This window comes from Homo sapiens, chromosome 19 (genome assembly GCF_000001405.40).
Source record: "Homo sapiens chromosome 19, GRCh38.p14 Primary Assembly".
Classification (NCBI taxonomy): domain Eukaryota; kingdom Metazoa; phylum Chordata; class Mammalia; order Primates; family Hominidae; genus Homo; species Homo sapiens.
The window spans coordinates 41037608-41534896 of NC_000019.10; the positions used below are offsets into that span (position 1 = coordinate 41037608).

Genomic DNA, 497289 nt, shown 5'->3' on the forward strand with positions numbered 1-497289 from the left:
CCAAAAAAAGTCCAGGACCAGATGGATTCACAGCCGAATTCTACCAGAGGTATGAAAAGGAGCTAGTATCATTTCTTCTGAAATTATTCCAATCAATAAAAAAAGAAAGAATCCTCCCCAACTCATTTTATGAGGCCAGCATCATCCTGATACCTAAGCCTGGCAGAGACACACACAAAAAGAAAATTTTAGATCAATATCCCTCATGAACATCGATGCAAAAATCCTCAATAAAATACTGGCAAACTGAATGCGGCAGCACATCAAAAAGCTTACCCACCAAGATCAATTTGGCTTCATCCCTGGGATGCAAGGCTGGTTCAACATAGGCAAATCAATAAACGTAATCCATCACATAAACAGAACCAAAGACAAAAACCACATGATTATCTCAATAGATGCAGAAAAGGCCTTTGACAAAATTCAACAGCCCTTCATGCTAAAAACTCTCAATAAATTAGGTATTGATGGAACGTATCTCAAAATAATAACAGCTATTTATGACAAACCCACAGCCAATATCATACTGAATGGGCAAAAACTGGAAGCATTCCCTTTGAAAACTGGCACAAGACAAGGATTCCCTCTCTCACCACTCCTATTCAACATAGTGTTGGAAGTTCTGGCCAGGGCAATCAGGCAAGAGAAAGAAATAAAGTGTATTCAATTAGGAAAAGATGAAATCAAATTGTCCCTCTTTGCAGATGATATGATTGCATATTTAGAAAACCCCAACATCTCAGCCCAAAATCTCCTTAAGCTGATAAGCAACTTCAGCAAAGTTTCAGCATACAAAATCAATGTGCAAAAATCACAAGCATTCCTGTACACCAATAACAGACAAACAGGGAGCCAAATCATGAGTGAGCTCCCATTCATAATTGCTACAAAGAGAATAAAATACCTAAGAAGGAGAAATAAGAACACTTTTAAACTGTTGGTGGGAGTGTAAACTAGTTCAACCATTGTGGAAGACAGTGTGGCAATTCCTCAAGGATCTAGAGCTAGAAATACCACTTGACTCAGCAATCCCATTACTGGGTATATACCCAAAGGATTATATATCATGCTACTATAAAGACACAAGCACACTTATGTTTATTGCAGCACTATTGACAATAGCAAAGACTTAGAACCAACCCAAATGTCCATCAATGATAGACTAGATTAAGAAAATGTGGCATGTATACACCATGGAATACTATGCAGCCATAATAAAAAAGGATGAGTTCCTGTTCTTTGCAGGGACACAGATAAAGCCAGAAACCATCATTCTCAGCAAACTATCCCAAAGACAGAAAACCAAACACCTCATATTCTCCCTCATAGGTGGGAATTGAACAATGAGAACACTTGGACACAGGGCAGGGAACATCACACACCAGGGCCTGTCAGGGGATGGGGGCCTAGGGGAGGGATAGCGTCAGGAGAAATACCTTATGTAAAGGATGAGTCGATGGGTGCAGCAAACCAACATGGCACATGTATACATATGTAACAAACCTGCACATTGTGCACATGTACCCTAGAACTTAAAGTATAATTTAAAAAAAATTAGCCAGGCATGGTGGCTCATGCCTGTAGTCCCAGCTACTTGGGAGGCTGAGGCAGGGGAAATCACTCGGACCTGGGAGGAGGAGGAGGAGGTTGTAGTGAGCTGAGATCATGCCACCGCACTCCAGCCTGGGTGACAGAGTGAGACTCTGTCTCAAAAAAAAAAAAAAAAAAAAAAAAAAAAAAAAAAAAAAAAAAGAAAGAAAGAAAGAAAGAAAGAAAGAAAAGAAAAGAAAATATTTAAGATGGCAAATTTCATGGTATGTGTTTGTTACCACAATCAAAGAAAAGGTTAAAAAGAAGTAAAGGAATAAAAGGAATGATGGCAATATTATAGCAAATAGGGAATATATTTAAAAAGATAGAAATAATTAAAAACAACTAAATGGGAATGTGGAGTTGAAAAGTACAGCTGAAATGAGAAATTTTCCAGAGGGAATTTATCTAGAGAGAATTCTCAATAGTAGGTTTAAACTGGCAAAAGAAAGAATCTGTGAACTTGAAAATAGATTAAGATTATGCAACTTGAAGCATAGAGAAAAATTAAGAATGAAGAAAAATATACAGGGCCTCAGAGAAATGTGGGACACTGTTAAGTGCACCAATCTACACATAATGGGCATACCAGAAGAAGAGAGAGAAAAAGGGGCCAGAAAAAATATTCAGAGAAATAATGGCAATAGCCTACACATTCATTAAGCACAATAATTCCAAGTGGGATAAATGCAGACATCCACAAATGGACACCTCATAATAAAAAATATTGGAATTCAAAAAGAAGCAGGAGATCTTGAAAGCAGAAAAGAAATATGACTCATCAGTTTCAAGTGGACCCCATTAATATAACAGCCTATTTCTCAGCAGAAACAATGGAAGCCAGAAGGCAGTGGGATGACATATTCAAGGTACTCAAAGAAAAAAAAGTGTTAACCAAGAATTTTTAACCAGAAAAGCTATCTTTCCAATAAGAAGATGAAATACTTTCCAAGATAAAAAGTGAGAGAATTCATTGCTAACAGACCCGCCTTACTAGAAAAACTAAAGGAAATTCCTCAGGCTGAAAGCAAGTGACTCCAGATTGTAATTTGAATCCATGTGAAAAAACAAACAGCACCAGAAAGGCAATTATGTAACGGTAGAAGACACTATAAATGTATATTTATTTTGCTTCCAACTGATTTTAAAACAACTGTATAAAATATGTGTATCTAATACATTGTTGGGCCTATAACATACGACAAAACATGACACAGACAGTCCTCAACTTACAATTGTTCGACTTACAATTTTTCAACTTTATGTTGGTGTGAAAGTGATATATACTCAGTGGAAATTATACACTGAATTTTAAATTTTGATATTTTTGTGTGCTAGCAATGTATGCTATGATACTCTCTTGTGATGCTGGGAGGTGGCAATGAGCGGCTCCCACTTAGTCATGCAATCACAAAGGTGAACAATTGATACTATATAATATACTATATTTAATACATTACTTGAGCTATTCAACACCTTATTGTAAAATAGGCTTTGTGTTAGATGATTTTGCCCAACTGTAGGCTAATGTAAGTGTTCTGAGCATGGCTAAGGTAGGCTAGACTAAACTATGATGTTTGGTAGGTTAGGCATATTAAATGCATTTTTCACTTGATATTTTTAAATTACAGTGGGTTTATCAGGATGTAACTCCATCATAAGTCAAGGAACATCTGTATATGTGTAATATATTTGCCAATAGCCACACAAAGGAGGTAGGTGACAGCAAAGCTGTATTAAGCTAAGGAAATGACTACAGATAATGAGCTAATAACTATAGCAATATATTGTTCTGTTTGTGATATTAATAGTTGTAATATGTATACAATAATGCTACTAAAGGGGGGAAAATAAATAGAGCTGTGTAGCAGTAATATTTTTCTATATCATTGGAGTTGAGCTAGTATAAATCTGGATCTGATTCTGATAAGTTAAGATGATCTAGGTAAAACCTAGATCAAACATACTTTATATTATGTTCAGAAGAAACTCAAAATATAGTACAAGAATCATTTAAAAAATTAAAACTCTACACTAGGAAATATTCATTTAATTCAAAAGAAAGCAGTAAAGGAGGACTAGAGGAAGAAAAAAAGACAAGGCACATATAGAAAGCAAAAGTAAAGTGGCAGATGTAAATGTAACCATAGAAATAACGTTAACTATGAATGAATTCAACAATCAAATCTAACGGCACAGTTTTTCTGACTAGGTTTGAAAAATGTGATTCAGCTATATGCTGTCCACCATAAACATACTTTAGATTCAAGGGTACAAATAGAATAAAAGTTTAAAAATGGAAAAGATATATATAGTGCAAATAGTAACCACAAGAGAGCTGGAATACCTATACTCATACCAAACAAAATAGAAATTAAAACAAAAATATCAATAGAGAAAAAAGACATTTTATTATGATAAAAGGGTCAATGTTTAAAAAAATTGAACAAACTAGGAATAGAAGAGTATTTCCTCAACCTGATAAAGGTCTTCTTTGAAAAACCCATAGATGAAACCCATAGGTGAAAGGGCCAATTCTTCCCCACTAAGATCAGGAACAAGACAAGAATGTCCACTCTCATTACTTCTACTTAACATTTGTACTGGTGGTTCTAGCCAGGACAATAAGACAAGAAACAGGAATTAAAATCATGCAGATTGGGAAGGAAAAAGTAAAACTCTCTCTAGTCAAAGATGACATGATTTTGAATATAGAAAATTCTAAGGAACCCACAAAAAACCTGTCATAACTAATAAAAACAAGTTCAGCAAGGTTGCAAGATATGAGATCAATATACAAAATCAATGGAATCTTTTACACTGAAAAATGAAATTAAGAAAGCATCCATTCATAATCACATGATAAAGGAATAAATTTAACTAAAGGAAGTACAAAAACAATCAGGAAAGAAACAGGAGTAGCAAGAAACAGCTATAGATTGCATGGTTCTTTCCTGACAAAATCAGTATGTTGAAATCCAGTCCCCAGTGTGATAGTATTTGGAAGTGGAGCATTTGGGAGATGATTAGGTGACAAGTACAGAGCCCTCATGAATGGGATTCGTGTCCTTACAAAGAAGCCCCAGAGAGCTCCCTTGTTCATTTTACCATGTGAGGACACAGCACAAAGATTATGAACCAGGAAACAGGCCCTCACCAGACACAAAGCATGCCAGTGACTTGATCTTGTTTGTTTGTTTGTTTGTTTGTTTGTTTTTTGAGATGGAGTCTTACTCCATTGCCCAGGCTGGAGTGTAGTGGCATGATCCTGGCTCACTGCAACCTCCACCTCCCAGGTTCAAGCGATTCTCTTGCCTCAGCCTCCTGAGTAGCTGGGACTACAGGCACCTACCACTACGCCTGGCTAATTTTTGTATTTTAGTAGAGATGGGGTTTCACCATGTTGGCCAGGCTGGTCTCAAACACCTGACCTCAAGCCATCCACCCACCTTGGCCTCCCAAAGTGTTGGGATTACAGGCGTGAGCTATTGTGCCTGGACTATGACTTGATCTTGGACTTCCCAGCCTCTAGAACTGTAAGAAATAAACTTCTTTTCTTTATTAAAAAAAAAAAAGGACAAAAAAAAGTTTAAAAAATGGGGCTTGTCTCCAAGTGAAATAAATAAATGGCCAGTGAGCACATGAAAAATCCTAGACATTATTAGCCATGAGGGAAGATGCAAATCAAAACCACAGTGAGGTACCCCTTCAAATATATGAGGGTCACTGGAATAAAAAAGTAGTAAAACAATAATACCAAGTGTTGACAAGGATAGCAAGAGAATGGTGCCCTCATAAACTGCTGATGGGCATGCAACTGTTGCAGCTGCTGTGGAAAACAGTCTGGCAGTCCCTGGAATGGTTAAACGAAGAGCAGATGACACCGCAGTTCCATTCCTAGATATGAAGCTAAGTGAAATGAAAATATATGTTCACAAATGAGAACACATGGACACAGGGAGGGGAACATCACACACCGGGGCCTGTCGGGGGGGTGGGAGGCAAGGAGAGGGAGAGCATTAGGACAAATACCTAATGCATGCGGGGCTTAAAACCTAAATAACGGGTTGATAGTTGCAGCAAACCACCATGACACATGTATACCTATGTAACACATCTGCACATTCTGCACATGTATCCCAGAACTTAAAGTAAAATAAAATAAAACAAGAAAATATATGTTCACAAAAATTTCTACATGAGTGTTTATAGCTGCATTATTCACAATGGTCAAAAGGTGGAAAGAACACAATTGCCTATTGTCATCGGTGGAATTGTGTCCCCTAAAAATACATGTTGATGTACTAACCTCCAGTTTCTCAGAATGTGACCTTATTTGTAAATAGGGCCATCACATATAATCAGGTTAACATGAGGTCATTGGGGTGGGTCTTATTCCAGTCTGGCTGGTGTCCTTATTGACACCAGAGGGAACGAGGGAGACACACAGGGAGAAGAAGGCCATATGTTGACTGTGGCAGGGACTGGAGCAATGCATCCAAAACCAAGAAATCCAAACCAAGAAATTCTAAGAATTATCAGCAAATACTAAAACTGGAAGAGTCAAGGAAGATTGATCTCCTACAGGTTTCAGAAAGAGCATGGCTCTGCTAACACCTTGATTTTGAACTTCTAGCCTCCAGAACTATGAGACAATATATTTCTGTTGTTTTTGCTTTTGTTTTATGGGTTTTTCTTTTTGTTTTTGAGACAGAGTCTCACTCTGTCACCCAGGCTGGAGTGCATTGGCACAATCTCAGCTCACTGCAACCTCCACCTCTTGGGTTCAAGTGATTCTCCTGCCTCAGCCTCCTGAGTAGCTGGGATTACAGGCACGCACCACCATGCCGGGCTAATTTTTGTATTTCTTTAGCAGATACGGGGTTTCACTATGTTGGCCAAGCTGGTCTCAAACTCCTAAACTCAAAAGACCCACCCACCTCTGCCTCCCAAAGTGCTGGGATTACAGGCGTGAGCCATCGTGCCCAGCCCATTTCTGTTTTTTAAGCCACTAAGTTTGTGGTACTTTGTTATATGTACCTAGGTTCCCAGGCAGCCCTAGGAAGCTAATAAACTCATCCCTGGATAAACTGATAAATATCCATACAACGCAATTTCGTTCAGCCACAAAGGGGAATGAAGTAGAACTTCATGCTATGACTAGCATGAACCCTTACAAAAGTGTTAGTGAAAGAAGCCAATCAGAAAAGATCATATAATATATGACTCAATTTACATACAAGTCAAGAATAGAGAATCTAGGCCAGGCACAGTGGCTCACGCCTGTAATCTCAGCACTTTGAGAGGCCGAGGCGGGAGGATCATTTGAGGTCAGGAGTTCAAAACCTGCCTGGCCAACATGGCAAAATCCTATCTCTACTAAAAATACAAGAATTAGCCAGGCACGGTGGTGAGTGCCTGTAATCCCAGCTACTCAGGAGGCTGAGGCAGGAGAATCTCTTGAACCCAGGAGGCGGAGGTTGCAGTGAACAGAGATCATGCCATTGTACTCCAGCCTGGGCAACAGAGCAAGGCTCCATCTAAAAAAAAAAAAGAGAGAGAAAGAAAAGAAAAGAAAAAAAGAATAGAGGATCTATAAAGAAAAGTAGATTCGTGGTTACTCAGGGCGGGGAATTGAGTGTGGGGGGAAAGCAGTAAGACAAAGGTATGAGGTTTCTTTTTGAGGTGATGAAAATGTTCTAAAATTGACCATGGTGGTGGTTGCAGTATTGATTAATACACCCAAACCCATTTAATTGTACACTTTATGATCTGTAAGTTATATCAATAAAGGCGTTTTTAACAAGAAAAGAAACAGATAAAAAGAAAAAAAGCTCACAGTAAAGAAAATGTCCTCTCTGACTTATAGGTCTTGATTAGTTCTAGGAAGAAAATTGATTCACCTAGTTTCTGAGAAATGTTTACTCTAATTAAATGAATTACTTCCAGGGAATAGCAGGAGTACCGATTCTCTCTAACCTGCCTCATACTTCCTGGTGTTACCTAATCCACCTGGGCTTCCTCCATCACAGTCCTCCACATTCTACTCTGTGCTCCCTTCATCAGAGCTATGCTGGGCTATGCTGGGCTGTCACTGTGAGAGATGGAGCACTCTTCCCTGCTGGGCTGTGAGCCCTATGTGGTGAGTCACTGAGCTTTTCCTGGTCACCATTATGTCATTAGGTCCTTCTGTGGGCCCCTTGAAAGAACCTGATGTGTGTTGAATAATTACAATGTAATGTCTTATCTTATATCCTCAGAATTTCTAGGAACTTTTTTTTTTTTTGAGATAGAATCTCACTCTGTAGCCAGGCTGGAGTGCAATGGCTCAGTCTCGGCTCACTGCCACCTCCGCCTCCTGGGTTCAAGTGATTCTCCTGCCTCAGCTTCCCAAGTAGCTGGGACTACAGGCACGTGCCACCACACCTAGTGAATTTTAGTATTTTTAGAAGAGACAGGCTATCACCATGTAGGCCAGGATGGTCTCAATCTCTTGACCTCACGATCCGCCCTCCTTAGCCTCCCAGAGTGCTGGGAATACAGGCGTGAGCCACCGCACCAGCCTCTAGGAACTTTCTAATAGGCTCGCGTCATAAATAGAAATGAAGGCTATTTTGAGGACCTATAGCTCTTCTGTGCTTTACCTAAAGAGAGATCAACAATTCTCTCTCCTGCTTAATGTATTCTTTTTTTTTTCCCTTGAGACACAATCTTGCTCTGTCACCAGACTGGAGCGCAGTGGCGTGATCTCAGCTCACTGCAGCCTCTGCCTCACGGGTTCAAGCGATTCTGCTGCCTCAGCCTCCCGAGTAGCTGGGACTACAGGCACATGCCACCATGCCCGGCTAATTTTTTTTTTTTTTTGGTAGAGATGGAGTTTCATCATGTTAGCCAGGCTGGTCATGAACTCCTGACCACAGGTGATCCACGCGCCTTGCCCTCCCAAAGCCCTGGGATTACAGGCGTGAGCCACCGTGCCCAGCCTGCTTTATGTATTCTATTTGCACGTAAGATCATTTGAAAAAAGGTTTTCACAGCTAAAAATGTTTGATGCCCATTGTACTGTGTACTTGTGAGGTGTGTTTGTAGCTCTGAGATGCTGTATTTATAGAAGGGGTGCCAAGGCTTTAATGATGTGGGTTTGTATGTTGGTGTCTGTGGTGGGCATAGGAATGTGCTACTTGAATCTTCATTCATGGAGAACTTTCCAATCAGCTTCAATAAGGGCAGTGAGCTGAGAGTCTCCAGTTGCAGCACCATTAGGACCCACCTCAGCATGGAGCGGAACCCATGCTTTTCCAAGGAAGCCCCAGATAGTAATTAAGGACTCTTGGATCCAGGGCATAACCCTATCTGCCCAACATAAGCCATCCCCAACAGCATTTTTCTGTGGATTATGGGTCTGTTATCTCTGCCTGGTGGTCTTGGCCTGTCCCTGTCCAATCCTCCTTCCTTCCTTTCTTTCACAAGTATTGGATCTGCATCCTGGTCTGAAGACTTTTTCTGCTACTAGTGTCATCTGCTTCCTTTTTTGTCTTTCACATGCATTACCCTCCTCCCTCCAATAAAATGATGAACCCCTAACTCCATCTAAGTCTTAGCTTCCCAGAAGATGTAATTCCCAAAATGTACATAATGGTGCTTATTGTTTGTTTGTTTTGAGACAGAGTCTCCCACTGTTGCCCAGGCTGGAGTGCAGTGGCACTATCTCGGCTCACTGCAACCTCCCCCTCCCGAGTTCAAGTGATTCTCATGCCTCAGCCTCCTGAGTAGCTGGGATTACGGGGATGCACCATCACGCCTGGCTAATTTCTATTTTTAGTAGAGATGGGGTTTCACTGTGTTGGCCAGGCTGGTCTTGAACTCCTGGCCTCAAGTGATCTGCCCACCTTGGCCTCCCAAAGTCCTGGGATTACAGGTGTGAGCCACCATGTCTGGCCGCATTTATTGTTTATTATATACACAGTCTCAAAACTCTTTTCTGATTTTCTAAGTACCTCCTATTGTGTGGCTCTTGATCAGGGACAAGGCTTTGCCTCCCACTACAACAGCTGAAGGAGGTATTCATTCTTCCTCACCTCACCTTGAACCCTAAGGTTTTAACATGTGGCTAGATATCTGGAACTCTTAATCATGAGGATGTGAGACAAAAACACAGACACAATCAGGAAATCATCTATAGTGGCATCAATGGGTCTAGAGTCCCATGGCAGTACCCAGGGGGTGGGTCAGGTGTTCAGTACCCAGGAGATGGGTGGTGTGGCAGCAGGTCCTACCGAATAGCTTTGAACATTACCTTGGCTGGTGGTCCCCTACCACAGCCTCTTTTTTCTACTCATATTCTTACGCTGTTTTTCCAGAATTGCTGTTAATTTTGTGAGCTAAACAATCACCTTCCAGTAGCTAACAGCCTTTCTATTTAAAATAACCAAAGTCACTTTATATTGCTTAAAAATAGGAACCCTGGCTGGGCGCAGTGGCTCACGCCTGTAATCCCAGCACTTTGGGAGGCCGAGGCAAGTGGACCACCTGAGGTCAGGAGTTCGAGACCAGCCTGGCCAACATGGTGAAATCTCATTTCTACTGAAAATGCAAAAATTAGCTAGGCGTGGTTGTGCACGCCTGTACCCCAGCTACTTCAGGGGGCTGAAGCAGGAGAATCGCTTGAACCTGGGAGGCAGAGGTTGCAGTGAGCTGACTGTTATGGGTCCCGAGGTTCCCTGGAGGTGACAGGTTGAAGAAGTGATCAAAGATGAGGTGTGCACTCCTGCCTGAACTCCCACTTTCTCTCACACCCTATATACAATACCGTAGCAAACCCCACCATCTCAGGCAGTGAAATAGTTTTCAAATCTACCACCTCCTCCCCAGCTTCACTGCTGCTGCTGGGTCTGAGTCAACATCACCAGTTGTAGTAGCCTGCTAATAGGTCTTTGCTTTCATATCCATCATATGATAGCTAGTGTGAGCCCATTAAAATATGTCAGTACATATCACCCTCTGCTCACCATCCCTCCAAAGACCTTGATCACTCTCAGGGTAAAAGCCAAAACCTCACCTTGGCCCACAAGACCCCACACAGTCTGGCCCCCATCGCCTCCCTGGCCTCGTTTCCTTCACTCCTACTCTGCCTCCCTCCTCCATGCCAGCTACACCTGCTCCCTGTGGATTCCTGGATGCACACAGCCTCCTGCCTTAGGACTCTGCTGGTTTGTTTGTTTGTTTGTTTGCTTGCTTGCTTGTTTGTTTGTTTGTGACAGAGTCTCGCACTGTTGCCTGGGCTGGAGTGCAATGGCGTGATCACAGCTCACTGAAACCTCTGCCTCCCAAGTTCAAGTGATTCTCCTGCCTCAGCCTCCCCAGTAGCTGGGATTACAGGCACCTGCCACCAGTCCCGGCTAACTTTTGTATTTTTCTTAGAGACAGGGGTTTCACCATGTTGGCCAGGCTGGTCTCAAACTCCTGACCTCAGGTGATCCGCCAGCCTTGGCCTCCCAAAGTGTGAGGATTACAGGTGTAAGCCACCATGCTCAGTCGCTGCTGGTTTTTTGTTGTTGTTGTTGTTGTTTGTTTTTTGTGTTTTTGTTTTTTTGTTTTGAGACAGCATCTCACTCTGTTGCCCAGGATGGAGTGCAGTGGCAGGATCTCGGCTCACTGAAAGCTCTGCCTCCCTAGTTCACACCGTTCTCCTGCCTCAGCCTCCCAAGTAGTTGGGACTACAGCCGCCTGCCACCACAGCCAGCTAATTTTTTGTATTTTTAGTAGAGACGAGGTTTCACTGTGTTAGCCAGGATGGTCTTGATCTCCTGACCTCGTGATCCGCCCACCTCCCAAAGTGCTGGGATTACAGGCGTGAACCACCGCACCGCGCCTGGCCACTGCTGTTGGTTAATCATTCTGTCAGGAACACTCCCTTCCCAGATATCTTCATAGCTTGCTGCTCCACCACCTTGTGAAAACACCCCTAACCATCCATTTAAATTCCAATCACAGAATGCATATCCCACTTACCAGCCTTGCTTTTCTAATGCAGTATGTCATTTGCATATTTGTTTCATGTATGCTTTATTGTCCACCTTCCTTACTAGAATGTTAGCTCCCTGATGGCGGAGTTTTTGTCTGTTTTGCTTACTGATGGATCCCAAGTCCCTGAAGACTACGCTGGCACTTGTTGGGTATTCAGTAAATATTGCCTGAATAAATGAAAAAGAGGGAACGTTTCTGTCAGTTAATGGAGTTTGGAAACGGAATGATAGAAGGTGGGAACAACTGAGCTATCCTCAAAAATGGAGTGGAGAGAGCAAGCATGGTGGCTCACACCTGTAATCCCAGCACTTTGGGAGGCTAAGGTGGGCAGATCGCTTGAGGCCAGGATTTCGAGACCAGCCTGGGCAAATGGTGAAAACCCATCTCTACTAAAATTACAAAAATTAGCCAGGTGCAGTGGCACGTGCCTGTAATCTCAGCTACTCGGGAGGCCGAGGCACAAAAATCACTTGAACCCGGGAGGTGGAGGTTGCAGTGAGCCTAGATGGTGCCACTGCACTCCAGCCTGGGCCACAGAGTGAGACTCCATCTCCAAACAAACAAACGGACTGGGGAGTATTTGGAATTGGGAGTTGTGCTGAGAGCAACTGGAAAGGAAGATTAGAAGAAGAGATGATGGCGGAGAAAGGTAAGGAGCAAGATGGGTGAGGATGGGGCATTTTACCCAGGGGAAGTCACTGGAGAGCAGCTGGCAGAAACTATAACTAATAACAAGTCAAGAAAGACATTTCAAACTGTTGGCTGTGCCCTACATCGCTGTCACACACAATACACAATAAACTTGCTATGCTCAACAGACTTGAGGTCTTTGTTCACTTTTCGGGGGCTGGTGGAAATGAGAACCAAAGAGAAAGGATTTTAGACTACATTTTGGTCAAAATCAGAGCACACACAAAAAGGGACAATATGAAGACACAGGGACTGCAGTAATAATTTGATGCAGCCAGAAACCTAAGCAACGGTGACCATGTGACCATGAAACCTGCAGGCAGAGGTGCAAATCTTGCACAGGGCGTTGCTCTTCTACGGCAGGGGAAGACACGCAGCTGTACCTTCTCAGGTGACCCTGGCTGACTCTGTAATCATAGTGCCTCCTCTTAGGGATGCTTGAGGATTAGTAAGATGAGGAAGAGGGGGTGCTCCTGAACACGAGAGGAGAGCTGCGTTCTTCACCGCTTCCTCCTTGCCCCGCAGGAGGTGTAGCTCAGCGGGCCACAAGACAGAGCTCGTAGGTCGGGGGGATGTTGCCAAAGCCTGAGAGCTTGGGGGTGATATCGATGTCCACAGGCGGCACCAGCGAGTGTAGAGAGAAGTTCTGAAGGGTGGAGGTGAAGTAGAGAAAGAGTTCCATGCGGTCCATGGCCTCGCCCAGGCAGATGCGCTTTCCTGGAGGCACAGGGGAGGGCAGAAGGAAGGGTCGCACCTGCACAGGTCATGGGGATGTCGGGGTGTCTGGACTGACCACCCCACTGAGCCTCAGCTGCCTCATCGGCACCTCAGGGCTCATGACTGTGACTGCTTTATAAAGGGGTGTTACACAGGCTTAGTGGGTACCTATAGTTAGTGCTCAGCTAGGACCTGCTACTTCTCTGATGGCTGGGATTCCATCTCGTTCCAAGAGGGAATGGTTCTATAGGATCCATGAGTTTCAAGGTTGTGTTCATTTCAGTTCCTCAAGGGTTTGTCAAATGCCTATTAGGTGCCAGACACTGGTGACAAAAAAAGTGAAAACTCACCCTTAATAACACTTACTGTTTGTAAGCCACTCTTCCAATTGTTTGGAGGCATTAATCCCTGTTTCACAGATGGGAGCTGAAGTGACTCACCCAAGGCTCCACCATTTCTAAATGGTGGAGTGGAGTCCAGATTCCCAACCACTGTCCTGACTCCAGGTTCCAAATGACATACACTTTTTGTTGTTGTTGTTTTTTGTTTGTTTGAGACAGGATCTTACTCTGTCGCCCAGGCTGGAGTGCAGTGGCATGATCTCGGCTCACTGCAACCTCCGCCTCCCGGGTTCAAGTGATTTTTGTGCCTCAGCCTCCCGAGTAGCTGGGATTACAGGCACCCGCCACCACGCCTGGCTAATTTTTGAATTTTAGTAGAGACAGGGTTTCACCATGTTGGCCAGGCTGGTCTCGAACTCCTGGCCTCAAGTGATCCGCCTGCCTCGGCTTCCCAAAGTGCTGGGATTACAGGCATGAGCCACTGTGCCATGCCAACATACACTTAAAATGTTGCTGCATAAAGATTTTATGACATGAGTAGGCAAATGACTGTCTGTTGGGCAAATTTGCCCTGCTGCTTGTGTTCATACAGCCTGCAAACTATGAATGCTTTTGGCATTTTAAAATGGTTGGGGAAAAAAGACTCTTTTGTGTTATATGAAGATAAAACAAAATTCAAATTTCAGTGTCCGTAAACAGTTTTTCAGGCTCACATGCACACTCATTCATTTATATATTGTCTATGGCTGCTTTCATAGATCAATGGCAAAGGTTCAGAGACTATCTGGCTGGAAAAATAGAAAATATGTCTTATTTTGTTCTTAACAGCCAGTTGGTTTATGCCCTGTTTAGTGCTATTACTGAGCCAACTTTTTTTTCTAATTATCAGAGTCAATCGTTCTAATATTTACTAATTCTGGGATTCTAAAATGTTGTGTGGTTCTATGATATAACCTTCAAATTCACATTGTGACTTGAACTTCAAATACAGACCAGTGGCTGGGGGGTGGATTTAGCACATGCCTGGAGGAAGTCAGACCAGAGAAACCTACCAGAGGAAAAAGGCACAAAGGCTTCATTCTTCTTGAAGCGGCCCTGCTCATCCAGAAAGTGCTGGGGATAGAAGGCATCTGGGTAGCGGAAGTATTTGGGGTCTTTGAGGACAGAGCCAAGCAGGGGAAATACATCTGTGCCCTGGGGTGAAAATGGGGGCAGTTAGGAGAAATCAGTGTTGGGCTACAGAGGTAGGGAACCAGGGAGAGAGAGGAGTGCAGTGGAAGGGAGGCAATGAGGGTGCAACCCCACCTTGGGCAGAAGGTAGCCTCGAAACTGAGTGTCCCGGATGAGGTTGTGGGGGACACCCATGGGCACGATGTCTACCAGTCTCTGTATTTCGTGGATGACGGCATCTGTGTAGGGCATCTTGACCCGGTCATCCACCCTTGGGAGCCGGTGTGGTCCAATCACTTGGTTAATCTCTTCATGGATCTTAGCTGGAAGGGGCCAGAAAATATAGCTGAGAACAGAGAAAAAATAAACAAAAGCAGGAGGTGTTTTTGCTAGGGAAGCCAGGACAAATCCTGCATTCCTAGCTCCAGCAGAAAGAGATCTCAAGTGAAAGCCATGCATGTTTGCTCCCTTCTTTTTTTTTTTTTTTTAAACAGCCTGTCACCCAGGCTGGAGTGCAATGGCATGATCTCGGCTCACTGCAACCTCCACCTCCCGGGTTCAAGTGATTTTTCTGCCTCAGCCTCCAGAGCAACTGGGATTACAGGCACCTGCCACCCACCTGGTTAATTTTTGTACTTTTAATAGAGATGGGGTTTCACCATGCTGGTCAAGCTGATCTCGAACTCCTGACCTCGTGATCCACCCACCTTGGCCTCCCAAAGTGCTGAGATTATAGGTGTGAGCCACCGCACCTGGCCTGTTTGGTCGCTTCTTTAACTTAACAACTGACACACTGGTGATGCTCAATTACTCATCAGACATCGGGAGACAGGCAGCTTGGAGTCTTGAACGCTGCCAGGACATTTGGTCTTTACTTAAAAGCACCAAAAAGCCATGGTCCCAGCTTGGCTCTCATACATGGGTTTTTTACAAAATGGGAAAGAGGCATGCTAGGTGACTAGGACAGGGTTGACACAAATGACAAGCGGTTATGTGACTGATTAAGATCACCACTGGTAGAGTTACTCCTCTTCGCATTTTAGGGTTTAGGGATGAGTGACTTCACCTTCTATTTTCTTTTGGAGATGGAGTCTTCTCACTCTGTTGTCCAGGCTAGAGTGCAGTGGCAGGATCTCAGCTCACTGCAAGCTCCACCTCCCGGGTTCACACCATTCTCCTGCCTCAGCCTCCCGAGTAGCTGGGACTACAGGTGCCTGCCACTGCGCCCAGCTAATTTTTAAAATATTTTTAATAGAGACAGGGTTTCACCGTGTTAGCCAGGACGGTCTTGATCTCCTGACCTCGTGATCCGCCTGCCTCGGCCTCCTAAAGTGCTGGAATTACAGGCGTGAGCCACCGCACCTGGCCTGTGTGACTTCACCTCTGAACTTGTGTTTCATCATCTTCAAAATGAGTGTGATAGTTGGACAAGGTCATAGAGTTGTAAACATTACATAAAGTCTGGTGTACAAGGAACTAGGACAGTGCTTGGCACACAGAAGCATCCAATAAATATTGATTTGATATTTTTTCTTTCTTTTTTTTTTTTTTTAGACGGAGTCTTGCTCTGTCCCCAGGCTGGAGTGCAGTGGTGCAATCTTGGCTCACTGCAACTTCTGCCTCCTGGGATCAAATGATTCTCATGCCTCAGCCCCCCAGGTAGCTGGGATTACAGGTGTGCACTACCACACCTGGCTACTTTTTGCATTTTTAATAGAGAAAAGGTTTCACCATGTTGGCCAGGCTGGTCTTGAAGTCCTGGCCTCAGCAATTTGCCCATCTCTGCCTCCCAAAGTGCTGGGATTACAGGCGTGAGCCACCGCACCCAGCCTGATTATTTAGACCAGTGAAAGACAACTCAGACAATGGAGGTGACACTAGAAACATTTGAGTGGATGTGTGTTAGCATCTCTCATCTGCACCAGGAGAAATTCTTTGGCTTGTTTTGAATTGCATTATTAAGGAGAGGGGCCAAAATTGGGAATTTTCCTTAAGCAAGTAGTGAGTTCCTCATTACTGAAGTTACCCAAATGGACCAGATCATAATTTATTGGAGACAGATTCTATTTAACTTTGGCAGGGCGGTTGGCTCAATAATGGCCATCAAAGATAACCACCTCCAAGTCTCTAAAACCTAATGCCTGGAAGGCTATATATATAAGGGTAACAAAAACACAAGAGAGACTTTGAAAATGCCAGTAAATTAAGAATCTTGAGATGAAAAGATTAGCCTGGGTTGTTGAGATTCGCCCTCAATATAATATCGTGTGTCTGTATAAGAGAGAAGTGGGAGAATCAGAGTTAGAAAAAAAAATGTGAGGCTGGGCACAGCGGCTCACACCTGTAATCCCAGCATTTTGGAGGCCAAGGCAGGTGAGTTACCTGAGGTCAGGAGTTTGAGACCAGCCTGGCCAAGATGGTGAAACCCTGTCTCTACTAAAACTACAAAATTAGTTGGGCATGGGGTGGCACACACCTGTAATCCCAGCTATTTGGGAGGCTAAGGCAGGAGAATCGCTTGAACCCAGGAGGCAGAGGTTGCATGAGCTGAGATCACGCCACTGCACCGCAGCCTGGGCAACAGAGGAAGACTCTGTCTCCAAAAACAAAGAAAAAGAATAAAAGATGTGATGGATGCCAGAAGTAAACAGAGGTTTGAAGCAGCTATGCTGCTGGCTTTGAAGATGGAGGACAGAGTCGTGAACCCAGGATTACAAGGAGTACAGCTTTAACACCCGGAAAAGGCAGAGAATCAGATAGTCCGTTGGTGTCAGCTAGTGAAAGCCTATTTGAACTTCTGAAATTCAGAACAGAAGGATAATACATTTGTGTTGTTTTAGACGACTAAGTTCCTGGTAATTTGTTACAGCAGCCACAGGCCGCAGACACCAAGTAGAAGATTAAGTTAAATCACCCCGCAAAGTTGGGGATTTCATGTTTCAAGTCCTGAAGTTCTAAAGGGTGAAGAGCCTGAGGCCGTGGGATTCTAAATTTTCAAGATGATGTCTTCTTTATGTTGGGAGGGGGAGGTACCAGATAGGCAGCTCAGGGTGGACTCACCTTCCACTTCAGGATGCTTCATTAACAGCAAGAATCCATAGCGCAGTGTAGAGCTCACCGTCTCCGTGCCAGCAAAGAAGAGGTTCAGAGTGGTGAGGACCAAGTTCTTGAGGTTGAATTCTGTACGAGGATTATTTTTATCCTGAAAGTGAGGGGATTGTGAATGGAATCACTCTCTTCTGTCTTTATTGTCTTTTTTTTTTTTTTTGACAGAGTCTCGCTCTGTTGCCCAGACTGAAGTGCAGTGGCATGATCCCATCTCACTGCAACCTCCACCTCCTGGGTTCAAGTGATTCTCCTGCCTCAGCCTCCCGAGTAGCTGGAGTTACAGGCACCCGCCACCATGCCCAGCTAATTTTGTGTGTGTGTGTGTGTACTTTTAGTAGAGATGGGGTTTCACCATGCTGGCCAGGCTGGTCTCAAACTTCTGATCTCAGTTGATAGGCCCACCTTGGCCTCCCAAAGTGCTGGGATTACAGGCGTGAGCCACTGCGCCTGGCCTATTGTGTTATTTTCTCATTGGCTTTATTGTCTATTGTATAGGGAGACAACAGGTGGGTAAACCAAGCGTGTCTGGGAGAGGACACAGTCAGAACAAAGGTCCTGCGGCAGGAACGTGCCTGATGTGTTAGAGGAACAGCAAGGCAGAAGCTGGGATGAATGAGATGAAGTGAACAATAGGGAGGATGGGAGGAGAAGAATGTAGGATGCCTTGTAATATTTGAACATGTAGGGATAGTAGTGTATAGAATTTAAATTTCCAAAGGCAAAGATTCAATACTATAAAAATATAAATTTACAAATGTATAAAACTCTAAGAAATGATGATACAGAAGTATTAACCTTCTAAATTTCTATAGAAATGTAGAAATAGATATATATATATCTATAGAGATATAGAAATAGAGATATATCTCTATACAGACATAGAATTAGAGATATATCTCTATACAGATATAGAATTAGAGATATATCTGTATACAAATTCAGAAGATTAATACTTCTGTATCATCATTTCTTAGAGTTTTATACATTTGTAAATTTATATTTTTATGTTATTGAACCTTTAATTTAAATTTAAACTCTATGCCCTACTGTCCCTACACGTTCACATCTTTTAACTTTAACTTAAATGTTTAACTTAAATGTTAACTTAAATTTTAAACTTCAGAAAAGTTCTACATTTCTGAAATTCTAAGACTCAAAACTACAGTTGTAACTCTCTGGAATGTATAAGCTGTAAGATTTTAAGTTTCCAAGTTCCTAAATTTTCCAAATTCCTAAAATTTCTAGATTCAAAATCTGTTTTAAAGCTGTAACAGTTTATACTTTTACAGTTTCTATATTCATCTATAGATAAAAGTAAATGCTGTGAAATAATGCTTGTTTTGTTTTGTTTTGTCCTCAATGCTTGCAGATTGGTTGAAAGTTGCAGCGACTAGAGGTTGAGAAGTGAGAGGGAAGGACCAGGGGAAGAAGAGGAGGTACCTGGTGCATCTTGATGAGAAAGCAGTCAATGAAGTCCCGAGGGTTTTGGGGGTCAAAGGATGCTTCGTTGATCTTGACCCTGGAGGCAATGAAGTCCTTGAGCTCTTCTACCAAGTAGTAGATGAGATTGTGTCTTCCTGGCAAATACTGCATGATTCCAGAGTACATGTCATATAGCTGTGGGAATAGGCAAGGGGTCTTTGTCAGTGATGGGCTCCAGGGGCCAGCATGGGCTGAGTCTGGAGTTGGACAGCTGGACTCAAAGTGCAGTGCTGGGTCTAAGAATCAGGTGAGGCCCTTTTGCTTCCCAGAAGTTGGGTCCTATTGAGACAGTAGTTCCCCCTTAACCCTGGTTTACCTTCCACCATTTCAGTTACGTGCAGTCAACTGCAGTCTAAAAATATCACATATAATAAGATATTTCGAGAGAGAAAGAGTACATTCACACAACTGTTGTTAGAATATATTGTTATAATTGTTCTATTTTATTACTTATGAATGCCAGTCTCTTACTGCACTCAATTTATAAATTGAATTTTGTCATGATACGTATATATGAGAAAAACTTAGTATCTACAGAATTGGGTACTATCCATGGTTTGAGGCATCCACCGGGGGTCTTGAACATATCCTCCAGCCATGAGGGGGAACTACTGTACTCACCTCCCAGGGGTGTGGGGAGGATCAAGTGGGGTATAGGAAGGTGCTTAGTTAACTGGGGTTGGTGCATGGACAGAGAGGTGGTGGGGTGGGCACCTGTGCCCAGGGAGTGCTCATCTCAATGAAACTCTCATTGATCAACCGCAGCAGATTCAGGAACTGCTTGTCCTCATAGTCGAAGCGACTTCTGAAGACAACGGAACTGATGACGTTGGAAACGGTGCGGCTCAGCAAGAAGATGGGGTCGATGGGGGCACCTGGGCAGTAGAAATTGTTTATGTTGGAGGCAATGATCATGAATATGGGGTGTGGAGTCACAGTGATGCATCTGAGTCCCAGCTCTACTACTTAATTGCATGTGTGAGCCACTTTATTTTTGTGTTTTGAGTCTAGATTGACCAATCTGCAAATTGGTTTGGGAACCGTTTCATTCACTCATGAGGATTCATTATCATTATCCATATAAAATAATTAGCACAATGCCTGGCATACAGTAAGCACTCAAGAAAAGCTAGTTGAGCTTAATCATTATTTTTTATTATTATTACTTAAATGTGTTGTTGTTAGAGACTCACATATTTGGGGAAAAGTGGGATAAGGGACACATTATAAAAGTTCCTGAATTCTGTCTAGCTCTACTGATGATTCCATTTGGGCAATTAGAAAAATCCTTCCCAGCCAGGTGCAGTGGCTCATGCCTGTAATCCCAGCACTTTGGGAGACCGAGGCAGGCAGATCACAAGATCAGGAGTTGGAGACCAGCCTGACCAACAGGGCGAAACCCTGTCTCTACTAAAAATACAAAAATTAGCCAGGTGTGGTGGCAGGCGCCTGTAATCCCAGCTACACAGGAAGCTGAGGCAGGAGAATTGCTTGAACCTGGGAGGTGGAGGTTGCAGTGAGCCGAGATCGTGCCATTGCACTCCAGCCTGGGTGACAAGAGCAAGACTCTGTCTCAAAACAAAACAAAACAAAACAAAACAAAATCCTTCCCTTGCCCTCACCTACACCTTCTGTAAAACAAGATCAGTAGATCTGGGAAGAATTTCTCTAGAATAATGCACATATTCATAAATACACAATTTTATGAAAATTTCTGGGGTACATGGGCATTTGAAGCTTTTATGTAGACCTGTTAATCACCCATGTAGACCAGGCAAGGCGCCTTGGATGTAGAGGAAATGTGTCTCTATTTCTACCTCTTATCTATTTTTCTGGTTTTTTTTCAGCCTCTCTGTCTTTTCTCTATAGACCCCAGTGTTTCTAGACCTTATTTTTTGGTGGGACTGAACTCCTTTTAAAACATAATAAAATGAGTATAGGGTTTCAGATTTGCAAGATAAAAATGTTCAAAAGATTTTTTTCACAACATGAATATACTTAACACTACTGAACTGGACACTTAAAATGATGAATATGGTAACTTTTATATTATGTATTTTTTACCATAATACGGATATACAAATGTAATGAAATTTGAGCCTGTCTTCAAGAAAAATCACAAAGTCACATGTCACCAAAATCTGCATAGGATATCAAGAGCTCACAGACAGCCTGAGATCCACTGATTAAAGTTTCTAGTAAGTGGTCTCTGAGGGTCTTCCATGTTAACTGGTTTTTTTTATTTTTGAGACAGTCTCACTGTGTCTTTCATACTGAAGTGCAGTGGCATGATCATAGCTCACTGCAGCCTTGAACTCCTGGGCTCAAGCAACCTCCAGCCTCAGCCCCACAGGTGGCTGACACTACAGGCATGTGCCACCATGCCCAGCTCATGTAAACTCTTAATATGGAAGCTGCCAGAAATCTTAGTGGATTCTTAATATTTTCCCTCTTCTTCCTTTCCAGACCTTTCTCCCACCAAAGCTCATCCTCTCATGACTGAGAGCTCCATAACCACCCAGTCACCCAGTGGTCCTCCCCCTTGTGGCCCCCATACCCTTGGTCTTCCGGAACTCCTCCAGTAGGTAGCTGGCCTCCTCCTGAATTCGCTCCTCAATGCTCCGCTTTCCCATCCCGAAGTCCCGAAGGATGGTCAGGGGGAAGCGTCAGAGAATCCTCCATCGTTCTCCATTGGCCAGAGCTACACCTGCCAAGATCTCAGTCTCAGGCTTCTGCCTCCCTCCCCTTGCTGTGTTCAACTCTGTACTAGACAGTGATGGGGACAGATTATGAAAGCTCTAGACTCTGCTGTCAAGGAAGCCATTCTCAACCTTCAAGGCTCAATCAAGAGAGTAAGGTTCTCTCTCTGCAGGATCCTCAAAAAAAAAAAAAAAAAAAAAAGTCCAGACTGAGGTGGAGGAAAAGGGAATCAGTGTAGGAATGATAGGAGGAGATCAAAGAGTGTTTCTTACAGGAAGGAGAGGTGGAACTGGAAAAATAAATAAATAACTGAGTGAATGCATAGGAAGGTGGAAGGTGGAGGGATGTATGGACAGAGTGCCATATAGAGTGCCCTGGAATGGGGATATTAATTCTATTTTCTATGTAATACTTGGATTCTCTGAACGTACACATATGTGTACACAGAAGCTCACACTTGTACATCGATATACCTACAGAAAAGGAGTTATCATGTAGTAAGACACATTTAGAAATTACTAAATGTGTGGACTGATGAGAGTCTTAAACCAATTCACTAGATCTAATGAAATTATTTTGCTTTATTGATGAATGGAAGGAAGAGTTTATGACTGGAATGACGGATGGATGGATGGACAGACGGACGGACAGATGGATGGATGGATGGATGGATGGATGGATGGATGGATGGAAGACTTAATAGATGGGTGGATGGTTAATGGATGGATGGTTTGAGATAGATGGATAACAGTTGGAGAGTGGATAGATTGATAGATGTATGAATGATGAAAGCATTGATGAATGGATGGAATGATGGATAGATGAATACATAGAAAGTTAATTGACAGATGTATAGATAATAGAGTGAAAGATGTTTTTATAGAAAGAATAATGAGTGGATTTTCTGATGAATATGGATCAGTGGACAAAAGGAAGAAAAGGTAATAGAAAGATAGATAGATAGATAGATAGATAGATAGACAGACAGTATGTGGTGAGTCTGCTTGGAATTGAAGGATGTGGGCAGTTAGAGATGGATTCTTGGGAGAAAAAGATCTACCTAAGTGAAGAAGGCAGAGACCTATGGGTTAGGTATGTGTATGAGTATATGAAGATGAGAAATAAGGTTGGCTATGAGAGCTTTAGTGGGTGCATAAAGAATATCACTAATCCGCCAGGCTTGGTAGCTCATGCCTGTAGTCCCAGCACTTTGGGAGGCTGAGACGGGTGGATCACCAGAGATTGGGAGTTGGAGACCAGCCTTTCCAACATGGAGAAACCCCGTCTCTACTAAAAATACAAAATTAGCCCTGCGTGGTGGCGCATGCCTGTCATCCCAGCTACTCGGGAGGCTGAGGCAGGAAAATTGCTTGAACCTGGGAGGCAGAGATTACAGTGAGCCAAGATCGTGCCGTTACGCTCCAGCCTGGGTAACAAGAGTGAAAGTCCATCTCAAAAAAAAAAAAAAAAAAAAAAGAGAATATCACTAATCCATTAAAATAAGAGCAGAAATAACACAGAAGACACAGAAGACAGTTTAGAGTCGGATGGCATAGGTTCATAATAAAGTGATCCTACCACTTACTGTGTGACATTATCTAACCTTTAGCTTAGCTTTTTTTTTTTTTTGAGACAGAGTTTCACTCTTGTTGCCCAAGTTGGGGTACAATGGTGTGATCTCAGCTCACTATAACATCTGCCTCCCAGGTTCAAGCGATTCTCCTGCCTCAGCCTCCCGAGTAGCTGGGATTAGAGGCATGTGCCACCACACCCAGCTAATTTTTATTTTTAGTTTTTAGTAGAAATGAGGTTTCACCATGTTAGCCAGGCTGGTCTCGAACTCCTGACCTCAGGTGATCCACCCCACTCAGCCTCCCAAAGTGCTGGGATTACAGGCATAAGCCACCACACCCGGCCTATCTTAGCTTTTTCATTGACAACATTAGTATAATGTTAACAGCTCTCCTAAGGGAGTCAATACAGTAAGTCATGTGGACTACTTACCAAAGAACCTGGCATATAGGGAGTGCATTGCAGTCATTTCCGGTTTTATTGTTTTTGTTGTTGTTGCTACCTACCATGACCTTGGAAGTTTTGCTTTATTGAAGCCAGTTCTCCACGGCCACTGAACTCATCCGCTTGGTCTACCAAGGCTTCCTTCACTGCTTCATGTCCACATAAAACCACCACTGGCCGGGGACCCATGTACACAGTGAACACAGGGCTGTATTTCTCCCTGAGCTTGGAGTGAAGGAAAACACAGTAGGAGGGGCTGATTGGAGTACCAAGCATAGGCCAATTGAGGATTTTAGAGGATGGCGATTTCAGAGGGATATAAACATGGTACTAAGGAACCAAGGTAAATCTGGGCTTGGAAGGAATACTGGGAAAGAGGCATGGAAGTCTTGGCTCCTGTCACCCTTGGCAAAAGCTCATCCCTCCCCGCAAGACTTACTGTCTGCATCTCTAAAATAATGGACCTGGATTTGATGAATTCTAGGATTCATACTTCTCTCTCTGAAATGTTAAATTTCTAGACTCTTAAGACTTCATGATACCAACTCTCAAAGTGCTAAGACAACCTGAGTCAAAGAGTCCTTGTGTTTAAAAATATAATGTACTGTGATTCCAAAGTCCTCAGATCATGAAAATCTTATCTCAATGTACTGAGAATGTGTGTTTCCAATATTTTAGGATTCTGAAATTTCAGAATTCTAAGATTTGCAAAGTCTGTGTTTCTGAGAGTCTGTCTTTAGAAGTCATAAGGTTCTATGTGAATCTGGCAATAGGATTAGTTGCTTTTAGCCCTATTAGAGGAGACAGACAGACTCACCTTCATGAAAGACTGAAACGTAGCGTCAGTTCGAACTTGCAGCAGGTTCCCCAGGAAAGGAATTGGTGTAGGACCTGGGGGCAGCTTTCCTGCCTTATTCATTCATTTCCAGGCAATGAGGATGAGCAGGCAAGACAAGCAGAGTGCCAGAAAGATGGTGACAGCCCCTCCCATCTCCATGGTGCCAGGTCAACAGGTTCTGTCCTGGGCACCAGATCCTGCCTAAATAGGTCCTGGGAGATCAGCTTATACCGAAATCTGAACACCCTGGGATTCAAGTTTTCCGGGTCTGAATGTCATTGGAGAAGAGATTGCTTTATATGGGAGGTGGTTATATAACCTATAATCTCCCACCTGAGTAAGGGTAGATTGAATTCACAAAGGGAAATCCTCTGGGGCCATTCCCCTTTCTTCAAATTTCCAGTCTCTCTGTTCTTCTCTCTCAGCTCAACAGAATTGAACAGAATTTTTTGGTGGGGTGTAAGAGGCAGATTATTACCTTTTTAGGCTATTGATTTTAGGATCCAGACAATCTGAGTACAAGCGGCAGCTCTGTCTTTTCTTCACTGGGCAAGTCACTTAACCTCTGGGACTTGTTTCTCCATCTATCAAATAGGGAAACCATGTTGTTTTATTTTATTTTATTTTATTTTACTTTTTTGAGACAGATTATCACTCTGTCACCCAGGCTGGAGCATAGTGGCGTGATCTCATTTCACTACAACTTCTGCCTCCCGGGTTCAAGCAATTCTCATGCCTCAGCCTCCCAAGTAGCTAGGACTACAGGTGCACACCACTATGCCCAGCTAATTTTTGTATTTTTCTAGAGATGCGGTTTCACCATGTTGGCCAGGCTAGTCTCGAACTCCTGGCCTCAAGTGATCCACCCCAATCAGCCTCCCAAAGTGCTGGAATTACAGGCGTGAGCCACCGCAGCTGGCAGACCATGTTGTTTTAGAAAGTCTTGATAGACAACAAGGAAAACTCTTTGTTCATTATTTAATTAAGGATAACCTTAATTAATCAGTTATTAGATTTTTTAAATTGACACATAATAATTGTACATATTTGTGGTATATATATGTACATAATAATTGTACATATGTGTGATGTTTTGATACATGTATGCAATGTATAACAATCAAATTCGGGTAATTATTATATCCATTACTGAGACATTGTCATTTCTTTGTGGTAAGAACATTCAAAATCCTCTCTTCTAACTATTTTGAAATATGCAATGTATTATTGTTAACTACAGCCAGCCACCCTACTGTATAATGGAACACTAGAATGTTAATAAGGAAAGTAAGCTGAAGATTTAGAAAACAAGAGAAATAAATCAATTGAAAGGGTTTTGTTCAAAGAGTTCTTGTTTTCTACTCAAGTTAATGTTAAATAACAATAATCAAAGATTACCCATGTTGGTGTATCAGAAATTTGCTGTATCAAATTTAAAAAAAGAAAAAAAAGAACTTTGCTGTAGTGTGTGTCAGTGTGTGTGTGTGTGTGTGTGTGTGTGTGTGTTTTGAAAGTCTAAGGTGTAGAGATCACCTCTGAACCCCAGTCTCTGGAGGGGAATGTCTTAATAATCTAAAAAGTGATTAACTACCTTTTCTGCACCAAATATTTTCAAAGCCTTATTGTCCTGAAATGAACTTCCTGGATATTATATCCTACCCTCATGTACTATTTAACAAAATTCAATGTCCTTTTCATGCGACTGTATTCTCAGACTTGGAAACCGAATCCCTCAAGGTATCTGTAGGTTTGGGGAATGGGGTTTGGCTGGCTGAGCTGAGGCATCCTGTGTCCAGAAGTGGTGGAAATTCTGGGAAAGCTGAGTGACTCACACACAGTGCCACCTTTTGTCTCTTGGATCTGCTGCTAGAATGTCTTTCTTGGAGTAGAGACTCAGCTCAGCCCATCTCCTTTGACTCCCTTAGCTTTCACCTTCCCATCCCATTCTGATCCTCACCCCCCAGCACTTAACACCCATTCAGGACTAACCTCTTAACCATCTTGTGGTGGTGGCATGTGTGTGGTGATGGTGGTTGGTTGTGAGTCTGGTTTTCCTATTCAGACAGGAAGGGAGAGAGCAAGTACTCTTAGAACAGCTCCCTTCACCATCCCACCTCCAGACAGGAAGCCAGGAATGGAGGAACTTGAACTAAAGTTCAGCTGGAGTTCAGTGGTGTGATCTTGGCTCACTGCAACCTCCGCCTTCCAGGTGCAAGCGATTCTCCTGCCTTAGCCTCCCAAGTAGCTGGGATTACAGGCACCCACCACCACGCCTGGCTAATTTTTGTATTTTTAGTAGAGATGGGGTTTTGCCAGGTAGGCCAGGCTGGTCTTGAACTCCTGACCTCAAGTGATCCACCTGCCTGGCCTCCCCAAGTGCTGGGATTACAGGCATGAGCCACTGCGCCCAACCAAATTTTTTTAATTTGTCACTTTGTGCCAGGCATGGATGGAGCTGTGTGCTTGACAAGCAGGGTATCCTCTAATCCAAACAACCAGCTTGCAAGGAAGGGCATGTTAAATAGTCAGAGATTATTCAGGTCACCCTAAAACAAATATTCTTATAACCTGAAGCTGCTGGATAAACTTTTTTTTTTAAACTCTGTGTAATACCTTTCATACAGAGGGGAAAGGCATTCAGATGTTTCAGGTGCTTGGAGGTATAGCTCTCATTGTCATCTGGTTTGATATATTAAATTCATATATGACTGTATTTGAGAAAAGGTTCATATTTCAGAGGCACCTAGATGTCTCCCAATATTTGTTTTCCCTGTCTTCCGTAGTAATAGAATTCTATCCAGCTACATGATTATCTAGAGTTAAAAACTACATTTCCCAAGCTCCCTTGCAGCTGCGTATGGCCGTGTAGCCAAGTTCTGACCAATGAGAAGTGAGTGAAAGTGATGCCTGCAACTTTCAGTTTATGCTTTTAGAGGGAGGGGCAAGGTTTCCTTCCAGAATATTTCCTCTTTCTGGCTAACTGGGATAGCAAGAGCAACAACTTAGGAAGGAGCAGCAGCAACATGGAAGGAGCCTGGGTCTTTGATATCAGTGAACTGCCTGATGAGCTCAGGGTTGCTTATGCAGAGCCATTAAGTGTAAGAAAATTAAATTTCCACAGGGCGCGGTGGCTCATACCTGTAATCCCAGCACTTTGGGAGGCCAAGGCAGGTGGATCACTGGAGGTCAGGAGTTCAAGACCAGGCTGGCCAACATGGTGAAACCCCATCTCTACTAAAAATGCAAAAATTAGCCGGGCGTGGTGGCACACACCTGTAATCCCAACTACTCGGGAAGCTGAGGCAGGGGAATCGCATGAACCCGGGAGGCCGAGGTTGCAGTGAGCCCAGAAGGTGCCACTGCATTCCAGCCTGGGTGACAGAACGAGACTCCATCTTCAAAAAATAAAGAAAGAAAGAAAATTAAATTTCCATCTTATGTAAGCCCCTTTAAACCACTGTTTTGGGTCTTTGTTATAGCAGTTAACCTATATCTTAGGAAATTTGGCTTCTGTGAAAAATGCTTGAAAAATCATTGAACCAAGATAAGTGCTTGTTGCCTTCTTTTTTATTGTTGTGTCTGAGTACCACCCATATATGAATTTAATGTTTCTTTAATTGACTCTCCTTTTTAAGAACTTAAATTCATTAAGATGGAACTTGGTATTTCTCCCTTTAATGGAAAATTAGCTATTTTCTATCATAACTAGAAAATACCTGTGTATTAGTTATCTAATACTACATAACAAAACAGCTCAACACTTAGAGGCTTAAGACAACAACGATTTGTTATTTCCCACAGTTTCTGTGTGTCAATGTAATTTAATGCCATACTCTCCCACATCCATGGGGAAGTCTTCCTGGTACTCATACCTGCCCCCAACTTCTTTTCTGCATCTCCTTTCACTCTTAAACTCAAGCTTAGGGTTCAAGTCTAAACACAGCATGTCAGAGCTTGAAGAGGTCTCAGAAATATTATTAGTTCAGTGTTTCTCAAAAGGTATAAAATGCATAATTTGACCCAATGTATACCCATGGAGTATAAATCATCAGTTGTGAGATACTGCAAGATTCCTTGTAAGGAGGATGTATGTATGGATTTGAGTATTACAGATGATGATAATAAACATATTTAACAACCAGGGCAGCACAAACATTGTCTGAAGATGGAGTAGGGTCCTAGAGGCCTCTGTAGTTGCTGAATTATGGGACTATTGGTAAGAGTGGTCCTGGAGAAGTGGTTGAATTTCCCATTTACCAACTGCTCTCGTTTGGATGTTTGTCCCTGCAAACCTCACATTGAAATTTGATCCCCAATGTTGGAGGTGGAAATTAATGGGAAGTGTTTGGTTCATGATCCAGGAGTTACCTGATGTCCTCCTCATGGTAATGAATGGGTTCTTGCTCTATTAGTTACCATGAGAGCTGGTTGTTTAAAAGAATTTGGCCATACCCTCTGTCTCTTGCTTCTTCTCTCACTATGTGATCCCTGCACATGCTGGCTCTACTTTGCCTTCTGCTATGAGTAGAAGCAGCCTGAAGCCCTCACCAGAAGCAGATGCTGGTGCCATGCTTCTTGTACAGCAGGCAGGACTGTGAGCCAAATAAATCTCTTTTTATTATAAATTACTCAGCCACAGATATTTGGTAATAACAACACTAAACAAACTAAAATACCAACCTCTATCAAAAGATGCTCTAATAGTCCAGGTGTGTTGGCTCACACCTGTAATCCCAGCACTTTGGGAGGCTGAGATGAGTGGATTGCTTGAGGTCAGGAGTTTGAGACCATCCTGGCCAACATGATGACATCCCATCTCTACTAAAAATAAAGAATTAAAAAAAAAAACTAGCTTGGCATGGTGGTGGGCGCCTGTAATCCCAGCTACTCAGGAGGCTGAGGCAGGAGAATCACTTGAATCTAGGAGACAGAAGTTGCAGTGAGCCAAGATTGCGCCACTGCACTTCAGCCTGGGCAACAGAGCCAGACCCTGTCTCAAAAAAAAAAAAAGGCTGTAATAACTCGTAGGACCACACCTGTGTACGTGTGCTGAATTTTGTCCTTAGGCATTGTCCTTAAGAAGTTTCCTTCTTCCCAGGACAGGGGCTTCATCAGGGCTCGACGCAGAACATGCAGGTGAGGGGCAGGGCACTGTGAACCTGGCAGAAGAGCTGATTATTAAATGTTCGGTAATGATGTGAGCTTATTATGAAATAGTCATTATTAATTAAATTACGCAAACAAAAACGGAATATATTATACTTTTAAAAGAAGGTAATAAGTACTCAAGGCTGATCACATCCTAATTATTTTACTAGAGTTTACCGTTATCTGTGCTATTGAGATCGTTTATGTCTATTTGTGTCTGTATAGTGAAAATACTATATGATGGCATGGTTTTGCACATCTCTTCCCAACTCCATGTTCAGTGACACCACCTTGGCCAGTTGTTTGAAATTGGCCATAGTGAATGCATGCACAGCACAGCAATCAGAAAACTCTACAAATGAGGTCTTTTTTTCCTAAGAGCCAGCTGATAAACATTTACCAGCACAACCCTGTGGGTGCTTTTCCAAAGCTGAAGATCTGGGCTTGGGATGATGTCAGCAGGTGCCCAAGGGAGAGTGGGGGAAGTTTTTCAGGAACTCACTGATATCAAGAGGAATTCTATGTGGGTTGGGATCCCTGTGGAAGTCTCCACCTCCCTTTGAGCAAAGGAGATGGAAGAGAAAGCTAGGTTGGAGTTCAGCTGGCTGTAGTGTTCATGTCTTGGATAATGGCATGCGGGGAGCACCCTATGACTTTGGAGACTGACAGACATGAAGACCATAGAAAAAGTAAGCCTCCCTCTGTGAGCCTTTTTTCAATCTGTGTTTGGGGGATGATAACAATAGTACCTTCTGTGTAGCGTTGTTCGGGGTTGGTGATAACGTGCATCGAAGGCCCTTAGCACAGACTTTGCTTGGCACATGCTCAACCAGTGGAAGGCTTTTAGCATGATTAAATGGTTGTAAAATGGAATGATCCTAAGAGTCCCTGAAAATGAGGCCTTGGACACTATCTGTGTCTCAGTTTCCCCATCTGGAAAATGGGACAAATGGTTGTATTGATCTTCTGAGGTATTTGGGACAATTCAATGAGTTGTGACACAGAGCAAGCATTTAATAAGTGTTTGCTAATATGAAAATTAGAGTTCTGCTGCGACAGTGGAGCTGGGACCAGGAAAAGCTGAGTGGAGAAAGGATATTCATCCCCTTCACCATCAAAACCTGGGCAAATCTGTTGGTTTCCTCTTGGCTGCAGTAGAAGGGAGGGTAGCTAGAATTGGACATTTTCTTCTAAGGAGGCAAAATAAGTGTGTCCAGGAGATCTTCATGGGTAGTCTAAGAAGACCCATTATGGGCAGTGTTTTATGGGATGGTTCCAGGACTGAGCTAAACAGCCTCCCCAAGCTGGCATTTTCCTAAGATTATGCTATTCTCAGAATCTATTGTTCTAATGTTTGGGGATTCCAGAATTCTGTGATTTTTAAGTTTTCAATACTATGTGGATTCTTCCAGTTGGGAGTGGGGTGCAGCTTTAGGAAAGTAAGGAGCTGAGGAGGGAGAGGCAGTCTCACCAACATCCACCTCCTCCTGGATGTTTTTATCAGAAGCAAAAAGGTAAAGTCAGTGCACAGTTTTGGTTGCTGTAGGTCCCAACGCAAAACAAATGTGTGGAGTCCTAGGAACCAAATTTTAGGGGTCTGAAGGTGGTACCTGGATCATTCTTCTCTTGGGGAGTGCCATCATTTCCAAGAGGCTGAAGAAGAGATTTGGAGCCAACAAACAAGACATAGAATTTATTGAAGACTTACATATACGGTGGTCCCAGAGCGGCCACCTGGACAGGAAAACCACTAACGTGTGTAAAAAGCATATGGTTTATACAGGATTGTCACTTAGCAAGCTCCACCTAGCAACCTCCATTTAACCCAAAACAAAGAGCCTTGATCCCTTGTATGGCCTGCATTACAACAAATGGGCCAGGGGTTCAGATGTCCTTCCCAGATATGGAGTGAATCTCTGGGTTGGCCACTCCCTTATTTCTTAGCTCAGAAATCCCAACTTACATTCTTCCTAGACCATTCTCAGGGTATGCTTGAGATATTGCTGTCAAGTATGTCTTCCATACATAGGGCTGAGAAAAATTATTCAAAACACGGCAATAAGGTAAAACTGATTATGGGATGTTTTAAAGTCAAGTTAAGCATATTTTCTAACAAGCCCACTTAAAGGTAATTTCATTCCAAAATGGAATGTCTCTTTGTTTGCACAATTAATTAGTGTCTAAGCTTTTTTAACTTTTATTTTAGCTTCAGGGGTACATGTACAGGATTTATTGTATAGGTAAGTTGCATGTCATGGGGTTTGGTGCACAGATTATTTCGTCACCCAGGTAATAAGCACAGTACCCAATAGGTAGTTTTTTGATCCTCACCGTCCTACCACCTTTAAACCTCAAATAGGTCCCAGTGTTCTATTGTTCCCATCTTTGTGTCCGTACGTTCTCAATGCTTAGCTCCCACTTACAAGTGAAGACAAGAAGTATTTGGAGTTTTGTTCCTGTGTTACTTTGCTTGGGATAAAGGCCTCTAGTTTCAGCCATGTTGCTGCAAAGGACATGATCTCATTCTTTTTATGGCAGTGTAGTGCTCCACAGTGCATATGTGCCACATTTTATTTATCCAGTCTACCACTGATAAGCATTTAGGTTGATTCCATGTGTTTGCTATTGTGAATAGTGCTGCAATGAACATACAGCACTATTTATCTATTTTTATGGTAGAATGATTTATATTCCTATGAGTAGAGACCCAATAATGGTATTGCTGGGTCAAATGGTAATTCTGTTTTAGATTCTTTGAGAAACTGCCAAACTACTTTCCACAATGGCTAAATTAATTTCCATTTCCACCAGCAGGTATAGGCGTTCCCTTTTCTCTACAACCTTGCCAGCATCTGTTATTTTTTGACATTTTAATAATAGCCATTCTGGCTGGGCACGGTGGCTCATGCCTGTAATCCCAGCACTTTGGGAGGCCAAGGTGGGTGGATCATTTGAGGTCAGGAGCTTGAAACCAGCCTGGCCAACATGGTGAAACCCCTCCTCTACTAAAAGTACAAAAATTAGCTGGGCGTGGTGGCGGGTGCCTGTCATCCCAGCTACTCGGGTGGCTGACGCAGGAGAATTGCTTGAATCCGGGAGGCAGAGGTTGCAGTGAGCCAGCCAAGATTGTGCCACTGCACTCCAGCCTAGGTGCCAGAGCAAGATTCTGTCTCAAATAATAATAATAATAGCCATTCTGACTAGTGTGAGATGGTATCTCATTGTGATTTTCGTTTGCATTTCTCTAATGACTAGTGGTGTTAATCATTTTCATATGCTTATTGGCCACATGTATGTCTTCTTTCGAAAAATATTCATGTCCTTTTCCCACTTTTTAATGGGGTTGTTTCTTTTCATGTAAATTTGTTTAAGTTTCTTATAGATTCCAGATATTAGATCTTTCTCAGATTCATAATTTGCAAATATTTTCTCCCATTCTGTAGGTTGTCTGTTTACTCTGCTGATAGTTTCTTTTGCAGTGCAGAATCTCATTAGTTTAATTAGGTCCCACTTGTTAATTTTTGCTTTGTTGCAATTGCTTTTGGCAGCTTCATCATGAAATCTTTGCCAGGTCCTATGTTCAGAATGCTATTTATTCCCTAGGTTATCTTCCAGAATTTTTATGATTTTAGATTTTACATTTAAGCCTTTGATCCCTCTTGAGCTGATTTTTGTATATGGTGTGAGGAAGGAGTCCAATTTCAATCTTCTGCATTTGGATAGCCGGTTATCTCAGCACCATTTGTTGAATAGGGAGTCATTTCCCCATTGCTCATTTTGTTGTCTTTGTCAAAGGTCAGATGGCTGTAGGCATGTGGCATTATTTCTTGGCTCTATTCTGTTCCATTTATCAATGTGTGTGTTTTTGTACCAGTACCATGCTGTTTTGGTAACTGTAGCCTTGTTGTACAGTTTGAAGTTGGGTAATGTGATGCCTCCATCTTTGTTCTTTTTGCTTAGGATTGTCTTGGCTATTCAGGCTCTTTGTTGGTTTCACATGAATTTTTAAATATTTTTTTCTAATTCTGTGAAGAATGTCATTGGTAGTTTGATACAAATAGCATTGAATCTGTAAATTACTTTGGGCAGTGTGGTGGTTTTAACAATACTGATTCTTCCTATCCATGAACATGGAATGTTTCTCCATTGGTGTCATCTCTGATTTCTTTCAGCAGTATTTCATAATTTTCATTGTAGAGCTCTTTCACCTCTTTGATTAACTATATTCCTGGATATTTTATTCTTTTGTGGCTATTGTGAATGGTATTGCAGTCTTGATTTGGCTATCAGGTTGGATGTTGTTGGTGTATGGAAATGTTACTTGTTTTTATACATTAATTTTGTATCCTGAAACTTTGCTGAAGTTGTTTATAAGATCAAGGAGATTTTGAGCAGAGACTAGGGGGTTTTATACTTATAGAATCATATCTGCAAACAGGGATAATTTGACTTCCTCTTTTCCTGTGTGTATCCCCCTTTTTTTTTTTCCTTCTGCATGATTGATTTGGCTAGGACTTCCCGTACTATGTCAAATAGGAGTGGTGAGACAGAATCCTTGTCTTGTTCTGGCTCTCAAAGAGAATACTTCCAGCTTTTGCCTGTTCAGAATGATGTTGACTATGGGTTTGTCATAAATGGCTCTTATGATTTTGATGTATGTTCCTTCAATGCCTAGTTTGTTGAGGATTTTTAATATGAAGGGATGTTGAATTTTATGAAAAGGCTTTTCTGCAACTATTGACAAGATCATATGGTTTTTGTTTTTAGTTCTGTTTATATGATGAATCACATTTACTGATTTGCATATGTTGAACCAACTTTGTATCACAGAGATAAAGCCTATTTAATTGTGATGGACTAGCTTTTTAATATGCTGCTGGATTCAGTTTGCTAGTATTTTGTTGAGGATTTTGGCATCTATGTTCAGCAAGGATATTGGCCTGGAGTTTTCTTTTTTTGGTTGTGTCTCTGCCAGGTTTGGGTATCAGAATGGTGCTGGCTTCATAGAATGAGCTGGGGATGAGTCCTTCCTGCTCATTTTTTTTGGAATAGTTTCCGTAGAGATGGTACTACCTCTTTCTTATACATCTGGTCGAATTCAGCTGTGAATCCATCTGGTCCTGGGCTTTTTCTGGTTGGTAGGATTTTATTACTGATTCCATTTCAGAACTTGTTATTGGTCTGGTCAGGGATTTAATTTCTTCCTGGTTCAATCTTGGGAGGTTGTATGTTTTCAGGAATTCATTCATTTCTTCTAGGTTTTCTAGATTGTGTGCATAGAGAGGTTCACAGTAGTCTCTGTGAATTTTTTTTTTGTATTTCAGCGTGTCCCATGGTAAAATTCCCTTTGTCATTATGGTTGTGTTTATTTGGGGATCTTCTCTCTTTTTTTCTTTATTATTCTTGCTAGCAGTCTATCTATCTTATTTATTCTTTCAAATAACCAATTGCTGGACTCGTTGATCTTTTGTTCATATATTGTGAAAAGTAGTGTGATGATTCCTGAAAGAACTAAAACAAGAACTACCATTCAACCCAGCAATTCCACTACTAGGTATATACTGAAAGGAATATAAATAATTCTACCATAAAGACACATGCACATGTATGTTCACTGCAGCACTATTCACAATAGCAAATACATGGAATCAACCTAAATGCCCAAAATGGTAGACTGGATAAAGAAAATGTGGTACATATACACCATGGAATACTGTGCAGCCATAAAAAAAAGAACAAGATCATGCCCTTTGCAGAACATGGATGAAGCTGGAGGCCATTATCTTTAGCAAACTAATGCAGGAACAGAAAACTAAATACTGCATGTTCCCACTTAGAAGTGGTAGCTGAATGATGAGAACACATGAACACACAGAGGGGAACAGCAGACACTGGGGCCTCCCTGAGGGTGGAGGGTGAGAGGAGGAAGAAGATCAGGAAAAATAACTGGTGGGTACTAGGCTTAATACTTTGGTGATGAAATGATCTGCACAACAAACCCCCATGACATGAGTTTACCTGTATAACAAACCTGCACATGTACCCCTGAACTTAAAATTAAAATAAATAAAATAAAATAACATTTCATAAAATTTTTTAAAACAGAAAACATGTTCATTCCCTGGCAACTCCACCAAAAAAAAAAAAAAAAAGGAAAGAAAACATGGTTATATATACAATGGAATATTATTCAGCCATAAAAAAAAGAATGAAATCCTATCATCTGCAGGAACATGGGTGGACCTGGAGGACATTATATTAAGTAAAATAAGCCAGGCACAGAAAGACAAATATCACACATTCTCACTCATAATGGGAGTTAAAAAACTGATCTCATGAAAGTGGAAAGTAGAATGTTGGTTAGTAGAAGCTGTAATCCCTAGCAAGCTTCAACAGGGGAGCCAATGCTTTCAGTCAGGGGGTGGCACCACGTGTCTTCAAGATGAAATGCCTCTTGGGGACAAACATGCTACTTTCACCAAGTACATAAGCTTTCTGCTTGTCATACTTAGGATTGAACATTGTACATCCTTCAGAAGTACATCCTACTCAGATCTTGGGACAGTATGATCCCCCCATTTTGGGCATTTCCCTCATTTTTGGTTTGCATTGGGTTGCTGCTGGGAGAACCAAATGTCTGGCAGCTTCTTGGTCCCTTAAAAAAAAAAAATGTGCAGCTTCAGCCAGGCACAGTGGCTCATGCCTGTAATCCCATCACTTTGGGAGACCAAGGTGGGCAGATCACCTGAGGTCAGGAGTTTGCCACCAGCCTAGTCAACATGGCAAAATTCCGTCTCTACAAAAATAAAAAAATTAGCCAGGCGTTGTGGCTTGTGCCTTGAGATACAGTGCAGTCTCTTGTCATCCACTGCTTCCTTATTAGAGAGGGTAGAACCAACACTAGCTAACATCACGGGCCATACAGGTTAAGCCCATCTTAACAATTTTTTTTCTTTTTTTTGAGATGGAGTTTTGCTCTTGTTGCCCCAGGCTGGAGTGCAGTGGCCCAATCTCAGCTCACTGCAACCTCCGTGCCCACCCACCATCCCCCCTCCCGCCCCTGAGTTCAAGCGATTCTCCTGCCTCAGCCTTCCTAGTAGCTGGGACTACAATTGTGTGCCACCACACCCGGCTAATTTTTGTATTTTTAGTAGAGATGGGGTTTCACTATATTGGCCAGGCTGGTCTTGAACTCCTGACCTCAAGTGATCTGTAAGCCTCAGCCTCCCAAAGTGCTGGGCGTACAGGTGTGAGCCACTGCACCCAGTCACAGATGCAGATTTCTTACATGCATGTATTGCATCATGGCGAAGTCTAGGCTATTAGCGTCCCCAGCACCCAAATAGTAAACACTGTACCTAATAGGTAACTTTTCAAGCCTCACCCCCTCCTGCCCACCCACCTTTCGAAGTCTACAATGTCTCTTGTTCCACTCTGTATGTCCAAGGGTATCCATTGTTTAGCTTCCATTTATAATTGAGAACATGTGTTATTTGACTTTCTGGTTTGACCTCTTTCACTTAGGGTAATGGTCTCCAGTTCCATCCATGTTGCTACAAAAGACATGATTTCATTCTTTTTTATGGCTGAGTAGTATTCTATGTTATACATATGCCACATTTTCTTTATCCAAACCTCCGTTGATGGGCTTAGACTGATTCCATAGCTTTGCTATTATGAATACTGCTACAATAAACATACAAGTGTAGGTGTCCTTTTTATAAAATGATTTCTTTCTTTTTTTTTTTTCTTTTTTTGAGGTGCAGTCTCACTCTGTCGCCCAAGCTGGAGTGTGCAGTGGCACGATCTCGGCTCACTGCAACCTCTGCCTCCCTGGTTCAAGCGATTCTCCTGCCTCAGCCTCCCGAGTAGCTGGGACTACAGGCGTGTGCCACCATGCCAGGCTAATTTTTTGTATTTTTAGTAGAGACAGGGTTTCACCATGTTGGCCAGGCTGTTCTCGAACTCCTGACCTCAGGCGATCTTCACTTCTCGACATCCCAAAGTGCTGGGATTACAAGGCATTAGCCATCACCTTGTAATCCTTGCCTAAAATGATTTCTTTCTTTTGCTGTGAAGAAACTCTTTTAGTTTAAGTCCCATTTGTCTATTTTTTGTTTTATTGCATTTGTTTTTGAGGACTTCATCATAAATTCTTTGCCTAGGCCTGTGTCCAAAAGAATTTTTCCTAGGTTTTCTTCTAAAATTTTTATAGTTTCAGGTCTTAGATTTAGGTCTTTAATCCATCTTGAGTTCATCTTTGTATATGGTGAGAAATACCAGTCCAGTTTCATTCTTCAGCAAATGATTATCCAATCTTCCCAGAAATATTTATTGAATAGGATGTCCTTTCCCCAGTGTATATTTTTGCTGACTTTGTCAAAGATTAGTTGGTTGTAGGTAGGTGGCTTTATTTTGGGTTTTCTATTCTGTTCCATTGATATATGTGTCTATTTTTATACCAGTACAATGCTGTTTTGGTTACTATAGGCTTGAAGTATAATTTGAAGTCAGGTAATGTAATGCCTCCAGCTTTGTTCTTTTTGCTTGGAATTGCTTAAACTATTTGGGCTCTTTTCTGATTCTATATGAATTTTAGGATTGTTTTTTCTAATTCTGTGAAAAACGACGGTGTTTTGATAGAGATTGCATTCAATCTATAGATTGCTTTGGACTGTATGTTCATGTTAATGATGCTGATTCCTCAAATCCATGAGCATGGGATATTTTTCCATTTGTTTATGTCATCTACAATTTCTTTCATTGGTGTTTTGTAGGTCTTCTTATAGAGATCTTTCACCTCCCTGGTTAAATATATTCTTATGTATTTTATTTTCTTTGTAGCTATTGCAAATGTATTGCCTCCTTGATTTGGTCCTTGGCTAGATCGTTACCGGTATGTGGAAATGCAACTGATTTTTGTACATTAATTTTGTATCCTAAAACTTTACTGAATTCATTTCTCAAATCTAAGAGTTGTTTTTAGAGTCCTTAGGGTTTTCTAGGCATAAGATCATATCATCAGCAAACAGGGATAATTTGACTTCCTCTTTTCTAATTTGGATGCCCTCCATTTGTGTCTCTTGCCTGACTGCTCTGGCTAGGACTTCCAGTACTCTGTTGAATAAGAGTGGTGAAAGTGGCATTCTTGTCTTCTTCTAGTTCTTAAAGAGAATGCTTTCATCTTTTCACCGTTAAATGTTATGTTTGCTGTGGGCTTGTCATATGTAGCCTTTATTATGTTGAGGTATGTTGCTTCTAGGCCTGGTTTGTTGAGGATTTTTATCATGAAGAAATGCTGATTTTTATTGAATACTTTTTCTGCACCTATTGAGATAATCATATGGCTTTTGTCCTTCATTTTGTTGATGGAATGTATCACGTTATGGATTTGCATATGTTGAACCATTCTTGGATCCCCAGGTTAAATCCGACCCAATCATGGTGTATGATCTTTTTGATGTGCTGTTGGATTTGATTTGCTAGTATTTTGCTGAGGCTTTTTGTATCTATGTGATTCAGGGATATTGATCTGTAGTTTTCTTTTTTGTTGTGTTCTTGTCTGATTTTGTTATCAGGATGATACTGGCCTCGTAGAATCAGTTAGGGAGAATTCCCTCCTCCTCAATTTTTTGGAATAGTTTTACAAGGATTGGTATTAGTTCTTCTTTGTATACTTGGTAGGATTCATCTGTGAATCTATCTGGTCCTGGAATTTATTTTCTTGAAAGACTTTTTTTTGAGACGGAGTTTCACTCTGTCACCCAGGCTGGAGTGCAGTGGCATGATCTCGATTCACTGCAACCTCTACCTCCTGGGTTCAAGCGATTCTGCTGCCTCAGCCTCCCAAGTAGCTGGGATTACAGGCGTGCACCACCACGCCCAGCTAATTTTTGTATTTTTAGTACAGATGGGGTTTCACTGTGTTGACCAGGCAGGTCTTGAACTCCTGACCTCAAGTGATCCGCACACCTCAGCTTCCCAAAGTGCTGCGATTACAGGCATGAGCCACCACACCCTGCCTTCTTGGGAGACTTTTAATTACTGATTCAATCTTGCTATTCATTATTGATCTGTTCAAGAGTTCTACTTCCTGGTTCAATCTTGATAGACTGTAACTGTCCAGAAATTTATTCATTTCCTCTAGGTTTTCTAGTTTGTGAGGCTATAGCTGTTCATAATAGTCTCTCATGATGTTTTGTGCTTCTATCCTATCAGTTGTAATGTCCCATTCTTCATTTCTGATTGTTTTTATTTTTATTTTCTCTTCTTTCCTGGGTTAGTCTAGCTAGTGGTTCATTAATTTTAACTTTTTGAAGATCCAACTTTTGTTTTGTTGATCTTTTTTATTGTTTTCGTGGTTTCTATTTCATTTAGTTCTGCTCTGATCTTTGTTATTTCTTTGGCTAACTTTGGGTTTGATTTGTTCTTTTTCCAGTTCCTTGAGGTGTGACATTGGTCGATAATTTGTGATCTTTCTACTGTTTTTTGAGATGGAGTCTCACTCTGTCACCCAGGCAGGAGTGCAGTGGCGCAAACTCGGCTCACTGCAACCTCTGCCTCCCAGGTTCAAGTCATTCTCCCACCTCAGCCTCCCGAGTAGCTGAGATTACAGGCATGCACCAACATGCCTTGTTAATTTTTGTATTTTTTAGTAGAGACAGGGTTTCTTCATACTGGCCAGACTGGTCTCGAACTCCCGACCTCAAGTGATCCACCGCCTCAAGTGCTGGGATTACAGCTGTGAGCCACCATGCCTGGCCCTTTCTACTTTTTTGATGTAGGCATTCAGTGCTATAAACTTCCCTATTAGTACTGCTTTTGCTGTATCCCACAGACTTTTGTGTTGTGTTTTCATTTTTATTCATTTCAAACTTTTTTTAAATTTCCAGCTTAATTTCTTTGCTGACCTGGTGATCTTTCAAGAGCATGCTGTTTAATGCCCATGTATTTATACCATTTCCAAAGTTCCTCCTAGTATTGATGGAATGGAATCCTTTTCTAGCTTTATCCACTGTGGTCTGAGATGATACTTGATATAATTTTGATTTTTAGAAAATTTGTTAAGGTATGTTTCATGGCTTAATATATGGTCTATCTTGGAGAATATATCATGTGCTGATGAAAAGAGTGTATATTCTGTAGTTGTTGGGTAAAATGTTTTATAAGTGTCTGTTGAGTCCATTGGGTTAAAGTCCAATTTAAGTCTGTATTTGTCCATTTTTGCATCACTATAAAGGAACACCCAAGCCTCGGTAATTTATAAAGAAAAGTGGTTTAATCAGCTCACAGTTCTGCAGGCAGAACATGAAGCATGGCACTGGCATCTGCTACTGATAAGGGTCTCAGGAAGCTTACAATCATGGTGGAAGGCAATGGAGGAGCCAGTGTATCACACTGGCAAGAGATGGAAGGGGGTGGTCCCAGGCTCTTTTAAACAACCAGATCTCATTTAAACTGAGTGAGAACCCACTCATCACCAAGGGGATGGCACTAAGCCATTCATGAGGGATCTGCCCCTATGATCTGATACCTCCCTCTAGGCCCTACCTCCAACATAGGGGATCACATGTCCACATAAGATATGGAGGGGACACACATCCAAAGCATATGAAAGGCTAATGTTTCTTTGCTAATTTTGTCTCTCAATGATCTGTTTAGTGTATGAGTGGGATATTGAAGCTCCCCACTGTTATTGTATTCTGTATATCTCATTCTTTAGGTCTAGTTGTATTTGTTTGTAAATTTAGGGGTTGTGATGTTCGGTGCGTATATATTCAGCACTGTTATATTCTCTTGCTAAATTGATCCCTTTATCATTATATAATGACCTTCTTTGTTTTGTTTTTATTTTTAATGTTTTTTATTTAAAATCTGTTTTAACTGGTATAAGATATAGCTATTCCTGCTTGTTTGGTTTTTGTTTGCATGGAATAGCTTTTTCCATCTATGTACTTTCAGTCTATATGTGTCTTTACAGGTAAAGTGAGTTTCTTATAGGCAGCATATAGTTGCATCATGGTTTGTGTGTGTGTGTGTGTTTGTTTGTTTGTTTTGAGATGAGTTTTGCTCTTGTTGCCCAGGCTGGAGTAGTGCAATGGCATGATCTCGACTCACTGCAACCTCTGCCTCCTGGGTTCAAGCAATTCTCCTGCCTCAGCCTCCCAGGTAGCTGGGATTACAGGCATATGCCATCACACCCAGCTAATTTTTGTATTTTTAGTAGAGACAGGGTTTCTCCATGTTGGTCAGGCTGGTCTCAAGCTCCCAACCTCAGGTGATCCACTCACCTTGGCCTCCCAAAGTGCTGGGCATCATGTTGTTTAAAGTATTCCGCCAATACATATCTTGTAAGTGAAGCATTTAATCCATTTATTCAAGGTTAATATTGATATGCAAGGCTTTATTCTTGTCATATTGTTAATTGTTTTTAAGTTGTTTTATGTGATAAATTATTTGTTTCTTTCTTTTTCTCTTTTTGTCATTGTGGTTTGATGAGATTCTCCCATGTTGCCATTTGATTCTTTTCTCTTCCTCATGTATGAGGTTGTTTTTATAAGAAATGTGAGTTTTATTTTTCTGTGTGTTTTCATGACGCTGAGTGTTGACCTTTCATTTCCATATTTAAGACCCATTTGAGCATCTCCCATAGGAACAGGCTAGTGTTGACAAGTTTACTCACCATTTGCTTCTCTAGAAAAGATTTTATTTCTCCTTCATTTATGAAGCTTATTCTGCCAGAACATAAAATTTTTGGCTGACAGTACTTTTCTTTCAGCAGTTGGAAATGCCATTCTCTTCTTTTCTAGCCTGTAAGGTTTCCACTGAAAAGTCTGCTGTTAGTCTGATGAGTTTTCTTAATAGGTAACTAGATGCTTTTCTCTTGCTAATTTTAAAATTCTTTCTTTCTTCTTGACTTTAGACTTTCTAAATGTACTATTATGTGAAGTTCTTTTTGCAATGTATTTGCTGGGGCTCTGTAGCTGGATGTCTAACTCTCTTGCTAGATGTGGAAGTTTTCATCAATTACTTCCTAAAAATAGGTGTTCTAATTTTTTAAAATCTCTCTTCCCCCTTGGAAATACCAAAAATGCATAAGTTTGGTCACACTATGTAGTCCCAGATATCTCAAAGTCTTTGATGATTCTTTTTTATTTATTTTTCTTTATTTTGTCAGACAGGACATTTCAAAAGACCTGTCTTCAAGTTCTTAGATTCTTTTTTTTTCTTCTAATTTTAGAGATAGGGTTTCACTATGTTGCCCAAACTGGCCTTGAACTCTGACCTCAAGGAATCCACCTACCTTGGTCTTCCAAAGTGCTGGGATTACAGGCATGAGCCACTGCACCCAGCCATGTTCTGAGGTTCTTTCTTCTGCTTGGTCCAGTCTACTATTGAAGCTTTTGAATATATTCTGTATTCCCTTCATTGAATTTTTTTAGTTCAAGAGTTTCTGCTTGTTTTTTTTTTTAAGTTATTTATCTAGGTAAATTTCTCATTCATTTCCTGGACTGATTTTCTAATTCTTTGTATTGATTTTCAAATTTCTCTTGCATCTTGTAGGGCTTTATAAAATCAGTATTTTGAATTCTTTATCTGGCATATTGAGGGATTCTTTTTGATTGGGATCTGTTGCTGGACAATTGTGGTCCTTTGATGATGTCACATTTTTCTCCTTTTTCATGTTTCCTGTGTCCTTTCATTGATATCTGCAAATCTTGTGTAGCAGTAGCTTGTTCAAGTTTTTTTAATTGCCCTGTAGGAGAAAATTTTTTTCCTGAAAAATGTATGCATGTTGTTAGTTGAGTAGGATACTTTGGCTTTGATTCTGGGTGCCTATGGTAGTGTGATCTTAGTATGACTTCATAGGCAGTACCCAGGGTCACTGGTATCTTTGATTTCCTTGGTAGCTTAGAGTACAGTTATTACTTGAGATCGAGGAGAAATTTAGCTGGGTGGTGGATGCCAACTGAGCCCATCTTTGGGCCCTGGTGGTGGCAGCAGCTTGGAGAGTATGGCTGAGCCCCAGAGCAGTCTACTGGCTTTGGTATTAGTGAGTCCTGGGAGGCTGATTCTTGAGCTTCCTAGTGGCTTGCTTAGAGGAGTCATGGGAGTTGGGGGACAGGGATGTGGGCAAGTTCTCAGGCCCCTGGGAAGCACAACCTGGTGTGATATGGGTGATGGCAGTAGTGGTGGTGGAGCAATCCACTAGGACCCAGGCAGTCCATGTTGGTGTTGCTGGTAGATGCAATGGGTTGGGTGGGCTACTCCCCAGTCCCACAGCATCCTGTAGCAGGGTAGTGGTATTGACCTAAGTGTGCTTAGGAGAGCTTGTTCTCCCCTGTGCCTCCCCCATCTGGGTGGCGGCTACAGTGGCATCACCTCAGACTTGGCAAAAAGGGGGACAGAGCCCAACATTAAACTCTTATGATTGTGCCAGCTGTGGGCTTGTGACCAAAGAGGACAGGCCCCTCTCTGGTAAGCAGTATGGACAAGAAGTTGTGGGGAGTGGGGTCTGCTCAAGTCTCCCTGTCACAGCAGCCCATAGCAGGGTCGGGGAAATTGTCCCAGGTATATGTAAAGGAGCTTTGTTTCCCTGTCCCTCCTTGGCCAGGTGGTGGCTGCAGCCAGGTCAACTCAAACTGGGCCTGAGGGCAGGGCATGGCACAGTATTAAACTCTCAAAATGGTTCCTTGGGCCTGCAACCAGGGTAAGAAGCTGTGGGGAATGTGGTTCACTCACATCTCAGTCTCAACAGCAGCCCGCAGCAAGGCAGAAAGGACCCTCCCATGGGTGCCTGGGAGTGCTGGGTCTCCTCTATACTTACTTGAAGCAGCACAGCAGCAGCAACCATTTCTATAGATCTCCAGTATCCAGGTTCTCAAAACAGCACTCAGCTGAGGCTGCTCTAGGCTCAAATGGGATTCCATGTGGGTTCCATTTTCCAGGGCAATGTCTCTGCACAATCTTTAGGGAGCTCCGTATGTCAGGCCCAAGACCCAAGTGGGTTGAGGGTTTCTACCATAGCCAAGATCATAAAAGCCCATTTCAAAGTGTGGAGCCCTGGGAGTTTCTCTCTTATAATTTCCCCTCATCCAGGAGCCACTCTCAGCTTTCAGTCAATCCCCTCTCCTTACTCACTTCCTGTGCTTCCCTTCTTTTCTCTGTTGAATCCCTTCTCTTCTCTGATGAATTCCAGCATTCTCTCCTAGATAATCTGTTTAAAATGGAGTTCCTCTCCACGAAGAAGGCCATGCTACCTGCATCTGGTCAGCCATCTTGATCACCTTTCTACATTTAAAGAGACACAGCATGTTAAAAAAAAAAAAAAAATTAGTTCCCTTACGAATTGTTGTTTACCTAGCCCTCCCTGTCAAGAAGTGGTCTGCATTTTAAAGGATTTTAATAAGATGAAAAATATTCTAGAATAAATTTGCAGTGACCCCATCTCCCATTCTTCCTGTGGTAAGGAAGACCAAAAGCTATTTTTTTTCTTTTTTCTTTTCTTTTCTTTTTTTTTTTCTAAAGGAAACCCCTTTCTCCTAACTCCCTTCAGAATCTGCTGCTTTTTTTCACCCCCCAGTGATTTCAGGGAATTGGGTTGTTAAAAATGTTTTCTTCAGAGTTAATAGTTTTTATTCACGGGATGCTTGCTCCAAAAGAAGCTACTCAACCATTACCAGAAGAAACTCTTCATCAGTGCACTTGGCAGCTGACATCTTCGTCCTCTTAAAAAATAAAAATAAAAATAAAAATTTTTTAAAGTTGTTCAGAAATGGTGGCTCAAACCTGTAATCCCAACACTTTGGGTGGCTGAGGCGGGCAGATCACCTGATGTCAGGAGTTCAAGAGCAGCCTGGCCAACATGGTGAAACACCGTCTCTTCAAAAGTACAAAAATTAGTCGGGCATGATGGTGGATGCCTGTAATCCCAGCTGCTCAGGAGGCTGAGGCAGGAGAATTGCTTGAAGCCAGGAAGCAGAGGTTGCAGTGGACCGAGATCGCGCCATTGCACTCCAGCCTGGGCGACAGAGCAAGACTCCGTCTCAAACAAAAAAAGCTGTTCATCCCTGTCATCTATCCAACTTCTTTCCCATCTCTGGGCTCTAAGTCTTGCCATTTTCCTGGTAGGCAGGAACTTCATGGCCATGGATGTGAGCTGTCCAAACACTCAGAAAAAAAGAATCTTGACTTTCTTCTCTTCTTTGACCTCCTTTACTCTATTTCAGCCAACATTCCCATAGCCCCACCCTAATCCTTGTCATCACTCTGAAATGTGAAACACAGACATTTCACTCTCTGACCACAACCACTAATACCCCAACTCCCCCACTGCTTCATTGACAATGGCCTGAGGGGTATACTGGCCAACTAGGTCGTTGGTTAAGGTTCCGAAGAGTGCAAACACTATAGAAGGTCAAGTCTCCCTCCTATTAAAAGACTTTTTTTCTAACATTTTGAAAACTTTTGTTACATGTTTACAAGGAAGTATTTGAAGAAGAGATTACAGGCAGTTTTTCTAATATTTCATAAAGAAAAACAGGTGGGGCCTGGCAGTCCAAAGTGGTGATTAACAGCATGAAATTTACTTTCACAGCCAGGCATGGTAGCTCACACCTGTAATCCCAGCACTTTGGGAGGCCGAAGTGGGTGGATCACCTGAGGTCAGGAGTTTGAGACCAGCCTGACAAACATGGTGAAACCCCATCTCTACTAAAAATACAAAAATTAGCTGGGCGTGGTGGCTGGAATCCCAGCTACTTGGGAGGCTGAGGCTGGAGAATCACTTGAACCCAGGACACAGAGATTGCAGTGAGCCGAGACCGCACCATTGCACTCCAGCCTGGGCAACGAGAGCGAAAGAGCAAAGCTCCATCTCAAAAAGAAAAGAAAGAAAGAAAAGAAAGAAAGAAAGAAAGAAAGAAAGAAAGAAAGAAAGAAAGAAAGAAAGAAATTTACAGTCACACAAGACCATACTAAGACTCTACCCTCATTAGCTGTGGAATGCGGAAGCAAGTCACTTACAACCAACTTTGGGGGCCTTACCTAACTCATTTGCAAAATGGAGATGATAAAGCCAACCTCACAGTCTTGCAATGAGGAGTTTAACTAAGATTATGCTCATAAAAAGCTTCCCACAGTTCTGGGGTTTTCTTCAAGCGGATAAATGGAGCTGGGCTAGGACTGTTTTAATCCAAACACAGATGAGCACAGGAAAATATCAGATGTTGACATGTATGCAACATGGCCCACAAGCCTGCATACAGACACCAGAATGCACACATGAGAACATCCACATACTTATATGTAGTCACCCAATTGTGAATGCATACATACAAACATGAATATGCGGCATTCATCTTGTTTTACACAGAAATGCACATCATAGACACCCCTAAATCATGTGTGCACACATGCTGTATGCAGAGACAGACACATAGATTGGCAAGCATTGAGAAACAGTGGCACACCCTGTCAGGCACACACACACATGTGCATGTGCAGACATAAGTTGGAATGGATACCCATTATCAAGCACAAACATACACCCCACAAAGCCTGGTGCACACATAAATTCATGTATCAACATGGACATACAGAAACATACATGCACATAGACACTACCAGAATGACACACAGACAGTTGAATAAATGAGGATAAACATGGCAGAGGCATCCAGGAGAACTCACTGGACAAAATGGCACAAAATACAAAGATGCAGGAGCACACAGGGTGATTGAGGGAAACATTGACTTGCAGGGAAGGAGAAAGAGAAGATAGAAAGACAGGATCCAAGACAACGGTAGACAGACAGGTGGGCAAAGTCCTGTGCAGGGCTCCAGGGCCAACCAGAATAACCTGAGAGTCTAATGCTGGCCTGTCCTTCCACAGATACTGCCTAACTCAGCACCACACTCCAGGAGGCCATGAAGGATTAATTTCCTATTCACAGCTCCATGGAGTAAAGCTTGGCTGTGCTGAGGAAGGGGTGGGGAAAGAGGTTCCCAAAGACTCTGTCCTTTTCCTCCTTCCCAAAGGAAAAGATCTGTGAGCTTTAGACTAGAGAATGTAAAAGCAAGGAATGTGTTTAGGGAACATCTTATCCATCCGCTTCATCGTACAGAGGAAAGAGAACAACTGCTATTCATTGAGCACTTACTGCCATGTACCTCACCTGCATTAACACATATACTTCTCCCCTAAATAGCTGAAGAGGTAAGAGCTGTTCTTGGCTCCATAAGGCTCAGAGATAAAGTCAGCTATTCAAGGCCACACAACAAAGAAGGGATAAGGTTAGGATTCCAATCCAGGCCTTAATCATTGCACCATCCATCCAGAAAAGGAAACTGAGGCCAAGCAAAGGAAAGGGATCTTCCTGGGTTTTCCACTAACTCACTCTGAAAGGCTGTACCCAAGACACTGCCCACTGGGACAAGTCCCTCCCACATGATTTCAGACACCATTCTCTCACTCCATGCTCCAGGGTAATCAACAAGTCCAAAATTGATTGACCTCTATGTCCACAAACACTAGAGTTCTCCAAACCTGTCTCTCCCCACCCCCTCCCTGGCCAGATCATGGCAACCTGCTGATCACTCAGTGCACTTCCTAGTGCCAACCTCACTGAGAAACAAAGTTCCCGAATTTCTATCTCCCACCTTTTTAAGGAACTAGAAGGAAAAGGAGGAGCCCAGGCTTAGGGCCAGCCCAGGTGCAGGCTGGTGACCAGGATTAGAGGGATTGATATCTGCCAAGCTGGTGCTAATCCTCCTTCCCACCTCTTCCCCTCCAAAATCAACAAACAACTTTCCTCTGTCCCCTTTGTTCTCTGATCTTTGTTCCCTCCACACAGGTCTCAGAGCTCAGCATCCTAGAACACTTTGAGCAAGATGTCAGTCCTGGGGGGGCCAACCTCACCCACCTCCACTTGTCCACAGTTGGTGACCCAGAGGAGAGGTGCAACAGTGGAAGGTCCAAACATCAGAGCCTGTCCTGTGCCCATCTGGAGCCCCTCTCAGGGTCTGGCTGAGGCTCATCTCAGACCCACATAGGACCAATATCAACACCTGCCTCATGCTCATGTCAGAGCCCACTGGGACCAACCTCAGACCCTATATGGTGCCACTCTTATGCCCTCCTGAAGCAGGACTCTCTTATGCCCTCAATGACACCTGAGACAACACACAGAGCCCTCTTGGCACCAAACATGACTTCAATATTCTCCTGGTGTCAAGTTCAGTGCCAACTTGTTTCCCATCCTCGCATACACCTGGGGGCAGTCCCAAAGCCAACACGATGCCTTTCCCTCCCTGGACACACCTGATGCTGATATCAGAACCCGCCAATGTCATCAGTGTGTCCACTGCTGATGCCAGTCCCAGCACTCACCTCCTGCTAAGCCTGGCCTGCACTTGACTCCCAGGGTGATCTAGGCCAGTCAATGAAGGGGGGCGAGGAGAAAGTTCACATCCCAGCTCCCTCACTTACTCCCTGTGTGACCTCACTCAAGAGGATTTATGGAGTCTAGATCTGCTCATCTTCAAAATGAGGATGATCATGATGAACCAACCTCACTGTTACAAAGATTCAACCAGATCATACACACCTAGACTTAATCTTCCCATATATGACCATGCTCACCAAAGGGTAACTGTCCTGTTTACTAAGGAAGAATTTCCTTGAGGGAAGGACAGGAGGGCTACTCATCCCTTCTCCACTCACACCCACCCCAGGATCTGCCTCTGTGCCTAATACTGGAGTTTACCCCAATCTCTTCTGCGATTGTTCCCTCTGCCTACTAATAGTAGTAGCCCCTGACAAAGCAGGAATCGCCCTTAAAGGAGACTTAACTCACCCTCAAACGTGGTCTTCTCTTCCCAAACACTCCCTTTCCACTGGCAGGAAAACCAAATCCAGAAAGTGGAACTAAAGACGCAGAGCAAGAGAGATGGGAGTTCAGGGCCACTCACACATGTCCCCTGCCCACTGTCTGTTTTCTGTCCTCTGTAGATCTTTATATAAAATGAGAAACATAAATAACAATCATAGTATTAATAGGGATGATACAATCAATCTAGTGGGTTTCCCTAAGAATCTGGGTTGGAAACCAGTGGAGTTCTTCGTAAATTACAACCCTTGGGACACTTGAGATTTTTCCAGCATTTGAGGGTTGTTATTACTATTTCTCCAGACCTAGCCAATCCCCTCTGCCAACTGGTAACATGAGGTACTCTTCTCCACGTGTGGGGAAAGTTCCTCTGAAATATGGCTCTCGTCTTCTGCCCCTTTCCCAGCCAGAGATGGGCAGCGGAGGTTCTATGGCACCCATCCTGGCCTCACTCTGAGGTTCCAATGAGGATTCTGGGCATCAAGAGACAGCTCTGGGTCAAAGCAAAATCAAGTCAGTCCCTGGGCCCAGTGCTGGGCTGCTGGGCTTTCTGGGAGCACCTGCTGGGCTTGCTACACACTCCACCTCCCAGAAACTCCACACCCACAGCCCTGGGTCTTCCTAGCCCCAAGACTTTCAAGTCCATATGCCTGGAATCCCCCGTCCTGAGACCCTTAACCCTGCATCCTCCACAACAGAAGACCCCCAGATGCACAGCCACACTTCCATCTCACCCTAGTAAAACCCAGACCTTTGGATTCCTCTCCCGTGGAATGCCCAAATCCACAACTTTGGGGTGCATTCTCACTCCCAGATCCCAAATCCAAAGTCCAGGTGCTCCCCTGTGCAAATATTCCAAACTCCTCAGTTCCACAGTTTATCTGTTGCCCGCTCCTAAATCCACAGCCCTGCAGCAACCCTCCTGAAGTACCAGATTTAGTCTGGAGTTCCCCTCCCTGTTCAGCTTCCCTGGGGTCCCTCTCCTCCTCCCTTGCTGGCTGTGTCCTAAGCTGTGTGGGATTCAGGGTTGGGGTGTAGTTGGGAGGTGAAATGAGGTGATTATATAATCAACCAAAGTCCATCCCTCTTTTTCAGGCAGTATAAAGGCAAACCACCCCAGCCATCACCATCTATCATCCCACTGCCACCATGCTGGCCTCAGGGCTGCTTCTGGTGACCTTGCTGGCCTGCCTGACTGTGATGGTCTTGATGTCAGTCTGGCGGCAGAGGAAGAGCAGGGGGAAGCTGCCTCCGGGACCCACCCCATTGCCCTTCATTGGAAACTACCTGCAGCTGAACACAGAGCAGATGTACAACTCCCTCATGAAGGTGTCCTAAGGCAGGGAGATGGGTGGCACGGGGTGGGGGCTGCCCAGTTGGCTGGGGCTTTGTGGCAGGGGATTGACCAGTGTGGACCAGAGTCTTAGGAAAGGGAGTCTTGGAGTTTCAGCATCAGGGTCCTAGCAGGAAAGACAGGATCTTGGGATGTCCAGCTCCCTGACTGTGAGAACCTGGGGGCGAAGCATCCCAGTACATGATATCTCAGTGCTGGGCCCATTCAGAGTGGGGGCTGCTCCCTCTAACCACTCCCACCTGCCTCCAACAGATCAGTGAGCGCTATGGCCCTGTGTTCACCATTCACTTGGGGCCCCGGCGGGTCGTGGTGCTGTGCGGACATGATGCCGTCAAGGAGGCTCTGGTGGACCAGGCTGAGGAGTTCAGCGGGCGAGGCGAGCAGGCCACCTTCGACTGGCTCTTCAAAGGCTATGGTGAGGGGGTGCCCAAGAGGGGGAAGGTGGCCAGGTGGATGCAATGGTCTCCGTGTCCCCAGCCTTCTCCCTGACTCTCCTGCCCACTGGAGGCTATGGCAGAGCCCCCTGTCTGGTCTTCTCTCCCCATCTCCCTTCATCGTGGCCTCTCCCTGTGCGTCCCTCACCTGTCTCCAGCGTCCCTGTCGTGATTCCTCCCTGCCTCTCTCTGCCCCGTCTCCTCCTTCTCTCTCACTGGAGTCTCCTCTTTCCCCTCTCTCTCCATCTCTGAGGACATCCTGGGTTTCTGTTTTCCAGCCCTGGTCCTCTGTCTTCATTTGTCTTTTTGTCGCTCTCGGCTTCTGTGCTTCTCCGTGTTTCTCCTCTCTCTGCTTCCCTCTCCCACTTCTTCCTCTGTCTTAGGATTTCAGGGTATTCCTACTTCCACATCTCCAGCCTCCAACTCCTGGTAATTGTCTGTCCTCCTTCCCGATCCTCTCTGTTTCTGTCTCCATATTTTTCTCTCTTCTCCAGTTCAGCTTAAGAATCTTTCACCATTTTTATTTCCTCCTCCCAGATCTCCCCATATCTCACTTCCCCTCCCTCCATCTCTCTCTTTCTCTCCCCACTTCCTTCCCTTCCTCCATGGAGTATCCCCGTATCCCTCTGTTTCTCTGCATCTGTCTGTCTGGCCTTTCTGCTTCTCTTCTGATTCTCTTATTCTTTCTACCCGGTCTCTCTCTCTCTCTCTCTCTCTCTCTCTCTCTCTCTCTCTCTCTCTCTCTCTCTCTCTCTCTCTCTCGTGCTCTCGTGTTTCTCTGACTGAGTTTGCAGCTCTCCTGGGCACTCGCGCTGAATCCATCTCTCTCCCACCCCACTCCCTCTCTGCTCCACCCTTGGGGAGCCCCTTGGAGCTGGTCCGCTCCTGCTCCCGCCGCCCCCTGACCTCTCTCCACCCCCGCGTTCACCTCCCCAGGCGTGGCGTTCAGCAACGGGGAGCGCGCCAAGCAGCTCCGGCGCTTCTCCATCGCCACCCTAAGGGGTTTTGGCGTGGGCAAGCGCGGCATCGAGGAACGCATCCAGGAGGAGGCGGGCTTCCTCATCGACGCCCTCCGGGGCACGCACGGTGAGTAGGGGACCCCGAGTGCGAGGGCGGGAACCCGCGCTTTCTGCCTGGGGATGGGGACTAGGTGGGGAAAGGGGCCCGCACTTCCAGCCCTGGAGTCTGGCGCTGGGATTCGGCTCAACAGGGCCCTGCCTCCTGGAATTCTGACTCTCCTCAGACCTCTGAGTTGACTCTCTCCCCAACCCCCTTCTCCCGCCACACCTGCAGGCGCCAATATCGATCCCACCTTCTTCCTGAGCCGCACAGTCTCCAATGTCATCAGCTCCATTGTCTTTGGGGACCGCTTTGACTATGAGGACAAAGAGTTCCTGTCACTGTTGCGCATGATGCTGGGAAGCTTCCAGTTCACGGCAACCTCCACGGGGCAGGTAACTGGCTGCAGCCCGCCAGTGACGCCCCTACCACAACCTGCCAACTGCTCCCCTACCTGGAGACAGGTGCCCCAAACTCCCACCCCCCTCCAGACAGTGTCCCCTCAAAATCAGTCCCCGATATTGGACAACTGGACGGTTGCACCAGAACCCAGGAGGGATGCCCAATACCCAGTCTCCAAGGACACCTGGATAGCTCAACAGATGATCCCCAAAACAGAGCCTGCTGGCAGGATGCATACCCTCAGCTCAGCTCTCTCACCTGGGCACATGTTCCCATCCCCAACTTACCGTAATTTGTAACAGGTGCTCCCTACCCAGTTCTTCTGAATATTTTAACACCTGGACAAGTGACTGCGTCAACCCGCCTCCTGCATACCTGAACACCTGGTGCTGCAAAATCCAGCCCATCATAATCATTTCACATCTACACAAATGTCACAGATTAGCCCACTGGAATATCTGGCCAAGGGCCCTCTACTTCACCCACTTAAATGCCTGAAAACATGGACAGGTGCCCTAACCAATACCCTAAACACATAAATATCTAGATAGATTATTCCCTGACACCCAAATAAGTGTTCCCCAACCCTTTCCAATCACACACCTTACAGAGGTGCTCCCAGTGCATCCCACTTGGATAGGTAAACACCTCAACAGGTATCCCCTCCACTTCAACATCTTCACCAGCCCCACTTTAATACCTGAACACCTGAACAAAAGCCCCCAATCCAGACCCAGTAAGTATCTGGACAGCTGTCTCCAACCAAGTCCACTTGAATGCCTAAATACCTAGACAGGTGCCACTCACCTCATACCAGCCCCACCTGAAGAGCTAAACACCTGGACAGGTGTCTTCCAACTCAACTTCACTTGAATATCTGAACACCTAGATGTGTGCTCCAATCCAGCCTCATTTGCATACCTGAAACCTGGATATATGCCTCAGTTCTTCTCACCTAAATTACTAGACCGTGGCCCTGGCACCTAATCCACGTGAAAACTTAGATATAAGTTTCCATCCAACCCCACTGAAATACCTAAACACCTGGACAGATGCCTTTAACTCCGTTCCTTCCTTGCTATGAAACAAATCCCCATTCCCATCAGCTCCTGCCCCGTGACAGCTGTCCTTCCCTTCCCATCCTCTCTCTGCAACCCCAGCTCTATGAGATGTTCTCTTCGGTGATGAAACACCTGCCAGGACCACAGCAACAGGCCTTTAAGGAGCTGCAAGGGCTGGAGGACTTCATCGCCAAGAAGGTGGAGCACAACCAGCGCACGCTGGATCCCAATTCCCCACGGGACTTCATCGACTCCTTTCTCATCCGCATGCAGGAGGTACATCCCAGCAGCCAGTGCAGGCAGGTGCAAAGCCAGGGAGAGGGAAATCAGGATGGGAGTGGGGTGGGCAGACGACACAGGCCCATTCAAATTAGCCCTCGTCATAATAATCCTTACAATTGGCCAGGCGCGGTGGCTCATGACCTGTAATCCCAGCACTTTGGGAGGCCGAGGCAGGTGGATCACCTGAGGTCAGGAGTTCGAGACCAGCCTGGCCAACATGGTGAAACCCCGTCTCTACTAAAAATACAAAAATGAGCTAGGTATGGTGGCATGCGCCTGTAATCCCAGCTACTCAGGAGGCTGAGACAGAAGAATTGTTTGAATCCGGGAGGCAGAGGTTGCAGTGAGCCGGGATCATGCCACTGCACTCCGGCCTGAGTGACAGAGCAAGACCCTGTAAAAAAAAAAAAAAAAAAAAAAAAAAAAAAATCCTGACAATCCCAACTACATCAACCACTGCTGTTCCATCTACTGAGCCCTCACCCACAAGCACGACTTATGCACGTGCATTAGAATAGCAAGCACTTCTACAGCACTACCGTGTGCCAGGCACTGCGTTAAGTGCTTTAAGATAGTCCGCCATGGAACACTTATAACAGCTCTTGAAGGAGGTTCAATCATGGCCCCAATTGTACAAATGAGGAAACTGAGGCCCAGAGAGTTTAAGTGTCTTAACTGAGGTCACACAGTGAGGAAGCCATGGTCCCCCAAGCTCAAACCCTGGTCTCTCTGAGCCTAAAGCTGGTGCTTTTAGCCACCATGCTCTCTAACCGTTCATGTCCTGGTTAGCAGACACACCTCTGTGGACAGGTGACCTGGCTTTACATTGCAGGGTCCCCGCCTACCTCTGGATGTCAGCCTCCCATGTGGGAAGGCTTTAGGGAATCCAAAGCTCAGGGAGAAAGGATCAAGGGAGGGATTCCTCCACAGTAAGTTTCAAGATTTTTAGGGAAGAAATAGGATGCTGTTGCTTAAAATTCTGTGCTTGTATCTCAGAAAAACTCTTTTTTTCTGACTCTTCATCTTGCCATCTCTGTACTACTTTCTCTTCGTCTCCCCTCATCCTTCTCTTTCCAAATATTCCTATCATTAAAAAAGTAACAGACTGGGAAACATGGCAAAACCCCGTCTGTACAAAAAAATGGCTAGGCATGGTGGTGCATGCCTGCGGTCCCAGCTACTAAGGAGGTTGAGGTGGGAGGATAGCTTGAGCCCAGGGTGGGCAGAGGTTGCAATGAGCCGATATCACAGCACTGCCCTCCAGCCTGGGTGACAGAATAAGACCGTGTCTCAAAAAAAAAAAAAGAATTAATTTTTTAACAGTTAACAAGTGAGCCTGCATAGTCATGTGCATGTGCAGTTCCAGCTACTCAGGAGGCTGAGGCCGGAGGATTCCTTGAACCCAGGAGTTGGAGTCCAGCCTGTGCAACTTAGCAAGACCAAGTCTGTATAAGAAAAAAAAAAAACCAACTGACAGCTAAGTTGACAATTAAAGGATAGATGATCAGTGAGGTAAAGAAGGTGAGAAGGAAGAGCATTTTGGGCAAAGCCAGCAGCCAGGGCAAGGGCTGGAACCTGGAGCGAGTTTGGCAAATCTAGGGTCCCTCTTTCCACCTTTGGTCTGGACCAAAGAGAGGTAGCTCCAAAGGAAAAGCCCTAGAAGGGCCCCAAGAGCATGGAGAGTGAGCTTGGTCTAAACCGCCCTCTCCCTGCAGGAGGAGAAGAACCCCAACACAGAGTTCTACTTGAAGAACCTGGTGATGACCACCCTGAACCTCTTCTTTGCGGGCACTGAGACCGTGAGCACCACCCTGCGCTACGGTTTCCTGCTGCTCATGAAGCACCCAGAGGTGGAGGGTAAGACTGGAAAGGGAGGAAAGTGAAGGGCCCCAGACCCTCAAAACTCCCCTGAGCCTGGTGCAGTGTACCCACCTATCCCAGATCCCAGGACCCTGAGACGTGCCTTGCTGTCCAGAGACAGGACAATATTCAGCTGATAGGCATCAGCTGAGTCTCATTAGCTATTAAAATATTGAAAATGTCTGCACTGATTGGTCAGTCACTCCTGTCCCAAGCCCACTGAGTGTCCGCTGCCTGCTCCTCTGGATCATCCCCTAAGTTCCTCCCTGTGCCTACCCTGTGATTCTGACACAACCTGGTTTAACAGGATCCTGCTGCAACAATGCGAATGGCTGATGTCTGTTCTGTTATGAATGGTCTACCTCCGTGTCATAGGTGGAGCTATGTCAACCACCGTGTTTTACCTATTCGGACTATCATCCCTGCTCTAAGACCCCTAGACACCTAAACACATTCCCCTCCTCCCCCAGCCAAGGTCCATGAGGAGATTGACAGAGTGATCGGCAAGAACCGGCAGCCCAAGTTTGAGGACCGGGCCAAGATGCCCTACACAGAGGCAGTGATCCACGAGATCCAAAGATTTGGAGACATGCTCCCCATGGGTTTGGCCCACAGGGTCAACAAGGACACCAAGTTTCGGGATTTCTTCCTCCCTAAGGTGCTGTCTCCCCTCCACCACCACCACTCAGACTACGGGGACTTCCAGCCTCTCTCTGTGTCCCCAGAATCCTGCCCCCATTAGTGTTCTAGACTCTGTCCCACTCCCTCAATCAGTCAAAAAAGACTTCCCCAACCACCACATCTGTTCCACCTTTCCACTTAGACAGTCCTGAGTCCTGCATCTCGCCAGACTCTTTGTGTCAGGAGAATACACCCCATGTTCCCAAACTTCCTGTCTTAAGAAACAGAAGCCCCCTTTCCATTAGGCCTTTTGCCTTAGGGACACAAATCTCAGGTCCCTCAAACACCCTGCCTAGTGGAACATGGACCCCATGTCTCCCAAACTTCCTGTTTCAGAGACATGAAACTTCTATCCCCCAAAGCTCCTCCCTCAGAGGTCCCCAACTCCTCCATGCCTGCCACTCCCCTCACCTGGGGCACCCTAGTTCCCCCTGCAGCCCCTGTGTACTTTCACCAATCCCCCCAACCTGCCTCATTACACACACCTTCCTCCTCCCTCCCAGGGCACTGAAGTGTTCCCTATGCTGGGCTCCGTGCTGAGAGACCCCAGGTTCTTCTCCAACCCCCGGGACTTCAATCCCCAGCACTTCCTGGATAAGAAGGGGCAGTTTAAGAAGAGTGATGCTTTTGTGCCCTTTTCCATCGGTAAGAGACCACTGTTTGCTGCCAGGCCACGGCTCACACCAGCAGGGGCCTCTCTCACCCACCTCCCCTCTCTGCGGTGTAGCCTGGTATTTCTCCAGCTTGGAAGTTCCTGTTAGAATCTACCATTGAGCCGCCACCAGCTGATACTCCCTTAACTGCCAAGCACCCAATACCTGCGCCCAGGTAAAAGGGAAGGAAACATCTTCCCCCATAGATTTATTTGTCTAGGGTCACACAGCAGATTCTTCAGCTCCCTGAAAAGGAGATAATGGCACAGCACAGCAGTCATATTTGCAAGTGTATCTGGGGGGTAGGGGCATCTAAACCTCCCATTGCTACACCTGGCATGGATCACCCCATCTATGATGGAGGCATGACATTATGCCTTTTTCAAAACCCATAGAACTGTATAACACAGAGTAAACCCTAATGTAAACTATGGACTTTGGTTAGTAATAATATATCAATATTGGTTCACCATTGTTATATCTCTTATAGAAGGAAACTGAAGCTCAGGGAGGATCGGAGTCTCCTCTGAAAGTCTCTCAGGCCATAATATTCCACCCCTCCTCCCTAGAGAGTGCAGCCGGGGGTCAGTAGGGGTTGAGGCTGCACTGAGAGTGGGCTTCACCTTCACCCCTCCTGCCTCTCCTCCTCAGGAAAGCGGTACTGTTTTGGAGAAGGCCTGGCCAGAATGGAGCTCTTTCTCTTCTTCACCACCATCATGCAGAACTTTCGCTTCAAGTCCCCTCAGTCGCCTAAGGATATCGACGTGTCCCCCAAACACGTGGGCTTTGCCACGATCCCACGAAACTACACCATGAGCTTCCTGCCCCGCTGAGCGAGGGCTGTGCTGGTGCAGGGCTGGTGGGCGGGGCCAGGGAAACGGCCGGGGCAGGGGCGGGGCTTGTGGGAGGGGCGGGGCTAAGAATGGGGGCAGTGGGGGAAGGAAGGGGAGAGGTGGTTAGAGGGAACAGAAGAAACAGAAGGGGCTCAGTTCACCTTGATGATGTCCTTCAGAGCTGTGATGAGAGGAAGGGAAACCTTACAGTATGCTACAAAGAGTAGTAATAATAGCAGCTCTTATTTCCTGAACAAGTACCTCCGTGTCAGCTTTGTTCAAAAAGCGTTGCACGCTCACCTCACTTAATTGCCACAAACCTCTACGAAGGGGAAAAGCGTTCATGCCCATTTTACACGTGACAAAGCTGCGGCTCAGAAAGTTGTCTCTATCTGATTTCTCACAAAACGTAAGTGCCCAGAAAATCTTTGAACACAGATCTGTGCCCATAGCCCTCTAGATAGATTCTTAAAAAGCACCCCTTCCTCACGTAAAATAGCTTAGTATAGCATCACATGGCCTGAACATCCCTGTCCTGGGGGGTTTTCCAGAGACCTGGCGGGCGGCTGTCCTGCCTTCTCTGCACACTTTCCTACTCGGCACGCTTTGAACACCAGGGTGTAATCTGAGCTCGCTACCAGGTAAGGCCACTGTGGCCCAATCAGAGTCAGTCTAGGACACAACGAGACATGAATGGACATACAGAGTCAGTCCATTGACAATTCCTTTGCAGAGCAGAAGTTTTTAATTTTAATGACATTCTGTCATTGTATCTCTTAATGAAGAAGTTGAAGGAGAGAACCACTTTAATGCCGGGAGAACTCTGGATCAGGACATACCATACGCATGTTTGTGATCATGTGCAGGCATGCATGTGAGCATATGACTGCATATTCTCCTCCGTGTATGCATGAAACACATTCCACTATGGGTTTCTGAAGGTGGGGCTCTCCTGATGGATCTGGGGTCTGTTGTAAGACCCAGCTAAGAGTTTCACAATCACCTGCCCACTCTCAAAGACGTTAGTGTGTGTCCCCCTTAGAAGCTCCCTTACAGCATTCACGAAAATTAACTCCAAGTTTATTGTAGACCTAAATGAAAAGTGAGTATAAACTTCTAGAAGATAACGTAGGAGAAAATCTAGATGACCTTAAGTTTGGTGATGGCTTATTAGATACAACACCAAAAGCACAATCCTTGAAAGAAGCAATTGATAAGTTCTGAGTCATTAAAATAAAAAATTTCTGCTCTGCAAGATAATTGTCAAGAGAATGACAATACAAGCTACAGACTGGGAGAACATATTTGCAGGGAACATACCTGATAAAGGACTTACATTCAAAATACACAAAGAACTGTTAAAACTCAACAATAGAAAACAACCCAATTAAAGAATGGGCAAAAATCTGAGCAGACACCTCACCAAATAAAATATACACACAGCAAATAAGCATAAGGAAAGATGCTCCACATCATGTCAGTAGCAATTTCAAATTTAAAAAATAATGATATACCGTTACCTACCTATTAGAATGGCTAAAATCCGAAACTGACAACACCAAATGCTGACAAGGAGGTGGCTCAACAGGAACTGTCATTCACTGATGGTGGGAATGCAAAATGGCACAGCTACTTTGGAAGACAGATTGGTGGTTTCTTGCAAAGCTAAACATATTTTCACTATGTGATACAGCAATCATGCTCTTCTGTATTAACCCAAATGAATTGAAAATGTATAGCCACACAAAAATTTCTGCACAGATATTTATAGCAGCTTTATTCATAGTTGCCAAATCTTCTAAGCAACCAAGATGTTCTTCAATAAGTGAATGGATAAATGAACTGTGGTATGTTCATACAATGAAATATGGCTGGGCGTGATGGCTCATGACTGTAATTACAGCACTATGGGAGACCAAGGTGGGCAGATCGTTTGAGGTCAGGAATTCGAGACCAGCCTGGCCAACATGGTGAAACCCCATCTCTACTAAAAATACAAAAACTAGCCGGGCATGGTGGCATGCACCTGCAGTTCCAGCTACTTGGGAGGCTGAGGTGGGAGAATTGCTTGAACCCATGAGGCAGAGGTTGCAGTGAACTGTGATGGAGCCTCTGCACTCCAGCCTAGGTGACACAGTGAGACTTTGTCTCAAAAAACAAGCAAAAAAAAAAAATTATTTGGCAATACAAAGAAATCAGGCCTCAGAAAGACATGGAAGATCTGAAATGTATGTAGCTAAGTGAAAAAAGCCAGTCTGAAAAGGCCACATCCTATATAATTCCAACTATATGACATTCTGGAAAAATGAAACTATGAAGACAGTACAAAGATAGTAGTTGCCAGGAGTTTAGGGAGGAGGAAGTATGAATAGGTGCAGCACATGTGGTTTTTAGGGCAGATAAACTATTCTGTATGATACTGAAATGCTACATGACATTATGCCTTATTCAAAACCCATAGAACTGTACAACAGAAAAAATAAACCCTAATGTAAACTACAGACTTTGGTTCATAATAATATATCAGTATTGATTAATCATTGTAACAAAGGTATCATACTTACACAAGATGTAAGGTATATAGGAACTTTCTTCCATTCCAAGATGGATGAATAGAAGCAACTCCAGTCTGCAGCTCCTAGCATGATCAACACAAAAGATGAGTGATTTCTGCAATTCCAACTGAGGTACCTAGTTCATCTCACTGGGACTGGTTGGACAGTGGGTGCAGCCCATGGAGGGTGAGCCAAAACAGGGTGGGGTATTGCCTCACCCGGGAAGTGCAAGGGGTTGGGAGATTTCCCTTTCCTAGCCAAGGGAAGCCGTGACAGAGTGTACCTGGAAAACTGGAACACTCCTGCCCAAATACTGCGCTTTTCCAATGGTCTTAGCAAATGGCATGCCAGGAGATTATATCCCATGCCTGGCTCGGCAGGTCCCATGCCCACAGAGCCATGCTCACTGCTAGTGCAGCAGTCTGAGATCAAACTGTGAGGCAGCAGCCTGGATGGGGGAGGGGTATCCACCATTGCTAAGGTGTGAGGAGGTAAACAAAGCATACAGGGAAGCTCGAACTGGGTGGAGCCCACCGGAGCTCAGCAAGGCCTGTTGCCTCTGTACATTCCACCTCTGGGGGCAGGGCATAACTAAACAAAAGGCAGCAGAAACTTCTACAAACTTAAACATCCTTGTCTGACAGCTCTGAAGAGAGCAGTGGTTCTTCCAGCATGGTGTTTAAGCTCTGAGAATGGACAGACTGCCTCCTCAAGTGGGTCCCTGACCCCCATGTAACCTAACTGGGAGACACCTCCCAGGAGGGGCTGACTGACATCTCATACACACAGGTGGGTGCCCCTCTGGGATGAAGCTTCCACAGGAAGGATCAGGTGCCAATATCTGCTGTTCTGCAGCCTCCACTGGTGATACGCAGGAAAACAGGGTCTGGAGTGGACCTCCAGCAAACTCCAACAGACCTGAAGCTGAGGGAACTGACTGTTAGAAAGAAAACTAACAAACAGAAAGGAATAGCATCAACATCAACAAAAAGGACATCCCCACCAAAACCCCATCTGTAGGCCACCAACATCCAAGACCAAAGGTGGAAAAACCAGAGCAGAAAACCTGAAAATTCTAAAAACCAGAGCACCTCTTCTCCTCCAAAGGATTGCAGCTCCTCACCAGCAATGGAGCAAAGCTGGACAGAGAATGACTTTGATGAGCTGACAGAAGTAGGCTTCAGAAAGTCAGTAATAACAAACTTCTTTGAGCTAAAGGAGCATGTTCTAACCCATTACAAGGAAGCTAAACATCTTGAAAAAAGACTAGATGAATGGCTAACGAGAATAAACAGTGTAGATAAGAACTTAAATGACCTGAAGGAGCTGAAAACTATGGCACAAGAACTACATGACACATGCACAAGCTTCAATAGCCAATTCAATCAAGTGGAAGAAAGGGTATCAGTGATTGAAGATCAAATTAATAAAATAAGGTGAGAAGACAAGATTAGAGAAAAAAGAGTAAAAAGAAATGAACAAAGCCTCCAAGAAAAATGGGACTGTGTGAAAAGACCAAATCTACGTTTGACTGATGTACCTGAAAGTGATGGGGAGAATGGAACCAAGTTGGAAAACACCCTTCAGGATATAATGCAGGTGAACTTCCCCAATCTAGCAAGGCAGGACAACATTCAAATTCAGGAAATACAGAGAACACCACAAAGATACTCCTCGAGAAGAGCAACCCCAAGACACATAATTGTCAGATTCACCAAGATGGAAATGAAAGAAAAAATGTTAAGGGCAGTGAGAGAGAAAGGTTGGGTTACCCACAAAGGGAAGCCCATCAGACTAACAGCAGAACTCTCGGCAGAAATTCTACAAGCCAGAAGAGAGTGGGGGCTAATATTCAACATTCTTAAAGCAAAGAATTTTCAACTCAGAATTTCATATCCAGCCAAACTAAGCTTCAGAAGTGAGGGAGAAATAAAATCCTTTACAGACAAGCAAATGCTGAGAGATTTTGTCACCACCAGGCCTGCTTTACAAGAGCTCCTGAAGGAACCACTAAACATGGAAAGGAACAACCGGTACCAGCCACTGCAAAAACAGGCCAAATTATAAAGACCATCAAGGCTAGGAAGAAATTGCATCAACTAACGGGCAAAATACCCAGCTAACATCATAATGACAGGATCAAATTCACACATAACAATATTATCCTTAAATGTAAATGGGCTAAATGCCTCAATTAAAAGACACAGACTGGCAAATTGGATAAAGAGTCAAGACTCATCAGTGTGCTGTATTTAAGAGATCCATCTCACGTGCAGAGACAAACATAGGCTCAAAATAAAGGGATGGAGGAAGACCTACCAAGCAAATGGAAAGCAAAAAAAAAGCAGTGGTTGCAATCCTAGTCTCTGATAAAACAGACTTTAAACCAACAAAGATGAAAAGAGACAAAGAAGGCCATTACATAATGGTAAAGGGATCAAATCAACAAAAAGAGCTAACTATCCTAAATATACATGCACCCAATACAGGTGCATATATATTTATGCACCTAGATTCATAAATATGCACTAGATTCATAAAGCAAGTCCTGAGAGACCTACAAAGAGACTTAGACTCCCACACAATAATAATGGGAGAGTTTAACACCCCACTGTCAATATTAGACAGATGATCGAGACAGAAGCTTAACAAGGATATCCAGGAATTGAACTCAGCTCTGCACCAAATGGACCTATTAGACATCTACAGAACTCTCCACCCCAAATCAACAGAATATACATTCTTCTCAGCACCACATCGCACTTATTCCAAAATTGACCACATAGCTGGAAGTGAAGCACTCCTCAGCAAATGTAAAAGAACAGAAATCACAACAAACTGTCTCTTAGACCACAGTGGAATAAAATTAGAACTCAGGATTAAGAAACTCACTCAAAACCGCACATCTACAGGGAAACTGAACAACCTGCTCCTGAATGATTACTGGGTACATAACGAAATGAAGGCAGAAATAAAGATGTTCTTTGAAATCAGTGAGAAGAAAGACACAATGTAGCAGAATCTCTGGGACACATTTAAAGCAGTGTGTAGAGGGAAATTTATAGCACTAAATGCCCACAAGAGAAAGCAGGAAAGATCTAAAATTGACACCGTAACATCACAATTAAAAGAACTAGAGAAGCAAGAACAAACACATTCAAAAGCTAGCAGAAGGCAAGAAATAACTAAGATCAGAGCAGAACTGAAGGAGATAGAGTAACAAAAAGCCCTTCAAAAAATCAATGAATCCAGGAGCTGGTTTTTTGAAAAGATCAACAAAATATATAGACCACTAGCAAGACTAATAAAGAAGAAGAGAGGGCAGAATCAAATAGATGCAATAAAAAATGATAAAGAGTATATCACAACCAATCCCACAGAAATACAAACTGCTATCAGAGAATACTATAAACACCTCTATGCAAATACGCTAGAAAATCTAGAAGAAATGGATAAATTCCTGGACACATACACCCTCCCAAGACTAAACCAGGAAGAAATTGAATCTCTGAATAGACCAATAACAGGCTCTGAAATTGAGAAAATAATTAATAGCCTACCAACCAAAAAAAGTCTAGGACCAGAGGGATTCACAGCCGAATTCTACCAGAGGTACAAAGAGGAGATGGTACCATTCCTTTTGAAACTATTCCAATCAATAGAAAAAGAGGGAATCCTCCCTAAGTCATTTTATGGGGCCAGCATCATCCTGATACCAAAGCCTGGCAGAGACACAACAAAACAAGAGAATTTTAGACCAATATCCCTCATAAACATTGATGCAAAAATCCTCAATAAAATACTGGCAAACTGAATCCAGCAGCACATCAAAAAGCTTATCCACCACAATCAAACTTCACCACAATCAAGGGTGAACCAGCCTTGGCTTCATCCCTGGAATGCAAGGCTGGTTCAACATACACAAATCAATAAATGTAATCCATCACATAAACAGAACCATCGACAAAAACCACATGATTATCTCAATAGACACAGAAAAGGCCTTCAACAAAATTCAACAGCACTTCATGCTAAAAACTCTCAATAAATTAGGTATTGAGTGAACATATCTCAAAATAATAAGAGCTATTTATGACAAACCCACAGCCAATATCATACTGAATGGGCAAAAACTGGAAGCATTCCCTTTGAAAACTGGCACAAGACAGGGATGCCGTCTCTCAACACTCCTTTTCAACATAGTTCTGGCCAGGGCAATCAGGCAAGAGAAAGAAATAAAGAGTATTCAGTTAGGAAAAGAGGAAGCCAAATTGTTCCTGTTCACAAATGGCATGACTGTATATTTAGAAAACCCCAACATCTCGGGGAGCGCCTCTGCCCCGCCGCCCCATCTGGGATGTGAGGAGCGCCTCTGCCCGGCCGAGACCCCGTCTGGGAGGTGAGGGGCGCCTCTGCCCGGCCGCCCCTACTGGGAAGTGAGGAGCCCCTCTGCCCGGCCAGCCGCCCTGTCCGGGAGGGAGCTGGGGGGGTCAGCCCTCCCCCCGGCCAGCCACCCCGTCTGGGAGGTGAGGGGCGCCTCTGCCCGGCCGCCCCTACTGGGAAGTGAGGAGCCCCTCTGCCCGGCCAGCCGCCCTGTCTGGGAGGGAGGTGGGGGGATCGGCCCCCTACCCGGCCAGCCGCCCCATCCGGGAGGGAGGTGGGGGGGTCGGCCCCCCGCCCGGCCAGCCGCCCCGTCCGGGAGGGAGGTGGGGGGGTCAGCCCCCCACCCGGCCAGCCGCCCCGTCCGGGAGGGAGGTTGGGGGGGGTCAGCCCCCCTGCCCGGCCAGCCACCCCGTCCGGGAGGTGAGGGGCGCCTCTGCCCGGCCGCCCCTACTGGGAAGTGAGGAGCCCCTCTGCCCGGCCAGCCGCCCCGTCCGGGAGGGAGGTGGGGGGGGTCAGCCCCCCGCCCAGCCAGCCGCCCCGTCCGGGAGGGAGGTGGGGGGGGTCAGCCCCCCCGCCCGGCCAGCCGCCCCGTCCGGGAGGTGAGGGGCGCCTCTGCCCGGCCGCCCCTACTGGGAAGTGAGGAGCCCCTCTGCCCAGCCAGCCGCCCCGTCCGGGAGGGAGGTGGGGGTTCAGCCCCCCGCCCGGCCAGCCGCCCCGTCCGGGAGGGAGGTGGGGGGGGGTCAGCCCCCCTGCCCGGCCAGCCGCCCCGTCCGGGAGGTGAGGGGCGCCTCTGCCCGGCCGCCCCTACTGGGAAGTGAGGAACCCCTCTGCCCGGCCACCGCCCCGTCTGGGAGGTGTGCCCAGTAGCTCATTGAGAATGGGCCAGGATGACAATGGCGGCTTTGTGGAATAGAAAGGCGGGAAAGGTGGGGAAAAGATTGAGAGATCGGATGGTTGCCGTGTCTGTGTGGAATGAAGTAGACATGGGAGACTTTTCATTTTGTTCTGCACTAAGAAAAATTCCTCTGCCTTGGGATCCTGTTGATCTGTGACCTTACCCCCAACCCTGTGCTCTCTGAAACATGTGCTGTGTCCACTCAGGGTTAAATGGATTAAGGGCGGTGCAAGATGTGCTTTGTTAAACAGATGCTTGAAGGCAGCATGCTCGTTAAGAGTCATCACCAATCCCTAATCTCAAGTAACCAGGGACACAAACACTGCGGAAGGCCGCAGGGTCCTCTGCCTAGGAAAACCAGAGACCTTTGTTCACTTGTTTATCTGCTGACCTTCCCTCCACTATTGTCCCATGACCCTGCCAAATCCCCCTCTGTGAGAAACACCCAAGAATTATCAATAAAAAAATAAATAAATAAATAAATAAATAATTAAAAAAAAAAAAAAAAAAAAGAAAACCCCAACATCTCAGCCCAAAATCTCTTTAAGCTGATAAGCAACTTCAGCAAAGTCTCAGGATGCAAAATCAATGTGCAAAAATCACAAGCATTCTTATACACCAATAACAGACAAACAGAAAGCCAAATCATGAGTGAACGCCCATTCACAACTGCTTCAAAGAGAATAAAATACCTAGAAATCCAACTTACACGGGATGTGAAGGACCTTTTCAAGGAGAACTACAAACCACTGCTCAACGAAATAAAAGAGGATACAAACAAATGGAAGAACTTTCCATGCTCATGGATAGGAAGAATCAGTATCGTGAAAATGGCCATACTGCCCAAGGTAATTTATAGATTCAGTGCCATCCCCATCAAGCTACCAATGACTTTCTTCACAGAATTGGAAAAAACTACTTTAAAGTTCATATGGAACCAAAAGAGAGCCCACATTGACAGGACAATCCTAAGCAAAAAGAACAAAGCTGGAGGCATGATGCTACCTGACTTCAAACTATACTACAAGGCTACAATAACCAAAACAGCATGGTACTGGTACCAAAACAGAGATACAGACCAATGGAACAGAACAGAGGCCTCATAAATAACACCACACATCTACAAATATCTGATCTTTGACAAACCTGACAAAAACAAGAAATGGGGAAAGGATCCCTATTTAATAAATTGTTCTGGGAAAACTGGCTAGTCATATGTAGAAAGCTGAAACTGGATCCCTTCCTGGCACCTTATACAAAAATTCACTCAAGATGGATTAAAGACTTACATGTTAGACCTAAAACCATAAAAACCCTAGAAGAAAACCTGGGCAATACCACTCAGGACATAGGCATGAGCAAGGACTTTATGACTAAAACACCAAAAGCAATGGCAACAAAAGCCAAAATAGACAAATGGGATCTAATTAAACTAAAGAGCTTCTGCACAGCAAAAGAAACTACCATCAGAGTGAACAGGCAGCCTACAGAATGGGAGAAAAGTTTTGCAATCTACCCATCTGACAAAGGGCTAATATCCAAAATCTACAAAGAACTCAAATTTATAAGAAGAAAACAAACAACCCCATCAAAAAGTGGGCAAAGGATATGAACAGACATTTCTCAAAAGAAGACATTTATGCAGCCAACAGACACATGAAAAAATGTTCATTTTCACTGATCATCAGAGAAATGCAAATCAAAACCACAATGGGATACTATCTCACACCAAAGTCAGGAAACAACAGACGCTGGAGAAGATGTGGAGAAATAGGAATGCTTTTACACTTTTGGTGGGAGTGTAAACTAGTTCAACCATTGTGGAAGAGAGTGTGGCGATTCCTCAAGGATCTAGAGCTAGAAATACCATTTGACCCAGCAATCCCATTACTGGGTATATACCCAAAGGATTATAAATCATGCTACTATAAAGACACATGCACACGTATGTTTATTGCGGCACTATTCACAATAGCAAAGACTTGGAACCAACCCAAATGTCCATCAATGATAGACTGGATTAAGAAAATGTGGCACATATACACCATGGAATACTATGCAGCCATAAAAAAGGATGATTTCATGTCCTTTGCAGGGACATGGATGAAGCTGGAAACTATCATTCTGAGCAAACTATCGCAAGGACAGAAAACCAAACACCGCATGTTCTCACTCATGGGTGGGAATTGAACAATGAGAACATTGGGTCACAGGGTGGGGAACATCACACACCAGGGCCTGTCGTGGGGTGGGGGCCTGGGGAAGGGATAGCATTGGGAGAAATTCCTAATGTATATGAGGGGTTGATGGGTGCAGCGGCCCAGCATGGCACATGTATACTTATGTAAGGAGCCTGCACGTTGTGCACATGTACCCTAGAACTTAAAGTATAATTTTTAAAAAAAGGATCGAGAATTAGAGTTACATAAGAGGAGTAAGTTCAAGAGATCTACTGTACAGCATGGTAACTATAGTTAATGATGATATATCGTATTTTTGGAAAATGCAAAGAGAGTGGACATTGAGTTCACACTACACAAATGACAATTATGTGAGATAATGCATTTGTTAATTGGATAAATTTAACTATTTCACAATACTTATACTTCAAAACATCATGTTGCACACAATACAATAAATACATTTTTTTGAGATAGGTCTTGCTCTGTTGCCCAGGCTGGAATGCAGTGCTACCATCATGGCTCACTGCAGCCTCGACCTCCCAGGCTCAAGTTATCCCCCCACTTAAACCCTCAAGTAGCTGGAACTACAGGTGTATATTCAGTTTTTTGTGCTTTTATTTATTTATTTTTGTGGGTACATAGTAGGTGTATATATTGATGGAGTGCATGAGATGTTTTGATACAGGCATGCAATGTGAAATAAGCACATCATGGAGAATGGGGTATCCATCCCCTCAAACATTTATCCTTTGAGTTGCAAACAATCCAATTACATTCTTTAAATTATTTTAAAATATACAATTAAGTTATTATTGACTACAGTCGCCCTGTGGTGCTATCAAGTAGTAGGTCTTATTCATTCTTTCTAACAATTTTTCGTACCCATTAACCATCCCCACCTTCCCCCCAGTCCTCCACTACCCTTTCCAGCCTCTGGTAACCATCTTCTACTCTGTGTCCATGAGTTCAATTGTTTTGATTTTTAGATCCCACAAATAAGTAAGACCATGCAATGTTTGTCTTTCTGTACCTGGCTTATTTCACTTGACATAATGATCTCCTAATTTCTTTTTTGAGTCCATTCAATTCTAGAACATCTCCTTATTTTTTAAACTATTTTGTAGACACAAGGTTTTGTCATGTTGCCCAGGCTGGTCTCGAACTCCTGAGCTCAAGTGATCCACCCACCTCTGCCTCCCAAAGTGCTGGGATTACAGATGTGAGCCACCGCGCCCAGCATTTTTTTTTCTTTGTTTTTGTCTTTTATCTCACCTGGGACCCATGAGATTCATTTTTAAATACTCAAGTTAAAAAGGGGAGATGGAGGTGGAAGAAGACATGAAACAAGATTGTTTGTGTGTTGAAAACCTCTGGGTGATGTGTACATGGATCCTATTTTCTCTCCTTTTTTTTTTTTTTTTTTGGACAGAGACTTCCTCTGTCATCCAGGCTGTCATGTCATCCATGGCACCTGGCCACTCTATTTTTATAGAACTTTGAAAATTGCCAGGCATGATGGCTCATGCCTGTAATCCCAGCACTTTGGGAGGCCAAGGCGGGTGGATCACCTGAAGTCGGTAGTTCAAGACCAGCCTGACCAACATGGAGAAACCCCATCTCTACTAAAAATACAAAATTAGCCAGGCGTGGTGGTGCATGCCTGTAATCCCAACTACTCAGGAGGCTAAGGCAGGAGACTCGCTTGAACCCAGGAAGCAGAGGTTGTGGTGAGCCAAGATCGTGCCATTGCACTCCAGCCTGGGCAACAAGAGCGAAACTCCATCTAAAAAAAAAAAAAAAATTTCAAAATTAGCCAGGCATGATGGTGCATGCCTGTAATCCCAGCTACTCAGGAGGCTGGGGCAGAATAATTGCTTGAACCCAGGAGGCCAAGATTGCAGTGAGCCGAGATCATACCATTGCACTCCAGCCTGGGCAACAAGAGCTAAACTCTATCTCAAAAAAAAAAAAAAAAAAACTTGGTAATAAAAAGGTTAAGAGAAATGAAGAATAAAGAGGATCAGAGAATGGAGCAGGAATTGAAGGATGACATGGGGTCAAGAGAAGGTCTGGCATTCTCATATACGTCTCAGGGAAATGTAAATTGATAAACCACTTGGAAGAGCTGTTTGGCAGTACCCACTAAGGCTAAAATATACCTTATCCTATGGCCCAACAATACCAAAAATAACTGAATGCACAGATTACAAAACGCCTTGTATGAGAATATTCAGGCCAGGCGCGATGGCTCACACCTGTAATCTAAGCACTTTGGGAGGCTGAGGCGGGCGGATCACTTGAGGTCAGGAGTTCGAGACCAGCCTGGCCAACATGGTGAAACCCTGTCTCTGCTAAAAAATACAAAAATTAGCTGGGCATGGTGGCATGAACCTGCAGTCCCAGCTACTCAGGAGGCTGAGGTGGGAGAATCACTAGAACCCAAGAGGGAGAGGCCGCAGTGAGCTGAGATCATGCCATTGCACTCCAGCCTACACGACAGAGAGAAAGCCTGTCTCAAAAAATAAAAATAAAAAAGAATGTTCAGAGCAGCTTATAGCCAAAAACTGGAAACAAATCAAATGTTCATCAACAGGTGAATGGATAAAGAAATTATGGTATATTCATACAGTGAAATACATTAGCAAGACTGGCACAGTGGCTCATGCCTATAATCCCAGCACTTTGGGAGACTGACACAGGCAAATCATTTAAGGTCAAGAGTTCAGGACCAGCCTGGGCAACATAGTGAGACTCCATCTCTAAAAAAATAAAAAACAGGCCGGGCGCAGTGGCTCACGTCTGTAATCCCAGCACTTTGGGAGGCCTAAGCGGGCAGATCACGAGGTCAGGAGATTGAGACCGTCCTGGCTAACATGGTGAAACCCCGTCTCTATTAAAAATACAAAAAATTAGCCGGGTGAGGTTGCAGGCGCCTGTATTCCCAGCTACTCGGGAGGCTGAGGCAGGAGAATGGCCTGAACCCAGGAGGCGGAGCTTGCAGTGAGCCGAGATCGTGCCACTGCACTCCAGCCTGGGCGACAGAGGGAGACTCCGTCTCAAAAATAAATAAATAAATGAATAAATAAATAAATAATAAAAATAAAAAACAAAAAAAGTAGCTGGGCATGGTGGTACAGGCTTATAGTCCCAGCTAATTGGGGTGCCAAAGCAGGAGGATCACTTGAGCTGAGGAGGTAAAAGAAAGAGGGAAGGAAGGAAGGAAGGAAGGAAGGAAGGAAGGAAGGAAGGAAGGAAGGAAGGAAGGAAGGAAGGAAGGAAGGGGCAATACCTACCATTATACCATTTCTGGTGCGTGTTTTTTAATAGCCATCCTAATGAACACGAAGTTATATCTCTTGCTTTTGATTTTTATTTCCCTAGATGGCTAGTGATTTTGAACATCTTTTCATAAAAGGGTCTTTTTAAGATGGGAGAAATACAGCTTATTGGGGTTTTTTGTTTGTTTGTTTTGTTTTGTTTTTTGAGACAGAGTCTCCCTCTGTTGCCCAGGCTGGAGTGCAGTGGTGTGATCTCGGCTCACTGCGACCTCTGCCTCCCGGGTTCAAGCAATTCTCCTGCCTCAGCCTCCTGAGTAGCTGGGACTACAGGCACACACCACCATGCCAAGCTATTTTTGTATTTTTAGTAGAGTCGGGGTTTTACCATGTTGGCCAGGCTGGTCTTGAACTCCTGATCTCTATTGATCTGCCCATCTCAGCCTCCCAAAGTGCCGAATTACAGGCATGAGCCACCATGCCCGGCCAGCTTATTGGCTCTTTATGAAAAATATTCAATAGAGAGAAGAAAACAAATCACACAGGAAATGAAAACATGACACAGCCACTTTGGAAAAGAGTTTGGAAGTTTCTTATAAATATACACTCATCATAGAACCCAGCAGTCACACTCACAGATATATCCAGATACACGAAACATAGATCCCCACAAAGACATATGCATATATGCCAAGAATAATACATATTATTCAAAATAGCCAGACCTTGGGAACAATCCACATTTCCATCAACTGGTGAAAAGCAAATTGTGGCACATCTATATGCGGTGACATGCTACTCTGCAATGAAAAGGAATGAGCTTCTGATGTATGTAACACATGGTTAACTCTCAAAAGCATTACGTATGCTTCCCAGAAGCAGGCTTGGTATATGGAAGAAATGCTGTAGATTTTCTTTTCTTTTTTTTTTTTTTGAGACGGAGTCTCGCTCTGTCGCCCAGGCTGGAGTACAGTGGCATGATCTTGGCTCACTGCCACCTCCGCCTCCCAGGTTCAAGTGATTCTCCTGCCTCAGGCTCCCGACTAGCTGGGATTACAGGCACCCTCCATCAAGTCCAGCTAATTTTTGTATTTTTCATAGAGAGAGGGGTTCACCACGTTGGCCAGGCTGGTCTCAAATTCCTGACCTCAGGTGATCCACCCGCCTCAGCCTCCCAAAAAGCTAAGATTACAGGCGTGAGCCACCATGCCCAGCCGTAGATTTTCATTTATATGAAATGTAGATCAATAGTGGGAAGAAAAAACTAGAACAGGGCTGGATGCAGTGGCTCAAGCCTGTAATCCCAGCACTCTGGGAGGCTGAGGCAGAAGGATTGCTTGAGCCCAGGAGTTCGAGATCAGCCTGGGCAACATAGGGAGACCTCTGCCTCTACAAAAAATTTTTAAATTAGCCAGTTGTGATGGCACAGGCCTCTACTTCCAGCTACTCAGGAGGCTGAGGCCGGGGGATCATTTGAGCCAGGGAGGTCAAGGTTGCAGTGAACAATGATCACACCACTGCACTCCAGCCTGGGGGACAGAGCAAGACCCTGTCTCAAAAGAAGAGAAAAAAACCTAGAACAATGGTTGCCCACAAGAGATGGAGCATGGTTGACTAGGAAGGAGTAGGAAGGAGGGTTCTCTTTTCATTATTATTATTACTTTAGAGAAGGGAGTCTCTCTTTGTCACCCAGGCTGGAGTGCAGGGGTGTGTTCATAGCTCACTGTAGCCTGGAACTCCTGGGTGCAAGTGATCTTCCACCTCAGCCCCTTGAGTAGCTGGGATTACAAGCGTGCACCACCACACTTAGCTATTGTTTTTTTCTTTTTTTTAGTAGAGACAGGGGTCTCGCAATGTTGCACAGCCTGGTCTCAAATTTCTGGCCTCTAGTGATCCTTCCACCTCAGCCTCCTATAGCTAGGATTATAGGCACAAACCACCACGCCCAGCTCCAAGAGAACTTTCTTGGATGATGAAAATATTCTGTATCTTCACAGGGATTTCGATACCTTCAAAATTCAGCAAATGTTCACTTACCATGTGTGTATTTCATCACAGGTAAATTTTACCTAAAGAAATCGTTAAGGGAAAACTCCATCTACACACCTTCACAGGAACTATGACACAGTAAATAGAATCAAGTCCTCCAGTTGGCGATGGAATGGGATCTGGCACACCAGAAGGGGGCTCACCTAAGCCTGACATGGGACACTGTGTGGTTCTAGCAGGAAGGAAGGCTGCATGTGCCGTCCAGATGCCAGTGGGCAAGAGGACAGGATGATGGAGGATGCGCCCGCTTACTGCCCATTGCTGCCATTCTCTCCGTGAGATAAGAAGCGGGTTCATCAACAAAGAGTGAGGTGACTGAAGAGGGTTTTGGAGTTTGAGGAGGCAGGAACAAAAGGATAGGAATAGGGCGGGGGGAGTTCCAAGAGAGGACAATGAGAGGCGAGGCATTTTTCCACCACGGAGTGTGTTTCAGCTTTCTGCAATACCCCAGCGGTTCTCAACTGGGTTGATTTTTTTCCTCCCAAGGGGACATTCAATAGTATCTGGAGTCATGTTTGTTTGTAACAACTGGTAGGGAATGAGTGGGTGGGTTCTGTCATCTACTGAGTAGAAACCAAGGACACTGCTAAACATCCTACCACACACAGGATGCAGCCCCCACCACCCATGAAGGCCCAAGACATCAACAGCAGTGAGTTGAGAAATTGCAATACATCCCTTCCTTGCCCCAAGTTCCCTCTGTAGCAGGAGAGCAAGTCAGAATAACAGAACTCAAAGCCTCTTAAAACCCCCCTTCTCGGCCACACATGGTGGCTCACGCCTGTAATCCCCAGAGGCCCAGGTGGGAGGATCGCTTGAGCCCAGGAGTTGGGGACCAGACTGGGTGACATAGCATGCTAGATCTCATCTCTACTAAAAATTTTAAAAATTAGCCAGGTGTGGTGATGCGTGCTTGTAGTCCCAGCTACTTGGGAAGCTGAGGCAGGAGAATCCCTTAAGCCCAGGAGATCGAGGCTGCAATGAGCTATGATCACACCACTAAACTCCAGTCTGGGTGACAGAGTGAGACCCTGTGTCAAAACAAACTAACTAACTGCCCTTCCCATAAATCCCAGTTTCCCCAATCAGGTGGTCCCATTAGGCCCATCTTTTTTTTCTTTTTTTTTCTTTTTTTTGAGTCAAAGTTTCACTCTTGTTGCCCAGGCTGGAGTGCAATGGTACAATCTCAGCTCACTGCAACCTCCACCTCCCGGGTTCAAGTGATTCTCCTGCCTCAGCCTCCTGAGTAGCTGGGATTATAGGCAAGCACCACCACGCCTGGCTAATTTTTTTTGTATTTTTAGTAGAGACAGGGTTTTGCCATGTTGGTCAGGCTGTCTCAAACTCCTGACCTCAGGTGATCCACCCACCTCGGCCTCCCAAAGTGCTGGGATTACAGGCATGAGCCACCACGCCCAGCCTCATTAGGCCCCTCTTAACCAAGTTCTAGGGTGAGGGATAAGTTGCTTACAGGGTTGGCGTGGATACAGCACTACACCCTCCCCTTAAAAGTAGGGAGTAGACGCCAAGGGAAACTAGAGCTATATAATCCCATCATCAAGCCTTCAGCCCTCTTCCAGGACCTGCCCCAACCGGCCTATCCAGGACTGAAACAACAGCATGGGCCCCACCTCCACCCCACCATATGCCTGGGACCTAGGGTGTCAAATTCCCCAGGACCTCCAAACACTTCCTCCTCTGCCCCTCTGAGAACAGCAATCCTGGTGCACACCCACGAACCTGTGGGGGTACCCACACCTCCACCTGGCCTCCCAGACCCTTGACCGCAGGGGCTCTCCACCCAGCCTAGCCCCTGGCACCAGAGCCCTGGCCCAGCTCCAGGTTTTGCATTCTGCCCTTGTGACCTGGCCAGGAGGTGGGTAACTAGGGCCAGTTTCTTCTTCTTTTTTTTTTTTTTTTTTTTTTGAGACCGAGTCTCACCCTGTTGCCCAGGCTGGAGTGCAGTGGCATGTTCTTAGCTCACTGCAACCTCCACCTCCCGGGTTCAAGCGATTCTCCTGCCCCAGCCTCCCAAGTAGCTCAGACTACAGGCGTGAGCCACCATGCCTGGCTAATTTTTGTATTATTAGTAGAGACAGGGTTTCACCATGTTGGCCAGGCTGGTCTTGAACTCCTGACCTCAGGTGATCCACCCACCTCGGCCTCCCAAAGTGCTGGGATTACAGGCGTGAGCCACTGCGCCTGGCCTACTAGGGTGAGTTTCTAAGGCAGGAGCTGAGAGTAGACATGGCTAGTAGGGTGCTCAGGAGGGCAGGAGGAGGGCTGTTTATGAGCCAGTGGTGGGAGAGAGTGTCATTCTAGTCTGAGAGGCTTTTTCCCTGTGGCTTCCAGCTCTGCCCTTTTCTTAAACACTCCTTCAGCCTCAGCTTGGCTTCAGTCCCACCAAGTGCAGTCTGACTCGTGGAGACATGAGAGATAGAGAGAGTGAGAGACCAGAGAGATCAGGAGACAGTGACTGAGAGGGACTTACAGGGAGATCAGGGAGAGAAGCAGAGAGAAGGAGAAAGCCCAGAGAGCATAAGAAATGAAGACCCAGAGACACCAAAGGAGGGAGAGACAGAGACACAGAGAGACAAAAAGATTCAGAGGCAGAGACTGTAGAGGCAGAAGCAAAGCAAGACACAGAGCATTTCAGAGACCCACGGCAAGAGACAGGGAACAGCATGGAGAACTATGAAAAAATAGGCTTCCAGAGAAAGAGAAAACTCCAGCTCTGGAGGGAAAGGGACTTAGCCAGGGCCACTCGGCCCATCAGTGGCAGAAATGGACTTGAACCCAGAGAAAAAGAAACAAGTGCCCCAAATACCAAAGGAACCCAGCCCCCATCCCTGGCCCATCATTTTGCGACAGCCCCATGACTACCCCAAAACCAGGCCCAGGCTCCAACTGGCAAAGCAAAAAAAAAAAACAAAGAAAGAAAGAAAGCTTTGCCCCATCCCAGGAGGGCCCCCAGGCGCAGCCCCCTCCCACGGCACCTTTCCAGCTGGCTGTGAGCCCTAGGGCCGCAGGAAAGGTATGGCAAGATGATGGGAGGGATTTAAAGTTCACAGCGAGAACAAGAAAAGTGGGGTTAAGGAGGAGGGTGTGGGCAGAAACAACTTAAGAACAACCTCTGCCCCACCACCCCCCAAGCACACCCAGAGCTGCAGGCTCTAGCGCATCCCAGCCAGTGTCTCCTGCAGCTCAGCAGGTAAAGGGCCCCGGTGAGGGAGGCAGAGAAGGAGGGGGTGTCTCCCAAGAGAGGGTGGGTCGCCAGCTCCAATCTCTGTCTCTGAGACTGGCTAGGAATCTTTTTTGCTGTTTCCTCTGAGAGCTCTCATGTCCCTGTTCTGAGCACTGGGATTTCTTTACTGGTGCTTCACCAAGTAGGTGGCTTCTCTCTCTGCAATGCAACCCCATGGTTGGCAACACTTGATTTTTTCCTGTCACTGTTTCTGCCTGTGCCCTTCCTCTCTGTCTCCGTCTCTTTCTCTCTCTCTCTCTCTCTTTTTTTTTTTTTTTTTTTTTTTGAGGCTGGAGTGCAGTGGTTCAATCTCAGCTCACTGCAACCTCCACCTCCTGGGTTCAAGCGATTCTCCTGCCTCAGCCTCCTGAGTAGCTGGGATTACAGGTGCCTAACACCACGCCTGACTAATTTTTGTGTTTTTAGTAGAGACAGGGTTTCACCATGTTGGCCAGGCTGGTCTCAAACTCCTGACCTCAAGTGATCCGCCTGCCTCGGCCTCCCAGAGTGCTGGGATTACAGGCGTGAGCCACCGTGCCCGGCCTCAGTCTCTCTTGGTCTGCCCTTTGCAGCCTACCCGTCTCTTTGTGTGGCTCTAATATTCCCTGCCTCTCTTATTCTCTCTCTCTCTCTCTCCATCTCTGTCTATGTGACTCTGTCTTTGTGTATCTGTTTCTGTCTGTCATTCTCGTCTCCCTCAGTCTCTGTGTCTAGCTCTGTCTCTCCCTCTCTCTGTCCCTCTTACCCTTTTTCTCTCCATCCTTCCATGTCCCTCTCTGTCTCTCAGTCAGTGTCCATCTCACTGTCTCTCCACTCAATCTCCCTTGTCTTTCTCTAGCTCTGTGTCTGTCTAGTTCTGTCTCTTTCTTTCTCTAGTCTATGTCAGCCTCTCTCTTTCTGTGATGTGCTCTCTGGCTCTCCCTATCTCTGTGTTTGTCTGTCTCTGTCCCTGTGTGTCTTGATCTCTCTTTATCACTGTCTCTGTATGACAGTCTCTTGACAGACAGGTGATGATAGATAGATAATAGACAGATGATACACAGATGATAGATTATGAAGATAGTAGATAGATGATAGATATAGATAGATAATAGATGATAGATAATAGACAGATCAATGATAGATGATAGAAGAATAGATAGATGATGGATAGACAGATGATAGATGATAGATAGATAGATAGATGATAGATAGATGTTGATAGATGTTAGATAATAGATGAGAAACAAAGAAAGAAAGAAAAAGAAAAAAGAAAGAAAGAAAAAGAAAGGAAGGAAGGAAGGAAAGAAAGAGTGATAGATGATAGATGGCTGATAGGTAGACAGACATCTGTAGATATGTAGATCGCTCACTGTTTTTCTGTCTCTCTCATTATCTTTATGCATATCTCTTGGCCTCTCTTAGTCTCTGTTCCTCTATCACTTGCCTCTCTCCATTTATGTCTCTGTGTTTCTGTCTCCTTATCTGTCTATATGTTGACTATCTCTGCCTCTTTCCTCCTTTCTCCCTCCCTTCCCCATCCCCTGGCCTCTCCCTGTCTCCTTCTCTCCATCTGCCTTCATTTCCAGGGCCTAGGGAAGGTAAGTCCCAGGGGAGATGGAAAGGAGGGATCAGCGATGTCCTCTCCCACTTTGCCCTCCACACGCCAGCAGCTGCCTTCACCATGGACAGCATAAGCACAGCCATCTTACTCCTGCTCCTGGCTCTCGTCTGTCTGCTCCTGACCCTAAGCTCAAGAGATAAGGGAAAGCTGCCTCCGGGACCCAGACCCCTCTCAATCCTGGGAAACCTGCTGCTGCTTTGCTCCCAAGACATGCTGACTTCTCTCACTAAGGTGCAAGGCCCTTAGCTTGGGTGATGGTGGAAGGATAAGGAGGAGGGGTCCCATGGCCACAGGCCCCCCTGTAACTTCTGTCTTCCTACCCTCAGCTGAGCAAGGAGTATGGCTCCATGTACACAGTGCACCTGGGACCCAGGCGGGTGGTGGTCCTCAGCGGGTACCAAGCTGTGAAGGAGGCCCTGGTGGACCAGGGAGAGGAGTTTAGTGGCCGCGGTGACTACCCTGCCTTTTTCAACTTTACCAAGGGCAATGGTAAGCCTCGTCCTTGTCTCCTCCGCTCTCGGCCTTTTCCATATTGAGGGAGGGGGTGAGGGTGAGAGACTGTTGTCTCAATCTTGTTGACACTCAGGGCTGCTGACATCACTGATGACACCAAATGCAATGCAGCGAGGCAGTGTTGGTCTATGGCAAATTCTCTCCCACCTTCCTCACCTCCAGATCCCACCACTTTCCTGAATTGTACTCTTGCACCACTCCTCATCTCCATCCAACCCCAACCCCATTGTCATCCCAATCCCTAGCTCTATCCCAACCGCATCATCAACTTTCCAACTCAGTCAAGTGGCCCCAGTTCCCACTGACCACCTCAACCCAATCCCAGTCCCCATCAACCTTTCCCCAGTGTTCACCACATCAGCCCCACCTTCATCCCTATCCACAACACTGACAGCATCTCAATCCAACCTTCATTCCCATTATGAACCCCATCCCAGTCCCCACTTTAAATTCTATTATCAACCCCATCCTAGTCCCTTTAGTCAAACTGAATTTTTTTTTTTTATCTGAGATGAGTCTTGCTCTGTCACCCAGGCCGGAGTGAAGTGGCACAATCTCGGCCCACTGCAACCTCTGCCTCCCAGGCTCATGCGATTCTCCTGCCTCAGCCTCCTGAGTAGCTGGGACTACAGGTGCACACTACCACACCTGGTTAATGTTTTGTATTTTTAGTAGAGATGGGGTTTTGCCATGTTGGTCAGGCTGGTCTCAAACTCCTAACCTCAGGTGATCCACCTACCTCGGCATCCCAACGTGCTGGGATTACAGGCAAGAGCCACTGCTCCTGGCCCAAACTGAATTCTGCTGCTACTTTCCCCCAATCCCAGCCCCATCTCCTAACCCAATTACCTATTGAAATTTCCAGTTCCCAGTTCTTGCTTTCAATCTTAAACTCACTACCATCACCAAAACAACCCCATCACATATCTACCCAACCCCAAGTTCAAGCTCAGTCCCAATCTATCAATCCTCCTCATCCTACCCAACTCCATCCACATCACCAGCTTCAAATACAATTTATCATCAATCTTATAACCCCCTTCATTCCCCATTGTCATTCCCAACCTAACCCAAACTCAACTCCATCCTCAGCCATCCAGCAATTCATATCATTCACTTAAAACCTCATCTATGTCAATATCTTGTCCCTCTAAGGCTTGGAATCACCCTAGTCCTGTGGTCTTCAAACTTTATTTATTTATTTATTTATTTATTTATTTATTTTTGAGATGGAGTCTCGTTCTGTTGCCCAGGCTGGAAAGCAATGACGCAATCTCAGCTCACTGCAATCTCCGCCTCCCAGGTTGATGCCATTCTCCTGCCTCAGCCTCCTGAGTAGCTGGGACTACAGACACCTGCCACCATGCCCAGCTAATTTTTGTATTTTTAGTAGAGACTGGGTTTCACCATGTTGGCCAGGCTGGTCTTGAATGCCTGACCTCATGATCCAGCAGCCTCAGACTCCCAAAGTGCTGGGATTACAGGTGTGAGCCACTGCACCCAGCCCCAAACTTTATTTCAAAGACAAATCTCTGTTCAAAGGAAGCTATGTGACAAGACCCAATAAATGATGGAAGGAAGGAGGGACCAACAGAAGGAAGGAGGAAGAAAGGAAAAAGGAAAGAAGGAAGGAAAGGAAGGAGGGAGGGAGGGAAAGAATGAAGGAAGGAAGGAAGGATGGAAGGAAGCCATCATGATTGGAAAGGGGATCCTGGAGACCTGCATCCTGGACTATTCTCTCCTCACCTCCAAAGAATGTCTAGGGCTCTCCCTGGCTCCTGCATTAGATGGGTCCCAGCTGCCCCAGGATTTGAAATCAGAGAGCTCTGGTACAATATTACAATATTACAATATTGTGTATTAGGTACACGTTCCATCCTTCATGCTCCCTTCCCTGGCTTGATCTGATGACCTTACCTGTCCAGGTACACCAGATGCAAAGAGGTGGAGACAGGGCACTTGAGAAAGTCACCTTGCTACTTTTGCACAGAAAACATCTGGATGGGTACATCGTTTGTTACCAAAAATAGCCACCATCTAGTTATTCAATACACAGCACAGAGGGTAACAGCAGGGTTCCACCACTCACTAGCTGTGTACCCTTGGGCCAGAGGCCTCCCTTCTCTTCCTCTTAGTTTGCTACCATGAGAAAATTATAATAGCATTAACTCCATGTTATGAGGAGTCAATGAGACAATGCATAAAAATGCAGGCAATACACTATAGTCTTTTTTCTCTTCTTCTTTAGTATCTAGTTCTCTGCTAGGTCCAGAGGAACCAGAGATAAACACATCTGAGACTTTATCCTATAGTAGGTCCCAGTCCAGTGGAAGACACAGGCATCACCAACCAGATTGTGCCATCCCAGAGTGGTCCAGGCTGGGATGGGGGAAGCCTGGGGAGCTATGGAAACCCTAGAGAAACACTTGGCCCAGCCTAGAAGGGAGGAGGAGCCAGAGAAGGCTTCCTGGAAGAGGGGACCTCTAAGCTGAAACCTAAAGAATGAAGATGAGTATTCAGGAGAAGGCAGGGGGTGAAAGTGCTCTGGGAAAGACCAGCCTGTGCAAAGATTCTGGGTCCAGGAAGAGAAGAGACGGGGTCTGTTTTGTTCCTGGATGAATTCCCAGTGTCCTGGTGCTTATTTTTCTTGCCTATCTCTCTTATTCATGCATTTAATAATCAATAAGCAGGCCAGGCACGATGGCTCACACCTGTAATCCCAGCACTTTGGGAGGCCGAGGTGAGTGGATCTCCTGAGGTCAGGAGTTTGGTACCAGCCTGGCCAACATGGTGAAACCTCATCTCTATTAAAAATACAAAAATTAGGCCAGGCGCAGTGGCTCATGCCTGTAATCCCAGCACTGTGGGAGGCCAAGACGGGTGGATCACGAGGTCAGGAGATCGAGACCATCCTTGCCATGCCTGTAATCCCAGCTACTGGGGAGGCTGAGGCAGAAGAATTGCTTGAACCCGGGAGGCGGAGGTTGCAGTAAGCTGAGATTGTGCCACTGCACTCCAGCCTGGCAACAGAGCAAGACTCCGTCTCTCTCTCTCTCTCTCTCTCTCTCTCTCTCTCTCTCTCTATATATATATATATATATATATATACACACACACACACACACACACACACACACACACACATATATATTAGGTGGGCGTGGTGGTGCACACCTGTAATCCCAGCTAGTCAGGAGGCTGAGGCAGGAGAATCACCTGAACCCGGGAGGCGGAGGGTGCAGCAAGCTGAGATGGTGTCACTGCACTCCAGCCTGGGTAACAGAGCGAGACTGTGTCGCAAAAAATAATAATCATCATCAATAAGTAATCACCAGCACCTCCTGTGTGACACCCTCTGCACTGGACAATGCTAAGGACCCAGTGGTGACCAAGACAGGCACCCACTCTGCCTTCACAGTTCTGTGAAGGAGACAGCCCCATCACCAGACAGTAACAGCCCAGAGTGATCAGGTTCTTAATGGGGAAACAGAGGCAGAGTGATAGGATGGTCGTGAGGGAAGCCCATGGTCCTATGGAAGCTTGAAGGAGACCCCTAAGCTGGAGGGTCCAGAAGGGCTTACTGGAAGGAGCCAGGGAGATTCCAAACTCTGTCTCTCTCCCAGCAAATACCATGAAAGGGGACCTGGGTGGCAGTGGCCTCAGGATGAGTTCCCGGTTAAGCTGGTCCCCTCCTCTTCTCCCCAGGCATCGCCTTCTCCAGTGGGGATCGATGGAAGGTCCTGAGACAGTTCTCTATCCAGATTCTACGGAATTTCGGGATGGGGAAGAGAAGCATTGAGGAGCGAATCCTAGAGGAGGGCAGCTTCCTGCTGGCGGAGCTGCGGAAAACTGAAGGTCAGGAATTTTTTTTAACAGGCTGGATGGCACGATCTTTTTTTTTTTTAACAGGCTGGATGGCAGCCTTGACCTCCTGGGCCCAAACCATCCTCCCACCTCAACCTCCCGAATAGCTGGTACTTCAGGTGTGCTCCACCACACCCAGCTTATTTTTAAATTTTTTGTAGAGACAGGGTCTCACTATGTTGCCCAGGCCAGTCTCAAACTCCTGTGTGCAAATGATCCTCTTGCCTCTGCCTCCCAGAGTGCTGGAACTATAGGCATACACCACCATGTCTGGCCAGGTCTTTGAATCCAGTTCATCCTTATAATTCACATCCATTCTACTTTTTTTTTTTTGAGACAGAGTCTCGCTCTGTCCCCCAGGCTGGAGTGCAATGGTGTGATCTCAGCTCATTGCAACCTCCGCCTCCTGAGTTCAAGCGATTCTGCTTGCTGACTGCTCTGTCGCCCAGGCTGGGTTGCTGTGTACTAGCGTGTGTTGTGTGGCAGGATTATGTAGCTGTATGCTGGCTTTATGTGTTGGTGTGTGGTTACCGTGTCTTGGGATGTTTCCGGGCTGGCTGTTAGGTCACTGCGTGTCGTGTGTTGGCATGTACTGTGATCGTATTTGCTGGGTGTTCTGTTGCCCTGTGTTGTTGTGTTCCGTGATGCCTGATGATTGCCTTGTGCTATGTCGCGTGCTGTGTGTTGTGTTGCCAAGAATAGCCCGTTCTGTGGTTGGGCGTTGTTGCTGTCGATGTGCTGCAGGAAGTTGTGGGTTCGGTGCCGTCTGTGGCATTGACAGATGCTTTTGGGGTGTCGTTAAGCAGCATGTTGTGACCATGTCCCCGTGTTTGCACCGTAAGACACGTTGCCATGGTTGAGTCGGATGTTGTACAAATTAATGGTGTTGCTGCATGAGGTCTGGTGTGCTGCACATCGCGTCTTCCTGATCCATTGCACTCCTTACCCTCAGGCGAGCCCTTTGACCCCACGTTTGTGCTGAGTCGCTCAGTGTCCAACATTATCTGTTCCGTGCTCTTCGGCAGCCGCTTCGACTATGATGATGAGCGTCTGCTCACCATTATCCGCCTTATCAATGACAACTTCCAAATCATGAGCAGCCCCTGGGGCGAGGTCAGCCAACTGAGTCCAGCAGGGGCAGGGTGTGGGGTCCGCAGGATCTAGGAATGGAGAGGAAACAGTGGGCGGGGAAAGGGCTGTGAATGGCCCGCCCAGGGCCCGCCCCCTCCCATCTGACCCCACCCAGAGTTACACGGCCACGCCCACTCCCCTCCACTGAGCATTTATGGCCGCCATTGCCTCCTTCCCACTCCCCCTCAGCCCCAACCCCCACCCCGGACCTGGCTGCCCTTTGAGACCCTGTCCCTGCCTACCTAATCCACACTGACCCCATTCGCCCCTGAACACCCTTTGTCCTCCTCCAAAACCCTCCTACTCTGTCTGGTCCCCAGTTGTACGACATCTTCCCGAGCCTCCTGGACTGGGTGCCTGGGCCGCACCAACGCATCTTCCAGAACTTCAAGTGCCTGAGAGACCTCATCGCCCACAGCGTCCACGACCACCAGGCCTCGCTAGACCCCAGATCTCCCCGGGACTTCATCCAGTGCTTCCTCACCAAGATGGCAGAGGTAATCCCTACCTGGAAATCCCACCTCTAGTCTGACCTGAAATTCTCCTGCTGCCCCTGCCTCAAACCCACAGGGACCCCAGATGGGGCAGGGTTGGGGGACCTTCTCCCTGGAGAAGCTGAAGCATCTGGCCCAGCTGGGCTGGAGCCAGGAGCCACTCGCAGCCACCGCCAACTTACAGCTCATTAAGAAGTCATCAAAGGAGGTGGGGCAGGGTGGAGGGGGCAGTTGCTCAGGCTTGTTATCCCAGCACTTTGGAAGGCCGAGGCAGGAGGATCGCTTGAGTCCAGGAGTTCGAGACCAGCCTGGACAATATAGTAAGACCCAGTCTCTACAACACATACGTACACACATACATACACACACACATACATACATACATACACACACACATACACACATACATACATACATCATACATACATACACACATACATACATACACACATACATACATAAAACGTATTTTTTAAAAAAACAAGAAGTCATTCAAGCTCTATCCAAGAAGTTAATTGTAGGCCCTGCAGCTGAGATTTTCCCTGCCCTGCCCTTCTCCGTTCCCCAGCTCTCCCAGGGAAAGAAAGTTAAACCCAGCTGGGACCGAATGGGCCCCCAGCAGCAGTTGTACTGGTCTAGAGTGAAGGGGCCTCCATTCCTGGCTCACATCCCCACCCCTCTACCAATGCAGGAGAAGGAGGACCCACTGAGCCACTTCCACATGGATACCCTGCTGATGACCACACATAACCTGCTCTTTGGCGGCACCAAGACGGTGAGCACCACGCTGCACCACGCCTTCCTGGCACTCATGAAGTACCCAAAAGTTCAAGGTGAGGCCCACCCACACAGCAGCGTGGAGGTGCCCATGTGTTCCAGCCTCACCCCAGAGCAGGGAGCCACGGCCCCGCCTCCCAGGTCTGATATAGCCTCCTGCTGGCACCAGGATTCCACAGCCAAACCCACAAACCCACACGGAGGCCGATCCCACCACATGGCCCATGAGGTCCATGCAGCCTGCCCGAATCCCGACCCAGATCCCACCCGCTTAATTGTTGGTTTTTTTGTCTTTGTTTTGTTTTTTGGAGACGGAGTCTGGCTCTGTCACCCAGGCTGGAGTGCAGTGGCGTGATCTCGATCCGCTCACTGCAACCTCCCCCTCCCGAGTTCAAGGGATTCTCCTGCCTCAGCCTCCCAAGTAGCTGGGATTACAGCCTCCCAAGTAGCTGGGATTACACCACCACATCCAGCTAATTTTTCTATTTTTAGTAGAGACAGGGTTTCACCAAGTTGGCCAGGCTGGTCTCAAACTCCTGGCCTCAAGTGATCCACCTGCCTCAGCCTCCCAAAGTGCTGGGATTACAGGCGTGAGCCACTACACCCAGCTCTGCTTAGTTTTTTGTTTGTTTTTGAGACAGACTCACTCTGTCGCCCAGGCTGGAGTACAGTGCCGTAATTACAGCTCACTGCAGCCCCTTGGGCTCAAGCAATCTCCCCACCTCCGCCTTATCAATAGCTGGGAGTACAGGCGTGCACCACCACACTCAATACACTCAGCTAATTTTTTATTTTTTGTAGAGACAGGGTCTCGCTGTGTTGCCCTGGCTGGTCCCCAACTCCTGGGCTCAAGCAATCCTCTCACCTTGGCCTCCCAAAGTGCTGGGGTTACAGGTGTGAGCCACCGCTCCTGCCTCCACCCGCTTAGTCTTGCTTTGTGCCGAGTGCGTCAACCACCACATGCGTCCACCTCCGGCTTCAGAGCCCTGCCCTGGAGCCCCAGCCATGTGCCTGCCAGGGAACCCTACCTCTCCCATGCAGCCTGGCCCACACACACAGCTCTGTCTGCTGCTCCACCTCCCCAAGCTCCATCTCTGGGTGTATCCCCTGCTCTGCCCCTGATCTCCAGCCCTCCCACACAGTCCACCCACTCGACCTACCGTCCAGCCAGTAGAGCCCCAAAACTGCTCCTGAAATCCCATCAGGTCCTGGATTCCAGGCCTCCCTGAAGCCCTGCCCACACAACCCAACACTCAGGCCCTTGCACAAGCCAAGCTTTCGCCCTCACTGACCCACTTCCTCCCAGACCCTGGCTAATTCTTTTTTTTTTTTCCTCTTCCCCCCCCCCTTTTTTTTTTTTTTTTTTTTTTTTTTGAGACGGAATCTTGCTCTGTCACCCAGGCTGAAGTGCAGTGGCCTGATCCCAGCTCACTGCAACCTCCTCCTCCTGGGTTCAAGTGATTCTCCTGCCTCAGCCTCCCAAGCAGCTGGGACCACAGGTGTGCGCCACCAAGCCCAGCTAATTTTTCTATTTTGTTGTGGAGATTGGGTTTCACCATGTTGCCCAGATGGTCTCAAACTCCTGGGCTCAAGCGATCCGTCCGCCTGGGCCTCCCAAGTGCTGGGATTACAGGCGTGAGCCACCGCGCCCGGCCAGCTCTAGCTAATTCTCACGTGCGCCCCAGCAGTGGCGCCCCGCGCTGGGAGACTTTGACTAGACGCCTCCCCACACACGCACACACCTCTTATCAGCCTGGTTGCCCTGTCGCGCCCGCTGATACCCTCGACCCCGCTTCCCGCTTCCTCTCCAGCCCGCGTGCAGGAGGAGATCGACCTCGTGGTGGGACGCGCGCGGCTGCCGGCGCTGAAGGACCGCGCGGCCATGCCTTACACAGACGCGGTGATCCACGAGGTGCAGCGCTTTGCAGACATCATCCCCATGAACTTGCCGCACCGCGTCACTAGGGACACGGCCTTTCGCGGCTTCCTGATACCCAAGGTGCGCTAGGCCTGGCAAACGACATCAGGCAACCTAAGAGGAGGCATCGCAGGCTCTTGCACTGGCAAGGAGTATCCCAGGCACTAGCCATGAACACCCCAGGCCTTAGCAACTGGCATCCCAAGCCCTAGCTACAGACATCTCAGACCCTTAAATCCAGAAGCTCAGGCCTTTGCCAGGACCCCATCTCATATCATAGTGGACTAGACCCCTTCACCATGACAAATCCCCTTCCTAGAACCCCTCCCTGGAAGCCCTGGGGTCTGGAACTTCATCTGGAGGATCCCCTGGGCCTAAACGCTATTCTCAGGGACCCCTCCTTTTCCCCAGAAACCCCACATCTGTTCCCACAAAGGTTGGGGGTTTCCCACATCCCTGCCAAAGTCCCCAATAATACAGCATATAGCACCCATCACTTGGAACCCTAGACACCCACACATATTTCCTTGGCCCCCGATTGAGTCCTATACCCACCTATACCCACCCCTTATCAAGTCCCCAGGACACCCAGCCCAATACAATGGAAAGGAGTTTGGGAGCCTCCCAGCCCTCCTACACTGCTAAGTCCACCTCCTCACCCACACAGGGCACCGATGTCATCACCCTCCTTAACACCGTCCACTACGACCCCAGCCAGTTCCTGACGCCCCAGGAGTTCAACCCCGAGCATTTTTTGGATGCCAATCAGTCCTTCAAGAAGAGTCCAGCCTTCATGCCCTTCTCAGCTGGTGAGGGCAGGAATCAGAGTCTTTCTGGCCCAATTTCTACCTACATTCCTCACCCTAATTCCACTTGCCAAATCCTCTCACTCCTTCCTTCCACCCATTCTCAGCTTTGGATGCACAGAGACATTCATTCCTCCTCTCAACTCTGCTCCTATAGGCAAGTAGTGACTAAAATCCTCGTGAAGCAAGGTGGGGAGGTTGATTAATAATTTAACTTGGGACTGGGCATGGTGACTCACACCTGTAATCCCAGCACTTTGGGAGGCTGAGGTGGGTGGATCGCCTGAGGTCAGGAGTTCGAGACCAGCCTGACCAATATGGTGAAACCCTGTCTCTACTTAAAATACAAAAATTAGCTGGGTGTGGTGGTGGGCGCATGTAGTCCCCGCTACTCTGGAGGCTGAGACAGGAAAATCACTTGAACCCAGGAGGCGGAGGTTGCAGTGAGCCGAGATTGCACCATTGTACAGAGAGAGACTCTGTCTCAAAAAAAATAATGATAATAATTTAACAGCCAGGGGCAGTTGCTCACACCTGTAATCCCAGCACTTTGGGAGATCTAGGCGGGCAGATTACCTGAAGTCAGGAGTTCAAGATTAGCCTGACCAACATGGTGAAACCCTGTCTCTACTAAAAATACAAAATTAGCCAGGAATGGTGGCACATGTTTGTAATCCCAGCTACTCTGGAGGCTGAGGCAGGAGAATCACTTGAACCCGGGAGGCGGAGGTTGCAGTGAGCCAAGATCATGTCATTGCACTCCAGCCTGGGCAACAAGAACAAAACTCCATCTCAAAAAATGAATAAATAATAATTATAATAATTATTATTTAACTTGGGCCAGGCACATTGGCTCACACCTGTAATCCCATCACTTTGGGAGGCTGAGGCGGGAGGATCGCTTGAGGCCAGGAGTTCAAGACCAGCCTGGACAACATGGCAAGACCCTTTCTCTACTGAAAATGTTAAAATTACCTAGATGTGGTGTGGTGTGCATCTGTGGTCCCAGCTACTTGGGAGGCTGAGGTGGGATGATCACTTGAGCTCAGGAGTTTGAGGTTACAGTGAGTATGATCATGCCACTGCACTCCAGTCTGGGCAACAGAGCGAGATCCTTTCTCTAAAATAAAAAATACTGACTAGCCAAAAATAAAAAATATATAAAAATTTTAAAAGAAAAAAAAATTGAACTTGGGAGTGGTCATTGTTTACCTCTCCACTGGGTGGCGCAGTTGAGGTGGTTCTAGGGGTTTTTGTTTTGTTTGTTTGTTTTTTGGCTTTCCTCTTTACCCTGCTGAAAAACTCCCTCTTTACTCAGTGGCAGGAAAAGAAAAAACAAAAAACTGGCATAATAATAGGTAACTTACCATATTGCCTACTGTGCGTCAAGTGCTGCCTCTACAAGAGCCCAGCTAAGAGCTTATGTTTTCCTCTGGGAATGTGTGGCCCAGATTCCAGCAGGGTTTGCATCCCATCTGTCACCCCCTAGCTGTGTTGCCTTGGGTATGTTACTCCACTTCTCTGTGCCTCAATGTCCACATCTATAAAATGGAGATAATACTAAGGCCTGCCTCTTGGAGTTGTTAGAATTAATTGCGATGTAATGCTCAGAGTAATGCATGGCCCATGGTAAGCTACTTACAGCCTCACTGCTTTCCCTGTGTTTACCATTCACAGCAGCCTCATGAGGCACTATTACTATCCCTCCTTTTATTTTTCTTTCTGAGACAGGGTCTTGCTGTCACCCAGGCTAGAGGGCAGTGGCACGATCATGGCTCACTGCAGCCTTGATCTCCTGGGCTCAAGTGATCCCCTCGCCTCAGCCTCCCAAGCAGCTGGGACTGCAGGCATGTGCCACCTTGCACATTTTTAAAATTTTTTTTGTAGAGATGGGATCTTGCTGTGTTGCCCAGGCTGCTCTCAAACTCCTGGGCTCAAGGGATCCTCTTCCCTCGGCCTCCGAAAATGCTGGGATTACAGGCCTAAGCCAGCACGCCCAGCCTTCATATCCCCATTTTAAATATCCAGAACGTGTGGTTTGTCCAGGATCACAAAACTAGTAGTGACAGGGCCAGGATTCGAACCCAAGCAGCCCAGGTCATTCCACTCCACAGTTTAAAGCATCTTTCCCAGTTCTTTACATGGGTGAATCTGTGACGTCCCCAGCTGCTGTCTTCCTTTCCTCTTATGTTTTCCTCTGGGAATGTGGGGTTGCAGCCTCTAACCTCATCTTATCTCACCGCCGCTCCCCATCCTGCCACCCCTGCAGGGCGCCGTCTGTGCCTGGGAGAGTCGCTGGCGCGCATGGAGCTCTTTCTGTACCTCACCGCCATCCTGCAGAGCTTTTCGCTGCAGCCGCTGGGTGCGCCCGAGGACATCGACCTGACCCCACTCAGCTCAGGTCTTGGCAATTTGCCGCGGCCTTTCCAGCTGTGCCTGCGCCCGCGCTAACGCCCCGGCCCTTCCAGATTCGCCTGTGAGCGATGAGGCCCGCCCATGCGGGTTGCTACGTCCCCTTCTTGGTCCACAGTCTGCCCTCATCCCTCTGGCAGTCACGCTGTCTTCCCTGCATGCTGTGCCTGCCGCGTGCCCTTCCCCCATCCCTCCAATCTGTGCCCCGTCTGCAGGGCAGAGGCAGATGTGGCATGTCTTTTTGTACCCACAGAGCTTGTTCTATGGCACGCCCTTTTCTAGGCTTTTTGTATCATTTCTTAGTACATTGTAATAGATTCAAACCAGTCTTGGCTGAATTAAAGTGAGAATGAGAGTCATTTAGGATGGGGAGAAGGGAGCTGGCTGCAGAGATGGAGACACTGGCTAGTTTTGCCCTCACCTTTAGGGTGGCTAGGGTGGGACAAATTGTATCCTGGAGACAGGCTTGAAGGTAAAGGCTGCGAGGACCTGAAGCCAGAGAGGCAGAGAAACCAAGACAGAGAAAAAGGCAGCAGGACCAGGTGAGGTGGCTCACACCTGTAATCCCAGCACTTTGGGAGGCTGAGGCGGGAGGATCGCTTGAACCCAGGAGTTTGAGACCGGCCTGGCAACAGAGTGAGGCCTGACTCTACAAAAAGTCAAAAAGTGGGGCAGGAGGATTGCTTGATCCTGGGAGGTCGAGGCTGCAATGGGGTATCATTGCGCCACTGCATTCCCGCCTGGGAGACGGGAGTGAGACCCTGTCAGAAGAAGAAAGAAAAAAGAAGAAGGAGAGGGAGAGGGAGAGGGAGGAGGGGGAGGAGGGAGAGGAGAGGAAGAAGAAGAAGAAGAGGAGGAGAAGGAAGAAGGAGACAGCAGCGAGATATCAGAGAGAATATGCAAGAGATGAAGGGCACTGCAGAGAGATGGAAGCAGGGCAAAGTGAGGCTAAGGAACAAGCACTGACACTAAATGACACTCCCTATTTGCACGCTGTTCTGAATGCCTCATTAAGTCTCCCTATGAGGCAAAGCCATGTTTTTTGCTTTGGTTTGATTTGGGAGGTTTTTTTTCTTTCTTTCTTTCTTTCTTTTTTCGAGACAGAGACTCGCTCTGTTGCCCAGGCTGGAGTGCGGTGGCGCGATCTTGGCTCACTGAAACCTCTGCCTCCCTGGTTCAAGTGATTCTCCTGCCTCAGCCTCCTGAGTAGCTGGAACTACGGGCATGTGCCACCACTCCCGATTAATTTTTTGTATTTTTAGTAGAGACAGGGTTTTACTGTGTTAGATAGGATGGTCTCAATCTCCTGACCTCGTGATCCGCCCACCTCGGCATCCCAAAGTGCTGGGATTACAGGTGTGAGCCACTGTGCCTGGCCTGTTTGTTTCTTTTATAGGCAGGGTCTCCCTCTGTTGCCTAGGCTGGAGTGCAATGGCACAATTCAAGGCTCACTGCAACCTTGAACTTCTGGGTTCAGCTGATCCTCCTGCTTCTGTTTCAGACCACCAAATAGCTGGGACTACAATCACCGTGCCTGGCTAATTTTTTTTTTTTTTTTAATCTTTAGTAGAGACAGAGTCTTGCAGTGTTGCCTAGGCTGGTCTTGAACTCCCGAACTAAGGCGATCCTCCCACCCAAAAAGCACTGGGATTACAGGCATGAGCCACCACACCTGGCCACAAAGCAGTATTATTATCATGTTTTTACAGATGAGCAAACTGAGGCTCAGAGAGGTGAAGTGAGTTGCCCAAGGTCACACAGAAACAGGCAGAGCTGGGATCTAAATTCAGACTCTGAGGCTACAGACACTGCACTTCTTTTCTTTTTTCTTCTTCTTTCTTTTTTTTTTTTTTTTTTCTTCCAAGAGAAGCTGTCACTCTGTCTCTCAGGCTGGGATGCAATGGCATAATCACAGCTCACTGCAATTTCAACCTCCCAGGCTGAAGAGATCCTTCCACTTTAGCTTTCTGAGTAGTTGGGACTACAGGCTGCACCACAACCACACCTGGTTAATTTGTTTTTATTTTTATTTTTTGAGTTATTTTTTGAGACAGAGTCTTGCTCTGTCACCCAGGCTGGAGTGCAGTGGCTCAATCTCAGCTCACTGCAACCTCCACCTCCTAGGTTCAGGCAATTTTTGTGCCTCAGCCTCCTGAGCAGCTGGGATTACAGGTGCCCGCCACCACACCCAGCTACCTTTTTTTTTTTTTTTTTTTTTTGTATTTTTAGTAGAGACAGGGTTTCACCATGTTGGCCAGGCTGGTCTCGAACTCTTGGGCTCAGGAGATCCACCCGCCTCAGCTTCCCAAAGTGCTGGGATTATGGGCGTAAGCCACTGCACCCAGCTGCTAATTTTTTTATTTTTAATTTTTGTAGAGGCAGTCTCACTATGTTGCCCAGGCTCGTCTCGAACTCCTGGCCTCAAGTGATCCTCTAGCCTCAGCCTCCCAAAGTTCTGGACAACCCGTGCACACCACCATGCCCTACTCAGACACTGCACTTCTAACTACTACCTTTTAATTCACAAGTCAGAGACCCAGAAAGAAAGAGGCAGACACCCTTAAATACAGAGAAGAGCAGAGAAACACAGACACTAAGATATGGGAGGCAGGGGGAATCGAGAGAGAGAATGGAAAGAAACAGAGAAATGACCAGAGAAAGACAGATGAGCAATGACAGTGGGAGTTCCGAGGACTGAGGCTCCCTCCCTCAATCCCCAGCCCCTCTTTTCTTTTTTTTCTTTTTTCTTTTCTTTTTTTTTTTTTTGGACAGAATCTTGCTCTGTTGCCCAGGCTGGAGTGCAGTGGCATGATCTCAGCTCACTGCAACCTCCACCTCCAGGGCTCAAGTGATTCTCATGCCTCAGCCTCTCGAGTAGCTGGGATTACAGGCACGTACCACTATGCCCAGCTAATTTTTGTATTTTTAGTAGAGATGGGGTTTCACCATGTTGGCCAGGCTCGTCTCGAACTACTGGCCTCAAGTGATCTGCCCACCTCAGCCTCCCAAAGTGCTGGGATTACAGGCATGAACCACTGCACTAGGCCCTCCCACCCTCTCACTGAAATTCTCTGAAATTCTCCCGTTTGGAGTGACGATAGCAACCCCAGGCATGTACCCTCCCAACCTGGGACCCGACCTAATACCCTAACATCCTGCTGACAGTGGCTGTTTTTGCGGGGCAGGCGTCCCAAAGCACATCAAGCCAGATTCAAGCAGAGTGGAACTGGCCCCTCAGCCATCAGTGGAGGTGGCCTGAGAGGCTCTACCCTAAACGGGGTCTCCCCAAGGCGATGCAGAAACTGGGACATGCTCTGCTGAGCATGGGGCTTACTGGAGTGAGGCTTATAGGCAGTCCCCACATGGGGATTAAGGTGTCAGCTCTTTAATCCCCTCACTGTTCCCATCACAGGCTGACCAGAGTCGGCCCCAGGGCCCAGCCAGGGACACAGAGGTTGGGGGAGAGAGGGAGACACAGAGAGACTCAGAGGTCCTGAGAAAGACAGGCAGAGAGAGATGATGCAGAAAAACACCTGGAGACACTGAAAAGAGATGGAGAGGAAAAGGAAGAGACAGATAACGCAGGGATGGCAGAGAAATCCTGGAAAACAGAGACCGGGAGGAGAAAGACAGCCACTGAGAAAAGGGAAAGACAGCGATGTCCAGAGAGAGGAAAGACAAAGATAAATAAAGAGAACAGAAATGAAGAGAGATAGAGAGACCTGAGAGAAAAAGAAAAAGGGAGGAAAAGAAAGAGAGAAACAGAGAAATCCAGTCTAATTACAAAGAGATAGAAACACCAAGGCGGGAGGATCACTTGAGCCCAGGAGTTTGAGACCAGCCTGGGCAACATAACGAGACCTGGTCTCTATAAATATTTTAAAAATTAGCTAGGCATGGTGGCACGCACCTCTAGTCCCAGCTACTTGGGAGGCTCAGGTGGGAGGATCACTTGAGCCCAGGCAGTCATGGCTGCAGTGAGCTGTGATGGTGCCACTGCACTCCAGCCTGGGCAACAGAACAAGACAGATGGAAGGGAAGGGAAGAGAAGAGAGAAGAAGAAAGGGAAAAGAGGGGAGGGGAGGGAAGAAAGAGGCTGGGCACGGTGGCTCACGACTGTGATCCTAGCACTTTAGGAGGCTGAGGCAGGAGGATTGCTTGAGACCAAGAGTTGAAGACCAACCTGGCCAACTTAACAAGACCCCATCTCTATAAAAAAACAAAGAGAGGTAGGGAGGAAGAAAAATTGGGCATTCATTCAACAAACATTTACTAAGTGCCTACTGCTGTGCTGAGCGCTATTTTAAGTGCTGGGATACAGAAGCAAACAAGACAAAATCCTTGCTCTGGAAGAGCTGACATTCCAGAGGACAGCCCACCCGAGCAAAATGGAGGAAGAGTCAGGAGCTGGGGAGAAACCAGAGGCCATAATAAAGAGGATCCATTAAAGCCTGTCACAGAGGGTGGGGTAGGGCTGGGGGAGGATGCAGCTTACTGTGCCCCACCACACTCCCGCTGTCAGTGGAGTCAGCAGCTCTGAGCAGGGGCCCTGCCAGACAACCCATGTCAGTCACCAGGTTCCAGAAAGGCTGACAGGTAGGAAGACCCAGGACAGGGCAGGACAGAATATGGAGGTACAAGGGGGTCAACATGCAGAAAGGCACCCTGAAGAAATAAGGAGAGGCACAGAAGTGCCAGGCTGAGACAAAGGGAAGCACAGACTGGGGGAGATACAGGGAGAGGAAGACACAGACATACTGAAAAGAGAGACAGAAAACAGACACAAACAGAGGCAGAGACTGAGAGAAAGGAGAGAGAGATGGGAAAAGATGGAAAGAGGAGAGAGAGAGAGATGAACACAGAAACATAGAGACTGAGCGTGAGGGAGGCTGGGCACGCTGGTTCATGCCTATACTCCCAGCACTTTGGGAGACCAAGGCAGAAAGATTGCTTGAGCCCAGGAGTTGGAGACCAGCCTGGGAAACACAGTGAGACCCTGTCTCTTCAAAAAATACAAAAATTGGCAGGATGTGGTGGTGTGTACCTGTGGTCCCAGCTACTCGGGAGGCTGAGGTGGGAGGATTGTTTGATCCCAGGTTGAGGCTGCAGTGAGCCATGATCATACCACTGCACTCCAGCCTGGGGGACAGAAGCCAGACTCTGTCTCAAAAAAAGAAAGAAAAGAAAAGAAGGAAGGAAAAGAAAGAAAAGAGAGAGAGAGCAAGTGAGACTGAGAGATGAAACAAAGAGACACAGAGAGACCCTCCCAGAGACAATGCCAGTCCTAGGCTCTGCACAGTCCCCCCCCCCCCGCCCACTGGCTCGCCAGGTCTGGGCCCTGTGCCAGGCACTTGGAGGAAGGCTGGATTTGGCCAAGCAGGGGCAGGCAGGAGGGTGGACCACATTCCTGAACAGTCTGTTCCAAATACAGCCCCAACCTCACTCACTGCTGCCACCACCGCAACCCTGGCCCATCCAGGCCTGAGTCTGCCCCCTCTAGCCCATGCCCTAGGATTGGGGGTAGTGGGGGATAGATGAGAGAATAAGGGATAAGTTTGTCTGCCATCATGGCCTGGCCTCAGACAAGGACTTGGGGGACTGGATACCAGGGGGTTCAGCAGCATGGGCACAGAACATTTGGGGGCATCTGGGAGCCAATGCCTTGGGAATAGAGATGGTAGATTCAGGGCAGGACATAATATGGAAGTACAAGGGGGTCAACATGCAGAAAGACACCCTGAAGAAATAGAGGCACAGAAGTGCCAGGCTGATGGACACCCAGAAGCCAGGGAAATTGAAGGCAGATCTGGGGAACAAGCGTAGCACACAGGGTCCCAAGAGCAATGGAAGTGACAAGGGCTCAGGTGTGAGCTCCTAGGAATCACAGGCACAGAGCACAGGAGTGCCAGGGGTGTCTTTAGAAGTGTATTTGAGCCAGGAGCAGTGGCTCACACCTGTAATCCCAGCACTTTGGGAGGCCGAGGCAGGCGGATCACCTGAAGTCATGAGTTCAAAATCTGCCTGGCCAACATGGTGAAACTCCGTCTCTACTAAAAATACAAAAATTAGCAGGGCCTGGTGGTGCACGCCTGTAATCGCAGCCACTTGGGAGGCTGAGGCAGGAGAATCTTGAACCTGGTAGGCGGAGGTTGCAGTGAGCCGAGATCGCACCACTGCACTCCAGCCTGGGCGACAAGAGCGAAACTCTGAAAAAAAAAAGAAGGAGAAGAAGGAGAAGAAGAAGGAAGAAGAAGAAGAAGAAGTGTATTTGAGAGTCGGTGTGTATTTAGGAATCAGAGGTACAGGGTACAGCGTTCAGGGGGCCCAGAGATGGCCCGGAGATTGAGGAATACACACCTACAGGCCAAATAAATTGGACTCAAAGGTGCTAGGGGCTCAGGAGGGTGCACCTGTTGGCCAGGTGTGTTGACATGAAAATGCTGGTGTACGAAAGATGTTAAGTGGGGCAGGCTGAGGCAGGCACAAAAAAAAAAGCCAGGAGGAGCCAGGGCACAGTTCCACCAGGGCTGGGGGTGGGCTGGAGACGTCGGGCTGGGGAATCCATGGAATGAGCAGCCCTGAGATGCCCACTCCTCCCACATCGGGTCTCTGCCCCTGCTCCACCCAAGACCCCTTGGAAATCAAATAGAGGTGCAGGCGTGGAGAATTGCAGGCATGATGATCGCGGGTATCGCTGCGCTGCTGTTGTGGCTTCTGGTGCTGGTGCCGGCGTGGTGGGGGTAGGGTGGGTGCCGCGCTCAGATGCGGGGGTCCCTACCTCCCCGGCCCAGGCTGCTCCCATTGCTGGGGAACTTGCAGCTGCAGTCCGGAGGCCTGGACCGCGCGCTCCATTCCCGACAGGAATGGGGGAACGGAATTCTGGATTCGTGGAGGTGGGGCTGGGGACTAGAACTCCTCCTGAACGAAGACAGCTGAGGGCTTGTACTCTATGATCTTGAGGAAGGACAGGAAGGATGAGTGCTCCGGACTGCTGAGTACTAGGAAAGGAGAATAGGGAGTGGAGAGCCTGGGGCCGGGACACTGGGTCGTAAGGAAGGAGCCCAGAGCAGGAAATCAGGTTGTGGGAAGAGGGGAGCAGGGGGTCTGTTCTCCTGGTTCAGGGTGGGGAGGTACTGAGGGCCCAGGAGACACTCTGAGGGTACAGGAGGTTGGGAATCTGGACTTCTAGGTCCCAAGGGAAGAAGGAAGTGGGGGCCTGGACTCCCGCATCTCAGGGAGGAAGGAGCTGGGGATCTGAATTCCTGGACCTGAGGAATGAGGGTCTGAGACGAGGACTCCTGGGTCTGAAGGAAGAGGGAGCTGGGGGCAATGGCTCCGATGAGGAACCCTATGGGCACCCGCTGAGCACCGGCTACCCGTAGCTCTCCGGCCGCTGGGGCCGGGTGTTCACAGTGCGGCTGGGCCCGCGCCCTGCGGTGGTGCTGTGCGGCTACGCAGCGCTGCGGGACGCGTTAGTGCTACAGGCGGATGCGGTCTCCGGCCGCGGGTCCATGGCAGTCTTCGAACGCTTCACACGCGGAAACAGTGAGGCCCCGGCGCTGGACTTGCCGGTCCGGACGCTCCAGGCTGGGCGGGTAAATGGTAGAGGCGGGCAAATGGGGGCGGGGCCTAATAGAGACTCCAGCTAATGAGGTGCAAACGGCCGAGAGAGGGCGGGGCGGCGCTAAAGCGTAAGGTTAGAATGGAGGTTCATCCTGCAGCCAACAGGAGAAAAGAGCCTAAGATTCAAAGTCCCAGAGCCAGCCTAGGTCAGGGATGGAGCCCAGCAAAGGCGGGGCCAATGTGTGGATAGGGCACTTGGAGGTCTGGTAAGGCAGCAAAACGAACGAAGCCGGCCGCAGGAGTCGGAGGCCCCGAAAGGGATGTAGCCAGTGACCCGGCGCTTCCTGGATGGGGCGTGGCCGGTTCCCGGGCCCGCCTCCTTTCCCGTCCCCACCACAGGAATCTTGTTTTCTAACCGGCCGTGCTGGTGGACACTGCGCAATTTTGCACTTGGAGCGCCGAAGAAGTTCGGGTTGGATACGCGGACCATCGAGGCGCGTGTCCTGGATGAGGCGGCTTGTCTGCTAGACGAATTTCAAGCCACCATTGCTTCGGCCTGGCCGGGAGAGCGGAAGGGCCTGGTGTGGGAGAGTCCCTTGCACTGCCAAGACGGGGCCACTGGAAGGTATTTGGGTGGAAGAAAGCCAGTAAGCCCATGGGGCTGGCTGGGGGCAGGACCACGCGTTATGACCACCGTCCTGTTCCTACCCCCAGGAGCCCCGTTTGACCCCGTGCGGCTACTGGGTAATGCTGTATCCAGTGTTACCTGTTCTTGTCTTCGGGAACCGCTATGGCTACGGGGACCCGGAGTTCCTGAGGTCCTGAACCTCCTAAGTGACAACTTCCGCATCATGAGTTCCAAATGGGGCGAGGTGAGAGGGCCGGCCACAATCTCTCCCTTGTGCGTCCAGCCTTATGCCAAATCCCGAGTACACAGACGTACCTACAATGGGACAGTTAGATTCTTGGAAGAGTTCTAGAACCTCCAATATCAAAGTCCCTGTAGGGAAACTAAGGCCTAGTGGGCATGTCCAGGGCCCTTGTTGAGACCCTGTCTCTCCAGATGTACATTTGCCTGTCTCTCATGGACTGGCTCCCGGGCCCGCACCACCAAATCTTCCAAAACTTTTCAGAGCTGCAGGTCTTCATCTCTGAGCAAATCCAACAACACTGGCACATGAGGCAGCCGGCGGAGCCCCGCGATTTCATCGATTGCTTGGCCAGATGGGTAAGGCATGGGTCCCAGCTCCCTAAACTCTATCCATGCCGCCCACCAACAGGTGCCTGGCGCGCGGCAGCCCATCTTCTCTGCCCACAGAAACAGCAAGACCCAGAGAGCCATTTCCAGGAGGAGACGTTGGTAATGACGATGCAACTTTTTTTTTTTTTTTTTTTTGGTGGCACAGAAACCACGAGCACCACCCTGTGCTCCATATGGGCTCCTCATTCTGCTTAAGTACCCAGAGGTGGCAGGTCTGCGAGCCAGAGAGACCCAGAATGGGAGGCTGCGGTTTGGAGATGGCTGGAGGGTCCCGGAAGTGCACAGCCTCCCTCTGCCCCAGCCAAGGGGCAGGAGCTGGACCCTGTGGTAGGGCAGAGGCCTGTCCCAAGCCCGGACGACCACGTGCAATGGCCCTACACCAACGCAGTGCTGCTGGAGATCCAGCGCTTCATCAGCGTGGTGCCGCGCACCCTCACCCTCGACACCCACCTGCACAGCCACTGTCTGGCCAAAGGTGCCCACTGAGTCTGGAGATCCTGTGTGGGGCCCCGATGCATGAGCGTATTCCGAGATCAGCCAGAATCGGCAGGTGTGCGCTGTGCAGACCCAAACACAATCAGTTACCCCTGGAGCAGGAAAGTAGACCTGCCTTCCCTTCAGCATTTTTTTTTTTTTTTGAGATGGCATGATCTCGGCTCACTGCAACCTCCACCTCCCCAATACAAGTAATTCTCCTGCCTCAGCCTCCCTAGTAGCTGGGATAACAGGCACCCACCACCACGCCTGTCTAATTTTTGTATTTTTAGTAGAGACGGGGTTTCACCATGTTGGCCAGGCTGGTCTCAAACTCCTGACCTCAAGTGATCCATCCTTCTCGGCCTCCCAGAGTGCTGGGATTACAGGCGTGAGCTACCCACCCAGCCTATTCCCTTGGGCTTTTAAAAAGCCATTTCGGCCAGGCTGGTCCTGAACTCCTGCCCTCATGTCGGCCAGGCTGGTCCTGATCTTCCCACCTCGGTCTCCCAAAGTGCTGGGATTACAGGTGTGAGCCACCGTCCATGGCCCATGATGTTGTTTTGAAGACTCAGTGAGGACATGTGTGTACTAGACTTGGCACACAAGAGTTGGTCAAATACATTTACTGCTCCCCACCCTTCTAATAAACCAAATGCAGCTGTGGGATAGTAGGGGGAGGCACTGGGATAGCTAAGCAGGGAGGGGATCCTGGGGCTCCAGGGATGGGCAGAGACTCAGATGCTCAGATCTGGTATGGAGCCCCATGACTGAACCCCACTGAGATTTTGGGTTCTTTAATACAACAGTGAACCTTTCAATGACCATGAAGGTGTCTCAGCCTCCTGAGTAGCTGGGATTACAGGCGCATGCCACCATGCCTAGCTAATTTTTGTATTTTTAGTAGAGACGGGGTTTCACCATGTTGGCCAGGCTGGTCTCGAACTCCTGACCTCAAGCAATCCACCCGCCTCGGCCTCCCAAAGTGCTGGGATTACAGGCATGAACCACCACACCTGGCCAAGACTCCAACTCTTAAACAAACAAAAAGACACTCATATTGGATTCAAGCCCAGCTAATGACCTCATCTTAGCTTGATCATCTGCAAAGACCCTTTCCCCAAATAATATCACATTCACAGGTCCTGGGGTTGAAGATTTCAATATCTTTTGGGAGCACAAAATTCAAAGTATAACAATGATGGAGATGTAGAGAAATGGACATGTTCCAAAGACATTTAGGAGGCAAAATCAATGACTCAGGGATGGGTTGCTTATGGCCAGTTGGGGAAAGAAATGTGTTGAGCATGAACCTGGAACAATGGAACAGATGGAAATTTTCTTAGTAGAGATGGGGTTTCACCATCTTGGCTAGGCTGGTCTCAAACTCCTGACCTCAAGTGATCAGCCTGCCTCAGCCTCCCAAAGTGCTGGGATTACAGGCATGAGCCAAACACTCCTGGCCTCAGATGGAAAATTTCCAAACACACACAGGGCTGGGGGCTGCTGTGGTCTTGCCAACTGCTCCAGGCATGCATGTTGGGGGCCACAGCATCCCTGTCCGTGGGGATGTCATCCAGAACAGTCCCTGCCCCTGGAAAGGTGGAAACTGCAAGAGGCACCCCCATTACAGACTGAATCCAGGAACCTTACAACGAATATTTGAAACTTAAAAATAGAGACTCTTAGCGCTGTGGGATCATAAACTTATAGAATAATAATGGTTAACATTTACAGAGCCCATCTAGATCTGAGCATTGCACTGTGCAATTTACATTTATGACCTTATTTAACCCTCCCATTGCCTTCCAAGTCAGAGATCCCCATTCTCTAAATAAGGAATAGCTCAGAGGGAGAATGGTCTCTGGGATCTCCAGGGTTAGAAAGTGACAGATTTGGGCCAAGCACAGTGCTCATGCCTGTAATCCCAGCACTTTGGGAAGCCGAGGCGGGCAGATCACTTGAGGCCAGGAGTTCAAGACCAGCCTGGCCAACATGGTGAAACCCCGTCTCTACTAAAAATACAAAAATTAGCCAGGCATGGTGGCGCACGCCTGTAGTCTCAGCTACTCAGGAGGCTGAGGTGGGAGAATCGCTGAAACCTGGGAGACAGAGGTGGCAGTGAGCCGAGATCATGCCACTGTACTCCAGCCTGGGTGACAGAGCAAGACTCTGTCTCAAAAAAAAAAAAAAAGTGACAGATTTGGATTCAACCCTAGGTCTGCCCATCTCCAAAACCCTTAAGCAATAGCTTTCCTTGCACTTTCAACAACAGTCACAGCAAGAATGCTCTCATTACAGGCCAGGCATGGTGGCTCACACCTGTAATCCCAGCACTTTGGGAGGCTGAGGCAGGCAGATCACTTGAGGTCAGGAGTTCGAGATCAGCCTGGCCAACATGGTAAGAACGGTCTTTACTAAAAATGCAAAAATTAGCCAGGTGTGGTGGCGTGTGCCTATAATCCCAGCTACTCGAGAAGCTAAGGGACGAGAATCACTTGAACCCAGGAGGTGGGGGTTGCAGTGAGCCGAGATTGTGCCACTGCACTCCAGCCTGGGCAACAGAGTGAGACTCCATCTCAAACAAAAAAAAAAGCTCTCATTACAGAGCCTGCTGTGAGCCGGAACTACCTAAATATTTGACAGGCATTGTACAGCTTGGCCCCCATTTCGCAGATGAAGAAACCGAGGCTCAGAGATGCTAAGCCATTTTCCCAAAGTCACCAGCAAGTAGAATGCCCAAGGTGTGGCTTGAATCCAAGACTGTTGTCTCTCTCCAAAGTCCACCTCAGAGCAGTGGAAGGGACCACCTCACCTACCCTGACACTTGAAGATGAAAGAAGTGTGGACCACAGAAGGAAAGACCTCATGCAAGATCCACAGCAAACCATGGCCAAGGGAACTGGGATGGCAATGGGGAAGAAGTAGAGCTCTTGCATCAGAGCCCTGTATCTGAGCCAAGGGTGGTGGCTCATGCCTGTAATCCCAGCACTTTGGAAGGCTGAGGCGGGCGGATCACGAGGTCAGGTATTTGAGACCAGCCTGGCCAACATGGTGAAACCCTGTCTCTACTAAAAATACAAAAATTAGCTGGGCATGATGGTGTGTGCCTGTAATCCCAGCTACTCAGGAGGCTGAGGCAGGAGAATCGCTTGAGTTTGGGAGGTGGAGGTTGCAGTGAGCCAAGATCAGGCCATCGCACTCCAGCCTGGGCAACAGAGCAAGAAAAAAAACAGCCCTGTATCTGTAGACATTTCTCTGTGTATCTCTCTCACACCCTTCTTGAGAAGGACATAAAATCTGTGGACAAAGCAGGTGTGGGCCCTTAATCTCCCAAGGAATTCTTCTGAACTTTCTTTGAGACAGAATCTCACTCTATCACCCAGGCTGGAGTGCAATGGAGCCATCTCGGCTCACTGCAACCTCCACCTTCTGGGTTCCAGTGGTTCTCCTGCCTCAGCCTCCTGAGTAGCTAGGATTACAGGCATGCGCGACACCTGGCTAATTTTTGTATTTTTAGTAGAGATGGGGTTTCGCCATGTTGGCCAGGCTGGTCTGGAACTCCTGACCTCACGTGATCTGCCTGCCTCGGCCTCCCAAAGTGCTGGGATTACAAGTGTGAGCCACCGTGCCCCACCCACAGGGTTGTTTTGAAGACTTAGTGAGGACATGTGTGTCCTAGACCTGGTACACAAGAGTTGGTCAAATACATTTACTGCTCCCCACCCTTCTAATAAACCAAATGCAGCACTGGGATGTCGGGGGGAGGCACAGGGATAGCTGAGCAAGGAGGGGATCCTGGGGCTCCAGAGGCAGGCGGGGGACTCAGATGCTCAGATCTGATATGGAGCCCCATGACTGTGAACCCCACTGAGGTTTTGGGTTCTTTAATACAATAGTTAACCCTTCCTTGACTATGACACCCAGGAGCCATCCTAGCCTAGCCCTTGGACTCCATCTGGTGCCAGAATGGCCCAGGGCTTGGATATCTCAAAATATCAGCTGACAACAGGTCAGTAAATATTCTGAGAAAATGAAAAATGGACAACCTGAACCCCAAGCCTTGCTTCCGCCTGAACGCTGACCCAGACTTCGGTCACATTCTGAGACCAGATTCCTGGTCACTCAGTGAGCACTGGACCTGGACCACCCATCCAAGCTACTGACTCCACGCTGATCCTGGCCACAGCGTGAGCCATGAAAGGCACCTCAGGGAGAAGGAACAGCAAGAGGAAAGGGCAGGAGGCTTGGAACTGTGTTGTGTTTGGCTAGAGGTAACAAGAGAAAAAGTTTAGCCCAGAGGGTCCATCGGGGAAAATTTTGGGACATGGACCATGAGAGGTCCTTTGGATTCTTAGAAATATCTCTGAATGTCCCACCAAGGAGTTTTGACTTTTTCCTAGGGCCTTTGGAACCACAGGAGATTTAAAGTAGGGGAAGTCACAATCAAATCTGTGCTGTAGAAAAATCACTCTGAAACCAGACACGGTGGCTAATGCCTGTAATCCCAGCCTGGGTGACATAGCGAGACCACGTCTCTACAAAAAATAAGAAAATTAGCTAGGGGTGGTAGCATGAGCCTGTAGCCCCGGCTACTCAGGAGACTAAGGCAGGAGGATCGCTTGAGCCCAGGAGTTCGAAGCTGTAGTGAGCTGTGATTGCACCACTGCACTCCAGCCTGATTGACAGAGCGAGACCCTGTCAAAGAAAAAAGAAAGAAAGGAAAAGGAAGGAAAGAAGGAAGGAAGGAAGGGAGGGAGGGAGGGAGGGAGGGACAGAGGGAATCTCTGGACCTTGAGGGGAATCCACAGAACTGGATCTGCTGACAGATGTTGGCTAAGTTACCAATGGCTCATGGGAACAAGGATATCTATCAGGACATCTACAGGAAAACAGCCTGAAAAATGTCCATATTAATTAAGGTAAAGACCAGGTTGTTGTAACCAACAGATCCCAAAATGCAATCATTCAAATAAAATACAAGTTTCTTTCTTTCTTTTGTGTCCCTCTTGAAGTAGACAGTTAGTCCAGCACTGCAAGGTGGTTCCCCTCCTTGTGGTCAATCATGGACCCAGATTCCTTCAAACTCGTTGCTCTGCTATAGTTCAGTGGTTCTCAAAGTGCAGCCTCCAGACCTGCAGCATCAGCATCACCTTGGAACTTTTTTTTTTTTTTTTTTTAGACAGACAGGGTCTTGCTCTGTCACCCAGGCTGGAATGCAGTTATGCGATATCAGCTCACTCCAGCCTCAACCTCCTGCACCCAAGCAATCCTACTGCCTTAGCCTCCCAAGTAGCCAGGACTATAGGCATGCACCACACACCCAGCTATCTGAAACTTGCTAAAAACTCAAATTCTTAAACCCCACCCCAGACCTACTGAATCAGAAACCCAAAACCTGTGTTTTAACAAGGCCTGCAGGCAATTCTGAGGCATGTTCTCAGCAGAGCATCACTACCCTACAGTATTATCATGATCTTCATGGTCAAAGAGCAGAAGGTTTTGTACAGCTTTTCCCCCCTTTTTTCTTTTCTTTTTTTTTTTTTTTTTTTTTTTTTTTGAGATGCAATTTCACTCTTGTTGCCCAGGCTGGAGTGCAATGGCACAATCTCAGCTCACTGCAACCTCCACCTCCCAGGTTCAAGCAATTCTCGTCTCAGCCTCCGGAGTAGCTGGGATTACAGGCATGCACCACCACACCCGGCTAGGTTGTATTTTTAGTAGAGATGGGGTTTCTCCATGTTGGTCAGGCTGGTCTCAAACTCCTGACCTCAGGTGATCCTCCTGCCTCGGCCTCCCAAATTGCTGGGATTACAGGCATGAGCCACCAAGTCTGGCCCCCTTTTTTCTTTTCTTTCCTTTTCTTTCTTTTTCTTTCTTTTTTTTTTTTTTTTGAGATGGAATCTCACTCTGTCACCCAGGCTGGAGTGCAGTGGCATGATCTCAGCTCACTGCAATGTCCACCTCCCCAATACAAGTAATTCTCCTGCCTCAGCCTCCCGAGTAGCTGGGATTACAGGTGCACACCACCACGCCCAGCTAATTTTTGCATTTTTCATAGAAATGGGGTTTCGCCATGTTGGCCAGGCTGGTCTTGAACTCCTGACCTCAGATGATCCACACACCTCGGCCTCCCAAAGTGCTGGGATTACAGGCGTGAGCCACTGCACCTGGCTGGTTTTCTACTTCTTGAGTCATCCACTCCAGTACAGAAGATGGAAGGGATGGAAGACCTCTGGCTGTTCAAAGACCTCGGACCCAGAAGAAACTTGAATTTTGGGCACACAACATGGGTTACGAGGGTGAGGGAGTCCAGTCTAGCATAATGGTGAGTAAGATGGGTCCTGGAGACAGGCTACCTTATTTTAAATCCCAAATGTGTGACTTTCCACAAGTAACATCTCCTTGAGCCTCAGTTCCCTCTTCCATAACAGGGGAATCATGACAGTATTATCTGTCTCATGGTGTTGCTATGAGAATTCATGGTGTTATGTCCCTGACACGTAACAAGCCCTCAAGTGTTAGTTTAATATTAGTCTTAACATTTTAAGGTTGATAGGAGTGTCTTTTTGTGCCAAGCCTTGCGTTAAAGGATTTTCTACAGTATCACATTGAATCCTCATGGTGTATCCATCATGATTGCTGTATGTTATACAGAGATAGGTTTTGTTAAAATACTCATTTTATAAAGGAGGAAACTGAAGGGCAGACTGGTGAAGTCATTTATATATATCAAAGGAAATATAGATTGTAGGTGCTGGAACTGGAATTCTAACTCAGGTATGATTGACGTAGCCTCAAGTCTTCATCACCTCTCAAGAAAACCAGCTTTCTCCCCGGCATGGTGGTTCACGCTTGTAATCCCAGCACTTTGGGAGGCCAAGGTAGGTGGATCACAGGTCAGGAGCTCAAGACCAGCCTGGCCGACATGGTGAAACCCCATCTCTACTAAAAATACGGGCGTGGTGGCAGGCGCCTGTAATCCCAGTTACCTGGGAGGCTGAGGCAGGAGAACTGCTTGGACCCTGGAGGCAGAGGTTGAGGTGACTCGAGATTGTGCCACTGCACTCCAGCCTGGGCAACAGAGCGAGATTCCGTCTCAAAGAAAAAAAAAGTAATGAAATGAATAAAATGAGTCCTAGAGCCAGTAAATGTCGTAAATGTCTCAGCTAGTCAGGTAGTAAAAGGTCTCAACTAGGCAGTGGCAGAGCAGGATTCAAATTCAGGGCTGTTGTGATGCCTCCGCAGACTCTGAGCGCCACCTGGTGGTAATTTGTCTGTGCCTCTTCTGACGTGGAAGAACAGCAACTAACACACTAACACGGCATTTACTATGGGCCAGCCATTGTTCTAAGTGCTTTACTTAGATTTAGCTTTTTTTTTTTTTTTTTCTTTTTTGAGATGGAGTCCCACTCTGTCTTCCAGGCTGGAGTGCAGTGGCACAATCTTGGCTCACTGCAACCTCTGCCTCCCGGGTTCAAGCGATTCTCCTGCCTCAGCCTCCCGAGTAGCTGGGATTACAGGCGCCTGCCACCACGCCAGGCTAATTTTTTGTATTTTTACAAAATACAAATTACTAATTTTTTGCATTTTCACCATGTTGGCCAGGCTGGTCTTGAACTCCTGACCCCGTGATCTACCTGCCTTGGCCTCCCAAAGTGCTGGGATTACAGGTATGAGCCACCACGCCCGGCCCATTTAATTTAAATTAATTTATTTAATCCCTCCCCTTAACAACCCGCTAAAGCAGGTAAGTTATAATCGGCACCCCTTCCACTTTTCACCCTTTTTTTCTTTTTCATTTCAATATTTTTTGGGGAAACACTTGGTTTTTGGTTACATGGATAATTTCTTTAGTGGCGATTTCTGAGATTTTGGTGCACCCGTCACCCGAGCAGTTTACACTATACCCAATGTGTAGTCTTTTATCCCTCACCCCCCTCCCACCCTTCCCCTCTGAGTCCCCGAAGTCCTCTATATCATTCTTATGCCTTTACATCCTCATAGCTTAGCTCCCACTTATAAGTGAGAACATAGGATATTTGGTTTTCCATTTCTGAGTTACTTCACTTAGCATAATGGTCTCCAACTCCATCCAGGTTGCTGCAAATGTCATTACTTTGTTCCTTTTTATGGCTGAGTAGTATTCCTTGGTGAATACCTACTACTTTTTTTTTTTTTTTAGACGGAGTCTTACTCTGTCACCAGGCTGGAGTGCAGTGGCGCCATCTCAGCTCACTGCAACCTCCACCTCCCAGGTTCAAGTGATTCTCCTCCCTCAGCCTACAGGCACGCGCCACCACACCCAGCTAATTTTTGTATTTTTAGTAGAGACAGGGTTTCACCATGTTGGCCAGGATGGTCTGGATCTCTTGACCTCATGATCCACCCACCTCAGCCTCGCTAAGTGCTGGGATTACAGGCTTGAATGAGCCACTGCGCCTGCACTACATTTTCTTTATCCACTCGAGGGTTAATGGGCATTTAGGTTTGTTCCATATTTTTGCAACTGCAAATTGTGCTGCTATAAACCTGTGCATGCAACTGTCTTTTTCATACAAAGACTTATTTTCCTTTGGGTGGATACCCAGTAGTGGGATTGCTAGATCAAATGATAGTTCTACTTTTAGTTCTTTAAGGAATCTCCACAGTGTTTTCCATAGTGATTGTACTAGTTTACATTCCCGCCAGCCGTGTAAAAGTTCCCTTTTCACCACATCCATGGCCAACATCTATATGTTTTGATTTTTTAATTATGATCATTCTTGCAGGAGTAAAGTGGTATCTCATTGTGTTTTTCATTTGCATTTCCCTGATAATTTGTGATGGTGAGCATTTTTTTCATAGGTTTGCTGGCCATTTGTATATCTTCTTTTGAGAATCGTCTATTCATGTCCTTCACTTTTTACTTTTATTTGAAAAAACTGTTTTATTTGTGGATGATATCAAACATACACAAGAGTAGATATAAGACTACATGCAGCCGGGCGCAGTGGCTCACACCTATAATCCTAGCACTTTGGGAGACCAAAGTAGGCAGATCACTTGAGGTCAGGATTTCGAGACCAGCCTGGCCAACATGATGAAACTCCGTCTCTACTAAAAATACACAAATAATTTGGGTGCAGTGGCACGTGCCTGTAATCCCAGCTACTCGAGAGGCTGAGGCATGAGAATCGCTTGACCCCGGGAGTCAGAGGTTGCAGTGAACCGAGAACGCGCCACTGCACTCCAGCCTGGGTGATACAGTGAGGCTCAGTCTCAAAACAAAACAAAGAAAAGTATATCCATCACCCAGCTTCAACAATGATCAACTCATGGCCAATCTTGTTTCATCTGTGCTCCCAACAACCTCCTTCCCCAACTCCCCAAAAATTGGGATTATTTTGAAGCAAAGCCCAGACCTCGCATAAATTCACCTATAAATGTTTTCACCACATATCTCTAAAATTATCCCATTTTACCACTGGGGAAACTGAGGCATGAAGAAATCACATAACTTAATCAAGGTCACTTTTCTGATAGGAGTTCAGAGCCAGGATCAAAGCCCAGCTCTCTGGTTCTAGAGCCCTTGCCTTTGACTGTCTTGATGCCTCTGGAATCTTAGATGAGAGTCTTTTTTTTTTTTTTTTTTTTGGAAAGACAGGGTCTCACTGTATTGCATAATCTTGGCTCACTGCAACCTCCACCTCCCAGTTTCAAGCGATTCTCCTGCCTCAGCCTCCTGAGCAGCTCAGATTACAGGCACCAGACACCACACCTGGCTAATTGTTTGTGTTTTTAGTAGAGATGGGGTTTTGCCATGCTGGCCAGGCTGGTCTCAAACTCCTGACCTCAAGTGAGCCACCCGCCTCGGCCTCCCAAAGTGCTGGGATTACAAGCATGAGCCACCATGCCTGGATGCCTATATCTATTATGGACATGTCTCAGTAAGCTGTGTGCTTAAAAGCTTTGCATTCTACTGTATGTAGGTGATACCTAAAAATGAAGGCAAAGGAGAACAGATTAAGTGTCATATATTCATAACACGAATTAGTATAAAGCAAGGAAAATGAATGAACAATATACAATAAACAGGATAAATCTAAGAAACATAATTTTGAGCAAAGGAGCCAGACGTAAAACAATACGTATTACTTGTTCCTTTTGTGCAAAGTGCCCCAAAACAGGCATTTAATTATGCATACTTAGGAAGTGAAATGCTAAACCAATCATGAAATGCTAAAATGCTATAAAAGTGTAAAAAAAATCCTTTCCATTGGAAGAAGGGAGGGGATAGTCATGGGAGAAACAGTAGCAGGCATCTGGCATGTAGGCAACATTCTGTCTCTTAACCTGGGTGTACACTTGGTATCAATTCATTGAGCTATATTCATTTGTTGTATGCCCTTTTTGTATTGACATTTAAAAATATATAATTCCCCGGCCGGGCACGGTGGCTCATGCCTGTAATCCCAGCACTTTGGGAGGCCAAGGAGGGTGAATCACGAGGTCAGGAGTTCAAGACCAGCCTAGCCAACAAGGTGAAACCCTGTCTCTACTGAAAATACAAAAATTAGCTGGGCATGATGGCTTATGCCTGTAATCCCAGCTACTCGGGAGGCTGAGGCAGGAGAATTGCTTGGACCAGGACCCGGGAGGCGGAGGTTGCAGTGAGCCAAGATCGCACCACTTTACTCTAGCCTGGGCTACAGAGTGAGACTCCATCTCAAAAAAAAAAAAAAAAAAAAAAAAAAAAAAAAAAAAAATATATATATATATATATATATATATATATATACACACACACACACACACATATATACATATGTATATATAAAATTTCCCATCACATCTGAATCATGAAATACTAAGAGATACATTTAATAAAATATGTGCAAAACCAGTACACTGAAAACCACAAAACATTAAAGAAGGAAACAGAATAAGACTTGAGTAAGGGGCGAGATCCACCATGTTCAAGAATCAGATTACTCAATATTAAGATATTAGTGCTCCAGCCCAGGCGCAGTGGCTCACACCTGTAATCCCAGCACTTTGGGAGCCCGAGGCGGGTGGATCACTTGAGGTCAGAAGTTCGAGACCAGCCTGGGCAACATGGTGAAACCGATCTCTACTAAAAATACAAAAAAATTAGCTGGGCATGGTGGCACACACCTATAATCCCTAGGGAGACTGAGGTAGGAGAACAGCTTGAACCCGGGAAATGAAGGTTGCATTGAGCAGAGATAGCGCCACTGCACTCCAGCCTGGGCAAAGAGTGAAACTCCATCTCAAAAAATAATAATAGTAATAAAAGATAATAGTGTTCATCTGTAGAGTAAATGAATCCCAGACAAAATTGAAATACCAGCAAGCTTTATTTATTTATTTATTTATTTATAGAAATTGTCAAGCTGAGGCTACAATTTATATGGCAATGTAAAGGATCAACAAGAGCCAAACATCTTGAAAAAGAAAAACCAGACTGGGCGCAGTGGTTCACACCTGTAATCCCAGCACTTTGGGAGGCTGAGGCAGGCAGATCACCTGAGGTCAGGAGTTCAAGACCAGCCTGGCCAACATGGTAAACCCCATCTCTACTACAAATACAAAAATGAGCCAAGTGTGGTGGCGCACGCCTGTAGTCCCAGCTACTCAGGAGGCTGAGGCAGGAGAATCACATGAACCCAGGAGGCAGAGGTTGCGGGGAGCCGAGATGGTACCACTGCACTCCAGCCTGGGAGACAGAGCAAGACCCTGTCTCAAAAAAAAAGAAAAAAAAAGAGAAAAACCAGGCTGGCACAGTGGCTCATGCCTATAATCCCAGCACTTTGGGAGGCCAAGGCGGGCGGATCACCTGAGGTCAGAAGTTCGAGACTAGCCTGACCAAAATGGTGAAATTCCGTCTCTACTAAAAATACAAAAAATTAGCCGAGTGTGGGGGCTTGTGCCTGTAATCCCAGCTACTTGGGAGGCTGAGACACAAGAATCACTTGAACCCGGGAAGCAGAGGTTGCAGTGAGCTGAGATTGCACCACTGCATTCCAGCCTGGGTGGCAGAGTGAGACTCCCACTCAAAAAAAAAAAAAAAAAAAAAAAAAAAAGAGGCCGGGCACAGTGGTTTATGGTTTATGCCTGTAATCCCAGCACTTTGGGAGGCCGAGGTGGGTGGATCACGAGGTCAGAAGATGGAGATCATCCTGGTTAACACAGTGAAACCCCGTCTCTACTAAAAATACAAAAAAATTAGCCAGGCGTGGTGGTGGGCGCCTGTAGTCCCAGCTACTTGGGAGGCTGAGGCTGGAGAATGGCGTGAACCCAGGAGGTGGAGCTTGCAGTGAGCCAAGATCGCGCCACTGCACTCCAGCAGCCTGGACAGAGTGAAACTTCGTCTCAAAAAAAAAAAAAAAAAGAAAAAGAAAAGCCAAATGGAAGGATTTATATTAATATCAAAATTTATAATAAAACTACAGTAATAGGCTGGGCACTGTGGCTCATGCCTGTAATCCCACCACTTTGGGAGGCCAATGCAAGAGCCCAGAAGTTCACTTGAGCTTAGAAGTTCAAGACCAGCCTGGGCAATATAGTGAGAACCCATCTCTACAAAAACTTAAAAAACTAGCCAGGCATGATGGCATGTGCCTGTGGTCCTAGCTATTCAGGAGGCTGAGGTGGGAGGACCGCTTGAGCCCAGGAGGTCTAGGCTGCAGTGAGTCATGATGGCACTGCTCCACTCCAGCCTGGGTGACAGGGCAAGACTCTGTCTCAAAAAAACAAAAAACCACACACACACACTACAGTAATAAAGGCAAGGTGTACTGGGATTCCGATAGAAAGAGATGAATGGAATAAACTAGGAAGTCCATAAATATGTGGTCAATAGAATTTTTTTTTCTTAGAGTTGGGGGTCTCACTGTGTTTAACAGGCTGGTCTCAAACTCTTGGACTCAAGCGATCCTCCTGCCTCAGCCTCCCTCACCTGCTTTCAATTGATTACTGACAAAGATGCTAAGATAATTCAGTGGAGAAAAGACAGTATTTTCTTTTTCTTTTTTTTTCTTTTTTTTTTTTTTTTTTTTTTTTGAGGAGTCTTGCTCTGTAGCCCAGGCTGGAGTGCAGTGGCTCAATCTTGGCTTACCGCAAACTCTGCCTCCCGGGTCCCAGTTCAAGCAATTCTCCTGCCTCACCCTCCCGAGTAGCTGGGACTACAGGCATGCATCACCATGCCCAGCTGATTTTTGTATGTTTAGTAGAGACGGGGTTTCGCCATGTTGGCCAGGCTGGTCTCGAACTCCTGACCTTGTGATTCACCCACCTTGGCCTCCCAAAGTGCTGGGATTACAGGTGTGAGCCACCACACCTGGCCAGTATTTTCAACAAATGGTAGAATGACTAAATAGCCTCATGGAAACAAAACGAACCCTGCCTTTTACTTCACATCATACACAAAAATTAACTTGAAATAGGTCAGAGATCTAAAAGTACAGACTAAAGCTAAAGAACTTCTAAAAACATATTTTCAAAACCTTGAAGTAGATCTTTTTTTTTTTTTAACATGGGACTCAAAAATCACTAATCATAAAGGAAAAAATTGACAAACTGGACTTAGTCAAAAATAATACTTTCAGCCAGGCACGGTGGCTCATGCCTCTAATCCCAACACTTTAGGAGGCCAAGGTGGGAGGATTGCTTGAACCCAGGAGTTCTAAACCAGCCTGGGCAACGTAGTGAGAACCAGTCTCTATATTTAAAATAAATAAATAAATAATAGTAGTACTTTTGCTCATCCAAAACCAGCATTAAGAAAATATACGGACCGGCCAGGCGTGGTGACTCACACCTGTGATTCCAGCACTTTGGGAGGCCAAGGCAGGCAGATCACCCGAGGTCAGGAGTTTGAGACCTGTCTGGCCAAACCCCATCTCTACTAAAAATATAAACATTAGCCGGGTGTGGTGGCACACGCCTGTAATCCCAGCTACTCAAGAGGCTGAGGCAGGAGAATTGTTTGAACCCAGGAGGCAGGGGTTGCAGTGAGCCAACATTGTGCCACTGCACTCCAGCATGGGCAACAGAGAGAGACTCCATCAAAAAAAAAAAAAAGGAAAGAAAGGAAAAGAAAAGAAGATATATAGACCAGGCACAGACCAGAAGAAAATATTCACAACACATATATCTCACAAAATAACCCGTGCCTGAAATATCTAAACAACTCCTATGGCTCAATAAAAAAAAAAAAAAAAAAGCCCAACCAGCCGGGCACGGTGGCTCACACCTGTAATCCCAGCACTTTGGGAGACCAAGGTGGGGTGGATCACGAGGTCAGGAGATCGAGACCATCCTGGCTAACATGGTGAAACCCTGTCTCTTCTAAAAAAATACAAAAAATTAGCCGGGCATGGTGGCACACGCCTGTAGTCCCAGCTACTCGGGAGGCTGAGGCAGGAGAATGGCGTGAACCTGGGAGGCGAAGCTTGCAGTGAGCCGAGATCGCGCCACTGCACTCCAGCCTGGGCGACAGAGTGAGACTGCGTCTCCAAAAAAAAAAAAAAAAAAAAAGCCCAACCAAAAAATGGCCAACAGGCTATAAAAAGGTGTTTAATGTCATTAGCCAACAGGAAACACAAATTAAAACCACACTGAGATACCACCACACACCCATAAGAAAGGCTAAATGGAAATATGCAAACAGCACCTAGTGCTGGCAAGGATCACCAGAACTCTCGTTCATGACTATGGGTGTATAAAACGTACAACTGCTTAGAAAAAGTTTCTGCAAATTTCTTAAAAGTTTAGCAGGCCAGGCGCAGTGGCTCGTGCCTGTAATCCCAGCACTTTGGGAGGCCGACGCGGGTGGAACACGAGGTCAGGAGTTCGAGACCAGCCTGGCCAACACAGTGAAACCCCGTCTCTACTAAAAATACAAAAATTAGCCAGCCGTGGTGGCAGGCACCTGTAATCCCAGCTACTCAGGAGGCTGAGGCGGGAGAATTGCTTGAACCCGGGAGGTGGAGGTGGCAGTGGGCTGAGACCACACCATTGCACTCCAGCCTGGGTGACAGAGTAAGACTCCATCTCAAAAAACAAACAAACAAAAAAGTTTGGCAGGCCAGAGGCGGTGGCTTACTCCTGTAATCCCAGCACTTGGAGGATCACTTGAGCCCAGGACTTCAAGACCAGCCTGGGCAACATCAGGAGACCCTGTCTCTACAAAAACATGAAAACTAGCCGGGTGAGATGGTGTGCACCTGTAACCCAGCTACTTGGGAAGCTGAGGTGGTAGGATTTCTTGAGCCCAGGAGGTCAGGGCTGCAGTGAGCCAGAGATTGCACCACTGCACTCCAGCGTGGGCAACAGAACAAGACCCTGTCTCAAAAAAAATAAAATTAGCATCACGCAACAACATAGATACATTTCAAAAACATTGTGCTGAGTAAAGCAAGTCTTGCACACAAGAGTACTTATGGTATAATTCTGGTTATTTGGGCTGCCGAGGCAGGTGGATCACCTGAGGCCAGGAGTTCCAGACCAGCCTGGCCAAAATGGTGAAACCCCATTTCTGCTAAAAATACAAAAAATTAGCTGGGCATGGTGGCACATGCCTATAATCCCAACTGCTCGGGAGGCTGAGGCAGGAGAATTACTTGAACCCAGGAGGTGGAGGTTGCAGTGAGCCGAGGTTGCACCACCGCACTCCAGCCTGCGCAACAAGAGCAAAACTCTGTCTCAAAAAAAAAGAAAAGGAAATGCTGGTTATTTAACGTTCTATAACAGACAAAACTAACTTATGTGGGGAGGTGGGACAAAAGAGTTGTTGTTTCTGAGACACTGACTGAGAAGGGACATGAGGGGACTTTTTGCGGTGATGATAGTGCTCTATCTTGATGGGTGTTTTTATTATACAGGTACATGCATTTTTCAAAGCACATCAAACCATATAGTTATGATTTATGCATTTTATTCTATGTCAATTTTACCTTGAAAACATAAAGATTCAATTTTAGGTAATGATATTGATATTCAAGTGTCTGGGGGTGAAATGTACTGGTGTCTGCCATTTCTATCAAGAAGCATCAGAAAAATAGGCGAGGTGCAGTGGCTCATGCCTGTAATCCCAACACTTTGGGAGGCCAAGGTGGGAGGATCACTTGAGGTCAGGAGTTCGAGACCAGCCTGGCCAACAAGATGAATCCCGTTTCTACCAAAAAATACAAAAATTAGCCGGGCGTGGTGGTGCATGCCTGTTGTCCCAGCTACTCGGGAGGCTGAGATGGGAGAATCGCTTGAAGAAAAAAGGCCTGGCGCGGTGGCTCACGCCTATAATCCCAGCACTTTGGGAGGCCAAGGCAGGCAGATCATCTGAGGTCGGGAGTTCGAGACCAGCTAGACCAACATGGTGAAACCCCATCTCTACTAAAAGTACAAAATTAGCCGGGCATGGTGGCACACGCCTGTAATCCCAGCTACCCGGGAGGCTGAGACAGGAGAATTGCTTGAACTAGGGAGGCGGAAGTTGCAGTGAGCTGAGATCACGTCATTGCACTCCAGCCTGGGCAACAAGAGCAAGGCACGGTGGCTCACGCCTGTAATCCCAGCACATTGGGAGGTTGAGGCGGGCGGATCACGAGGTCAGGAGATCAAGACCAACCTGGCTAACACGGTGAAACCCCATCTCTACTAAAAATACAAAAAAAAATTAGCCGGGCGTGGTGGCGGGGTCCTGTAGTCCCAGCTATTCAGGAGGCGGAGGCGGGAGAATGGCGTGAACCCAGGAGGCAGAGCCTGCAGTAAGCCAAGATCGCACCATTGCACTCCAGCCTGGGTGACAGAGCGAGATTCCATCCCAAAAAAAAAAAAAAAAAAAAAAAAAAAAGCAAGGGCGAAACTCAATCTCAAAATAAATAAATAGGTGCAGTGGCTCATGCCTGTAATCGCAGTGCTTTGGAAGGCTGAAATGAGAAGATTGCTTGAGGCCAGGAGTTTGAGGTTACAGTGAGCTGTGATCACTCCATGGCACTCCAGCCTGGGTGACAAAGCAAGAAATACAAATAAAATAAATAATAAGGTGGTTTGGTGGGAGGGTAGAAGGATAGATATGACAAAACAAACATGGGAAAATGTTCATTGTAGAATCTAAGTGATGAGTATGTGGGTGTTTATTATACAATTCTTTAAACTTTTCTTTATGTTTGAAATTTTTTCCTAATAGTGTTGGGAGAAAGTAACATCTATTCTGTGAGCCAGTTATTTCTCCCTTTGGTATTTATCCAAGAGAAATAAAAACTTATGTCTACATAAAACTTTGTAAGAGAATGTTCATCCCAGCCGGGTGCGATGGCTCACGCCTGTAATCCCAGCACTTTGAGAGGCCAAGGCAGGTGGATCACAAGGTCAGGAGATAGAGACCAACCTGGCTAACACGGTGAAACCCAATCTCTACTAAAAACACAAAAAATTAGCCCGGCGTGGTGGTGGGCGCCTGTAGTCCCAGCTACTTGGGAGGCTGAGGCAGGAAAATGACATGAACCCGGGAGGCGGAGCTTGCAATGAGCTGAAATTGCACCACTGCACTCCAGCCTCGGTGACAGAGCGAGACTCCGTCTCGAAAAAAAAAAAAGGAATGTTTATCCCAGCTCTATTATTGGCAAGAGACTGTAAACAGCTCAGATGTCCATCAACAGGAGAATGGATAAACAAACTCAAACTGTGCTTTATTTATACAATGGACTCCTACTCAACTATTGAAAAGGAATGAACTACTAATTCAAACTACTAAAAGGAATGAACTACTAACACACTAATAACGTGAGTGAATCTCAAACATTTTGCTAAGTGAGATTCAAAAAAGGGTGTATTATATAGAATTCTAGTCACAGGAAACTCTAGAAAAGGCAAAGCTAATCTGTGGTTCTAGAAATCACAACAGTGCTTGCTTTTCAAGTGCTTATGAATTGGGAAAAGGCATGATGAATGCTTCTATGGTGATGAACACGTTCTGTGTCTTGAGAGAAATTTGGGTTACATGGGTGTATGCCTTTGTCATAATTGACTGAACTGTAAACCTGTGGATTTCATGGAATGTAAATTATACCCTTTTAAGAAAGCTGATTATAAGTGGGAAAGGATTCTGCACATGCTAAACCAGATAATTTGTCACATAGTGCTTTGTAAGGCTATGTGTATCGGTATGGAAACACTAACAGAGATCCTAGATATATTGCTAGATCAACTTTCTAGAAGTTGTTCAAATTATTGGCTCTGTTGGACTAAACTAAATGAAGCTTAGTTTTGTTGATATAATATATAGTTGATATCATAGATTTGTTGATGTAATGTAGAGGAAGAAATCCAAAGACTGAGGCCAGGCATGGTGGCTTACGCCTGTGATCCCAGCACTTTGGGAGGCTGAGGTGGGTGGATCACCTGAGGTCAAGAGTTCGAGACCAGCCTGGCCAATATGGAGAAGCCCCATCTCTACTAAAAATACAAAATTAGCCAGGCATGGTGGCGCGTGCCTGTAATCCCAGCTACTCAGGAGGCTGAGGCAGGAAAATCACTTGAACCTGGGAGGTGGAGGTTGCAACGAGCTGAGATCGCACCACTGCACTCCAGCCTGGGCAACAGAGCAAGACTCCATCTCAAAACAAACAAATAAACAAAGACTGATATAATAAATGTTGGAGAGTACCTGTTAAGTTTAGAAGATCATACACACCCTAACAATATCTCCTAAGGAAACATGCCTTTCACAATGACATTGAGAAATATACTGGCATCAGAAGCACTAGCATCTTTGAAAAGCCCTGTAACGGCTGGTATAGAGGTAAAAAAATTCAGATGGCTCATTTCAGCCATTGAAATGGGTTCCCTTATTCCAACTGGAATGGCACATTCCAGGACAAAAGATAGGAAATTAAAGATTTGACAGACACCAAACAAGACACACAGATAGCAAAAAGCACATGTAAAAATGCTCAATATCACAAGTAATTAGGGAAATTCAAATTTAAGCCACAATGAGATACCACTACATAACTATCCAAACGACTGGTCATATCAAATGTTGGCCAGGAGAGGGAGGAACTGGAACTCTCATGCACTGCCGGTGGAAATGTACAATGAATGGTACAACCATTTTTGGAAAACAGTATGGCAGTTGCTCAAAAAGTTAAACATACCTTTATGATCCAGCCCCTTCCCTCCTATTTAGTCAAGAGAAATGAAAATATATGTTCATATAAAAACTTGTGGCAGGGCAAGGTGGCTCATGCCTATAACCCCAACACTTTGGGAGGATGAGGCGAGTGGATCGCTTGAGCTCAAGAGACCATCCTGGGCAACATGGCAAAGCCCTCATCTCTACAGAAAATTTAAAAATTAGCCAGGTATGGTGGCGCCCGCCTGTAGTTCCAGCTACTCAAGAAGCTGAGGTAGGAGGATCACTTGAGTCTGGGAGATCAAGGCTGCAGTGAGCTGTCATTGCACCACTGCACTCCTCCTGGGGTGACAGAGCAAGACCCTGTCTCAAACAACAACAACAACAAAAACTTGTAGTCTGGGCGCAATGGCTCACACCTGTAATCCCAGCACTTTGGGAGGCCGAGGTGGGTGGATCACGAGGTCAGGAGATCAAGACCATCCTGGCTAACATGGTGAAACCCTGTCTCTACTAAAAATACAAAAAAAAAATTAGCCAGGCGTGGTGGTGGGAGCCTGTAGTCCCAGCTACTAGGGAGGCTGAGGCAGGAGAATGGCATGAACCCGGGAGGTGGAGCTTGCAGTGAGCCAAGATCACACTACTGCACTCCAGCCTGGGCAACAGAGCGAGACTCTGTCTCAAAAATAAATATACAAAAAAAAACTTGTATACAAGTGTTCATAGAAGCTGCATTTTTAATAGCCAAAAATTGAAAACACCCCAAATGTTCATCAACAGGTAAATGGATAAACAAACTGTGGTACATCTGTACAATGGAATACTACTTGGCAATCAAAAGGAATGTACTATTGATACATACAGCAACATGAATCAATCTCAGAATAATTATGTTGGACTCCTCCCCCCAAAAAGGAACATACTATATGATTCCGTTTATATAAGACTCAAGAAAATACAAACTAATCTATAGCAATAGAGAACAAATCAGAGGTTGCTTGAAAAATAGGGATGGGAGTGTAAGTGGGTGGGAGAGATTACAAAAAAATACAAGGAAATGTTGAGATTACAGAAATGCTCATTTAAATATGAGCAGTGGAAGGGCGTGGTGGCTCACACCTGTAATCCCAGCACTTTGGGAGGCCAAGTGGGGAGGATTGCTGGAGTCCAGGAGTTTTGAGACCAGCCTGAGCAACATGGCAAAACCCTGTCTCTAAAAAAACCAAACAAACAAAAAAACTAGCGAGGCATGGTGTACATGCCTGTAGTCCCAGCTACTTGGGAGGCTGATGTGAGAGAATCAAAATAAATAAATAAATAAATATGAGCCATTTGTTTTATGTCAATTATACCTTGATAAAGTTTTTTTTAGTGACTTTGGGAATATAACAACCAAACACAGTCTCAGGGCTTTTTTGCATTCTGTTTTGAACAAAGTAACCAAAAATGACTTTTCTGAGATCATTGGAGAAGTATGAATATGGACTGAGTGTTAGATGAAATTAAAGGAATATTATTTTTGCTAGCTGGAATAATGGCATGATGGTACTGCTAAACTTTTTATCATTAAGCAATGCATACTGAGATAGTTATGGGGCAAATATCTGGGATTGTTTAAAATGCTTCGGAAAACAGGAATACATAAAATAAGCTGAGGAGAATGCTGATAATTGGTGAAACTAGGTGATAGGAGTTTATTGCATTCTTCTCCCTACTTTTGTAGATATCTGAATGTCACTTTCATAATAAAGTTAGAAACAGGCTGGGCGTGGTGGCTCACACCTCTAATCCCAGCACTTTGGGAGGCCAAGGCAGGAGGATCGCCTGAGCCCAGGAGTTCAAGACCAGCCTGGCCAACATAGCGAAACCCCATCTCTACTAAAAATACAAAAATCAGCCAGGCATGGTGGCATGTGCCTGCAGTCCCAGCTACTTGGGAGGCTGAGACACAAGAATTGCTTGAACCCAGGAAGCAGATGTTGCAGTGAGCTGAGATTGCACCACTGCACTCCAGCCTGGATGACAAAAGTGAGACTCTTGTCTCAAAAAAAAAAAAAAAAAAAAAAGACTCGAATAAAATAAAAAGAATGACTCCTAGATCTCTAATTCTAGCAATCAGGGTATGGTAATACCACTTACCAAGATGCATGGGAGATAAACAGGTTCAGAGGAAATCAAGTTCTCATTAAGGGCCACATTAAGGTTCATAAAGAACCTTTGGGCCAGGCGTGTTAGCTCATGCCTGTAATCCCAGCACTTTGGGAGGCCGAGGTGGGCAGATCGCTTGAGGCTAGGAGTTTGAGACCAACCTGACCAACATGATAAAACCCCATCTCTACTAAAAATACAAAAATTAGCCAGGCATGGTGGCAGGTGCCTGTTATCCCAGTTACTCAAGAAGCTGAGGCAGGAGGATCACTTGAACCTGGGAGGCAAAGGTTGCAGTGAGCCAAGATCATGCCACTGCACTCCAGCCTGGGCAACAGAAAAAAAAAGATCAGCAAAAAAAAAAAAAAAAAAAAAAAAAAGGCTCACAGGGCGGAGTCTGAGGGAGATCCCATGAGCTGCCACCTGTCCTCTTTCAGTGGACTTGTGTGGAGAGGGCTTTATTCCCCAGCAAGAAGCCATGACAAGCATGGAGCACTTCCAACCAGGAAAACTCACCCAAGCTCTGGTGTCCAAGGTGTTCACTGGGGGTCAGTTACATAGGCAGAGAGCACCCAAGTGACAACTCCTCAGTCTCCAGCCCACAGAGGTCAAACTAACACAGTGTTGCCCAAAGCCCCAGGTATGCAAAAACAGACACCATGAGTCATGGTGTTAGCATAAACTATCCCTCTGTCCCACCCAAGGCCCAGATGTGTACAGATACTGTTATCAGGCAGGATATTCCAAAGGCTTAGAGCTTAAGGAGTGGTCAAGGGCCAGTTTTTTTCTTTGGAATGTTCAATACTTAAGGACCCATGCCAGCAGAGTTAAGGCTTTACTGCACGTGGCCCTACTTCTGCCAATGAACTTGGAGCTTACGTAGCATCTTTTTTTTTTTTCTTTTTGAGATGGAGTTTCGCTCTTTTTGCCCAGGCTGGACTGCAATGGCACGATCTCGGCTCACCGCAACCTCCGCCTCCTGGGTTCAAGTGATTCTCCTGCCTCAGCCTCCCGAGTAACTGGGATTACAGGCATGTGCCACCATGCCTGGCTAATTTTGTATTTTTTAGTAGAGACAGGGTTTCTCCACGTTGGCCAGGCTGGTCTCGAACTCCCGACCTCAGGTGATCTGCCCGTCTTGGCCTCCCAAAGTGCTGGGATTACAGGCGTGAGCCACCGTGACTGGCCATAGCATCTTAATAAAGAACAATAAATTTGTTTGGGAGGCTGAGGCAGGAGAATCGCTTGAACCCAGGAGGCGGAGTTTACAGTGAACCAAGATCATGACACTGCACTCCAGCCTGGGTGACAGAGTTGGACTCCAGATCAACACCAACACCAACAACAACAACAAAAAAAAAAAAAAAAAAAAAAAAGAACAATAAATTTGTAGAGAATGACAAGACACAGGAAAAGAACTTTTGAGCTTCCGGGCACAGCAAATTGTGGGAAGATAAATATATTGGGCAACTAGTGGAAGATAAGGGCTGGCTCATAAGGTTTGTTATATAGATTCCCCTCCTGCCATCTGTGGGCTGATAAGAGTCTAGAGATTGTATTGGCTATTAAGAAATCATCCTGCCCTTCTTGGTAGAGAAGGGGAGGGCAGAGTTCTTTCATGTGTCTGCTTTTTCTCAACTGTCTTCAGCTCAAAATAATGCTTATGCTGGGGTGGCAAATTTGAGGTAACACACTCTCAACCCCTTCACCCATCAATCTAAGGTGACCAGGAACTAACTTGTAGTCTAACAAAGCCAGGTTCACTGACCCATTTCAATGAGGGAGAATGCACACCAGAACCATGGGGCATCTCACCAAACAAAGGAAAAGATTGGCCAAGCAAGGTGGCTCATGCTTGTAATCCCAGCACTTTGGGAGCCCAAGACAGGAGGATCACTTGAGGCCAGGAGTTCAAGACCAGCCTGGGCAACATAGTGAGAATCCCTCTCTTAAAAAAAAAAAAAAAAAAAAAGTTTTTTAATTAGCCAAGTGTGGTGGTGCACCTTAATTCCAGCTACTCAGGAGGCTAAGGCAGGAGGACTGCTTGAGCCCAGGAGTTAGAGGCTGCAGTGAGCCTGTGATTGTGGTGATGGAGTGAGACCCTGTGAAAGAGGATAAGGGGGCAGTGGGGAAGGAAAGGGCTGGGAGGGGAGGGGAGGGGAGGGGAGGAGAGGGGAGGGAGAGGAGAAAGAAAGAAAGAAAAGAAAAGAAAGGAAAGAAGGAAGGAAGGAAAGAAAGAAGGAAGGAGAGAGGAAGAAAGAAAGAAAAAGAGAAAGAAAGGAAGGAAGAAAAAGAAAGAAAGAGAAAGAAAGAAAGAAAGAAAGAAAGAGAAACAAAGAAAAGAAAAGAAAGAGAAAAGAGGGAGGAGAGGTAAGGGGAGGGGAGGAGAAGAGGTCAGTTCAAGACCAGCCTGGTCAACAAGGTGAAACCCCATCTCTACTAAAAATACAAAAATTAGCCAGCATGGTGCTGCTAATCCCAGCTACTCAGGAGGCCGAAGCAAGAGAATCACTTGAACCTAGGAGGCAGAGGTTGCAGTGAGCCGAGATCACGCCACTGCAAACCAACCTGGGTGACAGAGTCAGACTCCGTATCAAAAAAAGAAATGAAATAAATTAATTAATTAAGTGAAATGAAAATAATTTGTGGATACAAGGAAAAAATTTAAAAATTTTAGAAAAAGAAAATGTTACCTACTTCTCAGTGGTATGTGAAGATTTAGCAAGACGTGTAGGCAAAGAGCTGAACACAAGTCCTTATAGGACGCCCTTAACAAATATTAGCTATTGTTGTTATCGATATCAGCATTACTTTCACACAGATATTTTTGATCAACTGAAAGCACCACCCACCTCCACACACATTAACCCAGAGCAATGTATTGTCAGTGCTTGAGAGAAAGGGCTGACTGGGTGCGGTGGCTCACGCCTGTAATCCCAGCACTTTGGGAGGCCGAGGCAGGCAGATCACCTGAGGTCGGGAGTTCAAGACCAGCCTGACCAACATGTAAAAACCCCAACTCTACTAAAAACACAAAATTAGCCAGGTGTGGTGGCACACTACTGTAATCCCAGCTACTCGGGAAGCTGAGGCAGGAGACTCTTTGAACCCGGGAGGTGGAGGTTGCAGTGAGCTGAGATTGGGCCATTGCACTCCAGCCTGGGAAACAAAAGCAAAACTTCCTCTCAAAAAAAAAAAAGAGAGAGAGAAAGGGCTTTGTTGCCACAACATGTAAGTTCAGTCCTAGTTCATTTGCTTCCGAGCTGTGTGAACTTAAGCAATTGTGTCATTTTCCTGAGCCTCAGTTTCCTTATCTGTAAAGTGGGAATCATATTTCTCTCGGGATTTCTGAGAATTAAATAGAATCATATTATTATTCTCTCTTCCACTCAAGCCATTTCTGTCTCCCTGCTCCCGCAATTCCTAAACCTTCCCACCTCAGCTACAGCTCACAGCGCCTCCTGGAGGCCTGGAGGGTCTGATCCTTGGAGGGGGCGCAAGAATGGGAGAGTGGATAAGGGGCAGGGTGCTGGGCTGGAGAGGGCTGGAGAGCCCTGGGATGTTACCTGTTCTCACTGGAGGAGACCAAAGGCACATTTAGCCTGATGGGGGGTGAGGGGTTGCCCCTGTGCGAGTTATATCTGCATGGGTACTTCTGTGTGTGTTTGTAGGTAAAGGGCAGTTAAAAGTCTGGGATGACTGGAAATCTGGAACCTGAAGTCTTTGGAGAATGAAAAAGAGTGGTTGTGCATGAGTCCCTCAGCAGTATAACAGGGGTAGGTTATTCTGAAATATTAGATATAAATATAGAATATGAATATATTAGCATAGATGTACAGATAAATGATGTATACTTATACAATAGAAAGATGATTTAGGGCTGGGCCTGGTGGCTCACGCCTGTAATCCCAGAACTTTGAGAGGCCGAGGCAGGCAGATCACCTGAGGTCAGGAGTTTGAGACCAGCCTGGCCAACATGGAGAAACCCCGTCTCCACAAAAAATACAAAAATTATCGGCTGGGCGCAGTGGCTCACACCCGTAATCCCAGCACTTTGGGAGGCGGAGGCGGGCACATCACGAGGTCAGGAGATCCAGATCATCCTGGCTAACACAGTGAAACCCCGTCTCTACTAAAAATATTTTTAAAAAATAGCTGGGCGTGGTGGCAGGTGCCTGTAGTCCCAGCTACTCGGGAGGCTGAGGCAGGAGAATCGCTTTAACCTGGGAGGTGGAGCTTGTAGTGAGCCGAGATCGCACCACTGCACTCCAGCCTGGGTGACAGAGAGAGACTCCATCTCAAAAAAAAACAAAAAACAAAACAAAAACAAAAATTAGCCTGGTGTGGTGGCACATGCCTGTAGTCCCAGCTACTCAGGAGGCTGAGGCAGGAGAATCACTTGAACCCAGGAGGCGGAGGCTGCAGTGAGCTGAGATCAAACGACTGCATTCCACCCTGGGTGACAGAGCGAGACTCCATCTGAAAAAAAAATGATTATTTAGATAGATAATATAGATATAAAGATAAATTATATAGACATAAATGGTAAATAGATGATTCAAATATAGATGATATAAATATAGTATAGACGTGATATGAATATAGAAATGGATATAGATGATACAGACAGGAAAAAGCAGACACATAATTATGTTAATATCTTTAACTACTGGCCGGCGTGGTGGCTCACGCCTGTAATCCCAGCACTTTGGGAGGCCGAGGTGGGCGGATTATGAAGTCAGGAGATCGAAACCATCCTGGCTACCACGGTGAAACCCCATCTCTACTAAAAATACAAAAAAAATTTAGCCGGGCATGGTGGTGGACGCCTGTAGTCCCAGCTACTCAGGAGGCTGAGGCGCGAGAATGGCGTGAACCCAGGAGGCGGAGCTTGCAGTGAGCCAAGATCGCGCCACTGCACTCCAGCCTGGGCGAAAGAGCAAGACTCTGTCTCAAAAAAAAAAAAAAAAAAAAAAAAAAATTCTTTAACTACTGAGATCTTCGGCTTGGGAAAAATGGGGTCCTAATGTACAGTTTTTATAGAGAAGGCAAGAGACAACTGGGCATGGTGGCTCATGCCTGTAATCTCAGAACTTTGGGAGGCTGAGCCGGGCAGATTGCTTGGGCCCAGGAGTTCAAGACCAGCCCGACCAACATGGCAAGACTCTGTCTCTACAAAAAATATTAAAAATTAGCCAGGTATGATGGTGAGCACCTGTAGTCCCAGATACTACAGAGGCGGAGGCATGAGAATCACTTGAGCCTGGGAGGTTGAGGCTGCAGTGAGCCATGATTGCGCCACTGCACTCCAGCCTGGGTGGACAGAGTGAGACCCTGTCACAAAACGAAAAGAAAGAAAGAAAAAAAAAGCAAGAGACATGCCTGATTCTTTCCTTTACTTACTAGTTTTCACAATAATGAGTTGGTTCCTTAGTGTCCTTCAAAAGTGGCCTGTGAGGTTCGGTTCTTTTGAGTATCAAGATGTTGGCAGAGCACTGTGGCTCACACCTGTAATCCCAGCATTTTGGGAGGCCAAGACAGGTGGATCACTTGAGGTCAGGAGTTTGAGACAACCCTGGCCAACATGGTGAAACCCTGTCTCTACTAAAAATACAAAAATTAGTCAGGCATGGTGGTGGATGCCTGTAATCCCAGCTACTCAGGAGGCTGAGCCAGGGGAATCGGTTGAACCTGGGAGGTGGAGGTTGCAGTGAACCAAGATCATGCCACTGCACTCCAGCCTGGGCGACAGAGTGAGACTCCCTCTCAAAAAAAAAAAAAAAAAAAAAAGATGCTGATTCCCTGACATGTTGGATCATGGCTATGTCAGAATCTAGGGATAAAATACTAACAAGTGCTTGGAAGAGTAAGTAAATGAAAGACAAGACAGTGATTGACTTCAGGATAAACAAGCCCGTATGAGAAAGGAAATGCCATCACTGAATAGTTCACTACACGGCCTAACTGTGGACTCTTATCTATTGCAGAGTCATCGTCATGCAAGCATTCAACATTGATTTAACTAGACATAGTGATAAATGTCCAGGCGTGGTGGCTCACACCTGTAATCCCAGCACTTTGGGAGGCCGAGGTGGGTGGATCACCTGAGGTCAGGAGTTTGAGACCAGCCTAGCCAACGTGGCAAAACCCTGTCTCTACTAAAAATACAAAAATTAGCCGGGCATGGTGGCGTGTGCCTGTAATCCCAGCTACTAGGGGGGCTGAGCAGGAGGATCACTTGAACCTGGGAGGCAGAGGTTGCAGTAAGCTGAGATCACGCTACTGTACTCCAGCCTGGGCGACAGAGTGAGACTCCAAAAAAACAAAGGAAGGAAAGAAGAAAGAAAAGAGAGAGAGACAGAGAGAAAGAAAGAAAGAAAGAAAGAAAGAAAGAAAGAAAGAAAGAAAGAAAGAAAGAAAGAAAGAAAGAAAGAAAGGAGGGAGGGAGGGAGGGAGGGAGGGAGGGAGGGAAGCTAAACAGAGCAACTGTGGGAGAGGAAGAAAATGAGCACTAAAGGGAGTTCTCCCCAAAGGTTTCCCAAAGTCTGCTTCTTGGAGGAATTCTATACAAGACTGAGGTCCCTAAATCTCCTAGATCCAGGCATAGTAGGCTGAATAACGCCACCCCACCCCGCCCGAAGATGTCCACACCCTAATGCTCAGAACCTGCGAACACATTCCCCGACATGGTAAATGAGGTTTTGCGGAAGTGATTAAGGATCTTGAGATGGAAGGGTCATTCTGGATTAGCTAGTGGACCCAAGGTAATCACAAGCATCCTTCTAACAGGAGAGCAGAAAGGTCACAGTCAGGCTGGGCACGGTGACTCACGCCTGTAATCCCAGCACTTTGTAAGGCGAAGGTGGGCGGATCACCTGAGGTCAGGAGTTCGAGACCAGCCTGGCCAACATGGTAAAACCCTGTCTCTACTAAAAATACAGAAATTAGCCAGTGTGGTGGCGTGTGCCTGTAGTCCCAGCTACTCAAATGGCTGAGGCACAAGGATCACTTGAACCTGGGAGGTGGAGGCTGCAGTGAGCCAAGATTGTGCTATTGCATTCCAGCCTGGGTGACAGAGCAAGACTGCATCTCAAAAAAAAAAAAAAAGAAAGAAAGGTCAGAGTCAGAGAAGATGTGACCACTGAAGCAGAGACTGGAGTGATGCAGTCAGAAGCCACGGCATGGAGGCAGCCTCCAGAGGCTGGGAGAAAAAAGTGACAGATTCTCCACTGAAACCTCCAGAAGGATCCAGCCCTGCTGACACTTGACTTTAGCCCGTTAAGGTTAGCTTCAGACTTCTGACCTCCAGAACTGTAAGATAATAAATCTGTGTTGATTTACACCACTAAGTTTGTGGAAATTTGTTAATGGCAGCAATAGAAAAATAATAACACCATCGGCCGGGTGCAGCGGTTCACGCCTGTAATCCCACCACTTTGGGAGGCCAAGGTGGGCAGATCATTTGAAGCCACGAGTTCGAGACCAGCCTGGCCAACACGGTGAAACCCTGTCTCTACTAAAAATACAAAAATCAGCCCAGTGTGATGGTGCATGCCTGTAGTCCCGGCTACTCGGGAGGCTGAGACAAAGGATCCCCTGAACCCAGGAGGTGGAGGTTGCAGTGAGCTGATCCCAAAGTGCTGGGATTACAGGCGTGAGCCACCGCGCCCAGACCCCTGTTTTTTTTCGTTTGTTTGTTTGTTTGTTTGTTTGTTTGTTTTGAAACAGAGTCTTGCTTTTGTTGCCCAGGCTGGAGTGCAGTGGTGCAATCTCGGCTCACTACAACCTCTGCCTCCCGGGTTCAAGCGATTCTCCTGCCTTTTCATCTCGGCCTTCCAAAGCACTGTGATTACAGGCATGAGCCACTGTGCCTGGCCTATTTATTTATTTATTTATTTCTAAGATGGAGTTTCGCTCTTGTTGCCCAGGCTGGAGTGCAATGGTGCCACCTCGGCTCACTGCAACTTCCACCTCCCGGGTTCAAGCAATTCTCCTGCCTCAGCCTCCCAGTAGCTGGGATTACAGGCAGGTGCCACCACGCCAAACTAATTTTGTATTTTTAGTACAGATGGGGTTTCACCTTGTTGATTAAGCTGGTCTCAAACTCCTGGACTAAAGCGGTCCACCCACCTCAGCCTCCCCAAGTGCTGGGATTACAGGCATGAGCCACCGCTCCCGGCCCTGGAGTAGCTTTTATGTGGCAACAGGAGTTAGAAATCCTTCTGTCCTAAACAGCTCAGGCTCCCACAACATACTATATATTGTCTTTCTCTTAGTCTTTGCCCAGGCTCTCCCTGCTCCCTCTGTGGTTGCAGTTAGGGTTCATTCTTGGTCCAGGGTTAAGATTCGTTCCAAGGCCTGGAACAGCAGTCAGTCTGTACCTGTGGTCAGGACACAAACTGATAACTTTTACTTTCCTGGAATGTCTACTGATCCTGTGACATTGTCCGGCCCCTGCTCATTCAGGTGCTGGAAGAGAATGCAAACTATTGGAGCCTCTGGTTTAGGTTTCCTCAAGGTCATCTCAGCCATACCCCTGTCTCCTAGAGAAATTTCTCAAGAGATTAAGGGACTCATTCAACTTGGCACATACCTTGGTTGCCTTAGGTACTTCTTTATCTTCAAAATAAATTGTGCCAAAGTCCTAGATATCAGAATGTCAACAGGGAGAGGTTCCCACCCAGGCCTCCCGTTTCCGCTTGCACCTTGCACCTGTTGGGCAGATGACTTTGCGCGAGTCACTTCCTGACTCTGGCCCTAAAACTTCTTTTGTAAAACAAAGGGCATGGGTCAGAGGGTCTCTAATGGGGTCCCAAGATTAAAATTTCACAGTTCTGAGTGTCTAGAGTCTCCAGGCAGTGTGGTACCAGCTCTGGATTCAGAGAGACCCAGGTTTGAGCCCAAAGCCTGGGAGTTACTGACTGGCTGGCCGTGGGAAAGTGACGGAACACTCCCAAGCCTCGGTTTCCTCACGTGTAAAATGGGAATTAACTAAGGCAATGCCTCTCAAACACTTGGCACAGCCCCTGGCATGGCATACAGTCCATGCCATTGCTGTTGAGTTTGTAATGATTATATATAATTAAGTCTGTGCTGACAATACGTAGCTACGTAGGACCAAGCATCCAGCAGAACGCACAGTCCGAGACACTCTAGGTTGTGGTAGTAACTGCTGTAAAATAACTCCTTTATTATTGCACGTCAGAATAGGCAAGAGAGTGTAACACAGAAAACATCAGCTACTCTTCAGGGTGGTGACTGCTCCTTAGTCTAGGTATGTACACCTGGAAGGGTCCGTGAACATTTTCCATGGGAGAGATGGATACAGAGATAAGTTAAAGGAAATTGCCGGGCGTGGTGGCTCACATCTGTAATCCCAGCACTTTGGGAGGTCGAGGCGGGTGGATCATGAGGTCAGGAGTTCAAGACCAGCCTGACTGAATTGGTGAAACCTTGTCTCTACTAAAAAATACAAAAATTAGCTGGGCTTGATGGCGGGAGAATCATTTGAACCCAGGTGACAGAGGTTGCAGTGAGCCAAGATGGCGCCACTGCACGCCAAGCCTGGGCGACAGAGTGAGACTCCGTCTCAAAATAAATAAATAAATAAATAAATAAATAAATAAATAAATAAAGGAAATTAATGCCCAAATCCTCACCTTTCAATTGAACAGTTCCCCGAGGAGACCTGCCTGAAAATGCCCCAGTTGTATAGGAATGATTTACCCATATCCTGTTTCACTTTTCACCCATCACTCACTTTTTCTTTTTCTTTCCTTTTTCCTTTTTCTTTCCTTTCTTTTTTTTTTTTTTTTTTTTTTTTTTTGAGACAGAGTCTTGCTCTGTCGCCCAGGATGGAGCACAGTGGCCCCATCTCAGCTCACTGCAACCTCCGCCTCCCAGGTTCAAGTGATTTTCCCGCCTCAGCCTCCCAAGTAGCTGGGATTACAGGCGCACACAACCACTCCTGGCTAATATTTGTATGTTTAGTAGAGATGGGTTTTCACCATGTTGCCCAGGCTGGTCTCAAACTCCTGACCTCCAGTGATCTGCCTGCCTCAGCCTCCCAAAGTGCTGGGATTACAGGCGTGAGCCACTGTGCCCAGACTTTCTCTTTTTCTTTTTTTTTTTTTTTTTGCCAGAAAGGGTCTTGCTCTGTTGCCCAGGCTGGAATGCAGTGGCTCAATCTTGGCTCACTGAAGCCTCAACTTCCCAAGCTCAAGCAATCCTCCCACCTCAGCCTCTTGAGTAGCTGGAATCACAGGTACGTGCCACCACACCTGGCTAATTTTTTTTTTTTTTTGTAAAGACAGTGTCTCACTATGTTGCCCAGGCTGGTCTTGAACTCCTGGGCCCAAGTGATTCTCCTGCCTCAGCCTCCCAAAATGCTGGGGTTACTGGAGTGAGCCACCATGCCTGGCCCCACTTTTTACTCACTTTTTTGTTCATTTGTTTGTTCCCACTTAAAAAAAAAAATCCTACCTCTCTTCCATTTTCAGTACATGCTCTCAGTGCTGAAATCCTCTGGTGACCAAATAGAGACATCTAGAACATTAATAGTGGTGTTAGGAGGAATTCAATTGACTGGGTAATAAATCCGCCTTCAAGTCTTTGCTTTTCAATGTTTTGTTTTCAATACTTTGCAGTCAACAAAACTAGAAGAGGACCTAGAGCAATTGCCAGCTGAGGAGTCATTCAACTATATTTTGAAGATAGGTGACCATTGATTTTTGGCATATAGCTTAGAAGGAGTTAAAAGAATTAAGGGACATTGCTATACTGATATTCTTTGGATTCCCATCTATTTAATTATGTGAACACATTTTCTCCAAGCTTGCATCACCAGGGGGGTAGACAATGAAAGTTTTTCTTTTTTTCTTTTTTTTTTTTTTGAGACGGAGTCTCGCTCTGTCGCCCAGGCTGGAGTGCGGTGGCGCGATCTCGGCTCACTGCAAGCTCCACCTCTCGGGGTTCACGCCATTCTCCTGCCTCAGCCTCCCGAGTAGCTGGGACTACAGGCGCCGGCCGCCACCACGCCCGGCTAATTTTTTTTGCATTTTTAGAGACGGGTTTCACCGTGTTAGCCAGGATGGTCTCCATCCGCCCGCCTCGGCCTCCCAAGGTGCTGGGATTACAGGCATGAGCCACCGCGACCGGCCGAAAATTTTTCAATAAAAATAAACTTAAAGAATACCAGCGCTTCCGCCACGGCTGCCATTGGAGAGCAGCAGCCATGGCTCTGCGCGACCCTGTGGCCGTGGGCCCCAAGGTGACCAAGGACGTGAGCAAGCCCAGGCACAGCTGCCGCCCCGGACGTCTGACCAAACACACCAGGTTTGTGCGGGACATGATCCGGGAGGTGTGTAGCTTCGTCTCGTACAAGCGGCTCGCCATGGAGTTGCTGAAGGTCCCCAAGGACAAACGGTCCCTCAAGTTCATCAAGAAAAGGATGGGGACGCACATCCGCACCAAGAGGAAGCGGAAGGAGCTGAGCAAGGTGCTGGCCACCATGAGGAAAGCTGCTGCCTAGAAAGACTGAGCCCCCTCCCCTGCCCTCTCCCTGAAATAAAGAACAGCTTGACAGGAAGAAAAAAGAAAAAAAAACCAGCAACAATTTTATGTCAAAAGTTTGAAGATTAGTGAACACATTCCTTAGAAAAATAGGCCAGGTGCGGTGGCTCACTCCTGTAATCCCTGCACTTTGGGAGGCCGAGGTGGGCGGATCACCTAAGGTCAGGAGTTCAAGACCAACCTGGCCAACACGGCAAAACCCCATCTCTACTAAAAATACAAAAAATTAGCCGGGCGTGTTGGCAGGCGCCTGTAATCCCAGCTACTTGGAAGGCTGAGACAGGAGAATCGCTTGAACCCAGGAGGTAGACATTGCAGTGAGCCGAGATTGCACCACTGCACTCCAGCCTGGGCAACAGAGCGAGACTCCACCTCAAAAAAAAGAAAGAAAAATAAATACAACTTGCCAAAATGGACACAAGGAGAAACAATAAATATGAATAATGCTAAAATGATTAAAGAAATCAAGTCTAAAATTAAGTATCTTCCCTCCAATGTTTATGATAACCCACTAGTGAAATTTACCAAATATCTAAGGAAGAAATAATGCCAATCTCACATAAACTCTTTTATGGTATAGAAAAAGCACAGTTTTATAAGGCAGGCAGAAACTTAATTGCCAAAACCTGCCTAAGACAATATAAGAAACGAAAATTACAGGCCAGTCTCACTACCAAACTTGGATGTAAAAATCATACATAAAATAGCAGCCAGGCACAGTGGCTCATGCCTGTAATCCCAGCACTTGAGGAGGCCAAGGTGGGTGGATCACTTGGGGTCAGGAGTTCAAGACCAGCTTAGCCAACATGGTGAAACCCCATCTCTACTAAAAATACAAAAATTATCCAGGCATGCTGGCAGGTGCCTGTAATGCAAGCTACCTGGGAGGCTAGGGCATGAGAATCGCTTGAACCCAGGAAGCAGAGGTTGCACTGAGCCGAAATCACGCCACTGCACTCCAGCCTGGGTGACAGAGCAAGACTCCGAAAAAACAAAAACTAAATAAGAGGACTTACTCTACCTGATATCAAACTTACTAGGGAGCTATGGTAATTAGGACAGTGTAGAATTACCCAAACATGAACAGAGACCAATGGAAGAGATTAGTCAGCCCAAAATAAGAACCCACTTCTGGTTGATGCCAAGGATGGTATTACAGAACCATGAGGAAAGGGTGGTCTTTTCCATAATGAGACTGAGACATTGAATACCTTTACGGGGAAAAAGGAAATTCGAAACCTACCTGACATCACATCAAATATTAATTCCAGATGGATCATATATCTCAATGTGAAAAGCTAAACAATAAAAGCTTTAACAGATAATCTAGAAGGGTATCTTTATGCCCCCAAGAGAGAAAAAGTGTTCTTAAAAATGACACAAAAAAGCACAAACATTACTGAAAAGATTGATAAATTGGACTACATTCAAATGTAGTTCATCAAAGACACCAGGAAGGGCTGGGCGCAGTGGCTCACGCCTGTAATCCCAGAACTTTGAGAGGCTAAGGCGGCAGATCCCTGAGATGGGGAGTTTGGCAGATCCCTGAGATGGGGAGTTTGAGACCAGCCTGACCAACATGGAGAAACCCCATCTCTATTAAAAATACAAAATTGGCTGGGTGTGGTGTCACATGCCTGTAATCCCAGCTACTCAGAGGCTGAAGCAGGAGAATCCCTTTAACCTGGGAGCCAGAGGTTGCGGTGAGCCGAGATCGCGCCATTGCACTCCAGCCTGGGCAACAAGAGCGAAACTCCAATTCAAAAAAAAAAAAAAAGGCACCAGGAAAAGAGTAAAACAGGGCCGGGCACGGAGGCCCACGCCTTTAATCCCAGCACTTTGGGAGGCCAAGGCGGGCGGATCACTTGTGTCCAGGAGTTCCAGACCAGCCTGGTCAACATGGTGAAACCCCGTCTCTACAAAAAATACAAAAATTAGCCCAGTCTGGTGGCATGCGCCTGTAGTCCCAGCTACTTGGGAGGCTAAAGTGAGAGGATCACTGGAGCTTGGGAGGTTGAGGTTGCAGGGAGCTGAGATCGTGCCACTGCACTCCAGCCTGGGCAAGAGAGTGAGACCTTGTCTCAAAAAAAAAAAAAAAGAAAGAAAGAAAATTGTAGGTGAAGGTAGAAGTATCTCCAGTGATCTTCAAGACTGGCACAATATTCTAAAAAGATACATTTGAACATAAAAATAAATGTTAACCAGACATCGTTTTTAGAATTATACAATACAAATTCTGGTGGGGAGTTGGCTGAGAGCCCCTCCTCCAGCTTCCTGGTGGTGGCGGTGTTCCACCTCCTGGGTCCCCACCCTCAGTCTCCCTTGCTCTGCCTTCTCCCCCACCCCACCTCCACATGCTAGAAACCAGGTCCTCTTCTCACCCTCTCTCCCAGGTGAGCCTGGTCACTCACAGAGCTGCAGAATCTGCTGTCTGTCTGCCAAGGACTCCCAACTCTGTGTCCACAGCAAGGATCTGTGCTAAACCACACTGGCCTTGCTGGGCCTCCAGCGCCATACACTCCCTCTTATGGCTTGTAACAGGTGTTTCCCCACCTGGAATGTTTGCTCTCCTCTCTCCTCCAAAGTCCTGCCCCTCCCTGAGGTGAGAAATCAGTTCCCCCACCTCCCCCACAGCCCCAGCACTCTGTGCTGAAATCATCATCAAAAACCCTGGTCTCCTCCAATCCCTCCTGCTACCCTCTCAGCCACCCAACATGCTATTCCCCCTGCAGGAACACTCTTCCCCATGATCTTTCTCGAGTCATTCTTCAGATCCATGTATCCCCTCCTCCAGGAAGCCCTCCCTGATACTCACCACTCTCCGGCCAGGGCAGGCACTTACTCTGGGCTCCCACAGGCCCCCTGGCCTCCCCCATCCCAGCCCCGACCACTCTGGGCAGTCAAGGTCTGGTGACTAACCTGCCTCCTCAACTGGACTGTGGGCCCCATGGGGGTAGGGCTGTCTCTGTCTCTACTGCCTCCCCAGCATCACCCAGTCAGGCCTGGATGCAGGCCTGGCATCAACTCTGCATAAAGGAGCGGAGGTCAGGAGTTCCCTGGGGCCTCAGTGCCTGGCACTGGTGGAGGGGCTTTCTGCATGCCACACTCTGGATCTTCTCCAGCTACTCCTTATTCTGGAAGCTGCAGCATGTTGAAATAAAAACTGGAACTAAATGGAGATGGAATGGACTTCACATTTGGACACATGGGTGTGTAAAGAGGAACGTGACTTCTCCAAAGTAACGCATAGAGGCCGGGCGCAGTGGCTCACGCATGTAATCCCAGCACTTTGGGAGGCCGAGGCAGGCAGATCATTTGAGGTCAGGAGTTCGAGACCAGCCTGGCCAACATGGTGAAACGCCATCTCCACTATAAATACACAAATTAGCTGGGCATAGTGGCACATGCCTGTAATCCCAGCTACTCCGGAGGCTGAGGCTGAAGAATCACTTGAACCCAGGAAGCAGAGGTTGCATTGAACCAAAATCGCACCACTGCACTCCAACCTGGGTGACAGAGCGAGACTCCGTCTCAAAAAAAAAAAAAAAAAAAAGTAACACACTAACCTCCTGACCCACCCAGAGTGGGTCTTACCTTCTAGAAAGATAGAAAAGAATAGAACCAGGCCAGGCTGACTCTGGCAGCTTTAGAACAATAGTAATGGCAGGAGTGGCCGGCGATGGACAGCTGGGGGTGGGACTGAAATAGACAGCAGCCAGGGAATAGTGGGTTGAAGGGAGAAAGGGAGTTATTTTTCTGTAGTCTTTGAAATTTTATTTTTCTCTTTCCTTTTTTGGAGACAAGGTCCTGCTCTTTTGCCCAGGCTGGAGGGCCATGGCGCGATCATGGCTCACTGCAGCCTCGAACTTGAGCGATCCTCCCTCCTCAGCCTCCCAAGTAGGTGGAACTTCAGGCGTCTGCCACCACACCCAGCTAATTTTTAAATTTTTTAAATTTTTTCTAGAGATGGGGGCCTTGCTATGTTGCCCAGGCTGGTCTCGAACTCCTGAGCTCCAGCGATCCTCCCACCTTGGCCTCCGAAAGGCCTGAGCCACCGTACCCGGCTGAAATTTGTAATCAACCCATAATCATCTATTACTTATGTAACTGAATTCCTATGAAAAGCATAATAAAGTGGAGATCATAAAGGTGCCGACTTCGGGCTGTTGTAAGATTTCGGTGCCACACCTAGCACAGAAAAAGCATGGAGAGCAGAAGGGCAGTGAACGCCAGCTGGCACACGTTGGCTACGTGCAAGTATTCGCCTAAACGCTGCGCAGGTATTCATCATATGATCCCCATAAACCTCTGAGGGCTGCACTCACATGTCATCCCCGATCTGCTGATGAGAAGTTCAGTTATAGGCCCAAGGTCACATATCCCGAGCCAGCGTAAAAGTGGAATCCAGGGAGGAGGAGGAGGAGGAGGAGCAGGAGGAGGAGGAGGAGGAGGAGGAGGAGGAGGAGAAGAAGAAGAAGAAGAAGAAGAAGAAGAAGAAGAAGAAGAAGAGAAAGGATTACTGTCCGTCTCTCTCTGGTTCTCTGCACACCCCTCACCTCCAGGGTTTTCAGTCTGTCTCTGGACCATTCTCCTTCTCTCCCCCTGCCCCATTCTCCAAAAGCCCAATGGGGTGACTTGCAGGCTGGGGGCACCCCCTGGTGCCTGTGTGCCGAGTGCAGAAAGTCAGGGCGGTACAGGGTGGAGGCAGGTGAGAGTGTGGGGGTGGTTTGGGTCCCACCGAGATATGGAAAGGTGGGTATCAGAGTAGAGTGCACTCATTCATTTCTTCATCATCACAGCCCAGAGGGTCCACTCTGTTCTGGGAGTGTTGGGGGGTAGGAGTGGAGCAAAACAATGCCCCCAGACGAAGAGAGCAGTGGGAGAAGGAGAGAAGGAGCATCCCAGAGCCATAGACACTTAGGGGCTGTGTGACTCTGGGCAGGTGACCTAGGGTCCTTGAACCTCAGTTTCCTCATCTGAAGATGGAGATGATATGTTAGTATCTCCCTCAGAGTATTAATGGATGCTAGGTACAGTTATAAGCTTCATTTACAGATGAGGAAAACTGAGGTTGGACAACTTGGCCAGTCACATAAAAGACGCAGTGGGGTGCTCCCTCAGCACCACTCTCCGGCTAAGAATTCTGGCTGCAGAGGAGGATGGACTCCAGGAGAAAGAACAGGCCGCCATTCCCATGGTTCAGCATGGACATCGGTGGAATGCTGTTAAATTGGTCTGTTTTGAGGCCGGGAGCGGCGGCTCACGCCTGTAATCCCAGCACTTTGGGAGGCCGAGGCAAATGGATCACCTGAGGTCAGGAGTTCGAGACAAGCTTGACCAACATGACGAAACCCCGTCTCTACTAAAAATACAAAAGTTAGCTGGGTGTGGTGGTGCGCACCTGTAATCCTAGCTACTCAGGAGGCTGAAGCAGGAGAATCACTTGAACCCAGGAGGCGGAGGTTGCAGTGAGCCAAGATCGCACCATTGCACTCCAGCCTGGGCGACAGAGCAAGACTCTGTCTCAAAAAACAAAAAAGGAAGGAAAAGAAAGAGGCAGTGGTGTTAGCAGGGCAATGAGTTGAATTCCAGTAACTCCGGTTCCCCTGGGTTTCCAACCCCCAGACCTCAAGCTTGGGCCTCCACACTCCTCTCCATCCCATCCCCCAAACATGTTCCTGCTAAACTGTTAAGCTCCAGTTCCTGCCTATCCCACCACTTACCCACCACCCCTCTTCTACTCCCCCTGTCTCCACTAACCTGCCGATCCACATATTTTCAACAGCCAAGATCGCTCTCGACCTGTGAGCAGGAAGCCAGTTGTTGAGACAGGTACACTTTCATCCCGTTTAATGACTGTGTCTTCCTCATCTCATGGCAGTGTGAGGCACGGGCACACAGGCCTAGGGAAGGCAGACAAGCCCTGTCCCTGCACTCGCCCCACTTTGGGCTAGGAGAGGAAACCAGCTCAGACAAATAATCTCAGATGCCCGCTGTTTCAAGATCCTCTGGCTGCAGAGGGGAGGGTGGAGGGGAGCGGAACCTGGAGGCCTGGGGCTCTGAGAGGAGAATGGGTGGGGCCTAGATGGGAGGGGAAAGAGCCAGAATAGAATGTGTGGAGGGCAGAAGCGGGCAGATCAAAGCCAAATGCTAGAGGCAGAAGAAAACAGAACCCCATGACTCAGGCGTTTGAAATGAGGAAATTCTCAACCCAGATAGATGCAGAACTGATTCTAAGAGGAAAAGATTAGAAACAACCTAGAGATCTGATCAGATGGGAAATTAAATGGATGGAGAGGTGTGCCAAAGCCTTCTCTGAAACACCTCCCAGGCATTAAAATTAGTGATCCAGAGCCAGCTGTATGGATATGAATGAATCTTAAAAGCTGAAGGACAAAAGCCAGTTGCAGAAGAAGGGATGTGGACTGTGTGCTGTCCTGGGCATAAAGTTGTTTTTTTTTTTTTTTGAGACAGAGTCTTGCTCTCTCACCCAGGCTGAAGTGCAATGGTGCGAACTCGGCTCACTGCAACCTCCGCCTCCCAGGTTCAAGCGATTCTCTAGCCTCAGCCTCCCAAGTAGGTGGGATTACAGCCGCCTGCCACCACGCCCAGCTAATTTTTTTATTTTTAGTAGAGATGGGGTTTCACCATATTGGACAGGCTGGTCTCGAACTTCTGACCCCAAGTGATCCACCCACTTGGGCCTCCCAATGTGCTGAGATTACAGGTGTGACCCACTGCTCGCAGAGTGCATAAAGTTTTTAAGCCTGCAAAAGAATGTTTTCCCAGGCCAGGCACGGTGGCTGACACCTGTAATCCTAGCACTTTGGGAGGCCGAAGCAGGCAGATCACTTGAGGTAATAGAGTTCAAGACCAGCCTGGCCAACATGGTGAAACCCTGTCTCTACTAAAAATACAAAAATTAGCCAGGCTTGGTGGTGGGTGCCTGTAGTCCTAGCTACTCAGGAGGCTGAAGCAGGAGAATCGTTTGAACCTGGGAGGCAGAGGTTGCAGTGAGCCGAGATCTTGCCACTGCACTTCAGTCTGGACAACAGAGTGGAACTCCATCTCAAAAAAAAAAAAAAATCCACTTGTTCTCTGGGTGCAGTGGCTAATGCTTGTAATCCCAGCACTTTGGGAGGCCTAGGTGGGCAGATCACATGGCCAGGTATTCGAGACCAACCTGACCAATATGGTGAAACCCCATCTCTACTAAAAATACAAAAATTAGCCAGGCGTGGTGGGCACCTATAATCTCAGCTACTCGGGAGGCTGAGACAAGAGAATCACTTAAACCTGGGAGGCGGAGATTGCAGTGAGCCGAGATCATGCCTTTGCATTCCAGCCTGGGCAACAAAGCAAGACTCCATCTCAAAAAAATAAAAATAAAAATAAAGAACGTTTTCCCAAATAATTGTGTGTGGTTGCACAAATATGCAGGAAAACAATCAGAACGTACCTGGAAATATTAATTATAAGATAGTGCCTCCCGCTGGGCTCAGTGGCTCATGCCTGTAATCCCAGCACTTTGGGAGGCTGAGGTGGGCAGATCACAAGGTCAAGAGTTCAAGACCAGCCTGGCCAGCATAGTGAAACCCCATCTCTACTAAAAATACAAAAATTAGCCAGGCATGGCGGCATGTGCCTGTAATCCCAGCTACTCTGGAGGCTGAGGCAGGAGAATTGCTTGAACCTGGGAGGCGGAGGTTGCAATGAGCCAAGATCACGCCACTGCACTCCAGCCTGGGCGACAGAGCGAGACTCCGTCTAAAAAAAAAAAGACAGTGCTTCCCCTGTAGGAGGGAGAGAAGGATGTGACGTTTCAGAAGGGATACAGGGAACCCCAAACCCGGTCATGAGTATTTTATTTCTCTAAATAAATAATGGTAAAAATGTTAAGATATTGTAAAGATAGGTGTGTATGTATAATCGTGGTAATTCCTCTAATCCTTTCTCCATGTCTGTATTTGAAATAATTATTTTCAAGGCCAGGCGCGGTGGCCCACGCCTGTAATCCCAGCACTTTGGGAGGCTGAGGCGGGTGGATCACTTGAGGCCAGGAGTTTGAGACCAGCCTGGCCAACATGGTGAAACCCTGTCTCTACTAAAAATACAAAAATTAGCTGGGCATGGTGGTGTGTGCCTGTAGTCCCAGCTACTGGGAAGGCTGAGGCAGGAGAATCACTTGAACCCCGGAGGCAGAGGTTGCAGTGAGCTGAGATCATGCCACCGCACTCCAGCCTGGGCGACAGAACAAGACTCCATTTCAAGAAAAAGGAATAATTATTTTTGGCTGGGTGCAGTAGCTCACGCCTGTAATCCCAGCACTTTGGGAGGCCGAAGTGGGCGGAACACCTGAGGTCAGGAGTTTGAGACCAACCTGGCCAACATGGTGAAACCCTGTCCCTACTAAAAATATAAAATTGCTTGAACCTGGGAGGCAGAGGTTGCAGTGAACTGAGACCACTCCACTGCACTCCAGCCTGGGTGACAGAGCGAGACTCTGTCTCAAAAAACAGTAATTATTATTATTTTTAAAATAACATATATTTTGGAGGCTGGGCACAGTGGCTCACGCCTGTAATCCCAACATTTTGAGGGGCCAAGGAGGGAAGATGGCTTGAGCCAGAAGTTCAAGACAACCCTGGGCAATATAGTGAGACCTCATCTCTACAAAACATTTAAAAGTTGGCCAAGTATGGTGGCATGCACCCGTAGTCCCAGCTATCTACAAGGCTGAGATGGGAGGGTCACATGACCCGGGAAGGTGGAGGGTGTAATGACCCCACCAAAACACTGTACTCCAGCCTGGGCAACGGTTCGAAATCCTGTCTCAAAAACGTATACTTGGTTGAGCACGGTGGCTCACGCCTGTAATCCCAGCACTTTGGGAGGCCGAGGCGGGCGGATCACGAGGTCAGGAGATCAAGACCATCCTGGCTAACACGGTGAAACCCCGTCTCTATTAAAAATACAAAAAAATTAGCCAGGTGTGGTGGCGGGCGCCTGTAGTCCCAGCTACTCAGAAGGCTGAGGCAGGAGAATGGCGTGAACCCGGGAGGTGGAGCTTGCAGTGAGCCGAGATCGCGCCACTGCACTCCAGCCTGGGCGACAGAGCGAGACTCCGTCTCAAAAAATATATATATACTTTTGAAATACCTTTTTTTTTTTTTAATAAGGGGACTGGAGGGGGTGGAACCAGGTGATAGTTGGATACAGAGGGAGATGAAGGAAAGGAAGCAAAAGCTGTCCCCCAGGAGACCCGAAATTTTATTTTTCTCAACTTATGGTTGCCTTCCTGATATGAATTTGTAGGAGCAGTGCCTTATTTTTTTCTTCTTGCACCCTCACCCAGCTACGAAGAGTAGTACTTAGAAAAGAACTTTTAGGCCTGGTGCAGTGGCTTACGCCTGTAATCCCAGCACTTTGGGAGGCCAAGGTGGGTGGATCACTTGAGGCCAGGAGTTCGAGACTAGCCTGGCCAACATGGTGAAACCCCAATTCTATTAAGAATAAAAAAAATGGGGCCGGTCTCCAGCTCCTAACCGCGAGTGATCCGCCAGCCTTGGCCTCCCGAGGTGCCGGGATTGCAGACGGAGTCTGGTTCACTCAGCGCTCAATGGTGCCCAGGCTGGAGTGCAGTGGCGTGATCTCAGCTCGCTACAACCTCCATCTCCCAGCCGCCTGCCTTGGCCTCCCAAAGTGCCGAGATTGCAGCCTCTGCCCGGCCACCACCCCGTCTGGGAAGTGAGGAGCGTCTCTGCCTGGCCGCCCATCGTCTGGGACGTGAGGAGCCCCTCTGCCTGGCTGCCCAGTCTGGAAAGTGAGGAGCGTCTCTGACCGGCCGCCATCCCATCTAGGAAGTGAGGAGCGCCTCTTCCCGGCAGCCATCCCATCTGGGAAGTGAGGAGCGTCTCTGCCCGGCCGCCCATCGTCTGAGATGTGGGGAGCGCCTCTGCCCCGCCGCCCCGTCTGGGAGGTGAGGAGCGTCTCTGCCCGGCCGCCCCGTCTGAGAAGTGAGGAGACCCTCCGCCCAGCATCCGCCCCATCTGAGAAGTGAGGAGCCCCTCCGCCCGGCAGCCGCCCCGTCTGAGAAGTGAGGAGTCCCTCTGCCCGGCAGCCACCCAGTCTGGGAAGTGAGGAGCGTCTCCGCCCGGCAGCCGCCCCGGCCGGGAGGGAGGTGGGGGGGTCAGCCCCCCGCCCGGCCAGCCGCCCCGTCCGGGAGGGAGGTGGGGGGGTCAGCCCCCCGTCCGGGAGGGAGGTGGGGGCGGTCAGCCCCCCGCCCGGCCAGCCGCCCCATCCGGGAGGGAGGTGGGGGGGTCAGCCCCCCGCCCGGCCAGCCGCCCCGTCCGGGAGGGAGGTGGGGGGTCAGCCCCCCTCCCGGCCAGCCGCCCCGTCCGGGAGGTGAGGGGCGCCTCTGCCCAGCCGCCCCTACTGGGAAGTGAGGAGCCCCTCTGCCTGGCCAGCCACCCCGTCCAGGAGGGAGGTGGGGGAGTCAGCCCCCCACCCGGCCAGCCGCCCCGTCCGGGAGGGAGGTGGGGGGGTCAGCCCCCTGCCCGGCCAGCCGCCCTGTCCAGGAGGGAGGTGGGGGGGTCAGCCCCCCGCCCGGCCAGCCGCCCCGTCTGGGAGGGAGGTGGGGTCAGCCCCCCGCCCGGCCAGCCGCCCCGTCCGGGAGGTGAGGGGCACCTCTGCCCAGCCGCCCCTACTGGGAAGTGAGGAGCCCCTCTGCCTGGCCAGCCACCCCGTCCAGGAGGGAGGTGGGGGAGTCAGCCCCCCACCCGGCCAGCCGCCCCGTCCGGGAGGGAGGTGGGGGGCTCAGCCCCCCGCCCGGCCAGCCGACCCGTCCGGGAGGGAGGTGGGGGGATCAGCACCCCGCCCGGCCAGCCGCCCCGTCCGGGAGGGAGGTGGGGGGGACAGCCCCCGCCCGGCCAGCCAGCCCGTCCGGGAGGGAGGTGGGGGGGTCAGCCCCCCGCCCGGCCAGCCGCCCCGTCCGGGAGGGAGGTGGGGGGGTCAGCCCCCCGCCCGGCCAGACGCCCCGTCCGGGAGGTGAGGGGCGCCTCTGCCCGGCCGCCCCTACTAGGAAGTGAGGAGCCCCTCTCCCAGCCACCACCTCGTCTGGGAGGTGTACCCAACAGCTCATTGAGAACGGGCCGGGATGACAATGGCGGTTTTGTGGAATAGAAAGGGGGGAAAGGTGGGGAAAAGATTGAGAAATCGGATGGTTGCCGGGTCTGTGTAGAAAGAAGTAGACATGGGAGACTTTTCATTTTGTTCTGTACTAAGATAAATTCTTCTGCCTTGGGATCCTGTTGATCGGTGACCTTACCCCCAACCCTGTGCTCTCTGAAACATGTGCTGTGTCCACTCAGGGTTAAATGGATTAAGGGCGGTGCAAGATGTGCTTTGTTAAACAGATGCTTGAAGGCAGCATGCTCGTTAAGAGTCATCACCACTCCTTAATCTCAAGTACCCAGGGACACAAACACTGCGGAAGGCCGCAGGGTCCTCTGCCTAGGAAAACCAGAGACCTTTGTTCACTTGTTTATCTGCCAACCTTCCCTCCACTATTGTCCTATGACCCTGCCAAATCCCCCTCTGCGAGAAACACCCAAGAATGATCAATAAAAAAAAATTAAAAAAAAAAAAAAAAAAAAAAAGAATAAAAAAAATTAGTTGGGCATGGTGGCAGGCGTCTGTAATCGCAGCTACTCAGGAAGCTGAGGCAGGAGAATTGCTTGAACTTGGGAGGCAGAGGTTGCAGTGAGCTGAGATCGTGCCACTGCACTCCAGCCTGGGCAACAGAGGGAGACTCCGTTAAAAAAAAAAAAACAAAAACGAAGAAGTCAAGGCAAAAGTAGAGAGTTTATTTATTTGAGCCAAGCTTGAGGGTTGCAAATCAGAAGTATAGATTCAAATTGCCCTGAATATGCACTCTGATTTAGCAGTACTTGCAAGTTGGATTTATTTTATTTTATTTTATTTTATTTTTTGGTCTGAGACAGGGTCTCACCGTGTCACCCAGGCTGGAGGGTAGCAACAAGATCATAGCTCACCACAGTCTTGAACTCCTGGGATTAAATGATCCTCTTGCCTCAGCCTACCAGTGGATTTTTTTTCTTTTTTGAGACGGAGTCTCACTCTCTTGCCTGGGCTGGAGTGCAATGGCGCGATCTCAGCTGATGCACCTCTGCCTCCCAGTTTCAAGCAATCCTCCTGCCTCAGCCTCCCAAGTAGCTGGGATTGCAGACGTGCACCACCATCCCTGGCTAGTTTTTGAATTTTTATTTTAATCTTTTTTTTTTTTTTTAGTTTTTCTTAGTTTTTGTATTTTTAGTAGAGGCGTGGTTTCTCCATGTCTGCCAGGCTGGTCTCGAACTTCTGACCTCAGGTGATCTGCCCACCATGGCCTCCCACAGTGCTGGGATTACAGGCATGAGCCACTGTGCCCAGCGAACAAGTGGATTTTTAAAGGTAAAAAAAGGGGGACAGGGAGTGGGACTGACACAAGTGGATCGCTTGAGCCCAAGAGTTTAAGACCAGACTGGGCAACATGGCGAAACCTCATCTCTACAAAAAAAAGTACAAAAATTAGGCAGGCATGGTGGTGCATGCCTGTGATTCCACCTACTCAGGAGGCTGAGGTGGGAGAATCACCTGGGCCTGGGAGGTCGAGGCTGCAGTGAGCCATGAACCTGCCACTGCACTCCAGTCTGGGCTATGGGGTGAGACCCTGTCTCAAAAAAACTCAATAACCACCCCCGCTAAAAAAAAAAAAAAAAAAAAATGCTTGTCAGGAATTCTTATTGGTTTACAAAAATAACATAACTCTCAGGAGTTTGAGACCAGCCTGGCCAATAAGGTGCGCGCCACCACGCCCAGCTAATTTTTGTATGTTTAGTGGAGATGGGTTTTCTCCATGTTGGCCAGGCAGGTCTCAAACTCCTGACCTCAGGTGATCTGCCCGCCCCGGCCTCCCAAAGTGCTGGGATTACAGGCATGAGCCACTGCACCCACCCCTTGACTTCTTTCTTTTAGGTCCACAGTACATAGAACATGTCAGGAAAAGAAAGGATGGGGTGAGGTGATGGGGTGAGGATGTAGGATAATGGGACAGGATGAGCAGTGGGATGAGGGGATGGAATGAAGGACTGGATAAGGGATAGGTGGGGGTAAATGAGAGCATGGGGGAGGCAGTGCTCTCCTGATGGTGGGGTGCACGAGTGGATGGATGACAGGATAAATAGGGAAGGGAGGAGGGATAGGATGACGAGACGGCTGTAGAAGCCCAGAGCAGAGAACATTGCTGCTTTGGGGTCGATGATGTAATCACCTCAACTCACTGACACTATTCCCAGCCACGGATGATGCTCACAGAATCTGGGGAAGTCCAAGGCCTGGAAGCAGGACTCATCTTGGACTTCCCCTTCTATCTAGTTCCAGGTGCTGAATGAGGCACCTCTGAAGAAGAGAAAGGAGAGAGACTAAGATAAACAAGACTGAGAGGAAAAAATCAGAGTGGGCAGGCAGAGTGAGCCTGGTAAAGTGGACCACAGAGCAGACAGGCTGTGGCTTAGCCTTGGACAGCAGGTGGGGTTCCAGAGCCATATGCTTGGAGGAGCCTTAGCAAACTAAATCCCCCAGCAGTTTCTTAAACCCATCCATCACACAGCTTGCCAGAACCCTGGGGTTGGCAGCTTCCAGAATGGTTAGGAAAATCCACAGTAGTGGTCAGGCGCGGTGGCTCATGCCTGTAATCCCAGCACTTAGGGAAGCCAAGGCAGGCGGATCACTAGGTCAGGAGATCGAAACCATACTGGTTAACACGGTGAAACCCCGTCTCTACTAAAAATACAAAAAATTAGCTGGGCATGGTGGCATGCGCCTGTAATCCCAGCTACTCGGGAGGCTGGGGCAGGAGAATCACTTGAACCCGGGAGGCAGATATTGCAGTGAGCCGAGATCGCGCCATTGCACTCCACCTGGGCAACAGAGCGAGACTCCGTCTCAAAAAAAAAAAAAGAAAGAAAGAAAAAGAAAATCCACAGTAGGGGGCCAGACACAAAAATGATCACTCCAGCACTGTCCAGCCCAGATCAGAGGGTTTCTGATGGGAAGTAGCTGGGGTCAGGGCAAGGAGTGGTGGAAAAAGTCAGGCTGTTTTCAGCTGAACTATACAAATGGGCATCTCCTGGCCCAGGGTGGGGATTTGGCATTGCAGAAAGGCCAGAATCCACCTGGAATCACTCAGTTACTGTGAAATCTATCTTGGGAACCTAAGAATGTTTGCTTTCTAGACTTGAGAATTTTGGACACTTGATTGCTTTCTGGATGAATTTTAGAGATTTATAAATTGTATTGAAAGTGTTTATTCGACAAGATGTTTATTGAGCATCCACAGTGTGTTAGGCACTGGGGATACAGCAACACACAAAACAGACAGAGAATCGGCCCTTATGGAGAGACCATTTCAGTGGGAAAAGGGAGTATAAAAAAGCAAATCAAGGTCGGGAGCAGTGGCTCCCACCAGTAATCCCAGAACTTTGGGAGGCCGAGGCAGGTGGATCGCTTGAGCCCTGGGCAACATAGCTAAACCCTGTCTCTACAAAAAATTAGCCAGGCATGGAGCGCGTACCTGTAGTCCCAGCTACTCAGGAGGTCGAGGCAGGAGGATCGCTGACATCTGTGAGGCAGAGGCTTCAGTGAGCAGAGATCACACTACTGCACTCCAGCTTAGGCAACAGAGCAAAACTCTGTCTTTAAAAAAAAAAAAAAGTAGGCCGGGCAGGGCCGGGCCCAGTGGCTCATGCCTGTAATACCAGAACTTTGGGAGGCCAAGGTGGGTGGATCACTTGAGTGAGGTCAGAAGTTCAAGACCAGCCTGGCCAACATGGTGAAACCCTGTCTCTACTAAAAATACAAAAATTAGCTAGGCATGGTGTCACATGCCTGTAGTCCCAGCTACTCAGGAAGCTGAGGCAGGAGTATCACTTGAATCCAGGAGGCAGAGGTTGCAGTGAACGGAGATCACACCACTGCACTCCAGCCTGGGCAACAAGTGTGAGACTCCATCTCAAAAAAGAAAGTGAATCAATATATAAAATATAAAAAGACAAAAAATAATACACGTTGGCAATGATGTGGAGGAAAGGAAACATACCCTGTTGGTGAGAATGTAAATTAGTCCAGCCACTATGAGAAACAGTATGGAAATTTCTCAAAAAACTATCATAAGGGCTGGGTGCGGTGGCTCACGCCTGTAATCCCAGCACTTTGGGAGGCCGAGGTGGGTGGATCACAAGGTCAGGAGATCCAGACCATCCTGGCTAACACGGTGAAACCCCGTCTCTACTAAAAATACAAAAAAAAAAAAAAATTAGCTGGCCATGGCGGCGGGCACCTGTAGTCCCAGCTACTCAGAAGGCTGAGGCAGGAGAATGGCGTGAACCCAGGAGGCGAAGCTTGCAGTGAGCCGAGATGGCACCACTGCACTCCAGCATGGGCGACAGAGCAAGACTCCATCTCAAAAAACAAACAAAAAACAATCATATGATCCAGCAATCCCACTACTGGGAATTTATGGAAAGGAAAAGAAATCAGTGTATCAAAGGGATAGCTACACAGCAATGTTTATTACAGCACTATTCACAATAGCAAAGATATGGAATCAACCTAAATGTCCATCAACAGATGAATGGATAAAGAATATGTGGTACATCTACACAATGGAAAACTATTTGGCCGTTAGAAAAAGAATAAAATCCTGTCATTTGCAGCAACATGTGAAACTGTCTGTCCCTACAGGGTTGACAAGAACTGCAAGCCAGGTTCTAGATAGAAATATAATTAAGCATTGGCTGGGCACAGTGGCTCACACCTGTAATCCCAGCACTTTGCGAGGCCGAGGTGGGCAGATCACTTGAGGGCAGGTGTTCGAGACCAGCCTGGCCAACATGGTGAAACCCTGTCTCTACTAAAAATACAAAAAGTAGCTGGGTGTGATGGCAGGTGCCTGTAATCTCAGCTACTTGGGAGGCCTAGGCAGAATTGCTTGAACCCGGGAGGCAGAGGTTGCAGTGAGCCGAGATCATGCCATTGCACTCCCAGCTTGGGTGACAGAGTGAGACTCAAAAAAAAAAAAAAAAAAGAAAAAGAAAGAAAGAAAGAAAATTAAGCATTAATCATGCTGCACTTTGGTCCACTTCCTTGTTGCTGAAAGCCACATAGCTCTAGATGCTGACCATTTGTATCCCCATTGTTCTTATAGACAGCATCGCTGACCTTAGAATCATGATGTTTTTGTTAAGGATCACGTCAGATGTTTTTTGGACCCCCAATTCCAGCCACCAGTTTGAAGACCCCTACAGAGGATGGGGATTGTCAGGCCTCTGAGCCCAAGCTAAGCCATCACATCCCCTGTGACCTGCACGTATACATCTAGATGGCCTGAAGTAACTGAAGAATCACAAAAGAAGTGAAAATGGCCTGTTCCTGCCTTAACTGATGACATTACCTTGTGAAATTCCTTCTCCTGGCTCATCCTGGCTCAAAAGCTCCCCGGCTGAACACCTTGTGACCCCCACCCCTGCCAGCCAGAGAACAACCCCCTTTGACTGTAATTTTCCACTACCTACCCAAATCCTATAAAACGGCCCCACCCCTATCTCCCTTCACTGACTCTTTTTGGACTCAGCCCGCCTGCACCCAGGTGAAATAAACAGCCTTGTTGCTCACACAAAGCCTGTTTGGTGGTCTCTTCACACGGACGCGAGTGAAAGGGATCAGCATGAGACTATAACTTCTTCTTCCACCCTCTGTCCCGTGACTTCACTCTGCACTCTTCAACCAATCAACGATCTCCACCCTTCAGCCCACTCCAAAACCCTTGAACACCCTAGCCCCAAACTCTTAGGGGAGATGGATGTGAGGTTTCCCCCCATCTCCTCATTCAGTGACCCTACAATTAAACCTGCTTCTCTGCTGCAAACCAGTTATAACTGTAGTAGGCTCATTGCCCAGTGCACACAGCAAATCAACAGGAGACACTGGGTTGCAGGAGAGAAGAGGTTTCATCGTAGGGTCGCCAAAAGAGATGAGGAGTTGAAGAATGTAGGGTGAAGTCACGGGACAGGGAGATGAAGAAGCCACATTCTCATGCTGATCCCATTCCCCAGTGGGTAGCCTTCACACTGGTTGCTGGAATTCAAGGTCTGAAAAGCATCTTTTTACATTTTTGTTTATGTATTTATTATTATTATTATTATTATTATTATTATTATTATTATTATTGAGATGGAGTCTCACTCTGTCTCCCAGGTTGGAGTATAGTGGTACAATCTCGGCTCACTGCAACCTCTGCCTCCTGGGTTCAAGCAATTCTCCTGTCTCAGCCTCCTGAGTAGCTGGGATTACAGGTGTGAACCACCTCCCCCCACCACCTCCACTCCGCTAATGTCCTTTGTATTTTTAGTAGAGATAGGGTTTCACCATGTTGACTGGGTTGATCTTGAAGTCCTGACCTCAAGTGACCTACCCACCTCAGCCTCCCAAAGTGTTGGGATTATGGGTGTGAGCCACCGTGCCTGGCCCTGAAAAGCATCTTAAGTGATTCTTTCTTTAACAAAAGCCTTATGACTCTAATATCAGAGATTCTGTCTATAGGAACAATGGGGGTGCACATGGTCAGTATCTAGCTCTACCTGAGTTTTAGCAACAAGGAAATGGACCAAAGTGCAGCCCGAATAACACTTAATTATAAGTATGTTTCTGTCCAGAACCCAGCATGCAATTCTTGTCAGCCCTGTGGGAATGGTTTCACAGTGTCTCGATATACTGACTTGCTGTGTGCATTGGGCAACAAACCTATTACAATTACACATGGATGTAACTGGAGGTCATTACATTAATTGAAATAAGCCAGGCACAGAAAGATAAACAATGCATGTTCTTACTCCCAAGTGGAAGCTAAAAAAGTTGATCACATGGAGGTAGAGAATGGAATGATGGATACTAGAGACTGGGAAAGGCGTATGGGTGGGGTGGGGTGGGGAGAGAGGTTGGTTAATACACCTAGACAGAAGGAATAAGTTCCCTTTTTTTTTGAGACGGAGTCTCACTCTGTTGCCCAGGCTGGAAGGCAGTGGCACAATCTCAGCTCACTGCAACCTCTGCCTCTTGGGTTCAAGCAATCCTCCTGCCTCAGCCTCCAGAGTAGCTGCGATTACAGGCACGTGCCACCATAACCGGCTAATTTTTTTTTTTTTTTCAGACGGAGTCTCACTCTGTCACCCAGGCTGGAGTGCAGTGGCACAATCTCAGCTCACTGCAAGCTCCACCTCCCAGGTTCACGCCATTCTCCTGCCTCAGCCTGCCGAGTAGCTGGGACTATAGACGCCTGACACCACGCCCGGCTAATTTTTTGTATTTTTAGTAGAGATGGGGTTTCACCGCGTTAGCCAGGATGGTCTTGATCTCCTGACCTCGTGATCTGCCCGTCTCGGCCTCCCAAAGTGCTGGGATTACAGGCGTGAGCCACCACGCCCGGCAAGAACTTTTAAGTTTTCTTATCTATAGGATGTTGCAATCATCATCTTTAAACATTAGACATGGAATCTTTATAATAATCTTGCCATATATATATATATATATATATTTTTTTTTTTTTTTTTTTTTTTTTTTTGACACTGAGTCTCACTTTATCGCCCAGGCTGGAGTACAGTGGCACAATCTTGGCTCACTACAACCTCCACCTCCTGGGTTCAAGTGATTCTCCTGCCTCAGCCACCCCAGTGGCTGGGGACTACAGGCGTGCACCACCACATCCAGTTAATTTTTTTTTTTTTTTTGAGACGGAGTCTCGTTCTGTCGCCCAGGCTAGAGTTCAGTGGGGAGATCTCAGCTCACTGAAACCTCCGCCTTGTGGGTTCAAGCAAGCAATTCTCTGCCACAGCCTCCCGACTAGCTGGGATTAGAAGTGCCCACCACCACGTCTGGCTAATTTTTGTATTTTTAGTAGAGACGGGGTTTCATCATCTTGGCCAGACTGGTCTTGAACTCCTGACCCCGTGATCCACCCACCTCGGTCTCCCAAAGTACTGGGATTACAGGCGTGAGCCACTGCGCCTGGCCGGTTAATTTTTATATTTTCAGTAGAGACAGGATTTCACCACGCTGGCTAGGCTGGTCTCAAACTCCTGACCTCAGGTGATCCACCCGCCTTGGCCACTGTGCCTGGTCAACAGTCTTTCTATTTTTATTCTAGGCTGGAGACCTTTGTCTCAAAAACAAAACGAGAATGCTCCCTGGAGTCTGTACTGATCCCTCTTCCCTCCCACCGTAGATTAGTTTTCTCCTTGCATTTAAAAAGACCTTTCTGGCTGGCATCCAGTGAATGAATTGTGGAGGAGGGGGAGAAGGAGAGAGGAAGCAGGTAGCTCAGTGGGGAAGCTACTGCAAAATCCTGGCAAGCAATGACAGTACCTTGAATCAGGGCTGGTGTCAGTTGGATCAGGGTGGTAGGGAAAGGAGGAAATGGATAAATTTGGAATGTATTTGGAGGTAGAGCCAGCAGGATTTGCTGACAAACTGGGTTTAAAGTCAAAGAGAGAAATCAAGGTTAAACCTGACAAATAAAAACAGATGTGGTCTCAGGCGAGTAGAGACATTATGCAGAAAGACTATTGCATCAGGGGGAAAGATGGCTGTAAAAACAATGAACAAGACCAGAATCTGATAACCCAGAAGGATGTGTTGTCTAATGAAACTAATTTTTTCCCCTCCTCCTATTTTTTTTTTGAGACGGAGTTTCACTCTTGTTGCCCAAGCTGGAGTGCAATGGCGCGATCTCGGCTCACTGCAACCTCCGCCTCCCGGATTCAAGCGATTCTCCTGCCTCAGCCTCCCTGAGTAGCTGGGATTACAGGCATGCACCACCACACCTGGCTAATTTTGTATTTTTAGTAGAGACGGGGTTTCACCATGTTGGCCAGGCTGGTCTCAAACTCCTGACCTCAGGTGATCTGCCCACCTCAGCCTCCCAAAGTACTGGGATTGCAGGCATGAGACACCGCGCCCGGCCTCTCCTATATTTTGTTGTCATCAGCAAGTGAAAAGATGGTGATACCTTTTACAGAGGTAAGGAAGGAGGTGAGAGAAAGTATTCCCAGATGGGGTGGGAAGCTGGTACAGCCCACTTTGCAGGAGGTGGGGGAATCGGGAATTCTTTTATATCCATGAAGTTTGAGATGTCTGTTAGCTCTCCCAGGGGTAGAACAGAGGGAGCAGATAGGCTCAAGGTTGGATTTGGAACGTCCTAGAAACCTTCCAGAACAAGGCAAAGGAGGAACTGAGAACTGGCATTTACTTCATAGCAAGAGCGTATGAGCCTCCCCACCCCTCCTCCTTTGGCTTCAGGGCACCCCTGGAATGTTAGAGGCTAGAATCAATGCTAAAGAAGACCACAGTCAAGGATTCCCCAGACTCCAGGGAGCACTCTGGCTATGCTCTTGAGAGAAAGGGCTCTGGACTAGAATACAAATTGCAAGATTGCAGGCCGGGGGCAGTGGCTCATGCCTGTAATCCCAGCACTGTGGGAGGCCGAGGTGGGTAAATTGCCTGAGGTCAGGAGGTCGAGACCAGCCTGGCCAACATGGTGAAACCCCAACTCTACTAAAAATACAAAAGTTAGCTGGGAGTGGTGGTGGGCGCTTGTAATCCCAGCTACTCAGGAGGCTGAGGCAGGAGAATCACATGAACCCAGGAGGCAGAGATTGCAGTGAGCCAAGATCGTGCCACTGCACTCCAGCCTGGGCAACAGAGCGAGACCCTGTCTCAAAAAAAGATTGTGAAAATTCTAAGAATCTAATTTTTTTTTTTTTTTTTTTTTTTTTGAGACGGAGTCTCGCTCTGTCGCCCAGGCTGGAGTGCAGTGGCGGGATCTCGGCTCACTGCAAGCTCCGCCTCCCGGGTTCACGCCATTCTCCTGCCTCAGCCTCCCAAGTAGCTGGGACTACAGGCGCCCGCCACTACGCCCGGCTAATTTTTTGTATTTTTAGTAGAGACGGGGTTTCACCATTTTAGCCAGGATGGTCTCGATCTCCTGACCTCGTGATCCGCCCGCCTCAGCCTCCCAAAGAATCTAATATTTTAAAACTCCAGCATATGCAACTCAAAGCTCATCTAATTATACACTTAAGAGTTATGTATTTCATTGTATATAAGATACCTTGAGGAACAAAAAGTATCTGTAAACAAATACTGAGCTCTAGCTACTGATATGCATGCTGATGTATTTGGGAGTGAAGTGTACTGGTATCTGCAACTGACTTTGAAATGCTTAAAAAAAAATCAATGGATAGGCAAAATGAACAGATATGTAATGAAAAAAGGGCCAGGCACAGTGGCTCATGCCTGTAATCCCAGCACTTTGGGAGGCTGAGGTGAGAAGATCACCTGAGGTCAGGAGTTTGAGACCAGCCTGGTCAACATGGCAAAAACCCCGTCTCTACTAAAAATACAAAAAATAGCCAGGCATGGTGGTGCACGCCTGTAATCGCAGCTACTTGAGAGGCTGAAGCAGGAGAATTGCTTGAACCCGGGAGGCAGAGGTTGCAATGAGCCAAGACTGTATGCTATTGCACTCCACTCTGGGCAACAGAGTGAGACTCTATCTCAAACAAAAAAAGAATAGATAGGTAACAAAGAAAGGATAATAAAATGGTGGAATCTGATGGGTATACAGGTGTTCACTGTATGTTTGAAATTTTAATATTTTTATAATAAAATACGAAATCAAAATGCAAAGCAAACAAAGTAACTGCCCTGCTGAAAACCCCTCCAGACAGCTTCCGTTTGCAATAGAAATAAAATGCAGTCTTTTCCAAGACCTTGCAAGATGGCCCCTGCAGACTTCATGAATCTTATCTCCTACATTCAATCTTTGAAAATATAACAAATATTTATTGAGTGCCTACTGTGTGTCAGGCACTGCACTATATGTTGGGGATACAGCAGTGAACCAAACCTACAATAATTCATGCACAAATGGTTCTAACATTCTTCCTTCTCAAGAAGCCCATTCCCCTGGCAGGCCTTCTCACTTCCTGAAATTGTTTTCATCTCATCTTCATCTGCATGTGGATATGAGCTCAGGAAGGCCAGAGCCCTTCTCTCCATCGCTCATAGCTGCACCCTCGGGTCTAGAACAAGGTCTTGTTTATAGTAAGACCTCAATAACAGTTAGTTGCAGAAATATTAGCTAACATCTATTTAGTGCTTGTTACATGTGCACCTGCGTCTGCTTTAAATGGTGTGCACAGATGTACTATTTAATCCTGAAAACTAGCCCCATTTTACAAGGCTAACAGAGGCACAGAGGAATTAGGCTGTGAATTCAAGCAGTCTGGCTTCAGCCATCACGGTCCTAACCGCTCTGCAAACTGCCTCTAAACGAATGAATGAATGACTCAATCATTCTAACTGGCCCAAGTCAAAATATTAACTCTGCCACTCAGCCAAGTTGACCTGGGGCCAACCGATTTATCTCCCTGGACTTCAGATTGTTTATCCTTAAAGGTCAAGTCCTTCCTCTCAGTTCGTGAAGATGTAAGATGCTGGAGAAAATTGACTCAAAGACACCCCATACACGCACGCACACAGGAACCCACATCCGAACAATGAGCGAGGTAGGAGCTGGGGAGAGTGGCGCGGGGTCACCGCCAGATGCGGGGTGTGGCAACCTCCAGGCGGCCAAAGTCTCTGACTTCCAGGTTCTTCTGTTTGCTTACTCCCTATCCGGGGGCCCAAGGCGCTGTCTCCGCCGCCCAAGCCCCGCGTAAACCTGGGTGACCTCGGAGACATCCGTTGGAGCATGAGTTCCCGACATCAGGCGGCGGCGGTGGTCCGGGAGAAACCCGGCGGCGGGGAGATAAGCCTGCCCAGGAGGCAGGGGGCTGGGCTAGCTGCCCCGCCCCGCGCCTGACTTCGTTGGGGAGGGAGACGCCCGGCTCCCGCCCCTAACTAGCCCAGCCGCGCGGAGCGCCTGGGAGAGGAGAAGGAGCCGACCTGCCGAGATGGAGGCGACCGGCACCTGGGCGCTGCTGCTGGCGCTGGCGCTGCTCCTGCTGCTGACGCTGGCGCTGTCCGGGACCAGGGCCCGAGGCCACCTGCCCCCCGGGCCCACGCCGCTACCACTGCTGGGAAACCTCCTGCAGCTACGGCCCGGGGCGCTGTATTCAGGGCTCATGCGGGTAAGGGGCTCTGGGGACGTCCTGGCTAGGGGTGGGAGGATTCCTGGGAGAGAAACCCGAGTGCCAGGGTGAGGGGCTTTTCGGGTATCCTAGGGAGGAGGCAGGGGCAGGGGTCCCAAGGCAAAGGGGCTGCTGCTGTCCTGGGGTTGGGGGCAGGAGCAGGTTGTCCAGGGCTGAGAAGGGGAGAGGTGCCCGGGAGAGAGGATCGTGGGGTGGGGGACCAGGGCTAGGAGGGGCAGAGACCTCTGCCTACAGAATCCTGGGAAGGTGATGGGCAGGGACCGAGGCTGAAAGAGACAGGAGTCCTCCAGCCGAGGAGAAGCTGATGCAGCTGGGCTTGTCCCAGAGGGAGAGGTAGCTGGAGCCATACAGGTGGGGCATGCTGAAGAGGGCACAAAGAAGAAAAGGGGGAGGCGTCCCTGCGGGGAGTTGGAGGCAGAGAAGAGGCTGGAGGGTTGCAGGCTCAGAGAGGGGGTCCCGCTGAAGGAATCTGCCAGCAGAGAATGCAGGATGGGAGGATGGGTGGAGCTCAGTTGGGAGTTCCTGGGACTGGGGAGGAAGGAGAGCAAGAAAGAAGGCAGAGGCAGCCCCAGCCTTAGGGGATAGCAGGTGGGAGTGGGCAGAGGCCTGAAGTTTCCCATTCAAAAGGATTCTGGGTGACTTCAAGGACGTAGAAAAAAGGGTGGGGTCTTGGGGGAGAGATGGGGCGGATACTCAGCAGTGTCTGCTCCAGAATTTCAGGGTTTTGTGGTGACTGAAAGGGGTGGCTGGATATTTGGGGGGCAGGGAGGGCCCTAAGGAATTAAGGGAGACCCAAACTGCTTCTGGATTGCCCAGCGTCAGAGGTTAGGGTTCAGCAGGAAGCAAGGGAACGACAGGAAGTTGGGGGATGCCACTGAAGGATGTACTGGGGGAGGAGGCCCGGGAGCCTAGTGCAAAAAGAGAACTGAGCCTCAGCTATTTCTGCTGGGATGGGGGCAGGTTCCTGGTAGAGGGCGTAGAAGCTAGACCCGGTGGCTCCTCAAGTGACAGGGGCCATGATGGAGACACCTTGGATCGAAGAGGTCACAGCACCCTCCTCTTTCTTCCTCCCTACCCCCAGCTGAGTAAGAAGTACGGACCGGTGTTCACCATCTACCTGGGACCCTGGCGGCCTGTGGTGGTCCTGGTTGGGCAGGAGGCTGTGCGGGAGGCCCTGGGAGGTCAGGCTGAGGAGTTCAGCGGCCGGGGAACCGTAGCGATGCTGGAAGGGACTTTTGATGGCCATGGTAAGTCAAGGGCTGCTAGGCCCTCCGCTCACAGCCTGCCACCACTTACTGGTGTGTGACCTTTGCACATGGCTTAGTCCCTCTGTTGCCTCATCTGTCAAATGGAGTGATAACAGTGCCCATCAGCCGGGTGCAGTGGCTAGTGCCTGAAATCCCAACACTTTGGGAGGCGGAGGTGGGTGGATCACTTGAGGTCAGGAGTTCGAGACCAGCCTGGCCAACATGGTGAAACCCTGTCTCTACTAAAAATATAAAAATTAGCTGGGCATGGTGGTGCGTACCTGTAATCCCAGATACTTGGGAGGTTGAGGCAGGAGAATCGCTTGAACCCGGGAGGCAGATGTTGCAGTGAACCAAGACTGTGCCACTGCACTCCAGTCTGGGCAACAGAGTGAGCCTCCATCTCAAACAAACAAACAAAAAGCAGTGCCCATCATGTAGGATTGAGTGATTGAGTGAGGACTGAGCCTTGTGCAAAGTGAGCACTCACTAATCACCAGGTTGTAGTATCAGTGATAACCATCAATGATCCAGGTAAAGCCCTGAGGGTTCAGAAAGATGCCGGAGCGCTTTCAAGGTGCTGGGGATTGGTGGGCAAGCCCTCGAATAATAGAAACAGTTCTCTGTATTACAACAGAAAGCAGGAGGCCCATGCTGGGTGCTGCCAGGAACTCAGTAGTAACTAAGACAGCACCGGTGCTGCTTCCCCAGCGCACCTAGGCCAGTGGGGAAACAGACTCACCACACAGTCCCAGCCCAGAGTGGTCAGGGCCAAGATGGGGAAGCACGGGGAGAAAGGTCAGGGTGGGATGGGGAGGGGTCAGGGCAAGAGGGGTCAGGGCCAGGCTGAGGGAAGCCCTGGGACTGTAGGAATTTAGAGGAGGTACCTGACCCGGCATGTTTGGTGAGGGAGCTTCAGGAAGTCTTCCTGGAAGAGAGGCTGTCGGAGCTGAGACTCATAAGATGAGTGGGGAGGGTGTTCCAGGCAGAAAGACCAGCACCTACAAAAGCATGACTTTGAGAGAAGCATTCATCCATTCAACTGATGAATTTTCAGACTGGGCACGCTGGCTCATGCCTGTAATCCCAGCACTTTGGAAGGCTGAATGGGGAGGATGACTTGAGCCTAGGCATTTGTGACAAGCCTGGGCAACATGGTGAGACCCTGCCTCCACAAAACAAACAAACAAACAAAAAATCATTATACCTGGTACCATGGGTACCAGGTACATAGAAATGACTCAGGCAGATATGGTGTCCTCTCCTACTGTGGGAGAGGCGGGCTTATACTGCAGTAAGACAATAGAGGGAGGGAATATAATCCTAAAATGAGAGGTACAGATTTGAGAGCAAACACAGGGCACAGGCATATGTACGAGGGTAAAGAGGGAATCAGGGAAGGCTTCTCAGAGAAGGTGACATTTAAGCCGGGACATGAAGGATGAACGAGTTAGTTCACCAAGGATGGGATGGAAAGGGGTGAGAGTGATGGAGGCAGAGGGAACTGCAGGATCATAGGCCTAGACAGGGGATCCTGACGCCCTTGAGGAAGTGAGAGAAGACCAGCGCAGTCGTAGTGGGTTAAGTAACAAAGCTGAGAAGCCAGGGAAATCCCTGGTCATGCAGGGCCTGTGAGTCACGTCAGAGTGTTTGGGCTTTTGTTTTTCCTGGGAGCAGTCGATTTTAAGCAGGGAACAGCTGTATTCAGAGTTGGGAAGATCCTGTGGTTGCTGCCTGAAGGGGATGAAACTGGAGGCTAGGAGCCCAGGGTGATAGGGAGGATCCAGGGTGATGGGGAGGCTGGGAGGTCCGCGGTGATGGACCAGGGCTGGGGCCAGGGGATGGGGAGGAAGGAGTAATTGGGAGAGGCCTGGGGCTCTGGCCGAGGAATGGATGGTGGGCTGAAACAGGGAGAGGAGAGATGCTTAGGCCACTTTGGAACACAGTAGGGCAAGGACAGGAGACACCCAAGGGGAAGTGCCCAAGAGACCACGACAGGCTGGCATTGGACAGGGAAGGTCTGTCTGGAGCAGGTGTCTTGGATAAGGGAGGAAAATGGTGCAGTTCCATCCTCCTCCCTCTCTGTTCAACCTCTAAACTACATGGGGCACAGGACCCAGTGGGACTCCATAAATGATGGGATGGGTGGATGGAAGGAAGGAAGGAGGAAACAACTCTTCATTCATCCTGGTTATTTACAGAACAGGCCAGGTGCGGTGCTCACGCTTGCCATTCTAGCACTTTGGGAGGCTGAGGTGGGTGGATTACCTCAGGTCAGGAGTTCAAGACCAGCCTAGACAACGTAGAGAAACCCCATCTCTACTGAAGATATAAAATTAGCTGGGCGTAGTGGCATATGCCTGTAATCCCAGCTAGTCGGGAAGCTGAGGCAGGAGAATCGCTTGAACCCGAGAGGCAGAGGTTGCGGTGAGCTGAGATCGTGCCATTGCACTCCAGCCTGGGTGACAAAGCAAGACCTCGTCTCAATAATAATAATAATTACAAAACAGAAGGAGCCTGGGTCATCCCAGCTACCTACTTTTCAGGAGAATGTACTCCCTTACCCAAGGGCAAAGGATGGGAGAACCAGTTTGATTATGCATTTATTGAGCACCTACTGAGTCCTCATCCCTGGGCTAGGCTGGAATGGACTCAGATGGAGCCTGAAGAGTCCCCCTCAGGGAACCTCACTAGAAAGAAGGAGGAATCGGCCGGGCGCGGTGGCTCACGCCTGTAATCCCAACACTTTGGGAGGCTGAGGTGGGTGGATCACAAGGTCAGGAGATCGAGACCATCCTGGCTAACACAGTGAAACCCCATCTCTACTAAAAATACAAAAAATGAGCCAGGCATGGTGGCGGGCGCCTGTAGTCCCAGCTACTCAGGAGGCTGAGGCAGGAGAATTGCTTGAACCCGGGAGGCAGAGGTTGCAGTGAGACGAGATCACGCCACTGCACTCCAGCCTGGGCAACAGAGCGAGATTCCGTCTCAAAAAAAAAAAGAAAGAAAGGAAGAAGGGGGAATGGGGGAGAGGGGCCGGTCCCTTTTTGAGTCTAGCCTTCTGCGCAGGGGTTTTCTTCTCCAACGGGGAGCGGTGGAGGCAGCTGAGGAAGTTTACCATGCTTGCTCTGCGGGACCTGGGCATGGGGAAGCGAGAAGGCGAGGAGCTGATCCAGGCGGAGGCCCGGTGTCTGGTGGAGACATTCCAGGGGACAGAAGGTCAGCATGGCGGGGTCACCCCAGGGTCTCCAGCCGAGTGAAAGGGAAAACTCTCCTACTGTGGCTGGGGGTGGCCCCAACCCAGGTCCTGGAATGGGCAGGAGGGGAAGCCTTGAACTCTAGGGCTGGCCTGGGGGTTCTGTTCACTGCCACCTTCTGTCTCTGTCCCACTGTCTCTCCGAGGCTGTCATGACATCTCTCTGTGTGTCTCTGGTGCTATCATCCCATTCTTCCTGGGTCTCCATCTCTCTCTCTGTCTCTTTTCTTTCTCTCTCCTTTCCTCTATTTTTTGGGCCCTCAGTCTATCTCTGTTTCTGTCTCCCTGTCTGTGTGATGGTCACTCTGTTTCTTTCTCCCTGTCTGTTTCTCTGTCCCTATCTGTCTGTATCCTTCTTTGCCTGTTTAGCTCTCTCCCTGCGCTGTCCATCCATCTTTCCCTGCCTCCCTGTCTCTCTCTGGTTGGGTTCAGCTCCAACCTGCTCCCCTCTGCCTGGCTCCATCACAGCCTACCTCCCTGCCCCCATTCCCCCCAGGACGCCCATTCGATCCCTCCCTGCTGCTGGCCCAGGCCACCTCCAACGTAGTCTGCTCCCTCCTCTTTGGCCTCCGCTTCTCCTATGAGGATAAGGAGTTCCAGGCCGTGGTCCGGGCAGCTGGTGGTACCCTGCTGGGAGTCAGCTCCCAGGGGGGTCAGGTGAGTGGGTGGGACCCCTCTCCAACTACCTTCCCTGAAGGTTCCTGCCAAGGTCCCATGAGAACTAGCTGCCCTTCTCCCCACAGACCTACGAGATGTTCTCCTGGTTCCTGCGGCCCCTGCCAGGCCCCCACAAGCAGCTCCTCCACCACGTCAGCACCTTGGCTGCCTTCACAGTCCGGCAGGTGCAGCAGCACCAGGGGAACCTGGATGCTTCGGGCCCCGCACGTGACCTTGTCGATGCCTTCCTGCTGAAGATGGCACAGGTGTGGGAAGGGTGCAGGGACCCCCTCTCTGAATGGGCGTGGTGACCTGGCAGGTCCCCAGCCAGGTGTCCCTGGGGACCTCAATTGGGTTCCTCTCTCTTTCTCTCTCTGCATGTCTCTGTGAGTATGAGTGTCTCTGTGCATGTGTGTGCATCCCTTCTCTGCACATCTGTCTGTCCCTTTCAGGGCGTTGCTCTCACTGCCTCTCCCGCCCCCGACCTGGGCATTTGTGCCGGGCTGTCTGTCTCTCCAGCATCTCTCCTCTTTCTCCCTCCCACCTCGGCCCTTGTGTTCAGGCCCCATGCCCAGGGTCCTACACCAGCAATCCCCAGGATCACTTCATCCCATCCCCTGCAGCCTCCCCAGACTTTTATGTAAATTCACAATTTTATGTGAATTATGGTCATTTATTAGGAAGCCTTGCAATATCAAGTTATGTTAATAAAGTCCACTTTATTAATTATATAAGAACAATATTTCTTTTCCTTTTTTTTTTCTTTTCTTTTTAAAGAGACAGGATCTCTTTCTGTTGCCCAGGCTAGAGTACAGTTGCAAAATCATAGCTCACTGCAACCTTGAACTCCTGGGCTCAAGCAATCCTCCTGCCTCGGGCTCCTGAGTAGCTGGGACAACAGGTGTGCACCACCACACCTGGCTAAATTTTTTTTTTTTCTTTGTAGAGATAGACTCTCACTATGTTACCCAGGCTGGTCTTGAATTCCTGGGCTCATGTAATCCTCCTGCTGCCTTGAACTCCCAAAGTGCTGGGACTATAGGCATAAGACATCATGCCCGGTCGGGCACAGTGGCTCATGCCTGTAATCTCAGGACTTTGGGAGGCCGAGACGGGCGGATCACCTGAGGTCGGGAGTTCGAGACCAGCCTGACCAACATGGAGAAACCCCATCTCTACTAAAAAAAAAAATACAAAATTAGCCGGACGTGGTGGCACATGCCTGTAATCCCAGCTACTAGGGAGGCTGAGGCAGGAGAATCGCTTGAACCCGGGAGGCTTAGGTTGCGGTGAGCTGAGATTGCACCATTGCACTCCAGCCTGGGCAACAAGAGCGAAATTCCATCTCAAAAAAAAAAAAAAAGAAAAAAAGAAAAAAGACACCATGCCCTATAAGTAAACTAGAATTAAGGTGACTCCTAAGGAAATAAATAGTTTTTAACTGTACGAACTTTTGGAAGAATGGGGCCAATTCTTTAATTAAATGCAGCCTCCCTGTTTGTGGAGAAAGAAAAATTTTTCTTAACCCTATTGCCCCATTTCTTTTCTCTTTTATTGAATATTTTTTAGTTTTAACTATAGTAAAATACACATAACGTTTACCATCTTAACCATTTTTAGGTATACAGTACAGTAGTGTTCAGTACATTCATACTGTTATGCAATCAGTCTCCAGAACTCTTCATGTTGCAAAGCTGAAACTCTATACCCATTAAACAACTGCCTGTTCCTCCCTCCTCCAACCCCTGGCAATCACCTTTTTTTTTTTGAGATGAAGTCTCACTCTGTCACCCAGGCTAGAGTGCGGTGGCTCGATCTCGGCTCACTGCAAGCTCCGCCTCCCGGGTTCATGCCATTCTCCTGCCTCAGTCTCCCAAGCAGCTGGGACTACAGGTGCCCGTCACCACGCCTGGCTAATTTTTTGTATTTTTAGTAGAGATGGAGTTTCATCGTGTTAGCCAGGCTGATCTCAAACTCCTGGCCTCAAGTGATCCACCCGCCTCGGCCTCCCAAAGTGCTGGGACTACAGGCGTGAGCCACTGTGCCTGGCCAGGAAGTAGACTCTTGATATTAGTTCTCTCTGGTTGAAATGTTTTTAAAAATGAAAGAGAATGACTAATAACAAAAACACAGAAAGTTATAAGGATTGATGAAGATGTGGAGACTTTGAAACCCATGTATACCATTGGTGGGAATGTGAAACGACGCAGCCCTGTGGAAAATGGTACAGCAGTTACCTGAGGTCAGGAGTTTGAAACCAACCTGGCCAACATGCAGAAACCCCGTCTCCATTAAATGTACAAAAATTAGCCAGGCATGGTGGTGCGCACCTGTAATCCCAGCTACTCGGGAGGCTGAGGCAGGAGAATTGCTTGAACCCAGGAGGCGGAGGTTGCAGTGAGCCGAGATCGTGCCACTGCACTCAGCCTGGGCAACAAAGCAAGACTCTGTCTCAAAAAAAAAAAGTCTACTTCCCAACCTTCCCAAAAATTTATCTAAACCCCGTGACAAAACTTTAACTTGTGTTTCCGACCCCAGGCTTGGCTGTTCTGGACATTTACTTCCCAAAGGCTGTGTTCTCTCAGCCCCTCTGCCTGGTTTCTTTCAGGAGGAACAAAACCCAGGCACAGAATTCACCAACAAGAACATGCTGATGACAGTCATTTATTTGCTGTTTGCTGGGACGATGACGGTCAGCACCACGGTCGGCTATACCCTCCTGCTCCTGATGAAATACCCTCATGTCCAAAGTAAGAGCCTTTTCCACTTGCCAGGCCTTGGGAACAGAAGTCAGGGTTCTAGGCTGAGCAAGGTGGCTCACGCCTATAATCCCAGCACTTTGGGAGGCTGAGGCGGGCTGATCACTTGAGAATAGGAGTTTAAGACCAGCCTGGCCAACACAGTGAAACCCCATCTCTACTGAAAATACAAAAATTAGCGGGTGTGGTGGCATGCACTTGTAATCCCAGCACTCAGGTGGCTGAGGAGTGAGAATTGTTTGAGCCCAGGAGGTAGAAGTTGCAGTGAGCTGACATCACACCACTGCACTCCAGCCTGGGCGACAGAGCGAGACACTGTTTCAAAAAAAAAAAAGTGAGAATTCTAGAGGGAAGAGTGGGTGGGCCAAGCAGACAGGCTGAGTTAGATCTTTGAGGCATCGATGGGCATGGCGTTTGAGATGTCGAGGAGCCAGAAGAGGTTCAGGAGTTGCTGATTGCAGTATGAGGCACAGTGAAAAACAAGGCAGGTGTCTGTGGGCCTCATCGCCTTAGTGATACATTAGGTGCCTTATCCTGAGCCATGGGGAGCAATGCAATGACTTTGAGCAGGGGAGGGCAAGGTCAAATTGGTTTTTTATTTTTATTTTTTTTACTTTTTGTGGGGGATAGACTCTCACTCTGTTGCCCAGGCTGGAGTGCAGTAGTGCGATCTCGGCCCACTGCAACCTCCGGCCTCCTGGGTTCAAGCAATTCTCCTGCCTCAGCCTCCCAAGTAGCTAGGATTACAAGCATGCACCACCACGCCCAGCTAACTTTTGTATGTTTAGTAGAGACAGGGTTTCCCCATGTTGGCCAGGCTGGTCCCGAACTCCTGACCTCAAGTGATCTGCCCACCTCAGCCTTGCAAAGTGCTGGGATTACAGGCATGAGCCAAGGCACCCAGCCCAACTCTAGCATTTTCGGGTCAGGCAGCTGCTGTGGGCCATGGGGACGGGCTGACCTGGAATATGGGAGTGGAGGTCCTGGTAGTGTTGCAGGAGTGGAATTAGCTGTGACTTCCAGCAGTGACTTGGGTTCTCTGAGTCTGTTTCCTCACCTAGGAAATGGGGATGGATAACAATATGTACCTCACAAGGGTGCTATGGGAATTAAGAAAGTATGGATGAGCCAGGCATGGTGGCTTATACCTGTAATCCCAGCACTTTGGGAGGCTGAGGTGGGAGGATCACTTGAGGCTAGGAGTTCAAGATCAGCCTGGGCAGCATAATGAGGCCCTGTCTCTACCGAAAATAGAAAAATTAGCTGGGTGTGGTGGTGCGTGCCTGTGGTCATAGCTACTCAGGAGACTGAGGTGGAAGGATCACCTGAGCCCAGGAGGTGAGATGAAGGCTATTACAGTGAGCCGTCATTGTACTACTGCACCAGCCTGGGCAACAGAGTAAGACCCTGTCTCAAAAAAAAAAGAGAGAGAGAGAAGGCCAGGTACGGTGGCTCACATCTGTAATCCCAGCACTTTGGGAGGCCAAGGCAGGTGGATCACCTGAGGTCAGGAGTTCGAGACCAGCCTCGCTAACATGGTGAAACCCTGTCTCTATTGAAAATACAAAAATGAGCTGGGCATGATGGCAGGCGTCTGTAGTCCCAGCTACTCGGGAGGCTGAGGTGGGAGAATCTCCTGAACCCGGGAGGCGGAGTTGCAGCAAGCCAGGATCGCGCCACTGCACTCCAGCCTGGGTGGCAGAGCGTGTAATCCCAGCTACTCAGGAGGCTGAGGCGGGAGAATCGCTTGAATCCGGGAGGCAGAGGTTGTGGTGAGCCAAGATCGCACCATTGCACTCCAGCCTGGGCAACAAGAGCAAAACTCCGTTGCAAAAAAAAATAATAATAATAAAATGAAATAAAATAAAATAAAATAAGAGAGAGAGAAGATAGATGGAACACCCAACACACAAGATGTGTGGTCTTTGGGCTCAGTGAGGGCTGGGGGACCACTCCTCCCCACCTGTCAGCCTCACCCCAAACTACAGCTATGCAAGCAGATGGGCTTCTGAGAGGAGGATCCCTGGGCCCTACCCCCGTCTGACTCCTGCCCTCCTCTTGCTTGCAGAGTGGGTACGTGAGGAGCTGAATCGGGAGCTGGGGGCTGGCCAGGCACCAAGCCTAGGGGACCGTACCCGCCTCCCTTACACCGACGCGGTTCTGCATGAGGCGCAGCGGCTGCTGGCGCTGGTGCCCATGGGAATACCCCGCACCCTCATGCGGACCACCCGCTTCCGAGGGTACACCCTGCCCCAGGTGGGTATGCGTATGGCTGCCACCCATGGTTCTCTGCCTCGGGGCCTGAGCCCGGGTGGTTTGCTGTCAGTGTCTCCCTGACTTTTTCTTGATCTTAGTGTCTCTCTCTCTCTCTCTCTGTCTTTATCTCCCTCTCTTTCTCTGTCTCTGTCTTCCTCCTCCACTCCTACCCCCCTGCATCTTTCTTCTCCTTCTTTCTCTGACACCCCCTCCCTTTCTGCATATATTTTTTTTCTTTTTTTGAGACAGAGTCTCGCACTGTCGCCCGGGCTGGAGTGCAATGGCGTGATCTCAGCTCACTGCAACCTCCGCCTCCCAGGTTCAAGTGATTCTCCTGCCTCAGCCTCCTGAGTAGCTGGGATTACAGGTGCCCACCACCACGCCCAGCTAATTTTTTGTATTTTTAGTAGACACGGGGTTTCATTATGTTGGTCAGGCTGGTCTTGAACTCCTGACCTCGTGATCTGCCCGCTTCGGCCTCCCAAAGTGCTGGGATTACAGGCGTGAGCCACCGCACCCAGCCATGCTTTCTGCATCTTTTAACTCTTTCTGTTTCTTTTTGGTTTGTGTTTTCTTCCCCTTTGACTCTATCTCTGGGCCCCATCTGCCCCACAGATCTCCCAATTCTACCTCCTTCCAAGGTGGTTGGGACAATCGAATGAGGTAACATACAGAGAAGCAGTTTGAAAACTGAGGAGCAAGTCCAGGACTAAGGGAAGCCCTCTTGACCCTTAGCCCCTGCTGCAGACACATTCTCTCCTCTGTCTCTCTCTCTCAATCTCAGTGCCCTTCACTGGAGAGCAGCTCCGATGCAGAACCAAAAGGGGGCGATGTTTCCCCAGAAACCCCAGCAGTTTATGCAAGCAGCTCCCTCCTCCACCTTCACTGCAGAATCAAACCTATGGCAGTTAGGATCCAGTGCTGCTATGCTGCTATTTTCTTTTTCTTCTTCTTCTTTTTTTTTTTTTTTTTTTTTCCGAGATGGAGTCTCGCTCTGTTGCCCAGGCTGGAGTGCACTGGCGTGATCTCGGCTCACTGCAACCTCCGCCTCCCAGGTTCAAGCAATTCTCTTGCCTCAGCCTCCTGGGTAGCTGGGATTACAGGTGTATGCCACCACACCCGGCTAATTTTTGTCTTTTTAGTAGAGATGGGTTTTCACCATGTTGGTCAGGCTGGTCTCAAACTCCTGACCTCATGAACTGCCTGCCTCGGCCTCCTAAAGTGCTGGGATTACAGGCGTGAGCCACTGCACCTGGCCTACCCCCTCCTGTTTTGTAGATGGGGCCTTGGGCAAATCACTTCCCCCCCTGAACCTCAATATATCCCTCCTCTACATTAGAAACAATAATAGTATCAACTTGAAGCTGTAAGATAATGCTTGTAAAACAAACACCAACTCAACTCTTGGGAACCGGTCCTGTGTACCAGGCAGCAACAATTTAATGATGATAATGACAGGTATCCAGGCTTGAGGACCTGCTCTGCACCAGGGGTTATTCTGAGTGCTTTGCATATCTATTATCTCATTTAATCTTTAAAGCAACCCTATACCATTATCATGCCCATCTTACAGATAAGGAAACTGAGAGCTTGAAAAGTTTTTAGAGGATTTGCCAAGGTCCCCCAGCCTGCAAATAGTAGATTCAAGATTTGAACTCAGAGACTATGCCTTAACTACTATTCTTTGCCTTTCTTTCTTTCTTTTTTTCTTTCTTTCTTTCTTTCTTTCTTTCTTTCTTTCTTTCTCTCTCTCTCTTTCTTTCTCTCTTTCTTTCTTTCTTTCTCTCTCTCTCTCTTTCTTTCTTTTCTTTTTCTTTCTCTCTCTCTCTCTTTCTTCCTTTCTTCCTTCCTCCCTTCCTCCCTTCCTCCCTTCCTGTCTTCCTCTCTTTCTCTCTTTCTTTCTTGACAGGGTCTCTCTTTGTCTCCCAGGCTGGGGTGCAGTGGTACAAGCATAGCTCACAGCAGCCTTGAACTCCTAGGCTCAAGTGATCCTCCCACGTCAGCCTCCTGAGCAGCTGGGACAACGGGCTCATACCACCATGCCTGGCTAATTTTTTAATTTTTCCTAGAGACAAGGTCTTGTTATATTGCCCAGGCTGGTCTCAAACTCCTGGGCTCAAATGCTTCTCTCACCTCAGCCTCCCACGTGGCTGGGATTACAGGCATGAGCCACTGCACGCCACTCAACACTCCACAAATGTTGATGCCATTAGGTTTTGTGAACTAGTGTCCCTGGCACCCGAGACTTGTACTCCACACTCGAGGACCAAATGGACTGGGGTGGGAAGGGGTTTATAGTTTCATTATTATTTCCCCTCAGGGCACGGAGGTCTTCCCCCTCCTTGGCTCCATCCTGCATGACCCCAACATCTTCAAGCACCCAGAAGAGTTCAACCCAGACCGTTTCCTGGATGCAGATGGACGGTTCAGGAAGCATGAGGCGTTCCTGCCCTTCTCCTTAGGTATCTGCTGCAGCCCTGGGTATCACAAGCAGGTGCTGGCGAACTCCAGGCATCTGTGCCAGCTGGGGGCACCCTTCTGCACCCTGGGCTTACTGTTGGCTCCTCCACCTGCTGTTCCCCCCGTGGGCCTGGGTGTGAGGAATACTGACTCAGCCCTCTCTCTCTCTCTCTCCTCACCAGGGAAGCGTGTCTGCCTTGGAGAGGGCCTGGCAAAAGCGGAGCTCTTCCTCTTCTTCACCACCATCCTACAAGCCTTCTCCCTGGAGAGCCCGTGCCCGCCGGACACCCTGAGCCTCAAGCCCACCGTCAGTGGCCTTTTCAACATTCCCCCAGCCTTCCAGCTGCAAGTCCGTCCCACTGACCTTCACTCCACCACGCAGACCAGATGAAGGAAGGCAACTTGGAAGTGGTGGGTGCCCAGGACGGTGCCTCCAGCCTCAACAGTGGGCATGGACAGGGTTAATGTCTCCAGAGTGTACACTGCAGGCAGCCACATTTACACGCCTGCAGTTGTTTTCCGGAGTCTGTCCCACGGCCCACACGCTCACTTGACTCATGCTGCTAAGATGCACAACCGCACACCCATACACAACTACAAGGGCCACAAAGCAACTGCTGGGTTAGCTTTCCACAGACATAAATATAGTCCATCTGCAATCACAAGCACATAGCCAGGTAACCCACCAACTCCCCTGGATCTGCAGCCCACACGTGGGAGTCTGGCTGTCACCTTCACAAGCCACAGAAACGGCCACACATGTTCACAGCTCACACGCCCTCTCCATTCATCGAACTTCTCAGTGTCCCTGTCCCTGGTGCCTGGCACAGGGAACAGCATGCCCCCTCCGGGGTCATGCCACCCAGAGACTGTCGCTGTCTATGGCCCCAACTCATGCTCCCTCTCTTGGCTACACCACTCTCCCAGCCTGTGACCACCGATGTCCACACACCCCCAACCACTTGTCCACACAGCTACCCACGTACGACATCGTCCTGGCTCCCCAGAGTATCTTCCCACTGAGACACGCCGCCCCCACAGAGGCACAGTCCCCAGCCACCTCTGCAACTGCAGCCCTCAGTCACCCCTTTTTAAGCACCCTGATTCTACCAAATGCAAACACATCTGGGTCTGCGATTATGCACAGAGACTTTGGACATACGAGGACCCTCAGACCGGAGGAACACCTGCCCAACCCCAACACGTGCTTATGTAACCACGTGGAAAGCGGCCCCTGCTGCCCCTCCACACACACATACACACTCACTGATCTACAGCCCCTGTTCGGCGTCAGAGTCCCCACTAGACCCAGTGGAAGGGGTTAGAGACCAAGTAGGGGCCAGTTTCCAATTCACCCTGTCAGGGAGTGAGCCGGATCTGACGTTCCTTGTGACTTAAGGGTCCGGCTTGGGAATTAAAGTTTGTTTCTGGCCTTTAGCCTACTGCGTGTGTGACCCGTGTCAGTCACTGTGAGTAAGGGGTGGGGACAGGGGAGTCCACCCCTCCCCTGAGGCTGGGCGGGAGCTGAAAAACATGGCCACCGCCCACCCTGGCTGTTGACATCAGGACCAGATGTGGAGCTGGGAGGAGGGGCAGGGCTGGTGACGCCCTGGGCCTCATTTCCAAAAAGGGCCAAGGTGTCCGGCGGTGGGAAGTGGGCAAGGAGGGGGTAACCCAAGCTGGACTGTGGACCTTGGGGGCTTCCTCAGCCAGGGAGAGCCTGAAGCCAACTAGATCCAGACCCTAGAGACTCTTCAAACTTGAGTACAGGAACTAGCTTGCAACACAGACTCTAAGCCCACTCCCATTTCTTCCACCCTTTTTCTCTTGCCTCCCCTTCACAAGGAAACCAGAGGCATTTGTAAATTTCCTTTCTTTTTTTTTTTTTTTTTTTTTTTGAGACGGAGTCTCACTCTGTCACCCAGGCTGGAGTGCAGTGGTGTGATCTTGGCTCACTGCAGCCTCCGCCTCCGGGTTCAAGCCATTCTCCTGCCTCAGCCTCCCAAGTAGCTGGGATTACAGGTGTGTGCCACCACGCCCAGCTAATTTTTGTATTTTTAGTAGAGATGGGGTTTCACCATGTTGGCCAGGCTGGTCTCGAACTCCTGACCTCAGATGATCTGCCAGTCTCGGCCTCCCAAAATGCTGGGATTACAGGCGTGAGTCGCTACTAGATAAATTTCTTATCTAGCAAAGAAGTTTGCAAACATACGCAAAAGTAGAAAGATACAATGAGCCCCCAGGTGCCCATCACCCAGCCTCATTTCAATAGTCATCAACTTTCTGCAGCTTTTACTTCATCTATATCCTTTTCTGCCTCTTTTTTTTTTTTTTTATTTTGAGATAGGGTTTTGCTTTGTTGCCCAAGCTGGGGTGCAGTAGCATGATCTCATAGTTCACTGTGGCTTCAGACTCCTAGGCTCAAGTGATCCTCCCGCCTCGGCCTCCAAGCAGCTGGGACTACAGATGCGTGCCACCACACCCAGCTAAATTTCTTATTTTTATTTTCTATAGAGAAAGTCTCACTATACAGCCTGTGCTGGTCTCAAATTCCAGGCCTCAAGAGTTTCCATCCCAGCCTCCCAAAGTGCTGGGATTATAGGCGTGAGTCACTGCACCCTGCCCTGATATTTTTATTTTATCTATTGCTTTTTATTTACTTATTTATCTTTTATTTTTGAGACAGAGTCTCACTCTGTTGCCCATGCTGGAGTGCAGTGGCATCATCTCGGCTCACTGTAACCTCCGCCTCTTAGGTTCAAGCAGTTCTCCTGCCTTGACCTCCCGAGTAGCTGGAATTACAGGTGCCTGCCACCAAGCCTGGCTAATTTTTTTATTTGTAGTAGAGATGGGGTTTTGCCATGTTGACCAGGCTGGTCTCGAACTCCTGACCTCAGGTGATCTGCCCACCTTGGCCTCCCAAAGTGCTGAGATTACTGGTATGAGCCACCGTGCCTGGCCACCTATTGCTTTTTAAAGATTATTTTTTTATTATTATTATTTTTTTATTTGAGATGGAGTTTCGCTATTGTTGCCCAGGCTGGAGTGCAATGGCGTGATCTCAGCTCACCGCAACCTCCGCCTCCCAGGTTCAAGCGATTCTCCTGCCTCAGCATCCCTAGTAGCTGGGATTACAGGCATGCACCACCATGTCCAGCTAATTTTGTATTTTTAGTAGAGACGAGGTTTCTCCAGGTTGGTCAGGCTGGTCTCAAACTCCCAACCTCAGGTGATCCGCCCATCTCGGCCTCCCAAAGTGCTGGGATTACAGGTGTGAGCCACCGCGCCTGGCCTTAAAGATTATTTTAAGGCAAATTACAGAAAGCAATTTAATGCACATTTCTGAGAGTTAAAGATATTTTTGCCCTTGACATTTTATGAGGACAGTTTTCAAACATGCAGCAAAGTTGAGGGAATTGTACAAGGAACACCTTGTGCACTTCCTGGGTTCTCCCACTAGCACTTTGCTACACTGCTTTCTGACGTTTCTACACACCTGACCACCAGCTCAGGATTTATTTATTTATCTATTTATTTTGAGACAGAGTTTTGCTCTTGTTGCCCAGACTGGAGTGCAATGGTGTGATCTCGGCTCACGGCAACCTCCACCTCCTGGGTTCAAGTGATTCTTCTGCCTCAGCCTCCCAAATAGCCGGGATTACAGGCATGCGCCACCACGCGTGGCTAATTTTTGTGTTTTTAGTAGAGACGGGATTTCTCCATATTGGTCAAGCTGGCCTCAAACTCCCGACCTCATGTGATCTGCCTGCCTCTGCCTCCCAAAGTGCTGGGACTACAGGTGTGAGCCACTGCGCCTGGCCAATTTTTTTTTTTTTTAGACGAAGTCTCACTCTGTCACCCAACCTGGAGTGCAGTGGCATGATCTTGGCTCACTGCAGCCTCCACCTCCCAGGTTCAAGCGATTCTCCTGCCTCAGCCTCCTGAGTAACTGGGATTACCAGCGAGCGCCTGGTTAATTTTTGTTTTTTTAGTACAGATGGGGTTTCATCGTGTTGGCCAGGTGTGAGCCACCATGCCCAGACCAGTTCAGGACTTTTTAGGCATTTCCGAGTAAACGCACGTATCAGTTCATCAAAAAACTTAAGCAATGCATATATCATTAGCGAAAGCTTCTTTTTTAAAAAAAAAAATCCAAGATGTTAACACTTTATTGGCTTAAGTTCTATAGAGATAGCACAAAACAGAGAATAATAGAGAACTGAAAGATGAGATTGGAATCAGATCCTAACTTTGCCACCTCCTAGCTGGTCACACCTTGACTGAGGCTTTACCATCTTAAAGCCTTAATAAATTGATAAGATGTAAGAAATGTGGGCCAGGCACAGTGGCTCACACCTGTAACCCTTGTTGAGGGACCGAGGTGGGAGGATTGCTTGAGCCCAAGGGTTCAAGACCAGCCTGGCCAAAAGGGCAAGACTCTGATTCAAGGGAAAAAAAAAAAATCCAGAAAGAAATGTGAAAACTTTCAGAACTTCGTAGGAAATAAATATCTGCTAAGTTCTTCTTGGATTTAATATTATTACTATTTTTTATATGTCGGTGCACTTTGAAAAGGAATGAAGTTTAAGGTTTTCTTCTTTTAAAAGTAAGGCAATGGGGCCAGGTGCGGTGGCTCACGCCTTTAATCCCAGCACTTTGGGGAGGCTGAGGCAGGCAGATCACTTGAGGTCAGGAGTTCGAGAGCAGCCTGGACAACATGGTGAAACGCGGTCTTTACCAAAGATACAAAAACTAGCCAGGCATGATGGCAGGCACCTGTAATCCCAGCTACTCAGGAGGCTGAGACAGGAGAATTGCTTGAACCCAGCAGGCAGAGGTTGCAGTGAGCCAGGACTGTGCCACAGCACTCCAGCCTGGGTGACAGAGTAAGACTCCATCTCAAAAAAATAAAAAATTAAATTAAGGCAATGATTTGCATTCCTTTGCAGTCAAAATTCACATTCAGGGAAATCTGGAATCAGGTAGAAATACAAGCAGACCTATTTATTTAAAGAGGTGGGCTATAGCCGGGCATGGTGGCGGGCACCTGTAGTCCCAGCTACTTAGGAGGCTGAGGCAGGAGAATGGTGTGAACCCGGGAGGCAGAGCTTGCAGTGAGCCGAGATCACACCACTGCACTCCAGCCTAAGCGACAGAGTGAGACTCTGCCTCAAAAAAAAAATTTTTTTTTTTAAATAATAAAAAAAATAATAAAGAGGCGGGCTGGGCACGGTGGCTCACGCCTGTAATCCCAGCACTTTGGGAGGCTGAGGTGGGCGGATCACGAGGTCAGGAGATCGAGACCATCCTGGTTAACATGGTGAAACCCCGTCTCTACTAAAAATACAAAAAAGTAGCCAGGCGTGGTGGTGGGCGCCTGTAGTCCCAGCTACTGAGGCAGGAGAGTGGTGTGAACCCGGGAGGCAGAGCTTGCAGTGAGCTGAGATAGTGCCACTGCACTCCAGCCTGGGCGACAAGGCAAGACTCTGTCTCAAAAATAAATAAATAAATAAATACATAAATACATAAATAAATAAATAAAGAGGCATGTCGGCCTGGGCATGGTGGCTTATACCTATAATCTTAGCACTTTGGTAGGCTGAGGTAGGAGAATCGCTTGAGCCTAGGAGCTTGAGACCAGCCTGGACAATATAGTGAGACCCCATCTGTACAAAAAAGAAAACAAACAAACAAACAAAGGCACAGACTTTGCACTGTATCAATATAAAAGTTGACATCAGGATGATTTCAGTAGCAAGTAAAAAAATACAGAAACTCAAAATGGCTTAAACAATAAAGAAGAATTATTGGTCCCCAAAGTAAAAATGGAATCGGTGTGGTCTTCAAATAGTTTTCTGCGTGTGTTAAAATATACACATAATAATATTATTTTAACCATTTAGAAGTATACAATTTAGTAGCATTAAATATATTCGCAATGGGCCAGGCGTGGTGGCTCACGCCTGTAATCCCATCACTTTGGGAGGCCGAGACAGGCGGATCACCTGAGGTAGGGAGTTCGAGACCAGCCTGACCAACATAGAGAAACCCCCTCTCTACTAAAAATACAAAATTAGTCGAGCGTGGGGGTACATGCCTGTAATCCCAGCTACTCAGGAGGCTCAGGCAGGAGAATTGCTTGAACCCGGCAGGTGGAGGTTGCAGTGAGCAACCTGCACTCCAGCCTGGGCAACAAGAGTGAAACTCTGTCTCAAAAAAAAAACAAAAAAAATATTCACAATGTTGTATAACCATCACAACTATTTGTGCCCAAAATGTTTCCATTGTTTCCAACAAAAACTACCCATTAAATAATAACTCTGGCTGGGCGTGGTGGCTCACACCTGTAATCTCAGCACTTTGTGAGTCCAAGGCAGGCGGATCTCTTAAGCCCAAGAGTTCAAGACCAGCCTGGGCAACATAGGGAAACGCTATCTCTACAAAAAGTGAGACTGGTGTGGTGGTGCACACTTGTAGTCCCAGTTACTCAGGAGGCTGAGGTGGGAGGATCACCTGAGCCTGGGAGGACAAGGCTGCAGTGGGCTTTGATCACACCACTGCACCCCAGCCTGGGTGACAGAGTGAGCCCATCTCAAACAACAACAACAAAAAACACAATAACTCCCCATTAAAGTTTATTTTTTAAAAGTCAAAACTACAATACTCATTTTCACACCTATCACAACGAACAATTCTGTTATTCATTCATTGTATTCATAGTGATTCATAGTGTTCACATTTTCACATTTCTCTGATAGTCTCATAAATGTCCTTTTTTTTTTTTTTTGAGATGGAGTCTCGCTCTGTTGCCCAGGCTGGAGTGTAGTGGCATGATCTCGGCTCACTGCAACCTCCGCCTCCGGGGTTCAAGTGATTCTCCTGCCTTAGCCTCCCGAGCTCCCAAGTAGCTGAGACTACCAGTGTGCGCCACCACACCTGGCTAATTTTTGTATTTTTAGTAGAGATGGAGTTTCACCACGTTGGTCAGGCTGGCCTGGAACTCCTGATCTGCTAATTTGCCTGCCTTGGCCTCCCAACATGCTGGGATTACAGGTGTGAGCCACTGCACCTGGCCTGTCCTTTAAAAAAAAAAAAAAAAAAAGATAGGCTGGAGTGCAGTGGCACAATCTCTGCTCACTGCAACCTCTGCTTCCCAGGCTCAAGTGATCCTCTCGTCTCAGCCTCCTGAGTAGCTGCGATTATAGGCACACACCACCACACCTGGCTAATTTAAAAAAAAATTTTTTTTTTTTTGTAGAGATGGGATTTCATTATGTTTCACAGGCTGGCCTCAAACTCTTGGGCTCAAGCAATCCTCTCTCCTTGGCCTCCCAAAGTGCTGGAATATTAATGTCTTTTAAAATTGGTTTGTTCAAATCAGAATCTGAATTTTGTTTGAAATGTCTATTAAGTTTTTAAAATCTGTAACTGTTACCCATCCTTTTACATGCCATTAATTTCTTGAATCAACTGGGTCTTTGGCCCTGTGCAATTTTTCACATTCTGGATTAGGCTGGCAGCATCTTTGTGGTGCTGTTCAAGATGTCCTTCTGTTCCCAGGATCTCCTGTAAACTGGGAATTAGATCAGATTCAGGCTCATTCTGGCAAGAGATCCTCCCTGGAGGTGCTGGGCCACATCTTGTTGCATCACATTGCAAAATTGATGGTCCCATGTGTAGTGACGCTTAAAATTAACGTGTCCAGGTCCTGATCCCTCTGTTAGAAACTCTGCCAACCAGCCAGGTGCACAGTGACTCACGCCTGTAATCCCAGCACTTTGGAAGGCCGAGACGGGAGGATCTCTTGAGCCTAGGAGTGCAAAACCAGCCCAGATAACAAAGTGAGACACTGTCTCTACGAAAAACTTAAAAAATTAGCCAGTTATTGTGGCACACACCTGTGGTCCCAGCTACTTGGGAGGCTGAAGTGGGAGGATCACTTGAGCCTAGGAGGTCGAGGCTGCAGTGAGCTGTGTTCATGCCACTGCACTCCAGCCTGGGCAACAGAGGAAGAACGTATCAACCTTTCACTTGCCTTAGCAGAGGGATCCTTTAAAACTAGATCAGATGGTATCACTCCTGTTCATATCATAGTTAAAACAAAGACCAAAGTTTTTGCCAGGCCAAGGCTTGCCCTCACCCCAAGCCCACCTTCCCTCTACTCCTGCCCCCAACTGTTCCAGCCACAAACAGGCCTCCTCACAGTTCTTCACATGCCTGCCACACGCCTGCCTCTGGGCCTTTGCACTGGCTATTCCCTCCACCTGGAATGCTGTTCCCCACAGGGCTCACTTGCTAATTTACTTCAGATCTCAATCATAGCCTGAGAGAAGCCTTCCCCCATCATCCTCTCTAAAACAGCACCCACACCTCTCACTATCCCCTGCTTTCTTTTCCTTTTTCTTTTTTTGTTTTTGTTTGTTTGTTTGTTTGTTTGTTTTTTGAGATGGAGTTTTGCTCTGTCGCCCAGGTTGGAGTGCAATGAAGCGATCTTGGCTCAAAGCAACCTCCTCCATTGGGGTTCAAGTGATTCTCCTGCCTCAGCCTCCCAAGTAGCTGGGATTACAGGTGTGTACCACCACACCCAGATAATTTTGGGTTTTTAAAATTTTTTTTTTAAGACGGAATCCTGCTCTGTCACCCAGGCTGTAGTGCAGTGGCGTGATCTCGGCTCACTTCCTGCAACCTCTGCCTACTGCATTCAAGCAATTCTCCTGCCTCAGCCTCCCGAGTAGCTGGGACTACAGGTGCGCACCACCACACCAAGATAATTTTTGTATTTTTAGTAGAGACAGGGTTTCACCATGTTGGCCAGGCTGGTCTCAAACTCGTGACCTTGTGATCCGCCTGTCTCAGCCTCCCAAAGTGCTGGGATTACAGGCGTGAACCACAGTGCCTGACTAATTTTTGTATTTTTAGTAGAGATGGGTTTCACCATGTTGGCCAGGCTGGTCTCAAGCTCCTGACCTCAGGTGATCCGCCCACCTCGGCCTCCCAAAGTGCTGGGATTATAGGCATGAGCCACTGTGCCTGGCCCTTGCTTTATTTTTCTTCACTGCACATCTTGCAACATGATAAGTATTTATGTGAGTGTTATTTCTCTTCCCCTTTGAATGGAAACTCCAGTAGGATGTGGACTTGTCTTGCTCATTGTAGAAACCCCACCCCAGCACCACCTGTCCATCTTTTCTTTTCTTTTTTTTTTAGAGATAGGGTCTCACTCTGTCATCCAGACTGGAATGCATTGGCACCATCATAGCTTGTTGCAGCCTCAAACTCCTGGGCTCAAGCGATCCTCCTGCCTCAGTCTCCCCAAGTAGCCAAGACTATGTGTGCAAGAACACCTGGCTAATTAAAAAAATTTTTTGGAAGACACAGGGTCTGGCTATGTTGCCAGGCTGGTCTTAAACCCCTAGCCTCAAGCAACCCTCCAACCTGGGCCTCCTAAAGTGTGGGATTATAGGTGCGACCCACTGCACCCAGCCCCGAATCTTTTTCTCTTTTTTGGGGGGGGAGGGGGGATGGTCTCTGCTGTCACCCAGGCTGGAGTGCAGTGGCATAATCCTGGCTCACTGCAACCTCCACCTCCCAGGTTCAAGAGATTATCCTGCCTCAGCCTCCCAAGTAACTGGGACTACAGGTGCACACCACCATGCCTGGCTAATTTTTTTTGTATTTTTAGTAGAGATGGGGTTTTAAAATGTTGGCAAGGCTAGTCTCGCGCTCCTGACCTCAAATGATCCACCCACCCGGGCCTCCCAAAGTGCTGGGATTACAGATGTGAGCCACCAAGCCCGGCCCCCGTCTCATTTTTTAAAATGCATTTCAAAGTAAATTGCAGGCACATAGCAGGTGCTCAGCAAATAGTTCATATAGTTCATGAGTGAATGAATTCACAGGTTCAAGTAGGCCATCAACCAGCTGGGTCCACTGAGCCCTAGGGTGGGCAGGGGCCCCCCAACATATCTAAACAAGTGAACAGATCTTTGCACATATTTGCACCCCTCAAAAATGCCACAATAGGCCGAGCGTGGTGGCTCACACCTGTAATCCCAGAACTTTGGGAGGCCGAGGCAGGCACATCACCTGAGGTCAGGAGTTTGAGACCAGCCTGGCCAACATGGTGAAACCCCATTTCTACTATGAATACAAAAATTAGCCAGGCATTACGGTAGTTCCTGCAGTCCCAGCTACTCAGGAGGCTGAGGCAGGAGAATCTCTTGTACCTGGGAGTTGGAGTTTGCAGTGAGCCCGGATTGCGCCACTGCACTCCAGCCTGGGTGACAGCGAGAGACCATCTCCCCAACCAAAAAGAAAAAAAGAGATCGGGCTGGGTGCAGTGGATCACACAGTGGGTCACGCAGTGGGTCACGCCTATAATCCCATACTTTAGGAGGCCCAGGTGGAATGATTGGCCAGGCTTACCTCGTGATCCACTCGCCTCGGCCTCCCAAAGTGCTGGGATTACAGGCTTGAGCAGCCACGTCTGGCCCCTAAAACAGTTTTTTAAAATTAGCCAGGTGTGCTTGCACACATAGTCTTGGCTACTCGGGGAGGCTGAGGCAGGAGGGTCACATAAGCCCAGGAGTTTGAGGCTTCAGCAAGCTATGATGGCGCCACTGCATTCCAGTCTGGATGACAGAGCAAGAAGACAGAATGCTTGAACTGGGAAGTGGAGTTTGCAGTCTGCTAAGATACAGCCACCGCACTCCAGCCTGGGCGACAGAGTGAGACTCTGTCTCAAGAAAAAAAAAATGCCACAATAAGGAATTGTCCCCTTTATGGCAGGCCTTTTACAGGGCGGTGAAGATGCAGCAGTTCCCAAAATATACCCAGTCCCTTCCCCCGCAGAGCCCACAGGCCAGTGGGAGGAGACAGATGTGAGACACATAATCATGCCAATAAATATATAATGACAACCCAGGCAAAGTGTTGCCAAGGAAAGGGACAGCATGTTGGGAGTGAACAATATGAGGACCTAGATTGGGCTGGGGGGGCCAGGCAGTGATGCGATGGAGAAGGGATGATAGAGTTGGGGACAAAGTGCTGCAGGAGGTTGCTCCAAGTCCTCTGAGGGGGCTCTTTGGGTGAGAAAGCGAGAGAAGCCTGGGGAGGCGAGGGGAGGGTCACAGAAACATAAGGAGTTTAGGGTTCTGCTGAAAGGTTTGGGGCAGAGGTGGGAAAGGGTTTGGTTTGAGATTGGGAAGAAGCCTTCTGACTGTTGAGTGGGAGACAGGTTGGAAGGAGCAACAGAAGCCAGCAGCCCATGGCCGGGCACAGTGACCCACGCCTGTAATCCCAGCCCTTTGGGAGGCCGAGGCGGGCAGATCACGAGTTCAGGAGTTCCAGACCAGCCTGGCCAACATGGTGAAACCCCGTCTCTACCAAAAATACAAAAATTAACCTGGCATGGTGGTGCACACCTGTAATCCCAGCAACTCAGGAAGCTGAGGTGGGAGGATCACTTGAACCCAGGAGATGGAGGTTGCAGTGAGCCGAGATCGAGCCATTGCACTCCAGCCTGGGCAACAAAGCAAGACTGGGTCTCAAAAAAAAAAAAAAAAAAAAAGACACAGCCCAGGGAGACAACGGTGAAGGGCCCTAAGTGGCCAGTGACAAGGAGCTGGGAGCTTGCCCTGAGGGCAGCAGGAGGCCATGGGCAAGCAGAGAAGGGACAGGGTAGGATTTGACTTTCAGAAACAGTCCTCTGGTTGCTAAATGGGAGAAAGGAGTGACAGTAGAGGCAGGAGAAGGCAGGATCAGACGGGGGTGCTGGGAAGGGGCAGGTAGAAGAGACATCAGGAGGCCAAACAGATAGGACTTTATGATGCACCGTAGGTATACCAGTACCCAAACACAGGTGGCCAAGAGCAGAGGGATAGACGCCCAGCCTCCTCCTCACAGACATCCAGGCATGCAGAGCCCTCCACGTGCCAAACACACAGGGCCGAGGAATGGAAGTGCAGCAGAGCCGATACGCAGGCAGCAGATCTGCAATAACCAGGACACACAGTCCCACCAGAAGGAGAGAGCAGTGGAATGATCAGGGCTCACTGCAGCCTCGATCTCTTGGACTCAAGCGTTCCTCTCACTCCAGCCTCCCTAGTAGCTGGGACCACAGGCACACGCCATGATACCTGGTTAAGTTTTAATTTTTAAACTTCTTGTAGAGATGGGGGTCTCAGTGCATTGACCAGTCTGGTCTCGAACTCCTGGGCTCAAGCGATCCTCCCACCTTGGCCTCCCAAAGTGCTGGGATTACAGGAGTGAGTTACTGTGCCCGGCCAACAACTATTCTTATTCCCATTTTACAGATGGACAAACTGAGGCTCAGGAGGCCAGTCACTTGCCTGTAGCCCACAGTTAGTGGTAGCACTGGGATTCCAACTTGGGTCCCCTTCATGTCGCCTGTATTTGGTGTCCCATTTAGGCGTCCATGCAGGTTTTGGCGTGTCTGAAGATCTGTGTCTCCCCAAGTAAGTGTCCCCCATGGATGCCCACCCAGCCGTGTCCTCCTGTCTCTGAGGTTTCTCCAGGAATCGAGCTCCTGGCCTGGCTTGTCTGAGTGTGTCTGTGGGCCAGTAGCATGCCCCTGCCCGTCTGGGTCCCTCTGCGTGTCTCTGCTTGTCCTAGCCTGTGTGTGTCAGTGACGTCTAAGAGTGTGTGTGCGTGCGTGCGTGCGTGCGTGTGTGTGTGTGTGTGTGTGTCCTTGTCCGAGGAGCCGAGAGAGTGAGGGGGAATGAAGGGCCAAGGAGGCCTGGCTGGGGCTGGGCTGGGGGTGGAGGCGGGGAGAGGGGCGTCACGGCCTGAGCTGAGAGGGGAGTGGAGTTCTGGAGGAATGTTTACCAGACACAGAGCCCAGAGGGACAGCGCCCAGAGCCCGGATAGAGAGACACGGCCTCACTGGCTCAGGACAGGGGGCACAGCCACCAGGGTCCCCTTCCCCCTCCTCAGCTCCCTCCCTGGCCCCTTTAAGAAAGAGCTGATCCTCTCCTCTCTTGAGTTAACCCCTGATTGTCCAGGTGGCCCCTGGGCTCTGGCCCTGGTGGGCGGAGGCAAAGGGGGAGCCAGGGGCGGAGAAAGGGTTGCCCAAGTCTGGGAGTGAGGGAAGGAGGCAGGGGTGCTGAGAAGGCGGCTGCTGGGCAGAGCCGGTGGCAAGGGCCTCCCCTGCCGCTGTGCCAGGCAGGCAGTGCCAAATCCGGGGAGCCTGGAGCTGGGGGGAGGGCCGGGGACAGCCCGGCCCTGCCCCCTCCCCCGCTGGGAGCCCAACAACTTCTGAGGAAAGTTTGGCACCCATGGCGTGGCGGTGCCCCAGGATGGGCAGGGTCCCGCTGGCCTGGTGCTTGGCGCTGTGCGGCTGGGCGTGCATGGCCCCCAGGGGTGAGTGATGGGGGCTCCTTGGGGCAGGGATCCCCTCGGAGGGGCTGGGGCAGGGGTAGGAGGTGGGGGATGATGGCAGGTGTGGGGGGCCTGGGCTGGCTTAGGGAGTTTCCTTGGGACCACAGAAAAGGGACTTCAAGGGAGGGAGACACAGACTCAGAGACACCAAGTGCGGCAGAGGGAGAGAAAGACTGAGAGAGGAACTGAAGGGCAGGGGGGACAGAAGAGAGGACCCGGAGAGACAGACAGACAAGGAGAAGCTGAGGGCAGGGGTGGGGGCTGGACCTGAGAAGGGGGCCATGGGGAGAGGGGCTGAGCTGAGGGTCGCCAGGAAGGAAGAAATCTTTCCGAAGGGGCACCGAGTCAGGCAGTGGGATGAGGAGGGCTCTGGAGCCCTGGGGGAAAACGCTTCTCCCTGCCAACACCACCCCCCTGACCCGCCACTTGTCCCTACCCCACCAGTCCACTCCATCTCTGGGGAGGAGGCTCTCACTTTGTCTCTCTGTCTCTGCCTCCAGCTCTGCTATCTCTGTGGGTCTCTGTTTCTCTCTCTTTCACAGTCTCTGCCTTTATCTCTCCCTGCTCTCTGAGTCTCTCTCTCTCTTCTCAGCCTCCCTCTGTGACTGTATCCCCCCTCCGCCCCCACCTTTTCTTCTCTCTTGAGGGCTGTTTCTTCATTTTTTCTGTCTTGCCTTGTATCTGTGCTCCTCTCTGTCTCATCTCCCCTGCCTTTCTCTGGCTTCTCCCTCCGCCACCACCCTTATCTCCCCCCACCACCACCCTTATCTCTCTCCCCCAACCCCTGATTCTTCCCCTCCATCCACCAGCACCAGCGCGACCTGTTAAGTCTCTAGAGACCTAAGAGAGGACGGAGGGGGCAGGGGCTGGCCCTGCCAGGCAGTGCAGGGCGTGGGAGGCTGCCAGATCCCGAGCCTCCTTCCCGACGGGATGGACGCTAGATCCCAGTCCCTTGGGAGGGCTCCCGTCCTCCTCTCAGAGCCTCCGCCCTCCACCCCACTCTGAGGTCACTCTGCAACTATGTCGGCCTAAGGGCCTGGCGGGGTCCTGGCCGCCGGTGGGCAGGCAAGGACAGGGTGGAACTGAGGGCCGGAAGGAGCTGGGGGGTTCCTAAGCTAACTCTTCCCATCTCCCCTCCAGGCACGCAGGCTGAAGAAAGTCCCTTCGTGGGCAACCCAGGGAATATCACAGGTGCCCGGGGACTCACGGGCACCCTTCGGTGTCAGCTCCAGGTTCAGGGAGAGCCCCCCGAGGTACATTGGCTTCGGGATGGACAGATCCTGGAGCTCGCGGACAGCACCCAGACCCAGGTGCCCCTGGGTGAGGATGAACAGGATGACTGGATAGTGGTCAGCCAGCTCAGGTGTGTGGCCACATCCCCGAATCCCACTCCCACCTCCGTCACACAGAGGGCAGAAAGCCCACCTGGGTGGGAACCCCAGTTTGACCACTTGTCAGCCGTGCGGCTTTGAGCATGTGATGGAACCTCTAGGTTTCGTTTTCCTCTTCTGCAAAATGAGTTAATAATAGGACATACTTCGTGGTTGTCATGAGCTTCCAGACTGGACACCCTCTTTCCGTTCTGACAGACCCCCTCCCAGTGTCCAGCTCTGACCCTGAACCTCTCTGTCTCTCCTCTTGCCCTGTCAGAATCACCTCCCTGCAGCTTTCCGACACGGGACAGTACCAGTGTTTGGTGTTTCTGGGACATCAGACCTTCGTGTCCCAGCCTGGCTATGTTGGGCTGGAGGGTGAGCTCTGGGGTCAGGGGTCCTGAGGGGTCAGAGGACATGTGGCGCTCATAGGTTGTGGGAAGTCAGGAATCCTGAGGGGTCAAGGTCAAAGGGTGCTGGAGGATTCAGGATGAACCTAGCGTCATACAGCCTAAGAATGTCAGAGTTTTGGGTGGTCAAGAAGCTGGGAGTCCATATAAGTTATGGTGCCAAGGCTGGGGGATTATATGTTCTGGGTGAAAAGACTTCTTGGGGGTAGTTGGATGTCCTAGGCATCAGACACCATCAGGTCACAGGAGGCCATTCTGGTCTTCAGATAAGGCGTCAGAGGCACGCAACGTACCCCTGTCCCCACGACCCCAGCGGTCTCTTTTTTCTCATCCATAGAATGAGATGAGGATGAGCTGTCAGACATTCTGGAAGAGAGACATGAGGAGCTCAGCTATCGTGGGGGGTCTGACATGGGAGGAATCAGATATTGGGGTCACGTGTGTGTTGGGTATGGCTCAGGTGCCCTCGGGGATCAGATAAGGCAAGTCAATGACCCTGCAGGGTGGGTTTGCTGCCCAAAGCCTACAGCATCCTAGTGGTGAGTCAGGCATCTTGGGGCCTCAGAGGGACCCCAGCCTCTACCACTGCCCACCCCGCTAGGCTTGCCTTACTTCCTGGAGGAGCCCGAAGACAGGACTGTGGCCGCCAACACCCCCTTCAACCTGAGCTGCCAAGCTCAGGGACCCCCAGAGCCCGTGGACCTACTCTGGCTCCAGGATGCTGTCCCCCTGGCCACGGCTCCAGGTCACGGCCCCCAGCGCAGCCTGCATGTTCCAGGTGAGTCCGGGGATGTGGGTCAGCTCCGAATAGGGGGCCGGGCAGGGCTGAAGTCAGGAGCAAGGGAACATTGCTACCTCTGCGTGAGTGTCTGACTGTCCTTCTGTCCCTCACTGTCTGTCTCTCTCGTTTCTCCCTCTGAGTCTGTCTCTGCCTCTCTGTCTCTACCTATCTTATTTCTCTCCGTATGCCTTTTTCTGTCTCTTTCTGTCTCTTGGTGTGTGTGTCTTTCTGTCTCTCTTTGTATGTGTCTCTCTCTCTGTCTCTCTGCTTCTCTCTCCCTCCATTCACCCCGGCCTCTCTCTGAATAGAATTCTTTGTCCTGGGTTTCCTCTGAGCTGTTCCATGGCTCGAGTGCGTGTGGGCCTGGTGCCCCTTTGTCAGCCCTTGACCCAAGCAGGGCACCGGAATCAACCGTGCCCTCCTCTCCTCCGCCTCCCTCCACAACCGGCCCACCTCCTGCCCTAACAAGCCTGCTGGCCTCAGTCAAAGGGAGGATGTCCAGCCCGGTCCCCACTGGGGAGATGGAACCCAAAGAAGAGAGAGCAGGAAGAAAGTAGGAGACAGAGGCTGGGCGTGGTGGCTCACGCCTGTAATCCCAGCACTTTGGGAGGCTGAGGCGGGCGGATCACGAGGTCAGGAGATCAAGACCATCCTGGCTAACACGGTGAAACCCCATCTCTACTAAAAATACAAAAAATTAGCCGGGCGTGGTGGCGGGCGCCTGTAGTCCCAGCTACTCGGGAGGCTGAGGCAGGAGAATGGCAGGAACCCGAGAGGCGGAGCTTGCAGTGAGCCGAGATTGCGCCACTGCACTCCAGCCTGGGCGACAGGGCGAGACTCCATCTCAAAAGAAAAAAAAAAAAAAAGAAAGTGGGAGACAGAGAGAGATAGAATGACATACACTGGAAGGGACAGGCCACAGTGACCCAAGATGAACATAGACAGGACAGAGAGGCCGGGCATGGTGGCTCACGCCTGTAATCCCAGCACTTTGGGAGGCTGAGGCAGGTGGATCACTTGAGGCTGGGAGTTCGAGACCAGCCTGGCCAACATGACAAAACTCCATCTTTACCAAAAATACAAAAATTAGCCAGGCGTGGTGACGGGCATCTGTAGTCCCAGCTACTTGGGAGGCTGAGGCAGGAGAATCGCTTGAACCCGGGAGATGGAGGTTGCAGTGAGCCGAGATCACACCACTGCACTCCAGCCTGGGTGACAGAGCAAGACTCTGTCTCAAAACGAAAAACAAAACAAAATGAAAGACAGGACAGGGAAGTTGGAGTGACAGAAACCCTCTCCTTCTTGGGGACCATTCCCTTCTGCACCATGCAGACGAGGAAGGACCGAGCTCAGGGTTATGCAGTGGTCAGGGGCATCACTGGGGGACCCTGGATTCAGGGGGTTCTCCCTACTGAAGGAGGAAAGACAGAGGAGCAGATGGCAGAGGCTCTGTAAAGGAAGGAGGCTGCAGCCTGGAGGGCATCAGCTTCCCGCACTCCCAACCTGCTGCCTCTCTCTGCTGGAATGAGGAGGGGCCTTCTGACTGGGGGTCTCCAGGGTGGAGGGAGGAGCTCACATTCTCAGCATTCCTGGGACCCTGAGTTGCAAGGAAGACCTGGTGAGCATGCTGACCCCAGAGGAGTGACTCAGGCCCATGGCTCGAGTGGCTGAGTAGGGACCAGGGTTGGGGATCGGGCATGAGTCAGCCTGGCAGGTCCCATGAGAAGGGGAGGGGAGGGAGAGAAATGGGGGCTGCACAGGTGTGAGGATCTGTGCATGTCTGTGTGGTGGTGGTGGGGTGTCTGGATATCTGTGTGTTCTGGATCTGAGTGTTAGTGTATCCGTCAGCACAACCTCTGTGTGAGGGTGTGCCTTGGCGAGGGTGGACTTCTGTGGATGTCCCATGTGTGGTGTGTGTGTGTGTGTGTGTGACTAAATATATTTCCTTCAGCTTGGATTCTGTCCCAATATGTGTTTGGATCTTTATAGCATGTCTCTCTCTCTACGTTTCTTAGGGGTTGCCCGTGTGTGGGTGTCTGTGTGTGTGCGCATGATGGAGTGTACCAGTGTCAGCCTGTGTCTGTCCCTCTTTTTTGTGTTTGTGTGTTCACAGCTGGGACTCACTGTATGAAAGTAAAGTGTGCCTGGAGGGTAGTGGGTTTGGGGCTATGGTGCACACCTCTCTGTATGGAGGTGGTAGTGTCAGCCCACAGGTGTGCAGCTATGGGTGTGAGAGTGTCCTAGTGAGAGCTTGTGTTCCCTTGCAGAATCAGAACGTGTCCATGGATAACTTGTGTTTCTTACCACCTTTTTTCCCCCTTATTTTTTTTCAAGATAAGCTCCCGCTGTGTAACCCAGGCTGGAGTGCAGTACTGTGATCATGGCTCACTGTAGCCTCCACCTCCTGGGCTCAAGCAATCCTCCTACCTCAGCACCCTCCCACCCCTCAAGCAGCTGGGACTATAGGCATGTGCCACCATACCCAGATAGTTTTTGAATTTTTTGGTAGAGACAGAGTCTCGCCATGTTGCCCAGGCTGCTCTTGAACTCCTGGCCTCAAGTGATCCTCCCGCCTCGGCCTCCCAAAGTGTTGGGATTTACAGGCGTGAGCCACTGCTCTCAACCCTCAGCCTCTTACCAGCTTTCTGTGTGTGTCCATAGATGTCTCTGTGGCGTGTGTGTATATGTCACAGGGTAAGCATGTTGGTGTATGACTGTAGTCACAGACCTGTGTGTGTGTGTGTGTGTGTAACAGCACCCTCTGCTTCTCTCTGGTCTCCCTGTGTGTGCACTGGCCCCTGCTGCCTCTGAGTACATGACCTAAGGATGCTTACCAGTCAGCGTATAGATGTGTCTCTGTGTCAATCTATGTGTCCATGGCAGTGTCTCCATCCTTGTGTGTCTGCATCAGGCCTGCGCATCTACGAAACTGTGTTTTTTTGTTTTTTGGGGTTTTTGTTTTGAGACGGAGTCTCACTCTGTCACCCAAGCTGGAGTGCAGTGGCACGATCTTGGCTTACTGTAACTTCCGCCTCCGGGGTTCAAGGGATTCTCCTGCCTCAGCCTCCTGAGGAGCTGCGATTACAGGCACGCCTGGCTTATTTTTGTATTTTTAGTAAAGACAGGGTTTCATGACAGGTTTGTCATGTTGGCCAGGCTGGTCTCAAACTCCTGACCTCAAGTGATCCACCGGCCTCGGCCTCCCAAAGTACTGGGATTACAGGCGTGAGCCACCGCACCCAGCGCAAATGTGTTTTTGTATCAGTCTGTGTCTGGGTGAACATGAAACCTGGGCGCATCCAGCTCCATCTTATGGCGTAGATGGAGGCTTGGCTGTGAGGTGTACGCGTCGGTGTGTCTGTGTCTGAGCAGGTCAAAATGACCCTTCATTGTGTCCTGGTGTGTATCTATCTGTCCACCTCAACTCCATGTACGCTGTTACGTGGTGTGTGTCTCTGAATATACAGGGACATTTAAGTTTCTGTGTGTGTTGGCATCAGCCTAGATGTACATTGCGTCGCTAGGTGTTTGTAATCAATGTGTACATGTGTGACTGTGTGTTTATGTGTTTGTCCCACGTTGGCTTGTATGCATACATGTCTCTTTATGAATGTACATCAGTGTCAGCCCGCGTGTATATGTGTGAGTCACGGTGTTTTTGTGTCACTGTGTTTGTGACATCAGCCCTTGCATATCTGTGTGCCGTTAACTTACCAAGCGCTGCGTCTTCTGTGCTAATAACAGCCCCTGTGTGTTTAAGTGTGATTCATTGTGAGTGTGTGTGTGGGGGGGTTTGCTGTGTGAAGGAATTTCGTCCGTTTGTGTGCGTCTGTCCCTCTATCTGACTCAGGGCGTGCCCCTCCTCCTTCCATCCCTCTCATTCTCTGGAAAAGCTGGGGCGGAGAGCAGGGGTTGTGGGGGGATGGTCAGGACATCTGGAAAGCACATCTGGAATCGGCCTGCTCCTGTCGTCTTGCGGTAAAGCAAGAACCTTCTGGAGGGGAAGGGGTCCCAGTTCCTCCTGTCCCCTTCACTCAAGGTGCGGCCGTTGGGGCCTGGGAAGGGGGATCCCGGCTCTGGCTCCGCGCCCCCGAAGCCGGCCGGAAGCGCTGGGGTGGGGAGGTGCCCCCGGTGACTCACGCGGGGGCAGGAATGCTGCGGTCGGAACGGGACCCGGCTCCAGAACCCACCTCCAGCCCCAGGGCTTCTCCGGCCGGCGGCGCCAGCTCCCGCGCGCTGACCCTGGCGGGGCCCCACGTGCCAGGTGGCTGGACCCGACCCAGGCTCCCCGCCCCCACTCGGGCCGCCCGCCCGGGACTGTACTGTTTCTCCTCCGGGCGGCGCGGGGGCTGCGGGCGCGGGGCCTTCAGGGCGCGGAGGCTGCGGGAGCGGGCACCTGACCTTGTCTGGGAACGGCCACCTAGGAAGCCGCGACTGAGGAGCTCCCCTACCCTCCCCTTTCCGGCCTCTGCAGACTTTGCACCATTCCACTCCCTCCGCTGACGGAGAAAAGGAAACTTTGTGTCTGCGGATGGAGAGCCTCCCTTGCCAACGCGGTGGGAACAGAGGCGTACACGCACGGAGCAAACACGAGAGACACGTACACAGATACTCAACACATGCACGTACACACCATCCACAGATACACGCAGGGTCACAAACATACCAGCTCAGAAACACAAACACAGATGCACAAGCACACGCGTAAACAACACGCAGAACTGCAGTCGCACTTACAAGACTTGGTCCCAGGGCCGGGCACCGAGTGGCTCTGCCTGCGATCCAGCACTTTGGGAGGCCGAGGCGGGAGGATCGCTTGGGGCCAGAAGTTTGAGAGCAGCCTGGGCAACGTGGTGAGACTCTCCTCTTCTCTACAAAAAAAAATTGAAAAGTTAGCCAAGTGTGGTGGCCGCCTGTAGTCCCAGCTGCTTGGGAGGATGAGACAGGAGGATCGCTTGAGCCCTGGAGGTCAAGGCAGCAGTGAGCCGTGATTGTGCCACTGTACTGCAGCCTGGGAGATAGAGCAAGAACCTGTCTCAAAAAACAAAACGAAAAACTTGGTCCTTCTTACATCCTAGCGCAGACATTGTGTGTGTGTGCTGGGGGAGGGGGGTGTCTATGTTTCTACGTGTATCTGTGTTGGGGGATTCCCCTTATTCACCAGGATACGTTCTCTAAGAGCCCCCACAAAAGCCTGAAACAATGAATAATACTAAACCCTGTATATACTACACATAACTTTCTTTTTCCTTCACAATTTCGCAGATAGATTGTTTTCTTACTATAGATCTTAGCAACCTCAGTACATATATATATGATTATCTTTTTCTAAGTGGAGAATTTTCACCTTTTCACTTAAAAGGAAGCACTTTAAGGCTTCTCTTTGGCCTATCCGAATTGCAGCCATCACTATTTTGCACCCTGGGGCCTTTTTTTTTTTTTTTTAGACAGAGTCTCTCTCTGTCGCCCAGGCTGGAGTGCAGTGTGGCGACCTTGGCTCACTGCAACCTCCGCAGCCCGGGTTCTAGCAGTTATCGTGCCTCAGCCTCCCGAGTAGCTGGGATTACAGGCACGCGCCACCATGCCCGGCTGATTTTTTTGTATTTTTAGTAGAGACGGGGGTTTCACTGTGTTGCCCAGGCTTGTCTTAAACTCCTAATCTCAAGTGATCCACCCGCCTCGGCCTCCCAAAGTGCTGGGATTACAGATGTGAGCCATAGCACCCGGCCAGGCGATTATTTAGATAAATAAGAGTTTCTTGAACTCTGCACTTGAGCACTGCAGTACCAGGACAGTTGATCTGATAGCTAAGTGACTTACAGACAGGTATCAGATACAGCACTGAGATGCTGGACAAAGGGGGGATTCACGTTCTAGGCCAACCAGAGTGGGATGGCATGAGGTTTCATCACAGTACTCAGAACGGCATGCAATTTAAAACTTAGGAGTTATATCTGGAATTTTCCATTGAAATATTTTTAGACCAAGTGTAACTGAAACCTCAAAAAGTGAAACCTCGGATAAAGGGGGACTGATGTACGTTGTATAGCGGTTTGTGTTGGGTATCTCTGTGTGCTTGCAGGTCTGTGTCTCTCGTGTTTGTCTCTGTAATTGTACGTGCTTCTGTGTGTGCACGCTGGTCATACCAACACCAACACCACCACGTTAGGGAGGGAAGGCAATCCACCTTCACTCGAAAACAGTTACTCAAGGCCGGGCACGGTGGCTCACACCTGTGATCCCAGCACTTTGGGAGGCTGAGATGGGCAGATCACTTGAGGTCAGGAGTTCGAGACCAGCCTGGCCAACATGGTGAAACCCTATCTCTACTAAAAATTACAAAAATTAGCCGGGCATGGTGGCGCGCTCCTGTAATCCCAGCTACTCAGAAGGCTGAGGCAGGAGAATGGCTTGAACCCAGGAGGCAGAGGTTGCAGTGAGCCAAGATCATGCCACTGCACTTTAGCCTGGGCAACAGAGCAAGACTCTCAAAAAACAAAAGAAAAAAACAGTCAAGACACAATACGTGAACTCCCCTATGGAATTACACATGCTCATATTTCTACACCTATGCCCAGGAATGCTCATAAGTACATAGCTGAACACAATTTCACTCACTCATTCAACAAGCATTTATGGCACACCTATTGTGTGCCAGGCCATCCTGACACAGCAGGGGACGAAACAGACACAACCCCTGCCCTCCTAGAGCTGACATTCTAGTGGGAGAAACTGACAATGGGCAAGGTACTTGGGTAACAGGTAAAGTATGTTGGGTGATGAGAAGAACCAAAGAGGAAAAGTAAAGCGGGAAGGGGATAGATTTGGAGAGGAAGCTCCAATTAGCTCCAATTTTATTGTATTTTTTCTTTCTTTCTTTGTCTTTTCTTTTCTTTCTTTTTTTTTTGAGACAGAGTTTCACTCTTGTTGCCCAGGCTGGAGTGCAATGGCGTGATCTCAGCTCACTGCAGCCTCTGCCTCCCGGGTTCAAGCTATTCTCCTGCCTCAGCCTCCTGAGTAGCTGGGATTAAAGGGGCCTGCCACTATGCCCAGCTAATTTTTTGTATTTTTAGTAGAGACGAGGTTTCACTATGTTGGCCAGGCTGGTCTCGAACTTCGGACCTCAGGTGATCCACCCACCTCGGCCTCCTAAGGCTGGGATTACGGGCATGAACCACCGTGCCCAGCCTTTATTTTTCATTTTATTATTTTTAGTTTTTTTGAGACAGGGTCTCACTCTGTCACCCAGGTTGGAGTGCAGTGGTGTGATCACAGCTCACTGCAGCCTCCACCTCCCCGGGCACAGGTAGTCCTCCCACCTCAGCCTCCCAAGTAGCTGGGACTACAGGTGTGCACCACCACACCCAGCTAATTTTTCTCTTTTTTGTAGAGATGGGGTCTCACCACGTTGCCCAGGCTGGTCTCTAACTCCTGGCCTCAAGCGATCCTCCTGACTCAGCCTCCCAAAGTGCTGGGATTACAGTCATGAGTCACTATGCCTGGCCAAGCTCCAATATTAACAGGGTGGCCAGGCCTAGCGGACTGAGAGGTGTTGTTGAGGAACAAAAATGAAAGAAGAGGGTGCGAGTCATGTAGACATTTGTGGAAGACTGTTTTGAGCACAGGGAACAGTGCACAGTTCTTGGAGTGGAAACATGCTTCATGTATGTGTTCCAGAGACACTGGAGGCCAGTGTGGCCGGAGAAGAGCGTGTGACAGGGAGAGTGGGAGAGGGGTTGGTAGGAGGCGAGCTTAGAGATGAACAGACATGTCTCCATTGATGTACAGCCATGGGCCAGTTTCCCTAAGTGTGTCTAGCAGGTGTGTGTGCTCATACTTGTGTCCTTGTGAGTTAGTGAGGGTGCCTGTGTTTGTGCATGTGAGTGTGTGCATGTTTGTGTGTCTCCTTGTGTGTGTGTGTCTGTGTATGCTTTTGTGTGTCTATGTGTGAGTATGTATATATGTGTCTATGTCCATATATATGAGCACGTGTATTTCTGTGTGTGTCTATATATGTGTATATGAGTATGTGAGTATCTAGGTGTACGAATCTGTGTGTGTGAGACACAGTGTGTGTGTGTGGCTGTGTCTGTTTCTGTGTCTGTGTCTGTGTCTGTGTGTGAGCATATGTGTTTATATGTGTGTGTATGAGTATGTGTCTCTGGGGTGTAAGAATGTGTGTGTGTGCCTGTGTGTGACTGTGTGTGAGTCTGTGTGAGCATGTGTGTGTATGAGTATGTATCTCTCTCTGGGGTGTAAGAATGTGTGTGTGTGTGTGTATGCGCCTGTGCCTGTGTGTGTGTCTGAGCATATGTGTCTATGTGTGTGTATGAGTGTGTGTCTCTATCTGGGGTGTAAGAGTGAGTGTGCCTGTGACTGTGTGTGGTTGTGTGTCTTCATGTGTGTTTGTGTATGTGTGTTTTTGTGTGTGTATGCCTGTGCCTGTGTGTGGCTGTGTGTCTTTGTGTGTGTCTGTGTCTGTGTGTCTGTGTGTATGAGTGTGTGTGCCTGTGCCTGTGTGTGGCTGTGTGTGTCTTTGTGTGTTTCTGTGTGAGTATGTGTGTCTATGTGTGTGTATGAGTGTGTCTGTCTCTGGGGTGTAAGAATGTGTGTGTGAGACAGTGTGTGTGCCTGTGCCTGTGCCTGTGTGTGTCTGTGTGTGTCTGTACTATGTGTGTCTGTGTGGCGGGAGGTTAGGGCTGAAACCAAGCCATCCTTGTGTTTGGGGATGGAGGCTGTGTTCCTAACTCATTGCCCTCAACTCTGCTAACCCTCCCTTCAGGCAAGTGCCTGTGTGGGCTGCACTGCCCCTGGTCAGGCAGGCCATGGTAGGAGTGGCCCGGCATGGCCCCGGAGCCCTTCCTGCCCCTCTCTGATATTGGACCCTTCCCTCATATGACTCCCTAGGGCTGAACAAGACATCCTCTTTCTCCTGCGAAGCCCATAACGCCAAGGGGGTCACCACATCCCGCACAGCCACCATCACAGGTGACAGAGTTGGGAGGTGGGGAGCTGGGCGTCAGAGGGTGGGGTTTGGGTCCGGGGTCAGAGTGGGGGCAGAGAGCAGGGTAGGGAGCTTTGAGCAAAGGCTCCCCAGGGTCAATCTCTCCCGTTTGTCCACAGTGCTCCCCCAGCAGCCCCGTAACCTCCACCTGGTCTCCCGCCAACCCACGGAGCTGGAGGTGGCTTGGACTCCAGGCCTGAGCGGCATCTACCCCCTGACCCACTGCACCCTGCAGGTGAGACTCCCAAACTTGGTTCATTTCAGTCTCAGGCCTCCTTCCACCCACATCCACAACCCCCATCCTCTCCCTGGGAACCCACCACTTCTCGGCCACTGTTGAGAAGCAGTAGAGCCTGGGGGGTTAAGCCAGATGTCCTGGGTTCGAATCCTAGCTCCACCACCTTCTGGCTGTGTGACCTTGGGTAGGTGGCTTAATCTGTCCGGGGCTCAGCTCTCTTGTCTACAAAATGGACATAATGGTAGTGCCTACCTGGTATGCTTAGTGTGAAAATTCAATGAGTGAATGCAAATTACCAACTTAAAATGGTATATAGAACATAGGAAACAAATTTAACAAAATTGGCCAGGCGCGGTGGCTCACACCTGTAATCCCAGCACTTTGGGAGGCCGAGGTGGGCGGATCACTTGAGGTCAGGAGTTCGAGACCAGCCTGGCCAACATAGTGAAACCACATTTCTACTAAAAATACAAAAATTAACTGGGCCTGGTGGGACGCACTTGTAGTCCCAGCTACTGGGGAGGCTGAGGCAGGAGAATTGCTTGAACCTGGGAGGCGGAGGTTGCAGTGAGCCAAGATCGTGCCACTGCTCTCCAGCCTGGGTGACAGAGCGAGACTCTGTCTCAAAAAAAAAAAAGAAACAACAACAAAAAAAATTTAACAAAATGAAAATGATCAGCTGTTTTAATTATTTTCAGTATTAGTGATGTTAACTCTAGCCAGAGTGGGAGCCCTGAGACAGCAGAGTCTGGAGCCATTTCTGTCACCACTGGATACCCAGAACCCTCCACTTCTCCCATCCCAGCCCTGGCCACTCTGTGTGGTCACTGTCTGGGGATGGGTCTGTCCCCTACTGGAATGTGAGCTCTGACAGGGCAGGGCTGGAGCTGTCCCAGTCACCACTGGCTCCTCATTCTTGCCCAGCACAGGACCAGACATAGAGTAGGGAATATTCGCTAGAAGGATATATTACAACCCAGATGAGCTAGACCCAGCCTCTGCCCTCAAGTTGCTCCTAGAATAAGAAAACCAAAACCAGGCCAGGTGTGGTGGCTTACACCTGTAACCCCAGCACTTTGGGAGGCCAAGGCTGGTGGATCACCTGAGGTCAGGAGTTCGAGACCAGCCTGGCTAACATGGTGAAACCCCATTTCTACTAAAAATACAAAAAATTAGCCGGGTGTGGTGGCACACACCTGTAATCCCAGCTACTCAGGAGGCTGAGGCAGGAGAATCCCTTGAACCCTGGAGGCAGAGGTTGCAGTGAGCCGAGATCGTGCCATTGCACTCCAGCTTGGGTAACACGAGCGAACTTCCGTCTCAAGAAAAAAAAAAAAAGAAAGAAAGAAAGAAGAAAACCAAAACCAAAACAAAACTCACAGATCTGTAAATATAAGGCCTAATTCTGGTCTGAAGTTCTCTGAGATTAGAAAGTTGGAGATGGGGGGTGGACAGTGCCTATGATGGTAGATGACAGTAATGAAGAATGACCAATTTCTACTGAGTGTCCGCTGTGCACCGGGTCTTGCATTAACGCACACCTGCTCGTGTGTTTGTGAAGGAGGGTCTATGGATACACCCATTTTCCAGATGAAGAAACTAAGGCTCAGAGTGGTTAACCAGATTGTCCAAGGTCACATCAAACCCATGTCATGCTCCTAACCTCCTTAGAAACTGTTTTTTGTTTTTTCTTTTCTTTTTTTTTTGAGACAGAGTCTCGCTCTGTTACCCAGACTGGAGTGCTGTGGCGTGATCACGGCTTATTGCAACCTCCGCCTCCTAGGTTCAAGCAATTCTCTTGCCTCAGCCTCCTGAGTAGCTGGTATTACAGGCGCCCACCACCACGCCCAGCTAATTTTTGTATTTTTAGTAGAGACAGGGTTTCACCATGTTGGTCAGGCTGGTCTCGAACTCTTGACCTCAAGTGACCCGCCCACCTCGGCCTCCCAAAGTGCTGGGATTACAGGCGTGAGGCACCGCGCTGGGCCCTGAGAAAATGTTTAGAGTCAGTGCTTGATTAAACAGGAATTGTCTTATACTTACATGCTCTGAGCACAACCCCATCTGCTTGTCGTTTTAAACCTAGAAAATAGTGGCTATTGGCTGGGCATGATAGCTCACGCCTGTAATCCCAGCACTTCGGGGGGCTGAGGCAGGTCTGTACAAAAAATTCAAAAAAATTAGCTCAGTGTGGTGGCACACACCTGTAGTCCCAGATACTCGGGAGGCTGAAGTGGGACAATCACCTGAGCCTGGCAGTCAAGGCTACAGTGAGGCAGGATTGAACCTCTGCTCTCCAGCTTGGGTGACAGAGTAAGACTCTGTCTGAGAAAAAAAAAAACAAAAAACAGTGGCTATTAATCTTCCCGTTTTCAAGGTGAGGAACTGAGGCCCAGAGAGGGGCCCCCTCTCTGGGCCTCAGTTCCTCCCATCCTCCTCCCCTCCCCGGGGCTAGAAAGCCGAAGCTGAGATTCAATCCCAGAGGCCAGCTGGATTTGGGAGACCTCAAATGCCAGGTCAGGCATAAGTTGCACTCTACCCACATCACCAAGTGTCCCCAGGAAAGCAGAAGTGTGTCCTCTTCCCTTTCCAGGTCTCACTTCCTGCTGCACATGGGCTAGGGCTGAAGAGTTCCAGTGGGAGGGTCACAGCCGTCCCAGGGAAAAGAGAAGTGGGAGCAGGCATGGGGAGACCAACTGTCTGTACCCATCTCCTCTCTGTCCTGGTAGAGGTTCCTCTTCCTGTCTGTCACTGCAGGTCAGAGAGCAGGCATGGTGACAGCCTCACCCCCTCCTCGTACCCACCATCTGCCCCCACTCCTCCCCAGGTCTCATGGTGGTGTCATCTCCCTCCATGGGGGCTGTGTGACTTTGGGCAAGTTGCTGAACCTCTCTGGGCCTTGGCTTCCCTGTCTGTAAAATGGGGATGAGAAAAGAAATTGACCCCATAGGGTGGTAGTGCGAAGTCAATGAGTTCATCCAGTAATGTGCTTGACAGAGAGCTTGGTACATATTTGGCACTCAAGAAATATTTGCTAGGCCGGGTGCCATGGCTCACACCTGTAATACTAGACCTTTGGGAGGCCGAGGCAGGTGGATCGCTTGAGCCCAGGAGTTTGAGACCTGCCTGGCCAACATGGTGAAACGCCATCTCTCCAAATAATTAAAAAATTAGGTGGGGCTGTCATTACACCACTGCACTCCAGCTTGTGTGACAGAGTGAGACCCTGCCTAAAAAAAAGAAAAAAGAAAAAGAAAGAAAGAAAGAAAACAAACGTTAGCTGTTGATAATTATAATGTGCAAAGCAGTTTATATGCATCATGTCATTAAACCTTATACCCTGACAAGTAAGAACTGTGATGCCCATTTTCCAGAGACAGAAACTGAGACTCAGAGAAGTTAAGACACTCACTCTAGGTCACACAGCAAACAACATCCAACACAGGACTTAGATCCAAGGAATCTGGCTTTAGAGCCCACACCCTGTGGCAGTAAACTCCTTCCTGACATACTGTGTGGCTGTATGGCTGGAGTCTCCAGGGTGAAGGGGAAGCCCTTGGCTGCACCATTCCTGAGGCGTGGCTGTGAATTGTGTGGTTATGGGGGTTTTGTGGTTCCATGTGGCAGGGCTATACAGATGTGTACACCAGTGGTGGCCCCCTCCACTCTGAGTGTGCCATTCCTCGGGTGGAATAGGTATGGGAACCTGTGCCGCTATGCAGAGCTTGACACTTGTTGCCAGGAAACACACATAAAATAATAAGTGACAGGCCGGGCACGGTGGCTCGTGCCTGTGATCCCAGCACTTTGGGAGGCTGAGCGGGCAGATCACCTGAGGTAGGGAGTTTGAGACCAGCCTGACCAACATGGAGTAACCCTGTCTCTACTAAAAATACAGAATTAGCCGGGTGTGGTGGTGCATGCCTGTAATCCTAGCTACTCAGGAGGTTGAGGCAAGAGAATCACTTGAACCTGGGAGGCGGAGGTTGCAGTGAGCCGAGATCATGCCATTGTACTCCAGCCTGGGCAACAAGAGCGAAACTCCATCTCAAATAAATAAATAAATAAATAGATAGATAGATAGATAGATAGATAGATAGATAGATAGATAATAAATGACAGTATGCACAAGCAGTCTTCTAAATGCTTACATGCCCCAATTCAGTCAACCCTGTGAAGTGGGGAGCCACTGTCATCCCATTTTACAGGTGAGAAGACTGAGGCACACAGCTAGGGAATGATAGAGCCTGGATTTGAGCCCCAGATCCAGCATCCGTGCTCCTCAGCACTAGGCTAAACTGCCTCTGTGCACAGACAAGAGGTATTGTTACCATTACTGATATTCTTACCGCCAGTAGAGCAAAGACTCTGGGGACAGGATGGGGTTTAGGTCCCAGCTTCATCAGTGACAAACTGATGACCTTGAACAAGTGATTCCGTCTCTCTGGGCCTCAGTGTTGTCATCTGTACAGTGGGAATAAGCATAATGCTTACCACAGGACAACAGGATTGATGTGAGGGCCAAATGAATTCAGATTTGTCAAGGGCTAAGAAAGGCACTCAGTACATGTTGGACGTGTTTTATCTTTTTTTATTAAGATAATATATAACATAGTCAGGTGAGGTGGCTCACGCCTGTAATCCCAGCACTTTGGGAGGCCGAGGCAGGTGGATTACCTGAGGTCAGGAGTTTGAGACCAGCCTGGGCAACATGGTGAAACCCTTTCTCTACACAGAATAAAAAAAAAGCCGGGTGTGGTAGCTCACACCTGTAATCCCAGCACTTTGGGAGGCCGAGGGGGGCGGATCACTTGAGATCAGGAGTTCAAGACCAGCCTGACCAACATGATGAAACCTCGTCTCTACTAAAAATACAAAAAAGTTAGCCAGGCATGGTGGCACATGACTGTAGCCCCAGCTACTCGAGAGGCTGAAGCAGAAGAATTACTTGAGCCCAGGAGGCGGAGGTTGCAGTGAGCCGAGATTGTACCACTGCACTCCAACCTGAGTGACAGAGCAAGACTCTGTCTAAAAAAAAAAAAAAAAAAAAATTAGTCAAGCATGGTTGCTCACGCCTGTAATCCCATCTACTTGGGAGGCCGAGGCATGAGAATTGCCTGAACCTGGGAGGCGGAGATTGCAGTGAGCCGAAATCACGCCACTGCACTCCAGCTCAGGTGATGAAATGAGACTCATAGGCCGGGCACGGTGGCTCACACCTGTAATCCCAGCACTTTGAGAGGCTGAGGCGGGCGGATTGCCTGAGGTCAAGAGTTTGAGACCAGCCTGACTAACATGGTGAAACGCTGTCTCTACTGAAAATACGGCAATTAGTCGGGCGTGGTGGTACGCGTAGTCCCAGCTACTTGGGAGGCTGAGGCAGAAGAATTGCTTGAACCTAGGAGACGGAGGTTGCAGTGAGCCAAGATCTCACCACTGCACTATAGCCTGGGCGACAGAGCAAGACTCCCTCTCCAAAAAAAGGAAAAAAAAAAAAAAAGAAAAAGAAATGAGATGTATAACATGCATAATCTTCAGTGTACCTCTAGATCAAGCTCGTCTAACACATGTGGCCCAGGATGGCTTTGAATGCGGCCCAACATAAGTTCGTAAACTTTCTTAAAACATTATGAGATTTGTTTGTGATTTTTTTTTTTAACGCATCAGCTATCGTTAGTGTTAGCGTATTTTATGTGTGGCCCAAGACAATTCTTCTTCCACTGTGGTCCAAGAAAGTCAAAAGATTGGACACCTTTGAGATTGTTTAACACACATATTCACCATGTAACCACCATCCAAATCAAGACACAGACCCTTCCAGTCCCCAAGAAGTCTCCCTCAGGCCCCAGAGATGGCCACCCTTCTGCTTCTAGAACATTGCTTTTGCCTGTAGTATAATGTCATATAAATGGGGCCTCACAGTATCGTGCTATTATTATGATGATCATTACTATTATTTGAGACAGAGTCTTGCTCTGTTACCCAGGCTGGAGTGCAGTGGTGTGATCTTAGCTCACTGTAACCTCTGCCTCCCAGGTTCAAGTGGTTCTCCTATCGCAGCCTCCCGAGTAGCTGGGATTACAGGCGAGCGCCACCACATCCAGCTAATTTTTTACATTTTTGGAAGAGATGGGGTTTCACCACGTTGGCCAGGCTGGTCTTGAACTCCTAACCTCAAGTGATCGCCCACCTTGGCCTCCCAAAGTGCTGGGATTACAGGCGGGAGCCACCGTGCCCAGTCTATTTGCGTTATTATTGTCATCACACTATTATTATCGGTGCTGACCACCCGCCATGCACTGTGGCATCCTTTGGGCATAACTACACTTAATCTTTAAACAATCCTGTAAGGCACTTGATCCTCTAAGGCCCCGTGTGCCCAAGGAAAAAACTGAGGCTCAGAGAGGGAAGAGTCTTGCCAGAGGTGGCTTTTGGAAGTGGTGACAGAACCACATTGTATACAGCCAAATGATCTCCTTGCTTTGCAAATCCAGGTGCCCGTGTTATCCTAGCATGGCACTGCAACACACACGCACCCTTGAAAAGTTGTGTAGTCACACCAGACCACCACCACTGGGAGCTGTGTGACCATCTCGTGTGATTGCTTGGCTGTCCCGTCCTCACACCCTTGCCTCTCCTCAGGCTGTGCTGTCAGACGATGGGATGGGCATCCAGGCGGGAGAACCAGACCCCCCAGAGGAGCCCCTCACCTCGCAAGCATCCGTGCCCCCCCATCAGCTTCGGCTAGGCAGCCTCCATCCTCACACCCCTTATCACATCCGCGTGGCATGCACCAGCAGCCAGGGCCCCTCATCCTGGACCCACTGGCTTCCTGTGGAGACGCCGGAGGGAGGTAAGAAGGGTTGGGGAGGGACACGTCACCACTGCCCCACCGGACCTTGCTTATATCAGTGCCACCCCCATTGTCCCCTTTCACTCCTTTACCCCTCATGGCCTCAATCTCCTTCCCATCCAATCTCTGACCCCTCAGCAGCACTGCCCGCTGGCCTCTCTCCCAGCCCTTCTCTCCCCTGTGCTTCCTCTCATGGGAGGCCTGCACGAGTTGCCCACGTGTGTGCCCTTGGCACCCTGCACCCACTTCCTGGGAACAGGGGAGGGGGTCAGGAAGAGGTGGGGGTGCCAGCTTCCCCTCTTCCCTGTCCTCCAGTGCCCCTGGGCCCCCCTGAGAACATTAGTGCTACGCGGAATGGGAGCCAGGCCTTCGTGCATTGGCAAGAGCCCCGGGCGCCCCTGCAGGGTACCCTGTTAGGGTACCGGCTGGCGTATCAAGGCCAGGACACCCCAGAGGTGGGTGCTGCTGGTGGGATTGGAGTGGAGTGGCTTGGGGAGGAGGGAGGAGAACATATCAGGGCAGACATAGATGGTTGTGAAGGTTGGGTAGTACACAATTGCTCTATGCCTAGGGGGCACATTCAGGGAAGGTTCACATTCACATTCTGGGGAGAATAAGGGGGTCTAAGGGAGGGCATGGGGAATGGCTGTTTTTGAACCACTGCAAAAGCATTTCAGCAGACTCATATTTACTATATAACGATTTTACAGCAGATAGTTATATAGCACCTTGGGGAAGGGGTACCTTTTCCTGATTTTCACAAAGGCACTCCTATCAGGGCTAGCAATACCCTGACATAGGGAGGGAGGATGGAAAGGGAAGCTAGAAGGGGATGGAGGGATACAGGTTAAAGGATGAGGATGAGAGATGAAGGGGAGGACGAGGAAGGATGAGGAGTTGGAGGATGGGGAGAGCGTTTTGAGAAAGAGATGGGGCATTGAGCCCGAGAGTGAAGGCTTAACAGCTGGGGGGTAAGGTTCTACCCTGATGCCACTTCTGGACCTCCTAGGTGCTAATGGACATAGGGCTAAGGCAAGAGGTGACCCTGGAGCTGCAGGGGGACGGGTCTGTGTCCAATCTGACAGTGTGTGTGGCAGCCTACACTGCTGCTGGGGATGGACCCTGGAGCCTCCCAGTACCCCTGGAGGCCTGGCGCCCAGGTAAGTCCAAAGCCATGCCCAACCTGCTTCAACCCTGTCTCTCCCTGACAGCCCTGACTTACTCCTTGTACCTTTCAGTGTTACCGCAACTTAGGCCCTGTTCCTACCCTGAGCCTTACTGAGAGCTGCCCTCACTCCCTTACCCATGCCAACCCCTCACTCCCTTACCTGTGCCACGGCCTCACTCCTTTACCCGTGCCACACCCTCACTCCCTTACCCGTGCCACACCCTCACTCCCTTACCCGTGCCAAACCTTCACTCCCTTACTCGTGCCACACCCTCACTCCCTTACCCGTGCCACACCCTTACTCCCTTACCCGTGCCACGCCAGTCTTGTCCTCTCTGAGCACATCTCCTCTCTGTCCTTTCTTCTCACAGGGCAAGCACAGCCAGTCCACCAGCTGGGTAAGGGCTTCCACACCCCATCTCCTCCTTCCCTACCCTCAACACCTAGTGGGGGCACTGTCACCATGCATACTCATTGCACATCCCTTTCATGTTTCTCTAACTCATCACTCTAACCTACTTCTTGAGTTTGTGTGGTCCTTGATGGAGGTGCCTATAATGGCCTAGCATAGCACATTGTAGGTATTCAGGCAATGACAGATGAGTGGGTGGATGGATGAACAAATAGATGGATGGATGGATGGATAGATATATGGAGGGTGGATGGGTGGGTGGGTCAATGGATGAATAGAGGATGGATAGGCGGGTGAACAGATAAATGACTGGATGTCGAGTGGATAAATGGATGGGTAGATGGATGGGTGGATGGATGGATGGGTGGATATATGGAGAATGGATGGGTGTGTGGGCCAATGGATGAATAGAGGGTGGATAGGTGGGTGAACAGATAAATGACTGGATGGTGAGTGGATAAATGGATGGGTAGATGGATGGGTGGATGGATGGGTGGGTGGATATATGGAGGGTGGATGGATGGATGGTTGGATATATGGAGGGTGGATGGGTGGGTGGGTCAATGGATTAATAGATGGGTGGATAGGTGGATGAACAAAAGATGACTGGGTGGTGAGTGGATATATGGATGGGTAGATGGGTGGATGGATGGATGGATGGATGGATGAATGGATGGTTGGATAAATGGATGGATGGACAGATGGATGGATTTGTGAGTGGATGAATGGATGGGTAGAAAGGTGGATGGATGGATGAATGAGGTATCCTCCTCACATCCATCCCTCTCAAATATTTCTCTAACAATTCTCAAACATTCCTCCTACACCCATTGTCCCCTCTGGGCACTATTATGGTTCACTCTTGTAACTCAACCCACTAGCCTTCAATACTCCTCACATCCCTTCCTACATTTCTTCACATACGCTTTCCACGCTTATTCCACCCTCCTTTCACATATATCCCATTATAATCCGTTCCTCCCACATGACCCCAAAGGCCCATTGCACAACACACTTCTCATTCACAAACTCTGCACACCTTGTATGCACTTACCATACCTTCCACATTGCAAACACTGAAAAACATTGTCCACAACTTTCCCACACCCGATTCTCCTTGCATGCTTACTGCACACTCCATAGACATCATTCCCTCACCCTTCACTAATCCCAACCCATCTCACTCTGCACACTCACCCTGAACCCCTTGCATACTCAGCACATAATGATCTTTATTTCTTACACACTCCATTCCACCCCTGCCCTTTTTACACCCCCTTTCTGTGCACCCCATACTTCTCATCTGCCCTTCTAACATCTTTTGCATGCTCACTGCACACTTCTCTCACACTGCAATTACATCCTTAAAATTCCTTGCTCACTCCTTGTATCTAAGACTTCACGAATACTCTTCCCACTTCACACACCCCCAACTTTTCCAGCAGCCATCCAACCCTGTATATGCTTACCATGCCCCTTTGGATATTTATTTCACCCTCATTCCTGGCTTTATGGAAACCATTGTGGCCGGGTGCAATGGCTCACGCCTGTAATCCCAGTACTTTGGGAGGCCTGAGACAGGTGGATCACCTGAGGTCAGGAGTTCAAGACCAGCCTGGCCAACATTGGCGAAAACCCATCTCTACTAAAAATACAAAAATTAGCTGGGCCTGGTGGTGCGAGCCTGTAATCCCAGCTGCTCGGGAGGCTGAGGCACAAGAATTGCTTGAACCTGGGAGGCGGAGGTTACAGTGAGCCAAGATCATGCCACTATACTCCAGCCTGGGCAACACAGCAAGACTCTGTCTCAAAAAAAAAAAAAAAAGAAAGAAAGAAAGAAAAAAAGAAAGAAAAGAAAAAGAAAAGAAAAAAAAATTAGCCAGGTGGCACAGACCTGCAGTCCCAGCTACTCAGGAGACATGGTGAAACCCTGTCTCTACCAAAAAAAGAATACAAAAATTAGCTGGGCATGGTGGTGCACACCTGTAATCCCAGCTACTTAGAAGCTGAGGCAGGAGATTTGCTTGAAACTGGGAGGCAGAGGTTGCAATGAGCTGAGACCGGGCCACTGCACTCCAGCCTGGGTGAAAGAGTGAGACCCTGTCTCAAAAAACAAACAAACAAAAAAAGAGACAAAGAAAACCCTTTTGTAGTCATTGCATTCTCTTCAAAAGATGTTCCTTAGTCCGCCCTCCTTGCACACGCTTCATGCACCATCCTACACTGCAAGGATCTTCTTCCCCACTCACCTGCTTATCTACACTCTAGTCCACCCTTCTTGCACAATCATCACATTTCTCACACTAACCTATGCTGCTTGAGATTTCTCCACACCCATCTCATGTTCATCTAGCCCTCTTGGCACACTCATAACGCGTTCCACACATCTCTCCCTCCCATTCCACACTCACTGCACACTCCTCAAATATCCATTCCACTCTTCTGTTTTTTTGGATCTTGGTGGCATAATATTTGGTAGCTTAAAGTAAGGAAAACTGCAAACGCCCAAACAGAGACTTGAACCCTGAACCCTCAGGTTAAAAGTCTGATGCTCTACCACCTGAACTATCCTGGCACTCTCTTTTTTTTTTTTTTTTTTTTTTTTTTGAGATGGAGTCTTGCTCTGTCACCCAGGATGGAGTGCAGTGGCCCAGTCTCGGCTCACTGAAACCTCCACCTCCCAGGTTCAAGCAATTCTCCTGCCTCAGCTCCCGAGTAGCTGGGATTGCAGGTGTGCACCACCACCCCAGCTAATTTTTGTATATATTTTGTTTAAGTAGAGACAGGGTTTCATCATGTCGGCCGGGCTGGTCTTGAACTCCTTGCCTCAAGTAACCCACCCGCCTTGGCCTCCCAAAGTGCTGGGATAACAGGCATGAGCCACCACACCTGGCCTCCATCCCACTCTTAACTCACCCATCCTACAACTTTCACACACTTCTGCTTTAACCTGCACTTGTATCACATCCATTGCATGCCCTGTCCAGCCCAGCCCATTCAGATATGTGAATGCATCCATCACACACCTCATCAAGTATGTGCACATCTTTGCCGAGGCCTTCTGCCTCCCTCCCACATCACCCCTTTGGGTCCCAGAGAGCTGGATCCAAGGCTTCATCCATGACCTGTTCCTCATACCCCCTGATAGTGAAGGAACCTTCAACTCCTGCCTTCTCGTGGCCCTGGTGGTATGTACTGCTAGGAGCAGTCGTGGCCGCTGCCTGTGTCCTCATCTTGGCTCTCTTCCTTGTCCACCGGCGAAAGAAGGAGACCCGTTATGGGTGAGTTGGAACCACATGGGGAGGCTGTGTGGCCTGGGATGGAGAGGCTGGAGGCAGGGAGGCCAGTGAGGAGGCTGGTGCAGGAGGAGTGATGACTAAGAATCAGAATGAGGGCAAGGGAAGCCAGGCGTGGTGGCTCACGCCTGTAATCCCAGCACTTTGGGAGGCTGAAGCAGGTGGATCACTTGAGGTCAGGAGTTTGAGACCAGCCTGGCCAACATGGCGAAACCCTGTCTCTACTGAAAAATGCAAAAATTAGCGGGAAGTGTAGGCACACGCCTGTGGTCCCAGCTACTTGGGAGGCTGAGGCACGATAATCACTTGAACCCGGGAGATGGAGGCTACAGTGAGCTGAGATCGCATCACTGCACTCCAGCCTGGGTGACAGAGTGAGATCCTGTTTTCAAAAAAAAGAATGAGGGCAAGGGGGTGTGTGGAATGAATGGAAGGCAGAAGGTAGCTGCCCAAGGCATGCTCAGCAAATGTTAGCACAGAGGGCAGGCAGGGCTTGAGGCTGAGATGGTGCTTGCTCAACTGCTGGTTGAGTAGGGGGTTCCACATGGTTTTTCCCTGCCCTCACCTACTCCCCCTCCCCCCCAGAGAAGTGTTTGAACCAACAGTGGAAAGAGGTGAACTGGTAGTCAGGTACCGCGTGCGCAAGTCCTACAGTCGTCGGACCACTGAAGCTACCTGTAAGTGAACCCTATGCCCCACTGCCCTGGCCTGGATCTAAAGGCTGTAGAGAATCTGGCCTGCTGGGCTTCTGTACATGTGTGAGCCAAAAGTTTCTAAAGGCCTTGGGATACTAGAATGTCAGAACCACAGACCCTAGAAATAACAGATTTGTGGAACCACAAAGAACTTTCAAGGAATAGAATCTTAGACACAGTAAATCTTAGAAACACCAAGGCTGGGTGTGGTGGCTCATGCCTGTAATCCTAGCGCTTCGGGGGGCCGAGGTGGGAGGATCACTTGAGCCCAGGAGTTCGAGAACAGCCTGGGCAGCATGGTGAAACCCTGTCTCTACAAAAAAAAAAAATTAGCCAGGTATGGTGGTGTGCCCCTGTACTCCCTGCTACTCGGGAGGCTGAGGTAGGAGGATCACCTGAGCCCAGGGAGGTCAAGGCTGCAGTAAGCCGTGATCACACCACTGCACTCCAGCCTGGGTGACAGAGCAAGACCCTGTCTCAAAAAAGAAAAAAAAATAAAAGAAAGAAAAGAAACACCAAACCTCAGAGCCATTGGATCTTAGAAGATGTAATGATGATGATAATGATGAAGATAATGACAAGAAGAAAATGATGATGATGATGAAATAATGTTGAGATTAGATGGTGATGATGTGATAAAAATCACAGGCAACCCTAGCACTACCTATGTGGCAGGCTCTGTTCTAAGCATTCTACATGTATCTCCTCGTTTAACCCTCAGAGCAACCCAAGGACACGGGTTTCTTTTTTCTTTTTTTTTCTTTTTTTTTTTGAGACAGAGTCTCGCTCTGTTGCCCAGGCTGGAGCACAGTGGCACAATCTCAGCTCACTGCAACCTTCACCTCCCAGGTTCAAGTGATTCTTATGCCTCGGCCTCCCGAATAGCTGGGATTACAAGTGCATGGCACCACATCTGGCTAATTTTTGCATTTTTAGTAAAGATGGGGTTTTACTAACCCTGTCTTTGTTAGCCAGGCTGGTCTTGGAACTCCTGGCCTCAAGTGATCAACCTGCCTTGGCCTCCCAAAGTGCTGGGATAACAGGCGTGAGCCACCACGCCCAGCCAGAGGTGGGTTTCTTATCACCTTCACTTCACAGATGAGGAAGCTGTGGCATAGAGTGGTTAAGTCACTTGCCCAAGGCCACACAGCTTGTAAATTGGATAGCTGGGATTTGAACCCAGGTACTTTTGCTCTGAAGTCTATACTATTTTTTTTTTTTTTTTGATAGAATCTTGCTCTGTCACCCAGGATGGAGTGCAGTGGCTTGATCTTGGCTCACTGCAACCTCCGCCTCCTGGATTCAAGCGACTCTCCTGCTTCAGCCTCTCAAGTAGCTGGGACTACAGGCACATGCCACAACGCCTGGCTAATTTTTGTAGTTTTAATAGAGACAAGGTTTCACCATATTGGCCAGGCTGGTCTCGACCTCCTGAACCCGTGCCTCCCAAAGTGCTGGGATTACAGGTGTGAGCCACCACGCCTGGCCTGAAGTCTATACTCTGAACTGCCACACTCTACTACCTCTTGGAATTATAAATTGGTAGAGAGATAGAATCGATCTTGGCCTGAAAAATTATATGCATGTACTCTACACCCTTATACTTTTGAAATCATAAAATCTTAGAACTATAGACTCTCCATTAGAAGGCTGGAAAGCCATGCAAGGTCTCAGCCGAGGAGGGGATCTCAGAGGCCCAGTCAAATCTGTTCTTTCGGCTGGGTGCAGTGGCTCACGCCTGTAATCTCAACACTTTGGGAGGCCCAGGCGGGCAGACACTTGAGGTCAGGAGTTCGAGACCAGCCTGGCCAACATGGCGAGACCCTGTCTCTACTAAAAATACAAAAATTAGCCAGATGTAATCTGTAATCCCAGCTACTTGGGAGGCTGAGGCAGGAGAATCTCTTGAACCTGGGAGGCGGAGGTTGCAGTGAGCCGAGATCGTGCCACTGCACTTCAGCCTGGGTGATAGAGCAAGACACCGTCTCAAAAAAAAAAAAAAAAAAAAGGAATCTCATCTTTCCAGTTAGGGAAACTGAAATCCAGAAAGAAAATGGAAGAGCTAGGTCTCTTCCTAGCATACAGCGAGAAAGCCGCCAGGGCCCCAGGGGGATGTTTGGAAAGGGCTGGGAAAGACATTTATTTAAGAAGAGAAGGAAGAAGCAACGATGTCCCAGTGATTTAACTGAGTAACATACAGCATCCATTCTCAGGGTGTGAGCCTGGTCCCCTGTGGTCCCTGAGACCTTTGCAGGGGGCCCATAAGGTCAAATCTATTTTCATACTATTACCAAGACATTATTTGCCCTTTTGCTTTCTCATTCTCTCATTAGCATTCAGCGCAGTTTTCCAGAGGCTCCCTGACGTGGGATGATGTCATCCAACACTCTGACAGCTGATGGACCTTGTGCTTGTATATTCTTGTTTTAAAAATTTATCAGGCTGGGCATAGTGGCACATGCCTGTAATCCCACCACTTTGGGAGGCCAAGGTGGGCAAATTGCTTGAGGTCAGGAGTTTGAGACCAGCCTGACCAACATGGTGAAACCCCATTTCTACTAAAATACAAAAATTAGCTGGGTGTGGTGGTGCATGCCTGTAATCCTAGCTACTTGGGAGGCTGAGGAAAGAGAATCGCTTGAACCCGGGAGGCGGATGTTGCAGCAAGCTGAGGTTGTACCACTGGACTTCAGCCTGGGCAACAGAGTGAGACTGTCTCAAAAAAAAAAAAAATTAAATAAACCTGATAGGTTTTCTTTTGAGGCCAGGAGTTTGAAACCAGTGTGGGCAACATGGCAAAACCCCATCTCTATTTAAAAAAAAAAAAAGAAACACAAAAATTTGCCAGGTGTGGTGGTGTACACCTATAATTCCAGCTGCTCAGGAGGGTGAGGCAGGGGAATCACTTGAACCTGGGAGGCGGAAGTTGCAGTGAGCTGAGATTATGCTACTGCACTCTAGCCTAGGCAACAGAGCGAGACTCGGTTTCAAAAAAAATTTTTTTATTTTTTTAGAGATGGGGTCTGGCTATGTTGCCCAGGCTGATCTCCAACTCCAGGCCTCAACTGGTCCTCCTTCCTTGGCCTCCCAAGTTGCTGGGTGAACCACTGTGAACCACTGTGCCCAGCTAGTTTTATTTTTGAATACAGAAATATTGATATATATGTAACATAAACAAAAGCTCTTTCTAGTCCTCAATAATTCTAACAATGTAAAGGTGTCCTGATGTCAATTTGTTTGAGAATGATTATATAACAAAGAAAATGGATAAATTACAATTACACTCAACAACTAAATTAAAACTATTTCATAGACATCATGTTGAGTGAAAGAAGCCAGACACAAAAGAGAATATACTATGTGATTCCATTTTTATAATATTTCAAAACTAATCGATTGTAACAGAAATCAAGAAAGTGGCTACCCCAGGAGGGCAGGTCATGTTCTGTTCTTGGCCTGAGTGCTAGTTACACATTTGTGTTTGATTTGTGAAAATCCACTGAGTTGGCCAGGCGTGGTGGCTCACGCTTGTAATCCCAACACTTTGGGAGGCCAAGGTGGGCAGATCACCTGAGGTCGGGAGTTCCAGACCAGCCTGACCAACATGGAGAAACCCCGTCTCTACTAAAAATACAAAATTAGCTGGGCGTAGTGGCACATGCCTGTACTTGGGAGGCTGAGGCAGGAGAATCGCTTGAACCTGAGAGGCGGAGGTTGCGGTGAGCCGAGATTGCGCCATCGCACTCCAGCCTGGGCAACAGGAACGAAACTCCATCTCAAAAAAAAAAAGAAAAGAAAATCCACTGAGTTGCTTACTTATGATTTGTGCAGATTATACTTCAATAAAAAGAAATATTTTTGTGTGTGTGTTTTGTTTGAGATGGGGTCTTGCTCTGTCACCCAGGCTGGGGTGCAGTGGCATGAGCTCAGCTTACTGCAGCCTCCACCCCTGGGCTCAAGTGATCCTCCAACCTCAGCCTCCTGAGTAGCTGGGACTATAGGCGCGTACCACCACACATGGCTAGCTTTTGTATTTTTTTGTAGAGACGGGGATTCGCCATGTTGCCCAGGCTGGTTTTGAATTCCTGGACTCAAGTGATCCACCGGCCTCTGCCTCCCAAAGTGCTGCGATTACAGGCATGAGCCACTGCATCCAGCAAAAAGAAATATTTTTATTTTATTTTATTTTATTTTATTTTATTTTATTTTATTTTTGAGACGGAGTCTTGCCCTGTCACCCAGGCTGGAGTGAAGTGGTGCGATCTCAGCTCATTGCAACCTCTGTCTCTTGGGTTCAAGTGATTTTCCTGCCTCAGCCTCCCCAGTAGCTGGGACTACAGGCATGTGCCACCACACACGGCTAATTTTTGTATTTTTTTGTAGAGACAGAGATTCGCCATGTTGCCCAGGCTGGTCTTGAACTCCTGGACTCAAGTGATCCACCTGCCTCTGCCTCCCAGAGTGCTGGGATTACAGGCGTAAGCCACTGTGCCCAGCAAAAGAAATATTTTTAACAACTGGTACAGCAGGGCACTGACCCATCAGGGTGCCCACTGGAGCAAGAGCGTGGCCAGGCTTTACCCCTTGAGTTCCCTTTGAGGGAAGGTTCAGGGGGTCCAGAGGAGGAGCTGGGGTGGAAGTAGAGGGGTGCTCAGGGCAGTTGCTAATTTTAAATCAGTGCAGAAGTATGTCAGTGTTTCAACAATGGATCTATCCCTACTGGTGGGTGAATGTCACCTGAATGTCAGCCCTGCTCCATGACTCTGTCCACCCCAACCTTGCATGCAGTGAACAGCCTGGGCATCAGTGAAGAGCTGAAGGAGAAGCTGCGGGATGTGATGGTGGACCGGCACAAGGTGGCCCTGGGGAAGACTCTGGGAGAGGGTGAGTCCCCCGGCAGCATACACACATCCTTCTGAACTTCTGAGATCCTGCACTTCCACACTCCCACCCAACTATAGGAAATACAGTCCCCACGGGCCCTCTGAGGTCAGTGTCTCCCTCTGGCCCCCCACAGGAGAGTTTGGAGCTGTGATGGAAGGCCAGCTCAACCAGGACGACTCCATCCTCAAGGTGGCTGTGAAGACGATGAAGAGTGAGTTACGTGCACATGTGTAGGACCCCCAGCTCCTTCCCTATGCCCCTGAGACAGAAGAGAGCAAGCAAGTTAGCCATAGCTTAGAACTTCTGGTGTTTCCAGATAGGCAATGGAGCCCCTGCCAGGTACCTCAATAGAAGGAATTGAATATGGGGAGATTAGTACAAAGGTGGGAGACGGGTTGAAGGAACAACTGGGGGCAGGGAGGGAAACCAGAGATGAGCAGCAGCAGGAAGTCACTTCCCCCGCTAGGCCTGAAGGGTAGAGGGAGCAAGTGGTGTTACCAGAATCCACAGCTAGGGACACCAGGCAGGAGCTGGTATCACAGAGTTAGAGGCTGCTCTGTGGGAGCTAAAAACCCAGAATAGCACTTTGGGAGGCCGAGGCAGCAGATCGCTTGAGTCCAGGAGTTTGAGACCAGCCTAGGCAATATGGTGAAACCACATGTCTATGAAAAAAAAAATAATAATAGTAACAAAAAATTAGCTGGGCATGGTGGCACACGCCTGTAGTCCCAGCTACTTGGGACACTGAGGTGGGAGAATCACTTGAGTCTGTGCGGCAGAGGTTGCAGTCAGCTATGATCATGCCACTGCACTCCAATCTGGGTGACAGAGTGAGACTTTGTCTTAAAAAAATAAAACACACATGGCTGGGCGTGGTGGCTCACGTCTGTAATCCCAGCACTTTGGGAGGCCAAGGCGGGTGGATCACATGAGGTCAGGAGTTCGAGACTGGCCTGATCTGCATAGCGAAACCCCACCTCTACTAAAAATACAAAAATTAGCCAGGCGTGGTGGCAGGCACCTGTAATCCCAGCTACTCGGGAGGCTGAGGCAGGAGAATCGCTTGAACCTCACAGGCGGAGATTGCAGTGAGCCGAGATCGTGCCACTGCCCTCCAGCCTGGGCGACAGAGCAAGACTCCGTCTGAAAAAAAAAAAAAATTAAAACACACACACGCACACATGGGCGACACAACCACCACCAAGGGAATACCAGAAGCAGAGAGAGGGTGAAATACCCTGGCTTCTCCCTTTCTCCCCGCTACCTGCCAGTCTCCCATAAGGGCCTACCTCCCATTGGCAAATCCCAAGAGGAAACCACTAGGAAAGGGAGCCTGGGAAATGTAGTTTTCAGGGGCCGGCCCACTGTGATACATAGTGGAGCAGGAGAAGCTCTAGAATGAGGCATACCTGGCTGAATCATTTACCAGCTATGCGATCTCAGGCAAATGACTTTCCCTCTCTGAGCCTCCCACCTGTCATCTGGAAAAAAGGACCCTAATGTCCCCACCTTCCAAAGCTGTTTTGAGGCAAAGCACTTCATGCTGAGGGTGGCAAGTAGGACATGCTTGTTAATGTGGAGTAGGACTATATTATTTCCATTATCAGAGAGGGCAGGAGCCATTTCAGGGTTACACAGCACAGGAAGTCCAGGGCTAAGTTCTTCACACACAGGGAAGGAGAAGCATAGGGCATTCAGATTGGGGCTGGTGGTGAATAGAGAATGATCCTTTCTGAATTACAGGGCTTAAAAGCTTGGGCTATGAAGTCATTACCCACTCATTCGTTCATTATGGAGCACCTCCTGTGTACCAGGTTATTTTGTTTGTTTTGCTCTGTTTTGTTTTGTTTTGAGGAGGAGTCTCACTCTGCTGTCCAGGCTGGAGTGCAGTGGCATGACCTCAGCTAACTACTACCTCTGCCTCCCAGGTTCAAGCGATTCTTCTGCCTCAGCCTCCTGAGTAACTGGGACTACAGGTGTGCGCCACCACGCCCAGCTAATTTTTGTGTTTTTAGTAGAGACGGGGTTTCACCATGTTGGCCAGGATGGTCTCTATCTCTTGACCTCATGATCCACCTGCCTCGGCATCCCAAAGTGCTGGGATTACAGGTGTGAGCCACCACACCCAGCCTACGTTTTTTGTTTTTTGAGACAGAGTCTTGCTCGTTGCCCATGCTGGAGAGCAGTGGCAGGATCACAGCTCACTGTAGTCTCAACCTCTGAGGCTCAAGCGATCCTCCCCACTCAGCCTCCCACTGGTTATAGTCTTGGCCTGGGTCTGAATCTCAGCCGTGCAACCTTGGGCAAGTCATTTTGCCTCTGTGAGCCACAGTGTCCTGAACTGTTAAATGGGATGATACTTGTTTGGGTCCCCAGGGCAGGTAGGGAAGTGCTGGGAAGCAGCCTGGGCAGTTGTGAGCAGGTGGACCCTGGAGCCAGACTGCCCGGGTTTGAGATCTGCCTCTTCCACCTCCAAGCTGTGTGTTCCCTTAGGCAGACTCCTAACCTTTTTGTGCCTTGCTTTCTTCATCTTTAAAATAGAGATAGGCCAGGGACAGTGGCTCATGCCTGTAATCCCAGTGCTTTGGGAGGCCGAGGTGGGAGGATCACTTGAGGCTGGGAGTTTGAGACCAGCCTGGACAACATAGCAAGACTCCCTCTCAAAAAATTGGCTGGGCATGGTGGCTCACACTTGAAATCCTAGCACTTTGGGAGGCCAAGGCAGGCAGATCACTTGAGGTGGGGAGTTTGAGACCAGCCTGGCCAACATGGTGAAACCCCGTTTCTACTAAAAATACAAAAATTAGCTGGGCATGGTGGTGCATGCCTGTAATCCCAGCTACTCGGGAGGCTGAGGTACGAGAATCTCTTGAACTGGGGAGGCAGAGGTTGCAGTGAGCCAAGATTGCGCCATTGCACTCAAGCCTGGGGGACAAGGGCGAAACTCCATCTCAAAAAAAAAAAAAAAATTATCCGGGATGGTGGTGCGTGCCTGTGGTCCCAGCTACTCAGGAAGGCAAGCCTAGGAGTTCGAGCCTAACCTCCAGTGAGCTATGTTTGCTGTGATTGCATCCATCCTGGGTGACAGCGCAAGACCCTGTCTCAAAAAATAAAAATAAAAAACAAAAACAAAAACAAAACAAAACAAAACAAAAAACCAATAAAATGGGAATGATAATAGTAGCACCTGAGAAGATTAAATGAGTTAATATATATAAAGTTGGCCAAGCGCAGTGGCTGACGCCTGTAATCCTAGCACTTTGGGAGGCCGAGGCGGGCAGATCGTGAGGTCAGGAGATCGAAACCATCCTGGCTAACAAGGTGAAACCCCGTCTCTACTAAAAATACAAAAAATTAGCCGGGTGTGGTGGCACACGCCTGTAGTCCCAGCTACTCAGGAGGCTGAGGCAGGAGAATTGCTTGAACCCGAGAGGCGGAGGTTGCAGTGACCCGAGATCAAACCACTGCACTCCAGCCTGGACAACAGAGTGAGACTCCATCTAAAAAAAAAAAAAAAAAGAAAATATATATTTTATATATATATATATATTATATACACACACACAGACACACACACATACACATATCACATATAAAGTGCTGAGTATGGTGCCTGGTACTTACTAATCATGTTTGATGAAGATGAGTGATGATGATGATGATGATGATGATGGAGTGGAGGTGGAGGGAGAGTCCTCCCTCTCCTCCCCTCCTCCTCACGACCTTTCTCTCTCCCTCAAGTTGCCATCTGCACGAGGTCAGAGCTGGAGGATTTCCTGAGTGAAGCGGTCTGCATGAAGGAATTTGACCATCCCAACGTCATGAGGCTCATCGGTGAGAGAGGGGCAGATTCAAGGGGTCTACAAGCCCCATGGGGGCCATAGCAGAGGGAAGAGCCCTGCTTCTGGCCCTGGGAAGATCAAACTTCCAGGCTTCCTGCTCCCCGCTCCTTCAGGGTCAGCAGGCTTCCCCCTCCTAGTCTCCCTCAGCTTGGAATGTGACCTCTGATCATTCCCAGAAATAGCTGAGGTCCCCAGGAGGGCTCCGGAAACGTCCCTGGGAACTCTGCTGGAAACAGCTTCTCTGCAGCTTGGTCCTTGCCACTGCCACTACCCCCAAACAATATGGTGGCCAGATTGGATGGGTAGTGAGAAGGAGAGGCTGGAGGCTGGCTGGTGGGGGGCTTGGCTTCCCCTTCTGCCCAGCAGGAGTGACAGGGCTACCTGGGGGGCTCAGGTGTCTGTTTCCAGGGTTCTGAACGAGAGAGCTTCCCAGCACCTGTGGTCATCTTACCTTTCATGAAACATGGAGACCTACACAGCTTCCTCCTCTATTCCCGGCTCGGGGACCAGCCAGTGGTAAGGGGCGTTTAATCATTCAGTCTACAAATATTAACTGAGCATCTATCAGGTACCCAGTGCTGCTCAGACCCTGGGAAGACCACGGTGACCAGGAGCTTGCTCTCCTGGAGCATTTCTTCCAGCAGGGGAGGGGCGGATGATAAACAAGCTAATAAATACCTAAGCGAGATGATTTAAATGTTTAAGTGCTAGGAAGGAAATACAGTAGGATGGAAGATAAGGAGGCCAGGCAGTGAATTTGGGTGGACGTGGAAGATCTTGCCGAGGAGGTGACCGTGAAGGAGTTGGGGCTGGGGAGATGTCTGGAGATCTGGGCAGGAAGCGACCCCAACAGAGCGCACAGCATAGGCAAAGGCTCGGAGGTGGGAATGATCATCGTTTGTCTGAAGACCAGACAGGAGTCTGGTGGGAGTGTCAGTCAAGGGCAAGAACATAGGCAATCAAGTCCAAGAGGAAGGCTGGAGCAAGTTTATAGGACCTTGCAGGCCATGGAGAGGGGTTGGGTTGAATTGTCAGGGCCATGGGAAACCACTGCGGGCAGAGCTAGGCTTGCACAGAGGGATGGAGGGAGGAGGGATCGCATCAAGGACTCTGTTGACCTCTCCTCCCACCTGCCTTGGCTCCCCAGTACCTGCCCACTCAGATGCTAGTGAAGTTCATGGCAGACATCGCCAGTGGCATGGAGTATCTGAGTACCAAGAGATTCATACACCGGGACCTGGCGGCCAGGAACTGCATGTGAGTGCCTTTCAGGGACCCCCCCCCCCCAACTGCTCCTGCACTCCCTGAGGGAGTTCCCTCCCTCCTTCTTAGGATGGAAGCAGGGCTAGACACCCGCTGAGGGCAGGTCAGAACTCAGGACCAGGAAAGTCAGTAAGGGGGTCTGGGAAGGCTTCCTGGAGGAGGTGAGTCCTGAACTGAGATCTGGAAGGAGCATTTGGATGCGGAGAGGGAAGAGACCAGAAGGTGGGCTCAGTGCACAGCATGAGGTGAGCAAAGGGGCTGAGGTGACCGATGGGGGTGGGGACACGTGAGCTGCATCTCTGTCCCACTCCATGCTGGGTGTCTTGCCTGGGGCTGCCCTTTGGAAGCGGCCACACTGGATAAGAAAATCAAACTCCCCACCAATGGACAAGCAGAAAATATGCCAGATGGGGTGCAGTGGCTCACGCCTGTAATCCCAGCACTTTGGGAGTCCGAGGCGGGTGGATCACTTGAGGCCAGGAGTTCGAGACCAGCCTTGGTGAAACCCCCTGTCTACTAAAAGTACAAAATTCAGCCTGGTGCGGTGGTGTGCGCCTGTAATCCCAACACGAGAATTGCTTGAACCCAGGAGGCGGAGGTTGCAATGAGCCGAGATCGCATCACTGCACTCCAGCCTGGGCGACAGAGCAAGACTCTGTCTCAAAAAAAAAAAAAAAAAGAAAGAAAGAAAGAAAGAAAGAAAAAAGAAAATAGTAACCTGTAGTCCCAGCCATTCCCAAGGCTTAGGTGAGAGGATTGCTTGAGCCTCGAGACCAGCCTGGGTAACAACAACGAGACACCATCTCAAAAAAAAAGAAAAAAAGAAAAGAAAGAACAAAAAATCCCCCAAAAGCCAGAATAGAGGGTAAGGGGAGGGTAGAAGGTGGAGGGAATGGAACCACAGAGTTAGAATATTAGTCTTGGCCAGGCGCAGTGGCTCACATCTATAATCCCAGCCCTTTGGGAGGCTGAGGCAGGAGGATCACTTGTACCCAGGAGTTCAAGACCAGCCTGGGCAACATAGTGAATCCTGTCTTTACAAAAAATAAATTAGCTGGGCATGGTGGTGTATACCTGTGGTTCCAGCTACTTGGGAGGCTGAGGTGGAAGGATTGCTAGAGCCCAGGAGGTTGAGGCTGAAGTCAGCCATGATGGTATCACTTCACTACTGCCTGGGCAACAGGGCAAGATCCCATCTAAAAAAAAATTGATGTATATTTTACATACACTAAAATATACACATGCAGCTCAGCTCGATGAATTTTTATGGGTATAGACCCATGTAACCACTAGATGAAGGTAAAGAATATTTCTTAGCCCCAGCAGGCTCCTTCATGCCTCTTCGTCTTCCCAATCACTACCGCCAAGTGGTACCCACTATCCTGACTTCTCAGTGCTAGTTTAGCCTGTTCTGAAAAGTCATACAAATGGGATCATGCAGTTTGTACTGCTTTGTGTCTGGCTTCTATGGCTCAGCATGATGTTTTTGAGATGGATCTGTGTAGGGGTAGTTTGCTCTTTTTCTTTGCTGTGTGGTATGGTATTCCATCATATGAATGTCCTGTGGATTTTCTTTTCTTTTTTTCTCTTTCTTTCTTTTTCTTTCTTTTCTTTCTTTTTCTCTCTGTCCTTTCTTCTTTCTTTTCTTTCTCTTTCTCTCTCTTTATCTCCTTCCTTCCTTCCTTCCCTCCCTCCCTCTCTCTTTCCCTTTCTTTCCCTTTTTTTCTTTCTTTTCTTTTTTGTTTTGACAGAGTCTTACTCTGTCCTTTAGGGTGGGGTGCAGTGGCATGATCATAGCTCACTGTAGCCTCCAACTCCTGGCTCAAGCTATCCTTCTGCCTCAGCCTCCTAAGTAGCTGGAACTACAGACATGTGCCACCATGTCCAGCTAATTTTTAAATTTTTTTGTAGAGACAGGGTCTTGCTTTGTTTTCCAGGCTGGTCTTGAACTCCTAGCCTCAAGTGATCCTCCCACCTTGGCCTCCCAAGGTGCTGAAATTACAGGCTTGAGCCACTGTGCCTGTTTTTTTTTTTGTTTGTTTTTGAGACGGAGTCTCACTCACTCTGTTGCCCAGGCTGGAGTGCAGTGGCGTGATCTCAGCTCACTGCAACCTCCGCCTACTGGGTTCAACTGATTCTCTTGCTTCAGCCTCCCAGGTAGCTGGGATTTCAGATGTGCACCAACACACCTGGCTAATTTTTGTACTTTTAGTAGAGACAGAGTTTCACCACATTGGCCAGGCTGGTCTCAAACTCCTGACCTCAAGTGATCCACCTGCCTTGGCCTCCCAGAGTGCTGGGATTACAGGCGCCAGCCACCATGCCCAGCCATGTTCTGTTTCTTAATCTGGGTGCTGGTTACATGGGTGTGTGTGTGTGTGTGTGTGAAAATTCAGTGAGCTGCTTACTTATGACTTGTGCACATTTCCATATGTACAGTATACTTCAAGAAAAAAAAATTTCATCAAGGAATCAAACCCAAGGAAGGACCTTAGAATCTAGCAAAGAGCCAAAATTGGGAAGTCCTGAGGAAGCCCTTTGTCCCATCCTCACTTGACAGAGTGAACAAGAAGTAAAGCAGTTCCCTTCTGGACTGGGATGAAGGTTTAGGAGACAGATCCCCACCCGCAGCCAGGACAGTGAGGGGAGGAGGTGCAGATGTGTCTGAGAGCCAGGGCAGGCTTCCTGGTGGAGGTGACTGATGCCCTGACCCTGTTCCTTTCCCCAATCCAAACAGGCTGAATGAGAACATGTCCGTGTGTGTGGCGGACTTCGGGCTCTCCAAGAAGATCTACAATGGGGACTACTACCGCCAGGGACGTATCGCCAAGATGCCAGTCAAGTGGATTGCCATTGAGAGTCTAGCTGACCGTGTCTACACCAGCAAGAGCGATGTGGTAGGTGCACTCCCGCCAAGAGTGGGGAACCATGGGAGGGCATGGCCTGACCATCACACACTATGCCTGGGTGGCTGTGGATGCAAGGGTCACAGGGACATGTGGGCTTCCCTTTGCAGGGGCTTGTCCACATGGGCTGGGCATGTCTTGGGGTATGGTGGGCATCTCTGAATAGTGGTGTGTACATGCCCAGGATAAATACAGGCCCACGTGTGCATGGTAGCAATGTAGACAGTTTAGGTTAGAAGAAGCTGCAGTGATTATGCGTGCATGTGCGCACACTCATAGAATGTGGACAGCCAGGGTGTGCAGAGTGGCACATGAGCTCATGTGTCCATGAAGTGTGTATATGTGTGTGATGGTGAGCATGTGTATGCATCCACAAAAGTTACTTATTCATGTGTATACCCGTGTCAAGTATTTTTTATATATATATATTTTTCTTTTTTTGAGATGGAGTCTCGCACTGTCACCCAGGCTGCAGTGCAATGGCATGATCTCAGCTCACTGCAGACTCTGCCTCCCGGGTTCAAGCAATTCTCCTGCCTCAGTCTCCCGAGTAGCTGGGATTACAGGCGCCCACCACCATGCCTAGCTAATTTTTGTATTTTTAGTAGAGACGGGGTTTCACTATATTGGCCAGGCTGGTCTCAAACTCCTGACCTCAGGCAGTCCGCCCACCTCAGCCTCCCAAAGTGCTGGGATTACAGGCATCAGCCACCGCACCCGGCTAAAGTATTATGTTTCTATGAATACTTGTGATGCTCCCAGAGGATGGTTGTGAACATGTGTACATAAGTGTGGGTGTACCCATGAACCTGGGTATTGGTGCGGGTGATTCTGTGCAGGAGAGACTGTCTAATTCCCTCTGCCCCTCACAGTGGTCCTTCGGGGTGACAATGTGGGAGATTGCCACAAGAGGCCAAACCCCATATCCGGGCGTGGAGAACAGCGAGATTTATGACTATCTGCGCCAGGGAAATCGCCTGAAGCAGCCTGCGGACTGTCTGGATGGACTGTGAGGACCCTTAGGTCTCCCCCAACCCAGAATTCATTCCAAACCCCTGACTACCCCCAGATGGCCCTCACAGGTCCAGGACTCTCTATAACCCAGACAGAATCCCTGAGAATGCTGAGTGACCCACTTGCCCCTCACCAATGCTCTGAGTAGGGCCATCACTAACCAGTGGGGTGCAAATCAGCTAAAGGCACCCTTTCCTCCTTTGTCTGTGTGGGCTGAATCAGCCCCCTGGCTCCCCACCCCCAAGCCAGGTATCCTTGGGTAGTGAATAACAGCACAGTCTTACCTGGCGGCCCTGCCTTTGGGACATGCACTCCCAGAGACTTCTCATTCCAGACTCCTGAGCACACCATGCTTCCCCGACATGCTCCTCAACACCTGAGACTCTCTGCAAAACCCTTCAGTTTGTTTTATTGGCCTTCTCCAGACTCAGGTCTCCTCTGAGATATTTGCAGGATCCTTCAGGGAATGCTTACCAAACTTTGCAATATTGGAGTATGCGGAGAAGGCCGTGACATTTAGCTAGCACTTTGAGGGTAAAGAGAGGATGACTTTGGGTCAGGAGGAGACAGCCTGGGGCGTCAGACTCCTCAGTCCACCTTGGGTACTCCAAGAGCTGAGACGAGTAAAAATAACAGCTAACATTTTCATATAACTGACTAGAAGGCACTGTTTTAGGTGCCTGGCATGTGTCAAATCATTTGGTCCTTACCACAGCCATGTGATGTAGATAGGTATCATTATGATTCCCATTCTGCAGATAAGAAAACCCAGTCCTACAGGGAGGGTAATTTATTTTTATTTATTGACTTGAGTCTCGCTCTGTCGCCCAGGCTGGAGCACAATGGCTCCATCTCGGCTCACTGCAACCTCCCAGGTTCTAGCGATTCTCTTGCCTCAGCCTCCCAAGTAGCTGGGACTACAGGCGTGTGCCACCATGCCCAGCTAATTTTTTTTGTATTTTTAGTAGAGATGGGGTTTCACCACCTTAGCCAGGATGGTCTTGATATCGTGACCTCATGATCCACCCGTCCCAGCCTCCCAAAGTGCTGGGATTATAGGCATGAGCCTCCACGCCCAGTCTGGGAGGGTGATTTATTTGCCAAAGATTGCACAGCTGGTGTGTTTGTTATCTATATCCCCAAATCAAGTAGTTTAAAACAACAAACGTTTATTATCTCACACAATTTCTGAAAGTTGGATACTGGGAACAGCTTAGCAGGGTGATTTTGGTTCAGGATCTCTAATGAAGTTACAAAGATATCACTGGGGGCTGCAGTCATCTGAAGGTTGGGACTGGAGGATTGCTTTCAAGGTGGCTTACTCACATGGCTGTAGCAGGAGGCTTCAGTTCGTTGCCATGTGGACCCCTTTGTGGCACTGCTTGAGCTTACTCACAACATGGCAACCCAGGAGAAAGTGCGAGGAAGCCACATGCCTTTTATGACCTAGTCTCAGAAGTCACACACACCATCACTTCTGCCAAATCAGAAGCAAGTCACTAAGTCCTGCCCATGCTCAAGAGGAGAGGATTTATTCTCCGTCTTTTGCAGGGAGGAGGGTCAAAGAATTTATGGACCTATTTTAAACCAGCACAGCTTGTAAGTGGCATAGCCAGGCTTTGATGCAAGTCTGTTCTGGGGAGCTGGAAGGTCTGTTCTAGCAAACCCTCATCAGAATACTACTCCATATACAGACAGGTTTCCCGAGACCCTTCCCAGCTCCTGAGTCTCCCAGGACCCAACTCAGAAATTCTTGGGAATTCCCAAATCCCCATAGATGGCCTCAAACTGCTGAGGCTCCCTATAACCCTCTAAAATGCCCCCAGTCCCCTGAGTGTCCTAAAATGTCCCCAGGCTTCCAGAATGCACCCCTTCTGAGTCCCTGCTCAATCTCCCACCCCTCATTTTGCTGCCCTAGGTATGCCTTGATGTCGCGGTGCTGGGAGCTAAATCCCCAGGACCGGCCAAGTTTTACAGAGCTGCGGGAAGATTTGGAGAACACACTGAAGGCCTTGCCTCCTGCCCAGGAGCCTGACGAAATCCTCTATGTCAACATGGATGAGGGTGGAGGTTATCCTGAACCCCCTGGAGCTGCAGGAGGAGCTGACCCCCCAACCCAGCCAGACCCTAAGGATTCCTGTAGCTGCCTCACTGCGGCTGAGGTCCATCCTGCTGGACGCTATGTCCTCTGCCCTTCCACAACCCCTAGCCCCGCTCAGCCTGCTGATAGGGGCTCCCCAGCAGCCCCAGGGCAGGAGGATGGTGCCTGAGACAACCCTCCACCTGGTACTCCCTCTCAGGATCCAAGCTAAGCACTGCCACTGGGGAAAACTCCACCTTCCCACTTTCCCACCCCACGCCTTATCCCCACTTGCAGCCCTGTCTTCCTACCTATCCCACCTCCATCCCAGACAGGTCCCTCCCCTTCTCTGTGCAGTAGCATCACCTTGAAAGCAGTAGCATCACCATCTGTAAAAGGAAGGGGTTGGATTGCAATATCTGAAGCCCTCCCAGGTGTTAACATTCCAAGACTCTAGAGTCCAAGGTTTAAAGAGTCTAGATTCAAAGGTTCTAGGTTTCAAAGATGCTGTGAGTCTTTGGTTCTAAGGACCTGAAATTCCAAAGTCTCTAATTCTATTAAAGTGCTAAGGTTCTAAGGCCTACTTTTTTTTTTTTTTTTTTTTTTTTTTTTTTTGCGATAGAGTCTCACTGTGTCACCCAGGCTGGAGTGCAGTGGTGCAATCTCGCCTCACTGCAACCTTCACCTACCGAGTTCAAGTGATTTTCCTGCCTTGGCCTCCCAAGTAGCTGGGATTACAGGTGTGTGCCACCACACCCGGCTAATTTTTATATTTTTAGTAGAGACAGGGTTTCACCATGTTGGCCAGGCTGGTCTAAAACTCCTGACCTCAAGTGATCTGCCCACCTCAGCCTCCCAAAGTGCTGAGATTACAGGCATGAGCCACTGCACTCAACCTTAAGACCTACTGTTCTAAAGCTCTGACATTATGTGGTTTTAGATTTTCTGGTTCTAACATTTTTGATAAAGCCTCAAGGTTTTAGGTTCTAAAGTTCTAAGATTCTGATTTTAGGAGCTAAGGCTCTATGAGTCTAGATGTTTATTCTTCTAGAGTTCAGAGTCCTTAAAATGTAAGATTATAGATTCTAAAGATTCTATAGTTCTAGACATGGAGGTTCTAAGGCCTAGGATTCTAAAATGTGATGTTCTAAGGCTCTGAGAGTCTAGATTCTCTGGCTGTAAGGCTCTAGATCATAAGGCTTCAAAATGTTATCTTCTCAAGTTCTAAGATTCTAATGATGATCAATTATAGTTTCTGAGGCTTTATGATAATAGATTCTCTTGTATAAGATCCTAGATCCTAAGGGTCGAAAGCTCTAGAATCTGCAATTCAAAAGTTCCAAGAGTCTAAAGATGGAGTTTCTAAGGTCCGGTGTTCTAAGATGTGATATTCTAAGACTTACTCTAAGATCTTAGATTCTCTGTGTCTAAGATTCTAGATCAGATGCTCCAAGATTCTAGATGATTAAATAAGATTCTAACGGTCTGTTCTGTTTCAAGGCACTCTAGATTCCATTGGTCCAAGATTCCGGATCCTAAGCATCTAAGTTATAAGACTCTCACACTCAGTTGTGACTAACTAGACACCAAAGTTCTAATAATTTCTAATGTTGGACACCTTTAGGTTCTTTGCTGCATTCTGCCTCTCTAGGACCATGGTTAAGAGTCCAAGAATCCACATTTCTAAAATCTTATAGTTCTAGGCACTGTAGTTCTAAGACTCAAATGTTCTAAGTTTCTAAGATTCTAAAGGTCCACAGGTCTAGACTATTAGGTGCAATTTCAAGGTTCTAACCCTATACTGTAGTATTCTTTGGGGTGCCCCTCTCCTTCTTAGCTATCATTGCTTCCTCCTCCCCAACTGTGGGGGTGTGCCCCCTTCAAGCCTGTGCAATGCATTAGGGATGCCTCCTTTCCCGCAGGGGATGGACGATCTCCCACCTTTCGGGCCATGTTGCCCCCGTGAGCCAATCCCTCACCTTCTGAGTACAGAGTGTGGACTCTGGTGCCTCCAGAGGGGCTCAGGTCACATAAAACTTTGTATATCAACGAGCTTCTGTCTCCTCTTGTCTCCTTTTAGCTGTGATGTGGCCCCATTCCCTGGCAATTCAGTTCCCCCATCAGAAAAAAGAAGGGCTTGGTAGGGTCTTGGAATTCTGTCCTCACTAGAGAGGGTAGAAATGAACACACAGATAGACAAAAAGACATACAAGCAAAGAGATGCAGGTTCTCAGAAACCCCCAGTGAGGAACTGGCATACAGATCCAGGATCACAGACACACACACACACACACACACCTGTTCCGCCGCAAACTAACAGACACATGAATTAATGGACACACCCAGGAGGACCTGGTCACAAATACAGAGACTGAAACTCAGACGCATAGAGTAACACAGACACACAGAATTACACAGACACAAGCATATTTACAAACATGCTCAGGCAGATACCCGCCACGAATAGGAAGAGACACAGACCTAGAGTCAAGTGACACAAATACTCAAGAGACATGTAGAGTACAACAGGTACTCACAACCCCGAACGTTCAGACTGACATAGAAACACAGGCACAGAACACCTCCGATCATCACGGACCCACAAAGGGCCTCCAGCGAAGACCAGCCCACCGTGTCTGGCACGCACTCGCGAGCGGGCGTTCGCGGGTGTGGCCGGCAGCAAATGGAGAAACCCTTGGCAGCGCCCGGACGCCCTCCAGTGGCGGCTCCTGAGAACCGGGGACAGTTCAATCCGGGCCACAAACTTTTTTAGAACAAATCATTGTGGGAAGCTGGGAGGAGAGAGAGAGAGAGGAAGTCGGACGTGGGCGAGGGGCGGGGTGTCTGGACTGGAACCTCTGGGCCCACGTGAGTGTCTGTCCCGCTGCTGAGTGGGTGCTGTGTGTTTGGGTTGCTGTAGTGTTCGCTTGTAGTGCAACTATCCTGTGTTATCTTTATTATTCGATGCCGCCTGCCTCTGCGGACCGTAGTGGGCACATCTACACTGCAGCGGGGTGCCTTACCCAAAGCAGATCGGAATTGGGGCCGGGCGCGGTGGCTCACGCCTGTAATCCCAGCACTTTGGGAGGCCGAGGCGGGCGGATCACTTGAGGTCAGGAGTTCGAGACCAGCCTGGCCAACATGGTGAAACCCCGTCTCTACTAAAAATACAAAAATTAGTCGGGCATGGTGGCGGGGACCTGTAATCCCAGCTACTCGGAAGGCTGAGGCAGGAGAATCGCTTGAACACGGGAGGCGGAGGTTGCGGTGAGCTGAGATAGAGGCCCTGCACTCCAGCCAGGGTAACAAGAGCGAGACTCCGTCTCAAAAAAAAAAAAAAAAAAAAAAGAACAACAAAAAAAAGAACTGGATGCGTCTGATCTGACGCACGCCTGTTTGTTTACGACTGCGGGGTGTGCCTTTGTCTGAGTAGAGATAGTGTGTGGCTTTTGCGGGCTTAACGTGTGGCTCAGGAGGCAGTGGGAGTCTGCATCATGTATCCCGATTGCGTCTTACTCGAGTTTTGTTTTGAGTTAGAGGCGACAGGTGGTGCAGCGTTAGACACTGGGAAGCTCTGTGGCTTTTGTATTCCTGAGCGCGAAGGTTAATGACGGATCCGTGGGGTTGAGCTTGTCGGTACAGACGCCAGACAGCCCGATTTACGGGAACAGCCGATTAGAGGATTCGGGAGAGCGGTCGGTGAACTTCTGGATGTCTTTCGGGAGGGGAAGGCTCTATGGTCGCGTGCAGAGCGCCCGTTCCACGTCAGGTACCCGACCATAGAGCAAGGCGGCCGCGGACTACCCAAGGGAAGGGGAGGCCGTGTCCTTTACAACTTGCCTCCCGTTGTTAGTCTAGTTTCTATAGCCAAACCTTCGGGACTCTCTCAACTCAAAATTTTGCTTTTCCTAAAGGCAACTGGGTTCCTTCCAGATTACGAACTGTGTATCCACTTAATCTCTATTTCGTATACCTCCTCCTACAGCGAAATTTGTGAGGCAGTCCTCTGAAGCACGGCCAATCTGGTGAACTTTTCCTAAAATGAGCCATCGCTACCAGCTTTAGTGAGCTAAGACAATAACTGCGATTGGTGGGCAGATTGTTTTGAAACCGCCCTAACGGCAAGGGGCGGGCTCCTGGTGAATTCATCTCTTTCCGGTTTCTTAAAGGCAACAGGAAGGAGGGGTTTCTGCCGACCCTCCATTTGATTGGTTCTAGTGGTTTTACCCGCTCGGACTCCTCAAGGGGCGGGAGATGTACACCAATCGGAATGTGTGTTACAGAGACACTTAGTTTGATGAAAGGACTGCGCAGGAAAGGCCGTGGGACACTCATTCTGAGATCTTACCGTTGATTGGACCAAATTGTTACTCCCTTATTTTCATTGGACCTTACGGCAGCCGGCGCGCGAGAGTTACCCAATCAGCAAGCGCTCCGCCTCCTGCCTTTTCCCGCCCTCCGCTCCGGCCTCGGCTTCGACGTAGGCCAACGCTTCCTCCCCAGTAGCTCCTAGGCCTTCTCGTGGCCGTTGTTTTGAAAACGGCGCTCTGATTGGCTAGGTTTCCGGGCCCGCGCCCGTTGCCCCACGCACTGACCAATTGGCACTCATGTAACATCGGACGAGGCACGAGTGAGGGGGGAGGCGGTGGCGGCGGCCATTTTGAGCCGCTGCCGCCATTGGAGTGGGCCCCCCCCCTTTCCCCCTTCGCCTCCTGACAGGAAAGGTTTAAGGGGGACAGAGCCCTGGGAGGCCGGGCCGGGCTCGGGGGCCACCCCGGGGGCCCGGGCCATGGATGTGCGCCGTCTGAAGGTGAACGAACTTCGCGAGGAGCTGCAGCGCCGCGGCCTGGACACTCGAGGCCTCAAGGCCGAGCTTGCTGAGCGGCTGCAGGCGGCGTTGGAGGCCGAGGAGCCTGACGACGAGCGGGAGCTCGACGCCGACGACGAACCGGGGCGACCCGGGCACATCAACGAGGAGGTCGAGACCGAGGGGGGCTCCGAGCTGGAGGGGACCGCGCAGCCACCGCCGCCCGGGCTGCAGCCGCACGCGGAGCCCGGCGGCTACTCGGGGCCGGACGGACATTGTGAGAGTGCGCGGGGCGGGGGCCGGGGAGCCCGGAGCCTGGGCCGAGGAAAGGGCTGTGGGACGCGGGAGTCCAGCGCCTGAGGTCGGGGAGACGACCTGAGGATCGGGGGATCCCGCTACCCGCCGCCGAAAAGGATCTGGGGACCAGGGCCCCAGCACGACCGGAGGGTGGATCCTGACACTCAGTGCAGGGGGGACACTGGGGGAGGGGCCTCTGGGTTTCGGAGGTGAGGGACGGGGGTGGCGGGGAGGATTCCGTACCGTAGGGATCGGAGACCGGAAACTGCTTTCTGGAGCCGAAGAGAGTCGGAAGAACAAGAGGTTTTCCGTTTGGGTTGGGGAGGGTCTCGAAAATGGGGATCCTAGGGTACGGAGCTCCGTGGGCTTGGCGGTCGTGCTAGCCCAGCGTGTGGGCTGGGGGGTGGGGAGCCGTGTTTCCAGGGTGGGGAAGGAATGTCCAGGTGTGCGGGGCTGCGAGAGTTCTGAGGAAGGAGGATCCTGGAATATGCCGCTGGATGCGATCCTGGGCGTTCTCCTATTTGGGTACGGGGGTGGGTGGGAGAGGTGGAGGCGCTGGTGTCTGTGGCTGGGGAGGGTCCTAATGGACTCAGTGCTTTGGAGTTTGGCTAGTGAGCATTTAGGGGCTGCGGGAGATTGAACTAGGGGGCACCCCCATCTCTCTTCCGGGGCTGGAAGGCCACCCTTGAAGCAGGCACAGCCTGGACATTAGGTGCTGGGAGATCTGGGGACTTTCTGGTTGGCTTCTAGAAGAGGTATAGGGAGCCCTGGTGTCCAGAGGCTGGCGGGGGAGAGGATGCTTTCCTGGACAAAGGATCTGGGGGTCTAGAGCTAAGAAAACTGAGGGCAAATAACTCTTGAGGCTGCTGCTGACTGGTCTGGAGCTAACTGTGGGGTTTTTGGAGAACAGAGGGTAGCTGGGGGTGGGATGGGGGCAGATGAGTTGGTAACATTCCAAGTGGATGAAATATGTGGCGGGAGACAGAGGATCCTGTGTCCAGCACAGGAGTACGTATCTGGCTTAGCGAATATGGGGAGGGGGGAGGCCGTAGGGAGCAAAGAGAAAGAAACCTGTTGACTTCACTGGAGGCCTCAGAGTGGAGTGTGGGGAATGTTTCTGGACCTGAGCGTCTCCAGGAGAAATCTCGACGGTTCCCAGAAGCAGTTATTTGTGTACCCAGGGAGTGGGGGCCCTCGGGGAGCAGCACGGAACTCTTCATCAGCCAGGAGCTGTGACTCTGGGAATGGGTTCGGGTAGACCTGCGGTTGTCTGAGGAGAGGAAAACCTGATATGGGACGGCGTGAATCTTCAGTTAGAAAAAAAGCAGCTTTCGGGCCGAGTGCAGTGGCTCACGCCTGTTATTCCAGCACTTTGGGAGGCCGAGGCGGGCGGATCACGAGGTCAGGAGTTCAAGACCAGTCTGGCCAGCATAGTGAAACCCTGTCTCTACTAAAAATACAAATATTAACCGGATCTGGTGGTGTGCGCCTGTAGTCCCAGCTACTCGGGAGGCTGAGGCAGGAGAATCGCTTGAACTTGGGAGGGGGAGGTTGCAGTCAGCCGAGATTACGCCATTGCACTCCAGCCTGGGCAACAAAAGTGAAACTCCGTCTCAAAAAAGAAAAAAGCAGCTTTCTTTCTCTTTTTTTTAAATACAGATGGGGGGTCTCGCTATGTTGCCCAGGGTGGTCTTGAACTCCTGGGTTCAGGTGATCTCACCTCGGCCTCCTGAAGTGCTGGGATTACAGGCGTGAATCACTGCACCAGGCCTCAGGGCAGCTTTCTAGTAGGACTGGGAAATGGGGGGACTGGAAAGGTTAAGGAGTAAGTAGAAGGGATTCTGGCGTAAGAGTTTGTGGAGTTTTTCTGAAAAGAGGGCACCCTGGGACTTGGGGCTAAGGGGATAAGGAGAGAAATGAGGTAACAGAAGAGACAGGATTTGGGGTTGGAATTGGATACTTGTTCATAAGAGAATTTCCCGGAGGGAGGAGTGTGGATTTGGGGTAGGCAGTGGCCTAGAGATTATCGAGGACCCAGGTGCTGGAAAGAGGACTTCCCATTGCAGAGACTTGTGAAGAAAGGAGTGGGCCTGTGTGTGTGTCTAGAGCAGGAGGGATCGTGGCAGGAATGCCTAGCAAGAAAGGGTAGTGGGTTAGTAGTGACCTGGTGGTCTGGGCAGAGAGTCATCTCTGAGAGGAAAGCGAATTAGGTGCTTTGGAGCGTAGACTCTAGACTAAGACAGACTTCGTTTCAAATCTGGCTTAAAGATATTGGCAAGTCACTTCACCTCTGTGGGCCTGGTTTCCTTAATGTGTAAAATGGGGTTAATCAACAAATAGTGTGTTCACAGCCCCTCCAACCCCTGAGGGGTGTTATGAATGAGATCACATGTGAAGGGCTTATCACTGGGCCTGCCTTTTATGAGAAGAGGGATGTTTTAGAGAATGGAGAAGGACCCTAGAATTATAGCTTCTCCAGGAGGGGCTGCCTCTGTGAACACAGGAGAGAGATGCTGGGGAAAAGAGGCTTTGTGGGAAGAGGAGCATTGTGCTTGGAGCCTGGAAGCAGCAGAATAGTTTGAAAGGGCCCCATATTCCAATTAAGGAGATAATGCTATTTCTTCCTCTCTCCCTTACTTGCTACAACAAAGTCCTTTGAGCCCCCTTCATGCCTCCCTTAAGCCCTCCTTCAACCTTGGTAAACAGACCGGTAGCAAACCACATGACCTGTGACTTTCCTCCCTTTGGGCTGCACCTGGTTTGTGCCCAGATGTATTTATCCTCTGAGAAGGAATCCGATCAGTTAGCAAGTGGCAGAATAGTCTCTCCTTCCCTTTGGTTCTGGCTCACGGCTCCTGGCATAGCCACTGGTAGGGCCCTTGGGGCCCTAACTGAGAGCTAGCCCCTGGGGAGGAGAGCCTGTATGCTGCCCATCCTAGCTTTCTAAAGTTCTCTCTGGGTTTGGCTGCAAGGTTCTTGAGGGAATTTCTGGTTTTAGTTCCACCTCTGAGCTTTCACACGTGTTATCCCAACCCCAGTAACATTCTCCATTCTCATCACTGAGTCATTACCTGTGTATCCTTTGAATCAAGGCTTATCTGTTATTTTCCAGGTCCCTTTCTTCATTCCTGGTACTACTTTGTAGCCTTCAACACAATCATATTAAATTTTTGTGTGTCTTTAAGATTTGTCTGTCTCACTAAACTGAAGGCTTCAGTGGGGCAAGCTTGTCTTCAGCTGTATCCCAGGCTCTGGAGTATAGTATGCATGCCATGAATAGTTAATATTATTATTCTTACCACTCTTAGTTGAGCTCCTGGACCTGCAGATGCCTTCTGGATGCTTTGGTCCAGGGTTCTTCATGAACCGCCCCTCTAATTGGCCATTTTTAATTTTGTTTTAAGATGCCATGGACAATATTACCAGGCAGAACCAATTCTACGATACCCAAGTCATCAAACAAGAAAACGAGTCAGGCTACGAGAGGAGACCACTGGAAATGGAGCAGCAGCAGGCCTATCGTCCAGGTAGGAAAATACACATGGTTCATCTCTTTGGATGGAAACAATCTACATGGAGCCTTTACCCCCTGCTTAGAGCGGGTCTTCCCAGAGAAACTGTGCATCTTTTTTCTTGGGCAGTTCATCTAAACATTGTCACTCTGGCAAGAATTGTTTAAAGGAAAGATCTCAGTCCTATTTCCAAGTGTTGGGAGAGGGGAGGTTCCATGGTATCTGTAAAAAAGTGATGTTAGTATCAGCCGGGTGTGGTGGCTCCCTCCTGTAATCCCAGCACTTTGGGAGGCCGAGGCAGGTGGATCACCTGAGGTCTGGAGTTCGAGACCAGCCTGGCCAATATGGTGAAACCCGTCTCTACTAAAAATACAAAAATTAGCCAGGCATGGTGGCAGGCACCTGTAATCCCAGCTACTTGGGAGGCTGAGGCAGGAGAATCACTTGAACCCAGGAGGCGGAGGTTGCAGTGAGCCGAGATCGCGTCATTGCACTTCACTCAGTCTGGGCAACAAGAGTGAAACTGCATCTCAAAAAAAAAAAGATGTTAGTATAAGCACCCTGGAGAGTTGAGACCCCTAGACTAATACTTGAATCTTATTTAGAATCTTAGAATGGGGGAGCCAGAAAGAGCCTTCTAAGTCTAATCTGGTATTTCTCATGTTCTGAAGATTATTGTTTCAGGGGATATTATTAGGGGATTCTCAGAAAAGGGTTCCTTAGCCAAATGTGTCTGGAAACTGTAGCATGTGCTATATCGTCTCTTGGAAATTCACTGTGCTTGTTAGAACATTAAAGGCTCTGAGAAGTCCAGAATTTAAAAAAAAAAAAAGAAAGTGTGTGTCAGGCCTCAGGCCAGGTGCGCTGGCTCATACCTATAATTCCAACACTTTGGGAGGCCAAGGTAGTAGGATCATTTGAGACCAGGAGTTCCAGACCAGACTGGGCAACATAGTGAGACCCCTTCTCTACAAAAAATTTAAAAATTAGCCAGGCATGGCTATGACTGACTACATGCACACACCTATAGTTAAAGCTACTCAGGAGACAAAGGTAGGAGGATCACTTGAGCCCAGGAGTTTGAGGCTGCTGTGAGCTATGATTACACTACTACACTCCAGCCTGGGTGACAGTGCAAGACCCTGTCACGAAAAAAAAAAAAAAAAAAAAAAACCTAAAATTAAAAGTAGGTTAGAACACAGTGGCTCATGCTTGTAATCCTAGCGCTTTAGGAGGCCAAGTCAGGAGGATCACTTGAGCCTAGGAATCCAAGACTAGCCTGGCAACATAGTGAGACCCCTGTTGTCTTTAGAAAAAATTAAAAATTGCCTGAGCATGGTGACATGCTTGTAGTCCCAGCTACTCAGAAGACTGAGTCAGGAGGATCACTTGAGCCCAGGAGTTCAAGGCTGCAGTAAGCTATGATCGTGCACGGCACTGCAGCCTGGGCGACAGGAAGACCTTGCCTTAAAAATAAAAACAGGCCGAGTGCGATGGCTGTTACATGCCTGTAATCCCAACACTTTGGGAGGCTGAGGTGGGAGGATTGCTTGAGTCCAGGAGTTCAAGACCAGCCTGGGCAACATAACCCTGTCTCTATAAAAAATAAAAATATTACCTGAGCATGGTTGCACAATCCTATAGCCCCAGCTACTCTTTTTTTTTTTTTGAGACGAAGTCTCGCTCTTGTTCCCCAGGCTGGAGGGCGATGGCGCGATCTCAGCTCACTGCAACCTCCGCCTCTCGGGTTCAAGCGATTCTCCTGCCTCAGCCTCCCAAGTAGCTGAGATTTCAGGCGCCTGCCACCACACCTGGCTAATTTTTGTATTTTCAGTAGTGACGGGGTTTTACCATGTTGGCCAGGCTGGTCTCAAACTCTTGACCTCAGGTGATCCGCCCGCCTCAGCCTCCCAAAGTTCTGGGGTTACAGGCGTGAGCCACTGAACCCGGCCAAGTCCCACCTACTCTGGACCCTGAGGTGGGAGGATCACTTGAGCTAGGAAGTTGAGGCTCCATGAGCCATGATGGCAGCACTGCATTCCAGCCTGGGCAACAGTAAGCCTCTGTCTCCAAAAAAATTTTTTTTTTAATTAAATTTAAAAACCTTGTGTCTTCTTGGGCTGGTGTTGCTGAAAATATTTTTTTTAATAAAAAAATAGACAAAAAACCTTGTGTTGTATCGTTTAAACTTAGGATTTCCCAATCATGTTAAGTATATGTCTTTACAGAACAAAGTTCCCCATGATGCCAACTCTCCCTTCCCTTTTTTTTTTTTTTTTTTTTGAGATGGAGTCTCGCTCTGTTGCCCAGGCTGGAGTACAATGGTGTGATCTTGGCTCACTGCAACCTCTGCCTCCCAGGTTCAAGTGATTCTCCTGCCTCAGCCTCCTAAGTAGTTGGGACTACGGGCGTGCCACCACACCCAGCTAATTTTTTGTGTGTTTTTAGTAGATGTGGGGTTTCACCATGTTGGCCAGGATGGTCTCAATCTCCTGACCTCATGATCTGCCTGCCTCGGCCTCCCAGAGTGCTGGGATTACAGGTGTAAGCCACTGCGCCTGGCCTCTCCTCCCCATTTTATAGATTGAGGAGTTGGCTTGTCCGATGGCAGAGCTGGGGCTACAACCTAGCATACTTGCTCCCAGGCTAGTCCTCTTGGTTAATAAGCAGCATTCCTTATCATTTGTGCCTTACTATTTGGAAAGCAGGGTCCCACTATTGAGAACTGATGGAGCCCGGACTGACCCCCAGTTTTGTGCTGCTTTTACTGTGTTGTGGCCTCCCAGTGCCTTTTCTTAGTGTATCTGGTTGATTTTGTCTAACGCCATTCTGGTTCATCCACAAAGTTAAATCCCCAGACATTTCTTGTGGGTGGCTCAGAACTTTACTGAATGTAGGTTAAACCGCAGATTTGTGTCAGGCTCTGTGAGACTTGTAGGATCATTCAGCCACAGGAGAATATTTTCTGTGCCGTTATCCACAGACATTCATCAGGAGCCCTGTGTGAGCCCAACCTATTGCTGGGAACCAGGGAAGCTCTCTTCAGGATGGCTGAGCACCATCCCAGCCCTAGAGAACCAGGAGACTTTTCTGAGAGATGTGGTCCACATGCCGAAGCTGGGGAGTGATCCAAAATGGTCTGGGGTTGAATGCAGAAATGAGTAGATGTGAATGAGCTTCAGCATCAGGGATTAATGCTGTGGGAGAAATGAAGGTAGCCTACATCTGTGGTTTGCTCTTGGTTAGGCACTGATTCCTGGAGTCTGCCTGAGACTAGGACTTACCCGTGGTCCACAGCACGGTATCCCATCCTGACTTTCTGTTAATGGTATGACTTAAAGAGGTTATTGCACCTATGGGATGGCTTAACCGGAGTGATTCTGGCCTCTTTTGGTAGGGTAACTAAAGCCCGTAGAGTTAGCTGCAGGACCACAGTACCCTGTTGAATTCATCCTCTCCCCCTCCCTTGCCAGACTGAAGAAGCTTTGTAAGAACTAAGGCAGAGAGGTTCTTTGGGAAGAGAAATTGGAGAATTTAGGGTCATGGTATCTCAGATCCTAACCCTGTTCTCCAGTATGGCCTTCTTGGCTGGCTCAGCAGGCTTCTGTTGAACTCAGCAAGCTGCCTGTGCCCAGCCCTTCATCACTGTAGTGAGGATCCTGCTCACATCTCTCAAGGGAAAAGGGACCAGAAAAGTGATAGCTGGGGAGCTTGCGAGTGTCTTGACCATCTGAATTTGTCTTGACAATAGAAATGAAGACAGAGATGAAGCAAGGAGCACCCACCAGCTTCCTCCCGCCTGAAGCTTCTCAACTCAAGCCAGACAGGCAGCAATTCCAGAGTCGAAAGAGGCCTTATGAAGAAAACCGGGGACGGGGGTACTTTGAGCACCGAGAGGATAGGAGGTGGGTGTATGAGGCAGCAGTCACCCTTGCTCTGGTAGGTTTCTATATCCATAGCCTCGTGCTTGCTGGGGACATTTGCACTAACCTAGAGGGGCTGAGTAAAGATTCCCTCTGCTTTCACACTCTTCCTGTCCCTTCCCGTACTTGCTACCAGATTCAGCTTTCCTAAACTTTTGGTCCTTCCCCCAGTTCCTCCCTTCTTACCTGCAGGGTAACTTCTAAATATCTTAGACTTTCACGCGTGAGATGCCAGCCTGCCTGTTCTGTCCTTTGCCTTACTGCCCCTGCAGTCAGCTGCTTGATACCCGTAATGAAAGAAATATCTGTTTCCTAACACTACTCCCAAATACACATCCTCTTCCCATTCATCCACTCATTCAGTCAGTTCTCACAGTGCTGTCACGAAGTGCCCACTCTTGGGCTGGACACTAGCAACATACAGATGGACAGTGGGTTTTGCCTTCTGTTGTTCCAGTGTGGGGACTCAGACACATACACTAGTAAGCCACAACCTCTGAGGTGAGTAGTCAGGATGCAGGTGAGTTTCAGGAGTTCAGAAGAGGGAGCAGCCTCTGCTTTGGTCATTTCCCTTCCCTAACAAGCCCTTCCCTCCTTTCCCTCCAGACCAAGTCCTTCCCTTCCCTCCTTCCTTCCTTCAGTTCCTGTCTGAAGCCTTTTGCAATTATGAAAACTAGGAATGGCCACTGTACTCATCTGGACTAGTCATCTGACATTCTATTTCCTATCTGGCGGAGTCCACCTTCTAACTAGCTTGTTACTGTCTGAGACAGGGCCTGGATCTCACAGGCTATGATTTAAGTTAGGACATGGATCCCACCTCATATGGGGTTCTTCCACTGCCTCCCACAGAGCAGAAGCCTGGAAGCTACTTACTGATGGAGAGCAAAGGAAGAACACTCGCTCTGATCCTGGGCTGGCAGGGAAAGTTTCCTAGAATGGACTTAACATGTGATGAGCACAGCTCATCCATGTTAGCCCTGGCCTGGCGAGGCCAGAGGGGCCCTCCACCAGAGGGAAGCCTGCTGCTGGGAGAGTCAGCAGCCAAATGGGCATGGGCTCCCCATCTGTGCATGCAGTGCACTGCGACCACCCAGACTGTCCAGGCAGGACCCTGAGTGTTAGATTCTACCTTTCTACCCTTCTTCCTCGTTCCTGTACAGCAGAAACCAACAGTGTTAAGTCCCTTTTTTAGCGTTTTGGTAGGAAAATGAATATCGTTTATAATTTAGGACACTGAAAAAAATGGGTCATCTCAAATTCTTACAGATGTAGGATTTTAAGAAGCCTGGTACATGGATAGATAGTAATTATTGGGATTTATATAGGCTCTTGCACATTCCCCTTCCTGGCCAGCACCCTTTTGGGATACCACAGCCTCCAAACAGTAACAGAGATCAGTGTGGAAGTGGTTGTCAACATGCAGAGGGTATGGATCAGAATCTTTGGGTGTAAAAAAAGAGTGAAAAAATTCCCTAAATGATTCTGATGCCCCCCTTCAGCAGAGCATGCCTTCTTCAATCCCTGTCTCCACCGTAGGAGTTGACGGTCATTGCTCTCCTTGCAAGGATGTAGGGTTTCAGAGTTCTTTTGCCCACCTCTGTGGAAGGAAATGGAGATTCAGGAAGCAGTCTGGAGGCCACTCATAGATTACAGCAGAACATTCATTTTCTTTCCTTTGTGCTCATCCATTGTTCTTGTATGACTTAACCCCTGTTTCTAATACAGGGGCCGCTCTCCTCAGCCTCCTGCTGAAGAGGATGAAGATGACTTTGATGATACCCTTGTTGCTATTGACACCTGTAAGTCTTTGGAGTGTGCATCTAATTCTGCCTTACAGTCAGTATGGGGAAATTGTGGTCTTGACCTTCACCAGAATCCCTGCTGGGCACCGTCCAAAGACATTGTTAGTCCACATGTGAGACACGGCTTAGCTCTGGAGCAAGAGTACTGGTTTGGAGGCAAAAGACCTACTCCCAACTCTAGCAGTGGGACCCTGGGCAAGTCATTCTACTTCTCTGAGCTTCCCTTCAGGAAGGAGTAAATCTGCTGTACTAACCTCAGAGGATTTTCAGGGAGACTCCTCAGTGGATATAGGAGCAATCTGGAAAACCCTGAACCGCCCTGTACACACAGGGGTTGTCATCTAATCAGGAAGGGAATCTGAGTGCAGCTGGGGAAACTTAACTCTTTGACAACCAGTTCCCGTTTCCATCAGCTGCTCAAGTTCCTGGTGAAACCAATGCCACTGTGTCCTGTGAGGCACTAACCTGGCCCGCCCTGCTGTCTGTCCTCCAGTTCAGTTTTCTTTCCACTGGATAAGTGGCTTTCACCTTCACTGTGCATCTGAGCATTTGGAGGAATTATTATAAAGGTCCTTTCGCTCAGACCTCCTAGTCAAGAGTCTAAGTGGTCGAGCCTATGAATCTAAATTTTTACATGCACCCAGAAGCCCAATCAGGTCTGAGAACACTGCACTTCTCAACAGAGCAGAAGATAAGCAGCAATTTATTCATCTATTTCTACAGAAGCTTCTGTTTATAAAGCACTGGCTACATGCTTTAGTAAGAGATAAAAATATACACAATCTCTAATATCACAAGCTCTCGAAAACAACATCTACCCAGAGTAGAGGTAAACATTGTTTAAAAAGTGTTGGGTGGCAGTGGTTCATGAGGCAGCGTCTAGATGAAATGCAAATGTACAGATCATGACGGTCAGCCTTTAGAGAAAGGAGAGCGCCTCATGGGAGGGATGGTCAGGAAAGGCTTTCTTGGAGGCGTGACTGGCTCCTTGAATATTGAGAATATTGAGAAGGGTAAGAGCAACAGTAGGAGAGTCCTAGGCCCATGAAAGGAATTAGGAGCCTATGGGGCACCTGGGCATTGGTTCCTGGGTGGCAGGTGTGGATCAGGGTCAGATCCCTGTATAGCTATTGGAAACAGAAGTCCGGTTCCCAAATTGATAGAATTACCACAGAGGGCGGTAGGAATATATGGTGGTGGTGATTAACCTTTTTGTATTCTAAAAACTAGTTTGAGCCTGGGTAACATGGCGAAACCCTGTCTACGAAAAATATAAAAATCACCCTGGCATGGTGGCATATCCCTGTAGTCCCAGCTGTTCAGGAGGCTGCGGTGGGAGGATGGCTTAAGCGCAGGAGAACAGAAGTTGCAGTGAGCCGAGATCATGCCTCCGTACTCCAGCCTGGGTGACAAAGCGAGACCTTGTCTCAAAAAAAAAAATTAATTTGAAACTGCTGAGGATATGGACCCTATCCCTAGCAAATACACATCCCCACCAAAGACATGTGTTGACAATTTCTGAGGATACCCCTGAAGCCCCATCCTTGGATCCCACCAGATAAAGAACCCCAGTTCCTCTCTGAGGTCATACAGGCCAATTTGCAATACTGCACATCCTCCCTACTCAAAGGGAGAGAGGTTGAGGGGTGTGCTGGTTCCTTTTGAAACTGCCCCCATGATGTGTTCACTGTGTACTCCTGGTCAGCACTTGGGGAAGTTCCCTCTGCCTGCTTCTTTCTTAGGACTTCTAAAACATCAGCCAGGCCGGGCGTGGTGGCTCACGCCTGTAATCCCAGCAGTTTGGGAGGCCGAGGCAGGTGGATCACCTGAGGTCGGGAGTTCGAGACCAGCCTGGCCAACATGGAGAAACCCTATCTCTACTAAAAAATACAAAATTAGTCAGGTGTGGTGGTGCATGCCTGTAATCCCAGCTACTCAGGAAGCTGAGGCAAGAGAATCACTTGAACCCGGGAGGCGGAGGTTGCGGTGAGCCAAGATCGCACCATTGCACTCCAGCCTGGGCAAAAAGAGTGAAACTCCGTCTCAAGAAAACAAAACAAAATAAAAACATCAGCCAACTGTGGGCATTTTCCTTCACAGATAACTGCGACCTCCACTTCAAGGTGGCCCGAGATCGGAGTAGTGGCTATCCGCTCACAATTGAGGGCTTTGCATACCTGTGGTCAGGAGCCCGTGCCAGCTATGGGGTCAGAAGGGGCCGTGTATGCTTCGAGATGAAGGTGAGTAGGAGCAAGAGAAGGGGAAGGGACAGAGAAGTCCATCCATTGTAATATCCTGATACCAGCCACCTTGGTCAGAGCTGCAACTGCAAAAGAGATTGGATTGTGCAATACCATGTCCAAGCAGACAAAACTGTGATGAACTCAAGACAACTACATCATTGCTAAATATCATATCAGAAAAGCAGGCCAACCATGCATTGCTTCATCAAGCAGATATTTCCTTGGTGAGATTTGACCCAGGTATTATGTAGTCAACCAGTGTAGTGATGACATGTTTGTAGAACTGAGAAAAGAAGTTGTTTGGAAGAAAAGTGATCTAGAAAGAATAGACTCAGATGTCACTTATTAAAGGGAGGCCAGAGGGAGAACAGGGCAAAGAACTGCCAGCTTAGGCCAGCCTCTGCTGTCATCTCTCCACAGTTCCATGTCAAGTTATGTTTATGAAAATAATAGATGCTCATGTTTAACAAAAGTTCAGACAGCACAGAAAAGTACAGGATAAAACAGGTTATTCTCGCCAGGTGTGGTGGCTTTTGCCTGTAATCCCAGCACTTTTGGGAGGCCAAGGCAGGTGGATCACAAGGTCAGGAGTTCAATACCAAACTGGCCAAGATGGTGAAACCCTGTCTACTAAAAATACAAAAAAATTAGCCGGGCATGGTGGCGGGTGCCTGCAATCCTAGCTATTCAGGAGGCTGAGGCAGAGAATTGCTTGAACCCAAGAGGCAGAGGTTGCAGTGAGCCGAGATCACGCCACTGCACTCCAGCCTGGGTGACAGAGTGAGACTCTGTCTCAAAAAAAAAAAACAAAAAAACAAAAACAAAAAAAACAAAACAGGTTATTCTCATGTCCTCTCAGTTCCCATCCTACCATCCTACTCCCTGGAGGGAACTTCTGTGTTAACAATTTCTTACCTGTGGTTTGTGTATCCAAACTTACTGATGATAGCTAATAAGTATAGAGCTCTTTGCATGCACAAGATACAGCACCAAGCTCTTTACATGGATTATCTCCATTAATCCTCACAGTACCATCTGGAAACAGGTACTGTTAGCCCCAGTTTTTAGAGGTAGAAGCTGAAACACAGAGGGTTATATTTTATTGACCACGACACCATTGATGTAAGTTGTGCATTATTTTATGTACCTCTCATAGAGAAACACTGCAACAAAATAAACTACGCAGTGTTTTCTTTTTTTGTTTGTTTGTTTTTTTGTTTTTGAGATGGAGTTTCACTCTTGTTGTCCAGGCTGGAGTGCAGTGGCGCGATCTCGGCTCACTGCAACCTCTGCCTCCCGGGTTCAAGCAATTATCCTGCCTCAGCCTCCCCAGTAGCTGGGATTACAGGCATGTGCCACCCTGCCCGGCTAATTTTTGTATTTTTAGTAGAGATGGGGTTTCTCCATGTTGATCAGGCTGGGCTTGAACTCCTGAGCTCAGGTGATCTGCCTGCCTTGGCCTCCCAAAGTGCTGGGATTACAGGCGTGAGCTGCCGCACCCAGCATACGCAGTGCTTTCTCATCACATTTATTGTAAAATGGATCCTGATTTCAGAGATTTTAAAATGTGTGTCTGAAAAGCCAGTGAGGCCACAGGTAGATACGGATATTCGGCAGTCTAGTCTTTTAATACGAAATTAAGTCAGAAGGCTTTTTTTTTTTTTTTAACTTAATACTGTATCTTGGACATTTTTCCATAGCAGTACATTAGCCCAATGTACTGCTTTGCTCCTTGTTTTTTGTTTGTTTGATTGTTTGTTTTGTTTGTTTTGTTTTGTTGACGGAGTTTCACTTGTTACCCAAGCTAGAATACAGTGGCGCAATCTCTGCTTACTGCAACGTCTCCCTCCTGGGTTCAAGCGATTCTCCTGCCTCAGCCTCCCAAGTAGCTGGGATTACAGGTGCATGACGCCACGCATGCCTAATTTTTTGTATTTTTAGTAGAGACGGGGTTTCATGATGTTGGCCAGGCTGGTCTCGAACTCCTGACCTCAGGTGATCCACCCACCTTGGCCTCCCAAAGTGCTGGGATTACAGGCTTGAGCCACCGTGCCCGGCCTACTTTGCTCTTTTTAACTGTTGCATCATATTTTGTGGCATGGATATACCATAATCAGTGCTTTATTGATATTTTTTCTGATGTTAAAATATATATATATATATATATGTGCACATATATACATCCAATGCTGCACAGAATGTTGCATATACAAATACAGTCACACATACGTAGACATACTTGTCCACATATTAGTGTATCTATAGGATGCTGAGTTATAGAGCATGTGCATTTATGGGGTTTTGTTGTTTTTTTCTTTTAATGTTTTTGTAAAGATGGGGTCTTGCTATGTTGGCCAGGCTGGTTCCTAACTCCTGGCCTCAAGCCATCCTCCTGCCTTGGCCTCCCAAAGTGTTGGGATTACAGGTGTGAGTCACCATCCCCAGCCATTTACAGTTTTGATAGAGACTTCTAGATTGCCCTCTAAAGACACTGTAACAGTTTATCTTTCTACTAGATGTTACAAGAGTCTCTTAAACTAAAACATAACCGTATTTTGAAATGCCTGTCTCTGTGGCCCTGTACTCTACTGATCCCTTTGGAGGCCCTGGCTTCGATTCGGTTCAACAGGCTTTTCAGAGCTGCTTAAACGCTTCTTCTCCAGCAAGAAAAGCCATTGCTATTTTTTAATGCCTGATATGCTTCCCTCCTATATTGGCTCATAACCTACGGCCTCCAGAGAAGCAACCCTGAGCCCTTTTGTCCTCTTTCCTCAGATCAATGAGGAAATCTCCGTGAAGCACCTTCCGTCTACAGAGCCTGACCCCCACGTGGTCCGTATCGGCTGGTCCCTGGACTCCTGCAGCACCCAGCTAGGTAAGGAGGGGTCAGCTATGCAGTCCAGAGAATAGAGTGACTGTCCCTACCCTTGGATTTTCAAGGCTCCTAAGCTTCCTTTTCCAGCGTCAGACTTAGAATAGAACTAGGCTGAAGTGGAACAGGTACAAGGATTAGGTATATGCCACTGTCTCTGTCATGCTGTATTCAACTGAGAGGACTATGGTCATGAAACAACTTTTCTGTGAAGAATCAATTCTTATCCTTCATCTTTTAGGAGAGGGTCCAAAATTCTCTTTAGGAATCTATTCCCTTTCTGTAAAAAGGATCAGTGTCTCCTGCCCTTAAACCAAGCTGCTGATAAGTTCCCAAGCTCCATTAAGTTCTGTCTGTATTTTCTGTCCGGAGCCTAACCTAGAGGAAAAAGGGGAGCAGAGACCAGTGAGGCCAGGGCTAGTTGGGAGAGGGGCAGGGGCTGCCTATTGAAAGGTTTTGAATTTTGCGGGTCCCCAGGCTTCAATGACCTTCTGGTCCCAAGTGACTGATTATTCTGACCAATGCTGACACCTCCTGCCTTCCGTTTATGATCATACAAACGTTCCAATTATGAAAATAATATGTGTTGCGTATAAGAATTCAGGCCATACAGAAAGGGAAAAATGAAAATCCTTCCTAAACCTGTGAGAGAAACTAACCAATGTTAACATTCCATTTGTAGTCTTCTGGACATTTATTTTTTTGTACATCTTTAAACTGGATCACACTAGGACTACTTTGTATAGCCTTGTTTTAATGTATGATGGGCATATTTTTGTAAATAACTGCAGCTTTTTGACTACTGCATAATTTTCCATTTTATAGTTGCATTATTTAACAAGTCCCCTTCTGTAGCTCATTTAAACTTATTGCAAATTTTTGCTGTTTTAACACTTGAGCCATTATCCTGGTCCATAATTGCCTGACCACTTAAGACTAATCTTTAAAAATAGATGATATTCTCACTCACAAGTGTTTGTTTAAAAAATATGTTCACATGGACTTAGAGAGTGGAATAATAGATAATGGAGACTCAGAAGTGTTAGGGGGTAACAAGGTGGAGGAGGATGAGAAATTGGTTAATGGGTACGATGTACATTTTTTAGGTGATGAACACCCTAAAAGCTTGACCACTATGCAATCTGTGCATGTAACAGAATTGCACATGTACCCCATAAATTGGTACCTCCTCAAAAAGGTAGATATGTTAGCACCAAAAAAAAAAAGTATACAGTTTTCATTTCCATATGTGTTAGCACTTTTTATTTAAGACTCATAAGTCATCTCATCTTATCTCTGTCTCCGTTTTGAGATGTAGGTGGTGGCAGTTGATAGGGATGGGGAAACAGCCCAGGAGGTCAAGCACCATATCCAGGGTCACATAGCTGGTTTGTAGCAGAACGAGCCCTGGCATTCATGCTTGTCGGCCCCTGCTTTTCTAACAGCATACTCTTTGGGTTCTGCCCGGAATCTCTAACTCAGGTGTCAGCCAGAGCCCTTGGGATCTCTCAGTCATATCACTTCAGCACCCAGTTCTGTAGCCTGAGGAAATCTAGTACCTTTCCCAGGGGTCAGTCCTCATGGTCTCCAGGAGCAAAATCCAGCCCCTTCACTGATTTCTACCACAAGTAGACTGGACTGAATATTGGGTGTCACAAGGAAGGGTTGCATCTCAGCATACAGCCATTCTCCTCCATCCCAACTCCTGTCTTCCTTCCTCCCTTTCTTTTCAAATTCTCCCCTCTGTGCAGAGTTATTCAGTTGAGCTCCTACTCCCAGACTGGACAATGAAACCCATCAAGCCCTCCAAGTTCTACATCATTAAGGGCTTCCTTTCACCCTTCCCCACCCCTATTTTAAAAAGGCATCTGATTAATAAAACTAGTAAAGAAAATGATTTTTTTCTTCAAAAATAAAAGTATGTGGCAGCCATTGAGGCTGTTATGACCATCGCAGGTTTAACCTGCCTTTGCCTATTTCTTCCGTCAGGCGAAGAGCCTTTCTCCTATGGCTATGGAGGCACTGGGAAGAAGTCCACCAATAGCCGGTTTGAAAACTACGGAGACAAGTTTGCAGAGAACGATGTGATTGGCTGCTTTGCGGTGAGTGCTAGCAGCCTGTGGGAGTTGGCAGAACCAGATGTTGGGCTACAGACTTCTTTTTCAGGATACCTCTATCCATTGTCTGCCCCATATCCAGCCACTCTCGCCATACTTCTTTGTCTCTGCTTGACAGACTGGAATGTTTACTGTCATTTTGTGGGAAATTCTGTCATTCCATCTCCTCTGGTCTTGTGTGCAAAGTTTTCAGATGACACCCTGAAGAGGTTTGGGGACTTCAGGTGTGCATAGCCTTCCTCCGTTCCTAGGTACCAGAGTAACATTTTCTAAACAAACCTAGGAATTTCTTATCTTTCATTGCTAGGAAATAGCCTGTCTGCTCCTGAAGGCAGTGGTATTGGCTCTTGCCCCATGTTGGCATCATCTTATCCCAAAACTTCTCCCTTTCTTCATCTCACATTGGTTGAGCCAGGCTTCCTACAATGCACTGCCTTCTGGAAGAGTAGAGATGATGCAAAACAGAACAGCTGTTGCTGCCATACTTCAGTCTTTGAGAACAGTGACCAGCAGTCACCTTGCTGTGCAGTATGGCTGTCAGCTCTGGGCTGGACTCCCTGGACCCAGTTATGTTCTTCCATTCAAGCCCTGGGCAATTTACCCTTCTTGTTTTTCAGTTCCCTCTAAATGAGAATCTTTGCACCTACCTCAGAATTTTGTGTGGAGTCATTAAGTTAATCCATTAAAAGCACTTATAATAATGCCTGACACACAGTAAGTGCTCAGTAAATACCACTTAATACTGTTAACATTAGGAGTTATAAGAGATGTTTGTAAAATGTGCCGTAAGGCCCCAGAGGAAGTGACCACCTGGATGGATTCATCCTCTGAAGCTTATTCTTTTGCCTTCCTTCATATTTGTACACATGTACTCTTCCTTCTTCTTTTTTATTTATTTATTTATTTTTGAGATGAGTTTTTTGCTCTTGTTGCCCAGGCTGGAGAGCAATGGTGCGATCTCGGCTCACCACAATCTCCGCCTCCTGGGTTCAAGCGATTCTCCTGCCTCAGCCCCCTGAGTAGCTGGGATTGCAGGCATGCACCACTACACCCAACTAATTTTGTATTTTTAGTAGAGACGGGGTTTCTCCATGTTGGTCAGGCTGGTCTCGAACTCCCGACCTCAGATGATCTGCTCGCCTCGGCCTTGCAAAGTACTGGGATTACAGGTGTGAACCACCACGCCTGGCCCCTTCTTCTTTTTTTAACTTTGAGATAAATTCAAACTCGGAAAAGCTTGAGAATAAAGAATTCTCACAGGGCCTTATCCAGATTCTAACATTTGCCACATTTGCTTTACCATTTTCATGTTTATGGTGTACATACACATAGAGAGTTAACTCTTCAACAATGTGTTTGAATTGCACTGGTTCACTTATGTGCATATTTTTTTCTTTTTTTCTTTTTTTTTTTTTTTGAGACGGAGTCTCGCTCTGTCGCCCAGGCTGGAGTGCAGTGGCGGGATCTCGGCTCACTGCAAGCTCCGCCTCCCGGGTTCACGCCATTCTCCTGCCTCAGCCTCCCAAGTAGCTGGGACTACAGGCGCCCGCCACTACGCCCGGCTAATTTTTTGTATTTTTTTTTTAGTAGAGACGGGGTTTCACCGTTTTAGCCGGGATGGTCTCGATCTCCTGACCTCGTGATCCGCCCGCCTCGGCCTCCCAAAGTGCTGGGATTACAGGCGTGAGCCACCGCGCCCGGCCATTTTTTTCAATAAATATATTGGAAACTTCTTTGGAGATTTGCAACAATTTGAAACAACAGACATAGCCTAGAAATATCGGTAAGATTAAGAAAAAGTTAAGCATGTCATGAATGCATAAAATATAAGTAGGTACTAGTCTGTTTCATCATTTACTAGCATAAAATATCCACAAATCTATTACAAAAAGTTAAAACTTATCAAAACTTGTGCACACAGACTCTACATGGTACCATTCACAGTTGAGAGAAATGTAAACAAACAGTACAGTATTAAATCATAACTGTTTTTATTTTATTTTTTTGAAGACAGATTATTTTCTCTGTCACCCAGGCTGGAGTCTCGTGGCGCGATCTCAACTCACTGCAACCTCCGCCTCCGGGGTTCAAGTGATTCTTGTGCCTCAGCCACCCGAATAGCTGGGATTACAGGTGTGCACCACCACGCCTGGCTAATTATTGTTTTTTGTTTGTTTTGTTTTGAGACGGAGTCTTACTTTGTTGCCTAGGCTGGAGCACGGTGGCGCAATCTCGGCTCACTGCAACCTCCGCTTCCTGGGTTCAAGTGATTCTCCTGCCTCAGCCTCCTGAGTAGCTGGGATTACAGGTGCACGCCACCATGCCTGGCTAATTTTTGTATTTTTAGTAGAGTTGGGGTTTCGCCGTGTTGGCTAGGCTGGTCTTGAACTCCTGACCTTAGGTGATCCACCTGCCTCGGCCTCCCAAAGTGCTGGGATTACCAAGTGTGAGCCACTGCACCTGGCCTAATTTTTGTATTTTTAGTAGAGATGGGGTTTCACCGTGTTGGCCAAGCTGGTCTTGAACTCCTAACTTCAAGTGATCTGCCCACCTCGGCCTGCGAAAGTCCTGGGATTACAGGTGTGAGCCACCAAGCCCAGCCAACTGCATAAAATTAACCAGCGCATACTGTAATAATTTTGAAGCCACCTCCTATTGCTATTATGGTGAGCTCAATTGTTGCAAGTTTCTACTTAAAACACTGTGTGTCATACATCTTCACGTGAGCAGTTCTTTTCGGTAAATTGTGTATCACAGTAAAAAGTGATCTCGCAATTCTTGTGTATTTTTTAATCATGTTACTGCAATATCATAAGCCTTGAGTAGCACCATGGGATCCATACGAAGTTCCACTAGTGATGCTGGAAGTGTTGCTCAGAAGCAGAAAAAAGTTATGGTATTACAAGAAAAATTTGAATTGGTTGATATGCACTATAGATTGAGGTCTGCAGCTGTAGTTGCCTGCCATTTCAAGATTAATCCAGCATAAGGACCACTGTAAACGAAAAAAAGAAAAAATTCCCGAAGCCATCACTACTGCTGTGCTAGCAGGTGCTAAATCCCTGCACTTTTTATCATATATTGACAATGCAAGGCCGGACACTGTGACTCACACTTGTAGTCTCAGCACTTTGGGAGGCCAAGGTGGGCAGATCGCTTGAGCCCAGGAGTTCAAGACCAGCTTGGGCATCATGGTGAAAACAAACTTTTAATATTTTATAAACATAAAAATTAACTGGGTTGGTGATGCACGCCTGTAGTCCCAGATAGGAGGCTGAGGATCGCTTGAGCCCAGGAGGCTGCAGTGGGTTATGATTGGCCCACTGCACTCCAGCCTGGATGACAGAATGAGACTCTGTCTCAAAATAAATAAATAAAACTGCAGCTTTTGTGTAGGTACAGAGTTGCTATAAGAAAGGCATACCTGCCGGGCACGGTGGCTCACGCCTGTAATCCCAGCACTTTGGGCGGCCAAGGAGGGCAGATCACGAGGTCAGGAGATCAAGACCATCCTGGCTAACACAGTGAAACCCCGTCTCTACTAAAAATACAAAAATTAGCCGGGCGTGGTGGCCAGCGCCTGTAGTCCCAGCTACTCGGGAGGCTGAGGCAGGAGAATGGCGTGACCCTGGGAGGCGGAGCTTGCAGTGAGCCACGATTGCGCCACTGTACTCCCGCCTGGGTAACAGAGCAAGACTCTGTCTCAAAAAAAAAAAAAAAAAAGGGCATACCTATAGGCTATAATTCAAGAAAAAGTGAAGTCATTATATATGACAACATAAAGCAAAAGAAAGGGGAAAGATCTAAAGCTGCTGAATTTAATGCCAGCAAAGGATGGTTTAATAACTTTAGAAAGAGGTTTGGCTTAAAAATTCTTTACAGGAAAGGCAGCTTCTGCCAACGAAGAGGCAACAAACAAGTTCCCAGGCATCATTAAGGTATAATTGAAGAGAAGGGATATCTGCCTGAACAGATTTTTAATGCCAAGTGCAGTGGTATGATCTCAGCTCACTGCAGCCCCCGCCTCCCCGGTTCAAGCTATTCTACCTCAGCGACCCAAGTACCTGGGATTACATACTTGCGCCACCACACCTAGCTAATAATTTGTATTTTTTGTAGAGATGGGGTTTCGCCAAACTCCTGAGCTCAAGCAATCCGCCCTCCTTGACCTCCCAAAGTTCTGGGATTATAGGCCGGAGACACCATGCCCAGCAAATTCTGTCAGATTGATGATCAGGACTGTTACTTATAAAGCTGGTAACTCTCAAACCCTAAATCCTCAACACCAGTTGCCAGTCATTTGGTTGTACAACAAGAAGGTGTGGATGATGAAAATCCTTTTTCTAGATTGGTTCCATTGATGCTTTGTTTCTGAAGTTAGGAAATACCTTTCCAATATGTGGTTCCCTTTTAAAATTATTTTGATATTGGAGAATGCCACCAAGAACCCCATGAGTTTAGTACAGAAGGGGTCAAAGTGGTTTATTTGTCCCTAAACAATGGGCTGACCCTTGAACTTTGCAGGGATTAGGGGCACCAACCCCCATGCGGTCAAAAATCCACGTATAGTTTTTGACTCCCAAAAACTTAACTACTGGCTGAGCGCAGTGGCTCACGCCTGTAATCCCAGCACTTCGGGAGGCCAAGCTGGGTGGATCACTTGAGCCCAGAAGTTCAAGACCAGCCTGGGCAACATAAGGAAACCCTGTCTTTACCAAAAATAGAAATAAAAATTAGCTGGGCCTGGTGGCACACGCCTGTGGTCCCAGCTACTCAGGAGACTGAGGTGAGAAAAAAAAAAAATTAATAGCCTACTGATAACATAAACAGTCAATTAACACATAGGCTAGTGTCTACAATTTTTATGCACTCATATGACATACCTAACTTTTCCTTTTTTTTTTTTTCAGTATTTCTAGTCATAGGGATCTGAGAGTTTTTTCAAATTGTTGCAAGTGTCCACAAATATTTTCAGTATATTGAATGAAAAAAGTACACATGTAAGTGGACCTGCCCAGCTTGAAGCCAGTGTTGCTAAAGGTCAGCTGTGTTTTCATCTGACCCATTTGAGAGGAGGTTGCATACATCATGTCTTCATTACTTTGGTCTGTATTCCTTCTTTTCTTTTTTTTTAATAAATGAGACAGGGTCTTGCTGCATTTTCACAGGCGGTGATCCCTCTTCTGATCAGCATGAGAGTTTTGACTTGCTTTGTTTCCTACCTTGGCTAGTTCACCCCTCCTTAGGCAACCTGATGGTCCCTAACTCCCAGGAGGTCACCATATCAATGCCGAACTTAGTGTGGACAGCCGATTGGCATAGTGCACTACAGCCCAGAACTGGGCTCAAGCCATCCACCCCAACCTAGTAGCTGAGACTGCAGGTGCACGGCACTGTGCCAGGCTCGGTGTGTACTCTTTTTTTTTTTTTTTTTTTTTTTTTTTGAGAGAAGTCTCACTCTTGTCCCCCAGGTTTGAGTGCAATGGCTTTATCTCGGCTCACTGCAACCTCCGCCTCCCCGGGTTCAAACGATTTTCCTGCCTCTGCCTCCCAAGTAGCTGGGATTAAGGCGCCTGCCACCATGCCTGGCTCATTTTTGTATTTTTTAGTAGAGACGGGGTTTCACCATGTTGGCCAGGCTGGTCTCGAACTCCTGACCTCAGATGATCCGCCCGCCTCAGCCTCCCAAAGTGCTGGGATTATAGATGTGAGCCACCGCGCCCAGTCGGTGTGTACCCTTTTTGAGACGGAGTCTTGTTCTGTCGCCCAGGCTGGAGTGCAGTGGCGTGATCTCGGCTCACTGCAAGTTCTGCCTCCCAGGTTCAAGTGATTTTTTTGCCTCAGCCTCTCAAGTAGCTGGGATCACAGGTGCACACCACGACATCTAGCTAATTTTTGTATTTTTAGTAGAGACAGGGTTTCACCATGTTGGTCAGGCTAGCCTCAAACTCCTGACTTCGTGATCCGCCCACCTCGGCCTCCCAGAGTGCTAGGATTACAGGTGTGAGCCACCACAACTGGCTGATTCTTAAGAGTAAAGATATTAATGACAGTAAAGTTATTAAATTTAAAACTTGATATAATGCTATTATCTACTGCGCATTCAAATTTTGTCACTTGTCCCAACAATATTCTTTCGTCCAGTTGAGTTTCTAGTTCAGGATCTGATCTGGCCTGGGATCATATTGCATTCTCTTGCCATGTGTCTTTAGTTTCCTTTAGCCTGAAACAGTTTCTCAGCCTTTTTTTGCATTTCAGGATCTCAGTATCTTTTTGTTTTTGTTTTTGAGACAGAGTTTCGCTCTGTCACCCAATCTGGAGTGCAGTGGCGCAATCTCAGCTCACCACAACCTCCACCTCCCAGGTTCAAACGATTCTCCAGCCTCAGCCGCCCGAGTAGCTGGGACTACAGGTACGCGCCACCACACCTGGCTAATTTTTGTATTTTTAGTAGAGTCGGGGTTTCACCATGTTGGCCAGGCTAGTCTCGAACTCCTGACCTCAGGTGATCCACCTGCCTCAGCCTCCCAAAGTGCTGGGATTACAGGTGTCAGCCACTGCGCCCGGCCCTCAATATGTTTTCAATAAAACATTTTTAAAATGAAAACTGTGTTCATACTCTACAAATTGTTCGGTTTTAAACCTTGCATTTTTTTCCCATTGAAGAGTAAATCTTGGCCATCTTTCCCTGTCCACACAGACAATATATAGATCTAGCTCAGTTAAAGTTGTTTCTTAATAGTTAATCATTGTGAATTGATTTTTTCAAGAATAGGGTTTCCAAAAAAAAATCGAGGAATGTAAAAGGGGATACAGTGTAAAGTCTTCTTTAGACACCCCCCCTCCCGCCCCACCCATTTTTCACATATACCCTCCCCAGCATGTGAACCCACTGGTACTCGGGGTTTCATCTTTTTTTTTTTTTTTTTAACTTGTATGTCTTGGGGGTCTTTTTATTTATTTAATTTTTTTGAGACAGAGTTTTGCTCTTGTTGCCCAGGCTGGAGTGCAATGGCATGATCTTGGCTCACCACAACCTCCGCCTCCCAGATTCAAGTGATTCTTCTGCCTCAGCCTCCCAAGTGCTGGGATTACAGGCATGCGCCAGCATGCCCGGCTAATTTTGTAGTTTTAGTAGAGACAGGGTTTCACCATGTTGGTCAGGCTGGTCTCGAACTCCCGACCTCAGGTGATCTGCCCTCCTTGGCCTCCCAAAGTGCTGAGATTACAAGCGTGAGCCACCATGCCCGGCCTTGGTGGGGATCTTTTTATGGTACTACCAAGAGAGCTTCTTTGTACTTTTATATTGTCTGTAGTCATTGTATGACTGTACCATAATTGATTTAACCTAGCGCCTCCCTTTGGTGGACATGTCGTTACTTTTGCAGCTTTGTATTTAGTGACTGTAATGGCTGTCTAGTATTCTGATGCAGGGGTTTGGGTACCCTGCTTTAATTTAGCCCGTCTTCCTGTTAGTGGCTGTGAAAGTTGTTTCCTGGAACAGATAAATGCGGCTTGTCTTTTTTCCATTTACTGGAGTAACTTGGAGATCTTTTTGTAGCCCCACATATGGATCTCCTGTGCAATTTAGCCACTCCTACTTCCCCATTGGAGCACATTTTCCGTGCTGGCATGAGCATTTTGCACATAGAATTTTGCATTCTTGTGGGAATGTAGTTGTATTCCTTCTTGAAAGTTAGATTCTAAGTCAAAGGTATATTTTTAAATTTTCATAGCTACCACCAAGACTACACTCCAAACAGGTTGCAGTAATTTAACTTGTCACTGTGTGACAGTGTTTGCCAAAGTCTGTTCTTTCAGAGTATGAGGTTCTTTTGGTATGTGGCAGTATGGAACTCTAGGCCTTGACTCTTGCTTCAACCAGAACATCTCTGCATCCAGTCTTAAGATTCCTTATATAGTTTTCTTTGTTCAGAAGATACCACAACTTTAAAAAGGCTCAGGGTGAGGAGTTGGTGGGGGTGTAAAAATCATTGGTCTCCTGGAACAAGAGGGGAGGACATTGGTGTCAAATATCAAGTCCTCAATTTGCAAAACAAAAAGGTAAAACAGCCTTCCAAGTGGAGAACAGAATAACCCATTTCAGCAAACCATAAAGAGTATGATACTTAGAGCCTAGGGACAACAGAAAGAGGTGTGAGACACCAGGCTATAAAAATGGCAGGCTCTGAATTATGCCAGGCTTCAGGAGTTTGGGTCTTTAGGCCTGGGACTGACACAGGAGTGTTTCAGCAGGAACAACAACACAACTCCACTTGCCTTTTGGACAGATGGCTCTGTTGGTGGTAGATGGGTTGGTTGAGGGCGCCGGTTTCTGTGCATTATGGGAAGTTCCTATAGTGAAGCTGGTGGCCATAAGGAAGGCTAACTAACACCAACAGTCATACCTGCTCTCCATGGTCTTTTTTTTTTTTTTTTTTTTGAGAAGGAGTCTTGCTGTTGCCCGGCTGGAGTGCTGTGACATGATCTCGGCTCACTGCAACCTCCAACTCCCTAGTTCAAGTGATTCTCCTGCCTCAGCCTCCTGAGTAGCTGGGATTACAGGCACTCGCCACCATGACCAGCTAATTTTTGTATGTTTAGTAGAGACGGAGTTTCACCATGTTGGCCAAGATGGTCTTGATCTCTTGACCTCATGATCTGCCCACCTCGGCCTCCCAAAATGCTGGGATTACAGGCGTGAACCACCACATCCAGCCGCTCTCCATGGTCTTGACGTGGGTGCATGCTTAGAGATGAACAGGCATGAGGGCCTCTGACACAGAGCTGTGCCCTGTGAGCACTGAGGAGGTTAATGAGGAAGCTCCTCAAGGGAGGGTGCTTCTGTCGCTTCTTGAAGGGCAATTCCCAAGGTGGTCACCTGAATAGAGAAAGAAATTATACTTTCATATCAGAAAGCGAACCGTGTATTTTGCTTCAGTCTGCTATCTAATCTCAAGTTTTGAGCCTTTTCTTCTCTGAGATGGGCATTTAGAAAAATATTTAACAAACGTTTTAAAAATATAAATTTTAAAAAGGCAAAAAAACACTAAGAAAAAAAAGAGCCTCTCGTATCCTGCAGCCAAAGCAATGTTTCCAAAACACAGTTTTGAGCAGGCTGCTCCTCTATTCAAAATAAGTCAGACACTCTGCTCTGCCACCAGCATCAAGTTCAAATTCCTGCGGTAAATTAGAGTCCCTCACATGCCGAGGTAGGCCGTGTCCCCTCCCACCACTTCAGTCCCAGCCCCTTATTTCTAGCACAGTGCCTGACATTTTGCAGTGATAGCTCACATTCCTTGTGTGCTCACTGTGTATTAAATGTACTAGCCCATTTAACAGTTAGAATAAACATAGGCTGTATAAAATATTATTACCCCGCCCCCCTTTTTTTGATAAAGAAACAAGATGAAATAACTTAACCAAGGCCACAAGTTAGTAAATGGTAGAACTGAAGCCATCCACCTTCTAAAATGGGATCATAGGCTAGGCGTAGTGGCTCACACCTGTAATCCCAGCACTTTGGGAGGCTGAGGCGGGTGGATCACCTGAGGTCAGGAGTTCGAGACCAGCCTGACCAACATGGAGAAACCCCGTCTACTAAAAATACAAAATTAGCCGGGCGTGGTGGCACATGCCTGTAATCCCAGCTAATTGAGGCAGGAGAATCGCTTGAACCCAGGAGGCGGAGGTTGTGGTGGGCCGAGATTGCGCCATTGCACTCCAGCCTGGGCAACAAGAGTGAAATTCCGTCTCAACAAAAAGAGGGGGGATCTTAATTACTAACTTTAGCAATTCAATAAGTAGTTGTTACAGAATAAATGAATGTGGTCCCTGCATGGCTCTTCAGCTGTTCCTGAATTACTTCCCCCTCATCTTTTATGCCTCAGCCAATCTGACCTTGTGTTCTGTCACTGCTAGGCTTATATACAAGCAACTGAGAAACCTCAGAAACTTGCTTCTAGGTAGGTCATCTTACTGAATTATGATAGAGTGTCCTTGTCTCATTCCCCACTGGTCGCTAAGCTCTGTCGGTCCCAGATTATGCAGACATGTGTATCAGAAAGAGTACGAACTCAGGGAACATGTTGAACAAGCTGAACTCAGTTCGAAAAGGCCCTGCGGTGGCTTTCCTTCATCTGTTATATTCATAGACTGCCCTTTCTGGGTTTCTTTTGTTTGTTTTTGTAGAGATGGGGTCTCTTTCTGTTACCCAGGCTGTACTTGAACTCCTGGCCTCAAGCATCCTCCTGCCTTGGCTGCTCAAAGTGATGGGATTATAGGCGTGAGCCACTGCACCTGTCTCCTCATCAGTTTTCAGGACAGGACTGGACCACCTTTTCCTTCGTCTTCATCTCAGTCTAGGCACAAGACTCAAATACTTGGAGCTTCTTAAAATTACCTGCTTTAGGACAGGTGCAGTGGCTCAAGCCTATAATTCCAACAGTTTGGCAGGCCAAGGTGGGAAGATCACTTGAGTCCAGGATTTCAAGACCAGCCTGGGCAACATAACAAGACCCTGTCTCTACAAAAAAATTTAAAAATTAGCCAGGTGTGGAACATGCCTGTAGTCCCAGCTACTCAGGAGGCTGAGGTGGGAGGATTGCTTGAACCTGGAAGTTTGAGGTTGCGGTGAGCCCTAGCTGTGCCACTGCACTCAGCCTGGGGGACAGGGTGAGACCCTGTCTCAAAAAAAAAAAAAACAAAAAAAAAAAACTCTTGCTTACTTGCTTCATATCCACCAACTTTGGGGTCTTAGGCAAGGAGGACTTTGGGCTGGACATTCTCTGAGATGTTCACTGATGCTGCCCAGCTTACCTGTATGTTGGGGAAGGATGCACTTCAATCTGGAAAGCTGTCCACATTCTACTCCCTGCATCTACTGTCCTCACATTTGACTCCCAGTGCCTATGGCAAGAGTTGGCAATCATATTCCTTTGGCTTTTTCTCCTAGGATTTTGAATGTGGAAATGACGTGGAACTGTCTTTTACCAAGAATGGAAAGTGGATGGGCATTGCTTTCCGAATCCAGAAGGAAGCCTTGGGGGGTCAGGCCCTCTATCCTCATGTCCTGGTGAAGAATTGCGCAGTGGAGTTCAACTTCGGACAGAGAGCAGAGCCCTACTGTTCTGTCCTCCCGGGGTTTACCTTCATCCAGCACCTTCCCCTTAGTGAGCGTATCCGGGGCACCGTTGGACCAAAGAGCAAGGCAGAATGTGAGGTGAGTGGGGCCAGAATGTATTGGTGGCCACCTTGCTGCCAAGACAGAGGAGACACACACACACACACACACACAGACTTGCTGCGAGAGTAGCCTTGGGGCAAGTGGCCACTTTGTCCCAGCTCCTCAGGGTTGGACTCAGAGCTGAAAAGCTGCTCTGAGTGTGAGGTGAGGGGTGTTGGTGTGACCTAAGTTGAAGTCGGAGAGGCTACCTAAATCTCAGAAAGATTGCATCTTCTTCTTAAGTGAGGCCAGAATAGGGGAAAAGGAGGCTTTTCTTACAGCAGAAAAGGACACTAGGCGCTTCTTGGGGAGTGCACTGTGCCACCAAGTGTTCTTTTTTTTTCTTTAGAGACAGGGTCTCGCTCTGTCACCCAGGCTGGAGTGCAGTGGTGCGATCACGGCTTACTGCAGCCTTGACCTTCCAGGCTCAAGTGATCCTCCCACCTCAGCTTCTCGAGTAGCTGGGACCACAGGTACATGCCACCATGCCAGGCTAACTTTTTTAGCCACTGAGCCTGGCCCACCGAGTGTTCTTGAAGGAGGTTGAGTAAGTTCCACCTCTCACCCAGAGCTATCAAAAGATAAATGGCCTTTGGGAAGATTTGATTCCAAGAGCTATACTAGTGTCTTTTTTCTTAAAACAATATTTTTCTTGTATGTGTAAGTTATTTATGCTTGTTCTAGAAAATTAAGAAGTAAAAAATTTAAATTTTCATAATGCCATCATCTACAAATAAGTTTACTTGCAGAGTTTTGGAGTTCATCTGTTCTTTTTAATGTCTAAGTGCCTGTTTTATGCTCACAAACATTTATCATTGAGATTCTATGGTATAAGCATTATGATACCCTGCTCTTTTCACTTCACATTATTTTGTGAGCTTTATCCCATCACATAAAAACCTCTCTTTGAACATCATTTTTTCTTTTTTAAAAATCCTTCAAGGGAATGAACGTCATTCTTAATGGCCTTACAAACTCGCCACTCCCCCCTAGTCGGGCATTTAAGATGCATCTGTGTTTACCAAATTCTAAATGTACTGATTAGATACAATTCATGTCCTTGTGTGTGCAGCTCTGTTCCTATTTCATACTTAAAGAAAGTTGTACCACTTCTACCCACTCCATGGGGCCAGTCCCAGTACACAGCCTTCCCTGGGCTATTGCAGGGGGCGGGGAATGGGTCACATAATCCTGTAAATGGGCTGGGTTTGGTGGCAAATGCCTATAATTCCAGCACTTTGGGAGGCCAAGAAGGGAGGAGGATCCCTTGAGTATAGGAGTTTGAGACCAGTCTGGGCAACATAAGGAGACTCTCATTTCTACCAAAAAAAGAGAGAAAAAGATTAGCTGGGTGTGATGGTTTGTATCTGTAGTTCTAGCTACTCTGGAGGCTGATGTAGAAGGATTGCTTGAGCCTGGGAGTTCAAGGCTGCAGTGAGCTGTAATTGGGCCATTACACGCCAGCCTGGGCAATAGAGTGAGACCCTGTCTCAAAAAAACAAAATACTATAAATGCTAATGATGACAGCACTTGGTTTTTTGTTTTTGTTTTCCCCCGAAAGTCCTGGGATTATAGGCGTGAGCTACCGTGCCTGGCCAGCACTTGACTTAATGCTCACCCTGTCCCAGGCACTGTGCTCAGAGTCTGACAAGCCTGATCTTTTTGAATCCCGATACCAGTACTGTGAGGTAGATGGTATTACTGCTTCCGCTTTGTAGAGGCAGCCACAGCTCAGAGGTCCAGAGTCACACTCACAGTCACCACCGAGCCAAGTGGTGCCATACCACCATGCCGCAACACCTTCCCTGTCTTGTTCTTGTAGATTCTGATGATGGTGGGCCTGCCTGCTGCTGGCAAGACCACATGGGCCATCAAACATGCAGCCTCCAACCCTTCCAAGAAGTACAACATCCTGGGTACCAATGCCATCATGGATAAGATGCGGGTAAGGCCAGCCACTGGACTCTCCTTACTCACCTCCAACCTACTGAGTGCTGCCCTGCAACTAAAATCACTCACCCCTCACCAATTCCTGCCCGCAGGTGATGGGCCTACGCCGGCAGCGGAACTATGCTGGCCGCTGGGATGTCCTGATCCAGCAGGCCACCCAGTGCCTCAACCGCCTCATCCAGATTGCTGCCCGCAAGAAACGCAACTATATCCTAGATCAGGTACTTAATGATGACCATTGTGTCCTCAGGAGAAGGGAGGGGACCCCTTGCATGCCTGAGAATCTCCCTCTGGTCCCTTTCTTTTTTCCCCCGTAATGATGATGGACTGCTGTGCTAGTCGGGGGGGTCAGACCTTGTCATACATGATGACATGGTACTACACACAGCTGAGCCTGGACTGGGATCATGATCTAGGCCTACTTACTCAGACTCATCAGCAGCCCCAAAGAACATCAGGTAAGAACTGTTTAGCAAAATGGAAGGAGTATGGATTTCCAAGCCTGAGAGACTGGAGCTTGAATGCCAGCTCGGCTACTCCCTAGCTCTGTGCCTTTGGGCAGCTGACTTTATTCTCTGAATCTCCATCTCTTGGTTTGTAAAACAGGGATCTCAATACCATCTGCACCCCTAACGCAGGACCTGGCACTTAGTAGCTGGTGATTATTGTTAAATACTCTACAGAATAGGTAGAGTAGCTTTCATGCCAACAGCAGTGCTGTAAGGTAAATGCTATTATTGCTTCCGTCATTTTCTCTTCACAAATACGTATGACTGGCAGGTACATACCTAAGTCATATTTTCTACCTACACTTCAGTTAATGGTGGAGTTCTTAACATCAGGGACCTTGGAACCTTTGTATTTGAACATAAATATTGTATGCAGCTGCAGGTGTATCCTTTTTATGAAAAAGAAGGGAAAAAAAAACAGTTTTTTGTCCCTATCTTTCAGCATTCTCAAAAGGATGAGTGACCCAAAAATCATTACAGATTCCTGTCTCAGAGTAATGAGTTCCACATGGTTATTGCCTATGCAACGTCATTGCCTATTGACATTTGTCCTGAAGGCTTTCACAAGTAACAAAGGGTGTCTCCTTATTTTCTATGTTTGGGGATCTGTGAATGAGCCTCTGTTCCCTTCAGCCTTGCATTTGTGCTTTCTTAAGAACCTGTGAGTGAGCAAATATGTAAACTAAGTAACACCCTGCCCTTGTAGCCTTCCTGAAGTGCCTTCCATACGTGTAGGCCTGGATACTTGGTGACCATGAGTTCAAAGGGCTCCTGATAAGAGTGGAGGTGGGGACAGCGTTTGGCTTTGTCAGAATGGTAGTTTGCTTGTTAGAAAGGAATCGCCAGAGACCGAGTTGCCTTCACATAGGAATGAGGATCCTACACAAAACAGTTGAGCACAGGATAGTCTAAAAGCCATCCGTGGTTATCCCCCCAGCTCATATTGTGTACAATCAGTGTTCTCTCCGCTTTGAAGATTTGTCTTTTAAACCCTTGGCCTCACTTTACCTGATCCTCCTTGTCGGGGCATTCAAGAATTTTTTTAGTCTGTATTGACCCCAGTTGGACTCATTGTCGTGAAAGGGAGAGCAGTAATACCATTTTAACACTCTGAGGATACATACCTCTTTTGGATACCCTAGCCAGTATTCCTCCCTGTCTTTTTCTTGGTTTGCTGGTTAAATCAGCTGTGAAACTCATTTCAAATATGTGGCCTAGGGGAGAATGATTATAGTCTAGAGTGGATCGTCTAACATCTCTGTCCAGGATGCTGAAGTGGGTTTTCTCTGGAAGCCAGGCCCATGACAGCTTTGCACTCTGAAGACCTACTGTCAGCCTTCTTGGCTGCTGCTGGCTTGTTCAGGGACAGGGTCTAGGGCTGTACCAGGTATGCCTGTGGTCTTCAGGGCTACCAGCCTCCTGCTTAAGGGACATGTGGGTCAGGCCAAGAGATCTTGGCCAACAATGAGACAGAGAACCTAAACTCTGAAGGCTGGGGAGGAGGGTTCTCTGGTTAACCACAGATTGGAGGATTGCCTCGGGGCCTGAAGCCATAGGCTACTCAGGCTGAGGGAGGGATTGTAAAGCCAGTGGTTTCACCTGTTTTGGCCTAAACCCCAAAAGTGGGTTCCAGAAAACTCTGGGTATGAGAAAGAGGGAGGGGGAAGTTGTGTGTTTGTGTATAGAGGGTTCAGAGCAGGCCCCTGGCCAATCCTGGCACTTCCATTCCACCAGCTTTGGCGGTGACAGGTAAGTTGATGATGCATAGCTGTCTCCTGGGCTAGGTGGAATTTCCAAAGGGGAAACCCATACTACAGGCAAAATCCCTGCAGTTCCTGGATCTCAGCCCAGAACCATCTTTTGCCTTTACTGGTTTTTCCTGAGTGGTCAGATCTCCCCAGATTTGGCTCTTCCAGCCTCCTGTTATGTAGGTTGGCCTTAGAAATGCTCATCCTTGAGAGGGAAGGAGAGGTTGTCTGCAGAAGCCAGGTGGGCCTTTGTAAGCCAGGATTCTGTGTTTGTCTGGCCAGGACTCTAACTCCTACCCTGGGATGTATGTGATTGGGCACAAACTCTCAGGTATATCGGGGCTTTGACCTACATTCTGTGATAACCTGAGTAGCCTTTTGAGATGATGTGGGCATCACAGCTGTGGAACATCAGAAGAGGAAAAAGAGGTAGACCAGAGAGGAAGCTGAAGCCTCTGCAGAGGACTATAGGACTGCTAAGTCACGCACTCAGTGTACTGATAGATCACAGCTCTGCTGACTTCCCAAACAGCCATAGTCTAGAATGGTTGGGGCCATGGTGGGAATTTGGGGAAGCTTTCTGGAGGTGGAATGTCTGAGTCGGGGCACAGAGGATGATTAAAAGAGTTGGGGCTTTGTCCTGAGGAGAGTGGGGAGTCATGGTTAGGTTTTCATCCGGAGGAATGTGGATAAATTTGCCTGGCTAGTAAAAGGCTGCAGAGGAGAGAGAAAGGTGGAGTAGAAGGCCACATTGCTTCAGGTGTCTCTTTGGGGTCCTCTGTTGGAGGTGGGAAGCCTCTGGAATGAGATGCTTTCTGGCCTTGTCCCAGAGGGCCTCAAAATGGAGTACAGAACAGGAACTGACTGGCCTGCTGTGAGGCAAACAAGTTGCCTTTCTGGAGGCTTCTGGGGAGCCTCCGCAGGGCCATGTTGCCCAAGCCCACCCCAGAGTAGGGCACTGTTGCCTGGGAGTTCCGTTAGAGGGCTCTAACAGCTAGAGCCAGGCCAGGCATCAGTTAGAATCAGGGCTGGATGGGTTGACGTCACAGTCAGAACATGTCGTTCTAGTCCTCATTTGCATCCTGGTCAGCAGGTGCCACACTTTCGCCTGAAACAGAAACCCAGGGCTAGAATAGTCTCCCACCGTAACCTGTGTCTTATTTGCAGGCCTTGGAGGAAGGATGTTTCTTTCCTTCATCCCCAGCCAGCCATCCCTAGAGCCTGAAGCCCATTCCATTCTTGACACACCAGCCAGTTCTCTTCCTATAAATGTGGTTCTTTTGACTGGAATTCACCTCACTCTGAGCCCAAAGTAAATCTTTCCTCATCAGCCTTCACTTTGCTCCTCAGATCTAGCTAGGTTTCTCCTGCTGCCAGTATGACCCTGGTGAGCTGTGACAAGTGAGAGTAGACAGGGACAGTGGGGCTTGAGAGATCCTGGGCTGTCACATCATCATTCGTACCTGCTGTGTTCCCTCCTCCCTCCCTCAGACTGTTATACACCAAAACTCCCCATATAGCTTCTCTGAGAAACCCAACTCTTGTCCCTTAGTCCATGTCACAGGGTTCAGGGAACACAGACAGCCACATTTTCTCTTGGAATCAACATCTTCAAGCAGGGTGGGACTGGGAGAAGCAGAAGCTAGGCAGAGGGAACCAAAGCAGCTGGAAAAGCTGACCTAGCTGTTGTGCTGGTCTCATAGCAACAGCTGCCAGCAGCCCCCAGCGACCACAGAAGTGCTGGGCTGGCCCAGGGGCTGTGACCTCACTGTGTTTGCTGTGGCAACAGCCACCAGCAGCTAATTCCCTTTCCTCCAGGAAAGCCAAGTATTTGCATTTCTGCTGGTGTGGTTTAGATACTCTTCTTCCCTTCCCCAAACGAAGGAGTAAGTGGAGGGAGGTGCAGTCTTAAAAACCACTGCTGAGTTGATTCTCAGCACCTCAATTCCAAAGTGCCTGAGAAGCCATCTCTGAGTCTACCCACTTCCAAGGACAAAGGCCAGCTATTTATAAGTCCAATCTGCTCCACCTCCATTCCTCTCATCCCATGAAGCTGCAGGGGCTAGCCGTCTTGGCAGCATTGCTTCTCTTCTCTGTCCCCTCATCAGGACATTGACAGGGCAGTTGTACCACATGGAAGACCTCCAGGACTGTCACTCCATGCCCTCGCAGTTCAGAGGAATCAAAGTAGGATCACTTAGGGGCAAAAAAAAAAAAATGCAGAATGGTCTGGGGCCATATTCACCCTGGCACCTACCTACTCTGAGCTTTTGTGTCAGAAGAAAATTATATTTAGCTGAGGAAGCCAAACTCTTTCTTCCTATGACCAGATGCCACGTTCTGCTTTGGTTTTAGGAATGGAGTCAAAGAAGAGTAGTGGGGAGAGGGGACTTAACTTTTCCTCTGTAACATGATGTTCCTTTTCAAACCATTTGTGGCCCAAGTGCTCTTTGTGGGCCGGTGTCCAAGACCCCAAGAACAGTATGTGTGTGCCTGTCACCCACATGACTGCCCACATCCTCCTTCGTGAGGGTAGGGACACTTTCCCTGGGGGACAGGGAAGAACATTTTTTCCTGGCGCGTGTTTCAGGGCCAGAGGATCTGGTTAGTTTAAGCAACTGCACCCACGGCCCCAGAACTTCCAGCAGATTTGTGCTGGAGTCCTTGGCCCCTGGCTAATCCACATCCAGCACCCTGTTCCTATGTCTTAGAAGACGATCTCTTGAAACCTTGTTTTTTCCTCAAGCTTCAATTTTCCTTGGTATTTTCCATTGGGAAGCCTCTCCTGGATAGTCAGTCCTGTAGGTCTTATTTTCAGATCCACTCTGGGTGTTGACTTTTCACTGCCCACTCCTTTGGCACTAGCCAGAGATTTTTACATCTGCAAATGCTCTCCAGAGCCAGGACGAGGGTGATGATCCTTGTCTTTCAGACGAGGAAATTTGAGACTCAGGCTACTTGGGGACTTGTCTGAGTCTCACAAATAGTAAAGGGCACAGCGGGGATTTCAAGCCCAAGTTTCTTCCCCAAAGCCTGTGTTCATTCCACCCTGTCTCACTGTTCCTGCTTTTCTGCTTGGGAGGTCACTATAAGCTTAACCTTTTCTTTGGTCTGAGTTGCTTCAAGTCAACATGACAGTATAAATATCTACCCAGTGATGACCACATCAATGGCAGCTCACAGTTGTTGAGTGTTGGCTATGAGCCAGGGCCTGGGCTTAGACGAGGGCTTTTACTCACGTGGACTCATTCAGTCCTCACAGCAACCCTAAGACATCCATGCCGTTTTCCCTTTTCAGGGCTTGATTTTACAGAGGAGCAGGCTGAGGCTGGGCCATCCCAGTGCACTGCCCGCTTCCTGTCAAGGTGTCTTCTGCCCTGGAGGCCACCTGTGTCCCCCTACTTGAGTAGTTTCTTGCACTTTGTCAATTGCTTTATGGACATTCTCTTACTCAGTCCTTGCCAGCCCAGGGAGGGAGGCTTTTCAACCCCGTATTACAGATGAGGCAACTATAAGGACTGGCCAAGGTATGTTAGTAGCCACACCAGGACTTGACCCTAGACTCTTTGCACCCAAGCAGGCCACATCTTCAGAATACATTTTTTTTTTTTTGGTCCATTTGTATATACCCCTTTACAGACTGTTTTCCCCATCTGTGGCTTCTTTCTTGGGTCCCTATTAGAGCCACTAAAAAATTGTTTAAATGCAGTTAAAAACTCCTTACTCCGTTTCTGCTGAGTTCCTGAGTTTCCATAGGGAGGGTACCTGTATAGGTGCCTGGGTCTTACTTCTAGAGGTTCAGGCTCAGGAAGTCTCAAATGAAGTTTGAGCTGCTCACTTTTTAAGTAGTGTCCTCGTGATTCAAGTATACAGGCTGAGTCTATGGAACCCTGAATCCAACAGAGGTAGGCCCCATTCCCAAAGGGCCCGACATGAAGGAGGTGTTCGGTAAATGGAAGCCGATGTTGTTACTGCTCTCAACCACATATGTGCTAGAGCACCGCTCTGCCAGCACCAGCCCAGGACACACCTGCCATCACTTAGAGGAAGGGAAGGAAACATTAGGAGCAAAACTGCACTTGCGAAAAGCAGAGTCTCCTGATGTGTAGAGCTTGCTGGTTAGAAGCTTGTGGGTGAGGCTGATGTTTCAGAGAAGGACTGAGGGAATAAAAGAACCAATGTTAATAAGAACAAACTACAAAACTGTCCAAAGGAGCTGGTTAATTAGTAGCATAGCTAATCTATAGGTATTACACAGCCATTAAAAAAGAATACTGCACAGAAAAACTTCAGAGAAAGTTTCACGTTACATGAAAAAGCCTCAGGAGGATGTGCATAATACAATTCTTTTTGTGTAAAAAAATCACATAGATATTTCTAAAAGTGCACGGAAGAAATTCATTCTTCATTCTCTCTGGGAAGTAGGGCTGGCACTAAGGGAACACAGGGGTTTTTCCTCTAAACTTTATGCCTTATACTGTGAATTTTTTTACCAAGAGTATGTATTAGCTTTTAGAATAGGGAAAAGAAATTGTAAGGTCCAGTACCAAGAACAAATAGGATTAAAAAGCAAAGTCCCAACCATTAGGAATCCTTTGCCCTGTGCCTGTCTGCAGCCACTTACCTAAGTCAATTCATTTGCTGAGGGTGACTCAAGAATCTTCTAAGTAAAGAAGAGCTGTTTCCTGAGTTTCTCTGCTTACAAGGAGCACTGATATCCTTTTCTCAGTCCCTGGCCTACATAATACCCCTCAGAGGAAAAAACCAACTCTTAATGTACCATCTCTTGCCTCTTCTGTTACCTTACCCTTAGACAAATGTTTATGGGTCAGCCCAGAGACGAAAAATGAGACCATTTGAAGGCTTCCAGCGCAAAGCTATTGTAATTTGTCCCACTGACGAGGACCTAAAAGACCGAACAATAAAGCGAACCGACGAGGAAGGGAAGGATGTCCCAGATCATGCGGTCTTAGAAATGAAAGGTAGGAAATGAGTGCTTCCCAGAGGAACGTCAATGCAGGGTCCTGGAGAGAAGAAGCTCTTTACTCAGTTTGTCCTTCCCTGGCTCCCCAGTGATTTCTTTTTTGATCTTACTCTTTCTTTGCTTCTGCTTTGTCCCTTCCTTGTCTACCACAGCTGTGAATGGAAAAGCTACCCATCTGTCTTATGTTGGGGTTTTCAGGCTGGATGGGGCTGGGGCAGCACAAGGGAAAGGATGTATGGGAGCTAAAGCTGAAAGTCCTGTGTGCTCACCCTGCCTCTGGTCCCAGATGGGCTGACTGTGGGCAGGCCTCAGTTTGTTTCTCTGTAAATATAGGGATGGTGATGCCATCTGTCTGACCCATTCCCTGGGGTGAGGCCTGAGGGAGCTGTGCACTGTGTCTAGGTGGGTCTTAGCCACCTCTTCAGAAAACGGAGGAGTCTTTGTTAGCCCCTGACACTTAGCAGGCTGAGGGGTTGGGGCTTTGTCTACCTCTTTCTCTCTCTCTCTGTTTTTTTTTTTTTTTTTTTTTGGAGAGGGAGTCTTGCCCTGTCACCCAGGCTGGAGTATAGTGGTGCGATCTTGGCTCACCGCAACCTCCGCCTCCTGAGTTCACCCAGTTCTCCTGCCTCAGCCTCCCGAGTAGCTGGGACTACAGGTGTCCACCACCATGCCTGGCTAATTTTTGTATTTTTAGTAGAGATGGGGTTTTGCCATGTTGGCCAGGCTGGTCTTGAACTCCTGACCTCAGGTGATCCACCCGCCTCGGCCTCCCAAAGTGCTGGGATTACAGGCGTGAGCCACCGCGCCCGCCCTTCTGTCTATGTCTTTCTTATTCACTATTCCAGTTTTCTTCACCTTCTCCCTTCTGGAAGGCCACTCTTCTGGGTGGAGGGGACCAGACTTCAGAAGGTACTGACCTCTTCTTCTTGTTCTCTTTGGGGCACTTCCTTCCTCCTAGCCAACTTCACGTTGCCAGATGTTGGGGACTTCCTGGATGAGGTTCTGTTCATTGAGCTGCAGCGGGAGGAAGCGGACAAGCTAGTGAGGCAGTACAACGAGGAAGGCCGCAAGGCTGGGCCACCCCCTGAAAAGCGCTTTGACAACCGAGGTGGTGGTGGCTTCCGGGGCCGCGGGGGTGGTGGTGGCTTCCAGCGCTATGAAAACCGAGGACCCCCTGGAGGCAACCGTGGCGGCTTCCAGAACCGAGGGGGAGGCAGCGGTGGAGGAGGCAACTACCGAGGAGGTGAGACATCTCACACACAGCACTCTCCACTTTCTGTTCCCAGGTTGGGGCTGGGCTTTGACTGCTTATTCAATCAGCAACTGAAGTTTTCTGAGCTCCAGCTGTGAGTTATACTCTGGTAGAAAACTTGAAACAAGTCAGACACGGAGACCTCAGAAACGCTCCCACTTTCCCACTCCCTGGACGCTGGTTATGAAGCCCTTTGCCCATTTGCATATCACAGTGCACATTCTGTCACATTGCTGTCATTTTTGTGAACCTTCCCCCATCTGACCATGAGCTCCTTGGAAATAGGATCTAGATCAAAATCTATTGGAAATGGGGGCTACATCTTTGGCCAGGTCTGAAGAGGACTAGATGTGACTCGTTCATGGCTGTCACCAGTGCTTAGCTTCCTCTCATTTTTTTTTTTTTTTTTTTTGAGACGGAGTTTTGCTCTTGTTGCCCAGGCTAGAGTGCAATGGTGTAATCTCGGCTCACTGCAACCTCTGCCTCCCGGCATTCAAGCGATTCTCTCGCCTCAGTCTCCTGAGTAGCTGGGATTGTAGGCAAGCACCACCACGCCCGGCTAATTTTGTATTTTTAGTAGAGATGGGGTTTCTCCATGTTGGTCAGGCTGGTCTTGAACTCCTGACCTCACGTGGTCCACCCGCCTTAGCCTCCCAGAGTGCTAGGATTACAGATGTGAGCCACCGCACCCTGCCAGCTTCCTCTCCTTGAGCATCTCCTTCCTGCATATTCAACAGCTATTGAGATGCTGGGACACAGAAACCCAGGACTGCCTTGGTCTCTGCCTCACCATTCTTGCAGTCCAGTGAATGAGACAAACCTGTCATAAGGGCTGGGACAGGGGAGTATGCCCGGGGGTCTAGAGAATCCCAGAGGACATGCTTTGTTGTTCACCTTGAGTTCTTGCTCTGCGCCTGGCCATGCCGGCTCACAGTAGTCACCAAGACAACCCAGTTCCCTGGGGTTGCCATTTGGGAATGATGGCGCCTTTCATCTGGATTTCTCCAACACAGGTTTCAACCGCAGCGGAGGTGGTGGCTATAGCCAGAACCGCTGGGGTAACAACAACCGGGATAACAACAACTCCAACAACAGAGGCAGCTACAACCGGGCTCCCCAGCAACAGCCGCCACCACAGCAGCCTCCGCCACCACAGCCACCACCCCAGCAGCCACCGCCACCACCCAGCTACAGCCCTGCTCGGAACCCCCCAGGGGCCAGCACCTACAATAAGAACAGCAACATCCCTGGCTCAAGCGCCAATACCAGCACCCCCACCGTCAGCAGCTACAGCCCTCCACAGGTGAGAGAATGAGTGTGTGTTTGTATGTAGTGATCGCACGTGTGCTTTTGAACCTGAGCAAGTTAGGTGGAGGCGGATCTGGGGAAATCAACACATGCCCCAGCTACTGGTCTTCACTCTAACCTCTAGCCTGCCCTTCTTTCTCCCTGGCCGTGATCTTGACTCAGATGGACCCTACACATTCCCAGATCCCCTCCAAACCCAGGAGTAAATGTAGACCTTCCCAGAACCTGCTCTTCTCCCACCACCCTCAAGGGGATGGGCTGTAAGCACTGATCCCTCCAGCAAGTACATTATTCTTGGCTAGTGTCACTAACCTCACTAAATCCCCAAGAAAGCACTTGACTGGAGTCACCCCTTGCCCAGGCTGGCTGACCTCTTTGTCTTTTGGACATAATAACCAGGGCACTAAGGTTGCTGAGGACTTGCCCTCTGCACAGAGAGCTTCAATCCTGAGCAGCTCCAGGCTCAGTTCCCATTCTTGGAAAGCCAGTGCCCTGGCTCTGGTATGCACAGGCTCCTGTAAACCAGAGAGGTTTTCAGTTATCGCACAGCCATTTCCCAAGCACTTTCCTCATGCCGGGCCTGGAATCAGCTGCCAGGAGACCAATGGATGGTTCCCAGGCCCAGCTAACTAGAATATTTCTTAGAACAAGAGTTGGGCAGGCACAGATCCAAACCCCCAGCCCCACAACATCCTGTTTCTGTGAGCTTGGACAAATAGCTTCCCGTCTCTGGGCCTCATTTTCCTCATAAAGGTGTTAGTAGAAGTCCCTTCCAAGGTTTGTTGTGAGGAATGGGTGGCACTATAGCTCTGGGACTAGGCAGACCTGGGGTCAAGTCCTTTTTCCTTGGCCCAGAAATTTCATCTTGAGCCTCAGTTTCTTTCTCTTTAAAATGGGGCTAGTGGGACCTACCCCTAGGTTCTATATGGAGATTATATGATGTAATGATCCAACCTGTACTTGGGAAGCACTTAGTCAATTGCCACTACTGTTTCTCAGCAGATCTTCCAGTAACAACTACCACCACCTGTTGAGTACCCAGTGGTTTATACACACAAGCTTATTGGATACCCAGGGCAAGCTAAAGGAGTTGTTCTTGTTCTATTGTGATTCTCATTTTATAAAAAAGAAAACTGAGATTTCAAGAAGTGCCGTGTACCTTGCTCCCTGGGGGTCTCAGAGCTGGGGTTAGAGTCCACATCACAGCCCTGGGGCTTGCCCTTCATCCTGCCCTACCATGGCATGGAGCTGGCTCTCCTCCTTCTCAGCCCACAAACAATGTCCACTAGGCAAGGGAAGGGCCCCTGTGGGCCAACCACTTAAAAAGGCCCTTTTTCCATCCCAGCATTTCACATCTGCAGATTTCCTCTATTTCACAGAGCTTTGGCTTTTTTCCCTCCACTTTCCAGCCGAGTTACAGCCAGCCACCCTACAACCAGGGAGGTTACAGCCAGGGCTACACAGCCCCACCGCCTCCACCTCCACCACCACCTGCCTACAACTATGGGAGCTACGGCGGTTACAACCCGGCCCCCTATACCCCACCGCCACCCCCCACTGCACAGACCTACCCTCAGCCCAGCTATAACCAGTATCAGCAGGTAGGTGCCAGACTGGGGGCCAACTGGATGGAGAGACTTCCATGGGCCCCTCCTGGGTGTGTATTCCCAGACTTAAGTCCCTGCTTATCCCTAAAAAGACAGCCTGCTGGCCTCGGCCTGGCGTTCATCTGGTGCAGCCATTCCATTTGGTCAACACTTCTGCACTGGTTGCTAGGTAATTGGTATCCTAGCCCCCTCCACAGTCTAGCAAGTGAAGGGGAAGGGCTGGCCTAAGTACCAGGGGCCTCAGAGTCCTCTTTCAGCACCATAGACAGGGGGCTCCAAATCCTGCTGCAGGTTGGTGCCCAGGCCCCCATACCTGTTACTAAATCTTTTGACTATGATATCTAGCTATACCCAAAAGGCACTGGGTTGACAAGCTGAGACCTGGGCTTCAGTCCCTAACTGCCTACCTGTGTGGTGTCAGGTCTTTCCAAGGTGCCTTGATTTCTCTGTCAGGGGACCTGTGTTCAACTGTTGTCACTGCAGCTGTCTCTGCCCTAGGTGAGGGTGGGGCTGGTGGGGAGGCTAAATGTGTGGTGGATGCAGGACAACTTGGTGTTCTTGGTTTCTTTCCCCAGTATGCCCAGCAGTGGAACCAGTACTATCAGAACCAGGGCCAGTGGCCGCCATACTACGGGAACTACGACTACGGGAGCTACTCCGGGAACACACAGGGTGGCACAAGTACACAGTAGCCAGTGTGACCCAGAGGCTCCCGGAGGCCCCTGCCGGCTTCCTCCACCAGCGCCTGCCTCGGCCCCTCCTCTGCCCCCGCCAGATCCCGTGGTGCTGGGGATGGGGTCATCCCAGGGCTGCCTCCCTCCAGCCCACTGCCTCCCCTCTGAGGGGCTTCCTTCCCCTCCATAGGGCCAGGCATTTTTTTCTGGATTCAAACAGGCAACAATGACCTTTTATTTTCTGTTTGTCCCCACCTCCCCAGCCTTCCACCTCCTGTTCTTCCTACCTTCTTCCTTTTTGACTAAATAATCCCCACCTCCCTTGATCATACAGTGAGGCTACAGTGACTGAGGGGAGAATCCCCTCCTGTTCACTCTCCCAACCCTGCTCCAGCCCCTCAGCTTCCCAGACCCTCATGCAGTTGGTTGTAAATTCTCCCAGGAGCTGTTTTACTGTCTACTTTTCAGGATTAAAAAAAAAATCAAAACTTAAAAAAAAAAAAGTTTAAAAAGCAAAATGGGGAGGGGGAGGAAGCAGTGACTTTTTTTTGGTAATTATGCGCTTTTTTTTAATTTTTAGAATTTGTCTTTTTACTGTGGGTGGGCTGTTGATATTTCATCAAGATAAGCATTTCTTTCCTGAGTTCAGGTGACTGAGGAAGAGCCACAAAACAAAACACAACAAAACCAAACCACAGAATCATCTTTAACCCAACTTTTTATACGATGCCCCAGTTCCCCATAACTTTGCACACAAGCTTCTGTGTTCAGTTGAATTGTAACTGCTTTTTGTATTTGGAGAGAGTGACTATTGAACTTGAAACCTTTTATTCCGGGCGTCTTGGTAGTTTCTGGTGGGATTCAGTGGGTGAGAGGGAAGAAGGGGAGGTTGGGGGGCTCCTTCCCTTCAGAACTTGAAGTTTCTCCCACTGCCTCCTCTCCAGTGGTCTCCCAGGTGCCAGACCCAAAAGCTTTTCCTACAGTGATACCCTTTATTTTTACTTCCCCTTGACTCATATGTTTTAACATGATTTTAACAAACTGCACTTATTAAGAAATGTGTTTGCCCTGTTTTGTTTGGTTTCGTTTTGTTTTCTTTGAATAAATGACATGGCACCTCCTAGCAGGAAGGAAGCAGGGTTGAAACCCTGAAGTGTTACTGCAGTTGGCCGTTAATTGGGGTGGGGGCCTCTTTAAAGGGAAATTATTTACTCATTCATTAAACAACTTAACTGAGGGATTCATGTGCCTGGCCCCGATTTTGGTGCTAAAAATGCACGCTTAAACAAGGGTCCCTGGTTTAAAATCCACTAGTTCATTTTTAAAGTGCTTCTCTTGTTCTCTACCTCTCACAGTCTAAAATCCCTCCAGGAGTTTTTGAGTAAAGGACATGGAACAGGCCTCTAGGTGGAGGGATGGGTGGGACTGATGGGGCAGAGACCAGGGCTGGTTTGTTTGGCATCATCACTGGGCATCCACAGACCACCTGCCTCAGGCCTGGCCTGTGTGCAGCACGGAGGACAGTTCCTGCCTGTTCTGTGTTTGGGGCTCATGGGGATTCCAGGAGCTTCATGTTTCAGCCAGTGTGTGTGAGCCACCTGCTGTGTTCTTCAGCTGTCCTGGACAGTGCTGGGGACATAGTATGGCCACGGCAGTCCTGGACCCCGTTCTCACAGAGCTCCCACTCCAGAGAGAACAAAGACCTGCCAGCACCAAGTGGTCAGCTGTGAGAGCCTGGGGTGGTGTGCAGGGAGGGCTTCCTGGAGGAGTGAGCCAGGGTAAAAGACTCCAGATTGCATCCCCATGGCCCATCTTCCCCTTCCTTAGCAACCTTATGTCTTCGTTCCCTCATACATGCTGTGTTCCTGGCTCCTTGTGAGAGACAATGCTGGGCCACAGGAGAAGCCAATTCAGCCCCAATCTTCCCTGGTGGGAGCTCAGAGCCTTGTGAAGGGGAGATGGGCAACAAAAACAAGGGAGGGAAACTGACTAGTCTCAGAATCTCGGGTAGGGCATCAGAACGTGAGAAGGAACCAAGGTTGGTGGCTAAAAGGGACCCTAGAATGCGCCAGAGAGGAGGTGGCAGGGCCTTTAGTCTGGAAAGTCCCCTTCCCTTCATGTCCATATGCTGGGCTACAGCGCCCTCTGCTGGCCTCTCCTGGTAATGCCTAGGAATCTGGGTTGGTAAATAGGGACCTCCTTGGCTTTCTTCCACAACTCCAGACCTCAAGGGAATGCAAATGGGGAAGCTCTTCCTCTGTTCTCAGCCAGTTTTTCTCACACGTCTCATCTCCAGTCCCTTGATGCCCACTCCCTTCAGAATAAAGGAGGTCAAGCCACTTACTATGGCTTATGAGGCCCTGCATGGCCTAGCACCTGGTAACATCGCTGGCGCCCTCTCTTTCTGCTCCCCCTTTGAATATCAAATCAGTGTTTATTTTGTTCTGAGGAGCCATAAGTCCTTTTTGGAACCCACAAATGATGCCATGAACCACTGCATTGGAGAATACAGAGGTACATGGAATTTTGCATAAAAATTCATGAGGTTCTCAAAACCTCCACAGCCCAATCATGGCTTTCAAGTTAGAGCTCCTTTCCTATGCCCTGACCGTAGTGAAGTGCTTGCAGCAACCAGAACCGTCCGTACGTGCCATCCTCCTCAAGACTCTTCCCTACCTTCCTCTTAACCCAGCTCCTACTCGTTCTTCAGGTCTTAGCTTGAGGGTACCCTCCCAGAAAGAAGGCTTCCTTGACCCTCCAGCCTGGGGTGGACAGCTCCCTCAGCCCTCTGGATCCATCAAAGCCCTGGCCACTGAGTGACATGTCTGTCTACTCTGCTGGTAACACCTAAATAGAGCCCCACCCATCCCATAGGGAAATAAGGACCAGAGTTGTCTTGTTTCACACCTGTAGATTTCCTCCAGGTCCTGGGAACACAAAATGGGAAGTTCTATCTCACTATCCATCTCATGCCAGCCAGAGACAGGGTATGATGACGGAAGTAAGCCAGGCTGGTGGCTCACGCGCGTAATCCCAGCATTTTGAGAGGCTGAAGCGGGAGGATTGCTTGAGGCCAGGAGTTGGGGACTAGCCTGGGCAACAAAGTGGGACCCCTGGCTCTACAAAAAAATTTTAAAAATTAGCCGGGCGCGGTTGTGCGCGCCTGTAGTCCCAAGTACTCCAAAGGCTGAGGCAGGAGGATCACTTGAGCACAGGAATGTGAGGTTACTTGAACTGTGATCGCGCCACTGCATTCGTCTAGGCGACAAAGCGAGACCCTGTCTCAAAAAAAAAAAAAAAAAAAAGAGTCAAGGCTTAGTAATATTCCTGAATTCCTGAAGGAGTTAAGAAAGGAAAAGGACAAGCGGGGGTCTAAACGAGAGCACGAACCCTCAGCGTATGACGGCTCCAGGCTCCGGGGGAAAGTCCTTTAGCCATCCATCCCAAAATTAAGCACGCTGGGAGCTGGAGTCACAGCAGTGATAAAACGAACAATGATTCTGGTTCCTACTGACTGACAGGAGAGGTTTAAGGGTCTCTCACTCTCCGGGGAGCCCCTTTCCTTCCTGGCTGCGGAGGGCGGAGCCCGAGAGAGGCACGCATGCGCAATGCAACGTCTGCCTTAGGCCCGGAACTTCGGTGCCTGGGCGCAGCGGTGCACCCGGACCCGGAACATTCTCAGGCGAAAGTGTCTCTTGCGTGCGTGGGCCGGAGGTTAGTGTGCGGGGCCCGCCGGGCGGTTGAAAAGTCCGAGAGAATCAGGATGGAGGCCGTGGCGACGGCGACGGCGGCGAAGGAACCCGATAAGGGTGAGATCTTGGTCACGCGCAGGCGGCGGGTGGGTGCGGTTGCGGTGTCTCTAGGAAATGATTCCCCCAGGAACGCGAAGTAGGACTCGTTTTAGGGGGACACCCACCCCCCTCAGCTTTACCGGTCCTCTTCACTACTTTGCCCAGATTATTCCCTCCCTTGTCGCGGGCTGACCTTCTTTTCCTCCATTCCTTCCCCCCGAAATTAACCTCTTCCCAGTTCCAGACCAATCCTTTCCATGTCCCTAATTCATTTCCTTACCAGGCTAACTCTCAAATTAACAGAAACCTCTCTACCCCGGCCTAATTCCTGCATTGCCTCAGACCAGCCCTTCTCAAATTACCTCCTTCCCTGTACCAAGCTGAGCCTTCCCTTGCTCTCTAGACGAATCCTCCTACCTTTCCAGGCTAAACTTCTACCTGCCTCATGCAAACTTATCCCAATCTAACGATTCCTTCATTTCATTGTAACTCCCGTTTCCCCCAAAGTCCGAAATCCAGCCAGGCTCCTTTCAAAGTCCTTACTCAATTTCTGTGCTTTCCCACAACCTTCAAAGTAATCCGACGTCGGGTGAGGTGTGATTGGAAGCGTGGCTCCAACACCACTGGCCAAGAATTGGTAATTGTGGAAGCCAGATGGAGATGATTGGTATATGGAGGTAGGGGGAGAATTGTCGTTGTACTTTCTACTTTTGTGTATGTTTGAAATTTTCTAAAAATAAAAAATTTAACCTAAAAAAAGTCTTAAGGCCGGGTGCAGTGGCTCCCGCTTGTAATCCCAACACTTTGGGAGGCCAAGGCAGGAGAGTTGCTTGAGCCCAAGAGTTTGAGACCAGCCTGGGCAAGAGAGAGAAACCTGATCTCTATAAACATTTAAAAATTAGCCAGGCCTGGTGGCTAGGGAGTAGCTAGGACAAGCTACTCAGGAGACTAAGGTGGGAGTGTCACTCGAATCCTTTGAGATTGCAGTGACCTAAGATTATTACACCACTGCACTCCAGCCTCTGCAGCAGAGTGAGACTTGAGCCCAGGAGTTTGAGACCAGCACTGGCAACATAGCCAGACCCCATCTCTACAAAAAATTTAAAAATTAAGGCCGGGCCCGGTGGCTTACACCTGTAATCGCAGCACTTTGGAAGGCGGAGGCAGGAAGATCACCTCAGGTCAGGAGTTGGAGACCAGCCTAGCCAACATAGCGAAACCCCATCTCTACTAAAAATACAAATATTAGCCAGGCGTCGTGGTATGTGCCTGTAATCCCAGCTACTCGGGAGGCTGAGGCACCAACTGGAATCACTTGAACCCGGGAGGCGGAGGTTGCAGTGAGCAGAGATCGCACCACTGTACTCCAGTCTGGGTAACAGAGCAAAACTCTGTCTCAAAAAAAAAAAAATTAGCCAGGTTTGATGGTGCATTCCTGTGGTCCCGGCTACTCAGGAGTCTGAGGCGGGAGGATCACTTGAGCCCAGGAGGTCAAAGCTGCAGTGAGCTGTGTTTGCACTATTGCATTGCAGTCTGAGCAACAGAGCAAGACCCTGTTTCAAAAAAAAGAAAAAAAATTTGTCTCTTGGCCCCATCTGTCTCCTTCAGAGAGTCATGTATACTTGGTCTTCATTTCCTCGTCTCCTGCTCACGACTGTCTGACTTTTCTCCTAAGAAACTGCTCTGATTAGGGTCTGCACTGACTTCCCCCATGTTGTTCAATTCAGTCCCCCCATTCAGGTTTTTGTTTGTTTGTTTGTTTTTTGAGAGAGTCTCACTCTGTTGCCCAGGCTGGAGTGCAGTGGCATGATCTCAGCTCACTGCAACCTCCACCTCCCAGGTTCAAGTGATTCCCGTGCCTCAGCCTCCCAAGTAGCTGGGATCACAGGTGCCCGCCACTATGCCTGTCTAATTTTGTATATTTTTAGTAGAGATGGGGTTTCACCATGTTGGCCAGGCTGGCCTCGAACTTCTGACCTCAAGAGATCCTCCTGCCTCAGCCTCCCATAGTGCTGGGATTACAGGTGTGAGCCACCACACTTGGCCCATTCAGGTTTTTTTTCTTACTAGACTGGACTAGAATTAAATGCTGTTGATCCTTCCATCCTTTTTGCATGTTTTCCTTTGGCTTCAGCGACACCACAGTGCCTGATTTCCTGCCTGTCTCTCAGGCTGCTCCTTCTCAGCCTGACTTTGTTTCCCAGGGGTGCTGTAACAAAGTACTACAAACTGCATGGCTTCAAACAACAGAACTTTATTCTCTCATAGTTCTCAAGGCCAGAAGGCTGAAGTCAGTGTTGCTGAACTGAAATCCAGGTGTCTGCAGGGTCGTGCTTCCCCACAGGCTCTGGGAGAAAACCCATTTCTTGCCTCTTCCAGCCAGTGGTGGTTTCTGGAATTCCTTGGCATGTGGCTACATCACTCCAATCTCTGCTTCCCCTTTTGACGTTGCCTTCTTTTTTTTTAAGACGGAGTCTCGCTCTGTTGACCAGGCTGGAGTACGTGATCTCGGTTCACTGCAACCTCTGCCTCCGGAGTTCAAACAATTCTCCTACCTCAGCCTCCTGAGTACCTGGGACTACAGGAGTGCGCCACCACACCTGGCTAATTTTTTGTATTTTTGGTAGAGCGCCATGTTGGCCAAGCTGGTCTTGAGCTCCTGACCTGAAGTGATTCTCTCACCTTGGCCTCCCAAAGTGCTGGGATTACAGGGGTGAGCCATTGCAACCGGCCTCTTTTTTTTTAAGATAACAGTAATGGGCTCCAGGGATTACGATGTAGCTATCTTTTGCACAGCCAGTTTTTAGCTTCAGAGGCATGTCCTCCCCGCATCTGTGCAGTGCTTTTTCCTGGACCCTCTTGTCATCCCTCTCCCACTCCCCTGTGCCCTCCCCAGTCCCTACCTCTCATTTCTCTTGGCTTTGGTTCTTGTCTTGATTCTGATGACACCCACAGCTCTGTCTCCAGCCCAACATTTCTCTCCTGAGGAGTCTGGAGGCCCGTGTAGCAGCAGTCGGACCATTCCCCTGGATGCCTCCCTTACTTCCAGCACGTCAGCCCTGTGGCTCCTCCACTCAGCCTCCTGACATCTTTCTGATTCGCTCACTCATGATCCTGTTCCTTCCTCCACAGCCCCTGCCCTTGTCCAGCTCAGTCTTCAGCTGCATCAGTGATTTAAATCCTCCCTGATACACACAACACATGTATGTCACCTGTGACTTCTTTCCTCCCCAACCCAGCCACGCTGCTTAAAGTTGTCTCTATATTCTGTTTTCACGTATTTCCTGCTTGCCGCAGGCTTGCTCCCTCCACTCTTGGGAAACAAGTCTCACCAAGGTTTGCCCAGCGCTCCGCTTTCCTGTTTTCTTTCCATTTTTTTGAGACAGAGTCTTCACTCTGTCACCCAGGCTGGAGTGCAATGGCTGATCTCGGCTCACTGCAACCTCTGCCTCATGGGTTCAAGCGATTCTTGTGCCTCTGCTTCCTGAGTAGCAGGGATTACAGGTGCCCACCACCATGCCCAGCTGATTTTTGTATTTTTAATAGAGAGAGGGTTTCACCATGTTGGCCAGGCTGGTCTTGAATTTGTGGCCTCAAGTGATCTGCCCACCTCGGCCTCCCAAAGTGCTGGATTACAGGCATGAGCCATGGTGCCCAGCCAGCTTTCCTGTTTTCTTTGCCCATATTATTGTTGATCCTGACTGTCTCCCACATCAGACTGGGTGCTCCCTGAGGGCAGGAGCTGGACTGGATTCATCCTATGGATCCTCAGCATTGCCTGACTTAGGGCCTCTCAGAGATTTAGTGTTTTTTTTTCTTTTTTTTTTTTTAGAGTTTTGCTCTTGTTGCCCAGACTGGAGTGCAATGGCACGATCTTGGCTCACCGCAACCTCTGCCTCCCAGGTTCAAGCTATTCTCCTGCCTCAGCCTCCCGAGTAGCTGGGATTACAGGCATGTGCCACAATGGCTGATTTTGTATTTTTAGTAGAGACGGGGTTTCTCCCAGTTGGTCAGGCTGGTCTTGAAATCCCGACCTCAGGTGATCCACCTGCCACAGCCTCCCAAAGTGCTGGGATTACAGGCGCAAGCCACCGCGCCCGGCCTAAGATTTAGAGTTATTAAAGAGTGGTTGGGTGAACGCATGAATGCATGAGAGAGTGAATGAATGAGTAAACAAATTAGCAAATGTATTAACGATTTAAAGAATTGAGTGGATCAATAAGTCAGGCCTCAGGGCCTTTGCAGTAGTTGTTGCCTCTGCCTGGAATTCTCTTTTCCAAGAGACCTCATGGCTTAATCCCTCACCACCTGAGGTCTCTAATCAAATGTCACTTTTTTGGCAAAGCCTTCTCTGAGCCTTCCATTTAAAATTGCAGCCTTGGCCAGGCATGGTGGTTTACACTGTAATCTCAGCACTTTGGAAGCCTGAGGCAGGAGGATCACTTGAGGCCAGGAGTTCAAGACCAGCCTGGGCAACACAGCAAGACCCTGTCTCTACCAAAAAAAATTAAAATTAGGCCGGGTCCAGTGGTGCACGCCTGTAATTCCAGCACTTTGGAAGATCGAGGTGGGAGGATTGCCTGAGCTCAAGAGATTGAGACCACCCTGGGCAACCTAGTGAGACCTTGTCTTTACTGAAACTTTTTTTTTTTTTTTTTAATTTAAAGATTGGCAGGGTGCAGGCCAGGCGCAGTGGCTCACGCCTGTAATCCCAGCACTTTGGGAGGCCGAGGCGGGTGGATCACGAGGTCAGGAGTTCGAGACCAGCACAGCCAAGATGGTGAAACCCTGTCTGTACTAAAAATACAAAAATTAGCCGGGCATGGTGGCAGGTACCTGTAATCCCAGCTGCTCGGGAGGCTGAGGCAGAGAATTGCTTGAACCTGAGGCGGAGGTTGCAGTGAATCAAGATTGCTCCACTGCACTCCAGCCTGGGCGAAAGAGCGAGACTCCGTCTCAAAAAAAAAAAAAAAAAAAAAAAGATTGGCAGGGTGCAGTGGCACACACCTGTAATCCCAGCACTTTGGGAGGCCGAAGGGGAGTGGATCACCTGAGGTCAGGAGTTGGAGACCAGCCTAGCCAACATAGCGAAACCCTGTCTCTACTAAAAATACAAAAATTAACCAGGCATTTGGCTTGTACCTGTAATCCCAGCTAGTTGGGAGGCTGAGGCACCAACCACAATAACTTGAACCCAGGAGGCGGCAGTTGCAGTGGGCAGATCTCACGCCATTGCACTCCAGCCTGGGCAACAAGAGCAAAACTCCATCTCAAAAAAAAAAAAGAAAAAAAAATTTAAAGATTAACTGAGTATGGTTGTGCATGCCTGTAGTCCTGGCTGCTCAGGAGGCTGAGGTGGGAGGATTGCTTGAGCCCAGGAGTTCAGGGTTACAGTGAACCATGGTTGTGCCATTGCACTCCAGCCTGGCAATGGAGCAAGGCCTTATCTCTTAAAAAATAAAAATAAAAATAGGCCAGTCACAGTGGCTTACACCTTTAATGCCCAGCACTTTGGGAGGCCAAGGCAGGAGGATTGCTGGAGCCCTGGAGTTCGAGACCAGCCTGAGTAACATGTCAATACCCTGTCTCTACAAAAAATTTAAAAATTACACAGGCATGGTGGTATATGCCTGTGGTCCTAGCTACACGGGAGGCTGAGATGGGAGGATCGCTCAAGCCCAGGCGGTCAAGGCTGCAGTGAGCTGTGATTGCGCCCTGCACTCCAGCCTGGGTGACCGAGCAAGACCCTGTCTCGAAAATAAAATAAAATTGCAGCCTCCTCCACCTCTTCCCTCCTCCTTCCCTGTTTATTTTTCCGCATAACTCCAGGAAACACCTAACACATTATGTTTTCGGTAATTATGTTGCTAATTGTTTGTGTCCCCTACTGAAATGTCAACTTTTGCTCACTGTGGTTTCTCTAGTGCCCAGAACAGTGCCCAGAATATAGTCAGTGCCCAGTAAATGTGAGCTGAGTGAGTGACTAAGCCCCCAGTCCCTTCCCACACTCCCATCTCTGAACTAACCAATCTCTCCTTTCCTCAGGCTGCATAGAGCCTGGACCTGGGCACTGGGGTGAGCTGAGCCGGACACCAGTCCCATCTAAACCCCAGGACAAAGTGGAAGCAGCTGAGGCAACACCAGTGGCCCTGGACAGTGACACCTCCGGGGCTGAAAATGCAGCAGTGAGTGCTATGCTGCACGCTGTAGCCGCCAGCCGCCTGCCTGTTTGCAGCCAGCAGCAGGGTGAACCCGACTTGACAGAGCATGAGAAAGTGGCCATCCTGGCCCAGCTGTACCACGAGAAGCCACTGGTGTTCCTGGAGCGCTTCCGCACAGGCCTCCGTGAGGAGCATCTGGCCTGCTTTGGCCACGTGCGTGGCGACCACCGTGCAGACTTCTACTGTGCTGAGGTGGCCCGGCAGGGCACTGCCCGGCCCCGCACCCTGCGTACCCGCCTGCGTAACCGGCGCTATGCTGCCCTGCGAGAGCTGATCCAAGGTGTGGGGGCCAGATGGGCGACAGTGGGCACATATGGGGAGGGAGGGGAGACTGAGGCAGAGGGAATTAGAGAAAAGAATACAAGAGCAGAGACAGAGATCCTGGGAGAGAAGTTCTGAGACAGAGACAGGGACACAGGAAGAGACTGAGACAGAAATGTAAAGTAAGGGGGAGAGATAGACAGGGGTCCAGGGAAGAGAATGGGACAGACAATGAGAATAGATCAGAATTTAGTAGATGTTAGAAGTGGCATTTCAGATTGGTAGGCTGAGGACACAGTACACAGTGCTGTGATAATTGGTCATACCTAAGGAACAAAACATGAGATCCCTACCTCATACCATATACAGAGGCATCAGGGGAAACCAAAAGGAGTATGTACATGACCTTGGGGACACAGAAGCCTTCTGAACAAGACACACGGTGAAAACCATGAAGGAAAAAAAAGATAGCTTTTTGACCATGACATAATTAAAAGCATCCTTGTGACCACAACACCAGAACCAAAGTTAAAAGATGAGAGTGAATGAAGCAGAGTGAGTTAAGTTGCCGTTAGGGAGAAGGCACAAGTTATAGAGAGGTTCACAGAGAAAGAGAGAGAGGCTGGGCATGATGGCTTATGCCTGTAATCCCAGCACTTTGGGAGGTCAAGGTGGGTAGATTACTTGAGCTCATGAGTTCAAGACCAGCCTGGGCAACATGGCGAAATGCTGTCTCTACAAAAAATACAAAAATTAGCTGGGTGTGGTGGCGCCCTAGCTACTCAGAAGGCTGAGGTGGGAGAATTGCTTGAGCCTGGGAGGTGGAAGTTGTGTGAGCTGAGATCCCACCACTAAGCTCTAGCCTGGGCGATAAAGCCAGATCTTGTCTCAAAAAAAAAAAAAAAAAACACAGATGTGGAAATGAGGATGAAAACAGAAGGAAGATGGGCCGGGCACAGTCACTCAAGCCGGTGATCCCAGCACTTTGGGAGGGCGAGGTGGGGGTGGACCTGAGGTCAGGAGTTCCAGAGCAGCCTGGCCAACATGGTGAAACCCCATCTCTACTAAAAATACAAAAAAATTAGCCACATGTGGTGGCAGGCAACTGTAATCTCAGTTACTTGGGAGGCTGAGGGAGGAGAATTACATGAATCTGGGAGGTGGAGGTTGCCAAAAAAAAAAAAAAAAGAAGAAAGATGAATGAGGTGGGGGTAGGTGACAGAAACTGAAAAAAGCAGGAAAGATAGAAAGATGGAGATAAAGGAAGAGATGGAGAGAGATCCAGAGCCGGGGTGGGTGATAATCCAAGTTGGGGAGAAGGAGGGATAGAAACTGAATCTGCTAGAGGCTGGGCACAGTGGCTCAGACCTGTAATCCCAGCACTTTGGGAGGCCGAGGCAGGCAAATCACTTGAGATAAGGAGTTCAAGACCAGCCTGGCCAACATGGTGAAACCCCGGCTCTACTAAAAATACAAAAAAAATTAGCCAGGCACTGTGGCAGGTGCCTATAATCCCAGCTACTCAGGAGGCTGAGGCAGGAGAATCACTTGAACCCGGGAGGCGGAGGTTGCAGTTAGAGTTAATCGAGATCACACCACTACACTCCAGCCTGGGCAACAGAGCGAGACTCCATCTCAAAAAACTGAGTCTGCTAGAGGATGCCACAAACAGCTGGGGGTAAGATTGCTGGCAGGAGTGGGGAAGCTGAGCAGGACAGGGACAGTCACAGCCTATGGTGCTGCAGAGGCCAGGAGTCCGAGCAGTTTCTTTGCCCTGGACTCTGAAGACACGGCTAGGACCAGTGGAGGGGAGGGACCAGGGCAGGTTTAACTGTTATTTGAGGGACAGAGTCACTCGTGCAGAAACAGGCAGCCAGGGGTGATGCAGGGAACTCAAGTTTTGGGGTAGTGGGGAAGCCAGGCCCACCTGAGGGGTTGCTGCATAGAGGAGCACTCGAGAGAGGATGGATCTAGGGCCTTCCACCACCAGGAGGCTTTCCCAGGGATACACGGGCAGATGCCCCACCTGACCTGATCCCTTGCACACACATGCCAAATCCACGTGGATGTACACACATACACGCCCCACAGTGAAGGCGTGTCCACTGCCAGCCAGACTAGGGCCCCACAAACAGGCACACAACCTAGAGACACACAACTTCTGCTGCATTGTCCTGCATGCTGACACCCAGACAGACAGGTGTCTGTGGGCATATGCTGGGCCTCACAGGACATGTGTGTGTACATAGGCCATGTACACGTCCATGGGCAGGAGCTTGTGCATCGTGCCTGGACACAGTTGTACACGAGCTCCAGACCGTCAGAGCCTCAGAGGCCAGGATGTAGCCAGGTCTGCCCATGCACACACATGCTTGGATGCATGAATACATGAATACACAGGAAGATAGAGGCCGGGCCACATACACACACTCAGGTGCCTGCACGAGTAATCACATGCACATGACCTCAGGTGCCTGCATGAGTGCTTGCGCACACAGCTTCAGGCACCTGCATGAGTATTCACGTGCATGCCTCAGGCGCCTGCATTATTCACACGCACGCCTCAGGCGCCTGCATGAGTACTCACGCGCACCTCAGGTGCCTGCATGTTTTCCTGTGTTTTTGAATGTGTGCATACACACACTTGGACTGTGTATGCACATCATCCCACAAGCATGATCACACACATACCCACATGGACACTATCTGCTCAGTCGCTCACCCCATGCCCACCCTGTCTCTCCTCTGTGCAGGGGGCGAGTACTTCAGTGATGAGCAGATGCGGTTCCGGGCCCCCCTGCTATATGAGCAGTACATCGGGCAGTATCTCACCCAGGAGGAGCTCAGTGCCCGCACCCCAACCCACCAGCCCCCCAAGCCCGGGTCCCCCGGGAGACCTGCTTGCCCGCTCTCCAACTTGCTGCTCCAGTCCTACGAGGAGCGGGAGCTACAGCAGCGTCTGCTCCAACAGCAGGAGGAGGAGGAGGCCTGCTTGGAGGAAGAGGAAGAGGAGGAGGACAGTGACGAGGAAGGTGAGGGCCAGTAGCAGGAAGACCCCAGATTCCAGACACCCCAGCCCTAGGCCTGTCTGTCTCCACTTCATGGCAGCAGGCTGGGCCCCCAACCTGCAAAAGCCGACATTGCGTCCCTCCCCTGCCCAGCCTGACTCTCTGTGTATGCCCTTCCAACCGCTGCAGCATCCCCATCCCCCACTCTGAGGCACCAAATGAACCCTCGCCTCCAGGTCTGGACAGGCTGTTCCCTCCGCCAGGAATGCCTCTCCTCCCACCCTTCAGGTCTCAGATCCTGACCCGAGGATACAGTCTCCAGAGCACTATATGGTCATGTGTTTTATGCGTGTCCCTGGAGGGCAGGGACCAGGGCCATCTCTGTCACTAGTGTGTTCCCAGAGCCACCCAGCGCAAGGCTGGGCACAGGAGCAGCAGCTCTCTGTGGACTCTGTGCTCAGTGCCTGCCCGAGTGCACCCGCATTCACACCCCCTCTCCTCTCCCTCTGCAGACCAGAGGTCAGGCAAGGACTCGGAGGCCTGGGTTCCCGACTCGGAGGAGAGGCTGATCCTGCGAGAGGAGTTCACCAGCCGCATGCACCAGCGCTTCCTAGATGGCAAGGACGGGGACTTTGACTACAGGTGCTCCTGTGCCTCCACCTCCCCATCCCCCAGCCCAGCATCCCACGGCCTTTGGTCACATGCAGAGCCCTTAACAAGCTGTGGGGGTCTCCCTTTGTGGAGCTACAAGGCCCCAAAACAGTTCCAGGATGTGGGGTTGAACAGCCAAAGGAAGAGGCTGGGTGACCTCGGACTAGCCTTGTCCATCTCAGACCCTCAGTCTCCTCACCTCTAAGGCAGGGGATGGACAGGGATGACATATAGCTCAGTATCAATGAAACCCTGAAACACTTCCCTCCTGGCAATGGCAGAGGCTACTACCCCAAGCCCCCCAAGTCTCCCTAGGAAGCCCAACCTCTTCCGCTTCACCTTGGACCTCCTCATGCTGCAGGAAGTAACCCCTGGCAAAGTTCATGCCCGGCATGGAGGGGCCTGCACTGGCTGCCCCCACAGTTACAGTTGTTCATTTCTCCAGTAGCACCCCAGGGCTGAGACACGTGGGCCACCTGCTTTGGAAAAGGACCCAGGAGAGTGATGTGTCAGTCAAAGATTGGTTTTGTCATTTAAGGTAGCTTTGCCTTGTGGTCCCAAACACTGGGCCCAGCAGCAGAGGACCCTCCTTGGTTTCACATCCAGCCCCGATGACATGTGAAATGTGTGACCACACATAAGCGGACCCTACGTCCGTCCTGAGGTGGGCTCATCAGGAAAGTGGGAATTGTGATTGCCCCTGCCGTGGGGCCCAGCCATGGTCACCAGAGCCTCCTCCCATTCTGGGATCCCTGGCTCTTGAATGGAATCTGGCTGCTCCACTTCCAGCCAGGCAGGCCTGCTCAGAGCCCCAGTTCCTGCACGCAAAGTGGTGAGCAGAGGGCCTGGACCATGGGGACCCTCATTCAGCAGGCATCACTGCTGTTCCCAAGCCAGGGCCCAGGAGGAAATTGGGGGTGGCAGGGACCACAGTGTGTTGCCTCGGGAGGGCAGCAGTGGCCCCGACGTGTCCCCCATCCGTGCATTCAGTTGGCATGTGCTGAGCATCTGTGATGTCCACAGGCTCTGGGGATAAGGCGGGGACCAAAACCAACGAAAGGCTTCCCTGCCTGAAAAGGGGTCCCACTCTAGTGAGGAAGATCTAGAATTTTCTAGCACTTCATGGTGATGGGGCCATGAGGAAAAGTGAAGCAGTGGGAGGGGAGTGACAGGGTGGCTAGGGAAGGCCTCTCTGAGGGGCTGACAGCAAAGGCCTGCAGGAAGTGGGAGGAGCATTCCTGGCAGAGGCCATAGTAGGTGCCAGAGCCCCCAGCAGCACCAAGGGGCAGAAGGGGCTGGAGCAGTCGCAAGGGGTCGCAAGGGGGTAGGAGATCTCTGAGTGGCCAAATCAAGCTAGGCTTGGCAACCCAAGTGCGTGCTGCTGGGTTTACTTGCTGCCTTAGGGCATGGGCAGCTGTCCTGCCTGTGGTCAGCTCTGGCTAATCCCGGCCTCTATCCACTGGAGGGCAGTAGCAAGCCCCCAGTGATGACGTCAAAATGTCAAAATGCCGTGGGGGCAAAATTACCCCCAAGTGGTTCTTTGTTGAGAGCCACTGCCTGCTTGAGAATGTAAGCCCATGTGTCGCCACATTTTACAGCTTTTTAAGAAAAACTAGAGCTTTGGGGTTTTTTTTAGACAGGGTCTCCTTTGTCACCCAGGCTGGAATGTGGTGGTTTGATCATAGCTCACCGCAGCCTTGACCTCCTGGCCTGAAGTGAGCCTCCCGCCTCAGCCAACTGAGTAAGCTGGGACTACAGGTGCTCACCACCACGCCTGGCTACTTTTTCAATTTTTTTGTAGAGACAGGGTCTCCCTTTGTTGCCCAGGGCTCCAACTGCTGGGCTCAAGCCATCTTCCTGCCTTGGCCTCCCATAGTGCTGGGATTGCAGGCATGAGCCACCATGCCCAGCCCAGAGTTTTTGTGCAAACTCTGATTTGGAAAATGTTCCCTTGAGTTTTAAACCCTGAGAGTTTTAAACACTATCTCCCTTGGGAGGGTCAGCTCTGACGGCTGCCAGCACATGGCCTTTGACATCAGGGTGCCCCAGGCCTTTGACCTGGGCATCCGAGGGTCCCAGGGAGACCCAGTCCTTGACAGCCTCCTCCTCCTGCAGCACAGTAGACGACAACCCCGACTTCGACAACCTCGACATCGTGGCACGGGATGAGGAGGAGAGGTACTTTGATGAGGAAGAACCTGAGGATGCGCCCAGCCCAGAGCTGGATGGGGACTGATGGCCGCCACCCTTCCCACCGCCTGCCCCATCCCCATCCCCAACAAGGCAGCTGATTCCAGGCCTGCTCAGTGACCCTTTCTCTAGGGGGACATCAGGGCAGTGCCCCACAACCCACACACACCACCATCTCACTGGGTCTAGTCTCATCTCAGACAACCCCCACCCCCACTGTTTCTGGGGTTCCCTTTCTCATCTCTCCCACCCTGTCTCCTGCCTCTGTCTTTCTTGGTGTCTGTCTGGGCTTCTTTCTGTCTCTTTCTGTCTTTCTGTCTCTCTCCCTACCCCCGCTCCCTCTTTCCAGTGCTCTGGCTGGCTGTCTCTCCCTTTCTCCCCCTCTCTCTCTGCCTTAGGCTCTGTCTCCACCGCAGGGCCCAAGGTGAAAGTCCTCCCCTTGCCGGAGGCCAGCTGGCAGGGCCTTTCGTGGCTGGAAGTGGCCAGTTTGGTTCCGGTGCTGACCCCTAGGCCCCAGCGCAGCTGCCTCCCGTGCTGTCTGTCTCCCCCTCTCTGTTTATGTCTGCGCTGTGTCTCACACTCAGAGCCTCCTTGCTTCTGTTAGGTTCCCATCTCTCCTTCTGCCTCACTCTGGGCCTCTTCTTTCTACTTGTACATTTCCACCTCTCTAGGCCTCTGCTCTCACTGTCCCTCTCTGTCTGTCTCTCAGCCTTTATCTCTGGGTTTTGATCCCCCACTCCAGGCTCTGGGCCCCTTCTTCCCCCTTCCCTCAAACCTGGCTGCTATAGGCAGCAGAACCCTGACCACTGAGTAATACAGCCCCAGGGGAGGGAGGAGACCCCAGGCAGGGAGGATGGGGGCAGCTCTCTTCTCTCCCCAGGACCCAGGCTGTGGATCACGGGGCCTGCCAGCTTGAGTGTAGAGGGAGGGGGGACTCTACCCTTCTCAGCCCCACCAGCCCCCCTCTGCCCAACCACAATTTTCCCTTCCTCCGCCTTCCTCTCCCTCTCCTGTTTACACTCCCCAAATGCGCACAGGCTGTTATCATGGGTCCTGAGTCATCCCACACACAGCCTGCCCCAGCGTCCCTGCCCCCAGCTGGCCGCAGGGCCCGCCCCATGGAGCCCCCTGCCGCCCTGGGCTAATGGGAGCCAGATGGCCGCCTGGTGACTCAGCCACCGGGCCTGTGGGAACCCAGGCGTCCCGCCTTCCCATGCCCCCACACCCGGCTCCTGCTCCCCCAGCAGACACACACAGGAGGGCCTGGCCACTGTTGAGGGGGCACACAGGGCAAGGGTCACCAAGTCGGGGCCTAGGGACTCCTCATGCCTCTGAGATGGAATGGTGGTATCCTGCCGTGGCCAAGCCTGAAGGACCCTCAAAACTGCCTCCTGGAGTCCACGGTTCCTGACCTCCGAGCCTCAGCTATGCCCTCTGGGTCAACCAGAATTAGAGCCAGACAGGGAAAGTGAGAGCTGGATGGAGGCAGACAAGATGCTCAGAGCGACTATTAAAGAACGAAAGCCTCTGCTACGGAGCGCTTCTGTCCTCTGTCAGGCCCGAGCGAAGTGCCTGACACCGGGTTGGATCCTCAGATGGCCCCATGAACTAGTGAAGTGGGTCAAAGGAGGCCTGGAAAGATGTTGCTTCCTCAAGGCCACTCGGCCATCAGAGGCAGAAATGAAACAGGAACCCAGGCCTAGAATCACAAAGGTCCTAGAAACCACTTGGCTGTCTGGCCTCTCAGGTGTCAGGGCCATCCAGAGTGAGACAGCATTGGAGGGACAAGTGTGCATGCAGATGTCCTCAGACGGGAAGGTTTGAGAAGGGTCAGATGGTAGGCGGGCCTAACAAGGGCTCCGTGCTAGCCACTGTCCCGCACACAGACAGGATCAGGTCATCTTGATATGGAGATCAGTCCCCAAATCACTGAATTGTCCCAGCAGTGCTATGCCCTAGGTACTACCAATATCACTCCTCTATTTCCCAGAGGAGGAAGCAGCAGCTAGACTCCAGGACCTTGGGGTCATATCTCTCAGAAAGCCAAGAGTGCAGGATGAGAGCTGTCTGTCTCTTACCTGCCTGTATTTGTGCCCCATTTTTAAAGAGCAGAGGGCCTGGGCCACAGGAAAGGTATCAGCCCTTGGTGATAGGCACATTTTTTACCAGTCTATCATTTGGTCATTAAATTTGTTTACAATATACTTTGCTATACGTAAATTTGTTGTGTAGGTTTTTAAAAAGCGATGAGAGACACAGAAATTGAGTCAGAATTAGGGTTAGTCAGATGGTCAAGACGTGAGCATCTAGCTGACAGACAGAGGTGGAGCCAGTCCCAGGGACAGGGATTAGATGGGGAGACAGGAAGAGAGGTGGAGACAGAGTGGGGTAGGGATGACGGGAGACACACCCCCTGGTCACTGCCTCTGAGACCTGGGGGTGGTGGGCCCCAGGGCGGGTGCCTCCCATCCCCCTCCCAGTTCTCCCGGGGTCGGGGTAGGTGGAAAGGCTGAGTCAGGGAGGGCGGGCCCCGCTGGGAGACAACCCCTAGGTGGGCATCCGGCCCCCACCCCCGTGTCTCCTGTCCGTCCTGGCCCTGGCCTGGCTCGCTGGCCTGGCCGCCACCCCGCCCCCCACGTCTGACACCTCCATGCGTCCTGCCAAAGCAAGCTGCCTCCCTGCACTCTTCCCCCTCCAGCTCCAGTCACTCTGTCCCTCTGTCCCCCGTCCCTTCTCCCTGCTTCTGTGCGTTTCTTTCCAGCCCTCTGCCTTCCTCCCTCACCGCCACTGCTCTGTCTTCTCGTTCTGTCTCCACACCTCTGGCTGTCGGTGTCTCCCCGTGACTTTCCGTCTCCCCTCTCTCTCCTCCCTTGTTTTTCCCATGCCTCTCCCTCCCTCCCTCCCTCCCTCTCCTCCCCACCTTTTCCACTCCGTGTCCCCAGCCATTCTCCATCTCTGTTCTCAGCTCCTGTCACCTCGTTTCCCCATCCCTTTCTCTGCTGGAGTCTCCCTCTGGGGGGCTCTGTCCTCTCCTCACTTTGCCCTTTCCCTCTCGCTGCTGTGTGTCTTGGCCCGCCCCCCGTGCCCCCCATCTCCTCTGTCTCCCACACTCTGGGAAGCCCGGCTGGGATATCCAGGTTGGAGCCTCACTGGCGGCCACTGGAAACCCAGAATGAGGGGTCATCGCCTCTCGCCCACCCAGAAAGGGCGCAGGAGGGGGCAGCAAGGTTGCGGGGCCTGTCTGGCCAGAAGGAAATGTCTGTGCTGTGGCCTGGTCACCCCCGCCCCCAGGACCTGCTGGGCTGCTGCCGCCCCCGGCCGGGGCTGAGGCCGAGTAAACACAGCAAACACAGCCGCCGGCAGCCTGGGATATTTATACCGAGGCTGGGCGTGGGTCCAGTGCCCACCACAGCCCCTGCCCTGCCCTGCCTTGCCTGCTGCCACAGCCAGCTCCGAGCCAGCGTGGCACCAGCCGGCAAGGGGACGCGCCGCAGACACAGCCTGCGCTGGGTATGGAGGCCAACAGGCACTGGCCGCTCATGATGCAGGCGGCTCCATGGACGCACCCTGTCCCCCTCCCCTGAAAACACCAGCACACAATGTGGACCCACACTCGCAGCTGCTCACAAACACACATCCACCCCTGCTGAGAACGCGAAATCCCCTCAACGATGATGCAAAACAGACCCACACAACTCCACACACTGCAGTCACCAGCCTACATGTGGGAACACAGCATGCAGACACCACCTTAGCACCTGCTCACAGCACCCACAGGCTGGGAACACCAGTCCCTGAGATGGACACACAGCCCCGAAGTACAGCCCTCCCTCACACAGACAAACACTGAGAACCACAGGAAGCATGCTGGATGCACACCACGTAGACAAACATGCTCAGAATACCAGCGACACATGCACTGATCACAGTGCAACCCAGAAACAACTCAACTCATCTGCCTCATATGTAAGAAACACACACGGCCGGGCGCGGTGGCTCATGCCTGTGTCTCAGCACTTTGGGAGACCAAGGTGGGTGGATTACAAGGTCAGGAGTTCGAGACCAGCCTGGCCAACATGGTGAAATCCCATCTCTACTAAAAATACAAAAATTAGACGGGTGTGGTGGTGGGTGCCTGTAATCCCATCTACTCGGGAGGCTGAGGCAGGAGAATCGCTTGAGCCTGGGAGGCGGAGCTTGCAGTGAGACAAGATCGCGCCATTGCACTCCAGCCCAGGCGACAGAGCAAGACCCCGTCTTACACATATACACACACACTCACTCCCCTCTCCTGGAGAAACACCATTCCCACAGATGATTAACATATGCAGAAAACACCACATTTCAAGTCAAACTTACACTTAAAAATGCACAAATTTACACTCAGAAGAACAGTGAAGATGTTGAGAAAAATATCAGACACACAATATGCCCCAGATACATGGCCGACTTGCAGAATCAAACAGTGCCAGAGCATAAAACCCACAGAAAATACAACAGCTTGCCCAGCAGAAATACAAAATGCAGACGCACACCCCAGAAATGCAGCGCAGCCACAAACACACGGAGCTAACACGTGCTGGGGACACACATAGACAAGACCATCCATACCAAACAGCACACAGGCCCCCAGAACACCCATGCCAGACGCAGCTCACGCCACAAAGCTTGGAATCACGCACACAATAAGTTCCTGAACACACAAATCCGAATCCACACTGGAACCTCAAATACTCTGCATGTCCAGAGACTAAGGGGGAAGGGGCTTTCTCTCACCCACCAATCTCCCCACTCCCCCTTGCTGACCCGGGTCCCAGGCCCGTCTTGGGGGCGGGGGAGGGGGCAGGAAGGCCTGAGCTGGCCTCCCCCAGCAGCTTCCTGCCCCACGGGGGCTGGACAGGAAGCTGGGGCTCCAGCCGGAACCCAGGCTCCCCCCACGACTTCCCTCTGTGGCCCCGGGCCGCCTGCAGAGGCAGGGGCGGGGCAGGGGGAGGAAGCGGGGAGCCCCAAACCCCCTGCCCTGCCCCTGCGGTCGGCCACAGGCGGGGGCAGACTTGTCCCGACGGGGCTGAGCCACCCATCGGGCCTGGGTGCCAGGGTGGCAGGGCAGGGGCAGTGCGCACGCGGCCAGAGGAAGGTGCTGAGCCCACAGTTTCCCCTCCCCGCCCTGTGGGGCTGTGCCAGCTCAGCCGGCAGCCCTGGGCAGGTGGGCGGGGTGTGTCATGAGGGCGTGTTGGGCAGGCCGACCACACCGCGAATGTGCAGCCAGCACTTGTCCTCAGGCCGAGGCACGAGCTGGGGCTGGGCATGTGAGGGCCGCGTCTGCCACCCTGGGGGTGTGTCTGCTCCGTCTGGGACCCTGGGTGTGACAGTGTGTCTGGGCGTGACGTGACGGGGTCGCTGCAATCTGTGGGGCCCTGTGGGACTCCCCAGGCTGGAATTGTGCGTGTGTGGCGGAGGGTGTGGGATGTCAGACTGAGTGGGTAAGACCGACCTGCTGTCTGTGAGGTTGTGACGTGTCAGACCTCTGTGTGGGGTGTGTCTGGTGGGACTGTGACAGGTCCGACTGTGGACATGCACCCTGGACCTGTTTGTGACTGTGAACCCATGGAGGAGGAGGTGGCTGTTGAGGGATCCATTTCCTGTCCGGGCTCTGATGCCGTGATGCGTGTGCGTGCATGACACTGTTTGAATCAGTGTCTGGTGTGCGGTGGTTGCGACCATGACCCTGTGGAATATATTTGTATATGACTGTGTTGTGCCAGGTCCCTATTGAAGTCTCTGCTCGTGTTGTGTCCCAGTGAGGCTCCGAGGCTGGGTGGTGTTTACGTGATGGGCTGACACTTTCTCTATTTGTATCTGTGTATATGTGGGCTGCAGCTGCTGCCAAATGACACAGCCCATGTGTTACGGGCCCTGCAGGAATCTCTGTGTGTCCACGGCGGCTCTGAGAGGTGAATATTTGTGTAGTGTGGGGCACCGTCCGTGTTTCCCGCCGTGTGAGTGTGTCTGCATGTGTACACGCACCACATCCTCATAGGGCTGCAGCGATTACAGCCGAGTCACTGTGTCCTAGCTTGTGACTCTGCCTCTTGGGGCCAGACCTCAGCATCTCTATACCTATCCATTTGTTGGCATGTCCTTGCATAGTGAACTCCTGCCTCCCCACTCCTCCCTCAGCCCTGTGTGCTTTGGGACCTGAGGCCAGAGGAGTAACCACATTTCTACCCCTATGCTGAGCTGGGAGGGCCCCAGGTCCCTGGCACCCAGACCCAGTGCTGCCAACAGCTCTCATGCCCACAGGCAAAGGAACCGCAGCACTCATACTGTCCTTCCTCCCAGGACAATCACTGGGTGTGGGGAAGTGAAACCTAGGAGAAAGAGCAGAAACTGAGAGGCAGGAGAAAGAGGAAGCAGGAGAGAATTCACAAGCAGGACCATAGCAGATGGGAAGAAATGGAGACAGCAGAGGGAGACCCACCTGTGGCTGCTGCCATTTCTTGCCTGGACAGCTGGTCTGTCTGTGCTCACCCTCACCCTGACACTTCTGTCCACTCCCAACCATGAGCAAGACGGCGGACCCTCTGAGCGCCTAGGTCAAACCCTGCCATGGCTCCTGTCTTCCTTGAGTGCAAGTTCTTTTTTTTTTTTTTTTTGAGATGGAGTCTCACTCTGTTGCCCAGGCTGGAGTGCAGTGGTGCGACTTTAGCTCACTGCAACCTCTGCCTCCCCTGTTCATGCGATTCTCCTGCCTCAGGCCCCTGAGTAGCTGGGATACAGGTGTGCACCACAATGCCAGACTAATTTTTTTTTGTATTTTTTATTTTTATTTATTTATTTGAGATGGAGTCTCACTCTGTCTCCCAGGCTGGAGTGAAGTGGCGTGATCTCGGCTCACTGCAACCTCCACCTCCCAGGTTCAAGCGATTCTCCTGCCTCAGCCTCCTGAGTAGCTGAGATTACAGGCGTGCGCCACCATGGCTAATTTTTGTATTTTTAGTAGAGACTGGGTTTCACCATGTTGGTCAGGCTGGTCTCAAACTCCTGACCTCGTGATCTGCCCGCCTTGGCCTCCCAAAGTGCTGGGATTACAGGCGTGAGCCACTGCGCCCAGCCTTTTTTTGTATTTTAGTAGAGACAGGGTTTCACCATGTGGTCCAGGCTGGTCTCAAACTCCTGACCTCAAGTGATCCCCCTGCCTCAGCCTCCCAAAGTGCTGGGATTGCAGGTGTGAGCCACCGTGCCCAGTCTTTTTTTTTTTTTTTTTTTAAAGATGCAGTCTTGGCTGGGTGCGCTGGCTCATGCTTGTAATCTCAGCATTTTGGGAGGCCGAGGCGGGCGGATCACCTCAGGTCAGAAGTTCGAGACCAGCCTGAACAACATGGTGAAACTTCGTCTCTACTAAAAAAAAATACAAAATTAGCCGAGCATGGTGGCGCATGCCTGTAATCCCAGCTACCCAGCTACTTGGGAGGCTGAGGCAGGAGAATCGCTTAAACCCGGGAGGCAGAGGTTGTGGTGAGCCAAGATCTCGACATTGCACTCCAGCCTGGGCAACAAGAGTGAAAATCCGTCTCAAAAAAAAAACATAAAAAAAAGATGGAGTCTTGCTTTGTCACCCAGGCTGGCATACAGTGGCACAGTCAGGGCTCACTGCAGCCTTGACCTCCCAGGATCAAGTGATCCTCCCACCTTAGCCTCCAGAGTAGCTGGGACCACAGGTGTACATTTTTTAAAAGTGTTTTGTAGAGATAGGGTCTCACTATGTTACCCAGGCTGGTCTCAAATGCCTGGATTCAAGTAATCCTCCCATCTCTGCCTCCCAAAAGTGCTAGGATTACAGGCGTGAGCCACCCCGCCTGGCCTGAACTACTATCTTTTATTGTCTTCTTCACTATCCCCCACTAAAGCAGGTTCCTGGTGGGCAGGAACTCCTCCCTTAACCTCTCTGGGCTTGTTTCCTCACCTTTAAAATGGGTGTTATCAGAGTCCCTGCATCTCAGAGTGTTGCTATGGTGACTGAATGAGTTCATTAATGTAAGGCACTTCAACAGTGCCCAAGGTGCTCAATAAATAGATCTAACTACAGTAGTGTTCCCCACTGGTCCCCTGTGCCTTGATGCCGGGCAAAGGAATAGTGCAGACAGGCAGGAGGAGGCAGAGAGGGAGAGAGAGGGAGTGGGAGTGGGGGAACGTCAGGGATGGAGACCCCAGGCAGGCGCCCAATGACACAGAGATCCGCAGTCCTCTCTCCATCTTTAATGGGGCCCCAGGTGGGCTTGGGGCACGGGTGTCCTTAAATACAGCCCCCATGGGCAAGGCAGCGGGGGCGGGGCGGGGTGGGGCCGGGCCTGCCGGGGCGGGGCGGGGCGGGGCGGGACCTCAGCTGCACTTGCAGGAGCGCACGATCATGTTGGACAGCTGCTCCACCTTGGGCTTGCGGCCCACGTAGTACACGATGGGCAGCGGCTCCAGCGCCTGCGGCACGCAGCACGGCGCCGCCGAGGCGCCCGGGTTATGCTGGTTGTACAGGGCCAGGACCTGCGGGCGGCGGGCGGGGTCAGGGCTCAGGGCTCGTGGAGGGAGGAAAACGGCCCTCCACTGCCCCATCCCCCACCCGCTACCGCGCCAGCCTCTCTCACTTCGTCTCTCCCCGCATCCCCTCTTCCCATCTCCAATTCGGTCTCTCTTATCTTCTAACATCCTATCTTATTCTGTCTCTCCCCACCTGTCTGATTTTCTTTTTGTTTTGAGACTGGGTCTCGCTCTGCCACCCAGGCTGGAGTATAGTGGCACGATCATGGCTCGCTGCAGCCTCAACCTCCTGAGCGCAAGCCATCCTCCCGCCTCAGCCTCCGGAGTAGCTCCAACCACAGGCAAGCGCCACCACTCCTAGCTTTTTTTTTTTTTTTTTTTTTTTTTTTGGTAGAGATGGGATCTCAGTCTGCTGCCTGGGCTACTCTCGAACTCCTGGGCTCAAGCGATCCTCCTGCTTCAGCGTCCCAAAGTGTTGGTATTACCATCGTGAGCCGCCGCGCCCGCCTGATTTTCTTTCTCAGTCTCTGTCCCTCCTCATCTTCGCCTCTTGCCTTGTTGTGTATCTGTCTTTGTCTCTCCTTGGCCTAACTCTGTGTCTGTATCTGTCTCTCTCATTTTGTCTCTCCATTTCTGCGTTTTTCCTTCCATCTCCCTGTCTCTCTTCTCCCCTTCACCCCCATCCCTCTGTTACTTCACTCTGTGGGTCTTCATAGCTCATCTCCCTCTGGCCCCTGCTCAGAGCCCCTCTCTAGCTTCCTGCCTCTCTCCCCATCTCTTTATTCATTCCCCTCCCCACCCCATCCCTCTCTTTCTCCCCATCCTGCCAACTCACCTCTCTGACTTTACTTCTCTTTCTCTCTCCTCTTCCTCCGTCCTGGCTCCCCCCAAGCGCATCTCGTAGCCCGGTGGGCCAGACGTACCTTGCTGTACTGCGTGTCCAGGCTCCAAATGTAGGGGCAGGGCCCGAGGCAGAAGTTGGCATGGTAGCCCTTGGGCTCGTGGATCCACTTCCAGCCGAGGTCCTTGCGGAAGTCAATGTACAGCTGCCGCACGCAGCAGTTCTTCTCCGTGGAGCTGCAGGCAGGAGAGACGCGTCAGGGGCAGGGAGGGGCTACCACCATAGAAGCCACATGCCCCTCCTCCCCAGGTGCGTGTGTCACCCTAGGTTGCCCCCCCAGCCCTATCTCCATCTGGGTCTCCCTTGCACCCACTGTGTTAATAACAACACAAATAGTCATGATAATCACTAACACAGATTAAGCACTTCCTCCAGTGCTAAGAGCAATGTAATAATTAATTTCACGCAATGCTTAAGACAAGCCTGTAAGAAGCCAGATGACCATCCACGGGGGGGCTAAATAAATCATGGCATGCCACACCCTGGAACATACAAAATAACACAGCTCCATGTAAACTGATCTGCTCTATTTGTGCAACAAATGTTTATTGAACTACTACTGTGTGCTGGGCTGGGATCTACTGTGGACTGAGGACAAATGAAACAGATAGAAATAGGCTAGGCATGGTGGCTCACACCTTTAATCCCAGCACTTTGGGAGGATGAAGTGGGAGGATCGCTGGAGTCGAGGAGTTCGAGGTTGCAGTGAACTATGATAACACCACTGCATGCCAGCCTGGACAACAAAGTGCAAGACCCTGTCTCTACAAAATTTTTTTTCAATTTTTTTAAAAAAGAGACAGAAATCTCTGCCCTCCATGGGCATGCTATAAATTGTCTTGTCACTCCTCTGCTCTGAACCTGGCTCCATCTCACGGCAAATGCCCAAGTCCTCACCGTGAGCCACAAGGTGCTATCAAATCTGGCTGATCTCAACTCCCTCTCTCACGCCTACTCCACTCCAGCCACACTGGCGTCCTGTCTGTTCCTCAGACAGTCTTATTTCGGGGCTCCTGCATCTGCTGTTCCCTCTGCCTGCCTTGCTAGTCCCACAGATACCCACTCCAGCTTGTTCCTTCACTTCATTTCTTCTTTTTTTTTCTATTTTTTTTTTTTTTTTTTTTTGAGACAGAGTCTCACTCTGTCTGCCAGGCTGGAGTGCAGTGGCATGATCTCGGCTCACTGCAACCTCCGCCTCCCAGGTTCAAGCGATTCTCCTGCCTCAGCCTTCCGAGTAGCTGGGATTACAGGCGTGTGCCACCATGCCCGGCTAATTTTTTTGTCTTTTTAGTAGAGACAGGGTTTCACCATGTTGGCCAGGCTGGTCTCGAACTCCTGACCTTGTGATCCGCCCACCTCAGCCTCCCAAAGTGCTGGTATTACAGACCTGAGCCACTGCATCTGGCCTATTTATTCTTTTTAATTTGTTATTCTTTTTAGAGACACGGTCTCACTATGTTGCTGAGGCTGGTGTCGAACTTGGGCTCAAACGATCCGCACGCCTCGGCCTCCCAAAGCATTGGGATTACTGGCATGAGCCACCACACCTGGCCCCTTCACTTCATTTAAACCTTAGCTCAAATGTCCTTCACTCAGGGACCCTTAACTCCTAAAGCAGTGTCTGGAATGCAGTAGGTACTAGTAAATATCAGTTACATGACTGAACATCACCTCCTCAGAGATACCTTTCTGAGCCATCCTTTCCAAAATATCCAAGTGACTGTTAGTTCCATTTAGTGCAATACGGTATTGCAGTTATGCAAGAAAATATAAAAATGTCTGCATTTGAAATGGGGCAAAATCTTAATTACCGATGACGCTGGATGAGAGTTTACGGGCATTCATTATCTTCATTGCTTTTGTATACATTTGAAATTTTCCATAATAAAGGAATTTAAATCAGAATAGGAAAAATAACAGTTCCCAATATCTATTACTCTCTGCCTGCCTTCTTCTGGTTTATTTTACTTCTTAGAACTGTCAAAGAGGCCGGGTGCAGTGGCTCACGCCTGTAATCCCAGCACTTTGGGAGGCCAAGGCGGGTGGATCACCTGAGATCAGGAGATTGAGACCAGCCTGACCAACATGGCGAAACCCCGTCTCTACTAAAAATACAAAAATTAGCTGGGTGTGGCGGTGCTTGTCTGTAATCCCAGCTACTCAGGAGGCTGAGGCACAAGAATCTGCTTGAACCCAAGAAGCAGAGGTTGCAGTGAGCCAAGATCGTGCCACTGCACTCCACCCAGGGCAACAGGGTGAGACTCTGTCTTGAAAAGAAAAGAAAAAAGAAAGAAAAGAAAAGAAAAAGTTGACAATGCCTTTTTTTTTTTTTTTTTTTTTTGAGACAGAGTCTTGCTCCGTCACCCAGGCTGGAGTGCAGTGGTGCAATCTTGGCTCACTGCAACCTCTGCTCATAGATTGGTGGGGCCAGCCAGGCACGGTGGCTCACGCCTGTCATCCCGGCACTTTGGGAGGCTAGGGCAGGCAGACTTGAGGACCCTGTCTTTACTAAAAATTCAAAAATTAGCTGGACCTGGTGGCGGGCACCTGTAATCCCAGCTACTGGGGAGTCTGAGGCAGGAGAATCGCTTGAACCCAACTTCAAGTGGCACCGGATAACCTAGAGGCAAGATAAAGCCTTTCCAAGAGCCACAGAAGCCTGAGAAGGAAGTCAAGAAACTGAGATCCCTGTGAACTCAGCCCGTACCACCCAATTTGGTTGGACCTCAGTTTCCTCATCTGTTCAGAGGTAGGAGCTACTAGATAAAATAAGGTGTTAAGCTGAGGGCCAAGGGGCCATCATGGGCAGGCTTAGGGAGGGCCATGAGTGCCTGAGATCATATGCACATGTGTGTATGTATGCATGTATTTCTGGGAAAAAGAGTCCTGGCTTTCACTTTCTCACAGGAAGTTCTGAACTCACAAAAGGGGAAGAACTAGTGTCCGGAATCTTTTTTTTTTTTTGAGATGGAGTTTCCCTCCTGTTGCCCAGGCTGGAGTGCGATGGTGTGATCTCAGCTCACTGCAACCTCCGTCTCCCGGGTTCAAGCAATTCTCCTGCCTCAGCCTCTCAAGTACCTGGGATTACAGGCATGTGCCACCATGCCTGGCTAATTTTTTGTATTTTTAGTAGAGGCTGGGTTTCACCATGTTGGTCAGGCTGGTCTCAAACTCCTGACCTCAGGTGACCCACCCACCTCGGCCTCCCAAAGTGCTGGGATTACAGGCATGAGCCACCGCACCCGGCTCAGAATCATCTTTAATATGCAGTTCAACCCTAGCTGGGGTTCTGAGATCCTAGGATTTGAACAATCTGTGATACTGTTATCCAAGTCAGCAGCTCTCCACGTGAGCTCCCAGGACCAGCGGCAGCATCACCTGGGAACTATGGGAAATGCAGATTCTCAGGTGGCACCCCAGGCCACTGAAATCAGAAATTGTGTGCAGGACTGGGAACAACAGTCCGTGTTGAACAAGCCGTCTAGGTGATCCTCTGACTCATTTTTTCAGCACACATTCGGGGCCTACCCTGCACCGGGCCTTGGGATACCCACAGCCCTTGCCCTTGCCAAGCCTCTTCCGTCCAGTCTCTCAAGACCTAGGCCAGGTGCAGTGACTCACGCCTGTAATCTCAGCACTTTGGGAAGCCAAGACCGGTGAATCGCTTGAGCCCAAGGAGTTTAAGACCAGCCTGGGGAGCATAGTGAGACCCTGTCGCTACAAAACTTTTTATAAATAAAAGACCCAACAGAGACTGTTTGTTGAGTCAAAGATCTACTTAGGGCCCCAGGGGAGCCCAGAGGCCTCACATCCATCTTGGATGTTGGAGAAAGGGGTTAGGAAGGAGGTAGTGTTCGAGCTGCCTTAAGAACAAATTTTCCTATGAAAGTTTTTTTTTTTTTTTTTTGAGATGGAGTCTTGCTCTGTTGCCCCAGGCTGGAGTGCAGTGGTGCAATCTTGGCTCACTGCAACCTCCATGTCCCAAGTTCAAGCAATTCTCCTGGCTCAGCCTCCCAAGTAGCTGGGATTACAGGCACACACCACCATACCCAGCTAATTTTTCTGTATTTTTAGTAGAGACAGGGTTTCACCATGTTGGACAGGCTGGTCTCGAACTCCTGACCTCATGTGATCCACCCGCCTCAGCCTTCCAAAGTGCTGGGATTACAGGTGTGAGCCACCGCGTCCAGCTGGAAAGTTTCAGATGTACACAAAAGCAGCTTCAACAATGACCAACTCATGGCCAATTTCCATTGCATCTCTACCCCTATCCACTATCTCTTTTTTTTTTTTTTTTGAGACAGGATCTCACTCTGTCACCCAGGCTGGAGTGCAGTGGTGCAATCACAGCTCACTGTGGCCTCCAGCTCCTGGGGCTCAAGCCAACCTCCCACCTCAGCCTCCTGAGTAGCTGGGACAAAAGGTACACACCACCAGGCCCAGCTACTTTTCATATTTTTTTTTTTGGGAGATGGGGTTTCACCATATTGCCCAGGCTGGTCTCCAACTCTTAGGCTCAAGCAATCCTCCTGCCTTGGCCTCCCAAAGTGGTGGGATTATAGCTGTGAGCCACTGCAGCCAGCCGACAATGGTTTATCTCAAAGCACATGCAATCCACCGTGTTGCTTCATCCATAAATATTTCAAATGTATCTCTAATTAAGACTACTTTAAAACACAGTCACAATACCATGTAAGAAAATTAACAATTCCTTGATATCTAGAGGAATATCTAGACAGAGTTCACATTTACCCAACTGTCTCATAAATATCTTTTTTTTTTAAGCCTGTGTAAATAAGGATTCAAGTAAGGTCTACACATTGCAATTGGTTGATATGTCTCTTAGGATTTTTTTTTTTTTTTAATTTTTGAGATGGAGTCTCACTCTGTCACCCAGGATGCAGTGAAGTGGTGCAATCTCGGGTCACTGCAACCTGTGCCTCCCAGGTTCAAGTGATTCTCCTGCCTCAGTCTCCCAAGTAGCTAAGACTACAGGCGCCTGCCACCATACCCTGCTAATTTTTGTATTTTTAATTATTTATTTATTTTTTTGAGACGGGAGTCTCACTCTTGTTGCCCAGGCTGGAGTGCAATGGCGCGACCTCGGCTCACTGCAACCTCCACTTCCTGGGTTCAAGCAGTTCTCCTGCCTCAGCCTCAAGAGTAGCTGGGATTACAGGGCCCGCCACCACGCCTGGCTCATTTTTGAATTTTTAGTAGAGAGGAGGTTTCACCACGTTGGCCAGACTGGTCTCGAACTCCTGACCTCAGGTGGTCCACCCACCTTGGCCTCCCAAAGTGCTGGGATTACAGGTGTGAGCCACGACAGCTGGCCTGATTTTTGTATTTTTAGTACAGACAGGGTTTCACCATGTTGGCCAGGCTGGTCTCCAACTCCTGACCTCAAGTGATCCACCTGCCTCAGCCTCCCAAAGTGCTGGGATTACGGGTGTGAGCTACCATACCTGGCCTCTCTTAGGACTTTTTTCAAAATCTACAAAATCATCTCTCTCTCTCTCTGTATATATATTCAGGGTCAACTATATATAGACTGACCCTTGGACATGGGTTTGAACTACATGGGTCCTCTTACAAAATTCACCACTTACAGGTGAATTTTTCTTCCACCTCTGCCCTGAGACAGCAAGACCAACACCTTTTCTTCCTCCTCCTCAGCCTACTCAACATGAAGACCTTTATGATAAGCCACTTCCACTCAATGAATGGAAAATATACTTCCTCTTCCTTATGATTTTCTTAAGGACATTTTCTTTTCTCTATCTTATTTTTAAAATGCAGGCATAGGCCGGGAGCAGTGGTTCAAGCCTGTAAGGCCAGCACTTTGGGAGGCCGAGGCTGATGGATCACCTGAGGTCAGGAGTTCAAGACCAGCCTGGCCAACATGGTGAAACCCCGTCTCTACTAAAAATACAAAAATTACCCGGGTGCGATGGCGGATGCCTGAAATCACAGCTATTTGGGAGACTGAGGCAGGAGAATTGCTTGAACCTGGGAGGCGGAGGTTGCAGTGAGCTGAGATCACTTCACTGCACTCCAGCCTGGGTGACACAGCTAGACTCTGTCTCAAAAAAAAAAACAAAGAATACGGCCGGGTGCGTGGCTCACCCCTGCAATCCCAGCACTTTGGGAGGCTGAGGCGGGTAGATCACTTGAGGTCAGGAGTTCAAGACCAGCCTGGCCAACATGGTGAAACCCCACCTCTACTAAAAATACAAAAGTTAGCCGGGCATGGTGGCAGGTGCCTATAATCCCAACTACTCAGGAGGCTGAAGCAGGAGAATTGCTTGAACCCCCGGGAGGTGGAGGTTGCCGTGAGCTGAGATTGTGCCATTACACTCCAGCCTGAGTGACAACAGCGAAACTCCGTCTCAAAAAAAAAAAAAGGGGATATAGGACATAATACATAAAACATGCAAAATATGTATTATTCGGCCGGGAGCAGTGGCTCATGCCTGTAATCCTAGCACTTTGGGAGGCTGAGGTGGGCGGATTGCCTGACCTCAGGAGTTCAAGACCAGCCTGGGCAATACGGTGAAACCCCATCTCTACTAAAATACAAAAAATTAGCTGGGCGTGGCGGTGGGCACCTGTGGTCCCAGCTACTCGGGAGGCTGAAGCAAGAGAATCACTTGAACCCGGGAGGCAGAAGCTGCAGTGAGCCGAGACCGCACCACTGCACTCCAGCCTGAATGACAGAGACTCTGTCTCCAAAAAAAAAAAAAAGTATTAATCAACTGTTTATGTTGTGGATAAAGCAGAATTCCAGTCCACAGTAGGCTATTAATAGTTAAGTTTTTGGGGAGTCAAAACTTGTATGTGAATTTTTGGTTGCATGGGGGGTACGTGTGTGTGTGTGTGTGCTTTCCCCTTCTTTGCATTGTATTTGATGAAGAAACTGGGTGAGGTTTCTTGCAGTCTGAGTTTTGCTGACCATTTCCTCTGTTCCTGTCTTTCTAGAAAACTGTTAGGATCTACAGTCCTGATCAGATTCAGGTTTGATTTTTTTTTTTTTTTCCTGAGACAAGGTCCTGCTCTGTCCTGAAATGCAGTGGCGTGATCCTGGCTGACTGCAGCCACAACCTCCTAGGCTCAAGCACTCCTGCCTCAGCCTCCCAAGTAGCTGGGACTACAGGCACACACCACCCAGCCAGCTAGTTTTTTTGTATTTCTTGTACAGAGGCAGGGTTTTAACATGTTGCACAAGCTGGTCTTGAACTCCTAAGCTCAAGCGATCTGCCTGCCTTGGCCTCCCAAAGTGCTGGGATTACAGGCATGAGCCACCGCACCTGGCCTTCAGGTTTGATTTTTTGCCAAGACTTCCTAGGCAACATTGGGTCCCTCCCTACGGAGGCTGACATGGCTGGCTATCTCCCTTTGTAATGTCAGGAGCTGTTGGCACTCAAGACCTCAATTTGTGGCCGGGCGCAGTGGTTCATGCCTGTAATCCCAGCACTTTGGGAGGCCGAGGCGGGTGGATCACGAGGTCAGGAGTTCGAGACCAGCCTGACCAACATGGTGAAACCCAGTGTCTACTAAAAAAACCAAAAATTAGCCGGGTGTGGTGGCACACGCCTGTAATCCCAGCTACTCAGGAGGCTGAGGCAGGAGAATCACTTGAACCTGGGAGGCGGAGGTTGCAGTGAGCCGAGATCACGCCACTGCACTCCAGCCTGGGCAACAGAGCGAGACTCTGTCTCAAAAAAGACCTCAATTTGTTCATTGACAGCGTTGCTGGGCTGATGGCGCTAAGATCTGGTGGTGAAGGAGCCTGGGAGCAGGGCTGATTTTCTGGCAGGGAAACAGCCGGTAACAAAGCCCAGAGACAGGACCAAAATATTTTAAGCAAGGGAGGAATAAGGTCAGATGATCACTCTAAATTTACAACATTCTAACTCTCCATTTCAACTTTCTAGGAATCCAACATTTCAGCTTTCTTAGATTGCAGTATTAGCATTCCAGCATCTTATGATTCTAACATTCTGACAGCATCTTCAACTCTCTAGGATTCCCCCTTTCCAACCTTTGAGGATCTTGGCATTCCTGAATTCCAGTATGCCAGTATTGCATCCCAACATTCCAAAGTTCTGAGCCATCACTCAAGAGGTTCAAACTGACACTTTCTTTCTTTTTTTTTTTTTTTTTTTTTTTTAGATGGAGTCTCGCATCATTGCCCAGGCCGGAGTGCAGTGGCGCGATCTCGGTTCACTGCAACCTCCACCCCCGAGGTTCCAGTGATTCTCCTGCCCCAGCCTGGGTACCTGGATAGCCGTAATCCCAGCCGAGTAGCTGGGATTACAGGTGCCAGCCACCACACCTGGCTAATTTTTGTATTTTTAATAGAGATGGGGTTTCACCATGTTGGCCAGGCTGGTCTTGAACTCCAGACCTCAGGGATCCGCCCACCTCAGCCTCCCAAAGTGCTGGAATTATAGGCGTGAGCCACCGCGCCCAGCCTGCTGCCACTTTCTATTAATAAAATCCCAGCATTCTAATATTCTAACATTCCAACACTGAGTTCCAACATGCTGAGATACCAATATTCTGCTTTCTCCAACTCCAACATTTGTGGATGTGAATATTTCAAAACAGAATTCTACCACTGTGAGCCCAATATTCAAGGACTCCAATCTGCCAACACTGGTATCCACAATTGGCCAGTGGTGCAGGAATTCCACATGGGCCATCTTCCCATTTTGAATCCCCAAATTCTAGGATTCCAATGTTTCAGCTTTCCTTGAGTCCGACATTTTCCATTTCAGTAATTAACACCAAATTCTAGCATTCTAGAATCCCAGCATTCTAGAACCTCAACCTGCCAACAATTTAGGGATTCAAGATGGTGACCTTCCAACTTTGAATTCCAACAATCACAGGGTTCAACTTTCTAACATTCTGTGATTCCAACACTCCAGCAAGAAAGCAAGGCTGGGCGTGGTGGCTCACACCTGTAATCCCAGCACTTCGGGAGGCTGAGGCAGGCGGATCACGAGGTCAGGAGATCAAGACCATCCTGGCTAACATGGTGAAACCCAGTCTCTACTAAAGATACAAAAAATTAGGCCGGGCGCGTTGGCTCACGCCTGTAATCCCAGCACTTTGGGAGGCTGAGGTGGGTGTATCACGAGGTCAGGAGATGGAGACCATCCTGGCTAACACAGTGAAACCCCATCTCTACTAAAAATACAAAAAAATTAGCTGGGCGTGGTGGCACGTGCCTGTAGTCCTAGCTACTCGGGAGGCTGAGACAGGAGAATCGTGTGAACCCGGGAGGTGGAGCTTGCAGTGAATCAAGATAGCGCCACTGCACTCCAGCCCAGGTGACAGAGCGAGACTCTGTCTCAAAAAAAAAAAAAAAAAAAAAAAAAGGAACCTGATCCCAACATTACAAGACTCCCAGTTCTTTTTTTGTTTTTTGTGGCTGGGATTATAGGCGCCCACCACGCCTGGCTAATTTTTGGATTTTTAGTAGAGACGGGTTTCACCATGTTGGCCAGACAGGTCTCAAACTCCTCACTTCAGGTGATCCACCTGCCTCAGCCTCCCAAAGTGTTGGGATTACAGGCGTGAGCCACCGCACCTGGCACAAGACTCCTGGTTCTTACACCCAGACCTCATCCCCTGAGCCCTCCAAGCTAAAGGAGACAGATGCTCAGCCCAAGCACAGCAGCAGCCAGGTGTCCAACCTGGAGCACCTGGTCAGCAGATGGCAGTCATGCCCCCAGCCTGGAAGGCCTCCATCCAGGCTACAAGGCTCACCTGAAGCAATAGTTGGTGTCCAGGGCTCGGCGGTGCCGGGAGCTTTGCAGATGCTGGGCCCTCTCCAGCGGGGTGGCCATGAGAAGCAGGAAAGGCCGGTTCATGCCATGAATGGTGGCCAGGTCACCTCGGCGGCCGGTAGTGAACCCTGCTTTGGTGTGGGAGTCAGGGGATAGGGGACATACACACACACTCTCAGAGGGATAGATAAGTGGGGCGTGGGGCAGATGGGAACACACACACGCACACACGTCACAACTGGGCATGGCCGGGGAAGCAGGCCTCACCGTTGATGTCCACTTGCAGTGTGTTATCCCTGCTGTCACAGGAGCAGTGGGCGCTAAGGCGAAAGCCCTCAATTTCCCCTGTAGGAGTGGCGAGAGGGAAGCCAGTCTGAGAGTGCAGCTCACCCAGCCCCTGGAGGAAGAGGAAGGAAGGAGCAAACCCCAGGGGCTTCCTTCCTGCCTCCCCCACCCACCCCACTCTGCCCTCTCACTGCAGCTCTCTCTTTTTTTTTTTTTTTTTTTTTTTGAGACAAGGTCTCGCAGCCTCAATCTCCAAGGCCCAAGCAATCCTCCCATCTCAGCCTCCCGAGTAGCTGGGACCACAGGCGCGTGCTACCACGCATGGCTAATTTTTTTTTTTTTTTTGAGATGGAGTCTGGCTCTGTTGCCCAGGCTGGAGTTCAGTGGCGTGATATCAGCTCACTGCAACCTCCACCTCCCAGGTTCAAACGATTCTCCTGCCTCAGCCTCCCAAGTAGCTGGGATAACAGGCATGCGCCACCACACCCGGCTAATTTTTTGTATTTTTAGTAGAGATGGGGTTTCACCATGCTGGCCAGGCTGGTCTCAAACTCCTGACCTCAGGTGATCCGCCTGCCTTGGCATCCCAAAGTGCTGGGATTACAGGCTTGAGCCACTGCATCCGGCCTACACGGCTACTTTTTAAATTCTCTGTAGAGACAGAGGTCTCACTATGTTGCCCAGGCTGGGCTCAAGCAATCCTCCTGCCCTGGCCTCCCGAAGTGCTGGGATTACAGGCATGAGCCACTGCACCCAGCCAGCATCAATCTCTTGAATGAATGAGTGAATGATGTTTTCTAGGCTCCTACAATGTGCCGAAGCCTGTGCTGTGTGCTTGGGACTCAGCATTGACCAAGACAGATGAGCTCCTTCTAGGCCTTTGTCGAACAGCCCAGGACACTCCTCCCAGTGCCCACCTGCTCCCTAATCCCTATTTTTTCTTTTTCTTTTCTTTTTTTTTTTTGAGACGGAGTTTCACTGTTGTTGCCCAGGCTGGAGTGCAATGGCACGATCTTGGCTCACTGAAACCTCCACCTCCTGGGTTCAAGCAATTCTCCTGCCTCAGCCTCCCGAGTAGCTGGGATTACAGGCATGCATCACCACGCCGAGCTAATTATGTATTTTTAGTAGAGACGGGGTTTCTCCATGTTGGTCAGGCTGGTCTCGAACTCCCGATCTCAGGTGATCCACCCACCTCGGCCTCTCAAAGTGCTGGGATTACAGGCGTGAGCCACCATGCCAGGCCCCCTAATCCCTTTTTTTTCATGTGGCCAAACTACTATTTATCCTGTGAGTCTCCACACAATCACCCTCACCCAGCAAGCCCTCCTAGACTCCCCAGATGGGTCCAGGTGCCTTCTCTGGGCTCCCAACAGCACTTAGGGCGTTCCCCCATCCTGCATGCCTCCCTGTCCCAGCCTTGTCCTCCCTGCTGGTGCCTCCCCATCCCATTCTTGATCATTCTAGGTCATTCCTGCCTGGTGGGGCCTTGACAAGATCTCTTAGGTGTCCAGAAGTGACTGTGGGCCCCATGAGGGCAGAACTGAGGGCTGTCTTGGTTATCACTATGTCCCCCACACCACCCAGCACATGGCCAGGCACACAGCAGGAACCTGTGGGCAATTATTGAATAAAAGCATAAATGAGAGGGAGGTGAGGGAGAGAGATAGGGGCACCATGGGCCCTGCCAGAAACCAGACAGAGACAATCATCTCCTGGACAGATCAAATGAGTTAGTTAGGCTCTCCCTGGCCTCCAGGCCTTTGCACAGGCTGTTCCCTTTGCCTGGAATCTTTTTTTTTTTTTTTTTTTTGAGATGGGATCTCACTCTTTCATGTAGGCTGGATTGCAGTAGTGTGATTATGACTCACTGCAGCCTCGACCTCCCAGGCTCAGGTGATTCTCCCACCTCAGTCTCCCAAGCAGCTGGAACTACAGGCACGTAACAGCATGCATGGCTAATTTTTGTATTTTTGTGTAGAGACCGGGTTTCGCCATGTTGCCCAGGCTGCTCTCAAAACTCCTGAGCTCCAGTGATCCATCCTCCTTGGCCTTCAAAAGTGCTGGGATTATAGGCATAAGCCACCATGCCCAGCCCCAGAATACTCTTACACCTCTCCTTTTCCTGACCATTCTACTCATCCCTTCAACATCAGCTATGGTGCCCCTCCTCCAGGAAGCCCTCCCTGATTCTGGGCTGGGTCAGGTACCTCCTTTGGGCTCCCCATCCCAGTCCCACCCACTCTGGGTCATCACTGCCTTACAGGTCTGTTCCCCAGCTACCTAGCCAATGGACTATATGAGCTCTGTGAGGGCAAGGATGGGGCTGTTTTGGTCATTGCTGTGTCCTTGGCATCACCCATCACAGGGCAGGGCAGAGAGGTGCTCAGGAAACAGATTAGCCAATCACTCAGGTTTCCATGCCACAGAGGGGAGCCAGGTCTCAGCACTTTCACACCAGTATGGGGCGGAGAGGGGTCCTAGGCAAAGTGACCCCAGGACAAACAATGGGGTGGACCCCAGGGAGAAACAGGGGTGGGACACACAAGTAATCCTCACCTCCACGGCTCAACCACTGCCGCACAACTCCGGTGACATCAAAAGATAACCACTCTGGCGAGTCGCTGGGTGCCAGCAGCCGGTTGCTGAGGTATCGCCAGGAATTGTTGCTGTATTTCTAGAGGATGATGAAGGCAGGAGAGAGACAGTGGGTAGATGGTGTCACGACCCCACATACACTAACTGAATCCTTCACCCCATCTGCTTCCCCAAACAGGCTTCCAGAAAGTTCCCAGGCACTACCCTCTCAGACAGCCACCTGTGTGGTCCTGTGGCACCCATCCTCCCCAACAGTACCCATGAGAGGAGGGGTGGAGAAAAAGCTCAGGCTGCGGTCAAGTCACCTTCACACAGCTCAGCCGAAGGTGTTTTCTTGCCTTCTCGAGGCCTGTTTCCTCATTGGTGAAATGCTAAGCCCCACTCAGCGTGGACAGCCCACAATGCTAAAATTCTGCTGCTAACATTCTGGGCCGGGCGCAGTGGCTCACGCCTGTAATCCCAGCACTTTGGGAGCCCAAGGTGGGTGGATCACTTGAGGTCAGGAGTTCAAGACCAGCCTGGCCAACATAGTGAAACCCCATCTCTACTAAAAATACAAAAATTAGCCAGGCATGGTGGCACACGCCTGTAGTCGCCACTATTTGGGAGGCTGAGGCAGGAGAATTGCTTGAGCCCGGGAGACACAGACTGCAGTGAGCCAAGATCACGCCACTGCACTCCAGCCTGGGCGACAGGACGAGACTTCGTCTCAAAATAATAATAATAAATAAAATAAAATTCTGCTGCAAACATTCTGGGGTTTACTGAGCATACGGTTCTGCAAATTTGACACCCTGAATTCTCAGTAACTTAGAAGTCATTTCTAATGATTCCGGCTGGGCACGGTGGCTCACGCCTGTTATCCCAGCACTTTGGGAGGCCAAGGCGGGTGGATCTCCTGAGGTCAGGAGTTCAAGACCAGCCTGGCCAACAAAGTGAAACCTCGTCTCTACTAAAAATACAAAAATTAGCCAGGCGTGGTGGCACACGCCTGTAATCCCAGCTACTCAGGAGGCTGAGGCAGGAGAATCACTTGAACCCAAGACACAGAGGTTGCAGTGAGCCGAGATTGCACCACTGCACTCTAGCCAGGGTGACAGAGTGAGACTCTGTCTCAAAAAAAAAAAAAGTCATTTTGTGATTCAAATGTTTGATAATATCCCAAGATTTCCACTTCTAGAGCCTGAGAAGCTTTAGAAGACTAATGTTCTATAAACCCAAGAGTCTGCCATGCCGCACCTAGATGCTGCAGGTACCCAACATCTGTGTAGAATAATTTTCTGGGCCAGGCACAGTCGCTCACGCTTGTAATCCCAGCACTTTGGGAGGCCGAGGAGGGTGGATCACCAGAGGTCAGAAGTTCGAGACCAGCCTGACCAATATGGAGAAACACCGTCTCTACTAAAAATACAAAATTAGCTAGGTGTGGTGGTGCATGCCTGTAATCCCAGCTGCTCGGGTGGCTGAGGCAGGAGAATCGCTTGAACCCAGGAAGCAAAGGTTGTGGTGAGCCAAGATGGTGCCATTGCACTCCAGCCTGGGCAACAGGAGCAAAACTCCATCACACACACACACAAAAAAAAGAAGAATTTTCTGGGGCTGGATAGTCCACTCCAGGGACTGCAGAATAAAGCTGAATTCCCCAGACTCCAAGAAGCCAAGCTAACATAGGACAAAGTTCTCTCACTGTGAAAGTCTGAAATCTACCATCCTATGAGTTAACATTCCCTCTGATATGGATTCTAGCTCATAGAAACTGCTAGAGCCTCCAGCCCTTCCAGATGCCCCAGTCCTCTTGGAAGCTCCCTATCTTCTAGAGCAGTGCTGTCCTAAAGAACTTTCTGGAAATGTGCTTTATCTGCAACATCCAAAATAGTAGCTGCTAACCACATGTGACTATAGAGTACTAGAAATATGGCCAGTGAGAATGAGGATTTCTTTTTCATTTTTATTTTTTTGAGACAGAGTCTCGCTCTGTTGCCCAGGCTGGAGTGCAGTGGTATGATCTCCGCTCACTGCAGTCTCCACCTCCTGGGGTCAAGCGATTCTCCCACCTCAGCCTCCCAAGTAGCTGGGATTACAGGTGCCTGCCACCACACCTGGCTAATTTTTGTATTTTTAGTAGAGATGGAGTTTCGTCATGTTGGCCAGGCTGGTCTTGAACTCCTGACCTCAAGTGATCCACCCACCCTGGCCTCCCAAAGTGCTGGGATTGCAGGCATGAGCCACCACGCCTGGCCTATATATATATATTTTTGAGACGGTCTCGCTCCATCACCCAGGCTGGAATGCAGTGGTGCAATCACAGTTCACTACAGCCTCGACCTCCTGGGCTCAATCAATCCTCCCACCTCAGACTACTGAGTAGCTGGGACTAGAGGCACGCATCACCATAACAGGCTAATTTTAGTATTTTTTGTAGAGACGAAGTTTCAACATGTTGCCCAGACTGGTCTCGGACTCCTGGGCTCAAGCAATCTGCCTGCCTCGGCTTCCCAAAGTTCTGGGATTAGAGGTGTGAGCCACTATGCCTGGCCCTAAATTTTTAATTTAATTTTAAACAATTTAAATTTTAATCAAGCTAAATGTGACTAGTGGCTGTCATATTGGACAGAATGATTCTAGAGCCCCCAACCTTTTCAGAGATTCCAACTTTCAAGAATCCTGTGTCCTTAAAGAGTCCAACTCCTAAGATTCCAGCCTTCTAAGTGTTTAACATCCTAGGATGCAAAGAGTCTGAACATTTAAAAGTGCTCTAGGTTCCGGGTGCAGTGGCTCACACCTGTAATCCCAGCACTCTGGGAGGCTCAGGTAGGAGAATCACTTGAGGGCAGGAGTTTGAGACAAGCCTGGCCAACATGATAAAACTCTGTCTCTACTAAAAATACAAAAATTAGCCCAGCGTGTTGGCACATGCCTGTAATCCCAGCTACTCGGGTGGCTGAGGCAGGAGAATCACTTGAACCCAGGAGGCGGAGGTTGCAGTGAGCCGAGATCACCCCATTGTACTCCAGCCTGGGCGACAGAGCAAGACTCCATCTCAAAAAAAAAAAAAAAAAAAAAAGAGGCCAGGCGCAGTGGCTCACGCCTGTAATCTGAGCACTTTGGGAGACCGAGGCAGGTGGATCACGAGGTCAGGAGATCGAGACCATCCTGGCCAACATGGTAAAACCCCATCTCTACCAAAAATACAAAAATTAGCTGGGCGTGGTGGCGCACACCTGTAATCCCAGCTACTTGGGAGGCTGAGGCAGGAGAATCACTGGAACCCAGGAGGCGGAGATTGCAGTGAGCTGAGGTCATACCACTGCACTCCAGCTTGGCAACAGAGTGAGACACTGTCTCAAAAAAAAAAAAAAAGCGTTCTAGGATTGTATGGTTTGTGTTCTTCTATCCTTCAGGGACCATCTAGGTGGACCTTGTAACCAGCCGACCCACAGCCACCCCCTTGGTCACAGCTCACCCTCTCCAGCCCATGCCCTGACCTTCCTTCTGGCTCATGTCCTCACCTGGTACAGCTCCACGTGCTGCTCCACTTTTAACTTGAGCCTCAGCAGACGCAGCTCTGCCCGGGAGAGCAACACGGGTTCAGGTACCGCTTCTCGGAGCTCTGATGTGTTGAAGAACATATATATGCTGTGTGTACTCTGCTTGAACTTGTCATAGATTTCTAGCAGGGAGAAATGAAGGGAGGCGATCAGGGGTTTGGCAGAGGTGAGGGGAGCTGGTGCTCCCAACTCTAGGAGTTTTGGAGCTGACAGCTCTGGGGTGGAGTCAGTCTCTGATACCTTTTATTTATTTATTTATTTATTTATTTATTTATTTATTTATTTAAATGAATTTTTTTTTTTTTTTGAGACGGAGACTCGCTCTGTCACCCAGGCTTGGAGTGCAGTGGCGCAATCTCTGCTCACTGCAACCTCCGCCTCCAGGGTTCAAGCAATTCTCCTGCCTCAGCCTCCCGAGCAGCTGGGACTAAAGGCTCATGCCACCATGCCCAGCTAATTTTTGTATTTTTAGTAGAGATGGGGTTTCACCATGTTGGCCAGGATGGTCTCGATCTCCTGACCTCGTGATCCACCCGCCTCGGCCTCCCAAAGTGCTGGGATTACAGGTGTGAGCCACCACGCCCAGCCCTGACTGTGATACTTTTTAGCTGTGTGACCTTGAGGAAGTGGTTTCTCCCCCTAGGTTTGTTTCCTCCTCTGTAAAATAGGTCCTAACCACATTCCTCTCTCATGTAGCATCATCTCTCAAGTCGACTAAGGCTGGCACCAAGGGGAACCACTCTGTTTGCTCTGGCCTTCCTTGCCCCAAATGCAAGAGCCCCTAAAATGCAGAGTAAGGATCAAAGGCACAGGCTTTGGACTCAGATAGTGCCTCTGCTGCCTCTTGGCTGTGTGACCATGGGCAGTTAACACCCTCTTTCTGAATGTCAGTTTCCTGTTATTCTTTGAAAAACAGCAATAACATTAAGCTCCCTGCATTCCCACACAGACTCTCCTAATTTAAGCGCTGTGTAACCTTGGGCAAGTGAATTCCTCTCTCTGAGCCAGGTGTAAGACAAGACAGAGTGACTCTAGAACCCATTCCAGTATTATAGTGGGAAATTAGATGACCCAGGTCAAGCCATGTGGCACCAATTCTGCATACACTGGTCACTCAATCATGTATACGTCTAAGAGTGCTGGCTGGGCGCAGTGGCTCACGCCTGTAATCCCAGCACTTTGGGAGGCCGAGGTGGATTGATTACTTGAGGTCGGGAGTTCGAGACCAGCCTGGCCAACATGGTGAAACCCCGTTTCTACTAAAAATACAAAAATTGGCCAGGCATGGTGCCGGACGGCTCTAATCCCAGCTACTTGGGAGGTTGAGGCATGAGAATCGCTTGAACCTGAGAGGCAGAGGTTATAGTGTGCCGAGATTGCGCCACTGCACTCCAGCCTGGGTGACAGAGTAAGACTCTGTCTCAAAAACAACAACAACAAAAAACCACAAAACAGCGCTATTTACCAGATGCTATCTAAAGCACTTTACAAAGATGAAGACATTTAAACCTCACAACCTTATACTATTATTATACCCGTTTAATAGATGAGAAACTGAGGCACCGAGATTAAGTAATTTGCCCCAAGGTCACATAGCTGCAGACTGGGATTCAAACTCAAGCTGTCTCATTCCAGAGACTGTGCTTTTTTTTTTTCTTCCCCCAAGAGACAGGGTCTCACTCTGTCCCCCAGACGGAAGTGCAGTAGCACAACCATGGCTCACGGCAGGCTGGAACTCCTGGGCTCAAGGGATCCTCACGCCTCAGCCTCCCAATATGTTGAGATCACAGGCATGAGCCACCACACCCACCCAGCTAGAGACTGTGCTCTTAACCCCTAAGTGATTCTTCTACTTATTTTTATTATTAGTTTTCCACCCTTAACTCCCTTCCCCAGCTGGTTAGGGAAAGTGAAGTTCATTCTGGGTAGGAATGGCTGTAGTGGGGAGAAAAGGAATTAAGGTGTTTTCTTTTCTTTTTTTTTTTTTTTTTTTGAGATGGAGTTTCTGTCGCCCAGGCTGGAGTGCAGTGGCGCGATCTTGGCTCATAGCAACCTCTGCCTCCCAGGTTCAAGCGATTCTCCTGCCTCAGCCTCCCAAGTAGCTGGGATTACAGGCGCCGCCCGCCACCCCGCCCAGCTAATTTTTGTATTTTTAGTAGAGACCGGGTTTCACCATGTTGGCCAGGCTGGTCTCCAACTCCTGACCTCAGGTGGTCCACCCACCTTGGCCTCCCAAAGTGCTGGGATTACAGGCGTGAGCCACCGCGCCCAGCCAAGGTATTTTCTAGTTTAGGAAAAGTTTGGGGATGGGGATGAGGGAACAGGCCATGAACTGCTGGATCAACTGGGGCAACTGCTTCCAGCCTCCCATAGTGGGGGTGTGAAAAGAGACTGGTGAGAAAGGCAGAGGAAACCCCTCCCCTACGGCCCCCTTCGATCCTCCTCCTCCTCCCCAGTCTCCCTCCCCACCCAGCCCCAGTAAGCCCTATTCTTGGCCCGGAGGTTACTCAGCAAACCCCAAAGGAAAGGCAGAGCCTTGGCTGGGGAAGACAGATAGGGAGGAAGACAGAGAGGAGGGAGAGGAAGGGTTGGAGGGTGATGCAGAGAGGGAGAGGCGGGGAGATGTCAGAGACGGAGACGAGGCAACAGGACCGTGGAGGAGAAAAATAGAAAGGGAGAGAAAATAGTCGGAGAGACAAAAACCAGGAGACCCATGCGTGGACAGAAAGACTAACGGAGACGAAAAGAAAGAGGCAGATGGGGAGACACGTGCGAGACGAGACACATGTGCATTTGTTGGGGAGAAGAGGATTGGAGGTGTCAGTGTTAAAGGAACCTCTACAACGAAGGTGAAGCCACGGAAGATAAGGTAAGGCTGAGACTTGGGTGCGGAGTGCGCGTCATTGGGCTGGAGCTGTAAACTGGCGCAGAAATGGGCAGGGAACCCGCAAGCCCACACCGCCCAAGAGTCAGTGAAACCTGAGGGATCTTCCCCAAGGCTCTGAACCACGCGGGACGCCTGGGTCCTCGCATGGATGCCGACGGGGCCGGCTGAGTGGGAGCCCCGCCCGTAGCTGGGGTGAGGAGGGCGGGAGGCGCCGCAGCCAGGAGGGCGGGGACCAGACCTGCCCCGTCTCGCCCCGGGCTCCGCGAGCGATCCCCGCCTCCGCCGGGGGCATGGGAAGGAAAGGGAAGGGAGGGGGATGAGGCCGCCGGACGCTGGGGTTTCCCCAGCCACCCTGAGAGGAACTGGGACTTTGGGGTCCAGACTGCCAGCGTTTAGCGCAGCGGGGTCCTCCTGCCCCTTGGTGGAAGCGCAGGCTCCTCCCCCCGCGCGTGGCACCCACGTGGGGCTTTCTCACTCCTCCCAGCTTGGTTTTCTCACCTCGGTCTTGTAGAGTCACCCCCCACCCAGCACTTCCCCTGCGGCTGGACTCCGCTCAGCCCATTCCCCTGCATCCTGCGGGGAATGCAGCGTGGATGGCGCTGGGTATCTCTCCTCCTCCCCGCTCACACCACCTTTCCCACGCCTGTCTCCCCTCTCGGTAAAGCCCTTCCCATGACCCAGGACTCTAGGTCTTCTGGAAGCTCGATTCCTCCGCTGGGCTCCCCACTCTGTCCCTCACGTCCCTGTGTGAAACACCGAGGACACCTCTGCATCCCGGGCGCCCTCCCGAGTCTCCGCTCCTCTCCCGCTTGCCTCCTCCTTCCAATAACCTCCCGTCCCTTTCTCCCCACATTTATCACACGCACCTCTGTTTCTCTTTCTACGACTCTCCCCCACCCCCGCATCCCGCGTGTTCCTGGCAGCCTCTGGAAGTGGGTCCGCTCTCACTTTCCTGGCACCCTCTGGGGTTGCCTTCATCTAGCTTTTCTGTCCTTCTTGAATCTTTCCACCTCAGGACCCCCAAGCTCTGGGTCAACTTTCTCCAGCGCCTCTCCTTTCCCAAATGCTGGGGTCTTCGCTTCTCCCACACCAGGCTCCCTTCTCTGCACCTGGCACCCCACGACCCCCCCCCCCATTCAACGCGTCCTGGAAGAGGGAGCCTTCTACCCTCCCCCTATTGCTTGTCTCCCTCTAGGGGACTGCCCCCACGACCCCGCATGTTTCTGTCGCACTCTAGAAGCGGTCCACTTCGCTATCTCCTCCTCTCCAAGACCAGACACCTGGGTGGTAGGGGGCTCAGTGCCATCCTCTTTCGGACACCCCCCTCCCACCATCACACGTTCCCTTTGCCCCGGGGTGTCCTCTTCCTCCAGCCAGTTTCTTCTGCCAGTCACTTCCTACCCGTGGCCCCGGCACTCCGGCGCCCCCTGGGGGCCCCCCTCCCGGCTCCCCTGCCCCTCCGAGCTCACCGTTGTGGGTTTCCACCATTAGCACGCGGGTGACCTCCTTGGCGTAGTAGTCGGCCTCAGGCTCGGGCTCCGGTTCTGCACTCTCCCCGGCCACCCGGTCGCGGGTGCTGTTGTACAGGGCGAGCACGGCCTCGGGCAGCGGGCCGGGCGGCACCTCCCCCTGGCTCGGGGGGCTGGCGAGCCGCAGCTTGGACAGGATCTGGCCGCGGATGGCCTCGATGCGCTTCCGCTTCACCAGCTCCATGTCGATAGTCTTGCAGGTGGATAGTCCCGCGGCCGGCCGGCCAGGCGTCAGCACCAGTAGCCACAGCAGCGGTAGCAGCAGCGGCAGCAGCCGCAGCCCGGAGGGCGGCATGGGGGAGGCGGCGCCCCCCGGCACTGCCGAGAGCGCGAACAGGGCTGGTGTGGTGGGGAGGCCCCGCCCCTGCAGGGGCTGGGGGTCTCCCGGCAAAAGGTAGGAGGGCCTCGAGGGAAAGCTGAGGTCCTCAGGGAGAAGGGCGCAGTGGTGGAGGGGAGGCTTGGACCGGGGGTGTCTCAGTATCCCACGGAAATAACCTAGATGGGCGCGATCTGGTACCAGAAGGTGGGTGGTCTTGAATAGGGGATCTGTGGCAGGTCGGAGAGAGATCCGTCTCCTGGAGGAGAAAGGGTCTAGGATGCGCGGGGGCTCAGGAGACAGGCCGGGGATGAAGGCGGCGTGCAGGGGGTGCGCCCGAGGTCTGGGGAAAAGTCTTTGCGGGAGGCCGGGTCGGCGACTCCCGAGGGCTGGTCCGGAATGGGGGCGCCTGAGGGACGCCGTGTAGGGGGCAGGGAGGGAGCAAGCGTCCCCGGCGGCAAAGGGAGGCGGTCTGGGGTCCCCAAGTCCTGCCTCCTCGCGGGGCAGCGTCGCGCCAAGAGGTCCCCGCGCCTCCGGCTCCCAGCGGCAACGGAAAAGTCTCAAAAGTTTTTTTCCTCTTCTCCCGACCAGCTCGTCCCTCCTCCCGCTCCTCCTCCCCCTCCTCCCCGCAGTGGCGGGGGCGGCGGCGGCTCGTCTCAGACTCTGGGGCCTCAGGCTGCTCCTCGGCGACTCCTTCCTCCGCTCCGGGCCGAGGCCGGCCCCGCGGGCGGCTCAGAGCCGGGGGGGTGCCCCGGACGGGGCGTCCCCCCTGCCCCCGGCCGGGGCCCTCGCTGTCTGGCTGCTCCGCGGAGGGAGGTGGGAGGGAGATGGCCCAGGGCGCGAAGGGCGGCGGCGGCGGGGACCGGCTGGGTCGGCAGGGGGTTTTGAAGCCGCCCCCGGCCCCACCCAGGAAGCGCACGGGGCGGGAGCGGGGGCGGCCCCCAGGGGGAGGGCATGGGGGGGCTGGGCCACCGTCCTCATCTCGCGTGGGCGGGCTCCGAGGGGGGTCCCTTCAGCCCTGGGGGAAAGGGGGCGGGCACCCCGGCTCCGCCCCGCAAACAGGGTGCTGCCTCCTGGCGGCCAAGCGCCACCAAAGCGGGTGATCCAGATGCGCTGTGGCTTTGCGGGCGGTGTGGGTCACCAGAGAAAGAGGACCAGGCGGAGAAGGCTTAATCCGGGGGATGAGACACAGGGGAGCCGACCAGAGGAGGGGGACCCAGAACGGAAGGAGAGTCAGGCTGGGAAACAAGGTAGGAGAAGAGGGTCTGTCAACATGGGGGCCTCCGGAGGGTGTCAGTGGGAGGAGGGGGCAACAGGACACCTGAAGGATGGAAGGGTCAGGAGGCAGACACCTGTAAGAATTGCTCTCCTTTACTGAGCACCTCCCATGTGGCTAAGCAGCCTCCTGTCACTCAACACCCTGCGACCCCATACATTTACTGTCCCCAATTTACAGATAGGGAAACTGGGCCCAGAGGGACCCCGAGGTCCTAGAAAGGACAGAAGCGGTGCCATGCCTTAGCTGGGGTCAGCTCTGACAGTCTCTAGAGTCTGTGCTCTTGACCACTGTGCCATCCTCCCCCATCACTGGGTGTCCGGGGTGTGGATGGTGGTGACGTTGGAGGCAGAGTCCCTCAGCACTCCACGCCGTAGCGGTCGAAGTTGCGGAGCAGCAGGCCGATCTCCAGGTGCACGGTGCCACCAGCAGCTGTGTGCAGGCGATAGCGGTCGGCCCCACTGTAGATGGTGTCCCCATGCAGCAGCTGCGGCCCACCACCCACGAAAGCCCGTGCCAACTGTTCTCGCCAACTGCCCAGGGGCCGCCACGTGGGGCAGGCCAGCTGGTGGGTGCCCGGGCTACTGGGCACATGGCAAAATCCATAGCCTGCAAGCTGGCAGCGGCCAAAGCTGTCCTGGGACCACACCTGGAAATGGAGCCGGGGCCAGCCTGCAGGAAAGGAGAGAGAGGGGAAAGGAGGGATGGGTGGGGACCAGACTCCTGCTGATTCCCCACTCCCTGATACTCACTGGAGACCCCAGGCCCAGTCTTTTCCTCTCTGGGTTTCTGTCCCAGAGTTTCCAACCCAGCCTCCTTTCTAGGCTCCCACCGTCTTATCTATCCCCACACAGCAGCCAAAGTGATCTTTCCAAATCCATGTTACTCCCCTGCTAAGGATCCTTCCATAGCTCCCCAGTGCCCTCAGTATAAAGTCCAACCTCTTCAACATTCAAGGCCCTTCTAATCAGACCTCTGCTGAATTTCCTCTCTGTGTTATCCTCCTCCATGACCCCATGTCAGGGCAGCCCATTGCTCCTCCAGTCCCCAGGTAACCATCATGGGCCTTGTCAGGGACACCTCCTGCCTTCCCTCATGTCCCTGCCCTGCTCTCTTTGGGCCCAGGGCCTTCTTTCTTGCCCCTCTCTAATCCACCTTCCACCTGGCATCTGGAAGCATCTTTCTCTCCTTCCATAGCTTTGCCCATGTCCTCAGAACACAGTTCAGCTCCTCAGTCTGGTAGTCAAAGCCCTTGGAGATCCAGCCCCATCTCATCTCATGCTGATCCCTTCTCCTGTGCTAGACTCTGTTCTAGCTAGCTGGGGACACGGCAGACATGAACATGGATGGCAGACAAAAATTCCTGCCCCCGTGAAGCTGATATCCTAGACAACGAATGTAGTAAATAAGCAAATTATAGGGTAGATCAGATGGTGGTAATTGCTGTGAGGGAAAACAGAGCTGGGTAGGGTGAGGGTGGGGATACCGCTTTAGCAAGAAGGGGATCAAGGAAGCTTCATTAAGAAGGTGACATTTGAGCAAATGCTAAAAGGAAGGAAGGGAGTAGGCCATGTGGCCATCTAGAGGAAGAGTGCTCCTAGCCAGAGGGAACAGCAAGTGCCAAGGCCCTGGGGGGGGACTGTCTGGTGGGGACAGTATGGCTGGAGCCCAGACGGAGTGTGCCTGGTGGGGACAGCATGGCTAGAGCAGAATGAGGTGGGGAGACGGGAAGGAGGTGCCAGCCTGGTTGTGGAGAGCCTTGTGATGCATGCTAAGACTATGGCTTTCACCCTGAGTGAGATGGGGACCATTGGAGGGTTCTGAGCAGAGCAGAGATGGGACCTGACTTAGGTGTTCACAGGGTCCCAGCTGCATGTGGGGTGCAGACCAGGGGGGTTGGGGAAGGGGACTCCAGAGACAAGATTCTTGTCATAGTCCATGTGAGAGAAGAACTTGGACAGATCAAGGTGCTGGGCGAGAAAAGGGTAAGAAGTGGGATTTAGGATGTATTTCAAAAGTAGAGGCAGTTTAAGATTTCCTGATGGACAAAATGGGGGCTTGAGAAAAGAGAAAGCAAGGCTGGTGCCACCACTGGGGGACTGGAGGCCCCAAGAGCTGAAAGGTTAGAGCTGCCCACCTCACCCACACAGCACCGGAAAGATTTTTTTTTTCCCCAGCTCCAGCTTAAAAGACAGAAAGATTATTTAAAAGTGAAATCTCAGCCAGGCGCGGTGGCTCATGCCTGTAATCCCAGCACTTTGGGAGGCCGAGGCAGGTGGATCACCTGAGGTCAGGAGTTCGAGACCAGCCTGACCACCTTGGTGAAACGCCATCTCTATTAAAAAAAAAAAAGGCAAAAATTAGCCAGATGTGGTGGCACGTGGCTGTAGTCCCAGCTACTCGTGAGGCTGAGGCAGGAGAATTGCTTGAACCTGGGAGGCAGAGGTTGCAGTGAGCTGAGATCTTGCCACTACACTCCAGCCTGGGCAACAGAGTGAAACTCTGTCTCCAAAAAAAAAAAGGTGAAATCTCACTTGTCCATTACCTGCTCTGGCTCCCAAGTGCCTTCAGGAGATGGCCTCAGCTCCTCAGCCTGGCACTCAAGGCCCTGCATGGCCTGTCCCCTTCTGCCTTTCCCCTCTGCCGTCCCGCTCTCCCTCAATCCACTAGATGCCCTTGGCTCACTTTCCCCTTTGAGTCTTCCACGTAGCTCCCTCTGCCTAGAACCTTCTTCTATCCCTCTGCCTTATTAGCTCCGCTGGCCCTTCACAGCAAAGTTCAGAAGCCCCCTCCTCCAGGAAGCCCTCTCTGACCTCCCTGACAGAGTCAGCCACTTCCTCTGGGCTCCCACAGCCTCTCCAAATCACCTATCTTAGTCCTGCCCACTCTGAGGTGCCACTGTCTGGAGAGAGGTGTGTCCCCCCATAGGACGGTGAACCCTGTGAGGACAAGGCTAAGGGACACTGCCTTGATCCTCAATGTCTCCCTGGCATCACCCAACACAGGCTGGACACAGGGCAGGTACCAGGTAGACGTTCTTTATATTGGTGAAATATATGGCACATTTACCTAGGCAATTTCTCAGAATCAACTCATCTCCAGGAACCCACATTTTCTACTAGAAAGGCTTTCTGATGCCGCTCCTCCCCCAGTACTGATTTCCCCTTTGAGCAGCAGCTCTACTTTCAAGCCGAGGAGCCCTTCCTGGAGAAACAGCCCTTGCCTCTCTCAGACCCTGCCTCCCGGCTTCCTCTTTATTGGAGACTCTCGTTTTGTCTCTTTACTTGAATGCCACCTCCCCTCCCACCCTGACCCCCCACCTTCCCACCTCCTGCTCCACCCTGGCCTCTGCCCTAATCATACAAACTTGGGATCGCCTATTGAGCAGGCCTGGGAAGGCCTTAGCTCAGCCTCTCCAGGGCCAGACTTGGCTGCAAAAGGGACCTACGTGGTATGGGGAGCAGGGACAGGTCTTGGTGTTCCCAGCCCCAGGGACCTCAGAGGCTACTGGCCCCCTCCCCTCAGCCTGGACCCGGGTCCAGGTGTGATACCCACCTTGAAGACCTTTGGTGGCGAAGTGCAGGTCGATGGGGTGGGACCAGTAAGCCATGTCCCCTATCTGCGGGGTGTCCACTTGCGTTTGGCCCTCCCGCACGCCTGACAGGAGCTTCCATGCCGCCCCTGCAGTGAGAGCCGGGACATAGAGGGGTGGGAGGCAGCCATCGGGAAGGGGATGCCGCTGTGGCTATAGGACTGTTTCTCTGTGGCATCTACTGGTAGGGGTTACGAAGCATGGACTCTGGAACCAAGTATCTGGGTTCAAATCCTGGCACTACCTCTTCCTGCCTCTGCAACCTTGGGCAAGTTAGCTTTCTCTGCCTTGGTCTCCCCATCTATAAAATGAGCTGAGTAATAATGCATTCCTCATTGTCTTCATTTGTTTTCTGTTACTCTTAACATAATATCCAAAACTGGATAATTTATAAAGAAAAGGAATTTCTATCTCACAGTTATAGGAGACTGACCAAGGTGGAGGAGCCCCATCTAGTAAGAGCCTTCTTGCTGGAACTCTTCAGAGAGTCCCAAGGCTAGTGTGCTAACATGCCACTCACGTCTCTCTCTCTCATTTTATAAAGCCACCACTTCCTCTCCCATGATAACCCACTAATCCATTAACCCATTAATCCATGAATGGGTAATGAGCATAGTGAGCACGGGATAAGTCTTCAATATCATTTTATTACGATTCTCACCCCATATTTTCAAGCCTAGTCCAAGGATTAAGATGGGGCCAAGGGTACCCTCCAGGAGCGCATCCTGAAACACACATAACAATTTCGATCCTACTGAGGGGTGATAATGATAGCTAAAATGCACTGAGTGGTAGGATACAGTGGCTCACACCTGTAATCTCAGCACTTTGGGAGGCCAAGGCAGGTAGATCCCTTGAGTCCAGGAGTTCAAGACCAGCCTGACCAACATGGCAAAACCCCATCTCTACAAATAATATAAAAATTAAGGCTGAGCGCAGTGGCTCACACCTCTAATCCCAGCACTTTAGGAGGCTTAGGGGGGGGTGGATCATCTAAGGTCAGGAGTTCAAGACCAGCCTGGCCAACATGGCAAAACCTCGTCTCTACTAAAAATACAAAAATTAGTCTGGAGTGGTGGCAGGTGCCTGTAATCCCAGGTACTCGGGAGGCTGAGGCACGAGAATCGCTGGAAAAGCTGCAGTGAGCCGAGATTGCACCACTGCACTCCAGCTGGTGTGACACAGTGAGACTCCATCTCAAAAAATGAACAAACAAGCCAGGCGCAGTGACTCACGCCTGTAATCTCAGCACTTTGGGAGGCTGAGGCGGGCTGATCACCTGAGGTCAGGAGTTTGAGACCAGCCCGGCCAACATGGCGAAATCCCATCTCTACTAAAAATACAAAAATTAGGATGGGCGCAGTGGCTCACATCTGTAATCCTAGCACTTTGGGAAGCCAAGGCAGGTGGATCACTTGAGGTCAGGGGTTCGAGACCAGCCTGGCCAAAATGGTAAAACTCTGTCTCTACTAAAAACACACACACACACACCCACAAAATTAGCCACGTCTGTAATCCCAGCACTTTGGGAGACTAAGGCAGGCAGATCACAAGGTCAAGAGATCGAGACCATCCTGGCCAACATTCTGAAACCCTATCTCTACTAAAAAAATACAAAAATTAGCTGGGTGTGGTGGCGCACGCCCATAGTCCCAGCTACTCAGGAGGCTGAGGCAGGAGAATCACTTGAACCCAGGAGGCGGAGGTTGCAGTGAGCCAAGATGGTCCCATTGCACTCCAGCCTGGGCAACAAGAGCGAAATTCCATCTAAAAAAAAAAAGAAAAGAAAAAAAGAAAATGCACCGAGTACTAACTAAATCCCAGATGCTATGCTAAGTACTTTAAGCATCCATTCATTTAATCCACCCTCTAGGACTCTTAATCCCCTCCTCACCCCCCAGTTTACAGACCCTCCACCATGGCCCACGTGGCCTGGCTCTTGCTCCCCTCCCTGAGTTCATCTCCCATCACTCTCCCCCTCCCTCATCACCCTCTGGCCTCACTGTCCCACTTCTGACTCCCCACCTCAGGGCCTTTGCACTGGCTGTTCCCTCTGCCTAGAAAGCTCTGCTCCTGGGTGTCCCCATCCCTAGCTTTTGTTTTCATCCTTCAGGGCCCAGCTCAAGTGCCACTTCCACAGAGGGGTTCTCCCTGACCCTCTTCACCAAACACTAGTCCCTGCCACATCATTTCTTTTCATCCTAGCACTTACCACTGTCTGGAATCACGGTGCTCCTTTCTTTTTTTGGGGGGGTGGGGGGAGACAAGATCTCCCTCTGTCACCCAGGCTGGAGTGCAGTGGCACAATCACAGCTCACTACAACCTTGACCTCCCAGGATCAAGCAATCCTCCCACCTCAACCTCCCAAGTAGTTGGGACGACAGGCACACAGCACTATGCTTTGCTAATTTTTTATTTATTTGTAGAGACGGGGGTCTCACTATGTTGCCCAGGCTGGTCTCAAACTCCTGGGCTCAAGTGATCCTCCTGCTCCAGTCTCCCAAAGTGCTGGCATTACAGGGGTGAGTCACCACACCCAACTGCACTCGTTTATCTGTTTATTTATTTTATTTTATTTATTTTTTTTTGAGACAGACTTTTGCTCTTGTTGCCCAAGCTGGAGTGCAATGGCACCATCTCGGCTCACTGCAACCTCCGCCTCCTGGGTTCAAGCGATTCTCCTGCCTCAGCCTCTCGAGTAGCTGGGATTACAGGCACACGCCGCCATGCCCAGCTAATTTTTTTTGTATTTTTAGTAGAAATGGGGTTTTACCATGTTAGCCAGGCTGGTCTCAAACTCCTGACCTCAGGTGATCTGCCCGCCTCGGACTCCCAAAGTGCTGGGATTACAGGCATGAGCCACCGCGCCTGGCCTGCTTATTTATTTTCTGTCTCCCCTACTGTATGGCCCAGGAAAACAGGGACCTTGCACACTGCTGGATCCCCAAGACCACAAACCCAGCTCTTGGTATACAGAAGGTGCTCAATAAATGTTTCTTGGACAAATAAGTGATCCTAGGAGGTGGGAGCTAATATAATCCCCATTTAACAGGTAAAGAAACAGGCTCTGAGAAGGTGAGTTCATGAACATTTATTCAGCACCTGCTATGTGCCAAGCACTGTTTTCCATGCTGGTGACATAGCAGTGACTATAGCAGACCAAGGTCCCATCATGGGACTGGATTCAGACTCAGCTCTAACTGCAGAGCCCAAGCCTTTCATCCAACTGCCTCAGTATTCTTGGCTGGATCAACATCCCCAGCAACTCCCTGAAATAATAAAAATCAGGTTAGTCATTACTCCCTTCTGGGCTGAGTTGAGGGAAGCACCAGGCCCTGCGTCAGGCTCCTTAAAAGCAAGATTTCCCAACAGCCCTATGAAGAACAAATGAGGAAACTGAGGCTCCAAGAGGGGACAGCCTCTGCCCAGGGTCACAGAGAAGGTGAGTGGTCCAACCTGGAAACCAAGTCTGACTCCAGAGCCTGCCCCTCATCCATCAGCTGGAGGGTTCCGATTTCCTGGGAATTTCAACTTCCACCTCACTTACCTGTAGAATCAAAAAGGACCCAGGGGCCAGGCGCAGTGGCTCACACCTGTAATCCCAGCACTTTGGAAGGCCTACGCAGGCGGATCACTTAAGGCCAGGAGTTCGAGACCAGCCTGGCCGACATGGTGAAACCCCATCTCTACTAAAAATACAAAAATTAGCTGGGTATGGTAGCGGGTGCCTGTAGTCCCAGCCACTCGGGAGGCTGACATAGGAGAATCGCTTGAACCCAGGAGGCAGAGATTGCAGTGAGCCGAGATCGTGCCACTGCACTCTAGCTTGGCTACAGAGTGAGACTCTGTCTCAAAAAAAAAAGGGCCAGGCGCAGTGGCTCACGCCTGTAATCCCAGCACTTTGGAAGGCCTACGCAGGCGGATCACTTAAGGCCAGGAGTTCAAGACCAGCCTGGCCGACATGGTGAAACCCCATCTCTACTAAAAATACAAAAATTAGCTGGGTATGGTAGCGGGTGCCTGTAGTCCCAGCCACTCGGGAGGCTGACATAGGAGAATCGCTTGAACCCAGGAGGCAGAGATTGCAGTGAGCCGAGATCGTGCCACTGCACTCTAGCTTGGCTACAGAGTGAGACTCTGTCTCAAAAAAAAAAAAAAAAAAAAAAGGGCCAGGCGCAGTGGCTCACGCCTGTAATCCCAGCACTTTGGGAGGCCGAGATGGGCAGATCACAAGGTCAGGAGATCGAGACCATCCTGGCTAACACAGTGAAACCCCATCTCTACTAAAAATACAAAAAAAAAAAAAATAGCCGGGCATGGTGGCGAGCGCCTGTAGTCCCAGCTATGCAGGAGGCTGAGGCAGGAGAATGGCATGAACCTGGAAGGCTGAGCTAGATTGCACCACTGCACTACAGCCTGGGAAACAGAACGAGTCTCAAAAAAAAAAAAAAAAAAAAAAAAGGGACTAGGACTCAGGCCTGAAGACATGATAATGCCAAATGGCCACATCTGTTTCATAGACATTCATCTGTGCCACGCAACAACATACCCCAGGCTTTACAAACAAGACCCCATCAAAGTCTTGTATAAGCCAGGCAAACACTGAATGAGCACTTCCTATTCCAGCCCTATTCCTATTCTAAGTGCTGTTGATACTCGTTTAGTACTCATGACAACTTCAACAGGTAAATATTTCTATGACTCTCATTGTACAAACAAGGAAGTCGAGGTGAAGAGAAGTGCCCAAGTTCACATAATCAGCCCAAGGGTGCCTTAACAAGCAATAACTGGTTTTGAACCCAGGCAGTCTGTGCTCTTAACCTCAAACCTGTGCTGCTTCTTAGCTACTATTAGCTTCACTTTGAAACAAGGAAACTGAGGCTCAAAGTGGTCGAGTCCAAAGGTCTCCAATTAATAGGTGGGGGAGTTAATATTTAAATGCAGATCTGGCAGCCCATGACCCTAACCATTACACTATACCATGACTCTATAGGGCCTCAGTTGGGGAAGCATGAACAAAATTACTTTCCTGGGACGTGGCGGCTCACGTTTTTAATCCTAGCACTTTGAGAGGCTGAAGTGGGTGGCCTGTTTGAGCGCAGGAGTTCGAGACCAGCCTGGGCAACATAGCGAGACCCTGTCTCTACAAAAAATAAAAAAAATTAGCCAGATTTGGTGGTGCGTGTCTGTAGTCCCAGCTTCTCAGGAGGCTGAGGCGGGAGGATCACTAGAGCCCGAGAGTTCGAGGCTGCACTGAGCTATGATCACACCACCTTACTCCAGCCCGGGCGCAGAGAGAGACCCTGTCTGTATCCCACCCCTCACACACACAAAGATGGGAGCTTGAGACTCATGTGGACAGGGTGTGGGCTGGGCCTGGAGTACTGAGAACTGATGGAAATGAGGTTAAGAGTCTGCGTTAAGGGGTGGAGGAAGGAGCATGTAGCCTCTAGGCTAGGGGTCTTGGTGTGGAAATGAACCAGGCTTGGGGGAATACCTGTGTGAATGCCCCACTTGCAGAAGAGGCTACTTTCCGAGAAACCGCTGGCCCCTATGATCTGCCCGATCACGTGCACCTCAGCCATGGCCCTGGGAGGGGAAAAATATAATCACAACCCTGTGAGGTAAGTGTATTATCTCCATTTGACGGGGGGGAAACTGAGGCCCAGCAAGTAAAGGGTAGTACTAGGATTCCAAGCTAGCTTCGTCACACCCCTGAGGCTGAGGTCTTGACCACAGATCCTAATTGCCAACCCATGAAAGCCTGGAAAAAATGGGGGGACCCTTGTCTGGGGAACCAGCATTTAACTCTGGGAAGTCCAAAATAACCTTTTCGGGTTCAGGTCGGCGGAAAGCCCCGCCCGAAGGGGCTATGGCTCCGCCCACGAGCGCAAAAGACCCGCCTTCCGCGTCACGCCAGCCACCCCGCTTCCCTCCCCCAGCAAGCTCCATAAGGCGCATGCGTTATGAGTTCAGGTCCGACTTAACCCCGCCTCTAAGCGCAGCGCATGCGTCATTCCTACCTTAGCGCACTTAACGGTTAGGAGAGGAGAAAGCGGCAACCGGGGTTGTAGTTCATGGGCTTGACTGCTTCTTTTCTCCGCGGGCGCCGACCAGGCCTGGCTCGCGCCTCTCCCAGGACCCGCCTGGCTGCGAGATATGTAAGCCGCGATACTTCCGCGACCGCGCTCGTCTTGGTTTCCGTGGTTGTTGCTGGGGCAACAGCAGGCTCCTCCCCTAGCTTTGTACTCGCTCTGCGCGCTACTAATTGGTGCTAGCCGTCTGCGGGGGGCGGGGTGAAGCTGTGATGGACATTTTCCTCCTCCGCTCCATTTTGGGAAAATAGCGTCTCTCCAGCTACGGCAAAGGGTTCCGCCATTTTGGGCGTGGCTAGGAAGCTGCCATGTTGAGTGTGGCTGAGGAAGTTTGAGTGCAGTTTCTCCCAGATACCTTCTTTACCAAAAAAGCAAATCCCTAACTGCTCCGTGCTGCGCCTACCCCACCGAAGAGCTCTCTGTGGTCCGGGATCACAAATCAGAGATTGAACCAGGACCAAGGGGGAATTCCTTCCAGGACCTCGTGTACATCCCCGGCCTTGTAACTGGAAAACAAAGCAAAAAAATCACTCCTCATTCAGAGAGTGGAGAAGTTGGGGAGTGGGTTCTGCTTCCGTTTTAGAGTTCCCCTAGGTTTCTCAAGGACAAGGAAGGAAGGAAGTTGGATAAGTCCAACTTCCTTCTCGGAGCTACTACCAAGTTCACTGTTACTGCTTGATTCTGAGCAAGGAGCGGTTGGGGTAGCGAAGAGAAATGAGGAACTAAGATTCCCTTATTTGCAGAAAATCCTCTTTCCTATTGATTGATTTATCAATCAAGAAATGGAGATGTTGTCCCTGGATGCCATCCTAGATGCCATCATTTCCCACATCAAGCCAGTCATCAGGTCCCATCAAGGCTCCTTAAAAGGGTCTCACTCTGTCACCCAGGCTGGAGTACGGTGGCTCGATCACAGCTCATTGCAGCCTCTTAACTCCTGGGTTCAAGGGATCCTCCTACCTCAGCCTCCCATGTAGCTGGTATCACAGACATGCACCACCACGGCTGGCTAATTCTTTTTTTTTTTTTTAAGAGATGGAGTCCTGCTATGTTGCTATGTTGCCCAGTCTTGTCTTGACCTCCTGGGCTCTAGCTATCCTCCCAGTTCTCCCTCCCAAACTGCCGGGATTACAGGCGTGAGCCACCCAGCCAGGCCAATAGATACAAAGTATTTACAAGCTACCATTGGCTAGGCGCGGTGGCTCATAACTGTAATCCCAGCCCTTTGGAAGGCTGAGGCGGGAAGAGCTCTTGAGGCCAGAAGTTCGAATATAGGGAGACCCCATTAATAATGCATATATCAACTAGTGAAGTATTCCATTGAATTGTTTAATATAAATGTTATCCTATTGAAATGTTGTACCCTCGTTATAATTTTGGTTTTTTACTTTTTGAGATGGCGTCTCCCCCTGTCATCCAGGCTGGAGTGCAGTGGTGCGATCCCAGCTCACTGCAATCTCTGCCTCCCGGGTTCAAGAGATTCTCCTGCCTCAGCCTCCCGAGTAGCTGGGACTACAGGCGTGCACCACCACACCCAGCTAATTTTTGTATTTTTAGTAGAGACGGGTTTTCACCATATTGGCCAGACCGGTCTCAAACTCCTGACCTCAGGTGGTCCACCCGCCTCAGCCTCCCAAAGTGCTGGGATTACAGGCGTTAGCCACCGTGACCGGCCGGGTTTTTTTTTTTTTTTTTTTTTTTGACAGAGTCTCCCTCTGTCGCCCAGGCTGGAGTGCAGTGGCATGATCTCTGCTCACCACAACCTCCGCCTCCCAGGTTCAAGCAATTCTTCTGTCTCAGCCTCCTTAGTAGCTGGGATTGCAGGCACCCACCACTATATCTAGCTAATGTTTGTGCTTTTAGTAGAGATGGAGTTCCACCATGTTGGTCAGGCTGGTCTCGAACTCCTGGCCTCATGTGATCCTTCTGCCTCAGCCTCCCAAAGTGCTGGGATTACAGGCATGAGCCACCTCGCCTGGGCCCAGCTACTTTTTGTATTTTCTTTTTTATTTTATTTATTTACTTTTTTTTTTTTTTTTTTTTGAGACAGAATCTTGCTCTGTTGCCCAGGCTGGAGTGAGCCTCTGCACCTGGCAGAGGTTTCACTTTTAAATGATCTTTCTGTCCTTTAAGCTGGAGCTGGGGAAAATGTATTTATTTATTTATTTATTTCTGGATGCTGTGTGGGTGAGGTAGACAGCTCTAACCTTTCAGCTCTTGGGGCCCCTGGTCCCCTAGTGGTGGCACCAGCCTTGCATTCTCTTTTCTCAAGCCCCCATTTTGTCCATCAGGAAATCTTACTGCCTCTACTTTTGAAATACACCCTAAATCCCACTTCTCACCTCTTTGTCGCCCTGCACCTTGATCTGTCCAAGTTCATCTATCACCTGGACTATGACAGGGACCTTGTCTCTGGGGTCCCCTTTGCCAACCCCTCTAGTTTGCACCCCACATGCAGCTGGAACCCTGTGAACACCTAAGTCAGGTCCCATCTGCTCAGACCCGTCCAGTGGTCCCCATTTCACTCAGGGTAAAAGCCAAAGTCTTATCATGCATGACAAGGCTCTCCACAACCTGGCTGGCACCTCCTGCCTCATTTTTGTATTTTTAGTAGAGACGGGGTTTCGCCATGTTGGCCAGGCAGGTCTCAAACTCCTGACCTCAGGTGATCTGCCCACCTTGGCCTCCCAAAGTGCTGAGATTACAGGCATGAGCCACTGCTCCCGGCTGAGGTCTTCATTCTGAAGGCTCCCATGTATACATGTTAAATAAAAGAAAATAAATTATCGTCAACTATAAATAATGAGATTCAGAAAATATGATTGAGGCCGGATTCGGTGGTTCATGCCCGTAATCCCAGCACTTTGGGAGGCCAAGGAGAGTGGATACCCTGAGGTCAGGAGTTCGAGACCAGCCTGGCCAACATATAGCGAAACCCTGTCTCTACTAAAAAATACCAAAACTAGATGGGTGTGGTGGCACATGCCTGTGGTGTCAGCTATTTGGGAAGCTGAGGCAGGAGCATCACTTGAACCTGGGAGGCAGCAGTTGCAGTGAGCCGAGATCACGCCACCGCACTTCAGCCTGGGCGACAGAGCCAGACTTCTACTCTCAAAAAAGAAAAAAAAGAAAAGAAAGGAAAATATGATTAACTATAGAGTTTATTCCAGGCTACAGGACCAGTACATATGTTACAACAGTTTCATTAGTACATCTTGCTATGCTGCAGGGAAGATTGCGTTAACATTCTGATAGGAGGAGGAGTACTCTTTCTTTCTTTCTTTCTCCTTTCTTTTTTCTTGAGATAAGATCTTGCTCTGGGGCTGGGCGCGGTGGCTCACGCCTGTAATCCCAGCACTTTGGGAGGTTGAGGCGGGCAAATCACGAGGTCAGGGGTTCAAGACCAGCCTGGCCAACATGATGAAACCTCGTGTCTACTAAAAATACAAAAATTAGCTGGGCATGGCGGCGGGCGCCTGTAATCCCAAGTACTCGGGAGGCTGAGGCAGGAGAATCACTTGAACCTGGGAGGCGGAGGTTGCAGTGATCTGAGATCGTGCCATTGCACTCCATCCTGGGGGACAAGAGTGAGACAAAGTCTCAAAAACAAAACAAAACAACAACAAACAGATCTTGCTCTGTTACCCAGGCTGGAGTGCAGTGGCACAATCACAGCTCACTGCAGCCTCGAACGCCCAGGCTCAAGCCTCCTGCCTAAGCCTCCCCAGTAGCTGGGACTACAGGCGTGTGCCACCATGCCCAGCTAATTTTTCAATAATTTTTTCTGTAGAGACATGGTCTCACTCTGTTGCCCAGGCTTGTCTCAAACTCCTGGGCTCAAGTGATCCACCTCTGCCTCCCAAAGTGCTGGGGTTACAGATGTGAGGCCACAACACCCGGCCTAGGAGTAATGTTCTGAGGTGATCTTATCTCTGGCACTGCTTGGTCATTCTTAATCATTTACAGGAAAAAGCAGAAGTTGTAACTGCATGCTACGTGACTCAGGCTACATAGCAACATTCCTCTCAAGGCTTGGAATAATTTAAAGTTCCAACAGCTTTAAGTTTGAATTATCTAACCACATTATCGAAAGTTGGCCAGGCCTGGTGGTTCATGGCTGTCTGTAATCCCAGCACATTGAGAGGCCACAGCAACAGGATCACTTGAGGCCAGGAGTTCTGGACCAGACTAGGCAACGTAGTGAGACCCTCATTTCTACGAAAACGTTTAAAAAAAAAATAGCAGGGCATGGTGACACATGTCTGCAGTCCCATCTACTTAGGAGGCTGAGGCAGGAGGATCCCTTGAGCCCAGGAGTTTGAGGCTGCAGTGAGCTGTGATCATGCCAAGGTACTTCAGCCTGGGTGACAGAGTGAAAACCTGTCACCTTTTTTTTGGGGGGGGTGGTTATTGGGTTTTTTTGAGACAGAGTCTCGTTCTGTGGGCCAGGGCTCACAGCAACTTCTGCCTCCCAGGCTCAAGCAATTCTCCTGCCTCAGCCTCCCAAGTAGCTGGGATTACAGGCATGTGCCACCACACCCGGGTAATTTTTGTATTTTTAGTAGAGACGGGGTTTCACCATGTTGGCCAGGCTGGTCTTGAACTCCTGACCTCAAGTGATCCACCTGACTCAGCCTCCCAAAGTGCTGGGATTACAGGTGTGAGCCACTGTGCCCGGCCTGAAGCTGTTTTAAAATATATCCACAAATGCTTGGGCAGCCCCCTTTCAGTAAGTGGAGCCTAATTCTCCTTCCCTTCAGTATGGCTAGTTTTTGTAATTTGCTTCTAACCAATAGAATATGGGGCTGGGCACAGTGGCTCACACCTGTAATCCCAGCACTTTGTGAGGCCAAGGCGGGCAGATTGCTTGAATCCAGGAGTTTGAGAGCAGCCTGGACAACATGATGAAACCCCATCACTACAAAAAATACAAAAAATTAGCTGGGTGTGGTGGCATGCCCCTGTAGTCCCAGCTACTCTGGTGGCGGAGGTGGGAGGATCGCTTAGGTTGAGAGTTGGAGGCTACAGTGAGCTGTGATTGTGCCACTGCACTCCAGCCTGGGCAACTGAGTGAGACCCTGTCTCAAAAACAAAATGCTTTTAAGCCAAGTATGGCACACAGCCGGCGGTCCCGGCTACTTCATTTTTGTTGTTGTTGTTGTTTTGAGACAGAGTTTCACTCTTGTTGCCCAGGCTGGAGTGCAATGGTGTGATCTCTCCTCACCACAACCTCTGCCTCCTGGGTTCAAGTGATTCTCCTGCCTCAGCCTCCCAAGTAGCTGGGATTGAAGGCACCTGCCGCCACGCCCAGCTAATTAGTAGAGATGGGGTTTTGCCATGTATGGCCGCGCCTGGCCATCCCGGCTACTTTGGAGGCTGAAGCCGGAGGATGCCTTGAGTGCAGGAAGTCCAGGCTGCAGTGAGCTATGATGGCACCCTGCACTCCAGCCTGGGCAACAAAGTAAGACTGCACCTCTAAAAAAAAAAAAAAAAGGCCCGGTGCAGTGGCTCATGCCTGGATTCCCAGCACTTTGGGAGGCCGAGGCAGGCAGATCACTTGAGGTCAGGAGTTCGAGACAAGCCTGGCCAACATGGTGAAACCCCATCCCTCCTAAAACTACAAAAAAAATCAGCTGAACGTGGTGGCGAGCGCCTGTAGTCCCAGCTACTCGGGAGGCTGAGGCACGAGAATCACTTGAACCCAGGAGGTGGAGGTTGCAGTGAGCCGAGATTGCACCATTGCACTCCAGCCTGGGTGACAGAGCGAGACTCTGTCTCAAAATAAATAAATAAAAATAAATAAATAAGCCTTTTAATTGTGGTAAAATACACATTTACCATCTTAACTGTTTAAAACTGTATTGTTCAATAGTGTTAAGTACATTTACATTGTGCAACCAATCTCCACAACCATTTTCATGTTGCAAAACTAAAATTTTTGCAAAGTAAACACATTTTTGAAACAAAACAACTCCCCTATTCCCCCCTCTTCTGCAGCTCCTGGTAATCACCATCCTATTTTCTTTCAATGTATTTATTTTACTTTATTTATTTATTTATTTTTTGAGATGGAGTTTCACTCTTGCTGCCCATGCTGGAGTGCAATGGCATGATCTCAGCTCAACGCAACCTCTGCCTCCCAGGTTCAAGTGATTCTCCCACCTCAGCCTCCCGAGTAACTGGTATTACAGGCATGCACCACCATGCCTGGCTAATTTTGTATTTTTAGTAGAGACGGGGTTTCTCCATGTTGGTCAGACTGGTCTCGAACTCCTGACCTCAGGTGATCTGCCTGCTTCGGCCTCTCAAAGTGCTAGGATTATAGGCGTGAGCCACTGTGCCCCACCTATTTATTTATTTTTATTTTATTTATTTATTTATTTATTTATTTATTTGAGACAGAGTCTTGCTCTGTTGCCCAGGCTGGAGTGCAGTGGCACCGTGTCAGCTCACTGCAACCTCCGCCTTCCGGGTTTAACCGATTCTCCTGCTTCAGCCTCCTGAGCAGCTGGGACTACAGGCGTGTGCCACCTTGTCCAGCTAATTTTTGTATTTTTAGTAGAGACGGGGTTTCACCATATTGGCCACGCTGGTCTCGAACTCCTGACCTTGTGATCCACCCGCCTCGGCCTCCCAAAGTGCTGGGATTACAAGCGTGAGCCACCGTGCCTGGCCACCTATTTATTTTTTTGAGAGGAAGTCTCATTGTGTTGCCTAGGCTGTGGTGTAGCAACGTGATCTCTGTTCACTGTAACCTCTGCCTCCTGGCTTCAAGGGATTCTCCTGCCTCAGCCTCCCAAGTAGCTGGGATTACAGGCATGTGTCACCACGCCTGGCTAATTTTTGTATTTTTAGTAGAGACAGGGTTTCACCATGTTGGCCAGGATGTACTCGAACTCCTGACCTCAGGTGATCAGCCCGCCTCGGCCTCCTAAAGTGCTGGGATTACAGGCGTGAGCTACCGTGTCTGGCCTGTTTTTTATTTTTTTTGAGACAGGGTCTCGCTCTGTCACCCAGGCTGGAGTGTTCTGGTGAGATCTCAGCTCACCACAACCTCTGCCTCCCAGGTTCAAGCAATTATTGTGCCTCAGCCTCCCGAGTAGCTGGGATTACAGGCATGCACCATCATGCCCGGCTGACTTTTGTATTTTTAGTAGAGACGGAGTTTTGCCATGTTGGCCAGGCTGATTTCGAACTCCTGACCTCAGGTGATCTGCCCGCCTTGGCCTCCCAAAGTACTGGGATTACAGGTGTGAACCACCATGCCTGGCCCACTATCCTCTCCTTCCTTCCTTCCTTCCTTCCTTCCTTCCTTCCTTCCTTCCTTCCTTCCTTCCTTCTTTCCTTCCTTCCTTCTTTCCTTCCTCCCTCCCTCCCTCCTTTCTCTCTCTCTCTTTCTCTCTCTCTTTCTTTCTTTCTGTTGCTCTGTCTCCAGGCTGGAGTGCAGTGGCACAATCTTGGCTCACTGCAACCTCCACCTCCTGGGTTCCAGTGATTCTCCTGCCTCAGCCTCCCGAGTAGCTGGGACTACAGGCGCACACCACCAAGTCCAGCTAGTTTTTGTATTTTTAGTAGAGATGGGGTTTCACCATGTTGGCCAGGATGATCTCGATCTCTTGACCTCGTGATCGGCCTGCCTCAGCCTCCCAAAGTGCTGAGATCACACGTATGAGCCACTGCACCCGGCCACTATCTTATTTTCTGTCTCTGTGAATGTGACTACTCTAAGTACGTCATGTAAGTGGAATCCTACAGTATTTGTCCTCTTATGACAGGATTATTTCACTTAGCATAGTGTCCTCAAGGGTCATCCAGGTCATAGCATGCAACAGGATTTTTTTCCTTCCTGACCCCCCTTTTTTTGACTTGGAGTCTTGCTCTGTCACTCAGACTATAGTGCAGTGGCTATCACAGCCACTCCTGGACTCAAGTGATCCTCCCACCTCAGCCTCCCAAGTAGCTAGGACTACAGGTGTGTGCCACCGTGCTCGGCTAATTTTTTTTTAAGTTTTGGAGAGAGAGGGTGGTCTCAGTGGCTCCCGCCTGTAATCACAGCACTTTGGGAGGCTGAGGCAGTAGGGGGCGGGGGTGGGGATCACTTGAGGGTAGGAGTTCGAGACCAGCCTGGGCAACAGGGTGAAAACCTGTGTCTACTAAAAATATAAAAATTAGCTGGGCATGGTTGTGCGTGCCTGTAATCCCAGCTACTCGGAGGCTGAGGTAGGAGAATCACTTGAACCTGGGAGGCAGAATTTGCAGTGAGCTGACATTGCGCCACTGCACTCCAGTCTGGGCAACAGAGTGAGACTTCCTTTAAAAAAAAAAAGTTTTGGGAGAGATGGGGGTCTTACTGTGTTGCCCAGGCTGGCCTGGAACTCCTGGGCTCAGGCAATCCTCCTGCTTCAGCCTCTGGGATTACAGGCATGGGATTACAGTGCTGGGATTACAGGCATGAGCCACTGTACCTGGCCAGCACTTTATTTTATTGTTATTTATTATTATTACTTTGTTTTTTCATAACATTGATGTTTTGAAGGTTATAGGCGACCTCCTTTGTAGAGTGTCCCTCATTTTGGCTTTGTCTCATGTTTCTTATTATTAGATTTAAGTTATGCATTTTGGCAGGAAAACCAAAGAAATGGTATGTGTCTCCCTCTTTGCTTCAGACCAGAGGCAACTAAGGTCAATTTGTCCTGTTAATGGTGATATTAACTTGTATCATCTGGTTAACGTGATGTTTGCCAATTTTCTCCATTAATTTTTTTTTGTTATAATAAGTAATCTAGGGGAAGCTACTTTGAGACTAAATAAATATCCTGTTCTTTATCAAATCAGATTTTCACCCAATAACTTAATAGTTTCAGTCTCTGTTGACAATCCTTGCTGGAATCTCGTGATCTTTTGTTTTTGTTTTTGTTTTTGTTTTTGAGACTGGGTTTCACTTTGTTGCCCAGGCTGGACTGCAGTGGCACAATCATGGCTCACTGCAACCTCCACCTCCTGGGCTAAACCAATCCTCCTATCTCAGTTTCCCGAGTAGCTTGGACCACAGACATGCATCACCACACCCAGCTGATTTTGTTTATTTTTTGTAGAGACAAAATTTCACTTTGTTGCCCTGGCTGGTCTTGAACTTTTGGGTTTAAGTAATCCTCCCACCTTGGCCTCCCAAAGTGCTGGGATTACAGGCTTGAGCCACCGTACCCAGCTGGAATCTCATGTTTAATATTCCAGACCTGTCACAAACACTAAGAGGTGTAGCCTCTTAGACTGTACAAGGCTAACGGCAGCCAGAGAGCTCTCACTGGAAGTGAATTAATCTCTAGGATGGCCTAGAGGGATGAGGGGACCCACAGAGCTCAATGATTTGGTGAAAAACTGAGGCTGGAGGCTGATGGGAATTTATGCCCCCATCCCACACATATGTAATAAAGACCCACTTTGTGCCAGGCACTGTTTTAGGCCGTGAGGCACAGTAGTGAAAAAACGAGATCAAATCTCAGCCCTTGTTGTGCCGACACTGATGTGGGAGGATTCAAACTACAAACAAGAAAAATACATGGTATGTTTAAGGCCGGGTGCAGTGGCTCACGCCTATAATCCCAGCACTTTGGGAGGCCAAGGCGGGCAGATCACTTGAGGTCAGGAGTTTGAGACCAGCCTGGGCAACATGGTGAAACTCCGTCTCTACTAAAAGTACAAAAATTAGCTGGGCATGGTGGCAGGTTCCTATAATCCCAGCTACTTGGGAGGCTGAGGTGGGAGAATGGCTTGAACCCAGGAGATGGAGGTTGCAGTGACCTGAGATCGTGCCACTGCACTCCAGCCTTGCTGACTGGGGTTTTGCTATGTCGCCCAGGCTGGTTTCGAACTCCTAGGCTCAAGCAGTCCTCCCTCCTCGGCCTCCCAAAGGGCTGGGATTACAGGCGTGGGCCACCGCACCTGGCCTACAGTATGCTTCATAGAAATATGAAAAGAATGAGAGCAAGGTTGAGATAGAAAGTAACAGGGCATCCCTCCTGAGTAAAACAATCCTGCCCCCTCACGCTCTCGTCTACCCTCCCGTGGGTCTCCCTGCTTCTGTCGTCTGCCAGAAACTGGCTGAGCCAAGTGCACTTGCAGACGCCATCTGTTCTCCCTGGGAGTGGGGCCGGTGCCAGCGCCAGCATCTGGACTCTTGGCAAGGAGCCCTGGAGCCCTGGAGCGAGGGAACTCCGGCCCCACAAAGGCCAGGGAATCCTCCAGTCTGGTGAGACGGAGGGCTTCTGGGAAGGGAGGCCTATACAAGGCTCCATGAAGGAGGTGGAAGCTTGCAAGACGATGATAGTCTTGTAATCAGTCCGATGGAGATGGATGTAAATAATAATATTAATAAACACCATCAAATGTGTTCAGAGTGCTTTCTTTGCCAGGCTTTGGATAAATGTTGGATATCTGTTCTTTTTATTTTTTATTTTTCTATTTCCTAGGCAGCACCTAAACCAAAATAGGTTCAGAGAGGCTCCCAATGTTGGACATTTGTTGTTGCAGCAACTCTAAGTACTCTACATATGTTATCACATAAGAGGCAAGGAGCATTATCCCCATTTTGTAGGTGAAGAAATAGGGGTTCAGAGAGGTGAAGGCATTGTCTAGAGGCCACACACTCAGTGACTTAAAGAGCCTGGAAAGGGGCCAGGAATGGTGGCTCACACCTGTAATCCCAGCACTTTGGGAGGCTGAGGCGGGTGGGTCACCTGAGGTCGGGAGTTCAAGACCAGCCTGACTCATATGGAGAAACCCCATCTCTACCAAAAATACAAAATTAGCCAGGTGTGATGGCGCATTCCTGTAATCCTAACTACTCGGGAGGCTGAGGCAGGAGAATCGCTTGAACCTGGGAGGCGGAGGTTGCGGTGAGCCGAGATCACGCCATTGCCCTCCAGCCTGGGCAACAAGAGTGAAACTCCATCTCAAACAAACAAACAAAGAGCCTGGAAAGGAAACCAGGTCTATGTGGGTCCAAATGCTGACTCATGAACATCACTGTACCACGTGACAATCAGAGCATCACCCCCTACTGGACCCCACTCCTCAGCCTTCTTTCCCTAGAAACTCCTAACCCACCTGCCTCTGCTTCCTCCTCACCCATTGGCTTAGCAAGGGCCACAGGAACACAGCCCGGGGTTACAATATGCTGGGCTTGGTACCAGCTGTTTACTGTGGCCAAGTGAGCATGCAAGTGAGCCCGTTTATTTTCTTTTCTTTTTTTTTTTTTTTTTTTTTTTTTGAGACGGAGTCTTGCTGTTTCCCAGGCTGGAGTGCAGTGGCGCGATCTCGGCTCACTGCAAGCTCCGCCTCCCGGGTCCACGCCATTCTCCTGCCTCAGCCTCCCAAGTAGCTGGGACTACAAGCGCCCGCCACCAAGCCCGGCTAATTTTTTGTATTTTTAGTAGAGACAGGGTTTCACCGTGTCAGCCAGGATGGTCTGGATCTCCTGACCTCGTGATCCGCCCGCCTCGGCCTCCCAAAGTGTTGGGATTACAGGCGTGAGCCACTGCGCCCGGCCCGTGAGCCCGTTTCTTTATCTGCAAAACAGGGATTAAAAACAAGCCAACACCCCTTCAGCACTCCTCCGCAAAAAAACACCCCAAAACAAAATAGGCCAGGCGCGGTGACTCACACCTGTAATCCCACCGCTTTGGGAGGCCGAGGCTGCAGTGAACCCAGGAGTCTGAGGCTGAAGCGAGCAATGATTGCGCCACTGCCTTCCAGCCTGGGCGATCAGAGCAAGACCCCGTCTTTTAAAAAATAATAATAAAAAAAAAATCTGCCGGGCGCGGTGGCTCACGCCTGTAATCCTAACACTTTGGGAGGCTGAGGCGGGCAGATCACCTGAGGTCAGGAGTTCAAGACCAACCTGACCAACACAGCGAAATCTCATCTACTAAAAATACAAAAATTAGCTGGGCGTGGTGGCTTGCCCCTGTAATCCCAGCTACTCGGGAGGCTGAGGCAGGAGAATCGCTTGAACCCGGGAAGCGGAGGTTGCGGTGAGCCGAGATCACTCCACTGCACTCTAGCCTGGGCGACAGAGCAAGACTCCGTCTCAAAAACAAAACAAAACAAACAAAAAAACCAAAGTAAAATAGCAGCGACAACAACAACAACAACAAGAAAAACCCGGAGCTGAGAGGAAGAATGAATGCGATGATGAATGTAAAGCGTTTAACACAGGGCTTGGGTACAGTCTGCCCTCAATGAACCAATGATGTACCCCTAGGCAATTTACCTAACCTCGGCTTGCCAGTTTCCTCCCGCGTGAAACAGGACAATAAACGATTATGCCTCTTAGGGTTGTGCTGAGGAATACATGTGTATGTAAGTTTATTTGCAAAGCACTTAGAACAGGGCGCACGGTCCTTGTTGCTGTTATTATTATTGGCTATTATTGCGCAAAGGGGAAGGGAGGCGGGGCCAAGCCAGGAAGGCCCTGGAGAATCCGGGGTGCCCCCTCCTCCGGCAGAGCTTGGGCCTGGGCTCACGAGGAAGGGGCTGCAGTTCTCCAAGGATTCCCGCCTGCTCCCAGACCCCCGGGAGTCGTAGGAACCCGTTCCTGGACGCTGACGTCGGCTTTCAGGGATCCCTCGCCGGACGCCGCGGAGGGACAGAGCCTGGGAAGCCGTCGCCCCGCCCCGTCCCCGCCCCCGCGCGCAGCGGGCCCGGGGCGCTGAGACCCGCGTAGAGCAAAGCGCAAGGTCCCAGCGCCCCTTGGATCCTCGGTGGCAGGGTCCGGGCAAGTGTCATTGCGAGGGTTCAGGAAGCCCCGGCCTGTGATCGTGAGCGGTGAGTGAGGGACGTAGGTGGGTGGGGGTCACAGTCCCTTCCCTGGGTCCTGGAGTTGGGGATGAGAGGGCAAAGCTTTGGCGAGGAAATCGGCTCAGTCAAGGTTTGGAATGAGCAGGCAGGAGGCTTGGGGACCTTCCAGGGGGATCGTAGGACGAGAAGAAGAATATTCTTTCTGGTTGTGTTGCGTGTGTACGTGTATGTGTGTGCTGGGGTTGAGGGTGTTTATGGGGGCGAGGTGTGCAAAGGATTCTGGAGAGCTGGTGCATGTGTGGGAGTTGTGTGGAGTCATAGGTGTGTGGGTGGAGTAGGGCAGGGGTGCCTGGGCCTGATGAGTGGGGCAGGCATGCCAGAGGTCATGAGAATAGGAGAGAGTGCCGGGGTGCATGTGTGCGTGTGTGCACAGGTGTCTGTGGTTTGTGATGCAGTGGGGAGTAGGGTTGTGCACGGAGTCAATTGGGATAAATGTGTAAGAAGGTTGGGGACCTGAAAGGGGTGTTTTCTGGGAGCTGATGTTTTGGGGCAAATATTCAAGGAGTCCTTTGGGAGATGAATGTGTGGAGGTGGAGGCTGGGCTTGCCTAGATGGGGCTGTGTGGCAGGGGACTTCGGGGGGCAGGTCTAGGGGACAGAGGATGGGGAATGTAGACTAGAGTGCAGTTCCAGGCAGCACTGGGGGTAGGGGATGGGTGTGTGTGTGACTGGGAGGGGTGCCTGGGCCTGGATAGGTGGTCACGCGGTATGAACCTGGGATGGATATTGGGGGTGTTTGTGGGGCAGGTAAGTGTGTAAGGCATGGTGCAACAGGTGCTGCAACTTATTGGGGTAAGTGTGATGGGTATGTGGCTTTTGCCTGAGAGAAATGCCCAGAATTTGGCTGGGTGCGGTGGCTCACGCCTGTAATCCCAGCACTTTGGGAGGCCAAGGCTGGTGGATCCCCTAAGGTCAGGAGTTCGGGACCAGCCTGGTTAACACAGTGAAACCCTATCTTTACTAAAAATACAAAAAAAAAAATTAGCCGGGCATGGTGGTGGGCGCCTGTAATCCCAGCTACTCGGGAGGCTGAGGCAGAATGGTTTGAACCCGGGAGGTGGAGGCTGCAGTGTGCTGAGATCATGCCACTGCACTCTAGCGGATCTGCAGTGGTGGATCTGCCTGGGCAACAGATGGAGACTTTGTCTCAAAAAAAAAAAAAAAAAAGAGAGAGAGAGAGAAATGCCCAAAATTGAATGTCCAGACCCCTGAGTTCTCTTCATAACCTGAGGCCAATCTTTTTTTCTCTCTGGGCCTCAGCTTCTGTATCTGTAAAATGGGTCTGAGGACCACTGCACTAACTAGTCTCTGCCTGAGTCTCTCTAAAGCAAGGGGTCAGAGGTTGAGTGAAGTGAGACTTTTACAACTTGTCTTTTTCTTCCCCCTACCCCTAGGAAACCCCTCCTGGAGTTTCCCCAAAGCCATGGACAGCCCTAGTCTTCGTGAGCTTCAACAGCCTCTGCTGGAGGGCACAGAATGTGAGACCCCTGCCCAGAAGCCTGGCAGGCATGAGCTGGGGTCCCCCTTAAGAGAGATAGCCTTTGCCGAGTCCCTGAGGGGTTTGCAGTTCCTGTCACCGCCTCTTCCCTCCGTGAGCGCTGGCCTGGGGGAACCAAGGCCCCCTGATGTTGAGGTAGGAAACAGCAGGCCTTAGTGGAAGGCACGGGAGGGGGCTGGGGTGAGCCCCACTAAGGCCAGCATCTGGCAGGTTGACAGCTGTGCCGATCTGCCTTAGGCCTGGAGTCTCACTTCCCAGCTGTGTGTGGGCTTCTGAGATTTCCAGTTACGGTTCTTCTTGTTTTATGTCTCTCATCTTTGTTGCCTGGCTTTTGGCTCTGTCTTCCCTCTGATCTCAGACTCCGCTGGTTGGTGTCTTCAGAGTGCATGCACCTCTGGCTTTTGTCCACCCTGCTGTCTCCCTCTTTGTGTGTGTGTGTGAGAGAGAGAGAGAGAGAGAGAGAGAGAGACAGGGTCTCGCTCTGTTGCCCAGGCTGGAGTGCAGTGGAGCGATCATAGTTTACTGCAACCTTGACCTCCCGGGCTTAAGCAATCCTCCCACCTCAGCCTCCTGAGTAGCTGGGACCACAGGCATGTGCCACCATGCCTGGCTAATTTTTTGGTGTTTTTTGTAGAGAAGAGGTTTTGTCATGTTGCCCAGGCTGGTCTCAAACTCCTGAGCTCAAGCAATCTGCCTGTCTTGGCCTCCCAAAGTGCTAGGATTAAAGGTGTGAGCCACCATGCCCAGCCTTCCTTTTTTTTTTTTTTTTTTTTTTTTAAGTTACTGTTGTCACTTTTTATAATTTCTCATTCCAGGCCAGGCACAGTGGCTCACACTGGTAATCCCAGCACTTTGAGAAGGCGAGGCAGGAGGACTGCCTCGCCCAGGAGTTCTAGGCTAGCCTGGGCAACTTAGTGAGACTCCATCTTTATTTTTATTTAATTTTTCATTTTGTCCTCCGAAAATTAGAAAGACCCCATCTTAAAAAAAAAAAAAAAAATTAGCCAGGTGTGATGGCGTGTTCCTGTAGTACCAGCTACTTGGGAGGCTGAGGTGGGAGGATCGCTTGAGCCCAGGCTGCAATGAGCTGTGATCATACCACCTTACTCCAGCCTGGACAACAGAGCAAGACAGACAGAAAGAAAGAAAAAGAGAGGGAGAGGGGGGAGAGAGAGAGAGAGAGAAAGAGAGAGGGAGGGAGGGAGGAAGGAAAGAAAGAAAAGAGAGAGAGAAAGAGAGAAAGAAGGAAGGAAGAAAGAAGGAATGAAGGAAACAAGGAAAGGAAGGAGGGAAGGAAGGAAGGAGAAAGCAGAAAGAAAGGAAGGCAGGCAGGCAACAATCATGATGAACTCTTACGGTTTCTGTTGGTCAGGAATTTGGGACTTAGTTGCATGGTTCTGCCTCTGGATCTTTCTTGAGGTTGCATTCAGCTGGTGGGTGGAACTAGAACAGTCAGGGGCTGGCTGGGCACTTTTCTCTCTCTTCATGGTGTCTTAGGGCTTCCTTTTTTTTTTTTTTTTTTTTTTTGAGATGGAGTTTCACCCTTGTTGCCCAGGCTGGAGTACAATGGTGCAATCTCAGCTCACTGCAACCTCCGCCTCCTGGGTTCAAGCAAATTCCCCTGCCTCAGCCTCCTGAGTAGCTGGATTTACAGGCATGTGTCACCATGCCCAGCTAATTTTGTATTTTTAGTAGAGACAGGGTTTCACTATGTTGGTCAGGTTGGTCTCAAACTCCTGACCTCAGGTGATCCACCCACCTCAGCCTCCCAGAGTGCCAGATTACAGGCGTGAGCCACCGTGCCCAGCCGAGTCTTAGGGCTTCTATGTGGTCTCTCCATGTTTGCTGCCTTGGGATTCCTTACAGCATAACGGCTTCAGGGCAGTCAGGCAGCTTATGTACCTCCAGCCTACAGCATGAATATTGCAGCAAAGCAGAAGCTGCCTCACCTTTTCTGATTTCGCTTTGGAAGTCACGTAACATGACTTCCACCACATTCTATTAATTACAAGTGAGTCATGAGCCTGCTCAAATTCAAGGGGAGGGGACACAGAACTCATCCCTTGATGGGAAGGATATCAAAGTCACATGGTAAGAAAAGCATGTGGGGCCGGGCGCTGTGGCTCATGCCTGTAATCCCAGCACTTTGGGAGGCCAAGACAAGTTAATTGCTTGAGGTCAGGAGTTCAAGACCAGCCTGACCAATGTAGGGAAAGCCCGTCTCTACTAAAAATACAAAAATTAGGCCAGGCGCGGTGGCTCACGCCTGTAATCCCAGCACTTTGGGAGGCTGAGACGGGCGGATCACGAGGTCAGGAGTTCGAGACCAGCCTGGCCAACATGGTGAAACCCAGTTTCTACTAAAGAAAAAATACAAAAATTAGCCAGGTGTAGTGGTGCACACCTGTAATCCCAGCTATTCGGGAGGCTGAGGCAGGAGAATCACTTAAACCTGGGAGGCGGAGGTTGCAGTGAGCCGAGATCACGCCATTGCACTCCAGCCTGGGCAACAGAGTGAAACTCTGTCTCAAAAAAAAAAAAAAAAAAAAAAATTAGCTGGCCGTGGTGGTGGGTGCCTGTAATCCCCGCTTTTGGGAGGCTGAGGCAGGAGAATTGCTTGAACTTGGGAGATGGAGGTTGCAGTGAGCTGAGATTGAGCCACTGCCCTCCAGCCTGGGCAAGACTCTGTCTCAAAAAAAAAAAAAAAAAAAAAAAAAGCTTAAAAATCTAAACTCTAGAGTTTTCAGCAGGCAGGTTTGCCCTAATCATTTAGGCCACTGGAGCATTTTATAATCTCCATCTTTTATTTATTTATTTATTAGTGACAGGGTCTTCTTGCTCCGTTGCTCAGGCTGGGGGGCAGACATGTGATCATAGCTCACTGGAGTCTCAAACTGCTGGGCTCAAGCCATCCTCCTGCCTCAGCCTCCCAAAGTAGCTGAGACTACAGGCACAAGACACCATGCCTAGCTAATTTTTTTTTTTTTTTTTTTTGAGATGGAGTCTCACTCTGTCGCCCAGGCTGGAGGGCAGTAGCGCAATCTCGGCTCACTGCAAGCTCTGCCTCCCGGGTTCATGCCATTCTTCTGCCTCAGCCTCCAGAGTAGCTGGGACTACAGGTGTGTGCCACCACACCCGGCTAATTTTGTTTTTGTATTTTTAGTAGAGACGAGGTTTCACTGTGTTAGCCAGGACGGTCTCGATCTCCTGACCTCATGATCCGCCTGCCTTGGCCTCCCAAAGTGCTGGGCTTACAGGCGTGAGCCACTGAGCCTGGCCCATGCCTAGCTAATTTTAAATTTTTTTTTGTAGAGATGGGGTCTTGCTGTATTGCCCAGGCTGGTCTCAAACTCCTGGCTTCAAATGATCCTCCCGCCTTGGCCTCCCTAAGTGTTGGGATGACAGGTGTGAGCCACTGTGCCCGGCCAATAATCTCCATCTTTTTGCAGGTTCCTTGTTTCAGTGGTGTTTGTCCCTGCTCAGGGGCTTTTCTTTTTTTGAGATGGAGTCTCACTCTATTGCCCAGGCTGGAGTGCTGTGGCTCGATCTCAGCTCACTGCAACCTCCACATCCTGGGTTCAAGTGATTCTCCTGCCTCAACCTCCTAAGTAGCTGGGATTACAGGGGCATACCACCACGCCTGGCTAATTTTTGTATTTTTAGTGGAGATGAGGTTTCACCATGTTGGCCAGGCTGGTCTCCCAACTCTCGACCTCAGGTGATCCACCCACCTCGGTCTCCCAAAGTGCTGGGATTACAGGTGCAAGCTACCACGCCCGGCCATGCGGGGGCTTTTCACTCAGAGATTGTAAGCAATTGTAGCGTCCATGATTGGATCCGTCAACCCCTTGAAAATGAACTGAAAACTCTGGGTGTGGGTGGGGCTCTTCTCTGGAGACCTGATCCACAACTTCCCTTCAAAGGGCTCCAGGATACAAATGTCAAAAGCCCATCTCTGGCCAGGTGTGGTGGCTCATGCCTGTAATCCTGGCACTTTGGGAGGCCAAGACGGGTGGATCACCTGAGGTCAGGAGTTCAAGACCATCCTGGCCAACATGGTGAAACCCCATCTCTACTAAAAATACAAAATTAGCCAGGTGTGATGGCGTGTGCCTGTAATCCCAGCTACTCGGGAAGCTGAGGCAGGAGAATCATTTGAACCCGGGAGGCAGTGAGCCGAGACTGTGCCATTGTACCCCAGCCTGGGTGACAGAGCAAAACTCCGTCTCAAACAAACACCGAAAGCCCATCTCTGAACACTTTTTTCTCTTTGTATCTCTGGGGAAGCCCTAGGGGCAGGTATTGGCCTTTGAGGGCTATGGAGAGCAGAGCAATGGGGCAGGAAAGGTGGATGGAGATGCCCACCTGGGCACTTTCCTGTCCGTAGGACATGTCATCCAGTGACAGTGACTCGGACTGGGATGGAGGCAGCCGTCTTTCACCATTTCTACCCCACGACCACCTCGGCTTGGCTGTCTTCTCCATGCTGTGTTGTTTCTGGCCCGTTGGCATCGCTGCCTTCTGTCTAGCCCAGAAGGTCAGTCTGTGTGTGGGACTTGGAGGGGACTGGGCATAAAAGAGAAAAATGCACCACAAAAACAAAGAGCCATATACCTGAGGCGGGAAGGTGGAAGGTAGCCCAGAGAACCTGAACTCAAATCCTGAGTCTGCCACTCTCTGCAAGATTTTTTTTGAGTCTCACTTTGTCGCCCAGGCTGGAGTGCAGTGGTACAATCTCGGCTCACTGCAATCTCTGCCTCTTGGGTTCAAGTGATTCTCCTGCCCCAGCCTCCTGAGTAGCTGGGATTAGAGGCGCGCGCTACCATGCCTGGCTAATTTTTGAATTTTTAATAAAGACGGGGTTTCACCACGTTGGCCACGCTGGTCTCGAACTCCTGACCTCAAGTGATCCTCCCATCTTGGCCTCCCAAAGTGCTGGGATTACAGGCGTGAGCCACGGTGCCCAGCTCTCTGCAAGATTTTGGGCAAGTCACTTAACTTCCCTGTGCCTCACTTTCCTCATCTGTAAAGTGGGAATAATTGCTACCTCTGGGTCAATGTGAGAATCAAATGAGTTAGAATAGTGGCATATACCATTTTAATGTTTTTATTTATTTTTTAAAATTTATTATTATTATTATTTTTTACCATTTTAATGTTTTTATTAACCACTCAGCATCCCCAGTGCCTGACCTATAGTAGGTGCTACGTATCTGCTTTTGGAATACATGCATGAATGAATGAATGGGTATGTTGGGTGGGGGAGGGACCAGGGGAAGGGTCTGGGACTGAGGGGATGCCTGGGTCACTGCTGCCCACTGCCTCTACAGACCAACAAGGCTTGGGCCAAGGGGGACATCCAGGGGGCAGGGGCCGCCTCCCGCCGTGCCTTCCTGCTGGGGGTCCTCGCCGTCGGGCTGGGCGTGTGCACGTATGCGGCTGCCCTGGTGACCCTGGCTGCCTACCTTGCCTCCCGAGACCCGCCCTAGTTGCCCCTACAGCCCTCACTGTGAACCCTGAGGCCGGCAGCCCAGCAAATCTGTGGGCAGAGAGTGGAGAATCTTGGTGGATGAGGCTGCGGCGGCGGCAGGAGCATCTAGAAACGGGAGCGAGCTGGACTGGAACCCTTCCCCTTCCTGGCCACCGCTCTTCGGGCGGCAGCAACCTGAGATTAAACACCAGACACCCTTGCAGCCAAACCAGAGTCTGTTCGCGTGTGTGGGAGGATGGAAGGGGGTGGGGGTGCTTGAGACCAACAGGGGACTGACTGGTCAGGGTGACGGGCTGTGGTGGGCATCCCCAGGGTGCTTGCTCCCTGAGACCTGAGCTGGAAAAGGGGGAAGAGGATTTTCGGGTTTTTTTTGTTTTTTGAGAGATGGTCTCCCTGTTGCCCATGCTGGAGTGCTGTGGCACAATCATGGCTCACTGCAGCCTTGAACTCCTGGGCTCAAGCAATCATCCTGATTGAGCCCAGGAGCCTCCCAAGTAGCCGGGACTACGGGCACCTGCCACCACACCCAGCTAATTAAAAAAATTTTTTTGTAAAGACAAGGTATCACTATATTGCCCAGGCTGGTCTGAAACTCCTGGGCTCAACTGATCTTCCCGCCTCGGTCTCCCAAAGAGCTGAGATTACAGGCATGAGCGACCATGCCTGGTGGTTTCTAAACAGCAGGATGTTCTCATCCCAATATGGGTGGTTAGCAGAGAACTGGAGAGAGCTGAGTTTCAAGTCCTTACTCCTCTACCTGTTAGCTGTGTAAGCTTGGCCCAAGTGACTTCTCACTTTTTCTCCTCTGCAAAATGGGACTTTCTGCACACCTCAGGCTGTAGTGAGGATTAAATGCATCATATGTGGAAATGACTGTCTGCTGTTGCTGTCTCCCTCTGAGCTTTTTTTTCTTTTCTTTTCTTTTTTTTGAGATAGGATCTCCCTCTGTCAACCCAGACTGGAGTGCAGTGGCCCGATCTTGGTTCACTGCAGCCTCGACCTTCCAGGCTCAAGTGATCCTCCCACCTCAGCCTCCCAAGGAGCTGGGACCACAGGCGTGTGCCACAATGCCTGGCTAATTTTTTGTATTTTTTTTTTTTTTTTTGAGATGGAGTCTCGCTCTGTTGCCAGGCTGGAGTGCAATGGTGCAATCTCAACTCACTGCAGCCTCTGCCTTCCAGGTTCAAGAGATTCTCCTGCCTCAGCCTCCTGAGTAGCTGGGATTTCAGGTGCGCAGCACTGCGCCTGGCTGATTTTTGTATTTTTAGTAGAGACAGGTTTTCACCATGTTGGTCAGGTTGGTCTCGAACTCCTGACGTCAGGTGATCCACCCACCTCAGCCTCCCAAAGTGCTGGGATTACAGGCGTGAGCCACCAAGCCTGGTCTTTATTGCTTGATAATGTCTAGCCCCTCTTAGTGTGCTTAGTGAGCACTTCCTATGTGCCTCTGCTAAGTGCTTGTGACAGATGTGTTTTCCCTGTCCAGGTGCCAACACCTCCATGTTTCCTTAAGGATGCATCCCTTTCCCTATTGCAGGCCATTTGGTTTGGATGGGACTGCCTCCAACTGCAGGTAGGGTTTTGCCCCATCTCTACTAAAAATACAAAAATTAGGCTGGGCACAGTGGCTCAAGTCTGTAATTCCAGCACTTTGGGTGGCCAAGGCAGGCGAATCACCTGAGGTCAGGATTTCCAGACCAGCCTGGCCAACATGGTGAAACCGCATCTCTACTAAAAATACAACAATTAGGCCAGGTGCGGTGGCTCACGCCTGTAATCCCAGCACTTTGGGAGGCAGAGGTGGGCGGATCACCTGAGGTCAGGAGTTAAGAGACCAGCCTGACCAACATGGAGAAATCCCGTCTCTACTAAAAATACAAAAATTAGCTGGGTGTGGTGGCATGTGCCTGTAGTCCCAGCTACTCAGGAGGCTGAGGCAGGAGAATCATTGGAACCCAGGAGGCGGAGGTTGCATCACCCCATTGCACTCCAGCCTGGGCAACAGAGCGAGATTCCGTCTCAAAACAAAAGAAAACAAAACAAAACAAAACAAAACAAGACAGGGACTATAACAACAGCCCCATCTCACAGGGTTGGTGGGTGGGTATTTAGAGTTTCCTCCCCATGGCCTACAAGGCCCCACCTGCATGCTTGCCCGTTTCCCCCAGCCCCATCTGCTCTCCTGCTCTAGCTCGCTGGCTTTGGCCACCCTGTTCACCAAGCTGGTCCCCAGCCCCTGGGGGCTCCTTCCCCACATTATCCAAGAGCTCACTCCCTTTCCTCTTTCAGGGTCCCCTCTGAGGTACCCTGCTCTGTGAAGGCACTGATGCCTGATGTACTCAATTTGCCCTCCATAAAGGGACTCTCCCAAACTCCTGTTCCCTGCTTTTTACTTTTTCATAGATTTACTACCATCTGACAAATTCCAGTTTACCTCCCTGCTCCTCTGGGATCTCACTAGCAGGGCCTGCACACGATGGGTGCTCAACAGACATTTGTTAAAGTGAATTAATTTATTGATTCATCCATTCCATAAATGTGAGCTCCTTTGAATGTTATCCTTGCTGGGGGGATCTGTGCCCCCAGGCCTGGGGGCTGTCACAGGCCAAGGCCTCCCCACAGGAGCCCTGTGGTTACAGAGCTGCAGGCTCAAGGAGCCCATGGGTCAGAGAGGCAAGGCTGGGCTGCTGGTTTGCTTCAGGCTGTAGGGGGTGAGTGGGTGGAGGCAATGGGAGCGGCCCCTTGCCCCAGCTTGCCTCAGCTCTTGGAGTAACGCCTCTGCAGCGATTCCCGGTAGAAACGGAAGACGTGTTGCGAAGCGGCCTGGGCCGCAGCCAGGCACTGCTGGAGCTGCGGGGGAGAGACTGGTCGGTGCTGGGGGCCGAGCCCTTCATGCACACACGACTTGGCTGACCCAGGAGGTTCTGCTGACCCCACCTGACTCCCTTAACCTCCCATCACTCCCCTGCCCCCAAGTGAGGCAAGTGGTAAGGGATTATTTCCCATTTCATGAACTGTTTCTTAGAGATCAGGAGAAATAAAAAGAGGGAGAAGGACTTCAGGATCAGATTCTGACAGCAACAGGACTCAGACCTATCAGGCATCCTCACACCTTGGAGGAGGCCCCAGCTGTGCAGAGCTATGGAACTGGAGAGTGCACAGAATTGGAGTGGTCTTGGGATTTTACAGCCACAGTCCCCTTCAGCCCAAATAATCTAAGAGCCATGGAATCAAGAGACTCCCAGTCTTCACTGCCATGTATTCCTAGATTCATGAGGTCCAGGTTGGACATGCTTTTGCAGACAGTCATGTCCAAGAGTTTCCAGGCTCTGCCCCTTAGCCTGAGACCTGGAATTCCCATGGCTCACCACTCTGAGCTGGGAGCTGGGGGACCATCACATGCCCTCTTCTGACTTCAAACTGAGCTCATCCTCTTTTTGCCTGTGTTATAAATTGGGCTTCCCTTAAACATTTCCGCAAAGGTTTCTGGGTCCACAAAGTTTGAAAACTCCCTTTTTACAAGAAGAAATTTAAGAGGCTCTCCTGAAGCCTCTCAGAATCCAGGGCAGAGTTGGGACAAGACCGTATGTCAGTGGGAAGGAAGGTTCTGGCTTTTCCCCTCATCCCCATGCTGGTACCTCAGTGTCTGAGTAGAGCCCCTTGGTGCTGGACATCAGCAGCTTCCGTTCCACGCTGTCCAGGGCAAAGGTCAGGACTGCCCGGGCCTCCTAGGGACAAGGGGTAGAAGGCGGTGGGGGACCTAGGACCTTCCCCTCAGATAAAATCTCAGCCAGTCCTTTGGCCAGGCACAGTGGCTCATGACCATAATCTCACCACTTTGGGAGGCCAAGGCAGGGCACTGCTTGAGGCCAGAAACTCAAGACCAATCTGGGCAACAGAGGGAGACCCCATCTCAGAAAAAAAAAAAAAAAAAAGGTAGCTGGGTGTGGGGGTGCATGTCTGAGTTCCCAGCTACTCAGGAGGCAGAGGTGGGAGGACTGCTTGAGCCCAGGAGTTTGAAGCTGCAGTGAGCTGTGATCGTACTACACTCCAGCATGGGCGACAGTGAGACCCTGTCTCAACGCTCCCCTTCCCACCACACACTTGCAGCCAGTCCCACTGAGGGGACTCCGGACCCTTGGCCTCCAGGCCTCTCCCTTTCCATAGCCAGGCGCTCACCTATCAAGCATCAAGCGCAGCCATTTTTTGTCTACGCTACCCCTTCCCTACTTCCCTGGGTATAGCCCTCTGCCTTTCCTTTGTAGAACTGTACTCCATGCCCCTTATTCCAACCACGTGGTTCTGACAGGGGCTTCCAAGCTCAGTATTCCTGCCCCAAGGGGCTAGCCATAGTGCCACTCACTTATCTGGTACCTCTCGGCCTCCCAGTCCCCCTTCCATGCTCTGTCCCACAGGGGCTGGAAGCCAGCAAGCTGTATTTCCCAGACTCCCTTACCAGCTAGTTTCCATCAGTAATGAGGTGGGAGAATGGAAGAAAAGCAGCACCCTGGTCCTCATGGACAATGGCAGGTGCTGATGGCTGTGGCTGTGTGACAGCCATGGAGGTGGGGTGGGTTCTGGACCTCAGTGGCCAGGGCAGAAGCAGGACATGCTATGTGCATCCAGAACCAATTGAGATGATGTCTCCAACACGACAGAACAGGAGGTGGCTCGCAGGTTCAGTCCAGGTCTGGGAGGGGTTTCTCATCTCTGGGTGTCACTCCTGCTTCCTTTTTCCTCCTCTAGTTCCTCAACACTGTTGTTACAAAGTCCCTGCATTTAACTCCCTCCATCTGAAACCCTCCAAGTGGTTTCCGTCTTCTTGACTAGAGGGGACCATTATAGCACTGGGCAGAAAACTCAGAATAACTTGAGCTTAGGACACTGCACCTGAGCCGATGAGGAAAACTCTCTTCTCGTTTGCTTTTGAGCCTCCTAGGATGGAAATGGAGCTTAAGGGGTCAGTCCCAGCCTCAGGAAAGGTGCTGGCCAGAAAGAATGAAGCTGATGTGCAGAGAAAGGCAGGGACGAGAAGTGAAGCAAGGACATCCTGATGGTGTTTAAAGTCCTGGTTTTATTTTATTTTATTTTTGAGAGTTTCACTCTTTCATCCAGGCTGGAGTGAAGTGGTGCGATCTCAGCTCACTGTAACCTCCACCCTCCAGGTTTAAGTGATTCTCCTGCCTCAGCCTCCTGAGTAGCTGAGATTACAGATGTGTGCCACCATGCCTAGCTAACCTTTGTATTTTTAGTAGAGACAGGGTTTTGCAATGTTGGCCAGGCTGGTCTTCAACTCCCAGCCTCAGGTGATCTGCCTGCCTCAGACTCCCAAAGTGCTGGCATTACAGGTGTGAGCCACCACACCTGGCCATACATTTCCTTTCTAGTTTATTTATTTATATTTTTTGAGATGGAGTTTCACTCTTATTGCCCAGGCTGGAGTGCAATGGCGCGATCTCGGCTCACCACAACCTCCGCGTCCTGGGTTCAAGCGATTCTCCTGCCTCAGCCTCCTGAGTAGCTGGGATTACAGGCGTGCGCCACCACACCTGGCTAATTTTGTATTTTTAGTAGAGATGGGGTTTCTCCATGTTGGTCAGACTGATCTCGAACTCCCGACCTCAGGTGATCCACCCACCTCAGCCTCCCAAAGTGCTGGGATTACAGGCGTGAGCCACCGCTCCCGGCCCCACATTTCCTTCCTAATTAAGCAAGTCTGAGCTGGGTTTCCAGCACTTGCTGCTAAATGAACCATGATGATTAGAGCAGCCCTTGCTAAGTGGGATTGAGGTGGCATGAGCCGACTGTCTGTAGAGAAGCGAGGCCTGGAGGAAGGGACGGGCAGCTGTCTGGCCTCTGCCCTTCAGCCACCCTGGTCTTCACACCTACCTTTTCTTGCTTGGATGTAGGATCCAGCACGAGGGTCCCATCAGAGTCCAGGGCGCAGGCGACCCCACAGAAGAGAGCCCGCATGGGCACACCTGCATCCACCAATGCCATGCAGGCGGCATTCAGACAACAGGCCAGGAGCTGAGCACCACAGGAAATGGTTAAGTTTCTTTTTTTTTTTTTTGGAGATGGAGTTTCGCTCTTGTTGCCCAGGCTGGAGTGCAATGGTGTGATCTCGGCTCACTGCAACCTCCACCTCCTGGGTTCAAGCAATTCTCCTGCCTCAGCCTCCTGAGTAGCTGGGATTACAGGCACCCACCACCACACCCGGCTAATCTTTGTATTTTTAGTAGAGATGGGGTTTCACTATGTTGGCCAGGCTGGTCTGAAAACTCCTGACCTCAGGTGATCCACCTGCCTCGGCCTCCCAAAGTGCTGGGATTACAGGCATGAGCCACCACGCCCAGCCTAAGAAGTTTCTACTGTAGGCCTGGCCAGCAGAGCAGATCCATGCCTCCCTCCACCAGGCTGATGCCTATGGCAGACATCACTAATCGGTCACAGAAGGGCAGTATGGCAGAGTGGTTAAAAGTGGTCCGGGGATCAAGTAGCCCTGGGTTCCAGACCTAGTTTTGCTCAGCTGTGTGACCTTGAACAAGTGACTTACTCCTTGAGTCTCAATCTCCTCATCTGTTAGATGGGGAATATAATAATATTCAATAGGTATGTACTGAAGTACGTACCACACATTTGTTGGCAAATAGGGTCAGAGAGGGGAAGAAACCTTCCAAAGACACGAGGGGGAGGCACTGGCAAAGCCAGGCCCGAAACTTGGGTAGCAGCCACTCCCCGGTGACAGAGCTGGCAGGGCAATGGAGGAAGAGCCACCTCGCTGCTGCCTGCAGGAAGCTCACAGTGGAAAGAGAGCACAGGTTGGGAGTCAGCTGGCTCTGCCTCAGTTTCCTAATGTGTTTCTTCTCCAGGCCTAGCAGCCAGACAAAGACCACAGCTTTAGTCAACCGGTTCCAGCTCTGCTGCTGATCCTCCACGCCTTCCTCTGGGCTTCACTTTCCACTTCTGTAAAATGGGGTCACAATACCTTCTCTCTCTGCCCATCCATAAAATGTCTGTCCAGTTCAGGGCCACGTTCCAGTAAAGCCTTCTACAGTGTCTAATTCTAGTCCTCAACCTCAACCTCTCGCACCTCAGACATGGAGATCTTACAAGGCCACGCTCCTGACTCAGCTGCTGTCTGCTCAGGGCGCCCCCAGCACTGAGGGCCTGAAATCCACTGAGGTGCCGAGTAGAAGTGATTGCCAGCCGGGCACAGTAGCTCATGCCTGTAACCCCAGCACTTTGGGAGGCCAAGGTGGACTGATCACTCGAGGTCAGGAGTTCGAGACCAGCCTGGCCAACACAGCAAAACCCCGTCTCTACTAAAAATACAAAAATTAGCCTGGCGTGGTGGCAGGCACCTGTAATTCCACCTGTAATTCAGGAGGCTAAAGCATGGGAATCGCTTGAGCCCGGGAGGTAGAGGTTGCAGTAAGCTGACATTGCACCACTGCATCCAGCCTGGGTGACAGAGTGAGAGCCTGTCTCAAAAACAAACAAAAAAACCCAAAAAACAAAAGAAGTGATTGGCACAGGCTCTGGAGTCAGACTGGCCTGGGCTTGAGTCCTGCCTGTGCTGCCTTCCAGCTGTGTGACCTTGGGCAAGCCCCTTCCCCTCTCTGGGCCTCAGTTTTGTCACCTGAAACATGCGAACATAAGAACACTCATCTGCCAGGGTCCGTGGGCTCTAGAACTAGACGGTCTGGGTCTAAGTCTTGGCTCTGCCACTTCCACGGGGATCATAAGGGCATGTGCTATATTACATGAGTTAATGTGCATAAGGCACACAGAACAGTGCCTGGCACATAAGTAAGCACCCAGGCTGTTTGCTCTCCTTCTTCAGTGAGCTGGTACCTGTCAAGTGTTTGAAGGCTTTCTGGCTAGCAGTGAGGGTATATGTATCCGCCAGGAGGGAAGCAATCAGGAGACTTCCTGGAGGAGGAGGCCTGGCAGAAAGGATACAGAGCCGGCATCGCTGACAACCTGCAGCACCACGGTGATGGAGGTGCGGGGGTGCAACGTGCCCAGCACCACCGCCTCGCACGTGTTCCTGATCAGCCGCTCCCGGCTCTTCTCTGCAACACCTGGGGAAATTGAAGAGAGGTTCAGGGTCTTCCCCTTCATTTGACTCACCTTCCTCCATACGCCTCACCCAAATTCCCAGAAAGGGCTCACGGTCTCAGCCTGGGATGGTGCAGTTACCTGCAGGGATGATGGAAGATTCCAGTGGGAAGAAGGCAAGGCCTGACTGCCATCCACTGACCCCTGCTACCTCCAGCATCCACCAAGGGAACCATCCAAGGGAAGAAGACCTGGGAGTTCCATGTCTGTGCTGCTACCCACGCCCACTCCCACCCTAGCAGGTCCAGTCAGTGGGGACTGAGGGATATGAGGGTAAAAGGGTGGAAAAACAGGTTAATGGTCCAGGCACAGTGGCTCGCGCCTGTAATCCCAACACTTTGGGGGGCTGAGGCGGGCGGATCACTTGAGGTCAGGAGATCAAGACCATCCTGGCCAACATGGTGAAACCCCATCTCTACTAAAAAAATACAAAAAATTAGTGGGCATGGTGGCACGTGCCTGTAATCCCAGCGACTCGGGAGGCTGAGCCAGGGGAATTGCTTGAATCTGGGAGGCAGAGGTTGCAGTGAGCTGAGATCGTGCCACTGCACTCCAGCCGGGGTGACAGAGCGAGACACTGTCTCCAAAAAAAAAATAAATAAATAAAAATAAATAAAAGAAAAACAGGTTAATGGAATGAATGAGAGTGGAGGCAGAGAGAGGGAGAAAAGAGGGAGGGAGAAATTAGAGGCAGAGAGAGAAGCAACAGAAGATGAGTTATTAATTAGAGGCGGAGAGTTAAAGACAGAAACAGCTGAGTGGAGACCCAAGCGGGGAGTGGAGACTCGGGGCAGCTGGTAGGGAGGAGCTGGGGGGGTGATTTTGACAAACTGGGCACCACTCAGAGGTTCAGCAGGGCCCAATTACCAGGCAGCCCAATCTTCGGCCTCAGGATCACTTCGAGTGTGGCCTTGTTGAAAATCTCTTTGCTGACCTTCACCTCGGCCGGCCCGTACACACCCGCCAGGACAGAGGTGTCACCTGAGGAGACAGCAGGGAGGGCCTCACTCACAGCTTCCCTGCTCCTGGGGCCCCATTTGTGGCACTGAGCCTGACGGCCAGGGCTCCCCACGTCACCCCCGCCATTTGTTGGTACTGATTCTTTGAGCACTCACTTCATTTCTCTCATTTGTAAAATGGGGAAAATAGCAGTCCCTCCCCGCTAGCGTCTTGTGAGGATCAAAGGACACAATTCACAGAAAACACTTAGAACACTGCGGGGCTCACGCTGAATGTGCAACAGACTTTAGCTGTATTAGTAACATTCGTCCATTCAGGCATTCAGGCAGGGTCTCACTCTCATTGCCCAGGCTGGAGTGCAGTGGTGCCATCACGGCTCATTGCAGCCTTGACCTTCTGGGCTCAAGTGATCCTCCCGCCTCAGCCTCCCAAGTAGCTGGAACTACAGGCATGTGCCACCATGCCTGACTAATTTTTATATTTTTAGTAGAGAGGGGATTTTGCCATGTTGCTCAGGCGGGTTTCGAACTCCTGGGCAACTGTAATCCCAAGGTGCTAGGATTACAGGCGTGAGCTACCACGCCTGGCCCTGATATTAGTAATTTTTTTTTTTTTAATGAGATGGAGTCTTGCTCTGTCGCCCAGGCTGGAGTGCAGTGGCGTAATCTCGGCTCACCGCAACCTCTGCCTCCCGGGTTCAAGCAGTTCTCCTGCCTCAGCCTACTGAGTAGCTGGGATTACAGGCGCGCGCCACCACACCTGGCTAATTTTTTTATTTTTAGTAGAGACTGGGTTTCACCATGTTGGTCAGGCTGGTCTCGAACTTCCTGACCTCATGATCTGCCCGCCTCCCAAAGCGCTGGGATTACAGGCGTGAGCCACTGTGCCCGGCTGGTATTAGTAACTTTTAACAGGAAGTTCTTCCTGAAAGCTAACCATCCTCCCTCTTACTGCAGCTGCTCTCAACTTCTCTTTCCAAAGCTTCCCCAGCCCAGCTCTTCCCTTAGGCACTGGCCCCCAAATTTTGCATCAGTCTGGACACCTGAGAAAGGGATAATATCTGGAATGAATCCTGATTCCTTATTTCCCCAGAAGCTATGAACGGGGTACAGGAGGTAAAACCTAAGAAATAAACAGCCTGGCTTCTAGTACTGTCTGCTGTAATCCCAGCACTTTGGGAGGCTGAGGTGGGTGGATCACCTGAGGTCAGGAGTTTGAGACCATCCTAGTCAACATGGTGAAACCCTATCTCTACTAAAGATACAAAAATTAGCTGGGCATAGTGGTGGGTGCCTGTAATCTCAGCTACTTGGGAGGCCGACGCAGGAGAATTGCTGGAACCGGGGAGGCGGAGGTTGCAGTGAGCCGAGATCACACCATTGCACTCCAGCCTGGACAATAACAGCAAGGCTTAGTCTCAATAAAAAAAAAAAAATACATTTTAGGCCAGGCATGGTGGCTCACACCTGTAATCCCAGCACTATGGAGGCCCAGGTGGGAGGACTGCTTGAGGCCAGGAGTTTGAGACCAGCCTGAGCAGCATAGGAAGACTCCTGTCTCTATTTTCTTTTTTGGGACAGAGTTTCCCTCTGTCACCCAGGAGGCTGGAGTGCAGTGGCGCAATCTCAGTTCACTGCAACCTCCGCCTCCCAGGCTCAAGTGATTCTTGTACCTCAACCTCCAGAGTAGCTGAGATTACAGGTGCGTGCTACCACATCCGACTAATTTTTGTATTTTTAGTAGAGATGGGTTTTCACCATGTTGGCCAATCTGGTCTCAGAACTCCTGACCTCAACCAAGCGAGGTGGCTCACGCCTGTAATCCCAGCACTGTGGGAGGCTGAGGCAGGTGGATCACAGGGTCAGGAGTTCAAGATCAGCCTGGCCAACATGGTGAAACCCCGTCTCTACTAAAAACCACAAAAATTAGCCGGGCGCGGTGGCACGCACCTGTGGTCCCAGCTACTCAGGAGGCTGAGGCAGAAGAATTGCTTGAACCCGGGAGGTGGAGGGTGCAGTGAGCCACGATCACTTCACTGCACTCCAGCCTGGGCGACAGGGCGAGACTCCATCTCAAAAAAAAAAAAAGAAAAAAAAAAAAAGAACTCCTGACCTCAGAGGCCTCCCAAAGTGCTGGGATTACCGCTGTGAGCAACTGCACCCGGCCTCTTCTTAATTCTTACGTTCGAAGAAACTTTAGGTATCTCAATTCAGCATAAGCGCTAAGCCTGAGGGAGGGCCTGGGAAGGTCCTTGGTTAAGGCCGTATTTCCTGGGAAGCCCAATTTGCCCTTACACGGAAGGTATGCTTAGTTCCAGGAGAAACTGCCCTGAGGACTGGAGAAGTTACCAAAACAGAACTTGCCTCTGGCTCCAGATGAACTGCCTGTGTTTTGCCCGAGCACAAGAGTCTCTCCCCTCTCACCTTCTTGAAGACGTGGCTCCAGCAATTCTCTCCCCTGTTGACCCCACAACAATCTACAACTCCTGCCCCACTTATCTGATCCTCTTACAGCAGAACTCCTGAACAGCTGCCTCTTCTTCCTTTTCTGTGACCCCACCACTCCATTGCGGCAGCTCAACATCGTCACCACTGACCTCCAAATGATCAACCCTCCCATGACCCGGCTGTCAGTAAGGCTGAAACAGCTGGTCAGCCCTCACATCTCAGACATGCTCTTTTCTTGGCCCCAGGTCACCACCATCTCCTGGTTTCCCCCTAACTCTCTGGGCGTTCCTTCTGAGTCTCCTTTGCTAGCTTGTCACATGTCTCTGACTGCTCAAGTTGGAAGGCCTAGGGCTTGGTCCTGGGACCTCTTCTCTTTTCCATCTACACTCACTTCGTTCAGGCAATAGCCTGAAATACCATCTATATAGCCAGAGAGTTCCAAATTGCCTATGTCCAGCTTGGGTCTCTCTTCTGATTTCCAGACTTGTACAGATCTGGGCAGAAACCTTAGTTATGCCTGAATCTTTTTCCTCGCACTCAAACCAAACTATACGTAAGTTTTGTCCGTATTACTTTCAAACTACATCCAGAATCTCATCACCTCCACTACTCCTGCTCTGGCTGGAGCCACCATCACCTCCCTGTTTTCCCCCATACTCCCCACAATCAACACAGCAGCCAAATTTTGTTAAAATGTATTGGGGCTGGGCGTGGTGGCTCATACCTGTATGAGCACTTTGGGAGGAGGATTGCTTGAGCCCAGGAGTTCAAGACCAACCTGGGTGACATCGTGAGACGCTGTCTCAATTTTTTTTTTTTTTGAGACAGAGTCTTGCTTTGTCGCTCACGCTGGAGTACAATGGCACGATCTCGGCCCACTGCAACTTCTGCCTCCCAGGTTCAAGTGATTGTCCTGCCTCAGCCTCCCGAGTAGCTGGGATTACAGGCGCCCGCCACCATGCCTGGCTAGTTTTTGTATTTTTAGTAGAGACAGGGTTTCGCCATGTTGGCCAGGCTGGTCTCGAACTCCTGACCTCAGGTGAGCCACAGGTCTTGGCCTCCCAAAGTGTGGGGATTACAGGCGTGAGCCACCGCCCCCGGCCTCCCGTCTCAAACGTTAAAGAGAAATATTCTTGGAGTTAATCTACTTCTGAGAGTTATTTAGCTAGGAAAAGGGGATATTTGCTCTATAGGTAAGACTTGCCCTAATCTTTTTTTTTTTTTTTTTTTTGACTTGCCCTAATCTTAGGGATATTTACTTGTGTGGAGAGATGCAGTGAGGTAGCGGTGGGGATGTATTTCTCAACCCAGCGCAATGACATTATCTTCAATTTGAGGAGTATTTACGTGGGTGAAAGATCCGCCACAGTCCACAGTATGCAAATAGACAGGTTTGCTTCAGTCCGGGATGCAAGGACCTAGAGGGTGTGTGTGTGGGGGGTGGGGGTGGGAGGGTGGAGGAGGAATCGAGTTAAGGGGGATATTTACCCTGGCGAGGTGATTTTCCCTATTCTGAAATATCAATTCTTGGGCGGACAGTCTGCCCCTCCTCTCATTCTCAGAGATAGTTACAAAGATGGAACTATCTTCTCCTTTCTAGTCGTGAGGGAGAGATGTGTGTATCCCTGCGTATTTAGTAGTATTCAATCGGACAAGAAATCATGCATCAACGCAGGAGTGACATTTACCAGCTGGTATCGTGAGGAGGTGGGCACTCGGTTGCACAGTACACGGTAGTCCCTCTCCAAAAGAAAGACCTGGGTGAAGTTCTTACCTTGCAGGAAGGAAGCAGAGCCATCTGGCCGCGACAGCAGGTTCTGTTCGCAGGCAAAGTGCCGGAGGCTGCAGCCAGGACCCCGAGGGCTGGACCCTGTTCCATTTTCAGCACGGATTTTGGCGTCAGTATGCGTCTCCTCCTCCATCGCGCCGAGCCCACGTGCGGCTGCAGTTGTCACTTCCGCCTGGCAGCGCGCGCCGCAAACAGGCTGCGTAACCAGTGCGCACGCGCCGGGCTGGGCCATCCTCCTGGGCGTCCGCACGTGGCTTAGCGTTTACCAACAATCTGGCTCCGCCCAGTCCCACCTCCTAACTCTGGCAACGCCATTGGACATTTGGGAACAGAAGGCAGGCCTTGGCATTGATCCGCTTTACTCTGGGCCCCCGGGCCCTAAATCCCTGAGGCCCTGGTCAGGTTGCCCTCTTCTTTGCCTGTTACAGGAGTAACTACAATGAGGCGATTGGAGAAAATTTTGGGTAGATAGATTTTTTTTTCTCCAAATCTCTGTGCATTCTATCTACCACAGAACGGGAAGAAGATGGTTTTCTTGTCAGATGGTGCTGGAGTTTGCGTCAGGCACATAAAGAGGCAGCCCCGAATCTAGCCTACGTGAGTGCCGGACCGCTGAGTGGTTGTTAGCCAAGATGGCGGTAGCGATCGCTGCAGCGAGGGTCTGGCGGCTAAACCGTGGTTTGAGCCAGGCTGCCCTCCTGCTGCTGCGGCAGCCTGGGGCTCGGGGACTGGCTAGATCTGTGAGTACCTGGGCCCCAGGCGGTTTTCCCAAAGGGGATTAGGGATGTAAAGGCTATCTTCAGAGTGTGGGGTCCCTGAAGGATATGAAGGAAGGGCTGTCACAAAAGGGAAAAAGAGTGGGAGACTCCTTGGAGAAGACACCGAAGGGAAGATCTGCCACTTCCTTAGGAGACGAAAAGAACTTCCACTTCTTTAGGAGAGGAAAAAACCCGTTTGCAACTTCTTTGTGGGCCCTGAGGGAGACGACTTGAAGAGAGAGATGGGGGTTCCTTATTAGCTGCCACTGGTATTCAGGGGAGGCTCCTTGGAGGAACAGGGGAAGACCGCAAGACCTTCTCCCTCAGGGTTTGGAGAATGAAACTGACTTTGTAAGGGAGGGACTTTCTTCTGGGCAAAGATCCCTCTTCAAGAAGAAGAAAGAAGAGAACAGGTCCCTGTCACAGGCTGCATAGGGCCTTGTATTTCTTTGCTCCTTTGCCACAATTCTGATTTTAAAATGAATTGTGTAAAAAATTTGTTTGATTCCTGTGTCTCTTGATCGAATATCAAGACAGAGAATTCGTGTGTTCTGGACACTGTACAGAGGAGACGATTAATATTTGTTGAATTAATGAGGGGAAAAAAGGAGGGAGAGAGGTACAGACAGGGCACTTTGCCCACATTTCTTAGAAACACTTGAGAAGGCTTTGTTTCTTGTCAAAAGGGTCACAATCCCTTCAGGTGGATGCTGCTAAGGGCAAGATTACACTGCAAAAAACCTAGGTGGAAGCCTATCTTTAGACGGGGAGAGGCAATGGGTTGCAGAAGAGCTTTGAACTACAGTTGACAGATAGGAGAGTAGTGGTTACATGGGTGGATGCATGTCCTTGCTCTGCCGCTTTCCACTTGTGTAGCCTTGGCCAACGGACTGCACTTCTCTGGATCTATGGAGCTAATTTTCCTCTCTAAAATATTAACAGTGGCCACCTCATAGGGCTGTGAAAAATCAATATGTAAAATGCTAAGGACTGGACCTGGCACATCCTAAGGGCAATAGGAATGTTGATAGTGAGGGTGGAGGGAAGGGACAGAAACTAACCTTGGAGATGGGGAGAAGAAAGGGGTGACCTTGGGAAGGCCTGGATTGGTGAGGCCCTGGGGAAAAAAATCTGAAAAGATATTGTGAGGTTGAGTCTGATCCTCTGATCCCCAATCCATAAGGAGGGGAAGATGGAATCTGTAGAAAGAAGCTCTGGGTAGGGGAACAAACGGGAGGAGGGTGAAGAAGATGGGCCAGGAGTAGGACGTAGTAGGTATCTAGGAACGGAGTCACTTGAAACAGGTAAATACAGAAGGGCTGCAGGAGCAAGGTGTGGGTAGGGCAGTCTCTTGCCTTTGGGCTGGAGACCTTTTCACTTTTTTTTTTTTTTTTTTTTTTGAGCAGTTCATATCCTCCACAGCTGATCTCAGTCCCAGGGGCCCATTGGCTGGGCAAGTGGGGCAGGAGGTGGGCAGGACTGGGGCAGGCTAGGGAAAGGTCATTTATGGCTGATTAAATCTTTCTCTCCTGTCTCAATCTCTTGATTACCTTTCCTCTTGCTTCCCCTACTTCATTTTTGGTGGGGAGTGGGGAGGGAAGAAGTCCCTACTTTTTATTTATATATATTTAAATTTGTATTATCTTAAGAGTTATTGTTTTTTCCCCTTTATTTCTCCCACCTGTTCTTTCTCTCTTCTTCTTTCTTTCCTCTCCTTCTCCTCTCCTCTCCTCCCCTCTCCTTTTTCTTTTCTTTTCTTTTTCCCTTTCCTTTCCTTTCCTTTTCTCTTCTCTTTTCTCTCTCTCTTTCTTTCTGTACCTCTCTTTCCTTTTTCTTTTTTTTTCTTTTTTGAGACAGAGTTTCACTCTCTCGCCTAGGCTGGAGTGCAGCAGCATGATCTTGACTTACTGCAATCTCTGCCTGCCGAGTTCAAGCAATTCTCCTGCCTCAGCCTCCCTAGTAGCTGGGATTACAGGCATGCACTATCACGCCTGGCTAATTTTTGTATTTTTGGTAGGGACGAGGTTTCACCATGTTGTCCAGGCTGGTCTCGAACTTCTGGCCTCAAGTTCCGCCTGTCTTGGCCTCCAAAAGCATGAGCCACTGCGCCTAGCCTTTTCTTTTTTTGAGACAAGGTCTCACTCTGTCACCCAGGCTGGAGTGAGTGCAGTGGTGTGATCATGGCTCACTGCAGCCTCAACCTCCTGGGCTCAAGCAATCCCCCCACCTCCACCTCCTAAGTAGCTGGGACCACAGGCACGTGCTACTACGCCTGGCTAATTTTTAATTTTTTTTTTTTTTTTTGAGACGGAGTCTTGCTCTGTCACCCAAGCTGGAGTGCAGTGGCACGATCTCGGCTCACTGCAACCTCCACTTCCCAGGTTCAAGTGATTCTCCTGCCTCAGCCTCCCAAATAGCTGGGACTACTGGCGTGCGCCACCATACCCAGTTAATTTTTGTATTTTTAGTAGAGATGGGGTTTCACCATGTTGACCAGGCTGGTCTTGAACTCCTGATCTAAGGTGATCTGCCCGCCTCGGCCTCCCAAAGTGCTGGGATTACAGGCATAAGCCACTGTGCCTGGCTGCGCCTGGCTAATTTTTAAATCTTTGTAGAGATGGGGTTTTGCCATGTTTTCCAGGCTGGTCTTGAACTCCTGGACTCAAGCGATCTTCCTGCCTCAGCCTCCCAAAGTGCAGGATGACAAGCGTGAGCCACCTTGCCTGGCCATATTATTAAATTATCATGAGTTTAAGTTTAAGTAGCCACAAGTGGGCTGGGTGCGGTGGCTCATGCCTGTAATCCCAGCATTTTGAGAGGCCAAGGTGGGCGGGTTGCCTGAGGCCAGGAGTTCAAGACCAGCCTGGCCAACATGGTGAAACCCCATCTCTACTAAAAATACAAAAAAATTAGCTGGGCGTAATGGCGTGTGCCTGTAGTCCCAGCTACTTGGGAGGCTGAGGCAGAAGAATCGCTTGAACCTGGGAGGCGGAGATTGCAGTGAGCCGAGATCGCACCACTATACCCCAGCCTAGGTGACAGAGCAGCCCTCTGTCTCAAAATAAGATAGCCACAAGTGGTTGGTGGCTGCCACATTAGATGGTGCAGGGTTTTTGTTTTGTTTTGTTTTTTGTTTTTTCGAGGTGGAGTTTTGCTCTCATTGCCTAGGCTGGAGTGCAATGGCATGATCTTGGCTCACCACAACCTCCTCTTCCTGGGTTCAAGCGATTCTCCTGCCTCAGCCTCCCGAGTAGCTGGGATTACAGGCATGCACCACCATGCCTGGCTAATTTTGTATTTTTAGTAGAGACAGGGTTTCTCCATGTTGATCAGGCTGGTCTTGAACTCCCGACCTCAGGCGACCCACCCACCTCGGCCTCCCAGAGTGCTGGGATTACAGGTGTGAGCCACCATGCCTGGCTAAGATGATGCAGTTTTATCCAGGTGGAGATGAAGAAATAGTCAGGGAAAGGTTGAGAGGCTGCATATTGTAGACAGATTGGATTACTGGGTTCACTGGGGAAGATTGGATTAGAAGGAGGAGTGGGGCTGCTTTACTTGTCCCCGACTTCTTGCCCCTGCTCTGCCCACTCCTTCATTGAATACCCTGCTGCCCTGCAGATGTGTTTGCCTGATTTTCACCTCCCTTCCTGTCTCTGTTATCATAGCAGACGTTTTAGTGCTCAGGGAAAGGAGGAGGAAGGAAACTCAGATTGTCAAGGAATTGTGAGTCAGTTTCTCAGCCACTACCCCAGGCCTGGGCTTGGCTAAGTCATTTCACCTCTCTGACCCTAGCTAGTGGGGTGAATAGAGTCCCTACCCTGTTGGAAGTCAGGAAGCCCCTGGAGCTCGCTCTGTGCTAATTATCGGTGACTATTTCTGTGACCCAGCTCTTCAGGGGCAGCCTGTCTGGGGGTTCCAGTGCCCTGTGCAGTATCTCCAAGTGGTAGGTACTCAGTGTATGTATTAGTCCGTTTTCAGGCTGCTAATAAAAACACACCCAAGACTGGGTAATTTATAAAGAAAAAGAGGCTTAATGGACTCACAGTTCCACATGGCTGGGGAAGCCTCACAAACATGGCGGAAGGCAAATGAGGAGCAAAGTCACATCTTACATGGTGGCAGGCAGACAGAGTGCTTGCAGGGGAACTCCCCTTTATAAAACCATCAGATCTCGTGAGACTTATTCAGTATAATGAGAACAGCACGTGAAAGATCCACCCCCATAATTCAATTACCTCCCACTGGCTCCTTCCCACAACATGTGGGAATTATGGGAGCTATAATTCAAGATGAGATTTGAGTGGGGACAGAGACAAACCATGTCAGTGTGTATTGTGGGATGAATGGAGATGGTCATTACAGTCTTCTAAGTGTATGGGTCCATCTCTTACTTGCTAGTGTGTTAAGAAACCTGGCCTCCTTTTTCACATCTTGAGGCACTGAATGGTTTACAAATCCAACTCTAATTTTTTATTATATTTAATACACCAATAGTGCAAGGCCTTTATTGGTAGTACTCTCCTATTACAGATGGAGAGACTGAGGCTCAGAGAGGTGAGGTCTGAACTTGGAGCTCTGGACTCCAAAACCCAGTTTCTTTTCATGGTACCAGGCTGCCAGGAGGAGAAAGGATGGAGCTTAGATTCAAGTCTTGCAACATTCTTCTTAGTCCAGTATTGGCTTATTTTGTTTTATATTTTTTTGAGACGGAGTCTTGCTCTGTTACCCAGGCTGGAGTGCAGTGGCGTGATTTCTGCTCACTGCAACCTCTGCCTCCTGGGTTAAGCGATTGTCCTGCCTCCCCCTCTCGAGTAGCTGGGACTACAGGTGTGTGCCACCGTGTCCGGCTAATTTTTATATTTTTAATAGAGACAGGGTTTTGCCATGTTGGCCAGGCTGGTCTCGAACTCCTGGCCTCAACTGATCCACCCACCTCAGCCTCCCAAAGTGCTGGGGTTACAGGCGTGAGCCACCATGTGTGGCCGGGCAGGTGATTTTTCTTGTCTTTCGCCTCTTTCCACTTCAGTCCCCCTGGCCATCTTTCCCTTCCTTGAATGTGCCTCCTCCCACCTGGTGGCCTTTGTAGGTATGAGGTCCTTCAGATGATGGCTGACATGACACTTCCTCAGAGAAGCGTTCCAGACCCCAAACACCAGGTCTCTGTCTGTGAAACAGGGACAGTGATACCTGCCTAATCTGCACGCCTTTCCCTTCTCACGAGATATTCTGGGAAGGGGGACTCAACTCTTTGCTCTGTTTGAGGGCAGAGTGCCTTTGAGCTCAGGAGAGAGTGGGTTTGGGTGGCCTTAGCTACCCTAGATACGGAGGACTTGGAGTTAACTGGCACCATCCACAAAGCCTTGCATGCACTGGACCTGAACAAGTTGCTTAGCCCTTGAGGCGGCGCCTCAGCTACCACCTGTCTTTGATGGAGTTATGATAACAGTGCCTGCCCCGTCTGGATGCCTTATGGGTTCAGTGAGCACATAGGTGTAAATAAAGTGCTTTGAGTGGCACCTCAGCATGTAGTTATTCTCTGATTGACCTATAGCAGCCATGCCAGTCTTCAGGGTCCCAGGGCGCCAGGCTTTCTTCTCTTGCCTTGGAGCCTTGGTTTTTCCCTAGGACTGAAGTGTTCTGACCCCTTGGCTGAACTCCCCCTTCTTTAGGAAGCTTTCCCTGGTGTGCCATCTGATGCTGGTGCTTCCTGGAGGGGTACTATCTGATCCTAGCTGGTGAGGCATTCCTGCCAGAGCTGCGGCAGGTGCTTTCCCCGCCTCTCCACCAGCCTGTGAGGTGGATGCCATCCCCACGAGGGCACGCAGGTTCACAGAGACTGGCTCCTGTCCAAGGCCGCGTGGCTGGAAAGAGACAGAACCAGATTCAAACACCAGCAGTTTAACCCTAGAGACCCTCATCCTACCTCCTATGTGGGTAACCACTATACATCCTGCCTCCTCTGAAATCTCCCGTTTTTTTTTATTTTAAAATTTTATGTGAGTATTTACTTATTTATTTGCTGCTGTTGTTATTGTTTTGAGACAGAGTCTTGCTCTGTTTTCACCCAGGCTGGAGTGCAGTGGTGCGATCTTGGCTCACTGCAACCTCTGCCTCCTCGGCTCAAGCGATTCTCGTGCCTCAGTCTCCCGAGTAGCTGGGACTACAGACATGCACCACCATGCCTGGCTAATTTTTGTGTCTTTAGTAGAGATGGGGTTTCGCCATATTGGCCAGGCTGGTCTTGAACTCCTGGCTTCGAGTGAACTGCCTGCCCTGGCCTCCCAAAGTATTGAGATTATAAGCATAAGCCACTGTGCCCGGCCAAAATTTTATTTATTTATTTATTTTTTTGAGATGTAGTCTTGCTCTGTCACCCAGGCTGGAGTGCAGTGGCACAATCTCGGCTCACTGCAAGCTCTGCCTCCCAGGTTGACGCCATTCTCCTGCCTCAGCCTCCCGAGTAGCTGGGACTACAGGCGCCCGCCACCACGCCCGGCTAATTTTTTGTATTTTTAGTAGAGATAGGGTTTCACCTTATTAGCCAGGATGGTCTCGATCTCCCGACCTCATGATCCGCCCGCCTCGGTCTCCCAAAGTGCTGGGATTACAGGCGTGAGCCACCACGCCCAGCCTAATTTTATTTATTAATTTATTTGAGATGGAGTCTCACTCTGTCACCCAGGCTGGAGTGCAGTGGTGCGATCTTGGCTCACTGCAACCTCCACCTCCCAGGTTCAAGCGATTCTCCTGCCTCAGCCTCCTGAGTAGCTGGGACTATAGGTGCGTGCCACCACGCCTGGCTAATTTTTGTATTTTTAGTAGAGATGGGGTTTCACCATCGTGATCAGCCTGACAGGCTGGTCATGAACTCCTGACCTTAAGTGATTCACCTGCCTCAGCCTCCCAAATCTGCTGGGATTACAGGCATGAGCCACCGCACCCAGCCATATTATTTCTGTATTTTCATTTGGCTTACCTGTCAACTTGACACTTTTTTGTTTTTTTAGGCTAGTCAGGTGAAGCAATGTGAGTAAGATCACCTGTCTTGATTATAACTTGTGTGTTCAGTGTTTGTCATTCATCCCTCCCTGTCTCTAGCCTTCAGTTCAGGGCATGATTTGGAGCAAATGTTCAGTATCTGTTTAACAAGAACAATCATGAGAAATACTTACTCACTACTTGTGTTTATGAAACATTATGTGCCAGGCACTGGGCTGAGCAATCCACACAGGTCAACTCGGTTAATCCTCATGACAACCCCTGAGATAAGTACTTATACCACCCTCGGTGTACACAGGAGGAAACTGAGGCTCAGGGAGTTTTTCTTTAAAAATTTTTTCTTTTTTTTTTCCTTGAGACAGGTCTTACTTTGTCACCCAGGCTGGAGTGCAGTGGTGTGATCTTGGCTCACTGCAGCCTCTTGGGCTCCAGCGATCCTCCCACCTCAGCCCCTCAAGTAGTTGGGGAGTACAGGTGTGCACCACCATGCCCAGCTAATTTTTTGTAGGGATGGGGTCTTGCCATGTTATCCAGGCTGGTCTTGAACTCCTGGGCTCAAGCGATCCTCCCTCCTTGGCCTCCCAAAGTGCTGGTATTACAAGTGTGAACCACCACACCTGGCCTTAAATTTTATTTATATATTTATTTTTGTAGAGACGAGGTCTCACTATGTTTCCCAGGCTGGCCTCGAACTCCTGGACTCAAGTGATCCTCTTGCCTCAGCCTCCAGAGTAGCTAGAATTACAGGCGTCTGCCACTGCACTTGGCTCAGGGAGTTTAAGTCACATAATCAGGCAGCGGTCTGCTCAGTTAGAGTCCATGCGCTTAGCCATGGTGCCTTCAAGTGACTCCACCAGGGTCACCCCAGTACTTCCTGGGCAGACCAGACCATCCAGAGCGGGCAGGTTGTGCTTTCCTGCATGGTGGGAGAGGACGTGGCATGAAGCTTTGTGTAAATCTGTGCAGCCTCTGCCATTGTAAATCACTGGCCACCGGGACAGACTCCCCCACCCCCTTCCAAAAACTAGAGGAACAGATGGGTGGAGTCGCATCCTTCCTCTGCAGGCATTTGGCCACCCACTCCCATTATGGAGCATTTCCTCAGGACCAGGCACAGCGTGGAGCCCTTTGCATAGCTCACTGAATTGGGGCAGCAACCCTGGGGCTGGGGACTACCATTATCTCCACCAGCCCAGCAAAGAGGGGAGGAGGGTACAGCCGAGACCCAGCTGCAGTATGTGGAGCACACTGGGGTGCCGTGAAGATAGCTGTCCAGCCTCTAGAGGCTGACAGTCCTGCCCTGACACAGTGGTTTGTTCTCAGACTCTGGCCTCCCCTCTTAGTGCCCGTCTGAAGACTTCAGCCTTCGGTCCTCTTCCATCAGCATGCCGTCTCCCCTGTGCCTCAGTCTCCCTCTCTGGAGTATCTGCTGGGGCCACAGTTTGGTTTTATTGTTCTTTGAGACAGGGTATCACTTTGTTGCCCAGGCTGGAGTGCAATGGTGCAGTCATGGCTCACTGCAGCCTTGACCTCCTGGGCTCAAGCCATCCTCTCACCTCAGCCTCCCGCAACTCCAGTATCTGGACTACATGTAAATGCCACCATTCCCAGCTAATTTTTTTTTTTTTTTTTAGATAGAGTCTCACTCTTGTCACCCAGGCTGGAGTGCAATGGTGCCATCTTGGCTCACTGCAACATCCGCCTCCCAGGTTCAAGCCATTCTCCTGCCTCAGCCTCCCAAGTAGCTGGGATTACAGGCACCTACCATCATGCACGGCTGTTTTTTGTATTTTTAGTAGAGACAGGGTTTCACTATGTTGGCCAGGCTGGTCTTGAACTCCTGACCTCAGGTGATCTGCCTGCCTCGGACTCCCAAAGTGCTGGGATTACAGGCGTGAGCCACCACGCCCAGCCTTCCTGGCTAATTTAAAAATTTTTCAGAGACGAGGGTTTTGCCTAGGCTGGACTCACTATGTTGCCTAGGCTGATCTCGAACCACTGGCCTTAAGTGATCCTCCCACCTCAGCCTCCCAAAGTACTGGGATTACAGGCATGAGCCGCTGCACATCGCCACAGTTTGATTTTAGTATCCACTTTAAGGTGCAGTTAGTTCTTCCCAGCTCCTCTTTTCCCTATCTCATACAGTGTAGTCACTTCCCTTTCTCCCACTTCTCACCTTCCTAGATTTTGTTTTTCTCTCTCTTACCAAGTTTTGAGTATGTAATACGTCCCAGATCGGTGCTGAACCCCTGGTGTGAGTTAACTTAGCAACTTTTCACGTGGTGTTCTGCAGCCTTCTTACAGATAAGGAAATTCAGAGAGGTGAAGTGTTTTTGCAGAGAGCCACACAATGAGCTAAGAAATTAGAACCCAGGGCAGTTGAACTCCAGAGCCAGGGAACTTAACAGCCCATTCATGCATTCACTCAGGAATTCCCTCTTGAGTGCCTGCTGTGAAGGCAACCTGGACGCTGTCTCTGCCTTCCTGGGATTGTGGTGTGTGTGGGAGACAGACACGAAACAAAGCAATCTTCTAGGTCAGTGTCTGGCTATGCTGGGTACTCAGAAGGGGGAAGCACTGTGCTGCAAGAGGCCGGCTGTTTCCTCCTCACAAGGGGAGGCCTGCAGTGACATTGCCAGGCCTGAATCTGCCCTGCCATTGGGAGTGTAATTTCCTCACGACTACAAATGCAAATAAATACACACACTGAACATGCTACCCCGCTAGAACTGTGGACAGCTTGTTCACTGCAGTTAAAGGAAGACGGAGGGACACATTTGAGCACGCATGTGTGAGATCCAGCTTGTGGCAAACCCTGCCATTCTTTAACATCTGTGGGAAGTGAAGCCACCATTACTGACCTCGGAGGAATCCCGGGAGTAGTGGGAAGAAAAGTTGCAGATGTTTGAAAATCAGGCTGCAGGGGCAGTTGGGGTGAGGAGCATGGATGTCTAGGAGCCTGAATCTCAGCGTTGGAAGCCCAGTTCTGATGTAATTTTTTTTTTTTTTTTTTTTTTTGAGACAGGGTCTCACTTTGTCCCCCAGGCTGGAGTGCAGTGGCACAGTCTCAGCTCACTACAGCCTCATCCTTCCAGGTTCAAGCAGTCCTCCTGCCTCAGCCTCCCAAGTAGCTGGGACCACAGGCATGTGTCACCATGCCTTTCTAATGTTTGTATTTTTTTGTGGAGACAGGGTTTCTCACTGTTGCCCAGGCTGGTCTCAAACTCCTGAGCTCATGTGATCCTCCTGCCTTGGCCTTCCAAAGTGCTAGGATTACAGGCGTAAGCCACTGCCCAGCATCCCCACCTTTTTTTTTTTTTTTTTAAATTTGTGGTTTGGTGCAGGTTATTTTACCTCCCCAGGCCTCGGTTTCCTCATCTACTCAAGGGCAATGGCAGATAATCAACCTCACAAATTCCCCGAGGAGTTAGTAGGCTTGTGCCTGCCAGGCTCAGCTGGCTTACAGCAGGTGCTTCATAAGGGGGAGCTATTGCAACGCCTCGGCTGGTTCTAGGCTGCCTAGCTCCAGAGCTAAGAGTCCCAGTGGGTTCATATCCCTTTGAGCATTTATAGGCTTCTCACAGGTCTCCTGGGCTTTCTCAGCCATTCCTCATCTGACCTGAGGAGGTGTGATGTCCTTGCAGGACTCCTCCAGCCCCTCTGAGCTTTTTTTTTTGTTTGAGACAGCATGTTGCTCTGTTGCCCAGGCTGGAGTGCAGTGGTGTGATCATGGCTTACTGCAGCCTCCACCTCCTGGGGTCAAGCGATTCTCCCACCTCAGCCTTCCAAGTAGCTGGGACTATAGGTGTATGTTACCATGCTTGAGTAATTTTTAAAATTTTTTGTAGAGATGTGATCTCAGGCTGGTCTTGAACTCCTGGGCTCACCTGGGCTCAAGTAATCCTTGAGCCCAAAGTGTTGGGATTACAGATATGAGCCACCTTGCCAGGCCCTGAGCTCCTTCTGTCTTCCATGAAGGACACACTATTCCTTGCCTTTTGTCTTTTTTTGTGTGTGTGGCAGGGTCTCTGTTGCCCAGGCTGGGATGTGTTGGTGCAATCTGGGCTTATTGCAACCTCCGCTTCCCGGATTCAAGTGATTCTCCTGCCTCAGCCTCTTGAGTAGCTGGGATTACAGGTGTGCGCAACCACGCCCAGCTAATTTTTGTATTTTTGGTAGACATGGGGTTTCACCATGTTGGCCAGGCTGGTCTCAGCCTCCCGAAGTGTTGGGATTACAGGCATAAGCCACTGTGCCTGGCCACTTTTTGTCTTTTGCATGTTCTATACACCTTGCCGAGAATGTGCTTTCCCTGCCTCCTGGTTATCCCTCAGGTTTCAGCTCTAACATCACTTCCCCAGGGAAGCCTTACCCTCGCTTTCTTCTGCTATAGGATAATATGAACCACCATCATTGTTACTTGTTTAGTGTCTGCCCTCCCTGCTAGGCAGCAAGGACAGATATCTTGCCTGTCTTAGGTCCCCAGAACCCAGCACAGGGCTTGGAACATGTCAGGTGCTCAAATATTTGTTGAATGAGTCAGTCTGGGCTCGCAGAGGGAGCTGGGACCAGAGTAGAGTGGACACTGAAGCGTATGTAGCAGTTTGCCAGGCGATAGGGAAAGAGACCTTCTTGTAAAGCAAGCAGAGATGAGAGGGAGAAATGAGAATTGCTAAGATTGTTTTGAGCATTTGTTAGGTGGCTTACAGATGCTTTGCTGAACATTTTATTCATGTGATCTTGTTTAAGCCTCTCATTTCCATGAGGGGTTCTCCATTTTTATAGACAAGGAAGGGGACACGTGGAGAGGGGAAGTTACTTTGCCATATCACCCTCTAAGGGATTTTTTTTTTTTTTTTTTTTTTTGAGATGGAGTCTCACTGTCACCAGGCTAGAGTGCTATGGCGCAATCTCGGCTCACTGCAACCCCCACCTCCCGGGTTCAAGTGATTCTCTTGCCTCAGCCTCCTGAGTAGCTGGGACTACAGGCATGTGCCACCACATCCGGCTAATTTTTCTATTTTTAGTGGGTACAGGGTTTCGCCATGTTGGCCACATTGATCTCGAACTCCTGACCTCAAGTGAGATTCGCCTGCCTCTGCCTCCTAAAGGCAGTAAGGGAATTGAACCTAGGCAGTCTGACTCTTAAGAGCTCAAAGACTTAAGCTCTGTCCTGAGTAGCTTCGCTGGTGTATGGTATAGGGATCAGAAGAGAGCTGGTCTGTATGCCTAGAGGGCATCCTGCAGTGGGCATGTGTGTCTGTGGTCACAGTGGGAGAGAGAGAGGAGGGGGCATCTGTGGCCAGAATGGGGAGGCCTCGAATGCCAGGATGAAGAGTTTGGGCCTATGGTAATGAGAATAGTAATAGCTACCAGTTATTGACTTGCCAGCCACTTGATTGAGTCATTTAACCTCACAACAGTCCTATGGGATAGGTGTTAACTGTTTTCATCCCAGTTTTTCAGATGGGGAAACTGAGACACAGAAGTTGTAGTCAGTTATCCAAAGTGTCGCAGTGAGAAAGTGCTGGAGTTGGGGCTCAGACCCTGTGAGTCAGGCCCCAGAGTTCACTGGGGCCACATGCTCAACCACCATGCCGCCTGCCTGCCGCCGGGGCTGAGCCAGCGGAAACCTGGGTGCTGCTTCTGATGCAGGTGGTCTCCTCTGCTCTCTTCCCCAGCACCCCCCCAGGCAGCAGCAGCAGTTTTCATCTCTGGATGACAAGCCCCAGTTCCCAGGGGCCTCGGCGGAGTTTATAGATAAGTTGGAATTCATCCAGCCCAACGTCATCTCTGGAATCCCCATCTACCGCGTCATGGACCGGCAAGGCCAGATCATCAACCCCAGCGAGGACCCCCACGTGAGAGGCGGCCTCCCCCACTTCCCGTGCCCCCCACGCCCAGGCCCCTTGCCTGTCTCCTCTCTGGTCCCAACTGCCCCACGTCTATCTGTGCCTCCACCCGCAGCTGCCGAAGGAGAAGGTGCTGAAGCTCTACAAGAGCATGACACTGCTTAACACCATGGACCGCATCCTCTATGAGTCTCAGCGGCAGGTGCGTGGGGACAGGACTAGGGGCGGGGGGCTGGAATTACCTGAGGTCCCCTACCTGTGTTTGGGCCAAAGGAATGGCTCCCAAGGAGGACAGATTCTTTTTTGGGGGGGTTCCATAGAGTTCTGAGGGTTCTCTTGGGACTCTGGAGGAGAAGTGTGAGAGCAGTCCTGCCTTAGGGCAGAAGGATGGACCTGATCACTAAAAAACACCTACTGTGTGCCTGGCTGGGGGCTCGCCTGTGTGGGGAGAGGGCAGGGAGAAGGCCTGACAGCCCTTCCTCTTGGAAATGCACAGTCCTGAGAAACAGGGTGGGTCCCCAGTGCTTCCTGGAGTGCTCCAGGGGACCGCCCTAGGCCCATGTGAAATGGGCTGTGATCCCCTGATAAATCCTAGTATCAGGGACAAGGATCCAGTCAAGCCAGTGTCAACAAAGAGGGAAGTTATTGACTCCAATGACCATACATCCAGAGGGTCCTGTTTTGGGGCACAGCTAGATCCAGGGGGTCTTCCAGGCAGGAAGTAGAGGGAAGGCGGAAGGCCAGACATGGCACATCCCAGCTATCCCACACCCCCACCTTTATAGAGCTTTCTGGGTAGTCCCACCTAGTGACATCTGCATACATTTCCTGGGCCACTCCTAGCTGCAGGGGAGACTGAGAAATGTATTAATAATACTTTAGTCCCGGCAGTTGCTGCCTGCGGGAGATTGAGACCTCTGTTAACAGAGGAGGGGAATAGTATACTGGGAAGGCAACCAGGAGCCTCTGCCAGTAGCCCCGAGTCCTGATCCTCAGGGGGCTGGTTGCAGGCTCTTACCCACGCTAACCTGGACAGTCCTGCCAGGCCCTCAGTACTCAGCACCGCCCACTCACTTGGCACTGGAATGTGCATTAACTTTTAATTGGCTCCCCACTTAGAAGAAAGCACACATTCATCAGTTTCCCCCACAGCAACGGGAAAGCCAGGCCTGGGAACACATGGAGGAGGGCACCGCCGAGCCGCGAGGAGCTCTGGCCCCGGGGTGTCCCTCAGGGTGCTGGCCAGGCTGCCTTTGTTCCGCTTTACACATGGCCCTGTGTGATCTCATGTCCATCCGTATGCCAGGGCTGCCCAGAGCCCCAGCCAGACTGCTTGTCAGAGCCCTGCTTGGCTTCTCGCCCTGGATGTCCCACAGCAAACTAATCCTGTCTGAACTTGACCTCGACATCTTCCTCCCAGGCGTGCTCCTTTGCCTCACCTAGTCCGTTTCTCAGTGAAGAGCACCACCATCCACCTGCTTGCCCACACCAGAAACCTCATCTCATCCCTGTCTCCTCCCTCCCCCTTGCTATCCCTTTCTCCCCTCTCATTCCCTCTGTCTGTAGATATTTCTTTTTTTTTTTTTTTTTTACTTTTGAGATGGAGTTTTGCTCTTGTTGCCCAGGCTGGAGTGCAATGGCACGATCTTGGCTCACCGCCTCCCTGGTTCAAGCGATTCTCCTGCCTCAGCCTCCCGAGTAGCTGGGATTACAGGCATGCGCCACCACACCTGGCTAATTTTGTATTTTTAGTAGAGATGGGGTTTCTCCATGTTGGTCAGTCTGGTCTCGAACTCCCTACCTCAGGTGATCTGCCTGCCTTGGCCTCCCAAAATGGTAGGATTATAGGTGTGAGCCACTGCACCCAGCTGTAGCTACTTCTTTTCTTTTATGTTATTTTTATTTATTTATTTAGAGACGGAGTCCACCTCTGTCGCCCAGGCTGGAGTGCAGTGGCGCAATCTCGGCTCACTGCAACCTCCGCCTCCCAGGTTCAAGTGATTCTCCTGCCTTAGCCCCCCAAGTAGCTGGGATTACAGGCGCCCACCACCACACTCGGCTAATTTTTGTATTTTTAGTAGAGATGGGGTTTCACCACATTGGCCAGGCTAGTCTGGAACTCCTGACCTCAAGTGATCCGCCTGCCTTGGCCTCCCAAAGTACCGGGATTACAGGTGTGAGCCACCGTGCCTAGCCTGTCTGTAGATACATCTTTAGGAAGTGCTCAGCTGCTCAGCAGCACACTCTGAGACCCAGCCCCATCCTTTCTCTGCTTCACTGTTGTTGGTGAGTTGACCTTCGTGCTCTGCTTGTGGCCTCGTGTTCACAGCATGGCTGCTGCATGTCCAAGCTTCATGGCTGTCTGCAAGGCAGGAAGAAGTAGGGAGTGGGTAGGGCTGGCACCAGCAGCAGTGGTCTCTTCTATCCAGAAAGCAAAAGCAGACTTCCACCAAAATATCTGGCTAAAACTGTGTCCCATGGCCACCTCTGGCTGCAAGGGAGGCCAGGGACCTGAGTGCGTGTCTTTTTGAGGCTCAGGTTAGGGGATTTGGGAGAAGGGAACTGGGCACTGGTGTGGCCAGCTGACAGGGTCTGCTGCCCCCTAGCACAGCCGACTCAGCTTCCTCAGACACATCCACCTGCTCCTCTCCCGCCTCCCTCTGCTACCAAGCTGGGCCTCTGCCCCCTCTCTCCTGGCTTGCTGCAATCAGCCTTGATGACTCCATCCATTTACCTCACTGCAGCCTGAGAGCAATTCTAAAACACAGGTCTGACCACATTGCTCCCTTGAGAAGACTGTCGGCAGGTTACCACTATTCTCAGAGTAAAATCAATGTATCGTTCCCTTTGTTATCTGGGTGCCATCTCCTCTCCCTCCTCATCTTTCCCCACCCCTACCACTGTATGTCCCAGCCCTTCTGGCCTCATGGTCTATCATTCCCTCTGCCTGGAACCCTCCACCCACCCCATCTTTGCGCACTGGTCCTCACCGATGCCCTTCCGTGGTGGAACAGGTGCTTCCTTTGGGCTTCTATCACAGCAACTCGATCCCTCTGGCAGTTCTAAGCAGTCTGGCAGCGTCTTCTTAAAGGCAGGAACCCCAGCATGGCCTGGCCCAGGACTGGCCTTCAGGAGGACTGTGAATTCATGGAGGTGTTGGAAGCTGGGCAGGATTTGGATGGCTCTCTGTCATTGCCCAGCATAACCAATTGTGGGACCCCGGTCCCCTCTACACCCCCAGGGCCGGATCTCCTTCTACATGACCAACTATGGTGAGGAGGGCACGCACGTGGGGAGTGCCGCCGCCCTGGACAACACGGACCTGGTGTTTGGCCAGTACCGGGAGGCAGGTACGTCTGTCCGTGGTTTGGCCCTGTGGTCCCCATTGAAGTGTACACTTTAGTTTTTCTGAGTGTTCTTCCAGGAGCAGCATAGTGCCAGGAAGGTCTAAGGAGCTGGAAGAAGAGCTTTCCAAGCAAGAAAGAGACAAGCCAGGGTTAGGACTCTGGAGGGGGCAGTCTTCCCACTCTGAAGGCCAGAAAGTGTAGTGGCTCAGGGTCTGTGCTCTTAACCCTTTGTTACCAGTTGTCAGGTTTTGGGCAAGTCACTTCCCTTCTCTGAGCCTCAGTTTTCTAATCTCCAGAAGAGGGATTATGACGGTACCTGCATCCAAGGGTCGCTGGGAGGATGCAGTGAAGTCAACGTTCGCTGTGGGTGTGGCCTGTGCAGGAGACCCTGTCTGCCTGGTGCAGTGATCCCCTGGCCCCTCCTCAGGTGCTGTATCCTTCGGGGAGCAGGAGCAGGTGGAAGAACCTTGACAGACCTGAGTGCGGTGCAAGATTAGAGGGGCCCGGCAAGCCCAGATGAGTGAAAGGAAGGAAGGGTCAAAGACCAGGAATGAAGAAAATCATTGAGCAGGAATGAGTGCCTGGGAGCGAAGGAGTGAGCCCAGGGAGCAGTGAGTGGGGTCTTCCAGGGAGCTTGTTGGTGTGGGGCCCTGCATGGGGACTACCCTCAGAGTGTCAGCGAGCACTGATAGGGCCAGGAAGGCATATCTTAACCCTTTGTCTTAGATGCTTGGGGCAAGTTGCTTAACTGCCCTGTGCCTCTGTTTCCTCATTCGTAAGGGGGATGGTAGCCCTTCCCAAGACAGCTGTTGAGGGCAGTCTTGGGGCAGTTGGCAAAGTGCCCTCAGCACAGAGTAAGCGCTCAGGGCCAGGGGTTGGTGTCATGATCGGGGACTCGCCCTGGGACAGCCCTTCAGCAGGGCCAGACCACGTGGCTGTCCAGAGCCCCCATGGACCAGCATGGCTTGCAGCCTGCTCCTGGACTGTCTACTGCTCACAGCTGGACCAGGCCCTTGGCCCCACATGCTCTAGGAGGGCAAACGCCCTGTGGTGTTTGTCTAAGGTCTAGTGTCATCCGTGCGGAAAAAGATTTCCAGACACCAGGCAGCAAGCTGGGCCCCCGCCAGCTGTGCTGAGCACTGCACCTGTTTTTGCTGAAGGGTTCTCTTGTGAGGGCACCAGGCAGGACCGAGCAAGCCTCATGGGAATCATGGGAGCCGCTGAGCTCTCCACATGGGAGAGCTGGCCGCCTCTGCAAGAATGACTGTCCAGCACTGAGGGTCAGCAGAAGTGTCTGGGCAGCTGCAAATGGGACTCATGCAGAGGCAGCATGGTGCAGGGTAAGGAGTTGAGTCACATCCACTCTAGACTTCACTTGGCAGGCCACTCACCTTGGTGACGCTGTCTGTCGTCTGTGAAGTGAGAAGAGTGGTGTTCATCATGATAGGTAGTGCCTCCCTGGGCTCTTGACACCAGAGTGCTGTTCTTTTTTTCTTCTCCTTTTTTTTTTTTGAGATGGAATCTCGCTCTGTTGCCCAGGCTGGAGTGCAGTGGCGCGATCTCGGCTCACTGCAAGCTCCACCTCCTGGGTTCACGCCATTCTCCTGCTTCAGCCTCCCGAGTAGCTGGGACTACAGGCGCCCACCACCATGCCTGGCTAATTTTTTGTATTTTTAGTAGAGGCGGGTTTCACCATGTTAGCCAGGATGGTCTTGATCTCCTGACCTTGCGATCCGCCCTCCTCCACCTCCTAAAGTGCTGGGATTACAGGCGTGAGCCACCATGCCTGGCCTTTTTTTTTTTTTTTGAGGTGGAGTCTCACTCTGTCGCCCAGGCTGGAGTACGGTGGCGCAGTCTTGGCTCATTGCAACTTCTGCCTTCCAGGTTCAGGTGATTCTCCTGCCTCAGACTCCGGAGTAGCTGGAATTAAAGGCATGCACCACCATGCCTGGCTAATTTTTGTATTTTTAGTAGAGATGGGGTTTCACCACGTTGGTCAGGCTGGTTTCAAACTCCTGACCTCAAGTGATTCGTTTGCCTTGGCCTCCCAAAGTGCTGGGGATTACAGGCATGAGCCACCGCGCCGGGCCAGCCAAGGTGCTGTTATATGTGCTCTTTAGCCTCGGAGACTGTCATTTCCCCTCACTGCACTGCAGAGCGAGGGCACACCGGGTGAGGTTAGGGCAGGCCCCAGTGGTGTTGCCTCATTGAGGCACCTCCCCCATCCATGTGAGGCAGGAGAGGCAAGCATTACCATCAACTCTAAAAGCCAGGTAAGAACCTGAGTCAACAAAGGTGAGGTCATGGGCCCAGGCCACATTCTCCTAAGGAGTGGAGCCGAGTCTTTTTATGGCAGTCTGACCCAGAGACAGCTCTCGCTGTTTCCCACCCTTGGCTGTCTTCCCAGGGCTATATGTGGAGTATCAGTGGTGGCACTGGCAGGGAGTGGCGCCCGGTGAAAAGGAGTGTTAAGAGGAAGCACGTGCCAGGTGTGGTGGCTCACGCCTGTAATCCCAGCACTTCGGGAGGCTGAGGCGGGAGGATTGCTTGAGCCCAGGAGTTTGATACCAGCCTGGGCAACATGGCGAGACCCCCATCTCTAAAAAATTAAAAAATTAGCCAGGCGTGGTGGTGCACACCTGTAGTCCCAGCTACTCAGGAAGCTGAGTGGGAGGATTGCTTGAGCCCAGAGGTTCAAGACTGCAGTGAGCTATGATTCCACCACCGAACTCCAGTTTGGGTGACAGAGTAAGATCCTGTCTCTGAGACCAACAAGAAAAGAGGTAGCATGTGTCAAGCAAGAGCAGCAGTTCCCACTGGACCTGGAGTTTCCTGGTGCAAATCAGCCTGTGAGTCTGTATTTTCTTTTTTCTTCAAGACGGGGTCTTACTCTGTCACCCAGGTTGAAGTGCAGTGGCATGATCTCGGCTCACTGCAACCTCTGCCTCTTAGGATCAAGTGATCCTCCCACCTCAGCCCCCTGAATAGCTGGGACCACAGGTGCACGCCACCACACCTGGCTAATTTTTTTTTTGATTTTTGGTAGAGACGGGGTTTCGCTGTGTTGCCCAGGCTGGTCTCAAACTCCTGAGCTCAAGCAGTCCACCTGCCTCACCCTTCCAAAGTGCTGGGATTACAGGCACGAGCCACTGAGCCTGACAAGTTTGTACTTTTAGCACGTTCCCCTGCCCCTGCCCAGTCCTTCTCACATGGGTGGACCTAGTACCACATTCTGAGAAAGCCTGATTCCAAGGTCCTGTATCAGTCCCTTGGACCTTCTTTGACCCTCTACAAGACCTTTCTTTCCCTCCTTAACCAGAGCAACTCCTGTTTCTATCTGTTACATATGCAGCACAGCCACATCTTGTGTGGATTTGTATTATGTCCATTCAAAAGCATGTGTCAGAAAATACCAGTAAACCTGTATTAAAGTTGGATGTTGAAGTAGTGCTAACCACCCTCAACTCTAACTAAAATATCAACAAGTGGGCTGGGCGTGGTGGCTCACACCTGTAATTGCAGCACTTTGGGAGGCTGAGGTGGGTGGATCACCTGAGGTCGGGAGTTTGAGACCAGCCTGACCAACATGGAGAAACCCCGTCTCTCCTGAAAATGCAAAAATTAGCTGGATGTGGTGGCACATGCCTGTAATCCCAGCTACTCAGGAGGCTGAGGCAGGAGAATCGCTTGAACCCAGGAGGCAGAGGTTGCAGTGAGCCAAGATTGCGCCATTGCATTCTGGGCAACAAGAGCAAAACTCCGTCTCAAAAAAAAAAAAAGAAAGAAAATTAGGTAGATCTAGTGGTGCACACCTGGAATCCCAGCTATCTGGGAGGCTGAGGCATAAGAATTGCTTGAACCTGGAAGGTGGAGGTTGCAGTGAGCTCAGATTGCGCCACTGCACTCCAGCCTGGGTGGCCAAGCCAGACTCTGTCTCAAAAAAAAAAAAAAAAAAAAAAAAAGGTAACTGCTGTGTGTAATGTGATCTCCATTAAATTTGTATCTAAAGAGCGGGTTCTGCGGTAAAGAAAGGATTTGGAAAGCACTGTACTAGAGAGCTCCCTCTGAATAATGTTCCCGGTCTGAGTGCTTGCAGCATTGATCCACAGCGCTGCCCCTAAAGTGTTGGTGTGAAGGTTGTCCCACTCTTCAGGCGGGGCAAAGAGCTTGTCTGAGGGCAATCACAAACCCCCTTCTGTCTTCTAACTTCGGAGGAAGGGCCCCCTTAACCTGGAGCGGTTCCCTTTGATGGGGAGGTGGGTGTTCACCAGAGGTTTTGTTTGAAGAAAAGGTTTTACTGCCATACATGGGTTAGAGTACTTCTGTAGTCCAGAAGTTGTAAATTAGTGGTCTATGCTGTTATTTGGTTCATAATGATGATTTTTTTTTTTTTTCGAGACAGGGTCTTGCTTTGTAGCCCAGATTGGAGTGCAGTGGCACGATCTCAGCTGCCTGCAGCCTTGAACTTCTGGGCTGAAGCAATCCTCTGCCTCAGCCTCCCAAGTAGCTGGAACCACAGGCACACATCACCATGCCTGGCTAATGTTTTGATTTTTTTTTTTTTTTGTAGAAGCGAGGCCTCACCATGTTGCTCAGGCTGGTCTCCAACTCCTGGGCTCAAGCGATCCTCCAACGTCAGCCTCTCAAAGTGCTGGGATTACAGGCATGAACCACCATGCCTGGCCATAGTAATGATTTATGGTTAGAATATTTCTTAAAGGTAATTGAATTAGTTGAAAGCACTTAAATACCAGACAATATCTCACTAAGAGAAAGAAAGAAAAAGGCTAGATTTCTGCTTTCTTTTGAAAAATCAGATTGGCCTTGCTGGGCAGAGTCAGTCAGTCTGAACATCAGTCTTCCTCTTAAAACAAGCCTGAGCTTTCCTGTCTGCCTGCCAGCATGCTGCAGGTCACCCACAGGGCTGAACTGTCCCCCTGTACTGCCCACTCGGCTAACCATTGCCTCCTCCCCTCCTAGGTGTGCTGATGTATCGGGACTACCCCCTGGAACTATTCATGGCCCAGTGCTATGGCAACATCAGTGACTTGGGCAAGGGGCGCCAGATGCCTGTCCACTACGGCTGCAAGGAACGCCACTTCGTCACTATCTCCTCTCCACTGGCCACGCAGATCCCTCAGGGTGAGGATGCATGCCCTGTACCTTGCACATGTGCAGACCAATGTCACACCCCTGTCCAGGCCTCAGCTCTTTTGCCTGCCTTCTGGGTGGAATTCTGGGTTGGTGACACCACTAGAGCCCTGGTCTGTGCTCCAGACTTCTTCTTCTTATTTTTTTCTTTTTTGAGACGGAGTCTTGCACTGTTGCCCAGGCTAGAGTGCAGTGGTGCTATCGCAGCTCACTGCAGCCTCCTTCTCCCAGCTTCAAGCAATTCTCCTGCCTCAGCCTCCCGATTAGCTGAGACTACAGGTGTGCACCACCACGCCCAGCTAATTTTTGTATTTTTAATAGAGACAGGGTTTCACCGTGTTGGCCAGGCTGGTCTCAAACTCCCGGCCTCAGGTGATCCACCCGCCTCAGCCTCTCAAAGTGCTGGGATTACAGGCGTTTAAGCCATTGTGCCCAGCCCACTTTTTTTTTTTTTTTTTTTTTTTTTTTTTTTTTGGTCTGAGACGGGGTTTCACTCTCGTCAGCCAGGTTGGAGTGCAATGGTGCAATCTCGGCTCACTGTAACCTCCACCTCCCAGGCTCAAGTGATTCTCCTGCCTTAGCCTCCTGAGTAGCTGGGATTATGGGCATATGCCATTGTGCTTGGCTAAATTTTTGTATTTTTTGTAGAGATAAGGTTTCACCATTTTGGCCAGGCTGGTCTTGAACCTGAGTTCAAGTGATCTGCCCACCTTGGCCTCTCAAAGTGCTGGGATTACAGATGTGAGCCACTGCACCTGGCCTGTGTTCCAGACTTTGAATGCACCTCTTGTCTGGGACCCTTCAGAAGAGGGCTCTGTTGCTGTCCCCACCCCATTCAGGGGCCTGAAGCCTGTGTGACCACACTCTGGATTTCCCAACCACATGCCTACTGCATTTGTCTGCTCACAAACATAGCCAACGTGTGCACCAGGTTCCACTGTGCCAATGCTTCACGTTCATCATCTAATAAGGACCCTCATTGTGGCCATGGGGACAGAGGTTATTATTTGCTCTTGTTCCTGTTTTCAAGAGCAGGATGCCCGTGTTTTGTGTGTGTGTGAGAGACAGCAAGTGAATGGGAAAAAAAAAAGTGCAGGAGCCTGGCCAACATGGCAAAGCCCTGTCCCTACTAAACATACAAAAATTAGCTTGGCATGGTGGTGCACACCTGTAATCCTAGCTACTCAGGAGGCTGAAGCAGGAGGATTGCTTGAACCTGGGAGGCAGAGTTTGCAGTGAGCTGAGATCGTGCCATTGCACTCTAGCCAAAGTGAGATCCTGTCTCAAAAAAAAAAAAAAGGAAATTGAAGTCAAAGAGGGAAGTCACTCGCTAACGGTCATGTGGCACAGAGGGAGAGGAGCAGGGACTCAAGTCATTGACTGTGTACCTCCAGAGCCTGGGTTCTTGGCCCTGACCTTTGTCTGCCTCAGTCCTCAGAGTCAAGTAAGCTTCCCCAAAGCTTACCGTAGGTGCCCTGAAGTCCCTTCCCTTATAAGAGCTTTTTTGGGAAGCAAACCCACTGGGTGCCAGGCCTGCACCCTCATAGTGTGGAGAACAAGGAATCGGAGCCCCTTCCTGTCCTCCGGGGCCTGTAGCCTGATCTAGGGTTGGTCTGGGCCCTGGCTTCTTTGCCCTAGGGCAGCTGAGATGCATGAGTTTGTGTCTCTCCAGGCCTCAGCACTGTGCCCAGCACAGCAGGAGGCTCCACACCCCTTAGCTCATAGTGTTCTTTTGTTGAGGAACAAGAAGCAGTTTGAGCCTCTTAGGTGGGAGGTGGGCAGGGAAGCTTTCTCAGAGGAGGGGGCATTTAGGGGGCATTTGAGCTAAAGGTAATAGGGTTTCCACAAGGCTGGGGCGTGGCCCTAACCTTCCCTCTGGGTCCCTGCTAAGTCACTTCAAATACACGAAGTTCCTGCCATGTGCCGGTGCCACTCCAAGTGCAGGGAACAAAAGCAACGCAAACCTCAGCCCTCCTGGTGCTGCCATTGTGGTGGGGGAGACGGACAGTAACAGAGATGGAGAGGGAACTCCTGGAGTATATGAGGGTGGGGGTCCTGTAGGGAGCAGCCAAGCCAGCCGGGTGTGGTGCACTGTAGGGGTGGCTGGGGTCCGTCACTGGAGTGACACTGAAGTATGGACCAGAGGATGTGAGGGGGGAGCTGTGTGGTGTCTTGAGGCAGGTGTGAGCCTGGCGTGTTTGAGGAGCTGGGAGGAGCCCAGAGGGGCAGGTGTGGAGTGAGCAGGTGTGGAGTGAGCGGGTGTAGGGTGAGCAGGTGTGGGGTGGTTGGAGGTAAAGTCCAGGAGGTGGTGGGTGGGGGTGCAGATGGTGCAGGTTGGGTGGGGCCTCAAGGCCTTTGCCTGTTGCAGGGATGTCGACTTTTACTCAAAGTGGGACAGGAGCCGTGGGTGGGGAGGAGTCTGCTCTTCCTTGGCCTGGCTCACCTCTTCATGGAATCCGCGGGCTGCCCTGTGGATAAGGGATTGGGCAGTGTGTGAAGGGCTAGTAAGGAGGCTGCTCAGTAACTTGGGCTTGACCAGGGTGGTGCAGAGGAGGAGGTAAGAGGGGTTAGGTTCTGAAGGTGGAGTAGATGTGGAGAATGGCGGGAAGTTTGGCTTGGAGATGATACTGGACTCTTCAGCCTGAGCAGTTGGAAGGGTGGAGTTGCTTTCAGCTGAGCAAGAGGAGACCTGGGTGGGCAGATGCTGGGGGGCATCAGGAGCTGAGGTGTTTCCTTTCCCCTTGAAGCCTGGTGACTGCTGGCCTGAGCCACGCTTGAGCCGTGGGTCATGTGAGTGTGAATGAGTGTGAGTGCATGTGAGTCTCCGCCCCTGCTCACCACCCTCTCATCCCCTGCAGCGGTGGGGGCGGCGTACGCAGCCAAGCGGGCCAATGCCAACAGGGTCGTCATCTGTTACTTCGGCGAGGGGGCAGCCAGTGAGGGGGACGCCCATGCCGGCTTCAACTTCGCTGCCACACTTGAGTGCCCCATCATCTTCTTCTGCCGGAACAATGGCTACGCCATCTCCACGCCCACCTCTGAGCAGTATCGCGGCGATGGCATTGGTATGGGCTCTGCTGGCTGCTCCCCACCCCGCTGGGATCATCTCCTTCCCTCCCCAATCCTGCCACCTTCCTGCCACCCCTACCCTCCTTCCTGGTTCTCGTCCTGTGTCCTGTGGCGTCTGGCACTTGGTCAGCCACAGGAGTTGAGGTCCTGAGCACTCAGCCTTGCTCTCTGTCCTCTCCCTGCTCGTCCCCTTGGCCTCGTGCATGTTCCTTATCTCAGCCCTGGCCTGACCTGCCTTCTCTGTGTCCCCACAGCAGCACGAGGCCCCGGGTATGGCATCATGTCAATCCGCGTGGATGGTAATGATGTGTTTGCCGTATACAACGCCACAAAGGAGGCCCGACGGCGGGCTGTGGCAGAGAACCAGCCCTTCCTCATCGAGGCCATGACCTACAGGTGCCTGCCGCTCCCCCCGTCAGCACCCCCACAGCACTGACAGCCACCGTAGCATCTTCCTCATATCGATCACTGTCTCCAAAACATGGCCTTATCACCTGATGTTGCATCTCCCCCTTGCCTTTATTCCGTTTCCACTCCTCCTTCCCTAGTTCATCCCCCATCCTCCCTCCTGACCCCCACTCCAGGGAGCCCACACTGACCTGGGGCCCCTTGCCCCTGTGCAGGATCGGGCACCACAGCACCAGTGACGACAGTTCAGCGTACCGCTCGGTGGATGAGGTCAATTACTGGGATAAACAGGACCACCCCATCTCCCGGCTGCGGCACTATCTGCTGAGCCAAGGCTGGTGGGATGAGGAGCAGGAGAAGGCCTGGAGGAAGCAGTCCCGCAGGAAGGTGAGGGTGCCCCGCCCGGGAGGGTGTGCTGGGGGCTGCTGCGGCCTGCAGAGCTTGGGAAGGATTTGTGGAACACCGAACTGGGAGGCTCAGGGATAACCCCAGTGATGTCTCAGATGTGGCCTGTGGAGCCAGGCTGCTGGGGCCATGTGTGTCCTGGCTCTGTGTCCTTGGCATGTTGCCCTCCACTTCCTTGTCTTTGAAAGGGGATGCTGGTGGTGCCCATTTCAGAAACTGGTTTGAGACTGGGCATGGTGGCTCACACCTGTAATCCCAGCACTTTGGGAGGCCGAGGTGGCAGATCACTTGAGGTCAGGAGCTTGAGAACAGCCTGGCCAAACATGGTCAAGCCCTGTCTCTACTAAAAATACAAAAATTAGGGCTGGGCGCAGTGGCTCACGCCTGTAATCCCAGCACTTTGGGAGGCCAAGGCGGACAGATCACCTGAGGTCGGGAGTTTGAGACCAGCCTGGCCAACATGGTGAAACCTCGTCTCTAATAAAAATACAAAAATTAGCCGGGCATGGTGCCGGGTGCCTGTAATCCCAGCTACTTGGGAGGCCGAGGCAGGAGAATTGCTTGAACCTGGGAGGTAGAGGTTGCAGTGAGCTGAGATCGTACCATTGCACTCCAGCCTGGGCAACGAGAGCAAGACTCCATCTCAAAAAAAAAAATTAGCCAGGCGTGGTGGTGCGTGCCTGTAGTCCCAGCTACTCAGGAAGGTGAGGCAGAAGAATCGCTTGAACCCGGGAGGTGGAACTTGCAGTGATTGGAGATGGCGCCACTGCACTCCAGCCTGGGCAACAGAGCAAGACTATCTCTTAAAAAAAAAAAAAAGCTGGTTTGAGGATTAGGTGGCAAACCGTGGTGGAGTGTACATGCCCTGCCCAGAGTCAGTGTGCCACCCTCCCTGGCCCGGTCATTAGGACCCAGGGCCCGTGCAGCCCAGTGGTGAGGGCAGCACCCGGCATAGGGCAGCACCGTGTGTCCTGTCCCTGCCCTTCTCTGTGCCTCAGTTTCCTCATTGCTTAGCTGTCTACCTCTTAGGGCTGCTGAAAGCCTTAAATGATTCCACACACTTGGATAGCACCTGATCCCTGCTGGGATTTGAGGGTTTTCATTACACTTCTGCTAGGATAATCATTTCCATTGTCGAGGTGGGAACACAAAGGCTTGGAGTGGTTAATTCCTTGCCAAGGCCCCGCAGGAGGAAGCAGGGTCCTGCATGGGAGGCCGGCTAGCCTGCCCACTGCCCCATGTCCCCACAGGTGATGGAGGCCTTTGAGCAGGCCGAGCGGAAGCCCAAACCCAACCCCAACCTACTCTTCTCAGACGTGTATCAGGAGATGCCCGCCCAGCTCCGCAAGCAGCAGGAGTCTCTGGCCCGCCACCTGCAGACCTACGGGGAGCACTACCCACTGGATCACTTCGATAAGTGAGACCTGCTCAGCCCACCCCCACCCATCCTCAGCTACCCCGAGAGGTAGCCCCACTCTAAGGGGAGCAGGGGGACCTGACAGCACACCACTGTCTTCCCCAGTCAGCTCCCTCTAAAATACTCAGCGGCCAGGGCGGCTGCCACTCTTCACCCCTGCTCCTCCCGGCTGTTACATTGTCAGGGGACAGCATCTGCAGCAGTTGCTGAGGCTCCGTCAGCCCCCTCTTCACCTGTTGTTACAGTGCCTTCTCCCAGGGGCTGGGTGAGGGCACATTCAGGACTAGAAGCCCCTCTGGGCATGGGGTGGACATGGCAGGTCAGCCTGTGGAACTTGCGCAGGTGCGAGTGGCCAGCAGAGGTCACGAATAAACTGCATCTCTGCGCCTGGCTCTCTACCACCTCTGGTCTTTGTTTCCTGGAGTTTGGGGGTGATTTGAGGCCACCCCCAGCTTCTCCACCTTAGATAAATAAGGTCAAGGCTCTTGAGATACCTACTTCCCCCGGAAGCTTGCGCAAGCTGGAAGGTTAACTTCAGCAGACAGGATGGGGGTGGGGGGGTCCTCCAGAGATGGTCTCCTGCTCTCTCACAGAATGGGAGAAGCCTGCTGTCCAGCAGAGTGATGGGGAGCCCAGTGGAGCTAGCCCTGCCCAGCAGGGGTGCAGGGGAGCGTCCAGGATGAAGGTCAGGGTGTGGCCAAGCCCTGCTCCCCACCACTCCAGGGCCCCACAGATGCAAAAACAACCCCAGGCCTCAGAGTGGGGAGTGCATGTTTTTCAAAAACAAAAAGTAGGCAAAAACAGTCCACCACCCCATCTTTCCTGCCCAGGCCCCTGGCTGGGGGAGGCCAAGGAGTGGCTTAAGTTGTCCAGCTTCTGGGCCCTCCTCCCTCCCATCAAGACCTGGAAGGAGGGGCTGAGCCAGGGGCCGGCCCCAGAGGCCCAGGCCAGGTCAGCACCTCCGCCCTCCCCAATGAGAGTCAGCACTGGAGCCTTGGGTCTTGCAGTTGTTTCCAGAGCCGAATGCTGGCCTGGGGGCCCAGGGGCCGTACCAGCAGCAGGTTGCGGAAAGCACAGTGGTCCGCAGTGCGGTCTGCTGGCCAGGCTGTGAGGAAGCCTGGGTGGGCCTGGGGCACCAGGCCCAGGGCTCGGATGCAAAGGCCAGTGTAGACGTCCTCAAAGGGGAAGGGTGCCACACGGGCTGCCGCCCGCAGCAGCCAGGGTGCCAGGCGCCCGGCAATGACGTAGCCACCCCCGCTTGCATAGGCTGGGTAGCCACCTTCGAAGAAGGACTCGGGCACATAGAAGGGTCCTCCTGGCTTCCGGAGAGGCATGGCCTGGGTAAAGACCTCACCCAGGTAGAGGCTTCGGGCCGAGGCAGGTGGCAGGGCCCGCAGGTGAGCCAGCAGGGCAGGGGTGTGTACAAAGGCATCGTCCTGAGCTCGCAAGACAAAACTCACGGTGGGGCAGTGGCGGCCCAGCCAGGCCAGCAGCAGCAGGTCTTTGAGCGTCTGGTTGAATGGGACGTCGAGGAAGTCCCAGAGCAGCAGGTCACTGTAGCGACGGCTCTCCCAGGCCACTAGTGAGTCTAGGTCAGGCCCCGCCTCACCCACCGGAGACCCTAGCAGGAAGAGCAGCCGGATCCCTGGAGCTGGACTGCCCCACGTCTCTCTCACGGCCTGTCGTTCTGCAAAGCGCCCTGGTTCTGACTTGACGGCCAACAGCAGGTAGGGGACATCAGTATCTGAGCAGCTGGAGACTTGGCTGCCACCACCTCCAGGCAGCCACTGTGGGAAGCTCCGGCAGGCTGCTGACAGCAAGAAGCGGCGGAGGTCCTTGGGGTAGGAGGCGAAGTCAGGGATCTCGGTGGCGGCGGCGGCCCCCCAAGCCTGGCAGCCCCCCGTTTCAGTGCTGTCCCCACTGGGCAGGGACCCCAGCCGCCACTGCTGCTGGTTCCAGTAAGCAAAGGGCAGCGGGATAGTCTGGCCCAGGCGGGTGGAGAGGTTGGCAGGTAGGGTGGGCTCAGGGTTGGCTGGCGTGGGGCTTGGCGGGGTGCCCCGAGGGCTGGGGTAGGCCTTGCTGAGCCGGGACTCGGATGTCCACTCGATGTACACTTTGAGGCCCAGGAGTGTGAGCAGTGCTGACAGGCAGAGAAGGCACTTGGGGCAGCGCATGACCCGGCCCAGGGAAGGGGCGGCCGCGGGAGCTACAAGGGAGCCACAGGGGAGCCACGGAGGCCATTGGGGTGTGGGGATGGGCCTCCAGAGAGGGCCCAGCCAGGCCCCAGGCAGACAGCTTCACAATCTCCCATAGTCCCCGCCAACCCCCATAACAGATTCTCTCGGTCCCAGATCCTAAACAGCTCCCCTGACCCAGGGACCTCGTTGGTCCTTATTCCTAGACCTAGGAGTCCCCCATTCCAATCCCGTACCAGCACCCTGTTCTTCCCACTCCGTCCAAATGCTTCCACCTTCCTAAAAGCCCAAGGGTCTACCTCTTCCCTGTCTCCATCCAGGACAAGGGACCTTGCCGTCTATCTCCTCCCTCTCCCTCCATTTATTGCCCTCACCAGGAAATCAGGAGCGGGATTCCTAGCTCCCTGGGGTTAGAAACCCAGCCTGCCTCCCGCAACACCCCAACCCCAGGGACTGGGGAACCAGGGATCCCATGCTTTTTTACCTCTGGGTCTGGCTCCCGCCAGCTCCGGGTGCCGGCCTCAGGTCAGGCCTCCCTCAGCTCCCTCTGATCTGCCTGCCCCAGCCCCTGTGTTGTCGACCGGCGGGGCCCAGCCCTGCCCAGCCAGTCCAGAGGGGCGGGGAGGGGAGTGGAGCGGGAGCAGGGAGGGCCCCAGGGGCCGGGGCGGGGCTGAGGCAGGAGAGAGGGAGGGAGGGAGGGAGGGAGGAGGGCAGGAGGCCGACCTGAGAGATGGGGCTCTGGCGTGTTAGGGCTGGTTTCTGGTGAGACAGCTGGGAAGGGTGCAGGGGGCAGCCACAGAAACAAGACGGGGGCTTTGTGAGGCCTGGGAGGGGAGAACCAGGGCCAGGGGGTGCCAGGGAGGGTGGGGCTGAAGGCTGGGCCTGGGCTGGGGAGTGTTAGAGTGACCAGGGCGAGGCAGGGTCCCACTGAGGCAGAGATGGGGAGGCTGAGAGGCTGGCGCCCGGCTGCACCCATGGCCAGGAGGCGGCAGTGAATGTGCTGAGTGGGAAGGGATCGGCGGGCCTGCCAGAGGGATGTTTGTTGTTGCTGCCCAGTCAGGGTGAGGTGGGGGGAACGGGGCTGGTGAGGAGAAGGAGAGACAGAGACATTGTGGAGAGGGAAGAGACGGCCAGGGAGCAGAGAGAGGAGAACTGGGGTGAGACAGGCGATGGAGAGAGCTGAGGGGGAGAGAGAGAGAAGACGGGCAAGTGGGAAGGTGGCCAGGAGGGAGAGGGGGAGGGAAATGGAGATGGCGAGAAAGATAAGGGGTTGCGGAAGCCCTGTGGGGTGCTCATGGGGAAAGAGAGGTTGAGAGAGGCAGGTGGAGGGCAGAGGGGAGGGACTCAGGCTTCCGAGCCAGACCCAGGCAGAGGCGGAGAGGGAGCCAAGGGGAAGAACAGGAGAGGAAAAGACTGGAGCTTCAAGGGCAATAGAGGGTGACGGGGTGGGGCCCACGGGGAACCCCGGGAGCTAAGCTGATCCCCTGTACCTCCTCCATCCCTCTCGGCACCCGGGCTGCCTGCCCAGCAGCGTGGGAATCTGTTCCTACCTTACCCCCAACCTCCGGCCTGGAGCCAGCCTCACCCCGGGCCCCTCCCCTCCCCCAGCGGCACTGTGACTCCAGGAACACTCACATCCAGCCCCTTGGGGCAGGAGGGGGTGTCTGCCTGTGTTTGCATCCCTGCCCTCCAGGGGCCCCTGCTGTTGGGACTGCATCAGCTCTCTGAAGACCTCCCAAGACATGGGGTAAGACTAAGGGGCTCCCACTAAGCCTGGGCTGACCCCTTCACTCCACCCTGGTTTGGGGCAGGCCTGTCCCCATCATGGCAGGAACACAGTCTGTCAGCAGCAGCAGTTGATGATCTGTCCAGCCCTGATTTCCTCCCCCAAAGTTTGAATAATGGAGCCTGTGGGAACAGCTGGAGGAAGAGAGTGGGGAGGAAGTGGTGAATATTAATGGAATAATAGTTGGAGTGGGAAATGACAGCTAGGGGCTGGGGGCAGGGGCCCGAGCACCTCCTGAGGGAGTCTGCAAGCCCACTCCACTCTGGGGCTGGGGGAGAGGGACTCCAGGCCCCCTGAGCTCATCTAGCTTCTGGGGGCAGGGGGTGCTGCTCCTCCTGGAAGCATTAGGAAGCTTCACAAGGTGCCTTTCTTTTTGCCTTTGCCATGTGCCTCAGTCCGGGTCCAATCAGGAGAGAGAAACCACACAGGAATGGGAATAGGGAAAGTTCAATATACAGAATGATTAACTCTCATGGGATTGGCCACTAAGGGGTGCCTTCTTGGGGAACATGGTTGGAGGGTGGACATGCTGGTGGAACACGATCATTCCAATCCAACACTTCTGTCTCCCCAAGCCTTGGGACTCCCCTCACCCATCTTATGCTAGGGCAGTTCTGGTCTCTCTGCCTCATTAACTTTAGGCCACTGTTGGATCCAAGTTCCGGTTAGGCACCCAAGCAAGCTATTAGAACTACGTCCAGCTGCACAAGGTAACCCATGAAATCCAGAAGCTCTAGAAAGCGCACTCATGCCAGTAAATTTGGCCTGAGCTAGTGTTACATCCACCCTCATTGGTGTAACATCCTTAAAATCCCCTTCTGCACACATTCCCCAAGTTTCTGACTCTGTATATTTGCGAAGCCTTGTCATTCTTATAGTGTAAAAGCTGCTCCCGCCTAGGTCCTAGCTGGCACCTGTTCACCTGGAGCAAGCTGATTTCACCCTAGGTATTTATGGGTCTAGAGGCAGCAAGGGGCGCTGTGGTGAGTCTTAAGAAGAATGGGGTGTATCTGTTATTTCTGTATAAGAGCTGGCCATAAGAAAAAAAAAACTGTGGTGGGACAGTGGCTCACCCCTGTAATCCCAATACTCTGGGAGGCCAAGAGGGAAGGATCACTTTCCAGGAGTTCAAGACCAGCCTGGGCAACATAGTGAGATCTTACCGCTAATCAAAAAAAAAAAAAAAAAAAAAAGGACGACCACTTTCAAGGTGTCTGCCCCTGGTGAGGTCATCACAAGGTTTTTTTTTTGAGACGGAGTCTCACTCTGTCACCCAGGTTGGAGTGCAGTGGCATGATCTCCGCTCACTGCAAGCCTCACCTCCCAGGTTCACGCCATTCTCCTGCCTCAGCCTCTCAAGTAGCTGGGACTACAGACGCCCGCCACCATGCCCGGCTAATGTTTTTGTATTTTTAGTAGAGACAGGGTTTCACTATTTCTACTAAAGTAGAGTACTTAGGCAGGATGGTCTTCATCTCCTGACCTTGTGATCCACCCGCCTCGGCCTCCCAAAGTGCTGGGATTACAGGCATGAGGCACTGCACCCGGCCTCTGTTTTTTTTTTTGAGATGGAGTCTTGCACTGTCGCCAAGGCTGGTGTGCAGTGGTGCAATCTCGGCTCACTGCAACCTCTCCGCCTCCTGGGTTCAAGAGATCCTCCTACTCGGGAGGGTTCAGCCTTCCGAGTAACTAGGATTACAGGTGCTCGCCACCACGCCTGGCTAATTTTTTGCATTTTTAGTAGAGATGGGGTTTTACTATGTTGGCCAGGCTGGTTTTGAACTCCTGACCTCATGATCCGCCTGCCTTGGCCTCCCAAAGTGCTGGGATTACAGGCGTGAGCCACCGTGCCTGGCCACATCACAAGGTTTCTAAGCACAGGAAGGCTGGTAGGTTCCTCAGATGCTGATAAGTCACTCGCTTGGAGTGACTTGGGGGTTCAAGATCGCCTGTTTACTCTGGGTCCAATTAGATGACCCCATTCCAAAGAAGTAAAAACTTTTGGGCCGGGCATGGTGGCTCACACCTGTAATCCCAGCACTTTGGGAGGCTGAGGTGGGTGGATCACCTGAGGCCAGGAGTTTGAGACCAGCATGGCCAACATGGCAAAACCCTGTCTCTACTAAAAACACAAAAATTCGCCTGGCGTGGTGGTACACGCCTGTAATCCCAGCTACTCGGTAAGCTAAGGCAGGAAAATCGCTTGAACCCGGGAGGTGGAGGTTGCAGTGAGCCGAGAGATCACACTACTGCACTCCAGCCTGGGTGACATAGCAAGACTGTCTCAAAAACAAACAAACAAAAAATCTGGGGGCTGTCATGAAAGCTGTCTAGTTCTCAGACTGTGACTTGAGCTGAGTTAGCGGACCCAAGCTTGTCACTGTCTGTGGGCACTCAAGGGCACTCTGGAGAATCCATCCAATACCCTGGTCTTCAGAATTGGCACAACTAGCACAGCTGTTGAGCACAGCAGCCACAGGGGGTCCCAAGGCACGTGCTTCAGTTGGTCCCTCATCTCCGTCAACCACAGGCACTTGTGGGATTATGATGCCATTGCATGCCATGGGCCTCTGGCATCCTGTTTCCCATCAGCAAGAGCTCAGCGCGGCGCCCAAGCCCAAAGGCACAACCAAACCAATCCTGGAATCCTATCTTAAGAGTCATCTCCTGGGACACTCCAGGTATCAACTCTATATCCATCAGGATGCAGTCAGGAGAGAAAAACCACAGAGTAACTTGAACAGGGAAAGTTTAATATAGAGAATTACTGGCTTTAACAGTGAACTGGAATAATGAGGGCTTCACTGGTAAAATGCTTCTGAATTGACTGGAAATCCATTTGGGGTGCTGGGGAACGTTATTCCCAGAGAGGTGCCTCAGTGGAGGCGCTGTGTCTCCTACGCAACTTCTGAGGGCTGGAGGGTGCCAAGGGCAGCTGCTGACCGCCTGGTGCTTCAGGAGCTGGGTGCTGGGGAAGCCACATGCACTGCGGCGTCCAGAGGCAGAAGCACAACCAACAAGAACCACGAAGGAGGCGCCTTTCCTCCTATAATGCCTGTTTGGTGCCCTCTACTGACAAAGCTTATCCCCTTTCAAAAAACAGCCAACTGAAAAAGCTGAATTTGGAACATAAAGTCAATAAATCCATAACCAGCAATACTATGGGGCCTGGGGTGCGCTGGCCTTTAGTGAGTGGAGTGGGGCGAAGGATGCTGCATGTCCTGCAGTGGGCACAGCGGCCCTGCACGGGGGAGAACCATCCCTGTAAAGTGTCAGTAGTAGCCCCTGTGTCAGTCAGGGTCCCTGCAAGAAATGGCAGTGCACTCACATAAGGACAGTTTGAGAAGAGTCTCCTGACAAGGTGAGTGTGGCTCTCTGCGGCTACTAACAGCCTGAGCCTTTACCTCCCCAGGCCTGAACAGGGGCATGGAAAGGGCTGCCTGACAGGGTGACAGGAGCTGTGACCTTTAGCCAAGGGCAGCCAGGAATAAATACTGGGAACTCACGCTCTCTCCTGTGATTGGCCAGCACCACTCCCCCACCCTGACGTTGAGTGAAGACAAATGGAAGCCAGAAGTGTGGTGAGCTACCAGACATTCCATGCAGCCCGCTGAGAAGCCACGTGAGTGGGGACAGGGCTAAAGGCTAGGCAGGGACAGGGCTGGCTGTGTCCCGAGGCTGCTCCTCCGGCCCTGACTTCAGGCCCTCAGCCCAGTCGACTCCCACAACCTCGCAATTGGGCAGCATCTCCTCCACCAATATCTGAGTGAGGCCAGGGTTGGACACGGCAGGGAGGTCCGAGATGTCCAGCCTGCGGAGGTTCCTGAAAAGGGGTGAGAAGGACAGGAAGCCAGTGTAAGGACAGCATGTGTGTGTGTGTAGGGAGGTACAGGACAGCGTGTGCGTGTGTGTGTGTGTATAGGCAGGTAAGCCAGTGTAAGGACAGCGTGTGTGTGTATAGGGAGGTACAGGACAGTGTGTGCGTGTGTGTGTGTGTGTGTGTATAGGGAGGTAAGCCAGTGTAAGGACAGCATGTGTGTGTGTGTGTGTAGGGAGGTACAGGACAGCGTGTGTGTGTGTGTGTGTGTGTGTATAGGGAGATAAGCCAGTATAAGGACAGCGTGTGTGTGTGTGTGTGTGTGTGTAGGGAGGTACAGACAGCGTGTGCGTGTGTGTAGGGAGGTACAGGACAGCGTGCGTGTGTGTGTGTGTGTGTGTGTGTGTGTGTGTGTAGGGAGGTACTGGCCCCAAATTTCAACCTTACAGGACAGTGTGTGTGCGTGCGTGTGTGTGTGTGCGTGCGTGCATGCGTGCATGTGTGTGTGTATAGGGAGGTACTGGCCCCAAATTTCAACCTTAGCTTCCTAAAATAAAATCTTTATAGCTGTCCAGGCACATGAAGCCCACTGTGTTAATTGCAAATATGCAACTCCAGCTCCTGCTGTTCTGCAACAGCGTCGATATCACACAGTTTTGACTAAAACAAAAAGGAAGAAAACCAGGAGTCATTTAATTCTTCCAGAGACTCACTGTGACTGCTCATCTACCATAAATACTCTAGGTTTGTGATGGATGCAGGGGGATATGAGAACTGCCTAACATTGCCCCTCCCCACTTCCTCTCCTGCATCTGGGTTAGGTGGGAGAGGTGCCTGGGCATGTGGCCCAGCCTGAGCTGAGGTCTCACTGGAGGTGGTGGAGGCAGGCGAGGCCCCGTTCGGAGATGCGGGGGCAACCGGCCAGCGAGAGCTCCTGCAACGAGTCGGCCAGTGGGTAGAGGCGGCTGAGACACCAGTCGTCCACGTGGCAGCAGCGCTGCAGCGACAAGGACTGGAGCTCCTTCAGGCGGACTGCGGTGGGGAGAGGGTGGGATGGCACCAGGAGCCTTTCTGGAGCCCATCACCAAAGGGAAAACATAGAGGCCTGTCCCATCTCCACCCCACCGCACTCACGGAGGTTATCCAGGCCCTCGTAGTTGATGTCACAGTCACCGGCATCCACAGCTTCGACAGGCACTTCACAGAAATTCCAGAACTCCTGAGAGAAATGGCCATACTTATCTGGCCTGATCCACTCCTTGTCTCGAAACCTGGAAACGGGAAAGGGAGTGTCAGCAGGGCACCTGAACCTGCCCCAGGCCTCCAGCCTCTTCAGAACCTTCCCCAGCCCTATATAATATGTATAGGTCACCCTTGACATAACTAATTCCATCTTAGAAAAAGACTCCATCTGGCTGTGCGCAGTGGCTCACGCCTGTAATCCCAGCACTTTGGGAGGCTGAGGCAGGAGAATCACTTGAGTTCAGGAGTTTGAGACCAGCCTGGGCAACATAGTGAGACCTCGTCCCTATGAAAAAATACAAAAATTGGCCAGGTGCGGTGGCTCACGCCTGTAATCCCAGCACTTTGGGAGCCGAGGTGGGCGGACTACGAGGTCAGGAGATCGAAACCATCCTGGCTAATACACGGTGAAACCCCATCTCTACTAAAAATACAAAAAAATTAGCTGAGCATGGTGGCAGGCGCCTGTACTCCCAGCTTCTTGGGAGGCTGAGGCAGGAGAATTGTTTGAACCTGGGAGGCGGAGCTTGCAGTGAGCCGAGATCGTGCCACTGCACTCCAGCCTGGGTGACAGAGCGAGACTCCATCTCAAAAAAAAAACAAAAAAACAAAAATTAGCTGGGCTTGGTGGCTTGCACCTGTGGTCTCAGCTACTTGGGAGGCTGAGGTGGGAGGATAGCTTGAACCCAGGAGGTCGAGGCTGTAGTGAGTTGTGATCATGCCACTGTGCTCCAGCCTGGGAGACCCTATCTCAAAAAAAAAAAAAAAAAAAAAGGAATGTTTTGCCAATTTTACATACCTAGAAACTGAGGGTCAGCGAGATTACAGATAACATAAGAGCAAAGAGGTAAAATGCAAGAATCCTTGTAGATGGGCAGAAGTTAAGGGACATTTTCAAACATGTATACTGTTTCTAAGGAAGTTGCCAGAGGAAGTGCTCAAACCAGATGGAGGGGTAGATGAAGTCTATGTGAACTGTCTTTTCCAAAAAAAGAAAAAAAGCAAAGGAAAGAGAAAGGGAAGGAGAAAGGAGGCGGGGAAGAAGGAAAGAAAGAAAAACATTATTGAGCACAGGCCAGGCGCCACCAGTGGCTCACGCCTGTAATCCCCAGCACTTTGGGAGGCCGAGGTGGGTGGATCACTTGAGGTCAGGGGTTGGAGACCAGCCTGGCCAACATGGTAAAACCCTGTCTCTACCAAAAATAAAAAAAATTAGCCGGGCGTGGTAGTGTGCACCTATAATCCCAGGTACTTGGGAGGCTGAGGCAGGAGAATTGCTTGAACCCAGGAGATGGAGGTTGCAGTGAGCCGAGATTGTGCCACTGCACTCTAGCCTGGGCGACAAGAGCAAGACTCTTGTCTCAAAAAAAAAAAAAAATTATTGAGCACATATGCATTGCTAGGCTTCTTACATTGCAAAATCACAGTTAATCTCTCACTCCCCCTGACAGGGTCCCACTGGGTAGCTGGGATTACAGGCATGCACCACCATGCCTGGGTAATTTTGTATTTTGGTAGAGACGAGGTTTCACTATGTTGCCGAGGCTGGTCTTGAACTCCTGGGCTCAAGTGCTGTACCTGCCTTGGCCTCTCAAAGTGCAAAGGCATGAGCTACCACGCCCAGCCATTATTATTATTATTTTGAGACAGAGTCTTGCTCTGTCACCCAGGCTGGAGTGCAGTGGCGTGATCTTGGCTCATTGCAACCTCTGCATCCCGGCTTCTAAGGGATTCTCCTGCCTCAGCCTCCTAAGTAGCTGGCATTACAGGCGTGCGCCACCATGCCAAGCTAATTTTGTATTTTTAGTGGAGACAGGGTTTCACCACGTTGGCTAGGCTGGTCTCGAACTCCTGACCTCAGATGATCCACCAGCCTCGGCCTCCCAAAGTGCTGCGATTACAGGTGTGAGCCACCGCGCCCGGCCTATTATTATTTTTTGTGATGAGGTCTCCCTGTGTTGCCCAGGCTAGAGTTCAGTGGTGTGACTACAGCTCACTGTAGCCTCCTGGACTGAAGCGATTCTCCCGCCTTAGCCTCCTGAGTGGCTGGGACCACAGGCATGTGCCACCATACCTGGCTAATTTAAAACATTTTTTGTAGAGACAGGGTCTCACAAAGCTGCTGAGGCTGTTCTCAAACTCCTGGCCTCCAGTGACCTTCCTGTCTCGGCCTCCCAAAGTGCTGGGATTACAGAATGAGCCAGTGTGCCCAGCTCCGTTCAGTCTTTTTTTTTTTTTTTGACACTTTTGAGATGGAGTCTTGCCCTGTCCCCCAGGCTGGAGTGCAGTGGTGCAATCTCAGCTCACTGCAACCTCCACCTCCCGGGTTCATGCGATTCTCCTGCCTCAGCCTCCCCAGTAGCTGGGATTACAGGCGCCTGCCACCACGCCCAGCTAAGTTTTGTATTTTTAGTAGAGACAGGGTTTCGCCATTTTGGCCAAGCTGCTCTCGAACTCCTGACCTCAGGTGATCCGCCCGCCTTGGCCTCCCAAAGCATTGGGATTACAGGCGTGAGCCACCGTGCCCGGCCCCTGTTCACTCTTTATAGCAAACCTTGTGGGTTAGAAATGACCACCATCCCATTTTACACGTGACAAAACTGAAGCTCAGGAACAAGTCCCAAGCCACACAGCCAGGAGGCGGCAGAGACCAGGGGACTCTGAAGCCTGTGTGACTGCAGAACCTGGATGTTAGAGAGATACCCCACCACCTGCCCCAGCCCGTTCTAACACCTTAGCGGTCATACTTGACTGCGCCTCCCTGCTTCAGGATGAAAAAGGCACCTGCGCCGTATGGACCATGTTGCTTCTCCAGCCAGGTGTAAGATCTGCAGAGAAAATGGTAGCTAAGGGTGAGGCCTGGGGAGCACCACAGCCCTCACGATGCCCCAGTGCTGTTAAGAGGGGCAGAGTCCAGAGAACCAGGCACACAGACAGATTCAGTCAGGCTGAAAATATTTATTGCCCACCTCCTAAGTGCTGGGCACTGGGGGCAAAGTGGTGACCAAGGCAGATAACATCCCTGCCCAGTCTGGAGATTACTGCAGTAATCCAAGCTATTATACAGGGAGAAACAGATAACAACCCAGGAAATAACAGCAAACTGCAGAGAATGTCAATTCCATGACCAAACAAAGCAGAGAGGCTGACTGTGAGGGCTAGGGAGCAGAGGAGTGGGGATGGTGGAGGCTAACTGAGTTTGGGTGTTAATTGGAGGAGGTGACATTTGAGCAGGGATTTGAGTGGTGAGAAGGAACAGAGTATAAAGGCTCAGAGACTTGAATTAGGATGGTTGAATAAATAAGAAATAGGGATGTCATGCTGAAGGGGCCAGTGGAGTCCTGATAGGGGGTCTCAAAGCTCAGTAGGAGCTATGTTTTAGGCCTTGGAGATTGGCTCTTATTTGAAGGTTTTGAGCTGGTGATGATAAGATTCCTTCAGCTGCTTTGTAGATTATAAAAAACTATGGGACAGGCCAGGTGTGGTGGCTCACGCCTGTAATCCCAGCACTTTGGAAGGCCGAGGCAGGTGGATCATCTGAGGTCAGGATTTCGAGACCAGCCTGGCCAACATGGTGAAACCCCATCTCTACTAAAAATAGAAAAATTAGGTGTGGTGGCGCCTGCCTGTAATCTCACCTACTTGGGAGGCTGAGGCGGGAGAATCGCTTGAACCCAGGAGGTGGAGATTGCAATGAGCCATGATCACACCACTGTACTCCAGCATGTGCGACAGAGTGAGACTCTGTCTCAAACAAAACAAAACAAATTTTGGCGGGGTGTGGTGGCTCATGCCTGTAATCCCAGCACTCTGGGAGACCGAGGCAGGCGGATCACCTGAGGTCAGGAGTTCGAGAGCAGCCTCGCTAACATGGTGAAAACCCATCTCTACTAAAAATACAAAAATTAGCTGGGCCTGGTGGCGGGCGCCTGTAATCCCAGCTACTTGGGAGGCGGAGGCAGGAGAATTGCTTGAACCTGGGAGGTGGAGGTTGCAGTGAGCTTAGATTGCGCCACTACACTCCAGGCTGGGAGACAGAGCAAGACTCCATCTCAGAAAAAAAAAAAAAAGAGTATGGGAACAAAAACCCAGTTAGCTTATTGAGTGATTCAACTATAAGGGATCAGGCTACGAATGGTGAAGGCAGTGAGAACTGGTCAAATCTGAGATATTCTAGTATTTTATTGATGGTCTGGATGTGGAGGGCAGGGAAGCAAAGAGAGGAATTAGGGATGACTCCTTAGAATTTGGCCTGAACAACTGGGTGGGCAGCACCAGTGTTTACTGGGATGGGAAGGCTTGGGAGTGAGCAGATGTTTTTAGGGGAGAAATCAGGGTTTGGCTTTAGCCATGTTAGGTTTGAGATGCCAGTTAGACTCTGAGTGGAGCTGGTGGGTGGCAAACTGCCTATGTGAGCTGGAGTCCTTGAGAAGGGTACAGCCTGGAGATGGAGCTGCAAGAGACATCAAGGCTGGCACTGGAAGCCACAGTGCTGCCTGGGAATGGCAAGGACAGGACCTGGGCTCTGGTGGGCCAGGGTCTCCACAGGGTCTTGCAGACCAGGGATTCTCACCGATTTTTCTCATGCACCTTGTACATCTCCCTTTGGAGCAAGTAATCCCTCAGAGCCTCCACATCGTAGAAATAGTTGGTCAGGAACTGGAGTATTGTCCTTTTCTTCTTCTGATTGCCCTCTGGGGCCACTGCCGCACCCAGGCGATGGATGCCCCTGATACGCCCATTCCACATGGGGGCGACCAGGCGCAGGGACTGGGGAGGGGGAGAGGAAAGGAGCTGAGCCTGGAGCCTCCTGGGAGACACAGAGCTGGATCCCCCAGTTCTTGCTCCATGAACCTCAATCCCTCTGCTTCCCAACTCACCCTAAGTTCTTCCTTCAAAACTTCAAAACTGTCTTTGAGATTCCAAAAATTTCCCCATGTTTTTTCCAAGTTCCTCCTCCCCTTAGTGAACCCTAAATTTTCTCGACTAGCCATATATTGTTGATTTTCCTAAATTCTTCCTCTAACTTTCCCCCAAACCCTTATCACTCAAAACCTGCATTATTTGACCTCTTAATTTTCCACAGATTTGCCCCTTAATTACCCAATTCTTCTGCTGGGGTCTTCCCAAATGACTTCTTTCTTTCCCCAGAATATAATCTTAAAAACTTATCTCCAAACCTCAAGGAGAGGGTGCTCTGAGCAATCCCTAAAACCAACCAAGCTTGTCCAACCCGCCGCCTGCATGCAGCCCAACACAAACATGCAAACTTTCTTAAAACATTAGGAGGATATTTTTGTGATTTTTTTTTTTTTTTTTTTGGCTCATCAGTTATGGTTAGTGTATTTTATGTGTGGCCCAAGACAATTCTTCTTCTTCGAACAGCGTGGCCCAGGGAAGCCAAAAGATTGGACACCCCTGAACCGAGAAGGGTATAAAAAGCATGAGCTTTGAAGAGGAGAGTAAGAAAGTCGAGGGGTGTGGCCAATGGGAAGAAGCCCCCAAACTCTTCAATTTTGCTTTCAAGGTCTCCTCTTAATCTACCCCAATTTCTCTTTGCTTTAACCAAATTCTTTTTTTTTTTCAAATTATCTCGATAATTTTACCCAAACCCTTATTTTCCTCAAAAGTTTAAAGCTGCCAACCTCTTTAATTTTCCCTAAATTCATTCCTTGATTTTAAATCCTCTGAAAGAATATCTCAAATTCTCCTCTTAATTTCACCCAGATCATGCCCTTAGAACCTCCAAATTGACCTCTTGGTTCCCCCACCCATCATGCTTTTGAGTTTTCTGTAAAAATTCGTCAATCTCCCACTAACTTTCCTTACATTCATCCTTCGGTCTTCTAAGACCAAATCCCACATCCTCGAACAATCCCTTCCAAGCTCTCTTATCCTACAGGCCCCACCCTTGCCTGTCCATTAGCTCCTTGTGTCATCCCTCCCTCTGATTGGTTAGTCGCGTCGCTCTTCGGCAGCCACTCCCTCATCCCCATTGGATACTCTCAGCCAAGTCCCTGCCTCCTCTCGCTCGCTAAAGCGTCTCCTCCGCCTGCGACCCTCACAGATCCTTCCTGGCCCCCACTAGCCACAGGTTTGCACTCCCAGTACGGGGCTTGCCAGGCTTAGCCTGCTGCCTCACGGCTTTCTGCTCTCGTGGCCGCCAACAGAGGCCCTGAATGCGGAGGCTGTAGAGCGGACTTCAAATTTGGGGCTCTAGGAACTCCGGTCACTTACCGCCCAGGGAGCCGCCATCTTGCTAAGGTTTCGTAACCGGAAGGGGCCGGTCTTATCCCACGCTCCTGGTTCAGCGCGAACTTATTCTCCTGTGGCCACGCCCCGCGTTTTCTAACCGTCCTCTTAAAGGTGCACGCACTTTTTACTCTTAAAGGGTTTAGGGATTGCTCACAGCGCCCTCTCCCTGAGCTTCAAAACGAGACACAGGTCGGGCTCACGCACCTGTGAACCCAGCACTTTGTGGAGGCCGAGGCGAAAGCATCGCTTGAAGCCAGGAGTTCGAGACCAGCCTGGGCAACATAGGGGAGCCTTTATCTCCACAAAGAAATAGGGCAACCTTATATCCACAAAAAATAAAATGTTAGCCGGGCGTGGTGGTGCACGCCTGTGGTCCCAGCTACTCACGAGGCTGAGGCGGGGGGATCACTTGAGCCGGGGAGGTCGAAGTTGCAGTGAGCTGTGATTGCGCCACTGCACTCCAGCCTGGGTGACAGAGCGAGACGCTGTCTCTTAAAACAAAAAATTGAAAAACAAAACAAACCCCAGGACTCCACAATCTTTCCCTAGGAGAAGATGGGGTGTTCTTCCCGGCAGAGTACCTTTCTTTCCTGACTGCAATTGCAGTCTCCCCAAGCTTTCTTATTCTTCCAGCTTCCACTCACTACCTCCTAAAAACAGGGAATGAGGGGGCTGAAAAGCTGACCACGTCATTTTTAAAAATTAGGGTCAGGTAAGAGAGTGGGTGAAGAGGTTAGATGTCAAGGTTAGAGACTGAGGTGAGATCTCAAGACCAGTTTGGAGTTGAAAGCTAGATCGCAGCATGAAGAGCCATTGTGAAGTCTTGTGGATAGAATTATTCATTCATTAGTTCCAAGAATATTTACTGAGCACCTACCACGTGATGGCAGGCACTGTTCTAGATGCCGAGGTTACCATGGTGAGCAGGACAGACCCAGTCCCTCTCTCAGGAAGTCAACATTCTGGGCTGGGAGAGGATGGATGTGGGAGAGGATGAATAAGAAACAAAGGAATCAGCAAGGCAATTTTGATGAGAAGCAGATAAAAAAAAGTGACTGGGTGTAGGGCCATCAGCAAAGGCCTCTCTGAAGAGGTGACATTGAAGTAGAAGTGAATGATAAGGAAAGAGCCATTCAAAGATCTAGGGGAAAAGCGCTGCAGGGAGAGGTAGCCTCTAGAGCAGAGAGGCCTTGAGGTGGGAACCAGCTTGCAGACAGAGATAGGAGACTGGGTTGAGAGGTGGGCAGGGGCTGACGGTGCAGGCCTGGTAGGGTTTTATTCTATTCACAGTGGGAAGAAGGGAGTGTCAAAATCGGATTTACATTTTGTAAAGATTATTTCTGCCAGGTGGAGAATGTACCTTAGAGCAGCGGTCCCTAACCGTTTTGTTACCAGGGACTGGTTTCGTGGAGGACAATTTTTCCATAGACTGGGGGTCGGGGGTGGGGTGGGGATGGTTTTGGGATGAAACTGTTCCACCTGAGATCATCAGGCATTAGATTCTCATAAGGAGCAGGCAACCTAGATCCCCCGCACGCACAGTTCACAATAGGGTTTGCCTCCTATGAGAATCTAATGCCACTGCTGATGTGACAGGAGGCGGAGCTCAGGCGGTAATGCTCACTTACCCGCTGCTCATCTCTTGCTGTGCGGCCCAGTTCCTAGCAGGCGAGGGGCTGGTACTGGTCCTTGGCCCAGGGACTGGGGACCCTTGCCTTAGAGGGCAAGGGTGGATGCAGGGGACCAGTAAAAGAGGCTGCTGTAGCAGTCTAGGCAAGAGATGAATGGGGATGGGGCAGAGGGAATGGTGAGAAGTGCTCAAATCCTGGGCCTGTTTTGAAGGTTAAGCCAACAGATTGAGAAACTAAAAGCAGACGGGCGTGGCTGTGCACGTGAGGAAACTGGAAGGGCAGCAGGTTTAGGAAGGTGGGTGTGGCAGCTGAATAACGAACCCTCTCCCCATACCTGTGAATCCCTGGGCACTGTGACTATGTTACTTTCTATGGTAAAAGGGACTTGGGGCTGGGCGCGTTGGCTCACGCCTGTAATCCCAGCACTTTGGGAGGCCGAGGTGGGCAGATCACCTGAGGTCAGGGGTTTGAGACCAGCCTGGCTAACATGGTGAAACCCCGTCTCCACTAAACATACAAAAATTCGCCAGGTGTGGTGGCGTGCACCTGTAACCCCAGCTGTTCAGGAGGCTGAGGCAGGGGAATCGCTTGAACCCGGGAGGCGGAGGTTGCAGTGAGCCAAGATTGCACCACTGCAGTCCAGCCTGGATGACAGAGCGAGACTCTGTCTCAAAAAACAAAATACATATATATATATATTGTTCATTTGTTTATTTTAAGATGGAGTCTTGCTCTGTCGCCAGGCTGGAATGCAGTGGCGTGATCTTGGCTTACTGCAACCTCCACCTCCTGGGTTCACACCATTCTCCTGCCTCAGCCTCCCGAGTAGCTGGGACTACAGGCACGCGGCAGCATGCCCGGCTAATTTTTTGTGTTTTACTAGAGACGGGGTTTCACCATGTGGCCAGGATGGTCTTGATCTCCTGACCTCGTGATCTACCATTATATATATGTATATATATGCACCTTGGGTCTGAAGGAAGGGTCCAAGGCCGAGAGAGGCCTGCAGTGCTTCCCAGACTTTTCCACAGCAGAAGCCCTCACCCTCAACAGGGATAATATACCCATAGGCAAGTCCAGGGTCAGCAGAATTGGCTGCTTGGCCCTAGGCCAGCAGCCTGGACACAGGCACTCCAGCTAAGGGATTGCTGTCTTGGTGCCCCTGGGAGCCATTCCTGCCCCCAAAGGCACACTGGTGGGAAAGCCCTAGGATGACCCGTGCCAAGAGGACAAGCAAGGACCAAGCTATGGGCAAGCCAGAGGTCAAATGGAGGCTGAGGAGAGGCTGGAGAAGTGGTGGTGGGGGGCAGGTGGAAGGACAGAGGGTGCCAGGCATCTACAGACACTGAGCGCCCCTGAGGGGTCAGGCCTGAGACAGGCAGGGAAGGGTGGAGTTAGACCTCTGCAAGAGGCTATGTTTGAACCCTGTGAGCAGAGTTGAGGTTAGACTTCAGAAGGAAAAAGAAAAGCACAAGGCCAGCTGATTCTCTCTGAAGAGTGGACTTTGGGATACCTTTCCCAGGAACCCCCATCCCACTCCCTCTGCCCTTTACTCTCCACCACGCACACAGCTCCCCAGGGGACCAGGCCACCCTGGACCTTGCTACTTCCTGCTCCTTGCAGCCATAGCTCAGAGACGATGGAACTGTGGAGGCAGCTGAATCAGGCTGGACTGGTGCCTCCGGGGCTGGGCCCACCCCCCCAGGCCCTGAGGGAGGTCTCCCCAGTGGAAATCCCTGGTCAGACCCTCAGGACTGCAGGGGCAGACACTGGAGGTGCCTGCGATAGTCTGCTGTGGATCAGGGAGGAGCTGGTGAGTGAGGGGTTTGGAAGGGAAAGAGAAAGAGAGGAAATGAGAATGAATGGAAATGAACAAAAATAGAGAAGGCCAGAGATCGAAAAACAGAATCTGAGAGATAGAAGCAGAGACATGAGAGGCATGTACAGACACCGAGAGACAGACATAGAGTGAGGGACGGGAACAGAGGTGGGGACAGGGAGATCCCAAAAGAGAGGGACAGAGGTGGGAAGCAGAGACGGAGAGCAGGAACAGAGATGGAGAGACAGACTGAATTTGAGAAAGTTGGGGAGGGCAGAGAGAGGGCAAGCGAGAGAAAGAGAGCCAAAGGCAGGGGCAGAGAAATGGCAACACATAAAGACAGAGAGACAGGGGCATGGAAAGACAAAAAATAAATGGGGACAGAGACAAAGGGAAACAGGGACAGATATAGATAAGAGAGGGAGGAGACAGAGAGAGAGAAGTCAGGGACAATGAAATGGAGAGACAAAGAGAAGAGTTAGAGATCAAGAGACACTCTGAGAAGCAGGAAGGCAGTTAGGGTCCATGGGCACAGTGAGGACCCTGCCCAGGCGCTGTGGCCAGGACATGAGTTGGGACCTGCTCTCACCCAGGTCCTGGAGAGACCCCTTGCTCTCTGGGGTGGCATCCCTGTGACGTCCCCTTCCTACTGGCAGGGGAACCTGCGCCGAGTGGATGTCCAGCTGCTGGGACAGCTGTGCAGCCTGGGGCTGGAGATGGGGGCGCTGCGGGAGGAACTGGTCACCATATTGGAGGAGGAGGAGGAGAGCAGCAAGGAAGAGGAGGAGGATCAAGAGCCCCAGAGGAAGCAGGAGGAGGAACACCTGGAGGCCTGCCCAGCCCCACATCCACCTGACTTTGAGATGATGATCTGAGGCTCTGCCAGTGGATTTAGATTGACATACAAATGAGATGCAAATGTATGTAAAGGAGAAGGGAGATTTGCAGGTCAAAGCAGATGTGGAATCAAGTATACCCCTTTAGTAAGTGCTTTCTCTGAAGGTGCCTGCAATGATATTTAGGCATTGGCCTGTGAGCTATGGGTGTGTTTGCAGATGACATGAGGATGTGTTTGGAGGTGATGTGGGAGGTTGTAGAGAAGTTGCAGGTGCTTTCGCAGATGAGCCTCAGGTGTGCTGCTGAGATGGGGATCTCTGCAAATATGCTGGTGATGCATACAGATGCGATTTCAGATCAACGCTGTCCAGTATGGTAGCCACCGGACACACATGGTTATTTAGTGCTTGAAACATGGGGACTGCAAATTGAGATGTGCTGTGAGTGTAAAATACACACCAAATATTAAAGGCTTAGTATGATGAAAAGAACATAAGACATCTCAATAATTTTTAGATTACTTATTGAAATAATAATATTTTGAGCATATCAGTATTAGTAAAAATATTACTAAAATTATTTTCACCTGTTTCTAAATTTTGTTTGTGTGTATTGTTCCCCTCCCTGTGTCCATATGTTCTCATTCTTTTTTTTTTTTTTTTGAGACGGAGTCTCACTCTGTTGCCCAGGCTGGAGTGCAGTGGCGTGATCTCGGCTCATTGCAACCTCCATCTCCTGGGTTCAAGCCATTCTCCTGCCTCAGCCTCCTGAGTAGCTGGGATTACAGGCTCACGCCACCACACGGAACTAATTTTTGTATTTTTAGTAGAGACGGGGTTTCACCATATTGGTCAGGCTGGTCTCGAACTTCTGACCTCGTGATCCACTCGCCTCAGCTTCCCAAAGTGCTGGGATTACAGGCATGAGCCACCTCGCCCAGCCTCATTGTTGTGTTACAAAGCACTTTCTGTTGGAAGTGAGAGTCTTTTCAGAGAAGTGAAATGTTGACAGAGGAGGTGCTGATTCCTTTCCACGGGAGTTTTCTCCTTAAAAATAAGCCGCTTCCACTTTGGGAGGCCGAGGCTGGGAAATCACTTGAGGTCAGGAGTTTCAGACCAGCCTGGCCAACATGGTGAAACCCTGTCTCTACTAAAAATACAAAAATTAGCTGGGTGTGGTGGCACGCGCCTGTAATCCCAGCTACTGGGGAGGCTGCGGCACAAGAATCACTTGAACCCGGGAGGCGGAGGCTGCAGTGAGCTGAGATCACGCCACTGCACTCCAACCTGGGAGACAGAGAGATACTCTATCTCAAAAACAATAACAACGAAAAACCAAGCTGCTTCGTTTTGTCCAGTGGAGACCCCAGGATTAGGGTGGGGTACAGGACTGGGGTTTAGGGGTTCAGGCTCCATCCCCAGCCTGGTCCTCATTAGCTAACCTGAGCCAGGTCTGCAGCTGGTGTCAGTGCTGCTGTTTGGGGGTTGGGGAGAACGTTGAAGTCACGCCTAGCAGCCAGGGAAGGGGGAAGGACACCCCACAAAGCATGCAAGCGGCAGGGCATTCTCTCTCTGTCTTGGCACTCTAGACAGAGGCCCGGGGAGTCTGGGGGTCTCTTGGCAGCTACATCTAGACAGTAGGGGTCATGGGGAATGAGGATGTTGGATGCCATGGCCCCAGGGTCTGGGTCATGCTTCACAAGTGCCAGGGTCCTCTGTCTCTTGGGGAGAAAGAGATGAGGGGGGTACAAGTGAGAGGCTGGTGGGGCGACTTGTAACAGGTGCTCACTATTCAAGAACAGCATGAGGCCGGGCGCGATGGCTCACGCCTGTAATCCCAGCACTTTGGGAGGCCGAGGCGGGCGGATCACGAGGTCAGGAGATCGAGACCATCCTGACTAACACGGTGAAACCCCGTCTCAACTAAAAATACAAAAAATTAGCCGGGTGTGGTGGCAGGCTCCTGTAGTCCCAGCTACTCGGGAGGCTGAGGCAGGAGAATGGAGTGAACCCTGGAGGTGGAGCTTGCAGTGAGCCGAGATCGCGCCACTGCACTCCAGCCTGGGCAACAGAGCGAGACTCTGTCTCAAAAAAAAAAAAAAAAAAAAAAAAAAGGACAGCTTGGAGGATGGACTCGATGTTTAAGGGGAGTTGCCCTAATCCTATGGCCTGGGCCACAGAGGTGAAATCTATGGAAGAGAGTGGGAGTTTGGGTGAAGGGGCCAGCCTCACCCGTACTGTCCTCAGCACCACACTAACTGAGCTCCTTCCAGCAGTGACCAAGTCTTTTCCAGGCCTGTCCTTCCAGATCTCCCAGACCAGTGGGAGAAGATACCCATCCCTATCCAGGGACAGCCAAGATGGTCAGGGTGGGGACAGAGGAAGTATAATCTGAGGGATCAAGGCTGAGATGGGGGAGGCACAGGAGGCGGAGGGGACCCAGAGAAGGCAACAGGCCCAGGCTGAAATGTCAGGAAAGTGATCTTAGAGGAGAATTGAGGCAACAAGGAAAAATGAGCCAAGTAAAGAAAGTGAATGAGGCTGGGTGCAGTGGTTCACGCCTGTAATCCCAGCACTTTGGGAGGCCAAGGTGGGTGGATCACCTGAGGTCAGGAGTCTGAGATCAGCCTGGCCAACATGGCAAAACCCCGTCTCTACTAAAAATACGGAAACTAGCCAGGCATGGGGGTGCATCTATAGTCGCAGCTACTCAGGAGGCTGAGGCACAATAATTGCTTGAACCCGGGAAGTGGAGGTTGCAGTCCGCCAAGATTGCACCACTGCACTCCCACCTGGGCAACAGAGTGAGACTCTGTCTCAAAAAAAAAAAAAAAAAAAGTGAATGAAAAGGATATAAAAGTAGAAAAATAGCATACACAGAAGCCATGGGGCTTATCTAGTGATCTAGCCCCCTGCTACTCAAAGTGCAGTCATTCATGGAATACAGCAGTAACAGCATTGTTACAGCTGTCTATTGCTGCATAACAAACAGCCCCCAGACATTGTTGTTTCAAAACAGTGACAGCATGCATTTTGCTCACGCATCTGCAATCTGCAGGGATCCCTCATCTCTGCTCCACGCTGTCTGAGGCTTCAGCTGGAATCATTGTTGGCGCATTTGCTCTCCTGTCTGGCGGTTGATGCTGGCTGAGGGCTGGGGGTGCCTCTGTTTCTCTCCCTGTCTTGTCTCCACATGGGCTAAGTTGGGCTCCCAAGGAGCTTAGAGGATGGGTTCCAAGGGCATGTATCCTGAGAGGGAGCCAGTCAGAAGCAACATCGCCTTGTGTAACCCAGCCTCATAAGCCATGCAGGGTCACTCTCACCATGTTGATGCCATCGTCAAGTCCTGATCAGGTTCAAAGGAAGGGGAAATAGCCGGGCGCGGTGGCTCCCGCCTGTAATCCCAGCACTTTGGGAGGCTGAGGCGGGCGGATCACCTGAGGTCGGGAGTTTGAGACCAGCCTGGCCGACATGGAGAAACCCCGTCTCTACTAAAAATACAAAATTAGCTGGGCGTGGTGGCACATACCTGTAATCCCAGCTACTCGGGAGGCTGAGGTAGAAGCATTGCTTGAACCCAGGAGGCGGAGGTTGCGGTGAGCTGAGATCACGCCATTGCGCTCCAGCCTGGGCAACAAGAGTGAAACTTCGTCTCAAAAAAATAAATAAAGGAAGGGGAAATGGACTCCACCTTTTCATGGGGGAGTACAAGGTTCTGGAGGAGCATGTGGGACCGGAAACATTGCTGAAATCATCAGTGGAAAACGCAAGTTACCCCAGCAGCCGCTTGGTAGGTGTGCTCACTCCCAGACCCATGCCAGACCAACCAAATCAGATGCTGTGCATACAAGAAGAGTTCCACCTGCTTTGTTTGCAAATTAGGTTTGAGAAATACTGTTTTAAATCACAAATGTGACACTGTTTTGAGCAGGTGGAGCAGGGAAAGAGTAATTACATTTAGAGAGCTCCCTCTGGCTGCCGCGTGGAGGTTGGATTAGAGGGCTCAAGAGTGGTGGTCCAGTAGAAAGAACCAAAAAAAAAAAAAAAAAAATGGATGAATTGAACATTATCAAAATTCCAAACCTGTGTACATCAAAAAACACTATTGAAAATAGATGGCCGGGCACTGTGGCTCACACCTGTACTTCCAGCACTTAGGGAGACTGAGGCTGACAGATCGCTTTGAGGCAGGGAGTTCAAGACCAACCTAGGCAACATGGCGAAACCTCGGCTCTACTAAAAAATACAAAAATTAGCTGGGTGCGATGGCAAGTGCCTATAACCTCAGCTACTCAGGAGGCTGAAGTGGGAGAATTGCTTGAGCCTGGCAGGTCGAGTCTGCAGTGAGCCAAGATCATGCCACTGCACTCCAGCCTGGGTGACAGAGTGAGACTGTCTCAATAAAAAAAAAAAGAAAAAGAAAATAAAAACACAACCTATATATTAGGAGAAAATAGTTGCAGAAATATATCTGATAAGGCTCTAGTATCTAGAATATATAAGGAACTTTTACAACTCAACAATGTAAAGACAAATATTAATAGTTCAGTTACAAAATGGGCAAAGAACTTGAATAGACATTTCCCCAAAGAAGATGTACAAGTTATTAAGCCAATAAGCACATGAAAAGATGCTCAACATTTGTGTCAGTAGGGTTCTTCAGAAAAACAGAATAAATTATATATATAGCTAAGTTATACGTATAATTTAATTAAGTTATGCGTATAATTATATATATAATTTATTCTGTTTTTCTGGAGGACCCAATTTATATATATAAATTGGCTCATGTAATTATGGAAGCTGAGAAGTCTCACGATCTGCCATTTGCACGCTGGAAATCGGGAAAGCTGGTGGTGTATTCAGTCCAAGTGTGAAGGCTTCATAACCAGGAGTGCAAATATCTGAGGTCAGGAGAAGATGGATGTCTCAGCTCCAAACAAATTCCCCCTTTTCCCCTCCCCTCCCCTCGCCTCCCCTCTTCTTTTTTTTTTTTTGAGACAGAGTCTCGCTCTATCGCCCAGCCTGGAGTGCAGTGGCGCGATCTCGGCAACCCCTCCGGGGTTGAAGCGATTCTCGTGTCTCAGCCTCTCGAGTAGCTGGGATTACAGGAGCGCGCCACATGTCCAGCTAATTTTTCTGTATTTTTTAGTAGAGGGGATGTTTCACCATGTTGGCCAGGCTGGTCTCAAACTCCCGTCCTCATGTGATCCACCCACCTCGGCCTCCCAAAGTGCTGGAATTACAGGCGTGAGCCACAGCGCTTAGCCAGAAAATTTTAAACATTACCCATGTTTTGGTTGTGCTTCTACTGGGCTCCCACCTGCTGTGATGCCCTGTCTCCACCAGGTGGCGCCAACACACCCCTGCAGCCCCTCCAGCCAAGGCAGACTGGACACTGAGGGGCAGGACCCGACTATGAGGTCCTTTGAGGAAGCAGGTCCTTATAGAGGGCGTCGTTGAGACAGGCTATTCCCACACAGGGGGCTCCTGTTGAGAGAGAAAGTCCAAGTTCTGGTGAGCGGGAGACAGGCAGGAATAATCACTCCTAAAGCTACCCATGTCACAATCCCTGGAACCCGTGAATGGTAACTTTTATGGCAAAAGGGCTCTGCAGTTGTTAAGGATATTGAGGTGGAGAAATTCTCCTGGGTTATGTGGGTGGCCCTCAATGGAATCCCAAGTGTGCTTGCAAGAGAGAGACAGAGGGAGCCCTGAACACAGAGAAGGTGAGGATGTGATAACAGAAGTAGGAGGGTGAGTGGTGTCAGGAAGGGGCTGGAGCGAGGGATGCAGCAGCCTCTAGAAGGTGGAGAAGCAGCACAGATGCTCCCTGAGGCCACCAGGTCAGTACAGCCCTGCTAGTACCTTCAGTTGACACTTCTGACTCCAAAGCCATAAGGACATCAATTTGTGTGGGTTTAAGTGACAGATTTGTGGCCACCTGTAGCAACAGCTACGAGAAACTCCTACAGGCAGGAACGGGGGGCAGAGGCAACGGTAATTTTCCTATTAAATATAACTTAAGCTAAAATGAAAATATCAGCAATAGAACTGATGAGACTGTGGGACAGCTGGAGCAGTCACACAGGTGCTGGGAGTGCGTGCTGGTACAAGGGCTTTGGAAAACCCTGTGGAAGTGTGTGTGACCCTGAACATACGGTATCTGGGAGCCAGCAGTTCCCCTCCTGGGCATATACTAAAGAGAAAAAGAGAAACACGTGTAGGCGCTCACCAAAGACACCTACTAGAATAGTCACAGCAGCCCAATCTTTTTTTTTTTTTTTGGAGACGGAGTCTTGCTCTGTCGCCTAGGCTGGAGTGCAGTGGCACAATCTCGGCTCACTGCAAGCTCCGCCTCCCGGGTTCACGCCGTTCTCCTGCCTCAGCCTCCCGAGTAGCTGGGACTACAGGCGCCCGCTACCATGCCCAGCTAATTTTTTTTTTTTTTGGTATTTTTAGTAAAGACGGGGTTTCACCGTGTTAGCCAGGATGGTCTCGATCTCCTGACTTCGTGATCCGCCCGCCTCGGCCTCCCAAAGTGCTGGGATTAGAGGCGTGAGCCACTGCGCCCGGCCACAGCAGCCCAATCTTAATAGCTTCAAACAGGAAGTTACCCAAATGCCCATCAGCAGGAATGGTGGTGTCCCACCCCTTCCATTGAGAGTGGGGTCTGTGTGCCAGTCCCCTGAGTATGGGTGGGCTTGTGACTTCTAACACTAATAAGTGTGGGGAAAATGAACTGATGTGACATCTAAGGCTGAATCATAAGAAGTGTGAGCTTTGGCCGGGCGCGGTGGCTCATGCCTGTAATCCCAGCACTTTGGGAGGCCGAGGCAGGCGGATCGCCTGAGGTCAAGAGGTCAAGACTAGCCTGGCCAACAAGGTGAAACCCCGTCTCTACTAAAAATACAAAAATTAGCTGGGCTTGGTGGCAGGCGCCTGCAATCCCAGCAACTTGGGAGGCTGGAGCAGGAGAATCGCTTGAACCTGGTAGGCGGAGGCTGCAGTGAGCTGAGATCGTGCCACTGCACTCCAGCCTGGGTGATAGAGCAATATTTCATCTCAAAAAAAAAAAAAAAAAAGAAAAGTGTGATGCTGTGTAAGAAACCCAACTGCTTCAGGATCACCATGTTGGAGAGGTCATGTGTAGGGCTCAGGTGACTGTCCCAGCTGAGCCGAGCCTTCTGGCTGTCCCCACCATAGTTTCAGACCTGTGAGTGAAGAATCATCTTATACATAGAGGCCTCATCCCCAGCTGTTCCAACCCTGAGCTTTTCAGTCACCCTGAGCCATTCGCCTCACCCCTGCGGAGGCTTTAGCATCATGGAGCAGAGACAAAACTCCTTGGGTTTGACTTTTCAGAATTTTTGATCCACAGAATCATGGAATTGTCACACCATTTAGTTGGGAGTGGGGTTGTTACATAGCAGCAAATAACCAAACACAAATAATAAATAAGTTATGGGATAGTCATGCAATGGAATGTTTACACAGTATCTACTTGTAGATGATATGTCTTCTCCCTCAAACAGAAAGTAAGGGTTCAAGAGCTAAGCTATGAAGATGCAAAGGCATAAGAATGATACAATGGACTTCAGGGACTCCGGGGGAAAGGGTGGGAAGGGGGTGAGGGATAAAAGACCACAAATTGGGTTCAGTGTATACTTCTCAGTTGATGGGTGAACCAAAATCTCACAAATCACAACTAAAGAAATTACTCATGTAACAAAATACCACCTGTTCCCCAAAAACTTATGAAAATAAAATTAAAAAAAAAATCATACATAGGCGGGGCGCAGTGGCTCAACGCCTATAATCCCAGAATCTTGGGAGGCCGAGGCGGGCAGATTATTTGAGATCAGGAGTTTGAGACCAGCCTGGCCAATATGGTGAAACCCCGTCTCTATTAAAAATACAAAAATTAGCTGGGTGTGGTGGCTCACTCCTGTGGTCCCAGCTACTTGGGAGGCTGAGGCAGGAGAATTGCTTGAACCCAGGAGGCAGACTTTGCAGTGAGTCGAGATCACGCCATTGCACTCCAGCCAGGGCGAAGAAGTGAGACTCCATCTCAAAAAAAAAAAAAAAAAAAAAAATTGTGTGTCATTGGCATTAACTTTTTTTAGTAAAGAAAAAAATGGAAAAACAAAAAAAAATGGAGATATGAGAGGATAATCACCCTCATATATTTAAATCTGTTATATATATGAAATTTGTGCCCGGGCATGATATTGGTTTTGATTATTTTTATTTGCTTGAGAAGTATACCTAGGTTTTTCTTTTTTTCTTTTTCCTTTTTCTTTTTTTGTTTTGAGATGGAGTCCCGCTCCCATCACACAGGCTGGAGTGCAGTGGCGAAATCTCGGCTCATTGCAATTTTCACCTCCCGGGTTCAAGCGATTCTCCTTCCTCAGTCTCCCAAGTAGCTGGGATTACAGGCATGAGCCACCATGCCCTGCCCTTCCTGCTCCTCTTGAGTATGTCTAGTAATTGACACACTTGGCTGTCCACACTTCTTGGCCTTACAGACACTGTGCTCTATAACATGACTCTTAGGTCTCTGCAGGGCAGCCCCCACTTGTTGCAGGCTGACGCTGCTGCCTCCTCCTCAGGCCCACCTTGCTTCCCATGGCATAGTGCTGGCCTTAGCCACTCCCAGATACTTTCATCACACTGGTGCTATGAAGCCCTGCCCTGTAACTGTCCCCTGCTTTGAGCTTTGACCTATGAAAAATGACCATCACTTGCATCTCAGTGATGCTAGTGTCCCTCTCACTACCGCAGTGCTCACCAGCCCTCCTCACCATCCTAGTCAGCTACTGGGTTATTTTCTTCTGTAAAAGGCACGTTCTGGCCTGGCGCGGTGCTGCAGACCATCAGCACCTCTGTGATGAGGTGCTCACTGCCATCTTGTGGTGGGGGGGGGTCATCTAAACCCAGAAGTGATTGTCACGGTTGGCTTTCTAGAATCTTTGCTGGAATCACATGTTGGGGATCATGTTCTCTAAAAGCAAAGCATGAGGAGGTGATTCAAGAGGTGCATTGGGCCAGGCACAGTGGCTCACACCTGTAATCCCAGCACTTTGGAAGGCTGAGGCAGGAGGATCAACTGAGGTCAGGAGTTCGAAACCAGCCTGACCAACATGGAGAAACCCGTTTCTACTAAAAATACAAAATTAGCTGGGCGTGGTGGTGCATGCCTGTAATCCCAGGTACTTGGGAGGCTGAGGAAGGAGAATCACTTGAACCCGCGAGGCAGAGGTTGTGGTGAGCTGAGATTGCGCCATTGCATTCCAGCCTGGGCAACAAGAGTGAAACTCCGTCTCAAAAAAAAAAAAAAAAAAAAAAAAGATGCATTGCAGGAGTGCGCTGGGGAGCTCGAGGAAAGCAGCGAAGACCAGATCTGGCTGGAGACCCTCTTAAGTCTGATCCCAGGGAGGCTCTGGAGCATGCACCGCAGCACAGAAGGGGCCTCACCTTGGTCGCTCTTATATCTCTGTGCTAGCGTGTCCCTGGCTGTTGGCTGTTCTCAGGAAGGAGGTGAATAGCAACCACCTGGACCAGGTGACTGCCCTTCAGCTGAGGTCAAATCTCTGCAGGAAAATCATCTATGAGGTAGGAATGAGCATCCTGGAGAAGGGGACCTGAGCAGTGCACCCACAGTAATTCCTACACTGTGTAAATGTCTTTAAAGAAAAGTCCAGGGCTGGGCATGGTGGCTTATGCTTGTAATCCCAGAACTTTGGGAGGCCAAGGTGGGGGGATTGCTTGAGCCTAGGAGTTTGAGGCTGCAGTGTGCCATGATTGCACCACTGCACTCCAACCTGGGTGACAGAGTGAGACCCTGTCTCTAAACAAAACAAAAAACAAAACAAAACAACACCCCCAAACCCCCAGAACATCCTGTTTTGAGCAGGCCTATGCAAATTTACTCCCAAAGGCCAAAGAAGCTGAGAGTCTGAAGAAGAGGCTGACAAATCAAATTTCTGAAGTACAAACATTTAATATTGCTTAAAGAAGAGCAGGCATGTTTGGGTGGCAGGGAGATGAGATGGTGGAATCCCACACTGTTACCTCCCAGACCCAAGGCTTACATGCAATAGGATAGAATGGTATAAAAGCCCTTTTATACTGTGGGTTATACAAGGAATTGAAGTTGATTGCTTAGAAGAAGAGAAGGATTTGACTAAGGGCAGGGTTTAGGTGAAAGTAGTAACTGTAGGCACATTTCTGGAGCTGGCTTTCATCAGAAGTCAATTTGGCAGGTGAGCATCCAAGATGAAGTGTCCTTATTCTCCACACTCCATCCCCCTAATTCGGCTCTTACAATCTCACGCGCCTTCCTCTTCCAAGATGGTCCCTGAGCCTTTAGGCAGGGAGGTTGGGGTGAACATGCTGCATCAATGTGTTTTCTACTTTTTTAAGCAGAGGCCACAGCAACACTACAGCAGGCTTTGTAGAAATCATCAGCAGCCTTTGTAGAAACAGCAGGCTTTGTAGAATCATCTTCAGAATACTGTGATTTTGGTTAATTCAGAAGTACTACAATGAAAGATCTATAACATTAATAATTTGAATAGTAGGAATAGAATGCACACAGGATTACAATAAAAATTGTTGTTGCATTAGAAGCCAACTAAAACTATCATAAAGAAAAAGAAAACCCATTTATTCCTTGGATACTTGTAGTCAGGAAATAATTCAGAATTTAGACCAAATTGCAGGTAAATAATAAAAACCTCAAAAACAATGTTTAGGGCTAGAATCTAATAACAGGTGTAGTATAGTTTTCTTCTGAAACCTAATTTTTTTTATCTTCAGTTTCCACATTTCTATGAAGGATAAATTGTAGTAGGACCAATTTATTTGCAAAATAAATTTTAATTTCATTATACTTGGTCTGATTATTATTATTATTATTTGAGACAAAGTCTCACTCTATTGCCCAGGCTGGAGTGCAGTGGTGTGATCTCAGCTCACTGCAATCTCTGCCTCCCAGGTTCAAGTGATTCTCCTCCCTCAGTCTCCCAAGTAGCTGGGATTACAGGTGCATGCCACCATGCCTGGCTAATTTTGTATTTTTAGTAGAGACAGGGTTTTATCATGTTGCCTAGGCTGGTCTTGAACTCCTGATTTCAGGTGATCCTGCCTCAGCCTCCCAAAGTGCTGGGATTGCAGGCATGAGCCACCGTGCCCAGCCGTGGCCTGATTATTTGCAATAATGTGTAGAAAGAATAGTGATTGGCCATATAGCCTCTTTTAAAATTGGCTTTGCTGGACCTTTCACAAGTAATTTTGGACTAGATGTTTAGAAACATCAAGGGCAGGAAGCAAAACCAATAATTTGCCATCAGACTGTGCTTGTAGTACCTGTATAACCATGCAACATGTTCTTCTTGCCCATTGCACAGACAAAACCAATTTACTGAGTCCGTGGTATTGCAGTAGAGAAGGTTTAATTAAATCAGAGCAACCCAAGGGGTAGGACTGGGATTATTAATCAATCTCCCTAATAACTCAGAGGCTAGGATTTTTATGGATAATTTGGAAGGCAGGGGGCTAGGGAATGGTTGCTGCTGATTGTTTGAGGATGAAATCATAGGGGTGTGGAAAATGGTCCTCATGCACTAAGTCCATCTCTGGGTGGGGGTCACAGGACTGGAAATCTCAGGACCTCTGGCCATGTGACTCCTGAGAAGCAAGAGATTATAGAAAGGCAAGCTGTGGGACAATGACTTGTTATCAGTCAGCTACACCTGCATTTTAGCAGAATTCAGGCCCCTCTCATAATCTTAATCTTGTGGGCTTTCATTTGTCATACAAAGGTAGTTTCAGTCCCTGAGCAAGGAAGGGGTTCATTTTAGGGAGAGACTATTATCATCCGTGCTTCAAAGTTAAACTATAAACTAAATTCCTCCCATGGCTAGCTTGGCCTATGCCCAAGAGTGAGCAAGGGCAGCCAGCCTGAGGCCAGACACGAGATGAAGTCAGCCATGCTGGACTTCTCTCATATTCATAATCTTTGCAACAGCAATTTCACCTGTATGAACTGGGTGAATTCCCCCATCTTCTTGAGATCCCTACATAACTTGAGGTTCCTGAGCCTGTCAGAAAGTGACATTCTTTACTTTCCACAGGTGAGGGACCTTAAAAGGAAAGCATATTGAAAATATACCCAGTCTTTTTTTCTCCAAGAAGATTCTTATCAGCTCCATAAAGTCAACTTCAATTCCTCAAATAAGTCGTATTTGAATTCATTCCACTGTAAGCCTTCAAAGAGTAATGAGTATCTCCAATGGTTCCTGTTACGAAAGAAAACCGAATCTGATTGAGCTTGTGCCAATAATTATATTGCCATAAGTAAAAATACTCACAAATAGTTTCCAAATTTTGGAGAATTCTTACAGGGAGAAAGGTCAGTTTCACTCACAAAAGTATACTTGGTCAATTGCTGTTAGTTATAAATAGCTCAAAAGAAAGGTTTTCCTGATGCTTCTTCTAACAGAGTGGCAGTCTTCCAAACAGGATGTTGTCTGTTCACTTTGGAATTGCTATCCAGAGAGCAAGCAGCTCTTTGTCGGCCAGGCGAGAGCTGTTTATTAGGCACTGTAGAATCTAGCAGCATCTCGAGATGGAGCAGGGACCCCTCTTAGGGGCTTACTCGATCACCATCAGCCAGTATGGAGATAAAGGAAAATCTTGACTTCCTTCAAGGGAAATTCCAGGCATCTAGCTAGGCTTGAGAAGTAAATGAGCAACTTGATCAACGAGAAGGTAATGGTAACTTAAAACAATAGCCAAGGAAATTGGAGTCGTAACATATTTGGTTCCCTGTGAAAACTAAAGATAACATCTTAACATATGTCTCTGAGTTGTTTCCGGAAACCTGGACCCTCACCAGAAAATACTAAAAATACAAAAATTAGCCAGGTGTGGTGATGAGTGCCTGTAGTCCCAGCTACTCGGGAGGCTGAGACAGGAGAATTGCTTGAACCCAGGAGGTGGAGGTTGCAGTGAGGCGAGATCATGCCATTACACTCCAGCCTGGGCGACAAGAGTGAGACGTCTGCTAAAAAAAAAAAAAAAAAAAAAGAAAACCAAAGACATTGCTTACTCTCATCATCCATTAGTTACTCTCATCATCCAGTTACTCTCATCATTCATTTTAGTAAAGGCTCCTCCAGAAGCTGATAGCAGTCTCACTCAGATTGTACCCTCTGGTTTCTGTACTTTGTTTTGCTCCTCCCCAACAGTTACTAGGTTCTTGGTAACCACAATTCTCAGAAGTACTTTCTATTGTCCCTACATGATTTGGTCTTTGGGAGGTGGCTCTGAGCTAGTGGCTGAGACTCACATTCACTGAAATCTAAGCTTAGTGTAGCATCAAGATTGAAGCCAGCACTCTGTTTTAATTTTACTTTAGCTATGACAGGTAACAATAACTATGGGATTGAATATTACCCTTTTTTCTTATTTTGTTTGCATTTTCTTAGGCATCCAGTAAACTGACTCCTCCAAGAGTTGGATTCATTTCTAAATTCCCCAGCAAACTTTACCTTCAGTAACTGTGGCTCTGTGCCATGGGTAACTACATGGCCACTCAGGAATCAGAGGTTCCTCATTACTCACCTTTTTATTTTTTTGCTTTCTATACATTCAATTGTATCTATATCATTGTGAAAGAAAACAGAATCTCCAGGCCCCCAACTCACTATGGCTAAGGGCAAGTGAAGTTTGGAAACGTAGTCACACAATCCTGCTTTCTTTTTTCCCCAAACACATAGCTGTAATTTCACAACCCTGCGTCATTGCCGTATCATTGGGGTAAACGAGAATATCCCAGTGACACAAGGACACATATCTTCCCAGATGGCTTTCCTCATAAGTTGCTCACGCGGAAATTCCTTGTGAGCCCCTAACTCTTTCAGGAGAAATATTGTAAACAAAAAGTAAAATTCTAATCCCCCCAACCAACCGAATAGAGCCCCTTCTTGTCCAAGGGTATCCCCTGCAAACCTGAAAAACTAATTCAGGTCACGATGAGAAGGCAGGGGGTCAGACACACCTCATTATATTTCTTCCCTTTGGAGTTCATGCAAAGTGACCAGCACTAACATTAAAACAGAGATCCTGGCTGGGCACAATAGCTCACATTTGCAGTCCCAGCACTTTGGGAGGTCGAGGTGGGCAGATGACACGAGGCCAGGAGTTCAAGACCAGCCTGGCCAACAGGGCAAAATACCATCTCTACTGAAAATACAAAAATTAGCTGGGTGTGGTGGCGCACACCTGTAATCCTAGTTACTTAAGGGGCTGAGGCACGAGAATCACCTGAACACAGGAGGCAGAGGTTTCAGTGAATGAAGATCGCACCACTGCACTCCAGACTGGGTGACAGAGTGAGACCCTGTCTCAAGAAATAAGAGGAAAAAATAGAGATCCCAACAGTGACGGAACAGACTCTTTGTTGCAATAAGATAACCGACTCCAACCTGACTCTGGTATAGCATCACATAATAGATAACATTCCCTAAAGGAAATCAAAGTATTTTATCCCCAAATGTATTTCTTTGACATATTTTGGAATGGCCCTGCAAAGCCATCTCTTATTGGAGAAATCTATAGAGCATCCTCTTCCTGGCTTGGCACGGTGGGTCACGCCTATAATCCCAGCACTTTGGGAGGCTGAGGTGGGCAGATCACAAGGTCAGGAGTTTGAGACCAGCCTGGCCAATATGGCAAAACCCCATCTCTACTAAAAATACAAGAAAAAAAAATTAGCTGGGTGTGGTGGTGTGCACCTGTAGTCCCAGCTACTCGGGAGGCTGAGGCAGAAGAATTGCTTGAACCTGGGAGGTGGAGGTTCAAGCAATTGTATATTTAGGATATTACAAGTATCCTGGATTAAGTAATATCCTGGATATTAGGAACCATATTATAAGGAGGGTGGACACCTTTTTCGATATGGGGAGTAATATTATGCTCTCCCCCCAGAATATTATGAACAATTTCACAAGGGGGGTGTACACATCCTGTGACAATGGGAGTAATATCATCCTCTTTAAAAAAATATTAGTATCGATATCATGGAGGGGTGTACACGCTCTGCAATATTGGGAGTAATATTATTCTCTTTTTCCCCGGATATTCACAAGAATGTCACAGAGGTGGTGTACAATTCCTGTGATATTGGGAGTAATATATTCTCTCCCCCTAGATATTAGAAACAATATCAAATGGTGAGTGTACACACTCTGTGAAATTGGGAGTAATGTCATCCTCTTCCCCCTGGATAGTAAAAACAATATTACTGGGGGTTGTGTAGACTTTCTGCGATATTGGGAGTAATATCATCCTATCCCGCCCTGGATATTAGGATCAATATTACAGAGGGTGTACACCCTCTGCGATATAGGGAGTAATATCATCCTTTCCCCCCGAATATTAAAATCAATATCACAGAGGAGTATACACCTCCTGTGATATTGGGAATAATATCATCCTCTCCCTTCCCTGTACGTTAGAAACAATATCACAAGGGGTGTGAACACCTCCTGTGATATTGGGAGTAACATCACCCTATTATCTTTGGATATTAGGAGCAATATCACCTTGGGGGTGGGCACCTTCTGTGATATTGGTAGTAATATTATTCTCTCCCTCCCTGGATATTAGGACCAATATCACAGAAGGGGTTTACACCTTTTCTGATATTGGGAGCAATATTATCCTCTTCTCTTCTGGATATTAAAAACAATATCAAAAGGTCGGTGTACAGCCCCTGTGATATTGGGAGTAATATCATCCTTTTTCCCCATAAATATTAAAATTAATATAATTTTCTTCCCCCTGGCTATTAGGCACAATATCACAAGGGTGTGTACACCCCCTTCGGTATTAAGCGTAATATCATCCTCTCACCCCCTGGTTATTAGAAACAATGTCACGGGGGAGTGTACATCCCCTGCGATATTGGGAGTAATATCATCCCTACCTCCCTGGATATTAGAAACAATATCACAGGGGAGTTGTAAGCTTCCTGCGATATTGGGAGTAATATTATCCTCTCCCCTTCTGGATATTAGGAACAATATCACAGGGAAAGTGTACACCTTCTGTGATATAGGGAGTAATATCATTTTCTCCCCCACTGGATGTTAGAAACAATATCACAGGGAAGGTGTACAGCCCCTGCCATATTAGGAATAATATCATCCTCTCCCCTCATGGATATTAGGAGCAATATCACAGGGGAATGTACACCCCTTGCGATATTGAAAGTAATGTCATCCTCCCCTACTCTGGATATTAGGAACAATATCACAGGGGTTGTGTACACGCCCTGCAATATTGGGAGTAATATTCTCTCCCCCACTGGATATTAAAAACAATATCACAGGGGGTTGTACACCCCCTGCAATTTTGGAAGAAATATTATCTTTTCTCCCCGTGTATATCAGAAACAATATCACAAGGGGGTGTACACACTCTGCGATATCGGGAGTTACACTGTCCTCTTTCCCCATACATATTAGGGACAATATCAATACGTGGGTGTACATCCCCTGTGGTATTGTTCTTAATATCATCCTCTGCCCCCCTATATAATAAAAACAATATCACAGGAAAGGTGTACATTTCCTTTGATATTGAGAGTGATATCATCCTCTTTCCCCTTAGATATTATAAACAATATCACAGGAGGGGTGAACACCCCCTGTGATATAGGGAGTAATATCATCCTCTACCGCCCTGAATATAAAGAGTAATATAACAGAGGGGGTGTACACACTCTGTGATATTGACAGTAATATAATTCTCTGCCCCCCAGATATTAGGAACAATATCAAAAAAGGGGTGTACAACCCCTGTGATATTGGGAGTAACATCCTCTCCTTCCCTGGATATTACAAACAATATCACAGGGGAATGTACACCCTCCCCTGTGTATGGGGTAGTAATATAATTATCTCCCCCACTAGATATTAGAAACAATATCACAGGGAAACAATATCACTGCGATATTGGGAGTAATACTATTTCTCCCAGCCCGAGTATTAGAAACAGTATCACAGGGGGAGTGTACACTCCCTGCAATATTGAGAGTAAAACCATCCTCTCCCCACTTGGATATTAGAAACAATATCACAGGGAAGGTATACGTCCCCTTAGATATTGGGGGTAATAGCATTCTCTTTTTTCCTGGGTATTAGGAGCAATATCACAGGGGTGGTGTACACCCTGCAATACTGGGGGTAATATCATTCTCTTCCCTTTTGGATATTAGGAACAATATCACAGGGAAAGTGTGCACCTTCGGCGACATTAGGAGTAATATCATACTCTTCCCTCCTTGATATTAGCAACAACGCCACAGGTTTACATCCCCTGTGATATTGGGAGTCATATCATCCTCTTTTCCCCTTGATATTAGAAGCAATATCACAAAGGGTGTATTCATTCCCTGCTATACTGGGAAGAATATCAACCTCTTTTTTTCCCCTGGATATTAGGAATAATATCCCAGGGGGAGTGTACCCATTCTGCTATATTGAGAGAAATATCACCCTCATTTCCCCTGGATATTAGAAACAATATAAAAGGGGGGGGTGTACACTTCCTGTGATATTGGGATTGATATCATCCTCTTCCTTTTTGGATATTAGGAACAATATCACAGGGGGGTGAACACTCTTTGTGATATGGAAAGTAATATTATCCTCTCCCCCCCTGGATATTAGGAACAATATCAAAGAGGGCATATACATCCCCTGCGATATTGGGAGTAATATTATCCTCTCCCCCCCTAAATCCTAAATATTAGGAGCAATATTACAGGGTGGAGTTTACAACCCTTGCAATATTGGGAGTAATATCACCCTCTCCTCCCCTGGATATTAGGAACAATATCACAGGGATGTGCACACCCCCTGCAATATGGAGAGTAATATCATTCTCTCCCTTCCTGGATATTAGGAACCATATCACAGGTGGGGTTCACAACCCCTGTGATATTGGGAGTAATATCATCTTCTTTTTTTCTGGATATTAGGAACAATGTCTATTGGGGGAACTAGCCCCCAATATTTCAAAGTAGGTTCTTTTCTATTTTCCTTAAGTGTCACCTGGTCTGAGAAATAAAGTGAAAGAGTACGAAAGAGAAATTTTACAGCTGAGCCTCCGGGGTGACATCACATATCGGCAGGTTCTGTGATGACCACCTGATCTGCAAAACCAGCAAGTTTTTATTAGGGACTTCAAAAGGGGAGGGGGATACGAATAGGGAGTGGGTCACAGAGATCACATGCTTCAAATGGCAATAAAAGATCACAAGGGCAGAAGGGCCTAGCAAGGTCACAAGGCCAGGGAGAAAATGGAATTACTATTGAGGTTCCATGTCCTGCTGTGCACGCATTGTCATTGATAAACATCTTAACAGGAAACGGGGTTCAAGAGCAGAGAACTGGTCTGACTAGAATTCGCCAGGCTGGAATTTCTAATCCTAGCAAGCCTGAGGGCACTGCAGGGGACCAGGGTGTATTTCATCCCTTATCTTCAACCACATAAGGGATACACCCCCAGAGCGGCCGTCCATAGGCCTCCCCTAGGAATGCGTTCCCTTCCCAGTGATATTTCTCCTACTCATTTTCTGCAATAAGAAAAATGTGACTCTGTTCTGCCCAGCCCCACAGGCAGTCAGACCTTATGCTTATCTCCCTTGTTCGCTGAACATCGCTCTTATCCTGTTCTTTTTCAGGGTGCCCAGATTTCATATTGTTCAAATACACATGTTTTATAAACAATTTGTGGAGTTAATGCAATCATCACAGGGTCCTGAGGCGACATACATCCTCAGCTCACAAAGATGATGAGATTAAGAGATTAAAGTAAAGACAGGCATAGGAAATTATAAAAGTATTGATTGGGGAAGTGATAAATGTCCATGAAATCTTCACAATTTATGTTCAGAGATTGCAGTAAAGGCAGGCATAAGAAATTATAAAAGTATTAATTTGGGGATAATATCCCTGTAATATCCCTGGATATTACAAACTTTACCACAAAGGGGTGTACACCCCCTGAGATATGGGGATAATTACACCTTCCCTCCCCCCTTGATTTTACGATCCATACTACAAGGGGGTGTACACTCCCTGCAATATGGGGAGTAATAGCACCTTTTCCCCTGCTGGATATTACGAACCACAGGGGGGTGTACACCCCCCTTGATATGGGGAGTCATAGTGTAGCAGGAGGAGTCGCGGACAAAACCCCACAGACACCGAGGTAGTGAAGGAAGTGGCTTTTAATCAGCTGGAAGCATCGAAAGACTAGCGTCTCAAAATCCGAGCTTGTTGAGTGCACAATTTCTGTCCTTTTTAAGGGCTCACAACACTAAAGATCTTACATGAAAGGGCCATGATTGATTGAGCAATCTAGTGGGTATGTGACAGGGGCTGCAGGCACCGGTAATCAGAGTGAAACAGCACAGAACAAGAAATTTCACAATGTCCTTCCATACAATGTCTGGAATCTATGGATAACATTGGTTGCTAGGTCATGGGTTGAATTTTAACTATCAGGCTAAGGTCAGGCAGGCCCAGGCCTGGTTTCGGGTCTGGTTTTGGGTCTGGTGCCTGGCGCCGGGCTGCCTGCTTTTGGTTTCACTTCCTTGTTTCTTCTTAAAACAGGTACTGAGTATAAAATAATATAGAACAATATGGGGGGTCTCTTTCTCTCTTCTTTTGATAGCATCCCCTCACCCCGGATATTACGAACCATACCATAGGGGGGTGTACGCCTCCTGCAAAATGGGGAATAATAGCACCCTCTCTTACCCTGGATATTTCGAACCATACCACAGGGAGGTGCACTCCCCCCACGATATGGGGAGTATGGGGGTAACAGTACCCTCAATCCCCTGGATATTACGAACCATACCACAGGGGAGTGTACATTTCCAGCGATATGAGGGGTAACAACACCCTCTCCGTTCCTGGAGAATACAAAACATACCACACAGGGGTGTACACACCCCGCGATATAGGGAGTCATAGCATCCTCTCTCCCCCTGGATATTAGGAACCGTACCGCAGCAGGGTGTACATGCCCCGCACTGTGGGGAGTAATAGCACCCTCTCCCTGCCTGGATATTATGAACCATACCACAGTGGGGTGTACACCCCTTGCAATATGGAAAGTAATAGCACCCTCTTTCCTTCTGGATATTAAGAACCATACCAAAGGGGGGTGTGCACTCCCTGCGATATTGAAAGTAATATTATCCTGTTCCCTTCTGGGTATTAGGAACAATATCACAAGGGAATGCACATGCCCTGCGGTATTTTGAGTAATATCATCCTCTCCCCTTCTGAATGTCAGGATCAATATCACAGGGAGGTGTACACCTTCTGCGATATTGGAAGTAATATCATCCTCTCCTTTTCTGGATATTAGGAACAATATCACAGAAGGTATGAACACCCCTGCTATATATCCAGTAATATCAGCCTCTCCCCTCCTGGATATTAAGGAGAATATCACGGGGGGGGGGGTGTAATATCATCCTCTTCCCTGCTGGATATTAGGAACAACATGACAGGGTGGGTGTACACTTCCTGGATAATGGGATTAATATCATCCTCTTTCTTCCTGGATATTAGGAACACTACCATAGGGGAAGTGTAACCCCCCTGCAATATTGGTAGTAATATCATCCTCTTTTTCCCTGATTATTATGAAGAATATCACAGCGGGGATGTACAATTTCTGCTATATTGAGAGTAATATCATCTTCTCCCCGCCTGAATATTAGAAACAATATCACAGGAAAAATACACACCCTCTGCGACATTGGGTGTAATATCATACTCTTTTCCCATGGATATTAGAAATAATATCATAGGTGGGGTGTATACCCCCTGCGATATTGGGAGTAATATCATCCTCACCACTTCTGGATATTAGGAACAATATCACAGGAGGTGTGTACACCCCTTGCTACAATGGGAGTAATATCATGCTCTTTCCCCCTGGATACTAAAAACTATATCACAAGAAAGGAGTACAAACCCTGTGATATTGAAAGTAATATTATCTTCTTTCCCCCTTAATATTAGGAACAATATCACATGGGGTGTGTACACCTCCTGCGATATTGAGAGTAATATTATTTTCCCCTCGCCTGGATATAAGGAACAATATCACAGGAGGGGTGTACACCCCCTGTGATAATGAAAGTAATATAATCTCCTCCCCCTCTTGATATTAAAAACAATATCACCTGAGGAGCACACACCCCCTGTGATATGGAGACTAATATCATTTTCTCCCCACCGAAATATTTAGAACAATATCACGGGGGGTGTACACCTTATGTGATATTGGGAGTAATATCATCCTCTCCCACCCTGTATATCAAAAACAATATCACAGGGAGTGTGTACACTCCCTGTAATATTCACAATAATATCATCGTTTTCTTCCCTGGATATTAGGAACAATATCACAAGGGTGGTGTACATCCCCTGTGATATTGGGAGTAATATCATCATCTCCTCCCATGGATATTAGGAACCATATCACAGGAGGGGTGTACACCTTGTGCGATATTGGGAGTAATATTATGTTCTCTCCACCTGGATATTAGGAACAATATCACATGAGCGGTGTACACCCCCTGCGATATTGGGAGTAATGCCATTTTCTCCCCCTTGATATTAAAAGCAATATCACCAGGCGGAGTGCACACCCCCTGCGATATCGAGACTAATATCATTTTCTGCCAACCTAACTATTAAGTACAATATCACAGGGGGTGTTCACCCCTTGCCATATTGATAATAATCTCCCCTCCTGGATATGAAAAACAATATCACAGGGGCGTCGTGCACCCCCTGCGATACTGGGAGTAATATAATCCTCTCCACACCCTGGATATGAGGAACAATATTACAAAGCGGGTGTACACCCCCTGGAATATTCACAGTAATATCATCGTTTCCTTTCCTGGATATTAGGAACAATATCACAAGGGGGGTGTAGACCTCCAGCGATTTTGGGAGTAATATTTTCCTCTCCCCCTCTGTATATTAGAAACCATCATGGGGGGGTGTACACCACCTGCGATATTGGGAGTAATATCATCCTCTTCACCCCTGGTTATTAGGAACAGTATCACTTGAGGGGTGTACCTCTACTGCGATATCAGGCATAATAACATCCTCTCCCCCCGAATATTAAGAACAATATCACAGGTGGACTGCACACCCTCTGTGATATTGAAAATAATATCATCCTCTGCTTCCCTGAATATTAGGAATAATATCACAAGGGGGGTGGACAACCCCTTCTATATGAGGAGTAATATCCTCTTCCTTCCTTTATATTAGGATCAATATCACAAGGGGGGTGTACACCCCCTGCAATATTGGGAGTAATATTACCCTCTCTTTTTCTGGATATCAGAACAATATCACAGGGGAAGTATACATTCCCTGTGATATTGCGAGTAATATTCTTTCCCTCTACTAAATATTTGCAACAATATCACAGAAAAGGTGTACAACCCCTACGATATTGGCAGTAATACTATTCTCTTCCCCCTGGATATTAGGAACAATATTACAGGTTAAATGTACACTCCTAAGATATTGGGAGTAATATCATTCTCTTTTGCTCTGGATATTAGGAACAATATCGCAAGGGCGATGTACACTCTCTGAGATATTGAAAGTAATTTAATTATCTCCCTCCCGGCTATTAGGAACAATATCACCGGGGAGTGTACACCCTCTGCAATATTTAGAGAAATAAGATCCCCTTTTCCCCTAGATTTTAAGAACTATATTACAGGGGATGTGTGTACACCCCCTGCGATGTTGGGAGTAATATCATCCTCTCTCCCCCTAAATATTTGGAACAATATTACAGGGGTGGTGTACACACCCTGCGATACTGGCAATAATGTCATCCTCTCCTTTTCTGCATATTGGGAACAACATAATGGGGGAGTGTACACCTCCTGCGATATTAGGAGTAATATCATCTTCTTCTGCCCTGGTTACTAGGAGCAATATCACAGAAGGTTGTATAACCCCTGCGATATTGGGAGTAATATCATCCTTCCCCCCACGTATATCCCAGCCTTGATATTAGGAACAATATTACAGGGGAGGTGTATACCCCCTGCTATAAGGGGAGTAACATAATCCCCTTTCTTCCTGGATACTAGCAGCAATATCACAGGGGTTGTGTACAACCCCTCCGATATTGAAAGTAACTTCATCTTCTTTCCCTCTGAATATTAGGAACAATATGATGCGGAAGGTGTACACCCCCTGTGGTATTGAGAGTGATATCATTTTCTCCTAGCTTGGATATTAGAAACAATATCACAGGAGGGGTGTACACCCACTGCGATATCGGGAGTAATATAATCCTCTCCCACCCCTGGATATTAGGAACAATATTAGGATATTAGGAAGGTGTACACTCCTTGGAATATTTATAGTAATATCATCGTTTCCTTCCCTGGATATTAGGAAAAATATCAGAAGGGGGTGTACACACCCCAGAGATTTTGGGAGTAATATCACCCTCTCCCCCGGATATTAAGAACAATGTTATTGGAAGTGTGTATGCCTTCTGCGATATTTGGACTCATATCATTTTCTCCCAACCTAAATATTAAGAACAATACCACAGAGGGTGTACAGCTCCTGCAATATTGAAAGTAATATCATCCTCTCCTTCCCTAGATATTAGGAACAATATCACAGGGCGTGTACACCTCCTGCGATATTGGGAGTAATGTCATCCTTTCCCATCCTTGATATTAGAAAAATATCACAGGGGGGTATACACTCCCTACACAAATTGAAAGTAATATCCTCTCCACCGCTGGATATTAGGAGCAATATAACGGGGGAGGGCCTGTATACACCCTGCAATATTGGGAGCAATATTATTTTCTCCTCCACTGGATTTTAGGAATAATATCACAGTGTGGGTGTAAACCCCCTGCGATATTGGGAGTAACATCATCCTCTTTCCCCATGGATATTAAATACAATATCACAGGAGGGGTCTACACTGTCTTTGATATTGGGAGTAATATTATTCTTTCTCTTCCTTGATATAAGGAACAATATCAGAGGGGGATATACACCACCTGCAATATTGGGAGTAATATCATCCTTTCCCTTTCTGAATATTAGGAACAATATCACAAAAAAGGTGTACACTGCCTGCAATACTGAGAGTAATATAATCCTCTCCCTTCCTGGATATTAGAAACAATATCCCAAAAGGGATGTACACTCCCAGCGATATTGAAAGTCATATAATCGTTTCCTTCCCTGGATATTATGAAGAATATCACAGGGTGGGTGTCCACTTTCTGCGATATTAAGAGTAATATCATCCTCTCTCCTCCTGAATATTACGAACAATATCGCATGGAGGATGTACATCCCTTGCGATATTGGGAGTAATATCCTCCTCTCTCCCCCTTGATATTAGGAACAATATCACGGGGGAGCGGTGCACACACCCTGCGATATTGGGACTAATGTCATTTCCCCCCACCCGGATCATAGGAACAATATAACAGGGAAAGTGCACACCCCCTGCGATATTGAGGGTAATATCATCCTCTCCCGCCCTGGATATTAGGAACAATATCACAGGGCGTTGTACACCTCCTGCGATATTAGGAACAATATCATGCTGTCCCCTTCTGTATATTAGGAACAGTATCACAGGGGGTTGTACACCCCCTGCGATATTGGGAGAAATATTATCCCCTTCTCCCCTGTATATTAGGAACCATATCACAGGCTGTGTGTACACCCCTTGTCATATTCTGAGTTAGATCATCCTCTCCCCCTCTGGATATTAGGAACAATATCATAGGCGTGGGTACACCCCCTGCAATATTAAGAGTAATATCATCCTCTCCCTCCCTGAATGTTAGGAACAATATCACAGGGGGAAAGAACCCCCTGCGATATTTGGAGTAATATCATACTCTCCCCACCTGTATATTCAGAACAATAACACAGGGGATTTATACATCCCATGCAATATTGAAAGTAATATCATCCTCTCTCCATCTGGATATTAAAAAAGAATATCAGAGGGGGGAGTACACAATACATCCCCTTTGTATTGGGAGTAATTTTATCTTCTCTCTTTTTAAATATTAAAAACAATATCACCGGAAAGGTTTACTCCCTCTGTGATATTGAAAGCAAAATCATCCTCTACCCCCTGGATGTAAGAAATAATATTATGGGGAGGGTGTACATCTTCTAAGATATTGGGAGTCATATTACTTTCTCCCCTCCTGGATATTAGAAACAATATCACGGGGAGGGGGTACAGACCCAGCAATTTTGAAAATAGTATTATCCTAACTCTTCTTCCGCTGGATATTAGGAACAATATCGCAGGGGTTGTGTAAACTCCCTGTGATATTGAAAGTAATATCATCCTCTCCCTCCCTGGATATTAGGACCAATATCTCAGGAAGGTTGTACACCCTTTGCGATATTGGGAGCAATATTATCCTCTTCCACCCCGGATATTAGGAACAACATCACAGGGTGGGGTACACCCCCTGCGATATTAACAATAATATCATCCTCTCCTCCCCTGGATATTAGAAACAATATCACAGGGATGCGTACACCCCCTGTGATATTGAAAATAATATCATCATCTTTTCCTCTGGATGTTAGGAACAATATCACACAGGGGGTTTACACCGCCTGTGATATTGGGAGTAATATCATTCTCTCAATCCCTGGATATTAGGAACAACTTCACAGGGGGAGTGTACACCCCCTGCGATATCGGGAGTATTATACCCTTCTCCCCCTGTGAATATTAGAAACAATATCACAGGGAATCTGTACATCCCCTGTGATATTGACAATAATATCATCCTCTCTCCCCCAGATATTAGGAACAATATCATAGAACGGGTGTACACCCGCTGGAATATTGGGAGTAATATCATTTTCTCCACCCCCGGATATTAGAAACAATATCACAGAACCAGTGTATACGCCCTGCAATATTGACAGTAATATCATCCTCTCTTTTCCTGGATATTAGGAACAATATCACAAAGGGGTGTACATGCCCTGTGCTGCTGGAAATAGTATCATCCTGTGTCTTCCTGGATATTAGGAACAATATTAAAGGGGGAATGTACACCCCCTGTGATATTGGGATTAATATTTTTCTTTCCCCTCCTGGATATTAGAAACAATATCACAGAGAGGGTGTACCCCCCTGCAGTATTAGGAGTTATATCATCCTGTTTCGTTCTGGATATTAAAGACAATATCTCAAAGGGTGTGTACACCCCTTTCAGTTTTGGAAGGAATGTCACCCTCTTCTCTCCTGGATATTAGGAACAATGTCACAAAGAGGAAGTACACACCCTGCGACATTGGGAGTAATATCATCCTTTTTCCCCCTTGATATTAGAAACAATATCCCAGCGGGGTGTACAGCCCCTGTGATATTGGGAGTAATATCATCCTCTCTCCTGCTGCATATTGGCAACAATATTACAGAGTGTATGTACACCCCCTGTGATATTGGGAGTAATATTCTTTCTCCCCATGAATTTTAGGAACAACATCACAAGGCGGGTGTACATGCCCTGGGATATTGGGAGTACTATTATCCTCTCACACCCTGGATATTAGGAAGAATATTACAGCGGGGTGTACACCCCCTGTGATACTTGGAGACATATCCTCTCCCCTTCTGGATATTTTGAACAATATGATAGGTGGTGTACAGCCCCTGCCATATGGGGAGGAATGTCATTTTCTCCTTTCCCGGATATTACAAACAATATCACAGTGGGGTGTACACCCACTATGATATTGCAAGTAATATCATCCTCTCCCATTCTGAACATTCCACTTCCCCCTGGATATTACGAATAATATCCCGGGGCGGGGGTGTACACCCCCTGCGATATTAAGAGTAATATCAGCCTCTTTCTTCTGGATGTTACAAACAATATCACAGGGAGGTGTACACTCTCTGAGATATTAAGAGTAATAACATCCTTTTTTCCTCTGGATATTTGGGACAATGTCACAGGAGGTGTACACACTTTGCGATATTGGGACAGATATCATCCCCTCCCCCTCTTAATATTATGAACAGTATTCAAAAATGTACACCCCCTGCAATATTGGGAGTAACGTTATCATCTTTAATTCTGGATATTACGATCAATATCAGAAGGGGGTGTACACCTACTTTGATATTGGGAGTAATATCATCCTCTCCCCCCCGAATATTGTGAACAAGATCACAGTGTGGTGTATGTCCCCTGCAATACTGGGAGTAATATCTTTCTTTCCACTCATGAATATTAGAAACAATATTACAGAGGGAGTGTACACCCCCTGCGATTTTGGAAGTAATATCATCTTCTCCACTTCCGAATATTAGGAACAATATCAAAGGGGGGGCCTACACTCCCTGAGATGTTGGGAGTAATAGTATCCTCTCCCCTCCCTGGATATTACAAACAATATCACAGGGGAGTGTACACCTCCTGTGATATTGGGAGAAAATTTTCTCTCATTCCGGATATTATAAACAATAACACAGTAATGTGTACACCGCCTGCGATATTGAAAGTAATATTATCCTTTTTCCCTCTGAATATTGTGAACAATATCACAGGGAATTGTACACCCCCTGCGATATTGACAGTTATGTCATCCTCTTTCCCCTAGGATATTATGAACCATATCACAGGGTGGTGTATATCTTCTGCGAGATTCAGAATAATATCATCCTCCCTTCTTCTGGATATTATGAACAATATCACAGGGAGTGTACAGTTTTTGTGATATTGTTAGTAATATCATCCTCTCCCCTTCTTAATATCATGACAATATCACAGAAAGGTGTACACCACCTGCAATATTGGGAGTAATATCATCCTCTCTACCTCTGGATATTACGAACAATATCACGGGGGGGTGTACACTTCCTCTCCTCCCCTGGATATTATGAACAATATCATAGAGTGTTGTACACACCCTGCGATATTGGGAGTAATATAATCGTCTCTTCCCCTGAATATTACAAACAATAAAACAAGGGGGTGTACACCCCCTGTGATATTAGGAGTAATATCATCATTTCCCCATCTGGATATTACAAACAATGTCAGAGTAAGGTGTACACCTTCTGCGATATTGGCAATAATATCATATCTCCCCTTCTGGAAATTAGGAACAATATCATAGGGGGGTGTACACCCACTGTGATATTTGGAGTAATATCACTCTCTCCTTCCCTAAATATTACGAACAATGACACAGGAGGGTTTTCACCCCTTCTGATATTGAGAGTAATATTATCCTCTCTCCCCTGGATATTACAAAAAATATCACAAAGGGGTGTACACCCTTTGTGATATAGGGAGTAATATCCTCTTTTTCCCTGGATATCATGAACAGTATCACATAGGGGTGTAAACCTTCTGCGATATTGAGAGTAATATCCTCTCCTTGCCTGGATATTACAAACAATATCACAGGAGTTCTACACCCCCTGCCATATTGGGAGTAATATCGTCTTCTCCTTCCCTGGATATTATGAACAATATCACAGAGTGGTGTAAACCTTCTGCGATATTGGGAGTAATATCATCCTCTCTTTCCCTGGACATTACGAACAATATCACAGAGGGGTGAACACCCTCCCCAATAGGGCGAGCTATATCACCATCTACACCCCTGGATATTACGAACCATATCAAAGAAGGGAGTACACCCTCCGTGATATGGGGAGCAATATCACCCTCTCCCCTTTTGCATATTATGAACCATATCACAGGGGGCTGTACACCCTTCGCTTTATGAAGAACAATATCACCCTCTTCCCGTCTGGGTATTATGAACCATATCACAGGGGAGGGTGATCCTTCCGCGATATAAGGAGCAATATCACCCTTTCTTCCCCTGGATATTACGAACCATATCACGGGGGGTGTACACCCCCCCTGATATGAGGATAAATGTAAATTTCTCCCCCCATGAATATTATGAACCAATCCAGGGGGGTGTACCCCCACTGCGATATGGGGAGCAATATCACCCTCTAACCCCCTGGATATTACAAACCATATCACAGAGGGGTGTACACTTCTGGGTATTACGAACCATATCACAGGGGTTGTACACCCCTCGGGTTATGAAGAGCAATATTTTCCTCTTTCCTCCTGGATATTACGAACCATATCACAGGAGGATGTACGTCCCCCGCGATATGGGGAGAAATATCACCCTTTCCTTTCCTGGATATTACCAATCATATCACGGAGGGTTTACACCCCCTGCGATATGGGGAGCAATATCACTCTCTCCTCCCCTGGATATTGCGAATCATATAACAATAAGGTGTACACCTTCCTCGATGTAAGGAGCAGTATCACCCTCTCCACTCCTGGATATTACGAACCATATTACATGGGGGTGTACACTCTCCACAATATGGGCAGCAATATTACCTTTTTCTTCCCTGGATATAACGAACCATATCACAGAAGGGTGTACATCCCCTACAATATGGGGAGAAATATCACCCTCTCCCCCACCCGGATATTACAGACTATAACACAGGGGGGTGTACACACAGAATATTTACAATATCACAGAAGGGGTGTACACCCTTTGTGATATTAGGAGAAATATCATTGCCTCCCCTTCTGGATATTAGGAATGATATCACGGTGGGGGTGTTCATGCCCTGAAATACTAGGAGTAATACCTTTCTCTCCCCACCCCTGAATATTAGGAACAATATCAAATGGGGGTTTACACCTTCTGTGATTTTGAGACTAATAACCTCTCCCCCACTGGATATTAGGAAAGACATCACGAGGGAGGTGTACACCTTCTGCAATATAGAAAGTAATATCATCCTCTCCTCCTCTGAATATTAAGAACCATATCACAGGAGGAGTGCACACTCTCTGCGATATTGGGAGCAATATCATCCTCTTTCTTCCTGAATATTAGGAAGAATATCACAGGGAAAGTTATGCCTGTAATCCCAGGACTTTGGGAGGCCAAGGTGGGTGGATTATTTGAGGTCAGGAATTCAAGACCAGCCTGACCAACATGGTGAAACCCCAACTCTACTAAAAATACAAAAATTAGCCTGGTATGGTGACAGCTGCCTATAATCCCAGCTACTCCGAAGGCTGAGGCAGGAGAATCGTGCGAACCTGGGAGGCAAATGTTGCAGTGAGCCGAGATTGCGCCATTGCACTCCAGTCTGGGCGGCAGAGCAAGACTCCATCTCAAAAAAAAAAAAAAAAAAAAAAAGAATCACGGGGGGGTGTACACACCATTCGATATTGGGAGTAATATCATCCCCTTTCCCCCTAAATATTAGGAACAATATCACAGGAAGCGTGTACATCCCCTGCGATATTGGGAGTAATATCACACTTTCTTCTCCTAGGTATTACTAACAATATCACAGGGGGAGTGTACATCCCCTGCGATATTGAAAGTAATATCATCCTCTTTCTTCATGGATATTAGGAACAATATCATAAAGGTGGTGTACACCCCCTGTGATATTGGGAGTAATATCGTCCTCTCCCCCCATCGATATTAGGAACAATAACACAGGGTTGGTGTACACCCCTTGTGATATTTGGAGAAATATCATAATCTCCCCAACCTGGATATTAGGAACAATATCACAGAGGGGAGGACACCCCCTGGAATATTCACAGTAACATCATCGTTTCCTTTCCTGGATATTGGGAATAATATTATCCTCTCCACCCTGGATATTAGGAACAATATCACAAGAGGGGTGTACACCCTTTGAGATTTTGGGGGTAATATCATCCTCTCCCACCCTGGATATTAGGAACAATATCACAGGGAGGGTGTACATCCCTCTGAGATATTAAGAATAATATCGTCCTTTCCCCCATGGGTATTAGGAACAATATCACGACAGGTGTGTACACCTATTGTGATACTGGGAATAATACTATTTCACCCCCCCCCGATGTTGGGAACAATATCACGGGAGGGGGCTGTACAGCCCCTGTGATATTGGGAGTAATATCATCCTTTCATTTCTTGGATATTAGAAACAATATCACGGGGGGGGCACACTCCCTTCAATATTAAGGGCAATATCACTCTCTTTCTTCCTGAATGTTAGGAAAAATATTACAGGGGAATGTACACCTCTTGCAATATTTGGAGTAATATCTCCTCTCCTTTTCTGGATATTAGGAACTATATCAAGGGGGGGTGTACACCTTCTGCAATAGTGGTGGTAATGTCATCTTCTTTTTCCCTGGATATTAGCAACAATATAACAAGGAAGGTGTACACCCCCTGCGATGTTGAAAGTAATATTATCCTCTCCTTTTCTAGATATTATGAACAATATTACAGGGAAGGTGTACATCCCCTGCGACATTGGGAGTAATATCATCCTCTCCCATCCTGGATATTAGGAACAATATCACAGGTGGGGTGTAGACCTCATGCAATATTGGGAGTAATATCATCCTCTCCCTCTGGATATTATGAGGAATATCACAGAGGGTTTACCTACAGGGTGTTTAAGATATTGAGAGTAATATCATCCCCTCCCTAACTGGATCTTTTGAACAATATCACAGAAGGGTGTACACTTCCTGTGACATTGGGAGTAATATTATTCTTCCTCTTATGGATATTACAAATAATATCACAGGTTGGTGTACAGTCTTTGCGATATTGGGAGTAATATCATTCTCTCCCCCCCGGATATTATGAACAATATTACAGTGGGGTGTACACCCCCTGTGATGCTAAAAGTGATATCATCCTATCCCCTCCTGGGTGTTAGGAACATTGTCACAGAGGGGGCACAACCCCTGAGATATTAGGAGTAATATAATTCTCTCCCACACGGATATTACAAAAAATATCACAGAGGCTGTACACACAGGGTGTTTAGAATATTGAGAATAATGTCATCTTCTCCCTCCCTGGATATTACAATGAAGAGATAACATCCATTACTGCTGCTACAGTGGAGGTACAACTGATGGTGTTTGCATTAGTTTCCTGCCATCTGCCATCATCCTTCTGGATTTTGAAGATACCAGACTGGTGAATTCCGTGAAAGAGATGAGTGGACCAACACTCGTCTCGCAGAAGTTGGCAAGGAATACATCAATTTCCTGACCCTTGCCCTTAGGCCATTACTCTAACAGGGGTCATGGTGATGTTTCCAACCATGGGTTTTATGCCAGCAAGACCTTCATGGCCAACAGCTTCTGAAAGATAACAATACTCACCTTTGTTCAGTGCTCAGTTACCTAAGCAAATGATTGTAGGTCTTTTCCAAGGGAAGCTGGAGAATCCCAAAGTTGTATACTTCCCTTGGTTTTGCATGAACCTGCCTCATGAGAACCCAGTCTCTTTTTGAATTAGACCTTCTTATGTGAGAACTGTCTCAGGTTTTAACTGGATGAAGGATGATGACTTTATATGAGGGCTGCTGACATCTGTTTCTGTTCCTCTTGATGATTTCTATTTCCTGTTACTGAAGGGACTCACTTGTCTGCCATTTATATCTGTTGTCCCTAATGAAACATACTCTAAGAGGTAAGTGCTAGATATTGCAAAGCAGTCCTCCCCTGATGCACTCTGGCACTGGTGCCAGCTCCTTATGCCCACCTTGCATTGATGGCAAAGTGCTGGCCTCTGCCATTCCCACATCTTCTCACCACTTTGTTGCTATGAATGGAGCCCATCTCTGTAACAGTGTGGCCTGCTTTAATGTCTGACCCATGAAGAATGTCCAGCACTTGATCTTAGCCATGCTGGTGTCCCTCTCACTGGGGCAGTGGTCATGGGCAGCCTTTTTTTTTTTTTTTTTTTTTTTTGAGACGATGTTTTGGTATTGTTGCCCATGCTGGAGTGTAGCAGTGCGACTGGGGCTCACCGCCACCTCCGCCTCCCAGGTTCAAGCAATTCTCATGCCTCAGCCTCTGGAGTAGCTGTGATTACAGGCGTCTGGCACAACACCCATCTAATTTTTTGTGTTTTTAGTAGAGGCAGGGTTTCACCATGTTGGCGAGGCTGGTCTCAAACTCCTGACCTCAGGGGATTCACCCACCTTGGCTTCCCAAAGTGCTGGGATTACAGGCATGAGCCACCCTGCCTGGCCATCATGGGCAGTCTTAAGGATGATAGTCAGCTCCTGGTTCTTCTTCTATAGTAGACCCAGTCCAAGATGCCCACTGATCGAGTTTGGATCTGTGTCCCCACCCACATCTCATGTGTAATTGTAATCCCCAATGGTGGAGGTGGTCCTGGTTGGGCCGGTGAGAATTGAGTGGATCATATGGGTGGATATTTCATGAATAATTTAGCACCATCCTCTAGGTGCTGTCTGGTGATAGAGTTCTAAAAAGATCTGATTGTTCAAAAGTGTGCAGCACCTCTCCTACCACTAGCTCCAGCTCTGGCCATGGAGGATGAGCCTGATTCCCTTGTGCTTTTTGCCATGACTCTAAGTTTTCTGACGCCTCCCCAGAAGTTGAGCTGATGGCCAGCATCATCCTTTTTGTACAGCCTGTGGAACCATGAGCCAATTAAACCTGAGTTTTTATAATTAATTACCCAGTCTCAGGTAATTCTTTATAGTAATGCATGAAAAGACTAATACATGTACTTCTGAACCATGTTATTCTTTACCCCAAAGCTATACATCCTTGCAATTCTGTGCTGATCCTAACCACCTGCAGTGAGCCCACACTCCTCAGGTTCTGGGCAAATTTTTCCACCAGCCTAACCTCACATCCAATGCTAGCCCCAGTTTTGCGATCTCAGGCCACTCACACTAATCTAAAACTTGCTGCAAATTCAAAAGGTCCCATCACTCTCAGGATGACTATTCAGATAGCAACACTCATGGAACTAAAAAAAATCACTGGGGTGGGGATCACATCCCGGCATTTATAGAGTGACTACATCCCAGACATGTGAAGAAAACTGAGGAGGGAACCCCAAGGGCTTGAAAGACCTTGCCGAGTGTGGAGCCCTGAAGTGCACATACCACTCGGTTGTCCCCCAGGGGCCTGGGAACCTTGCCAAGTGCGGGGTCTCTAGAGCAGAATCCACACCGCTGGGGAGGTGGATTTCAGGCCAGAAACCTTCAGGGACCTGGAGTCCCAACACATGCTAAAAACAGGGGTAGGGGCACAGATATGAAAGATTTTGGAGTATTTGGAGCCCAGAAGAGAAAACTGAAGGTGGCAGCGTGGAGCGCTCAGAAGATGGCGGAGACCATGGAGCCCAAAAAATCCAGAAAAAGAGGCGGGGACAGGGGATGGACCTCAGAAGCATTCAGAACGCACAGGGCCCCCTCCAAGGTCGCTTTCACACTGCCAAGGCTTCCTCTGCAGCTGCAGAGCTGCACTTTTCCTCTGTCCCAACAAAAATATGTCCCTTGAAGGTCTCATCTCCCATGGACTGGATCTGGATCTGGGCCTCATTTATCCAGGGGCCTCAGTCCTCAAGGAGGCCATTGTCACTCTGCTTCCCGATAAAGTCCTCTTAAGTTAGTAAATGCCCCTCAAGGGACCCATGGTTTGTCCTTATTCCTCCCTGAGTCTTCTCCTTCTGAGGGAGGAAGTTTTCAAACACCCCCAGGATTTACTGCCAGAATTTCACCCTCTGAAACCTCCTCCTTCCCTAGATCCAGTCCAGCTCCTCATCCTCAGCCCCCCAGACCCCATGGAGGTGTCCCATGCAATGGGTTTTTTCTAGATTGACAGCCTCCCCTCCTCAGCGTACAACTCAGAGACTCACCCTGTTCTGAGCAGCGAGCCACCGCATAAGCAGACATGAGACCTCACTCCAGCCAAATAACACTTTATTTTTGTAGTTTCAATGCTTTTCTTCCCCGAGGAAAGGGAGGAGCTCAGGAGAACAGTGTCATCAAAATTTCCTGGTGGTTGTTTAATCACAGCAGCAGAGTAGGTCAGGAAACTCTTCCAGATTACCCTCTTCCTCCTGAAATTAAAGGAAACATGCACGACTCATGAACTGATAAGGTTTCCCAACAATTGTGCGAATATCCTGCTGGATTTATGAGCTGAAAGTAAACCTGAATGACTTGTGCTGCTTGTCCAGGCATTATCTTCTTCAGGAAATATGAGATGTTGTTTGGAAGCATTTCAGAAGCAAGGGAAGCTGCTTTGTTGAATACATAGATGAGCATCTTCTTGATTAGAAACTTCAACCCAGCGATTAAGGGTCTCGTTACTAGTTTTGAGACATATGTCATTAATTGGTCGGCAAACCATTTTTTTATCACATCCATCAGAAAATCGACCACTTTCTCCACTAGCATTTCCATGGCCATGTTCATTATAAGTGAAGTAAATGAGCTCACAAAAAGTGTAATGAGTGTTCTGTCGGTTTCACGTAAAGATATATAATGGTATCGTCCCTGGAGAGCGTGGCCATTTTATGGGAGGTGACGTGGAGGGGGCGGGCCAAGATGGCCAATTAGAAGAGGCTGCCTTCCACTGAATTAAAGTCTCAGTGAATTTCACGATAAGCACGTGAACTGAAATATTCAGGTTCTCACATTGGGACTGACTAGGCAAACAACTTGACCCAGGAGAACAAAGAAAACAGGGGTGGGTGATGAACCACGCTATATTGGAACAGAGCCAAAGGAACCTTCTTGCACAGCCAAGAGAAGCCATGAGTGTGTGACCCCGCCCCAGAAACCATTTTTCTCCCTTGGATCTTTGCAACCAAGAAATCAGGAGATCCTCCCATGGGCTGAGTCACGGCGGCCTTGGGCCTAGTACACAGGGCTGTGTGGAGTGTTGGCAGAGCAGCTGCTCAGACACAGACCGAGACCCAGGAGGTTTACACAATCTAGCCTTGAGAAACCAGGAAAGGTGGGAGTTCCGTTGGTACATTCCCCCAGTAAGGGGGCTGAATTCAGGTGTTATACGAGTTGTTAAGAAATTATTTTGGGCAGACAGGGAGGAAAAGGGGTCCTTGGGAAGTTTTGTTTCTTCTTAAAGCAGCTCCAGAAATGAGTCTTGTCTAGCAGGAAAGCCCCGGCTTTTAGAGTTCTCCGGTAACCTTGATCTGCAGATGCCGGCCATTAGAAACTGGGTCCACCCAAACATAGCGATTCCCGCCCTCTTCTGGCCCTTGTCCCCACCTGTGCCTGGCGATATGGCCACCCCCATATATCCCCATGAGTGTAGGAAATCAGGGTGTCCGGCACGTGCATATTCAAAGGCTAGGTGGGAGGGCCAGTTTTTCCGTGGGCCACATAAATGACATGCCTGGTCGAACCAATCGCCTGAACCCTATGCAAATCAGACACCACCCCCTCCAGTTTCTTCATATAACTCATTGGTATCCACAGCACTCCGGGTTTCCTCTTTTGGCTTTGGAGCCCCCCTCCCTCTGTCTCAGTATGGGGAGCTCTTCCTTCGTTCTTGCCTATTAAACTGCACGCCATAAAACCACTGTACATGTGTTTGTGTCATTTTCTCCAATTCTGTGTGAGACATGAGCCCTGGTGTTCCTCCACTCATCACAGCCATATCACAGGGAGCCAGACAGCCTCATCCTGTGGTCCCCATCATCACAGCACTTCTCAAGTCCCACGGGCTTGGAATACCAGCCAAGCAGTGGCAAGATAGCAAGCCAAGTGCCTGAGACTACCGAGTTCTGGGTGGTTGGGGCGGCCACCGTCTCTGTTTCCGTAGACTCAGACAATCTAGCCTTCGGGCTCCAGGGAGGGCAGCTGGTCTGGAGCAGGAGGGGTCCCCCACAAGGCAGCACTGCTGCTGTGCCTGATAGTGGCCAGACTGTTTCTTTAAATTTGACCTTGATTCATCCCTCCTCACTGGGAAGGTCCTCCCTGTTGGAATTTCAGGAACTCCAGCCAGGGTTATAGGGTTGGTGGGAAGCCTGATCTCTTTCTGGGTTGGAGGTCCTCCGGGGATGGGCGGCTGCCATCTTTGTAATTGTGGACTCAACCTTTTCAGCTGAAGCAAATGAACAAAGCTGGGAGCATCACATTTCCTAACTCTAAAATATATTACACAGCCATAGTCACCAATACAGCATGGTACAGGTATAAATGTGGACACACAGATTGATGTAACAGACGAGAGAATCCAAAATGAAAGCCACACATTCATAGGCAACTGATCTTTGACAAAGCTGACAAGAATATACACTAGGGAAAGCACACCCTTTTCAATAATTGGTACTGGGACAGTTGCATTGTCATATGCGGAAGAATAAATCTGAACTCCTATTTCTTACCATGTTTACAAAAATCAATTTAAAGTGAATTATAGACTGAAATGTATGTACTGAAATGGTCAAAATATCAGAAGAAACTTAGGGAAAACTCTTCTGGTCATTGTCCAGTAAAGAGTTCACGAGTAAGACTTCAAAAGTACAGGCAACAAAACCAAAAAGAGACCAATGTAAATTTAAACCAAACTAAAAATTTTAATTAAATTAAAAAGCCATACACCATTTTTCTATCTCATCCCTAAGAAAATGGACCACGTCATCCACTAGCATTTCCATGGCACCTTCATTATAGGCGAAGTAAGTGAGCCCATGATAAGTGTAATGAGCCTTCTGTTTATTTCAGGCGAAGTTAAGTAATGGATATTCCTGGAGTGGTGTGGATTTTACAGAAAGTGACGTGAAGTGGGCAGGCCAAGATGCCCAATGAGAAGCAGCTGTCTTCCCCTGAATGAAAAGCACGGTGAATTCAGCACCTTGAACTGAAGTATCCAGGTTCCTACATTGGGACTGATTAGGCAAATGACTTGACCCAGGAGAAGAAACAAAGGGGGTGGGTGATGGTGCACCCAGTATCAGCACAGAGCCAAAGAAACCTTCACCTACAGCCAAGAGAAGCAGTAGTGAATGCACAACCCCTACCCACAAACCATGTTTCTCCCATGCATCTTTGCCACGCATGGATCAGAAGATCCTCCCATTAGCTCATGCCATAAGGGTCTTGGGTCAGATACACAGAGCCGTGTCGAATGTTGCCAGAGCACTCGCTCAGACACTCACAGAGACTCAGGAGTTTTATATACTTGGAAAGCTGGGCAAGGCGGGAGTTCCATCTGTACATTCCCTTAGAAAAGGGGCTGAATCCAGGGAGCCAAGCAGCCTCATTCCGTGGGCCCCACTTCCACAGCACCTCTCAAGTTAAGACCCACTGGCTTGGAATAGCAGCCAACCAGTGGCAATCGGCTGGAGACTGCCTGAGACTACAGTTTTCTGGGGAGGTGAGGGCGGCCTCCATTTCTGTGTTTCCATGGACTCAGACATTCTAGCCTGCAGGCTCCAGGGAATCCAGGTGGTCTGGTCCCCCACAAGGCAGCACAGCTGCTGTGCCTGATTGTGGCCAGACAGATTCCTTAAGTAGGACCTTCATTCATCCCCCCTCACTGGGTAGGGCCTCCCTTTGGGAATTTCAGGAGTTCCAGCCATGGTTATATGGTCAGTGGGAGCCATGATCTTTTTCCGGGAAGGAGCCCTGCGAGGAGGGGCAGCTTCATCTCTGCAGCTGTTGACTCAGCCTTTCTGAAGCAAATAAACAAAGCTGGGAGCATCACATTTCTTGACTTCAAATTATATTACAAAGCCATCATCACCAATACAGCATGGTAGTAGTATACAGATAGACACACAGATTGATGTAACAGACTAGAGAGCCCAGAAAGAAAGCCACACATTTATAGCCAACTGATCTTTGACAAAGCTGATAAGAATATACGTTGAGGAAAGCACACCCTTTTCAATAATTGGTGCTGGAACAATTGAATTGTCATTTGCAGAAGAATAAACCTGGACTCCTATTTCTCACTATTTCTACAAAAATCAATTGAAGATGAATTATAGACTTAAATATATGTACTGAAATAATAAAAATGTGAGAAGAAACCTAGAGAAAACTCTTCTGGTTATTGTCTAGTAAAGAGTTCAAGAGTATGACTTCAAAAGTACAGGCAACAAAACCAAAAATCGACCAGTGCAAATTTAAACCAAACTGAAAATTTTAATTATATAAATTCAAAAGCTTTACTGAAACAAAAAGCTGCTGCACAGCCAAAGAAATAATCCTCTCAACAGAGTGAGCAGACAAACTGCAGAACGGAAGAAATTATTTGTAAACTTTTCCTTTGACAAAAGACTAATACCGAGAGTAAACAAAGATCTCAACTACAACAGAAAACTCCAAAGAATCCCATTAAAAAGTCGGCAAAGGACATAAAGAGACTTTTTTATTTTTTATCTTATTTATTTATTCATTTGTTTTTATGAGACAGGTCTTTCTCTATTACCCATGCTGTAGTGCAGTGCCATGATCTTGGCTCACTGCGACCTGTGCCTACCGGGTTCAAGCAATTCCTGTGCCTTAACCTCCTGAGTAACTTGCACCACAGGCACGAGTCACAGCCCGTGGCTGATTTTTTGTATTTTTAGTAAAGATGGGGTTTTGCCTTGTTGGCCAGGTTGATTTCTGCCTCTTTGCCTCAAGTGATCCATTGGCCTCAGCCTCCCGAAGTTCTGGGGTTACAGGCATGCTCAACCGCACCTGGACAGGAGTCAGTTTTTAAAAGAGCACATATAAATGGCCAAAAGGTATTTCAAAGAAATTCTCCACACCATGAATCGTCAGAGAAATGGTCATTAAAACCACATTGAGGTTGGGTGCGCTGCCTCATGACTGTAATTCCAACACTTTGGGAGGCTGAGGCAGGTGTATGATGAGCTCAAGAGACTGTGATCATCCTGGCCAACATGGTGAAACCCTGTCTTTACTAAAAATACAAAAAATGAGCCAGGCCTGTTGGCACGCGCCTGTAGTCCCAGCTACTCGGGAGGCTGAGGCAGGAGAATTGCTTGAACCCGGGAGGTGGAGGTTGCAGCAAGCCACGATCACACCACTGCACTCCAGTCTGGCAACAGAGTGAGACCCCGTCTCAAAAATATCAACAACCACCACAATGAGATATCTTACTCCAGTCAGAATGGGTATTATGAAAAAGACAAAAACATAACAAATGTTAGTGAGAATGTGGAGAAAAGGGGAAATCTTATGCATTGTTGTTGGGAATGTAAATTAGCGCAGATTTTATGGCAAACACTATGGAGATTTCTGAAAGAACAAAAAATATAACAACTACTCAGTCCTGCAGTTGCAGTACTGGGTACCTACTCAAAGGAATAGATCAAAATGCACACAAATATTTGCTGCAGCATTATTTACAGTAGCAAAGACATGGAATCACCCTACATGTCAATCAACAGAAGAATAAATAAAGAAAATGTGGTATGTATACATACAGGAATACTATTCAGTTATAAAACAGTGAAAATCATGTCTTTTGCAGCAACCTGGAAGGAACTGGAGGTCATTATTTTGGGTAAAACAAGCCAGGCAGAGAATCCCAAATATCACATTTTTCAGGACCAGCAGGGTATTTCACACCTGTAATTCCCATGCTTTTCCAAAACAGTATAAGAGAATTGCTTGATGACTGGGTGACACAGTGAGACCCTATCTCTGCAAAAACAATATATGTGTATATATATATATATATGGAGAGAGAGAAATCAGCTGGGCATGGAAGCTGGGACTACAGGTGCGTGCCACCACACCCGGGTAATTTTTTTGTGTGTTTTTAGTAGAGATTGGGTATCAACAGGTTGCTCTGAGTGGTCGTGAACTCCTGAGCTCAGGCAATCTGCCCTCCTTGGCCTCCCAAAGTGCTGGGATTACAGGTGTAAGCCACCACTCACAGTCTTCCTTCCTTCCTCCCTTCAGGTGATTGCTCAGATGCTGCTTATTCTTGGAGGATATCCCTGACCAACTTATAGAATTAGCGGGAACCTTATGGTTGACACATTTCCTATGTTCCTCACCTGCTTTCTTTTCTTGTGGAGGACTTACAGCTGTCTGAAATACAGCATGTTTCTTTCTTGATTGCCTTTCTCTCCTCCCGAGAATATCAGTTGCACGAGGCCAGTGACTGTTTCTCTCTTTTCTGAGTCTCCTGCAACCACCGGTAGCATACACATAGTGTATCCTTAATATCTCCTTGTTCAAAAGGTGAATTTCTTGAAGCTGGGGGGCAGAGGTTGCAGTGAGCTGAGATTGTGCCACTTGATTCCAGCCTGGGCGTAAGAGCAAAACTTGGTTTCTGGCTGGGGGGAAAAAGGATAAATTTCTCTATTCATGAAAAATTGGACATTGGGAATCAAGTATAGCCACCTTAGTTTTTCAGTGATAATTCCAGCCCTGTCAACTTGTAGGAATCATGTACGATGGTTCCCTTTGCTGGAGGCTATTGCTGTGTAATAAAATATCCCTAATTAGTAGGAAAGAATAACCATCATTGATTTGTGCTCACAAATGCTGTGAACAAGAGGTTCTGATGAGGAGAGTGGAGATGACTTCTCTGTGTGATCTCAGCTCACTGCAACATTTGTCTCCCAGGTTCAAGCTTCTCCTGCCTCAGCCTCCCAAGTAAATTGGATTACAGGCACATGCCAGCATGCTTGGCTAATTTTTGTATTTTTAGTAGAGACAGGGTTTCATCATGTTGACCAGGCCGGTCTCAAACTCCTGACCCCAGGAGATCAGCTCGCCTCAGTCTCTCAAAGTGCAGGAAATACAGATGTACACCACTACACCCACTCTTAAGTTTTTACTTATGAATAATAACACTGACAGTGTTCTAAATTCTCTAAATGGTCAAATGGATAAAGAAATAAGACCCAACTTATGGTGCCTTAAAGAAATCAACTTCATCTATAGAGACACCGAAAGGGAAATGAAAACAGGGAAATGGAAAAGGATATTTCATGAAGCTGGAAACCAAAAAAGTGCCAGAGTAGCTATTCTCATATTAGATAAAATAGACTAAAATCACAGACTGTAACAACAAAAGACAAGGAGGGTCACTAGTTAATGATAAAGAGGTAAATCGGCAAGAGGATACCACAATGATTAATACCTAGGTACGTGACACCAGTTTTTTCAAATGTAAAAAGCAAACATAGATTGCCATTCCAAGATGGCCGAATAGGAGCAACTCCGGTCTGCAGCTCCCAGCCTGATCCACACAGAAGATGGGTGATTTCTGCATTTCCAACTGAGGTACCTTGTTCATCTCATTGGGCTGGTTGGACAGTGGATGCAGCCCATGGAGGGCTAGCTGAAGCAGGGTGGGGCATTGCGTCACCGGGAAGCACAAGGGGTTAGGGGATTTACCTTTCCTAGATGAGGGAACCCGTGACAGACTGTACTGGGAAAATTGGGACACTCCCACCTTAATACTGTGCTTTTCCAATGGTCTTAGCAAATGGCACACCAGGAGATTATATCCTGTGCCTGGCTCAGTGGGTCCCACGCCCATGGAGCCTCGCTCACTGCTAGCACAGCAGTCTGAGATGGAACTGCAAGGCGGCAGACTGGGTGGGGGAGGGGTGTTCACCATTTCTGAGGCTTCAGTAGGTAAACAAAGTGGTCTGGAAGCTCGAACTGGGAGGAGCCCACCGCAGCTCAATGAGGCCTGCCTGCCTCTGTAGACTCCATCTGTAGGGGCAGGGCATAGCTGAATAAAAGGCAGCAGAAATTTCTGCAGACTTAAACATCCCCATCTGACAGCACTGAAGAGAGCAGTGGCTCTCCTAGCATAGTGTTTGAGCTCTGTGAATGGACAGGCTGCCTTCTCAAGTGGGTCCCTAACCCCCATCTAGCCTAACTGGGAGACACCTCCCAGTAGGGGCCAACTGACACCTCATACAGCCAGGCACCCCTTTGAGACGAAGCTTCCAGAGGAAGGATCAGGCAGCAATATTTGCTGTTGTGCAATATTTGCTATTCTGCAGCCTCCGCTGGTGATACCCAGGCAAACAGGGTCTGGAGTGGACCTCCGGCAAACTCCAACAGACCTGCAGCTGAGGAACCTGACTGTTCGAAGGAAAACTAACAAACAGAAAGGAACAGCATCAACATCAACAAAAAGGACATCCACACCAAAACCCCATCTCTAGGTCACCATTATCAAAGACCAAAGGTAGATAAAACCACAAAGATGGGGAGAAACCAGAGCAGAAAAGCTGAAAATTCTATAAACCAGAGCACCTCTTCTCCTCCAAAGGATCGCAGCTCCTCACCAGCAATGGAACAAAGCTGGATGGAGAATGACTTTGACAAGTTGACAGAAGCAGGCTTCAGAAGGTCAGTAATAACAAACATCTCTGAGCTAAAGGGGATGTTCAAACCCATCACAAGGAAGCTAAAAACCTTGAAAAAAGATTAGACGAATGGCTAAGTAGAGAAAACAATGTACAGAAGACCTTAAATGACCTGATAGAGCTGAAAACCATGGCATGAGAACTACATGATGCATGCAATACCTTCAGTAGCCGATTTGATGAAGTGGAAGAAAGTATATAAGTGAATGAAGATCAAATTAATGAAATGAAGTGAGAAGAGAAGTTTAGAGGAAAGAGAGTAAAAAGAAACAAACAAAGCCTCCAAGAAATATGGAACTATGTGAAAAGATTAAATCTACGTTTGATTAGTGTACCTGAAAGTGATGGGGAGAATGGAACCAAGCTGGAAAACACTCTTCAGGATATTACCCAGGAGAACTTCTGCAACCTAGCAAGGCAGGCCAACATTCAAATTCAGGAAATACAGAGAATGCCACAAAGATACTCCTCAAGAAGAGCAACTCCAAGACACATAATTGTCAGATTCACCAAAGTTGAAATGAAGGAAAAAATGTTAAGGGCAGCCAGAGAGAAAGGTCGGGTTACCCACAAAGGGAAGCCCATCAGACTAACGGCTGATCTCTTGGCAGAAACTCTAGAAGCCAGAAGACAGTGGGGGCCAATATTCAACATTCTTAAAGAAAAGAATTTTCAACCCAGAATTTCATATCCAGCCAAACTAAGCTTCATAAGTGAAGGAGAAATAAAATCCTTTACAGACAAGCAAATGCTGAGGGATTTTGTCACCACCAGACCTGCCCTAAAAGAGCTCCTGAAGGAAGCGCTAAACATGGAAAGGAACAGTCAGTACCAGCCACTGCAAAAACATGCCAAATTGTAAAGACCATCAAGGCTAGGAAGAAACCGCATCAACCAATGAGCAAAATAACCAGCTAACATCATAACGACAGGATCAAATTCACACATAACAATATTAACCTTAAATGTAAATGGGCTAAATGCTCCAATTAAAAGACACAGACTGGCAAATTGGATAAAGAGTCAAGACCCATCAGTGTGCTGTATTCAGGAAACCCATCTCACGTGCAGAGACACACATAAGCTCAAAATAAAGGGATGGAGGAAGATCTACCAAGAAAATGGAAAACAAAAAAAGGCAGGTGTTGCAATCCTAGTCTCTGATAAAACAGGCTTTAAACCAACAAATATCGTAAGAGACAAAAAAGGCCATTACATAATGGTAAAGGGATCAATTCAACAAGAAGAGCTAACTATCCTAAATATATATGCACCCAATACAGGAGCACCCAGATTCATAAAGCAAGTCCTGAGTGACCTACAAAGAGACTTAGACTCCCACACAATAATAATGGGAGACTTTAACACCCCACTGTCAACATTAGACAGATCAATGAGACAGAAAGTTAACAAGGATACCCAGGATTTGAACTCAGCTCTGCACCAAGCGGACCTAATAGACATCTACAGAACTCTCCACCCCAAATCAACAGAATATACATTTTTTTCAGCATCACACCACACCTATTCCAAAATTGACCACATACTTGGAAGTAAAGCTCTCCTCAGCAAATGTAAAAGAACAGAAATTATAACAAACTGTCTCTCAGACCACAGTGCAATCAAACTAGAACTCAGGATTAAGAAACTCACTCAAAACCGCTCAACTACATGGAAACTGAACAACCTGCTCCTGAATGACTACTGGGTACATAACAAAATGAAGGCAGAAATAAAGATGTTCTTTGAAACCAACGAGAAAAAAGACACAACATACCACAATCTCTGGGACACATTCAAAGCAGTGTGTAGAGGGAAATTTATAACACTAAATGCCCACAAGAGAAAGCAGGAAAGATCCAAAATTGACACCCTAACATCACAATTAAAAGAACTAGAAAAGCAAGAGCAAACACATTCAAAAGCTAGCAGAAGGCAAGAAATAACTAAAATCAGAGCAGAACTGAAGGAAATAGAGACACAAAAAACCCTTCAAAAAATTAATGAATCCAGGAGCTGGTTTTTTAAAAGGATCAACAAAATTGATAGACCGGTAGCAAGACTAATAAAGAAAAAAAGAGAGAAGAATCAAATAGATGCAATAAAAAATGATAAAGGTGATATCACCACTGATCCCACAGAAATACAAACTACCATCAGAGAATACTACAAACACCTCTACGCAAATAAACTAGAAAATCTAGAAGAAATGGATAAATTCCTGGACACATACACCTTCCCAAGACTAAACCAGGAAGAAGTTGAATCTCTGAATAGAGCAATAACAGGATCTGAAATTGTGGCAATAATCAATAGCTTACCAACCAAAAACAGTCCAGGACCAGATGGATTCACAGCCCAATTCTACCAGAGGTACAAGGAGGAACTGGTACCATTCCTCCTGAAACTATTCCAATCAATAGAAAAAGAGGGAATCCTCCCTAACTCATTTTATGAGGCCAGCATCATCCTGATACCAAAGCCAGGCAGAGACACAACCAAAAAAGAGAATTTTAGACCAATATCCTTGATGAACATTGATGCAAAAGTCCTCAGTAAAATACTGGCAAACCGAATCCAGCAGCACATCAAAAAGCTTATCCACCATGATCAAGTGGGCTTCATCCCTGGGATGCAAGGCTGGTTCAATATATGCAAATCAATAAATGTAATCCAGCATATAAACAGACCCAAAGACAAAAACCACATGATTATCTCAATAGATGCAGAAAAGGCCTTTGACAAAATTCAACAACCCTTCATGCTGAAAACTCTCAATAATTAGGTATTGATGGGACATATCTCAAAATAATAAGAGCTATCTATGACAAACCCACAGCCAATATCATACTGAATGGGCAAAAACTGGAAGCATTCCCTTTGAAAACTGGCACAAGACAGGGATGCCCTCTCTCACCACTCCTATTCAACATAGTGTTGGAAGTTCTGGCCAGGGCAATTAGGCAGGAGAAGGAAATAAAGGGTATTCAATTAGGAAAAGAGGAAGTCAAATTGTCCCTGTTTGCAGACGACATGATTGTATATCTAGAAAACCCATTGTCTCAGCCCAAAATCTCCTTAAGCTGATAAGCAACTTCAGCAAAGTCTCAGGATACAAAATCAATGTACAAAAATCACAAGCATTCTTATACACCAATAACAGACAAACAGAGAGCCAAATCATGAGTGAACTCCCATTCACAATTGCTTCAAAGGGAATAAAATACCTAGGAACCCAACTTACAAGGGATGTGAAGGACCTCTTCAAGGAGAACTAAAACCACTGCTCAATGAAATAAAAGAGGATACAAACAAATGGAAGAACATTCCATGCTCATGGGTAGGAAGAATCAATATCGTGAAAATGGCCATACTGCCCAAGGTAATTTATAGATTCAATGCCATCCCCATCAAGCTACCAATGACTTTCTTCACAGAATTGGAAAAAACTACTTTAAAGTTCACATGGAACCAAAAAAGACCCCGCATTGCAAAGTCAATCCTAAGCCAAAAGAGCAAAGCTGGAGGCATCATGCTACCTGACTTCAAACTATACTACAAGGCTACAGTAACCAAAACAGCATGGTACTGGTACCAAAACAGAGATATAGACCAATGCAACAGAACAGAGTCCTCAGAAATAATGTCACATATCTACAACTATCTGATCTTTGACACACCTGACAAAAACAAGAAGTGGGGAAAGGATTCCCTATTTAATAAATGGTTCTGGGAAAACAGGCTAGCCATATGTAGAAAGGTGAAACTGGATCCCTTCCTTACACCTTATACAAAAATTAATTCAAGATGGATTAAAGACTTACATGTTAGACCTCAAACCATAAAAACCCTAGAAGAAAACCCAGGCATTTCCATTCAGGTCATAGGCACGGGCAAGGACTTCATGTCTAAAACACCAAAAGCAATGGCAACAAAAGCCAAAATTGACAAATGGGATCTAATTAAACTAAAGAGCTTCTGCACAGCAAAAGAAACTACCATCAGAGTGAACAGGTAACCTGCAGAATGGGAGAAAATTTTCACAACCTACTCATCTGACAAAGGGCTAATATCCAGAATCTACAATGAACTCAAACAAATTTACAAGAAAAAAACAAACAACCCCATCAAAAAGTGGGTGAAGGATATGAACAGACATTTCTCAAAAGAAGACATTTATGCAGCCAAAAAACACATGAAGAAATGCTCATCATCACTGGCCATCAGAGAAATGCAAATCAAAGCCACAGTGAGATACCATCTCACACCAGTTAGAATGGCGATCATTAAAAAGTCAGGAAACAACAGGTGCTGGAGAGGATGTGGAGAAATAGGAACACTTTTACACTGTTGGTGGGACTGTAAACTAGTTCAACCACTGTGGAAGTCAGTGTGGCGATTCCTCAGTGATCTAGAGCTAGAAATACCATTTGACCCAGCCATCCCATTACTGGGTATATACCCAAAGGATTATAAATCATGCTGCTATAAAGACACACGCACACGTATGTTTATTGCGGCACTCTTCACAATAGCAAAGACTTGGAACCAACCCAAATATCCAACAATGATAGACTGGATGAAGAAAATGTGGCACATATACACCATGGAATACTATGCAGCCATAAAAAATGATGAGTTCGTGTCCTTTGTAGGGACATGGATGAAGCTGGAAACCATCATTCTCAGCAAACTATCACAAGGACAAAAAACCAAATACCGCATGTTCTCACTCATAGGGGGGAACTGAACAATGAGAACACATGGACACAGGAAGGGGAACATCACACACCGGGGACTGTTGTGGGGTGGGGGAGGGGGGAAGGATAGCATTAGGAGATATACCTAATGCTAAATGACGAGTTAATGGGTGCAGCACACCAACTTCACACATGTATACATATGTAACAAATCTGCACGTTGTGCACATGTACCCTAAAACTTAAAGTATAATAATAATAAAATTAAAAATGAAATGAAATAAAATAAAATAATGTGTTGTAAGATGGTATTTGCAAACTTCACGGTCACCTCCAACCAAAAAAACCTACTATTTTCTTTTATTATACTTTATTTATTTACAGATGATGTATTTATTTACATCATTATTTACAGATTTACAGATGATGTATTTATTTACATCATTATTTACAGATGATGTATTTATTTACAGATGATGTATGATATCTCCTTTAAGTGGGTAAAAATTTGAGAGCAGAAAACTCTTGTTTTGTTTGTTGCCATATCCATAACACCTGGCCCAAGGCCTGGCATGAAGTAGCTGCTTTGTCAATATGCCATTGAATGAATATTTGAATGAATGAATGAACTATGTGGTTTGGGTAATCCTCACTGAGAAGATTACATGCAAGCTGAGACCTGAATGATAAAAGAAGATCATTCAGGAGATCTGGGAGATCTGGGTGAAGAGGATATGGCTTGAAGCCACTGCACGTGCAAAGGCCCTGAGGCAGGGGTGAGCTTCGCAGGGAGGTGGAGCAGCAGGCAGGAGGCCAGTGTGGATGAATCCAAGGGAGTGAGGGGAAGAGTGGGAAAGGATGAGGGCCAGGTCTAGACCAGGATGAGGCACAGAAGGGTTTTGCCACTTTCTCCACTGACAGTGAAGCCTTCGTGCTCACCCTGTGAGTATGGGTGCACGTGTGATGTCGACAACTAAGGTGTGTGGGGAAGGTGAATTTATTTGAATTTATTCAAAACTTGATAAGCAAATTTATGAAAAGTTAACTTATCTTGTCTTATCAACCCAGGACTAATGTTTCAATAATTAGCTTGGAAAAATGAGGAGTTAGCCTCTATGACTTGTGTAATAGCAGTGAAAGCTCTCTGTTCCAGGTTAGGGAGGGATGGAGTAGCCCAGTTTCAGACCCCAAGTGGGTGAAGAGGTGTCCATGGGAGAGTGTCTCAGTGTGAGTGTCAGAGCCCATACAAGAGTAGAGCCCTCCATGGAGGTGCCACTTGGGGTGGGACCTCAGAGTCCGAGCAGGCCATGAGGCCATCCACACAGGGGCAGTCCAGCACATGGAGTCAGAGTCAGGCATGGAGAAAAGGACATCATTAATAGGGCCTCTGGATGTCATACCCTTCTCAGACTAAGTATTTCTGCCCTAATTATATACCAGGATCTGACCCTCTTGCAGATGATAGTCAATGATTCTTGACAGGAGAGTAATTGCACCACTTTTCTGGTGGTCTCTTGACGCAAGAGAACAAACACACTGAAAAGAAATGGCAAGTCAACGTTTAAAGCAACTTCTTTGTCCCTTGTTGAAACCATTCTCTTTCTGGGGTATAGACCTCTAAACCCAGAACTCTAACATCTTTTTTGTTCGTTTTTTGTTTTTTTTTTCAAGACAGAAGTTTTGTTCTGCTTGCCCAGGTGGAGTGCAAAGGCAGGATCGGGTCACTGCAGTCTCTGCCTTTTGGGTTCAAGCGATTCTCCAGCCTCAGCCTCCCGAGCAGCTGGGATTACAGGTGCTGGCCCCAATACCTTGCTAATTTTTGTATTTTTAGTAGGGACGGGGTTTCACCATCTTGGCCAGGCTGGTCTCGAACTTTTGGCCTCAGTGGATTCACCTGTCTAGGCCTCCCAAAGTGTTGGCAGTACAGGTGAAAGCCACTGCACCCAGCCCACAACACTAAAATCTACAAGGATGGGAAGCCCAAAGCTTTCAAATGGGCTTCGTGGATGAAGGTGAATGAGTGGGAATATTCCCATTTCCCCCATCTGGATCACAGGCCCATGTGTTCCAACTTGTAGAAATACAGGACCATAAAATGGCATTTTCCTTTTTATTAGAGGATATGCCCAGCATGCCTCAGGCTGTTGCATTTCTGAACACTTCACAGATATGGCACATCGCTGAAAGGCAGAGACATGGAAAATCCCCATGACCATCAAACTCTTACACTTCAGTATAGATTTGTTATGAGCAGAGCTAGGACTACAAGGAATGTCATTCTCACCATTGGATGTCATTGGTATCAGTGTCGACAGGTATGCACTTTCAGCCTTTGGAACTCGCTGTGTGATCCTTAGGTTTTCAGAAACCTTACCATTTCCTGTCCATCAGACCTGGTAATGACATTGTTATCAGTAGAATGGAGATTGGGCTGGGTGCAGTGGCTCAGGCTTGTAATCTCAGCACTTTGAGGCCAAGGTGCTTGGATCACTTACGCTCAGGAGTTTGAGTCCAGCCTGAATAACATGGTGAGAGCACGTCTCTACAAAATATACAAAAACTAGCCCAGCATGTCGCTGTGTGTCTGTAGTTCAAGCCACTTAGGAGGCTGAGGTGAGAGGATGCCTTGAGCCTGGAAGCTCAAGACTACAGTCAGCCCAGATAGCCCCACTGTACGTCAGCCTGGCTGATGGAGTAAGATGTTGTCTCATCAACAACAACAACAACAACAAAATTTGAATGGAGAATGGAGCTGTGTATTATGTTGCAGAATGTTCTGATGGGCTTGGTTCCTCAGGACTACTTGGATGGCTAATGAGAGAGACGGGAAGACAGAGAGCTTGAGATTGTGAATAAATACTGCTGTTGTTCTCATGTCAATGCCAATATTACAGATCCACCTTCCTGAAGAGTTTTGCAAAACATGGATTTTGCAGACCAACAATGCATACAGTGTGACCGAGGTTGTGTTATTTATTGCTATGGTGAGAGAAAACATCCATCACAGCTGCTACAGTGGGGTCACACCTGATGACGTTTGCATTACCTTCCTGCCATCTGCCATCATCCTTCTGGATTTTGAAGATACCAGACTGGTGAATTCCATGAAACAGATGACTGGACCCACAGCACTGGTCCTTGAGTTTTTGATGGTGGTGCTCATCTCTGCCATCTATATACAGGAAATAATTTGCCTTGAGATTTGATATTGGTTTTTATTGATTATGTTGTCTTGGATGAGCATTGATAGACTTAGGCTTTCCATTTGCAATTGTTTTTTTCCTAAAATTATAAGTCATAGCTCACAGGCCACAAAAACACTGTAAGTATTTTTCCTGTTTCTAAGTCTATGACTCCTGATTATACATGAGAGCCTAGGAACATAACCACAGAGGAGAGAGGTTCACAAACAGAGTTCACTCACTTAGAGGCAGAAGTTGGCAAGGAATACATCAATTTCCTGACCCCCACCCTTAGGCCATTACTCTAACAGGGGTCATGGTGATGTTTCCAAACCATGGGTTTTATGCCAACAAGGCCTTCTTGGCCAAGAGCTTCTAAAAGACAACAATACTCACCTTTGTTCAGTGCTCAGTTACCTAAGCAAATGACTGTAGGTCTTTTCCAAGGGAAACTGGAGAATTCCAAACTTGTACACCTTCCTTGGTTTTGCATAAACCTGCCTCATGAGAACCCAGCCTCTTTTTGAGTTAGGCCTTCTCGTGTGAGAACTGTCTCAGATTTTAACTGTATGAAGGATGATGACTTTCTAAGGGGCTGCTGACATCTGCCTTCTGTTCCTCTTGATGATTTCTATTTCCTGTTAATGCAGGGACACACCTGTCTGCCATTTATATCTGTTGTCGCTAATGAAACACGCTCTAAGAGGTAAGTCCTAGATATTGTAGGGCAGTCCCCCCGTGATGTACTCTGGCACTGGTGTCACCTCCTTATACCCCCTTGCATTGATGGCAAAGTGCTGGCCTCTGCCATTCCCACATCCTCTCACCACTTTGGTGCTATGGATGGAGCCCATCTCTGTATCAGTGTCCCCTGCTTTGAGCTCTGACCTATGAAGAATGTCCAGCCCTTGCATCTCAGTGATGCTGGTGTCCCTCTCACTGGTGCAGTGGTCATGGGCAGTCTTTTTTTTTTTTTTTTTTTTTTTTTTTGAGACGAAGTTTTGGTATTTTTTCCCATGCTGGAGCGTAGTGGTGTGATTACAGGCATCCAGCACAACGCCGGTCTAATTTTTTGTATTTTTAGTAGAGACAGGTTTTCACCATGTTGGCCAGGCTGGTCTCTAACTCCTGACTTCAGGCGATCCACCCACCTCAGCCTCCCAAAGTGCTGGGGTTACAGGCATGAGTCACCCCGCCCGGCCATCATGGGTAGGGTTCAAGATCATAGTCAGCTCCTGGTTCTCCTTCTATAGTAGACCCAATCCAGGATGCCCACTGATTGAGGTTGGAGCTGTGTCCCCACCCACACCTCATATGGAATTGTAATCCCCACTGTTGGAGGTGGGGCTGGCTGCGCTGGTGACAGTTGAGTGGATTATGGAGGCGGATATTTCATGAATAATTTAGCACCATCCCATAGGTGCTGTCCGGTGATGGAGTTCTCAAAAGATCTACTTGTTTGAAAGTGTGTATCACCTCTCCTACCACTTGCTCCAGCTCTGGCCGTGGAAGATGAGCCTGCTTCCCTTGTACTTTTTGCCATGACTCTAACTATTCTGGGGCCTCCCCAGAAGTTGAGCTGATGGCCAGCATCATACTTTTTGTACAGCCTGTGGAACCATGACCCAATTAAACCTGAGTTTTATAAATAATTACCCAGTCTCAGGTAATTCTTTATAGCAGTGCATGAACAGACTAACACATGCACTTCTCAACTATGTTATTCTTTACCCCAAAGCTATCCATCTGTACAATTTGGATCTGAGCCTAACCACCTGCAGTGAGCCCACACTCCTCTGGTTCTGGGCATATTTTTCCACTAGCCTAACCTCACATCCAGTGCTAGCCCCAATTTGGCAATCTCAGGTCACTTACACTACCCTCCAACTTGCCACAAATTCAAAAGTTCCCATCACTCTCAGGGTGACTATGGAGCTAGCATCATTCACACAACTCAAAAAAATCACTCTGTTTGTTTTACAGTGTTATAACAGCTAAAATATACAAATCCAAAGAAGCCAAAGAGACAAACAAATAGGGCTGGGTCAGAAAGGATCCCAGACAGATGACTCCACTGCCTCCTCAAGGCAGGGTGAGGGGGAATGCATCTCCCGGCTCCACTGATGATGGTCTCTTTGTGATGAAGCTTTGTTCCTGGGTCTCAGTTGTACATGTCCTTTGGCTCTAGGAGAAGATGATGCTTTCCAACTCTCAAACCTGATTTATTTCTTATTTTTTTGGAAGCAGAATCTCACTCTGTTGGCCAGGTGGGAGTGTGTGCAGTGGCACAATCATACCTCATTGTAACCCCTAAGTCCCTGACTCAGGTGATTTTTTTATCTCATGCTCCCCATTAGCTAGATCTACAAGTACAGGTGCGTGCCACCAAGCCCATCTAATTTTTAAGAAAATTTTGTTGTAGAGATGAGGTCTTGCTCTGGTGTCCAGGCTGGTCTGGAACTCCTGGACTCAAAAGATCCTACCTCTTCAAGCTTCCCCCGAATCTCTGGATTATAGATGTGAGCCACCACATCTAGTCCCAACTCTCACACTTTAAATTGCTGAGTGACAGGTGACAGCCTGACTTTTCCTCTTTCAATGCATCAATGGCACTCGTTTGCAGCCATCCAATTCCACATTCATATCGCTATTATTTACCTACAATCTTCCAAACCAAAAGCAATGTACCTTCAGTGCTTCTACCGTAGTTCATCCAAAATTACCCCAGGTGAAACATCGGTGGTTTCACAGTGGTCACATGCCCTAGCGACTCTGTCCTCCAACTGCCAGCAGTGATTGTTGCTCACTGAAGTCCTGTGGGGAGTCATCCAACCCCAGAATCCATACTTAGGGTTGACTTCCCAGGACCATTGCCAGTAGCAATTGATAGCTCATGGTTTCTAGAAGCAGAGCATGAGATAGGGAATCAAGATGTGCATTGAGGGAGTGCTCCCGATAGCTCAGGCAGGGCAGCTCAAGGAAACCAGGTAACATCAGGTCTGGCTGAAGACCTGCTTAAGCCTGATCCCAAGCAGGCTCTGGAGCACAGCCTTCAGCACAGAGGTGGCCTCATCTTGGTCACCCTGAGGTTTCTGTGCCAGTGATTCCCTGGCTGCTAGCTGTTGCCAGGAAGGGGGTGATTAACAACCATCTGGGCCATGTGACTGCACGACAACTGAGTGCAAATCTCTCTAGGAGAGGCACCTACCAGGTGTGAAGGAGGATCCTGGGGAAGGGGGTCTGGGCACAGCCATTCCTGTAAATGGCTTTCAGGAAACACATGAGAATCTTTGGGATGTTGGAAATTAGGGGTGGACATTGAGAGAACAAAATGTCCATGGAAAATATTATAAATGTCCATGGAAAGACAAAACGCTGGGCAGAAAGGCAGTGAAAGATCATAAGGGCTCCATAACGTCCTCCGTGTGACAAAGAGTTCATTAAGACAAGGGAGGAACCCTAGACCCTGCTTAAAAGGACGTGGCTTCAGGGAGAGCTCCTGTGGGCACACTCAGAGTTGAGGTAAAACTCCTGGGATTTTGTCTAATTCCAGTGTACTGGGTAGGGGTAGACTTTTGGCAATGTGAGGTCAGGGGTATCAGATGAAGGGGTCAACAAATGCCTGGACAGGATTCACGAAGATGAGAGGGACGTTCGAATTCCTAAAAAGCTGGTGGTCAAAAGAATGAGGATGAAGAGGAGGGTGTCCTGAAACCTCGGAGCCAGAAGTGGGGCTGAAGGCAAGAAGCCTTTCAAGGGAAGAAGGGAGTTTGGAAAGAGATGGATATCAGGCCAGAAACCTTCCCCCAACCTGGTGCCCCAAAGCATTCTAAAAACGGGGGTGGGACACAGAAGAGGTTGTCTGAGCAGAGGAGGATCCCGGAAGCCAGCGTGGGGGAAGGAAGAGGGTATGAGGCTGGCATGAAGTGGGGACTAGAGAAAGGGTGAGTAGTTTTCAGAGAAAAGGCCAGTGTCCAGGGCTGTCCAGGAGCGAATCTGGTCACTTGTTCTGAAACAGGGGTCCGGGTCTGGCAGTGGCAGCATGGTGGGGTGGGTGAGTGGCACTATGGAAGAGCCAAATCTCCACCTCTATCCTCAAAGCCTTTCTTCCACACAGCTTTCCGGTTAGCAAGGCTCCATGAGAATGGTTAGTTCCTGAAAATAGTGGACCCCAGAAGGGCTGACTAGGAGCGTGGGCATAGGGAGAGGGAGGGGATCCAGGGCCCGGAGGACCTTGCCAGAGCGTGTAGCCCGCAGAATTGAGGAAACGAGAGTGGGGGTGGGGATCAGATCCCAGCATTTATGGAGTGACTGCAGCCCAGAAAGGTGGAAAAAACTAAGAAGGGGACCCCAAGGGCTTGAAAGACCTTGCCGAGTGTGGAGCCCTGAAGTGCGCAGGCCACTCGGTTGTCCCTCAGGGGCCTGGGAACCTCGCGGAGTGTGGAGTCTCTAGAACGCAGTCCACTCCGCTGGGGAGGTGGATTTCAGGCCAGAAACCTTCAGGGACCTGGAGCCCCAACACATGCTAAAAACAGGGGTAGGGACACAGATCTGAAAGATTTTGGAGTACTTGGAAGGCAGAAGGGAAACTTGAATAAGTCAGGGTGGAGCGCTCAGAAGATGGCGGAGACAGCCGAGCTGGAAGAATCCAGAAAGAGAGGCGGGGACAGGGGATGGGGGCTCAGACGCATTCAGAGCGCACAGGGCCCCTCCAAGGTCGCTTTCACACTGCCGGGTTTTCCTCTGCGGCTGCAGAGCTGCACTTTTCCTCTGTCCCAACCAAAATGTGACCCTTGAAGGTCTCATCCCCCATGGACTGTATCTGGGCCTCATTTATTCAGGGGCCTCAGTCCTCAAGGAGGCCATTGTCACTCTCCTTCCCGATAGAGTCCTCTCAAATTAGTAAGGGCCCCTCAAGGAGCCCAGGGTTTGTCTTTATCCCTCCCTGAAACTTCTTCGGAAGGAGGAAGTTCCCAAACACCCCCAGGCTTTAGTGCCAGAATTTCACCCTCTGAAACCTCCTCCTTCCCTAGACCCAGTCCGGCTCCTCATCCTCAGTCCCTCAGACCCCATGGAGGTGTCCCCTGCAGTGGGTTTTCTCCAGATTGAGAGCCTCCCCTCCTCAGCACACAACCCAGAGACTCACCCTGTTCTGAGCAGCGAGCCACCGCATAAGCAGACATGAGACCTCACTCCAGTCAAATAACACTTTATTTTTGTAAATTCAATTGTTTTGTTCCCGGAGGAAAGGGAGGAGCTCAGGAGAACAGTGTCGTCAAAATTTCCTGGTGGTTGTTTAATCACAGCCGCCGAGTAGGTCAGAAAACTCATCCGGATTACCCTCTTCCTCCTGAAATTAAAGGAAATGTGCAGGACTCATCAACTGGTAAGGTTTCGTGACAATTGTGCGAATATCGTGCTGGATATATGAATAGAAAGTTAAATCTGAACGACCTGTGCTGCTTGTCCAGACATCATCTTCTTCAGGAAATATGAGATGTTTCTGAAGAGTTTCAGCAGCTTGTCAGGAAAGGACTCTGCCTTTTCCAGTACATAGATGAGCATCATCTGGATTAGAGACCTCAACACGGCGAATACAATTTCCGTTGCTAGTTTTGGGACACATGTCATGAATTGGTCGGCACACCATTTTTCTAACATATCGGTCAGAATACTGGCCACTTTAGGCACTATCTCTTCCTTGGCCAGGTTCTTTATAAGTGAAATAAATGAGCCCATGATATGTGCAATGAGCGTGCTGTTGGTTTCAGGCAAAGTTATATAATGAGAGCGTTCCTGGAGAGTGGAGGCATTTTACAGAAGGTCACGTGGTGGGGGCGGGCCAAGATGGCCAATTAGAAGCAGCTGCCTTCCACTGAGTGAAAAGAAAAGCCCGGGGATTTTTTTTTTTTTTTTTTTTTTTTTGAGACGGAGTCTCGCTCTGTCGCCCAGGCTGGAGTGCAGTGGCGGGATCTCGGCTCACTGCAAGCTCCGCCTCCCGAAGCCCGGGGATTTTGAAGTCAGCGCGTCAACTGAAATATTCAGGTTCTCACATTGGGACTGACTAGGCAAACAACTTGACCCGGGAGAACAAAGAAAAGAGGGATGGATGATGATTCACCCTGTATTGGCAGAGAGCCAAAGGAACCATCTCCGGCATCCGAGGGAAACAGTGACTGAGCGTGTGACCCCGCCCCAGAAACCATGCTTCTCCCATGGATCTTTGCAACCCATGGATCAGGAGATCCCCTCTTGAGCTCAGGTCATAAGGGCCTTGGGTCCAGGACACAGGGCTGTGTGGAGTGTTGGCAGAGCAGCCGCTCAGACACACATAGAGACCCAGGAGTTTCACATACTCTGGCCTTGGGATGCCGGGAAAGGTGGGAGTTCCGTCTATACATTCCCCCAGGAAGGGGGCTGAATTCAGCTGCTTTAGGAGTTTTTAAAACATTATTTTAGGCAGACAGAGAGGAAAAGGGGTCCTTGGGAAGTTTTGTTTCTTTTTAAAGCAGTTCCAGAAAAGAGTCTTGTCTAGCAGGAAAGCCCTGGCTTTTAGAGTTCTCTGGTAAGCTTTGATTGGCAAATGCTGGCCATTAGAAACTGGGTCCGCCCAAACATGGGGATTCCCGCCCGCTTCTGGCCCTTGCCCCTCCCTGTGTACACACCCTGTGATATTGGGAGTAATATAATCCTCTCCCCTCCTGAATATTACGAACAATATCACAGGGGATTTTACACCTTCTGTGATATTGGGAATAATAGCATCCTCTCCTCCTTTTATATTAGGAACAATATCCCAGGGGGTGTGTACACCCTTTGCGATATTGGGACTACTATCATCCTCTTCCCCACTGGATATTAGGAACAATATCACCGGGGGGTGTACATGTCCTGCAATTTTGGAAGTAGTATCATCCTCTCTTGCCTTTTATATTACAAACATTGTTACAAAGGGATGTACATCCTCTGCGATATTGAAAGTAATATCATCGTCTCCCCCATTGGATATTATGAACAATATTACAAGGAGGAGTACACACAGGGTGTTAATTATATTGGGAGTAATATTATCCTCTCCCCCCTTAATATTACAAACAATATCACAGGAGGGTGTACACCCCCCATGATCTTGGGATTAATATAATCCTCTCCCTCCTTGGATATGACAAACGATATCACAAAGTGTGTGTACACCCCATGCGATATGAGAGGTAGCATAATCCAAGAGAGGATTATAATATCTCTTGGATATCAGGAACCATATCACAGGGGAATATACACCCCGTGTGATATGGGGAGTAGTAGTATCCTCTTTCTCCCTGAATATTACAAACAATATAACAGGGGGATGTACACTCTCCGCGATATGGAAAGTAATATCATCCTCTCCTACATTGGATATTATGAACCATATCACAGGGGGGTGTACACCCACTGCGATATGGGGAGTAGTATCCTCCTCTCCACCTTTGGATATTATGAACAATATCACAGAAGGGTGTACACTTCCTGAGATATTCGGAGTAATATCATCCTCTTTTCACCTGGATATTATGAACACTATCACAGCGGGGTGTACACCCTCTGTGACATGGGGAATAATATAATTTTCTCCTCCCCTGGATATTACCAAAAGTATCACAGGGGGGTGTACATCCCCTGTGATATGAGGAGTAGTATCATCTTCTCCTCCCCTGAATATTAGGAACAATGTCACAGAGGGGTATACACCCCCTGCGATATGAGGAGTAATATCATCCTTTCCACCCTTGGATATTATGAACAATATCACAGGGGGTGTACACACAGGTTGTTTACTATATTGGGAGTAATATCATCATCCCCCTCTATATTATAAAGAATATCACAGGGGGTTGTACACCACCTGCAATATTGGGAGTAATATCATCCCCTCCCCCTCTGGATATTATGAACAATATCACTGGGGACTGTATCCCCCCAAGATATTGAAGATAATATCATCCTCTTCCCTTTGGATATTACAAACCACAGAGAGGTGTACACCCCCTGCGATATGGGGAGTAATATTAACCTCTCCTTCCCTGGATATTACAAACCATATCACATGGGGGAGTACACACCCCGTGATATGGAGAGTAATGTCACCCTCTCTCTTCCTGAATATTATGAACCATATAAAAACCCCTGCGATATGGGGAGTAATATTACCTTCTCCTCAGCTTAATATTAGGAACCATATCACAAAAGGGTATACACTCCCCGCGATATGGGGAGTAATATCACCCAGTATACCCCCTGGATATTACAAACCATATCACATCGTGGTGTACGCCTCCCATGATATGGAAAGTAATATCACCTTCCCCCTTCATAGATATTACAAACCAGGCCAGGTGCAGTGGCTCACGCCTGTAATCCCAGCACTTTGGGAGGCCGAGGCAGGTGGATCATCTGAGGTCAGGAGTTCTAGACCAGCCTGGCCAACATGGTGAAACCCCTTCTCTACTAAAAATACAAAAAGTAGCCGGGCGTGGTGGTGTGCGCCTGTAATCCCAACTTCTTGGGGGACCAAGGCAGGAGAATCGCTTGAACCCGGGAGGCTGAGGTTGCAGTGAGCCGAGATCCGGCCATCATACTCCAGCCTGGGGGACAAGAGCGAGACTTCGTCTCAAAAAAAAAAATGTAGATATTACAAACCATATCACATTGGGGTGTATGCCTCCCGCGATATGGGGAGTAATATCACCCTCTCCTCCCTGGGATATTATGAACCATATCACATAAGTGTGTATGCCCCACTCGATATTGAGAGTAATGTAACCCTCTCCCCAACTCAGTGTAACAAACCATACAACAGGGGGTTGTACACCCCCAGCAATATGGAGATTAATATCACCCTCTCTTCTTCTGGATATTATGAATCATATCACAGGCGATGTACATGCCCCGAGATACAGGGAGTAATACCACCTTATTCCACCCTGGATATTATGAACCATATCACAGAGGGGTGTACACCCCCCACGATATGGGAGTAATATCACCCTCTCCCCTTTTGGATATTACGAACTGTATTTCACGGGAGTGTACACCCTTGGCGATATGGAAAGCAATATCACCTCTCTTAACCTGAATATTATGAACCATATCACAGGTGGGTGCACACCCACCACGATGTGGGGAGTAATGTCACCCTCTCCTTCTCTGGATATTACTAACCGTATAACACCTCCTTCGATATTGGGAGCAATATTACCCTCTCCCCTCCTGGATATTACGAACCATATTCAAAGGGTGGTGTACATTCCCTGGAATATGGGGAGTAATATCACCCTCTTTTCTTCTGGATATTATGAACCATATCACAGGGGAGTGTACGCCATCCGAGATACAGGGAGTAATATTACTCTCTCCCCCGCTGAATATTACAAACCATATCACAGGGTGGTGTGTGTTCCCCGCGATATGAGGAGTAATATCACCCTCTTTTCTTCGGGATATTATGAACCATATCACAGAGGGGTGTACGCCCCCGCAATATGGGAAGTAATATCACCCTCTCCCCGTCTGGATATTACGAATCATATCACAGAAAAGTGTACGACCCCACGATATGGAGAGTAATATCTCCCTCTCCGCCCCCGGGATATCACAAACCATATCACAGGGGTGTATATGCCCCCCGCGACATGGAGAGTAATATCTCCCTCTCCCCTCCGGGATATTATGAACCATATCATAGTGGGGTGTATGCCCCACGTGATATGGGGAGTAATATCACCCTCTCCACCCCAAGATATTATGAACCATTTAACGGGGAGGGGTGTATGCCACCGCGATATGGGGAGTAATATCATTTTCTTCCTCCTGGGATGTTACAAACCATATCACGTGGGGGTGTACCCTGATATGTAACGTGATATGGGGAGTAATAGTACCCTCTCCCCCCGGGGATACTGTAAACCATTTCCCAGGGAAGTGTACACCCCCCGGTGATATAGGGAGTAATATCACCCTCTCCACCCCGGGATATTGTGAACCATATCACTGGGAGGGTGTAGCCCCCGCGACAGGGAAAGTAATATCATTGTCTCCTCCTTGGGGTATTTCGAACATGTCACGAGGGTGTGTAACCCCTCACTCGGTATGTGGAGTAATATCACCCTCTCCCTCCCTGTATATTATGAGCCATATCACACCCAGGTGTAGGCCCCCGGTGATATGGGGAGAAATATCACCCTCTCAGCCCCCGGGATATTACGAACCATGTCACAGGGGAGTGTATGTTCCCTGCAATATGAAAAGTAATATTGCACTCTTTTCCCTGAAGTATTACTAACCTTGCCACAGAAGGGCGTATGCTCTTCGCTGTATGGGGAGTAATATTACCCTCTACCCCCTCCCCCACCGGGATATTTCGAACCATGTCACAAAGGAGTATATGGCCCTCGCGATATGGGGAGTAATATCACACTCTCCCCCCAAGGATATTATGAACCATATCACAGGGGGGAGTACTCCTTCGCGATATGGAGAGTAATATCACCCTATCCACCCTGGGATATTACAAACCATATCACCAGGGGATGTAAACTTCCCGTGATGTGGGGAGTAATATCAACTCCTTCCCTTAAGATATTTTGAACCGAGGCGGAAGTAAGGGTGAGAGGAGGCTGCAACGCCGATCGGAGGAGGCAGGAACCGGAGCTCTAGCAGTAGCTGGGTGGGCACCATGGCTGGGATCACCACCATCGAGGCGGTGAAGCGCAAGATCCAGGTTCTGCAGCAGCAGGCAGATGATGCAGAGGAGCGAGCTGAGCGCCTCCAGCGAGAAGTTGAGGGAGAAAGGTGGGCCCGGGAACAGGCTGAGGCTGAGGTGGCCTCCTTGAACGTGGGATCCAGCTGGTTGAAGAGGAGCTGGACCGTGCTCAGGAGCACCTGGCTACTGCCCTGCAAAAGCTGGAAGAAGCGGAAAAAGCTGCTGATGAGAGTGAGAGAGGTAAGAAGGTTATTGAAAACCGGGCCTTAAAAGATGAAGAAAAGATGGAACTCCAGGAAATCCAACTCAGAGAAGCTAAGCACATTGCAGAAGAGGCAGATAGGAAGTATGAAGAGGTGGCTCGTAAGTTGGTGATCATTGAAGGAGACTTGGAACGCACAGAGGAACGAGCTGAGCTGGCAGAATCCCTTTGCCGAGAGATGGATGAGCAGATTAGACTGATGGACCAGAACCTGAAGTGTCTGAGTGCTGCTGAAGAAAAGTACTCTCAAAAAGAAGACAAATATGAGGAAGAGATCAAGATTCTTACTGATAAAATAAAGGAGGCGGAGACCCATGCTGAGTTTGCTGAGAGATCGGTAGCCAAGCTGGAAAAGACAATTGATGACTTGGAAGATAAACTGAAATGCACCAAAGGGGAGCACCTCTGTACACAAAGGATGCTGGACCAGACTCTGCTTGACCTGAATGAGATGTAGAACGCCTCAGTCTCACCCTGCTGCTGCTCCTCCCTCTGAACCAGACTCCGCCTGAGGCCAGCCTGCCCGAAGCTGACCTTTAATTGAGGGCTGATCTTTAACTGGAAGGCTGCTTTCTCCTTTCGCCGCCCCCTCCTTCCGCCGCCCGCTCCTTCCCTGTGTCTTTTTCACCAAACTGTCCGCCTCTTCCCGGAGATTCCAGCTGGGCTAGAGGCTGAGCACCTTTGGAAACAACATTTAAGGGAATGTGAGCACAATGCATAATGTCTTTAAAAAGTATGTTGTGATGTACACATTTTGTAATTACCTCTTTTGTTGTTTTGTAGCAACCTTTTGTAAAACATTCCATATAATACCACAGCCCTGAAGCAGCGATCGAATCCCTTTCTCACTTTTGGAAGGTGACTTTTCACCTTAATGCATATTCCTCTCTCCATGGAGGAGAGGAAAAGGTATAGGCCTGCCTTGCTGAGAGCCAAACAGAGCCCAGGGAGACTCCACTATGGGAAGCCTCATTGCTCTGTACAAAGTACTAGCTAAGCCAGAAAGGTGGTTCCAGGAGGAGTTAGCCAAACAACAACAACAAAAAATGTGCTGTTCAAGTTTTCAGCTTTAAGATACCTTTGGATAATGTTATTTCTATTTTTTATTTTTTTCATTAGAAGTGACCAAATTAAGATGGCAAGACCTCTGAGACCAAAATTTTGTTCCATCTCTACCCCCTCCCAACTGCTTACAGAATGGATCATGTTCCCCTTATGTTGAGGTGAGCACTTAATTGCTTTTCTTGCCTCCTTGAAAGAAAGAAAGAAAGAAAGAAGATTGTGTTTTTGCCACTGATTTAGCCATGTGAAACTCATCTCATTACCCTTTTCTGAGTTTGAAGCTGCTGTCTCTACAAGTGCCATCTCATTGTGCTTTGTATCAGTCAGTGCTGGAGAAATCTTGAATAGCTTATGTACAAAACTTTTTAAATTTTATATTATTTTGAAACTTTGCTTCTTTGGGTTTGTGGCACCCTGGCCACCCCATCTGGCTGTGACAGCCCCTGCAGTCCGTGGGCTGGCAGTTTGTTGATCTTTTAAAGTTTCTTTCCCTACCCTGTCCCCATTTTCTGGTAAGGTTTCTAGGAGGTCTGTTAGGTGTACATCCTACAGCTTATTGGCTTAATATGTACTCTCCTTTGATGTGGTCTACTTGGGGCCGATTGGGAGAAAGAGAAATCAATAGTGCAACTGTTTTGTTAATGAATATTGACAAGTGTCTTTTTGAAATAAAGAACCAGTCCTTCAAAAAAAAAAGACATTTTGAACCATATCACAGGGGGGTGTATGTCCCTGCAATATGGGGAGTAATATCACTCTCTCCCCTCTGGGATATTACAAACCATATCACAGGAGGGTGTACGTCCCCACAATATGGGGAGTAATATTACCCTCTCCTCCCTGGATATTATGAACCAAACCACAGGGGGCTTATGCCACCCGCGATATGGAGCATAATATCTTCCTCTACTCCCCGGAATATTATGAACTGTATCACAGGGGAGTGTATGCCCTTCACAATACGAAGAGTAATATTACCCTCTCCCCCATGGGATATTACGAACCATGTCACACCCCTTGCGATATGGGAAGTAATATCCCTGTCTTTCCTTCCGGATATTCTGAACCATATCACAGGGGGATATACACCCCCTGGGATATGGGGAGTAATATCGTTCTCCTTGGGCCATGCGTGGTGGCTCACATCTGTAATCTCAGCACTTTTGGAGGCCGAGGCGGATGGATCACAGGGTCAGGAGTTCGAGATCAGCCTGGCCAATATGGTGAAACCCCGTCTCTAATAAAAATACAAAAATTAGCCAGACGTTGTGGGGTGCGCCTGTAGTCCCAGCTATTCAGGAGGCTGGGAGAGGAGAATTGCTTGAGTCCAGGAGGCGGGGGTTGCAGTGAGCCAAGATCGTGCCACTGCACTCCAACCTGGGTGACACAGTGAGACTCAAAAAAAAAAAATCATTCTCATTTCCCCCCCTGGATATTACAAACTGTTTCACAGGTAAATGTAGACCACCTGCGATATGGTGAGTAATATCACCCTCCTCTCCTTCCCTGGATATTACAGACCATATCGCCGGGGGTGTACTCCCCCTCCCGTGTACACCCCCGGCGATATGGGGAGTAATATCACTCTCCTGTTTCCTTTTGGATATTATGAACTTGATCAAAGAGGGATGTACTCCCACCGAGATATGGGGAGTAATATCACCCTCCTCATCCCCCTGGATATTCCAAACCATATCACAGGGGGGTGGGCACCACCCGCGATGTGGGGAGTAATATCACCCTCTCTTCTATTACAAACAATATTACAGGGGTATGTACACTTCCCGCGATATGGGGAGTAATATTACCCTCACCCACCCTGGATATTATGAACCATATCACAGGAGAGTGTACATCCCCCAAGATGTGGAGAGTGATAGCAGCCTCCTTCCCCAGGATATTATGAACCATAACACACCCCCGGCAATATGAGGAGTAATATCACCCTCTCCCGACCTGGATATTACGAACCATGTCACAGGAGGGTGTACATGCCCCGAGATATGGGGAGTAACATTACCCTCTCCTCCCCTGGATATTACAAACCATGTTACAACCCCCGTGATATGGTGAGTAATATCACCCACTATATCCCCTAGATATTACAAACCATATCACAGGAAGGTGTACGCCCCCCACAATATGGGGAGTAATATCAATCTCTCCCCTTCTGGATATTACGAACCATATCACAGGGAAGGGTATACCTCCCATGATATGGGAAGTAATATCACCCTCTCCAACTTGGATATTATGAACCATATCATAAAGGGGTGTCTGCACCCAGCAATATGGAAAGTAATATCACCTTTTCCTCCCCTAGATATTACAAACCATATCACAGGGGGGGTGTATGCCCTCTGCAATACGGGGATTAATATCACCCTCTTCTTTTCTGGTTATTATGAACCATATCACAGGGGTTGTATGTCCCCCCGCAATATGGGGAATAATATCACCCTCTCCCCCCTGGATATTAGGAACCATATCACAGGGAAGTGTACTCCCTTCATGATATGGAAACGACTCCTCCTCTGCCCCCTGGATATTACTAATTATACCACAGAAGAGTGCACGCCCCCTGATTATCACACCTCCCAAGATATGTGGAGTAATATCATCGTCCTCTACCCTTCTGGATATTATGAACCATATCACAGGGGGTTGTACACCCTTCGCGATATGAGGAGCAATATCACCCTCCTCTCTCCCCTGGATATTATGAACTATATCACAGGGGAGTTTACAACACCCGCGATATGGGGAGTAAATATCACTCTCCTCTCCCCCGCCTGGATATTATGAACCACGTCACAGGGCGTGTGTACACTTCACTTCAACTTTTTCCCTTAAGTTGTACACATCAACTTCTTCCTTTGAGATACTATGAACCAGATCACGGGGGTGTATGCTCCCCGCGATATGGGGAGTAATATCACCCTCGCCCCCCAAAGATATTACAAACCATATCACAGGGGGCTGTACGTCTCCACAATATGGGGAGTAATATTACCCTCTCCCCCCTGGATATTATAAGCCAAACCATAGGGGGTTGTAGGCCACCCGCGATATAGGGCATAGTATCTTCCTCCACTCTCCGGAATATTATGAGCTATATCACAGGGGGGTGTATGCCCTTCGCGATATGGGGAGTAATATCACCTTCTCCCCTCGGGATATAAAGAACCACATCACAAAAAAGTGGACGCCTTCCACGATATGGGGAGTGATATCACCCTCATCTGCCCCCCTGGATATTACCAACCACATCACAAAGGGGTGTACACCCCCCCGATATTGGGAGTAATGTCACCCTCCTTTTTCACTCTGGATATTCTGAACCATATCACAGGGAGTTGTACACCGCCTGCGATATGAGGAGTAATATAGTAATAGCATCTTCTCCACCCCTGGATATTAGGAACAAAATCACAAGGAAAGTGTACATTCCCTGCGATATTGAAAGTAAAATCATCCTTCCCCCATATTGCATATTAGAAACAATATCACAGCTCGGGTGTATACCCCCTGCGATATTGGGAGCAATATCATCCTCTGCCTCCTGGATATTAGAAAAAATATCACAAGGGGGTGTATACGACTCCTGAGATATTGGGAGTAACATCATTCTCTCCCACCCTGAATATTAGGAACAATATCACAGGGGGGTGTACACCCTCTCCAATATTGAGAGTAATATTATCCTGCCACCCCACCCCCCAGATATTAGGAACAAAATTACAGGGAAAATGTACGCCCTGTGATATTGGAAATAATACTATTTTTTATTTCTCTGGATATTAGGAACAATATCACGGGGGGTGTACACCCTCTGCGATATTGGGAATAATATTATCCTCTGCCCCCCTGGATATTGGAACAATATCAAAGGGGGGTGTACACCCCTGTCAATATTAAGGGTAATATCATACTCTCCCTTTCCTGATATTAGGAAAAATATCACAAAGGAGGTGTTCACCCCTGCAATATTGGGAGTAACATGATTTTCTCCTCTACTGGATATGAGAAACAATATCACAGGGGTAGTGTACACGCTCAGTATTGAAAGTAATATCATCTTCTCACTCCCTGGATATTAGCAACAATATAACAGGGAAGGTGAACACTTCTTGCGATATTGTGAGTAATATTATCTTCTACTCCGCCGGATGTAGGTGTACATCCCCTGCGATATTGGGAGTAATATGATTCTCTCCCCCTCTGGGTATTAGGAACAATATCACGGAGTGGGGGGAGACACCACCCGCGATATTGGGAGTAATATTATCCTGTCATTCTCCTGGATATTAGGAACAATATCATAAGGGAGTGTACACCTCCTGTGATATTGATAGTAATATCACCCTCATTTTCCCTAGATATTAGAAACAATATCACAGGTTGGGGTGTACACCCCCTGTGATCCTGAGTGTAATATCCTCTCCCTCCCTGGATATTGGAAGCAATATCACAGAAAGGGTGTACAGTCTTTGCGATATTGGGAGTAATATCATCCTCTCCCTCATGGATATTAAGAACAATATCAAAGAAGGCCTGTACACACCCTGTGACATTGGGAGTAATATCATCTTCTCTTCCTCTGGATATTAGAAACAATATCACACGGAGGGTGTATAGCCCTGGGATATTTGGAGTAATATTATCCTCTCCCACCCTGGATATTAAAAACAATATCACAGTGGGGGTGTAATCCCCCTGCGATATTGGGAGTAATATCATCCTCTCCCCCCAGATATTAGAAACTATATAAAAAGAAGGGTGTACACCCCATGCGATATTGGAAGGAATATTATTTTCTCCAACCTTGAATATTAAAAACAATATCACAGGGGGCTCTACACCCCCTGCTGCAATACAGTGAGTAATATTACCCTCCTTCGTCCTGAACATTAGGAAGAATATCACAAGGGGAGTTTACATCTCCTGTGATGTTGGGAGTAATACCATCCTCTCCTCCACTGCATATTAGAAACAATATCTCAGGGAAGGTGTACACCCCTGCGATATTGGGAGTAATATAATCATTTACCCCTCTGGATATTAGGAACAATATCACAGGACAGGTATACATTTCTTGTAATATTAGGAGTAATATCATCCTCTTTCCTTCTGGATATTAGGAAAAATATCACAGGGGGAGTGTATGTCCCCTTCGATTTTAGGAGTAATATTATCTTCTCCACCCCTGGATATTAGAAGAAACAATATCACATAGGGTTGTACAGCCCCTGCGATATTAGGAGTAATATCATCTCCTTTCCCCCTGGATATTAGGAACAATATCAAAGGGAGGTTGTACACCTTCTACAATATTTAAAGTAATATCATCTCCTCCGCTGGATACTAGGAACAATATCACAGGAGGTGTGCACACCCCCTGCGATATTGAGAGTAATATAATTTTCTCCCATCCTTGATATTAGAAACAATATCACGGGGAGATGTACACCCATTGTGATATGTGATATTAGGAGTAATATCATTTTCTCCCTTCCTGGATATTAGGAAAAATATCATAGTGGGAGTGTAAGTTCCCTGCGATTTTAAGAGTAATAGCATCCCCTCCCCCCCTGGATATTAGGAAGAATATCACAGAAGCGATGTACACCCCCTGTGATATTGGGATTAATATCATCCTCTCTCTTCCTGGATATTAGGATCAATATCACAGGGAAGTGTACACACCCTGCGATATTTGGAGTTATATTATTCTTTTCCTTTTTGAATATGAGAAACAATATCACAGGGCCGTTGGACACCCCCTACAATATTGCGAGTAATACCATCCTCTCACCGCTGGATATTAGAAACAACATCACAAGGGGCTGTACACCTTCTGTGATATTGACAGTAATATCATCCTCTTCTTTCTTAGATATAACAAACAATATCACAGGAGGAGTGTACACCCACTGTTGATATTGGGAGTAATATTATCACAGGGCGTGCGTGCAACCCCTGCAATATTGGGAGCAATGTCATCCTCTCTTACTCTGGATATTAGGAACAATATCACGGGGGGTGTATACAGCCTGCAATATTGGGAGTAACATCATTCTTTGCCTCCCTGGATATTAAGAATGATATCATGGGGGGCCTGTACACCCCCTGCGATATTGGGAGTAATATCAGCCTTTCACCCTTTGGATATAAAAAACAATATCACGGGGATGGTGTACACCCTCTGCTGTATTTGGAGTAGTAGCATTCTTTTCTCCATGAATATTAGGAACAATATCTCAGGAGGAGTGTACGTCCCCTGTGATTTTGGGAGTAATATTATCCTCTCCCCCTGGATATTAGCAACAATATCACAGGGGTGGTGTACACCCCCTGCGATACTGGGAGTAATATCATTCTCTCCTTTCCTGGATGTTAGGAATAATATCACAAAGAGGATGTACACCTTCTGTGATATTGGGGGTAATATCCTTACCCACATAAATATTAGGAAATATATCACAGGGGGGTGTACATATCCTGCGATATTGGAAGTAGTTCATTCTTTCCCGCCTGGATATTATGAACAGTATCCCAGGGGTGTGTACACTCTGTGATATTGGGGGTAATGTCATCTTCTACCCCCCTGGATATTATAAACAATATCACAGGGGATGTACACACAGGATGTTTACGTTATTTTGAGTAATATCATCCTCTCCACCCCTGGATATTACAAACAATATCACAGGGAGGTGCACATCCCCTGAAATATTGGCAATTATATCATCCTTTTCTCCCCTGGATATTACGAACAATATCACAGGGGGGTGTACACCCCCTGTGATACTCGGAGTGATATCATCCTCTCCTTTTCTAGATATTTCAAAGAATATCACAGGGACCGTACACCACCTGCAATATTGGGAGTAATATCATCCTCTCCTTTTCTGGATATGATGAACAATAAATATCACTAGTGGGTGGACACCCCCGGTGATATTGGGAGTAATGTTATCCTGTCTTCCCCTGGATATTATGAACAATATGGCAAAGGGGTGTACACTCCCTGGGATATTGGGAGTAATAGCATCCTCTTTCATTCCGGATATTGGGAACAATATCACAGGAGAGTGTACACCCCCTTCGATATTGGAAGTAATATTATCATATTTTTTTCCTGTATTTTAAGAACAATATCATCTTCTCCATTCTGAATATTACCAACAATATTACAGGGGGATGAACGTCCCCTGAGATATTAAGACTAATATAATTTTCTCTCCCCCTAGATATTACGAACAATATCACAGGGGGTTGTACTCCCCCTGCTATATTGGAAATAATAGCATTCTCTTTTCTTCTTGGTATTACAAACAAGATCACAGGGGGGTGTACACTCCCCACGATTTTGGGAGCTATATCATCCTTTCCCCCTCTGGATATTCGGAACAATATCACAGGGAGTGTGCACCCCCTGCGATATTGGGAGTAACATTATCCTCTCCCCAGAGCGCCTCTGCCCGGCCTCTGAACCGTCTGGGAAGTGAGGAGCGCCTCTGCCCGGCAGCCCCACCATCTGGGAAATGAGGAGAGTCTCTGCCCGGAGTCCAAGTGTCTGGGAAGTGAGGAGCGCCTCTGCCCAGCCGCCCCACTGTCAGGGAAGTGAGGAGTGCCTCAGCTCGGCGGCCACACCATCTGGGAAGTGAGGAGCACCTCTGCATGGCCACACCACCGTCTGGGAAGTGAGGATCGCCTCTAGCCTGCCGCCCCACCATGTGGGAAGTGAGGAGCGCCTCTGCTGGGCCGCCCTACCCTCTGAGAAGTGAGGATCGCCTCTGCCCGGCTGCCCCACCATCTGGGAAGTGTGGAGCGCCTCTGGCTTGCCGCTGCTCCGTTTGGGAAGTGAGGAGTGCCTCTGCCAGGCCTGCAAACCGTCTGGGCAGTGAGGAGCACCTCTGCCCGGCAGCCCCCTGTTCTGGGAAGTGAGGAGCACCTCTGCCCGGCTCCTGCAACATCTCGGAAGTGAGGAGCACCTCTGCCCGGCTGCCTCACCGTCTGGGGAGTGAGGAGCGCCTCTGCCCGGCCACTGTGCAACCCTCCAATTGTGAAGTGGCAGCCTTCTGTTTGATCTTTCTGCCCTTCTCAAGTTTGCATTTTTGACATTAAAGTTTACTTTTAAAATAAAAAAATTATCTTCTCCCCTTCTGGATATTACAAACAATATCACAAGAAGGTTACACCCCTTGAGCTATTGTAAGGAATAGCATCCTCTCCCTACCTTGATATTACAAACAATATCATATGGGGCTACACACCCCCTGTGATATTGGAAGTAATATCATCCTCTCCCCTTCTGGATTTTATGGACAATATCACAAAAGGGTGTGCACCTTCTACGATATTGTGAGTAATATCATCCTCTACCCCCCTGGATATTATGAACCATATCATATGGGGGTGTACACTTCCCACCATATGGGGAGTAATAGCAACCTCTCCCCTTCCGGATATTACGAACCATACTACAGGGCGGTGTACACCCTCCACGATATGGGGAGTAATAGCATTCTCTCCCGTCGTGGATATTACAAACTATACCACAAAGAGGTGTACACTCCCTGTGATATGGGGATAATTACACCTTCTCTCCCTCCTTGATTTTACGATCCGTACTACAAGGGGGTGTACACTCCCCGCAATATGGGGAGTAATAGCACCTACTCCCCCGCTGGATATTAGGAACCAAAGGGGGGTGTACACCCCTCTCTATAAGGGGAGTCACAGTGTAGCAGGAGGAGCCGCGGACAAAATCCCACAGACACCGAGGTAGTGAAGGAAGTGGCTTTTAATCAGCTGGAAGCATCAGCAGACTAGAGTATCAAAATCCAAGCTTGTTGAGTGCACAATTTCTGTCCTTTTTAAGGGCTCACAACACTAAGGTTTTTACATGAAAGGGCCATGATTGATTGAGCAATCTAGTGGGTATGTGACAAGGGCTGCATGCACCAGTACTCAGAGTGAAACAGAACAGAACAAGAAATTTCACAATGTCCTTCCATACAATGTCTGGAATCTATGGATAACATCAGTTGCTAGGTCATGGGTTGAATTTTAACTTTCAGGCTAAGGTCAGGAAGGCCCAGGCCTGGTTTCGGGTCTGGTTTTGGATCTGGTGCCTGGCGCCGGGCTGCCTGCCTTTGGTTTCGCTTCCTTGTTTCTTCTTAAAACAGGTACTGAGTATAAAATAATACAGAACAATATGGGGGGGGTCTTTTGCTCTCTTCTCTCAATAGCACCCCTTACCTGGGATATTACAAAACATACCATAGAGGGGTGTACGCCTCCTGCAAAATGGGGAATAATAGCACCCTCTCTTACCCTGGATATTTCGAACCATACCACAGGGAGGTGCACTCCCCCCGCGATATGGGGAGTAATAGCACCCTCAATCCCCTGGATATTGTGAACCGTACCACAGGGGAGTGTACATTTCCAGCGATATGAGGGGTAATAACACCCTCTTCGTTCCCGGAGATTACAAAACATACCACACGGGGGTGTACACACCCCGCGATATGGGAAGTAATAGCATCCTCTTTCCCCCTGGATATTAGGAACCGTACCGCAGCAGGGTGTACATGCCTCGCGATATGGGGAATAATAGCACCCTTTCCCTCCCTGGATATTATGAACCATACCACAGGGGGGTGTACACCCCTTGCAATATGGAAAGTAATAGCACCCTCTTTCCTTCTGGATATTAGGAAACATACCAAAGAGGGGTGTACACCCCCTGCGATATTGAAAGTAATATTATCTTGCTCCCTTCTGGATACTAGGAACAATATCACAGGGGAGTGTACATGCCCTGTGATGTTTTGAGTAATATCATCCTCTCCCCTTTGAATGTTAGGATCAATATCACAGGGAGGTGTACACGTTCTGCGATATTGGGAGTAATATCATCCTCTACTTTTCTGGATATTAGGAACAGTATCACAGAAGATGTGAACACTCCCTGCTATATATCCAGTAATATCAACCTCTCCCCTCCTGGATATCAAGAATAATATAACCGGGGGGTGTACCCCACCTCTGATATTGGAAGTAATATCATCCTCTCTCCCTCTATATATTATGAACAATATCTCAGAGAGGGTGTATGCCCCCTGCGATATTGGGCGTAATATCATACTCTCTTCCCCTGGATATTAAAAACAATATCACAGGGGGAATAGGCACCACCTGAGATATTGGGAGTAATATCATCCTCTCCCTTAAAGGATATTAGGAACAATACATAGGGGTGGTGTACACCTCCTGTGATATTATAAGTTATATCATCCTCTCTTCCCCCAAAATATTAGGAACAATATTACAGGGGCGTTGTACACCTTCTGGGATATGGAGAGCAATGTCATCCTCTTTTCCATTGGATATTAGGAACAATATAAAAGGGGGGTGGACACACCCTGCGATATTGGCAGTAATATCATCTTTTCCCTCCTGGATATTAAGAAAAATATAACAAGAGAGGTGTACACTTCCTGCGACATTGAGAGTGATATCGTCCTCCCCCGCATGGATATTAGGAACAATATCACAGGTTGGTGCACACCCCCTGCGATATTGGGACTAATATCATCCTCTCCCCGCCCGAATATTTGGAACAATATCACAGGGGGGTGTACACCCCCCTGCAATATTGAGAGTAATATTCTCTCTTCCTGTGGATATTAGGAACGATATCACAGGAGAGGTGTACACACCCTGAGATATTGGGAGTAATATTTTCATCTTTCCTTTTGAATATTAGGAACAATAGCAGGGTGGGGTACACACCCTGTGATATTGGCAGTAATGTCATCCTTCTTCCCCCTGGGTATTAGAAACAATATAACAGGGGAAGTGTACACCCTCTCCGATATTGGGAGTAATATCATCCTCTTCCCTGCTGGATATTAGGAACAACATGACACGGTGGGTGTACACTTCCTGGAAAATGGGATTAATATCATCCTCTTTCTTCCTGGATATTAGGAACACTACCAAAGGGGAAGTGTAACCCCCTGCAATATTGGTAGTAATATCATCCTCTTTTTCCCTGATTATTATGAAGAATATCACAGCGGGGGTGTACAATTTCTGCGATATTGAGAATAATAGCATCCTCTCCTCCCTCCCCAAATACTAGAAACAATATCCCAGGATAAGTGTACACCCTCTGCGATATTGGGCATAATATCACACTCTTTTCCCCTGGATATTAGAAACAATATCATAGGTGGGGTGTACACCCCCTGGGAGTAATATCATCCTCACCACTTCTGGATATTAGGAACAATATCACAGGAGGTGTGTACACCCCTTGCTGCAATGGGAGTAATATCATGTACCTTCCCCCTGGATATTGAAAACTATACCACAGGAAAGGTGTACAAACCCTGTGATATTGAAAGTAATATTATCTTCTTTCCCCCTGAGTATTAGGAACAATACCACATGGGGTGTGTACACCCCCTGCCATATTGGGAGTAATATTATTTTCCCCTCGCCTGGATATAAGGAACAATATCACAGGAGGGGTGTACACCCCCAGCGATATTGAAAGCAATATCATCTCCTCCCCTCTTGATATTAAAAACAATATCACCGGAGGAGTTCACACCCCTGTGATATGGAGACTAATATCATTTTCTCCCCACCGAAGTATTAAGAACAATATCATGGGGGGGTGTGTACACCTTTTGTGATATTGGGAGTAATATCATCCTTTTCCAACCTGTATATTAAAAACCATATCACAGGGGGTGTGTACACCCCCTGTAATATTCACAATAATATCATCGTTTTCTTCCCTGGCTATTAGGAACAATATCACAATGGTGGTGTACACCCCCTGTGATATTGGGAGTAACATCATCCTCTTCCCTTTTGGATACTGTGAACAATCCCACAGGGGAGAGGTACACCCCCTGCGATATTGGGAGTAATATCCTCTCCCGTCATGGATATTAGGAACAATATCACAGGAGCGGTGTACACCCCCTGCGATATTGGGAGTAATATCATTTTCTCCCAACCTAACTAGCACAATATCACAGGGGGTGTTCGCCCCCTGCCATATTGAGAGTAATGTCATCCTCTCCCCTCCTGGATATGAAAAACAATATCACAGTGGGGCCGTGCACCCCCTGCGATATTGGGAGTAATATCATCCTCTCTACCCCCTGGATATGAGGAACAATATTACAAAGGGGTGTACACCCCCTGGAATATTCACAGCAATATCATTGTTTCCCTTCCTGGATATTAGGAACAGTATCACAAGGGGGGTGTAGACCTCCAGCGATATTGGGAGTAATATCATGCTCTCTCCTTCTTTATATTAGAAACAATATCACGGGGAGGGGTGTACACCACCTGCGATATCATCCTCTTTACCCCTGGATATTAGGAACAATATCACTTGTGGGGTGTACTTCTCCTGTGATATCGGGCATAATAATATCCTCTCCCCCCTGAATATTAAGAACAATATAACAGGGGGACAGCACAACCCCTGTGATATTGAAAGTAATATCATCCTCTGCTTCCCTGAATATTAGGAACATTATCACGGGGGGGGGGGGTGTACACTCCCTGCTATATTGGGAGTAATATAATCCTCTCCCTCCCTGAATATTAGGAACAATATCACAAGGGGGGTGTACAACCCCTTCTATATGAGAAGTAATATCATCCTCTTCCTTCCTTTATATATATTTTTTTCCATTGAAAGTTGTTTATTTCTCTGATGTAAGTGAGCTAAGTCACTACAGCATTAAAATCTCTTTTCTAGAACAACGTAAAGAACAATGTATACACATCTTAAATTTGGTAGGTCACAAAAGTTAGAATGCAATCATCTTTTGAGGCAACAAGAAAATAAATAAATAAAAATTAAACACTTTAACCCAAAATTTGGTATTGACAAATCAGTAGTGTCAACTTCACATATGAAGGACAATACAGTCTGGTTATTTAAAGATGCTCAATATGTCATGGTATTTGGGCTAAAGATACTTAGAATATTGCGTTTCCTTTTTGATTAAAGGAATACAATGCAATCACCATCAAGCTGCTATCATAACTCATTTTTAGCTGTGGTAAAGTGACCATTTGGTCCATGGCACAAGTTACATATATCACACTTCTGTCAAACTGAAACCTTGTAAGATTTCATGTTTATAAGCTACAATACACCCTGACCAAGCTGTCAGTCCCCTCACGGTTTTTTAGAAAAATATCTACATTTGTCCTTATGGATGTCAAAATGTTACACCATCATTTGTTAAAAAAAAAAAAAAAAGATGCACATTCATACTGTGAAGTTATTAGGAAAATACTCTTGCAAACAAACTATATAAAGATAAAACACGCTTCAAAAGTATGTGGTTTGTTTTCTTGTTTGTCTGTTTTACAATATTCTATAAAGTGCAGAGTCCTAAGGGAAAAAACTACTCCCTATAACAATAGTTCAATTACAGCAGCTTTTGCATAGCAATACTTAGAGAAAGTTGGACACTACAGTTTCTTCAGGAAGAGAAGGATGGAAGAGTATCTTCTGATTCAGATTGTTTTTTGGCCATAAGTCTGCTTTCTTCAGGAATGGTTGCTGATGCCAAATCTCCGTTAAGTGTATTTTATGAACAGTGAACAGGTCTATCTGGGTCTTCAAGAGGAATATCACTACAAGAATCTGTATCTGAGTAGGTTCTTCGGCGTCGCTGGGAGAGTCGGTGAAGTGCAGATACTGGTTCTTTTATACAGTGGCTACTCCTCCCTGGTGCAAGAACCAGGGTGGCTGACAGAACGCTTCCTCATTTGAACAGGAGAAGGTGACACAGGAGAAACTAAGGGATCCGGATGGTGCCGTTGAAACATCTCAGGTTTAAACCTGGCATTGGCTATCTTCACACATTCCTCAAGCGTTGTGATGAACGTGTTACACGTGGCACTAAGCAGAGAAGAGGCTTCATTGATGTTCTCTGCACTAGGAGATGAATGATTCTCATCGTGGTGAACAAATTCCTGTATCGTATGAACTTGCTGCATTAAGAGGTCACAGTAGAGGCGAAGTTCAGACATTTTGGTTTTCAGCGATTCACTGGTTTCACTTCTTTCTTTTTCGTTTTTAGTCCTTGTATCAGTCAAACATGCTTTGGAGCTCCCCAGAGCGACCAGCCACCTCTGTCTTTCAGCTGCGTTCACTGCCTTCATGTAGAAATGCTGCTCTCCAGGAATGATTAATTCCATTCTTGTGTTGTCTGCTGAATGAACAGAATTTATGTATCCAATCAAGGGTGGTCCCCTCCAAAGCTGTCACCTTTAATTTCACAAACTGCCATCTTTATGCTTCCTTTGCTCCCTTTGCAAACATCATCTTGTGAATCATAATAGGATAAGATTCCATTATCTAAAACAAACCAACGAGGCTGCCAACCTGTGAGATAGTTGGTCCACTTGTACAAAACCCCCTCCATGCTTCAGAGCCCCACACCGCTCATCCTCCCGGCCCGGCGCCGGCCGCGGTGATGGGGTAGGCGCGGGGCCTGGGGCAGCCTTTCCCGGCCCGCCCGGGCCCCCTCCGCCGGCACGAAGCCGCTTTCTGCCTGCGCGCGCCGCAGGGACGTGGCGGCCCTTAGAGGCCGGGACAGCGGGCGCAGCGTGGAGCTTGGGGGCCGCGAGGCGCGGGCTCAGACATCCCCGGGTAAGCCTCGGCGGCGGCGGCCGCGACAACGGCAAAAATGCGACTGCGACCGCGACCGGTCTCGTGCTCGCGCTTCCGCGGCCCGGCTGCTCCCTCCGGCGCCCCGGCGCTGCCTCTTCCTCGCCTGCCTTCCTTCCCCCTGGGCTCCCCGTTTGTTTTTCGACCTTCCTTTATATTAGGAACAATATCACAAGTGGGGGTGTACACCCCCTGCAATATTAGGAGTAATATTATCCTCTCTTTTTCTAGATATTAGAACAATATCACAGGGGAAGTATACATTCCCTGTGATATTGCGAGTAATATTCTCTCTCTCTTCTAAATATTTGCAACAATATCACAGAAAAGGTGTACAACCCCTACGATATTGGGAGTATTACTATTCTCTTCCCCCTGGATATTAGAAACAATATTACAGGTTAAATGTACACTTCCTGCGATACTGGGAGGAATATCATTCTCTTTTGCTCTGGATATTAGGAACAATGTCACAAGGGGGATGTACACTCTCTGAGATATTGAAAGTAATTTAATTATCTCCCCCCGCCCCCGGCTATTAGGAACAATATCACAGGGGGCGGTGTACACCCTCTGCAATATTTAGAGAAATATAATTCTCTTTCCCCTCGATTTCAAGAACAATATCACAGGGGATGCGTGTACACCCCCTGCGATATTGGGAGTAATATCATCCTCTGTCCCTCTAAATATTAGGAACAATATCATGGGTGGTGTACACACCCTGCGATATTGGCAATAATGTCATCCTCTCCTTTTCTGCATACTAGGAACAACATAATGGGGGAGTGTACACCTCCTGCAATATTAGGAGTAATATCATCTTCTTCCGCCATGGTTATTAGGAGCAATATCACAGAAGGTTTTATAACCCCTGTGATATTGGGAGTAATATCATCCTTCCCCCCACGTATATCCCAGCCTTGATATTAGGAACAATATTACAGGGGAGGTGTATACCCCCTGCTATAAGGGGAGTAACATAATCCCCTTTCTTCCTGGATATTAGGAGTAATATCACCCGTTTTCCACCTGAATATTAGAAACAATATCATAGGGAAGGTGTATATCCCCTGAGACATTGGGAGTAATATTATTTTCTCCTCGCTTGGATATTAGAAACAATATCACAGGGGGTGTGTTCACCCCCTGCGATATTGGGAGTAATATTATCTTCTCTCCTGCGGATATTAGGACAATATCACAAAGGGGGTGTACACTCCCTGGAATATTCACACTAACATCATCGTTTACTTCCCTGAATATTAGGGACAATATCACAAGGGGAGACTACACCCCCTGCGATATTGGGTGTAATATCATCGTCTCCCCCATGGATATTAAGAACAATATTATCGGAAGTGTGTACACTCTCTGCGATATTTGGACTAATATCATTTTCTCCCAACCTAAATATTAACAACAATATCACGGGGGTGTACAGCCCCTGCAATATTGAAAGTAATATTATCCTCTTCCCCCTGGATATTAGTAACAATATCACGGGGGAGGTGTACACCCCTTGCGATACTGGAAGTGATATCATCCTCTCCCAGTCTTGATATTAGAAACAATGTTACAGGGAGGCGTATACCGTCTGCTATAATGGGAGCAATATCATCCTCTTTCTTCCTGGATATTAGGAGAAATATCACAGGGGTTGTGTACAACCCCTGCGATATTGAAAGTAACATCATCTTCTTTCCCTCTGAATATTAGGAACGATATGATGGGGAAGGTGTACACCCCCTGCGGTATTGAGAGTGATATCATTTTCTCCTCGCTTGGATATTAGAAACAACATCACAGGAGGGGTGTACACCCACTGCGATATTGGGAGTAATATAATCCTCTCCCACCCCTGGATATTAGGAACAATATTAGAATATTAGGAAGGTGTACACTCCCTGGAATATTTACAGTAATATCATCCTTTCCTTCCCAGGATATTAGGAAAAATATCATTTTCTCCCAACCTAAATATTAATAACAACATCATAGAGGGTGTACAGCCCCTGCAATATTGAAAGTAATATCATCCTCTACCTCCCTGGATATTAGGAACAATATCACAGGGCATGTACACCTCCTGCGATATTGGGAGTAATGGCATCCTTTCCCATCCTTGATATTAGAAAAATATCAGAGAGGGGGTACACACTCCCTGCAAAAATTGAAAGTAATATCCTCTCCACCGCTGGATATTAGGAGCAATATAACGGGGGAGGGCCTGTATACACCCTGCAATATTGGGAGCAATATTATTTTCTCCTTCACTGGATTTTAGGAACAATATCACAGTGTGGGTGTAAACCCCCTGCGATATTGGGAGTAACAACATCCTCTTTCCCCATGGATATTAAATACAATATCACAGGAGGGGTGTACACTCTCTTCGATATTGGGAGTAATATTCTTCTTTCTTTTCCTTGATGTAAGGAACAATATCAGAGGGGGGTGTACACCACCTGCAATATTGGGAGTAATATCATCCTTTCCCTTTCTGGATATTAGGAACAATATCACAAGAAATGTGTACACTGGCTGCAATACTGGAAGTAATATAATCCTCTCCCTTCCTGGATATTAGAAACAATATCCCAAAAGGGATGTACACTCCCAGCGATATTGAAAGTCATATAATCGTCTGCTTCCCTGGATATTATGAAGAACATCACAGGGTGGGTGTCCACTTTCTGCGATATTGAGAGTAATATCTTCCTCTCTCCTCCTGAATATTACGAACAATATTGCATGGAGGATGTACCTCCCTTGCGATATTGGGAGTAATATCCTCCTCTCTCCCCCTTGATATTAGGAACAATATCATGGGGGAGTAGTGTACACATCCTGCGATATTGGGACTAATGTCATTTCCCCCCACTCGGATCATAGGAACAATGTAACAGGGAAAGTGCACACCCCCTGTGATATTGGGGGTAATATCATCCTCTCCCGCCCTGGATATTAGGAACAATATCACAGGGCGTTGTACTCCTTCTGCGATTTTAGGAACAATATCATACTGTCCCCTTTTGTATATTAGGAACAAATCACAGGGTTGTACGCCCCCTGCGATATTGAGAGTAATATTGTCCCATTCTCCCCTGTATATTAAGAACCATGTCACAGAGTGTGTGTACACCCCCTGCCATATTCTGAGTAATATCATCCTCTCCCCCTCCTGATATTAGGAACAATATCATAGGCATGGGTACACACCCTGCAATATTAAGAGTAATATCATCCTCTCCCTCCCTGGGTGTTATATCATCCTCTCTTCCACTGGATATTAGGAACAATGTCACAGAGAGTGTGTACACCCGTGTGATATTGAAAGTAATATCATCGTCTCCCTCCCTGGATATTAGGAATCCAAAGTCTTTTCCACAGCATTCTAATCCACATGGATCATTCTCAAAAATAGATCACATGGACACAGGGAGGGGAACATCACACACCAGGTCCTGTCAGAGGGTGGAGGTTAGGGGAGGGATAGCATTATGAGAAGTACCTAATGTAGATGACAGGTTAATGGGAGCAGCAAACCACCATGGCACGTGTATACCTATGTAACAAAACTGCACGGTCTACACATGTACCCCACAACTTAAAGTTTAATAAAAAAAAAAAGTAGACCATATGTTAGGTCACAAAACACATCTTAAAATGTGAAAAAAAATTGAAATAATATCAAGCATCTTCTTGAACCATAGTGGAATAAAACTAGAAATTGATCACAAGAGGTATTTTGGAAACTATGTAAGTACATGGAAGTTTAAAAATATGCTCCCAAATGATCAGTTGCTCAATGAAGAAATTAAGAAAAATATTGAAAAATTTCTGACACAATTGATAATGGAAACACAACATAACAAAGCCTATGAGATACAGCAAAAGCAGAACTAAGAAGGAAGTTTATAGCTGTAAGTGGTTACATCTTATGACATAATGAGGACATGCTTACGTCTTATGGTGTAGAGAGGAAGAACTTCAAATAAACAATCTAACAATGCACATTAAAGAGCTAGAGAGGCAATAAGCATACCAAAGCTAAAATGAGAAGAAGATAGAATAAAGCTTAGAGTTTAAATAAATAAAATGGAAATAAAAAATACAGAAATCAATGAAAGAAGAAGTTGATTTCTTGAAAATTTAAACAAAATTAGGCTGGGCGCAGTGGCTCATGCCTGTAATCCCAGCACTTTGGGAGGCTGAGGCAGGTGGATTATGAAGTCAAGAGATCGAGACCATCCTGGCCAACATGGTGAAAACCCGTGTCTACTAAAAATACAAAAATTAGCTGGGAGTGGTGGCACTTGCCTGTAGTCCCAGCTATTTGGGAGGGTGAGGCAGGAGAATTGCTTGAACCTGGGAGACGGAGGTTCCAGTGAGCCAAGATCACACCACTACACTCCAGCCTGGTGGCAGAGCGAGACAAACAAAAGAAAAAGTTCAACAAAATTAAGAAATTATTAGGCAGCCTAAGTAAGAAAAAAAGGGGCAGGATCCAAATAAATACAATCAAAAATGAAGAAGGAGACATTATAATTGGTACTGCAGGAACTCAAATGACGATTAGAGGCTACAATGGGCAATTATGTGCCAATAAATTTGAAAATCTAAAAGAAATGGACAAATTCCTAGATACACACAGCCTACCAAGATTAAATAAGGAACAAATTCAAAACATGAATAGACCAATAACAAGTAACGAGATTGAAGCCATAATAAACAGCCTTCCACTAAAGAAAAGCCCGGGGCCCAATGACTTCACTTCGGAATTCTACCAAATATTTAAAGAACCAACACCAGTCTTATTCAAATTATTCTAAAAAATAAAAGGGGATGGAACACTACTACCCAGATACCAAAACCAGACATAGACACATCAAAACAAACAAACAAACAAACAACAAAACAAAGAAAAAAGAAAAAAAAAGAAACTGCAGGCCAATATCTCTGATGAATATTGATGCAAAAATCCTCAACAAAATACCAGCAAACGGAATTCAAGAATGCATTAAAAATTCATTTGTCATGATCAAGTGGAATTCATGCCCAGGATGCAAGGACAGTGCACCATATGGAAATCATCAACATGATACATCATATCAAGAGAATGAAGGACAAAAAGCATATGATCGTTTCAACTGAAACTGAAAAACGTTTGATAAAGTTCAACATCACTTCATAACAAAAACCCTGAAAAAACTACATACACAGGGAACATACCCCAACATAATAAAAGCCATAAATGACAGATGCACAGCTAATATCATACTGAATGAGGAAAAATGAAAGCCTTTCCTCTAAGATCTGGACGATAACAAGAAATAATGCAGCGCTTGAGGACATTTTTTATTCTTCTCTGTTTCTCTCGCTAAAGCATTTCCTACACAATATTTGGTCTCTGAACCATGGGGCAGAATGGTTATTTTGCTTTGTTAATTTTATAGACACTTAAACTTAACAGGGTTCACCACTCCATACCAAAATTTGGTGAACCCCAAGGACCAAATCACATTATTGGAAGTAACAGTGAAACCCAAGCACACTTCCCACACACTGAAAATGCTGAGTTTGACCTGAGTCCTAGTATCCCAGCCAAGAGGGTTCCCAAAAGAAATGAATCCTCTAGGGCTTGCCACTAGGAGCCTTCTGTTGTCTTTCTGAGTGAGGGATAGGGTGCACAAGAAAGTTTTCTTCCACCTTCTTCTTTTTTTGTGTATGAGAAAGTGTTGGAAATAATTGCTTCTTCTTCAGTGCTGCAAGGAAGAATCAGCATTTAGACCAAAAGTTTTCTCAGCAAGACAACTTTAATTTCTTTAGAAAGGGTGTTGCTCATCAGCTGAGAGCACCCCAAACAAAGGGAGACAGGAATATTTATCTGTTAAGCATGAGGTCGCTACTGCTGTGTGCTATCTCCATTGGCTGGGGTTGGACCTCACAGTCTATGCTACATCCAACTGGCTAAGAACCTAAAACTGTCCTCAATAGGTAAAGATAGTGGAGACAAAGAAAAAGAGGAAGTTGCTTACAAGAATGCTTATAGGAGTAACAGCATTTCCCAATAAGGAAAGGATATAAGGTATGGGCTGGAACATGCCTGGGCACATTCACGCATGCCTGAGCTTGCTAGAACAAGCACTGAGGTTAGAGTATAAATATATATAATATGCTTCTTCCATTACTCTTGCCTCATAAAGCTTAACAAAGATTTACTACCATCAAATAAAGAAGCTTGAAGAAAGTGAGTTTCAAAGAGGATATATTAATTCCAACATTTATGATTTAAAGAAGAAAACTTTGAAGAGGAATGTTTTTATTTTCCACAGACAGATTATCACTCTAATGCCTAGGCTAGAGTGCAGTGGCATGATCTTCGCTCATTACAAACTCTGGCTCCCAGATTCAAGTGATTCTTGTGCCTCAGCCTCCCAAGGAGTTGGGATTACAGGCATGTGCCACAATAACTGGCTATTTTTGTATTTTTAGTAGAGTTGGGGTTTCTGCACATTGCCCAGGGTGGTCTCAAGCTGCTGGCCTCAAGTGATCCACCCAACTGGGGCTCTCAAAGTGCTGGGATTACAGGCTGAGCAACTGTGCCTGGCTGAAAGTGTCCATTCTAAAGATAGCAAAGGCAATGATTTTGTATCACTTCAGAATCCTTCCTTGAATGTTAGGCAGACTTCCTCACCCACTATCCCTGATTTGATTTGTGTATCCTTGCTAATGGGGGTTACAGCTATTAATTTTATTTTTGTAATTGCCATTGTTTGGCTATTTGGTGACACATAGTTCTTGTTAACTGGTGGTTGTCAATTTGAAGAATCCAAGAGCAGGTGGAGATGCCTCAGGATGAAAATAGAAAGCCTCCAGACCTGGGAGAAAGAAGGGTGTATACACCTCCCGAAAGGTAGATGGGGGGCAGTGTACTTGCACAACTCACTCTCCAGAATGGGCTTGGCAGTGTCCCAGTGGAAGACTATGGTAGATGATCAAGAAAACAAAAAGTCTGCGGAAGGAGTTGAGGGTCGCAGAGGGAGGAGAATCTATTGCAGAATACACAGTGCAGACAGAATACTCAAGGGCATGGATGAAGTGTCCTTACAATGAGGGCTGAGGGTCTGAGAATTGGATATGAGGCCATTCAGGAGAGGATGGGAGTCTGAATCTGTTTTCTGCTTAGAAGTCCCTCCAGGACACCAGCTTGAGACAAAGGTTGGAGGTATAGGCATTGCAGGATGAGGGTCAGCCTTTTCCAGTGGCCAGGTCTGGCAAAGGTAAGATGAGAGCAGCTTGCTGTCAATGTGGCTCTGGCTTGGGTATTGTGAGCATTGTCAGGGAAGGCTACAGAGAGTCAGATGAGACCTGCAGGAGCCCATGGCCTCCTAGAGACAAGGCATCAATTTAGCTAGGTGTTATAGTGTCACCACTATGACCTGGGAGTTACAGTGTCACCACTAGAGACCCAACAGCAGGATGTGGAACTGAGAAGTGGTTGATTGGTTGTTCATGGGCAGGAATATGTGGGTGTTTTGGTTTGAGTAAAGAGTGGGCACACCTTAGAGAATGAAGCCCCCAAAACACCAGAAAATTGGACAGGGTAGGGAGCCTAGGTCCTGGATGGCTGGGGGCAAGCTCCAGGTGGAGTGTAACTCTGAGGGCATCAGATATTTTCTGACTCAGTTGTCATATGGGCCATATGGCACATATATGGCACATAGGGAACATATTGCACACTTCTCTTGCAGTAGCCTGCTAGTGGGTGGACAATATCCTGTGCACTGAACAGAGGCAGCAAGTGAGCAGAACAACTCATCATGACGGCTTTTTGTCCTTGTCTCCATGCAAGCCAGGTGTTATTTCTGTGGTTTCGGACGTTGGTATTGATGCACGGTTTTTTAAAAGGGGAGGCTAAAGTCCCAGAGTTTGGTAGACTGCACCTCTCCAGATGAGATTTTAAGAGCCCCCGATTTTCACACATGGGGAGAGTGATTGCCCTCACAAACTCTTCCTCCTCATTGTGGTTTCTAGGTTTTCACTTTGTCAGACATTTTGAGTTTCGATCACAAACACTCCACGTTCACATCACCCATGCATGCTGCCCACCCGTATCCACAAGGCTGCTGTGTCTACTCTGCTCCTGTTTTCCAAAGCACCCCTTCCATCAGGAAATGTGCCTTCCATTCCTAGGGATGTCATGATTCCCAGCTTTCATATCTCCTCACAGAGGAGGTTCCCAAATTACTCTGGGTTCTCAGTCCAGAAGTTGAGCCTTTAAAACCCTTTTCTGTCATATGGTCAGTCCGTTGCAGGGTGCAGCCCCTCAGCAGCCAAGATTCCCTGTGGATAGCTCTTCAATCTGATTGCCTGGGCTTTCTCCATCATGAAACCTTTCATCTCCTTGGTCCTTGTCACACACCCTGAACCCCAAAATAGAAAAGCCACAACAGAATGAAGTAGATGAGAAACAATCTCCTTGTTTATAATTCCGTTTATTTCCTCACATACCAGCCAAGCTTCTCAGTCAGGCAGACACAATAGATGGAATGGCAAGGGAAGTGAAGAGTGGAGGCTGCATCCCTTCAGCCGCCAGCTGATGTTCTGCTTATTTCGCATACCGGAACTCCCAGGCGTCCTCAAACCACAATCACAGTTGTTGGTTCCAGAAACATCTTCTTTGGAAAAACATGTGACATCAGTTTCCTCAGAGTCTTCCGGACAATCCAGTCACACAGAACTGACAAAACCTTGTCAGGTGAGAAGATAAGGATCTTCTTCAATACAGAATATGTCAACATCTCCTTCTGAATAGTTCCGTTTATTTGCTCACATACCAGCCAAGCTTCTCAGTCAGCAGGCACAATAGACTGAATAGGAAGGGAAGTGAAGAGTGAAGTCTGGATCCGTTTAGCCTCCAGCTGATGTTCTGCTTATTTCCTGTACTGGAACTCTCAGAAGTCCTCAAACCACAATCACAGTTGTTGGTTCCAGAAACATCTTCTTTGGAAAAACATGTGACATCAGTTTCCTCAGAGTCTCCCGGACAATCCAGTCACGCAGAACTGACAAAACCTTGTCCAGTAAGAAGGTAAGAATCTTCTTCAATAGAGAATACGTCAACGTCTCCGTGAACGAAGAGATCTGCTGGTTCCAAGGACTTGTCGTGGATTTCTGTCCTAGATACTTTCTTCCGTAATTCAAGATAAAGAAAATTACAATCTCTGCTGTCCATTCCATCGCTTTTCCCTTCAGAATCATAATCAGAGAATCCTTGCAGAACGTCGTGAGTGTGCTCTCAGCTGCAATCACCAGAAGGACTCTTCACACTCGGTGAGTCCTCCTCATTTTATAGAAGCCAAAGCAGTGACGTATGCTCACCCCTCCCGCCCCCAGGAGAGAGGTTGCTGGCCAATGAGCTTGAGCTTCGTCATCCTTCCAAGCCCCACCCAGTTCCTTTGCTTCCCTTTCACCAACTTTGACTGAAATGAATAGGTTACAACCTTTAGCTTTCTGCCCCTTGGAAAACGGAAGCATTTAGACATCCGTATTAATATTTGGATCTAGAGTGTTCGTGTTTTAGCACTTCCTTTTTTGAAAGGAGAAGCAGACGTGTTGTGTTTTTAGGAACACTTCCAAGAAGTTTCTCCTCCTCTATGATGAAACCAACACAAGAAAGCCAAAAGGGCGTTTAACCCCTTGAAGCACTGAGAGTTTCCCTGCTGATATTCTTAGACTGTTCTTTTTCTAAAACGAGAAAGAGGTAAGTTCTCTTTTTTTTTTTACACTGCCCAAAACTCTCTCTGCTCAGTGCTGGGCACTGGAAAACAATGGCCCTCTCTCTGGAAACCACTATCTGCCATCTCAAGGGCCCACTACAGGTCTGCCCAGCATTTTCATCCCTTCCTCAAGTCTGGTGCCCAGGACCCTCCTCTGCTCTGACAGCCAGGCAGCAGCACTCAAACTCCCCTCCCCTCTTAGCCTTCATACCTTCAGCTGCACTTCTGCCTCTGCAGTGTCAGGATGACCTCCCCTTCCTCCTGTCCTTCCTCATTCTTAAGACTTCCTACCCCTTCTGGATTAATTTATGGAAAACCTAAATAATCTCTTTCAAATTTTAGCCCACTTTTTACATGTAGATTGTTTTATAAGATGAATTTTAACAAACCTTTTCTAAGTTGTTCAACCATTTTCTTTTGTCTTTTTGTTATTTTATTTCCTGAATTTAAAATATTTGAAAACCTCTAAACTTGACAAAACTAATTTTTTCATAAAAGCTATGTTCTCATGTCCTTTTATAAACTTTGACTTAAAATATATTTTACTTGTTCAGTCAGATTTGTGTGTGAAAATTTTTAAGTAGCTTTAGATACAAATATTAATTATAATGGTAACTCTTAAGTATGCATTTTTAGTAAACCACTTAGGAGACAACCAATTTTAATTATGTCCTTGATGTAGAGCTTAAAGAAAAAGATGGAGCTGTAGAAAACATCTTAGTCTTGAAATATCTTACTCTTCCCAGTATAAGGGGGGGCATGGCCCTATTTCACAGGTGCCCAGGCCTTAGCTAGAAATGGATGGTTCCAAGACATGTCAAAAAACTGTTTGAAAGGTTTTAGAAGTTGTTAATGACATGAAAATATTTAGTAAAGGCAGTATTTGATCTGTCTAATTTGGATCCAATATCTAAACTCTGAAGACATATTTATTTTATTTTGCTAATTTTAAAAGTGGCTTTATTTTTTAAAATAATGTTTATGTTTCTTTCAATAGTGTGTGGAATATATGTGGTTTTTGGTTATGTGGATAAAAGTTCCTTAGTGGTAATTTCTGAGATTTTGAGGCATCTGTCTCCTGAGCAGTGTATAATATACCCAATATGTCATCATTTATTCCTCATCCCCCTCCCAACCTTTCCCCGAGTCCCCAAGTCCATTATATCATTCTTATGCCTTTGCATTCTCATAGCTTAACTCTCATTTAAAAGTGAAAACATTCAATATTTGATTTGCCATTCCTCAGTTACTTCACTTAGAATAATGGCTTCCAGTTCCATCCAACTTGTTGCAAAGGACATTATTTTGTTCCTTTTTATTATCAAGTATTATTCCATGGTGTACCACATTTGCTTTATCCACTCGTTCGTTGATGGGCACTTAAGTTGGTCCCATATCACTGCAATTGCGAATCGGCTGCTATAAACATCCATATTCTTGTGTCTTTTTTATGGAATAACTTCTTTTCCTTTGGGTAGATAGCCAGTAATGGGATTGCTGGAATGAATGGTCTACTTTTAGTTCTTTAAGGAATCCCCATACTGTTTACCATAGTGGTCGGACTAGTTTAAATTCCCACTAGCAGTGTCAAAGTGCTCCCTTTTGACCACATCTATGCCAACATCTATTGTTTTCTGACTTTTAAATTATGGGCTTCTAGCAAGATTAAGATAGCATCTCATTGTGGTTTTGTTGTGGGATTTAGGAGGATGAGAGAGAGGCTTTGGGTTAAAACAGGAGAATCTTTTATTGAGTGCTCTCAGGCCCAGCAGACTCACGTCCAAAGACAGGGCCTGGAACAAAGACAGCACTTGACTTTTATACACACTTCACAAAAGGGGGTGGGCCAGCTTGAAGCAAGCTTACAGTGGTGTGAAAGCAGGGATACAGAGGCAGGAAAAAGACAGTTAATCAAATTGTAACAGGTTCATAACTCAGGATTGCACATAACTGTTGCTATGCAACCCAGATGTCTATTATCTAGGTTTTGCTCTAAAGAGGCTTGCATTGGTTTATCTTCACTATGGTGCCTAGAGAGCTGTAGTTCAGGCCTGCTCAGGCTTCTCATGACCTTTGCCATACTTCTTAGATAAAACAGAATACTTGAAGTTACTAGTTAAAGAGAACAAGAATCTATAAACTCATACCATAAAACAAAGGAAAATTTGTTTTTCTTCTCCCTACATTGAAGGAGTGCTGGAAGAGTCTCCAGAATACAATAAATAATATTATCAAGACTTTTCCTGGGTCTGGGCTGTGCCTGTTGCTGCCTCTGGGACAAGTTAGCTTAATACAAGAAAGCTTATTTCCCTTTCTTTTTAATTTTATTTTTCTTTAATTTCCCACCTCAGTTTTACTTTGCATTTCCCTGAGAATTTTTAATAAGTAAAATACTTAGAAATATACTTAACCAAGTAGGTTAATGTAAGTTTCCTACAAGGAAAACTACAAAATAGTGCTGAAAGAAATCACAGTTGACACAAACAAATGGGAACACATTATAAGCTTATGAATAGGTAGAATCAATATTGTGAAAGTGACCATACTCTCCAAAGCCATCTACAGAGCAGTAGAATTCTCATCAAAATATCATCATTCTCCTTCCCAGAACTAGAAAAAAGAATCCTAAAATTTATACAAAACCAAAAACGTGACCGCATATCCAAAGCAATACTTTGCAAAAAGAACAAATCTGAAGGCAGGCTTTAAATTATACTACAAGGCTACAATCACCAAAATAGCATGATACTGGTATAAAATATGCACATAGAGCAATAGAACAGAATAGAGAACCCAGAAATAAAGCCAAATGCTTACAGACAACTAATCTTCAACAAAGTACACAAAAACATTAATTGGGGAAAGGATACTTTAT

General features: G+C 48.7%; 15 protein-coding genes, 3 long non-coding RNA genes and 8 pseudogenes across 71 annotated transcripts, besides 71 other annotated features; 12 read left to right on the plus strand and 14 right to left on the minus strand.

Moving 5' to 3' along the window:
- Positions 12845-24837, minus strand: CYP2G2P (cytochrome P450 family 2 subfamily G member 2, pseudogene; annotated as a pseudogene).
- CYP2A13 (cytochrome P450 family 2 subfamily A member 13) lies at positions 50844-58588 on the plus strand. Its single transcript, NM_000766.5, has 9 exons — positions 50844-51044; positions 51322-51484; positions 52440-52589; positions 52797-52957; positions 54125-54301; positions 56023-56164; positions 56638-56825; positions 57352-57493; positions 58153-58588. Exons 1-9 carry the CDS (start codon positions 50865-50867, stop codon positions 58332-58334), a joined length of 1485 nt encoding a protein of 494 aa, NP_000757.2. The 5' UTR covers positions 50844-50864; the 3' UTR covers positions 58335-58588.
- On the plus strand, positions 76825-90774 carry CYP2F1 (cytochrome P450 family 2 subfamily F member 1). 5 transcript variants are annotated; one of them, NR_135528.2, is made up of 10 exons: positions 76825-76885; positions 78571-78752; positions 78848-79010; positions 82740-82889; positions 83851-84011; positions 84350-84526; positions 85215-85298; positions 87112-87299; positions 87886-88027; positions 90294-90774. NR_135528.2 is itself a non-coding variant. In NM_000774.5 (10 exons), the coding sequence occupies exons 2-10, from the start codon at positions 78582-78584 to the stop codon at positions 90473-90475; spliced, it is 1476 nt and encodes a 491-aa protein (NP_000765.2). In that variant the 5' UTR covers positions 76825-76885; positions 78571-78581; the 3' UTR covers positions 90476-90774. The 5 variants fall into 5 exon arrangements, 4 of the variants coding, with proteins under 4 accessions (NP_000765.2, XP_047294236.1, XP_047294237.1 ...); NM_000774.5 differs by having other exon boundaries at positions 85215-85356; XM_047438280.1 differs by lacking the exons at positions 87112-87299; positions 87886-88027 and having other exon boundaries at positions 85215-85356.
- Positions 97112-99746, plus strand: CYP2T3P (cytochrome P450 family 2 subfamily T member 3, pseudogene; annotated as a pseudogene).
- Positions 98027-155445, minus strand: LOC124904790 (uncharacterized). Its single transcript, XM_047439802.1, has 3 exons — positions 155373-155445; positions 138352-138462; positions 98027-99817 (listed from the first exon to the last, which is right to left on the minus strand). The coding sequence occupies exons 1-3, from the start codon at positions 155443-155445 to the stop codon at positions 99129-99131; spliced, it is 873 nt and encodes a 290-aa protein (XP_047295758.1). The 3' UTR covers positions 98027-99128.
- Positions 121441-122004: an enhancer, noted in NCBI's record as "H3K27ac-H3K4me1 hESC enhancer chr19:41664953-41665516 (GRCh37/hg19 assembly coordinates)". NCBI's record gives its function as "activates a minimal SCP1, AML or CMV promoter by ChIP-STARR-seq in naive H9 embryonic stem cells {active_cell/tissue: H9 hESC(naive)}" and the evidence as "EXISTENCE:reporter gene assay evidence [ECO:0000049][PMID:30033119]".
- Positions 129537-129831: an enhancer, noted in NCBI's record as "tiled region #1789; HepG2 Activating DNase unmatched - State 5:Enh". NCBI's record gives its function as "activates a minimal TATA promoter and a strong SV40 promoter by Sharpr-MPRA in HepG2 cells {active_cell/tissue: HepG2}" and the evidence as "EXISTENCE:reporter gene assay evidence [ECO:0000049][PMID:27701403]".
- RPL36P16 (ribosomal protein L36 pseudogene 16) lies at positions 132354-132461 on the plus strand (annotated as a pseudogene).
- Positions 137975-138652: an enhancer, noted in NCBI's record as "NANOG-H3K27ac-H3K4me1 hESC enhancer chr19:41681487-41682164 (GRCh37/hg19 assembly coordinates)". NCBI's record gives its function as "activates a minimal SCP1, AML or CMV promoter by ChIP-STARR-seq in primed H9 embryonic stem cells {active_cell/tissue: H9 hESC(primed)}" and the evidence as "EXISTENCE:reporter gene assay evidence [ECO:0000049][PMID:30033119]".
- Positions 143639-144428: an enhancer, noted in NCBI's record as "NANOG-H3K27ac-H3K4me1 hESC enhancer chr19:41687151-41687940 (GRCh37/hg19 assembly coordinates)". NCBI's record gives its function as "activates a minimal SCP1, AML or CMV promoter by ChIP-STARR-seq in naive H9 embryonic stem cells {active_cell/tissue: H9 hESC(naive)}" and the evidence as "EXISTENCE:reporter gene assay evidence [ECO:0000049][PMID:30033119]".
- RN7SL718P (RNA, 7SL, cytoplasmic 718, pseudogene) lies at positions 153320-153622 on the minus strand (annotated as a pseudogene).
- Positions 155138-155638: an enhancer, noted in NCBI's record as "H3K27ac hESC enhancer chr19:41698650-41699150 (GRCh37/hg19 assembly coordinates)". NCBI's record gives its function as "activates a minimal SCP1, AML or CMV promoter by ChIP-STARR-seq in naive H9 embryonic stem cells {active_cell/tissue: H9 hESC(naive)}" and the evidence as "EXISTENCE:reporter gene assay evidence [ECO:0000049][PMID:30033119]".
- Positions 155138-155640: a biological region, named in NCBI's record as "H3K27ac hESC enhancer GRCh37_chr19:41698650-41699150".
- Positions 155551-155640: a silencer, noted in NCBI's record as "silent region_10652". NCBI's record gives its function as "represses an Ori minimal core promoter by ATAC-STARR-seq in GM12878 lymphoblastoid cells {active_cell/tissue: GM12878}" and the evidence as "EXISTENCE:reporter gene assay evidence [ECO:0000049][PMID:35858748]".
- On the plus strand, positions 155612-169932 carry CYP2S1 (cytochrome P450 family 2 subfamily S member 1). Of its 2 annotated transcripts, NM_030622.8 has the most exons (9): positions 155612-155834; positions 156937-157102; positions 160172-160321; positions 160855-161015; positions 161102-161281; positions 163624-163765; positions 165843-166030; positions 168351-168492; positions 168673-169932. In NM_030622.8, the coding sequence occupies exons 1-9, from the start codon at positions 155658-155660 to the stop codon at positions 168879-168881; spliced, it is 1515 nt and encodes a 504-aa protein (NP_085125.1). In that variant the 5' UTR covers positions 155612-155657; the 3' UTR covers positions 168882-169932. The 2 variants fall into 2 exon arrangements, with proteins under 2 accessions (NP_085125.1, XP_047294667.1); XM_047438711.1 differs by lacking the exons at positions 165843-166030; positions 168673-169932 and having other exon boundaries at positions 168351-168486.
- Positions 156949-157461: an enhancer, noted in NCBI's record as "H3K27ac-H3K4me1 hESC enhancer chr19:41700461-41700973 (GRCh37/hg19 assembly coordinates)". NCBI's record gives its function as "activates a minimal SCP1, AML or CMV promoter by ChIP-STARR-seq in naive H9 embryonic stem cells {active_cell/tissue: H9 hESC(naive)}" and the evidence as "EXISTENCE:reporter gene assay evidence [ECO:0000049][PMID:30033119]".
- Positions 169411-170188: an enhancer, noted in NCBI's record as "H3K4me1 hESC enhancer chr19:41712923-41713700 (GRCh37/hg19 assembly coordinates)". NCBI's record gives its function as "activates a minimal SCP1, AML or CMV promoter by ChIP-STARR-seq in primed H9 embryonic stem cells {active_cell/tissue: H9 hESC(primed)}" and the evidence as "EXISTENCE:reporter gene assay evidence [ECO:0000049][PMID:30033119]".
- Positions 175406-175566: a silencer, noted in NCBI's record as "fragment chr19:41718918-41719078 (GRCh37/hg19 assembly coordinates)". NCBI's record gives its function as "represses an EF-1alpha promoter that drives an FKBP-Casp9 reporter gene in an ReSE screen in phorbol 12-myristate 13-acetate-treated (for megakaryocytic differentiation) K562 erythroleukemia cells {active_cell/tissue: K562(+PMA)}" and the evidence as "EXISTENCE:reporter gene assay evidence [ECO:0000049][PMID:32094911]".
- Positions 180757-181581: an enhancer, noted in NCBI's record as "H3K27ac-H3K4me1 hESC enhancer chr19:41724269-41725093 (GRCh37/hg19 assembly coordinates)". NCBI's record gives its function as "activates a minimal SCP1, AML or CMV promoter by ChIP-STARR-seq in naive H9 embryonic stem cells {active_cell/tissue: H9 hESC(naive)}" and the evidence as "EXISTENCE:reporter gene assay evidence [ECO:0000049][PMID:30033119]".
- Positions 181190-181329: a silencer, noted in NCBI's record as "fragment chr19:41724702-41724841 (GRCh37/hg19 assembly coordinates)". NCBI's record gives its function as "represses an EF-1alpha promoter that drives an FKBP-Casp9 reporter gene in an ReSE screen in K562 erythroleukemia cells {active_cell/tissue: K562}" and the evidence as "EXISTENCE:reporter gene assay evidence [ECO:0000049][PMID:32094911]".
- AXL (AXL receptor tyrosine kinase) lies at positions 181616-224159 on the plus strand. 3 transcript variants are annotated; one of them, NM_021913.5, is made up of 20 exons: positions 181616-181870; positions 183029-183251; positions 183539-183639; positions 184273-184449; positions 193360-193440; positions 193576-193691; positions 200337-200547; positions 200863-201002; positions 201557-201707; positions 202087-202113; positions 205276-205408; positions 206009-206100; positions 210907-211002; positions 211136-211213; positions 214744-214836; positions 215239-215360; positions 215992-216101; positions 218845-219004; positions 219886-220022; positions 221946-224159. In NM_021913.5, exons 1-20 carry the CDS (start codon positions 181786-181788, stop codon positions 222295-222297), a joined length of 2685 nt encoding a protein of 894 aa, NP_068713.2. In that variant the 5' UTR covers positions 181616-181785; the 3' UTR covers positions 222298-224159. The 3 variants fall into 3 exon arrangements, with proteins under 3 accessions (NP_068713.2, NP_001690.2, NP_001265528.1); NM_001699.6 differs by lacking the exon at positions 202087-202113; NM_001278599.2 differs by lacking the exons at positions 181616-181870; positions 183029-183251; positions 183539-183639; positions 184273-184449 and adding an exon at positions 189148-189305.
- Positions 183832-184769: an enhancer, noted in NCBI's record as "H3K4me1 hESC enhancer chr19:41727344-41728281 (GRCh37/hg19 assembly coordinates)". NCBI's record gives its function as "activates a minimal SCP1, AML or CMV promoter by ChIP-STARR-seq in naive H9 embryonic stem cells {active_cell/tissue: H9 hESC(naive)}" and the evidence as "EXISTENCE:reporter gene assay evidence [ECO:0000049][PMID:30033119]".
- Positions 186644-187579: an enhancer, noted in NCBI's record as "H3K27ac hESC enhancer chr19:41730156-41731091 (GRCh37/hg19 assembly coordinates)". NCBI's record gives its function as "activates a minimal SCP1, AML or CMV promoter by ChIP-STARR-seq in primed H9 embryonic stem cells {active_cell/tissue: H9 hESC(primed)}" and the evidence as "EXISTENCE:reporter gene assay evidence [ECO:0000049][PMID:30033119]".
- Positions 204630-204702, minus strand: TRK-TTT10-1 (tRNA-Lys (anticodon TTT) 10-1; annotated as a pseudogene).
- Positions 224671-224720: an enhancer, noted in NCBI's record as "active region_14670". NCBI's record gives its function as "activates an Ori minimal core promoter by ATAC-STARR-seq in GM12878 lymphoblastoid cells {active_cell/tissue: GM12878}" and the evidence as "EXISTENCE:reporter gene assay evidence [ECO:0000049][PMID:35858748]".
- Positions 224751-224840: an enhancer, noted in NCBI's record as "active region_14671". NCBI's record gives its function as "activates an Ori minimal core promoter by ATAC-STARR-seq in GM12878 lymphoblastoid cells {active_cell/tissue: GM12878}" and the evidence as "EXISTENCE:reporter gene assay evidence [ECO:0000049][PMID:35858748]".
- HNRNPUL1 (heterogeneous nuclear ribonucleoprotein U like 1) lies at positions 224950-270180 on the plus strand. 18 transcript variants are annotated; one of them, NM_001439172.1, is made up of 15 exons: positions 224950-224975; positions 230616-230738; positions 234475-234628; positions 236375-236448; positions 238552-238691; positions 241470-241569; positions 243556-243668; positions 254638-254904; positions 256731-256853; positions 256951-257079; positions 263929-264097; positions 265058-265342; positions 266365-266654; positions 268039-268260; positions 268842-270180. In NM_001439172.1, the coding sequence occupies exons 2-15, from the start codon at positions 230621-230623 to the stop codon at positions 268956-268958; spliced, it is 2301 nt and encodes a 766-aa protein (NP_001426101.1). In that variant the 5' UTR covers positions 224950-224975; positions 230616-230620; the 3' UTR covers positions 268959-270180. The 18 variants fall into 18 exon arrangements, with proteins under 18 accessions (NP_001426101.1, NP_653333.1, NP_001426108.1 ...); NM_144732.5 differs by having other exon boundaries at positions 268069-268260; XM_011526395.4 differs by lacking the exon at positions 224950-224975 and adding an exon at positions 225357-225374.
- Positions 225197-225736: an enhancer, noted in NCBI's record as "H3K27ac hESC enhancer chr19:41768709-41769248 (GRCh37/hg19 assembly coordinates)". NCBI's record gives its function as "activates a minimal SCP1, AML or CMV promoter by ChIP-STARR-seq in primed H9 embryonic stem cells {active_cell/tissue: H9 hESC(primed)}" and the evidence as "EXISTENCE:reporter gene assay evidence [ECO:0000049][PMID:30033119]".
- Positions 225737-226276: an enhancer, noted in NCBI's record as "NANOG-H3K27ac hESC enhancer chr19:41769249-41769788 (GRCh37/hg19 assembly coordinates)". NCBI's record gives its function as "activates a minimal SCP1, AML or CMV promoter by ChIP-STARR-seq in primed H9 embryonic stem cells {active_cell/tissue: H9 hESC(primed)}" and the evidence as "EXISTENCE:reporter gene assay evidence [ECO:0000049][PMID:30033119]".
- Positions 226277-226815: an enhancer, noted in NCBI's record as "NANOG-H3K27ac-H3K4me1 hESC enhancer chr19:41769789-41770327 (GRCh37/hg19 assembly coordinates)". NCBI's record gives its function as "activates a minimal SCP1, AML or CMV promoter by ChIP-STARR-seq in primed H9 embryonic stem cells {active_cell/tissue: H9 hESC(primed)}" and the evidence as "EXISTENCE:reporter gene assay evidence [ECO:0000049][PMID:30033119]".
- Positions 226821-227060: a silencer, noted in NCBI's record as "silent region_10653". NCBI's record gives its function as "represses an Ori minimal core promoter by ATAC-STARR-seq in GM12878 lymphoblastoid cells {active_cell/tissue: GM12878}" and the evidence as "EXISTENCE:reporter gene assay evidence [ECO:0000049][PMID:35858748]".
- Positions 227151-227220: a silencer, noted in NCBI's record as "silent region_10654". NCBI's record gives its function as "represses an Ori minimal core promoter by ATAC-STARR-seq in GM12878 lymphoblastoid cells {active_cell/tissue: GM12878}" and the evidence as "EXISTENCE:reporter gene assay evidence [ECO:0000049][PMID:35858748]".
- Positions 227241-227290: a silencer, noted in NCBI's record as "silent region_10655". NCBI's record gives its function as "represses an Ori minimal core promoter by ATAC-STARR-seq in GM12878 lymphoblastoid cells {active_cell/tissue: GM12878}" and the evidence as "EXISTENCE:reporter gene assay evidence [ECO:0000049][PMID:35858748]".
- Positions 238764-238964: a silencer, noted in NCBI's record as "peak3484 fragment used in MPRA reporter construct". NCBI's record gives its function as "represses an SCP1 promoter by STARR-seq MPRAs in K562 erythroleukemia cells {active_cell/tissue: K562}" and the evidence as "EXISTENCE:reporter gene assay evidence [ECO:0000049][PMID:32103011]".
- On the minus strand, positions 248817-249086 carry RN7SL34P (RNA, 7SL, cytoplasmic 34, pseudogene; annotated as a pseudogene).
- Positions 260637-260931: a silencer, noted in NCBI's record as "tiled region #15507; HepG2 Repressive non-DNase unmatched - State 14:Gen5'". NCBI's record gives its function as "represses a minimal TATA promoter and a strong SV40 promoter by Sharpr-MPRA in HepG2 cells {active_cell/tissue: HepG2}" and the evidence as "EXISTENCE:reporter gene assay evidence [ECO:0000049][PMID:27701403]".
- Positions 262881-264080: an enhancer, noted in NCBI's record as "BRD4-independent group 4 enhancer chr19:41806393-41807592 (GRCh37/hg19 assembly coordinates)". NCBI's record gives its function as "activates an origin of replication core promoter dependent on BRD2, P300/CBP, MED14 and CDK7 cofactors, and independent of BRD4, by STARR-seq in HCT116 cells {active_cell/tissue: HCT116}" and the evidence as "EXISTENCE:reporter gene assay evidence [ECO:0000049][PMID:35650434]".
- Positions 265034-265373: an enhancer, noted in NCBI's record as "active region_14672". NCBI's record gives its function as "activates an Ori minimal core promoter by ATAC-STARR-seq in GM12878 lymphoblastoid cells {active_cell/tissue: GM12878}" and the evidence as "EXISTENCE:reporter gene assay evidence [ECO:0000049][PMID:35858748]".
- LOC105372401 (uncharacterized) lies at positions 269932-272442 on the minus strand. Its single transcript, XR_935968.4, has 2 exons — positions 272331-272442; positions 269932-272218 (listed from the first exon to the last, which is right to left on the minus strand). It is a non-coding gene; the product is annotated as an uncharacterized LOC105372401 (long non-coding RNA).
- Positions 271158-271337: an enhancer, noted in NCBI's record as "active region_14673". NCBI's record gives its function as "activates an Ori minimal core promoter by ATAC-STARR-seq in GM12878 lymphoblastoid cells {active_cell/tissue: GM12878}" and the evidence as "EXISTENCE:reporter gene assay evidence [ECO:0000049][PMID:35858748]".
- On the plus strand, positions 272565-287266 carry CCDC97 (coiled-coil domain containing 97). Of its 2 annotated transcripts, none has more exons than NM_052848.3 (5): positions 272565-272749; positions 278777-279232; positions 281967-282245; positions 282734-282863; positions 284988-287266. In NM_052848.3, exons 1-5 carry the CDS (start codon positions 272704-272706, stop codon positions 285106-285108), a joined length of 1032 nt encoding a protein of 343 aa, NP_443080.1. In that variant the 5' UTR covers positions 272565-272703; the 3' UTR covers positions 285109-287266. The 2 variants fall into 2 exon arrangements, with proteins under 2 accessions (NP_443080.1, NP_001333029.1); NM_001346100.2 differs by lacking the exon at positions 272565-272749 and adding an exon at positions 272870-273408.
- Positions 272611-272900: an enhancer, noted in NCBI's record as "active region_14674". NCBI's record gives its function as "activates an Ori minimal core promoter by ATAC-STARR-seq in GM12878 lymphoblastoid cells {active_cell/tissue: GM12878}" and the evidence as "EXISTENCE:reporter gene assay evidence [ECO:0000049][PMID:35858748]".
- Positions 282325-283062: an enhancer, noted in NCBI's record as "H3K27ac-H3K4me1 hESC enhancer chr19:41825837-41826574 (GRCh37/hg19 assembly coordinates)". NCBI's record gives its function as "activates a minimal SCP1, AML or CMV promoter by ChIP-STARR-seq in naive H9 embryonic stem cells {active_cell/tissue: H9 hESC(naive)}" and the evidence as "EXISTENCE:reporter gene assay evidence [ECO:0000049][PMID:30033119]".
- Positions 284117-284411: a silencer, noted in NCBI's record as "tiled region #2264; K562 Repressive non-DNase unmatched - State 25:Art". NCBI's record gives its function as "represses a minimal TATA promoter and a strong SV40 promoter by Sharpr-MPRA in K562 cells {active_cell/tissue: K562}" and the evidence as "EXISTENCE:reporter gene assay evidence [ECO:0000049][PMID:27701403]".
- Positions 284117-284791: a biological region, named in NCBI's record as "Sharpr-MPRA regulatory regions 2264 and 10656".
- Positions 284497-284791: a silencer, noted in NCBI's record as "tiled region #10656; K562 Repressive non-DNase unmatched - State 25:Art". NCBI's record gives its function as "represses a minimal TATA promoter and a strong SV40 promoter by Sharpr-MPRA in K562 cells {active_cell/tissue: K562}" and the evidence as "EXISTENCE:reporter gene assay evidence [ECO:0000049][PMID:27701403]".
- Positions 284960-285446: a silencer, noted in NCBI's record as "fragment chr19:41828472-41828958 (GRCh37/hg19 assembly coordinates)". NCBI's record gives its function as "represses an EF-1alpha promoter that drives an FKBP-Casp9 reporter gene in an ReSE screen in phorbol 12-myristate 13-acetate-treated (for megakaryocytic differentiation) K562 erythroleukemia cells {active_cell/tissue: K562(+PMA)}" and the evidence as "EXISTENCE:reporter gene assay evidence [ECO:0000049][PMID:32094911]".
- Positions 285545-286314: an enhancer, noted in NCBI's record as "H3K27ac-H3K4me1 hESC enhancer chr19:41829057-41829826 (GRCh37/hg19 assembly coordinates)". NCBI's record gives its function as "activates a minimal SCP1, AML or CMV promoter by ChIP-STARR-seq in primed H9 embryonic stem cells {active_cell/tissue: H9 hESC(primed)}" and the evidence as "EXISTENCE:reporter gene assay evidence [ECO:0000049][PMID:30033119]".
- Positions 286207-286256: a silencer, noted in NCBI's record as "silent region_10656". NCBI's record gives its function as "represses an Ori minimal core promoter by ATAC-STARR-seq in GM12878 lymphoblastoid cells {active_cell/tissue: GM12878}" and the evidence as "EXISTENCE:reporter gene assay evidence [ECO:0000049][PMID:35858748]".
- Positions 287085-287854: an enhancer, noted in NCBI's record as "H3K27ac-H3K4me1 hESC enhancer chr19:41830597-41831366 (GRCh37/hg19 assembly coordinates)". NCBI's record gives its function as "activates a minimal SCP1, AML or CMV promoter by ChIP-STARR-seq in naive H9 embryonic stem cells {active_cell/tissue: H9 hESC(naive)}" and the evidence as "EXISTENCE:reporter gene assay evidence [ECO:0000049][PMID:30033119]".
- Positions 287494-287593: a silencer, noted in NCBI's record as "silent region_10657". NCBI's record gives its function as "represses an Ori minimal core promoter by ATAC-STARR-seq in GM12878 lymphoblastoid cells {active_cell/tissue: GM12878}" and the evidence as "EXISTENCE:reporter gene assay evidence [ECO:0000049][PMID:35858748]".
- Positions 287855-288624: an enhancer, noted in NCBI's record as "H3K27ac-H3K4me1 hESC enhancer chr19:41831367-41832136 (GRCh37/hg19 assembly coordinates)". NCBI's record gives its function as "activates a minimal SCP1, AML or CMV promoter by ChIP-STARR-seq in naive H9 embryonic stem cells {active_cell/tissue: H9 hESC(naive)}" and the evidence as "EXISTENCE:reporter gene assay evidence [ECO:0000049][PMID:30033119]".
- Positions 288953-289092: an enhancer, noted in NCBI's record as "active region_14675". NCBI's record gives its function as "activates an Ori minimal core promoter by ATAC-STARR-seq in GM12878 lymphoblastoid cells {active_cell/tissue: GM12878}" and the evidence as "EXISTENCE:reporter gene assay evidence [ECO:0000049][PMID:35858748]".
- Positions 289203-289252: a silencer, noted in NCBI's record as "silent region_10658". NCBI's record gives its function as "represses an Ori minimal core promoter by ATAC-STARR-seq in GM12878 lymphoblastoid cells {active_cell/tissue: GM12878}" and the evidence as "EXISTENCE:reporter gene assay evidence [ECO:0000049][PMID:35858748]".
- Positions 289792-290311: a silencer, noted in NCBI's record as "silent region_10659". NCBI's record gives its function as "represses an Ori minimal core promoter by ATAC-STARR-seq in GM12878 lymphoblastoid cells {active_cell/tissue: GM12878}" and the evidence as "EXISTENCE:reporter gene assay evidence [ECO:0000049][PMID:35858748]".
- Positions 289792-290556: a biological region, named in NCBI's record as "H3K27ac-H3K4me1 hESC enhancer GRCh37_chr19:41833547-41834068".
- Positions 290035-290556: an enhancer, noted in NCBI's record as "H3K27ac-H3K4me1 hESC enhancer chr19:41833547-41834068 (GRCh37/hg19 assembly coordinates)". NCBI's record gives its function as "activates a minimal SCP1, AML or CMV promoter by ChIP-STARR-seq in naive H9 embryonic stem cells {active_cell/tissue: H9 hESC(naive)}" and the evidence as "EXISTENCE:reporter gene assay evidence [ECO:0000049][PMID:30033119]".
- On the minus strand, positions 292716-316315 carry TGFB1 (transforming growth factor beta 1). Of its 2 annotated transcripts, none has more exons than NM_000660.7 (7): positions 315083-316315; positions 310688-310848; positions 307140-307257; positions 304563-304640; positions 304276-304423; positions 294521-294674; positions 292716-293603 (listed from the first exon to the last, which is right to left on the minus strand). In NM_000660.7, the coding sequence occupies exons 1-7, from the start codon at positions 315435-315437 to the stop codon at positions 293445-293447; spliced, it is 1173 nt and encodes a 390-aa protein (NP_000651.3). In that variant the 5' UTR covers positions 315438-316315; the 3' UTR covers positions 292716-293444. The 2 variants fall into 2 exon arrangements, with proteins under 2 accessions (NP_000651.3, XP_011525544.1); XM_011527242.3 differs by having other exon boundaries at positions 304276-304426.
- Positions 297295-297394: an enhancer, noted in NCBI's record as "active region_14676". NCBI's record gives its function as "activates an Ori minimal core promoter by ATAC-STARR-seq in GM12878 lymphoblastoid cells {active_cell/tissue: GM12878}" and the evidence as "EXISTENCE:reporter gene assay evidence [ECO:0000049][PMID:35858748]".
- Positions 313444-313543: an enhancer, noted in NCBI's record as "active region_14677". NCBI's record gives its function as "activates an Ori minimal core promoter by ATAC-STARR-seq in GM12878 lymphoblastoid cells {active_cell/tissue: GM12878}" and the evidence as "EXISTENCE:reporter gene assay evidence [ECO:0000049][PMID:35858748]".
- Positions 313714-314073: a silencer, noted in NCBI's record as "silent region_10660". NCBI's record gives its function as "represses an Ori minimal core promoter by ATAC-STARR-seq in GM12878 lymphoblastoid cells {active_cell/tissue: GM12878}" and the evidence as "EXISTENCE:reporter gene assay evidence [ECO:0000049][PMID:35858748]".
- Positions 314928-315327: a silencer, noted in NCBI's record as "silent region_10661". NCBI's record gives its function as "represses an Ori minimal core promoter by ATAC-STARR-seq in GM12878 lymphoblastoid cells {active_cell/tissue: GM12878}" and the evidence as "EXISTENCE:reporter gene assay evidence [ECO:0000049][PMID:35858748]".
- Positions 315488-315567: a silencer, noted in NCBI's record as "silent region_10662". NCBI's record gives its function as "represses an Ori minimal core promoter by ATAC-STARR-seq in GM12878 lymphoblastoid cells {active_cell/tissue: GM12878}" and the evidence as "EXISTENCE:reporter gene assay evidence [ECO:0000049][PMID:35858748]".
- Positions 315868-315937: a silencer, noted in NCBI's record as "silent region_10663". NCBI's record gives its function as "represses an Ori minimal core promoter by ATAC-STARR-seq in GM12878 lymphoblastoid cells {active_cell/tissue: GM12878}" and the evidence as "EXISTENCE:reporter gene assay evidence [ECO:0000049][PMID:35858748]".
- Positions 316088-316617: a silencer, noted in NCBI's record as "silent region_10664". NCBI's record gives its function as "represses an Ori minimal core promoter by ATAC-STARR-seq in GM12878 lymphoblastoid cells {active_cell/tissue: GM12878}" and the evidence as "EXISTENCE:reporter gene assay evidence [ECO:0000049][PMID:35858748]".
- Positions 316618-316767: an enhancer, noted in NCBI's record as "active region_14678". NCBI's record gives its function as "activates an Ori minimal core promoter by ATAC-STARR-seq in GM12878 lymphoblastoid cells {active_cell/tissue: GM12878}" and the evidence as "EXISTENCE:reporter gene assay evidence [ECO:0000049][PMID:35858748]".
- Positions 316618-317192: a biological region, named in NCBI's record as "H3K4me1 hESC enhancer GRCh37_chr19:41860203-41860704".
- Positions 316691-317192: an enhancer, noted in NCBI's record as "H3K4me1 hESC enhancer chr19:41860203-41860704 (GRCh37/hg19 assembly coordinates)". NCBI's record gives its function as "activates a minimal SCP1, AML or CMV promoter by ChIP-STARR-seq in naive H9 embryonic stem cells {active_cell/tissue: H9 hESC(naive)}" and the evidence as "EXISTENCE:reporter gene assay evidence [ECO:0000049][PMID:30033119]".
- B9D2 (B9 domain containing 2) lies at positions 316810-326542 on the minus strand. Of its 3 annotated transcripts, none has more exons than NM_030578.4 (4): positions 326351-326542; positions 325825-325916; positions 320290-320415; positions 316810-317406 (listed from the first exon to the last, which is right to left on the minus strand). In NM_030578.4, the coding sequence occupies exons 2-4, from the start codon at positions 325910-325912 to the stop codon at positions 317093-317095; spliced, it is 528 nt and encodes a 175-aa protein (NP_085055.2). In that variant the 5' UTR covers positions 325913-325916; positions 326351-326542; the 3' UTR covers positions 316810-317092. The 3 variants fall into 3 exon arrangements, with proteins under 3 accessions (NP_085055.2, XP_011525651.1, XP_011525652.1); XM_011527349.3 differs by lacking the exon at positions 326351-326542 and adding an exon at positions 326157-326318; XM_011527350.3 differs by lacking the exon at positions 325825-325916.
- TMEM91 (transmembrane protein 91) lies at positions 326340-346476 on the plus strand. 8 transcript variants are annotated; one of them, NM_001369864.1, is made up of 5 exons: positions 326340-326488; positions 338991-339247; positions 340674-340912; positions 345165-345314; positions 346256-346476. In NM_001369864.1, the coding sequence occupies exons 3-5, from the start codon at positions 340703-340705 to the stop codon at positions 346295-346297; spliced, it is 402 nt and encodes a 133-aa protein (NP_001356793.1). In that variant the 5' UTR covers positions 326340-326488; positions 338991-339247; positions 340674-340702; the 3' UTR covers positions 346298-346476. The 8 variants fall into 8 exon arrangements, with proteins under 8 accessions (NP_001356793.1, NP_001092295.1, NP_001356791.1 ...); NM_001369862.1 differs by lacking the exon at positions 326340-326488 and adding an exon at positions 345954-346025 and having other exon boundaries at positions 338926-339247; positions 346267-346476; NM_001098825.2 differs by lacking the exon at positions 338991-339247.
- Positions 326398-326517: an enhancer, noted in NCBI's record as "active region_14679". NCBI's record gives its function as "activates an Ori minimal core promoter by ATAC-STARR-seq in GM12878 lymphoblastoid cells {active_cell/tissue: GM12878}" and the evidence as "EXISTENCE:reporter gene assay evidence [ECO:0000049][PMID:35858748]".
- Positions 339042-339171: a silencer, noted in NCBI's record as "silent region_10665". NCBI's record gives its function as "represses an Ori minimal core promoter by ATAC-STARR-seq in GM12878 lymphoblastoid cells {active_cell/tissue: GM12878}" and the evidence as "EXISTENCE:reporter gene assay evidence [ECO:0000049][PMID:35858748]".
- Positions 342246-342419: a silencer, noted in NCBI's record as "fragment chr19:41885758-41885931 (GRCh37/hg19 assembly coordinates)". NCBI's record gives its function as "represses an EF-1alpha promoter that drives an FKBP-Casp9 reporter gene in an ReSE screen in K562 erythroleukemia cells {active_cell/tissue: K562}" and the evidence as "EXISTENCE:reporter gene assay evidence [ECO:0000049][PMID:32094911]".
- Positions 346323-346822: an enhancer, noted in NCBI's record as "H3K4me1 hESC enhancer chr19:41889835-41890334 (GRCh37/hg19 assembly coordinates)". NCBI's record gives its function as "activates a minimal SCP1, AML or CMV promoter by ChIP-STARR-seq in primed H9 embryonic stem cells {active_cell/tissue: H9 hESC(primed)}" and the evidence as "EXISTENCE:reporter gene assay evidence [ECO:0000049][PMID:30033119]".
- Positions 348742-348920: a silencer, noted in NCBI's record as "fragment chr19:41892254-41892432 (GRCh37/hg19 assembly coordinates)". NCBI's record gives its function as "represses an EF-1alpha promoter that drives an FKBP-Casp9 reporter gene in an ReSE screen in HepG2 liver carcinoma cells {active_cell/tissue: HepG2}" and the evidence as "EXISTENCE:reporter gene assay evidence [ECO:0000049][PMID:32094911]".
- Positions 348767-359752, minus strand: EXOSC5 (exosome component 5). The gene is made up of 6 exons (NM_020158.4): positions 359574-359752; positions 355260-355373; positions 354234-354355; positions 352158-352298; positions 349907-349996; positions 348767-349118 (listed from the first exon to the last, which is right to left on the minus strand). The coding sequence occupies exons 1-6, from the start codon at positions 359719-359721 to the stop codon at positions 349026-349028; spliced, it is 708 nt and encodes a 235-aa protein (NP_064543.3). The 5' UTR covers positions 359722-359752; the 3' UTR covers positions 348767-349025.
- Positions 359675-359963: a silencer, noted in NCBI's record as "fragment chr19:41903187-41903475 (GRCh37/hg19 assembly coordinates)". NCBI's record gives its function as "represses an EF-1alpha promoter that drives an FKBP-Casp9 reporter gene in an ReSE screen in HepG2 liver carcinoma cells {active_cell/tissue: HepG2}" and the evidence as "EXISTENCE:reporter gene assay evidence [ECO:0000049][PMID:32094911]".
- Positions 359675-360394: a biological region, named in NCBI's record as "H3K27ac hESC enhancer GRCh37_chr19:41903234-41903906".
- Positions 359722-360394: an enhancer, noted in NCBI's record as "H3K27ac hESC enhancer chr19:41903234-41903906 (GRCh37/hg19 assembly coordinates)". NCBI's record gives its function as "activates a minimal SCP1, AML or CMV promoter by ChIP-STARR-seq in naive H9 embryonic stem cells {active_cell/tissue: H9 hESC(naive)}" and the evidence as "EXISTENCE:reporter gene assay evidence [ECO:0000049][PMID:30033119]".
- Positions 359960-360239: an enhancer, noted in NCBI's record as "active region_14680". NCBI's record gives its function as "activates an Ori minimal core promoter by ATAC-STARR-seq in GM12878 lymphoblastoid cells {active_cell/tissue: GM12878}" and the evidence as "EXISTENCE:reporter gene assay evidence [ECO:0000049][PMID:35858748]".
- Positions 360211-387395, plus strand: BCKDHA (branched chain keto acid dehydrogenase E1 subunit alpha). Of its 2 annotated transcripts, none has more exons than NM_000709.4 (9): positions 360211-360328; positions 373030-373209; positions 373316-373402; positions 376442-376550; positions 381528-381689; positions 384557-384763; positions 385022-385163; positions 385391-385562; positions 386831-387395. In NM_000709.4, exons 1-9 carry the CDS (start codon positions 360221-360223, stop codon positions 386999-387001), a joined length of 1338 nt encoding a protein of 445 aa, NP_000700.1. In that variant the 5' UTR covers positions 360211-360220; the 3' UTR covers positions 387002-387395. The 2 variants fall into 2 exon arrangements, with proteins under 2 accessions (NP_000700.1, NP_001158255.1); NM_001164783.2 differs by having other exon boundaries at positions 385025-385163.
- Positions 360395-361066: an enhancer, noted in NCBI's record as "H3K27ac hESC enhancer chr19:41903907-41904578 (GRCh37/hg19 assembly coordinates)". NCBI's record gives its function as "activates a minimal SCP1, AML or CMV promoter by ChIP-STARR-seq in naive H9 embryonic stem cells {active_cell/tissue: H9 hESC(naive)}" and the evidence as "EXISTENCE:reporter gene assay evidence [ECO:0000049][PMID:30033119]".
- Positions 368964-369918: an enhancer, noted in NCBI's record as "NANOG-H3K27ac-H3K4me1 hESC enhancer chr19:41912476-41913430 (GRCh37/hg19 assembly coordinates)". NCBI's record gives its function as "activates a minimal SCP1, AML or CMV promoter by ChIP-STARR-seq in primed H9 embryonic stem cells {active_cell/tissue: H9 hESC(primed)}" and the evidence as "EXISTENCE:reporter gene assay evidence [ECO:0000049][PMID:30033119]".
- Positions 369919-370874: an enhancer, noted in NCBI's record as "NANOG-H3K27ac hESC enhancer chr19:41913431-41914386 (GRCh37/hg19 assembly coordinates)". NCBI's record gives its function as "activates a minimal SCP1, AML or CMV promoter by ChIP-STARR-seq in naive H9 embryonic stem cells {active_cell/tissue: H9 hESC(naive)}" and the evidence as "EXISTENCE:reporter gene assay evidence [ECO:0000049][PMID:30033119]".
- Positions 372184-372233: an enhancer, noted in NCBI's record as "active region_14681". NCBI's record gives its function as "activates an Ori minimal core promoter by ATAC-STARR-seq in GM12878 lymphoblastoid cells {active_cell/tissue: GM12878}" and the evidence as "EXISTENCE:reporter gene assay evidence [ECO:0000049][PMID:35858748]".
- Positions 387752-391123, minus strand: B3GNT8 (UDP-GlcNAc:betaGal beta-1,3-N-acetylglucosaminyltransferase 8). Of its 2 annotated transcripts, NM_198540.2 has the most exons (3): positions 390989-391123; positions 389677-389963; positions 387752-389203 (listed from the first exon to the last, which is right to left on the minus strand). In NM_198540.2, the coding sequence occupies exon 3, from the start codon at positions 389169-389171 to the stop codon at positions 387978-387980; it is 1194 nt and encodes a 397-aa protein (NP_940942.1). In that variant the 5' UTR covers positions 389172-389203; positions 389677-389963; positions 390989-391123; the 3' UTR covers positions 387752-387977. The 2 variants fall into 2 exon arrangements, with proteins under 2 accessions (NP_940942.1, NP_001372577.1); NM_001385648.2 differs by lacking the exon at positions 390989-391123 and having other exon boundaries at positions 389677-389767.
- Positions 389808-389917: a silencer, noted in NCBI's record as "silent region_10666". NCBI's record gives its function as "represses an Ori minimal core promoter by ATAC-STARR-seq in GM12878 lymphoblastoid cells {active_cell/tissue: GM12878}" and the evidence as "EXISTENCE:reporter gene assay evidence [ECO:0000049][PMID:35858748]".
- Positions 389938-390087: a silencer, noted in NCBI's record as "silent region_10667". NCBI's record gives its function as "represses an Ori minimal core promoter by ATAC-STARR-seq in GM12878 lymphoblastoid cells {active_cell/tissue: GM12878}" and the evidence as "EXISTENCE:reporter gene assay evidence [ECO:0000049][PMID:35858748]".
- Positions 393474-395379: an enhancer, noted in NCBI's record as "VISTA enhancer hs1948". NCBI's record gives its function as "enhancer in: heart[7/10]" and the evidence as "EXISTENCE:transgenic organism evidence [ECO:0001131][PMID:17130149]".
- On the minus strand, positions 393711-402305 carry DMAC2 (distal membrane arm assembly component 2). Of its 15 annotated transcripts, none has more exons than NR_030765.2 (6): positions 402275-402305; positions 400628-400807; positions 398785-398865; positions 395930-396066; positions 395665-395827; positions 393711-394801 (listed from the first exon to the last, which is right to left on the minus strand). NR_030765.2 is itself a non-coding variant. In NM_018035.3 (6 exons), the coding sequence occupies exons 1-6, from the start codon at positions 402290-402292 to the stop codon at positions 394624-394626; spliced, it is 774 nt and encodes a 257-aa protein (NP_060505.2). In that variant the 5' UTR covers positions 402293-402305; the 3' UTR covers positions 393711-394623. The 15 variants fall into 15 exon arrangements, 11 of the variants coding, with proteins under 11 accessions (NP_060505.2, NP_001161339.1, NP_001161343.1 ...); NR_135477.2 differs by having other exon boundaries at positions 398771-398865; NR_135478.2 differs by having other exon boundaries at positions 398771-398865; positions 400611-400807.
- Positions 402040-402209: an enhancer, noted in NCBI's record as "active region_14682". NCBI's record gives its function as "activates an Ori minimal core promoter by ATAC-STARR-seq in GM12878 lymphoblastoid cells {active_cell/tissue: GM12878}" and the evidence as "EXISTENCE:reporter gene assay evidence [ECO:0000049][PMID:35858748]".
- ERICH4 (glutamate rich 4) lies at positions 405549-407158 on the plus strand. Of its 2 annotated transcripts, none has more exons than NM_001130514.3 (2): positions 405549-405736; positions 406399-407158. In NM_001130514.3, the coding sequence occupies exons 1-2, from the start codon at positions 405563-405565 to the stop codon at positions 406615-406617; spliced, it is 393 nt and encodes a 130-aa protein (NP_001123986.1). In that variant the 5' UTR covers positions 405549-405562; the 3' UTR covers positions 406618-407158. The 2 variants fall into 2 exon arrangements, with proteins under 2 accessions (NP_001123986.1, XP_016881608.1); XM_017026119.2 differs by having other exon boundaries at positions 406336-407070.
- A 4169-nt stretch (positions 407159-411327) lies between these two features.
- Positions 411328-411985, minus strand: LOC107985329 (uncharacterized). Its single transcript, XR_001753941.2, has 2 exons — positions 411902-411985; positions 411328-411482 (listed from the first exon to the last, which is right to left on the minus strand). It is a non-coding gene; the product is annotated as an uncharacterized LOC107985329 (long non-coding RNA).
- Positions 411602-411661: an enhancer, noted in NCBI's record as "active region_14683". NCBI's record gives its function as "activates an Ori minimal core promoter by ATAC-STARR-seq in GM12878 lymphoblastoid cells {active_cell/tissue: GM12878}" and the evidence as "EXISTENCE:reporter gene assay evidence [ECO:0000049][PMID:35858748]".
- Positions 411986-416561: 4576 nt separating the features above from the next.
- Positions 416562-463042, minus strand: PCAT19 (prostate cancer associated transcript 19). 2 transcript variants are annotated; one of them, NR_040109.2, is made up of 4 exons: positions 462977-463042; positions 456933-457820; positions 441474-441677; positions 416562-418880 (listed from the first exon to the last, which is right to left on the minus strand). It is a non-coding gene; the product is annotated as a prostate cancer associated transcript 19 (long non-coding RNA). The 2 variants fall into 2 exon arrangements; NR_136334.1 differs by lacking the exon at positions 456933-457820.
- On the plus strand, positions 468461-470584 carry TPM3P5 (tropomyosin 3 pseudogene 5; annotated as a pseudogene).
- On the minus strand, positions 482627-484346 carry PLEKHA3P1 (pleckstrin homology domain containing A3 pseudogene 1; annotated as a pseudogene).
- Between the last annotated feature and the right edge of the window lie 12943 nt (positions 484347-497289).

Coding starts and splice junctions, on each gene's coding strand:
- CYP2A13 (NM_000766.5), top strand. CDS start 50,865: ATGCTGGCCTCAGGGCTGCTTCTGGTGACCTTGCTGGCCTGCCTGACT. Junction 51,045..51,321: donor TGTACAACTCCCTCATGAAG/GTGTCCTAAGGC, acceptor TGCCTCCAACAG/ATCAGTGAGCGCTATGGCCC. Junction 51,485..52,439: donor CTGGCTCTTCAAAGGCTATG/GTGAGGGGGTGC, acceptor TCACCTCCCCAG/GCGTGGCGTTCAGCAACGGG.
- B9D2 (NM_030578.4), bottom strand. CDS start 325,912: ATGGCTGAGGTGCACGTGATCGGGCAGATCATAGGGGCCAGCGGTTTC. Junction 320,416..325,824: donor CAAGTGGGGCATTCACACAG/GTATTCCCCCAA, acceptor CTCTCACTGCAG/GGGCGGCATGGAAGCTCCTG. Junction 317,407..320,289: donor CGCCACCAAAGGTCTTCAAG/GTGGGTATCACA, acceptor CCTTTCCTGCAG/GCTGGCCCCGGCTCCATTTC.
- EXOSC5 (NM_020158.4), bottom strand. CDS start 359,721: ATGGAGGAGGAGACGCATACTGACGCCAAAATCCGTGCTGAAAATGGA. Junction 354,356..355,259: donor GCCGAAGATTGGGCTGCCTG/GTAATTGGGCCC, acceptor CAATTTCCCCAG/GTGTTGCAGAGAAGAGCCGG. Junction 349,119..349,906: donor GGCTCTACTCAGACACTGAG/GTACCAGCATGG, acceptor TCTCCCCCGCAG/CTCCAGCAGTGCCTGGCTGC.
- CYP2S1 (NM_030622.8), top strand. CDS start 155,658: ATGGAGGCGACCGGCACCTGGGCGCTGCTGCTGGCGCTGGCGCTGCTC. Junction 160,322..160,854: donor GACATTCCAGGGGACAGAAG/GTCAGCATGGCG, acceptor CATTCCCCCCAG/GACGCCCATTCGATCCCTCC. Junction 161,016..161,101: donor TCAGCTCCCAGGGGGGTCAG/GTGAGTGGGTGG, acceptor TTCTCCCCACAG/ACCTACGAGATGTTCTCCTG.
- ERICH4 (XM_017026119.2), top strand. CDS start 405,563: ATGGAACTGTGGAGGCAGCTGAATCAGGCTGGACTGGTGCCTCCGGGG. Junction 405,737..406,335: donor TGTGGATCAGGGAGGAGCTG/GTGAGTGAGGGG, acceptor GCTCTCACCCAG/GTCCTGGAGAGACCCCTTGC.
- CCDC97 (NM_052848.3), top strand. CDS start 272,704: ATGGAGGCCGTGGCGACGGCGACGGCGGCGAAGGAACCCGATAAGG. Junction 279,233..281,966: donor CCTGCGAGAGCTGATCCAAG/GTGTGGGGGCCA, acceptor TCCTCTGTGCAG/GGGGCGAGTACTTCAGTGAT. Junction 282,864..284,987: donor GACGGGGACTTTGACTACAG/GTGCTCCTGTGC, acceptor CTCCTCCTGCAG/CACAGTAGACGACAACCCCG.
- B3GNT8 (NM_198540.2), bottom strand. CDS start 389,171: ATGCGCTGCCCCAAGTGCCTTCTCTGCCTGTCAGCACTGCTCACACTC.
- TMEM91 (NM_001098821.2), top strand. CDS start 340,703: ATGGACAGCCCTAGTCTTCGTGAGCTTCAACAGCCTCTGCTGGAGGGC. Junction 340,913..345,164: donor CAAGGCCCCCTGATGTTGAG/GTAGGAAACAGC, acceptor TCCTGTCCGTAG/GACATGTCATCCAGTGACAG. Junction 345,315..346,107: donor CCTTCTGTCTAGCCCAGAAG/GTCAGTCTGTGT, acceptor CTGCCTCTACAG/ACCAACAAGGCTTGGGCCAA.
- LOC124904790 (XM_047439802.1), bottom strand. CDS start 155,445: ATGTCTCCGAGGTCACCCAGGTTTACGCGGGGCTTGGGCGGCGGAGAC. Junction 138,463..155,372: donor CTTGGGCCCCCGGATAGGGA/GTAAGCAAACAG, acceptor CACTGCCATGAG/ATGAGGAAGACACAGTCATT. Junction 99,818..138,351: donor GAAAATATGTGGATCGGCAG/GTTAGTGGAGAC, acceptor GGGTCTGCACAG/CGCACACCTGCCGATTCTGG.
- AXL (NM_021913.5), top strand. CDS start 181,786: ATGGCGTGGCGGTGCCCCAGGATGGGCAGGGTCCCGCTGGCCTGGTGC. Junction 201,003..201,556: donor AAGGCCAGGACACCCCAGAG/GTGGGTGCTGCT, acceptor TGGACCTCCTAG/GTGCTAATGGACATAGGGCT. Junction 211,003..211,135: donor GGGGAAGACTCTGGGAGAGG/GTGAGTCCCCCG, acceptor GGCCCCCCACAG/GAGAGTTTGGAGCTGTGATG.
- TGFB1 (XM_011527242.3), bottom strand. CDS start 315,437: ATGCCGCCCTCCGGGCTGCGGCTGCTGCCGCTGCTGCTACCGCTGCTG. Junction 307,258..310,687: donor AGCACGTGGAGCTGTACCAG/GTGAGGACATGA, acceptor ATCATCCTCTAG/AAATACAGCAACAATTCCTG. Junction 294,675..304,275: donor GACACCAACTATTGCTTCAG/GTGAGCCTTGTA, acceptor TCCTGCCTGCAG/CTCCACGGAGAAGAACTGCT.
- HNRNPUL1 (NM_001439168.1), top strand. CDS start 226,897: ATGGATGTGCGCCGTCTGAAGGTGAACGAACTTCGCGAGGAGCTGCAG. Junction 236,449..238,551: donor CCTTGTTGCTATTGACACCT/GTAAGTCTTTGG, acceptor TTTCCTTCACAG/ATAACTGCGACCTCCACTTC. Junction 243,669..254,637: donor ATGTGATTGGCTGCTTTGCG/GTGAGTGCTAGC, acceptor TTTTTCTCCTAG/GATTTTGAATGTGGAAATGA.
- DMAC2 (NM_001167867.2), bottom strand. CDS start 401,902: ATGTGGGATTTGGTCTTAGAAGACCGAAGGATGAAT. Junction 400,808..401,866: donor TAGAAGACCGAAGGATGAAT/GTAAGGAAAGTT, acceptor CCCCCTCCCCAG/TCCCTGCGCCTGGTCGCCCC. Junction 398,866..400,610: donor AAGGTGCATGAGAAAAATCG/GTGAGAATCCCT, acceptor TTTTCTCTGCAG/ATCTTACACCTGGCTGGAGA.
- CYP2F1 (NM_000774.5), top strand. CDS start 78,582: ATGGACAGCATAAGCACAGCCATCTTACTCCTGCTCCTGGCTCTCGTC. Junction 79,011..82,739: donor CAACTTTACCAAGGGCAATG/GTAAGCCTCGTC, acceptor TCTTCTCCCCAG/GCATCGCCTTCTCCAGTGGG. Junction 82,890..83,850: donor GGAGCTGCGGAAAACTGAAG/GTCAGGAATTTT, acceptor CCTTACCCTCAG/GCGAGCCCTTTGACCCCACG.
- BCKDHA (NM_000709.4), top strand. CDS start 360,221: ATGGCGGTAGCGATCGCTGCAGCGAGGGTCTGGCGGCTAAACCGTGGT. Junction 360,329..373,029: donor CTCGGGGACTGGCTAGATCT/GTGAGTACCTGG, acceptor TCTCTTCCCCAG/CACCCCCCCAGGCAGCAGCA. Junction 384,764..385,021: donor GTATCGCGGCGATGGCATTG/GTATGGGCTCTG, acceptor GTGTCCCCACAG/CAGCACGAGGCCCCGGGTAT.